Below are 576,716 nucleotides of genomic sequence, written 5' to 3' on the forward strand. Positions count from 1 at the left end.
TAAGGGTTATCAGAAATAACAGCGTAACTTTTATAAATTATATTTACTAAACCCAATTTTAATCCCTCCTATTAATTTATTTTTTCCCTTTCTGTTCAAACATATCTTCTCTATTTCCTCTCTTCAAATAAGCAAAATCTCGAACACTTCGTCCTGCAATCCTAATCAACAAAAATCCATTAAACTTTACAAAATAAGGTTTTGTAGCCCTAACCCTAACCTCCAATTCCATAATAACAAATAACTTTATGATTACATCTTTGGCCCTATCATCTTAGAATTCCCTTAAGGTAGCCATTGATATATATTTTTTTCTTCTAGTGCTCTTTAGTATCCAACCTTCAAAGTCGTCTTATCAGTTGCTTGGCCTGAGATGCTGGCGGCATCTCAGTATTTTCCACAGGAAAATATTCTTTAATTGGATTCTTAATTTAAATTAAAAATTAAATTAATTCTTTTAATTAACTCCAAAGTCCTTATTTAACTACTGTGTTTCCCGAAAATAAAAAAAAGGTCTTATTTTCTTTTGACCCCTGAAATAAGTGCTTGGCCTTATTTTTTGGGAGGTCTTATTATTTTTGAGGTGCAGGAGGTGGCGACCGTGGTCACCTCATGGCTGCTACCGTGTTGCAATATTTTTGGGGAAGGGCTTATTTTGGGGGAAGACTTATTTTAGCGCATGCGCTCAAAAGCCTGATTTGGCTTATTATCCGGGGAGGTCTTATTTTCATGGAAACAGGGTATATAAGTCTATCTAAACCCTTTAACTGTTTAAAAACTGTCTAAAATCAACACTGTAACATTTCTTTTGGTGTATATTTTAAAAATATTTAACTTTGAAATCATAATTTTTTTTCTTTGAGAATTGAAGGAAAACCAATCCAGCAAATACGACCAGAACAGATTGAAGATTTTAAACAAGCAGTTAAAAAAAAAACCAGTTAAACGCCATAGTGATTAAAATGTGAGGTTTAGTCAAATCTTTTAAGTCCATAAAAGTCTCCATTAACAGCTATGCACTTGGTGAAATCCTGTGATTCCCATCTATTTGCAAGAGATTGTAAAAACATCCCTTTCTGCCATATAATCAGACAAAAAACAGCTGTCAGGTGTATGTATGGGTGATCTCAAGATCTCTTTTTCTCCAGAAAGATTTTCAGTGGTTCATATCCAGCATTGAATTTCCTTTTCAGCCATAATGTCTCCTTCAAACCATGGGACATTTCTCACCAAAAGCTTCTTGGAGAACCAACTAGTTATGAAGCATTGATATACTAAAACAGTGTTTTTCAACCTTAGCAATTTTAAATTGCCTGGGGCGTGGGGTGGGTGGGAGGAGGGTGTTCTGTAATTGGAATCCACACATCTTAAAATTGCCAAAGTTGAGAAACACTGCACAAAAATGTCACTTTGCAGGCCAACTCACAATTAAAATGTTCTTTTGTTTATTTTGGCCCTTTGGACAAATGTGCACGCTTCCAAACACACCAATATTTCTATTTTCTAACAGAATTCACCTGGGCCATTTGAATGGTCTCAATTAAAAAAAAACACGTTGGCATTATTGCTTTATTATGTAACAGACCAACTTCCAATTTTTTAAAACTACTTTTCTTAAAGAGGTGGAACAGGGATCCATGCATATTTCTCTGGGCACATTAGGCTATCTAAGATTTAAGACATATTTATGGAACTTTTTCTCATAAATATGAAATGCACTCATTTGCTATTGTGTGAATTGTAGGTAGGCATGCATACACATATGAATGTATCAACTTGCCATTAAGCCCACCCAGATTCTATATTTGATTATTTTTCTTGGAGAAGTCATATTTCCTTCCATATTTTTTCTCAGAAGAATTAGATTTATTAACTCTGACCGAGTAAAGCAAATATATTTATATGCCGATACAGATGCTTCTTCTTTACTTAATTGTGTATTATTGCTGTGTGCTCCAGTAAAAATAAAAACTAGTGCAAAATTTTCTTCAAAAGATTCAGGTCTAGATTTTTTTTTCCAGATGAATTACTTAAATTAAAAGAGGATAAAATGTACACAAATATTGAATTTGTGCTAATGTGGAAATTTATATCATGCACGCTTTATTGAAAGAAAAATTCTGCAATCTTCAGGGACTAACACTATATAACAGTGATTTACTTAGTTGACTTGTTTTAATTGCTATTTTATAACACTACATGTTTCCTATGAATTCTTTACAATCCAACTGTAAAAGATTTAATTAAAACTTGAGCATGTTCATTTGTTAAAGCAAGTTAGTAAAATTACTTCTGTCAACTTTATCTTTTATTATCTTTTCAAAAAAACATTTTTTTCAGTTGCTCACTGGATCAGTAGAGCAAATTCAACCTTTTGAAGGTTTTTCAGAAATTGCAGCTAAAATGAGGAAACAATGATAAAAAATGAGGGAAAATATAGGAAATTAATAATTAATATAAATATAAGAGAAGGGCATTTAAAAGGTAATGTTTCACAAATAATATTAAAAGTATTTTAAAGACATGATTCAGAATTAAACTAAACAGAAACTGCCAAATGTTGTTAATGATAAGGGTATGCAGCATAAAGAGGTAGAGATTGTCCTTAATTTACAATTATGCCCAAAATTTCCATTGCTAAGCAACACAATTGTTAATTGTGTTTTGCCCATTTTATGACTTCTAGTTTTTAACTGAATTACTGCAGTCGTTAAGTGAATCTTATAATCTTAAGCAAATATGGTTTCCCTCATTGACATTGCTTATCGGAGGCTGACTGGGAAGGTTACAGGCAGTGATCACATGATCCCAGGACAGTGCAATTGTCATAAATGTATGTTAATTGCCAAGCAAATTTTGATCATGTAACCTTGGGGATGCTGCAATGGTCATAAGTGTAAAAACAGGTCATAAGATATTTTTTTCAGTTCCATTGTAATGTTGGTCACTAAACTAATGATTATAAGTTGAGTACTATGTGCAGAGCCTATATATTTTTGCAGTTACTTGAAAGTTTGATTGTGTGTTTTTTCATGATTCCCTCCTGCCCAATTAATTTTATAGCTAAAAAGTGAATGCTCCACACTAACCACACATCTTTGTTTGACTTCCTGCAAATTTTTGTCCATTCTTCTTAAAGTCAGAATATATTTTTACAAAATAACCCAATTTTTTAACAAATAAGTTACTATTGTTCAATGTTAACAATGTACACTAACATTGCTAATTTTTTAGATGGCCATTTTAAGCATACTCCCTATAAAAGGTACATAAATATATGAGGTTTAACTCCAAATAAAGGTATTTTGGACAGATCTTTTTAAAATTATAAAGCACGTGATCTGTTCAAACAAATCAGAAATATAATCCAGAGGAAATTAGCAGGTTGAGCATCATTTCATTTAATGTATTTGTTTGGTTTATATCTCCCTCGTTGAATTGCAAGTTGCACAGTAAATATCCTGTCTTCCCAATTTATCCCTATATATTAAGTAAGTATGATGAGCCCATTGTCACCTAGTGGGCTTCCAAATTAGAAATCTATCTTGGCTGTCAAAATCAGTACAATATAAATCATTTTCTGGTTAAGGTCCAAGGCTTTTACGGATTCTTCATTGTTTTCAAATTATCATTGACCAGAAATAATATTTTTTTAAAATATTCTATAGGCTTATTTTTTATAAAGTTTACATCTTAGGTCAGATATTAAAAATAGGTTTTGAGGCAAAGCATATTAGGCCTATTTGCAGCCATATCAGTACTTAACCCATTATAACAGAGTTTGGAAAGCTAACCGCAGTTGGTTCTGATTAGTAACTGGTTCTAGGCTAGGCTGAGATATTGGAAAACAACCTGGAAGAAGGCAGCAGTAATCACTTGGCATTGCTGCCATAAGAACTGTTTGGAAGTGTTAATGAACTCATCTGGAATCAGGTTTGATTTGGAGGAGACTTATGACCAGTTTTCACATTTACAACTGTTTCAGCTTCCCCATGGGCACATGATCAAAATTAGGGTGCTTGGCAAATGACATGTATTTATGACAATTGCACTGTCCTGGGGGTCATGTGATCCCCACTTATAACCTTCCCATCTGGCCTCCACCCAGCAAAGACAATGGGGAAGACAGATTTGCTTAATGACTGCATGATTCATTGAACAACAGCAGATTCACTTAACAACTGTGGCAAATAGGTTGTAAAATGAGACAGAATTCTCTAACAGTTGCCTTGCTTAGCAACAGAAATTTTGGGCTCAATTGTGGTCATTTATACATTTCAGAAAGGAGGGGGAAATGATGCATGCATATATATTCACATAATACAATAAATCTGAGGTTACTCCCTTCCCTTCTGCTATGTGAGCTAGACATTGCAAAGCCATATTTTTTGTGTCTTAAATGGTTCAATTAATCGGAAAACCGATTTTCCATACACATGTACTATACAGATTTTGGGAAAAGTGATTGAAGATACTGAAAAACCATTAGGAATGATAGTATATTGAAATTTGTCTCTCAGCAGTGGTGACGTGTTAACACTATCAGTGACAGAAAGTAGAAATTATTTATGCATACTCAGGTCGTCTTCATATCTTCTCAGAGGTGTAATATTATGGTGGAGAAGTAGTCAACATGAAAAGAACAATGAACAGACATTCTCATCTCCAAATCTTGCATATCACTGAAGAGCTAGTTTCCATGGATACAATATAAATGTGGTAGGGAGCCTTTGCATATATATTAAGGCCTTTATGTGAGTTGGAGCTCTCTCAACACTGTGGTTCCAACTCTTATGGAAGTGTTTACATGTAAAGACTTTTTGCGGGAGGGCTGACGATGAGTGGCAATCAGCTCCTAAGTGTGAGAATTAGCATTTAGAGCAAACCAATAAGAATTTTATAATGGGTAATTGGGAAAAGGGCACTTATGCAAAATCCCCATTCATATTAATAGTTGGAATAAACTGCTAGCATCTGTGTAATTGTCTCAGGAATCCAGGTGTGAGTGAATGTCATCCTCCTTGCCTGCAAAACCAAGGCACCATGCAAAGCTAAGGAAAGAATGTAATCGCCATAGCTTTGTTTAGCAGATATCTTTTCCGTTCCTATTCCTTCAATTGGGGAATGCAATTTAGAGGATTTATTGTATTTGTTACTGCATAGGACATGGAAGTAAATTATTTGGGTTTCAGAAAGGCCATCTTTCTCAGATGAAGGCTGGCTTCCGTTATTTACTGGTAAAAGATTAGTTACATTTGTCACATGACTCATTCTTTGTGAGACCAGAACCAGGACCCAGGGAATAAAGCCAACAAAAACAGGAAGCATTCCATGGGAATTCCGTTTATGGATTAGTGAACATTATTCTATTACAACTCTCCTTAGTGAGTTCCAAATATAGATGTGGGAGTTGATATGTAAAATTAAAGAGCATTTAGTTCTGGACTTATTACACTTCCCATTACTTTTATTTTTTCTACAAACAATATGGCAATCCTCCAACATACAGATATCAATCTATTCCTTAGCATTGTGTTTTATAAAACATCAGCAGTTACAACAGGGATTAGCATGGGGCCACTTGTGTGTCTGTATCACCACAGTTCAAGAAGACAGTAGCTGAGTATTTCAATTCAGAGAAAGAAGAAATGTCCATCTGTTATCTTGATGCTTTGTCATTTAGCTGTCTCAGATACAAAAAGATTCCTAAACTTATTTTGTCTGGGAGAATTGCTTGATCTTGGATAATGGACATTTTTGCTATTTAAGCTAGGTCACGTTTGACATAACAAACATCAAACAGTTATGTGGCTCAGGTATTTGGACTGAAAGAGTATCTTTCGATTAAAGTATTCTATCAGGTCTCGTAAGGCTACATCGGCATCCCCTTGCGAAGCCTTGATGTTGGGAGCACAAGCAAGCATAATGAAGAAATTGTAAAGACCCCAATGAGCTTGTGATTATTTGGGGGTTGGTTTACAAGGGATGCAAGATTGATACTTAGGTTTACTTGGGGAAACATGGGCTTGAAAATGTATGCAAAGTATGATTGAATAGATGGAAAGCTACTGGACACAATGAGCCATATTAAATAAACCATTAATATGATTAGTCTGACCAAATGTTAGTCATTGCACCATTCTATTTGATTAGTTTTATCATTTGATATTAGTATGCTTATTTGTCTGCCTGCTGGGCTCTCCTTCCACAGCCTCTGCTCCTTCGTTGTTTTCTCTCCTTTCTCCTTTCACTCAAACTCTTCTCTCCCTCAGGCTTGGCCCACAGCAGCCTCTGCTATACTATTCCCTTTCTCCCCCTCAGGTTTGGCCCACCAAAGCCTCTGCTATACCATTCCCTTTCCCCCGCTCAGGTTTGGCCCACCGAAGCCTCTGCTATACCATTCCCTTCCCCCGCCCTCAGGTTTGGCCCACCGAAGCCTCTGCTATACCATTCCCTTCCCCCGCCCTCAGGTTTGGCCCACCGAAGCCTCTGCTATACCAGTGGTGGGCAACCCGCGGCTCGGGAGCCACATGCGGCTCTTTACACCCTTTAATGCGGCTCTTCTGTGTGCCGGGTGCCCGCTCCCCTCCCTCCTCTCGGGCTTCGGAGGGAAGCTTCTGCAAAAGCCTGGGCGAGTGACAACCAATTTTGGTCCTATGACTGCAGAATGCTGCAAAATGCCATAAATGCAGGCCAGTTGTTGAGTGTTTCAAATGTGATTGGAACACTCAACAAGGTGACCACAGTGTGTGTGTGTGTGTGTGTGTGTGTGTGTGTGTGTGTGTGTGTGTGAGTGAGAAAGACAGACAGAGAGAGGAACAGAGAGAGGGAGTGAGGGAGGGAATCAGAGAGAGACAGACAGACAGACAGACAGACAGACACACACACAGACAGAGAGAGACAGAGAGGGGGAGGGAGGGAGAGAAAGATAGACAGACAGAGAGACACACACAGAGTGAGTGATTAAGTGAATGAGTGAGAGACAGACACACCCACATACACAGAGTGACAGAGAGAGAGGAAGGGAGGGGAGAGAGACAGAGGGAGAGACAGAGACAGACACACACACACACAGAGTGAGTGAGAGACAGACACACACACACACAGAGTGACAGAGATGGGGGAGGGAGGGAGAGAGAGACAAAGAGCCAGAGAGAGAGAGAGAAAGAAAAAGAAAAAAAGAAAGAAAGTGGGAGAGAGAGATGAAATTAAAAACAACAACGTACAAACCTGACTTACTCAAACTATCCAAGGAAATGCAAGGCCAATGTTCACATTAGTGGTTGTGACTTTGTCAGTCAATGTCAGGATGTAATTTTCTCTACATTGTAAGGCAAATTTTACAGAATTTAACGTTATAGATAAATAATATTGTTCTAAAGTTTTTGTTTTATTAGTTGTGTTATTTGTATCCTCCCGACCTATGTGGATACTTGCATGCAGAATATTCTCAATAAAAACTTATTGAAACTAAAAACAGTGTACCATCCTATGTATTTTCGGTTTTAAAAATGTGGCTCTCAAAGTAAATTTCAATCGTGGTTTTGGCGAGATTTGGCTCAGTTGAAAAAAAAGGTTGCCCACCACTGTGCTATACCATTCCCTTCCCCCGCCCTCAGGTTTGGCCCACCGAAGCCTCTGCTATACCATTCCCTTCCCCTGCCCTCAGGTTTGGCCCACCGAAGCCTCTGCTATACTATTCCCTTCCCCCCCTCAGGTTTGGCCCACCGGAGCCTCTGCTATACTATTCCCTTCCCCCCCTCAGGTTTGGCCCACCGAAGCCTCTGCTATACCATTCCCTTTCCCCCCCTCAGGTTTGGCCCACCGAAGCCCCTGCTATACCATTCCCTTCCCCCCTCAGGTTTGGCCCACCGAAGCCTCTGCTATACCATTCCCTTCCCCCCCCTCAGGTTTGGCCCACCGAAGCCCCTGCTATACCATTCCCTTCCCCCCTCAGGTTTGGCCCACCGAAGCCTCTGCTATACCATTCCCTTCCCCCGCCCTCAGGTTTGGCCCACCGAAGCCTCTGCTATACCATTCCCTTCCCCCCCCTCAGGTTTGGCCCACCGGAGCGTCTGCTATACTATTCCCTTCCCCCCTCAGGTTTGGCCCACCGAAGCCTCTGCTATACCATTCCCTTTCCCCCTCTCAGGTTTGGCCCACCGAAGCCTCTGCTATACCATTCCCTTCCCCCCCTCAGGTTTGGCCCACCGAAGCCTCTGCTATACTATTCCCTTCCCCCCCTCAGGTTTGGCCCACCGAAGCCTCTGCTATACTATTCCCTTCCCCCCCTCAGGTTTGGCCCACCGAAGCCTCTGCTATACTATTCCCTTCCCCCCCTCAGGTTTGGCCCACCGAAGCCTCTGCTATACCATTCCCTTCCCCCCCCTCAGGTTTGGCCCACCGGAGCGTCTGCTATACTATTCCCTTCCCCCCTCAGGTTTGGCCCACCGAAGCCTCTGCTATACCATTCCCTTTCCCCCTCTCAGGTTTGGCCCACCGAAGCCTCTGCTATACCATTCCCTTCCCCCCCTCAGGTTTGGCCCACCGAAGCCTCTGCTATACCATTCCCTTCCCCCTCTCAGGTTTGGCCCACCGAAGCCTCTGCTATACCATTCCCTTTCCCCCTCTCAGGTTTGGCCCAATGAAGCCTCTGCTATGCTATTCCCTCCCCCCCTCAGGTTTGGCCCACCGAAGCCTCTGCTACTATTCCCTTTTCCCCCCTCAGGTTTGGCCCACCAAAGCCTCTGCTAGCCTGTTCCCTTATTCCCTCAGGCTTGGGCCCCCTTCCTCTCACCTCCTCTCTCCATGCTTCCACCCCGGCAAGTTCCTCCTTCCTCTCCTTGCACTCCTCCTGTCTCCTCCCCTTCCTCCTAAATCCCTCCATTTATTCTCTCCCCCCTGCTATGTATGTATGTATGTATCAGAGGTGGGTTTCTGACGGTTGTAACCAGTTCAGTAGAAGAGGTTTGTCAAATCTACTGTACCGGTTAGTAGAGGTTCCACCAGTGGACCCGGAAGTAAGGTCCGCAACGCCTGCCCTGGCCCTGTCGCTCGCTTGCCTTGCCCGTTCCGTCACAGCTCGTTCGCTCCCCTGCCCATCCGCACTAAACTAGCCCAGCCCACCGCTCACTGATTGGCTGGAGTCCAGTCAATCAGTGAGTGGGCTGGAGTCGACCCGCCTATCTCTAACACCCGTTTAAAAGCGCAGCGCCAATGGCCAACTTCCCGAGCAGCTGTCACATCACGCTTGCTGATCGGGTCCTCCTTTCGCTTCGCTTCGCCTTCCAACAGCTTGCTGCTTTCCTCAGGTAAGCAACTAAGTGCGAGGGCGGTGGTGGGAGGCTAGTGTACGCCAGCTCATGGGACCGTGTGATCGAAAGAGGCGTGGTGGCCAAAAGGGGCACGGTGGCGGCAGCGGTGGTGGTGGGGGAAAATGAAATGAAAGTCCTAAACAAGGGGATCTGCAGGGATAGCAAAAAGTCAAGATGGAAGTTGTAACCGCATGATCTAAGCCCCTTTTGAAAGTAAATAATCTGTGCCTGACTATAAGAAAGATTTCTTAGGTACAAGTAGTCCTCACTTAACGACTGCATTAGGGACCAGTAAACTCTGTTGCTAAGTAACATGGTGGTAAAGCATGTTGTCGTGTGACTTGTGTCTTTCTGCCAGCTTCCCTTCTGATTTTGCTTGTGGGAAGTCAGTTGTGAAAGTTCCAAATGGCAATCAGGTAACCTTTGTAAAATACATGCCAGTTGCCAAGCAGCAAATCGTGAACATGTGCTACAACGGCTGCAGTTTTGAGGACTGACTATAAGACTATTTTCTGTTGTTTTGCAGCATCATAAATTCAAAAAGTAGCTGAATGAATAGTCAGTGAATGGGGACTACTTGAGCATGCGCACAACCATTAACAGTGAACTGCGCATATGCAAGCAATGCGCAGCTGGTACTGGTTCATTTAGAAACCCACCCTTGCAGTATATGTGAGTGTACATGTAGCACTTGTCAGGAACACCTAAATCAAACAGCTATTTTCTTGGGGTCCAAAAGGATAGCTGCATCAGTACAGTATCTGCTTTGAGGCATCTCTGACAGATGTTTCACATGGATTGTGCATTGTCTTTAAATCTGGATCTCTATATAACTGTAATATCTGTATCCTTCAAATTATCAGCTATCAAAGCATTATTCACATCATGGATCTGCTATTTATTTATTTGTTTTTACCAGTAATTTGAGAGAAAAGGAGGTAGAGTAACATCAGATAAAGATTAAAACAGTTTTAAGATCTCTCAACATGAAAAGCTCAGGAAGATCTTTAGCCAATGCAACATACGTGCACACTTTAAACTCAAGAATACACTAAGGCAGAAGCTTGTCCATCCCAAGGGTAAAACATCCAGACACAAACTGAACAACATGATATATGCAGTACAATGCAGTGAGACATGTGCATATCTGTACATTGGTGAGACAAAACAACCACTTCATAAATGCATGGCATAACATATGAGAACGAACCCATCATGACAAGATTCAGCATTTAAAAGACAAAGGCCATTCTTTTGAAGACAACAAAGTCCACATTTTGGACAACTGCTGGTTTGAAAGAGGGGTCAAAGAGGCTATCTAACCTCCAAAGGGCCTTAATGACTCTCTTAAAGAATGCAAATGACCAGTTGTCTGCAAGGAATACAAATCCTTCCATTCTCCACCATATAGTCAGCGCTGAAGAGAAAAGATGCATCTTCAAAGAAAAACAAGAAAGTCCAGTTGCCTCTTGAAAAAGCACCTTTGGGACAATCATGACCTGGATGACTGAGAATTTCCATAGCCATCCCTGAACATTATTAAAAGCAAACTATAATTGTTTGGACCTTAAGGTGGAGCTGTTGGCCTTTATATCACCAGAATTGATTCTTGCTGCATGCTGTAAACCAGTGCAGTGTCTTTCCCTCAAATGCACATATACGTTTGTTTTGCAGTTTATTAATTCATGTTGGAAACAGTTATTAGAAAAATTGTTAAATAGGAATAATAACAATACTTGCTTATTGAGATTTCACTGACTATATCATTCCTTTGGAAACAGCAAATTTTGTAATGCAGCCTTGGTGCTCCAGTGTCTTTTAAAATACTGCAAAGTCCCCTCAATCAAGAACCTCATTTTTCAAGAAATGTACATTCTACTGTAGGAAGTTATCACCCAGAAAAATGAAATATCCTAGGAAATATTGAAAAGGCAGAATATTATATTTTCCTGGATGTGAAAAAGGGAGAAACACATTTTAAACACGAAGTAAATTCCTGCAGCTTCCTGCCCATCCCCACTTTGTCAATGGGCCATTAAGAAGGCCAAGCCAGTCCCTTTACATAATAAAGAGTTCTCCCCTTCAGCTCCAGGGGGATGGGAATGAAGGCATGATAATATAAGCCTTTACTCAACTGACCACATGACGTCTGAGAACTCTGAGAATTCAACCAAACCTGGACTCAGACTAGAGAGTTGCCCCTGCATGGGCCCATGTGAGTCTGACAACCAATCAGAATACATTTCTCACACAGGAACAGGAAACAGAGGTGGGACTGAACAGGTTATAAAAAGCCTAGCAAGCCCCTCCATCGCCCTTCTCTTCTTCTCCACCAACATTGAAGCATGTGATCACCTTTTCTGTTCAGGACTCAAGCCATGCGGTCCTGTCCACCATTAAAACCATCTTTCCAAGCAGCCCCCATGTCTCCAGTGTCTTTTTCCCCACTTGGAGCCGAACCCAGAAGGACATTTCTTTCATCATTAACCATGCCGTACATTATTTTATCTCAGTTATGTTTCTTCTTGGTTATAGTTTTTCTGAGTGAAAGATTCCTAAATATTTTACATCTTTCTTATAACATACATATTTGAATGTTTCGTTAAGTTCATCACCTTTTTTTTTTTACAATTCTTCCAGCGCTGTTTCATATGTTTTGCAAAAAACTAGAATTGTACAAAGGACAAAGATATGCCAGATATTTTTTATAAGGGCATTACAGTGTTGGCAAATTTATTTTTAAGCCCCTTTCCGAAAGATATAAGTGTAGAATTTGCCTTTTTCATAGCTACCAGAAAGTTAACATCTACTGGGACCCCAAGATTTTTGCCCTGATTCGTTTCACAATACTCAGATTCCAATGCAGTCTTGGCTATCTGTTCTTCCTCCAGCAGTGTGCTTCCATTTCTTTTTTTTTTCATAACATTTTTCATTTTTCATTTTTATAACATATAATCACATGTATACTATTACATAGCCAACATCGTATTGTATTATTAAATGTTTACATTAATTCATCTTACCATCAACTACCCATAAGAAAAAGAAAAAACCCAGTTATTGGCTCTTTTTCTCTCCATACACTATATTTGTGCGTTCACTTTTTTCCCCTCTCTCATCCTCCTCCCTAACTCCTTTCTTCTCTCTGTCCCCCTTCCCTTCTCTACTTTCCCTTCCTCTCTCCTACTCCTCTCTCCCATCCCTCTTTCCTTTCCTTACCTCTCTCCTTTTCTTCCCACTCTTCATCTCATTTGCTTGGTGTATTTCAGCTTCTAAGCAAGCTCCATTTTATGTTGATGGTATTTGTAGTTCCTTTTCAATATACATATTTAATTTTAAACATATATTCTCCTCCTTTAAAAAAATAAAAGAAAAATAGAACAAAAAAGTATACATATATAATCATTGTACTTTTAAACACCACCACCCCGCCTAATTTTGGTCAAGATGTAGGCCTGGTTACAATTCCCAGCTATTATCATTATTTTTGATGTATAATTATACATCCTTATGCACCCCCAATTTGTGATTCTGCTTTTAAGTCTCCATAGTTTCCCATTATAAGTGTATTTCATGTTCCTTCTCCGATTTTTCCATGTCTTGGATTAGATTACCTTTAGTTGTCTATGAATGGCAAACCTTGCTGTTCAATATTCATTTCAATTCCCTTAATCTATTGTATAGAATAACAAACGGGAACATCTCACTTTATTTCATCATCTTAAAAGTTCTATGTATATCCATGTTTCATATATTTTAACCCATGCTTAGTTGTCCTGTTGTCGTTTCCAGTCAATTTGCCACTCAGTTTAATTATCATGTATAAAAGTGAATGGCAAACCTCTGCTTTACAACCTCCCCATGTCAGTTTCATATTTATCCACATTCCATATATTTTGGGCTTTGTTTAGTTGTCTTTCCATTATTATATTCAACCAGCAACTCCATTTTATTGTCATGTTTTCACAACCTCCCCACATCAATATCAATATTATATTTATCCATATTCCATATATTCCAACCTTTGCTTAATTATCTTTCCATTATTACATTCAATCAATTAGCAACTCCATTTTATTGTCATATTTAGAAATAAAACCCTTATCTTAGTTTTATATTCTCTCACATAAAAATTTCTTGTTGTCCGATTTTTTCTTAGTAAGTCTTTTGTCCCACTTCTCTGTTCCTGCCCTCTCCCTTCTCTTTGCTTCGGCACATCCACTTTCCCCAACTTTCCCCAGGTCACCACCAAAAGGATGTTTTTTATTTCTCTTTGTTGGGGCAAAACCTCCCCCTTCAATTTCCCTTATGTCACTAACAGCCTCAAACTCTTTTGTCTGCCTTTTGTTTCCGTCCGTTTCTATTCCTTCATTATCTTGCCCCCCTTCTTCTTTGAATTCTTCTTTAGATATCTGCTTCTCTGGGTTCAGAATTCTATTTAGGCTTGATTTTAATGATTTATGCATATTTTTTATAATTTCACGTAGTTCTTCAAATTCCCAGCTTTCCATGATGTCCAGTTCCAAAGTTAGAATTAGCTATATAGTTATTTCAGAGTTCTGGTCCACCTTAAATTTGTCCACTTCCACTGCTGTAGGGGAGAATGATGGGAGCCATCTTGGCCTTTTGTTCTTCCTTAATATCCAGTTCCAGGATTGCAGTTAGTTATACAAAGTCTTATTTTGAGGCTCTGGTCCACCTTACATTTTAGCTACTGTGGGACCGGAAGTGAAGCCGGGGCCATCTTAATCTTTTGCAGTAAAATAAAAAGACGACGGAGGGAAGAAAAAAAAGACAAGAAAAAAACCTAGCATTTTCCAGTTCTTATCTCTGTAATAATTCTTCCCCCTGTCACCTTCCGTCTCTGATCAACCTATCAATTAGAACAAACTTATAAAGAGCTAGATTTGGGTATGTGTCTCTTTTGCCTCCCGCTCTTGCAACTTCTGATTTATGGTAGTTAGTTAGTTAAAGCTCCCCACATAGTCAAGGTTAGGATATCCGTTATCAGAGAAAAATAGATCAAAATATTTGGTTTCTATTTGATATCTGAGACCAAATTAGAGTTTATATTAAGTGGGTTTAGAAGAAGACGTGCTTTTTTCTTGATTGTTTTAGCTGGAAGGAATTCAAAGTAAAAATATTGTTTTCTGTTTAAGATCCAAAACCAAATGTAACGTTATAATTATGTGGGTTTGTAACTGCTCTGCTTTCTGTTCTAGTGTTCGAAAGTGCAGACAAAGAATTGTGTGTGTGTGGGGGGGGCTGGTGTTACAACCCTCCACCTTCCTTCCTTTTCTTTTAGGGGAAAAAAAGTCCTGATCTGACCATCAGTATTATTTATGTTCTCAAAATTTCTTTGCCTTTTCCAGGTTTAATTTATAGTTGTGGGTTAGATAAATTCTCTTACCAGGTCTTTTATCTCTCCCAATCTCCGCCTGTTCCAAACTTATTTTGACAAAAAAGGCCAACATCTTGTCAGCTATGAAGGCTGCCACCCCGACTCCGATTCATAGGCAAATCTCTAACCCACGAGAGATCTGTTGCTTCTCTCAGGGTCTGATGAGATGCTGCCCTTCTTCACCCCCGTTTCCAGTGGGGGTTCTGATTCAAAAGAATCTTCAGAGATGGTTTGTCAGACAGGGTTCATGGTAGACTCTTAGGAGCCCACATCTCCCACGTCTGTCCAGCTGGAGAACTTCCTGTCGAATCCCAGTGTGCTTCCATTTCAATTCAGTGGAGCCCGTGCTATGGGACGGTCATCTCTTGTCTCCCAGCACTTAACAAGTTTTTACTCCTCTTTTTGGCATAATCTTGTCAGTGATGCCTTGAGACTGTTGAGCCAATCTAATTATCCCTCTTTGTGGAACAAGTAGCATTTCCGAAAACACTGGCAGTCTGGGTTTCAGTCTGCTATTTAGCAATTTAGACCATAGAGCATAGAATAATAGAATTGGAAGGGACCTTGGAAATCTTCTAGACCAACCCCCTCCTTGAGCAGGAGACCCTATACCAGGGGTGTCAAACTCATGTCATCATATCAGGACTTCCTCCCCTTCGCCAAAGCGGATGTGGGTGTGGCCAGTGCGTGATGCATCAGGCCCATGGGCTAGGAATTTGACAGCTCTGCCCTATACCATTTCAGCTAAATGGCTGTCTAGCTTAGATTTGAGTAGCACTGGCTATCATTTCCCCAACTCATTGGTGCTAAGTGCCCTCACTGCAGCTGCTGCTTAGAGCTGTGGGGGTGTAGTGGTTAGAATGCAGTATTGCAGTTCGGCAGTTCAAGTCTCACCGACTCAGGGTTGACTCAGCCTTCTATCCTTTCAAGGTCAGTACAATGAGGACCCAGATTGTTGGGGGCAATATGCTGATTCTGTAAATTGCTTAGAGAGGGCTGTAAAAACATTATGAAGCAGAATATAAGTCTATGTGCTACTGCTATTGCTTCCTCTGTAGTACTATCCAGATTTAAATGGCACATGATATCTGTAATCTTTACACCAGGCAGGCAACTGTCACAAACCAATCTATCAAGCTTCTTACGACAGCTCTCACCAAGAAAGCAAATTTATCACAAATTCAGAGTAGTCAGGTTTAATACAATCAGAACTGGGTTATGTTACTGAATTTTGGAAACTGAACACACACACACACACACACACACACACACATACACACACACACACAGAGAGAGACAGACAGACAGACCGACCAGTATCTGTATCCTGGTTCTTGTTTATCAGTGAGTGAATATATTAAGGCAAGGTCTCCAGATAATTTTGAATTTCAACATGTCTCATTTCTGATTAGAAACACATAACATTGGATTATTATTAGAATTTGAAAAACTTTAAAGCCATTAGAGCTGCTTTTAAAGAATTATAGGTTTTGACAGATAGCAGGAAAAAACAGTTCATTTCAATACGACTGAAAAGGCTTTCAAAACATCATTGTCATTTCAAGCCCTGTCTAATCCTGATTTCTGCTTATTTACAAGACTCAAATTAATCTGTATTTTTATAAGAATACAATTTTGTTATATAGCAACAATATGCAATCCTTTGAGGCCATCTAGTCCAACCCCCTGCTCCAGCAAGAAATCTTATATTGTCTGGATTATTTTGGTGCCTCCAACAGAGAGGAGAATTGACAGAAAGAAGAAGGAGTTTACTAGGACAAGGCTGCCATGCAGAGGAAGGCAGAGGTAGTCCTTGACGTATGACCACAACTGAGCCCAACATTTTGGTTGCTAAGCAAGAACATTGCTAAGTGAGTTTCACCACATTTTACTCAATCCATGCAATCTCCTGGCTCTAACAGTCATGTGCAGGCTAGGGAAGAACATCTGAAGACATGTGTAATGTTCTAATATACAAAAGTTATAGCTGAATGTGTGGCAGAAAGTGGTCTCTGGGTGTGTTTTTCCAAATGCAGTAAGTGAGATTGAATGTGTATAGTTTTAGAAGAGGTAGGTGTGTGTGTGTGTGTTTGTGTGTGTACATACACATACAGTATATATAGTAGATAATGTATCTTTTTGTGTGCCTGTACATACTCTATACTATGTAATATTTATGTACACATATGGCATATATACATAGGATTAAATAGTATATTTTGAATATTCAGAAGTAGTAAATCAATAGACAGAGATATTGTATCTCATTGAGGCCTTTGAGGTGAGGAGAGGTCAGGCAAGGCGCCCCTGGATGTGAGTGATGTCAAGTTGGCCACGCCCATGCAGCCACATGACCAACCAGCTATGCCCACCCAGTCACATGACAAACTAGCTACACCAACCAGTCACATGACTATGAAGCCATGCCTGCCCAGTCACATGACCAACAAGCCACACCCACCATAACATTACCAACAAGCCACGCCCACAGAACTGGTAGTAAAAAAAATGAAGCCCACCCCTGATTTGGTCTATCTGAGAAAGGCAGTCTTTCAGATATCCAAATTACAAGCTCTATGGGCTTTACAGCTGACAGCCAGCAACTTGAATTGTCCTTGAAAATAAAATAGTAACCAGTGAGGCACCTGAAGCAACAGGGTTATATGACAGAAACACAATGCCCCATCACTGCATTTGAGGCATTTTTTCAGGTTTATAATACTGTAGTTGTTTTTCATATCTGCACAAATGGTTTATAATGAATGAACTCCTTTTATTTCCACTGTGTGTCATGAATCCCAAGCACTTGGATTTGGGCAGCCTTAAACAATAACATAACAATAACAAAATAAATCCCGTATTAAAATAAATAGAGGGAAACTTGCTGACCTCCAGATGTAGTGGATTGCAACTTCCTGAATTTCCAGCCGCTGTGGCTAGTAGCAATAGAGGATTGATTCTCTGTCAAATAAAGTTTGTCTTTTTTCATTTCTTCTATATTTCTGCCTCTGAAAATTTCTGGGAATTTAGTTACAGTTGTTTATGTAAATGTTTGACCTTCCATAAAAATATTATTACAGCACTTCATTTGTCACTTAAACCTGAGCTTTTATAATCGAATAAGTTATGATTCCAACTTCTGTAAAACTGAAACTTTCCTCCTCTTTTTCCCCCCATAGGGATGTTTTTCTACTGATTAGACTGCTTCAATTTCAAATATTTTTATGATCTTTGACTAACTTGAGGTTTCAACAGAAATATAAAATCAGTAATATAGTACTGAAATCAAAGTTAAAATTAATTACTAATTACACAAATTTTGGGACCATACACCATACATTTTATAGGGTTGTGTTAATACACTTCTATAATAATAATAATAATAATAATAAATTTGGATTTATTAGCCGCTCCCTTTCCAAGTAGGACTCGGGGCGGCGTACAATGGAGCATATAACATAAAAAATATATAACAACACCAAACGTACATACATACACAACACGCATACATACACGGATACATACACGGAGGAGGAAGCAAATTACATCAATAGACAGTTAAAAATCTGCTTTAAAATACCCCAATTGTAAAAACCCAATAAAATTAATATTTAAGAACCAATTAAAAACAGTTTGGAGGAATGGGAAAATTACGATTGCGATTGAGCCAGGCCGGATAATTGAAAGAGGTGGGTCTTCAGCTGTACACGGAAGGAGCGGAGATCGGAAGTAATCCTGATGTCACGGGGGAGGTCATTCCATAGGGCTGGGCCCATCACAGAGAAGGCTCTGCTCCTGGGTGTCGCCCCCCGACACTGTTTGGCGGACGGCACCCGGAGAAGTCCCTCTCTGTGTGAGCGAATTGGTCGTAGGGATGTGTGGGGCAGGATGCGATCCTGCATATAACTAGGCCCTGTGCCATGGAGCGCTTTAAAGATCATAATCAAAACCTTGAAACGCACTCGGTAGACCACAGGCAGCCAGTGCAGCTCGCGCAGGAGAGGTGTTACAGGGGAGTATCTAGTCCTCCCCATAATCACCCGCGCGGCCGCGTTCTGGACCAACTGTAGTCTCCGAGTGCATCTCAAGGGAAGCCCCATGTAGAGAGCATTGCAGTAATCCAGGCGAGACGTCACTAGCGCATGGGTGACTGTGCGTAGGGCATCCCGGTCCAATAAGGGGCGCAATTGGCGCATCAGGCGGACCTGATGGAACGCCCCCCTTGCCACGGCTGTTACATGGTTATCCATGGACAGCCGGGTATCTAGGAGGACACCCAAATTGCGCACCTGTTCCATGGGGGCTAGTTGGACGCCCCCGATGGCCAGAGATGGAAGCACCTGGTTGAACCGGGAGGCCGGAAGCCACAGCCACTCCGTCTTGGAAGGGTTGAGTTTTAGTCGGTTGCCATCCATCCAGACCCGTACGGCCTCCAGACACCGGGACATCATTTCGACGGCCTCATTGGGGTGGTTCGGAGTGGAAATGTATAACTGAGTATCATCAGCATACAGATGGTATCCCACTCCAAAACCACGGATGATCTCGCCCAGCGGTTTCATATATGTGTTGAACAGGAGAGGCGAGAGCACCGATCCCTGTGGCACTCCACATGTGAGTGGCCTCCGGGTCGAACTCTGCTCCCCTGTCAACACACGTTGCGTCCGATCAGAGAGGTAGGAGCCAAACCACCGTAAGACGGTGCCCCTGACTCCCAGCCCCTCTAGCCGGTGCAACAGGATACCATGGTCGATGGTATCGAACGCCGCCGAGAGATCTAATAGGACCAGGATAGAGGAACAACCCCTATCTCTGGCCCTCCAGAGATCATCAACCAATGCGACCAAGGCCGTCTCTGTGCTGTGCCCGGGTCGGAAGCCGGACTGGCGCGGGTCTAGATAATCATTTTCCTCCAGGTGACGTGGGAACTGCTGTGCTACCACACTCTCTACAACCTTCGCTAAAAAAGGAAGGTTGGAGACTGGACGATAATTGACTAGGTCCGTTGGGTCCAGGGAAGGCTTCTTGAGCAGGGGCCTCACCACCGCCTCTTTCAAGGCGGCCGGTAGAGACCCCTCACCCAAGGAGGCGTTCACCAGGCCCAGGAGCCAGTCGCGCGTAACCTCCCAGGATGCCAGTACAAGCCAGGAGGGACACGGGTCCAATAAACATGTGGTAGGTCGCAGACGTCCACGCAACCTGTCCAAATCCTCGATGGCAACCGAGTCAAACTCCTCCCAAAGCGGTCCCTCAAGACTCGCAACGGGCATCTCTGCTGAACCACTGAAAGGGGTCCATCCCATCCGGATTTGAGCGACTTTGTCCTGTAGATAATTCCCAAACTCCTCTGCTCTGCCCTGTAGTGGGGCTTCCCGTGGTCTCTCAAACAAGAGGGAACGGGTCACCCGAAACAGGGCAGCAGGGCGGTTATCTGCAGACGCAATAAGAGCGGCACAATGTTGACGTTTGGCCGCTCTTAATGCCACAAGGTACGTCTTCAAATATGCTCGTACCTGTGCTCGGTCAAATTCGGAACGGGAGGATCTCCAACGACTCTCTAGGCGTCTCTTGTGGCGTTTCATCACCCTTAGCTCCTCGGTAAACCAAGGTGCCAGGGTGGTTCGTCGCCGCAGGAGAGGCCGCAAAGGCGCCACCCGGTCTAGGGCCCCGGTAGTCGCACTATTCCATGCGTCTACCAGGTCCTCCACTCGGGGACGGGTCAGGTCCACAGTAGGTGGCCCAAGTTCCGTCTGGAACCTATCCGGTTCCATCAGGCGCTTGGGGCGGAACCATCTAATACCTTCCAGTTCCGCCTCCTCGCGGCGGGGGGTAGCACCAGGGAAGTCCAGCCGGAGAAGTGAGTGATCCGACCATGACAGGGGAATAGTGTCTAGATCCCCTATTCCCAGATCACTCGTCCACTGGTCAGAGACAAAAACAAGGTCCAGGGTGTGGCCTCCCTCGTGAGTAGGGCCCTGAATTAACTGGGTCAGGTCCATGGCTGTCATGGAAGCCATGAACTCCCGAACCCCCTCAGACGCTTCTCCCATCGACGGCAGATTAAAATCCCCCATCACTAAAAGTTTGGGGGTCTCAACCGCCACCGATGAGATCAGCTCAAGGAGTTCGGGCAGGGCCGCTGAAGTATAGCGAGGAGCCAGGTATACTATCAGCAGGCCCAACTGCCTCCCTGGGCCCCATCTCACGACGAGGGACTCACACCCGGATGTCTGCGGCACAGTGAACTCTCTCGGTTCTAAGTCTTCCCGGATAATCACAGCTACCCCACCGCCCCTTCCCTGGGCCCGAGGCTGGTGAAATGCTCGATAACCTGGTGGGCACATTTCCACAAGGGGTAGACCTCCCTCGTGGCCCAACCAGGTCTCGGTTATTCCGGCGAGGTCCGGCTCCCCCTCCAAAATTAGATCGTGGATGAGGGGGGCCTTATTGACAACGGACCTCGCATTGCATAACAGCAGTCTCAGGCCTTGGGTCTGTGGGTCCTGACCACCTAGTATGCAGGGGTTGGTACAAGCGACCGGGAATGACCAAAAGCCCCGGTCTCCCAACCGACTACGTGCTCTTAAGTTGTCCTCACACCTGCCCCTCCCCACGACTGTTGGTATTAAGGAGCCCTGAACAGGAATGCTATCTTCCCTCTCCTCCCCCAGTCCGCTCCCTCCTCTTTCGACCACACCTAAGTGCCTGGCTCTGCCATCCCTCCTAACCGGTTCCCCCCCCCACCCCTAGAACCCCTTACAATTTTTAAAAAAGATTTTATTAAAAAACCCCTCAATGTGCGCTTCCTCCACCTCTCTGGGTTAATAAACCCGTCCTCGAGGTGGGTCCTAGAAAGGGCAGGAGGACATAACTGCGAGAGGGGGGATTCTCGCAATAAAATAAGGTCAGACCTCGCATACATGACAAATAGTAGATAGTAAATACGCCGGGCTACAGAAGGATTCTGGGTGCTGAGATGTTAAATAAGTCCACCCGTAGAGATCATAACGAACGGCAGCTAAGATCACAAAATGAGAAAAGAAGGGGAAAGAAATCGGTAGAAGCAGCCAAAAACAAGTAGGCCCACCATAGGGGACAGGCAGTTCTTCAAAGTCCACAAGTTAGGCAGTTCTTCAAAATCCATAGGGGGGGTGAGCAGATGATTCATAGCGACAGGGGGGGGGGAATTCAAATAGTTCCCCGTAGTTCTTCCAAGCCCCTGATAGTAAAAATTCTCAGAGACTGTACGACGGCAGATGAACAAGCCCTGATGGGGGGGGGGTGGTGTCAGCGGCTCACCGTGCATCTTTCAAGCGCCAGCGTCGCCACCGCGCCATTTCAGAGGCCTCTATTATTCACTCCAATGCCCTCCGCAAATCCAACATCCCCGATGACTCAGATGTTTCATAATGGATGTTTCGCGCCCAGCTCCAACCTCCCACGATGTCCACTGGGCTTCTAGAAGGCTCGGGGCACCCGGCGGGTCCAGCGAATCGGGGGATTGATGTTTAACGCCCCCCAATGGTCTTCCGGGCCGCCTCTGCCACCAACATCTCCCTCCACCACCTCTCATAAGGGACGCCATCGTATCCCCCGACACTAACCGCTCAGGGCGTCGTTGATCTTGCCTCAGGCTGTCGCAGCTGTCGTGGCTTGTAAAAAACGCCCGCAAACGCCGGCCAGATAGATCCAAATGTTAGAGTCCAAACGACAGCTCCGGCAGCCGACGACGCCTGCAATCCCCCCCAGGAGTAGGCCGACGCGCCCAAACGCCAAACGCGCCCAAACGCCAAACGCTAAAACGCCGACCGCCATTTCCCCGCTCCAGCTCACTTCAGGTTTCAAGCTCGATTCACTTTCCTCCGCCCCTCTGCGCCGTCCGGCCACCCTGGGGGACCACTAGGGTCCAGAAATAAACCAGGGTGGTCATTGAGCAAATTCGTGGTCTTCCAGCTCATCTACGGGCCAGCAGCACCCAGCCCAGGTCAAAAGAGCCCCCCGCAAAAACACGGAGCTCAGAGGCTGACCGCCATCCTCCAGGAAGCTCCTCCTCCAAGCTTTTGATTAAAAGTTGTACATAGTCCAATACCTCAGAAATGGGTTGTTAAAAAAAGTATAGATACATGGGTATATCTTTATCTAGTTTGACTTAATAGGTCAGAACTTAGCAATTGAGAATGAGAAGAAGAACAAAAAGAAATCTTAATACTGTGTTGTTTATCTTATTTTATCTGTATCTTTACTAACTACACTCATGTTTTGAGTGGTAGTAATGCAAATTTATTAATCTGTTCATGTTATTTTGGGATTTAATCTAATAGCCGATAAGTAATAGGAGAAACATTGGATTCAATATTTGGCAATTGTTAGCTCATCTAGAAATCTTGCTAGATCTACTGTTGTTGGGGGCATTTTGCTATTCTCTGTTTTATGTTTTTACATAAAGGATCTTTTTCTTTTTAATGTTAAACTGCCTATCTTGTCCCAGCCAATAGAGCTCCAGAGAAAAAATGTTCTTCATAATAAATTCAGAACTGCATCTTTTTACAGTACAGTATACAGAGACTTCTGGGTTTCAGACTTTTGCAAAACCTTTTATTCCAAATGAGACAAAACTATGCACTGAAATGAACCTAACTCTACAGAATTATCTAGAGTTAAGTAAAGCTATCTAAATATTTGAAATATTGAAAGTAATATTTGTAGAAAACTTTCTGATTGCAAATACATATGCACAATTTATAGTACTATACATTTTTTGTAATGTTCAAGCCTATATAATCATTAAAAGAAACAATGTTTTTCAGTTGGCTTTATTTGTAAGTATTTAAATTAAGATGTTTGCTTAAACAACTTTTCATGTTTAAGGCTACAACTGCACTTACTGCTCATACTTAAGCTGGTCATGGTTTCATGGCAACTTTAATTGGTTTAAGAAAATCCTATCAAAACAGAGTTATTTGGGATTAGCCTGCAAAATATTGTATTCAGTTTATTAAAACATATTGTTATTCTTCTCAGTTGCAAAGAATCCTGAAGTGGTCAGCTAAAAGGTGCATTGCAAAATTTCTTCTAGTCATCTGTTTGGAAGTAGGAAAAAGTTTCTCTACTGAGTTGTTTTTTTTAAAAACTGGCTCCATGGCCATGCTGACTAAAACAGTCTTACTTGCTTGCTAGATTGAGCAAAATGGCCTTGTCCTCTTTGTAGCAGAAGCCAAGGGCTAGTGAGCCTAACAAAACATAAAACACAGGGCTGTTATGTATCCAAATTTTAAGTAATAAAATAGAATTTAAAATATTCTGCTCCGTTTGGGAGCAGTATGGTTCTGCTAATTTCAATGCATGTAATAGCAGTGTCTCATATTAAAATATGAGGATATAGAAACCGGCTGTAGCATATTAACTTCAGTAGGTCATTCAAAGGTCTTGAGAAAGACCTTGTAAAACATCTTGCACCAAAGTTTGTGCACAAGAAAAACACATTTTTCAAATGGCTTGACATAAAAGAAAGCACACTGGGTTCAATATTAAGAATTTAATTAGCATTGGTTAAGATTCACTTCCAAACAGATTATACCAACATGCAGATATGTTACTAGCTCCAAGTTTGTATTATTCATTGCAAATGATTTATATACTCATATACTCCATAAATTTTGTTTAAGATTACAGTTGATGCATATACTGTTTATTTATGCTCTAAAAAGCATAGAAACTGCAAGTTTTCCAGTGCAGCTTGTTCTAGTGGTTAAGGCACAAGGCTAGAAAGAAGGAAACTGAGTTTTAATCCCATTTTACACATGAAAGCCTGGGGTTACTTTGGGCCGGTCACTTTCTCTCATCCAAACTCACTTTGAATGAGTTTATGAGGAAAAGAAGAGAAGGAATGTATATATCTTGTTATTTATAAACAATAATAAAGGTAGGATTTAAAAAACACAATAAAAATTAAGGCTGTTAGCTGAACACTCATAATATTTTACTTGTAAAAATGTTCAAACTCATATATGCTGAGAGCTTTGATGTTTATGTATCCAGTTTGTTAAGCTATTATAATTTAATAATAGATGGGAAGCAATGTGCCCCGAGAAAAAGAAATCAGGACATTTGGTTTCATAATAAATAATCTTCATAAAAATTAATTTATACCTTATTCAACTCTATTGGTTGAAGAACTTTCCCTAAATTCTAAGGGCTATAGTAAATGTTTAGGGAGATGATAACAATTTTACAACTCATCCACTATTACTTTCTACGGTATAAATATAGGTAATGGATTTCTGACACATTGTGACATCATGTATGGCATTGTTCAAACATGAAAATGTAAGAAAGAAATGAAAAAAGATCTATGTTTTGTCATAATAACTTACTCTGAATAGTCAGAATGCATTAAGTATACACTACAGTAAAATTCCATTCCATTCCTTTAAAAATTTTTTTAAAATTCATAATCATTTTGAATACAGTGTATTATCAGGGTATACCATTTACAAAAACTTTTCTTTATTTCAGGGTCTAAAAGTTGCAGAAAGATGTTCTTTCCTTGCGTGCTTGGTTCCTCTGCACTTCCGCCTCAATGTAAGGTTTTTTAAAAGGGATATTAGTTGGAGGGGAGAATTTAGTTTTAGTACCTAATTGTGGTGGGACGGAGAGATCAAGAAGTCCATCCCTTCCAGCTATTTTTTGATTTTTTTTTGTTTTTAATTGAAGAAATGTGACTTTCTCAGGGAAGGAGGGGAGCATTAAGGAAGGGAAAGGTTTGGAAAGCTCATCATGAAACTGCATTTTATGCAAGGGTCCTCTTCCCAAAGCCTTGAGAGGCAGGAGAGCTTTGCAGTGTCCCCAAGGACAACTCATGGATGGACAGCTGATCAGCAGAGAAAGCTCCAAAAGGCTCCTAAAGAACTGGTTCTTTTTTTCCCCCAAAAGGGCGGGCACCTTAGCAGGAGGAAGGACAGAGGCAGAATTGGGAAAGGCAGGTATGTCCAGTATTTTCCTTCCCCATTGTTTCCTGCTGGCCAGACAGCTGTGCCACTGTGGCCTATCTTGGGTGGGGAAGGCCTGAGGTAGGTGAGTTAGCATTTGCATCGAGCCTCCCAGGATGTCCCCCTATCTCCACATAATGACCGATGCACTTATTTAATGAATGCACTAGTGAGAACAGAGATGGTTGGTCATTACTTGAGGCAATTCGTTTTATATTATTTTGATCTTTGCCCCTAATGGACAAGCTCCATAATTTGAGGACTGCCTGTACTTTGATTTAGATCACTTGAGTTGTTTAGGCCTATATTTGCTGAATTGCCCATATTGTGGTTAACTTTTGTACTCTACCACTCTGCAAGTTCAATCCAGGACACAAATCAACATACCGTAGTAATGCCATCATGCTATTGCATGTGAATTATACATCTGTAACTCTCTCAACATAATGTTTTCCTGCTAATTAAAGATTAATGCATTAACAGATCTAAAAGCTTCTGTAGACATTCAACATTCAAGTAAGACAAATGGTCATCCAGGTATTTGAGACAGCCTATAATGCATTATTTATTTGAGCTACTATGTGAAGGTTGTAAACTCATTCTTTTACATTTGCCTATATAGCAAGATGCAATGTACATGTTAGAAATTTATAAAACATGCTGCAGTTCAAATATGATAAACTTTCAAGAAAACTGGCTGTATGTGGGGTGCAAAGAAATAATTTTCGTGAGCTGAGATACTTGTTTAATATTACTGTAGTCAGTGATTCTTGAAATGTTTGATGTAACAATTAGGATCTGGGTTTTTGAAAAAGGCTGACCAAACAAACAATTAACTGACAAATTCCCCCATTTACATAATGTGTATGATTAGTTCTGAAAAAGTCTGGCTCCAAATATATTTTTGGAGAAAACTGATACTTAACCTCCAGTTCTGATTAAAATCTGAGCAGAGAAAGATTGGCGTCAGCAACAGAAATTAAGTTGTGAATCCAGGCTTACCCACATTATTTTATGTTAGTGGTTATGCATTACTATTCTTACCCTTATTTCATCATTATTTAGATTTAACCAAAGTGGACAATTATAGCCCTCACAGCTTGCATAGCTCCTCCCACCTCTCTTTCTCACTCTCTCTCATGCCAGAAGGTTTCTAGATGGCAAAGAAGAATTTCTATGAATGAAACAGTCTCTTCCATACAACTAGTCCTCAGCTTATGACTACTATTGGTACCAGAATTTCTGTTACTAAGTGAGGCAGCTGTTAAGTTCGTTGCACCTGATTTTACAACTTCTTACAATGGTTGTTTAGTAAATCACTTCAGCTGTTAAGTGAATCATGCAGTCATTAAGCAAATCCAGATCCCCCACTGACTTTGCTAGGAAGGTCACAAATGGAGATCACATGACCCCAGGATGCTGCAACCATTATAAATACATGCTGGTTGCCAAGTGCCCAAATGTTGGTCCCTTGATCATAGGGATGCTGTAACAATTGTAAGTGTGAGGACTGGCTGTAGATCACATTTTTAGTGCTGTTGTAGCTTCGAATGGTTGCTAAATGAGTGGTTGTAAGTCAAGGACAACCTGTAATAGCTACAAAAAGAGGACATAGTGTAAAATACAAGGTGTATCTTTTCTCTTTGTAAAAGCCTCACTTGTTAATTTAGAAAACAAAGGGGAAAAGTCTAGAACAGTGATGGCTAACCTTTTTGGCACTGAGTGCTAAAACTAGAGTGCACGCGCCGGAGCGCCGGAACCCAGAAGAAAGCAGCTGGCTGGTGCACATCCGTGCGGTGGCCAGCTGCTCTTCCGGATTCTGTTGCATGCAAAAACCAGCTGCCCAGCACATATGCATGTGCCAGAACCCAGAAGAGAACAGCTGGCTGGTGCGCATGCGTGCCAGACCAGCTGTCCAGCACGCATGCACGCAATGGAACCTGGAAGAGCAGCTGGCGACAGTGTGTGCGCCCACAGAGAGGGTTCTGCATGCCATCTCTGGCACGTGTGCCATAGGTTTGCCATCATGGGTCTAAGATGAGAGGATCATATGTCGTCAGCAAGAAATCTCTGTTTATTGACTGGATGATTCTGTCATTATAGTACAGTATTTTGTTGCATTAATTAGAAACTGTGTTTTGTTACAAACCCTTTCTTCTTTCTGTAACATATTGTTTAATGCAATGCATCAAAGTATATTTGTATTCAAGTTTTTATAGGCTTGTATTCTTATTAGTTTTTTAAATGAAGCAGATAAATGGAGACTTCACTTAAGATATATTGATTACCTTCTCTAATATCTGGCTATCCACTCTTTTATTGATCTTAAAAGTTGTTTGCAATCACCAAAACTCAAGGTCACAGCAATTCTAAAGCAACAGCAGCTACTTTACTAGCGCATTCTGTCATTAGACAAAAAGTACATCATAAATATTGGAAAGGTAAATTACTTGAAAATTTGAAACATGTAGTCTGTGTTGTAAATATCTATAATATGGTAAAATATTTTCTTTGGGCACTTGTCCAGATAATAACTGAATCTGTGCTTTCAGTTAAAAGTTAACTTATAAAACCAAGCTGCCCCCAAAGTACTGTAGATAGTCTGAAAGGAAACAATACATATAGCTATGGGCTCCTTTAAATGAGAAGCAAATCATAGTCATATTCATACATCATATTAAGACTTGATATAGTTCGATTAGTATTCGCTTTGCATAATGTGTAAAGTCATTGTGATTTCCAAACGATGTCTTAGATCCAGGGTAGACAACTTTTTCCAGGCTGAGAACCTCACCTCATCAAATCCTACACTCTAATATTAATGGCTGGAACTAAGGAAAAAATTAAAAGTTCATCTAATCTCATTTAGATATTTAATCTAAGAATATCATGACTCTCCAGTCATCTATTTAGTTAATTCCCACTCCCACCACCCATTTAGAAACTAAAAATAGATGATAATCTTTTGTGGTCTTGGGAATGTAGTCTTGGGGCCTCAGGTTTTACATCTCTGGTTTATGGCAGTGATTTCCCTATGCATGCTACCACTATGAGTTATTCAGGAAACTACAGTCTGTTTCTGATAAGTGATTCATCTACAAAAGCATCCAAAAACATTTCATAAGATACTTGTGAATTGTTAGCATAGCATTCTATGGAAAAAAAGACAAATTTATAGACGTGATTGGAGTGCCTACTATTGGAGATACTGGATGGTTTAGGTTAGGTTTAGGTTTATTGGACATATGTCGCCGTTCTCCCAAAGGACTCAGGGAGGTGTACAACATAAAAACACATATTATGGAATATGGAAGGAAGGATTTGTCTCAATTGTAGCATTCATGTTTCAGGCAACGTGTAAAAGAATTCCTGCTTTTGTGATCACATGTCAATAATAAGGTAACTCAAGGCAGTTATTCCATGAAGAGCATGTTGAGCTCTGCTAAGATGAAATACAATGGGGCCTTGGGTCACAAATGGCTCAGACTATGACCAAATTGAGTGCTGACCAAAAAATCCACTAAATGTCACAAATACATCCTCGGGTGCCAATTAAACACAGCTGCGTCAATTTCTCCTTCCACGCCATTTTTTTTGTGCGCGCACAAGCGTAGTCAGTCTTGCTTCTGGTCGCAACCAAATTGGATGACGACCAAAGACCTGGAACAGATTATGGTCAGCACCCAAGGTCCCACTGTAGTTCCAAAACTTGGCTAATAGTTAAAAAAACAGTTGTTAAGTGAGTTTTGCCCCACTTTAATACCTTTCTTGCCATAGTTGTTAAGTGGATCATTGCAGTTCAGTTAGTAACACAGTTACTATAATAGTACTGAACAAGGGGATTTATAACTGGTCCTTCAACAGTTGTCATGTTCCCACAGTCATAAAATTGTATTTTCCAATGTTCCCTGCTGGCTTTCCACAAGCAAAATAAATGGGAAGCTTGCAGAAAATCAAAAGCATGGTCATGCGAATCCTCACTTATGACCTGTGCAGTTCTTGCTTAACAAGGAACCAGGACTGTTGTTGTAAGCTGAGGACTTCCTTTATTTTATAATTCTGAAATACAAGGTATTGAAACAGGGACTGGGCATTCAAAGTACGCTTTGTCATATCCAGTCTTTTCTATGCTAAGTCATATAAGTCAACAAAGAACCTCTTGGTTCGAGGTTGGCTTGGTTAAGATAAAGATAAAGGTTCCCCTCGCACATATGTGCTAGTCATTCCTGACTCTAGGAGGCTGTGCTCATCTCTGTTTCAAAGCCAAAGAGCCAGCCCTGTCCAAAGACGTCTCCATGGTCATGTGGCCAGCATGACTAATCATCGAAGGCGCACGGAATGCTGTTACCTTCCCACCAAAGGTGGTTCCTATTTTTTACATGCTTTCAAACTGCTAGATTGGCAGAAGCTGGGACAAGTAATGGGAGCTCGCTCTATTACGTGGCGCTAGGGATTTGAACTGCCAAACTGCCGACCTTTCTGATCAACAAGTTCAGCGTCTTAGCCACTGAGCCACTGTGTCCCTGCGTTAACTAAGCCCTTATCACAAGCTAATAAAATTCAGCTTTATACCATGTAAGAGGAATCACCTGAAAAAATATATATGATCAAGTCATTCTAAATTATGATTGGTTAACTTTTAAAACAATTTCTGTCTTTTTTTCATTCCCCGCTCCTCTAAAGTCCTTCAGTTAAGAGAATCTTGCTTTTGGGTTTAGGTGATTGGTAAAGAACAAAACCTAACCACTCTTCCCACCACTTGTCAGCCGAGGGATTTGTATATGACAGAACTTACTTAGAACTGTGCACTTCCGTGCCTAAATGTGTACTCTTCCAAAGCATCACTGGAGGGTGCTGCCACACTATTGTCAAATCACAAATATGAAAATAAATGCAGGATTAAAAGCATTCCCACAGCATTAAAGAAAGTCAAAGTTTCTTTCCTTTCAAAATTCCAAGATTTACTACGGAGCACATTAGAACAAAAATTCAATAGTTAGACATTCTGGTGCGCTAAAAATGTTATATTGAGAATGATGTTAAGAATAAGACAAGTTACTTATTGGTCAGATAAGATTATCAAATTAACATACTTTCCCTAGCCAACCAGATGTTTTTAGGAAGTCCACAGCAGGACAGAGTAACTGCACATTGGTTTCTTGTGCAACTGCACAAAAAATATCTTAGCCATGAACTCCATGAATTTTCTCTAATACTCTTTAAGAATTGCCCGGAAAAAGGGCTTGATTATATCTTGTGATAGAGAATTGCAGTTTGACAATGATTTATAAAACACTACGTTCTTTTCTGTCTTTATTCAGTTTTGTTAAGAGTCCCTAGGTCTGTGATAGCGAACCTATGGGTCATGTGCCGGAGATGGCATGTAGAGCCATCTCTCCGGGCACGCGAGCTGTTGCCCGTTGCTCTTCCGGGTTCCAGTGTGCTGGCCAGCTGGTCTTCACGTGTGCGGGAGCGCAGGAAACCGGAAGAGCAGCTGCCCGGTGCTTATGTGTGCACCGGGAAGATGATCTTCCGGTTTCCAATACACGCATGCGCACCAGCCACCTGGTCTTCCAGTTTCTGGTGTGCATATGCGTGCAAAGACCAGCTAGCCACTGAACATGCCAAAAACCAGAATATCACCTTCCCGGCATGCGCATGCGCACTGAAAGGCTGCTCTTTCTGTTTCTGGCACGCACACGCATACTCCCATTTTTGTACTTGGTGCCGAAAAGTTTCGCCAACACTGTCCTAGATTCTAGCTTTATATTATGTCTCCTCTTTCTCCACAGTTCATATACACTGTCTGGGAATCTGACCTTTGATTTGTAAAAAGTGTTTGAGACTGGATTCCCCCCAAACATTGCTATCACATTACAAATGTTTTTCAGAAGGAAACTAGGCTGCCTTTAGCACTTATGCTCAATATTGTAATGCTTGGCCAGAAAACAGCAGTTTCCAGGGTTTGAATCAGACCTTGTCATGAGAATCTTTTTGGCATTATTATTATTATTATTATTATTATTATTATTATTATTATTATTATTATTATTATTATTATCACTTTGCTGAAATCAGCATTTTTATATAGTTGCTTAATTCCATTAATACCATGGTACATATGGTGAAAAACATTGTACTTATAGTATTTTTAAAAAAGTATTATGTATTAATCATATTTTTAAAAAGAAGACCGAACAAGTAAGGAAGAGGAGAAAAGAAATATAGTATCTATAGGGGGACAAATGAGTTATAAGAGTGTACAATTATTACTCAGTATATTGTTGATGAGATATTTAAAAAATACATTAATTTTTTTTAACAGGGTGTGTAAGGATTTGAATCTCTGAGATAAGTGCCAAAATCTCCGCTATTTCTTGGAGAAGCAGAAGCAGGAAAGATAAATGTTAGTTTCCCGAGGCCACTCTCTTGTGGGGTGCCGCAGGGGTCGGTCCTCTCGCCCCTTCTGTTCAACGCATACGTGAAGCCGCTGGGTGAGATCATCCGTGGTTTTGGGTTTGAGTACCATCTGTACGCTGATGATACTCAGTTGTACATCTCAACCCCAAGCCACCCCAACGAGGCTGTCGAAGTGATGTCCCGGTGTTTGGAAGCCGTCGGGGTCTGGATGGGGGACAACAGACTCAAACTCAACCCCTCCAAGACTGAGTGGCTGTGGCTACCGGCGCCTCGGTTCAGCCAGTTGATTCCATCACTGGCCATAGGGGGCGAACAATTGCCCCCTGTGGAACGGGCGCGCAATTTGGGCGTCCTCCTAGACGCCCGGCTGTCAATGGATGATCATGTGGCAGCCGTGGCAAGGGGGGCGTTCCACCAGGTTCGCCTGGTGCGCCAATTGCGCCCCCTTCTGGACCGTGATGCCCTACGCACAGTCACTCATGCACTGGTGACGTCTCGCCTGGACTACTGTAACGCTCTCTACATGGGGCTTCCCTTGGGACGCGCCCGAAGACTGCAGCTAGTCCAGAAAGCAGCCGCGCGGGTAGTCATGGGGAGTACTAGGTACTCCCACGTAACACCTCTCCTGCGCGAGCTGCACTGGCTACCTGTGGTCTTTCGGGTGCGTTTCAAGGTTCTGATCACCATCTTTAAAGCGCTCCATGGCATAGGGCCTAGTTACCTGCGGGATCGCATTTTCCCACATACATCCCTGCGGCCAATCCGCTCTCACAGGGAGGGCCTTCTACTGGTGCCGTCCACGAGGCAATGCCAACGGGCGACACCAAGGAGTAGGGCCTTCTCTGTGATGGGCCCAACCCTCTGGAATGACCTCCCCCCCCGATATTAGAACCACTACTGACCTCCGCTCCTTCCGACAGAAACTGAAGACACACCTGTTCCGACTGGCTGGTTTGGCATAATTTTAACGTCTACCTCCTGGCATACACATTCTTACTGGTTTGTAGGGGGATATTGTTTTAAATTTAACTTGATATTTTAACTTTTGTATTGATTTATTTATTAGCTGTACAGTTTGGCATATTTTACCCTCCTCTTATACATGTATTTATATAGTTATTTCTACGTTTTAATCTGTTGTATTTTAATACGGACTGTACACCGCCCCGAGTCCCTTTCGGGAGAGGGGGCGGTATATAAACGCTAATAATAAATAAATAAATAATAAATAAATAGTTTCTAATTTCTCTTTTGTTTGACTAATAGAAACTATTTACTAACATTTAAAATTTTTCTGTGATTCTGATTTTGATTCATTTATCAGTTCTTGTTGTAAACTTTGATACTCCTTCTGGAAGAATCTGTTCCAGAAGATGGTGCTCCAGGACTGCTGGTGTGGTATAAAAACTGGCAGAATTCTGTATTGTTCCTAAAGCTTTTAAACCTCTGTAGGGAGCTACTGCGGCATGTTCCCTTGGAATTTGAAATTGAGTGTTAACATGTTGATGACAGCTAGCTGTATCTATCCCTTCATCTATGGTGAGATAGCAGTAATGCTGATTTAAAATGAAAAATTGCCTGAATGATTCAGATTTTTAATTAAAAACATGTTTTTTTAAAAATATAAAGTACTATGCAAGTACTATCCTGCAAAATCGTAGATTTAAAATTAACTTTTGTAATAAAATAAATGTCAGAACCTACTGACATTTATAAAGCTAAATATGTCCTTGAATTATACTCAACTCTTTGTGACTATTAAAAAACAGGCACACAACATATGGAGGTGATACTTCGTTGGCATCTTCCAGGATATATTTCATCTTCTCATAGTAGTTTGTAACCCTGGTACTCTCTCACTTAAGTATTAAGCAGGTCTGACTCAACTTTGCTTCTGAAGACACACAATGTCAGCCAGTATGTATGTTACAATACTCATTGTAGTAGATTCTGCTTAAAATTATGCCCAGGCTAGTAAAATAAGAAAGCCTGACTCAGGGTTATTTTGACATGTACAATACAATACAATACAATACAATAGTAAAGTTGGAAGGGATCTTGGAGGTCTTCTAGTCCAACCCCCTGCCTAGGCAGGAAACCCTATACCGTTTCAGACAGATGGCTATCCAACATCTTCTTAAAGACTTCCAGTGTTGGGGCATTCACAACTTCTGGAGGCAAGTTGTTCCACTGATTAATTGTTCTAACTGTCAGGAAATTTCTCCTCAGTTCTAAGTTGCTTCTCTCCTTGATTAGTTTCCACCCATTGCTTCTTGTTCTACCCTCAGGTGCCTTGGAGAATAGTTTGACTCCCTGTGAAGCTACAGTTCATTTTCAGCATTTTACAGGGCTATCAGATGACTAGAAAATAGTTAAGAAACATCAGAAGCTCCAACTATGCAATTTAAATCTGATAGGCTTTTGTATATTGAAAATTAAAAGAGAAAAAACATAAAGTTATGATATAGATGATATGTGAGGACTAGCCTTTTGTTTTGAGGTTAAAGGAACTAGAAAACAAGGGATCATAAATGAGCTTAACCCTCTTTTCAACTATGAGGCCAGAATTTGGCATACAATTAGCCTCAGTTTCATGGTACTATCAGAGGTGGGTTCCTACTGGTTTGGACTGGTTTGGATGAGTAGGTAGTAATTTGACCTGCCACGCCCCCGAACTGGTTCTATCGGCGGCACCATAGATACCACCATCTTGTTTTTTAATACTACACATGCGTGCGTAGCGTGCATCAAGCATGCGCGTCCCTGAAGCGCATCCCTGAGTGAACCAGCAATAGCAGAAGCTGGAACCCACCCTTGGGTACTATTCATATTTATAAAACTCTTCCTATTATACTCAAATAGAAGGATCTAGTGAGGCTGAAACATGGAATAAACAGGCAGCTGCTAAAGTCAAATTAACAGTAGTAATCACAAACAAGCCAACCATTTTGTTTTAGCATGCTGGGTACATTCATTCAAATACTGTTTATTCTTTGAACTATAATGAAGCAAACAAAGTCATAGCAAACTGGGTGAATTTATTCATTAGATTCAATACACAGCATGTGGCTGCTTTTATAATTTTTTCTTTGCACTAAAACTGAGTATCCACATATCCACCATCACAAAAAATATCACAATGACAGATGGTAGCTGTGACAGAGTTTTGCTTGCCATCTTCACTTTTTTTAAACCATTATTATAATATTTTTATCCTCCCTTCTTTAATATATAACTTAAGACAGCAAACATACCTTGTGTTCTTGCAATTTCACCCTAAGAGGGGAGTTGGGCTGAGAAAGAAGGATTGATCCAAGGTTACCCAGCCAGCTTCTATACCTAAAATGGGACTAGAACTCACAGGCTCCTGGCTCCTAGGCCAACACCATTACACCATACTGGAAATCTTATCCTGAAGATACTGTGTCCCCCCCCCCCCAAGTAATCAGTAATTGATTCCATATTGACATTGTCATTGGAGGCATGGAGATGGAATGAGAAACAGAGCAGGTAATCATTTCTTGCAAATTGTTTTTTCTTTCTTTCTCATTTTGTGAACTACTTGCCTCCAGAACTTGTTAATGGTCCAATACTAGAGATTTTAAAGAAGACATTGGACAACCATTTGTCTGAAATGGTATAGGGTTTCCTGCCTGGGCAGTGGGTTGGACTAGAAGAACTCCAAGATCCCTTCCAACTTTGTTATTCTGTTAAGTTAAAAAAGAAAAGAAACCTAGGTCCGTGTGACAGCTGCTGCCTTTTGCAAAACAAGCAGCCTGGAAAGAAGGATTAAGCTTCTTTCCTCACCTAACCATGGTGCTCTTGATCCATATCAAGTGAGCTACTGCTCTTGAGATTTAAGAAAGAGCACACCAACAACTGCCTGCCAATTATTTCATATATTATGTACTTTAGCCCTAATGTATGTCATACAAATGTGAACAGAATGAGATTGCAAGTTGATAAATGGCTCTACACATACGTCACTTCTATGTTATTAACAGACTCACTTTAAGTCTTTACTTTGTTTAATTCTGTTTCCTGATTCTATTAAGGAATTTATAATTTCCCCCAGTTTTGCAAGGAAGAAAAACCATTCATCCAAAAAGACTGAAATGCCACATATTTTTAACTATGTTTACTAAATAGTTCCTCTTAGTTCACTAGAGGTCAGTCCCAGTCTCAAATGAAGGGACTTAAAATTTCAGCCATTTGTAACGGAGGAATCTATATCTCATAAGTTCTTCTGACAATGTGCTTTGGGAAACAATGGATCCTATCTATCTATCTATCTATCTATCTATCTATCTATCTATCTATCTATCTATCTATCATCCATCATCCATCATCCATCATCCATCATCCATCATCCATCATCCATCCATCCATCCATCCATCCATCCATCCATCCATCCATCCATCCATCCATCCATCCATCCATCTATCTATCTATCTATCTATCTATCTATCTATCTATCTATCTATCTATCTATTTATCATCATCTACCTACCTACCTACCTACCTACCTACCTACCTACCTACCTACCTACCTACCTACCTACCTACCTACCTAATCCAGAGATGGCATTCCGCAGGTTCTGACCAGTTCTGAAGAATTGGTACTGGAAATCTTGAGTAGTTCCGAGAATTAGTAAATATCACCTCTGACTGGCCCCGCCCCCATCTATTCTCTGCCTCCTGAGTCCCTGGAGATTTTATAGTATCCTTCCCCTGTCAGGCCCACCAAGCCACGCCCACAGAACCGGTAGTAAAAATTTTGGAATCCCACCACAGAACTAATCGATCGAATTGTCAAGAATTTAGCATCTTGTTTAGGAGCCAACTGTGAAGCCACTCATATTCTGAGAGAAAGTCAGTTTATTTGCCCCAGTACTTACAATACTTAATGTAAGTTGCTGACAGTTCAATTCTACTTCTTTCTCTCCCATGACATTTTTTTTAGTGATTTTGATGTACTAATTAATTCTGACTTTTAATTATGATGCCTTATCAGTATTACTGAAAAATAGAATGACAATCTTTTAAATAAAATGTAGATTGCATTGTCTTCTGCCCCTGTGGCTTTGTAGACAAAGCAGTTTTATTTTAGTGCTCAATTACTGCAACAGAAAAACAGAAGAAACTTCAGGGGTTCTGCAGAATTCCCTGTCTGCCTAAGAACTTGGGGGGGGGGGGTTGGGTTGATATAAAAAACAAATCTATTCCTTTTTAAGCTATTGACAGAGTCTTGTCTCTTCTATTGAACCAGAATTTAACAATGCCATTTAGAACCTCAACTTGAAAAACAGAAATTTCCTTCTTTATCATAAAGGGATATGAGGCTAAAATTTAAGAAAGGATTTAAAAGCCAAACAAAACTGCAGATCCAGCTGCAGTCATAGGATAACTTTAAGCTGTATAGTAAACCGAGCCAGAATCTCATAGTTACGCATCAGGATACAGGTTTGTTTTTCCTGTGAGCCTATATGGGATTTTTGGCTCAAGCCCGAACATCTGGCAATAGCAAATGTGATAGTCCTGGATGAAAGTCAAGGTCTAGGCAAGAACCCACAGAGCATACTGTAAATTCCTGGTTACTGTTGCTGGCAGCCCCTTCTCCCATTTTATTTCCCTAAAACCTAAAAAACTATTTGAGCCATAATCCAATATCTCCTTTCTCCTTGACACATATATTCGCTCTGGGGCTTAAGGCAAACTTTGTCCGTGGAGAACTACATTTGCTTGGTAGCTCATCTAATTTGATTTTGATAGTTTTGATTGAACTTTTGGCAGAACTTAAGATAAGAAAAATAACTGATTTTTGACCGTGGCAAATTTATTTGCCACGGTCAAAAATCAGTTATTTTTTATTTGAAAAACTTACATTATTATATTATAATATATTAGTTATTTTAAGAACATACATTATTATGGTATTATTATATTATATTAGTTTTCTTGGCTCTTTAATCAAAGATGATCGTAAAGATAACATTAGTTTTCAAATTTGAAACTGTGTAAAAAAATTGTTATAACTGGACACCAAAATTGAGAATCAAATTAAATTCAAAAGAAACAGTGTCCGTTGGCTAAGAAAAGTAAAGATATAATGATCTTTTTAAAAATAGCAATTTTCATTAATGGTTAAAAACATATTAGTACATGATAGTTGGACTGGACATTAAAAGTTTACCAGCATTATATCGAATATTTTTAAAGCTTTTTCAAATTTTATTTATGTTTCTGACGTGCCTTCCCCAAGGCCAGCCAATTAATACAGTGAAACACAGTACACATTTGAAATTTCCAACAAAATAAAAGACCAGTTTAAAATACAGAGTATAAAAACTGGTTATAAATATGCCCTACACTTGTCAATGCGTTATTTTGAATCCAGCATTATTAGAAAAACAAAACCATACCTCTCACATCATTTTTACTCTTAGCATCCAAATTCTCTTCCTTGTAGGTTGGTTTGAACAATTGTAATATATTCTGGATAGCTGATAACCCGGTGTTGCCTGGGTATTTATTTATAGGGGGAAAATGTCCGGACCAAACGTAATTTCTAATGTCCGGATTTATACGGGGAAAATGTCCAGACCAAACGTAATTTCTAATGTTGGATTTTCCCCCTTACCAGAGGGAGCCCCCTTGTGGAGTACTGTGAAACCGTTACCATGGCAACTCCACTGTGCTGTACAGTAGAAGCCATTTTACAGCAGTACAGTAGACCCAATTTTAAGGCACAACAGTCTGTATCTTAACAGAACACACACCCCGAGGGGTGTTAGGGGTGTCTTATTCCCGCAGTATTTTTTTTTCCAGAGAGTAAGTCATCTGTTCCAGAGTTATGCTGGAACACACACACACACACACACACACACATACTCACACACACACGACGAACAAGATGGCTCTAACATTAATCTACCCTAAAGCTTATCTGATCTTGATTTGTGATGAATGTCAAGTAGAAAAGTGAAAGCCGCTTCACTTTCCACTCGACATTCAAGTAGAAAGGAAAGAGGCTTATCGCTCTAGCTTACATAACTATTCTAGCTTTCATCTATTGCTGATCGTCCTGCCCAACATTTTCTCTTCCATTATTTCAGAGATCAATAAGCAATGGTCTGTATATGGTACTTAAGATATGTAGCATTCCAAGCAATTCCACCTAGAATACTGTAGAATTTATATTTAGCAATTACTTCACATTATTTATAACTTTTAAAATATTTTCTAGGGAGCTAGTTTGAAGCCGAACAACTTACAAGATGGAGAAAAGAAAACCTATATGGTGATTTGTTGCCCATTGCTAATTTTTAAACCACAGATCTTGTTACTATTTGAATTATAGTATTTGAATTAAATTATTCAAGAATTATTATTTGAATTAAAATGTTGCTTAAAGCAACTGAAAACAATCTGAATGTATTTTCTTAGTCAAAGCGTCTTAGGTTTTCATCCAACTGCCTCTTAACTGTGGTGTTATAACAGCAACTTTCCCATTAAATTATTATTTTTTTCACTTCCAAACAATTTTAATAAACTGTGACAAATTGTATACAAATAATACTATGCAGGTGTCAGGATAAAACATCTGCAGAGTTTCTCTTGGTGGCCCAGTTTGGCCTGACCCCCTTTTGGATAAAGGAGACTCTGAGGTTCATCTTCAGAGATGCATAGAGTAATTTTCATCTACCTAGCACAAAAAATTGCTCAGATCTGTTCTCAGTTGGAGAATACGTATAATGCAGGTCTGTTGGAGATGCCTGTGGAATGCTCTTACTCAGTTATCTTTGATCCTGTTGGACCTGAGGAAATGGTCTTTGAAATTGTAAATACAGCTATCTTTACTTTAGTTTAAATCTATGCTCCTTCTAGTTGGTCAAGGTCACCTAGAAGTGAGGTGTTGATTTCTCCTAGCAATGGTTAATTCAACGTTGAGAGAAGGGAAGTCTCTGACACCATTTAAAGAGTTCCTGTATGCCTTCTGAATTATTCTGGATAATTTTCTTCTCATGACTCATCTCTTTTGGTTGAGAAGGTGGAGTGCTGTCATAGATGCTAGCCAACCCCTCCCTGTCTGGAAAATAAATAGTAGGGGTTTGGGAGTGGCCTGTTGTTGCAGACAACTGTTTGTTTTCCAGTGTACATCAATCAAGTTGGATTCTTTTGCCAGAACAAGGTTTGTCAGGACTAATTGCTCTGTATTTGAGGTGCCAACTGAGTCTCCCTGCTGGAAACAATAGGTCCGTGATGGCGAACCTATGACACACGTGCCACAGGTGGCACGCGGGGCCATATTTGGTGGCAGGCCAGCCATCAGATCTGGCACGCATGCACGTGCCAGCCAGTTGATTTTTCACATTTCCGGAGGGCCAGGGGAGGCTGTTTTCACCCTCTCCAGTTTTCAGGAAAGCCTCTGGAGGCTGGGGAGGATGAAAAATGGTCCCAACAGGCCAACCGGAAGTTCTGTTTTTCACTTTCTGCCCTCCCCAGCCTCCAGAGGCTTTCCTAAAGCCTGTGGAGGGTGAAAATGGCCTCCCCCAGCCCCCCGGAGGCTCTCCAGAAGCCAGAAACAGATCATTTCTGAACTTCCAGTTGGCCCCGTTGGGCAATTTTTCGCCTTCCCCAACTGCTGGAGCCTTTCCTGAAGCGGGCAGGGGAGGCAGGGGAGGCAGAGCCTCACAGCTCTCATCATGAAAATTAAAAAAAAGGGGAAAAGGGAAAAGGCGCTGAGGAGCCTTCTGCACACATGGTCGGGAATGGAAACGCTCCGTGGTCCCCTTCATGTTGACTTAGGAGTCAGGAAGGAGGGGAATGGGACCACGTGTGCAGGAGGCTCCTCTAGCCTCAGCCTCCCTCCTGCACACGTCCCATTCCCCGCCATCCTAAGTCAACATGAAGGGGACCGCAGAGTGTGAGCCGCAGTCCCGCGAAGCACGCTCTGTGGTCCCCTTCATGTTGACTCAGGAGTCAGGAAGGAGGGATTCCCCTCCTTTCTGACTCCTGAGTCAACATGAAGGGGACCGCGGAGCACGAGCCGCGGGACCGCGGAGCACGAGCTGCGGGACCGCGGAGCACGAGCCGTGGGACCGCAGCTCACGCTCCGTGGTCCCCTTCATGTTGACTTAGGAAGGTGGGGAATGGGACGTGCGCAGGAGGGAGGCTGACATGGTCCCATTCCCCGCCTTCCTGAGTCAGGGGGAGGGAGGAGCCCTTGAAGGCAGTGAGCGGCGCTGGGGGAGATGGCGGCCAATGCAAGCAGGTGATGCCTTGTGGAGGAGGGAGAAAGCGAAGCTGAAGAGGCGGGTGGAGGCCCCTGGCTTTGCGGGAGGGAAGTGCCACGGTTTTGGGAGCGGAGGAAGGTCTCCATTTTGTGGGACTTTGGGGTGGCGAAGTTCTTGGCCCCGTTTCCTTCCCCAATCGCCTTGTACGGCTTGGAAAGAGAGCTCTGACTCGGCAAACGGACCCCGGGCTTGCACGCCTGCTCTGGGTGTGTCCGCAGGAGGGACGAAGAGACACCCAAGTCCTCCATGGGGCTTTCATTGTGCAATCGAATCTGGGAAAGAGAAACCTGCTGTTTTTAATGTCAGCTGGCGCAGAAGGGTTTTTTGGGAGGAAAGCATTTTTTTTTATTCCGTGGTAATCCAGTTTCAGAGAGGTCAGGAGCCGGCCTTCTCCATATATTCAGATGGTTAAATTAATGTCGGAACCCGGGGTTGCCTGGTCTATCTCCAGAATGTGGTCATTAGGGTGTTTATTATAGAGTGCTTAAGTCAGCTTGGCATTCAGGTTATATGACTAATCCTTTACAGGATTTAGGATGGCCTTTTAAAAAAAAAATCATCAATCAGCGCTAGCCTCCTGCACACGTGGTCCCATTCCCCTCCTTCCTGAGTCAAAATGAAGGGGACCGCGGCTCACGCTGATGATGTCACCAGCCTCACCAGCCATAAACCTCACCGCACGTCACTGCTCCCAGCCTCCCCCAGAGGCCCTCTGGAAGCCAGAAATGGATCATTTCTGAACTTTTTGTTTGCCTGGAAAGGCCGTTTTTTTGCCCTCCCCAGCCTCTGGAGGCTTTCCTGAAGCCTGGGGAGGGCAAAAATGGCTTGTCACTCCGGAAGCGGCTCATTTTCAAACTTTGGGTTGGCCCATTGGGGCCATTTTTTGCTCTCCCCAGCCTCCAGAGGCTTTCCAGAAGCCCGGGGTTTCAGGTATGTGGAAAGCAGGTGGTAACTAAGTAGTTTCATTACATGCTTTTAAGAATTCTGAATGGATGATTGTTGCCATTCATTGTTTTCTCTATATTCTGCTTTTTCCCAATATAATGGTTTTATTATCATGGTTACATTGATTTAAAGGGGATATTTTTCATTAAATCTTCCCCATTCAAAGACTGCACAGTAGCACAGGCACTCTTTGCACTTCAATATTAGCACAAGGTTAGCACATCTTGCATTTTAGGTTTTGGACCAGAAAATCCAGAACTTATTTCCTGCTTTTTCTAGAATTGGTGGAACGGTAGTAAAATTCATTGAAGGTAGTAAAATTCCCCATCTAGACAGGTAACACCAAAAAGTGGCAACCTACCATAGGTAACTTTTACTTGGGATCCTTGAAGAAAGGGTTTGCCAGCAAGGTTTTAAATTATCCAACCCCACACTTTTAACTATGTTAAACTATGGCAATTCATGAGGATTTTGACTTCATTGTACTATTTAAATTCACACTGTGCTATCATTTGGAAAACATAATAACTTATTCTGTCTGGATTAAGCAGAGCATCTGGAAACACTAAGATCTCAGTTAAGAAAACAGGTGCCCTTTAGCTGAACTAGCAAATTTTTTGGTTAATGCTTGCTTTAAAAAAAATACAGTACCAATTATAGTTTCACTGCTGGATATTTCTATATAGAGCCAGTCCTGGCAAGAAAGTGCTAAGAATGATGTCTTTCACATGAAAACCCACAAGAGGTGAAGACAGTGTAGAGGGAGGGAATGATAAATATTTGTTGTACAGTGTTCAGCAAGAAAAAACGGGATTGGATGTATTTTAATACCCATTTCTGAACACTTAATTCTTTACAGACATATGGAACAAATAGAAAATGGCACACTTTTCAATTTCATCAACCTTGCATATTCTTGATGTTGGATATTATTTTGAATTAAGGCAGACACTTTTCTGGTTATATAGTGAAAAATCTCAGAGAGCATTTCACTGGCAGGTCTCCATTCTCTTCCTGATGTCATCACCCATGGACTTTAGTGGGTTTCTACAGTTTGGCCCAAGATTAGATGTTAAATATTTAATGTAGAAAGAAAAGCAATTCAGAAATACTTGGAAACAGAATTGTACCTTATGGCAATTATGATCTCCCTGAGCTCTCCTTAAACAAAGAGCTTTGTTCTTCTAAAGCAATTACCAGAAGTTAAAAAAAAGTTACACTGCCAGTAAGACATTCAAAAGACACATCTGCAGAATGGGTTCCTGTTTCAGTCGGCATGTATATGGCTTATATAAATTTCACATCGAAAAGAAACTGCTCTTGGGCACACATCTTGGTAGTGACGTTAGCCTGGTACAAAATAGTATTTACAAATTAACTGGAGGATAAGTAAAAAGCATGCTTACATGTGGGTAAATCATGAGCTTAACTTTCAGATATGTAGACTCTTTCATCTTAAGAATTGTCCATGTGATGCAGAGTATCACAAGTGTGGGAGCAATCGTCTCTGAGAGTTCAAATCTCTCAGTTAAACAACGACAACTCTTAATCGCTGCTCGGATATATAATCAATGTGGGGATTGACTACGTGAAGCAGAAGAGGGTTATTCCCCTGTTGCCATCAAAATGGTCAACTACTTCTGTATATACTGAATGTGTATCTAGATCCTATGTGGGCAGAAAACCCAGGTTAGGCAGAGTCCCTGTCCCATTAACCAAGGTGGCGCAGTGGTTAGAGTGCAGTACTGCAGGCTACTTCAGCTGACCACTAGCTGCAGTTTGGCAGTTCAAATCTCACTGGCTCAAGGTTGACTCAGCCTTCCATCCTTCTTAGGTGGGTAAAATGAGGACCCAGATCATTGGGGAAAATATGCTGCCTCTATAAAATCACTTAGAGAGGGCTGTAAGCACTATGAAGTGGTATATAAGTCTAAGTGCTATTGCTATTGCTATTAGAGACAGCTCCTTTCAGACTGATGCATGATGAATGCGTTGGCCTTTAAGATTAGCTCGTGTGATACAAGCAGCACTTTTCCATGTGTCGTATCCAAGCAGGGGTACCAAAATAGTGAACATGAGGGTCACAACCATATGATGGTTGCTCTTTTTACATGCATGGTTGTGACTGGCATCTTGACCTATTTAACCATCAGGGTCTTGAATAGAGATTATGTAAAGGAAATACATGTAAAGGAGAAGTTGACATCCTTTAATGGGAGCAAGATATGTAATAACAGTAATAGATTATGTGCTTTTGTGTGTATGAGTTATATACCTATATAAAATGAATGCTTATATGCTACTTCAGTCATTAAAACTTTTAAGAAGCATAAAAACCATCTACACACACGCACACACAAACACAATAGGTTATTTTAGTTATTTTAAAAATGTATGGAGCTCAGTTTGAAAAATGCACCAACTAATCTGTCAAACCTGAATGCTAACAACATCTGCAAAGGAAGGCAAGAAATGATGGTACAATCAGGGGGGAAATTACATTTATGTGATTTTTTCATGCAACTGTTATGATATACTGTATATATTTTAAATACATATAGTAATAACATGTGTGTTTTGATGTCATTATGTCATAACATCATTATATATATATGTTCTCATTTGGATAGATGCTGATTTGTACAGATGTATGGAGAATATGTATTAGTGAATGAATATTTATTTATTCTGTCTATCATCTGTCTATCATCAGGCCATATATCAAAAAAGCATACAGTACCAACATAATAATGTATTTATTTATTAAATTTAAATACCATCCCCAATAAAACAACTCTAATAATACTATTGAAAATCAGTCATCAAGTACCCTCCAAATCAAACTAGTTAATAACATTTCAGAATCTTTCTGGTGGGAACTATAATCTTGTGTAAAAATGTCTTATTTTCTCTTGGCAAAGAATTGTCTGTATAAAAAGCATTCATTGATGAAAACTTCCTTTGAATAAAGGATTAAGAATTGATATATAAGTGATTTGGTTTTGGATGATATAGTCTTAATTAAATCTATTTATTTCTACTTTTTGGCAAATAAATCTTGGTGAATAAAAGTGGATACCTCTGAATTTTGGCCTATTGTAACAACCAATTCTTACCATACAGGAATAATATAACTGCTACTCTCCACTTATCATCTTGTCTACAACTGGATCCAAAAATACTTGTGGAAAACACCACTGCTACAGACATAAATAAGGAGAGGCGGCTGCAACATTCCCATTGTACTGCTAAGTTGCAGGCAAACAGAACCTGATGAAAACAGAGAGCGACAAAAGTATATTCCAGTATTCTAGTAAGTACCAATTTTGATACTCACAGACATTTATTTAGCATGTTTGCTATAGACATCTTGTTTAATGAAGTTTGCTAAGGATGAACAGTAAATATCATGATGGCTAATAGCCACTATAGAGGTGGGGTGCATGCAATAGAGAAAAAAATGGCTTCACTCTTGGGAAATCTAATGTGTTACTATTTTCTCTCCATTTCAAAGTCTGGCTGCCTGCTGGAGGTAGAAGGATTGAAAATCATGAAGGGGAATGGAGGGAGTTTTATTGGAATACAGCATACGTGGCTTGCTGGGATATGGACCAGAAGCAATCTCTACTTTAAGATATCACACACTACACTAATCCAGATTTGTTTTACAACTGTTTTTTGAACAAGCCAATGCTATCTTGGTTTATGCATTACACTGTCATAAACCATGCTTGACAACTACAATGGCTTGGATGACAACACCTTAGTAAAATGACTAACCATAGAGGTACAGAAGACACTGCCAGGCCTACCTGTTCAGTTCAATTGCTGCAGCTTTCCTAAGGTGACCAACCGTCCTCCTTTAGGGAGGACAGTCCTTCTTTTGTAAGTTCTGTCCTCCTTCGAAAAGTGTCCTCCTACATGTCCTCCTTTTCGATATTTGAAGACTAATCTGTTGCGCGTTATGTGACGTATTTGTATTTGACATGACAATTCGTCAAGGCTCGGTATAGTGCAGTATAAGATGCGATTATGAGACGCATGCGCTCCGCACGGGAGACCTTGAAAGAGTGCGCCGCGTGCAAGTGGCTTTGTTTACTTCTTACCGAAACAGGACACGGCACATACGCATGCAGTAGACTCACAGCACGTCGGCAATTGAATGACTCACGGTAATTATTTCTTTCTCAGTGAATATTCAATTATACAGAGGTAAGTACAATTCACATTTTATTAAACAGTTTTTAATGGTGTTTTTTTTACTTCATCGCAAGTATATTGGACAGATATTGAATCTTGTGTTGAATTTTTATCTAAAGAAATGCTAGACATTAAAATTGTCTCTTTGAAGAAATTAGAAGACTGAATGTATATTTAAATTCTGAAAAATTAATACAATGGGAAAATCAACATGTTGAAATTGATAAAAGATGGGTGGCTATTTTCAGCCATTTCAAAAATGAACATATTCCATGTGAAATTTTTTTTATACTTGTTCAATTTACATTGTGCTGCCCTGGAACTAATGCAGCAGTTGAAAGAGTTTTTTCAATTGCCAATGATTTTTCGACAAATGAGAAATTGAGTTTGAATGTTGATACTCTAGCTGCAGCACTTGCCGTAAAATTCAATATGAAGGATATTTCTTGTTCAGATATTTCCCATATATTGTTAGAAGATGATACATTGACAAAAAATATTAATTCAATGGAAAAGTACTCATTTAAATAATAATTAACAGGCATGTAAGCATAATTACAATATAAAATGTTACAAATGTTTTTATTATGCATATATCATATTTTAGTGTATTATTGTTGCAATGAATAAAATATTTCTTTTATTTACGATATTTTTTCCCAATTTATTTGTCCTCCTTTTCATTGTAAAAAAGTTGGTCACCTTATTACTAAGGAAAAGACAACACACACTGCAGCTTTTTTTCATTACTAGAGGGAGCTATGGCACTTAAAAAGTGCTTTCTATCAGCGAAGAATAAGCGGTAGGTTTTTGTTTTATTTATTTTAGTTTTTTAAATTACTTTTATAAAATTCAACTATACATATAATACTCTTTACTACTCCTATCTGTTTTTTAAAAATTCCATAAATGACATGTATTTAAAATAAAAGTATAGATTAAAATTAAAAAAAAACAAATTACAATACATTTGAAAATTTAAAAAAATGCTCCCTAATGTAGTGATCTAACTTAGAATGATTTTGAAGAAATTATATCAGTTTTTAAGGTATTTACTAGTGCACAAAAAAAGTTTCAAGATTTAGCAAATAAATATAAACTGCACATTTCTTTTTTTACTTAGGAAGAACTGGGCATATTTGCTGACAGTGTCAGGCATGAAATTGGAAATAAAAGGAGTAGTGATAGATCATATTGATCTGTATTATAGGTATACCGTATGAATTTACTAGTGCTAGAGCAAAATTTAGAGAATTTTGATGTTTATACTTCAGGGATGGGCTTCAGCTAATAATGTTACCTAAAAGTAACTTTGTATCCTCAGCAATTTCCAAAATATGTACCATATCATTTTATTATATTTTTCCATTGCTGAGGTTGGCTGCGAAAAGAACACAAGGAAGATGAACGTGCTGTAGAAAACCTTTTTGCTAAAAAGACGATAACAATTTTCAGATGTTCATATAAAACAAGTGGCTGTAAGAAATCTGTTTTAATAGGGTTTAAATGCACAATCCCACAATGCATGGAAAGCTCTAAGGGATAACTTATTGTTGGCTAATGATGAAACTCAATTTTTTAGCGTGCCAATTGTTTATATCTCATAAAAAGCATCCCAAATGGTTTGAAAACATACATTAGTCTTCTCTGGAGAAGACTGGAGAGTTTAGCATTTGTAATCAGTTTTTTTTAATGATTTTCTCTGGGTAAATTAAGCTCATCATTGTGTAAAATTGTCTCACAAATTGTTGTTATTGTTGTTGTTGTTGTTGTTGTTGTTCTTCTTCTTCTTCTTCTTCTTCTTCTTCTTCTTCTTCTTCTTCTTCTTCTTCTTCTTCTTCTTCTTCTTCTTCTTCTTCTTCTTCTTCTTATTATTATTATTATTATTATTATTATTATTATTATTATTATTATTATTATTATTATTCCTTACTTTTTATGGACAACAAATACCTTTTTTGCATAATACACTAAACAGGATTGGGAGCAGGGACGGATTATGTTACTGCCGGTTTGCTCCGGGACATGCTTCATGCGCACAAAGTGCAGTAGTAAAAAAATTGCTTCTGCTCATGCACAGAAGCCAAAAACCAGATGACACCACCAATAGAACTGGTTTGGGGGCATGGCCGCCCAAGTTACTACCTACTCGGCCAAACCAGTTCAAACTGGTAGGAACCCACCTCTGATTGGGAGTAACACAAATGTCCATTGTGGTGCCAACCCAATATGGCCATCATAGATTTTTCAGTAATTTGAAAATTCCATAAATTGTATCTGGAATGATAGATTCAGATCCTAAGAAATATTCCCATTTTAGATACCTGGGCATTTCTCTCATATCAGTTAAAAGGACAGCTTCCCCAAGATTGAGAAAGTTCCTGCCTTAACAGGCTGGGAAGTAAAATGGCTTCTGAGCATGAAAATAATATGGTTGTTGGATTGCTGATGGAAGCACTGTGAGCGCAACATGTCTCCAAGGGAACAAAAAACAATGACTGTGGCAGTTAGCAGCCTGCTTCATCAGGACCTCCCTGGACAAGGAGAAAAGGGGAGCTTGCTCTGGATGACTGCTCCTCACAAGGAGACTTCGGACAGGAGTCTCCCATGGGTTGGAGCCTAAAGGGATCAGTCAACAAACACAAAACCATGGCACAGCCCTTTAAAGGATACCAACTTCGCTCTTAATGGTTTTTGGAAGCTGCTAATCTAAACCTCTAAAACAGTGGTTCTCAACCTTTCCAATGTCGCGACCCTTTAATACAGTTCCTCATGTTGTGGTGACCCCCAGCCATAAAATTGGTGTCTCGGTTCCTAAAATATGTGTTTTCCGATGGTCTTAGGCGACCCCTGTGAAAGGGTCGTTCGACCCCCAAAGGGGTCCCGATCCACAGGTTGAGAACCACTGCTCTAAAAGCTTTTGATACCATCGACCATGGTATCCTGCTGCGCCGGCTGGAGGGGTTGGGGGGTCCGGGGCACCGTTTTGCGGTGGTTCGGCTCCTACCTTTCTGGCCGGACGCAGCGTGTGTTGGCAGGGGAGGAGAGGTCGACCCTACGCCCCCTTACTTGTGGGGTGCCACAGGGGTCGGTCCTCTCGCCACTCCTGTTCAACACATATATGAAGCCGCTGGGTGAGATCATCCGTGGTTTCGGGGTGGGATACCATCTGTACGCTGATGATACTCAGCTGTACTTTTCCACCCCGAACCACCCCAACGAGGCCATTGAAGTGATGTCCCGGTGTGTGGAAGCCGTACGGATCTGGATGGATGACAACCGACTCAAGCTCAACCCTTCCAAGACGGAGTGGCTGTGGGTACCAGCCCCTCGGTTCAGCCAATTAATCCCATCATTGGCCATTGGGGGCATTCATCTTGCCCCCGTGGAGCGGGCGCGCAATTTGGGCGTCCTCCTGGATGCCCGGCTGTCCATGGATGACCATGTGACAGCCGTGGCAAGGGGGGCGTTCCACCAGGTTCGCCTGGTGCGCCAATTGCGCCCCCTACTGGACCGGGATGCCTTGCGCACAGTCACTCATCAAATCAAAATCAAATCAAATTTTATTTGATTAGCCGCAACCCTCTCCCGAAGGACTCGGGGCGGCGTACAATCAAAAGGATAAAATACACATAGGACACACATACATACGAAAAAACAAGGACAATTACATTTGTGCATGGAGGAGAGTAGACTTGTAAGTGAAAGACAATAAACACAGCTAAAAACACAGTTAAAACCCAGTTTAAAATCCCCTAAATAAAATTGCTAAATTAAAAACCCCTCAGGAGCGTAACGAAGTTATGGTTGGGCCAGGCCAGATATTTGAAAAAGGTGGGTCTTGAGCTTAACACGGAAGGAGCGGAGGTCTGTAGTGGTCCTAATATCCGGGGGGAGGTCATTCCACAGGGCTGGGCCCGCCACAGAGAAGGCTCTGCTCCTAGGCGCCGCCCCATGGCATTGTCTAGTGGACGGCACCTGGAGAAGTCCCTCTCTGTGCGAGCGAATAGGTCGTAGGGATGTATGGGGCAGAATACGGTCCCGCAGGTAACTAGGTCCTGAGCCATGGAGCGCTTTAAAGATCGTAATCAAAACCTTGAAACGCACTCGATAGACCACAGGAAGCCAGTGCAGCTCGCGCAGGTGTGGTGTCACATGGGAGTACCTGGTGCTCCCCATAACTCATGCGCTGGTGACGTCTCGCTTGGACTACTGTAACGCTCTCTACATGGGGCTTCCCTTGAAATGCACCCGGAGGCTGCAGTTGGTCCAGAACGCAGCCGCGCGGGTGATTATGGGGAGTACTAGGTACTCCCATGTGACACCGTTCCTGCGCGAGCTGCACTGGCTTCCTGTGGTCTATCGGGTGCGTTTCAAGGTTTTGATAACTATCTTTAAAGCGCTCCATGGCTTAGGACCTAGTTACTTGCGGGATCGTATTCTGCCCCATACATCCCTGCGACCAATTTGCTCGCACAGAGAGGGGCTCCTCCAGGTGCCGTCCGCTAGACAATGTCATGGGGCGGTGCCTAGGAGTAGAGCCTTCTCTGTGGCGGGCCCAGCCCAGCCCTGTGGAATGACCTCCCTCCGGATATTAGGAATACCTCTGACCTCCGCTCCTTCCGTATTAAGCTGAAGACCCACCTATTTCAAGCAGCTGGCCTGGCTCAACTCTGATCTAACCATATCGCTCCTGACGGGTTTTTAACTGGGTATTTTAATTATATTTAATTTCTAGGGGTTTTAAATACTGTATTTTAATTGTTTTATCAATCGACCTCCTCCTTGTGTATGTTTCAGTGTATGTCTTTGTTATATGTTTGTTTTGTTTACATATTTATTTCGTATGTTTCGTTGTACGCCGCCCCGAGTCCTTCGGGAGAGGGTGCGGCTAAGAAATAAATATATTATTATTATTATTATTATTATTATTATTATTATTATTATTATTATTATTATTATTATTATTATTATTATTAGGAATCTTCTGAATAACAAGTTTGAAAAGTCACCTGGTGAGTCTGAAAGAAATATTAACTGTAAGTTAAAGGTTTTAAAATACGATTATGCATAAGGAAATAACGAATGATTTAAGGGTTCAGACAAATTTGGAACATTGTAAGTTTTATTATCGGATTTCAGAACAAACTATAACAATTTTTGTGGGAACTGAAATAATTTTGTAAGTCATTTTTAAGATATATAATTTTTATTAGTAATTTTTAATGACAGTCATAAAAACGAATACAAAGTAAACTCAGAGAAAGAAAAGTTTAAAAAGTATTAAAAATGCAAAGAAAGAAAAGGGAAAAAAATAAGAAAGAAAAGGAAAAAGGAAAGAAAAAATAAAGAAAAAGTAAACAAAAGAAATATATAAAAAAGTGACTTGCAATCTTTCTCACAAGTATAACCAAGCTCAATAGCTGTTCACTCTCCTATTTCAAATAGATAACTCTACTTCCACAAACCCACCCATTATCCAATGTGCAAATTGATGAATATAACTCTTATCAAAAAAATGTTTAAAAAGACAAAACTAACAAGAATCATATTTAGCATAAAGGGGGGGGGGAGAGCAAAGAAAAGAACAAAGCTAAAAGTGCAGAAAAGAAAGGAAGGAAAAATATATTAAAAAGTGTCCTCCAATTTTCTTTTTATAAGCGCTACAAGCTTCTTACTTTATGGTTATAGCATAGCTTATATTTTTTCTATAATTTATTTTTTCTAATCATTCATTTATTTGTATCCCCCCTTTATTATTCTTAGAAATAACTCAAGGCGGCGAACATATTCGAAACACTTCCTTCCTTCCATTTTCCCCACAACAACAACCCTTGTGAGGTGGGTTGGGCTAAAAGAAACTGATTGGCACAAAATCACGCAGCAGGCCATCATCAAAGCCATGTAACATAATTTCATCCTCCCCCTGTTTTACACAAAAATCAATAAAGGTTTTCTTTTGCGCATTAAATTTAGACAATGTCATATCTCTAATTAAAGCTGTGAATTTGGCATCTCAGTATCTTCCATCAACTTCGTTATCCATTCCTTCATTGTCGGTAAAGTCAAATCTTTCCACCTTTGTACAAATCTTGTGGTAGTTGACATATACAAAAACAAAATTCCATGGTTTTTTCCCAGCTGTTTATCCATCAGTCTCAAAAGAACTTTTTGGTTTTAATTGTATATTAATCTTTAAAATCTTCTGCATTTAATTGAGTCCAACATTTTCTAGCTTTTTTGCACATCCACTAAGCGTGACAAAATATCTTGTTAATTTGTATTTACATTTCTACTATTTCTACATCAAGCAAGAATTGTTTCACATCCCGTCATTTCTTCATTAATATCCTTTAAACATAGTTTCTTCATAGAAGCAAACATTGTTACTGAAATTTTTAGTATTGTGGCTACTAATTTAGGGCCCCGTACTTCAGAGATTTCCTTTCATATTTACAATATTTTAGTGTCTTACATCATTGTGTAAATATCAGTCCAAGACAAAACCAAAAGCACGTTTGTTTTTCCTTTTTCCTTGGAGCCTGTAGTCTCTTTCAATGACAATAAACTAGATCTGAACATGGATTAATTTTGAATCAGATCAAGCCTGAAACATGTGCTGCAGCACTTCTCTCTATCCTGCTTCTGACTATTTTTGGAACAATCTTTGAAGTTGATGCATTTGGCGGCTTCTCTTCAACTTCATGCTAATACATTTTCATGTTTTTGTTTATTATCTTTTCTACTCGGTAACAAAAATCACAATAGGTTTCTGAGCTTCTCTTAAGCCTCCTTGTTTAAACTTTTGGATTTCTTGCTAACCGCTTCATGTTTATCATCAGGCATGGCCATATGGTACGCAGCAGATAGTTTAAGACATTTAGCCACATACGATTCAGCTTAGAAACCCTATCATCAGCGTTATGTCTTGGCGCTCAGTGGCTATCGGACAACCACAGTGATTATTGTTGTACCTAGTTTTTCTCTGCCTGTTTAGAATAAATCTGCCTCACAGAAAGCAAAAATATAAACGCCGCTAAAACTACGAATCCCAGCTCAACTCTGCAAGCACTCCTTGTATATAATTCAAGAGAACTAGAATCCATTGCTATTTGTCTGAAAGTAATTTGAAAATATATTTTTTCTGAGTGGCTCCAGTAAATCTGAGAAAATTCGGACCATAGGCTAAAATGATGAGATACAAAAATAAATAAATATTGCCAAAATGTAAATCCCAGAAGCATTGGCCAGGCTGTTGAATGTTGAGAAATGCTGGTATCTGGAACATTATGTGGAAATCCAGCTCTCAGATACTTAATCCTGAGTTACATACAATATAAATTTTCAATACATTCAGCCTCTATTGGTATGTAGGTATAGGGTATCTTGCTCCCCTCTTTATTCTTAGCAGCTGGTAATCCAGTGGCCATTGAGCTATCATTTGTGTTTGCTTTGATGGCTAACAGCCACTGATATGTCTTTCTCCACAAAGTTGTCATGCCTTTTAAAAAACCATTACATTATAATTAATAATGAATAATTTTGGTGAATAATTTATAGAGGCATTCAACTTAGGACTGATTGCCACATTTTGTGGCCATGAATTCCATAAGTTAATTATGCAGTGTGTTGATGGAAGATGAAGCTTTAATGCTAAGGCTCTTGGTCACAGCATTAGTAGTAGGTTTCCCCTTTTTGAATATAAAACAAAGACAAAAGCTCTTCCATTAAGTTTTCTTTGAAATTCCCACATTATTTGTATAAATCAATGAATTATTTTCTCTATCTGTATTTGGCTTTTTATTCATCTGGGTTTAATATTAATTAAGTTAAACACTGAATTACATTAAGTGCAATTTATTTTTACCAGCACATTCAAAACATACTTATAGTAAAATCTTAGCTTTTTAAACTTCCTGCTTTTAATTTAAGATAGAAAATATGAAGATTAAATGCAGAAATAAAGTTTTCTATTTTCTGTTTGCATATATAAGTTCTCATACTTTTTATATATACCCTGATAGGGATAATTTAATATTCTATTGAAACTAAATTTGCTAATAATTAAATTTAATATACGTACATATCACCTTCCCTTATACAAACCTATGTTTGAATAAATAGTCAGTACACCTGAACATTAAAAACTTTAAAATCAATACATGTTTTATTAATGTCAATAGGATAGACAAACTAATTGTAGCTATGTCCTATTGAATTCAATGAAATGTAAGGAGATTCACAGTGCAATCCAATTAATAGTCAGAATTAAATATTTATTGTACTTGTTTATTGTTCTTAGGATTTTAATAGTCATGTTTTTGTGGTTTTTGTTTCCATTAAATTATCTTCAGGTAATATCTTATTATAAGGTGATTATTATCAAGTTTTGAGAAACATGTACAGGTATGCTTGGCCTGTAATATATTGTTAGGAAGATGCCTTCAGTGTTATCTCAATAGATTATTGTTTAGGTTAGCGGTTACCAACTGGTGGTCTATGGGCTGCTGGTGGGCTGCAAGAAAATTTTCATGGTCCGCAGAAAAATTATTTGCATTTTTTATATTGCACTAAATCAGGGATCCTCAAACTATGCCCCCTGGGCTGGATACGTGCAATGAACGTTTGTGTTGCTGCAGAGAGTCTCCGCCTTCAGGGTCTTTTTTGCGGGGCAGAAATTCTGACTTGGGCTCTGCTTCAGCCTCCTGGTACAGGACTTTGGGCAAAGGCTGGAGCGAAGTGCCACTGGTGGTGAAGAGCCAGAGGGCCTTGTTCCAGTGGGACTGCATCATGGCCTGGAACTGGCTGATCATCTCAGCCCACTGAACCTCCAGGTGCCAGTACCTGGCCTTGCACTCCCACAGGTATTCTCTCTGCTTGGAAAGCCTATGCTCGTAGCTTCTGCTGAGCCTCCTTCTTGACCAGATCCAATTTGAACTGAGCCAGCTGTTTTGCCAACTCTTCCCATGGCTGCTTAGCTCCAAGAACTGCTTCCTGTTGGGCCCTAAGAAGAGGGGCCAGGCAGGCGAGGAGTGGCTGGGAGGGAAGGGGCAAGTAGAGGCCATCAAGGTGCCCCTCAATGTGAGTGACATCAAGTTGACCACCCCTACCCAGTCACATTACCACCTAGCCACGCCCACACAGCTGGTCATTAGGTAGATCATATTAGTGTTCCACGGGATTTAAAATTATGAAGTCCAAAAGGTCCCTGAAGTCCAAAAGGTTGGTAATCCCTGGTTTAAATAACAGATAAATACTTCGGGTTCAGGTAAGCTCAGCTGTACCTAATTTACATGTAAGTACAGGCTGCTCCAACTCCAACCTAAATTATTTTCAGAGTTGAACAATTCAGAGAGGGTAAGACTGCATCTCCAAGTGTCCCTAACTGCAAGAAGCACTTGGCCGGAATTTTGCCCTCTGTTGTAGCAATTGAGACACACAATGAACTTTCCATGTATAATTTTACAGAGTTGATCCATGCCTTTCCGAAAGAATATGGGAAGCAACTTTAAAGGCCATTTGGGTGACAGGATAGGAAAGTTCTGCAGACAGAGAAGGTCAGGTTTTGCTGTTTGTTTTTTAATGACATGGCTACCTCTCTATAAATTTGTTCAGCCTACATTCTGATAGGGCAAATCACAAATGAAATACTACTTTAAGAAATACTTCAAATCCCAAGGATTTATGCCAAATTTAGAATCACATTTCAATACTCCTTTCAAAAATGAGGAAAGAACTATTTGGAAATTGTAAATTATTATTGAAATGAAGGGCATTTCACATTTTGAATGCTTCTAATATTGCAGAATCTAAATATTATGATAATTTGATTAGGATGTACAGAATAGTTTCCTTTTCATTGAAAGTGCAGGTGTGCATTCTTCTGGAGGCTCAAGGAAAGCCTCTGGAACCAGGGGAGGGCAAAATCTTCCTCCCACTGTGGTTTAGGAGGCTGACTAGGCCATGCCCACCATGGCCATGCCCACCCAGCAACTGGGCAGAGAACTCCTTGCTAAAATTTTTGAAGCCCATCCCTGGACTGAAGCTACTTGTCAAGCTGACTAGGATTGTAGGCAGTTGAATCTCTATCCACTAATCCATATTTTTCAACCTAATGAAACATTGAATGACTGGTCTCATTAACTAATTCCCTTCTGTCTGTTGAACAGTACTACAAAATGTGTGTAGGAATTGATGGATCTTGAGAGAGCAAAAGCATTCAGGATAATTTATCTGTTATTCTTAACATTAAAGGACAACAATAATAGCTACATGGTAAAATATTCATTTGTGTTTTATTTGCTTATTTAGAAAAGTATCTTAACAATTCTGCATGAATAAAAATATAAAACCAAATGAAAAATATAGTGAAAAGCAAACACAGTAAATGAAAATGGGAATTTACCACAGTAGATGTATTTATAAATTGCTGGAAGAATAAATGAACACTTACTCAAACCAAGATCACTTTCTAGGACATACAACTGGGGAACCAAAACCGGAGAATATTGACAAAATTGTCAGTATACATCAATAATAGAAGTCTAATCTATTTAAGGTTTAAGCAAGAATTTAAGCAAAATATCTGTTAAATGACATATTACACAGCAAGACCTTTGAAATATGGTTTTTAGGAAGAAAATTATGACACTGATCAAAAATAAATCATGAAAAGATTTAAATAGACACTGGCAATAATCTTTAATGGTTAAGCATATCAGAGGTGGTATTCAACCAGTTCTGACAAGTTCTGGAGAACTGGTAGTGGAAATTTTGAGTAGTTTGGAGAACCAGCAAATAGGCTGGCCCTGCCCCCGCTGCCTCCCAGCCTCCCAGCTGATCTTCTTTTGCTGCCCTGAACAGGATAACGGAGCTGGAAAGCAGGTTAGTGGGGTGGGGAGGGAATGGGGATTTTGCAGTAACCTTTCCCCAGGAATGGGGAAGGATAGGGGATTTTGCAGTATCATTCCCCTGCCATGTCCACAAAGCCACGCCCACAAAGCCACACCATGTCCACAAAGCTATGCCCACAAAATTGGTAATAAATTTTTTTGAATCCCATCACTGACACATATATATCTAAATTATATCTAGCAGTTGGAGTAATAAATGGAAGGGAAGAGGAGAGGAGAATGTGTCATTAGAAAGTTTTCCTATCATACTTTAACTTATGCTTATTGGTTGCTTCTTTTTGTGTTATTCAACTATTAGTATCCAATGTAGAATTTTGGTTTTTATATTATTTCATTATTGTAACAGTAAAATATTTTATTTACTTTAAATAGTAAAGCAAAGCAAACATACCGTAATAAATAAAAGTGCTGAGATATCTCACAAACCACCCACATTTCTAAATGCATACCCAGCAGCCCAGTCTTAATACTGGTGGGAAAAGGAAGATTATCATGGAGTCTCATCTTAGGCACAAAGCCAATTGGACCAGTCATTCTTTCTCAAGAAGAAAGCAATGGCAAACCACTTCTGAAAATATTTACTTCTTAGTTTTTGCAGTTTGTTTTGTCTAAACCAAGAATGATTAACACTGAAATAAGCCAGGATCCTTTTCAGACATAACAAAAGTTAATGGTAAGCTTATACATAGGAGCAGATGGTTGTTATCACCTGTTGTGTGCTAGAAATACACTTGAGAGATGAGGGAAGAATACTTAAGTGTAACAACTGAACAGGTTTGTTTGAATAATGAAAAATCAGGAGCAGGGAATTCCTTCTTACTCCATGCTGTTTTCCACTACATTGTTTGCCCAGAAGCTCCCAATGCAGAGAGAACAAGAAACTAGCTATGACTCATTGTTAGCATATATGATAGAACAGCTCCAGTGGGAAAATGTTTTCCCATCCTATTAGGTTTTTGCACTACTGATTTTTGGCTGATTGAGAATTGAGTTGCATGCAGAGCTTAATTTAGAATCTGTCCCAGAATTTTTTAGGTCACTGGTCAAGCATTAGTATGGCTTTCCTAGATACATAAGAACTGAGGTTCACAAGTTCAATAATGCTTCTTGTTAAACTTTTGGCTGCCACGTGGAAAATGAAAATGTCACAGTGGGGTTGTATTCTCTTAGACATTTATAGAAGCTGAAAAAGCTAAAATGGTTAAGTCCTAGCTTTCTTTATGGCTTGGAGATACTATAAAAAAGTTATGAGGAGAGTATTTGGTTTTCCTTTAGGTGACTAAAACCAGCATTCTCCAAAAGCAATGGATCCACTATAAAGTACCAGTGTTAACCTATAAATGATATGGCACCATAATCTTATTAGAATCTTTAATCTTATTGATACTTTAATCTTAAAATCAATAATATACAGTATTTCAACAAGTAGCTTGCCATTTAAACGGTGGGTTTGAAAGTTGGTAGTTTCTTAACAGGTCTCTCTTTAAAACAAAGTCATTAAAGAATCTTGCATCATATTGAATTAGACTAAGAGGCTTTCATATAATTTATTATTTGATTTGCTTGATTAATGAGCCATGCTAGATTCCATATTGATATGATAAAAATCAAGTTCTTCTAAGGGTCCATTATGCACTTAAATTTTGAGGCACTATTGAATGCTCTCAAGTTTTCTCTCAGTGGACTATCAAATCGAAGACTGTTAGTAGGAGTGATCTGATACATTTGTAGATGATGCCTTTAATGTAGTTTAAAATGTCAGAAACAGTGTACAATTAAAGGAACCAAGATATAAAAATATTTTAGTTTCAGGATACCAGGATAGATTCATTGACAGTTGCAATGATTCATCTCTACTATTATTTCTTTGGGGATGGGGGGAATGTCATAAGTTATTATTGCTTAAATGCAGATTTTCACTGGAAAAATAAATGCTAAATGTTTTATTCTAAATGGAGAAAAGGAAAGTATATTTGTGTCAAATATGCATTCCAGAAAATATATCTTAGGGGCATGAATAGTTTTTCTTTAAGTACAATTCCACATGATATGGGCTCAATAGTTTCAGCAAAAGTAGTTAATGTAAATTTAACCGCTGTAACCAGCTATAAGGTAAAACTTTTCTAAAGCTTGTAATGACCTGGAAAAGGAAGCAAAATGCAAAAACATATGCTCTAAATATTTTTCCAGGGTGACTTTTTAAAACTTATAATTTACTTTTATAAAAGTACGTTTTAACATTTAATTTATTCTAAAATATAAATTCAGGATTCTACTAAAATGTTCATTTGCATAATATAGTGGCATATTTCATTGGCATATCTTCCAGTACTTAATAGTTTCAACCCATGACATTGTCATTTGATCTAATAAGCTGTTATCAAATTACTAAAATATTGACGCAAGAATAGGAGAGAGCAACAATGAATAGTCTACCCTGATATATATGTATGATCTATTTCCTGAGTAAGTCACTGTGGTAAATAACTTAAACTGCAATACCAACCTTCCCTGCCTAATTCCTAAAATGCATGTATCATTGCTGAAAATACTTGCATTGGAAGTCCACGTATCTAGATAGCAGCAAGATTGGGGAAATTTTGCTACACCATAGGATATTTTGGGGAGATAAGAGTTTTATTTAGGAAAAAGTCACACTTGATCTCTGAACATAAAGTTTTATTAGCAAAATAATCTTGAATCAGGAACTATTTCTCACTGAAAGTGAAAGAAAGTGCACGTTTGAAGTCAAAATAGTACATTTAGCATAATCCTAATTAAATTTAATTAAAAAATTTAAAATGAATTAACATTTTTCTTTTTCATGAATTCACTCAGCATAATTACATAAATATAGACAGTCTCAATATCTGCGGTGGAATGGAAGGGTTAAAAATCAGCAAGATAGGGGCTGTAGTGTTGAGATCCAAGCCACATTTCTTTTTACCTGTGTCAATGTGACAGGTAAAAAGTACTGGCTGGGTGTTAGAATTAAAATTATACCTGATGTATATATATAAATATATAATTTTGCACCAAATAACTGCAGTACAGAGATTTAGTGCACATTTTGGTTAAGATTTATACTATATATACTACACTTCAGATTTGGAAAGCAATGAATGAATTTCTTCATATCAGTACTGTATAGTATCCTATACCTCATGCCAATGTTAAATGGAGTACAAAATATACAATATGTTAAGAGATGCAGAAATCACTGCACTTCTCTTAATTCAGATAGGCAATGGTGCATTTGAGGTTGATGAAGAGATCTCTATGACATTAAATTTTTGTTTAATAATATAGAGAGAAATGTATAACTTTATAAGGTAGAGAAATATTTTTGAACATGTGATCACACACATCTGGAAACCAAAATACTAGAATAAACACAGCTGTGTTTATCTGAGAATATGAGCCAGATATTTAAACATACATACAGGCAATTGTTGAATTACATCTTAATAGATCCAGTTGTAAAGATTTTTGCTTTAGGATTAGCATGCTCAAGGCAACAGACACTAACCAACAGATGGTCTCGGCATTCTGGATTAGCTGCTTAGGGGTTTTTACTGATAGCTCCATATAGAACGCATTACAATCGTTCAATTTCTGTAATGATATATGGGAAAGACCTTGGAAGAGACACTGATAAGGAAATGGTCAGATAAGAGACAGCATAGCTAGCAGCTGAATAGTAGATGCGGCAAGAGGCTCAGAAGTGACCTGCCCTAATTTCTCAGGCTGTAAATGAGACAAGTCAAGATGGTGGAATTGGTTTATTTATGACATGTAGAGAAGGTTAGGTTTCTCAGATGTGGAGGGGAAGGAAGAGGCCCACATGCTGTTGGGCGTAGCTGGCTGAGGTTTTCCAGGTGTGGTGGAACAGGGAGGAGGCCAGGTGTTGGGAGTAGTGAGTAGGGAGGGAGGAGACCAGAGCACTGCTGGGCCTAGCCAGCCAAAATTTTCTAACCTGTGGCAGATTTCCATATGCCAGTAGGCGCCAGGCCTTCCAAGGGACCCCCCCCCCCACCTCCTAAGGGACAAATGACTACAATGGGAAGAACTGGGATTGTGATATCTGAGCAAGGCAGAAACGTGGATGTCTCACTAAATGACTACAACAAATTAGTGCCAAAATACTGGGCTCAGTTGTGATTGAAAGTAGAGGACTGCCTATATGTGATACTTTTATCTTCCTGAAATATATTAGACTTTAATAAATAATATAAAGGAGCATTTACTGCCTCTAAGAAAACCACAGAACAAAATGGCATCTAGTCCTGAATAGATTTGTCTTTTTATTGGTTGTGTGAAGTGCAATAGAAATCAAAGTTGGATAAGCAAAGACCCTAGGATTGTGAGGTATTCAACAAATTATTAGTTTACTATGTTTGAATTTTCCTGCTCTGTTCATTGAAGTATCACACTGCACTGAGGATTATTTTACACTTGAACTGCAGAATTAATTAATATTTATTAAATTTAAGAATACAAAATGAGATTTTACATGTAGTAGTAGGAGATTAAAATGTTCCCGGCTTCATGGAATCATTTATGATATTTATTTTTGTTTATTTATACTTTATATTTCTTAACAATCCATCTCCCTCACAAGTGAACAAAATTGCAATATTAAAACCCCACAGAGAAAGATTAGCATATGTTTCCTAAAGGGACGGAAAAATACTTCTATCAGTAACAAATATGGCATGTTTACTGGTAAATGCTTACATTTATAGGATTATATTACAAATGGCTATTTCATTCTTCTTTAGTTCCATTTATTTTTACATCTTTTTCTCTCTCTCATCCACTTTTTTCTTCTCTTCCACTTTCTTCCTGTTTTATGGATCCACGTATAAGAGAGAGCGAGCCAGTTTGGTCTAGTGGCTAAAGGCACCAGGCTAGAAAGCAGGAGATTTGGGAGTTGTAGTTCCACATTAGCCATGAAAGCCAGTCTTGGGCTGGTCACCTTTTCTCTCAGCTGACTTCACAGGTGGGAAAAATAGGAGGAGGAAGGTGTGTTGGATATGTTTGCCACCTTGAGTTATTTGTAAAAAATAATAAAGGCAGGATACAGATAGATAAACAGACAATGGATAAGTAGATGAATGAATAAAACTAGCAATAGAAAAGGGGAGTCTTGTTCCCAACTTTTTGTAACTCACACGTCTCTACTTCATCATAAGGATATTTTGCTGCTAGAAATGCGTCATACTTAGCGTTTTTTGCAGGTGATGCTTTTAAAAATATGATAGATATGCCCCAAAATGCAGAAAGATTATGCATTCCCATGTGATGCATCATTCCTTTTAAACATTCACTTGTATGGATTCCTTTCACTACATTCATCAGAGTAAAATTATTTCCTTTAATTGGAAATCCCAAGCAACATTATTTAATTTCTATTCAATTCATATTTGAATCAATAGATGTTTCTGAAAATGGTGATAAAAGCAAAAGGACATTCAGTAGTTTAAACATTTCCACTTTTATATCAGGTTACAATTCATTGTAAATTCATTTTTGGGAATAGTCTTCTGTGGCCTGGTACCTCCAGAAATGTTGGACTACAACTCCCATTATCTTCAACCAGCATTTCAACTGAGGCAGACTGCATAAAAGGCTTATAATTAGAGGTGAAGTTCTAACCCAGTTCTTTTCAGAAAATCAAGTTAAATTTACTTCACCAGTTTATTTTAAATATTAAACATGACTGAATTTCTCTGTTGTCTTTGTTGCCATTAAAATGTCAGATTTTTGCAGCTCACATCTGGTAGCTTTGCCAGAGAAAAAGATGGAGATTTGTATTAGATCATATTGCAGACTTATGGTTTTGGTACAATTAATCCTGGTCAATCCAGACCTTTACAGACTTCCATTTCTTCAACTCTCTAGTCAATTTTTAGTCCTTTTGTTACCTTTAATAAAGCAAAACAAAAAAGGAGGAAAAAGAAGCAAAAAGAAGGAGCTAAAATACCTGAAAAACTTCTCTCATATTAGCTGGCAATTACAGTATGGTGGTTGAAGTTAAATTTATCTGAAGGTCACCATATTATGGAAAACTATCTTAGAAAAACCAATGTTAATATATCCTTTAAATATTATTTTAACTCAGCTACAGTGTCAAAGCACAATGTACTATACTTAAGAGCTGTAAACTTCCTTGCACGGATAAATAACTATTAGTTTTTAAAAGTACAATATAATATGTTGGTGTCATTAACTGAGAATGCATTAAAGGTTCAATCAGAATCCAAGACAGAAATGGCTATTCTTATATTGATTTATGTTTACAGTAATCCTAGATAATCCAAAACAGTATCTCTTCTAGAATTTCCCATAGCACCATTTCTTTTTATGTATACTTCCTTAGCTCATCAACTGTATTCAAGTCTCTTGGGGTTAATCCTCATGTTCCCCCTAACTGTGGTATGAAGATGCCTCATAAACCATTTTACAGGACATGTTTTTATCTAATCCTCAGCCTACCAAAAATGCAACATACATTTTACAGTGATATTTGTCTTTTCTCTTGACATATTTTCTTGCTATGAACATGATCTGTGTTGCTTCCTCAAAGTGCTGGTGCTGATACATTTATCAGCTGGGATCTGCTCAACTTCCTTTGGACATTGTGAGCATCTTCTGCCGTCTAGTTCCTGAGCATTGCCTTCTGTGGCCATTTTGACTGAGATTCCAGGAGAGTCTGTAGTTCTGTCTTTTTTGGAGGCATAAAGCCTCCACAAAACACTTGTTGGGTGTTTTATAGGTTCCTTATATAGCCATATTTACTCTTCAGTTGAGAAAATTATAGGTTCATCTTTAAAAAAGACAAGTCTAGTGCTTTCTTTGTTAATGTACATTTGCTATTTTGTTAATAAAGAGGAATAACTGATCGAATAAATTTGCACAAAGTGCAGTGTTTAAGCTAGTGAGAAAACATTGTAATCAGTTGTGTTTTCTCAACCATTTGTTCTTGGAAATTGGACAGGGAAATCTATAATGTTCTTCAGCTCCCTCATTAAAAATTATTGGTAAACTCCTCCACCATCTAACACCTTTGAGTTCAAAGGGGAAAGGAAGAACATATATACAAACATACCTTCTTCATGTAATTTGTCAATATTGTACTTTTTTTGCTTTTGTTTTTTTCCCCAGGCATCTTTTCCAATCTCTTAATCCAATCCTTCCCAATTCATTCCATAACTTCATATATGTATTTTTCTACATATTTTTAAATTACAAATTGCACGAAGATATTTAAAGGATATATTTTACTGTATAGTAATACTCCGGCTTCTATAGTTAATCTCTAAGTATGATTGCATAATTTCACTTCTGCACCACCCTCCCAATGTGAACAGATCCCTGCTTTATTTCCACTCTCAGCCACTTTTAGAATGAATTGAAAAATAAATTCCCAATGCTCACCTTGTCATCCTTTTCATTGTTTTTCCCCCCTGACTATCACAGACATATATTCTTCTTTCCACAAAATCTGTGCCATATTGTTTCATCTGTCAAGAAACACACTGCCGACTATTCCTGTCATTATACTCTTTTCAAGGAATACGCCTAAGAGGTTTTTAAGTTAGCGTTTCCCAACACGAATGCACCTCATTTGTTCATATGACAATTAGGTATAAAAACTGAAGCCAATGCATACCAGAAATCTGATCTCCGAATAATGTGGTTCCTCCCAAATCAGAGGAAATGGGAATAGATGAGGAAAGAGAAATGGTTTTCTCTGCCAGTCACAGAGTAATGACCAGAGTGTTTGGCTGCATTCAAGTCCCATAAATTAGAGGACTCTATTTCATCAATGTTTAAGCAGAACTTGACCAATGTGTGTTTCAGCTGTACTATTTTTGATCCACAGCAAACAGAAAATAGTGTAGTTTAATAATGTTTGATAGGCTGTGCTATCAATTGTTGGGGATGAAGCTGACTTTTTCTGCCAGAGGTAATTGTTGGCTGGCCTGAGATGAATAAGAAGCACTCAAAAGGTTACATAAATAACGATAGATAATTCTAGCTACTTGACTATATTTTTTTATAGCTTCCCCAATCTGGGCATACTTCCCTACTCCTTAAGTGGGACTGCAACTCGCAGAATGTATGAGAAATGGCTGGGTTATGGAAGACTGCTTTGCTCCATATAAGACCTAAAGCTTAATAAATCTTTGACATTTCTTGTGAATGCAGGATATTTTTCATAGGACTTATAATGGGGAAATCATGATGGCTTGAACTCCTGACAGAAATCTCTGTAGGCTTCCTAATTATTATTTAATTTTACAATCTACTTGGCTCCTCTATCACATAGAATATTTTTGTCTAGTCTATAAAAATCTGAAGAGTATGAAATGATCAGTTGTTAAAATCAGAAATGACTAGATGTGTTTTGAGAAAAGGGTGAACAAACCTTCCTGCTTATGTACGTATTACTTCATTTCATATCTGTACAGTCATTTGAGAGTAGAATACATCAGGGAAAATACTGTTCTCTCTCTATTATAGTTCTCACCAATGGATTTAAATGATACATCACAGGTGTAAGGAAGCTTGTGGCAGATGGGTGGTTTAGAAATGAGACATATAAATAAATAATTTAAAAAATTAACTGAAGGGAGGTGACCTTTGTAATTCAAAAATGGTTACACAAATCACATTGAGAAATTTAACTCCGCTTTGTACAGTTTGTACAAAGTGTACTTTGTACAAAGTACACTTTGCTGAACAGTTTTTCTTACTTGGAAGAATTAGGACTGTGCCATCTCTGGTGTGCAAGATTAATGTAAAGAATAAATAGTGCAAAAACTTTCAGTATTACTTCATTGATTCCACAGTGGTAGTCTTGGTTTAATTGCTAAATATGTACTCTATAGCTAGCTGCAGCTTCATGGATACCAATAGATTCCAGCAAAAGTGATTTTATTTTTCATGTCATATCTGATGCAACATTGAAATAGTCTAAAAAAAGGAACTTCAAAGCTTAACTTAATGAGGAAATCTGGACTCTCAACAAATTAAAAGCAGATACATTATTAAATTCATTTGGAAATGAATTCTTACTTAACGTTGAATAATTGTATTTTTGAGGGTTCTTTGGTGCTTTCTGAGTTTGATTGTTTTCTTGCAGACGTTTCATTACCCAAACCAGGTAACATCATCATGAAATGTCAGCAAGAAAACAACCAAGCTCCTAGACTGATACTGGCGAACCTATGCCAAGTGGCACGTGAAACAATATCTGCTGGCATGCGAGCTGTCAACTCAAATGTGCCAGCCAGCTGATTTTTGGGCTTCCGAAGGGCCAGGGGAGGCTGTTTTCGCTGGCCCAACAGGCCAACCAGAAGTTCGGAAATGATCTGTTTCTGACTTCCGGAGGGCCTCCGGGGGGCCGGAGGAGGCTGTTTTCACACTCCCTAAGCTTCAGGAAAGCTTCCAGAGCCTGGGAAGGGTGACACCCCCCCCACGCACGGAGGGGTCATGCGTGTATGCATGGGGGGTGGTACACACATGCACATGCTGTCACGCACACAATTTTGGCATGCCTTTACAAAAAGGTTCTCCATCACTGTCCTAGGCTCCTCATTTCAAGCATGAGCTATATTCTCCTTTAATTGTGCTTCTAATCCTGAACATACTTAACCTGATTGAACGATTTATACAGATTACTGAAAAGCTAATGATTTTTTTTTTAAAAAAATTTAAAATCATTTTTAATAGCCAGATTCAATCTCTGCATTCAAGTAGGGCTGGGAAAGTTTCTTGTCTAAAATCTGTGTTACTCATTGCTACAAATAATAATAACTAAATAAATTCTGATAGTGCATATGACACTACTTGGAGACATCTGAATAGAACTGGAGAAAATCACAAGATGCAAAGACCTGCAAATAGAACTAGAACAATTGTGGCAATAGAAAGCAAATATAGTACCAATAATACTATAGGCACCTTGGGTGCAGTCCCAAACATCTGGAGCATCACATGAATACCATTGACATTGACAAAATCACCACCAGTCAATTACAAAAGTCAGCTTTACTTTGAATTGTTTACATTCTGCAACAGTAGGTTTAATATTATCTAAACTACCCCATGTCCTTGGGAAGGACTTGATACGTGAATAAAATTGCAAAATCCACTCTAAATATCTAAATGACTGAGCAACAAACCTAATAATTTATTAAATTTATATGGTGTATAACTCCAAGCTACTCTAAAATGACTAAAATACTCAATGGTCTAAGCATAGAGCAATTTCCTATGTTTTGTATTATAACTTTTAATGTTGAACAAATGGTCATATGAAATATTAAATATTTAATCATCTCCATTTTCTACAATTGTTAAGCAATAAAAAACTTTTGGAAAGATTTCTAACTTAGCTCTGGCATCATCCTAAGGAGCAACAATATGGCATGTTGTACTGAAGTTAACAAAACATAATTATAAATGGAATATCACTGCATCATCAATCCTATGCATAGAATGCTAAATCTTCAAAAGGATGTGGTTCTGTAAGAGAAATGCATTATTGCCTTGTAAAAAGTCAATTAAATTTCATTATTGTTACTTCAATACAAAGACTGAATTTCCGGTGGTTGTAAAAAGGCTGCAAAGAGTTGTAATGGACACTATTCTCTAGATATCATTGAAGGCCTGTATGGGTTTGTTGCTGATGCAGCTAACATTTTTCTTAGATTTATAATGCTGAGGTTCTGAAAAGCAATTTTTTTTTGGTTCAGGCTATGGTTATTAATATGAACATGGCCATATCTCATTTCCCCAGTTATGATAAATATCTCCTATTTTGCCATCCTCTCATCTTCTGCAACAATATAGGTGTAATCTTTTGTGTTCTTCAGAAGAGGAAACATTATATTTAATCAAAATAAACCCTGAAATGTAATTCTAAACTTCTCATATATTTTGATATTATAAATATAGAGATTATACTACAGTTGCTCATTCAGTTAACACCAGGTCTTCTTTGCACTCTCTCTCTCTCTCTTTGTTTTTAATTGCTGCTTTACTCACCCTTAATATACCTAAGCTATATTAAACATGGAGATATCTGAGCTACAGCTACCTCCCAAATGAATTAAGTACTTGAAAATCCAGGCAAATTTGTTATTGAAAGTTAATAATTTGGAATGTGAAATCCAAAAGAATACAGCAGAATGTCCACACTTGTGAAATGGGGTCCATATACTAGAAATCTGTTAGTAAAACATCTGTAAGTCCAACAACAAAGCAAATTTTATCCATTCTACTATAGTTGCTGTGTCTGTGAGAGCCAGTGTGGTGTCATGGACAAATTGCTAATCTAGGAACAGGGATTTTTCATTTCTGATCCTTGCTTAGGCTGAAGGTTAAAGCCAAGCCTTAAACCTTAATCAGCATTACATATTGCAATAGGAGTGTATATCAAAAAAATGTTAAGATGGTAACCACAGTCATGTAAATGAAAGTTTAATTCCTCTTTTTTTTCATAAGTCACAATGCAGGTAAAAAAAGGGCAGGGCTTCTTGAGCACCATCTTGACATTTTTTTTGTTACCCCCTCCAACCCCCCCCACCCCCACTCTGTAACAAGCTGGCTGAAAAACAAAACCATTGGCCCATTCCACATTGATGAGCTTTGCTGAAAGAAGGTGAACAGTGCAAAAGCAAACAGAAGCTGCCACTCAACAGGACAAAGATAAAATAAAAATTGCTATTTTCCACATGTGTCTCTAAACTCTAAACCTACCAGGTTCTTGTGCTCCTGCTTTGTTGATGGAGGAAGATGCAAGACATCTGGTAAACATTAAAATACACCTGAAAAACCATCTGGCAAAGACTTTTTAAAATTGTGAATATCTGAATGGAAGCCTACATCTGATCTGATCTAAGTTGTACTATTTTATGGATCCAAGATCCATTTATCATTTCCTCCAAGATATTGGCTGCTTATTAGAAGCCTAACCAATATAAAGCAAAGAGCCATCTGTCTGTTAGAATTTAAAAGGTGCTTCTTGTTTCAGACATTGATAATATATTCATGCTTGCATGGCAAATAAAAAGTTTTAAAAGCTGCACCTGACAAAGATGCATAAGATGAGATTGTGTTCTGTTTTTGTCTCAGAAGCAGACAGCAGCAGAAGCAATACCACCGTGTTTTATTTCATCTTTAAAATAGTGGCACCGGCATATTTTCATTTGACAGCTGCCATTTCTTACAATAATAACTTACAAATGAAGCTCACAAGCCCGTGCCTAAGGTTCCCCCCCCATCCTGCTTTCCTTAATTTTAACAACCCCCAACATTCTATTCACTTTTTCAAGCATTCTTATGCCCAGACTGCTCTTTTCCACATTCCTCTTTTCACTTAATGTTTTGTTCCCCAAATTCCCCTTTTAATCTGTTCATCTTTGTTCCCTTCTGTTTTGCCTCTAGCCACTAGAGCAGCGAGGAGGCTTAAGTTAGATCTGCTGTCTGGAATCAGATTGCCAAAAATACAGCTATCTCCCACAGAGCCTTTTTGCTACAGAGCACACCTGCCCCCATAACAGTTGAACAATTCATCTAAAAAGAAAAAAAAAACAGCCTTGACTAAAACAGCACTTTTTGAAAGTCAGCAGGTAGATATGCTTCTTACTCCAAGATCTAGTCTAGGATCAAGGAGGGAGGGAGGAAGGACGAGACCATTCTCCAGCCAACAGGCCCCAAATAGTCTGACTGGAAGTAGCTGTGTTAGTGAGAGGCCACTGTGTCTGAATCTTGTTGGTAGTGCCTTCAAGTTTTCTTTTTTAATTCTCCCAGCAGACTTATTTGGCATTGCGCTCCCAAGACCAGAGCCTTGATCTACCACTCACCGTGGGAGCATATTTGGCTGGAAGAAGAAAGGAAAGAAACCTGGAGCTTTGGCCTGGTCTAAAGAAGACTATGGATTAGATATACAGACAACATGGAGACTAAACTAATTTTCTTGCCAAAAGTAATTGTGTAGTAAAAAGTCCAAAACTGACAGCTTGTTGTAGTTTTGATATTTTTTTTTTGTCTTCTTTTTTCCATCAATATAAATTTACCCTCAGTTCTTGTGTAACTGGTTTCAGGATGCCTCAACACCCCCTTTTATGCTGAGATCACATTCTTTGAAAAAATGCACAAGAAGCAACATGTTGAAGGATCTGAGCTGTCTGGGTTCTTGTCACGTTTTTAAGGGTCTAGTTCTGAACAATGCTGCTGATAGATTTGCTTTAGCAGTTTATTCAAAGATATTAAATGAAATGAATTGTTTTGTTGATGGAATCCTTATTGTATGAACTGTCGTATGGAATATCACACAAACACAATTAACTCTTGCTCTTCTGAAAACATTATTCATCACCAATTTATTACTGCAGTTGATTTTTTTTGTCCTAGGCCTCCCAAATCTCTACCCCCCCAAAAAAAGTTTATATCTCATCTTTGAAGATACACAATAGTAGAGATGATAAGCCAATAAACAAATGAAAGCACCCACCAAAAGTCATTGGAGGACAATGTCTAAAACCAGAAACCAATCTTGATGTTGAACTTTGAAAAATTATTTGCAGCTCTATACTTGAAAATTCAAAATCAACAGAAACTTGGATGCAAAGTAGTTTGAAATGAGGATCAATAATTTATACCATTTGCTTTTGAACTTAGCTTTTCACCACTTCATGGAGTAGGAGCAATGCAATAGCCTTCTGTTACTTACACAGCCTGTTTCTTACATTTCTCTTGGATAGTATCAAGATGTCCTGGCTCAGAATTTCTATTTTGATTCAGAAAAAACAGCCATGCTAAAAAGCTTAAGGAATTACTAGGAAGAAGAAGGGAATGTTATTGTGATTATTTTTTGCATCCTCTGCTAATGAGTTTAGAAGAGATATCTACTGTATTTCATCTGTTATTTATATTAGAAAGAGATTCTCCAAGAAATACATTTCTACCAGGCCAGGCTATATACTTCATGTTACTCTGCTCTTTCGATCCATTACTCAAAGCTGTGAAACTGCCATAGCCATGGGAAGATTCAGCATGGCTGCTATAAGGCTCTTTTGAGATCTTTTAAGCATCCAGATCACTTTACCAGTGACCCCGGGATGTGGTTCTGTGACAGACTCCTTTTGGTATGACATCTAATAAGTTAATCCCACAAGAAGAGGTGCAAATCGATGGCATTCATCTTCTGGTTTCCAAAAGGAAACAAGATGCCAACCCCTTCCTCCCGCCAAACTCATTCCTTTTAAAATATATATATACTACACATCTAGTGAAAACTACCCAGAATCTTTATTATTTAACCAAAGGTTTATAGAGATTCTCAGTCATCCAGGTCATGGTTGTCCCAAAGGCGCTTTTTCAAGAGGCACCTGGACTTTCTGATTTTTCTTTGAAGATATTTTGCTTTTCATCCCAGAATCTTCTTCAGCTCTATTTAACCAAAGGTTCTTAGAAAAGTGGCTTCAATTTTTTAACAATGTGGCTAATCAGTTGCACAATAGTCAAGGACAGAGCATTTGACTTGATCGAACAGACTCCCCAAAGAGGCTGGATTTCTACTGAAAATACTGCTAAAAATCCGCAGCTAAAACTTGTATAACAATGTCCAAGTGAAAAGTCCAGGTGTTCTTCCTCCCTCCCTCCAATTATCCTCTCTGCTTTGAATTTTGAGCATTTACTAAATCAGGGCTGTCAAACTCCTGGCCTGCAGGGCGGATGCGTCATGCGCTGGCCACACCCAGACCCCGTTTAGCAAAGGGGAAAAAAGTCCCGATACGTCACGTGATGCTGCCGTGACAATGTGAGTTTGACACCCCTGTACTAAACCAAGTTTTAGGTAGTAGGTAGGAAATAACTAGTTTAGTTAGGATGATTATACAGTATTTAGAATCCTAAATGTAAATGTAGTTGTCTCTGATTTTCTATGTACTCTTTTCCCAATTCTTCATTTAATTGATTTAATTTCATTCGCTTAAAAGGGAATTTAATTTTTCCAGAAGCCAAACTGCATCTCTTCACATGAAAGTATGGATGCCTTTTCTTCAAGACCTGGCAGTATGTAGTGAAATGCTCACTGTTTTAGAATTATATTTTCCATCATGCCTATTCGCCAAACTGTATTAGGGCTGATGGTAGCTGTTGCCTGAGGGACAAAGATAGTTTTCTTTATATTTCTCTAGTATAGTACCAAGAAAACTACTCTAAATGTGGTCAGACCCAGAACAGCTGATTTTGGAGGTAATTTTCTGAAATTGCAAAAAACTGAACAAACATGTGGTTTTAGAGCTCCCAAAGTAACATATATTTACTAAAATTAGCTGTTATAATATTGACACAAAAGAAGGCGTTCATATCAGTTTAACAACTAAATAACTGATCATTTGGTTTAATTCTAAGTGTCTAATACATTTCTAAATCTTCTAAACGAAACAAACTTGGTAAAATATCTTGCTATCATAATGGCGTGGTTAATCATGGCAATTTTTGCAATTTTGCAATTGTCCAATTCTTGGAGACTGCCTAGATCAGGGGTGTCAAATTGGTGGCCCTCCGGCAGGATGCATCATGCACAGGCCACGCCCACCACAGCTCTGTGAAGGGGAAAAGTCATGAAACATCATGTAACGGCAATGTGACACCGCTGCTTTGACACCCGTGGAGTAGACAAATACTTGCAGCTTTCTTGACAAGGTTTTTCAGAAGTGGTTTGCCATTGCCTCCTTTCTAGGGCTTAGAGAAAATGACTGACCCAAGATAACCCAGCTGGCTTGGCACCTAAGGCGGGACTAGGACTCATGATCTCCCAGTGTCTAGCCTGATGCCTTAACCACTACTCCAAACTGGCTCTTAAACCTTCTAAACAAAACAAGCTTGGTAAAATATCTTTTTTTCAAAATGGGGTAGTTGGTTATGGCGGTGTTACTATTGCTACAAATGTCTTAAATTGCTTACTCCAGATAGCTTCAGCTTTGAATTCTTTTACAGCTGTTTTTAATGATTGGAGCTTATCTGCTCAAGTAATTTTCTGTTGGGTCAATGCCAATTTTAAGTAGAGCTAATGGGCATCTTAGCTGAAGTGTATATTTTGAAAACATCTGTGAGTTGGCACAAGCTCCCTTGGAACCTATGATGGTGTGATTTGAGTTATACCACTTTCAAATACTGTGGGGTAACTTTCCCAGCTATAATTCACTATGAGCTTAGTAAGAAAATGTATGCTGAGAGATATTGTGAGTCGCTGTTTATCTGATCATAGATTTTCACGTCTTATCTACTTTGGCCCTAGTTGCAGAGTTAAGGGAGGGTTTATCTGCAGCACATTCTTCTTTCTGAAATGGAGTCCATTTAAATGGGTTTGATCCAGACTTAGACATGCTTGAGACCAGTTAGTCTAAAAATATGAGAAAAGTCCAATACTCTCCTAAGAAACATGAACCCCAGGATTTCTACAGTTTCTCGCACTCAGAACAATTTATATGCATGCACAACATTCCTGGGTGGCAAGAAATTTCTTTAGCCCGTATCCAGAATCATTAGAAGGATAACATAAGATGACACAGCATTACTGCGATGCAGTGGTTTTAAAAATCTCTGTCTATATAGGCTGAATATAAATGAAAGTTTATAGCAATATGGCACCAACAGACCCCCTTTTACTTATCAAATTTCTACAAAAGGACAGTATTTCTGACATTAGTTCTTTCTTTTAAAATTCAGTTCTATCAAATATGACCGTTTTTTTAATATCCACAAAAATGCATTCACTTCTTGGACTAATTGAATAATCACTGTCAGGGTAATGATTTAAGAGCTGACCAGCTGCTACAATGATGTAATGCTGGGAATGAGTTAGCAAGGATTTTTGGTTAATATCACTTTAAGAGCCTGTAATAATAAGAGGCCCTGTTGGGGCATATCTCTGTGTGTGTGTGTGTGTGTGTGTGCTTCAGTGCTGTAATTGCTGATTGCTGTTTGTTTGAGGTCTGACTAAAGTACGTGTATGTATATATTCTTTGTAGATAAAACCATTATTTAAATACAAAACTCTGTTTACTGTATTTGCTCTTGGGTTGTCTCACATAGTCACACTGTGCACACACACTGACAATCACCATTCTTCAATCTCTTCCTTCTAGTAGTGAATTCCTCACTGCAAGACATACTTTTGTATTCTTCGTGTACTGAATAGTTAGACTGAACAATCCTAGATACATATTCATGTTGATTGAGAATTATTGAAGACACATGGAGGGCATCAGGTTGAGGGAAGATTTTGTTCAGACATACCATCACTCTTCTGCTTTAAAGTGCTTATGCTTTTTTCTGAGGTTGCACATTTGCTTTAATAAATTGTAGACAGGTTCTATATATTCTGTTCAATGTTCTTGGAAGCATCATTTTGGAACCAAATCTGAACTGGGAGTTGAAGTACATATATCTTAAAGTTGCCAAAGTTGAGAATCACTAGCTGGGGATAAATACTGTAGGTTCTACATTCCCAAGTAGAGTTCAATACCTCGTTGTAACAATTGAAAGGTGAGAATGCTGAATTAAGCCAATATTTAAATTAAAATTAGAGGATTTTTTAAAATGGTTTTAATGTGAAAAAAAGTGAATAGGATTTTTATTCAGCTGTATTTGGAAGGAAAAGACACAATCAAAGGATTTATTGAACATCTATTGCTTCTTATTTTGTCCTGGAATTCTCTCACTCTCTATGAAGTACTCTTATGTTAGAGTTCTGATATTATTCCAATAATCGCTTTATCTCAGGTTACCATTGTAACGAATTATGTAATAGCAGGTTCCTTCAAAATACTTTACCTATTAACAGAATAGCAGAGTTGGAAGGGACCTTGGAGGTCTTCTAGTCTAACCCTCTGCTCAAGCAGGAAACCCTATACTGTTTCAGATAAATGGTTGTCCAATCTCTTCTTAAAAACCTCCAGTCTTGGAGCACCCACAACTTCTGGAGGCAGGTTGTTCCACTGATTAATTGTTCTAACTGTCAGGAAATTTCTCCTTAGTTCTTTGCTTCTGTCCTTGATTAGTTTCCACCCATTGCTTCTTTTTCAATAACAAATTCAATGTGAATCTTATTTTAGGATTCAGGTTGAATTTGCTATTTGTATTTTCAATTTTCAGATTTGCACAATATAACCCAGAAGTTCATATATGTTGTAGATATGTTATCTATGCAATAAATATTTGGATGTTATTCAAAAAAATCTTTTTCAGAAAGAAAAAAAATGTGACAAAGAATTTAGTAATGGAATGGATGAGGAATTTGTCTATATTTTATATCATTTTCAGCGACATCTTCTACATTGACTGCATTAATCATAAATCTCAGGGGGAGAAAATTGAACCCACCACCTTAATGCTGAACAAACTGAATCCATATTTGATATTTGCGTGGTTAAACAGTGCATACAAAACAAGGCATCAAAAATGTACCTTTAAAACCTATTTTTCTGCTAGTTTATACAATACAATAGTAGAGTTGGAAGGGACCTTGGAGGTCTTCTAGTCCAACTCCCTGCCTAGGCAGGAAACCCTATGCCGTTTCAGACAAATGGCTATCCAACATCTTCTTAAAAACTTCCAGTGTTGGGGCATTCACAACGTCTGGAGGCAAGCTGTTCCACTGATTAATTGTTCTAACTGTCAGGAAATTTCTCCTCAGTTCTAAGTTGCTTCTCTCCTTGATTAGTTTCCACCCATTGCTTCTTGTTCTACCCTCAGGTGCCTTGGAGAATAGTTTGACTCCCTCTTCTTTGTGGCAACCCCTGAGATATTGGAACACTGCTATCATGTCTCCCCTAGTCCTTCTTTCTCTTAAGCTAAACATACCCAGTTCCTGCAACCGTTCTTCATGTGTTTTAGTCTCCAGTCCCCTAATCATCTTTGTTGCTCTTCTCTGCACTCTTTCTAGAGTCTCCACATCTTTTTTACATCGTGGCGACCAGAACTGAATGCAGTATTCCAAGTGTGGCCTTACCAAGGCATAAGTTTAAACCATTTTTCTGTTGGTATTGACTCAGATATGCTTCACTATTATGTAACAGTTTGCAAACTTCCTGCAAGACAGAATGTAGTGCTTTGCAGAGCTATATTTTAAATTAAAGATGAAATGGAATCTCTTGTGATATTTAAAACGGCATAATACCAGTTTATGGGTTCTGTACCAAAGCACTTCAGCTTGGAGCAACAGCCGAATCAACAAGTATCCTAAGAGGCTATTTGCAATGCTTAACAAGAAGTAAGTAATAAAATATCCAATAGAATGGTATTTTTTGTTCAATCAGGCTGCTGATTGCTCTGATTGAACTAAGAGCTGAAATTGGACTCTGAGGAGAGAAAAACAGCTTTATTTATTTACACACATAATAGGAAAAATGACCTAAAGATCCATGAAATTAAAGTTTGATTATATTCTGGTCTGTTCTATTTAGCCAGTTTTGAACAGGAAACAAAATAATTCATATTACCATAAAATAGTTAAGAAAAATAGCTTAATTATATTGTGATATTGGATTATAATTGTTTCAGAAATGACTATTTTTCCTTTTATTTTCATACTTCAGCTGTGTTCTTCCTCTATAGCTGACTTTTCTAAACTTTATTCCATTAATTGAATATTTATAAGAAATGTGATCTGTTTGGACATTTAAGCAACTTGGAATATCTTAGAATAATTAATTATTACCAGAAAGTCTGTTATTTGCGATCAGCATCTCTAATTCTGTCTCAATTATAATATAATAATACAATAGTAGAGTTGGAAGGGACCTTGGAAGTCTTCTAGTTCAACCCCCTGCCTAGGCAGGAAACCCTATACCATTTCAGACAGATGGCTAAGCAACATAATAGCATTGTAAATAGATGGTTAGAAAACTTAATAAATCTTTGGGGAACAGTAACTCTTATTAGAGTCGACTAGCGCATATGTGTGAGGGGAACCTTTACCTTTACCTTAATTCTTACTCTTTCAAGGACCGCTTTGTAAATGGGGGTTAGCATTAGATCAGTGTTTCTCAAACTTGGCGACTTTAAGTCCTGTGGACTTCAACTCCCAGAATCCCCCAGCCAGCATAGCTGGCTGGGGAATTCTGGGAGTTGAAGTCCACAGGACTTAAAGTCGCCAAGTTTGAGAAACACTGCATTAGATGAAGAGATTGGGGAAAAGTTTAACAATTATTTGATAGAGAAAAGGGCAAAAGGCATAGCTGTATGTTTTTTAAATTTTCTTTCTTGTTTACTGAATCTCTAATTTTCTACCTTTGTTCTTTTTGTATTGTATCTTTTATAATGTTAAACTGCTTTTATATGTATAAGATTGATTTGATATTGAGAAAGAATAGCATGGCATTGCATAGCATAGCATGGCATAATATAGAATATTTTATTGGCTAAGTGTGATTGGACACACAAGGAATTTGTTTCTGGTGCATGAACTCTCAAAGTACATAAAAACAACAAAGTAAAACAATCATAATAATGATACCAATAAGAGAAGGTAGTAGAAAAGATGAGAGATGGACAATAGTAAAACAGCCATGCTACATGGGTAAATATCCTTAGACATAAGACAGTGCTATGGGAATTATTTGTTCAGCAGAGTGAAGGGAAAAAAATCTCTGTGTCTAGTGGTTTTGGCATGCAATACCCTGTAGTGGCATCCCGGTTGAGGAGTTGAAACAGTTTATGTCCAGGATGAGGGAACTGTAGATATTTTCTCAGTCCTCTTTATGACCCAGGCAGTATATAGGTCTTCAATAAAGCAGATTGTTTGCAATTGTTTGCAATTATTACTATCATCCCAGTGCCCAAGAAGCCCACCATCAAGGAGCAAAATGACTACAGATCAGTTGCTCTGACATTTGTAGTTATGGAAACCCTTGAAAGGTTAGTGCTGGCCCACCCTAAAATCATCACAGATCCATTGCTAGACCCCTTGCAGTTTCCCTATTACACAAATAGATTGGCTCATGATGCTGTTAATATGGCTCTGCACTACATCTTGCAACATCTTGAATCTCCAAGGACCTATGCAAGGGTTCTTTTTGTAGACTTTTTGTAGACTTTTTGTTTGAAGCAAGAAGGAACATAACACATCTCCAGTGATTTATTAAAGATGCGGGTGAAGATGGGGGCCAGGTGTTCAGCACAGATTTTCAAGCAAGGAGGAGTTACTACATCTGGGCCTAGTGCTTTTCCAATCTTTTGTTAGGCTAGGTTAGGTTAAATTAGGTTTTCTTCTCTACATTTGTCAACATTTTGATTTTCATAAAGTGGCAGCAGGGAAGGATTTCCCTGATTTTTAGCAATCTATATAAAAAATAAAAAGGGCATTGCTAGGAAGTCATTATCTTACCACCTTAATAGTAGGAATTTGTTTCCTGGTTTAGTTATACAATCTTTGTTTTATTCAGGTTTGCAAGACATTCTTGGATAATGGATAATGACGATAAGAGCATTTAAATTTGAGCCTAACTCTTTTGAGAAACTGATATTATGCTACTGAGTCTAGCTTGAGATTTCTAATACATTTAAATTCTGGAATTCATGGGCAAATGTGGCATTAGTGCTTTGGATCATCTTATTGTTAACCAGTAATCCAACAACTGATTTTTAGAAAAACAATTTAGATTGTCTGGAGCAGCTGAGAAGCAATATATTAGAAATAAGTATATTAATTTAATTTAATCAATTAAAGCAGTTTGCATTTACAATTGGCATTAATCTATTAGTAGCATCTGCAACTTCTAAACTATTAAATTAGTTTGAAAAGTTTGGATGTTTCCAATTCAAGTTATTTTTAATCTGCAATGGAAAAGATGTATCAGGATAGACACACCAAATATGCAGGCAATTTGGGAGAATGAATCAGGATATCATGTTTCAACAAGCTAAAGAGTTAGAGTTTAAAGAATGTTATAATATCACAAGAAGCCATTAATTCTACAAAAGATTATTTTATGCATTTATTAAAAACCCTAGATGATATGTAGTAATATTTGGGTTCCAACCTCTGCAGGTGGAATTAGAGATATTTGGGAGGGGGAAATTACCTGTTCTATAGCGATATGTATTATTAGGAAAGTGTTGGAAAAATAAATAAGGATTAAAGAGGTACAAATGATATTAAATTATATTATGAAAATTTGGAACTTTTGGGATTTATCATGCATGGGCTGCAGCTTATAAAATTGTTTCACTTTGACAGAAAGAACCTAATGCCACATTTTAAAACTCTACTGTCTTATGCCTTTTTATCAGGGTTGAGGAAGACCTGATTAATATGTGTACAATTGTATTAATTTTCTGTTTTTTAATTTTCTGTTTTTAAAATATTCTCTTTTTATTTTTGTCTTTTTTTAGAGTTTGTTGATATATTTTTATTTCCTTTATTTTTTTTAAAAAAGCTTTTCTATAATTTACTTCTTTCCCTCCCCTCTCCCTCCCTCCTCATAGATTAAAAAACAAACTATTATAAAAAGTTTTAATAATACTTTTAACTCTTTGCTACTATTTCATAGTTATCCATATTTTTATAGCTCAGATCTACGGCTTTTTTATCAAGTAATCTGGCATAAGAATGCAGACTTAGCTTTTTTATTAAAAGGAGAATATAATAAGATATTATAAATCAGTAATAATCACCAAAACACTGAATTTTTGGCATTAGTTAAATGTATCATTGGTATTATTCTAACCTTTCCTTTTTCACTGCTTCTTGTGAATAGTGAAATTTGTCAAGTTTTAATGAATAATGAATAATGTGGCATATGCACTTGAGATCATGTATTGGTTGAATGGTGTCACAAATCATTGCATCTTTTTAATTGGCAATCTATGCCAAAAGATTGGGAATTTTTTCAGCCAAGATCTTGAGGAAAATGAATTGCTGGTAGAGGAAGGGACAATAATTATCTAAGTAGAAATCTGTTTCTGTACTGTATGTTCAAAGCTAAAAATATGGTCAAATCATCAAGGATTACCCTAATAGGAAAAATACAGCTTATAATAAGTCTTCAGTACACTATTCTGTCAGTATTTAAGTATTCCATAACAATGATCAAAGTTCTGAAAAAAATGTTGAAAGATATTAGAAAATATGTACAGCAAATAAGATGTCTAATTTGTTCTTTTCCTGTCGTATCATTCTTGTGAAAGACTAAATCCTCATTTAGCCTCTGACCTCCATGTTTTTAGAAGTCATAGTTGGCTTCCGTTCCAGCTTCTGCAACACAAGGCGAAGCATATTTGCATCTACAATCTTTAAAATTAATATGGATGCAAGAAGAGAAATGGATCTCTTTATGGAGGGAAAAGTGATGTAACAAAAACAAAGCATTTCAGAAATCTATTGCTTTGTTAAACCGATCCAGGAAATGATCAAATGATCTATTTATAAGAGTTATGGATCATCCAGGTTGTCTTGTGACTACTCAACAGTGAAATCAAAGCTCTGCATTGTTCAAAAAGTAGCTGAAAACATTCTAATAATGGACATTTTGGAGAACGTCTCATATAGGGAGATGGTTAGATCAGATTGACTCAACTTTGAATTCTCTTGATAATAGCCTGAGAAACTGTGGGGAAACTAAATCCATAGTAATATTAGCCTAAAATAACAATTGGGTGTTTTTGTTTCCTCCAAGCAAAGATGAATAGTTTAACAAGTTAGCATGGGAACCAGATATATTTTGGCTTCTTGTTTTTAATTAGATATTTTTGTGTAACTTTCTCTGAGTTACGTAATAAGTCTTTAAGGAAAAAATCCTGAAGTGATGCAAAAGTTTTGTTTTTAAAATACTTAATTTTTTTTATTAAGTTCCAAAATGAAACATTAACTTACAAACTGACATAAAAAGGAAAAAGGGAAAGAGAATAACAGGAGAAGTTATTAGAATGGAGCTTAGAATGGCTCCAACCCTAATGGCCTTTGCAAGAATCTAAAAACTTGGCTGTGTACCTGAGTCTTGAAATGTGTTAAGGCAGTGGCTCCCACCCTTTTTGGCATCAAGGACCAGTTTCAGGGAAGACAATTTTTTCACAGACCAAGGGGGATGATTTTGGTGTCACTCGCTCGTCCACTACTCACCTTCAACTGTGAGGCACGATTCCTATCAGTCCATGGACTGGTAACAATCTGTGTCCCAGGGGTTGGGGACCCTTGTTGAGGACCTTGTTTCTTGGCTTTATTGTTAGCTGGTTAACTATCATGGCTGTTGTATGCATTTATTTTGGGGGTGTTTTTATTGTTTTATTATTGTAGTTGTTTTAACTGTACGTAGTTTTAGAATTGTAAGCTGCTCAGTCACTTGATTGAGATAGGTGGCTATAAAACTGAATAAATAAGTTAAAATAAATAAATAAATAAAAACAAATATAGCAATAATAACCTCCACTTGTTTTAATACAAGGATAGAAATAGGATACAGCAATCTCTCTCTAAGGTTAAATACATAGCATATTTAATACTTAAAATACCATATATGTAGTTAAAATACCATAACATATAAATATTCAGCATTCTAAATCTACATTCATAATATATTTTGTTTCTTAATTTTAATATAACATGTAATATACTTTTGTATTGTCAAGTATGAGTAACCATGTTATAAATCTACCATGTTTCCTCAGTCAAATCAAACCTAATCCTCAAAACTCTAAGTCAAAAAATGATTTTTATCTTTGTCTTGTAAGAAGTCTAACAGTAGTCTCCAAGTTATAAGAAATTTAATCAAATTATTGCTTTAATTGACAAGTTGTGATTCTACTTTGGTTAGGACTGCTAAAGAAGTTTGTTTTACACTGTAGTTGCATGCATAAAAAATATGTTGTATTTTCAAATGATTTGCTTTATTTAAGTGAACTAATTTTTGGCCACAACAATAACTATATAGTTAATCAGATGTGACAAAAATGGCAGAACGTCCAATATCTTGTGTTAGATGCTCACTCAAAGCCTCCGAGTAGAAAAATTCATAGGTGCTGAGCTTGATTTAAGGGCATAAAATGTAAACTGTTTATAAGAAGGAACATTACCCTTATTCCTAATGATCAGTCACTATTGTCAATCATTCAAATACTGCTGAGATTCATATCTTGGAGGATAAGTATGCAAAATAGAATTCACAATTTTACACAGTCATGCACCACAGTGTAAATCCACATCGGATTGGGATTTCTCTGACATACTTTGTTTTACATTGTCCAATCAAGAGCATTGATTGGAAGAGCTATACATATTGTATATCTAGCAATAGTAGAGACAGAGATCATAGGTCATTGTTTTGCTTGGTGGTGGGGGTAGAAATAGTTTGCTTATAGACCAACAAAACAATTTGCAATGAGTTGCTCAAGTTGCCAAGTCCTCCCTTTTAGGGATAATCTCTGTAGTTATGCTGAATACATGTTCAAAGTGGCCAGAAGTTTTTCCAAGAAGTTTAATAATAATCTATGCACACCATAGATCTAGTTGGGACAACTATGTTTGAGAACAGGTACTCTCAAACATTTAGAAAAGAGCAATGACCATGATTTGTAGTTGAGGATTTTTAGACGTTCCTGAAAAAAAGAGAAATCAGATATATAATGTCAACACCATGTCACCTAGCTACAATGGATTGGCTAAAATAGTTGTTCAAGAGTTGAAGAATCAAGATCAGTGTTTAGAGAAAAAATGACTTGGCATAAAAAGTATGTAATTTTTCTATTTGCATATTGCAATTCAGTGTATGCAACAACATGTATCGTATCCTGCCCCACACATCCCTTCGGCCGATCCGCTCACACAGAGAGGGACTCCTCCGGGTGCCGTCCACTAGGCTGTGTCAGCGGGTGACGCCCAGGGGAAGGGCCTTCTCTGTGATGGGCCCGACCCTCTGGAATGACCTTCCCCCTGATATTAGAGCAACCACGGACCTCCGCTCCTTCCGTAAGAAGCTCAAAACCCACCTGTTTAATTTAGCCGGCCTGGCCTAATTTCAGCTCTCCCACCTCAGTCTGTATTTTTTAAATTTCACGGGTTGGTCTTAGGCTAAGTTTTAATTTTTATAAATTTGTACAGGGGTTTAAAGTTTAATCCGATTTTAATTATATTTATTATTATTTGTATGGTTTTTAATTCGGTACCTGTACACCGCCCCGAGTCCCTTCGGGGAGAGGGGGCGGTCTAGAAATCAAATCAAATAAAATAAATAAAATAAACACATCAAATGCCAGCAATATTGTTCGTAGGTAAAATCGAACCTGAAAAAAAGTGTTCAGGGCAAATAGCTGAAATCAGTCTAACAATGGCAAAGCAATACTGCCTCAGTCACTGTAGTTGATTTTATTAGAAGATTCAGTATAGCAAACAGCAAAAAACACTACAGTACTCTAATGTATTTTGTTTGATCAGTAGAAAAGGCTCAATACAATTGTGTTTTTGATTTTTCATTTAAAGTGAATTAAAAACCAAATGAAATACAAAACCAAAATGGCTGCAAACTTTCAAATGGTTTTGGGAACTACATTCAAGGCTTTCTATTCATAGCTCTTATATTGTCAGTGGTAATACTACAAATGTGAAACGAGCAATCCTTAAGGGTGGACTAGCTCTTTAACAGTTCAGTAAAACTATTTCAATTTAGTTAAATCTTTCCCAATGTTTTTCTTTTCTGGTTAAATATAAATTTGTTGAAGTGTACTAAAAGAATTATTGATTCCATAATATTACTTGAAGGCAAGCCTATAATGGCTTTCCGTAAAATATGCTGAATGTCTCCTGACAAGGAGTAATGCATTTTGCTTGTGCTTCTCCACAATATGTCAATTTTTGTGCATATTTTGAATTGAATACCATAATAAGACATTCAGAAAAATACAGATTTTTTGGAGACATATTTATAGATGCTGTAACTGGAATGGACTTAATTTATGTTACTGTATCATTTTTATATAGGTCTTTACGTATTTTTATTTTATGGGTTGGCAGTTTTGTTGTTTTTACCGTTCTGTGCACCATCCAGAGTTGTTGTTACAATATGAACAGCTATAAAGCCTTTTCAAACGAAATAACAAAGAGCAATAAAGTACATTGCTATTAGAAGAAATAATCTGTTACTGGTTTTTTTGGATATCTAAATATCCTAAGAAATGAGAAAGTGTTATTTAAAAAAGCATTACTTCTAAGTAACACCCACAATGAAAGAAGACTCGGAGGCTTGAAGTTCCTCAAAGTTCCATTTTATTAGATATGTCATATTGACACATCTGGGTAAAGCCAAATCTGAGAGTTCTGGGATTTCCCCACCCAAAAGAAAGTCAAAGATCCATCCCCTGCACCCACAAGTCCATCACATGGCCCAATCATTTCATCGTCCTAACTGGAGACAACCCCCTGTCACTCCCATCCAGGTGCAGGCCAAATGCCCTTGACTCCCAGAGAAAGGAATGTTGTTATGGCTAATCCTCTACCATTCCTTGCAATCCCCCCTCCCATTTTCCCAGGCAATAAATGTGGCAGCCTTGAAGCTCCAACGAAAAAGATGGCTTCCAGGTCTGACAGCATAATCTAGGTTAGGTTCCCTATAGCCCCTGCTTTCCAGTTCCACAACTAAAATCAGCATGTTTGAAGGAGTTTGTTTTCTCCAGATCAGCAGCCAGTGCTGTGGCAGAGCCAATATGTTTTCAGTTTGGAAGAATCTCAGTAGCTTTCCAGTTCCCCAGCTGTCTTCTTCAGCTTTTCATCACCTGAAACATTACCTCATCCAATAATTTAGGCAAAAATTAGAGAGTTGTAAATTACTTTGAATTATATTCTGAGACACCTAGCGATGCCTGTTAAAAATATAATAATTTAAAATGGATCAATTGAATGATTAACAATCCCCAGCATTTCATTAAAGAAAATGGGTCTGTAGTCTTCTGAAATGAAAGATATAGAAATACAGGTAGTCCTCAACTTGCAGTAGTTCATTTAGTGACCGTTCAAAGTTACAAGGACACTGAAAAAAGTGATTTATGATCGTTTTTCACACAAACATTGCAGCATCTCCAATCCCCATGATCATGTGATCAAAATTCAGATGCTTGGCACTGACTCATATTTATGACAGTTGCAGTATCCTGGAGTCATAAGATCACCTTTGGTGATCTTCTTGTAAGCAAAGTCAATGGGGAAGCCAGCTTCACTTAACAGGCATGTTATTAACTTAACTACTACGGTAATAACTATGGCAAGAAAGGTTGTAAAATAGGTGAAATGGGGAAAAATTCACTTAACAAATGTTTCACTTAGTAACAGAAATTTTGGGCTCAATTGTGGTCATAAGTCGAAGATTGCCTGTGTAAACTGAAAGAGCAAGTAGTTTTTATTAAAAAAATTCAACTATACATCTTGCATTAAGTTACAATCCCAGGACAGCTGGTATAATCACTTTCCATTTTAGAATCTGAAGATTTATATTTAGAGGAACACACTGTGATCTATTTCATAATAATTGATAAATTATCTTTCTCTTGGGTGTGACAGTAAGATTTAGAATAAAGGGAGAAAAATACAGAGAAAATGGAATGTGTCTTACCGTAGAAATGAGCTATTAATACTAAATCACTAGCAGCACTTCTGAAGCGATATGGTACAAACATAACACTCTATTCTAGTTTCATAAATCATTTGAAATGTACACAGACAACAGAGAAGAACCATTTCTTTCTTATTTATATATTCTTTCTGAAAAGATAAAACGTATATGGTAAAGAACATGGAATATAAAACTATTTTCTACCTTAAAATGTAACCCTAAAATGTTTTGACATGACTGCATATCTTCACAAGCCATACCCTTAAATTCTTGTTGGTGTGTTATATAGATTCATCACTATAGATTTTTATATTCTCATTAGATGAAAAAAGATTTAGCCACATTTAAGAGAAAAAATAAGATTCTTTTTTTTAAAAAAAGTTGGATATGTGTTACTAATTGTCTGTTTTCTTTATTTTATCAAATCATGAATCTCAACTTCTCAAACCATAAGTATAATTTCCAAATAGATTAAAAGGCAAGTTTGGAAGTATATATTTTGCAAGTTTCCTAAGTAAAGATTTGGCCTGTTTGTATCTATGTTTTGAGTTATGATCAGCAACTGGTTCTTTTTTGGATTAAAAAAAAACCTGAATCAAGTGCCATGGTGATGGAGATAAAGAGGTTGATATGAGTCAGTTACATCATGCCTTGGAATAGCTTATTCCAAAACTTTTGTCTGGATTTCAAAAGTAATGGGAAAAACAATTCCAGCCATTTGGCTAAACGATTTTCCCCTCTTGCTAATGTTCTTATTTTTATCTTTGGAAGTTATGCTGCTAACCCTTTAAAATATAATTACAATGCATAGCACCTGATGTCATAATAAATAGAATAACAATTTTCTATCTCGAAAATGAAATTTAACAAATGGCAGCAGGCAAGATTGAAAACGTTGAAATTTACAGATTTGCATCCAGATGTATTACTGAAATAAATGCCCTTGAAAATGAACTTTCAGCTTGTTTTGGGAGTGTCTCAATTTTGAAATCCCAAAACTGCACTTTTTTTGGGGGGGGGGGGTGTATGCAAGAATAAATGCCTTTATCTCATGGCAAGTGTGCGGTGGTGGTGGTGGGGGTAATTTACTTCAGGGCAATGCTTATGAGGAATCTTCCTCCTGTTCTTTTCCCCACTGTGGGCATATGTGACATTTGGCTGAGATTTAATGCCAACACTGTCTACATGGATGAAACTTCCATTGTCGGGAGGTGGAACAAGCTCATTGGCACATAAACCAGCACACAGCATCCTGTTGCAGAGTGGATTGGATGTAAATCTTCTCAGCATCGATCTTCTTGAATGTAAAGCAAATAGGATAGCATATTTGTGAGGTAATCAGAGAAGCTGAATTAGCAACCCCTCCTCATAACTGACATTGGGCAGACAAAGCATAAAAACTTTGACTTTTTGGCCAGCCAGGAGAAAAGGAAAGGGGGAAAAATCCCCTCATTTTTAAATTTGTCTATTTCTAGCTCTGAGCTCACTCTCTACTTGCAAACCTTTGTTTATCCCGGAGAGATCTGAGGCCCACCCTCCTTAGCAGACTGGAATTGAGCCCAGTCAGTATGACCATGAAACAGGCAGAGGCTTGTCAGAGACCTCCACTGAGATGGAGTTACTTTTATAGCTCCACAGAGGCTGCCGGGCCTTCCAGGAGTTAAACTTGGCCTCTCCAGTACATTACTTCTATAGACCTCAGAAGCACAGCAATGTCTCTTCCAGACTGGAGCAGCTCCAGTCTGGAAGAGACAACCGGCTTCACTTGAACAGACAAAGGAACAGTGTAACAATGCCACCCTCCTTAACTGGTCTCCAGGGGAACTGTGGATTCTGACAACAAGGAGTATTCGTAATTGACATAGCCTAAAAGCACTGATAAACAGCTATTGATCTGAACCTGTTCTTCCCTTTTCTTCATGCATGTCTGGAAGACCAGGACTTCCAGAAAGTTATGGCAATCTCCATTCCTTTCTCATTCCCTTCTCCAATCTATCAGTTATCTGCCTCTACATATAGCCTGGTTTTTCACATCTTGTTCTCCCCCTCCCTTCCTTCTTCCTTCTTTCTTCTGGAACTACCTGTTAACTTTAGCTTCCCAGATTAAGATGTGTGACGGTATCTGCCATCCTGCTTATTACAAGTTTTCTCTTTGTAACTCAAAGAAAATAGCTTGTACAGAAAGCCTATGCCCCTTTCCCTAGAAACCATAGTAGGCTTTCTGGGTTGCCCATTGCTTTTCTCTTAGTACTGCTTAAATACTGTTCTATTGAATATTAATTCCCCAGATACTGATATACTGTCCTTTGCCATTGACTGTTTCTTCTTCATTGAGACTTTCATGAATATTTCTGATGTTTGTTTTGTTATTCCCCTAACGTCAGTTATTGCTTTAAGGCTATTTCCACAATGATTGCTACTTTCTCATTTGTGGTGTTCTCATTTCCATGTTTTTACTGTGCTGTCCCTTTCTCTGAGGTTTCTGTGGTCAGTTTTTAGGTCCCTATTCTCTAAAATACTCTTTAGCTAAAAGATTCTTCTTGCATATTGGTTCCTATTATTCAGTCCATCTGCTGCTCTATAGTTACACAGTTCATTACTCATTACTTACTTATGGTCATGCTGTGGTTTTGTGTATGCACAAATATATGTATGTGTATGTATATGTATATATAATTTTATACATATGTACTACACATGACTGAAGTCTCTCTGTGTGTGTGTGTGTGTGTATGAGAGTATGAATGAACTTGGTTTTGTTCCTTTCATCATCATGAGTATCATCTAGAATATAGAATTGTCTATTGGGGGACTGGGGATTCAGAGTAAAAGAGAAAGGCCAAACATCCTTTCTGTTTTTATATTTGTAGGCATGTATCAAAACTCATGACACACGTTTATCCAGAAAGCCTGGAATGAAGATCATTCAAGCTATGAAAGGATATTTGTACTGTACGCTGTTTCTCCCTCATATCTTTGTGAAATGCTCTGTCATGATGAAACAATCTACCAGGATTTTTTTTTAGGGGGGGAAATAAATGTGGGGTTGTGAACTTAACAAAATGTGGATGTGAAGGATTCTCTTGAATTCATTATGAACAAGTGGCAGCCATATTTAATTTCCTAGCATACTCTAAAGCAGGGATGTCCAAGAATGCAATCCGCTTTGGAAAAGATGGTATCACACATTGTAATAAGGCATTTACTAAACTTATGGCAAGATATGCTATCAGAACCCAGCCAACTGTGACTAATTCAATAAATCATTGTGAAACTAAACACATTTCACAGAATTTCTTTCTTATCAAGGCCCTGAACTCGTCACATTCCATCTATATAAATAACACTGCCTGTTAGGATTTGTCATAGGAATTTCTGATCTGGCTACTAAGACTGTACAAAACCTTGAAGGAGTGCTCCATTTTGCTCAGGACTTTCATGAAACATATCTTTAATGTGGTTCTACAAACTGAAGTGTTGTCCCGTTTCTAGGTCATGTCAGGCATACTGCACTACATCAAAGCAGTTGCTTTGTAGGTCAGAAATCCAAGGGCAAAGGTCCTTTCAATCAAAGCAAAGAAGATGGGAAATAGTATTGGTCAGAGGCTAAATGGAGGAGAAAGACAACATGGAGAGTAAGAAAAGAGCAAAGACAGGTCAGAACTAGTTGCTTGTTCTGGCAGCAATTAGCATAGATGGAGCAGCAGTGTGAAGTTATGTCTCTTTCCCCCTCTGCAAAATTTCACTATAAATGGATTTTCTTCAGGAGAAATAGAAAAAACAAATCCTTCAAGCACTTAAATGATCCTTTCCATCCTTTGAAACTTCCATACAGAGGGACTATTATATAAAGGATGCTGAGGAAAGACCACTGCCTACAACCTTACAGGAGGGCCCCCAAGCCAAGCCTATAAAGTCTCCAGATTAACCTCTCTTTCTTTCATTTCTTATGGTAGGCTTCAAGAGGCCCAATTTTATCACTGTATATTCTCAACATAGATCAAACAATACAAAGTACGTTTTCATGAAACTGGTTTCCATAATAAAACATTCAGCTGAAAATATTTATTCATAAATCTCTTTTACTATCATTAGATGCTTGAAGCCTCCACAGTAACGTGAATGGATTGGAAGCTACATTGCTACTTGGCCTGAAACTTCTCAAGAGACTGAAATGTTAACATCTGGTTTGTATTTAGAATTTGCGGAAGTGCTTGTTCTAGTAAAATGAAACTTTTAGTTAGTGACAAAAGAAAGAAAAACCTACGTTAGGGGAAAAAAAGGTAGGAAGATTGCTGGATGTATGAATTCAAGGTTCCCAGACCACAAGAATTTTAATTGCCACGGCATATAAAGGCTTCTTAGAGGAAGAGTGTGTAACAGAAGGCCTATTTAGTGGTGTTTACTTTCGGCAGTGAAGCAATTAAGATTTCTGTGTGCAGAAACTACTCCATGAAGGAATTTTTTTTCTTTTAAGTTGACAGCATTTTAAAACAGAACTACTTTCTGCTTTTCTCTGAACTATCATTGTAAAACATTTTCAGAAATACCTTTACTTAGCATTAGCATTTGTTTTTCATTATTAATCTGACAGCTCTCTTTTGATGGATTGAACCAGAATTATATTGTGAATGCATTGTTCAATGTTCATGTTAATGTTTAATAGATTGAGAAATTCAGCCATAAAACCATCCTTTTGCAAATTCCTGATAATTTACCTTTCTTGTTCGTAAACAATATATGCCATTAAAATGAATCCATCAAGATTTCTATACTGTGGTATTCCACAAAACATCCCTGGCCCTCAACTTTTCAGAACTGTACTTTTCAGAAAAGATTGTCCCTCACTTTTTCATGTGTTGAGAGTCTTCCTCACTTGCCTCTAACCAAGGCATAAACATGCCCCCCAAAATTGTTTTTGCTGCCATGTCCTTGTAAAGTTCTCATTTCATCCTCAGGTCACATCTGAGGTCCTAGAAAGAGAGTGGAGAAGAGAAACAAAGAGGCCTGGAGGCTAAATCCTATCAAGGATAACTAAAGGGACTAGATATGTTTAACTTAATGAAGAGCAGACCAAGGAAAGATACGATAGCCGTCTTCCAATACTTGGAGAACTGTCACAGGGAACTAGGCATCAATTTATTTTTCAAAGCACCCGAAGACAGGACAAGAAGCAATGGGTGGAAACTCATCAAAGGGAGATCCAGAAATAAGGAGGAATTTCCCGATGGTGAGAACTAACAGTGGAACAGCTGGCCTCCTAGAGATTTGGTTGCTCCATTACTGAAGATTTTCAAGAAAACAATCATTTATCTGAGATGTTATGAGAACTCTTGCCTTGGACAGGGAGTTGGACTAGAAGATCTCTAAGGTGCCCTCCAATCCTATGATTCTAAGAATCTATGTTCTATTATATATTTGAAAGACAAATTGGAAACGTAAACTAGCATCCATTCAGAAATTATTTTAAAAGGGGGAACAATTGTAACATTGCGGTCTTGCCTATTTACTAGGATTCTCTACAGTGGAGAATCTACGGAAAGAAAACCAGTCAAGCAAGACCCAGAAGATTAGAGCCATATGGAATACAACATTGCCAGTCGTAGAAAAAACAATACTAATTTCTGATTTATCTGCTATTCAAACTTTAATGCTGCTATACGTCCAAATGATGGATTTGGTGAAGATTAATTCTCTCCTATTGACCACATTAAAAATAATAAAACAACTGTGGAGAGAGAAAAAGCAAGCTCTGTCTAATTTTTATTTATGCTTTGATGGCATGCTGCACATTATAAAAAATGTAGATTTGACTCTTTTTAGAAATAAGCTTTTCTTTTTTACAGGAAAAGAATTTAACTATGAAGTTGCCCCTAAGATCGTAACTTCTATAATATTTCATCTTATGAAATAAAAACTCCAAGATATTTCCTCCATATTTCATTAACTGTGCTTATTTATGCCTATAAATAGTCTTGTTTCATAATTGAGAGGTTAAATGGTGTTGATGATAAACCAGACAATCAAACACTACTTTGATTTTTCTCTGGCAAAAGCCTACTCCAAATACAGCTTTTATATCAATTAATTTAGAGCAGTCAAAAAAACAAATCAAATAAGTTTAAAAGCATTAAAAACTGTTAACTATATTGCATTTGCAGCATTCTGGCGAAGATACTGTCCGTTGGCAGAATGATTGGACCTGCTCATTTGAATAATAGAATATAAGAAGCTGAATTCTAGTCAGGATGAACATTTTTTTTTTAAATCTATCTTTTCTCTTCCTAAAATTATGATGCATTAGATGGAAACACACAGTTTGTGTACTTCGTAGCATTTTATTCAACAAATCAGTTGACACAGACTCAGACATAATTCCACCAAAAATGGCGGAGCTGTAGGAAACTGTATTTTCCAAATATTTAATGTAATTGAAAAGTACACAGGGTATTTATTTTAGAGTTGAAGTTTTACTTTTAAGAGTACAAAAATACTTGTGAAATAGCAACTCATTGTGATGTGCAGGTGGAAAGCTACACTCAGTTTGCAGATACAACTGAATACATTACTTTAGAAAATGTCTAAAGTATCTAATTACCACTGAGAGAACAGATGTGAATTCATGGATTGTAAAAGCATCTTGAACCTCAAAGACAAATTATATTACACACACACACACACACACACACACACACACACACACACTCTATATTCACATATTGCATTATAATCCTTTTTTTTACTTATTTTATTTTTTCTTTGTGAATGAAGTAATGCCTACATTACAAATCTGTAAAGGCCATTAAGTGTCTCTGATATACAAGATGCTTGATAAATAATACTTAATTCTGGATTTGTGCCTTCCTGGATGAGTATATTGCTTCTCGACATAAGAGTACTTCTTTTATAATTGCTCCAACCTATAGAGAATATGTTGTTAATATTAAAAAATATTTTCATAATTCTAAAACAAACCTCGAGTAGGGATTAAAAAGTAAAGTCTCCTTTGAGTCAACCTTGACTCCTGTGGTCACCATAGATGCAGCCATTCAGTTTTTTGACAACAGTATAAAATTGATTTGCCACTGCCTTCTTCTGTGTTTTTTTTTTAATTTTCCAGTTTAATCTACAATTCTGAAATTCCTAGAGAGCCTGTCATGCAAATACTAAGTTGACCTAACCCTGTTTATTTTCCCAGCCCAGGTAGAGTCAGCCAAGTGTTTCTACACATTCACATATACATCTCGCAGAAGAAACCAGGAATGTATCATTAAAATTATAATGTCACAAAGTAAACATTTTTCACAGATTAGTAATAATAGCAGTAGTAATTGCAATACTTTCATACACTCCAGAACAAGTTCAGCCAAAACCCTGGATGAACAGATGGATTTCAGCTATGCCTAAAAATACATAGTGCTGAACTGAGTAGGAAGCAAATTCCATGCTTGGGGCATTTACCTTGAAAATAGCAGCATTATGTTTATAATTTTTTCATAAGCATGGCTTGAATTTGAGTTAGCACTAAACAAGTTTCCGCCAATTCACTCATAATTCATATCCCACCCAACCCCAACTTTCTTGGATACTTCTCAGAGAGAAAACAAACAAAACAATGTGGGTATTTCCAAGCTTTTTGTTTCCCGAGAAAGATCCTCTCTGCTAATATTTCCATTTCCCAAACAAATGGGAACAGCTGGAAATATATCTCTCTTAACTGCAATCTTCAGCTGGAATGGGGATGATCATGTCCTTGGTGGATCTGCTCTTGTTTTGCTTTCTTTCCATCTTGCCAAAACAGGAAGTCCTCCATTTTCAACTACAATTGGAACCAGAATTTCCACTGCTAAGCAAAGTGGTTGTTAAGTGAGTGACACCTGGTTTTATTTACTCTTTTTGCCTTGGTTGTTAAGTGAATCACTGCAGTAATTAAGTGAATCTGGCTTTCTTCCATTGACTTCAGTTGTCGGAAGCTGGCTGAGAAGGTTGCAACTGATGATCATGTGACTCCAAGACATTGCAACCATCATAAATACATATCAGTAGCCAAGTGCCCAATTTTTCCTCATGTGACTGTGGGGATGCTGCATTAGTTGTAAGTGTGAGGACTGGTTGTAAGTCACTTTTTCAGTGCCATTGTACCTTTGTTGCTAAATAAATGGTTGTAAGTTGAAAACTATTTGTATACAATAGGCATCTATGATTGCCTCTTGCCCATTGATCAATTACTTTTCCAGGTACCATTCTGAGGAGATGAAGGTGAAAAGAAGAAATTAATGACATTCCCTATCTACCAGCAGACTGAATCTTCTGCCGGTATATATTTATGTGCAAGTTTGGTCTACTCATGTATGAACCAGCATGAATGTGTTGTATCATGACTTTAAAAAACTTTGCTTTTTCCTGTTAATTCCAAATAATTGTTTTTAATGTTGCTTAGTCCTCCTCAATATTTCAGTGAACTTGTTACATTCTAATAAAAAATGAGAAATAAGTATGAGCTGCTAAGTACTTTTGGTTATTTAATAGTACTAACCCACAAAATTCATCTGATTAAATGAAAGTTCTTTATTGTACTGCATTTTGATTTTTTTTACATTGAAAGCATACATTGCATGAAACTAAAAAAGTGGATGCAGTTATGACTGCTGAAATATTTGTAGGCTATAAAAATTACTAAACCATTTAAAAAGTTCTTTGCAACCCCAGAAAGCAAAGATCTCTTTTTCCTTATCTATCCTAATTTATGAAACATCACTACACGTGATCAAATCTTGCTTTGTTTCTCATTTTATCAGGAAGACAAGATTAAAATGTATCACACGTTCTAGAGGCATTCCCACGGGGTGTGCTGTCTGAATGCTCTGGTCTTTCTCAGACAACAACAGGACATGTAGTAGAAAGCTCAAATGTCCTCTGAGAAGTTGCTGTTCCTCTCGTTCATTTCGGAATCATAACAGAGAATGAGTGATTCAGGCTGTAGTCTAGAGAAATGAGTCAAGGGCAAAACAAACATTTCACTCATAAGCAAGAGGCAAATTGGCTAGCACATAGGAATGGTTTTCACTTGGCAGAGACGAGTTGATTGAATTTGACTTGGTAGTTTTTGCATATTGCAGTCAGCTTTGAAGTACTGGCACTCATCATTGTACTAGTATTATTAACCTAACTGGGTTGTATGTATAATGAGCTTGGTGTTTTGAAAATAAATAACAGGCACAGTAGAGACTTTCCATGTAAAAGATTCACCAAAGGTTATGTTGTCTTCAGCCATGAAGAAAAAAAAAAGAGGGGAAATATAATATTCATTGGAACAGGCCCTCAGTTGGTATGGTTATTCCATATTCTGAGGATAAACAATGGGCATCTCTCTAGGATTTGTTCCTTTTTGCATTTTAAAAACCTAAGCAACATCAACAACACAGATGTCTGTCTGCATTTGGTTCAGATAGAATTGACATGGTTAGCTTTACGTAACAGGCCAACAATTTCAAATTCCATACACACTATAATTGGAAGAGTCACATAGGTGATATGGGCAGTGTAGAAATTTGATAAAGAAATAAATAAAATAACACTATCAGTTTCTTTTTAACGAGATAGAAGAAAGGACAAACATGAGCAAAAAATTGTGTAAGATGATCAGCTTTTGGAATTCTGGTGGCATTTTTGATAGTGATTATTTCTCGTATTTGGCATTATTTCCTACTATTTGGATATGTAGAGTGCCACGGAATGGGAAAACATTTTTCAAAGCAGGCAATTTTCCAGAACATTATCCTGCATTCCCAAAATCTCTACATAAGCACAGAGTAAAAGAGAAATGGTATCAAACATGACATCATAATGCAAATGACATGAATTATTATATCATTTCTTTCAATTGACACAGATCACATCTTATGCAACAATGGCATGTGTTTTCATTTTCACCTTGTCATCTTCCCTCCCCCACTCAGATATCTTTGTGTTTATTCACAATTATATGGTAGAGTATTTCTAATTTCTTCTTTAATATGTAGATTTATTATTTATTTATTTATTTTATTGAACTTATTAGTCGCCCCCTCTCCCCACAGGGATTTCCCCCCACATTATGCTAGCTATGCCACAATAGAGTTAGTTTAGTTTTTGGCATTGCTTGTTGTGTGATTACAATCATTACAATTTGTAAATCAATGTTTTATCGCTCAGAGTATGATGTAGATCCAGTCTTTCATGGTCTTTTTCTTTTTAATTTTCCACCCACCTACTAAATGGAGAAATGCAATATTTCTCTTTGATTAGATGAAAGACATTATTTATGTTTATTGTTGAGTGAAGGCCTCTTATTGATTTTTTTTGCATAAAAATGAATTTGCAATTTATGATTTTGATGATTAGACAGAATAGATTTGAGAAAGGTTATTTAACTGTACAGAGAGAGGTCAAAAAAGATAATTTACAGAAAAAAATCCAGGGATATTATTTTATAAAGGTAAAGGTAAAGGTTCTCCTCGCACATATGTGCTAGTCGTTCCCAACTCTAGGAGATGGTGCCCATCTCAGTTTCAAAGCCAAAGAGCCAGCATTGTCTGAAGACCACAAGAGCCAGCTTTGTGGTCATGTGGCCAGCATGACTAAATGCTGAAGGTGCACGGAAAGCTGTTACCTTCCCACCAAAGGTGGTCCCTATTTTTCTACTTGCATTTTTACACGCTTTTGAACTGATAGGTTGGTAGAAGCTGGGCCAAGTAACAGGAGCTCACTCTGTTACGCGGCATTAGGGATTCGAACCGCCGAACTACTGACGTTTCTGATCAACAAATCAGCGCCTTGGCCACTGAGCCACCGCATCCCACAAATGCAAATTTAAAACAAATGCAAATTCAAATTCAAATACGTTATTTAAAAATACTTATTTATTAAATGTATATAGCCACTCATCTACCAATGGAATTCTGGGTATATATGACTGCAGGCAGCAACATGATCTACAGGGAGCAGGATAAGAGAGAGTTTACTGTTTTCTTTAGAGAAATATTTCAAAAATAGATTAGTATTTGCATGGGATAATGTGGAAAATATGAAATACCGATAAGAGCAATTTAGGGGATTTATAGTATGCTTTGAGCAGATAGAGAGTTTTGCTCAAGAATGGGATTTTTGATTCTTATGGCATCTGAATGTGAAAAGTTAAATCAGATTTTCATGATTCCTGTAAAATATTGACCCATGAAAGTAGGCATTCTTAGATGGATTCTATTCACAACAACCTCATTAAATATCTATTTTGTCCTGCCTTAATAATGAACTTTTCTTTACGATGATACATTTTTAAGGTAAGAATAAAGAACTTGCAGTGCTGCAGATGTTAATGAACTGAATCCCTTAGACCACAGCGTTTCACAACCCTGCAACTTTAATCTAGCTGGGGAATTCTGGGAATTAAAGTCCACATAGCTTAAAGTTGCTGAGTTTGAGAGCACTGGTTTAACAGTGTGGCCAATAGCAAAGGATGCCTAAAAGGCCACAAGTTCCACAAATCTCTTTTAAGAAACAAATAATCTGAAGCAATAAAGGAAATCTAATAAAAAAACATTAAAAAGTGTTTAAATGTAAACAAAACAGCCTATGGTTGGCTAAAGAGAAAAATCCCTTTCTGCCTGTAACAAATAGCAGAATTATAATTGAGCAGGAGAACTGAAAGTAGAAATTGATGCACTGATTCAAATTTCTTAATAATTTATTATATCTCTTGTGGATTCATTACAGGAATGACTATAATTCCCTTAGTTAGAAGAGGAGGCCTACGTGAACATCATTATTTGTACATGATATTTTATTCAGAAAGTACTGTAATGTGATCATGCATTTCCAAGTCAACAAAAGAATTTGTCTGTGGTAAAGAAAGAAACTCTGAGGTGAACAACAATGTACAATTTTTAAATGTAGCCTTGAAGTGCATAGATCTGGTTCCATAAGTGATCTTAAAGATTATACTGTCAAGTAAAATACATAACTATCTTTTTTTTAAAAAAAACACCTGTTTAGAGACCTCTGTTTTAGGTTCTTGTTCTTTAGTTTTAAATCATTAGATATTATGGATTCACCCTGCCAATTCTGATAGCTGAAATGTTCACACAGAGATAGAACACACTGTATGCACTCATAAAAGCATTCTCCAAATGGAACACAGCTTTAGGTAATTGCAATCAATATGTTTGGCAATGACATTTCACTTGGAAATGACAAACAAAAAAATCAAATTCAAATATGCATTACACCAGGACTACATGGCCTAGGAAATGTGAGGAAAACACTAAGTAAAGGTAAAGCTGTCCCCTGTTCAGACGTACCTGACTTTAGGGGACAGTGCTCATCTCCGTTTCTTAGCAGAGGGAACCAGTGTTATCCAAAGATATTTCCATGGGTCATGTGACCAGCATGACTGTATGCCGAGGTGTATGGAATGCTGCTACCTTCCCGCCGAAGTGATACCTATTTATCTGCTTGCATTTGCATGCTTTTAAACTGCTAGGTGGATGGGAGCCACGGCAGGTAACAGGACTCATCCTGTTGCACGATGCTTGTGACCCAGGCCGTCAGCTTTCCAGTGAATAAGCTCAGCATCTTTAACTGAGAAAATACAAAAATAGATTTCAGAAATTGGCAGAATCCCTGTCTCTAGATCATGTCCTATAGCCAATATGTTCCACCTGGAATAGATGCATATGGTGATGATAATTGTACATAAAGATGAGAGAGGAACTGTCTGCCTTATTCTGCGAGTTAAAAGGCTTGCAGGGTTTCTGATCATATTTTGTTATTCTGCTTTGACATTGTGCAATTGGTGATTTGTTCTGTTTATTCACCTGAGTTGGGATTCTGCAGAGAAAAGGATTCACGTACATTAGGCCAGCAGTTTTACCAGTAGAACAGAACACTAGGCTTCTGAGATTGGCCAAGGGTTTTATTTAAATATATGGATGGGTAACTTCCTTGCATGTGAAAGTATGGCAAAACAACCAACTGTTCCACAAATATTCCTTTTTGAAACCATTGACGCTTTGTTCTATATAAATTCCTGCCATGCACCATTTAAAAACATTTCACGATAGAGATCATAAGTAAGGAATGTTGGCCTTGTAAGAAACCTTCATGTTTCTCGCCCAAGTAAATCAAAGGAAGATGATGCTTGGCAATTTCTTTTAAAAAGTGAAAGCATTTTCTGTAAATAATAATAATAATAATAATAATAATATATTTATTTCTTAGCCGCACCCTCTCCCGAAGGACTCGGGGCGGCGTACAACGAAACATACGAAATAAATATGTAAACAAAACAAACATATAACAAAGACATACACTGAAACATACACAAGGAGGAGGTCGATTGATAAAACAATTAAAATACAGTATTTAAAACCCCTAGAAATTAAATATAATTAAAATACCCAGTTAAAAACCCGTCAGGAGCGATATGGTTAGATCAGAGTTGAGCCAGGCCAGCTGCTTGAAATAGGTGGGTCTTCAGCTTAATACGGAAGGAGCGGAGGTCAGAGGTATTCCTAATATCCGGAGGGAGGTCATTCCACAGGGCTGGGCCCGCCACAGAGAAGGCTCTACTCCTAGGCGCCGCCCCACGACATTGTCTAGTGGACGGCACCTGGAGGAGCCCCTCTCTGTGCGAGCGAATTGGTCGCAGGGATGTATGGGGCAGAATACGATCCCGCAAGTAACTAGGTCCTAAGCCATGGAGCGCTTTAAAGATAGTTATCAAAACCTTGAAACGCACCCGATAGACCACAGGAAGCCAGTGCAGCTCGTGCAGGAACGGTGTCACATGGGAGTACCTAGTACTCCCCATAACCACCCGCGCGGCTGCGTTCTGGACCAACTGCAGCCTCCGGGTGCATTTCAAGGGAAGCCCCATGTAGAGAGCGTTACAGTAGTCCAAGCGAGACGTCACCAGTGCATGAGTGATTGTGCGCAAGGCATCCCGGTCCAGTAGGGGGCGCAATTGGCGCACCAGGCGAACCTGGTGGAACGCCCCCTTTGCCACGGCTGTCACATAGTCATCCATGGACAGCCGGGCATCCAGGAGGACGCCCAAATTGCGTGCCCGCTCCACGGGGGCAAGATGAATGCCCCCAATGGCCAATGATGGGATTAATTGGCTGAACCGAGGGGCTGGTACCCACAGCCACTCCGTCTTGGAAGGGTTGAGCTTGAGTCGGTTGTCATCCATCCAGATCCATACGGCTTCCACACACCGGGACATCACTTCGATGGCCTCGTTGGGGTGGTTCGGGGTGGAAAAGTACAGCTGAGTATCATCAGCGTACAGATGGTATCCCACCCCGAAACCACGGATGATCTCACCCAACGGCTTCATATATGTGTTGAACAGGAGTGGCGAGAGGACCGACCCCTGTGGCACCCCACAAGTAAGGGGGCGTAGGGTCGACCTCTCTTCTCCTGTCAACACACGCTGCGTCCGGTCAGAAAGGTAGGAGCCGAACCACCGCAAGACGGTGCCCCGGACCCCAACCCCTCCAGCCGGCGCAGCAGGATACCATGGTCGATGGTATCAAAAGCCGCCGAGAGGTCTAATAGGACCAGGATAGAGGAACAACCTCTATCTCTGGCCCTCCAGAGATCATCCACCAACGCGACCAAGGCCGTCTCCGTGCTGTGACCGGGGCGGAAGCCGGACTGGCGCGGGTCTAGATAATCATTTTCCTCCAGATGTCGTGGGAACTGGTGAGCCACCACACTCTCTACAACCTTCGCCAAAAAGGGAAGGTTGGAGACAGGACGATAATTGGCCAGCTCCAAAGGGTCCAGGGAAGGCTTCTTGAGTAAGGGTCTCACCACCGCCTCTTTCAAGGAGGCCGGGAGAGACCCCTCGCCCAACGAAGCATTCACTAGGCCCTGGAGCCAGTCTCGTGTAACCTCCCAGGATGCCAGTACAAGCCAGGAGGGACACGGGTCCAATAAACATGTGGTGGGTCGCAGTCGTCCACGCAATCTGTCCAAATCCTCGATGGCAACCAAGTCAAACTCCTCCCAGATCGAAACCTCAAGACTCGCCATGGGCGTCTCCACTGGATCACTGACAGGAACCCAATCTCTCCGGATTTGAGCGATTTTATCCTGCAGGTATTTACCAAATTCCTCTGCCCTGCCCTGTAGAGGGGCCTCCCGCGGCCTCTGAAACAAGAGGGAGCGGGACACCCGAAACAGGGCGGCAGGGCGGTTCTCCGCGGATGCAATGAGAGTGGCACAATATTGACGTTTGGCCGCTCTCAATGCCACAAGGTACGTCCTTAAATGGGCTCGTACCTGTGTTCGATCAAATTCGGAGCGAGAGGATCTCCAACGACTCTCTAGACGTCTCTTGCGGCATTTCATCACCCTCAGCTCCTCGGTAAACCAAGGGGCCAGGGTGGATCGTTGCCGCCGGAGAGGCTGCAAAGGCGCCACCCGGTTCAAGGCCCCGGTAGTTGCATTATTTCACGCAACCACCAGGTCCCCTACCCGGGGGCGGGTCAAGGTTACAGGAGGTGGCCCAAGCTCCGTCTGGAACCTATCAGGTTCCATCAGGCGCCTGGGGCGGAACCATCTGGAACTTTCCGGTTCCGCCTCCCCGCGGCGGGAGGTAGCACCAGGGAAGTCAAGACGAAGGAGTGAGTGATCTGACCATGACAGGGGAGTGATGGTTAAGTCCCCTCCTCCCAGATCACTCAGCCACTGGCCAGAGACAAAAACAAGGTCCAGAGTGTGTCCTCCCTCGTGTGTTGGGCCCTGAATCATTTGAGTCAGGTCCATGGCTGTCATGGAAGCCATGAACTCCCGAACCCCCTCTGATGCTTCTCCCACCGACGGCAGGTTAAAATCCCCCATCACTAAAAGTTTGGGGGTCTCAACCGCCACCGATGCGATCAGCTCGAGGAGTTCAGGCAGGGCCGCTGATGTATAGCGAGGAGCCAGGTATACTATCAGCAGGCCCAACTGTCTCCCAGGCCCCCATTTCACAACAAGGGCTTCACATCCGGACGTCTGTGGCACAGTAGACTCCCTCGGCTCTAAGTCCTCCCGAATAATTGCTGCCACCCCGCCGCCCCTTCCCTGGGCCCGGGGCTGGTGAAATGCTCGGTATCCTGGTGGGCACATTTCCACGAGGGGAAGACCTCCCTCGTGGCCCAGCCAGGTCTCCGTTATTCCCGCGAGGTCCGGCTCCCCCTCTAAAATTAGATCGTGAATGAGGGGGGTTAGGACATCAAACTGCCTATTAACTCCTCATGGTGCACCCTGGGTAGCATGAACTAAATGACAACATTGCCTAAACGAACTAGCAACTGCTAGACTTTTCTGAGTTTCAAAATACAAGGCCTACTAACTACATTACTTACACCACATCTAATTGCCCAAAGAATGCATCACTTAGTCAAATTTAGATACATTTTACCAAGGATATGATTTGTAGTATCAAAATAAAATGAAAGTCTGATTCTAGGACATTTGTCCTTGACCCGGTAAATGTGACAACAATGAAGTCCGTTTCCCCACTTTACATAATCTTATCAGGCCTAAAAGAACTTCTCCTGACCCTAACAAAGCCCTTTCGCCCTCACATTATCTTTGTCTAAATTAGGGCTACTTTCTTAGAGAGGACTCAGGCCTGCTCATCTGATCATAATGCATTCATTGCCTCTATTCCTTCCTTTCTTCAGACCATTTTCTAGAATAATTTGGCTCCCTTCCTATAGTCCCCAAATCGTTACAACTGAGTCCTTCAATATTCAATCACAGATGAAGTATTGAATTAACATTTTATAGTAAAGCTAATGCAAATAAGAAAAGAACAGCTTTTTAAACGATATGGATTGAAGCAACTGAAAAAGGGGTAGCACTAAACAGAAAATGTTAAGGATTTCTGAAGATCAATTTATTTTGTGCTATATAAAGGGGATAATTAAATGGATTTTAAAAAACTCATTAAGCCAGGTATAAAATTAGAATAAGATTATGTGTTAATCAGTTTATAATCTATATTGCATTGCAATGAAAAAATGATTCTTTAAATGTTAGATTCATTGTTAAGATCTTCCTCTATTCTTTTTTTAACCTATCTGTAATAGTCTCTCCCATACAGGGATTCATTTTGTAATGGTAAATGGGCTTCCACATCCTAATATTGGTATGAACTGTATCTTAGGGACTATACACTCCCCAAAGCATCATTAAGACAGGCAGATCTTAAAAACAGGGTCAGCCAAACACAATGGAAACCAGATTCCAAGAAAATCAAATGGCATTCACAGTCAGGATAATGTTGACATGATACTAGAAGATGATAATCTCAATTCACTCAGAAGGAATTCAAAAACATACTCAGGAAGAACATAGGAAACTTCTGCTGTTGTTGCCAGAAAGAAAAGGAGAGTTTGGCAGTTCAAATATATGGTTATCATTGGTATATGGAGGCAAACTTGACATCAGAATAGAAGTATCAAGACTGAACATTGATATTTTTGGAATGAACTGGAATGGGACATTTCACATCAAAGGAACTTCAAATGTTCTATTGTAGACAAGAACATTATTTAAAATGAAGCAGCCTTATTAAAAAAAATTGCCAAAATAAGTGCTCGTATACTACCTCCCATGTAATAGAAGGATGCCAATTAAAATCTATTAGAGAAAAATTAGGAACAGGAGATGACATGACTATAGACTAAAGAACAAAGATCTCCAGATCAATTATACAAAATTCAGTTGATGATGCAGAGCAAGTTATTCTGGAAAGTGAAGTAGAGTTAAATGGGTTGTAGAAAATACCACTAACAACAAAAGTTCATGAGCTTTATGAATACCAGCAGTCTGAAGTCTTACAAATTAATTTCAATAATCTACTACTTGTAGTTTGTAAGCAGTCAAGAAATAAAGCAGAACAGTGCTAACAAATACCCAAAGTATAAAAAAATAGGTACTTTTAAAAACATGGATGTACTGGTCCATCTCATCTTACTATGAAGAATTTGTATGATAAACTGAAAACAACAGACTTGGCTCAATAATTCATGGGGATGGTGACGCTAGTTTCAAAATAAAGAGACATTAATTGGGAGAAAGACTATGACAGAGCTAGACCAAATATTATGCACAGATATTACAGAGACAAATACAGTATATGTGCTATTAAAACCATGGTATTCTCATTTAAACATATTGCATGGCTGTGAAGTCTTAATTATCAGAAAGTCCAAATGAAAAGGGGGGGGGGGGAACCAATGTCTTTGAATTGTAGTGCTAGAGAAATTGGTTGCAAATATGCTGAGTTGCAGAAAAAAATATTCACCCAATACTAGATGAAGTAAAACCAACTGCTCATTGGAAACATTTAATAATGAAAATAAAGTTAGATTTTGGACGTATAATACAGACAAGAATCATTGAAGACCCTGATGCCTGGGGAAATTAAAGCTTAAAGCTTATCTATTCTGCTGCTTTCATCTCCTTATCACTCAGACCATTTAATGCAATTTATCTAGTATAGATAGCTGCATGTATAGGGTAATGCATATCATAGAAACTTAAATCTGAAAATCTCCTGTTGCTTAGCCAAGCCTTAATGTAACTCAGAGATATCAAAGATATCTCAGATGCTCTGCATGTAGTAAACATCCTTGGATCCTTCATTACCGAGATGCTCACAGGCATCATCAGATGACTATGCCAGCCAAGCCACAAATTCATTTTACATTGTCGTTCTGTACATTTTCTTGCGAGCTATCCTCACTTCATCATCTATTTCTTCGGCAGATTGACAATATGTTCGTTTGCATTTCCACTGGATCTGTCAGTTGAAAGCCTTCAGCTTGAATTTGTCAGAAGCAATACACTTCTTTTGGATGGTGAAAAAACACTACAATGATACCAGTTAATGCAGTCCAAATAGTGAGATTCCAGATCTATATTATCTCAAAGTCAGAATAGGTTAGACAGTTTTAAAGTGCACCTGTTTACAAAACAACCAAACAACCAATATGTCCAGCTCAGTCTCACATCTGAAACAAAGTCTGTATTTTTAAATTCATACATTCAACAGTGCAGCATGGTTGATTTTTTTTTTTAATTTGGACACTCTGGGATAAAAGGAAACTTCATAGAGGCACATGTCCCTGAAAACTGCATGAACACAGACCTTAGAAAGGAATCTTGAGAATGCTTGTCTGAATCGCAGTCAAGCAACAACACTCAAGTCACAATGTTCTCCCAAGGCAAATCCTTCCCTAGCTATTCATCATCAATTTAATGTCTTCACAAGTGTGAATCCCAGAAATGGTTGCCTTTCCGTCCCATAGAAATGTATGCCCTGAATGCAGCAAGTCTCAAAATTTTGGACAGGAATCTGAAGATTGATTGATTGATTTTCAATTTCTATAGCCACCCATCTCAGTCAATGACTCTGGATGGCTGACTGTTCAAAAATGCTAGCTTAAATCATCTCAATAATTTCAAAGCCTTTGCTTCTATTAGGAGAAAAAATAAAGTATCTCCAGTAGATGCCTTCAGTGACTACTTGACACTTTGCAGTATTCTAGAATAATCGGCAACCAAATTACCTTATTTACATTGCACAGCAATATACTTTTATGATCATGGAGAAAATTACAAGCTGAACTGAGGAATCAATCACTGAACCCCAAACTTTAATATGAATTTCAGCAGCAGTCCAAAAGAGTTCACTGAGCATCAAGGCTAAGGAAGTAATAGAATGAGAAAAGGCCATGCCCTCAAGCAAATGCAAGAGAACTCGGAAAAAGGAGAAAAAAGATCTGGAGGAAATTGGTGGGAAGGGAAATGAAGTCAGGGGAATCTACTAATTGCTTTCCTTAATTTGTCTTGCATTAAAACAGTTGAAACAGCACCAATTGCTGTGCTGCTGTGACAGAAAAAGGCTCAGATATCAGGTCAGCAAATGTTATACCAACTCAAGGACTGCTGTGTTCATCTTTATGCCAGGTATCTGGATAATGGAAACAAAACTTTATTTTTTTTCAACGGCCAACGTTGAATATCTTAGTTTTAAAAATACAGAATTTCTGGTAGACATACAGTGACCAATGCAGATATCTTCTTTTGTGAATCTTTTTGTTTTATTCAAGGTTCTTTTGTCATTGTTGCATTAAATGGATGTGTATTATTTGTTGTGCATTTATTTACATACTGATGGTCTGGGAGCTATATTTAGATGGATTTATGGTTTCCATGCAGATTAAGCATTGCTTTGCTTAAACTTCAGTGTGTTTGTTGATACATTCCAGAACTACAGTAGAAGATTCCATATTACTAAACGTCTGATCATGTCGCTATAAAAGATAAAGAGCATTCAACTATGTACTATGTTCCTGTAAAAGAATTATTTTTTATTTTATGTCTCAGGATCCTAGAGAATCCATTTGGCACCGTAGTCTGTAAACTACTTTAAGTCAATTCTTTTCAAGCTGCTGAAGTAATTCCAGATGCAGGATCCATATGTAACAACATCATGATTCCTTTCCTTTTGGATGTTGTTCCAACTACTGAAAATGCAGTGGTTTTAGTAGACTGTGGAGGGAAACCAAGCTCTTGCTCTGTATTGTAAGTGTGGTCCTAGATTCAGACTTTCCCAAAAGCAATATGGGAGGAACCAGGGAAATGATGCCTATACAATTATGGTAATACATGAATCAGCTAAGATATTGTGTCTGTGAGTGATAACCATACTTACTGATAGTTTCAGTGAAATAGCTTTTATCAGACATGATCAAGAGTTTTGGCAAAAACAATGGGACAATAAATAATCTGAATAGTATATGCTTATAGTTGTACTAACATTAATCTCCTCTATTTGGAGATGGTAATAGTGATGGAGGAGAGAAGGACTGGCTCGTGCAGTACATTAAGCCATTGCTTATTTCTGACTGTCTGTGTTTTGTGTACTCAACCAATATAGTCTCTAAAGAATGTTTATCCATTGGTCATATATGTGAAATCAGAAAATTGGGATTTATTCAAGAAACAGCTGAATAAACTGTGGCTTCATGTGAACAGTATATGAGCATGTTTACTTTGTTATTGTATTGTTTGCTTTAAATATAACTCATTTAGCGAACTTTGAATGTTTCAATTTTAAGTATAACCTTGAAAAAAGCAAAACAATTTTTATTCAACGATTAACATTGAAAGGGAGTAGGTACAGTTTTAGTCCTACTAAGATTGTTCAATTGAGCCAAATTTTAGAATTTTTCTATAATTTTCCTGTAAAACTTTAGTGTTAGCACTGGCAAAAATCTAAATTTAATTCAAAGAAAAATATCATTGCTTCCTTTGTTTTGAAAATATACTTTTTGAAATATAAATGTATTGAAAGCAAATATTGATTTTTTTATTAACCTTGTAGATAATCCACTGCATATAGTGGAGCAATGATAGCTTTTAAATTTTTGAAGTTAGAATTTAGGCTTTCTGGCTAGTTTAGAAAAGCTAGTTATTATATTATATTATATTATTTTTTATTTCTTTTATATTGAGTTTTATGTTCTATAAGCAGCCTTGAGTTGCCATGTGCGAGTAGGTGGCAATATAAATTTTCTACATAAATAAATAAAATTAACTTTAAGAAACATGTTGCCTTTTAACCCAAAAATATATAGCTAACCACCAATGAAATGATTTCCTCTTTGTGTAAAAGATCTTCAGTTCCTTCTGCTTTGTTTTATATGGGGTGTGCCTTAAACATTTATTTTAATTAGATGTTAATAAATCCCACAAGTGCAGATTACTAGTATAAATTTATCCTTATATGCAATTTTATTATATACATCTAAAATGGGTATCTATAATGAATGCTCTAGAAGTTGGCTTGGATGATGAGGAAGAGCTGGTTTCAGGAACTATGGGGGGGGGGATGGAGGCACACTTGGAAGATGTGGGGGACTTTGAACCTGGATGGGACAGGCAAGAGGAGGAGAAAAAGCCAGGAACCTCAGAACTTCCGGAGGAACAACCAAATGAATTACTGGATGAGAAAGGGAGGAGACAAAGTCTCAATAAAGATGTTAAATCCAAGCGGTCTGTGCATGTGTAAGCGGGACAGGACATCATCATTTAAATGACAACTTTTCTCTGATTTTCTTTTAAATTGACACCTACCACTCCTTATTTAATAAGAAGACCTCTCTGTTGGATCAAAATAGAATATTCATTCTGTTTCAGTAATCCTGTCATCTTGTCTACCCCAATATTCTGGCAGGCTAGGAAAATATACTAAATATTTAAAACCTTTGCCCTGTATGCTGTGTTGAGAGGAAGGAGTTATTTGCTAGAGAAATCTTGAATATCAAGCTCCCGAGATGTTGCACATTGTACTTACTTTATTTGAAAGGTGTATAAAAGGAAAGAATAAGTCTGAAATAGAATAAAAGAAGTTTGATGCGTTTGAATGCACTTTAATAAGTACAGTCTCTTTAATAAGAGACAACTCCTGGAGATATCAGGGATTGACAAATGGATCATAAAATAAATTTTAATCCAGAGTTCTTACACAAGTCACAAATGGCCATATTTTAGACACATTTTCAGATCGAGCTTTATAATGCTGGGAAAGAAGAGGATGAGCAGGAGGAAGGTAGACTGACTCATTATAGCAATGATGGACATACAATTGGAAGACTTGATGAATCAGGTTGGGATCAGAAGGATCAGGTCATCCTGAGGAGAATTTTCTTTATAAAATTGAGATATTTCAGTATATGTTATTTTAACACGGCTTCATTTATTTCTCAAAATTGTATTTGCATAGTGCTATTTTATACTAGTGTGCCTTCACTTAGCAGAATTATAAATGTTACATAAAGCGCCCACTTAAGTTAACCTGATGGGGAGAATGTGAATAGAATTTAGCCAATAACCCACTGGAAGACTCACGATGACAATAATTGCTTAATTAGAAATGGATGGAGGAATTTACTTAGCTGAATCAACTGTTCAGTACTAATGAGATTTAAAGCTTCATTGGTTTCTAAGTGCTCCCCATTATACCAACACATAGCAATTTTGTGGACTTCACACACAATATTTATTGTCCAGATAAAACAAAACATCTTCTTCCTCCTCCTTTTCTCCTCTTCCCCTCTCTCCTCTTCCTTTTCTTCTTCCTAGCAATAGAATTAAATTGCAATATAGCAAATTAGTTTGATTTTGTTTTGCATCCTTACTTGTTAGGTTGCCATTGGTTTATGCCTGGATGTTTCATACAGTCATTAGATTATTTCCCAATTTATATTTTGAGCAATCTCATTGCTAACTATGCATTTTGTAGAAGATTAGAATTTCAGTTGATCTATTACTCTTAATATCATTGAATTTGGAAATACTCCAATATCTCCTGCATACTTTTCATATCAACCATTTAACGAATTCCATGGCAGCTGCAGTAATAACACATATTACTTTTATATTTATTTAATGGGTAAAATCTTTTAAAAAGCAACACTTTAAAATTTGTTGCCTGTTGTCCATAACCGCCACCATTTGTTTCCACCACTGGATAAAGGTCCTTTATAGCCAAACTCTTTGTACACACTATTGTATAAAGTAATATATTTATAGAGATGTAATTTCAGTGTTCATTACATTAATATAGCAGATGGTTTAACACGACTGTCTACATATTTTTATTACAAATGAGATGAAATTTTGAAATGAAAAGAGATGATGATTGTATCAACCTCTTAAATGTGTACATTCTTAAATGTATATATATTTTACCTGTATAAATTTCTCTAATTTATAAATAAAATTGGTTCAAGTCTCACTACACTAGCTATTCAGAGGTGAGAGAACTGATTTCTATGACCAGGTTTCCCTAATAGGTTGCAACTACCAAGAGTTTCTTGAGGGCAGGAATGCATATTAATCCACAGCCCACTGGATACCCACATCCTGAATGAAAATGATATTTTATGACTTACTGCCAGTGTGACTAGTGCTGCCTGATTTATCTGCTGCATTTAATTCTGTGGTAGAAATTAGAAAGTACTCCAACTAGCTACATTGCACTAAGGCAAAAGCACTTTCTCCCCTCCAGTCATAGTTTGTCAATCTCCAGAGCAATAGTGGGTTTCAAAATTTTTTAGAACCTCTTCTGTAGGTGTGGGCCTGCTTTGTGGGAGTGTCTTGCCAGCCATGTGACCGAGTGGGAGTGGCTTGGCAGTCATGTAACCGGGTGGGCGTGGCCAACTTGTAAAATGTGGTGAAACTCACTTAACAATGCTCTTGCTTAGCAACCAAAATGTTGGCTTAGAAACTCTGGCATTTGAAGCACACAAGTCTTAAAGCTGTCAAGTTACAAGACCCTTGCACCCCTAACCCTTTAGAAAAAACCCCCCAGGGGTGTTCAAACTTGACAGCTTTAAGGCTTTAAGGTTTAGATAGGTCTCTTAGAGGTGGGCGGGGTGATTGGTGAGTCAGCCAATCAGTGAATGGCAGGCGGGGCAAGTGTGCGGATGGGCGGGAGGAGGGAGCTGGAACCGATTCTAAACGGCACAGTAGATTTGTGGAACCTCTTCTATAGAAGAGGTTAGAACTGGCAGGAACCCACCCCTGCTCCACAGGTATGGATTGCTTCCTTTGGTCTTTTTCTCTTCACTGTCACCAGTGGACCAGTGAATGCCTGGTGTATTGAAGGAACAGTACAGGCTGCCTTTTCTTTCTTTTCTTTGTTTTTAACAAGTTCACTAGTGGTGGAATGGGAAGTATACATCACTGTGGTCTAAGTTGAGGAAGGGGTTGTAGTCCAGACAGATTCCTTAAGCAGGGTTCATTTGCATTTGGTTTATGCATAGGAATCAAGCAGTTTAACCATGCATGAGGAAAATCCAAAATCATAAGAAAAAGGCTGACTGAAAGAATGCACTGAGAATATCAGCCTCACTAGTAGAAGACATATTACATAGAGATAGTCTTCTAGAGGACAGATCTCTACTAACTGTTCCTAAATTATTGCCCCTACTGGTCAATAGTTTATAGATGCAGAATGCTGATACATGCAGAATTGCATTCCAGTAAGAAAAATTTACACTGTCTACGCCTATATCTTTACCATACTTCCAAATGAATGCAATGATGCCACTTTATAGTATTTTAATTTTTTAATATTGACATCTGGTTATCCTTATAAACCTATTCATGCTTCTAAGATGGAATAACTATATTTTGTATTAGAAAATTATAGTTGAAATACATTCTTCTTAGAATTTGGCAGGTCTTAATGTAATAAATTAGGACTGCATTTCCCATAATTCCCAGCCTTAACACATCTGGAGGTTAAATGGTCAGTGATATTCACAATCTATAAAACAGGAATTTTGAAAAATATTTGGTTCAAGATTCGGCTATGCATTCTCAGAGTGCATACTTTCTATATTTGCTTGAACTCAGTGGGAATTTTCATTGAAAACAGCAGCAAAGATCATTCATTCAAAACCTTGTGTTTAACGGTGACCAAATGTTAGTATGTACTCCTGCCAATCATTTTTAAAATGTATGACCGTTCCCTATGAGATAGCGTGCCACATGTAGTTAAATCCAAATGACATGACTGATTCAGTCCAATGAATAGCAACCGATGAACATAAATGTATGTTTTATTAAGAAAACCTTTTTACGGTGTGCACAAGAGGCTGTGATGTATATATGCCATTCAATCCACAATCTCTGTCTGGCAATGAAACCTATCAATGGCATTTTATATTGCTCCTGAAGGTGTGGAGTTCCTTCCCTTCATCTGTAAATGTTTGCATACTTCGCTGCACTGCCTTACCTCCAATGTTTTTCCATCTGCATACCACACCTCTTGTTCAGGATTTATATTTGATACTGGAACAGGCAGCAAAAGGCTTTATATGCTGTGAACTACACAGAAAGGAATTATTTTGATCATATCAGTAATTTTCATGTTTAGTAATCATATTACTCCAGGCATCAGGTTCAAAGAACTTCACAGAAGAGTTCTTTGGGGCCTTTATATCTTCATTTTTCAGATAGAAGACATAGACAGATGGGTTGTTTGAATTATTACTTCTTATCCCATCACAGCAAAACAATTTCAATAAAGCAACTATGGCACAATCTGCTATTTTGCCTCTAAATGGTTTTTTTTTCAGAGAAGAGATACCTAATTCTAATCAAGTCTAATCACACTTGGCCAAATAAAGCTATTCTGTTGTTCTGTTCTGTTCTGTTCTGTTCTGTTCTATTCCTTTCCTTTCCTTTCCTTTCCATTCCATTCCATTCCATTCCATGCTTGTTTACATGAATAACAGGAATAAAGTCACAGCAGATTGTGTATCCTACATTGCTAATGGATAATTCTTACTCTTCCTTCCTTCCTCATTTTTCACATATGTAATTGGTTCCCCTCCTCCATTGTTCCTGTGTGGCAAAATGTATAAGGATTTACAGCTAGGAAGTGTGTCTTAGTAGAAATGCCTACTGTATGTCCTTTTGTTCATAGCACCATTGCCAAATGTTCTTTAGCTCTTGAGTTGACTTGGCTATTTGTGCTTGAGCCAAATAGCAAACACACTCTTTGGAGTTTATTTATTCATGCTATTATTACATTTTTGCTGAACCTTGAATTTCTGAAGTAAAATACCTAACAAAAGTAAATCTATAATAAAAAGTACAATCGTATAAAAATATCTTTAGAAAAACAAAAAAAGATATAAATTAAAATATATAATTATTGAGTCAAGAATATTATTTTATTTAATAAGTACATAAGTACTTACGAATAATTGGTGATACATACCATATGTTTATTTTCTTTCATGCCAATATATTCTTATATATAATATATTTTATAAATCTCTAATTTGGAATCATCAGCCATGAAATGCGATCAAATTTATAAATTTTCTTTATCTGTTGAACTGCTTCTTTGGAACAAGCACAATTGTAATTAGCTGGTAAAGATCAATGTTCATTTCTCTGCTTTTTTCTCCCATCAACAATCTGTTTACTTTCCTTGAATAGGACATGTAAGAAAATAAATTGGTGTTAGATTCTTTTCATTTGAATTTAGCAGTAAAAATACAGGAAAATAATGCCTGAAATTAATATTCCTGCAAACACAATAAATGTGTGTATTTTTAATAAACTATTTTAATTCCCTGCTATTCTAATGATAATGTCCCTTTTTCAGGTATACCATCCCTTTGCCTATCTTTCCAGCTCCTGTATCACCCAGAGAATTCCCATGAACACAGAATATTCCCATCTTCAGAAATGAGCCATGGGAAAGGAGAGTAATGAGATTTGGGGAACTGTCTTTAAAGGAAGATGGGGAGTAGTTCACCAATCACATAGCAAATCTAACTTTTTTATGGCTACTTTTGAGGAAACGTGTTGTTGCATATTTTAAATCCCACATAAATCAATAAATTTGTTATCTGGAAGACATAGAAAATCAGATGAATATTACTTTACTTAAATGTGTAACTAGAAGCCACTCATAGATTGCTTTTTTGACTTTCTGAAAATAAAAAAACATAAAAGTGTAATAATTTGATTATAGCCAGATACCCATGCTTATGTTTTTGCTAATTCAGAGCATCATTACTCATTCCTACTTTTTGTAACAAAGCTGAACATGTGACACAACTCTCACATCACTGAAATAACAGGCATGAAATAACATATGTTGAAGTAAATGACTTTGTAAATACAAAATGCTACAGTCCTTCTATTAAGTTTTTCTCAGTTGCATCTGGCAGAGATATGTGGTCCTGCCTCTTTCAAAATACAGTGACCAAGCAGAAAATCATATATACATAAGAGCCACTCTGGATCAGCTCCTCAGCCACTTTGTTCTTTCTAAACCAGATTGATACTATTGTGTCCAGGCAGATGACGTCAGGGAATTTCCCCTGACAGCCGGCTTCTGCACTAGCAACAGCCAGGTCGTGTCTGATTGGCTAAGACGCGACCTGGCTGAGAGCGGGGAAACTCTGGCTTGGGGATTGGCTGGTTCGTCTGACAGCTTCGTATAAATAGCTGTCAGACGAACCCTGCATTGAATTCTCTCCTATTTTGTCAAGACTGTTCTGTTCAATAAAGACTGTTGATTCTCCTCACGACTCCGCTCGCCTTTCGTGCTTATTCAACACTGGCGACGAAGGTGGGATCCAGCCGCTAACCCACCGAGCGTTCCGTCTTCGCCACCCCGTCTTGACACGATCGTACCGGCGACCCGTTCCTGCCAGCCTAGCTCCAATTCTGAGGAGACCATGTCGGCAATGCCCACATTCGTTCCATTTGGCTGCGATGGCGAGACTTGGGAAGCGTTCATGGAGCGCTTCGAGTGCTACCTGATAGCCAACGGCCGTCGAGATGTACCAGATGATGAAAAGTGCAGCTTCTTCTTGAGCTGTTGCGGCACGCCAATGTTTAGCGCCGCTCGCTCAATAGCCGCCCCTCAGCCAGTCCATTCTCTGGACTGGGCCACATTAACGGAGCGCCTTCAGCGCCACTACGCCCCCACGCCATCCTGGGTGGCGAGGCACTACGCGTTCAGGCGCTGTGTCCAGAAGCCGGAGGAGTCGGTGAGCCAGTTCCTCCAGTCGCTTCGCACCGCGGCGATGAGGTGCGAGTTTGCCGACCTCGATCGCAACCTCACGGAGCAGTTCGTCAGCGGCGTAAAAGATCTGCGCCTTCGCCGGCGGCTCCTGTCACAAGCTGACATCACGCTGACTGGGGCCATCGAGCAGGCAAGGGCGGCTGAACTCTCCGACGAATCAATGGCGGAGATGTTCAACCTGCTGCCTCCGCCAGGCCGCACTTGCCTGGTGGACGAACTAGTTCCTTTGCCAAATGACTATCCTGAGGAGGGAGCGGTGGCGCGCATTGGCCAGTCTCCTAGAAGACGAGTCCCTCAGCGAGCCCGGGAAGCTGTGACCGCTTGCCTTGGCTGTGGAGGCAACCACGACCGTTCGGGTTGCCCCTTTAAGGCCGCGGTTTGCCGCCGCTGCCTTAAGAAGGGGCATTTGGCCCAGGTCTGCCGAGCGCAGTTCCCTTTGCCACAGCGTCCAGATGACGTCCCGACCACAGCCGCCGTCAAACAGCGACCTGGAAGCTGGGCTGGACGACAGCAGCAGCAGCGGCAGCAGCAGCAGCCTTCGCGCGGAGGCTGCTACGCCGTAGACGCTGACTTCCACGCCAACCCCGCAGAGTTGGCCTACCATACGGGTGCAGGTGCGGAGCGCATCAAGGCGTCGCTCCTCATTGAGGGCTCCCCCTGCACCATGGAGGTAGACTCGGGGTCGTCCCGATCCCTTCTGTCGTGGGCAGAGTTCTCCCGCCTCTGTCCAGGCATCTTGAAGACCCAGCTCTCCTCCCCAGACGCAACCCTACGGGACTACCAGGGGACTCTAATTCCTACCCTGGGTTGTCACCTGGTGCGGGTGGAATACGGGGACTTTTCGGGGTGCCTTCCCCTCCTAGTGGTGGAAAAGCCTTTGCCGGCCCTTCTGGGCCTTGACTGGTTCCCGGCACTTGGCCTATCAGTGCACGGGGTAAGGCAAGTGGTGGCCACGCCTCCTGACGTGGCCGACGTCCTTGCCAGATTTTCTGATGTGTTTGATGGGCAGTTGGGGGCGTATAAGGGAACGCCTATCTCCTTGAACCTAGACCCCCAGGTTGCCCCCATTAGGCTGAAGGCCCGTAGGGTGCCTTTCGCCTTGAGGGCAAAGGTTGATGCGGAGCTAGACAAGCTCGTCGCGCAGGGAGTCTTGGAGCCGGTGGATTACTCCAAGTGGGAGACCCCTTTGGTCATCCCAGTAAAGGCGGATGGGTCCATTCGCCTCTGCGCCGACTTTAAATCCACCATCAACCTTGCCCTCCAGGCGAACCCCTATCCAGTTCCGGTAGTGCAGCATTTGCTCCACTCTTTGGGGCAGGGCTGCATCTTTGCGAAGCTGGATATGGCGCAGGCCTACCAGCAGCTCCCGGTGGATGATGAGGCGGCGGCTGCGCAGACCATCGTCACCCACCGTGGAGCTTTCCGTTGCCGCCGCTTACAATTCGGCGTTTCCGTAGCCCCGGGGATCTTCCAGAGCCTTATGGAGCGGCTGCTGCATGGGCTCCCTGGCGTGGTTCCGTATTTCGATGACGTCCTGATCACCGCCAGCAGCCGATCGGGCCTCATCGAAGTACTAGTGAAGGTCCTCGAGCGTTTCAGGGGCGCGGGCTTAAAATTAAAGCGCAGCAAATGCTCATTTGCTGTGCCCCGGGTTGATTTCCTGGGCTTCACAATTGATGCCCAAGGAATTCACCCCACCCCTTCCAAGGTAGCAGCCATCAGGAACGCCCCCACGCCTGCCTCCAAGACGGAGCTGCAGGCGTTCCTTGGCTTGCTTAACTTCTACGCGCCTTTTCTGCCGCATAAGGCGTCACTAGCCGAGCCGCTGCATCGGTTGCTCGACCGATCGGCAGCCTGGCGCTGGGGCAGCCGCGAAGTGCATGCGTTCGCGGCTGTCAAAGACTTGCTGACGTCAGAGGCAGTCCTCGTTCAATATTCGGACAAGCTGCCTTTGACTCTTGCTTGTGACGCCTCCCCTGTGGGTTTGGGGGCGGTCCTGAGCCATGTGCTGCCCAATGGCTCGGAGGCCCCCATAGCCTTTTATTCCCGGACACTGACTTCTGCAGAACGCAACTACAGCCAGATCGACAAGGAGGCTCTGGCTGCAGTGTCAGGGATTAAGAGGTTCCATGATTACCTCTATGGTCGGCACTTTACTTTGTTCACCGACCATAAGCCACTCCTTGGGCTTTTGGCACGTAACAAGCCGACCCCTCCCATTCTTTCACCGCGCATGACAAGGTGGACAGAGTTCCTGGCTGCATACAGCTACACTCTGCTCTACCGGCCGGGCAAGCACATAGGGCACGCTGATGCCCTCAGCCGCTGCCCCCTGCCCGTTGCAGACCCCCCGACAGTGCCGTGCCTGTCGGTTTTGGCCATAGCGGATTTGGCTCTGCCACTCTCTTCCGGAGAGGTGGCCTCAAAATCTAGGGCTGACCCTGACCTGTCCCAGGTCATGAGATGGGTCCAAAGGGGCTGGCCTGAGGGACCGGTGCCAGAGCACCTTCGTCCCTTCAAGGCCAGGCAGTTGGAGCTGTCACTTCACAGTGGGTGCCTCCTGTGGGGTGACAGGGTGGTCATCCCACCCAGCCTGCGCCATCAGGTGCTATCTCGCCTTCATGAGGGCCACCCGGGCATAGTGCGCATGAAATGCCTGGCGCGCAGCTATGTCTGGTGGCCCCATATTGATGACGAGATAGCCGCCTGGGTGGCCGGCTGCCCCCCCTGCCAACATTCCCGATCGGCGCCACCGGCAGCCGCTCCAAGGGAATGGGAATTGCCCCGTGGGCCTTGGTCCCGCCTCCACGTGGATTTCGCGGGTCCCTTCAGAGGCCAGGTCTTCATGGTGGTGGTGGATGCATATTCGCGCTGGGTGGAGCTCATCCTCATGAGGTCCACCACAGCCGAGGCCACGATCAGGGAACTGACTAGGCTTTTCGCCACCCATGGCTTGCCGGACGTCATTGTCTCTGATAACGGGCCTCAATTTGCATCCACCGCGTTCCAGCTGTTCCTGGCTTCTCAGGGTATCCGCCATGCCCCAGTCGCCCCATACCATCCGGCTAGTAATGGCCGGGCGGAACGGGCGGTCCGCTCGGCCAAGGAGGCGTTAGGCAGGATGGATGGGGCAGACTGGCCATCAAGGGTGGCTGCTTACCTCTTGGTACAGCATGCCACTCCTTGCCCCCTGACCGGGAAGTCTCCAGCTGAGCTGCTGATGGGCCGGCGCCTGCGGACCACCTTGGATAGGTTGCACCCACTCTATTCAAGTGAACAGCCTGGCAACCTGGGGCCCCCTTCCCGTTCCTTCCTTCTGGATGATTCTGTTTGGGCTCAGGCTTTCTCAGGGGCGGTTCGGTGGGTGCCTGCCACCATCACCGCCATAACCGGCCCCTGTTCTTACAGGGTCCAGCTACCTGATGGGACCGAATGGCGGCGGCACCTGGATCAATTGAGGCGCCGCCTGCCCTGCAACAGCGACAACATCCCCGCCAGGTCGACCATCGACGTCGCTGCGCCTGAGCCCTCCAACGTTTCGTTTCCTGGTGCCCTTCCACCAGTCACTGATCACCCGGCCCAGCTGCCCAGGGCCTTTCCGTTCTCGGACGCCGCCTCACGGCCGTCCATTGTTGGGGGTGCGTCGCCCGTTAGGCGTCTGCCTCCCGGTTTCCAAGTGGCCTTCCCCGAGTCAGGCCAGGCCTACCTTGAAATTCCCAGTTCAAGCCCGCCTTCGGCCGCGCCCCCTCAGCCCTGCCTACCTGAGCCTGGTCGTTCTCCGTCAGGGGTGGGCCTCCAAGATGGCGGCCGGAGCTCCACTCCCTTGCGGGAGGAGCTTCAACGGACACCACCTTCCTCTCCGGCGCCTCCTCTCGAACTAAGGCGTTCTGGGCGGGTCCGGCGCCGCCCAGTCTATTTGCGTGACTACGTTTGTGCGTCGTCTGCACATGCGCAGTCACTGGGGGGGAAGGAGTATTGTGTCCAGGCAGATGACGTCAGGGAATTTCCCCTGACAGCCGGCTTCTGCACTAGCATCAGCCAGGTCGCGTCTGATTGGCTAAGACGCGACCTGGCTGAGAGCGGGGAAACTCTGGCTTGGGGATTGGCTGGTTCGTCTGACAGCTTCGTATAAATAGCTGTCAGACGAACCCTGCATTGAATTCTCTCCTGTATTTTGTCAAGACTGTTCTGTTCAATAAAGACTGTTGATTCTCCTCACGACTCCGCTCGCCTTTCGTGCTTATTCAACAGATACTTCCCTTTAAAACTACTATAAATTATTGCATTTACAAAAAGAATAGTATTTAAACTGCTTCATGTCCTGGGCCAGTTATTTCTAGCAGGAAACCTTGTTTCTCCGCTAACCTCTGGCTAAACTTTTATCCTTTTGACTTTTTTCCTTCCCTGACTTCTTCTAAACATTAATTAGAGCAACAGAGTGAATAGACTAATGCATTGGATAGTGTGTCCTTATTTTGGCTGACCATATAGGCCTAGTAGTCATTACTTTTTGGGTTAGTTTCACACAGTTCCCACCTTCCATGAACCTCTTATTACAAATTGCTTTTAAATCATAGATTGAGATATTATGTCACGGGAATTAAATGAGGTTGCTCTGCTGTATTTAGATTTATCACTTAAGTATAAGAAGAACTGATATGGAACTTTTTCCCTCTTTGTTCCTAACATTGCAGCTGCCCAACCTAGAAAAATCTACTGGCATTTTAAATAAAAAGTATAGTTTATGAGTCATGACACAGGATGATATTAGAAATCTTAAGGTTCAAAAAGTTTGCATTTTTAATTATAGGTAGTCCTTGACTTGTGAGCACAATTGCACCCAAAATTTCCATTGCTAAGCAAGACAGTTGTTAAGTGAGTTGGACCCCATTTTATGACCTACTGGATGTGGGAGCTGAATTTTTGAAGGACATTTTTATATTGACTGTAAAACCTTGAAAAGCAATATGGAAATTCAAATTCAAGGAGACCATAGTTTTGGCTAATGCAAATGAAGTTATATGCTATATTTAATAACAGGATATTATCGTCTGAATCTCACAAATGGAGGTTAGTGATAAATGAAACTGCATAAGTTATGTACATAAATCAACAGATAGGTGTCCTTCTTCCATCTAAAGAGCATTTTTCTTTTATTTAATCTATATTGAGCAAACATTAATAATGAAAGCCATGTATAGTCACTGATTATTTTGAGATTAATTAGGAAATTTCAATATAAATTCAAGTCTATACTCCATTTGTATATGATGACCCACTTTCTGAACTTACATTCACACAGACCCATATATTATAGGCATCCAGTGCCATGATAAAAAAAAACAAAAAAAATTGTTGTGTCATCACAACTTGTGGTTTAGTGCAAATGCATGAGTCACGGCTTTGCTTTGTGATGTTTTAATGCACATCATTTTACCTCCTGCAAATGTCAATATTAGATACATGCTTCGTATCACTATAACTTCAAATGTTTTTCTTGCTCCATTGATGGGTCCTGTTAACGAGGGCTTAGAAATTATTTCTATGAAGTTAAATCCAGAGAAAGTTAAACCTTAGTGCACCCATTTTGTGCCGGTGGTGTACTTTTGTATGGCCTGCAGGACTACCTTTCTTAGCAGCACACTTAGATGGCAGCTTTGAGAAAGGTTGGGACCTTGGCTGCCATCTAGTGGTGGTTTATTGTACTTGTAGCACAGATCTGGTAAGTCTACTTAAAATATTATCATTTTACTTCTTGTAAATATGTTATCTTTTTTTGCTGGATCACATCAGTTAAAAAGTTTCAGCTGCATTGTAAAAAAAGTCCTCACGTTTAGCTGCCTAAAGTCATGTTAAAAAGTTTCAACATTTTAATAGGTTTTTGTTTGCTTGCTTCTTTAATCTACTTTTAATCAAGGTTATATATAATATTGGATATGTTGCTAATTCCCTTGCATTGCTTTTCAATTCAAATTATATAATGCATTAAATCATGCATATAAAAGAAATCTGTCTCACTGGACTAATGTAATCAGGCACATCAATCATTGCTTGGCACACGAGACTGTATTTTTTGTTGTTGTTAATACTTATACAAATTTACGCAGATGTCAATCACTGCAACTATGATCCAATTTGTTTCTGTTTCATCTTGTATCACTAATGGAGAATTTTCTGTGGCACGTTCACCATCTATTTTCATTAGTTTGGGGATGTTAATCCAACTTGAGTTCTGAAAATTTAGTGCTTACTTAGTTTCCAACTATGGTGTATGGTTGATCCAGACATACTGAAGTAATAATAACTGAAGAGGAATTTAAAAATGAAAATTTCCATTGTTGATATTATATTTGATTTAAAGCATTCAGTAGTCAAAGCCAAAAGTACCCCTGCAGCATCACACTAAAAGAAGAGACCAGTGTCAAATTTATGCTTTCTTTCCAATTGAGTATGACTTTTGTACTTCATTTTAGTACATGCCCTTTTAGATACAACCTCATTTTTAGACATTTGTGTTTTAACCTTGCAGTGGTTAGAAAGCAGTATTGCAGGCTAATTCTGCTGACTGCCAGGGATTTGATCCTCCCTGGCTCAAAGTTGACTCAGCCTTCCATCCTTATGAGGTCAATAAAATGAGGATCCAGATTGTTGAGGGCAATATGCTGACTCTGTAAACCGCTTACAGAGGGCTGTAAAACACCGTGAAGCGGTATATAAGTCTTAAGTTGCTATGGTACATAATGGAGTGATAGCATATACTTAATTTGATTATTTTTCATGTAATCAAGAACTTCCCCATTTTCTCCTCTAAAAATTACAGTTAGGCACTAATTTTGTAGGCACTTTGGAGTCCCATGCAAAGTATTGGGAGTGCATAGTTATGCTCCCATGCCTGCAATCGATGGCATAATGATTTTTTGCAAGTAGAACAAACCAAGTACAATCTATGCTTCAAGCTCATATCATCATATTTTAATGACTCATTCACAATTGACTCTCCTTATTATACCAGTCTAAAGAATTTGGAGATTATATTAAATGAATTAAGAATTTGTGGCATGGTGAAATTAACTTCTTTAAAGTCACACCAAATAGTGACATAACCCAATTCTTCTCTTTCCCCTAAACCTCCCTCTATCCAAACTATGACTAAAGACTCTTTTTATTCCAGCTGTACTTCTCATGCTTGCCCTATTGTAGAGACTGTAGAATTTGTATATTTAAAATTATTATTTTCATAATTGTAAGTGTCACATTTGAAAAGCTCTCTTATATTCTGCATCCTCAGAAAGGAACTTGTTCCGTCTCTCAGTTATCCCTCAAATTATAATTATTATTATTCAAGAGTCATTTATTGAAGCTCCAAAATAGTTTTATTTGGAGCTAAATGCAACAGTACAAGGCAGCCAACTAAAATCTTACTTCAGCCAAGCATTTCAAATATATCCTGGCATTTTTTTTATTTTTTTTTAAAGACATATATTTGACAGCAAGAAAGAAACTGCACATATGTGAAAGATTTGAACCTCTTCCACATTTAGGCATTTCAGCAGCAGTCTTGCCACAAAGACATATGGGCAAGTAATAGAATACTCAGAACTTTAATTTTAATCACAAACTATTGCTAGGTTTGAAGGAAGGCACCAAGATAAGGAAGGCTAGATTCTGCTTATCAAATGCAGGAACTAAAGTACACAAGAGTAATTGTTACATTTCTTATATTATAAAAATATAGCATACATGAAATGACCCAACCTCTTTGGAGGTAAATAGGGTGGCAGGCAGGCAGGGAGAAGGAGAGGGAGTGATAGAGAATGAGAAAGAGAATGAGAAAGAGGAGAGCAGAGAGGCAGAGACAGAGAGAGGCAGAGAGAATGAATATAAAAATGGAACAATCCGCTTGATAAAATGTCAAGGGAAGTTTCTGGAATTTTATTAAGCAAAATATTAAGCAGCAATCTCCTAAGATTTTAAAAAAGAATGCATTGCTTGGCAATAGCTTAGATACCTGTGATGCCCTACACACACAGGCTCCATGATCTGATTGAAATAGACAGGGCTGCATTGTTTTCAAGATTCTTTTTCCTTTTTTTATTCAGTTTACAGAGACAAAAAAAAAAAAAAAAAAAAGCCAAGCCTGATCAGAGTAATCAAGCATTTTCATTTTTCCTGATTTGTAACTGGTTTGCATTATGGCATGTGAGCTGCTTGCCTTCTTCTCTAACCAATATCGCAAAGCAAAGCAGCTTGCACTTTATTTCTCATGATACGAGCTTAGCACATGTGTACAACTTGCTTATGAGTACCTCCATGTCTCTAATTACCTAGATTATCATTATTTAACCATCAAAATTTAAGGAAATTGTTTATGCACTTATAACTTTTACTTGTCTTAGAGTTGACTAGTTGGTTACCTGTGCTTCACGATGAAACTATGTGATTGGGCAATGCAGGAGAAATCCAGTTCACTCCGTTTCAATCTGTTGGCTCAGTGGCGGTCAGTGATTGAAACACATAAGGGAATATCGCTCCTGCTGCCTTGAGTCAGGAATCAGTTCTATAGGTGGAAGGCGCTGTAGACATCTTGGTGAAGTACCGATGTTTGGTACTCTAAGGAGCACCAGACCGCTCCATAGTGAAGGAGTGGAATGTCTGCCAGTTTGAACTGAGGTAACACAATGTGAGGCAACTGGCAGTTGGAACAGAGTTCTTTTCAGGTGGGGAGGGGGAGTAGAACTCCTTAGCATCAGAGCGTATTAATTACTGTATAACAAATACTAATGATCTGATGGTCATCAGATATAATCCATCAATAACCACTGGAATTTTGTAATACATATTAGCCGTATAGCATCTTTAGCTGCCAGCCAGATCCTCCATTTTCCCTCTTATTCACAGAGTCCTCCCTGATCTTCATGTGTATTTTAAGGTGCAGGTGAGACTCTGCCATTTTTTTTTGCTTGTTGTGTATTTACTCCTTATTCTCCTAGGGCTCCTAGGAGAAACCTCCTAAGCATGATGACAGCAAAGCCATTAGAGAACTAGAGTTAGTTTGAGCTACTCTCCCTGTGCTCAGTGGCCCCTCCAGAATCTGAATAAGTGTGTATAAAAGTGGCCAGCCAGCACAAAAATATGGCTACTTCAGGATTATCACATAAATGTCACAATCTCAATTTAACTGGCGTTCTCTCCTCTCTCCCCCCTCTCTCTTTGATTGAATGAACAATTTACATTCAACACGGAGCCTTCATTGTAGCAAAGAATTCAACAAAATCTCCTATGACATTCTATTAGAGAAGGTGACAAACATGCCTAGTTAACTATATAAAAAAAGTGTAGATCAGTGGCTCAGCCTAAGCTGGAGGAAAATGTGAAGTAGTGGGCCTTGGGGTTCCGTTCTAGATGCTGCTTCATGTATGTTCTTTGCCTGATATATCAGTACTTGTCTCATAGGAGTATGTAGCTACAGGCAACTTTTCTCCATAAGTCTTTCTACCTTTGAGTTCTCTAAAACTATTTTTACACCAGGGATATTAATCCCAACTAGCAGGGGCCCAAGGATGCCTTTCAGTTCTGCAATTATCTGGGTGCAGGGAGATCCCTGCGAACTTAGAGGGAAGAAAATACAACTTTATTTCTACTATAACCTCTAACTGAAGTTTAGATTTTCATTCAATGATAGATGTAGGCCACAAAGTAATTTATGGTCTCATTTTTTGAGTCCACAGGGCATAAATTACTCTGTGGCCTACATAGTTTTGTTTGGTAATGCCAATAGATCTCAAGGTCTAAAATTATTATTTCCTAAATAGAGTGTTGTTTTGTGATTGATCTAATAGATACACAAAGAAGCACATATATTACTATATTACATATATGTTTTTAATATTTTTAGAGCTATATTCAAGGATAATTGGCTTCCTTTATAACACAAGCTATTTTATTTTATTGGTTTCCTCTATAGTACACGCTGTATTTTATTTTATACAAACATATATTTTCACATTTATTTTATGCTGAAAAGGGGTTCATACATTTCACTAGATTTTTCCAAAGTGTATATGGCATAAAAAGACTGTAAGGTTTTGTCAACTATTCTCAAAAGGTGCTGTAGATCAGTCTTTCTCAAACTTGGCAACTTTAGAATGTGTGAACTTCAATTCCCAGAATTCCGCAACCAGCAATGGGAGTTGAAGATGCCCATCTTCTTTTTTGCCAATTTTTTTTTAAAAAAATATTCTCTTACATATGATTTTAAGTATACATTCACATAATTGTTGTTATTCTTTACATTTGTCATTCTGATACATTTATTATTCAATTTAATATGTTATAATATACAGTTTGGGTTGCTTTATTTATCATCCCTTCCACCTGTTGCAACACCACCTTATTTTCCCTGTCTTTTCTCCCTCCCTCCCTTCTCTACTTCCTTCCTTCCTCCTCTTCTTCCCCTTCCTTCTTCCCTTACCTCTCCCCTAATCCTACTCTTCCTCTTCCCCTTCCTACCTTCTCTCCTTCTCTTTCTCTCCCTTCCACCCTCCTCTCCTTACTCTTCTTCTCATTCGCTCTCCCTTTCTTTTTCTGTTGTTATAGGTGTCTCTTTCAAATTTCAGTTTATGTTTTCTTGGGATGGTATTTCCGCAAACCCAAATATAATTTAGTATCATTTCTTATTCCCTTGCCTTCACTAATCTATCCTATGTTTTCTCCCCCTTTATATCTCGCTCTTGAGTATATATTTGTATATTTAATATTTTCTTTTCCGTTTTCCCCTTCTTCCCCCCACTTTTTCATTTAATAGTGCATCGTCTGGGTTCTGTACCTTCTCCTTACTTTCTTTTCTAGCTTCCTTTCTCTAGCCACTCAAAATCTTCCCCATGTCTTGAAGTACACCGATTCCTCTCTATCCTTTATTTTCAGTGTCAACCTGTTCATCTCTGCACAATCTAGAATCATTTTTATTATCTCTTAATCTGTTGGTAACTTATTTAATTTCCAATTTTGGGTAACTACAATTCTCGCTGCTCTAGTTACATGTAGAATTAAATAACTATCCTCTTTCTTAAGTTTCTCTGGGATAATACCTAGTAAAAATGTCTCTAAATTCTATTTCTTGTTGTATCATTTTCTCTAGCCATACTCTTATTTTAGTCCAATATTTCCTTGCTTCTGCACATGTCCACCATATATGATAATAAGAACCTGTTGCTTGGTGACATTTCCAACATTTTGCTGAGTTGGAAGATGCCCATCTTAAAGCTGCCATGTTTAAGAAACACTGCTGGAGATCATGCCCATGTTCATTACAGGGGTGCTTCAGAGTGGCCCCAAATATTCCAAGCTGTGACAGGGAAAAATTAGCTTGGCCTATTAAACTATCCTTTTTGCCAGTAATAAAGTTCTGTGGGTCCTGTTAGAGATCTTTCAAAACCATAACTGAATAGCCTAACTTACAGCCAAGCTCACATTCTTAATAATAGATTAACCAGGAATCATTTCTTTTGTTTGGCATTATTTGCACCCACCAGTTCAATGGCTTATATAGTTAATGAAAGGAAGAATACAGGACGTGAATCAAGCACTTTGAGTACTGCAATTACTGATGGATTGTCATATTTCTTTCTTTCTTTTTTTAAAAGCTACTCATCTTGTAGTGTAACCTTGTAGAGCCCCTCAGGAGACAGGAGACAAATAGCTTGAATCAGTCCTTTTCTGGCTGAAACTATATTGTATACTGTATATAAATGTATTAAATATACAACAGCACAAACACAGAGATAATTTCTATGCTACCTTAATTTGCCCTGTATATCAAGCATGATATCTTTCTCTCCAGAAGGTAGGCACGTACAGTACTAAGGCAGACCAAACTCATATGTAATATGGGCTGCAGCACTCATAATGAAGGCTTCATGCTCTGACTGCAATCCACTAGGTCGAAATGAAAATAAAAGATTTTAAGAAGAGATTGGATAACCATTTGTCTGAAATGGTATAGGACTACCTACCTAAGCAGGAGGTTGGACTAGAAGACCTCCAAGGTCCCTTCCAAGTCTGCTATTCTATTCTGTTCTGTTCTGTTCTGTTCTTTTCTCTCCTGTCCTGTCCTATGCTATGCTACCCTACCCTACCCTACCCTACCTTATCCTATCCTACCCTACCCTATTCAATTCAGATGTTCTGCATCTTGTCTCCCCACCCACCACGGGTTTTTAAAGCAATTATTTCTCCCTGCATTCTATGTGGAAAAAAGCATGCTGACCACCTCAAAACCAGACTATTGTATGCTACTGAGAGTTCTTTCTTCTAAGACAAGTGGCTATATAAATTTGATAAACAAACAAACACAAATCTAGCCTACATTGGATCCTAGATTGAAAGCACAAAGACAGGGGGAGCTAGACAGCCTCAGGCCTTTCTGGCATCAATTCTACCAGCCTTCAGCAAAGTAGGATTCCCTACTTTGAACAGAGTTAGCCTTGAGGACTAGGGAGGAGGTAATATGGGGTATGATTCTGTTCTGAGGAGTAGTAAACCTGTCTATAATCTCAGAAGGGAAGCCAGAAGAATACCAGAATAATCCCTTGCAAAATGTACCATTGCAATCTAGTATTTAGATCCAATTGATTTATGTGACTGGTGCATAAGATTTTTATCAGTTGGCCATCAAATACCTTCTAAAAAAGATTAATCGGTGCAGACAAAGCTACCTAGATTTGCATTTAATCCACTCGGCACCAATTCTCCCTCCATGGGTATTATGTATTGAGATAATATCAAGTACTGGTGGGGAAATAAATAGTTTTTTTCTCACTCCTATTGAAATTACATATTGCCATGAAACAAAACAAAATAAAAATATCTGCTAAAATTACCCTGGGAGGAAGAAAAACAGAACTAAAAACACACTGAAAAGTATTATATACATACACAGTATGTACCACTGATGATTCATTACTAGCTATGTTAGGGAAGGTAGTTATCATTATCAATTTAATTAAGCGGCGAAAAGATTTTAGGGAGGGAAAATGAGTGCATTTAAAAAACAGAAACTTGGAACATTCAAAACTATGGTGGGGAGCGGAGAATTTGTTTATATAAGCACTCACTCATTTAGGTTTAGGTCTACTGAATTGCGAACATTTAACTGCTCCTTCATATATACAGCTAAATATCTGAGATTACCGGCAGTTGGTGGTCTAGAAAAAACTTCATAGAAGTAATGATATAATAGCGAAGACTTACAAAAGATACATTTTAAATGATGAATGTCCATCTCCTTCTTATCTTTAATGTCACTAGATTTATATGATTTTGTGGACCTCTTCACTCTCTGTACATGCTGGGCCTTCATCTTTATGACAGTCATCAAAGTTCTCCTTTTCAATAAAAATAGAATGTGTTATATCTAAAATTCCTTAGTTAAAATAGGGCTGTGATATCTGGGCCATCAGGAAGGCTGAGTGAAGAATACTGGTTCCTTTGAAATTGTAGTGATGGAGATTTTTTTTTATCTTGGACAGTAAGAAGATAATATCACGCACTAGTAGAGTACGTAAATAGTACACTAAAAGAACTAATAATGAGCCGAATATTAGGTATTCTGGACACATAATACAAATGAAGGAGTCATTGAAGATGTCCCCAAATGCTTGGCAAAATGGAAACTAATGGGGAAAAAAGAGATATAAAACAAGGTGCTAGATTCTACCACTCAGGCACAAATGTAAAATTACAACCTCAAGGAAGCAGTTATTGATAGACAGATCAAGGCAAATGATGTCAGTTAAGTCACAAATAGACAGCAGCTACTGTTAATACAAACTGCACAATTCACAATGGGATGCCACCAAAGCTATCACTGTAGGACATAACCTATTGCTTCAACTATTATCTCTTTTACTATGTATTATTTTATTACTGTCTGGACGTTTTAGTTCTTGTTGGCTATTTTAAATTGCTGGCCTTTGATTGTTATAACGAAGAATTCATTCAAATTATTCAAAACCACTAAAACATTAGCATTTTGGGTCAACTCAACCACACCAGAGATCCATAGATCATCTAAGATTTCACTGAAAATTTACTGAATTAGGCTTGCTGATGGGCACAATTTATTGGCTACATAAAATGTTGCTAATCCTTTTAGCAAAAAAATTATAGCTGCCTTTGTGGTAAGACTGAACATTATGAAGACTTCATTATATTTACAAAATATGCCACAAAACATTTTAGTAAATGATGTATCATGAATAATTAAAACTGAGTTTCAGTTGTCAGTCTAAATTAAATAAATGCCCTTTACCCTCTGAAACTTTGTGACACTAACTGGCAGAATTTTAGGCATGTATTTGTCATTCATAGGGATTTTTCTCATAATCATCCCATTAATTCCATCCTTAATAATTCCTACTAATGATTGTGGAAATCTCCACTTGTGGAAGTTTGTAGCTAACTGGATTCCCAGTGTTAGGAATAAAGCAAGATAATTTAACTCAGTAAGATTCTGGATCATTTCTCATTAGCCAATATGATGCCAATCATATATAAGAGAGAGATATTAGCAGATTTGGGGAATTTCAGTATATAGAATATGAAAAAAGTAGGAGAGAGAAATGAAATGAGGAAGAAACAAAATATACCAGATACAATGCAGAGAGAACACAGATCTACTCAGAAAAGGAAAAATGAAGGAGAAAAATAGCCTATTGATCATTTTGGCCAAGAAAACTTCATGGCCAAAATGACTAAGGTAGCTCTACCACTAAGCTAGCTGGGAAAGAGGTAAAATGTGTAGAGGAAAAGATAGGAAGTTCTCTTCTTTGATTGTGCATTGCTCAATTTCTTTTCTTCTATTTCTATTTCAAGGGCAATGATAAGTTAATGGAAAAAATATCCACAGGTTTTTTAAAAATGTGTATAAAATGAACTTATTGTAAATAACATTATCTCTTAATTTACATTAAGGGAGAAGTACACTTCCATATTAGTAAAGTAGCCTATCAAAACCATTTAAGAAGGCAAAAAAATTAACGTAGCCAGATTTTGGGACCAATATGTTCACTAGTTAATGTTTTTAAAAAGCGCAGCAGTAAAAAGATGCCCCTTTTTCCAAATTGGTTCTTTTTTTAAGAGTAAAACACTAATAAAGATTAGAGTTTCCAGTTCTATTTGAGGAAATGGGCAGGAGTCCGTCAAGCTCTACAACCACCTGTTTTTTAACCATGACCTTTGTCGTAGAACAAGACCTCCAAGGAGGTATGCTATGGTTGGATCCTTTCAGTAGTAAGTGCGCCCTTAAGAGAGGGGGTAATTTCACCATTCATCAGTGGCCTGTACCCTTTCAAGAAACCATTCCTGAATCCAATAGTCTTAGCAAATTTGCTGACTAGGGGCTTCTGGGAGTTGAAGTTGAAATATTTTGAAGCTTCAAAAACAGTGATCTAGAGGGCATGAGGCAAAGTAGGGATTTGTTTTGACAATTTAGTCCCTCCTGGGAAAATGTAGATTCCAGGTCTGGGATGAGTGAATGCGATATAGGAGCTTGTCTGCCATTCTTCACGTTTTTTATTCTATTTATATAATATATGCATTATATTTATTATTCCATTATCCCTCCCAACTCCACTCCCCCCACAGAGTTGAATGTCTTAGATTCTATTCCATTGGATAATCTTATGGGAAGCACAGTAAATATTTCCAGAATAAAAAATGGTATAATATAAAGTTCATAGTATCTAGTACAAAGCTCACCATTTGTGTCACATAGTTATTTTATGGAAGTGTGTAGGCATTCCATCCCTTCCTCTTAAACATTTAAAGTTTCCTGATGTGTGAAGAAGCAGCTGTCTTGTTTCATTGATACATGGTACCTATATTCACGGCTTCTGGCCATTTGATGTGCAAGAATAATACTGGGAAAACATTGTTTCAAACAAAGACTGAAAATCAATGCTTCATACATGCACCATGGTTTGAAATGAATAAACCAGCGGTGGGATTCAAATATTTTTACTACCGGTTCTGTAGGTGTGGCCTGGTGGACATGACGTGGCTTGGTGGGCATGACGTGGCTTGGTGGGTATGGTGTGGCTTGGTGGGCATGGCAGGGGAAGGATACTGTAAAATCTCCATTTCCTCCCGATCAGCTGGGACTTGGGAGGCAGAGAATAGATCAGGGCGGGCCAGTCAGAGGTGGTATTTACCGATTCTCTGAACTACTCTCCGCTACTGGTTCTCCAGAACTGGTCAGAACCTGCTGAATACCACCTCTGGAATAAACATACAGAAAGTGAATGTGACTATAGATGCAAACAGGTTTTCTTCTCTCTTAGATTGGCCTAGTTTGTCACATAAAATGTTTTGGCAGCATGAGCCATGAACCTTGAGGGATTCCTAAGTTCATTACTCATTACCAAACAGATGGTGCAAGGATATGGGTTTGGCATGAGAATCCCATTGTCAGCTCTCTACTCAGGGCCAAACTGCATCTTGTTCACACTCCCTCCCCTACTATAAAAATATGCTTAAAGTAGACATTTTTATTTTGAACAACAAGAACCCCAACCCAGTCTAAATGTTGTATTTTCCTATTGAAACCTTCAAACAGCATCCTAGGACAACATTAGCTTCCAGGAGCAGATTTTCTGCAGACAATGGAAAGAGGTTACATGTCATGGCAGACGGTTGCTTTTTCTTTAAAGTAAGGCCATTCATACTTGAAAGAAACTATGTCATTTGGTTTGCATTGTAGAGCCAATAATAAAGCATTGCATACAAACAGAAGAATCATTAGAAAAAAATTCATTGGAAGGTTAGAAGATGGCATAAAGTTAGTAATTCACTTGCTTGTTTTTTCAGGATTGTCAGTCATCTAGTATTAGAGAAAGTTTGTGCTTGCATTGTCAACAATGATGGCAGAAGTTCTCTAAGATTTTAGAAATGGATTTTTTAGATCTTTATCTGGAGATGGGGTTGGAAGCTTGATCAATACACAGAGGATAGCAACATAATTTAAAAATGAAATAAATAATAAAATAAATATATTTAGAACCTGGATTGCAAATATAAGATATTTTCCCACTTCATCCTAATCATGTGACATAGATTCCATGGGGATATGTTTTTCCTACCATAGCTCCATGATATTGCCACCTTCTCATCCTATGACCATAAGCTTAAGTTGTCCTTTACTGTAGCAGTGTTAATGTAGCATTATCACTTATTCCAACACTTTTCCAGTCTCAATGGACTCAAAATCTGTTAGGCTTTGTCACTTAATGGAGAGGATTTTAGAGACAATCTTGTGGAAGATATGAAAGAAGGGGCTTGTGGACTACACAATCTGAAGTCTGAAGAAAGAAACAAAACTTGAAATAAAGATGCCTTGATTTTGTGTAGTATAAGATGGTACTATTGTGGTATTCTACGACAACAAAACACCTCTCCTGGAACCTTTGCCAATTTTTGTTCTTTGACAAGGTTGACACTCATAACTTTGAGATGTCAGGAATTCCATTTGTTTGAAAGATAGCATATGGATCAGCCGTGGAGACAGTATATTTATGCTAGTACAATTTTTGTCATGGAGTATAGAAAAACCCATCACAAGCCCCTCTGTGATGTAAGAATAGTGAAGGGACAGAGAAGTGGAGAAATTATACAAATGAAAGAACTACCGTATTTTTCAGAGTATAAGATTCTCCGGAGTATAAGAAGCACATTAGTTTTGGGGGAGGAAAATAAGAAAAAAAAAATTCTGCCTCTGCCTATCGGTATTCATCTGGCTAGTGCTCTTAGCAAACAGCCTGGTCAGCTTCAGCACATTAGCCTGAGTCAGTAAGAGCAGCTGATTGGTGGGTGGATTGGCCTCCTGGAATACCCCCAATCAGCTGTTCCCAGAGGTGAACTTTAGCAACAGGTTCACTGGTTGTGAGTGTGTGTGCCTCATTGGGGCTCAAACATGGAGTCAAAAATGCAGCTGAACTTCGCAGGGCGCACTGGTGAGTATAACAGATGTGACATGGAACCAATCCGAGAAGGCAGAAGCAGTTCCAGGCTGCTTTTTGGGCTCTGTGCCTTGCGTTTTAAGCCTCCGAATGCTCCGTTTCAGACCCATTTAAGGCTGTGGGGTTCACCAAAGCACATTACCGTCAATCACTGCCCGAAAATGCAATGCACAGAGGCCAAAAATGGGGTGTGGGGAGGCCAAAAACGTGATGCGCAGAGGCGGTGATTGAGGATGTGCTCTGAAAATCCATGCAGCCTTTAAAGGGTCTGAAATGGAGCGTTCAGAGGCTGAAAATACGAGGTCCAGAGGCCAAAAACACAAGGCATGGACGGGGGGGGGGATCTGTAGCAATCCCTGCAGCCTGGAACAGGTCTAAAACATGATGCGCGGAGACTGAAGGGTGGGGGCTGGTGGGTGGGTGGGGCTACATTCATTTAGGAGGGGAAAGTGTGTCTTATCCTCTGAAAAATACGGTAACAAGAATGATTTCCCCCCTTTTCTAAGTAACGTATGAAAGAAAAACCCTTACTGGAGTGAGTCCAGTGCAAGAAAATGTTATTACAACAATATGACAGTTTTAAAAATAATAGATCATGTTGAGAATTTAGATGTAAAGAAGGGCTTTTGGTCTTCAACATACTATTTTTTATCAATGAAAAGTAAAATGATGTACCTCTTTACTTAGTATATCATTAAATTATGGCATTTGCTTGCAGAACCATTTCTCCATAATTGTATTTAACCTTCCTGTTAGATCCAGGAGAAGCAAGCTCTGGAGCTTACTTATCAGGGAGTGTCATTTGGTGGGACCCAGGAAAAGAGATTTTTCTGTTGCAGTGAAATTCAGCTAGCCCTGGCCCTATGGCCCTTCATAAGGTCAGGAAAACCTTGCTTTGCCATTGAGCCTGGAGTCCTGGGTGCATAGCTGAGCTCATATCATAGTATGTTAATTGCTGTTGTTGGCTGGTATTTCTCCGCTGCTGTATATATTATTTATAATTTTGTTGTACCATTTTTGTCTTCTTAAGTACTGTTAGCCACTCAGAATCATATATTAAAATGGACAGCCATATAAATTGAATAAATTCACAAGTCAATCAATAAATTTGCTGTCATAAAAATAATGGTGGAACCCAACCGTAGGAGGAGGATGGGGAAATTCATGAAAGCAAAAAGTATTACTTGGAGTTTATGGCTCGCAGGAACTATGCATTTAAGTGGAGCCACAGAAGGATATGAGTTAAGAAAAACAATGGGAAAATTCTCATGTTGTGTAGTTTTATTGTACCCAATTGAGTTTTTTTTAAAAGCAAATATGCCATTTCTGCTGCATATTTATGTGGGAATGTTTTAAATACAAGGTGGATTGGAAACAGGGATTAACTTCTTCCCATTTTGCATACTTTAGGATCAGGTTGTCATTCTGCAATGAGACATATAAACCAAAAAGAAGGTGGGATCATATAAAAATTATTTATGTATCCTACTGATTCAAGTTCTGTACCAGCTAATTATAAGGGACAAATTTTTCCTTTTGAAAAAATCATGGGAAATTTCTGTTGATATCTTTTGGTATCGTCAACATAGACTTTATAAACAAATGGTTAAGTTTTTAAATTCTTTTGCAATGAACAGGTCATTTGCTTAACCTCAGAATGGTCACGATAAGATCCAGTTGTTTTTGCATGGTCTCTCTGTTTCCTGCATAAACACAACAGTCTTAGTAATGGTCTTTTGCTTTTTAGTTCCTTTGTCTAGACATCAGTTATCCATAAAGCAGTATCAATATTGCATATTGTGCTTATTAAGATCTTGGCTTGAGCTTTCGAGAACTCAGAGCATTTTAATGGCTCCATCTGTGGCGTTTTTATGTTGTACGTGCTTACTATACAGCAGAAACAAGTTGGTTTCTTGAAAATTTCTGCATCTCTCTCTAGTTTCTATCCTGTGAACAAAATAATGTTTAGATAATAGAGTTTTAAATTGACTATCATTGAAATGAAGATCTTACACATTTTAAAACAAGTATTTACAAATCCAGCAAAGTCCTTTTACTTAGTTTTAAACAGAAAGCTATAGGAAACTTCCTTTACTGTGTAAAGGTTTTTACATACTGACTTTTTCTGTGCCCTCAGAGTAACACATACAGTCAAAATATGAAGGTAAAATATGTTTGCATATTTATTTCTAAAATGATAAGGCATTGTAATGTTGCCCATGTTTCCTCTGATGGATTCCAACAGTGCAATAAAAAATAAACGGGTGCCCCCATCTTTTTAAAAATATCAGCAACTACCCTGGAACTTACTTCCTTCTTACCTCCTTATCTCCCTCAAAGATGCCATTCCCCCAATGGGACCTCCGGCCACGTCACTGAATCAGATCTTCACGCTCTTTCAGAAGGCCAGGAGGTCAATAGGTGCAGCTTGCAACAAGAATAAGATTCTTGGTAAAATATTCATTTTGACTGTGGCTATATGTCCCATTAGTAATAGCTGAATATTTTTCCAGCTTTCTAAATCTTTCTTTATTTGTGTCACTAGTTTATTATAATTATCGTCCTTAATTGTGGAACATTTTGCAGACACCCAGATCTCCAAGTATTTCACTTTCTTAGTTATTTGCATTCTAGTTGCTAATTCCAGTTCCTCTTTTGCTTTTTTGTCATATTCTTGGTTATCATTTTTGTTTTGCCTTTATTGATTTTTAATCCTGCCACTTCGCCATATTCTTCTAATTTTTTAATTAATTTCAGACTGGATTCTAATGGATCTTCTAGAACAAATACTAAGTCATCGGCATAAGCTTGGGCCTTATATTCTTCATTTTTGAGTCTCAAACCTTTTATTCCCTGGTCCTTCCTAATTTCATTTAATAAAATTTCCAGGGTTAATATAAACAGCAAAGGAGAGAAGGGAGAGGATCAAAAAGTGGCTAGAGGTAATAACAGGTGTTAAAATAGAATGGAAACCTGAAGTTTTTAAATTAGGAATAATGACTGTGAAATATAAAAAAGAAATTCAGTATTTAATATTACATATAATTACAACGGCAAGGATTGCCTTTGTCCAGAAATGGAAAAACAAATTAATTCCAAGCAAAGATGAAATAATAAGAAAGGTTATGGACTGTGCTGAATTGTCACATTACCAAAAGAAATCCAGGGAAAAGAAGAAACAGAATACTACTAGATATGGGATAAATGGCATAATTGATAATAATAATAATGTATACATATGTATTGCTATGATAAGTAATAATTGGATATGAATATTGAATGGTACCTATGAAAGGAAGATTAGAAATTTTTTTGGTTATATATAAAGGTTAATAAAAAAGAACTAAGTTAAATTTAGTTAAGTTTTGTTTATTAGGGGGAAAATGTTATGATAAAGGACACAATCAAATAAAAGAGGGATAATGATAACAATGTACTGTATATGCAGGGTACAACATAAGGAAAGTGGAAGTAAATTGTAAACAGTGATTTGGAAAGGAGGATTAGAAATTTTTGTAACTAAATATAATGAATGTAGAATAGGCCATAAGGATTTAGTGTTATTGGAGGATATTAGAAATAGCAAATGAAATGCCAGTATGTGGTTATGTTTTAAATCTTGATATATTTTATGATGAAGGATGTTTAAACAATCATAGTCAAATGAAAATGGAGGTATGATGATGGTAATATTTATAAATATATCTGAGTTAAAATACTTGAGTTAATATGAATTGTGGTTGATGACTATATATATATATAAAAAGAATCCTTAAAACCACTCCCACCAATATTGACAAGCAAGCCACTAGAATATAAACTGACAGCAAACAGCACTCCTCACTAGCACTGAAGATGTTACCTAGTTTGGTAATGAAATGTCTGCAAGAAAACAAACAAGCTCAAAGAGCACCAAGGATCTCCTGTTTCCAAAATTCATCATAGAACTGAATATCTTTGGTGGGGTATTTTATGTCAATGTTGACTCCTAGAAACTGCCTAGACAAAACCCTGCAGTTTCCTTGGCAATATTTTGGAAGCAGTTTGCCATTGCAAACTTCATGGGACTGAGAGAGAATGAGTGTCTCAAGGTCATTCAGTTGGCTTTGTGCCCAAAGTCACTTAGTCTCTAGCCTGATGCATTAAATACTACACCAAACTGTTGGGTGAAAACTGTTGAGAGTTCACATTTCCTACCTTCCTCTGATACTCCTTTATCGTGTTCCATCATGACTGTCACTTCTTGCATTTCTAGATGACAAAAACAAAATGCCACCAGGGAAAAATTTATGAAGCAAATGCTGAATCTCAGACCATTCCACACTCTTTCAAATCTATTTTGATTTCAGAAATGCGACTAAGAATACTTATAAGAAGCTTTCAAAAGACATTCTCTTATTTTAACATTTTATGCCTGTGCCCAATTCCCTTAAGTATATGGAAACAATTTCCTTAGTTTTATGGCAGTACTTTCAAACTGATAGACAGTTCAGTGAACTGCCGTTAAGAATGTTTCTGCTAAATGATGGTAACTAAATCCTGAAAAAAGGTATAAAATATCAGTATAAGTACCGTACTGAAGCATTTTCAGCAAAGAAAACAAATGAAGCTCAGAATAAATTGTACATTATTAGGTTTTGATGGAAGGTGTTAGTCATCAGTACCTTTAAGTAAAAACTCTACAAACCAGAAGCAGAGTATCTCTACATCTTTTGAATAATGTGGTCATTCTAGAGAAGTTAATGTGAAACTTATGTAATTAAAACCCTTTATTGACCTTCTTTTCTTTTAAAGTATGCCCAAAGGAGAAGAATAAGAATGTAAAAAGATAATAAGCCAGACAGAAGAAACAAAGAGGGTGTCTGTGAAAGAGGACAGAAGGAATAACACAGTCTGCCTCAAACCATTTCTGTATTTCATAAAAACACACTTGTGCATATTGTGCAATTGTCCAACAGGAAATCTACCCTTGGTGAGAAGGTGTCAGCACAATTAATCATTCGCATATTTGATTTCAGAAAGTCAACAGATTTCCAGGGAGAACATTTAGTTTTAGATGACGATTTGCCATGACCTTAAACTGAAATATCACATAGTATATAAATTGCCCTCTGGTTTGCAAAATTAAGGCATGCCTTCCCTGGAATCATAGACTTGCAAAAAATCTGCAGACATAAGAATAGTTTTTTTCCCCTCAATGACTCCCCTGAGCCAGGAAGCAAAAAAGGATAAACTTCGAATATTTATTTGTATTTGGGACTATCAGATTTGTGATGCCTAACCCCTGAGGGAAGGCTAACTATCTACAAAGGCTAACTCTTTGCTATCATCTAATACAGGGGTGTCCAAACTTGGGAACTTTAAGACTTGTGGACTTCAACTCTGGCTGGGGAATTCTGGGAGTTGAAGTCCACAAGTCTTAAAGTTTCCAAGTTTGGACACCCCTGATCTATGTGAATAGGGCAACTGTAATAAAATGCATTCAATTCAAGCATCCTACACATATAGTATTAGAGCTGAACTATTATTTATCTTGGAATTTCTATTCTAGAGTCATTAAATACATAATACTTCCTCTTTATCATTGGAATGAAGGTTCTAAAGAATAAGCCAACATTGGACCCACCCTGCCAATCCAACCAGACTCTAGTATACTGAGTATTGGGCAAGAGATATGGTGACAGGAGTTTCTACTCAAATCCACTAGCATACCCCCAAATTTGCAGAATATGTAAAAGTCCCCCCCTCCCTTGTTTATAGTGGGATGTAGGGGAGGCTAATGGGAAGGAAAAACAGAGAAACATAAATATTTCTCAACTTCATTTTTTGCTTGTGGTTTGACAAAACTGATTGCCCAAAAGATTAGATTCCAAGAGAGTGTTATGGGTTTATGGCCAAAGACAGCTTATAATATTTCTATGGAAAAAAGAGAACATGTATCATTTTATATTTTAAATACTAGTTTATCTAATACAAATTTAGAGTTTTGTAGTTTTTCCAAAGGAGAAAAAAATTCATTTTGTTTTTGACAATTAAGCCATCTGGTGGCTCAAAATATAAATCTGCCATTCCATCCCCCCCCCCACCCCCAGTCTAACCCTCTACATATGTTGGCTTCAGAACCAGAGGTTTTAATACATCTGGAAGGGGCCAATCCTGGAAAGGCGGTGATACAACTAGCAATCTCATAAGCTGCTTTCCCCCCTTCAGAGTATGTGCAGTCCTAACATTGATGCTCATTTACTACCTATGCTCTTCTGCCTTTCATATATCAACAATTTTACTCTGAGATCTGACATTAATTCCATCATATATATGCCTGCTGCAACATATAGTCACTATGAGGCAGACATGCTGTCTTTAGAAATAAACAGAAAATTCAGAACTTTTAACAATTTAATTTGAGAACTATGTTCTGAAAAGGAAACCCTGTTTTTCACTGAAAGATAAAGACAGACTTAATTGCATAACTAAGGACATCTCAGTCTGTACAAAATAAATCCTGTCAGAAATGGAAGCCATTTTTCTAGCCTTGATAAACTGCAATATGTGAGCATATTAGATATATGTTTATTTAGTTGTCAAATTTGTATCCCACCTTACCTATTTGGTTTTATAAGCACTAAACTTTAGAAACAGTATAATTTTTAATTAAAATTGGGAGAATCAGTGGCTTGATGAGACAAATGATGTATCTGTGGCACTACAGGATAGTGTGCTTCCCACACAGTCAAAATAGTCCTGCCACCAAACATATGGCTGACCATTTTCAAGGTTTGGACGTGCCTTATTCTAAACACAAGAACATTTAAATCTGGAAAGCATACGGTGAAACCAAATCTGCAAAATTTTGACTTCTTATCCCTTTTATGTTTCCCACACTCTGGCTTGTGAGAAATGGTTTTATCCTCAGTATTTGGAATGGGTCTTATGATTTGGATAATCATCTACAGAAAAGAAAACAACACAATCTTTTTTGATTCCCTAGTTAAGGAGGTAATTCACATTAGCGATTCAAAGCATTATCCAGCTACAGTATTGCTGAACTTATGTATAACTATATAAACAGTATTGATATGTGGCAAAGGCTGATTTACCCAAATTGCTAGTGTGCATAGTTTCCAGAACTAGATTTCTACAAGATGTAGAGAAATGTGTAACTTCATTTTCCAAGAATTACATCAATATTTTTTTAGGCAACACACAAGTATGAATATTTGGAATATTGTCTCATTAGTCACTAGTCTCATTAATGTCCATCACCCATATAAATTTAAGATAGTTAAATACATCTAGCAGACATAAAATTTTGTTATCTGTTGTTGTTTCATCATTGCTTTATGTTTAATGTTCCTCAGAGTTGTCAAAAAGGATGAATATACATTATTTGTTTTAATAGCATTCTTATTTTCCTTAATGATATAATTTTTGTACACCTCTCAAGTAGAAAAAATGCAGCAGAATTCTTAACAAACGTTTGTGTATGTGATGAAAATGGCAGTAATAAGTTAGATCAATTAAGCTTTTTTGTTATAATCATGGCATTATATATTTCCAAATGTAGAATGTTGTTTAAATATTTTGCAGCACTAAAGCATTTATTTTCAATGCCAAATCAGTGTATTTCAAATGCAATTTTTTACCAGGTTAGCATGGGATTTACGTTCAAATGCCTATTGTATCTCCAATATTTATTGCCATTTGAACTGTATGTTCTTAAGGTTTATGTCAAAACGTTGATGTCTACATCAGAACCATTCTGCCAGAAAAGTCCTATACCACCACCAATATGGTGCTTATCAGATAAAACTTCAAATATCTGTGGGAAGTTCCATGAGCCCCCTGCTGATCAGTTGGAGCTATTGCAAGAAGAACATACTAGAACTAGGCACAATGGAAAGTATCTAGTGATCCTATTAACTGATGGGTGGGAGACTCAATTCATTTCCTGAACACAAGTAAGACCATATCTGGTAATGCCTATGTATGAACATAACTGGTTCTCAAAACATAATGTTTAAGCTAAACATTTCTTGAGTGATGAGCTGTAGAGCAGGAAGGAGTCAGGAAAACATCCCTGAAGGTAGTCATAGTCCTCTTTCTTCTGAATTCTGGCTCATCCAGAATTTTGAGATTGCAGATATAATGAATATTTTCCTGAGGGACTCACCTGCTGTAACATAAGTTATATTGCTTGTAATTTGTCTTGCAGCTTGCTTAAACTTAAATTAATATTTTTTTCATCAACTCTAGTTTTTTCAATCTCAAAGAGCCTTAATTTAATTCATGCATTATTTTGAAATTAAATTAAGTTCATGAAACAAAATCTATCCATCCATCCTTCTGACTTATTATTATATTCCATGCATCCTTCCACAATCAGAAAAAAAATCCTGTACAGTACTTTATTTCATTTTAGCTTGACCATTATGTATATTACTGTGGCTGGATACCATCCACAAAAAACACCAGCTATTTTATCCTCTGAAGATGCTCTGAAAGCAAAGGAACATTCTGTATTTCTCAAAGCCGAATAAGATGTTTGGGAACAGTCATGTTGATGGTCTTTTCATCTCAGCATTCCATAATAAGACAAAGATCTTCATTGGGATCACTAATCCTTGTTAGTTTGAAGTCCACCCCCCCCCCCGGTCCTCCTAGAGCATTCAGAAATCACTTTGATCCTATTAATCTTTAAGAGAAGACTGATCTGATGAATTCCTTACTTTTAAGGGAAAAGTCTGCTAATCTAAATCTCATGAAGAAATTGTTTTTCCATACAAAAGGTCGTGGAATCCTATCATTGTCAAAGTGATCAGGCAGAGAAGTGGCTAGCATAAAAATTCTGCAATGAAAAAGAAAAAATTGAATGAGATTACAAAAGCAAGAGTCTGTATTAATGAATACCGCGGCTATACAAAAAGCATTTTGTTATTATTTCAGCTTGTGTAAAGGAAGTGACATCTCTCTAGAGAAAATAGATAAATATCTAAAGAAAAAAAATTACTGAAGATTACAGAGAACAGAGGCAGATTATGAACTGACCTATAACAATAAGGGAAGTTTCTGAAGCTATTTGAAAGGTTAATCTTAAATCTTAGGTAGATTATCAAGCTTTTATTATAAATGTTTTGAGGATGAACCTTTACAACCTTTACAAAACATGATGAATTCTATTCTACAGAAGCCACTATAGCAGTAATAATTAAAGAGGGCCAAGATTTAATTTGAACAAGACATTATAAGCCTTTGACAACTTGAAGTCGACTTCCTTGTCAAGGTTTTGGAAGAAAGGAACTTTGGAGAGATCTTTATAAAATGGGTAAGACTGATTTGAACTTCACAACACAAATAATTGTTAATGGAAATCTAACAAAACCCTGTAAGATATTAAATTAAAAATGTAATTAAATAATTTAATAAGGAAAAAAGGTCAAATAAATTATAACAAAGTGATCAGAAAAATATGTTAAGAAGCTATGTGACTGATGATTGTCCAAATAATATAATGAAGTCATAATATTTCAATCAAATATTTTCAGTCTCCAACAGAGAATTTGAATGAATAAGGAGACTGATTAGCTTAATAGATTCCAAGAGTTTAAAATGATAGATTTCCTGTAAGTGGGGAAAGAAAACAGAGCAATGCAGAGCCATAAAATAAGACAAGACATTCACACATAAATCTGGCATTATTTTTGAAGTATTTTCAATGTGACACAGGCCAATGTATACATACATTAAGGTACAATAAGTCCTCAACTTACAGCCATTGGTTTAATAATGGCTCGGAATTACAATAGTGCTGAAAAAAGTGACAACTCATGCTTGAAATTATCATTGTCACATCACCAGAGGTGGTATTCAGCTGGTTTGGATCGGTTCGCCCAAACCAGTAGCGGAAATCACAGGTGGGCCCGCCCCTCCCCCAGCTCTATGCTATCCCATTTAGGCATGTTTTCAAGCCAAAGCGCATCCTTGGAAGGCTGAGCACCTGCACGGACGCATGTGCTCACATTTACAAACTGGTAGGGAAAGTAAGTGAATACTACCCCTGCGCATCACCCCATGGTCACATGCTCACAATTTGGGAACTTGGCAACCAGCTTACATTTAAGATGGTTTCAGCATGTTGCAGTCATCTGATCACAATTCACAACCTTCCCAGCCAGCCTTCAACAAAGTGAATGGAGGAAGTCAGGTTCACTTAAGAACTGTGGTGATTCACTTAATGTGATGATGCACTAAAAATGATCGTAAAATTGGGCACGGACACATGATGACTTGCTTAACAAATGCATCACTTAATGACCAACATTCCCATTCCAACTGTGGTTGTAAACTGAGGATTACCTGTATGGAATATTGTTTCCCAAGGGGCTGCAACTTCCAGAATTCCCCAGCCATCATTTAAAGTTCACACATCTTGAGGTTGTTAAGCGCGAGAAAAAATACCTTAGATGTACCACAGATGGCAATTCTATAAACATACAACCACCAAATTTCAAGGCCACTAAACATCACACTGTGTCCATTATATCCCAAGCCTATAGAATCATTTATTTATCTAACCAGCAGTAGAACAATCAAGTGTTGTGTGTGGCTTCACTATTATTTACATCAGAGATTCTAATCTTCCCCAAGTTATATCTAAAAAGCTGCCCAAAGCCATTATATGCCCCAAAATCAAAGAGAAAGAAAGTAGAGGCTTTAAAGTTTCCATTTGCCCAAACTGGGAAAAAGCTGCTTTCTCTGATCTTTCCATTCAGGCCTTGCTACCCACTTGCTCACCTTGATTTCAATCAAAGATACAGAATTACTAAGGTACATTTAAAAATAAATAAAACAAAAGGAAACTCTGCTTTTTTGACAAGGCACTCCTGAGTACAGGTGAAATTGAATTTCTCAAGTGAATTAGTTATGTTTCAAATTTGAGATTGGTCTGCATTAAATAGTTGCAAAGTAATATTGGACAGAGCTTGATTAGAAAAAGACAATAGATGAAAAGGTCTATGTCCTTCATTTCCTGCCTCCTCACATATGCCTGCCATATGTTTTCCCTCTAACTCTTGTTTATATCTGCTTTACCCAACAGAATTTTGGACACTGCACCAGGAAAAAAAAGTAGTTGCACGATTGTGAAAGTGCTAGATATGGAACCGGCTTATTCTTTTACAGAAGACGTGTTTCCATGCATCTAACAAGTTTCCTAGAGATTTTCTCAGTTGAAGGATCCAAACTCTCTAAATACTTCCTACTGAAAATTTATACCTGTTATATTTTACTTCCTGCTGGATGGGTAGAGAAAATAATGTTTGGTTTATGTACTTCCTTCTGTTATAATTTTGATGTCTTACACAATGTTCTTTGTGGCTGTCTTGCTACTTTTAAAATATTTTATTGCTAGTTGTAGAACCTGGACACATACCTGGAAACTGCAGGGACCAGTGTCCTATCAATAGTCTGTGAGAACAGGAAATGTTTGGATGAACACTTTTAAATCATGTTGCAGAAGCATGAAAAAAAGAAGAAAGAAAAGGCATTTCAGCCAAAAGATGGCACTGCAAGAACATCCATTCTGCTTTAGATACATCTGAACTAAACCCTGGGTTGTTTTTTCTCTTCAAATTGTATGCCGGGACCATATGCTCTGCATGTGCACCCTGCCATGCCTGAAACAGCTGCACATATCTATTCCACTTAGGGAGACAAAAAAAAGGAGGTTTAGCTATAACTCCATATTAATTCCATTCATATAGATGAAGATATTTATTAAAATGCATTAGTTTGCTTAACATGGAAAATTGGGAAAGGCAAATTTGGCTCCTACAGAAATTAAAGAATAATTGAATTTGAGGGGACAGCAGTAACCAAATGGGTAGGAAAAGTGGGGGGGGGAGCTTTGCAAATGACACTGCTGTGATGACAACTATATGAAATAAGAACTTCCATTTAATGATTGAGAAAATACTTAAAAGCTGGAGACAATAAATGTTTAAAAGATCAAGCCTTTGTTCATCACTACTGGTCCCAAATAACAGATGAGATGTCTACTTCTGAAATTTGTTGCAAACATAACATACTTTGGAATTTTAATTCCCCAAACTGTATTTGAAATGGGTTCACTGCAGTATAATTTGCTAATGAAAAAAAAAATCAAAGAAATAAAATTATTGATTTAATTGATACTATTTTAAACTATTCATTAATACCAGAGAAAATGACATCTATACTAATTATTATACACCTCAATATTACTTTTAGATGCTGCCACTTCTAAGGAAAACTAATTTCATGGCCAAAAGTGAAACATAAAGTTACATATACATAATATTGTATTTTAGTAGATTACATTAACCTACCCACGTTCTGGAAATAATCTTACTTACTTAGAAAATGTATATCAACAAGTATAAAAGAATATATAATTTTTTTTCTTTGAGTATACAACCAGAATCTGGTAAAAGTGAATCCAATAATTAGCACATCACTCTTCCCTTTTAATCTTTCCTGTATTATAGAACACCAATCTTTCCTAGGGAATTTAAGGTGATTAGAGTTTAAGATGTGGAAATATGTAAATGGAAACACTGTAAAAATATATTAGCTAAATGGAAAAATGATATCTAGCATGGGGACAAATCTAAGATTTAAGTTTTTAGGATTAAATCGGCTACAACATGAGTAAGTCTCAGCGTTCATTAAAGAAAAAGTCAACAAAATGGTTTTACAACGTCTCATTGATTTTGAGAAAAAAACCTTAAAGTAGAATAAAAATATAAAAATAGTGTAACAAAAAAATCTATTGTCTCTCATTAAAAAATTCTGGAATAGAAACTCTAATGCATCAATGGGAAATAGAGCTTGGAATGAATGATTAGCAATCTAAAATAATATGTTCTAAGGAGGTGGAAATCTTTAAGACCTGTCCCTAGAAGGATTAGTTTGTCTCACTGAAACGAATACACCAATGATACTATACTATAAAAAAACTTTAAAAGTCTATATCTAAGATCTACTGGATGTGGAAATATTGGAATTTACCAGGACATTTAGTGCAATTGTCCCAAAATCCAGCAGTTTTAGAAAATAGTCTTTGGGGAGCTAAATAACCCTGTCTATCCTGTTCTCTAGCAACTACAGGATTATGTTTCTTATAAATGTTCAGGGAGAGAAAATGAAAATATAAAGAAATGTATTTATAGCACCTAGCATATCCATAGTTCCAACATGGAAGGACACTAGTACCCTAGATTTACATGCCAGTATTCCAAATGTATAAAAATATGCATGTCTATACCTTTTATCATTAATTCTCTTTTCCTTTCCTTTCCTTTTCTTAGTCAACCATTAGAAACTTTTAAGTAAAACAAATTTGAATTGTCATTTTTTGTATTTTAGACCAGCATTTTTACCTTTGTATGTATGTATGTATGTATGTATGTATGTATGTATGTATGTATAAATATATATTGTATTCTAACTAGCTTTATCCTAAGTCATGTAGACTATTCTAGAATGTTTTTTTAATTATATGAACTTTCTGACTTTCAAAGTTTTCCAGAAAAAAAGAAAAATACCTTAAGCCTTTTACAATGATCTACTTAAAAGAATTTGTATGTAAGAGGAAACTTATCCAACTATTGCAAAACCCATATTGTAGCAACATCTTTAGTAGGTAAACTTCATATTTAAACCATGTGTCTGTATTTAAATCCAAGTTAAATGAAATATAGGATCAGACTCTGAGGAGTGTTGAAATGTTTTCAGGTTATACTTGGCGACTCGCCTGTTGGTTTCTAGAATAGAGAAACATATAAGTAATACTTAATGCCACATTCATGAAAATGCCCATCTAGCTATAAGGAGAATTGAGAACGATCTAATTATATGAGCTGTTGTTTTGAGATTATAGCTTCTCCGCACACTATTGTTTTGAATGTATTGTTCTCTCTGAGATATGAATTGCACATTCCCAACCACCTAGTCACAGATCCATTATTCAGTTTGTTTATGTGTAACTAGGGCTGGAACTTAGCTTTTTTTTAACCTTTCAAATGAATTACCTGTGTTAATTACTGGTGTTAATCTCCACCCCCAAATATAATATATTGAGCTATGAATTCTTAAGCAAGTGATAATAAACAAGAATCAGACTGAACCATTTATGAGCGGTTCCACATTCAGAGACAATTTCAATGGAAATTAATGTCCATAGCATCAATAAACTGAACTACATGGTGACCTGTACTTTATGCCTTATGTAGACAATTGTGTATTTGTGAGGTCATGGTCAGTCCTACTTAAAAGATGGTGAATTATCTGATGAATTTCTGTATTGTCTTTTGTCTTTATGCATATTCATCTAACTTATTTTCCTAATTTATAAGAAATATGTAAGAATATTTGTAGTACAGGGCTGAAGCCCTAATATGAAAGCTGGAGATCTTAATCTTTCTTTCCTAGGCCTGGTCTATATTCTTGTCTTGATATATAGGTACATATTTGTTTGGTAGTTACCACTGCCTCGAGTGATCAGCTTTTAAAACAGCTTTGCTTAATGCTTAAATAAATAAAAACAGATAAAAGCTTAAGGGCAATGTCCTTTGCTGCTTTTCCTAGACTTAGTATATTATTTCTTCCCTCAGTTTCAAAAGCCAAAGCCAGTCTTCTCTCCAAAATTGGAAGAGTTTGGGGAATTTTCTCTGGCTATGTGATCAGATAAGCATCTTTCTTCTGATTCTGAATCTAGGTTTCAGCCAACAATTGACATATGGGTGTCTGCAAATTACTATTCACCACTACGGTCTGAAGATACCAGAGAGGAAGAATTTAAGTTGTAGCTCCACACTCACATTTGAACTTTGTCACTGAATCTCCCCATCAACACCTTTTAAGGAAGGGCGATGTAAGCCCTACTTTGAAGTGTCGTAGAACAAGAATGTCAGTGGCAGGTATATAGTTTATTATACCAGACGGCTGAGGTATCTGCCTTATCCATCTGTACATTAGGTTCTAAGGTTCTCTGCTTGACCTCATTCCCAGGTTTTTTTCTAGATTCAACATAGATATGGATTGAATAAACCCACAGTGAGTTAAAGAAGGTTTTTTTTCCCTTTCAGCTGGGCAAAATGCCTACCCCCATATATTTATTTGAGGTAAAACCTCAAATAGGCCTCAACAAAGAAGTATGCCAGTGCTAACTGAACATTTGCAACTGAGTGTTTAACTTAGAAATGTAGATTGGGTGCTGATTCCCTCAAACAATGCTGTTCACCATACAGCAAAACATAAAACTTTGGCTTTAAACAATTTGATTGCTAAGATTGTATAATTATTCCCATGTATCTGATTATTGAATTAGCAACTTTTTGTGCCTAAAACTTAAAGACTTAAATAACTTTATTGTCACTTTGAATGTACACTAATCAGCATAAACCAAAAGAAATTTCGTTGTATACAGCATTCAGCTGAAGACTGAAATTTCCAGAAAGTAGAGTAATTAAAAAGAAATGCCTAGATCAGTATTTATGCACCTTATCAATTTTAAGATATATGGACTTGCGGTCTGTTAAAAGTTCAATTTATTTTTAATACTGGGAAATCTCTAATAAGAATTAATTTATTGAAGCTTCATCTCTGGCGCTTGTGTAATGATAAAATAATTTATAAAATAAAATAAGTGAAGGCCACTGCGCAATAGTGCAGCAAATTTGGATAGCCAAACATTCCAAATTCTTCATTTGTAAATAGAAGAATATTCATTTAATATGATTTTCAAAAAATCATATAATGCTTATGCTTATGGTGTAAGCTACTCAGTTTTAATTTTAATTTTAAAATAAATCTGCAGACACTAATTTAAGTGTTAATTATGACTTTGTTCATTCATGAGTTATAATTTTGTTCTGAGACGACATGAATTTATGTGGAACTTAATTCCACATTGTCTGTTTGGCAAGTTTTTCTAGATCAGTATTAGACAACCTGATAACCTACAGAGGTTTTAGACAACATCTCCCATAAACTTCCAAATAATTTGCCCAATGATTAAAAATTGTGGAAGTGGCATTTTAAAAATTTCATAAGAAGTTAAGTTGTCTATTCTGGATATGTCAGCTAAACGTTTAGTCAGTAAGTCAAAAACCAAATAAACATTCATAGAAATGGATAAGAAGTATATAGTGCATTTGGCTAAGTAATTCCATGTCATTTAGAGCAACAAATTCCTTATTCTACTTTTTCTTTGGAAGTCTAACATATATCAGATGTGTTCATCTACTATTGCGATAATCCATAATATCTATTTTGTTTTGGGTTGGCATGTTGTCTGATTACAGCCACTTTGTTTTGCAAGCTATAGTTTATTACTTGTGCTAGTTGACTGATTGGTGTGCCATGAAATCAATTCTTAGCAATGACCTAGTCTTCTTTCAGGATGATCTGTCCCTAATCTGTCCCTGTAGGTCTCCCAACAGGGTACCCATCACTGATGTAATTGAATCCATCCATCCACCATCCATCTATCTTCTTCTTTTCATAATATGAAATACTAACCTACCCAAATGTGGAACATTTAACAAATATTAAGTTATCAATGGGTCGGCATGTGACTATAATTTGTATTTGTACACTTGGTCACCCATCGAGAAAAGACTAGCTTAGCTCAGTAAAGGCAGCTATCATAAGAATGGCTGTGTCAGAGAAAATGATAAAACTAGAGTCAGAAAAAGATTGATGAAATTTATTCATCCATTCACTTGTTTGTTGTTTGTTTGATTTATGTACCACCCATCTCATCTAGAGGCACCTCTGGGCAGGTTAAAACATTAATATTGATATCTATGGAGACTCTCAGTCATCCAGGTCATGGTTGTCTCAAAGGTGCTTTTTCAAGAGGCAACTGGACTTTCTGGTTTTTCTTTGAAGATGTTTCACTTCTCATTCAAGAAGCTTCTTCAGCTCTTAGAAAAAGAAAAAAAGAGGGGGGGGGGAGAGAAAAGCACCTTTAGAACAAACATGATGTATGACTCAGAATTTTCATAGACATTTAGCAATGCAAAGAGCTGAAGAAGTTTCTTGGATGAGAAGCGAAACGCCTTCAAAGAAAAACCAGAAAGCCCAGTTGCCTCTTGAAAAAGCACCCTTGAGATTAATATTGATAGACATTAAAATAATAAAGCAATAAATAACAACAACAACAATGATCACAGTTAAAGGATGGGGAGGAGGGGAGCATGAAGTACACGGGGAGATGTGGAGTTTTTTCTTAATCCAATGCATCAGAACGGTCTACCCCTATTGGGACCCAAGCCAACTGGAAGAGCCAGGTCTTCAGGCCCTTACTGAAGATAAAAGGGATGTGTGTAGATCTCTATTTGGGGGGGATACAGTGTTCCAAAGCGCAGGGACCAAGGAAAAGAAGACTCTTCTTTTGCACCCTGCCAGCCAAAATCCCTTGACTAACGGGGGCGTGCTTCGTGCCCCTTCTGGGTGGGATGAGACAGTTCCTCAGATAGCCTGGATCCATTACATAATTGAATTACATAATGAATTAAATTTATTTGTGGCCCTAAAATATATGTGAATGTTATCCATAGATGCCTGATATAATCAGAGGTATTAGTAGCAGTATTTTTATTTGGTACATGCTTCTACTATTTAAGCACAGTAACCTGCTTTTTCTCCACCATAACACCTCTGGCAATGATGTGAAAATGATAGAATGTACATTATGAGGTCATGATACAACCTGCAACCTTTTATACTTACAATCTGACATGATGCAATTCTGTAAGTTTGTATTGGAACATGTTTAATCATTGCCCTCCCCCCCACCTCCAATTTCTCCAGGGATGCTATAGTAATATATATGTCTGGTGAATTTAAAACCTCACTTTCTTGATACAAAATTAATAAATGCTCTGACACTTCAATAATTCAAAGAACAGTATTTTTTGAAGATCAGTGAAACAGGACCAATGTCCAGGATACGTTTTAGACTAAGGTCTGGACTGCACCTCGATTTAAAGTATATTTACATTATTAAAAGAAGGATTATATTTTTTCCTAACCCTATTGAGCAAGCAGATTTCCATCCTCCCAACAGAAACTGTCTTTCTCTTTCTTCAACATACAACTCCTATGCCTATGAACCTTCTTAGAGAGAGTCTTTCAAAGCATATATGAGCAGGGAGAGAGGACAGCAGAGAAGGGAAGGAATCCATTCTGCTATCAGATGTTCTTTCAGAGATATATTGACATTGTTGGATGCAATCCATAAATATAATGGATTGGATCTAAAGTTAGCTATACTTATTAAAATCAATGAGTTACATGAGTCATGACTAAGGTTCCATTAGTTTCAATAGGTCTGCCCTGAATATGATTAGTCAAGATCCAAACTGATGTATTTTTGATGCTGGTTGATTTTGAAAAATATTAAGAGACAAGAAATCCTGTTTGGGTTAAGAGTACTCTGTTGTTCTTTACACCAGATAAGGAGATTGGTCTGTGCTGCCAAAGAAATAATAGCTTGGCTCCAAACATTATGAATGAGAAGGTAAAGTGTTCTGGGAAACCCTAGGCAAAACAGCAAAGGCTTTCTTAAGACAGTAAATAGTATAATAAGAAACATGGTATATAAGCCTGAATGTATATATTCACAAAACTTTTCAAGATTTGAAGGCTATTTTCTCATGCACTACAGTTTTGTACTGCTGGAAGGTCTTTTGGTGACAACTTAATGAGGGCATCATTCTAGGGTATGTTGAAGACTATACTTCACAAAGGAGTGGAGCCACTCCATTTTAGGAATATTCAGGAACTTCTAAAGCAATGGCCTCAACCTTTTGGGCACCAGGGACCAGTTCTGAAGAAAGAAGTTTTTCCCGTGGGCCAGAAGGGGTGTGGTTTCACACGCTATCTGCATCCCATAGATGGGGCTTCGCTTGTTTGCATGGCCCTGTTTCTGGCATGCTGTGGCCCGGTGCCAGTCCTCAGACTGGGGGTTGGTGACCCCTGTTCTAAAGAGTCAATTATATGCCTTCAACATTTAATTTTCCCCAAACTACCCCAATAAATAAATATACACAAAAAATAAAAGTCTGAAAAAAATGGCCCCATCTACCCTGGAGGCGATAAAAAATAATCCAGCAAAACTCACTTTTTGCATTTCTGCTACGTAGAAGCTATGTTTGGATCCAAGTCTATTTTTCATTTTTTTTATTTGGGAATAATCCAAATACTGAAGATAAAAGATAAGAAAAGCTATATTTAAGTAAATAAACATACGGCTCTGATATTAATTGGATCTGAAGTAATAGGAGTAAATCAGGTTTACTATATTGTTGCCATGCTTCAACAGAGAATTATGGAAGATAGTTATTGCTAACATGAGTGGTTCAGAGTTCAAAGTTAAGAAACAGCAGTCATAGTACCATGACTGAATTTCACCTCTTTGAACATTGATATGGCATTGCACATAGAAGCATGATAGGCTTTGATCATAATGCCATGATTGCCACCTCTGCTGTTTTGAGACCCAACCACCACCATCGTGGACACTGATTTGGCCCCAGTAGTTCCCAAATCCTGCCACCAAAATTGGTAAATCAATGACTCTCTCATAAAATGTTTTTTTGTAACAGAACATTAAATAAATACCAGTTTCCCCTGAGTACATATTTTATTTAATTATTTTCAAAAAATGCATGGATAGACAATTTATATTTTCCCTAAACCTTCCAATGAAATCTTTTTTGAGAAATCCTGGAGTGCTAGAGATATGCCAGAAGATGGAGAAAAGTCAATGATATTCCAATATTTAAAAAGGGGGAGATGTGGATCAAGGAAATTGTAGACCAAGAATTCAATAGAAAATGCTAGAAAACATGAGCAGTTGGTATGTAAGCATTTAATAATAAAAAGGTTTATTATCAGAAGCTAGCATATATTTATTTTTTTTAAAGTCATGCCAGACAAATCTAATACCTTTCTTAGACAATGTGACTAGATTAGTGGACCAAAAGAATTCTACAGATATAATGTACTCAGCCTTTATTAAGGCATTCGATAAAGTAGATATTCTCCATCTTGATAAGGTAGAATAATGTGGGATGGATCATGGATCAGGGCCGGATTTAGATGAAAAGAGGCCCTAGGCTATTCTACTTATGAGGCCCTTTCACCTCCCATTTTTAAGTTTGTAAATTACATGAGACATAATAAAATACATCACTTCTTTGATATATATCAATATATTAAGTGAAACATGTTGTAATTGGTACTAATCTTTATAAAAAAATGTGGCACGGATAATAAATAAAAATAAAAGGCCCCTCTTGATCTTGAGGCCCTAGGCTGAAGCCTAGTTAGCCTATAGGAAAATCCGGCCCTGGATGGATGGTACTGCTAGCAAGTGGGTCTATGTCTATGTGAAGGGAGGCATGTCAGAGAGTTCTGCACCGGATCCAATATTCTTCAACACTTTCATAAATGATTTAGATGAGGAAATAGAAAGGATGCTTATAAAATTTGCAGATGACATAAAGCTGGGGGAGGGGGGGGAGGTGGAGATTGCTAATGTGCCAGAAGAAGGCTCAAGGTTCAAAAGGATCTTAATAATCTTAAACATCGGCCCTATACAACAAAATGTTGCTCAATAGTGAGAAACATTAAGGTCATGCATTTAGGCAGGAAAAACAAGATGCACAGGTGCAAAGTACTGTAGGTGGCACCTACCTTTATCAGGAAAAAGGATCTGGGAGACTTGTTGAGCCACAGATTAAATATGAGCCAGCAATGAGCCATGGCTGCCTAGAGAACCAATGCAGAGTATAGTGTAAATGTTACTAGAAGTGATACTATCCTTCTTCGTTGCTCTCAGACTCACCCAAAGTACTGTGTCCAGTTCTGTCTATTACAATACAGAAAGCACACTGAGGAAAACAAAATAATGCTGAGAAGAGTGATAAGGATGGTAAGCAGTTGGAACTAAATCCTATGAAGAGCTATCCTAAAGAAGAGAAGGCTAATAGGGGACATTATAACAGTCTTCCAATATATGAGAGAATGTCAAAGGGCAGATCATATGTATTTATTTTCAAAAACACCTGAGGATAAGTCAACGATCAGTGGATGGAAGCTTAATAGAGTAAGATCCAAACTTGAAATGAGGAATTTTATCATTGTGAACATTACTAGTCTGAAGCCACAAGGACATTTTCAAGGATAATTTGAGCAGCCATTTGTCTGGGATGTTATGGGCCTTCCTGCAGTGGGCAGAGGATTTGATTAGATTATCTCCACTGCCCTTTCCAAAACTATGATTCTATGATGATCATCTAACTACCAAGTTCTGTGTTCTTCATTGAGACTAAAAATATTTACGATAAGTTGTTTACAAGTCATCCTTGACTTACAGCTGTACTGAAGCCTGCTCATTAAGGCTGTAAATCGTGATAGTCATAAAATGGATCACTCACATGACCGACTCAGTTTTACCACCATTCTTGCAGCAGCCATAAAGTGACTGTATGGTTGTAAGTGAACCCACTGTTCGGTATAGGCTGGCTTTAACAAAAAATGGAAGTAAATATTGGGTTTTGACAAAAATGTGGTCACATGATACTGCAAATAGCTGTAAATGCAGGCTGGTTACCAAACACCTGTAATGTCATGTGACTGTAAGGGGCCGTCAAAGTTTCAGAACCGGGTCATAAGAACCCCTGAGAAGTTCCATCCTAACTTTGAAATTGGTCATAAGTTGAGGACTACCTGTATTCTGTTTTGAAGAATCAACATAAGAGCTCATCCAATAGAGTACAAGAGGCATTTGTAAAATGTTAATTGTTGATAATTGACTAATTTGAGAGCTAACTAAAGCATTATAGGAAATAATCTCTTGCAAACCAATTGTTGGCTGATTCAGCCCAAATTCTTTATTAGTCAGTGAGAGAGTCTCCTTTGTGCAGGTAAATTACACAAACCAACAAACAAATGATGGGCTGTTCAGACCAATTTTTTTAAAGGATATGACTCCAAGTGTATGCTGCAATGATTTCTGGGAGCAGTTTAGAAGAAAACATTGTTCATGTATATAAATATACAAACACCCAAATAATTAGTTCATTTAATGTGTGGCTCTTTTGTCTGACAAAGATCCTCCCATGCTTTCATCTTCATTTGCCATCTAAATTTCTTGAGAAATTTACTGTGAATTGAGAAGGGGCGGGAAATACTGGCTTTGGTGTTTAATTGATTTCTTTGCTTTTTCTTACGTTTTTAAAACATTGTTTGACTTTTCTTGCTTCTACCGCTCAAAACGTCACCAACTTGCCTCTGCATTTGAGGCCTTGGGATGGCTCATTTACCTGAGCTTTCCCTGCTTTTCCTGAGAAGGAGGATCCTTGCTCAGTCCAAGTTACCACCATCTCGGCAAGAGCAAACACTTGGGGGACCCTCCTTGGGCTAAGCAGAGTCAAGCTTGGATAACGCTTGGATGGGATTCTTCTGGAAAAAGACCAGGACCTTAATCTGGGTTGGAAACTTGGAAAACATCCTGGAAGAAAGCTAGAAGAAAGCTAAAGGCAAACTAAGTCAGAACGGTGGGCAACGACTGTCACCTGGACTCCAACTCTAGTCTAGTGATGTCTATGGAGATTCTCAGTCATCCAGGTCATGGTTGTACCAAAGGTGCTTTTTCAAGAGGCAACCGGACTTTCTGGTTTTTCTTTGAAACTGTTTCGCTTCTCATCCAAGAAGCTTCTTCAGAACTGACTGGACGGTGGGGAATGGGAGGGTTTATCTAGTCTAGGGAGCTTTATCACGGTCCCCCGGCAGCTACCTCCGGTTCTACCCCTCCCAGGAAGGCGCAGGAGGAAAACACACGATCCCGGCGCTGGATTTTCGGGGCGGCGCCCTTCCCTGACAGCAGGAGGCAAGAAGGGGAGCCAATGTGGCAGCCTCGGCTACTGCTCCCTTGCACACTTGCGAGGTATCCCTGGTAGGCCATTGGGCCAGCCCTTCTTCCACGCCTCTGCCCCCCCCCCCCGCCCCACGCCTTTAGTGGCCATACAGAGTCGGCAGATGATCCCGATGGAGAACTTAAAGACGGTTCAAGGATTGACAAGAGAACTTCGCTAACTTAACAGCAGCACTTGACCTGCGCCTGGTTCCCGCCAGAATACAACCAGCCTTTGGCCCTAGCTCGAGCCTCGAGTTAAGTCCCTCAACAGCACTGAGACGGGACTGGCTCAGGCGGGAGGTGAACTCCGCTCGGCGCAGGAGGAATCCCAGATTTTTTCCTCCTTATCTTGCTATTGGTCAGGATAAGGCAGACAACCCCGTCCGTCGGGCCGCCCACTCGAGCGAGGCGGGGCCACGTTCAATTTCATTGAAGTGGAGAAAAAGTAGCCGCGGCGTCGGGCGGGAGCTTCGCAGCGAGGAAGGCGAGCTCTCCGCGCGCCGCTCTTCTAGCCCCGGTGGCGCTGGGTGTGCTCGCCGCTCGGCACCTTCGGACGCTTCCCGCGATGCCTCCTCCCTAGTTCTTGGGAAGGCTTGGTGACTCCCCGCCTGGAGCGCGCGGCTGCCGTCCCGAGTTCTGTTCCCCGACTAGGCGGCTCTTGTTACGGCCGGGAATCTCTCAGGATCCATCCCGGGTCGACGCGTCCGGCTATTACCATGCGCCCCATCAGACGGCTTGAATAGCGAAAGGCAGCCGTCGGCACCTCGCCCCCGCTCCCAATGCCGGGCAGGGCAAAATGGTTGTCAAGTGAAAAAACTTCTTTTTTCAAAAAAAAGAAAGGAAGACTCGCTTTGCGACACAAACGAAGCGCCTTGATTGAAACTTCGATTGACTTCGGCAGTTGTTGGAGGGTTTGACTCTCTTTTTATTTGAGGGATTTTTAAACCGGAGCCCGAGGGACAGGCTTCTTTGCTCTAGCCCTGAAGGAGAGCGGACCCAAGAAAGTTGCCGGTGCCTATTGACATCGCAAAGCGGACGGCTGTCCTTTGTTTCTCTAAGGCTCCTCTTGGTCCGATCTCCTAGCGATGGCCACGGAAGTGGTGTGTGGACTAATCTTCAGATTGCTCCTTCCCATCTGTCTAGTCACTGGTAGGTGAAGTTTGACTTGCGTGGTATGAATAGTGTGGCTGGACTTTTTTTTCTTGCCAGAAATCGGGCTTGCGTTTCCTTGGTATAACTAGGACACGTCGTGTATTTTGGAATTGGTTTTCTGTAAAATTAGGACACCTTTTGCTTTCTGCTGAAGTGTGGGATCTACTGTATTCCCCCCCCCCCAAGAGATTGTGGGTATACGGAGGGAATAGCTTCATTTGTAGTCTTTAGTTCTTATTTTTTTAAAAACTTTCCAAATGATCTTATCTGATATACATGGAATTAAATGGACATCTAATTCACGTTCAGGATTCATATTAGTTTTATGTTCCTCTGTTGAAAAGTAATATATTAAGTTAAATATACACGCTTTCAGATAAATGGGTAAAGATTATATTGGCACTGTGGGCACTGTATCTATAAGCAGGCATTGACAATATTTTTTCAGAGATAAATCCATTAACTGTGTATTAGCCCAGATGAGTAGATAGAGGATTGCAACCTAAATCTGCATAAAGATTTCACATTATTTGTTAACTTCTGTTGCAGTGTATGTAAATCTAGGCAGTTTCTAATGCAGCAGGCATGGAAGAAGTAAATATATTTGAAGGACAATATCCCCCATTGATTCAAACAGAACATAATTGTTTAATGATTGCAACTGAGAAAATATTCTTACATGGAATACATATTTAAACATTTTATTTTATTAATTGAAAATTTACTTTTTTATTTAAAAAAAAACTAGACATATTTGAGAATGAAATGTTTTTCCTATTTCCATTAATTTGTATGATAATGGCAATTATTTTAGCTACTAGGTCATTAATTGTGGATGACAGTAATTTGTGTCTGAACTTTGGAGAAACAGGAAATGGAATGAATGAATGAATAGTTTTAGATTTTTAGGATGTAGCACACTTGATATGCAGTAATCCTATTCAATTCAATCCTTTGCAGTAAATATTTTTAGGATTACTATAAAGTGTATGCCAAACTATAAACTCTGTGTTCAGGCAAATAAATCAGTCTGTTGGATCCAGCTGTTACATTAATTTATAAAATAACTAGAAGTGTTTATTTCATCTGGTTGATTTGGACTAATTATTAAGTTAAATTGGAAAGCCATCACTTTTAGAAATAGCTTCACATTCAGCTACAGCTTCACATGTGGAATGCTTTTGTTTATTAGAAATTAGGTTGAAATCAGTTTCTTATGTTTGGTTTTTATTTATAGTTTATGTCTCAAGATATTTGTAGGCTTATTAGTGGCTTGGCTTAAAAGCTGTGTGGGTACATTCCACAAACCTGGAACTTGTAATTATAAATCCAGTTTAGGTTCTCTGTTCTGTTGTTGGTGTCTTAGATATATTGCCTACATGATTTGGAGACAGTCCTAAATTACTCTGAAACAAAACAGTGTACCTAAACCTTTTCAGAAAACATTTTGGCACAAAGTTGTCTGCTAACAAAATACTACTGTACTAGGTAGATGGACCATATGATTAAGAGGCAACACTAAGAAATGTTGGTTGGGAAATCTATACAACTCTCTGAACCTTGTCTTCTGCGAGCTGAAGAAACATATTTCTTATGGAACACACACAAACACTTTTCACTACTCACCTTCATCCCAAAATTACCTTTGTAACAATTATGGGACTACCATTGAACATAATGATATTTTTTTCTAGTGGATGATCTAAAGTTATGTATCAAGATAAATCATTCTAGCCTTTTCAGTTCAGCATCCTCAAAATCTTTTTATTTTATTTTATTATTTACTTATGTATCTAATTTGTGTAGCCGCACCTCTCACAAGCAAGTGACTCTGGGTGTCGTACAATGTTTTTTATTCTACACAGGGTTACAAAGTGGAGGTTAAACTTCCTGAGCAGATAAAATTAATATAGTAATCTGCATGCTCTAGACAAGGGTAAATGGCACCACATACCATCGACTTTTCATTATTTGAGAATCTTAAAATAGGACAGGACAGTGAGGACTATACTGAAAATCACATGGTTCCCCCTTTTCATAACAATAATGACACCTTTAGTGCAAAGATGACTGAACAACTCAAACCTCAGTCATCTTCTTCCCTAGCATAGTTCCTACATCACTTTAAGCCATAGTGTTGTACTTGAGAGTTTCAGCTTTGCTTATTTTATGAAGCCAGCTATTAAGATTTGGGAATCACAAACAGCAATTATGCATAAAATGGGTTTCTGTAGATTGTTGAACTAATTATGATTAAACAAATCATAGAACAGTGAGTGGAACACCAATTAAGAGGGCAACGTTGTTCTTCAGTATCATCCAGTAATAGTAATTAAGCAGTTTGATACTAGATGAATGCAAGATCTTTGTCTCTCAGCCTTCTGTGCAGTGAGAAAATGAGCTAGTCTGTAGTCCGATCTTCAGAAAGCTCAGGATCTCTGTCTAACATAGAAGTAATCTGCCTTTGCAGCACCGTTATGATACAAACACTTTTTCCTCTTTCTTAAATGGAAGGGACTCTGTGAGCAACACAAATACTTCATGGTTCAAGCATGAAGAATAATTTGAGACAAAAGTATGCTTAAGAATGATTTAGTGTGTCCTTAAAGCAGAGCATCTTCTGTAATCTGTGCCTACATCCTCTTCTGCTTCAGATTAAGAGATTGCAAACCTTGATATTCTGGATTTCCTTACAGCTTTCTTAATTCTGCTCACTTATGGAACTCATCCCATATATTAAGGGCTTTCAGCATTTTAAGCAGCCGGATGAGCTTGTCAAGGCTGATGCCCAGGTTGCACTGCTTTTATGCTCTACAAGTACCTCTAAATCAACTTATCTCAGATTTTCTCGTAACTCATAAGAATCGGAAGCTGTCCAGCGCTGCCCGCTCATAGGATTGGTCTTAATTATGATGGTTGCTTTATTTATTATTTGGGAAATATTGTAGCTGAAGCCCCACATAATTCATTCACCCTGAGAAAATTATAATAGAGGATTTGCAACATTGTAACATTTTGAATAACTTCAAAATGCCCCTTTCCTCTTCCTTTTTGACACTTTGCCCTCATTTTTTTGAAAATACTGAATCTGTTACTTGCAAATAAATCAGTACAATTGTTGGTATCTTTGAACTATGCCAGTGATAAAAGATTTTGTTTCCCTACTGCCTGGCTACTATGAAATGTAGCCTCTTGTGAATTTTATAGATAGGTATACAGGTTGTTGTAAAGCAGGACCTAAGTCTATAAACTTTGGGCGGTCCAGGAAGTGTTTTCCCTTTGGGTAACTTATTGATGTCTCATGACTATGTAACTAGTTCTTAACTTAGCCTTGCAGTTACACATTCTTGAGGGTGGAATGGGAAGATGGGAAATAATAATTCTTTTCAGATGAACATATTGTTATTTTCTATCATGTAATCCAACCTGCAGGATATTTCAAGATATGATTTACATTTACTTGTCTGCTCAGGCTTTTTGAGTAGTTCAAGAGGGATGAATAGAAAATGCAAGAATATTTGTAAACGCAAATTTATTCCTGGACTTCTGCACAGTGATAAATATGTTTAGATTGTTGATACAGGCTTTCATTGTGAAAATTTCTTCTCAAAAGGTTCCTGGGAGTCTGTAAATCTGTTCTCATAAGAATCCTGTTGATTACCGTTGCTTTTTCTCATTGCGTACAACTTTGATATATTATTGCATATTTTACTTACCTTAATGAGAAAGAAATGAGTAGCTTTTCCACATGATAATCAGAGGCAGCTGACTATTCTGCACAATAACAGATGCATCACAACATGTAAACTTCAAGCTGTATTTATGCATCAAATTGTGAATGATGTTTAGTTTTACAGCTGCATGTCAAATATATGACAATTCAATCTGCATCCTAAATCAGGCCAACATTATATGTTATAATAATTTAATCCAAATATCATCATGGAAACTGACATATATAAAGGCTTGTTACACTATAAAAAATCTTAAATTGTTCCATAAGGTTTAGAATTGAGTTTTTAAGATATTGTGTGTTTGTAAAGGTTTCCCCTGGAGGCTTAATTGTTGCTTTTTTTTTAGAAAGTGAATTGATATTTTCTTCCTATAAATGCAGTTTCATTCAAATGACCATTTTACAATTTACCTGAGAGCCGGTTTGGTGTAGTGGTTAAGGCATCAGCCTACCTAGAAACCAGGAGACGATGAGTTCTAGTCCTGCTTTAGGTACAGAGCCAGTTGGGTGACCTTGTTTGTTTGTTTGTTTGTTTGTTTGTTTGTTTATTGGATTTATATGCTACCCTTCTCCCAAAGGACTCAGGGCGGCGTACAACATAAAAAAAAAACACATATTACAAACGTTAAAAAGGAAATCAAATAAAGTATCCAAAACAAACCCAATTAATATTAACAATAAAAATTTAAAAATTAGATTAAAATTAACAATTAAATTAATCATTTATTTTATTCTGTTCGGGCCAGGCTGGCTTGCTGGAAAAGCCAACTTTTTAGGGTGCGGCGGAAGGACCGGAGGTCGGGGATTATGTGAAGCTCTGGGGGCAGCTCATTCCAGAGGGAAGGCGCTCCCACAGAGAAGGCTCTCCCCCTGGGGGTTGCTAGCTGACACTGTCTGGCCGACGACACTCTGAGGAGATCAACTCTGTGGGATTGCACTGGATGGTGGGAGGCTACTGGTGGCAGTAGGTGGTCTCGCAGGTACCTGGGCCTAAGCTATGGAGCGCTTTAAAGGTCATAATTAGTACCTTGAATCGCACCCGGAAAACAACAAGCAACAGGTGCAGGCTGCCTAAAAGGGGTGTTACATGGGAGCACATAGGTACCCCCATGATAATCCGCACAGCCGCATTCTGGACCAGCTGAAACCTCCGGGTGCTCTTCAAGTGCAGCCCCATGTAGGGAGTGTTGCAGTAGTCCAGGCGAGAAAGGACGAGGGCGTGAGTGACTGTGCACAGAGCATCCCGATCCAGGAAGGGGCGCAACTGACGTACCAGGCGAACCTGGTAAAAGGCCCCCCTGGTCACGGCCATCAGGTGGTCTTCTAAACTAAGCCGCGTATCCAGGAAGACTCCCAGATTGCGAGCCGTATCTGAGGGGGCTCAAATTTCTCCCCCTATCATCAAAGATGGAACAACATGCACAAATCGGGATGATGGAAACCACAGCCATTCAGTCTTGGAGGGATTGAGCCTGAGCCTGTTCCTCCCCATCCAGATCCGCACAGCCTCCAGGCGTCGTGACATCACGTAGAGGGCATCATTTGGGTGGTTTGGGGTAGAGATGAAAAGTTGGGTATCATCAGCATATTGATGATACTGTACCCCAAAACACGGATAATCTCACCCAGCGGTTTCATATTATGTTGAACAGGAGCGGAGAGAGAACCGACCCCGGAGCACCCCACAAGTGATGTGCCTCGGGGTCGATCTCTGTCCTCCAGTCAACACGAACTGCGACCGATCCGACAGGTAGGAGGAGAGCCATCGTAAAACAGTGCCCCCCACTCCCAACCTCCGAGTCATCGCAGTAGGATACCATGGTCGATGGTATCGAAAGCCGCTGAGAGGTCTAATAGGACCAGGACAGAGGAGCAGCCCCTGTCCCGGGCCCGCCAGAGATCATCAACCAATGCGACCAATGCCGTTTCCATGCTGTACCCGGGTCTGAAACCCGACTGAAACGGATCCAGGTAGGCAGCTTCATCCAGGTACTGGGGAAGCTGACGTGCTACCACACTCTCGACAACCTTTGCTACAAAGTGAAGGTTGGAGACCGGACGATAGTTGGCTAAAGAGGCTGAGTCCAGGGAAGGCTTCTTAAGGAGGGGCCTCACCACCGCCTCCTTCAAGGTGGTGGGAAAGAACCCCTCTCTCAATGAAGCGTTGGTAATCACCTGGAGCCAACCTTGTGTCACCTCCCGGGAAGCCGAAACTAACCAAGAGGGACATGGGTCCAGCACACAAGTGGCAGCACTGAGTCTCCCCATAATCCTGTCCATGCCCTCGGGGGTCACAAGGTCAAACTCATTCCAGATAGTCTCCACAAGATTCATCCCCGTCGACTCGCCCGAATCTACCCAGTCAGAGTCCAAGTCTGTCCGGATCTGAGCGATTTTATCCTGCAGATACTGAACAAATTCTTCAGCCCTACCCTGCAAGGAGTCTTTCCCAGTTCCTTGGTTAAGTAAAGAGCGGGTCACCCTAAACAGGGTGGCTGGGTCGATACTGCGGACGCGATAAGAGCGGAAAAATGTTGCCGTTTTGCCACTTTTATCGCCACTAAGTAGGATTTAATATGAATTCTTACTAGTGTTCGATCAGATTCGGACCGGCTGGCCCTCCAACCACTCTCTAGGCATCTTTTCCGGCGTTTCATCTCCTGGAGCTCCTCAGTAAACCAGGGAGCTACCCGGGATTGACACCAGGTCAGAAGCTGCAAAGGCACAACGCAATCCAAGGCCCCAGTGGCCGCCCTATCCCAGGTTTCCACTAGGGCTTCAGTCGAGTTGTGAGCAAGGGATTCAGGACCATCAGGAACCTTTCAGGGTCCATCAGGTGCCTGGGGCGGAACCATCTAGTCCGTTCCGCCTCCCTGCGGCGAGGGATAGCAGTATGGAAGTCAAGCCTGATGAGGAAATGATCAGACCATGACCTTCGGCCAGTCATTGTCTCTCAGTTGTAAAAAGAAGCCAATGGCAAAACTAAATCTTTCCAAGAAAACTGCAGGAACTAGTGCTGGCAGTCACCTAACTGGATGGCGCGCACACACACAAAAAAACACAAAACACCCCAACTCCTTTTGATCTGGTGTAAGAAGTTGAAAATGTCACATTAGAAAGTAACATTTAAACATCAGCCCTGAATATATGCTGTGATAAAGGTTACTGATTTATTAATTCAATTTAGCATTGTTGGTTAACGAATAGATGCATTTCTATTATAATTATGACATTATCTGTGAAAAAAAAACATGCTTGCAAGCCAGGAAATGGATAACAAGATGACAGGAGAATAATCAGTTTTCTGTTATAATCATGTTTTTACTTGTGGTTGACTTATGGATCATTGATCTCAGGAAAATTTGAACAGAATTTTGTATTGAATATTTGTATTGAATTTTATATTGGAATCGCTGGATTTTAAGAAAAGATTAAGGAACCTGGCTTGTTTGAAATTTTATGAGAGGAATTTTGCAGATCCTGAAATTTGCAGCAATGTTAATTAGAAGGACACTAAAGTTTAAAGGAAATGTCAAGTTCCTTTCAGTTCCTTGAAGGGAGGAAAAACAATAAGAAAAATCTCTTTTGTCATAAGAGATACGATATTGCTGTTTGAATTATTTCAGGTTTTTTTTCAGAATAATATCTTCTTTTGATCGGTTCCATAATGCTGGGAACAATTTTGTATGGCTTGTTCTACTACAGGATTGCAACATCCCTATTGAGGCGGTGGGTCTGGTAAAAATGAAATGTTAACTCACTTATTTACTGTTCTCAATATATTTGATATTTCTTTCCATCAGCTTAATTATTAATTTTGTAGTGCAGAGCATGCCTATGATAGTTTTGAATATATAAATTAATTTGGCTTAGAAAATCAACTTAGTTAAAGACTCATTTTTTTCAGATGTGGATCACAGAATGATAGTGATAGAAGCCAGTTCCATATCAACGCCAAATGTGTATATCAAGTTTAAACCAGTGTTTAAATATTTTGCTCATGCTATCTGTGTATTTGATCCATGATGAACTGACCTGAACTAGTCTTTTAAACAACCCAACAGGAACAACATAAATCTTGTCAACTTTTGCTTAATTTATGTATTATCTTGAGCACACTAATTGGTTGTATCATCTTATGGCACAAATAAAGAGAACATTTTAGAAGCAAAGACACAATGTTTGGATGTAGTCAACATACTTTTTGAACCTCAAAATGATTTGCTTAGATCAGCCTTTCTCCAGCTGGGTCTATTTCAGATATGTTTGGCACACTCTTATTCAGTACATAAAATACATAATAACATGCCATTTTGGCATCCGTTTTATGTTGAAGAAATACTAGATGATTTAACTTCTTGCTTCTGACGTAAAATAAAATGGCAGATGTCCTCGTTAATTAATTTCAGGAAAATCTTCATGGGAGAAAGCTTTACTGAATTATAGTTTTGCGCTCTGGGTGTGGAACTTAATAAAAGTAGAAAATGGAAATCGCTAATGAGAATGGTAGCTGGTATGCAGTCAGCCAAAGTTACACACATTGTATGGTTTCTATATAAGGAGGAAATAAAAGTCTAATATCTTGTCTTGGGATGAAGTCCCAAAGGGATTTAAAATAAATAAACTTTAATTGGATGATGAGCCAAATATCTATCCAAATTAGTTTGTATTGTGTGTAATTATGGCAAATTATGAATCTTGAGGACATTTTGAGAGGAAAATGGCATATGCTTTTATCCTAGTGCAGTGTGAAGATAGTCACATTAATTAAGATAATCACATTAATTTATATTAATTGTAAAAATAAAATATTAAGGTAATGAAATGCAACACGGCATATCTATGTAAACAAATAATTTGGTTTGAATGACAATGTGGAATTCTATTATTAGAAGTTTGCAGTTTTTCTTTTCTTTTCAGGCATTTAGACTTTTAAACTAAAAGAAAAAAGGGGGCTAAGTATTGATTTTAATTATAACTCCTCTTTTTGTTAAAACTAGCACCTCAAAAAGATTACAAAACCCCACAAGCATAAGCTTCAGAACTATCCTGTTTTTATTTATGTTTATTTGGATGTCAACAAATAATGAGATAATCTTGAGTAAGATACTATGCTTGCAAATTAGCATTGAAGACAAATGCATGTTTGAATATCTTTTATTTTGAGTTGTTGGCTAGTTTCAATACGGTGTCCTGAAAAATCTGCTGGGTGTAATTTCTGTTTGAGGCAATGTCTCTTCTTAATTTCACAACTTAGTTCACCATAAGGAAAGAACACAAACTTCCTGTAGAGCCATTCTTGGGTGGCAAAGCTAGGATGTAAATTAAACAAATTCCTCCTAGCCCTTAATTTAAGAAAATAGCAGAAATAGCTAGCAGGTAAATGGGGTACTTGTTTATTCCACAATCCTGAAATTGTTTCTTAAAATTTGCTGAAAGCTCTGATGTAATATCAGATTCTTATTTAGTCTGTATTTCTTTGAAATCTAGCACTTCAGAGTTCAGAGGTGTTATGCATATAGATCTGTGCTTATTTATTATTTGGGGAAATCTGAGGGTAAATTATGTGGCAGAGTATTTGCATTACATGTCTCTCAGAGATAGAGAGCTTGTTCAGATAATGTTTTCTTAGACTTGTAATTGGGGAATTCCTTAATGCTCCCTGGACTTTGAAGAAGCAGAACAGAAAGAGTATTGATGCCTTTGAAATGTCGGGTTGAAGAAAACTGAGAATACCATAGGCAGGCAGGAAAACAAATGAATAGGACATTGAAGAAAATTAACCCAGAATTCTCGCAACATTCAAATGACTGGACTCAAATTATTGGAGATTGGATAGATTATGCCAAAATCCAGCTCTCTGGAGAAGGCACTAATATTGGGAAAGGGAAAGAGAAGAAGAGGACAGCCAGCAGCCAAGCAAATAGATTTCGTTACAGTAGTGATGGATGCACAATTTGAAGACCAAATTACTGGGTTAGGAGAGATCATCAGGGATAAAGTTTATCTTTGGGAAGCACTGTTTTAAGTGCAATTAATGGCCAGCTTAATCTTTCTTAGCATTATAGATAATCTTTGACTTGAGACCGAATTTGCAGTTATGATGTCTGGCAGCCCCCACACTCACAAGATTGCATTTTGGCTGCTTGTCAATTAGCACACATTTATGGCAATTTGCAGTATCCCATGTCCACATGCCCACAACTTATGACTGTTTTGCTGGAAACTAGGCTTTGGCTCTGGTTTCCAGCAAAAAATACCCATTGTGAACACATTGTGAAGCAAACAACTGTGGTGTTTGCTTAATGACTGCAGCATTTACTATGTCACCATTGCATTTAAATGACTGCTGCGAAAAAGGTTGTAAAATCAGATGTGGTCATAAGGTGAATCACTTAATGACCAGCATGATTTATGATATATACGGGCTCAATTATGCTCATGTCGAGGACTGTCTGTAGTGATATAGCATAGCCTATAAATATAGAATAATATTTGGAAATGCAAACAAATGGAAAGTGAGAGAGGAACCCTAGTTTAAGGCTTAACTTTTAGTAGCAATTAAATGTATTAAGCTGTTGCTGGGGTCTAAACTACTTTCAGTGCATCAAGAAGAAAACATTTCTCCTGAAATGTTTTGATATGTGAAACTCATTAGTTGTTTTTCAAAATTATAGTGCTAAGCTGCTTTTTAATTTGTCTTTTATGTTAATGAATACATTCTATTATTGTTGGAAGTATCTCTCTTTATTTTATTGTTTAAAAGACCAAGGGCCTGTTTCAACAAAACATAAACTCCTTTGGGTATTAAGAAGCCTTTAAAAACTGTTTCAAATGATTTAAATCTCTGGGGATTGGATGCTTTATCTTGTCTGCATCGAAGTGTGAATGCAGGTGTTTCTGCATAACATAGTATCCATGACTGTATTGGCTAGATTAGCAAAAATTGAACCTGCAGGAATATTGTACGTTGACTTCAATGTTGTTCTTTTTAAATTTAATCACACACAAGTTACATACAAATGCTGATTACTTCAGGCTTCTTCAACCTGGTACCTTCTGCGATGTGTTGAATTTTCGGATAGCATAGTTGAAATTTGAGAATGCCACTAGATTTGGAAAGTTAAGTTATATACAGTTATTTTCCATTTCCTACCTGAAAGAGTAAGAAAACTGCTGGGCATTATACGTCAAAGTTCATTAATTTGAATGTGTGAATTTGTAATCTTGCATCAGTCATCACTTGTTTTCTCCTATTATATGGTGTGATTGCCTAATAACGTCAAACAAATAGGGACATGACAAACCTATTGTGTTTTCTATCCAGGCTCCAAGCCAGAAAGGCTATCATCTGAAGTGGAAGCAATCTTTCCTCATGTTTTGGTTAAAACTTAATGAGCACAGATACATTGACAGAATTAGTTACTCTGTAAGGTGCTTTTAATGACAGTTTATAAAGAAATGAAAGGCATATATCCATAAAGTACTCATTCTTGTCTACTTTTTCATGTAATTTTTTAAAATGGTATATTTAAGGGCTTTATTACAGTTTGATAAAAACATAACCAGGAGTACTTCCTTTATCTATCAGTGTAATGTTAAGAGGGATGTCTCTACCTTGACATCATTGCTTTTCGCTTTTTTTTTCTGCCTCTCGATCTGTTTCCAATCTGGTTCAATTTTCTGTTCTGCAACTGCCATCCAGCTTTCAGGATTTTTTTTGTCTTAGATAGATTTATGTTTTAAAATATAAAATTAAAATACTTTATTAGTTGCATTCAAAGTGTCTCATTGCCTGACTCTATAAATTGCAGTGGTGTAGTACAGCAGAGTAAATTAGATGCACTCCCAAAGAGAGACTTTCCTGAGGAAGGACAAAGTAAAGGCAACAAAAGATTTTTTTAAAAAAAAAGTCTCTTCTTGTCACTCAATCCACCATTAGTTTATATACTGGTATATATAAATGTAAAAGAAGAAACTGGTCATCAAATATTCCTGCAGCTATTAAATAATTTAGGGCCTAAACTATAGTTAACAGAGTCATTTCTGGAACTACAAAATGAAAATTCTAACCCCATACCTCAAATTATGAGCAAAAACTGAAAGCACTAAACTCAGGTATAAAACTCATGGTGTTGCGTTGCTGTCACATGACGTATCATGACATTTTCCCCCGCCGCAGACCAGAGGTCAATGTGGTCTGTGCGTGACGCATCTGGCCCGTGGGCTGCCAGTTTGACACCCCTGCACTAAGAGATGCAGTCCTTCTGATGATCCAGTCCTACTGTCCGGTCCAGTCCAGTCCAGTTCTTGTTCTGAATAAGTTAACTAATGAACACTGTAATTCTGAGGCCTTTTAGCAAACAGGCATGTACAACAGAGATGTACAATACAGGCTTTTTTCCCCTCTAAAATTGTATATTTTACAAATTGATGGTTTACATCAGTCTCAGAAAGTCTTAAGAAATGACTTCATCACAGCCTTTGCTGAACACTTCTGCTTTTGTTATTGTACCTGCACTAATCACTCTCTCTCTATAGATAAATAAATGTAAGATAAAAAGGGCAAAAAAATTGGGATATAACATACAGATTCATCAATGGGAGGCTATGTGGAAGAAAGGATGAAATTTACACTGAATTATAAGCTTGAAGAAAACTTCTATAAAATGATGTGCAGCTGGTATCTGATACCAGACAAATTGTCAAAAATGTATAATGGAATTTCAGGTATTTGTTGGAAACGTGACCAAGCTGAGTCAATTCCCCCCCCCCCCCATTTTTGATGGACATGTAAGACATATGGCAGATATTGGGATCAAATATGTATTTTGATCAAGAATATTATAAAAGTGAATGTCCAATTGAAAGCAGAGACTTTTCTTTGGGGATAATGGACAAATAACTTGAGAGATCTTATAGAGCTTTGATTTTCTATATGGTGATAGCAGTGAGACTTCTATATGTGTAAGGTGGAAGGACTTACAATGGAAAAATGGTTGGTGAAGTTGATGTAATAAGAGGAAATGATGAAATGGACAACTTTGATTAAAGAAATGATTTTATTTTTGTTTTGAAACCACAGACTTTTGCAAGAAACTGAAAGAAATAAAACTTTGATTTTGAGATTTGATGACTAGAATGATATGGTATTATAGAAATAATATCGACTATTGTTAACTTTAGAATAAAAGATCGATGCATTTTTTAATCTATATCTGAACCAAAGAAAGAAAAATAATGTTCTTTTTCTATTCCTTTACTTTTTCTTATTCTTTCTTTCTGTGCTTTCATCTTGCTTTTTTCCTTGGCTTTGCCTTAAAAAAAAATCTTTTTCTTATTGCTTATTTATCTTTTATTCTTGTGTTTTCATTTAATAAAGTTAGATTATATGTAAATAAATAAGTCTTATTTATTTATTTAAGAATTTTTTTATTTAATGGATTAATATGGCTGCCTATCTCATGAGTCGATTTTGTCTGGCTAACAGCTTATGAAAACAATAAAAATATTGACAAAGCATAAAACACCTATAATAGTCAATGAAGTTAAACCCAAACAGAACAACATCTGCTGACTCATCTAAGTCCTGACCCCCAAGTCCCAGAGCACATTGAGGACTTCAATGCTTTGTGAAAGACTGTCATAGTTAAGACTGATCCATTCTTAGAGGACATGGTGTTCCAGAGGGCAGGTTCTGTGACAGAAACGTACATTTCTTTGACTCTATAAGATGACATTATTTAACTGAGTGAAAGAAGAATTATGGACCTAGTAGACAGATAGGAAAGATGTGGTCCTGATAACTAGGGCCCAGTCCTTGAAGACCGTTATAGACAAGAACCAGTATCTTGAATTCCACTTGGAAGTCCAATGGAAGGCAGTGCAGCTCATGGGAAAAAAATTTGTAACATGGGTGTACTTTAAGTACCCCTTTAACTGCTTACACCACTGTTTTTGGACCAACACGGCTTCAACATAGTCTTCAAGGGCAGTGCCACATAGGGCACGTTGCAATAATATGCAATCCCTAACTTCCCCCAGGGTAATGGGTGACATTTTCTAACAGATTTGTACTGTTTTAGGCTGTCCTGGATGATCTCAGAATAAAAGTTTGATAGTTGAGTGGGAGAGGAAAAAATACACATGAATAATAAGGTACCATAGATGACGCTGTTGGCAAAAAAAAATCCGGTGCCTTGTTAAAAAATTGGAGGTTCGGGTTATTATTGAAAGGAGCAGTGTAAATAGCGTTTAGCTTTGTGTTTAGTTTCAGTTGATTAAATGCAGGAAACAATCACAAAGGTTAGTGAGTTTTTATAATTTTACATAGTAAATTTAACTGTATGCTTTGTGAGATACACATTTGCTGATGCGTACTTTTGATAATCAATTTTATGTTTTCCACATCTTCTCTTTGACCTTTATACTGTTTTTTTTAAAGCCCTCTCATGCTGATATGTTGTTCAATGTATCTCTTGATGATTGAGTATGAATAATTCATGGCTTCAATCTATTTGTCTGCTCTCTTGGAGACCACATGTGAGATGTAATCAGCTATATGGATTAAAGCACAAAAGCAGTCCATCTCCAGGGAGTGCTATTCTTTTAGCCATGGTAGGAACTTCAGAATTATTTGTGAACTGCTTGTACAGCACATAAGGTTTATATACTTTTGAAGAAATTCATTCCTTGGAAGTTAAATATTTTTTGTAAAAGGTTATAGATAAAAAAGTTGCACGATCTTGTACAGCTGGTTGGACCATTGACAGATATAAACAAACAGACATTTGCATAATTTGAGGGCTTCCATTCCTGAAATCATCGCTATTGCTTAGAATCCTGGAGATGAAGTGTATATATCTAGATGCTTCAAGGTTGAAACACGCTGGTCTAGGTGGTAACTTTAGGGTTAAATACGCAATATTTGGTATGACTACTGTATTCTATTACAGGATATATTTGTACCATGTGGCATGGCTAGTAGGTAGAACTGGTATAAACCACAAGCAAGAGATAGTAGTACACTGGGGTAGATGTTGTATTTTCAGCTGTGTATGAGTATTTTAAGGGCAAAATAAACCAGAGTAGCGTAAGGATATATGGTACTTCTACATGAGGTCTTTGCACCTCTGCCTTTGCACATATTCTTCTGTGATGGGCAGCCAAACTGATTTATTTCTATTTCAGTTATGGTATATCCAATATTTCCCAAGCTTACTTTTTGTTTGTTTGTGGTTCTGAAGGTCTTTTGGGCTTCTGTTTTTTTCCATTGGGGACAATCTCCTCTCAACTGACCTTAATAAATTCTGCTTACGGTCCTTAAAAGGAAAGCTCCACTCCACAGCGACCGGAAAGAAAGAAAGAAAAAAGAACAGGTTCTCTCCCCCCCCCCCCCCCCGCTCCCCACTTCATGGTCAGACAAATGCAGAGCACCCTGCTGATTTCACTGTTTTGACTTTTCGTAGATCCTTGCAATGATTTGGCACTCAGAGGGAGCTGGAGTGAAACCAACAAGGGTTTTGTTTTCTCCTTCCCTTAGCAGGGGATACAAAGCGGCTTGGGTTAGGTTTTTCTTTTCTTTATTCTTTCCAACTCAGTGGAATGTTGGGGAAAAAATAGTGCAAAAGGCCTTGGGCCTTTGCCCATCTGTCTGCCTGTTAACAGGGTAATTCTCTGAAATCTGAATAGAACACATTTAGATTTGGTGTGTGAGGAGAAAAAGGAAGATCAAGTTTGAAAATGGCGATCAGCTGCCCAGGAGCAGCATAGGAAAAAGTGTCCCAGAGCATCTCATTGGGAGAGGCAATTGGCTTGAAATGTTGGGGACTGCTCCTTTTTAAGCTCTCTTTCTCCTTCTTCTTTGTCGCGTATATGCAGCCAACCCTGGGCTTCCCAGTATAAACATACACACAAAGACACACAGTTGTGACATTGAGGAACAGCAGAAATCCCCACATGCATAGAAATGCAACACGTTACTTCATTATACATAAAAAATAAGATACCTCCTACATCCATGGGTGTTAAAAGAAAAAAAAGAATTCAAGAAGTCTTATTTAAATGTTTTTTTTTAAACCCCAAAAGTTGCTCCCTGTTGAAGGTACAAGCTCCCCTCCTCCTTTTTGTGAGGCATGGATCAGAAGATATTAAAGGCTATTTTCCCAATCGCACCACCAGCAACCTTTAACATCTTGCTCCCAGAGCTTGCCTTAGGCTCATCATATTCCCTGTCTATTGTGCTTGGAGGTTAGCAAAAACATTTGCGCGGGCGCAAAATGCTCTCTCAGCGAACCGGTAGTAAACCAGTTAGGAACCCACCACTGGTGTGGTGATTAAGGCACCAGGCTAAAAACTGAGAGATCACCACTCCTAGTCTCATTTTAAGACTTGAAGCCTGCTGGCGACTTTGGGCCAGTCAATCTCTCTCAGCTCAACTCCTCTCACAGGGTTGTTGTTGTGGGGAAAATAGGAGGAAGATATGTTGAATATGTTCATCACCGTAAGTTATTTGTAAAAATAATAAAGGCGGGATACAAGTAAGTAAAATAAATAAAAATATTCAAGTGCAGTAGAAGTTCTTTTCTCTTACCTGCACAGGACTTACAGCATTTAGGAATGTTAAATACCGGTTCCTCTTTATGTTTCTTTATATCCCTTTAATTAATTAGTTTAGCAAATATTTAAAATAAATTTGTGTCGTATAACGTGCAAATGGGATGTTAAACAGTACGTTAATATAATAAGAATAATTTCCCAATATTATTTTATAATGTTTGAATAGGGGAGCATACCCTAGTATTCTATTTTTTTACTCAATGTTTGAGCCATAATTACATTGTTTTTTTAGAAAAGAAAAAAAATGCACCAAAAAGTTGTGCCAGTTAAAAGGTATATGATATTTTACTCCTAAAAACCTGTAGTAACCACTTGCGAGTGGTCACTAAGTGACTTTTCAAGGTTACAGCAGAACCCTTCCCAAGGTCTTCCAATCCAATTTTGAAGTTCTGATGGCTGTACATGCATCTCATGGTCACAGTGGTCCCAGGACTGCATTTTGGGTGCTTGGCAATCAGCTTACCTTATGGCAGTTTGCATTATCCTGCAAAGCGGGGACCATGCTTTTTGATGTTTTTGCTTGTTTTTGCTGGTTAATGGATTGGTTTAACAACTGCAGTGTTCACTTAGCAACCACTGCAAAAAAAAAAAAAAAAAGGAAAATTGGATCTAGTCACTTGGTGACCACTTAACGGCTGCAATGACTTAGAAGCATAATTCCAGGCTCAGTAGTTGAGGATTACCTGTAGGGGAAAATACATTATTTTTAAAGTGAAAATGACGTGACTTGATGATTAGATTTGCAACGCATTTGGAAGAACACAAGTGACGTAAATGTTCATAGGCAGTGACATTCTCAGTTGTATAATCATGGAATTATTATTCTTATAACCTGAATTGTATGTACTGATAGTCATTAGTTTAATAGCTTTAAAACAAGGTTGACATATTGATGAGGAAAAGTGAACTCACTTGGAACAGACAATATATACATCACATTGAAGTTGTTACGGTAATTGTGCACATCCACACAAGCTTCCTGATCCCCATACCTCAGGACACTCCCTTGCTCCCTCTCACACCTGGCAGCAGTCACTTACCTTCCTGCTGGCCTTGAACCTGCAACTTCTTGCTGACTTTCCCACTGATTTTCCCACTGAACACTTACCACAAGCAAAATGGATGGGGAAGCTGGCAGGGATTTTAGAGAGAGAGGGAGGGAGGAAGAACGGAGGTGTGGTACCTAAGAAGGAAGAAAGGAAAGAAAATAAGTCTGAGAGAGGGGGAAGGGAAGGAGAAGAGAAGGGAGTTTTCTGATGCTTCCTACCAATTTCCCACAAACTCAATGGGGAAATTGGCAGGAAGTCAGAAGTCACTCCCGCTCCCATTGCTTTTTTGTTCACCTGCGGTCATTCTGTTTCTCTGTTTTAGCAAAAGAAATAACTCGAAATGAATGTCCAATGGGAACAGGTTATAATATCTTGTTAAAATTGGTCTCTGACATATGAAAATATATCTGTTAACATTTACTTTTAAAAGCTTTGACCATTGCATTGTGTTAAGATTTGTTATTCTTTTTCAATGTGCTTTTGTTATAATTCTAACATATGTTATGCTCTTGGGTTTATAGGCATTAAAAGATGCATAAGTATTAGAGTATAATTACAGTATAACCACTGAAAAGATATAGTGGAAGTTGTTATGTACTTTATAAAAGACATAGCTAACTTTTTTTTAAAAAAAAGGAATGTAGTTAGGCATCTTGTTATAAATAATGCTAAATGCTGCAATTTTTAAATCATATTTAAAATTAAGACTTAAAAGATTGTTTACAGCTAAGAACATCACTTCTATAAGCTCTCTTGGAAACAGAACATATATTAACAAACAATCATGAAAAATGAATGAACTGCCAGGAAACTCTGCAATCAAAAATATTGATAACATTTTGCAATAACAAGAAGGCTTTATGCTGTTTTATAGAATTTAAAATTCTAAACACAGTGTTATTCCTATTTAGATGCGAACACATATTTTCCTGAATAAATAAACACATTTTTGATAGCTCAGTAACAACTCTCTTGATGAAGTAGACTTTAAGAAAGGATAATATATACATTTAGAAATGAATGGATTGATTAAAAATGTTGACCATATCCATGTCTCATGGAATACATCTGTCTAGAGACAGGCAATCTGGATTGTATATGTCATTAGTCTTTGCCAGTATGTATGTGTGATATAATCAGAGCATATGAAAGGCATCTCTTACATATGATAATGTTCACATAACCCTTTCTAATCAATATTATTTGTCTGATTTTTATATCTTTCTGTTCCGTGTACAAAAAACATTATGTGTGTATACTACTTTCTAAATATAGACTCCAAATTGAAATATTCAGGTTGTTTTATTTTGAGAATCTTTTGTACAGTACACTTATAATAGATCTGCTTTGCAAATGATATATTGAATATTGGGGAAATGGTAATTGTTTCAGGTCTCTTCCATTCATGTATTAAATGCTTCTGTAAAAGGTAACATTTTAAATAGCAAATAATAAATTATTTATATTTTCCCAAGTGGAAATCAAAGAGCTTTATTTATTTTTAGCCACCATTTTCTCTTGGAAGAGATGCTCTTCCTAAATCAGGACTTAACTTTAAAACTGATTGGTGGGATTAATTCTTAATTCGAAAATAGCCAGAAGCTACAGACAACATTTCAAATGAAAAGATTCAATTGGTGGTGTGGATATGTCTGTAGAAGTTCCAATCACTAGGATCTAATAATATGCTTCTCTATCTAGCCTAATGGTTTGTCTTTTCACAGCTTAAATACTAAGCTGTTCTAATTGACACAATCTACAGAATAAGGCCTTCAGTTTTCTACTTTCCAATTTTTGTTTGATCCAAGAGAAAGGTGGTAACTTTTTCAAGGAAGAAGAATAAATATTTTACTGCATTTTAAACCATAACAGAAAGTATTGTTGTATTGTTTTGTAAAAAAAAATGTCATATTTTAAGCTGACATGATTTTTGTCTGGATTTGCTAGAATTTGCTCTAACAGGAATGTTGTCATTGGTTAATAACAGAAATTGACCAGAATTGCCATTGCTGAGTGACAGAATTGTAAAATGACGTCATGTGATCACACCACTTAGCAATGGTAATTCCAATATTCCTGGTTGTCATCATTAAGGAAATCACCATGAGTTATGAAGCAAGAATGTCACATGGTCATCTTGTGCAGTCTCCTCCTGGTTTCCCTACTGGCTTTGCTTGTCAGAACCAGCAAAGTAGATCAGAAAGGGCAACCACCAGGAGGCTGTGATGGTCAAAGATCCCAGGACCAGTCAGAACTACCACTTATTCAGCACCATGCAATTTTGAATGGTCATTGAACTAGTGGTCATTAAGTGAAGACCACATAATCTTGTGTTTTGTGTATTTTGTATTTTAGAAAGGGAAGGGTTGGTGCTGTTTTTGTGACAGTACTTTGGATTCCACAGTAGTTATCCTATTGGAATCAGCAAGAATATCACTAATACCATCAACATTTAGTAAATAAGAGAAGTTTCTATTTTAAATTTATTTTAGAATAGTAGTTAATATTATACATTGAGTATTCAGGAATGAGCGAGAAAACGTCACATGTGATTGAATGGAGATGAAATGCACCTTACATGCACATGTGTTGGTAGAAGGAAAGAGAAGAGGATGGCCAATAAGAAGGATAGACTCAACTGACAGTGGGTCAATGTTGGAAGACTGAATAATCATGTTGAGGAAAGATTATCTTGGAAAATATCTATTTGGCACCAAGAGGCAAAATTGAGTTCATGGCATATATCACTTTATTTTAGCTGTGGTGATTCTCCCCACAAAACTTCTTGTGATTTGCCATTCTAAAAACAAGATGGTTTGGAATCCTCTCTCCATAATACATAAGAGATTCTGTAGTCCAGATAGGTAGATACAGTTCCACTAGTTTATCTTTGGATAGGTTAGGTCAGCAGAGTGTAGTCTGGGGACCCATGGAAATCCCTAAGACCCTTTTAGGGGTTTTGTGAAACAAACAAAATAATACATACATACATACATACATACATACATACATACATACATACATACATGTTTTTAAATGTTTTAGTTTTAATCTCTAGTACAGTAAATTTCAGTAGGTATAAGCCAAATACATCAAAGGTCTTTGGGTCTTTGGGGTCTCAATTGTTTTTAAGAATCTAAAGTGGTCCTTGAGATCAACATGTTTGAGAACCACTGTGTTAGATCAACAAGAATTTCTGAATCCCCGTTCCCAGACCCAAAGTCCCCTCACTGCCTTAAATTATGCTGCTGACAGGAAAACAACTTGGTACTTTTTAAGAGTACCTGTATCCTGAATGAAGTCCATTCTGGTTTTGGTCTTGTAAAAACAAAATGAAAATGTTACATTCATTTCTGTGAAATTTACTTTTTTTTTTGCACTAATCTTCCCTTGATGGATTTCCAAATTCAATAGCAAAAGAAAACAAATGGCATTAAGAGCCAAATGTTTCAACCAAGGGTTGAAGAATCCTGTAATTATTCAGTAATTAGTCTGCATATGTTCAGAGGCACTCTGATCCCCCCCCCCCAGCAAAAGATGTATTGAAAAGGTACATAGGAATTGTCTTAGGTGTGAAAAAAAGTTACAGGTAGTCCTATTTTTAAACCAATTCACACATTCTGAAGTTTGACATACATTTATGGTTTGGTTGCAGACTTCTCCGAGTTTTGTGATACAGTTTTCAGCTCAAAAACAGATATGCAAAATGTAAGGTGTAGGTTTTATGAATGCATAAAATTCCAGTGGAACATTTTGTTTAATTTAAGATGTGGGGTTTCTTTTGCCCCCCCCCCCCCCCCCCCCGAATGTATAGAATAGACCTAAAACTCAAAACATGTAATCTAGCAATACAGTAGCTATGTCCAGTAAATGAGCATTTACTTCAAATGGAGTTTATCTCTCCCTATCTGGATCCTTATGTTACGTGCTGATCTCGTGCTATATAATCTTTTTTAAGGACAAGGACAAACGGACAAGCTCAGGAACAGCTATGATTTCATATCTGGCTATAGATGGCTTTTTAAGGTTGGTTTTGTTTTTGTTTTGAAAGCTGAGAGATTGCTCTATTGATGGAGTAAAGATGTAAGTGCTTTAAAGTGCCTCCAAGCAATTTTTATCCTCTCTTCGTTTTCTAAGCCATGGCCTATTTAGTTCTCTCTCTGTGGTCTTTTTACCAGAGAAACTTCTCTCTCCCTCTCCCTCTCTGCTTAAATTTATCATGGTGGCACTAAATATTCTGATAAAATACATGATTGCATATCTGCTGAGTAACAGTCATCAGCAGAACTGTGAGGTTTACAGTTTCTAATAATGCAGCATATTTATTTTTCATCCACAGCCATTTGAAGCATTGCTTGACTGACAGATTGTCAGAGAATAAAACAAAGACAGATCTTGCACCTGTACAAGCCGGGATGTTCACATTTTGCTTCAAATATGAAAATATAATCAAGTGCAGACTCTTTCAAGTATAGCACAAAGGACCATTTCATTATTGGAATACAGGGTACAATACTGGGGAACTTTGCCAAACTTCTCTTTACTTTAATATGTACCTCATATATAGAAGTAACAACCGAAAACAAAATTATTTGAATAATTCAGTAATTCAAATCTGTAAAGGCAACCTTTAAACTGTCCTACTGATTGTTGATATTACATTGCTATTATTAGCAGCAAAAGACTCCTGTTTCTTTTATTATGTCTGGTTGGTAACTGCAGGATAAAATAATATTTATGAAGTTAGAAAACAATGTGAAGGATAAAACAATTATAGGAATTAACAGAATTAGTGCCTTAAAGAAATTCTCTGTCTCAATAAAGTAAATGTCTTGAAAAATTTTCTTAAATCTCTTCAACTAAGAGATGCAATAGATATCACAGAGATTAAATGGCAAGTTATTTGAAACAATTGTGTACAGTGAATACACATCTGGCAACCAGAAAGACCAGCATTTGGGGGGTGGGTATTAGACCCCCAAATATAATACTTAAGAGCATATTGACATTTGTTTTAAATAGCAACATTTTATAAGGTCTGTAATTTGTGACTGAAGACTTAGCAAGTCATTTGGCACAAGATTCCAAGGAAAATGCTGAATGTATTATGAAAAATAATTTATTATTGCAGATTAAATAATTTAAAATGTTGTGACATAGAATATAATCTTATAAGGAAATGGCCCACACACATAGTGTTTGTCAGAAATATATGCACATTGTAAATGCTGAAGCTGATTAAAATGGTATCAGTTGAACCTACAAAATGAATGATAGTTGCTAGTATCATTCCTACAATATTAAGCTGTGAACCATAAATGAAAAGGGGTTACCAATCCATATTACTTTGTCACATCTCTGCTTCTATAGAAAACAAAAGATACAGCCTCAGGACTGGGGCTAGGTAGAATACATGTTAATGTTATATTGGTTGTAACAGCTATCCAGCAATAATTAGTTAGCTTCTATTAAGAGGCAGATGATAGCATCTGGTTGAATGTGGCTTATCTTTAAAAAAAGGCTTTGCAAGTGCAGTTCTCATTTGTACTTAGATTGGATCATCTAGGAATTACAGGGTGGTAAAATATCTCAAAAGGTGGCAATGGCAAATGAGTTCTTTATTGTTGCTTTAAAAAAAAAGCATATAGATATGTTTATGAAGTTACCAGTGACTGAGGTTAATTTAAAGGAGCTGAACTTGACTTTGCTTTTTATGAGATATCCAGTGAAGCCAAACCACTCAGGTCAGGTCAAGAAAAAGACATCACAAGAACTACTGGAACTCTATGGTTTTAGGATATAATAGCAGAATCTTGAAAGCTTGACAGAATTTCCATCTGACCAGTTTTATACTAAGGAGACTCAAAGGAGTCCCTTGAATTTCTTTCTCATCTTCTCTTCCTTTTCAGGGCTAAGTGGATATTGATCTAATTGTTCTAGTACAGGGGTGTCAAACTCAAGTCCTGTGGGCTGCTTAGATCTGGCTCTCGGGGCCACCCTGGAAACAGTGAGGGAACAGTGAGGAACTGGCCCAGGTTCCTCTGTCAGTGAAAATGGACTGCCAAGCTCTGTTTCTGGCTGTGATGGCCTCCTACAACCTCTGCCAGCGAAACCGTCTTACCATCCAGCTACGGCTCTGTGACGCTCTAGCTGCTTGGCGGAGCATTGCACAGGTGCTATATGCGCCATGTGCGTGCGCGGAAGCGCCAAAGACTTTAAAGATGTAAGGAGTGTGGGCGGGCGGGCGGGCCCTCCGGAGCACCGTACCAGAATGGTACCCAGTGTTCCGGGCAGGCTCCGGTACGCCTGTACTGGAGCGTACCGCCTGCAACCCACCACTAGTACTCAGGTAAGTTTTATATTTATAGAATTATAAGGGGAAGTGAAGTTTCTTTTTTGCACTTGGGCCAGGAAAATCACTATTATATGGTGTGAATTCCATAAAAGCTGATGGTTGTCATTATAGTTCTTCAGAGCTGCTTTCTCTTGTTTGCGTTGCATTTGGTATATTTGATTCTTGGTAATTAAAATAATACTTCTATGTACATAATAAACCCTCATAAAACAATGTACTAAATGAAAAGTCTACATCTGAATTTACAAAGCTGAGATATTGCATATATTCTTAACCATGAGTCACACATTTTACAGTTATAGTTTTTTGCTGTAATAAATCTTACCATGGTCCAGTTAAAATGTGACAACAAAGTGGTAATTCATTAACATATTTATGTTAGCTTAGTTACTTTTAAAATTATGCTTCCTTTTTATTATGCTCTTCACCTGGGGTTTTCTCTGTACAACTGAATAATTACTCAAGTAACAATCTCTGACTACTAGAGCCCTTCAATGTATTTTCTGTAGTAACATCTGATATGTTTTATATTCATCTGAACATGCCTTTGTTTTCTGATTACAGAGATTCTGTTTATAGAAAGTATAGCATTCTCCTTTTAGTAGCCCAAAGACAATATCTTACTATGGTTTAAAAAAGTTGACTTGAAAAAGTCAGTGGCTTGAAAAACTTCTCAATATCAAACCACTGAAACCACTGAATTATTGATATTCACCGAAGAGATACTGATTGGACCATCCTTGCTTAGCTTTGTATTTGGTAGACATGATTCAACTACAATTCCTTGATTTCCTTACCTGGAAATTTGAAATATATAACCCCAGCATTTTTGGAGGGCATCATGTTGATGAAACTGTCCTGGACAAGGCAAGCAAAAAAACATTTCTTAGAGCTGGTGATTCCATGCATTAGGAATTTGAGATATGAATTTAATATGCAATGATTTATATAATACGTCCCATCTTGGAGACTACTGTGAAAGTTTTCATATGGTGTGTTATATCGCTCTGGGGCAATGGATCATATCACCAAATATGCAGTAAACTTTTTTTTTTCTGTTGAGTTAACATGGGGACATTTACTGTATATCCATTTTATTATGTTATCTGTCCAATAAATTTCTATACTGAGTTATTTCAGTCTCTTAAACACCCACAGAATCAAGACTAATCCTAGGCTTTCAAACACATAATCTTAATGTTTTGTAGTCATGTTAGGCCATACTATGGTTATATTATATTTCTATTATCCAAAGCACCCGAAGGCAGGACAAGAAGTAATGGATGGAAATTAATCTAGGAGAGAAGCAATCTAGAACTAAAGAGAAATTTCCTGACAGTTAGAACAGTTAATCAATGGAACGACTTGCCTCAGAAGTTGTGAATGCCCCAACACTGGAAGTCTTTAAGAAGAAATTGGACAAACATTTGTCTGAAATGTTATAGGGCTGTGATGGCGAACCTATGGCATGCGTGCCATGGGTGGCACACGGATCCATATGTGCTGGCATGCGAGCCGTCAGCTCCAGCATGCACGCACGTGCCAGCCAGCTGGTTTTTGGACTTCCAGAGGGCCAGGGGAGGGCTCCGTAGGTTTCAGGAAAGCCTCCGTAGCCTTGGGAGGGCGAAAAACAGGACTTCTGGAAGTTCAGGAACAGGCATGTTTCCGGCTTCGGAAGATGCTCCGGAGCCCAGGGGAGGCTGTTTTTGCCCTTCCGGAGGCTTGAGGAAAGCCTCTGGAGCCTGGGGAGGGTGAAAACTCCCTCCTGCATGGGGGGGGGGATTTGTGCATGCATGCGCAGGTGGGCGGGGCACATTGCATTGTGGGTGTGGGGCATGCACTATCGTACGCTGCACACAAATTTGGCACGCATTTACAAAAAGGTTCACCATCGCTGGTATAGGGTTTCCTACCTGAGAGAGGATTGAACTACAAGATCTCTAAAGCTCCTTCCAATTCTGTTGTTCTAATATCCTGCTGTTCTCATTGCTCTATCTGGAATCTTCCTCACAAAATCCCTGTCTTGTGTTGCTGGCTGTAGTAATTTAGTGAAAACTGCTTAAATTCCATTAAGAGGTTAGGCTGTTTCTTTTGATGTCGTTTACTGAACCATCATTTAGGATAGATCAGCTAAACCAATGATAAATTATTTAGGGCATATGATTTCTAGATTTCAGTAGTTGCCACTGAAACATTATTGATTGACTGATAGAGTTTACCACATCCATCAAAATGACATGCTGACATTTCAGTCTCTGAACCCATGTCAGACCATAATTTTTCTTTTAAAACTTATAGTAGATGTAAAGCAGTCAAAGAATAGGCAAAAGTCTCAAATAATTCAGAAATAATTCTTTTCTGCTGATGAAAGACTTACTTGTTTCTGTAGTGTACATTTTCCGTGTACATTTTCTGTGTCTTGTCTCAGTATAAAAGCCTTGGGGAATGGGATGTCGATCTAGCTGTCAGGATGTTGTTAGTTATAATCTATATTTTGTGTCTCTTGTTTCACCTCAGTGCTTATTTGCTCTGTTATATCCATTGTGTGTTTTGATTTCCTGCTGTTTTGTATGCTGAATGTATTTATTCTTGAAAAATATAGGGTTCTTTTTACCCAAAGGAAAATCTATTTAAAAAGGAATGCAGAAAACGGGGAAATGGTAGAGAGACTTGATTGTGGTACATTAAAATGCTTTTTTGTTATTCTGCGAGAATATATGAGGCCTTTCACCTTCACAGCTAGAAGCTTGAAACCTAGATCTTTTTGGTACCATCCCAAGATACTGAAGGTATGTGGTAAGATTGCCATTTGACTGGAGTCAGTTGTATTTTCTTTAATGTATTTTTATTTTCAATAAGCAAGGATATAAATGCCTTTGGAGGCTGCTTCTACTCCCTATAGCCATATATTGTGTATACAGTTCACATCCTGATAACTCTGTATTTGAATATGTAGCTGTTATTATTAATCTGGTTTAATTTTTTATACTACTTGTGTACTAGAGTACCTAGGGTGCTAGATCTAGCTTAGGGACATTAACGTTGGAATCCACTTAACCAAGATGTTTCCTGATCAGCGGTCACCAACTGGTGGTCTATGGACCACTGGTCTGCGAGAAAACGTTGGTGGTCTGCAGAAAAATGATTTGCATATTTATATTGCATTAAATACTATTTATCTTTTTAAAAAATTCATATTAGTGGTCCACGGGATTTAAAATTATGAATTTAGTGGTCCCTGAGGTCTGAAAGGTTGGCGATCCCTGCCCTACATGATTTTGGATGGTTTCTCTTATAGCCCTATGTACCTCACAGGTTTCTGTGGTTGAAATATATAAAAAAAAAACCTTGCATTCTCTGAGAAAATACAAGATAGAATGCAATGCACAATATTTGATGTAATTAGTCTTATTTTTGTTTGAGAAACTTCATTAATTAAAATTTAAAAATAGAATAGTATTCCCACCGATTCTATTCTGTATAGCAGTAACATTGCAGGGCCAGGATATTTGCAAGATTTCCTTCTTCAGTACCATCTATCTACTTTGTAAGATCTAAGACCCTAGGCCAGTGATGGCGAACCTATGGCACGCGTGCCACAGGTGGCACGTGGAGCCGTTTGTCAGGGCACGTAAGGCACTGCCCTGTCAGCTGGCCAGCGCGCATGCGTGCGCTGGCCAGCTGAGTTCACCCTTTTTAAAAGCCATTTTTCGCCCTCCCCAGGCTCCAGAGGCTTTATAGGAGCCTGGGGAGGGCAAAAAGAGCCTCCCCCCCGGAGGCCCTCTGGAGGCTTCATGAGCTTCCCTCAAGCCCTACGGGCAAACCGGAGGTTTGGGAACGGACTTCCTGTTTGCTCGGAGAGTTGTTTTGACTACCCTGGAGGCTTCAGGGAAGCCTCTTGAAGGTCCGTGAAGCCTTCAGAGCGCTTAAAATGACCCTCCAAATAAACTTCCGGTTTGCTCGAAGGGTCATTTTGACTGCTTCAGAGGCTTCAGAGAAGCCTCCTGAAGGTTCCTGAAGCCTCCGGATGGCTTCCAGGGGGGCGGGGGAGGCTGTTTTCGCTCTCCCCATGCTCCTATAAAGCCTCTGGAGTCTGGGGAGAGTGGAAAAAGCATGAAAAAATGGGGTCGTGCCTGTAGGGCGCGCATGCACACTGGTGTGTGTGTGTGTTGCGCATTGCATTATGGGTGAGGCACGCCTGCACACGGCCCCCCTGTGCTCCCCCCACTTATGGCACGCGAGCCAAAAAAGGTTTGCCATCTCTGCCCTAGGCTCTTTATGTGTTCTTTTGATCAGAGTTAGTTTCCTACAGATTCCACTCATTCTTTTCAATCACTGCCCCATCCTTTGGAATAGTAGACATTTGGATAGTCCCTTTTCTTCTGGCTTTCAGAAAGTCTATAAAAGACATGGCTATTTCAATAAAATTTGAAACAGAGTTGCCTTGACTATCCCCCTGAGTGACTAATTCTTTTTAATTACAGTATGTTTTGGAATATTGACTCACAGATTATATATGGTGGTTATAATGCATAATATTTGTTTTAGTTTTTGTTTGGGATGTATTTAATCCAATTTATGGATTGAGAAGTCAGTTGATTAATGCAGCATATAGACCCTGTAAGTATACAAGGATTGATTGAAAGCACTATACTAGATTTAAACTGTTACATATTTAAGCTTCAAGGCAGATCAGGCAGAAATAGTTCTGCATTCAAGTGTACATATGTGTTTATATGCTATAATTATATTATATTTTTGTAAAATCTTTTCAGTTGAAAATGTTTTTGCCACAATAAACAAAGTTTCATATTTATTTTTAATTAATGGGTCCAATACTTTTTTTCTTGCTGTGAGCCAGCTCTTGATTTTTAGAAGATATTGGAAAAAAATCCTTTTAGACTATGCAGTTATCAGTGGCTGTTTTAGAGCTATCCTGGAGCAACAGAAGGACAGAACAGGCCAAGTTGCTGAAGGGACAACTTGCCTCAGGCAATGGAGGAAAAGCCAGGTGTGTGTGGGTGAGCAGATGGGCAGAGCATAGAGTAGGGCAGCGTCTGGAGTCTTCCCATTTTCACACTCACCGCCATTGTTGTGATCTCTGGGCCAAAGAGGCAGGGGACAACAAGGGCAGTAGACAGGGCCAGTGGTGGGGAGATGGTGGTGTCCAGGAACATCCCATTTTCACACTCCTGGTTCCCACTATATCCCTGGCATCTTCAGCCTGGAGCTTGGAACAGCATTGCAGCAGTGGGTTGTATGTGACAGTGGAATGACACTGGCTGCCACCACCATTCTGCACTCTGCCCATCCACTCCCACCCTGCCCACCCATGTGAGTTGTTCCCACAGCAAGTTGGCCATGTGAATTGTCCTGTAGCTGCTTGGTGGCGGTGAGCACATACGACACCATGTGCGTGAGAGTTTGGTATAGGGGCATAGATTTAATCTCTTTCTGCTTCTGGAGTCCATAGAGTATATGAAATTTTCATGAGGGAGAATATCCTATCATTTCCACTGAGAGATTGCTTTCTTTTCAAATCTGACATGGTCCACAGCAGGGGAAAAGCACAAGCACTCTTCCCTTCATGGTATAGTTCCAGTTAACTTATGCGCTTCCTGTTTGTAAAAGAAGAATTTGTTCATTATGGTCAAAATATAATTTGGCAGTAGGTTGTGATAATTTTTATGGCCAAGTTTGTTTTTTCAAAAAAAGAAAAAGACCCTTAGTTTGAAAGAAAATATAGTATTATATTCAGTTATACTATAGTACTCTGTAGTATATTATAGTACTATAGTATAGTATAACTGAATACTAATATTTCACAAAAATCTAATGAAATTGCCAAATAACTGCTGATAAGACTGCAGCCTCTGTCTTATCTATTAATTTTTTTTCAAAATTGCTGTCCCAAAATTTATGAGTTTAGAAAGGATTGTTTTTACAGCACATTCCTGGAAATATTGAAGTGACAAAATTGATTTTTCTCTATTTATAGACTTGATGATGTGCTTTTCACATTAAAAACACACACACTTAAACAGCACATGGTTTTATTCTATTCTATGAACAAGAAATGTGTTTGGGTAAGGGTATACTGATTGGAAATCGATGTACTTGATTGAGTCCCACCTCAACCTATATTTATTTATCTGTGCTGCTTAGTAGCAGAATAGCTCATTTAGCAACAGAAATTGAACCATACAACAATGGTTTGGTTTATTTTGTAGGCATGAAGACTATTAAATAGAATGCTGTGGTATTTGGCATTTATTTCCAAGATAATAAAAATAGAAGCCTAGAAGCTGCTATTTTCTATTACCTTTCTGTCAATATTCTTTGACTAAATGTTAATAGTGCAGCATGCTCTTAGAATCCTTTTGAATAGCTTTAAACAATTCAAAAAAGCTACCTTGCAAAATAAGAACATTTTGCCACAAAGCAGAATACCAATATTTTGATAATAAAGGGGTAACAAACTATCCATTTGCTAATACAGTAAATATCAGTTGTCTGATAGATAATAGATAGGAAACTAATGTGTTATGATTCTTAGGCATTGTGCAAGCCGAATTAATAAGAATTAAACTGGCAAATAGATACATCGAATTGGACACAAAGACTGGTGAGTTTCACAACTTATAATGGGTGCCTAGGATGTAAGTGATTAAACATATTGCACCGGTTATGATCCGGGTCACATGAACCTGGCCATATGCAGCAGTCTTTCAGTTAAGAAAAGGAGAAAAGGAGAGGATACAATTCATCAAAAAAAAAATTCAAGGTGACATCAGGGAGAGTAGTAGGTATGGTGTGAATCTGACAGGGATATGGTGAATTAAAAAGACAAATTTGTTTGGTGGCCTAGTTTGCACCTGGGTATTAATGAAAGAGATATGTAGTTTAGAGGCTTCAGAGAATCACTAGTGTGACAAGGCAAGAGAATTGCACGGTCTGTGGATAGTCAAGACACTGGACAAATGGGAAAAAGTGTGAATGCAGAGTGGAGCTGAGCAGTGGGTGGCACCAGTTATACTGTTGTGGGATAAAGTGTGCCAACCGATGCTGTTGATGTACTGTATGTCTGTGTGGCTGCAGCAGGATCAACAGCAGTGATGCTGACAGCATTCATGGTGGATTTTATTGACACATTACTGAACTTATTTGCTAAGCCGATCTGGCGGATTAGATGCAACAGCAGCTCAGAAGTGGAACTGGAGAGCAACAAAATAAGGCATCTGCATCCAGGGACCTCAAACTGGATTTGGAGTGGCAGTGGCAACAGTGGTGGTATATGCATGATATTTCCCAACTTTCAGGTCACCACCAATAATGAAGAAGGTTGGTAGAGTGGTTCTTGATCCAGGGAAAGTGGTGTTTTGTGGGACTTAGAATGGTACTTATAAGCAGCTACAGAGGTGCTTGAGAAGTGGACTATGAGGCATTTGAGGAGAAGAGAGTCAGACCTATTGGTGGCCCACTGTGCAGGGTTTGGGGATGTGGGATATGGTTCCTATTATCCCTGTGTCTTGGATGTGCCTGCTTGTGGCATTGTGCAAATGTCTAAGGGGAGGGGTTGTTTTCAATAGGCAGTGTGCTGGCCCCTTGAGTGAGAATAGAGGGGAGTGAGAGTAGTCTGATGCTACCCTCCATGGTTGCACAGTGGTTAGAATCCAGTATTGCAGGTTAACTCTGCTCCCTGCCAGGAATTTGATTCTGGCCGGCTCAGGGTTGACTCAGCCTTCCATCCTTCTGAGATCAATAAAATGAGGACTCAGATTGTTGGAAGCAATATGCTGATTCTGTCAACCACTTACAGCACTGTGGAGTGGTATGTAAGTAATACAATACAATACAATACAATAGTAGAGTTGGAAGGGACCTTGGAGGTCTTCTAGTCCAACCCCCTGCCTAGGCAGGAAACCCTATACCGTTTCAGACAAATAGCTATCCAACATCTTCTTAAAGACTTCCAGTGTTGGGGCATTCACAACTTCTGGAGGCAAGCTGTTCCACTGATTAATTGTTCTCACTGTCAGGAAATTTCTCCTCAGTTCTAAGTTGCTTCTCTCCTTGATTAGTTTTAGTGTTAGTATTAGTGCTATTGCTATTAGTGCTATTAGTGCTATTGCTATTTACTTCTAGTTTCCTGCAAAAGTTGTCCATTCCAGACAATGGGTTCATTTAACAACCATCACAAGCAAAATTGTAAAATCAGGTCAGTCATGTGATGACTCTCTTAACGAGTGGCATAACCTACAACTGTAATTCCAAGTGGCATAACCTACAACTGTAATTCCAAGATCAATTACGATCGTAAATCAAGGAGTACCTTGATTTGAATTTACCTACACATAGCCTAGAAGACACATTTATGGTGGAATCTGGAACTGAGTTAGGGGAGAAAAAAGTAAACCAAAATAACAGTCTTGAATCATTGTTATGCTCTCTAATTCTTCACAGCATTTATCAGATAGTTATGCTTTAGTTTGGCAAAATATCTATGAAATTCTCAATCATCCAAGTCATGGCTGTCCCAAAGAGGCTTTTCAAAAGGCAACTGGTCTTTCTAACTTTTTTTTTCTTGAAAATATTTCCCTTCTCATCCAAGAAGCTTATTCAGTTCATTTCAGTCTACCAAGATTCTGTCTATTTAGGTGAACAGCAACAAGGAGGTTGCTTTGAGCATTTACATGTGTCACTCTTGATTTCCGATGCTTGGTAACATCCTCTAAACCCCTAAAGTAGTGCAATTATTATTCTTTTCTTTTTACAATCCTGTAGTCCCTTAATTTAGGGTAGTCGGGTTGACTGGATGGAGTTGAGCATTTACTGGCTGGATACCCTTCCTGATGTCTACATGGAGTTCGCAGTAGATATCTTCTATTGCTGATACACAATGAGAGAGTAGAGGGCGGATAGAGACATACTGCCTAGCACCATTGAAGTCAGATTAGTGCCTTTAGGTGTCTCCCAGAAGAAATTGAAGATGGACTTTTCTGGAAGTCAACAGGAAGATCTGTTTTTCTGAATTGGATTTCTGAGTTTTCTGGATTGTATGTTTAAGGGTTTTGGGATCTTATTATATTATGGCAGTTTTAATGCTTTATTCTTCTGAAATTTATCAAGAGTCTTTGGGATTATATCAAAGTATAAATGAAATAAATAAACAATATATGCCAATAAATTTTGGGCTAATATGGGTAATCCTTGACTTACAACAGTTCATATAGTGACTGCTTGAAGTTACAACTGCAATGAAAAAAAGTGACTTATGACCATGTTTCACACTTATGACCATTGTAGCATTCCGAGGGTCACGTGATTTACATTCAGATGCTTGACAACTGACTTGCATGTATTACAGTTGTAATGTCCCTGAGACATTTGATCCCCAAGCTAAGTCAACTAGAAACCCAGATTCACTTAGTGACCGTGTTATTAACCATTGCAGTGATTCATTAACAAATGTGGAAAGAGATGTCATAACATGAGGCAAAACTCACTTCACAAGTTTCTCACTTAACATAAGTTGTGGTTGACATAAGTTGAGGACTACCTGTGTGAATATATAAAATATAGAATCATCTATTGCTAGTTCATGGAGAATGATTCACATACTGATTTTACTAAATAATAAATATTTGCATTTCAGTAGATTTAGTTTAGTGAACTATTTAGAAAAACGCACTTTAGCTTTGGGTCAAAATAATCATGGTGGCAGTATCAAATTATTGTAACATGCATGTGCATATCTGTGCTGTTATTAAGAAAAAGAAAACAAAAGATGTAAAACTAGTGTTTTCTAATTGAACTATCTTGGTTTAGATACCGATAGTCCTTGACTTACAACAGTGTGTCTAGTGACCATTCAAAGTTACTGAAAAATGTGGGTATGTCTAGTTTAATGAAAAGAAGGACTAGGGGAGACATGACAGCAGTGTTCCAATATCTCAGGGGTTGCCACAAAGAAGAGGGAGTCAAACTATTCTCCAAAGCACCTGAGGGTAGAACAAGAAGCGATGGGTGGAAACTAATCAAGGAGAGAAGCAACTTAGAACTGAGGAGAAATTTCCTGACAGAACAATTAATCAGTGGAACAGCTTGCCTCCAGAAGTTGTGAATGCCCCAACACTGCATCCTTTTGACAAGCAAAGTCTATGGGGAAGCCACATTCACTTAACAATCGTGTTACTAACTTAACAACTGCACTGATTCACTTGCCGCAACTGTGGCAAGAAAAGTCATAAAATGGGGCAACACTCACTTAACATTATAAATTTAAGGTTCAATTGTGGTCATAAGTCAAGGACTACCCGTATAGCAGATATGTTTTCTTTGTGGTTGCTATGGCCATTGACTCTTCTCAGTACAGTTTCCACTATTCAGTACACTTTGTTGGCATAATATTAAAGCTTTCATGTGAACATCATTAGAACTGTAGTAAAGTTGATCTTGTTTTCATTGGCTTTATTTCTTTTTTAATTGGAGTTGAATTGATATTTGTCATGATTGTAGCTTTTTCACTCAGACATCAGGAGCTCAAATTTTGCTATGTGTTTGGAAGAGACAAGTGCCAGGTCAGAGTGAACATACAAACTATAATTCAACAAATGAACCAATTCAATATTCTCCTAGTCTTCTTTGTGTTTCTATAACTTAGTGTTGGAGGAATGAGTTTGGAATTGGCTTGCAGAAGTAGTGGGAGTTTGTTTCGTTTGTGTATTTTAGGTTCTAGATATATGGTTTCTGATTTTTTTTAAAGTTCATTTTGAGTGACTTACATTAACAATTTAGCAAAGAAAACCTTTGACCTCTTTTTATTTTTTAATATTACTAAAAAGGCAAATGTTTTGAGAGAAAGCCTGCTTAGTGGAAATTAATTAACCAAGAACTGCTATCATTTGTAATAACTTTTACTGCTTTATTTATTACTTGGCTTTTATGATTAATAGGTATTATTGAGATATTGTTGTTGTATTTCTCTTGTTCCTTGAATCGATAAACTCATGTACTACAATTATATTCTGTTATTTTACTTGTGAGTGCAAATATAAATTGTCTCAAAATATTTTAGTTGAGTGATAATCTGTTTTGAAACATAGCAAATTATCAGAGAAAAATAATACAGAAAAAAGTAGAGGACTCTTTTAAAGGAATCTTATTCAATTGTAGATTACAAACAATAAGCAAAAATGTTCACAAATTATAGTTTATAGTTACATGCAAATACAGTTATTATGTGAGGACCTGATTGTGACCTATAGACCCTAATTTTAAGTCACGGATGTGTGTTTTTACAATGGTGTTTGATAGTATACTACGGTGATGGCGAACCAATGGCATGTGTGCCAGAGGTGGCATGCACCACCCTCTCTGATGGCACGCGAACAGTTGCCCCAGTTCAACTCTGTTACACATGCGTGTGCACGCCTCCCGCCACACAGCTGGTCTTTGGGTCTCTGCTGTACATGCAAAGGGGTGGGGCGCTTGCAGGGGGCCATGTGCGCATGCATGCGTGTGGAGCATGCAGGGACATGCATGCGTGTAGGGAGCGTGCGGGGGCATGCGTGCGGGGGGCGTGTAAGGGCATGCACGGGTGGGGTGCATGCGTGCATGCAGGGGGCAAGGCATGTGCAAGGGGCATATGCGCATGCGCAGGGCACGTGTGCACATTGCAATTTGGGGTTTCGGGCGTGTTTTGGCCACTCGGTCCGGAAAAGTTTGGCCATAGTATATTAAGAACTGCAATTTAGTATCACTGATATCAATCAACAATAGTTTCAAAATAAAGGCTAACATCTGGGCCACATTCATTCCAGTAACAAGAATTTAAAAAATGATTTCTTCACATTTTCTTTCTTTTACACACATTTTCATTGTCTTACAGTAAGATTCTTTAACACCTGACATAAATGGAGAACCAATTTGGTTTAGTGGTTAAGGCATCAGGCTAGAAACCCAGAGACTATGAGTTTTAGTTCTGCTGTAAACCCAAAACAAGCCGAGTGATCTTGAGCTAGTTACTTTCTCTCAGTCCTAGGACAGAGGCAATGGAAAATCACTAATGAACAATCTTGTCAATTAAACTATATGCCCTGAGAATCGGAATGATTGAACAGAAGGGAAAAAAATGGCATAAATATTGCATCTCCGGGTATTAGTGACATTATACACAAATTAAATTAAATTTAATACAATGAACATAAATTAAACTTTCTTGCCTAAAATTACTGCCTTATAAGTACAATTACAATTACTGCATCCCTGAACTCCTACTAGATTAATGGAGGACGTTAGTAGAAGAACATTTTAAATTCTCAGGAATTTTTCTCACTGAATTTTTGACACTTTAAATGTAAATTATTAGAGTGAACTGTGTTGAAAAATTCTGCTCAAAAGCTGGTTTTGGAATTGTGAATTTGGATAAACCAATGGAATTCTTCATCGTGAAGTACACACTAAGCGAATCCAGAAAATTGAAAATGTCAAAAGTTCAGGATTGGCTGATGTCTGCAGATTTATAAATCTGTATACCTGTACATTTATCTTAGCACTGAGGAAGCAGTGTGCAGCAGCTGCCAAAAAAGCCAACACAGTTCTAGGCTGCATAAATAGAGGGATAGAATCAAGATCACGTGAAGTGTTAATACCACTTTATAATGCCTTGGTAAGGCCACACTTGGAATACTGCATTCAGTTCTGGTCGGCACGATGTAAAAAAGATGTGGAGACTCTAGAAAGAGTGCAGAGAAGAGCAACAAAGATGATTAGGGGACTGGAGACTAAAACATATGAAGAACGGTTGCAGGAACTGGGTATGTTTAGCTTAAGAGAAAGAAGGACTAGGGGAGACATGATAGCAGTGTTCCAATATCTCAGGGGTTGCCACAAAGAAGAGGGAGTCAAACTATTCTCCAAGGCACCTGAGGGTAGAACAAGAAGCAATGGGTGGAAATTAATCAAGGAGAGAAGCAACTTAGAACTGAGGAGAAATTTCCTGATAGTTAGAACAATTAATCAGTGGAACAGCTTGCCTCCAGAAGTTGTGAATGCCCCAACACTGGAAGTCTTTAAGAAGATGTTGGATAGCCATCTGTCTGAAACGGTATAGGGTTTCCTGCCTAGGCAGGGGGTTGGACTAGAAGACCTCCAAGGTCCCTTCCAACTCTACTGTTGTATTGTATTGTATTGAATCGGATTTATACTGCTGCTGATGCCCAGAAGCCAGCTTTAACGTACTGCGCATAACCTAGTTATCCAATTTTATGAATTCAAGTTGAGTTATGCTTGCCCAGAATACCTTACTGGCATTTTTCATTCATCTGAGTTTACCAAACAGTTTAAAAAGTAAATGTAAAATTATCTGTAAATTTAATTATAAATATATAGTGTTCCATGCTGAAAATTCTGTTTGTAAGTTACTGTTGGGTTACTGTTGGATCATATCAAAGCCTGGATTCTGATTCACACCAGAACCAATCACATGTCTATTGGAAATCCATAAGCAAGGCAGCCAAAGCACAAAACTTCTGCTGATTCTGCTCTCTAGCAAACTGGCATCCAGCCTGTGAACCTAGATAGTTATCATGGCAGAGCCATCTCATTTTTTAAAGCTGTCTAAATTGGAGGCAATCACAACTCTGTTGGAAAATTCAATAACTTGTGCACTGTATGAAGAAATAGTTCATAACAATTTTTAGAGATGGAAATATTTTCTAAAATAGCAAGCCATGAGCCAGCTTCATTTCTCTGGGACAAGCCCATGTATCCTGATGTAGTTAAACACTGCCACCTAGAGTTTCTGAGATTTTGCACCAAAATCTCAAATTAATCTTAGCCATAATTGGAGTCTTTTTATAATATAAATATGAATATTTGCTTGTATAGCTGGTGTATTACCACCAGGGATGGTATTTATTTTGTTATTGGATACAATCGGGTGAAATGCTACTGGTTTGGACGGGTTCGCCCGAACTGGTAGTAAACAATGCTACCGGTTTGCCTGAACTGGTAATAAAATAATGCTACCGATTCAGGCGACCCAGTATTTCCAACAATCAGATGTGACACGCGATTTATATTAGCTAGAAAGCAGCGGCCTAGTAGTGAAGACACTCTCCTCTCATCCAGAAGGTTGAGAGTTAAATCCTAGGTAATAGCAGATGTTTCTCTCTTAGGGCATAAAGAAAAAAAAATACATCCTGCAAACTCCATGTAGCTATCAGCATTTACTAACTGGCCACTAAATGCTCAACTCCATCCAGTTACTCCGACAACCCCAAATTAAGGGACTATAGGGTTGTAAAAAGAAAAAAAATGCATTTTTAAAAAAGTCATTTTCCCCCCTTAAGAACTTTCTTACCCAAGATTGTATGGCTTGTGATTACTTTGGGTGTTTATAGGATGTTGTCAAGCATGGGAATTGAAGAGTGACACATGTAAATGCTCAGAGCAGCTTCCTTATTGTTATAGACAGAATCAGTGACGTGTGGTGAGGTTTATGTCTGGTGAGGCTGGTGACGTCATTAGGAAGGCAGGAAATGGGACCACGTGAGAAGGAGGCTGAGGCAGCCTCAGCCTCCTCCACACGTGGTCCCATTCCCCGCCTTCCTGAGTCAACTCCGCGGTCCCCTTCATGTTGACTCAGGAAGGCGGGGAATGGGACCACATGTGCCTTTTCCCTTTTCTTTTCATGATGAGAGCGGTGAGGCTCTGCCTCCCCTGCCTCCCCTGACCGCACGTCCCTGGACAGAATCTTGGTAGATTGAACTGAACTGAAAAAGCTTCTTGGATGAGAAGCGAAACATTTTCAAGGGAATAAAACTAAGAAAATCCATTTGCCTTTTAAAAAGCTCTTTTGGGACAATCATGACCTGAACGATTGAGAATCTCTATACACATTTTGCCAGACTAAAGTACACTCTGCATAACTATCTGACAAATGCTATGAAGACTTAGGGAGCATAACAACAATTCAAGACTGGTGTTTTTGTTTACTTTTCTCTCCCCTAACTCAGTCACAGATTCCATCACAAATGTGTCTTCTAGGCTAGGTGTAGGTAAATTCAAAATGTATTATAGATAGTCCTTGATTTATGACTGCAATTGAGCCTGGAATATCAGTTGTAGGTTATGCCATTAGTTAAGGGAGTCGTCACATGACTGATCTGATTTTACATTTTTTTTAGATGGTTGTTAAATGAACCCATTTTCCCTGCAATGGACATACTTTGCAGGAAACTAGAAGTACCATATTTTTTGGAGTATAAGCCGCACCGGAGTATAAGCCGCACCAAGATTTTGAAGAGGCAAATTTTAAAAAAAGTTTTTGCACTCTGCAGACCTCCCAAAAACGGCCTGTTTTTCGCAAAAACGGGCCCATTTTTTGTCAAAAAAGGGCATGCATAGCCTTTAGGAGGCTTGTAGAGTGCTCCTGGGGGCTGGGGGGAGGAAACAGCCTGCTTTTTGCTCATTTTTGCCCTCCCCAGCCCCCAGGAGCACTCTGGAAGCCTAAAGGCTATGCATGGCCATTTTTACAAAGGGGTGGGGTTTTGGGAGGCTAAAAATGCTGTATTCAGTGTATAAGACGCATCCACTGTATTCAGTGTATAAGACGCATCCAGATTTTCAGCCTCTTTTTTGAGGGAAAATGGTATGTGTTATACTCCGAAAAATATGGATAAATAGCAATAGCAATAGCTTTAGACTTACATATCACTCCATAGTACTTTACAACATTCTCTGAGTGGTTTACAAAGTCAGCATATTGCTCCAACACTTTGGTTCCCCATTTTATCAATCTCAGAAGGATGGAAAGCTGACTCAGCCTCGAGCCCTGTCATGATCGAACTACAGGCTGTACCAATATGGTTTCTGGCAAAGAAGTCATAAATTGCAATCATATGACCATGGGAATGCTGCAAACAGTCAGAAACTCAGGCCAGTTGCCAATTGCAGAAAATCTGATCACTTGACTGCGAATTGGGGCAGCTGTCAGAACTTTGAATCTGGGTCACACGGTCCTTTTTGCTGGGTCCATCATAAGCTTGAATGATCACTAAGCAATGGATTGTAAGTTGAGGACTACCTGAACACTTATTATTTTGGCAATAGAGTAGACAAACAGCTTGGCAATAGATTTGCTCCCTGTGGCGTAGTAGACCAAATCAGGCTCCACTAGCCTGACGCCTTTCAAAATGTGTTGGGACTTTCTGTGTGGGGAAACCTCTTTAGAAACAGAAAGGCAGAATAAAAATCTATTTAAAAAGTATTCCACTCCCCCACCCTCAGTAAATTCTCTCCATTTAAAGAGCACATCAGTTTAATTCCCATGGTTATGCAATATGTACGTAATCTTTCCACCCCCTACAACTATTAATTATTCTGTGTGGATGTTTCATGGAGGAGGAGCTTCCAGGAGGATGGCGGTCAGCCTCTGAGCTCCGTGTCTTTTCGGGGCTCTTTTTGACCGGGCTGGGTGCTGCTGGTCCTTAGACGAACTGGAGGACCACGAACCTACCCAGGGTCCACCCTGGCGTATTTCAGGACCTTAATGGTCCCCCAGGGTGACCGGACGGCACAGGAGAGTGGAAGAAGCAAATCGGTGCTTTTTGAAAACCAGTAGTGAGCCGGGAAATGGCGGTCGGCGTGCGAGCATGTCGGCTTATTCCGGGAGACTGCGGGCGTCGGCGGCTGCTGGAGCTGGCGTTTTGGCGGTTACGATCAGCTTGGTCGGCGTTTGCGGGCGTTTGCAAGCCACGGTAGCTTCGACAGCCTGAGGTGAGACCAGCGACGCCCTGAGCGCCCTGAGCGGCTAGCGACAGGGATACGATGGCGTCCTCACTTGAGAGAAGGCGAAGGGAGGCGGGGGTGGCAGAGGCGGCTTGGAAGATCATCGGGGGCTCCAAACATCAGTCCCCGACCCGCTGGACCGGCTGGGAGCCCCGAGCCTACCAGAAGCCCAGTGGAGGTCTTGGGAGGTCTGAGCTGGGCGTGAGACATTGTAACACTGAAACATGGAAACATTGTAACATCTGAGTCGCCTGAGTTGCTGGAAGGCGCCGGAGGCCGGCAGAAGGTGTGGATTGAATAACTGTAGCCGCCTGAAATGTGGATTGAATAACAGAGGCCGCCTGAAATGTGGATTGAATAACTGAGGCCGCCTGAAATGGTGCTTAGGCGACGCTGGGGCTTGAAAGGCTCACGGGGAGCCGCCGACACCACCTCCCTCCCAGTATGGATGATCAGCTTGTCTCTGTACAAACTTTGAGGACGACTTAACCCCTTACCATCTGGGGCATGAAAGGACTATGGGGAGCTGCTGAGCCCCCCCCCCGCCTGCTATGGACTATCTGCTCACTCTCTTACAGTTTTTAAGATCTGCCTAACCCCCTACTATTAAGAACTGTAGATTATAGGCCCACTTCTACCTATTTCTCTACCCATCTCTCTCATCTCTTTCATCTTGTAATCTTGGTTGCCGTTCTGTTATGATTTTTAACGGGCAGATTTATTTAACACCTTTAGCACCCAGTAACCATCTTTAGCCCGATGTATTTATGTATCTAGTATTTACCATTTATTATGTATACGAGGTCTGACCTTATTTTGATGCGGGAGTCCCCCCTCTCGCAGCTATGGCCTCCTGCCCTCTCAAGGGCCCACCTCGAGGACGGGTTCATTAACCCAGAGAGGTGGAGGAAGCGCACACTGAGGGGTTTTTTAATTAATTGTTTTTTAAAAGTTGTAAGGGGTTCCAGGGGTGGGGGGGGAAGTCAGGAGGGATGGGAGAGCCAGGCACCTAGGTGTGGTCGAGGGGGGAGGGAGCGGAGTGGGGGAGGAGAGGGAAGATAGCATTCCTGTGCAGGGCTCCTTGATACCAACGGTCGTGGGGAGGGGCAGGTGCGAGGACAGATCAAGAGCGCGTAGTCGGTTGGGAGACCGGGGTGTTTGGTCATTCCCGGTCGTTCGTACCAACCCCTGCAGACTAGGTGGTCAGGTTCTACAGACCCAAGGCCTGAGACTGATGTTATGCAACGCGAGGTCCGTTGTCAATAAGGCCCCCCTCATCCACGATCTAATTTTGGAGGGGGTGCCGGACCTCGCAGGAATAACCGAGACCTGGTTGGGCCACGAGGGTGGTTTACCCCTCGAGGAAATGTGCCCGCCAGGTTATCGAGCATTTCACCAGCCTCGGGCCCAGGGAAGGGGCGGTGGGGTAGCAGTGATTATCCGGGAAGACTTAGAGCCGAGAGAGTTCACTGTGCCACAGACATCCGGGTGTGAGTCCCTTGTCGTGAGATGGGGCCCAGGGAGGCAGTTGGGCCTGCTGATAGTATACCTGGCTCCTCGCTATACGTCAGCGGCCCTGCCTGAACTCCTCGAGCTGATCTCATCGGTGGCGGTTGAGACCCCCAAACTGTTAGTGATGGGGGATTTTAATCTGCCGTCGATGGGAGAAGCGTCTGAGGGGGTTCGGGAGTTCATGGCTTCCATGACAGCCATGGACCTGACCCAGTTAATTCAGGGCCCTACTCACGAGGGAGGCCACACGCTGGACCTTGTCTTTGTCTCTGGCCAATGGACGAGTGATCTGGGAATAGGGGATCTAGCTATTATTCCCCTGTCATGGTCGGATCACTCACTTCTCCGGCTTGACTTCCCTGGTGCTACCCCCCACCGCGAGGAGGCGGAACCGGAAGGCATTAGATGGTTCCGCCCCAAGCGCCTGATGGAACCAGATAGGTTCCAGACGGAGCTTGGGCCACCTCCTGTGGATCTGACCCGCCCTCGAGTAGAGGACCTGGTAGACGCATGGAACAGTGCGACTACCGGGGCCCTAGACCGGGTGGCGCCTTTGCGGCCTCTCCTGTGGCGACGAACCACCCTGGCCCCTTGGTTTACTGAGGAGCTAAGGGTGATGAAACGCCACAAGAGACGCCTAGAGAGTCGTTGGAGATCCTCCCGTTCCGAATTTGACCGAGCACAGGCACGAGCCTATTTGAGGACGTACCTTGTGGCACTAAGAGCGGCCAAACGTCAATATTGTGCCGCTCTTATTGCGTCCGCAGATAACCGCCCTGCCGCCCTGTTTCGGGTGACTCGCTCCCTCTTGTCTGAGAGACCGCGGGAAGCCCCTTTACAGGGCAGAGCAGAGGAGTTTGGGAAATATCTACAGGACAAAGTCGCTCAAATCCGGATGGGATGGGCCCCTTTCAGTGGTCCAGTAGAGACGCCCGTGGCGAGTCTTGAGGGACCGCTTTGGGAGGAGTTTGACTCGGTTGCCATCGAGGATTTAGACAGGTTGCGTGGACGTCTGCGACCCACCACATGTTTATTGGACTCGTGTCCCTCCTGGCTTGTACTGGCATCCTGGGAGGTTACGCGCGACTGGCTCCTGGGCCTAGTGAACGCCTCGTTGGGTGAGGGATCTCTACCGGCCGCCTTGAAAGAGGCGGTGGTGAGGCCCCTGCTCAAGAAGCCTTCCCTGGACCCAACGGACCTAGCCAATTATCGTCCTGTCTCCAACCTTCCTTTCTTAGCGAAGGTTGTAGAGAATGTGGTGGTACAGCAGTTCCCACGTCACCTGGAGGAAAATGATTATCTAGACCCGCGCCAGTCCGGCTTCCGACCCGGGCACAGCACGGAGACGGCCTTGGTCGCATTGGTTGATGATCTCTGGAGGGCCAGAGATAGGGGCTGTTCCTCTATCCTGGTCCTGTTAGATCTCTCAGCGGCTTTTGATACCATCGACCATGGTATCCTGTTGCACCGGCTAGAGGGGCTGGGAGTCAGGGGCACCGTTTTACGGTGGTTTGGCTCCTACCTCTCTGACCGGACGCAACGTGTGTTGGCAGGGGAGCAGAGTTCGACCCGGAGGTCACTCACATGTGGAGTGCCACAGGGATCGGTGCTCTCGCCTCTCCTGTTCAACACATACATGAAACCGCTGGGCGAGATCATCCGTGGCTTTGGGGTGGGATATCATCTGTATGCTGATGATACTCAGCTATACATTTCCACCCCGAACCACCCCAATGAGGCCGTCGAAATGATGTCCCGGTGTTTGGAGGCCGTACGGGTCTGGATGGATGGCAACCGACTAAAACTCAACCCTTCCAAGACGGAGTGGCTGTGGCTTCCGGCCCCCCGGTTCAACCAGGTGCTTCCATCTCTGGCCATTGGGGGCGTGCAACTAGCCCCCATGGAACAGGTGCGCAATTTGGGCGTCCTCCTAGATGCCCGGCTGTCCATGGATGACCATGTAACAGCCGTGGCTAGGGGGGCGTTCCATCAGGTCCGCCTGATGCGCCAATTGCGCCCCTTATTGGACCGGGATGCCCTACGCACAGTCACCCATGCGCTAGTGACGTCTCGCCTGGACTACTGCAATGCTCTCTACATGGGGCTTCCCTTGAGATGCACTCGGAGACTACAGTTGGTCCAGAACGCGGCCGCGCGGGTGATTATGGGGAGGTCTAGATACTCCCCTGTAACACCTCTCCTGCGCGAGCTGCACTGGCTTCCTGTGGTCTACCGAGTGCGTTTCAAGGTTTTGATTATGATCTTTAAAGCGCTTCATGGCATAGGACCTAGTTACATGCAGGATCGCATCCTGCCCCACACATCCCTACGACCAATTCGCTCACACAGAGAGGGACTTCTCCGGGTGCCGTCCGCCAAACAGTGTCGGGGGGCGACATCCAGGAGCAGAGCCTTCTCTGTGATGGGCCCAGCCCTGTGGAATGACCTCCCCCGTGACATCAGGATTATTTCCGATCTCCGCTCCTTCCGTGTACAGTTGAAGACCCACCTCTTTCAATCATCCGGCCTGGCTCAACCGTAATCTTTTCATATTCCTCCTGACTGTCTTTTTTAAATTTTAAAATTTTTATTGTATATTGGATTTTTTATTAGACGGGGCATGTTAATGGTTTTAATTTGTCTTAATGTTTTAATCTATTACCTCCTCCGTGCATGTATGTCTTTGTATATATGTATGTTTATATATGTCTTAGTGTACGCCGCCCCGAGTCCTGCCCGGAAAGGGAGCGGCTAATAAATCCAAATTTATTATTAAATTTATTATTCATTGTATCATTTGTCTCAGAAGCTGCATGGATAAATTAGAAAGTAGAAAGTATTAAATCATATTAAATTGTTCCAGCTATTTGGACCCACATTCTAGACTTTATCAATATCCAGTTACAGGTAATAGGTAGTTTTTTGTGATTAAGTCTACAAACACATTTGACAGAAATCACTCAGATTATTTAAGGTATACATGCATAAGTTCCCAAGAACTCAAGCAATTATAACATAATTTTGGCCAAAAAAAGTTTCTCAAGTCACAAAAATTCAGAAGCAACTAAATGACTCAACAACAAAAATAAAATAAAAAATATATAAGGAGCAATACAGATGTCTTTCTACGGGCCATATAATGCCCCCCCCCACCGTGTGTATAATTTATCTTTATATCTTTTTCAAAAATATTTCAAAAATTTTAAAACATTTTAGGAAGCAGCGGGAAAGTGGATATATAGGACAAAAGAAAAGAAAGGTTCGGTGCCAATAACTAAAATACCATAACAGTTGAAAGAGACTCTTGCCAGTGTAGCATTCAGTTAAAGCACCTTGCACAGATAGTTGATTTGAATACATTTAGCAAAAGATGAGCAATCGATTCTACTGTCAGATAGCCTTCAGTGTATAGGAAGTTTTCCTAATATTCAAATGGAACCAGCTTTTTGTAGTTTAAATCCATGATTCTCTCTTCTGCCCTTTGGGATGATGGCGAACAGGTCTCAGCCTTCTGCGTGGCAGATCCTTTCAAATATTTGAAGTGTGCTGTCATTTGCCCCCAAGTTTTCTTGACTCAAGTTTTCAAGTTTCATTATACTGCTGACTCATATTTAGTTTGTAACTAATTTCTATTTCAAGATCTTTTATACACGTTATTGCCAAGCCAAGTATTGCCCCAATCTATTCCTGTACATTTAGTCTCTCTCTCTCTCTTTTGTAAATAGAAAATATTGGGATTTAATCTATTTAATCTATTAAATTTTAATCTGTTATTTTCAGCTTTTCTGGAATCCATCAATATTTCAACATACTTCATTATGTGAGCGGTGTTCCTGGGTTAGGTGAACAAAGAATATTGGGAATGTATGCCAAGACCATATATTTACAGCAGGATCATCCAAGATGTGAAGATCATACCAGCTGCCAAACTAAAACAAACAGGCACCTGTGCTGGGCAACAGTGATATTGGAAGATGCGGGAGGCAGGTGTTCATTTTAATACAGGCAAAGGCATCAATTTAGATTGTGCAAGAGAAGGCAATGGTAAACCATTCCTATATTTTACAGGAAAAAACCTCATTGATATAAAATATAAAATAATCGATGATATAGAGTACTCAGAATCCTCCCAAAGAAGTATTGTGATCTGCTGGCGGCCTACGGAGCTGGAAGCAGAGTCGGAAAGTGAGGAGGTTGGGGAGGAACATGGGCCAGTCCTGGAGTCTGGGGAAGGCTCAGACGAGGCTCTACATTGGATGCAGAGAGAGGGTCAGGGCCATCTGGGAGTTATATGCTGCCTCTGGAGCCTCCTGAATTGGCCATCAGTGAGGCAGAGGAACAGGAGGATCCTGTTCCCAGTGCATGCATACACAGAGCTGCCAGAAGGCAAGAACAGTTAAGACAAAAGGGGCGACTCGGGAGTAAGGCTTGGAGGTGATTGTCCCCTCCCGTAAGACATAAAGGAGGAGCAAAGGGACATGAGCCTTTGCAGGAAGCAAGTTTGTTCGTTCTGGTTGGTTTAAAATCTGAAGCTCCGTTTTGACTCTGCTCTATGTGGCCTTGCAAAGTTAATTGCAAATTAGGTCTTTGACAGCGTTTCAAAGGAGATAAAGATGGGTATCAGCTTTATCCCGAAAGACATTGGCAGACTTCTGTCAGACTCTTTAAAAACTATTTGTGACTCATTAAGGGCTGTGAATGAACATAATTCACAGCCGTTGAAATAAAAAGAGGGACTGAGTGTGTGGTTTTTACTGTCTTGGGAAGCCTAGGTCAGAACAAAAAGATAAAACCTGAGGATTTTTTGGAGTATTAATGGCTAGATGAAAGCCTTTGAATCATCTAGTTCATGATGTTGTCAAATAGAAAAAAGAAAGCTGTAGCTGTAAAGGTTGAATTACAGTGGGAACATGGAATGTAAAATGCATGAATCTAGGAAAACTAAACACAGATGAAACAGATACAACTACAAATTTGAGATGGACTAGGATTGGATAATTTCACTCAGAAGTTCATTCAGAATATAGAATACAAAGAAGGATTGGGTGTTATGTGTTATAAAAATTATGAAGGGTATAGCAAAAGTAATATTTGATTACAATGCAGTCAGTGTCCAGATAATAACAATTAGATTTTATGGACAGCTCTTTAATATGATGATCATACACATTTATGCTGCAACCCCAGCCAGAGGTTGTTGGTGAGTTTTACGATCAATTTGAAAGTGACAGAACATGCTAGCAAGATTTGTGACTGGAGACTGGAATGCCAACAATATATTGCAGTACTATACGGTAGAGATGTCAGCATCTTAGATTTTTAGAAAATATCCCTTATTTACAAGAATCTCTTAATACTAGAAGATGAAGTTAGATCAGAACTCCAATCATTACTAAATTTGTAGCTTACAGGAACTGATGGCATACCCACAGAAATATGGCAGCAGTAGTTAAAGAATCCGTTAAGTTCTAATCAAGCTGTACCAACAGATCTGGAGAATAACATTGTGGCAAACACATTGGAAGAGTCTAAAGCAGGGGTGCCCAAACTTTTTGCAAGGAGGGCCAGATTTGGTGAGGTGAAAATGTGTGGGGCCGATCATTCAGCCTGACATTCTTTGAACCCTTAACATTAAATGCGAATTAACTACCGTATTTTTCGGAGTATAAGGCGCACCAAGATTTTGAAGAGGCAAATTAAAAAAAAAGTTTTTGCACTATCCCACGAAAATGGGCCTATTTTTTAAAGGGCATGAATAGCCTTTAAGAGGCTTCTAGAGTGCTCCTGGGGGCTAGGGGGGGCAAAGTTGAGCAAAAAATGGCCCATTTTTTGCTCATTTATGCCCTCCACAGCCCCAGGAGCACTCTGAAAACCTCCTAAAGGCTATGCGCAGCCATTTTGGTGAAGGGGGCAGTTTTGGGAGGCAAAAAAATGCTGTATTCAGTGTATACGATGCACCCAGATTTTTAGCCTCTTTTTTGAGGGGAAAAAGATGCATCTTTATACTTCGAAAAATATGGTATTTTATGAAAGACTAAACAAATAACTCCAGTGGGGAGAAGAGGCTGCGGGCCGCTTGAAATTTGAAAAAGGGCTACATTTGGCCCCCGGGCCGCACTTTGGACATGCCTGGTCTAAAGCTACAGTATTGTATGTCCCAATACAAAAAATAAAGGAGACAATAGAATGTGCAAATTATTGTAGTGGTAAAAAGTACCCCTCACCCATATACATGCAAGCTGCATTTACTACCAAATCATTGATATTCCTCCTCCCTCCCGCCCCCTCTCCATACATATTAACTGCTTCAAGTGCACTTGTAAGGAAACCAAGCAAACTGAATTGCCCTTGAGTGGTGACAGGGACAACACTCAGTCAAGAACCTATGATCTAGTAAGTTAACCAAATTGTTTCTACTGCTGACCAGATAATATGGCTAGCATGCTAACCTCATAGGGCAGAATAAAATATAAGAAGGTTGCAGATATTAATTTATCTGAAATATTCCATGCTGTAATTTTCATTCTATAGGTCTTTTTCTTTGCTTTTGTCTTTGCATTATAGTGGCCTATGGTGTAGAAGCTCTGTTGTTGCTTGTTGCTGTTTTGCTGGGGAACCAGTCAGTATACGTATACCAGTATTATTGCTTGTATGCATACAAACAAATTTATGCTGAATCTTCAAAGTGATTTGGTTGCTTTAGTGTTAGCTACAACACTATCCTACAGTATCTGTAGGAGATGACCAAGCTGAGCCCAAGGGATGTGTGTGTGTCAAATGCATCATCAGTCTCAAGTCCCTTTGCCTCCACAAAATATCTAAGTCCAGCCCACCTTGAATTCTGTTGAGTCTTATGTACCATCAGTTTTGTTTGAGCGTTAGTAGTTCAGATTCTAGTACAAAACTTCAGCTTGCAATAAATCTATAATTTTTTGAACTGCCTGGATTTTGCTCTTCTGCACTTGATGGTACCTTTCTTTTCATAGGCTAACAAAATAATGCTTAGAATCACTCAATGCCGATTAGAGTCCTCTAGTATATGGAAAACGTGATGCTAGGTAATCAAGCTAGAACATAAAGAACATAAAAAAGAAATCGTTATGTGCTTCATGGGCATCTCATGTCATTGTCCTTATGTGAAACTTAGATACAAGTCAGGAAGCTACAGTACAGAATATGATGAAATAGACTGGCCCAGACTGGAAAATGAGTGAGACAAAGCAGTATGTACCCCCCCCCCCCCTTAATATTTATTCAAACTATATGCTGAAGTATATACTGTATATTAAGGGAATCAGAATTGGAAGAAAATGAGTGTGGTTTTATAATTGGAACAAGGAACATCAATAACCTGCATTATGAAGATACAATACTCTGATAGCTGAAAATGCATAGGATTGCTGAGTCAAGGAGCACAGTGAAAACAATGGGACTAAAACATGTAAAGAAGACCAGACTGATTTAGTAGAATAGTCATGAATGCCTTGGAAAAGATCTTCAGAGGCCGTGATGTGACTATACTTTCAAAGATCAGAATAGTGCAAGTGGTCGTTCCTATGAAACTGTGTGGAAATGAAAGCTGGACTTTGAAGAAGCAGGACAGTAAGATATTGAAGCTTTTAAGTTTTTGTTTTGAAGAACATGCCTGAGAATACTGTGGACAGCCAAGAAAGCAAAACATTTGATTATTAAATGCATCAACCCAGAGTTCTCACTTGAGGCACAAGTGACCGCATTCAAATGATCTTACTTTGGATACATTAGGTGATTGCCTAGTTTTCTGGAGAAAGCTCTAATGCTGGGAAAGATGGAAGGAAAAAGAGGGATCTAATTTTTGTCTTGGGATAGTTAAGACGTGAACTTGCAGCGGGGGACATTGTTATGAATCCATTGCCTTTGGCAGATCACTCTCTGATTGCCTTCCAGCTCTATGGTGTCACACTCTCTCCCAAAAGAAAGATAGGAACTGTTTGATAGCCCTCCCACCTTCAGGTACTTTATGGCCCCTTGAAGGCCCAAAGAGAACTTGGCATTTTTCCTAAGGATTTGGTGGGTGGTCCAGCTGAAGCCCTAATTGCTGCCCGAAAAAAGGAAGGTTGTGGGACTTTGGACTGTATTGCCACTCTGCAGCTTCTCCCTGTGTATACCAAAGAGTTCCTGGAGATGCTGGTTCCTGGTTTACCAAGGAGTTCCTGGTTTACCAAGGAGTTCCTGGAGATGCATTCATCTTTGATGTCTCAGTGACTTTTGATGTTGTCAACCACAGTGTCCTGAGTTGCCTCTATAGACTAGAGGGCATCATTGTAGAATACTTCTCTTCTATTTCCCAAGGATGGTTTTAATTGGGTGTTTAACATTGATTGGTACGATGCCGTAGTTTTGGTTGGATGGGGAAAATCACTCCCAATGTCCTTCCGCTATGGGGTCGTCTAGGGTCCTACTCTCTCCCCTCTCCTATTCAATATTTACATGAAACCCCTAAGTGAGGTCATCCACTTGCATTGGATGTGGTCTCATTATACTAATGATACACTAATGATAACTAAATGTATATTTTGATCCCAGGCTAGCCACGTAGGGCGGTTGAGATTCTGTTCCAATGCTTGGAGACTGTGGATTTAAATAAAGAGGAACTGTCCTACTAAGATTGAATAGATGTGGGTAATTGGGTATAGTATTCCTGCAGTCAAGAGCGCTACACAATCTGGAAGTCTTTTTAAAGCCTCATGGAGGCTGCTCAATGAGGTGTTGACTGCTGTGATCTGGACAGGAAAAATTCTTCACAGCATTTATCAGATGGCTGCACTGTTGGAAGACCTGAGGGTCCAGGTTAGGGACAAATTGTTAGGGAGAAAATCTATGTGGTAGCTAAGAGTTGACACTGACTTGATGGCACATAATGTGTCAGTGATTATGTGATAGGGAACTAAAATGCAATGATGAAATTAGGGAAGAAAATTACTGTGATCATGGTTACATATGAAGCAATCATGGTTTTATATATATAAAGCAGTCTTTTAGCCAAGAAAAGTGAGAAGGGCTTAGTTCTTTTATTACTTTACAAGAAGAATTTATGTTTTCACATTAGGGTTTGAAAAATATAAAGAGATTAGAATAAAAAATAAAGATAAGGTTCTATCACCAGTTAAAAATATTAACTATATTATATATTTTATATGTGGCCCTAAGATAGTTCTTCTTCACTCGATGGAGCAAGCCAAAAGATTGAACCTGACTGGTTTAGACTGTTGGATATGTTTGGAGTATAGGTAGTCTTTGACTTATGACCATAATTGAGCTTGGAATTTTGGTTGTTAGTCATTGTGGTTGTTAAGCAAGACACTCACATGATCGCTTCACTCAAAGAAAACAACCCTTCCTGTTCCTAGCCAGTCTGGAGGACAATTGCCTCTTTAGCCTTGAGAAAGATTTCCTTTGCTAGATTTCTAGCTGAGACTCACATTGGTTGGGCATGTCTGTCAGCAATTTCAGGGAAAGGGAAAGATAAGTGGGCCCAGGCATCGTAAGCAAATGAGAAGGCCAGGCCTTGGTGAAGTGGTGAGGAGGAGGCCCACATGTCATTAGATCAGCTGGCTGAGAGCTTCTAAGCATGGTGGGGCATGGAGAAGGCCAGGTCTTTTGGAATGGGGAGAGGGCGATGTCTGTGCTTTGCTGGGCCTAGCCAACGGAGTCTTCTGAGCATGGTGGGGAGGACAGTAGAGGGTGTCAAATGTTTCAACTTTCAATTTCCAAGCATTAGGGGTGCTTAAAAGTTGTGGCATGCCTTAGGGATTGTAAATATATTTTGGTTACCTTAATATAATTTAGATGTGCTTGGTAAGTAACTACATAAACATCATAACATTTCGTTTGTTTCATCTGGGGCCAGGAGAAGGCCGGGGCTCTCAGACTGGGAGGGGGAAGGCCTGAACACTTCTGGGACTAGCTGGCAGAGGACTCCCAGCCCCCAGCAGATTTTCACACCAGTGGGCCTAGCTGACTAAGGCCTCCCAGCCCATGGTGGGAGGAATTGCGGCACTCCCAGTCAGAAAGGTGGGCACACTGCCAAGTTCCCAAATTTTGATCACATGACTGTGAGGGCATTGCAATGGTTAGAACTACAAGCAGAGGTCTCAAGTCCCTTCGTTCAGAGCCATCATAATTTCAAATGGTCATTGAAGAAATAGTTCTTAGTTGAGGACTACTTGTATAAAGTTTGCAACAGTTGTTAGACGTTGGATCTTTTCATGAACAAGGAACATAGTTTAGCTTATATATAGCTAAAGTTATACAACTGAAATTCTTGCTTCTTACAAGGTTTCCTATCACTGTGTTTCAGTTAGACAATTTAAGGAAAGTTCCCATGAGATGGGAAAATAGACATTTGATCAGGTACAAATGGGCTCTCTTGGCTGCTTAGGCTTACATGGCTTGAGATTGGGTTACCTGAGGGATCACCTTTTCCCAAGAGTTTCTACCTGTCCAACTTAATCTAGCAGAATGGGCATGCTGCAGATCCTATCAGCCAAAGAGTATCAGCTGGCAGGGGCTAGAAGATGGGCCCTGCTTTATGGAACATCCTCCCCTTGGAGATTAGAATGGCCCCCGTCCTATTAGCCTTTTGTAAGGCCTTAAACCCTGATTATGTTCCTGAGCTGGGGTGCTGAATGTGTCAAGAACACCATTTTCTGGTTGTATTGTTAACTAGTCAAATATCTCGGGTTCTATGTATATTTATTTTGGATGATTGCATTGTTTTCATTATTTTTTATTATTTTAAAACGATTTTGGTGTCTTAATTGTAATATGATTCTTGAATTGTAAGCCACCCAGAGTCATTGACTGAGATGGGTGGCTATAGAAATTGAACGAATTAATTAATTTCAATTATTTCTTCAGGTTTTTCGATAAGAAAAATCTAGAACTATAATAGAAGACTTCTAGCACCCAACAAGAAGTCTGCCATAAAATCAAGAGATGAGCTAAATCATCTTTTGGCTGAATCATAAAGCCGCCCTACTATTATTCTTTAAGGTCAGGGTCCCCAAACCCTCTACTGAGCCAAGGTCCACTTAGAACCAGGTGGCACAAGTGATGGGCACTTGTGCTCGCAGGTGCAGATCCACTTGTGCACTTGACTAGGTTGATAGATGGAATCATCAGGAGGTAGAGCAATGACAGGATGCAACCTTGATAATTTGCCTTCTTGTAGTGGGTATTCTCTCAGGGGCCATGTTTCCTTTGATAACCTTTATACGAATCAAATGCTCTACTAAGGGCTTTGAAATGTTTTCAGAATTCCAAATATGTTCACCAGCTCCCAAAAGTTATTTACTGTAGTCTAATTATATATACACATGGGGAGGGAGGGAGGGGAGAGAGAGGGAGAGAGGGAGAGAGAGAGAGAATGCATACATTTATATATGAAGATTTGGTAGCAACTGTGCATTACATATACAGTACCTTGATCTGTATGCTATCATATTAATTATTAACCTAATGTTACCTATACTTATCTGTGCTTCTCCCTTCTCTCTGCAGCATGTGCATTCCGCTACAATGGGCTCTCATTTGTCTACCTCATCTACCTCTTACTCATTCCGCTGTTTTCTGAACCTACAAAAATAACAATGCAAGGTAAGCATCATGTTCCTGGCAGATGTATTTAAAGTAAGATAGATATAATCACTGTTACAATGAAATTGTTCTTTTTTAAATAAGTCGAACTCTGTCTCAGAAAGATTCCACTGTAAGGAACAAAAATGTACATATATATTTATAATGTATACAGGATTGTCTTATGGTGGAGATGGACAGCTTAGAAATTTAATAAATTAATAAATAAATAATACCAGCATTTATAACTATTACTTGACAATCAATTCCTCAAAACTGGTAAGAGCTTCATGGTTTATTGAAGTATATAATTCATTGATCTGCACTTCCTGTTGTATGCATTATATCAGGGGTTCCCAACCTTTTCTATACCCCGCACCGCTAGAACGCTTCTGATATATTCTCGCACCCCTTATAAAAGTAAATAATTATATGCATATAATTATACATATATACTATAATTTTGAAACTTCTAAACCCAAATTTCTGCACCCCCTGGACTATCATCTCACACTCCCAAGGACTGCGAGCACCCTCCCCTCCGGTTGGGAACCCCTGCATTATATTAAACAAAGACTATCAGGGTCGAAAGATATTTGAGAAAACTTAATATTTTTTAGGACAGTTGTTGTAAGGTGTGAGTAATAGCTGCCCAGAATCACCTTGTAGGGAGATGGGCATTATAAAAATTAAATGAACGAACGAACGAACGAACGAACGAATGAATAATAGATAATAGATGTCTGAGACTGTGAGGATCTGGATGGGGAACAACAGGCTTTAGCTGAACCCTGGCAAAACTGAGTGGCTTTGGGTTTTGGGTCTTGCCGGTTCCAGGACTATACTATCTTTGGCATTGGATGGGGTTCAATAGCTTCATGTTATACCCCAATTGTGTCCATACCTGGATTAAGAGGTGTATACCTATGGTCATTCATTCTCTAGTCACCTCTGACTGGGTTACTGTAATATGCTCTGCATGAGGCTACCCTTGAAGAATATCCGGAAGCTTTTGCTGTTGCAAAATGTAACAGCATGGCCAGTTATATGTGGAGCTCTATATACTACTAAAACTCTCATATCTGTTTGTCTGTTTGTAGCCTATAAGGCAATAATTTTTGAAACACTTTTTGAACAATTTTTAAATGGACAAACTAAAGGGATGTGTCCAAATTCCAATACTTCCACGAGGTTGAAATTTGAAAAAGCTATGCCTGCTTCAGTGCCACCATACAGCCATGGTCATGTGATTGTGATTCTCAATGCTCCCTAACAATTTCCCACAAATCAATGGAGAATCAGCAGGAAGCCTGAACTCAATTATGATTGCTGACACTCACTGCCGCATCGCACAAGCAAAGTCAGTGAGAAAACTGATAGGAAGTTGCAAGTCCAAGGCCAGCTGCCAGGTGGGGAAAGAGCAAGGGGGCGTCTGAGAGATGTGGCGAGGATCAGGGAGAGTGCATGAGGGCGCACTTCAGGTCAGGAAGCATGTGCCTGTGCATGTGAGTAGCCAGCACAACACGTACACAGAGGGATTGGGGAAGAGTGCATGGGTTGGGGAGACTTACCTTAGCAGCTTGCCCTGCCAGCTTTCCCATTGGCTGTCACCTTGAAAGCTTCTTACAAAGTCAGTGAGAAGTTAACAGGAAATGGGGAATTGCTCCATACCCCACTATTTTTTTGACTACCTGCGGTCATTTTATTGCTTTCTTTAGGTAAATAAATATTTTTGAAATAGTGACATAATTGAAATGATGACCCAACAGATCACAGGTTATCTAGTATGTATTAAATGAAGTTTTGGAAGAAGAAGGTGTAGAACAGCACAGGTTTTTCCTTCTATTATTTTGGGCGTTCTTAAATTCTTTTCCTTTACTGTATACTTCTGTTTTATTTTTGGATGGTGCTATTCGTATGATTGATTGGCTTAATAGTATAACGAACCTCCAGATAATTTGCTTCTTGACTCTTCTATTAGGTATGCAGATTTTGGATCTTTTTCTTTCTTCCCTTCCCTTCCAGTTCTATTTGTTCTACTGGCAAGAGATGCTTCAGCTATTTTCCATACTATCTGGATTTCTTATATATGTTAGATATTTTCTTGCCTTCCTTGTCTCTTAATTGAAATAATACTAGTAACAGTAATGGCATTTAGCCTTCAGGAGTGAGTTTATTTAAAAACAATAGACCTGGCTTAATTTTTAAGTTCTGTTAAATTGATAAATGTTTTAATAAAAAAAGTTATATAAAACTTAATATCATTTCAGTCAGGTGAAATGAAAAATATTCCTTCATGTAAAACACCATATTATTTATCCACAATACTTTCCCAGGCTAAATGCCTGTGAATTTTGCTATTGGAACTTACATCTACAGTATATTTCCATCTCTCTTACTTTACCTTGAACATATCTTGCTGAACAGCCTTTAAAAACTTTCCTCAAGTTGCAGCCCTTCTTCCACCCCCACCTCATAGCTGCATCCACTTAACTTCAGATGTACATGATGCTTATATCCACAGTATGTGGTATGGCCGGCATCTATTCAGCTTCTAATGGCCACTTTTGCTGCTGTGAGTATGCACCCGCCCCATGACCATTTGATTGGGCAGAAAGGATGATTAGGTTTCTTCTATGAATATAATGTGTCACTGGAGCTTCACAAAGTGAGAAAGACGGTCATTTTCTCTCCCAGTACTGCTTGTGTGTATTTCTCCCTCATTTGTTTGACTCTCTTGCTTGACTGTCTTAAGTAGGAGAGCCAAACGAATGAGGGAGAAATGCACACAAGCAGTATTGGGCGGGCAAATGGCAGAATCAGGATAGAATGAAAACAAATATAAATAACAGGTGAAGTGAATGAGTTTTTGCAGAGAGAGTAAGAATTTTCTGGGGGGGAAACAGTGAGGAGACCATTACTGCTGTACGAGGTCCATGTTGTGAGCTCACTGAGGGAAGGAAAAAGGTTCCAAACTTCAATCCACCGTGTGCCATCAAGTTGTGACAGATAGCTAAACCAATAAGTCATATGTCAATATTTGCCTTCTCAACCTTCACCTCTTACGGGAAGAGTGAGTGGTGGATATTTTCCCACTAGCAGGAATTTCACCAATTACTGCATTTCGATTTTCCTTGCAAAATCTGTCTGGGCAGCCTCACTTATTGGCCCAGTTACTAAGACAAATAGGGATTGACTGTAGGAGCAAAGTGAATCATGTTGATATACTTTGTCTTGCCTTCGGGGCTGATGCGTGAAACTGATTGTCTGTATACGACACTGCAGTGCTACGTGTTTTTCACTCCTGTCAAATATCCTTAAAACGCATCTTTGGGGGAGGATGGCCAATCTGTGTTTAAAAAAATGCTAAATAAGCTTGAATTGTTGAGGTAATTGTTTATAGGCAAGTTTCCAGAAGCTTTTATAAGGCTTTGCCTTGAATCTAAAATCTACTCACTTTTCAAATAATCCATGGCTGTCCCAAAAAATAAAATGAAATTAAACTATATTGTTGTACTGTTGCAGCTTGTCTTTATCTTAAGATAATCAACTGTTTTTGGAGATTCCAAGGCACCTAAATATCTTGTGGCCAAAATTGTTGTAACTGATTATATTGACATTTAGTGGTTTTTTTTTAAATATAATGTCATATCTAATCTACTAAAGAATACAAATTACCATTAGGGAAAATTGATTTTGATGAATCGAAATATTTTCCACAATGTTTACTTTGTAGCATTACAAAATTTTCTAGCATTGCAAAATGTTCTGGCATAGTCACAGTTTTTGAGAGGCAAGGCCTTTTTTTGGTAAGGTTAAATATGAAAATCAAATTAAGATGAAGTCAGCTCACCCAGAATTTTCTTGCTGTTCTCATATTTTACAGATTTAAGGGCCTCATTTCACAGCTCTTTGACAAGTTGGGCTCAGTTATATACCATTTGTTGTTGTTGTTTGCATTCACTCCAAATGGGATCATGATAAGACAACCACTTTGCTTTGCTATTTGATCCAGTGGTGAAATTCAAATTTTTTTTTACTACCGATTCTGTGAGCGTGGCTTGGTGGGCGTGGTAGGGGAAGGCTAATGTAAAATCTCCATTCCCACCCCACTCTGGGGCAGCCAGAGGTGGTATTTGCTGGTTCTCTGAACTATTCAAAATTTCTGCTACCAGTTCTCCAGAAGCTGCTGGATTTCACCCTTTATTTGAACTAGTTAAAAGCTCTAAAGGACTAAAATATGTACAAGTTATTTTGTGGGAAAAAGTATTGTTTTAATGTGGATGGTGGTATTTTTCACATGGCTTTGCTAGTTTTAATTTATTTGTTTCTTTGATTTATGCCCAGTATTCTTCCAGGGCACAAGCAGAGCAATAGTAGGTCATGTCTGCATGTCTGTTTCCTCCTCTTTGCAGAAGTACTGTTAATTTTTTAAAAATGTTAATTTTTATTTTGTTCTGCTGTAATAAACTTATAAATCAGATGTAGCTGATAACAGATACATATGTTATCATTTTTTGATTTGGATATGATCACATATGTGTTTTATCTTGTTCTCTGGTTCACATACATATGAGCATAGAATTGATTAAACTTTTAGAGCCTTCAGCACTTGCAAAATTCCTGGAGGGACTTCTGACTTCTCTGAATTACATCCATTATTAGGATAGTTTATACTGAATCTTTCCCCTTTTTTTCAGCGGATAGAATGAGAACTTGCTTGCTTTTGGAGTTTAAAAAAATATTATTTAGAAAATGTGTATGGCTACCCAACTCACTCACAGTGACTCTAGGCAGCTTATAGAAGCAAAACCTTCACACTTAACCCTCCCCCCTCATCCCCGGAAAACTTCACAACTGTTTTTCAGGAAGAAACAGATAAAATGTTAAATCAGGGTGATAAAGCCATTAGGACCTCCCCCTTAGTCTTACTTCCTAACCAAAGATAAATTTTTTATTGATATGTGGCAGGTGAATAAGACAAGGCTATTCATAGATGAATCAAATAATACCAAATATTTCTCAGTACCTGAAATGCTACTTGAGATGGTATCTAGAGACAAAACTGCATTTGCTATCCCATAAGAGTTGTACCAGTTCACCCAAATATTTTTTGGGATTGCTTGGAGCAACCTTTCAAAGGTTAAAGAAGCTGATTCTCCTGAGGTCGGGTGAATTGTATAAAGTGGCACAGTATGTCATAACTTTTTCCTAGATGTTTTAAATGGGAGTTGATGGGAATATTTAAAACATGTAGGAAAAGTTGGGACCAGTCTAGAAGAAGCTGCCTTGGCTATTAACCAAAGAAGTGTCAAGATATAAATAAATTATCTATCAAGAATACAGTATGTAATTGGGAAATTTTGTACACTATTGTATGAGGTTTCCACCTAGAACCAGGTTCTTATAGACCTTATATGAAAAAATGAATCAGCTAAAGTCAAAACCAAAGTCATTTGAACTTCTATGGTTTGCAGATGTACAAGCATCCTCCTGGTGCCATGTTTAGGCCATCTACTTGTCACCTTTTTAAGATATTCTCATTTCTTTTTCTATAGGGCTTTTAGGAACTATTATACTATAATCTTTTGAAGATGTTGACAGTTCTTGGCTACATGCCCTAATAACCACAGTTATGACACTTGAATACAGTATTTCTTATTTTTTCCTTGTTGAGGAAGATCTCATATCTTTTTATTTTTATAATTTCTGCTTTCTTATTAGTGTTGATTTTGCCGTTCTAGGTTTCTTTCCCAGCTTTTGCCTTTTCTATAACCCCTTCAATGTGTGGCCAGGTAATTCCTATGTAAGAGATATACCTTTAGCCCTATTTCTGTGTGATGATCTTGGACTCATAAAACATAGCAATATTTGGACAAATTTTTCTAGCATGATTTCATCCAACATATTTTCCTTGTATTTCTGGTTTTAATCACATTTTTCCCTACAACTCTCTCTTTTTTTTCATTGGGTCATAGAAATATTGCTTAAACTTTTATTGGCAGGAATATCTAGTTATGTTGATACAACATCGTATCCTTAACTGTTATAGTCAGACACTTTGAATAGGAAGCTCTGTATGTGCTCTTAGAGTTTTTCTAGTTAAACATATGATTAGATGTACCATCCTCCCTTGTTTTTCATTCATCAGCAATATATTTGAACATTACAAAACAGATAATATTAATAATCTTCTCTTTAGCTAGGGAATCCTGAAATATTTAGATCCTTCTCTAGGCATTGTAGAAGGAAATGGAAGGATTAGACATTAGAGGGTTGTACTTAGTCAACTTGTCCTACCATTTTTTCTTTTCTCATCTGCAACTTTATCTTCTCCTGCTCTCCACACAACTGCAATCTCCCCTCCCAATATAGACACCAAAGTGCCACAGCCACGACTTATAATGGAGCATTATTCAGTTATTCATGTTGCATTAAAGTATGGGACGATGAAGGTGGAGAAAAAGAGAAAGCAAGACATCATCTTAGGTATTTTATTAGGCCACTGTAAAAAATGGGAAAGGGATCCACCAGAGTGTTTTTATTAGTTTGACTGAATGTAGAATGTATAAAGGACAGATCCTTTATGTTTTTGTTAGTTTGGCTAAATATATAAAGGGCAGATCAATTCCAATATATACAAATTATATCAAGGGTAAGGGTCTGTTTGTGTGTGTGCACATCTTTTTCCTCCAAAAAAGAATTTGTTGTGTAGACAGTACTGTAACTGGTCAGAAACATGTCTTAATGAGCTCTTTAAAATGGATCAGTATATTATTGACAAGTAGACAGAATATAAATGTGCCACTGATAGTTTCATTGCTGTCAGTATCCTAAATCAGCTCACTATTAGAGTGTCTACCTGATACAGGCAAAACTTTCAGTGCTGCAGTACACATATTGTTTTTAATTAAATAAATATATATAATATTTATTCTCATCTTTTTTCTGTTGTTTGGACTGCTCTTAATTTTATTCCACATCATAAAAGGTCAATGGAGAAAAAGGATGACCACCACACTTTTATAATTCTCAAATGTTTCATTCATTCACTATACTTAAGATGTAGTATTATAATTAGAATTACCAACCTGTTACTTTGGCACAATCCTTTATTTTTTGCTTTGGGAAAAGAAGTAATGAAAGAATAGAATAGAGCGGAATAGAATAGAATTTTTTATTGGCCAAGTGTGATTGGGCACACAAGGAATTTGTCTTTGGTGCATATGCTCTCAATGTACATAAAAAGTATACATAAAGCTGTCCTGAATTTGTTTTAAACATACTGTGTTTCTGAGTATCTATTTTAAGCTGTCAATTATACTGGAACATCTTTCAAGGAACTTCAACCATTGCAGATAGTTTGATGTTCCTCAGTTTTTGAAAGAATGGCATGTTGAATTCTAAGATAGTAGAAAGTGAAAAATTGGTTAGTAACAAAATAATTTCTTTTAAATGAAGAACATACCTGCTCATGTTGGACAGAATCCACATAGTCACCATCTCTGAACATCTAATTTTTAGTCCAAAGAAAGCAACACAAATAAGTGGTTAAGTGGGCAATGCAATGCTGATAGCATTTGCCTTGGTGAATCAAAATTCATGCAGTTATGTCTTGATGCAGGCTGTCTTCCTGTTTTATAATCATAAAACCTATACTGTACAATATTTAAATGTGATGTGCTATCTAAATATATTTCAGAGAGTGTATCACATAAGCAAATTTCTCTCATGGGTACATGTGGCTGAATAATATGGATGGTTTGTATCCACTATATCTGTAGGGCAGGGGTGTCCAAACTTGGGAACTTTAAGACTTGTGGACTTCAACTCCCAGAATTCCCCAGCCAGCAGAGCTGGCTGGGGAATTCTGGGAGTTGAAGTCCACAAGTCTTAAAGTTCCCAAGTTTGGACACCCCTGCTGTAGGGTATCAGAATACAAAACACTCCTTTAGAGATCATTTGTACAGAATATGGTTGATATTCTCCATGTCCTTTTCAAAATTCCTTTAGTATTTTCACAATAGCCAATAACCACAATTATTCCTAGTTAGGAGAATTATCCCTACTACCAGAGAGAAGCTAGAATATTAGGAGGGAGGGGGTGCCACAGCTCTTTCACTCTTGTTTAGAACTATCAGTCAACTAAACAAGTCTCACTTAAATAGGTATTTGCAATTCAAACTAAATGTTGATACATAGCTTGTATTGCATTTGTAACATGATTGGGTCTCAGATCTGAAACCACCTGAACACTTTGAAAATAGAAGTCATTGTTCTGTTGTAGAACTCTTTGAAGGTTAAATAATCTGTTTCCCCTGCTGTGATTGTTCACTACGGAATTCAAAATTATGTTTTTCTTCCCGCCTAGCATGATTTCCTTCCTTCACTTGTTTGAGGAAGTTGCATTAGATCACAGAGGTCACTGTTGGACCCTGAGACAGAGGCTTCCTGTGTGGTCATTTTTTAAAATTTTGAATATACATTCTTAATATCAGACATAAAGATGGTTCAAGTCAACATGGATACTCCAAATAAGCAATTTCATGAATTAAAGAAATGTTTCTTTTTGCAAGAATTGAATACATACTCTTTCAAAGTTTACAATGTGGTGCTTTATCTATTTCTATATCATGATTTTTGCTCTTAAAAAGTAAAAAAAAAAATTAATCACAGGTTGTATGGAAATTAGTCTGGAAGTAGTTTGTCTTAACTATAAATAAAAGCCAGTAGCTATATGTAGCAGTTGATTGGCTTGGGGCTTATGACATTGTTTACATATTTGTAATAAAATTACATTGTGGATCAAAACTTCCACATTATTTGGTTACATCTGTTCATGTATATTGAGCATAGAATGAGAACATTAAAGGTAAAGGTTTCCCTCACACATATGTGCTAATCGACTCTTGGGAGCGGTACTCATCTCTGTTTCAAAACTAAAGAGCCAGCACTGTCCAAAGATATCTCCGTGGTCATGTGGCTGGCATGACTAAATGCCGAAGGCACATGGAATACTGTTACCTTCCCACCAAAGTTGGTCCCTATTTTTCTACTTGCATTTTTTATATGCTTTCGAACTGCTAGGTTGGCAGAAGCTGGGACAAGTAACCCCCATTATGCGGCACTAGGGATTCAAACTGCCAAACTGCCGACATTTCAATTGACAAGCTCAGTGTCTTAGCCACTGAGCCACCGCATCCCGTTATTTTGCATTAAAATGTTTAAATTTTATTTTATTTTGCATTAAAATATGGATTAATTTGACTTGCATTTTCTGAAGAAGCTGGGATTCAAGAATTATTCTGCTTTCTTGCAAAAGAGACTTGCAGTTCGGTCAACAAAATGACCCTACTTGGATTCCATCACTGTATCTCTCCCCATTCCCTTGATTTGTATCTCTGAATCTCTGTAGTCGCCTTAAAGAATACAGGAAGCTCCTGTTTGTAGTGAATTTCACCTATTAAAGTTTTACCATGGCTGAAGAAAGTCTACCATTTTTAAGTCTATCTTGACATTGAAGTGAAGACAATATATCCCCAAAATTAATTGACAAAAAATGTTTGCCTCTTGTTCTACCAGCTTTCCAGTTTCTCTGCTGAACTTCTCTTTCCCCTCTAGACAATGAAGCATGGTCACATAGACCCTAATAGGCCTAATTCACCTTGTCATTTCACACCTCTTCCCCTTTGTTGGCAGCCAGAGTTTTGTGGAGTAGAGTTATCAGCTATGCCAACAATTCCATAACTCCATGGCTAAACAACACAGTTTAAGAAATTATTTTAGCTATGGGGAAGGTAGGAAAAGAAACACTTGATCTAAACTACAGCCTAATACATACAGTGGCTTCCTCCTAGCATGTAATAAAAATGCTTATCTAGCTGTGCTATTTTGGGTGTCTGGGAAATTTCTACCCATCTTTAGCATGTTTTTTTCTTGTTAACTGCTAAATTGCTGTCTGCTGTGCTTTGTCCAGCTGTCTGGAGCATTTGTGGGTAATCTCAAGTTCTCTCCTTGTTCAGAGAGTAATTACAATGAATGTATCTACTCTCCAGCTCTTCGTTCCATTGCAAGTAGTCACCTCCGCTTTTTGTGAAACTGTCTTTGATTACCATTTCTTCTTAGAAAACTGTGCCAAATGTAGTTTTTGTGGAATCTTCAAAGACAGTTTCAGATAAATCATGTTGCAGTATAATTTAGAGGTGATCAGACCACTATCACTGTCACAAGGTTTCTCACTTTGAAAAGACTGCATCTAGTACAGTAAACAAATTTAGATTTGAATAGTCATGGGTTTCAATGGCTGCCTGACCTGGAACCAACAGGATTTCTCCTCCAGGGAAAGTGTGAATTGTTTAGATCAGTGTTTCTCAACCTTGGCGACTTTTAAGTCCTGTGGACTTCAACTACCAGAATTCCCTACCAGCTGTGCTGGCTGGGGGATTCTGGGAGTTGAAGTCCACAGGACTTAAAGACGCCACGGTTGAGAAACACTGCTCTAGAGCTAACATGGTCTTATGGACCTCTTGGATTCTGAAGCTCAAGAGCAATATCTGTGTTGTGGGCTTCAACCACCTGAGGGAGGTCCCATGATTAATAAATGAAGGTTGGCACATATGGGTGCAGACTCTGATAACGGAAAATTAGATCCATGCCAAGACCTAAGACAAGGGCTTGGCCAAGTGCCATAGTCTGAGACAAGAGGACAGTTAAAAAGAGCTCAGTAGCAGATGTCAGCTCTTTTTAACTTCCAAAAGAAAGAGCATCAACTTGACTAATAAATTAATGTCAGAGGCTCTTGCTATATTACAGCATCCTCTGGCCTCCTTCTTGGAAACAACTCTCCTGCGAGCTGCATCCTTTTGTGAACTGATTTCTGGCTTTCAATCCTTGGACTGGTTCCTGTGAGCTTCACAAATCCAGGATTTTCAGAGTAATGAATAAAAGCTATGGTGTTTTTGCCTTATCTTATCACTGTGGCATATGGATTTTGGTGGCCTGGCCTGGCTGCTGTGGTATGGGTGTGAGTCTGTCGAAGGAGTGAGAATACTGGGGAGAAGAAGCTCCAGTAGGACCTTTGAACACAGCTGGGCTGTCATAAGGACCGATGAGCTAACCTGACTGCCAGCCAGAACTGTTGTGGGGCAGATGCAAGCAGCATTCCCATTGGTCAAGCTTTGAATATACAGATAGTCCTTGACTTATGACCACAATTGAGCCCAAAATTTTGATTGCTAAGTGAGACATTTGTTAAGTGAGTTTGCCCCATCTTACGACCTTTCTTGCTATGGTTGTTAAGTGAATCACCACCATTGATAAGTTAGTAACACGGCTGTTAAGTGAATCTGGCTTCCTCATTGACTTTGCTTGTCAGAAGGTCGCAAAAGGGGATCACAGGACCTTGGGACACTGAAAGGGTCATAAGTATGAACCAGTTGCCAAGCATCTGAATTTTGATCACATGATCATGGGGATACTACAAAGGTTGTAACTATGAAAAACTGTCATAAGTCACATTTTTCAGTGCCATTATAACTTTGATCAGTCCTTAAACAAACTGTTGTAAGTCAAGGACCACCTGTAGGTATTGGGGAATAAAGCCCTGAGGGACACTTGCCACCTCAGTTTCTGGGGGAGGGGCATGCTGTTAGTCTGAGCAATAAAGGAGTTTCTGTTGAGAGGGAAGTGAAATGAAGAGATATGTTACATTATTCTGCTATATTATAAAAAGCAACATATTCTCCATAGTGAGGGGAGGAGTATCCAGGATGGGTTGACCTTGTCCTCTCTTGATTGGGCTGAGTCAGATAAGCTCTTTTAGCCACGCCTTGGTCACCAGGCTCCACCCATTTATCGACTCAGTCCATCAACGGACGTCTGTGTTCATCCTGAGATCCTGAAGAAACTTAAAGGAAAAAATTTAAATTGCTGCAAAAGCGATCAAAATTGCCTCCACGCTGCCTGATCAATCACTAGAGGCTGAGGAAACCCCCAGCGGTGGTAGAAAGCCTGCGCAGCAACCGCTAAGGCAGCCCCCAGCAGCTCAGAGGAGGCCGGCAGGAGCCCTTAAAAAGGTTAGAAATCATCTTGGAGGCATCAGCCAAGGGCGGGGGAGGCAAGGCAAAGGCCAACAAGGAAGCATATCTCCACCAAGGGGAGTTAAGAGGCAGGCTGTGGATCCCAACCCCCCAAGCCTAGCTCCAAGTATGAAAGGCAGAGGCACCAAGCCTTGGAGCCAGCAGCAGGAAGATCCCCCCCCCCCCAAGCCTGGAACCTGAGGAAAGATCACCAGGTTTCTCTTCACCTGGCAGGGCTGCAAAAGGGAACCCCTCCATCCAGGTGAGGATTCCCTTCGACACCTCGGGCTTTGTCATCTTGTGTTCCGGCAACCTTGCTATCACGATTTATGCAAGCCCTATTCAATCCTTTTCGGAGTGCCTGACTAGCCGGAGAAGCCCAGACAAGGCAACAAGGCTCAGATCGCTGCTGAGGCTTTCCCTTTAAAGAAGGTCTTCCCTTTAAGGAAAAACTTCTCCTTTAAGGAAGAGAAAGGAAAGCAGTTGGAGGAGGAGGCAGCAAGGCTCTCAGTGAGCTGCTGTTAACAGCCACAGGAGAGAGAGCGGTAGCTCTTAGTAGCACAAGCTGCTTTTTCAAAGCCCTGACTGGCAGGGCTGTTGTATTTGCCACGCAGTGCCATTTGAAAAGAAGGGGGAGGAGAGACCCCATGTGGCCCAAGATGGTGGCCTCCTGCAGCTCGGAGGACACAGGCAGAAATCAAGTCCTCACTTCTAAAGCCGACAGCCCCACTGGAAGGGCAAAGAGCCTCCAATCAGGTTAGAGATTATTCCTAAAGGTCCATCCAAGGATGGGGGCGGCAAGGCAAAGAGCAAAATGAAGAACACCTCCTCCAGGGCGGCTAAAGAGGCAAGCTCTGGCTCCAAGCCTCCCAAACCTGCCTCTAAATATGAAAGCCAGAGGCATAAAGCTCTAGGGCGCATCTGCCATAAGGCCATCAGCAAGAAGGCTCCCCCTGGTCTGGAGCCTGATGCAATCATAGAGGAGGATCCCTCCCAGCAAGTGAGGATTCCTATTGATACCTCAGGCATCTGGGGCTCTATCCAGGGATGGCAGTCACCCTCACTACGGGACATTCTCCTCAAGCCTCCCTTCTACCTCTGCAAGCATGGGGGTGGGGCAACCACCCGAGGCAGAACAGTGTAAAGATGAGGTTATTTTGAGCTCCCCTCGAGTAAAAGGAACATTGAAGTTGAATCCCAAACTCTGTTTGCAGTCTAACTGAAATCAGCTGTCAGGATTTCCCCCACCCCCCTCTTGGAGCAAAGAGGAACATCCTGTTTCAGTGAGAAAGGCTGATTATCTCTCCTGAGATGAAGGACTCTGTTGTGATTAAGAAAATGTGTTAAAAAGGGGCCAAGAGATGCATGAGAAATGCAGCGTCTACCACCTAGTTGATTCAATCTGCTCTGAAAAGCCTGTTTTTGTTCTTCTCTGATACACTGAGAAAGCAGATCCTGCAAAGTTAGAAAAGCATGTTTCCTTTCTCTCCTTGTTTGAAAGCAAGATCGACCTTGTTTCCATCTAATTGAGCTCCAGGTGAAGGGATCCAGAAATCACATGATAAAGCAATCCCACCCCTTCCCAACCTACTGTATGTAATGTGATCTATTGTTGTTAAGGCAAAACACATGTGGCCTAACAAAGAAAGAGAAACCTGATGCAGATTCCAAGCCTTACCCTTAAGTGGTTGTAAAAGCCTCGTGGAAAGATCTCCATGGAAACGAAACTTGAATGAGAAAGAGGTCATCTAGCCCAAACCCAACCTCCCAAATCCTTTGAACTTTAATGATAAGTTGTCCTGACAACGAGGGGCAATAAAGATGCCCCAACCATCCCAACATCAGCTTACCATGTGTGTGCAAAGCCTTTGGGCAGCCAAAGGGCCAAAAGGCAGATGTAGTTCAGCTGAAGAGATTGTTATGCTCTTGTGGATTGGTTACTATTGTTTATGAATTATTTGGGAAGGGCTCAACCCCTATAGAAGGTACCAAACTAGCCAGGTCCAAGACGGGTTCCGAGTTTGGGTAAAGACCCTTAGGAATTCCAAAATTGGAGAGTCAGCTTGGCAAACCTAACCAGCAGAATAGCCTTGGCAACTAGAGCCGAAGTGGCACAGGGGTTCAGTACTGCAGGCTATTTCAGCTGACTGCTAGCTGCAGTTTGGCAGTTCAAATCTCACTGGCTCAAGATTGACTCAGCCTTCCGTCCTTTAACAGCAAGGAAGGCACCATTACCAATCACTCCAAACAGTAGCACAAGCAGCGCCCACTAGTGGCTCCTCTACAAACTGCAATCCAGTATTTCAGGCCAACACTTGCAGTGGCCGACAAGTGATGTGCGCCAAAATCTACAAAGCATTGCATCGTACCATAGTGGGACTTGTAAGTCATTTATTAAGCAAAGCAGTCGCTAAGTGAAATTGCAAATGTGCTTTTCATCTTACTTTTACTTTCCTTTGCTTTATAGCTCTTATGAAGGTCTTAAATGCAAAACAAATGTGGCAAATAAGAAAATATTTCAGGCATTGTGACTCAAAGAACACAAAGACTGTATAATACAGTTTTAATTATTAGCTTAGCATATTGCATTCTTTCAGTTTGCAAACCAACTAACTAAATTAAAAAAGATGCAACTTTCTGCAGTAATTCGGGTTGTTGTTTTTTTTTTGAATAACTTCATCCTCAAGGAGTTTTGGAATTCCTTCAGAAAATTACTTAAATAAATATTTGGTGAGTCAAAATGTTGACAATTGTGTGTGTTTGTTATCTAACTATGAAATGAAAATTCAATCTCAAGTTGAAAGCACCACCAACGTTAGTCAGGTTGCACAGTTATTCTATGCAGTTGCCTGGTGAAGGAGAGGTTGGCTGAATCATTTTTACATACTTTTGACAAAAATGGTAATCTTCTAGCAAGCAAACTGCTATAAATACTGCAATTTTCTGACCTACAAGAAGACTGCTGTGGCTATAAAGGCCACATTGTAGAAAGTAATTAATTGGATATGACTTGTTCACTTGGCATTCTGAAATAACCGAAGGGCTTTCCTTACCCACACAGACATAAAAATTGCTTGGCTGTATAGCATGTAGTACACAAATATGACATCAGTATACTTAATACATTTATTTCTGACAAAGTATATATGACAAAAACTAAATCTATTATCAAATCAAAATTGAAACTTCCTAGCATTAAAATAATATAGCAAGTGATTGCTGAGCAAATTATGAACATGTCTTTTTGCCCCATGAATTTGGGCACGAATATGTGGCAATGGTTTCCAAAGATATCCAGGCATATTACTAGCATAGTTTTCATTATATAGTACTTTTGCTTGTTTCTGTTTTTGTCCAAGAAGCGAGAAGCCATAGAAGTGTGATGGCGAACCTATGGCACGCATGCCACAGGTGGCACGCGGAGTCATATCTGCCAGCACACAAGCCATCAGCTGCAGCGCACATGCACGTGCCGACCAGCTGATTTTTGTCCTTTGGGAGGGTTGGGGAGGCAGTTTTCACCCTCCCCAGGCTTCAGGAAAGCCCCCAGAGCCTGGGGAGGGTGAAAAACAGGCCCGATGGGCCACCTAGAAGTTCGGAAATTTCTGGTTGGCCTCTTGGGCTCGTTTTTTGCCCTCCCCAGGCTTTGGAGGCTTTCCTGGAGCTTGGGGTGAGTGAAAACAGCCTCCTCCAGAGGAAATACCAAGCTCAGCTTGGAAGCAAGTAGTGTGGCGTATGTGGGGGGAGCGTGTGAGTGTGGGGGTTATGCGTGCATGCGCATGTGGAGGCACTCTTTGCATTATGGGTACTGGCATGCGTGCGCACTATGGCACGCGCACCTTTGCATTTTTGGCACCCAACAACAAAAAGGTTAGCCATCACTGCAGTGGTGGGTTCCTGCCAGATCGCACCGGATCGCGCGCGCTCCCTTTCGGCGCTAAACCCGGATCGCGCGCTCCCTTTCGATGCTAAACCCGGAAGTACGGTCTTGCCCCGCCCCTGGCGACGCGACGACGCTTGCCTGCGCTCCACCAGCTTGGCTGGGAACGGAGACGTTTCTCTGCTCAGCAATGTCTTCAGTGGAGTGGTGGCAGCCTGGCAGGCTGAGCCTGCGTCCCTTTCAGGCGCTCCGCTCCGTTGAGGAAACGTCTCCGTTCCCAGCCGAGCTGGTGGAGCGCAGGCAAGCGTCGTCGCGTCGCCAGGGGCGGGGCAAGACCGTACTTCCGGGTTTAGCGCCGAAAGGGAGCGCGCGATCCGGTGCGATCCGGCAGGAACCCACCACTGCATCACTGCTATAGAACCTCACTTGCATACATGTAGAGAAAATAATTGCTTCAAACAATACTTACCGTGGTTTTATTTGAATAAATGGAAAATACAGTGTATATTTCTAGAGTGCCACATGGTGCGATGGGCATATGTAGAGCAGTGGTGGGATTCAAAATTTTTACTACCGGTTCTGTAGGTGTGGCTTGGTGGGTGTGGCATGGCTTGGTGGCATGGCTGGGAAAGGATACTGTAATATCTCCATTCCCTCCCACTCCAGGGGAAGGTTACTGCAAAATCCCCATTTCTTCCCGATCAGCTGGGACTCAGGAAGCAGAGAATAGATGGGGGCTGGGCCAGTCGGAGGTGGTATTTACCAGTTCTCCGAACTACTCATAATTTCTACTATCAGTTCTCCAGAATAAATATATACATAATTATTTGTTGTTGTGAAATACAACAAAATGTTTTACGTTTTGTGCTCTGACAGATTCTTTCCTTCATGGAAATAGAGTCCTTTCGTATAGTCTTTACAGCTATTCTGGCCTACATTTTAAGTGGTATGCTTAAATCTTGAACTTTTTTAGTAGCATAAATGCTGAAAGTATTGTGGTTTGTCATTCTGTTGACTGTACAATTCTTTAGAATCTCATATTCCCTGAGGACAGGATATATCACTCCCATTTTCTGAATGGTAGATTTCTTGTGCTTCTGAAGAGCAAACTGTCTTCGGGGAACTGATTCTTGAATGAGAGTAGTCAAACTCAATTGAACCAATCCATATAATAGCTAAAGCTGTGGCAGTGCAGAATTTTCCAAAGCCCCCATGAAATATTTTATATAATTAGCGGATGCTTCTTTGCCAATTTATTTATATTCAGCAGAAACAAGCACAAAAAATATATAATCCCTTTGTTTGAAACTGAATTACAAGTTTTGTTTATTCCACCATGCATTTACCTGCTTGTTAGCTTTTAATGTAACATTTGATTGCCTATGGCATCATTTTACCTATGAAACAGAATTATTCTGATTGCAATTAAGTGAATATATTTAGATAAGTTTTATGTTGGTCTTCAGGCATTGTTTTTAATACATATAGTCCAAAAGTATTAAATATGATTTCTTAATATGATTTTACCTCATTATAGCACTGCACTGACTACAGATTGTCATTCAAATCCTTTTTAAATTAATACATTGTTCTGTTTTAATATATAAGATGCATTTACAATGAAATCTGTGCAGAATTACTTCATCCCCCACTAGATTCTATAGTTGTCAATTTATGTGTGCAACTCTGGCCTTTGCAGTATGCTCTGAACCGTGAAGGGCCAAATAAGCAAATTTATTTTTCTATTCTTCTTTGTTCTAGATTTGCTCTTTGATAAAATTTGGGGTTTTTAATTTTTTAGATGGGAAAAAGAACTTTTTTATTTTTAAAATATACTTGCACTTCTGCATACTATATTCTGCCTATATCACCCTCTTACTTGGCTTGGTTCCAGTTTGATTCCAGTGTAATCATTGTTTAGTGATTTATGTTTGGTGTTCTTGGGAAGATGCAGAAAATATTTGGTGGGGGACACACTTCTTTGAGATCCCTATTAACCTATTATGTCTGCAAATCCTGCTTGCTTTTCATGCCCACAGCTTTTGCCCATCTCCTATATGGATCATTCATACCCTTTAATTGTTTTGTGGCATTTCTCAAAGGTTTCGAGGAAAGTGGAATATCCCTAGCTACAACATCATTATCTACTTCATGCTTTAATATGCACATATTTCTTCCCTCAAAAACAGTGGCCACTGCTTCTCCTATTGCCTGCCTGCAGTGCTCAAATAATTAGTATAGCCAGTCTGATATAGTCAAGGAGAATGCTCCATTGATTGATTAAGGTATCCTTATCCTACTCAACACCAGGAGTATAAATCAAAGCCACCACATGCTCATCTTTGAACTTCCAGAAGGATTAATCCCAAAGAATGACAGGTGGTGTTACTAAGGATTTTCAGTTGGAGGAAGCTGGGTTTTTTTTTTATCCCATGTGCTTTTAGCCAAATGTGCTCAATTTTAGTTAGGGGAAGATACAGCTTTCCCTTCTATCTACCCAAGTAAGGATCCTGTTTATTTAACTTGTCCTCTAAATTCTACTTCCCACCGCTGTTATGTTTCCTCTTAAAAATGGAGAGCTCCATGGCAATTTTTCTTGTGTTCAATTATAAACGCATTCATTCACAAGATTTAAAGCAAAATTGTGTTGAAACTGATTTATGCTACCTAAGTTGAAGATATTTGACACAGAGAAACTCCAATTTCTTTGGTAAATTGCAGCTTGATCATACTCAAGTTAACTTGGAAACAAATCAAATATGAATGTTCATTTCTGCTTGTGTAAGACAGCAGTTTGTAAAAATTAATTATTATTATTTTGCTTATTTGTTTGACTGAACAGACTCTTTCCTTTAACCTTTCATTTCCTTTTCATAATGCTGACTAATATTTAAATAAAAAACCATTGGTACTAACTTTATAAGTCATTATATCAATTCATGTAGACTGTATACTTCTTCCACACATTATATAATCATGTTGTATTTGACTTCATGTTATAGGTTTCTGTTAAGTTACTTTTAAGTTACACCTGGATGAATAACAATTTTTCAAAAAGAAAAGCTATTTCCAACTTAGACCATTTTCATAGCATGATGGATTTTCATCCTTGTAAAGTAGCGATCAGGCTGCACATGTTATTTTGTTATTTAGCATGCTGGTCTATCTGTGTTTCTACTGTAAGCTTAAAAGATTTCCTGTCCGCGCAGGTCCCAATGTAGATCAGAGGCCTTCTCTTTCATTTATTTATTTATTTATTTATTATATTTTTATGCCATTTACCTACCTCTACTTATTTCACACATGTGGAGAAAAAAAATTGTGCATCTCAGAAACTCTAGATAATAAACATTGTTTTGAATATGTGGGGATTTTGTATATATCACTTTATAAATATGCAGCTTGGTTGCAATAATAATAATAATAATAATAATAATAATAATAATAATAATAATAATAATAATAATAATAATAATAATAATAATAATAATAATAATAATAACAACTGTTGCCAGTCCCCAAACAGTGCAACAGTTGTTGCTTCATTGTGTATTGTTAATAATGGTTGTTGTTGTTGCCAATAGTATATAATTTAGATACTTTTCCCTCATTTAATGCATCTAAATATTTTGCATTTACTTTGCTATTTCTTGCTTTAAACCAAGAAGAGTAGTTGTAAGCTGCATAGATCGTTCTCGCATAGCAACCACAGAGATCAGCCACTCTGTCACTAAGCTCCATGATTACTCAGCAAAAAAAATGTAACTGCAATTATTAACAATTGACATTATTATGTCTCTTTTTTATTTGTTAAATGAATCATTGGGTTGTTAACAAGACACCATGTCCATGACTTACAATTTTATTTCCGTCTTCTCTAGTAACTCTGTTGTTGGAATCCACTTGGGAAGTATGCAAATTGGATCACATGACTGGGGCCTCTGCAACAGTAGTAAATGTGGGCTGGCTGAGAAGAACCCAAGTGGCAATCACATGACTTTGGGATGCTGTTATGGCAGTTGATGATATGAGAATAGGTTGCAAAGGTGTTTTTACACCATTGTGAGTTCAAATATTTAAGGAGGCAGTTATTAAGCAAGAACTGCCTGTATATGACATTGCTACAGAGATTCCTAGAATCTGTTCAGGAAGCGCATTGATGAATAACACTGGACAGTGGCAATAGCCAAAATATTTCTTTGTTTTAAAATTTATTTATATATTCATCATTATAATATTTATAAAAATGTATCCATATGACATCTATAGTATTCAGATATATGTGAGTTTATTGAACAATGTCATGTGGAGATCACCAGTCCTACTGAATATTTAATTTATGTGCTTGTTTGATTTCCAGTGAAACATGTAGATAAGCGATAAATTGTTTGAATGTATTTTGAATAGTGTGAACAATAAGTAGAAGCTAATATTTGCTTTGTGTTAGCAAAGTAATTTCTTAAGTCATTTTAAATTATATTCTAGTCTTTTAATATGTTTTAGTTAACACGTGGTTGTGAAATTTCTCCCCCTTTATCTCTAAATTTCTATTTCATGAAGTTTGGCACAATACATTGTGATAGCATGTACTGTAATATCTATCATTTTATTGGGTGCTTTTTAATTCAATTTATTTATTTGTCAAATCTATTTGCCAATTAATATGGTTGCCCATTTCAAACAAATTGATTCTGGGCAACATATAATAACATCTAGAAATAAAATATATTACAAAAACAATTAAAACAATTAGACTAGTAAATATAGATTAAAAACAAAACCACAAGCAAGAAAATATCACACATAATACAGTTAGCTGCTATCTTGTCTACACCAGACCTTTTATCATGTTAAATTATTTTGAATTGTGTTTTATATCTTTCAGGGCATACAGGGCGGTTATTAAAATCCTTGTGTTTCATGAGTTTAACATTTCTGCTTGTGCACATCATCTTTCAAATCACAATAGCCAGCCTTGAAGCTGCAAAAACTATTCAACCTAATTATAACTGTGAGTATAATATTTTTAATTTAGTATTTTACATAGCTATGTGGGAAGCATACTGAAATATAAATATGTGAATCCATTTAAAAATAGATAGTTTTATTTTCCAATTTAGTAAAATAGTATTTTGGTTTGTCATAATTTTAAAATTATGTTATTGTTTTTTTTTAAAATGAGTCTCTTCCTACTCTATAAAGTTTTTCTATACAATGTCCCCTAACTTAATTTTGAATGTAAACCTGTGCTAATAAAACAATGATGCAACTTTTCCTTCCTGTAATCCTGATACATACGTATATTTGAGGGATCCTACAATTCTGGAGGTGTTTTACCACATGTGTCATAGGATATTTTTATGAAAATCAATATAGCCATGCATATAAAAACCAAGCAGACAGTTGTGGCTTCCATCATGACTTATTTTAACCATACCCTACAGATATTAATAAGTTTTGGACAATACAAATGTGTTACCAGCCTCTGACTTTGCCCATCTATTTTTCTTAGTATAAACTGTTGTAAATGTGGCATAATGGAAAATTAGTGCAACAACTCCCAGCTAAAATTATACATAACTTGAGTTTTATTTCATTTTATTTGTGGCAATGAGGCTAAATTTTGGTAGCAATTTCTTGTACCAAATAAAATCTGCAAAATTCTTTTCTATATATGCAGGTCTCTTCTTAATGTTTAGATTGAAATATGTATTGATGATGCTAGAAATCTTATACTTGTGTAATACTTTGCTTATTAATCCAGAATTTACAAAGATGACAACCAGAAAGTCAGAGGAGAAAAAAATTAAGAGAAGAGCAATTTCAGTAAGTGTCTGGCTTACAAAAGGACTAAGTCTCAAAATTAATTATGGAGAAAGGGCAGAATGCTGAATCAAGAAATTTCAGATATTTTGTTAATAAAGTATGTTTTGGAAATGAATGGCTTCTGTTGTTGTGGGACTTTGAACCATCTTTAGGAATTTCATGAATTCAAAATAAACATTAGATGGGTCATTATATTTCCTCATATATAGAATGTGCTATCCAGTTAATCAACAAGTATTCACAATGTGAAAATAATTTTGAATACTACCATTCACAAAATTATCTTCCTATTGTGATTCTTCCACTCATAATAATATAAAAAATATTGATTTTCCAGCAGTGGGCAATATGCAGTCTTCAAAATTAGCCCTTTTTATCGCTCTTGGATCCCATCTGGTATCAATCAACAAACCAATTTGAAGTAAGAAATAGAAATACTATGCTGTATTTCAAGTTTTAACAATAGACATACTGCAATTATAAGGTGACCAACTTTTTTACAATGAAAAGGAGGACAAATAAATTGGAAAAAATATACTGTAAATAAAAGAAATATTTTATTCATTGCTACAATAATACACTAAAATATGATATATGCATAATAAAAACATTTGCAACATTTTATATTGTAATTATGCTTACATGCCTGTTAATTATTATTTAAATGAGTACTTTTCCATTGAATTAATATTTTTTGTTAATGTATCATCTTCTAACAATATATTGGAAACATCTGAACAAGAAATATCCTTCATATTGAATTTTACGGCAAGTGCTGCAGCTAGAGTATCAACATTCAATCTCGATTTCTCATTTGTCGAAAAATCATTGGCAATTGAAAAAAACTCTTTCAACTGCTGCATTAGTTCCAGGGCAGCACAACGTAAATTGAACAAGTATAAATAAATGTTCACATGGAATATGTTCATTTTTGAAATGGCTGAAAATATCCACCCATCTTTTATCAATTTCAACATGTTGATTTTCCCATTGTATTAATTTTTCAGAATTTAAATATACATTCAGTCTTCTAATTTCTTCAAAGAGACAATTATCGTCTATTTTAATGTCTAGCATTTCTTTAGATAAAATTCAACACAAGATTCAATATCTGTTCAATATACTTGTGATGAAGTAAAAAAAACACCATTAAAAACTGTTTAATAAAATACTTCACATAATGTGCAACAGATTAGCCTTCAAATATCAAAAAGGAGGACATGTAGGAGGACACTTTTCAAGGGAGGACAGAACTTACAAAAGAAGGACTGTCCTCCCTAAAGGAGGACGGTTGGTCACCTTAGCAATTAGTACTACAATAAATTTCAACCGTTACTGCATAACTTGCATATTGCATACTGCGATAAATTTCAACCAAGTTACCACTGAAACCACAACCCACCTATATATGTAAAATAGCTTTACTTAGTTCGTAGCCTGTGCAACCCTTGCTCATCCAAAGTTTATCCATCCCTGAACCCTACAGTAACTCATGAAGAACATATGTAATGCCCAAAATGTGCCTGTAGAAGAAAAGCTTTTTTAAAATAAAGGAAGAAAGGGGAAAAAATAAATACTTTAAAAAAAGATGTTAATGATTCCTGTCAGTTTTTCATTTCTAGAACTATTTTCTACATGTGGATCTATTTGCAACACTAAAACCTTTTTAAATTTATTAAAGTATACTTTTTAAATTTATTATAAAATGTATTCAATTGATAACCTGCAAAATTCAAGCAAGTCAAGGCAACATAGAGGGCAGCATCGTGGATCAGCGGTTAAGATGCTGGGCTTGTTGGCTGGAAAGCTGGAAGCCCAGGTTTGAAACCTGAGTGCCATACGGCGAGGTAAGCTCCCGTCCTTGCCTCAGCTCCTGCCAACTTAGCAGTTTGAAAGCATGCAAATTTGAGTAGATAAATAGGTAGATTTGTCACCAATCATTCCAAATAAACTGATGATAATAAAAATCAAATGAGGATAAGAAAAATACAAAAATCAAAGTGAAAGTTATATTATTATATTCCAGAGATGGGTTTCTGTTTGTTCGCCCCGGATCAGCTGGCAGTGGCGGCAGGAAGCTCAGCCCACCCACCCAGATGCTTCTGTGCATGTGTAGAAGTGTCCCGCAAGCTCACGAGCAGACAAGCGAACCAGTAGACAAGCGAACCAGTAGCAAAATAAATTGAAACCCATTATATTACATATATTCAATATGCTTTGTTATATCTGCATATAAGACTTGTTATCTATCACTTCAGACGACATGATACAGAACAATATATTTAACTTATAGGAAGGATATGTATGAGAAAAAATGACTTAACATTAGGAACATGGTCTTAATGAATAGTCTTTCCTTCACTGAATGTACTTTATTCAAGCAGTTGTTTATTTAGAATGTTTTAATTTAAACTCTTATTGAATGGTTACTGGACATTTGGATAACCTAAACCAGGGGTGGGGAACCATGGCCCTTTTATGACTTGGGGACTTTATGACCATGCTGGCTCAAAAATTCTAGGAGTTGAAGTCCACAAGTCATAAAAGGCCCATAGTTCTCCACCCTCTGGCCTAAACGGTGCTTTCTCACTCTACGATTCTAGTTCTCATGTAATGCTGTTGAAGATGGAAAAGATTTAAGTTGCATCTTAATCCAGAAGTCTAAAGCAGCAGAAGGCAGATTTTTTTCCTCTTCTGGATTTAGAGCATTAGATGTTTACAATTACTTTGGAATTTATTCTGGGATGTAGTTCAATTATGATGATATGGTGGTAGAATTTGAATTGATACGCTTGTCAAAGTGTAATGAATACATTTTTCAGAATATTAAATTGAAAAGGGGCACAATGTTCTCTGCAAATTTATATAATTTGAAAGTTGAATAATCAATGTGAAAATTTAAAGTTAAATGAGACTGTTAAATTATTCAAAATTTGTTAAGCATGAGAAATGTTTTATGCAAGTGGCCCAGTTAGACCTGTATGTTATTTCCAGTTCTAATCTGTGACAGTTTTGAGAAAACCAGGGCGATTGAATAAATTTTGACAATAAGTATGTACTCCAAAATTTTATTATGGCATAAAGGCAGATTTGTTATCATATTGGCATTTTTATTAGTTGATGTAAGGTATTGATATCTTATTTTTAAGTCTGTTCGTTGATTTCCAGTGGAAAGTAGAATGTCTGTGAATGCATAAAGTTTTATGATTTCTTGAAACTTGTGGCAGTCTTTCTAGATATGCTAATTTTTATATTTAAATTTTAGTTACAGCAACTTTGGCAGCAAATATCTTGATTGAAAATCCCTTTTGTTTCAAATTAACTTGCATCATGGTATCACTATAGCAAGCTGTTAAAACTATGACTGAGGAAACAGACACTTCTAAAAATGCTTTTTAAGTATGAATCAAAGGTTCTGTTTAATTTTATGCCAACTATAACTTCATAATAGTTCAGAAGGGAGTATTCACTATATTTCTGTTCTTGAATTAATAATGGCTTTTTTCATGAGCCATTAGTATGAGCCTAATAGTGTGTAGGATTTTTTCTGTTAACTATTGCTCTGTCCATGTTGCTAAAATTTTACGTTCTTTCTCTAGAAAATATTTTACTTTTCTTGCTGGTTGTGTTGCATTATTTTCTGCCATCTGTAGTTGTTTATAGGCATATTATAAAATATCATTCCTGTTTTAAAAGAATTTCCATTTCCATATATAATATAAGCTATTCAGAAGAACCATGTGAGTAACAGTCTCTGTTTCTTCCATTTTTTTCCTATGGGATAAATAACATTTTTAAAAAAACTGAATTGTGGTTCATCTCAGTGATATTCACTAAGGGAGGGGAGCTAAAAACCACAGGGAAGGTGCCAATTGTAGAATGCAATTGAAGCCTTGCCCCTTTGAATGTATATATCATGTTTATTTATTTAGGTAAGGCTTTTATAGGGTCATTCAACTCAGACAAGATCATCTGGGCGGTGTATAAAAATAATCAATAACAAATGCAAAATCCCCCCACCCCAAATCACGGCATTAAAAACCAACCAAAACAATAACATGGTAAGCCAGAACTAAAATGTACCATAAGTCATGGTACATCCAAACCCAAAGGCCTGGGGAAAGAGCTGGCTCTTGACTGCCTTTTTGGAAGCCTGAAAAATTAGGGCCAATTTTGTACTGGCAAACGTTCAAAACAGGAGGACAGTCTTTTGACTGTCATTTAACCTGTTTTGACTCACCCACGAATACCACAGATGTCAGTTCCGGCCAGCCCAAAGGCCCGGAGCTGCCATTCAGGGGAGAAAACTGGGCCAGCTGCCAAGATTCGTGCTTACCAGATGTCCTTTCTCCACAAGCAGACCAGCTGCAAAATCTACAAACTCTTGATAACTGACTGTAACCCTCAGCCGGGAAGCCCAGTTGTGTGGACAAAAGTGTGTCAGCAAGCGTTTGAGCATCTGAAGTCCTTTTTTTGCACAAGAGCCAGTGCTGAAACATCCATATCCCACTAAACCGTTTGTGGTTCAGGAAGATGCCAGTGATGTGATGGTGGCTACAGTTCTCTTACAAAAGAACAATGAAGGAGTCCTACAACAGTGTGCCTACATCACAAGGAAGTTGACAGGGACAAATGCAACTGGCCCATTTGGGAGAAGGGACCAGTGGGCCCTGTTGACGTGGTGGCATTTACTAGAAGGGGGAGGGATATCCTTTGAGGTCTGGACAGATCACTAGAATTTGGAAGCCCTCCAGACCCCGCGAAGATTGTCACCAAAACAAGTTAAATGGGCCTTATATTTTTGGTGATTCAACTTCCAATTAAAATATATACCGGGTGGCTAGGACTTCTTAAGCAATGCCCTTTCCCGCAAGCCACAATATCACAATAAAAGGGAGGATCTAGCAGGCTATCATTCCAACCTCCCAGCTTAGGGTGTTAGTCACTCAACAGGCCCCACCGCACCAATCCTGTATGCTCAGGGGGAGGACCTCCCCAGAGCAATCCAAGCAGCACTCCCAATGGACCAGTGGTTTCAAGAAAATCAAACTTTATTAACACAGTAAGAGGGCTTTGCCTGGAAGGAGTCGAAGTTATACATATCAAGTGTGGTACGGGTGGCCATGCTGCGGTGCTGCCACATTGTTCGCTTGGCAGGACATTTTGGGTTCCTCAAGACTCTGCATTTAGTAAATCGCCAGTTCTGGTGGCCCCACATGAAAAGGGACATAGAGGAATATGTAAGGAGTTGTGTCGTTACACTACCCTGAGGACCCGGCCTGGGCAGCCTCCTAGTCTTTTACAGCAGGTGGCAGCTCCGATTCGGCCATGGGAACAGATAACCATGGACTTCATCGTGGATTTACTGGACAGCCAAGGGAACAAGGTCATTTGGACAATAGTAGATCTGTTCTTCAAGCAGGCTCATTTTGTAGCATGTACCGGCCTTCCATCTCCTAGGAAGCTGGCGAAACTGTTAATTTCCCATGTTTATAGACTCCATGGCATCCCCCAAAAGATAATTTCAGACAGGAGATTCACTGCGCCAGTACCTGGCAATTCACTGCCAGGTTCTGGCGCAGATTCGTGGCGATGGTGGGGTCTTCACAGGGACTTAGTACTGCCTTTCACCCCGCAACCAATGGAGCCGCGGAGAGGACAAATGCGATGTTGGAGTGCTACTTAAGGTGTTATGTCCAGTACCAACAGACCAATTGGGCTGAATTCCTCCCCTTTGCAGAAGTTGCATATAACAATGCAGTGCACAAAAGTACGGGTTTACCCCATTTCATGTGGCTACAGGGGGGGAGTTCGTCCCAATTCCAGAGTGTCCTCAAGTGCTCCCAGATGACATGACCTCACAGGAGTGGATAGCCCGGATGCAAAAAAATTGGAAAGTGGTGAGGGATGCATTATGTCATTCTTTTGCCAGATATAAAAAGAATGCTGACAAAAGGCGCAAGACTCAAGGACCTTTCCACATATGCCAGAGGGTATACCTCTCCACTAAATATCTCAGGCTGCCGTTGCCATGTAAGAAACTTTGGCCCAAATTCATTGGGCCTTTCCCAATTGTGCAAGTTATTAACCCGGTCACAGTGCAGCTAAGACTCCGCCCCTACTGGGAAAAACACATCCAGTTTTCCATTGCAGTCTGCTCCAATCAATTCAGGCATTTGATATCAGAGGAGACCGAGTACGGCCGCCAGCTCCAGTTTCTGTAGATAGGAAACAGCACTATGTAGTGCAAGATGTACTAGATACCGTGTGGCACAGAGGATGGTTACAATACCTTGTTTTATGGAAAGGTTATCTCCTGTCGAAGACATCATGGGTTCATAGCAAACATTGTAGGGCACCCCACCTGTTAGCAAGATTCCACCACAAACATCCCACAAAACCGGGGGAAGGGGTCCTTCGACTCCTAACTGACTGTAATTTTTAGCTCCCCGGATGCCATCTCTGTGGTAGAGGGGCTGCATGTCATCTCCGGCCAGCCCAGAGGCCCGGAGCTGCCATTCAGAGGAGAAAACTGGGCCAGCTGCCAAGACTCATGCTTACCAGATTTCCTTCCTCCGCAAGCAGTCCAGCTGCGAAATCTACAAAGCTCTTGATAACTGACTATAAACGATTCATGATTGATTGCTGGGTGGTTTTCGCTCGGGGTCACAAGGTGATGGGTGCGCGCACACGCGGGGGTGTGGTTTATCCTAATTAACAAGTAATTATAAAAGGCGGTGGGGAGCACCAGGTGGCAGCTCTGACAATTTTATTCATTGCCTTAGTGCTTTGTTGGTCAGTTCGTGCCAAGGAAAGATAAACTGCATTTTCAAACTGTTTCTGTGTTTGGCTGTTTTCATTAGGCCTTCGGAACCTGACAACAGGTTCAGGTATTCCAAACATAAAACTATGAAAGGATTTCCAATTGCACTCTTCATTTTTTGTATCATTTTTTTTAAAAAAGACTGCACTTTATAGAACCTCCTTTTCAAGGTCTATTACAGTTGCTTTCAAACCATTAGAGACTACCCACACCTTTGGAACATGCTGAATTTATAGATAGGTTTGTTACACAATCCGCATGTATAATATTTTTCAGTAACTGGACAGATATGGGACCAAGATGTTACAAGGAGAGAGCGATAAAACTTGCTGTATGAAATGGTGCTAGCTTTTACTGAAGAGAGACAATAAGAAAAGCATATTTTGAGGTACGGCACAGTCCTGAACTCTGCCTAAGTGAAAAAACAAAAAAACAAAAAACAAAAGGAGTAGTCCCAAAGTAGAAGAAAATTTGTTAAACAATTCTTATAAATAATAGTCAACTTTGTTGAATGGGGATTTCTTTCTCCTGAATGAACTGTAGTATACTGTGTTTTTGGGTGGGGGCAGGGAGGATGTTTTATTTTCCTGATATTGGATCAGATCAATGTAATCCTCATTGTTTTCCTTGTGTTCTTTAATTGATATATTTTCTGTTTTGAGTACTAAAAAAAATATGACATACAAAAAAATCAGTGTTTCTGATATTACATCTTAAAATAATATAATTGATGCTTAACATTTCATTTCCTCACACACATATATAAAGTTGCATATTCTATACTAGTATTAGTTGGATTCAGTTTAATTAATCATGAATTTTTGCAACATGCATTTACAATGTTTCATATTGTATATACCTTTGTATGTGTGTGTGTGTGTTACCTGTTTCACGTTTGTTTATTTTTTTAAAAAGAAAATGTACAAATATCAATATAGCAGGAACTATAGAAGGAAGTTGTGAAAAGGATATGTGATGTCATTATATTGTTATCTACAATGACACATAATATATCTGCAGATATATCTTTGACATTTACCAGATGGTGGAAGAACTAATTTGGTATTTTGGCTTTGTTTTATATAATGTGTAAATCTGATTTACTTCCTTACTTAGATATCTTTCAGAGATTAGAGGTTTAGCCAATTTTTCTTACACATGAAAGTTAATGAAAATGTAATGTGGCATCACTCATCACAATGCTTGTCAGGGAAATTGAATAGGATGCAGGAAAGACTGGGGGCTGTCATTAGACAAAACAGTAACAAATAAGCAGTTTTATTTCCTAGGTTACAGTATATAGATTTACTACTATAGCAGAAATTATTACAATATACAGTAACTTAGTTATTTATGGTGGAATATGAGTCTGGCTAGTTTATAGAATTCTATGATAATGTTGCTCCCACTGCTAGGAAAAGAACTCTGCAGTTTTCCATTTTACTACGCTTGTTTATTTGAGGGAAAAAAATGTGTGTGTAAATTTGTGTCTTTCTATATTACAGATAGTTTTCACTTAACAATTAGGCCTGGGATTTTGATCATAAGTCATTGTAGCGGTTAAGCAGGTTAACCATGTGACCTGACTTAGTTTTGCAACCATTTTTATGATGGTCTTAAGCAAGTCCATGGCAGTTAAGCAAATTACATGGTCATTAAAAAAAACCACGTGGGGAATGAATCCAGCATATTCAATGGGTATTTTCCTCGCAGTTTTCCTCTAAAAAAGAGCAAAAAAATAGTGCAAATTATGGTCACATGACAATGGACACTGCAACTGGTTGTAAATATGATCAGGTTGTCTATCTGGAATGTGATCTCATGATTATGGATGTTTGCGCGACAGTCATAACTTTGAGAATGGGTCATAAGAATTTTTTTCTGAGTATCATAATAATTTCAAATGATTGTTAAGTAAGGACTAGATGTGTATAAAAACATTGTGTGTAGAGTTCCTATGCATAGCACAATAATTCTGCAGCATACTTACCAATGATCCGGTAACTGCATTTATATGCTATGCCAAATCATATTTTAGTATGCATTATCCTTAGTGAGTCTTTGGCTACCATGCTTCCTTCCCATATGGCCAAAGAGTGCACAAGCTTTTGCTTTCATTTTTATATAAACACATGTTGCTTTGGTAAGATCTGGGTCTTTCTTTAACATCATAACTATCTACAATTTAAAAAATCATACAGATAGTCCTTAACCAACAACTGTAATTGAGCCTGGAATTATGGTCATACGTTGTGGCAGTCATTAAGCAATTTTGCAAACATGTAAGTTACCTAGACTTTTTAAACTTTCTCATTTTAATTCAAAGATTGGAATCTGATATCACAGAAAATTATTAGCATACTTAATTTTGGCTTAATATAACCTATCAATGCAGCTGATTGTGCATTATTTAACCATGATTAAGAAACAATTTTTAATGCTATGGATGAACCTGGTCAATGTTTTCCTATATTTTGGAAAAATACCCTTTTTTTTATAATGGCCTAAGTAAGTAAGTAAGTAAACAAAAAGATACTAAAAAGGGGGAAAGGGAGAGAAGAAACAGAAGAGAAATAAACTTAAGGGATAAACAGATACTTCACAAACAAACTAACAAAATAGGATTGCTGTAGGATTGGAATGTCTTTCCATTTTTTGAAGTCACGTTCTTTTTCTTTTTGAGAGCATTGCCAATATAAAGGAAAAATTAAATTTAAACATATAGTTTGTTTTAATACTGAACGATGTTTCAAAATAACATTAAACTTTACCTGAAATAGAATGTTATTTTATTTTATAAAATTATACCTCTTTATTGTGTTATGTCTGGCTTCACCACTTTCAGATGCAGCCTCTCCCCATATGTATGCGGGAATTTAGGGTCAATAAAGAAAATCAAACATCTTCTGGATCTATACTAGAAATTCCTAGTCTTTTAGTGAACAGCTAGACAGCTTGTGAACTATTGGGTCCTTCTTATCAGAGATATTTCCTTACCGATTCCTCAGTGTCTTTCAACAATACTTTGAATGTATTGCCTTCACTGGAAAGATTGGGATACATTCAGAGTTGGAGCTGCCTTAAATAGCCCATGTTGAATTGTATAGCACAATCAAACATCACCACAGGAAATGTTTTATGACATTTTGTATTACGTCATAAACTGTTTTATGATAATTTTTATGTCATAAAATGATTTATAATGTTTGCCACTTTCATTTTCATAGGAAACATGTGTCCCAGACTTTGGACATATTCTGTAACGTAGCTCATTGGAGATAGCTTGGTTTAGAAATTGTTCCCCAATGCACTGTTTTGCCCAATTTAAAAAATACAGGAATGAATTTTAATATATAGATTTTTGAAACTAGACATGAACGTGGATAGATTTTAAAAAAATAAATAGTAGCCTGGAACAAAAGAGGATATCTGGATTGTAGTGGTTTGCTATTATGACAACTAAAAGCAACAAATATAAAATTTTAAAAAAGTATTCTGATTTCTACTTAGGTTGGCAAAGAAGATTAATTTAAATGGTGTAGCATCCAGGTATTTTTTCTAGAGTTATAAGCTGGCTTCTTGAAAATATATTTCCAGCAGTTGCTGAAAGAACCTATTTATAATTTTCCAATGCTGCTGATGTTTTTACGTCCTTCCTGTGCTCCAAAGCGTTGTGATTCGCTGCAAGTGTTGATTTTGGTTAAATTGGTGGAATATTGATATGAAGTAACCATTGCATCGTTCCATCATACCAACTGGTCCTTCTTCCTATCTTATTGCTAAGCAATATAAGAAAAACCAGGATTTCTATGCTGTGAAAATAATAGCAATAGCACTTATATACTGCTTTACAGTGCTTTAGAGCCCTCTCTAAGCTTTTTACCGAGTCAGCATATTGCCCCCAACAATTTGGGTCCTCATTTTACCCACCTCAGAAGGATGGAAGGCTGAGTCAACCTTGAGCCTGGTGAGATTCGATCTGCCAAATTGCAGTCAATCCGCAGAAGTAGCCTGCAGTACTGCACTCTAACCACGTCACCACAATAATGAATTTAAGTAAGCAGCTAACACAGGCTGCCAGCTGTATAGAAAAATGAAAAAAAAATATTTTTTATATTTATTGAAGATTTTTCTTAAAGACAAATCTAAAGGAAAAAAAAAGATGGTGGAAAGAAAAAGATGCAAGGGAAAAAAAAGGAAGAAAATTTATGAAGTATGACTTCCAAACTTCCCTTCAACAAATTGCAATCTCTCCGTCTTGTTATGCAAATTCCTTCAGCCTCTCATTTAATTCACATCTTTTAAAATATTTGAACCTGTAAATCATTGCATCATATATTTTATTTTATTTTTTCTTCTTTTCTTCATTCAGCGAAATGTCCATCTAAAGTTTCAGAAAAGTTTTTGTTCTTTTATACCTCTGATAAAACAAGTCAGCTTTGTCATCTCTTCCACGGTGGGAATTTCATTGTTCTTCCAACATTGAGCATATAATAATTTTGCTGCAGTTACCATATATATAATCATATAATCAGTTTGGCATGAGTCTTTTCTCATTCATTGCCCATAAATTCCAGTAAGAAAGTTCTTTTGCATTATCATATGAATTTGTGTCCAAAATTTCTTGGCTTTTTTCACCTGTCTACCAGGCCTGATAAAATGTCCCATCATATTTTAACATTTCTAAAATTGTGTCTGAAATAGTTTTCTACGCTTTTGATAATTTGTTTGGTCTCATATACCACCAATAGATAATTTTATAAAGTTTTTCTCTTAAGTTGTGGGACAGTCTGAATTTCCTACCAGTTTCCCACACTGTCTCATATATGTCCATCTATATATTGCATTCAAAATTTAATAGCCCATTTTGTCCTGCCATCTTTAACTTGTTCTTTGTTTCAAATCTTAACAGATTTATACATTTTTGCTATTATGTATTCACTGTTTGTACATAAATAAATGTTAACTTCCATTTTGTGTTTTTTTAATTCCAATTATTTTTACCCAAATTAAACCTTTCTTTTAAATAAATATAGGAAATCAATTGAAAACTATGTCCTTGTGCAATCAGTTGGTCTCTTGACTTCACTGAAAAATGAAAACTACCTAAAATAAACTTGATATATCTTTCTTTATGCAGGTTTGACATGGGAAAAAGCACTAAGGCAGATTGGATTTGAAAGGTGAGTACCAGATGTTTATGTCTTACTAAAAAGGAAATTGAATTTTTCAACTCATATTGATTTTTATTGCCACACGATATATTTTGCTACTTAAATAATATTGACATATATATTTAAAATTTAAAAATGATATAACTTAACAATTTAAATCAAGAAGGAAAGAAAATAAAAAAGGAAAACAATGGAGAATCAATGTTACTTCTAAATAGTTCTGAAGAATATGTTTTTCAACAGGGGAGCCCATGGGAGCTCAAAATAGTCAAGATAGTGTATCTCACTGCATGATTGAAGTATTATCCCTTTTTAACACTTGCCGTCTGCAGTTGCTCACTGCTGAATGATTTTTTAAAAACATGCTGGAAGTGATGAGAATTATATAGAGGAAAAATATTAAGAGAGTTATATTGTAAATATAATCAAAAACTTTAGGCTCAAATCTTAATATATATATATATAGCCTTCTCAAAATATGGTTGGATGTTGAATTTGGTTGAATGATTGATTTTAGGCATCATGCTAAACCATGATATAAGGATGTTGTTATCATTCTAGAACAATATATTCCTCATCCTTTGTTCTTCTCCTATACTAGCATGAACATAAAGTAGAACTTGAAATTATGCTTTTATTATAGTTTGTTGCATAGTCAACCGGATGTTTAGACTGAATTTGGCATTTTGTCCACCTATCGAGCCCTTCCCAAGGACCTGGGATAGACAGATGTTGATGTTTGATAGTGTTAAATGCATGGTCATAGGACTTAAGCTGTTCCGAATAAAGCATCCTTAATTTTTATTCACATTTTAGTTCATTTTCTGATGAAATATAAAAAACAAAAATATATCTTATATCTGTAGAGCCAAATTTAGGATTCCTAATGTATAATGTAAAGGATGCAATTTTGTAAGCGCAGTATATATTCTAAAATACCTTCAAAAGATCTATGGTAGTAGAATTGGTTTTTTTATAATCCTAGAGGAGTGGTTGTAATTGATCGTAATATAATAAGTGACAAGTATGTTTAACTGAAGAATTCTAGTCCTGACTTAGGTGTGAAAGCTAGGTTGGGTGACTGGGCCAATCATACACAGGGTGGTTGTGGAGAAAATAGGAGGAGCAAGATCTATTAAATATGCCCATGCCTTGAGTTATTTATAAAAAAAATAATGGGGGGACTTTAAAAAAACTTCCATAGCCTAGAAATAATGTGAAGTTAGAGGTCAAATGCTGGATTGTGTGTGTGTATGTGTGTGTTCATTCCCAGAATATTTTTTACAAAATAAAATGGAACACTATTTTATACAATTATATTAGAAGCAAATCCCATTTTGTTTAATGAATCATTTGCAACTAAATATGTAACATTTCAGCTTCAATTTATCTTTTTTTCATTTTGATCTCAAGACTATTTTGATGCTCCTTCAGCTACTTCATATGTTACCAAATGCCCTGATCATACGATGCTATCATTTAAATAGTGATTATTTATACATTTATTTGCTTCATTTAGATGACTCAACTATTTTTCAATTACCATGAAAACAATTATGTAAATATTGTAAAACTAGGGAGCGTTGCTAGGATTCAACTTTTAAAAGTCAGTCCAAATTCAAAATACAAGGGTAAGACTGTTATGGTCAAGTAAATGGCATGGTGGAACAGAAATAGCTGAATGCTAAATATGTTGAAACAAGAGCTTTTTTCTTCAATTTGTAAGCAAAAGTCAAATAGAGTAAAACAAAGACATTCTTTAAAAGAAGTAGATAAACATTGCCTATATGTGGATTTTTTCACATATAGTGGTAGAATTTGTATCCAGAGAGAAATGTGTAAATGATGACAATATATTTTGAAAAGACAGAAGACTGGGCAAAAAAATACTGTTGGAATTATTCTCCATTTCAGCAGATTTGCATGATAATCCCCTGCTTAAAGAAAACTTGCAAATGAGAATTCATTCAGATCCAGATTCCAATAATTCAGAACTGTTTGTTAATGTTTCACAAATGTGTTTAAAAGAAATAATAAAGGGAGATCAAATTTTGTTTATAAGCCTCTATATTTACTCTCAACATTGGTTGGTGTTTTATTTCTTGCTATATTTGCTATTGCTATCCTCCATTGATTTACACATGTTCCTGCTCCTACAAATAGCATTATTCCTTGTGCACTTTTGCTTACTTATTTAATGTGATATGTATACTTAATACACATTTTAAAGAAAGGAAGTCTTTATAACAAAGGCACCAAGGTTTAATTGTTTGTACTATATTTGCTTGGATATCTGGAAATAGTTTGATAACATAGGTTCTTGGGCTGAGACACCCAGAGAAATATTTAGGCACAGTTTGTTCCATTTGTTCCATATGGCACTTCTAATATAAAGATTCTTAAAATTATACTATCATATCATAGAAAATAGGCTACCTAAACCCCAGGTTATGCTCTAAAACTCTCTTGCTTCTGAGTCAATTCCACTTATCCAAACTAAACAAGAGACTGTAAAATAGAATTTCCAATCGGGTAGACCAAGTCCTTTTCATTTCTTGGTATCTTGAAGTATTTTTATGCTTAACCCTATTTTCTTCTCTTGTCATACAAACAATTAAAATATTTAAATTTAGTAGCTGGAACAATGGGGTTGTACAGTGAACCAGAACACACAGTTATAATTCATTGGTTGGAGAGTGCTGGCTCCTGTATGAGGCAGCTTACATTGTGATTGTTACTATGGGTGAAAAGGGGGACATTTCCTTTTCTCCCGCCTTTTTCTTCTGGATGCCCTGAGCGCTCTCTGATATACCTCATGATACACCTGTTTTCCTGACTATCTTATCTGCTATAAATATAGATGTAAAATATATTTATTTATATCAAATTAAAAGTTCATGTCAGCATCTCTGACTTCATTTGGATACCTGCTGCACAATTTCCTGACACAAATCTAGATAAATTTTTCTGCCATGTTTAAAATGTTACATCACTTGTCATAACTGTTTAAAACAAAAGCATCATTCTTGACAAAACATCAATTTTTATCCCAGACACTCTCCCCAACAATGGGAATTATATTTTTTCTCATCTTAACATGTCCTTCTTAATTTACACTCATGGCTTAACAGAATTATTCCACTATAATATACAAGTCATGTTAGTCATAGCAATAACCAAGTATTTAACTTTTTTATCAATCTGAAAAGCAGTTCTTTCCATCAATTTCATTTGTTTTTTTTTTCATTTTCATATCCTTTGTTAACATCTTCATCTTTATTTGTTTTAAAACCAGCTAACCCCCCCCCCACCCCAATTTTTTAATTTTGCATTTTCTTTCAAAGAATCTCTCAAAGTTATCACCAGGTCAACAGCAAATGTCTTTAATTTATGTTTCATTTTTAATCTTCATTCCAGCAATCCTCGTGTGTTAATTATCACTTGTAAAAATCATTAAAATATGCAATCTTTAGTATTTATAAAATTAATATTTTTAATATTTTAATTTGTATTTATTGATGCTGGGATGCTGGTCATTATAGAGTTATTGGTAGCATTTTACAATTGGCAGGATTACTCCAATTTCAGCGTTAATTATAAAGTATTGAGAGGATATAGAATTTTATGAAAGCACTTCTATAGCTGTTCTCAAATTAATCATCCACAAATCTTGCCTTCAGAAGTTGTGGGAGCTTCATCATTGGAAGCTTTCAAGAAGAGACTGGACTGTCATTTGTCAGAAATGGTGTAGGGTCTCCTGCTTGGGTGGGGGGTTGAACTAGATGACCTACAAGGTCCCTTCCAGCTCTGTTAAACTGTTAAATCTGTTAATCTGTTAAATCATTTTACTGTTAATCTTAATATTAGATACTCTGGTTATTTGGATTTATTATTATTTATTTATTTATTTATTAGCGTTTATATACCGCCCCCTCTCCCGAAAGGGACTCGGGGCGGTGTACAGTCCGTATCAAAACACAACAAATTAAAACATAGTAATAACTACATAAATACACGTATGAGAGGAGGATAAAATATGCCAAACTGTACAGCTAAATAAATAAATCGATACAAAAGTTTAAAATCCCAATGTCATATCGAATTTAAAACACTATCCCTCTAAAAACCAGTAAGAATGTGTATGCCAGGAGGTAGAAGTTATAAATTATGCCAGACTAGCCAGTCGGAACAGGTGTGTCTTCAGTTTCTGTCGGAAGGAGCGGAGGTCAGTAGTGGTTCTAATGTTGGGGGGGAGGTCATTCCAGAGGGTTGGGCCCATCACAGAGAAGGCCCTACTCCTCGGTGTCGCCCGTTGGCATTGCCTCGTGGACGGCACCAGGAGAAGACCCTCCCTGTGAGAGCGAATTGGCCGCAGGGATGTATGGGGGAGGATGCGATCCCGCAGGTAACTAGGCCCTATGCCATGGAGCGCTTTAAAGATGGTAATCAGAACCTTGAAACGCACCCGAAAGACCACAGGCAGCCAGTGCAGCTCGCGCAGGAGAGGTGTTACGTGGGAGTACCTAGTACTCCCCATGACTACCCGCGCGGCCGCGTTCTGGACTAGCTGCAGTCTTCGGGCGCGTCCCAAGGGAAGCCCCATGTAGAGAGCGTTACAGTAGTCCAGGCGAGACGTCACCAGTGCATGAGTGACTGTGCGTAGGGCATCACGGTCCAGAAGGGGGCGCAATTGGCGCACCAGGCGAACCTGGTGGAACGCCCCCCTTGCCACGGCTGCCACATGATCATCCATTGACAGCCGGGCATCTAGGAGGACGCCCAAATTGCGCGCCCGTTCCACAGGGGGCAATTGTTCGCCCCCTATGGCCAGTGATGGAATCAGCTGGCTGAACCAAGGTGCCGGTAGCCACAGCCACTCAGTCTTGGAGGGGTTGAGTTTGAGTCTGTTGTCCCCCATCCAGACCCCGACGGCTTCCAAACACCGGGACATCACTTCGACAGCCTCGTTGGGGTGGCTTGGGGTTGAGATGTACAACTGAGTATCATCAGCGTACAGATGGTACTCAACCCCAAAGCCACGGATGATCTCACCCAGCGGCTTCACATATGCGTTGAACAAAAGGGGCGAGAGGACCGACCCCTGCGGCACCCCACAAGAGAGTGGCCTCGGGGTCGACCTCTGCCCCCCAGTCAACACATATTGCATCCGGCCGGAGAGGTAGGAGCCGAACCACCATAAAACAGTGCCTCCGACTCCCATCCCCTCCAGCCGGCGCAGTAGGATACCATGGTCGATGGTATCAAAAGCCGCTGAGAGGTCTAATAGGACCAGGATAGAGGAGCAACCTCTATCTCTGGCCCTCCAGAGATCATCCACCAACGCGACCAAGGCTGTCTCGGTGCTGTGCCGGGTCGGAAGCCGGATTGTCGTGGGTCTAGATGTACGGATTCGTCGAGGCGACATGGAAATTGCTGCGCCACCACATTCTCAACAACCTTCGCTAAAAAGGGGAGGTTGGAGACTGGACGGTAATTAGCTAGCTCCGTTGGGTCAAGTGAAGGCCTCTTGAGCAGGGGCCTCACCACCTCTTTCAAGGCAGTCGGTAAGGAACCCTCGCTCAATGAGGCGTTCACCAGGCCCAGAAGCCAGCCTCGCGTCACCTCCCAGGATGCCAGTACCAACCAGGAGGGGCACGGGTCCATTGAACATGTGGTGGGTCGCAGCCGTCCATGCAACCCATCTAAATCCTCGGGGGCAACAGAGTCAAACTCCTCCCAGAGTGGGCTCACAAGACTCACTGATGACGGCTCGTCCGGTCCACTGGGGGGGGGGGCCATCCGCTCCGGATCTGAGCGACTTTGTCCTGCAGATATTCCCCAAACTCCTCTGCTATTCCCTGCAAGGGTGCCTCCCGCGTCTCCTGCGACAGGAGAGAGCGGGTCACCCTAAACAGGGCAGCAGGGCGGTTATCCGCAGACGCAATGAGAGCGGCACAATGTCTACGTTTGGCCGCTCTCAATGCCACAAGGTAGGTCTGTAAATAGGCTCTTACCTGTGTTCGGTCAGATTCGGAGCGTGAGGACCTCCACCTGCTCTCTAGACGTCTCCTATGGCGCTTCATCACCCTAAGCTCCTCGGTGTACCAGGGAGCCCGGGTGGGTCGCCGCCGTAGGAGAGGTCGCAGAGGCGCAACCTGGTCCAAGGCCCCCGCCGTCGCCCTATTCCAGGCGTCGACTAGGTCCTCCGACCGAGCGCGGGTCAGGGCTACAGGTAAAGGCCCAAGCTCCGTCTGGAACCTATCTGGTTCCATCAAGTGCTTGGGGCGGTACCAGCTTGAACAAACTGGCTCCGCCTCCTCGCGGTGGAGGGTAGCGCCAGGGAAGTCCAGCCGGAGACATGAGTGATCTGACCATGACAGGGGCGTAATCTCTAAATCCCCTATTCCCAGATCACTCGTCCACTGCTCAGATACAAAGTCAAGGTCCAGTGTGTGGCCGCCTTCGTGTGTGGGGCCCTGAATTAATTGGGTCAGGCCCATGGCTGTCATGGAAGCCATGAACTCCCGAGCCACCTCGGACGCTGCTCCCGTCGACGGCAGGTTGAAATCCCCCATAACCAGAAGTTTGGGTATCTCAACCGCCGTCTCCGAGACCAGCTCGAGGAGCTCGGGCAGGGCCGCTGACGTATAGCGAGGAGCGAAGTATACAATCAGCAGACCCCACTGCCTCCCTGGGCCCCATTTCATACCCAGCAACTCACACCCGGGTATCTGAGGAACAGTGAACTCCCTCGGCTCTAGACAATCCCGTATAACTACCGCCACCCCACCACCCTTACCCAGGGCCTGAGGCTGATGGAATGCACGGAAACCCGGTGGGCACATTTCCACGAGGGGTAAACCACCCTCGTGACCCAACCAGGTCTCCGTTATCCCTGCAAGGTCCAGCTCCCCCTCCGAGATCAACTCGTTAATGAGGGGGGCCTTGTTGGTCACGGACCTTGCATTGCAGAGCTTCAGCCTCAGGCCCTGGCTCTGTAGTTCCCGACCACCTAGGCTGCGGGGGTTGGTACAAACGACCGGGCGTAGCCAGCAACCACGGTCTCCCAACCGACCTTGCGATCTTTTCTTGTCCTCGCATCCCCCCCTCCCTGCGACTGTTGTAATAAACCAACCCTCTGCTGGAATAACTTGTTCCCTCTCCCCCCTCACCCCGCTCACTTCCTTCGTAGACTCACCTGTTCGTCTGGCGCTGGCTTCCCTCCTGGCCTGGTTATCCCCCCTCCCCTTCCTAGAACCCCCTAAAAACACAATAAAACATTTTGATAAAAAGCCCCTCAGCTTCCTTTTCTTCCACCTCTCGGGGTTCGCAAACCCGTCATCAAGGCTGGCCCTCGAAAGAGCCAGGGGCCATACCTGCGAGAGAGGGGCTTCTCGCAGGTGGAGCAGGTCTAACCTCAAGTAAATTGTTGAATACTAAAAGTCCCAGTAGGGTAAGGTGCTGATAAAACAAAGTTAATAGGTAATAGCCGGCAGGGCTAGGGTCTCAATGGAGGACCAAGAGTCTTAAAGTCTAGATCAGTGTTTCTCAAACTTGGCGACTTTAAGTCCTGTGGACTTCAACTCCCAGAATTCCCCAGCCAGCTATGCTGGCTGGGGGATTCTGGGAGTTGAAGTCCACAGGACTTAAAGTCGCCAAGTTTGAGAAACACTGGTCTAGATGGTAAATAATGTCTAGATGGTAACTTCAGAGGAAGATGGTAAGTAATAGATGGTAAGTAGATGGTAAATAATGTCTAGATAGTAACTTCAGAGGAAGGGGGGGGGGAAATGGGAGGTATTCAAGTGTCGCAAATGGTGGAGAGAGGCAAAGATGGTAAATGGGAGAAAGATGGTTCAAGTGGTCCCAGGTGAATATAAATTCCTTAATGGGTGGGGGGGGGCTTCTTGGCCCGATTGTTTTAGGCTGGGCAGCTGCTCAGGCCTGTCCATAGCCTGTCCATAGCCCCAAGTGCCTGCTCAGGCTGCTCAAGCCTGTCCATAGCCCCAAGTCAAGATCTCCAGTGGCCTCAAGGCTCCAAGTCATCCCCAGCCATTATTTCCAGTGCCTCACCGATGTCTTTGGTGCCTCTCCGGCGCTCTCCGGCGCTCCGTTGTTCCTTCCTTGTTCCTCCCTGTGCCCCCGATGCTGGTAGTGACCCTCCGGTGGCTCTCTGGGGGCTCTCCGGTGGTTCTCGTTCCTTCCCTTTTTGTTTTTCGGCTTTTCCGGCATTTTTGAATTTGCCGGCGTCAGCGCCGCCCGCGCAGCCGCACTGCACCGTTGCCATGTTCACAGGCTTCTTCCCAGCCGATTCCCGCTTACGATCATCCACTCCTTCCTGCCCTCCGATCTTCACCGACCACCCTGGAAGGCCAAAACTGGCCCAAAACAAGCCAGGGTGGTCTGGCTATCAGCTCTCAGCCCCCTCTGATGTCATAGGGCCGGTTGTAATCCTTTACCCGGTCGGGTGCTCCATAGTTCTCTCAGGAGCTCAGGAGGCGACCGCCATCGTTGGAAGCTCCTCCTCCTCTTTTTGTAAAGAGGATGTAATGAATATCCCATTGTTGTTAAATCTATATCAGTCTGTTCATTGAGAACATAAATAGGGCTTCAGATTAATTTAGTGAGCTGGAATATATATTTAAAATTCGGGTTTTTTTCTTAGGCAAAAAATTATGTTAATACTATTAGGTTGTTTCAGGATTATGGGCATAATAAAAGAGAATGGGAATCAAATCTGTAAATAAATAATAAATCAGAGGAATGTCAAGTAACCTCAGTTTGGAACTGAACCAAAGTTCATTTTTTTAGTAACTTATTTTTCTAGACATATGTGTTTGTTTCAAAACATTGTATATACATTTAGTTTCTATAACAACACGTTATATGATACCTACATTTTAAAGTGAAATTTAAGTGAATTTCCTTGGGGAGAGAACTGTTTTTAATGCTAACTTTGCCTTTACAATAATGTCAGATTTCCTGCAGTGAGAGAAATTCAATCTGTGATAATATGCCTTGAATGAGGAAAAGTTAAAAATTCTTCACTTATTTCTGTGCACTCCACTACAGGGGTCTTGTAAGGGAGGAAGGGAGGATATAAACTACTACTGTATTGTAGCCAAGAAAACTCGGTGGACATGCTCATGAATTTACCAGGAGTTCAACTTGGAATGGAAACCTTGCTTATTAATTGACATCTCAGTAAAAAATATTAAGACCATAATTCCTGAATTACGATGGTTTGTGTAAGAGTTGGTTCTCAATTGATATGTCTAGTCCTCTTCCAAAGCAGTCAATCAGTTATAAAAGAAGCACACTTACTATTTATACTCTTTATATTAAAAGGGTATACAATACAAGGAGAGCAAATCAGAAACTCATCCTCACCCTTTCAGGAGGAGAGACCATGGCCAGAGGATTTTTTTGCACAACTTCATGTTGTATACCAATCATGCCCTTTCCTTCATCAGGGAAAGCTGTTCATAATCACTCATGCTTAACTCCTAAGTGGATAGCTGCAATGCATTCTATGTTGGACTGCCCTTGAAGAACATCCAGAAGTTGTACAATGTGGCTGTGCAAGCAGTTATGATCATACTTCAGTGCACCTGTTACCTTTTGCTTTCTTTACTGAACTGGTTTCTAATAGGTTGCTGGGTACAATTCAAGATACTGGTTGTCACCTATAAATGTCTTCATGGCATGAGGCCATGCTGTTTCGCCGACTGCTTTTCTCTGATTGTCTCTACCCACCACATTGGTCCAGGTCTCATCAATTAAAGAATGCCACCTGAAGAGACCCAGGAAGCATTTCTTTTCTGTGGCAATGTCTGCTCTTTGGAACAGCGTTCCTCCCAAATCAGATTAATTCTGCTGGCCTTTTGTAAAGCCCTTTTGTGAGGCAAGGGAATCAGGAGGGATTGAACCCAATAACTGAAACAATTAGTTGCTAACTGGTTTACTCTCAGTGACCATTTTCATTTTGTTTTCTGATGTTTTTGCTTTATTCCATTTTGTTATTGTAATTGATGTTTTTATTGTATTAGCTGCCTTGCGCCACTCTATATAAATCATCATTGTCATCGTCATCATGTATGAGTTTCTTCTCTAAAAGTAAATTATTTGCTGCTGCTGTTGATATTGTTACTTTAATCTTCTTTTTAATACTTCAATCTTCCTTTTAGTAATCAGTTTTTTTGAAAGTCACATTCATGAGATTAACAACATCACTTTTATAACCTATTTAATGAGTTCCTAATATACTGTAACTTTTCAGGTCTAGACTATATAAGTTAATGCTTCAGAATTCAGATATCTTATATATTATGCTTTTTTGTACTCCATGAATGTACATTTTTCTGAAACATCGGTGGTATCAATTAATTGTGCATCTAATGTTATATTTATACATAATATAACCATTTTTATAGATTAAAAATAATTATCTCACCAGGACTTCTATGTTTCTTGAAAGCATATTATATGCATCTAAAGTAAACTACTTATGGCTGAAGCATAATATAATACTGGGCCTAACTTAAGCAAAAGGAGATCACCAGAGGCATATAGTATCATGCTGAATGAAGTATGAGTAATATATGAATCTCTTTCTATTTTAAGGAATTCAGCAACTCTCCACTTTTAAGTGTTGAATCCATAGCCTATACCAGTGATGGCAACCCTTTTTTGGCTGCCGTGCCAAAAGCGGGGGGAGCACAGGAGGGTTGTGCACTGGTGTGCCCCACCCATAATGCTATGCATGTGGCCCCCAGCATGCGCATGCATGTGATGAACGACACCCCCCGGCTTTTGCCGCAGTTTTTTTCATGTTCCCCAGGCTCCAGAGGCTTTCTAGGAGCCTGGGGAGGGCGAAAAGAGACTCCCTGCTCCCCTTATGGGGAACCCAGAAGTTCGGGAATGGTGACTTCCGGTTTGCCCATAGGGCCAGTTTTTCGGGCTTTGGAAGCTTTGGGAAAGCCTCCAGGAGGCAAAAAACGGCCTCAAAAGAAGGCCGAACTCAGATGACAGGGCATTGCCTTGTGTGCCCTGACAAATGGCTCTGTGTGCCACTTGTGGCACACATGCCATAGGTTCGCCATCACTGGCCTATACAATGCACATTTGAATGCAACTTTCCTTTATAGAGAACTGATTTTGTAGTATGCTGGAAAGTTTATGAGTAAATGAGTCAAGAGACTAGCATTAAAGATGCTGTACAATCATAGGTTAATTTAAAAAGACATGGATGAAAGGGTTAAGGAGGTCCGAAAGGGAAATTTAGAACTGGAAAATTATATGGCCAAAATAGAATTGGAAAGAATGTCTTTTTTTCTCAGGTTCCAGAACCTACCAGAGACAGAAAATGAAGATCTTATGAGCACAATCATAGCAGAATACCTTAAGAGAAACAAAAAGCAGATCTGGGGGGATATGGACCTGGTCTATAGAATCAATTCAGCATATGCCAGAATTCATAATGTTCCAAGACAGGTACACATTAAATTTCTCAGGAGGGCCACGAGAGACGAGGTATTAGGGGCCCAAAGGGAGGAACCTTTAAAATACCAAGACAAAGAAATTACCATTCTAAAGCAAATTCCAAAAAAGATCAGAGAAAAAAGGAGGAAGTACACTTCCTTATCAAGGAAACTATATAATAGAGGAATTTGGTTCAGATGGTTATTGCCAGAAGGAATGTTGATTTTCTGGGAGGGAAGTCGAGTTAGAATTAAGACAGTGGACAAGGCAGATGCCTTTATTAAAAAACATTTTTCCCTCCCAGAGGACGAAGCTAGCAGAGGTGGGGAAAAAAGCAGCAATGTACAAGATATCGAGGAGGGGGCACGGCTCCACCCGGGAGCAGAGAGGAGGAAGCAATATCGAAAAGGCTCAGGCCACAAAAATAAAAAACATCTGAAATATTATTGCAATTGTTGATATACTAGAAAGTGACAAAGAAAGAGATGATTGAACATGTTGTTGACATAAAGTAAGAATTCTATTTATGCTATCCTTTACATGTTATTTTTAAAATTGTAAAAGTGCGAGATTGGGGGGAATTTCTACTGCCAACATGGAAGCTACTAAAATTTTCTATGTACCCTATTACCTTTTTCCCATAAATGTTTTTAAAACCAATAAAACTTTTTACAAAAAATAAAAAATAAAAAGACATGTGAAGCAACTATGGAAACAGAATGTATTCAAAAGCAACCAGAAAAGATTTCTGCATGGGAAAATGTGTATAACAAGTAGGATTATAGGAATATAAACAGGAAGTTTATCAAAGCTTATATAAAACACTTTTCAAGGCAAAAAAAAATGAAGTCAGTTTCATCAAAGCAGAATATGGTGCTCAGCTGACCAATGCTTTCTCTTTCTGTAGTTTTACAAAATTAGTATATTTTTGTACAAAGACTGAATGAAGCACTTCATTAGAAGCAAGTACAGAATGTTGATGCACCTAATTTGCCTGTAAAGCTAATGATTCAAAAAAAATGTTCTCTGTTCTGGTTCCATAACAACTATATGTATCAGAACGATCTGTCATCTCAGTTGCAACTCATGTTAAGAAGTTATGATTGAAAAAAATAGTCTCTCTCATCAAAGTTCAATGAAATAATACTGTCCGCAAATTGATTGTTTCTTAATTGGTTTTGGTAAAACAATACTTAGGCAAGAACATTTGCTTATCTTTTCTTTTCCAAATCATCATGCATCTGAATTCATAATGTCTTCTCATATCAGTGTTGGCCTGGGACAGCAGCTGTAGCATAAACAAAATGGTTTAGAGAGTTTGTAGTTTAATACAAAAAGTAAAACTTAAAGATAGATATTCTGTATTTGTATTATTATAATTTGGGATTGGGAATTTTTTTTGTGCTACGCTGAACATAGTTAAAATGTTTGTTTTCTGCAGTTTAAAAACCAGAGGTAAATAATTCATATTTAGTTAAGTGGTATTTTATTTATGAAGAGATTTGTTTTTTTTTTTAAATATTATTTGCTATCTTTACTTTTTTGCCTTTTACCCAGAATCTGCAGATTGGGATGGAATTAAAAAAAACTCTACATACCTTAGCTAATTAATAAATCATAAAGAGACAACAGAGCATAAAAAATAAACAGTGGTAATATATATTCATATACTGAGATTGTTACCTAATATACCCAAGGCTTTTGATAAAAAGATATATAATGCTTGGCAGCATTATTATTAGACAAGTGTGGTATAATGTTCTTGAAATATTTCATATACATTTATGCCTCATAAATATAACCTTAGTCGATTATCTCTGAACTTCATTCCCTTTGCATTAATTGTACACTAACAGATTCCTGCATTTGCTTCCCTAGAAAAAAATGGTAACAACATACCCATATTTGGGCTTGAGGTTGAGGTTTCTGTCTGATATTTGGGGGCCCAGCCAAATAATGTAATGAATTTAATAACTTCTGAATTCTGATTAAAAAATACTGACCTTTTTTGTACCTCTCTAATGAATATACCGATCAGAAATTATTTGCTATACATTGTAACTGGTTTAATGCAGTGCTTGGCTCAAAATAACTTTAAAATGCACTTAGGAAAATTTAGAAAAATGCATTTTGTGCAAAACAATGTATTAAATACATTTTTGCAGATTAAAAATCCAATTACTACAGTAATGATGGATTCATCTGTCTATGATTTTCTATAAAGCACTCTCTACAAACATTTAATAATGTTGCTCAACATAAATTAGGCTGTGTACCCAGTTTTGTAGGAGTAGGAATGGCAGAGCTTGGAGATGGAGTCAAAAGAGGAATCAGCCTAGAATCTGTACAACCTAGAGTCCAACTCCTCTTGAATTCTATTAAATAGTGCTAACCATTAGTTGACTAGATTCCTGTTCATTGACATGAGAAATAAATCAGTTTAATTATAATTTATTGTGTGGTCCTTGTCTTTCATGCCTGACAAATTGCTTTCTAATTCCCATCTAGGCCTGGTACCAAATAAGGTTTTATAATTACTAAATGGCTGAGTTAAAAGGCTTTTTTAACTTCATATTTTTACTTACATTTTTCTGCTAAATGCCAGAAATAGGTAATTTCTCCCATGCAGTTTAACCTCAAAAATCTTTTGCAACAAGTATATGATTGTGTTCTGCAGAGATGTACAAATAGTTCTCAACTTACAACCATAATTGAGATGGGAATCTTGGTTGGTGAGTGAAGCCTTTGTTAAATGAGGCATCGCACAATTGTTTCACTCAATGACTGCAATCCCAGCCTTCCCAGTTGTGGTCATTAAACTTGAATCACAGGTCATTAAATGGACAGAATTCTGGTAAGGAGACCCTACCGTGCCAGAACCATTTCGCAAAGCCTCAATTACCCTACCAAATTTTCTTAGCAAGGTTGCCTTGCCTTGTCTCTCCAAGCAGGCATGATGCCTTGGAAGCTTCAGCCAGCTCAGCCTGCCACTTCCCCTAGGCCTCTATTTCATTTCAGGATCAAAGTGCGTCTATGGAACATTTTTTTTAAATTCCTGTAATGTCCACAAAAAAGGGAGAACAGAATTACCTGACTCCAGTACTTAGTGCTTTGATTTAAAAAACTGCTGATCCAGATATTAGTAGCCTTATACAGATGGGAATTCCTGGGTTCCTCTTTCCCTTTTGAAAGCTTATATATGAGAGGAAGCTGGTAATTACATTTATACATCAACTAACTGTACTTTTTTCATTATTCCTTCATTTTAAAATAGCATTAAAATTAATGTGAAATGATTTTTCATCATACAAAAAAGTCAAGTTTTATATCAATTTCAAGAACTACTTAAACATTTCTTATCTCAACTGTAATTTATGAACTCCAAAATGTTTATAAATAATACACATCCTACCATATCTTGAGTGTAACAAGTAGGCAGTTACCTACCATATTTTATTTGATTGATGAAAAATATAAAATCTTATCATGCTTCAAAAAAATTGGTTTGAATGAACCTGTTTGAAAGTGTAACAAAGGGATTATTTTTTTCTGCTGTCTCTGAACCCCAAAATTTATGATTCCACTTACCTGAGAATAAATAGCGTCCTCTAAGATATCACATTGTTTGCCAGTATCAGCATATAAATCATTAGTTATTAAGTTTTATGTAATTGTTATCTTCTGTGAACATAACCAACAAACCTAACTGTGGCCCACTTTGATTTTATAATAGTTTCTTTGCCCATTTTTATAAACATTAAATTCTAGAGCTTTTGAATCCTTAGACATCCATTAGAGATGAAAATATATGACTTCGTTAATCCAATCCTTCCTTTCTATCTTCCTTCCTCCTTCCCTCCTACTCTCCTTCTCTCCCGGAATCACTCTCTCTGGAGTCATGTACTAATAAATTATTTTAATATGATTTTCTCTTAATTTTGGCAAAGAATATAAGTCTAGAAATTTCAAACTTATTCTAATCACTTACTCAATAAAAGTGTGTAGGTGATTTTCCCATCCTGAAGGACAGATCTTATGTTCTAACAAAATAGCAAAGTTTAGGTGTTGACCTTTTGATAGCTTGAATAAATGTTCCAAGTTTAACAAATTGACTTTAATAGCTTGGATATTGTATTGAGAGGTGGAAAGGAAACTCATTTGTAGAAAATTAAATTAAATAGGATTGACTTTTGAACAATTTTATTTGCTCAATGGGAACTGCAATAGTTATGGTGCATACTTTGCATTTTAATTCAATTGTCCTTTGCTTTTTCATACTTTCCAAATATTTCAATACAAAAAAACAATCTACAGCTAATAAAAAGTGTTGATGGGATATGCATGAGGATGCCAAGTTTCCAAAGTTATATTCAAAAGTAAGAACTGTTTTTATGTAATCAGTATAGGAATCTAAGCTTTTAATTCTTTTCTAAAAATTGCCTTGAAATTCAATGGAAATAGAATGATTCAAGTTCTATATGACATCCTATATCCATAATACTTTTCAGCTGTGAAATTTTATAATACATCATAAATAGGAATATCTAATCTGCCATACTTTTTTATGTGGTTCGTTGCATGCAAGCCTGAGATTTTATTTAGAATGTATAAAGGCAATATATATTTTCATTCTTTAAATTCTTTCTAATATACACATTAGTCATGTTGGCTGAGAATGATAAGAATTGTACTCTAACATCTGTATGGCATCATGTTGATAGGAGCTGTTTTAGTTGCCCTTTCAAATGATCTCTTCTATGACTTAGCCTAACCTGCTGTCTATCTCATTTGGAAACCTTCTTAGAGAATAGAAATGATAGGGCATTCTTTTGGAATTTAAGCTTTGGCATTTTTGCCCCCTTTATCTTGAAAATGTTTTCAAGGCATTTCCATCAGTAGTTCTGTTTCAATATCTGTTTCCAAATCTCATATGATAAATAGTGCTTTTTGCTGACTAAAGAAGAAATGGAAAAAGAGGAAAAGTGTTTCTGATATGAGAGTTCACCAAATATTCATCAAAATATTCAGTGATCTAATAATTAGATATACTATTATATATTATTTTATTATCTACCTTTTCTATCTTCATATTTTCTGATCTTTTTCCCCAGCTAATGATCTTATGCAAACGTTATCCAACAAGGTTTGTTTTTATTTCTGAATTGTTTTGGCTTTCCAGCCATTCAATTGACATATTAAAATTAAATAAACACAGAATTATGTGCATAGCTAGAGATGGTCCACTGAAAATAGGATTGTTACTAAGTCTTCTTGGATATTGCTTGTAGAGCAATCGATGCTCAGCATGAGGTCCACATATTTTTTTTAAAACCTGGGCAATGCATTGAAAACATAATTTGGCTTGTATAGAAAATAAATGAGGCGTAAGAAACAGCATGGAGGGTCAGCATTGACCCATAAATGTTGCAGGCTTTATGTCAGTAATGAGCCTACTAACTTTGGCAAGTCGTTAAATAGCAGCATACTTCATGATGCTATTTGGAAAACAAATATTTGGCAAATGTGTTGTTGATATGTTGGTGAACACTTTGCCAAACTGCTTTTTCTCCTATACAGTGTAACTGCAAAAAAAAAAGATATGTGATTAGTAAGGCTTTACATACTCTTCAAGAGACTTGTAAATTTTATGTTTGTTAAAGTCTGTGCCAAGTGGTTTTTATGTTATGCCTCTTATCCTATGATGATATATTTTTACATTTTGCTTCAGCTGATGAAATTTTCTTTATTGAAATATCAGGTATCTACTATTTTTATTTTGCTACAAAGAAATCATTCTTTCCTCCAGATAATTAGCAAGGAATGTTGTTGTGACAGCTGGTTATCTTACATTCCTTGACAAGAATAAATAACATACTGTAAGGTAAAGGTTCCCCTCGCACATATATGCTAGTCGTTCCCGACTCTAGAGGTAGTGCTCATCTCCATTTCAAAGCTGAAGAGCCATCGAAGATGTCTCAGTGGTCATATGGCAAGCATAACTAAATGCTGAAGGTGCACGGAACGCTATTACCTTTCTCCCAAAGTGGTCCCTATTTTTCTTTTTGCATTCTTTTTTTTTATTGCAAAATTTTTATTAGTTTTAAAATATATAGGGAAGGGTAAAAAGGTGTACAGAAATTTTTTTGCAGCTTCCAGACTGGTGGCGAAAATCCCCCCAAGAAACTCACAGATTTAACAATCTTAAAAATAAAATATAAAAGAAAGCATCAGAACAAATTTAACCAATATTATCAAACATGTGCTCTACTATTTTTTCTCTATTACTTTTTGTAGTATCAACAATTACAATTATTCCAAATACATTCATTTTTGTGATCTAAGCCTTTTCGATATTGCTTCTTCTTCCCTGCCCCCCAGAGGGGCCTCAGTGCCCCCCCTCCTTATCTTGTGTCTTGCTGTGCTTTTCCCTACTCCCACTAAATTCCTCCTCTGGGGGGGAAAGATTCTTTTTAATAAAGGCTTCCGCCTCTTGAATTGTATTAATTCTGATCCTATTTCCCTCCCAGAAGACCATCATCCCCTCTGGTAACAACCACTTAAACCAGACCCCCATGTTGTATAATTTTTTTGATAAGGGGGAATATTTCCTCCTTCTCTCTCTTATTTTTTTTCTTTTTGCATTCTTTACATGCTTTCAAACTGCTTAGTTGGCAGAAGCTGGGACAAGTAACAGGAGCTCACTTGATTATACGGCACTAGGGATTTAAACCACCAAACTGCCAATCTTTCGGATCGACAAGGTCAGCATCTTAGCTACTGAGCCACAGCGTCCCTTAACATAACATACTATATTTGAAAAGAAATTAATAAATGAGAAATGCAAAAATATACTGGAAAGTATAGGCTGGATGCCGAAAATTAGGCTTTTCATACATACCATCAAGTAAATCAAAAATTATACACAATCAGATGCTGGCATAAAAAAACAATATTTTAAAAATATCTGGTGGATCAGGCCAGAAGCCCAGCAAGAGACATTCAGGAAGCCCAGAAATATGATGATGATGATGATGATGATGATGATGATGATGATGATGATGTTAAAGTTGGTGAGATTCACAGCCTTTGGGGCTGGTTAGTAGCTCAACAGTTTGAGTCCTAACCAAGGATCTAGGAACTTTTAAGGTAACGGTGGAGGATATAAGTTGTTCCAAGTAGGGTGGTTTTTTGTGTTATTTACTTTATTCATTAAACATGAAACTCAGCCAACTGAACATTCAAAAATGCATTACAAATACCAGTGACTGGTGTTAATGGCTGATACGGTTTGCTGCTAGCATCCTAGGTATCAAACAAGTACCTTCTTAAAATATAAGATGTTCCGAGTAGCAGTTTTTTGCAGTTCCGCTGGTGTTATTGCAGGAAGCTGCAATTTGTTGATGTATCTTGTAAAATTCTTGGACATGGTGCCAAGTGCCCCGATGACAATGGATATCACTGTTACATGCTTCATCCATAATCAGGTAGTTTCGATGGCCAGGTTGCAATATTTCATTTCGGTAGGATGGTTTATTATTATTATTGTTATTGTTGTTGTTATTATTATTATTGTTGTTGTTATTATTATTATTGTTGTTGTTATTATGTTAATCTTTGGTGAGATTCACAGCCTTTGGGTTTGGGTGGTAGCTCAACAGCTCGAGTCCTAACCAAGGACCTAGGAACTGTTAAGGTAACATCGGAGGATATAAGTTGTTCCTATTATTATTATTATTATTATTATTATTATTATTATTATTATTATTATTATTATCATTATCATTATTATTATCATTATCATCATTATCATTAATAATAATAATAGTAATAGTAATAAATATTGATATTGATATTAATATTAATATCAACATCAATATTAATATCAACATCAATAATAATAATAATAATAATAATAATAATAATAATAATAATAATAATAATAATAATTATCATCACATAGTAAGCCAGATGTTCAGACTAGATTTTGCATTTTTGTCCACCTATAAAGCCATTCCCAAGGTCCTGGGAGAGACACATTTGTATGTTTGATGGTGCTACAGATATCACAGGATGTTAGCGGTTCTGACTAAAGATGCCTTTTGCATTTGACTGATAATGAATTTGTCAATGCTGATGGTGTTCAAGTGGTACTCTAGTTCAGAGGTCCCCAAATCCTGTGCTGTGGCCCACTGCCAGGCTATGGCCTATTTAGAATTGGGCCACACGAGTGGCTGGTCAGAGCATGCATGTGCAGCTCAACTTGTACAAGCAGTGGACCGGTGGGCCCTTGCATGGATGTACGAGCTTGGTGCATGCACACCGGCCTGGCCCTTGTGCAAGAACTGCATGTGCGTGCATGTGCTGTGTGTGCTGACCGGCTGCTCACATGGCCGAGTTCCCCTCTCCCTCCGCTAGCCAGGCTGCCAAGCCACAAAGGCTGGAGGCCACTGCTCTAGTTATTTTGGGATTGCACTCAATGTGCCTATTACTATTGATACTACCTTTGCTTTCTTTTGTCACATAATTCTATTTCTATTTGCAGGTCTTTGTATTTTGTATTTTGTTAATCTTCATTCTCTTCTATTCTGCTGTCTCCAGGTACTTCCATATCCACTATCCAGATTTGTTGTCTTTCTTATCATAATTGTTATGCATAACATTTATGCATAAATGTTATGCAGCAAATGCCTGTCTGTTTGAAATCTAAAATCCCATAATACTTTAGCTTCATCATTTTCTATGACTTTCTCTGCAAGTTCTTGCTTGCAGGCAAATGGTATTTCTTGCAGATCTTCCAATGCACCATTGTTGCTACTTTATCATACGATTGTTTGTCGTCACTCTATGCAATCTTTTTTAAGCAGCTAAACAACTGGTCCACTGTTTCTTCAGCTTCTTTGCAGAGGTGGCACTTGCTATCTGTCTTCTCAATTCTGATTTTACATGCATTTGTACTTAAGGATTGTTATTATTATTATTAAATATAGACGTATTGCATTCCCATATTCTGATAAGTGAAATTTAAGATCGTCCATTATTAAATTAGTGTCATAACTAATTAAGATCTATGACCTCTGTTAGCTTTAAAATAATTATATTTTTAAGGGATTTTAGAAAGTGAGGTTTGACAAACCCAGTATTGATATGGGCTCCGCTGTGGCTATGAATTTAATGTTGTTCCCTCCTCAACTGGTGCTCCAATTCATGATCACTTTTTTACAGTCTGCTTGCCCAGATGGAAATTCTCTCATCCTCTCTTTATCTGGGAATTCTGTGTTGGATCAGGCTTATCATTGGTCCATCAGTCTTCAGCACAGTGCCATCTCCGCTCCTTCATCCAGAAGTTTAGTCTTCAGTTGTATTTATGGTCTTTAAAAGAAACAACGAAATCCAAGATACAGCTGAAAGATACCAAATATTTTTCCTTTAGTTGTTTTCAAACTAGTTTCAATAATTAAATAAGAACCAATTTTCTTTCTCTCTTTCAATTTCATACAGTGTGAAAGGGGCAGATGCTGGCAATGGGATCCGGATTTTTGTTCCTGATATTCTCATGTTTATTGCTAGCCTGGCCACGTGGCTTGTGTGCAGAAACATTGTTCAAAAGCCAGAGCAAGAAAATTTGGGAGAATACAATGCACAGTTTGAAAATGAAAACATGGTATGTGTGTATAATTACTCTTCAATTTTTATTTTTATTTTCCTAGTGCACCTGATACTATGGATGGGCTTTGCAATTTTCTTTCCCAGCTGAAGGGAAAATGGGCTTTATTATTAATTTTATACTAATTGAAGTATTACAACGCCCAAGTGTGTACTTTCCCACATACATTATATTGCCAAAAGTATTCGCTCACCCATCAAAATAATCAGAATCAGGTGTTTCAATCACTTCCATGGCCACAGGTGTATAAAATCAAGTACCTAGGCATGCAGACTGTTTTTACAAATATTTGTGAAAGAGTGGGTCGCTCTCTGGAGCTCAGTGAATTCCAGCGTGGAACTGTGATAGGATGCCACCTGTGCAACAAATCCAGTCGTGAAATTTCCTTGCTCCTAAATATGCCACAGTCAACTGTCAGCTGTATTATAAGAGCGTGGAAGTGTTTGGGAACGACAGCAACTCGGCCACGAAGTGGTAGGCCACATAAACTCGTCCAACATCAGTGTGTGACCTCACAAATGCGCTTCTGGAAGAATGGTCAAAAATTCCCATAAACACACTCCTAAACCTTGTGGACAGCCTTCCCAGAAGAGTTGAAGCTGTTATAGCTGCAAAGGGTGGACCGACGTCATATTGAACCCTATGGATTAGGAATGGGATGTCATGTACAGTAAGTTCATATGCGAGTAAAGGCAAGGTGAGCGAATACTTTTGGCAATATAATATATGCGAACCATTTAGGAAGCATGCAAATAGTGGCCATATGACTGTGGGACACTGCAATGATTGTCAATTTACACTTGTTACAGAGCATCCAAATGGGGATTATGTGACTTCAGGACACTGTGACAGTCATAAATGTCACAACTGCTTGCAAAGCTGGGTTTTGTTGTTGTGTTTTTTACACCATCATAACTTTAGCATGAGAGCCTGTCGGTAAGCAAGGACTACTAGTATTTGCAGAATCTCCAAGTTTTCAGAATTTACAAACAATCTGCTAATTTAAAATTTGGTTTTATCATCTGTACAGTTATAAAGGTGTTGACAGTGTTGCTAAGACATATCTGTGACATGCAGATTATACTTGAAACCTTGATTTTATAACCCGGTAAAGGTGGACTATAAAATATGCAAAGTAGTTTATCCATTGTCTTCATAGAAATTCATACTATAGTCGTATATGTATTTACATAGAAATACAGGATTCAGTGGAATTGTTTCTATGAAGAAATGCATGGAGAAACTATAAAAACATTAACATTTTCCATATATATATATATATAATCACACACACACACACACACACACACACACACACACACACACATATAATCACATGGATTTCAGAAGCATTACAAATACCAATCCAATAATCTGGCACACGTTCTGTTTAAAATGGCCTATCTATATTACCCAAAATATATTAATGTTTCTTCAATTAAACAAGTAAATATGTAAATTATTTTCCTGGTGTGTTTATTTGCTTATTCTGTCAAAGGTTATTTCATGCCTCAGATTCTGAGATCCCCAACAAGGGGACAATAGTTGAGAAGCAAATTTCATGAGGAAAGCAAAGCCAGAGACAACATCCCTAGTGCCTTTTGTAATGTACTCATACTACACTTTAAAGTATTTTACCACCCCCATCCCTTTTCCCTCTGGGATGCAATTTGCCTAAGAGATGAAGTTAGATAGCAGTAATAATGTATATACAGGGAATAAAGCCTTCATACTTTTCATCCATTTGCTTCTGCTGTCTGTTACAGAGCAAATGATGGACATGTGTAGACATTGTTCTTTTCTGAGCACAAAACTATTCAATTATCTGACTAGTACAGGTGTCTTCGTAGTATAGCCCTATACAATATTTAGGAAAAAAACACTTAGATCAAATGCTGAATTATTTCCGTAATGGAATTTCCTTATTTCTAAAAAGCTTGTTAAATAATCACAAAGGAGTGTTTTGTTTCAGTTTGTCCTTCAGAAGCTGTTCCACAAGGTAAGGATGTGGAACTGATAAATATTGTATTTTGGTTTGGCATTAATGTAAGCCCTGCATCCTATGGTTGGCCTTAATTGATTTTGGTTCTGAAATGAACATGCATTAAAAGCTGCTAATGCAGTACTATTTGGGAGACTCTTCCTTCATTTGTGATTTACAACACTGCTGCTAAATTTGGGAAGGCAGGTGAGAATCTGCAAACAGAGCTGGAGGTAGTAGGTGTCTTTAATCTGTTTCATAAACATCACATTCATTTTCTTTCTTTATTATTTGAGAACACAATGTGGGAAAGGGGAAATGAAACACTCTAGCACTTGGGTCCGGCTCCTCTAGGAGGTATTTACAGAGATCCTTTTTCAGGAAGAAGTGAATAATTACTTCTCTATATTCATGCACCCCAAGGGCAGTGCCCATCCAATTCTGTAAAAAACAACAACATCAACTGACAATTCTGAATGTTAAAAAAGAACTGTTGAACAATGAATGACATTTTCATGATTTATCTATTGCTGACTCGACATGGAGTTTCAGCAGTTTACAAGTATACACACAACATATCTAAAAGCAATGCTGATGTAAGCTATCCTGGTGTACCAATGAGCAAAATAACATAAACCTCCCCTCCCACTGAAAAACGAATTTGGCCTTTGTGCTGAAAAGCTCCATTACAGCTGCTTTCCTAAACGTCATCCATATATCTGGGGGTAGGTTATTCCATAGAGAGGGAACATATATTGTAAAACAATGTGCTTGGCTCAAAACTCACATGGGAAGAGAGAGACTTCCAAATTCTCAAAATAAGACACTTAGTTTAAATTCCTAATTAATAAGTGCCCATATAACATACTTTCCATGCTCTTCAAATATTTTCAGTTAATCTTCTAGCTATGTAAGAAATTGATGTAACTACCCGGTATTGGTAAAGTGTTGGAAAATGTCTTTATAGAATATCATTGTGGTGCCTGAATGTCAGTCATTGCTGCACTGCAGAATTCTATCTAGGAGATGGACTGAAAAGACTTGGTGATCCAAAGTCACCCAACAAATTCTCAAGGCTGAGGGTGCATTTGTATTGTCCTTAGACCAGTGGTTCTCAACCTGTGGGTCAGGACCCCTTTGGGGGTCGAACGACCCTTTCACAGGGGTCGCCTAAGACCATCGGAAAACACATATTTTTGATGGTCTTAGGAACCGAGACACCAATTTTATGGTTGGGGGTCACCACAACATGAGGGACTGTATTAAAGGTTCACGGCATTGGGAAGGTTGAGAACCACTGCCTTAGACCAACACCTCACTAGATTTCATTTATATATATCCATCAATATATTAAATTTTCAATGAAACAACCTGGCAATTTGGATGTGTGCAGCGCTGTGTTCACAGACTTTGTGCATTCTTATTAGGTAGATAGTAAGTTTAAAACGAATATCTAAAGCAAATTATTATAAATATTGGCTTTTAAATATTCAGTTCATATTCCTCCTTGAAAGAAACTCATTTAGATTTTTAAAAGCAGACATTTTTTTTCTTGCATCCTCATAAAGTCATTGTATAGAAGCTTACCAGTATTGTGATATTAATATAACATACGATACTGTCAATTTTATTTATGTGTTATTAATTCTAACAAAAAATTTAAAGCATTTAAGCAATAAAAGCAAAAATAGTTAATTACAGTACTTATAGTATAATACACTATAACAGCAAGACTGTTATGGCTGTTAAGTTCCAGCCATTATTTTGGAATATGTTTGTACATGAACAATTTGTAATACTTTGCAAATTACAAGAATGGATTTTGATTCTCACTGGGGATTCCCTGTTGGTGTATGTGTCAATAAGATCTACAGTACAATATTATTTTAGCACAATGATGCATTTGTGTGCATGTATGTATGTCTCACAGAAGAAACATTTAAAAGCAGGATGTTAATAAATCATACTAAAATGTAACTAATGGACATTCTGGCTCAAAATATCATAGTAGCAGTCACAGCTGCTATGGTAGCTGTGATCTTCCGGCCTGGACTTTATCCGAATTTGACAGTTTTAAAAATATGATGTAGAGTGATGGGTTTTGAGACTTACCTAAATGAATCTAGTAAAAAGAAACCCAATGCATTAAAATGGCAATCTTAACCCCTTAAATCCTTTTGGACTTCTGAATACATGTGGATCAAATTAGATATCTATCGCATGCCCTGGTTCTGCATTGTTATTACTCAGCAAATACTATATCCTTTGAAATGTGTGTATTTGATTGAATAAACTTCCACAAAGTTGTTTACATTTATAATAAGTTTTTATAAGTAAAAACAAACCCTTTTCCCTGACCCCAATTGCTTAGTGAGATTTCTTTTCAAATAGTCATTTCTTAAAAGGTGCCCAATGTCAGCCTCTTTAAATTTTCCCTGACTTGTTTGTTATTTAGCATGAACATTGAGAAATTTAGGGGGATCTTGCCAGGTAACTACAAAAAATACAATTCTTCAAATAAGTTGCTCAATACACATTTTGTATCATAACATGCAGTGAAAAATAATTCAAGCAGATAATAAATTGTCAAATGCTGAATGCTTGAATAGGATATAGAGTATTGTTGTATATTTTTATTCTTGATGAATGTATTTTTATTCTCCTTATGTACACTGAGAGCATATGCACCAAAGACAAATTCCTTGTGTGTCCAATCACACTTGGCCAATAAAGAATTCTCTATTGTTTATTGGCCAAGTGTGATTGGACACACAAGGAATTTATCTCTGGTGCATAAGCTTTACAAACTACATAGTGATAAATAATAAAATGTAAATGACAGTCATAAATCATAAGATACAAGCAACAAAGTTTGTAAGATATCAACAGGAGAAGGTAATAGGAAATACGAGAAAAATAATAGCAATACTGCCCTACTACAGGTGGTAAATGTCCTTAGGCAATAGGCATAAGACAGTGCTGTGGGAATTAGGTGTTCAGCAGAGTGGTGGTGTGAGGGAAAAAGCTGTCTTTGTGTCTAGTTCAAGATTGTCAAACTGGCGGTCCGCAGGCCAGATGCATCATGCACAGGTTATGCCCACCCCAGCTCCGTGAATGGGAAAAATGTCACGGAACATTACATGATGGCAATGTGATGCCCCAAGTTTGACATCTGTGGTTTAGTTGCTTTGGTATGCAATGCCATTTAGCGGCATTGAGAGGAGTTGAAACTGTTTATGTCCAGGATGTGAGGGGTCTGTAGATATTTTCTTAGCCCTGTTTCTGACTCAAGCAGTATACAGGTCCTCAATGGAAGACGGGATGGTTGCAATTGTTTTTTCTGCAGTCCTAACTATCATTGAAAATCTGTACCTGTCCTGTTTGGTTCCTATGCCAAACCAGACAGTTATAAAAACTGACAATGACAAACAAAAAGCCTAATTTACTGGGAAATGTTACAAGTGACCTTCTAGACTCTAAGCATAAGTGGTACGATGGATAAAGGACCAGGTATTGTCTAGAGTAATTTATCACTCTTGAATAAACAGGCAAAGTTCTATTTAAAAGGCTATGGGTGTCTGTGTGTGCATGTGTGTGTTTCCCCTCTTTACAAAAGGAACAATAGTTTGAAGGGAAACAGTTTTGAAAGAGAAATGCTTCAGAAAGAAGAGAAAGGGAAAAAGGAAATAAGCAGTTCCTTTTTATATTTAACAGATAGCTACAGAACCATGCCAGATATATTGGTCCCAGTAGGACTGAAATAAACCACCTGCAAAATGATGTAGCGGAAGAGAATACTAAAACTCTGAACCCCTCCCTACCATACTTTCAGGACAATGGTTGTGTTTGGGGTTCCCACTATAACACTGCATCAAAGAAAGAACAGCTGGAAATTCACCAAGTGTTGCAATAAAGCAAGCCATGTTCCATACCATAGGGGCAGCAACAATAACAGACTGTGCAGACAGATCTATATTGATAGAGTGTGTTTGTGTGTGTATGTATGTATGTATATACATACATGCATACATGCATACATGCATATATATCCTAAAAATACGAGTTTCAGGTATAGCTATAAAAGAAGAGACAGACATCACAATCTCCTTAAAATATATTATCCAATGGTAGTTTCTACACTCTGACAATGTTAGCAGAGGCTGATGAAAGCTAAGTGGATAAAATATTATAAGTTCCTGAGATCGTTATCTATCTATCTATCTATCTATCTATCTATCTATCTATCTATCTATCTATCATTTATCTGAATACACACACACACACCACACCACACCAAGATTGTGGGGCTATCCAGTTACAGGATAGAATCAGGAGACATACATAGACAGAATATAGGCCACATATAGAAGAAAAAAGTAAGAATAAACTGTTTACCTACAAAGAAAGCCAGAATAGCTAGCATTAATTTAGGAAACACTTGCCTTTGGACTCATAATCAATCTCAGTATTTTGGGTGATTTATGTTAAGTAGATTCATTATATATTTTTGCAATTTTCTATTGTAGAGTGAAATTGAGAGAATGGAGGCGGAAGAGGCATTAATATGTGAAGATCTAGATGATGCAGAATGTGGAGAGGAAGAATTTGAAGAAACCACAAAATTAAAAATACTCCGCAGAATTGCCTCCATAGCTTCCAAAGTGAAGGAAATTATTGGTAACCTTATAACCACAGCTGGAAAAGTTGTTGTTACAATTTTACTTGGTACAACAGGTGGGCTCTCTTCCTTCGCCAAGTTCCTCAATAATGGTTACAATTTTGATTACCATTAATACTTTTTGCATACTTGAATAGATCTTTTGATAAATAAATATACAGTGAACTCATTTATGTCAAATTTAATTGCTTTTGCATACATTTAATATCCCTAAAATGTGTTATGAAAACTAGCCTTCAACGGGCATCCAGCCTATAAATGGCAAGATACATAAACAGGTAGCTAACTATATTATCATAAAAACAAATGAATAGATGTGTTACACTGGTTCAAGTAATGTAGATTATCAAATTTGTAGAAGAATACATTTATTTCTGCTTTGTGTTATTTTTGAATCACACATGTATACATGTATCACTTTCAGTTTTATAGAGTATTGATACGTTCTTTAAAAAAAGGGATATGTCTTTGCATCTAAATGTGCAGTCTAGAATATACTGTTTTTTAAAGTACATTTCCTGATGCTTCTTTCTCTGAGTATTTTGATAGTATTTTATGTGTTGAGAATTATATTAAGTCACTCAGGTTGATCCATAAATAAATCCAACTTTGTGCAATACAGAATATTAAAATGCTATCATGATTAATAATTTCTATTGCAATACTTTTAAACATCATGCTTAATCCATATATAATGAGTATAGAACATTTACCTTCCATTAATTTTTTATAGGAATGATGTTGCCTTCCCTGACTTCAGCTGTATATTTCTTTTTATTCTTGGGCTTGTGCACATGGTGGTCCTGTTGTCGAGCATTTGATCCTCTGATCTTCAGCTGCCTTTGTGTGTTAATGACAATATTCAGTGGAGGCCATTTAATTGCACTTTATCTGTACCAATTACAATTTTTTCAGGAAATCATTCCACCTGGTGACTACTATGCCCGGTAAGAGGTTTTATCAGCGTTTTTTAAATAAATGGAATTATAGCAAAATAGTACTGCTGACTATTGGAATAGATGGTAAAAGATAAAGATGGAATACATTCAGAGAAATGTAAAATGCCGTATTTTTTGGAGTATAAGGCGCACCAAGATTTTGAAGAGGCAAATTTAAAAAAAAGTTTTTGCACTCTGCAGACCTCCCCAAAACAGCCAATTTTTCACAAAAATGGGCCCTTTTTGTCAAAAAAAGGGCATGCATAGCCTTTAGGAGGCTTGTGGATTGCTCTTTGGGGCTGGAGGGGGGGCAAAAACAAGCAAATAACAGCTTGTTTTTTGCTCATTCTTGCCCTCCCCAGCACCTAGGACAGGGGTGTCCAAACTTGGGAACTTTAAGACTTGTGGACTTCAACTCCCAGAATTCCCCAGCCAGTTGGCTGGGGAATTCTGGGAGTTGAATTCCACAAGTCTTAAAGTTCCCAAGTTTGGACACCCCTGCCCTAGGAATACTCTGGTAGCCTCCGTAAGGCTACACACAGCCATTTTTAAAGTTGGCAGGTTTTTGGGAGGCCAAAAATGCTGTATTCAGTGTATAAGATGCACCCAGATTTTCACCCTCTTTTTTGAGGGGAAAGGGGTGCATCTTATACTCCAAAAATACGGTACATGTCATAGTGTAAAACCAATACATTTTTAAGGAATTGTATTTGTTTATTAAATTTATATGCCATCTACATCACTACCCATAGTGACTTTGTTCAGCTTACAATGCCTTAAAAACATAAATATGAAAACATTGCAATTAACAAGAATTAAGTAAAAGCTAAAAAGCAAGACAACAAGGTGATGTGGTCATAAGCATTTATCTTTCACTCAACCAACCATGATAGCACATCCCTATCAGGGCCCTATGCCAAATGGCATAGCCATATTTTAAGATCCTTCTGAAAAGCCGGAAAGATGGAGGCAGATCTCACCTCTAGCAACAAGATGTTCTCAGAGGACAGAGGCCACAACACAGAAGGCTCTGTACTGGCTGAAATTCCTTGACTAACAGGCTCTACAGGAAGTCCCTTCTGATGGTGGATACATGTTGATTTGGAGAAGAAAGAAATATGTTATTAAAGGAATAATAGGTCAGAATGGCAAAATTATAGGTGTGGCAGATATTATGTATATTGGATACAGAACTTCTCTATAGGATTGATACCGAACTGTTGCATTCTATAGGTAAAAAATGCCAATTGGGGGACATTCATTTTTTAAAAATTGAAATTTTAGGATATAAAAATGTTTACAGAATAAAATAATACAATGAATTTCAAATGCAGAGACAAAGATTAGGAAGTTGACAAAATATTTACCTTGTCTATTGGAATACAAGATCTATTATCTCCCAGTAAGTCCAGAAAAAGTAACACACCAAAATTAGTTATATTTAAATGGATAATATTTTTCTTTACTAAGCAAATTTGCTTGATTTTTTTTATATAGGAAGCAGTCCTGTAAATATACTGTTATATAAAATTTATTTTAGGAAAAAAGTGTGATTTCTGTTCAGATTGCCTAAATCAGGGGTGACAAACTCGTGGCCCATGGGCTAGATGCATCATGCGCTGGCCACGCCTACCCCGGTTTAGCAAAGAGGGGAAAGTCATGATACATTATGTGACAACAACATGACACCACGAGTTTGACACCCCAGGCCTAAAACTTTACTTATTGAGCTTGGGGAAAAAGAGAGAGTCTTACTGGGTTTTTTATTTTATTTTTTGTTTTGAGTGACAAGACAAAAATCTGTTACAGGTTGAACTTCTAAAAGATGCAAGTTTTAACTAATTATTATTATTATAGTCTGCAAAACAATGCTACCTGCTTTGCTCTATGATTGAATGTGTGTGAAAATGCAAGCTTTCTTCTGCCATCTACAGGCCAGACCAGGTCAGGCCAGGCCAGAGTAGAAAAAAAAGACAAATGGAAATTAAACAGTCATTTATATTTCAATATTTGAAAGTGCTAAATTGTATGCTTTAAACTTGCAGAATTTGTGCTGAAGCTAGGAACCAGCAGATTGTCGTTATTATTAATTTTCTGCTTTTTCAGGTAATATTTTTAAATATTTTAATATAGGATGCATTACTGTATTTTTTAAAAAAATATATAATACAGTTTATGATTCTAAAGACTTCCTTTTCCTTCCATTTCCTTTCAGACAAGGGAGTAAAAATGTTAGGAAGATAAGTATATCAAGGAAGTGTAGGTAATAAATCCATGTGCGTGAGGGAGGGAGGGAGGGAGAGACAGAGAGAAAGAGAGAGAGACAGAGAGAGAGATTTTGTAATCAACTATTCTGCATAATGAACCAAGAATAAGCGTTGTTTTCCTGTTTTTGGAAAGCAGCAATATTTCTCCCTTGACATCATCACGAACCTTAGTGCTGCCTCAGTATCTTGCATTTGTATTAAGGTCATAGGTCGCGAATGTGTCAGGAAAATCAGATCAAAGTGCATATACATAGAGATATCCTTATACTAATTTACTAAGCTTTTGCTGGGAAAATACATTTTCAGAGGAATACTGTTACAGCCATCTGCTACATTTACTTTTACAGTATATTGTGCAATGTTATTTTAAAAAATCATAACATTCTTTTTGGCATCCATAATCATGTTAACGTTCTTTTCTAAATTGCCGATTTTAATGAAATATACTTCATCAAAATTGTCATTAGAAAATTTAAATTCATATTTCCTTTTATCTATTTATGGGCATTAATTTGATTTAAAAGATGTACACATTTCTTTCAAAGGATATTATTTTACAGTACAATAGGGAAAGCAATTTTTCAAAGACAAAAAAAAAATAATCAGTTTAAAAATCACTATAAATCAAGGGAAAAGAACTGTAAAAGCAGGAAATTTTATGAATGTAGATCAAATAAAACCCCTTAAGATTTCTCATGAAAACAAGGAATGAAAGGCCTATATATAATTCCTAGAAACATAGAACGTAAATTGCATGATCTTAGAGGCCATCCAATTCAACCCCAACACACTGTATACTATCCGCAACAGGTGGCCATTCAGCCTTTATGTGAAAAGCTTCAGACTTTTCTTGGTAGCTTCTGCGCTTGTTAAACAATTCTTACTATCCGAAAATTCATTCTAATATTTAAACTGGCCCTTCTTCTTTTTAATGTCAATCTGTTGGTCGTGCTCTCAGTTTTAACAGAGAACAGGTCTGGTTCCTTTTCCATGTTAATCTTTCAGATGTTTGCAAATTGCGGTTTTATCTCCCCTGTCTTCTTTTTTGCCCGGCTTCTTCTACCATTCTCATGCGGCTTGATTTCCAGTGTTTTATAATCCTAGCAAGTCTTCTCTGAATCTGTTCCAGAACTGGACACAATACTTGAAACATGTTCAAACCACCATACAGTACAGGAGGAACTGTTATCATGCATATCTGTATGTTAATGCAGGTCAAAACTGCGTTGGACTTGATATAGTTATCTTTTGTATTTTATGCATATTGATAGGAATAATCAAATGTATAGGTACAGAGTTGGAGACTTATGGTAGCTTGGTTGTAGTGAATGTGAGAGTAATCTATAAATTCTAATTTAGAGGACCACCTGCTCAGGTATGAGCAAGCAATGGGACACAGCAATTAAAATGCCATGAACTATGTATCCAACCAGTATAGAGTGTTTGCTCAGGCACTTATTCTAATCAGATTCTGCAAATCCTCATTTTCCCCATAACTATCCATCTTGTTTCCGCAGGCTTCAGAAATCCCTGGGTATATGATAGCCCTTCACTTGCCCACTATTTCTCATAAACATGAGTTTGCTAAATTAAAGTGTTTAATGTTTTACTGTTTTTATCTCTGTTTTATGATGATGTCAGCTGCCCAAAGTCATTGACAGGAGATTGGTGGCATATAAATTTAATAAATGAATATACGTTTTTGACTGACATAATTCTATTCTTCAGAAGCATGGAATAACCCCAAAATTATCCAACAATCTGCTGCTTCCTGTATACATTTCTTCCTATAGTTACACATTTGCTTTAGAGGCTCTCGATGTGTTTCAGCATGAAGGTGAGTGAGAAGAGAGATCAGGTCCTTGGTTATAGCAATGAGGTCAACAGCTTGGTGTTAACTCTTTCTTCAGTTTATACCAAATTGTTAAAATATTTATTTTCTGCTTGGCTTTCATGCACAGGAAATTATCACTGTTTAATTCTTCTCTTAATTTTGCTGTGATGCTTCTTAATACTTTGAAGATTTTGAAAACAGAATCAGTAACCTGTGGCATATTTTATTAATCTGAATACTGAGGGAACAACCTGAAACAATCTGTTAATTTTGTAGCAACTTTCAGTTTTCTATGATGAAAACCATACAGCTTATTCGTATTGTTGGGAATTATGGAAGTTGAAGCCTGTATTAAATACAAAAGATAGTGGAAGGATGGCTTGGATGAAATGTTATATTTACGTAATGCCCTATTTTTGCAGGTTGTTTGGTATCACTCCAGTTATTCAGACCAACTGCTCAAGCACCTGGAAACTAATAACCAATCAAAAGTTGAATTGGTATCACCATACCAACCCTATCTTGCTGCTACTCTTATATTATACCCTAGCAACTCTGATTCGACTTTGGTTAAATGAACCCATTGTACAGGTAAAATAATTACCTTACTTTTTTTTATATAAAAAAAAAGCTTTATAACAAATGCCTACAAATCCATTCAAATTGCCTTTTAACCATGGTGCATAAAAAAGGACTACATTTGGATTATAAATGAAACTTTTCCTCTCCTCCCCCAAAATATTATTAATAACTAATATTCATCTGTGATATGCCACAATAGGGTTTTCCATTTTTCTCATGTTTCCTATCTCAAAAACTGTACTCCCAGCATTGAACAATTGTAGTCTGACGCAACTTCAAGAACCACAAAACAGAGCTGCCTGAGGGTTTGTCATCCTTGACATAAGGTGCCTAAATTAAAGCTCTGTAGCATTTAGAAACAAGTTTTATAATGGCTTCCTATCAAATATATATATATATAGTTTTTATGGACTGATGTTTATTAAAATAGTTTCAGAAATTCCATGAAAATATGGATTATAATATTTTATTTATTTATTTTAGTGCAAGCATAGTGGCTGGCACAGGTTTCTTTCCAAATATTTTGGAGGAGATGAATAAAAAATCATAGTAAATGTTTAAGCTGGGATGGTGTTTTTATCTCTGGTTGAATCAGTGGTGGGTTTCAAATTTTTCTAGAACCTCTTCTGTGGGTGTGGCCTGCTTTGGGGGAGTGGCTTGCCAGCCATGTGACTGGGTGGGAGTGGCTTGGCAGTCGTGTGATGTAAAATGTGGTGAAACTCACTTAACAATGCTCTTGCTTAGCAACCAAAATGTTGGCTCAGGAACTCTGGCATTGAAGTGTGCAAGTGTTAAAGCTGTCAAGTTACAAGACCCTTGCACCCCTAACCCTTTAGAAAAAAACCCAGGGGTGTTCAAACTTGATAGCTTTAAGACTTGTGGACTTCAACTCCCAGAATTCCTCCTCCAGTCATGTTGGCGCAGGAACTCTGGCATTGAAGCACACAAGTCTTAAAGCTGTCAAGTTACAAGACCCTTGTACCCCTAATCCTTTAGAAAAAATACCCCAGGGGTGTTCAAATTTGACAGCTTTAAGACTTGTGGACTTCAACTCCCAGAATTCCTCCTCCAGTCATGTTGGCGCAGGAACTCTGGCATTGAAGCACACAAGTCTTAAAGCTGTCAAGTTACAAGACCCTTGTACCCCTAATCCTTTAGAAAAAATACCCCAGGGGTGTTCAAATTTGACAGCTTTAAGACTTGTGGACTTCAACTCCCAGAATTCCTCCTCTCGCTCTTCATCTTGATGATGTGTGGACGGGCGGAGGGAGGGAGCTGGAACCGGTTCTAAACAGCACTGTAGATTTGTGGAACCTCTTCTATAGAAGAGGTTAGAACTGGCAGGAACCCACCCCTGGGTTGAAAGCACAAATATTGTACATAGTCCTACATAAAATAATGACATATATTTGTATTACCATTTAAATTGTATACAATCTAATGTTTATATATATGGATGAAAAAACACCATATTGTTTTATTGGATACAGCTGGGACTAGGAAAAATGCTTCTTATTTTACTATGACTGCATCCCCAATTGTTTATAATCATATATTAGGCTGGAAGATGTGTGATATATGGCTCCTGTTTCGCAAAATGCAGTTACTCCTTCCCATTGATGTTTGTCTATTATTGAAACTGTTCATGGAGAAGATGCTGCGCCTGATTTGGTGAAATTCTTAATTTGCGAGGACTGAAAAGCAATTTGGATTGCATATACAGTAAACTATATAGATTCATTGCCTAGATTTTCAGACAGTGGTCAATGATTTTTATTTCAAAAGTTAACTATCTTTTTACATAGATGAACTTTCATTCTCAAAATTATTCCAGAGTTAATCTTCCTTTTTTTCTTCTTTTTTCCTTTCTCATTTAGCAGATGCCTGATGATGACAAAGATATAAATAAGGAAGATGAAATAGAGTGCACCCCAATTCAAATAACTGCAGACAGAAGACGCAGCTTGTGGTATACAAGTCACTACACAACTGATGAGAGAAAAGTAAAGTCTAAAGGAATCAGTTAATCTAATTTGTACTCCTTTAGATCTTTTAGCAAGAACTGAGTGTGCAAGTGTTCACTTCTGGTCTGGTTTTGCTAAACTATCCAGTAGATCTCCAAGAGGCCAATTACAAGGTTTTACAATACTAATTTATTTTGTGATTATCACCAGAAACTTTAACCATGTGTTTAACCATCATTGAGTACTTACAGATAATCCTTGACTTATAACCATTTAACAATGGTTCAGAGCTACAATAGGCTGAGACAAAATTATTTATGAATGATCCTCAACATTCCCGCAATCAAGTTGTTACAATTTGAACGCTTGGCAACCAGTTCATACTTACAATGGTTGTGGGTTTTGCAGGCACTCAAACACAATTTGCAAAGTTTCCAGCCAGCTTCCAACAAAGAAAGCCAATTGTGGAAGCCAGATCCACTTTCACAAACTCTAACCATGTGATTTGCTTAATGAACAGGATGATTCACTTAATGACTATAATAAAAATGGCCATAAAAACTAGTCCCTGGTAATGATGTTTCACTTAATGCAGCATTGCTTAGCAACCAAAATTCTGGTTCCAATTGTGGTCGTAAATCAAGAATTACCTGTATGTTGCTGTTGTACACTATTCAGAATAAAAATACACTCTACGTTATATAATTTGGTATAGATTTTCAACATGCAGTCATTTTGAAACATTTATTTTATTGTTATTACTACTATTGCATCCCATCGCCTTCTGAACTAACAAATTATTTTTACTTTGCTTTTGCAGCTTTTGTCAATGACTCAGGATGAACACAAGCCATCTGATGTTAGTACATGGTTTCAAAATTGCAGTCAATTTGCACAATAAATTTGTTTCTGTTTCGGACAATTTTTTAATGTAGAGATTCAAGGATTTGGTTGAGTAGAAGTTGATCCAAATTATCTATCAGACAGTCAGCTTAGACATCTGACTTCCTGCTGTTGTCTCCTCCTTCTAGGATTCCTTTCCAATCATACAACCAAGTCAAACTGTCACAGTGCCTCCTTTTGGTAGCAGTTTCTCCCTGCCCAGGACTAACAAAATCACATCTGTCCAGCCAGCAGTCACCTTGCTTTTCAATAACATTTCTAATACCATATATGTGTGTGTGTGTGTGTGTGTGTGTTGTATTTGTGCTGATACCAGGGGTTGTAACATGTATTTGGGCATACCAGGGGTTGTAACACACATACATACATACATACATACATACATACATACATACATACATACATACGTAGTCCTGATTTAGAGGCTGCCTCATTTAGTGGCTATTCACAGTTATGATGATGATGATGAAAAAGTAACTTTATTACCAATCTCACTTTTGCAATCTTTGCAGGACTGCAAAGCAAAGGAAAGCTGAAATAAGATTTTACGCACAGTTGCAGATTCACTTAGCAACTGCTTCATTTGACAACCAAGATTCCAGTCCCAATTGTGGTCACTAAATAAGGACTATCTGTATAGTTTCTGCATAGACCACATAGCCTTTTCACTTGTCTCTAAGCATGCACAGTGAATGGACATGGCTGGAAGGATCTGCTCTTGTCTGAGTATTAAAATTGAGAGCCATAAAACAGATCACGGTCAAGATAAAAGAGAATGTTTGTAGCTCAGGGTTGAAATGAGGGTTCCTTGGTTCTCTTTGAGCTTGGTTGTTTTCTTGCAGACAGTTCTTTGGCTGTTTACTGTTAGCCTCTCTGACAGTTCCTTGATTGGGGTATTGTTTACTTGAGCAACAAACAAGAAATGATGCCCCAACAAAACTTGCCAAACAAGTTAACAGTAAACAGCCCAATTAAGGAACTCTCAAGTCCACTCCCACCAATACTGACAGGACAAGTCACGAGAATACAAACTGAGAGCAAACTCTACTCCCTATTAGCGCTGTTGATGTTACCTAGTTTGGGTAATGAAGTGTCTGCAAGAAAACAATCAAGCTCAGATAGCACCAAGGACCCCTCAGATCATGGCCATTTGAAGTCTTTCCTAAGAACACGTATTTCCTAATTTGCATTGCATTGGGACTGAGTCTTTTGCTACAGTATTTACCAATTAAGAGTGTTAGGGCCTTTCATAATTGAACACTCACCTCCATACATTAAAAAAAAAAACCTGATTGTCGTCCTCTGCAATATCTTTCAATTTATCGAAGCAAAGTTCTAATATAAAAGTAGTTTTACACAACCCACATTTTGTTTTATTATTTTATTTAATATTTTATACTTATTAAAATAATATGATAATTGCAGCCTTGTGAAAATGCAAACGCAGCCCTTTTGGAATGATGTTTACAGAATAAAATAATACAATGAATTTCAAATGCAGAGACAAAGATTAGGAAGTTGACAAAATATTTACCTTGTCTATTGGAATACAAGATCTATTATCTCCCAGTAAGTCCAGAAAAAGTAACACACCAAAATTAGTTATATTTAAATGGATAAATTTTTTCTTTACTAAGCAAATTTGCTTGGTTTTTTTTATATAGGAAGCAGTCTGTAAATATACTGTTATATAAAATTTATTTTAGGAAAAAAGTGTGATTTCTGTTCAGATTGCCTAAATCAGGGGTGACAAACTCGTGGCCCATGGGCTAGATGCATTGGAGTGATGCAGAAGGCCTAAAGAACGGCCTTGAAAGACAGTGCCATTACAGAGGCGATGGCCAGATAAGTGTATCTTGTCCATTCCAAGAAACTAACTTGAGAAAATGCTTCAGATTGATCCTCCCCTAATTCACACAGTGTAAAGTTGTTCTAATAAAAGTAACTTTTGACCTTTATGACATTGGTTTCTTAGTCTGGTCTAGTTTCTAAATCTGATAGGTATACTATAACTATTATTATATACCATGTAAGAAACACAGAAAAATATTTTATAGCTGTATACAAAATTGCTATTGACATTTTAGACAGTTCATGAGCAAAATTATTTGAAAATAGAGTTCATCAAATTAAGTTACATATACCTCTATATAAGTGTTCATTAACAAGCAATTGATTTGGGTATTAGATGTTTGTATGTGTACCAATAAGCAAGCATTATTTAATCTTCTGAATGTCTTTGTGTTCCCATTTTATATTTAATCTATATGGTTGAGAAAGAAAATGAAAGCAGCACTGAATTTATATCAAGGAAAGTAGTAGAAGTGATTGCTTTCACAAGTTGCCTGTTTTCAAAGGATTCCTCTGATCCTCATTCAACAGGTCCTGCTTGTGACCCTGAATGGTACACCTGTTGATTATCAAAACATACATCCTTTGCGCCCTATAGAAAATGGACCTGCCAAGCCAGATCTGTACTCAAGACCACAATACAAGTGGGATCCCTCAGCTAACGATCTAGGTAGTCATCAAAATGTGAGAATAAATGGTTGTATGGTTTAATTGTTTAGATGTATATTCATCTACTTTTTTCATTTTACGAAGGGAGGACAGGGTGCCATCCTATAAATCACCTATATCATCCATTTTGGCATCCCAATCCATACCTTCCTATGGTGTCTGCAATTATACTGCTGGAGAAGTTACTATAATGATAATGATAATGTGTACTTTTCATCTTTAAGTGGATTGGCAGAATACTGCTAGCACAGCAAAAAAGTAGTGGACCTTTGTTTAATAGTGATCTAAATTTCCTAGAAGGTTGGATTCTTTGGCTTTCCTCGTGTTCAACAACCTTACTTAGGCTACATAGATCTGATTATATATCCACAGCCCCTGCGTCATCATTGTGCAATATATTTGTGCATTCCTGCCATATTCTGTCATTTTGTTTATAGCTTTCAATTATCAGATTACCTAAATTAGTTTATGAACGTATATCACATACACATTATTTGCAATCCATACAGTTCTTTTTATTTCTCAGAAAAGAAAGAAGAGGAGGAGGAGGAAGGGGAGGAGGAGGAGGAGGAAGAAGAAGAAAATTCAGAAGAAGAAAAAAACTCCAAAGTTCATGCAATGGTCTCAGTTTTCCATTTTATCATGAAACAGAGTTATGTCTGTGCTTTGATCGCCATGATGGTAGGTTATATTGTCTATTCGTTCTTGATCCACCTTGAGATCAAGACAGTGCTGTGATCCAGGACAAGTTTTATGTGATGTTGTTTAAATTTGTTCTTTCTGATCTTTATCACTGCAAGTCTGCTTGAATTAATGAAAGAGTGTCTTTACATTACATTCTGATCTTGAAGCTTGAAGTCTGGGATTATATATTGTATTTTATGTAGTTTACAATTGTTATTATACTCCGTTCCGCTTAGTGCACAGGCAGTAAAGAATGCATTTAAAAATTCCTTGATCCTGTTCTCTTCAGTTTTTGGAGCATTATCTTGCTGATACAGGAGAGAGGCAGACAGAGAGTCCTGATCTCATTTATATAGGTTCTTTCCACTGGGTTGCAAAAAGTACACAAATGCAACAGGATCATCCTTTCCAAATCATCCACTATATTTTGTTTTGGTGAGAATAAAGATATAAAGTTGAAGAAGGATTCAGATCAATTGGGACAAATTCAGAAAATTGGCAATTTAGGATAATCAACTAAATTAATGAATCAGTAAACTAAGTTCAGTCCTGAGAGACTAAAAGAGCTGAATTTGGATAGTCGTCACTGTGGATTCTACTGTACTGTTGTAATACCTGACATAATGTCACCTAGATAAAAGTCAAAAACTGTTCTCTCTTGTTTCAGATTGCAGGACAAGTTTCAGGAAGGGTGTTTCCTGAAACATGCCGATTGTAGACCATTCTTAGCAGTCAGAGTGGCAGAATCAATGGCCTACAAATGTGGATGGTTTCCATTCACTGGAAGTAATTCCACAGAGAGTGGGAGTCCATCTGTTTTGAAATCTTTAATTTATATTTCTGCGCTGAGCAAAGTTCTGTACTTATGGCCTAAAGTGCCCTTCCGATTTTGTGATTCTAAAGTTCAAATACATTTAATGTTGAACTGATGAAATTATACAGTATTCATTTCTTTTTCTTTCCTTCAAGGCCTGGAGTATTACTTACCACAGTTGGTTAACATTTATATTATTGATATGGTCTTGCATACTTTGGATGCTTCGTGACCGAAGGAAATATGCAATGATAAGTTCACCTTTTATGGTGGTTTATGGAAACTTATTATTAACATTTCAGTATATATGGAGTTTTGAGATGAATGATAGTGAACTTCCTCAAGTTTCTGGATTTTTAGAACGGAAAGCACCTCCTGAATTAGGATCAAAGGTAATAATTGCACACAAACCTATATGGTCAGAACATATTTTATAAAATCCATGCATTTATAACAGTAGTGAATAACCTCTAGATTTTTCAAAAGTACAACATGATAACTGTGATTAGTATCTGAAAATATATACCTAAAATACTTTTTATATTTTATTTTGACGGTAACAAATGTCTTTTGGTATTTAAGGAACAGCTTTAGGAACACAAGTTATTTGGGATCATTAATTATTTTTTCTTGGATGAAAAAAACTTTCTTCATAGATTCTAAAATAATTTATAGTTATTGTTGTTATTTCCCCTGCCTTGCACTAGGTAATTCTAGTCTTTTATTCTGTGCTGGACACTCCTTAATTAATAATTGAAGTTAAAATGAATAAAAACATATTACAAATGACTTAGATATTCTGTTGGATATGTCTAAAATGAATTTCTATCAAAGAACTAAATGTTTTAGAATCTAACTATTAATTTTATCATTAATTAGGTATTTTATAAAATATCCTATCTAACCTTTGTGGCTATCATAAAAGATCATATTGTAAATAAAAAAGAAACAATCCTACACCTTAATAATATAGGAATGATTTCTGGATAATGTAAACAGGATAAATTATATTCTATATTTAAACACAGTCTTTCCTTCTCTAGAAACAGGCGTATAAATTGAATATAATTCTAGACCGTAATTCTGCCTACTATGTTTTTCAAATGTGCTTACTTTGTAGAAACGTTTGTTCCCTTGGGAGATTTTTGAAGCAAAAGTCAAGTAAATCATTAAAATAGAAAAGGAAGCAACAAGGAGAAATCAAAGCCAGTCATAATAATTACCTCTATGAGGTAATTTCTCTTGGCAAAGAAAGAATTGCTTTATCCTTAAGAAACCAGGTGATTTTTTTTTAGGGAGTATTAGACAACCCATGACTTGCTGGGTCATTGTTTCATTTGCATCATAATTTCAGTCCTTTTCCCACGTGACAGCAGCCACTGACTTGCCTTCTGGCCTTTGATTTGCAACTTCCTGCTCACTTCCACACTGACTTTGCTTGTAGAAAGCTGTCAGGGAAGCCCTGGAAATGACAGTTATGTGACTGGCTGACAATGGCAGTGTGGCAGCATGGTGACAATGAAGTGGCCACAGATTTTCCAAATTTTAATTCAGTGGGAGTAAGGGGTCCTGGATATTGGACACATTCTATCATACATCATTTGGGGTCCCTTTGTTCAAAAATTGTTGCCCAGTTGAAGATTACGGACAGACAGATATGACAGTTTTAGTAGTATATAGATTTGCCACTATCCCTGACTGTTACTTAAATCTACAAGATCCTGAATGTTAATTAAAAAGGAATGGATTGACATCTGTGGTTAATTTATTTATAAAGCAAATATTTCTATCTTGCAAAATTACTTTGGAAGAAATAGCCTCTTCATTTGTCTTTATATAAACGTATTTCTATCATTCATTTTCAAGACATTTTGATGCTCTGCACATAAAATCTCCACGAAATCCAATTTAAAATCCAGTAGGATTTTTAAAAAAAATTAATAATATTTTTAAAAATATAAATATTACTTTCTTCACTCCTACTATGAAGCCACTCGGTGAGATCATTTGCTGTTGGGGGTATTAGTATGCTGATGATACACAACTTTACATCACCACACTGGTGATCCAAGTTATGCTTTTGCTGCCCTCTCAGAGTGCCAGGAGACTGTGGGGCCTGGATGGGGGCAACAGGCTTTAGCTGAACCCTGGCAAGACAAAATGTCTTTGAGTACATGAAGCTTCAAGATCTGGTTCTTCAGAGAGGAGGAGATGACTTCACGGTGATACGACATGCGATCTTGGAGCGTCAAGATCGCAATCGATATCTCTGCTGCTGGACGGTCCTTTTGGACCTAAACCATCCCATAGAGATGGTGATAGAGGAGGGCACATCCTGCTGATCTCAAGGACACCACAAAGTCCCTGATTGATCTAGGAGAAGCTCTTTTTTCTGGCAACAGAGACGCAGCCATTGAAGCTGCTGAAGTTGGGACAGCTCCAAAATGGAAGGAAAGCGGGAGAGAAAGTGTGTCGAATTGGTGAGAAAAATGTTATTATTAGAGATCACCCAAAAAACCCAAAAATTAAATTAAAATTGAAGACAGAAGAGTGTCTTCAAGTGGCGAGATTAAGCCAGAATTAAATTTAGTGTGTTATCTTTTTTTTCTTTTTACAGATGGAATTTTTACAAATGTTTTCTTTTTTTTTTTAAATTGGATTGGTTAATATTTCTTCTACTTTTAATTCTTTTTTTCATACTTCTGGATTAAAACTTTTTTTTTTGTACAATGCTTGATTGGATTGTTTTTCTTTTAAGAACTTTTCTCCTTAAGTTTGGAACACAAAGAGGGATCTAAAAGCAGAGGAAAAAGAAGTAACACTGCCACTTAGAAGCTGGGGGCTTGGAAACATTGTTTTTCTCTTTTTTCTTTGAACATTTGACTTATAACTCAAGGCTTCTCAGTTTGTTTATTGAAAATGATAGTGGGAAAAGCACGGGTTGTTTATACAGGTGCTCTTCGGCAGTACTATCAGTAGCTGGACTGGAGTGAAGAGAAAGCCTTGATTTGAAAGATTATAATGAAGTTGCTTGAAATTTAGCAAAAAAGCCTTGGATGTTGTAGTGGCAGTGTTTATAAGTTGGAAGAATGGCGCTACATGAAAAAGAAACATTAACATTGCAAATGATTATGTTAGAAATTCAAAAAATATTACTAACAACAGAGAATATTGAGAAGAGAATGGAGAATATAGAACACAGAACAGGAAAAATAGATGGAAAAATTAAGGATACTTATCAAATAATGATGAAAGTTGAGGATAGAGTTCTAAAAATTGAAGAAAAAGATGAACAAAGAGATAAGAAAATTGTTGATATTGACAGTAAACTGAGCGTGGTTGGAAATGGCAAGAGTGGAATATGGAAAGGGGAGTTCGACAGATTGGAACTCTATCTCAGACCTCAAAGTATAGAAGAAGAAAAGGGAGAAAATTTGACAGAAGTAATGAGAGAAATTTTGGCAGAAGCATCGGTGATAACCATGGGCAAGGTGATGGAAGGAACAGATGGAGGGTTTCGAGTTTTTACAAGATATGCAATGAGCAACAAGTTGCTAAGAGAAGTCCATACAAGACTTACCATGAAAGCAACCAGAACACTAATACTACAAATGGCAAGAGATATAAGATTGCACTACTACTGGAAGGACATAGGATGATGTAATGAAAGGTCATAATAAAAACTAAGTCAAATTTAGTTAGAATATTATGTATAAAATGGAGTGATAATAGTTATAGTCAAATAAATGAGTAACAATGATAATAATGCATATATATATATATATATATATATATATATATATATATATATATATATATATATATATATATATATATATACACATACACACACACACACACACACACACACACACACCAGATTGATAATATGAAACTTTATACAAATTGTTAATGAGGACTATGAGAGGATGTTTAAAAGCCTTGTTATTAAATATAAACAATTTTTATATAGAATATGGTATAAAGATGTAATGTTATTGGAAGATTTTAGGAGGATGTAATGAAATGCCATAATATAAATTTACTTTAAATTTAGAATATTTTATAGAAAAGGATGTAATAACAGTTATAGTCAAATGAATGTTTAATAATTATAATAATTGTTTATATATATATTGGATTGATGATATGAGAATTTGGGTAAATTGCAAGTGGGGACTATTGTGAAAAAGCACAAAGCTTTGTAACCAATCAACATACTATATGTAACTGGAGAATGATTTTTATGTATTGTGTGTGTTTATGTCTGTTTGTTCTATGTTTGTTTAAAAATAATATATATATATTTTTTAAAAAGATCTGGAACTTCAACTAACTTAGTTCTGGATGGGATTGCACTACCCCAGATATACCCTATCTATGGACTTGGAGGTTCTCAAAGAGCAGGTGGCAGTTGCGGCTAGGAGAGCCTTTGCATAGTTTTTTGCATATAGTGTGCCAGTTGTGGCCTTTCTTGGATCGGGAGTCCCTGTGCTCACCCATTTCAGCTCTAGTGATCTGGACTGCTGCAGTGTGCGTTCTACATAGGGCTATCCTGGAACTGCATTTGGAAGTTTCAACTGATGTAGAGTACAGCGGTGTGGGCAATCTTTGGGATCCCTTGAGTGGCCCATGCTACACCACTGATTCAATAGCTGCACTGGCTGTTGGTTTGCTTCCAAGTGCAATTCAAGGTGTTGATTATTACCTTTAAAGCATGGCGTAGCATGGCATGGGTCCAGGTTACTTGAGGAACCATCTCAACATTGGGATTGGCCCACCCCACCAACCCCAGCCAAGGAGACAAATTGTAAATCCCATCAATCAAGGAACTGTGACTGGTGGGGTACAGGAGAAGGGCCCTCTCTGCTGTAGCTCCTGACCTTTGGAAGATCTTACTCCCACCCTTCTGACTTCTCTGAAAGCCTTGAAGACTTGGCTCTGTCAGATGGCTTGGGGCCCCAATGGGGAGAATCACACTAGAGGTGAATGAGGAATTAATAGGCAACCCCACCTCCCCCTCTGCATTCTGCTCCCTTCCTCCCCATCTTTTAACAATAATTCTATTTTGGATTGTCATTTCCATTTTTATTGTTTTAGAAATATTTAACATTTATGATTTTAATGCTTGTAATGCTGCAAGCTGCCTAGGTTTGCTTCAAAACAAAATGCGGCAAATAAATTTAATAAATAATGCATAAATAAAATTGAGGAAAGAAAGCCAAAAAAGTCACATGTGTTAAGATGAGCATTTAGCCAATCTCTAAATTTAGCTTAATTTATAATTTATTAATTTATAAACTAGGCTGGAAGTCAAAGCACAATAGGAGTAAGATAAGCCTCTTCAGTTCTAATGATCATTTAGGCCTCTCAAGTGTGTATTACAACATTTCCCAACTTTTGGTCTTCTAGGTACATTAGCACCGGCTAAAATGTTTTCAACATTTGTAATCCAATATACGTTTGGAAAGCAACAAGTTACGTCATTTACTGTAATATATATTCATGTATACCTATGATGAAAAGCCTTGAGGACATTAGCAATGTTTCTACAACATGACTTAATTCGAGGTCAAGATTGATTGCTGATATATGGAAGAAGTTTGGCAATATCATTCAGTTTATCTTAAGTGTGCTATCACCATAGTATGAATCATGGAAATTCAATAAGTTATTCAATAGTGTGTCTCCTCTTTGGTTTCAATTTCTGCTGACAGATACTTTTTGGACTTACTTTTTGGCTGCTGTTGAGACAACACCTCACTGAGCGGAAGTCTTTGCAATTAAATGAAACTGTTTTGTCAGAGGTCAAAATTGGAGAGGAAGAGAGTGAAGAAAAAGGTGAATACACATTTCAAGTCAATTTAGAAGATGGTTTGATGTCAATAGAGAAGTACACAATGAGCTAGGAGATACTTTTCTTAGGATTCAACTAATGTATATAAGTACTTATAAATCTAATGGGGAAAAATTAAGAATTAACTAAATTAAGGATTAGTTTTACTCTGCTTCTGATTTTTTTCAATTAATATAAGTTTTGCATTAACTTGTCATTAAAAAAGGTGGCATTAAAATTTGTACCCATATTCTCAAGATGTGACACGAAGAATCTATGCCTGTCCCCTTTCCTTATTTCATCTTTTCCTACTAAATGGTGTATTCATGCATTTTTATATTGATTATTTTTTTAATTAAATGTACTACATTATTGACTAATGTGATGTGTCTATGTTTTACCATAAGACAGCATTGTGTATCAGCCAGTGCGACCAGCACAGTTGAGCTTTTTATCAATAATTATAGCACTGTAAAATAATATAATTAATGACATGTATTTTAATGTTACATTTTACATTTACAGATGATGAATCCCAAAAAGAAGAAGAATCCCTCAAAGAGGATTCTTTGAAAGAGGAAGAAGAAGGAGGGGAATTAGAGGAGAAGAAGGAAGAGGAGGAGGAAGAGGAGGTGGAAGAAGAGGAAGAGGAGGAAGAAGAAGATGATGTAATGAAAGTTCTAGGGAACATGGTGATGGCGATGTTTGTTAAGTACTGGATTTATGTCTGCGGTGGAATGTTCTTCTTTGTCAGCTTTGAAGGAAAAATTGTCATGTACAAAATCATCTATATGATGCTCTTCTTGTTTTGTGTAGTTCTTTATCAGGTAAGTAATAAAAATCCTAGTTTTTAAAGAACATTGCCATGCTGTTTCTTTCTCTTTTTATTTTTTATTAAGTATGTTTTTTTACAAAGCATAAGGAGTCATTAAATTAAAAATGACTTGACCAACAAAATTAATCAATCTTGTAATCATATATAAAACCATTAAAAAAATAAAACAAGTGTGAGTCAAAACCATTAAGAAAATAAAACAAGTGTGAGTCAAATCAAAATCAAGATAAGGTTTTTGACAGGGTGAGAGAAAGGGGACAACAGAAAGAGAACAAGACTACCAATAACAATTAATTTCAGCTTAATGCAGCTTGGCATTTAAGTGTATCAAACAATGTTAGAAGAATTTCTGAAGTGGTGGTCACTGAATTATGAAAAATGACTGCAAATGGTGAACTTTATGTGAGACTTAATTTCTTATTTGCTAGGTCCACTATGAATGGTGGCGACGAATTCTGAAATACTTTTGGATGTCAGTTGTGGTTTACACTATGTTAGTGCTTGTTTTCATTTACACATATCAGTTTAAAGCATTCCCTGACTTGTGGAAAAACATGACAAACATGAATGATGATCAGTAAGTATTATTTATTACTCCATTTTTAAAATACAGTTTATTTGGATGATGAATTATGAAACATTAATATTACTCAAGATACCTGATGTTTTATAAGTGACCAGATTTAGGAAATATCTTTCTTTAGAAGAAACAAATATTCAGCTTCTCTTTTGAAAATCAGTCCACATACATTGTCCTATCTAGTCAACTTTTAAACAAAACTTTTATTTTTTCATGTATGTTCAATTTTAACTCAATCCCTTCAGAAATGAAATATGATACCTTAGGGAGGCCAATCGTTGAAGAAGTTGTTTTCATTCTAGAAAGCATTCCAAGCTAAATTAAAGAAATTAATTGTGCACCATATGCATAGTTTTCAAGTGTCAAAGCTTCTGACTTAGCAAGTATTTTTGTTAGTTCAAACATATGGCATGCTCTTTATGCTTTCATCAAAATATAAAAGCATCATTATACACTTATGCCACAAAATCTACCCTTAAATTTGATGTCACAGTATACATTTAAAATCAGAAAGATTTGTGCCATAATAATGTGATACTGCTTTTAACATTCTCGCCCTTAACTTTCCCTTTAGATGTTGCTGAATTCACACATTAAAAATAATCTATTGCAGTATTAGTAATCCTTGCCTTATGTCCATTTGTTTAATGATGATTCCAAGTTATAACAGTACTAAAAAAAGTGACCATCCTTAAAGTTATGACCATCACACACATCCGTGCCCCACAGTCACATGGCCACAATTTGGGCTCTTGGCCCAAATTGTTACATTCATGATGGTTGCAGTGTTTTTTAGTCAATTTGCTGCTTTCTCAGCCATCTTCTGATAAACAAAGTCATGGGGGAAGCCATATTCACTTAATGACCAGATGATTCACTTAAAAACTGCCTGATTCACTCAACACCATAGTAAAACTGGTTGTAAATTAAGGTCTTATCATATGATGACTCACTTAGCAATGAAAATTCAGGCCCAATTGTGTCTGTAAGTTGATGCCTATATGTATAACTTTGATCAGATTTCATGCTTTTACTTCTGCAGTTTACCATTCTTCCATATATCTTGTTCTGTTGGGTGAAAAAAATTGTCACTATAGTTTTTTGAAAAACACAAAGATTTTTCCACTAATTTCTGTTTTGGGACCAGAGATCCCAGGATTTTTTTTTTAAAAAAAAACAAAGCTGTTTAGTGAAAGAATATTTTTCAGCCAGCCTTTGTTCACTTGTAAGTAAATTTTGATATAGTCCCAAAAGAAAATGATGAAAACAAGAAATGTATCAGCCTTTTAACCTAAGAGACCAGAACTAATTCCAAAGTTTCACAGTGTTGCTGGATTCAAAGAGTTCTGCTGAGGTTGTATCTGCAATGAATGTATCATTCAAGTTGACAGTCTTAGATTAGCAGAATGCACAACCTTATGAATTTGAAACAATATGCAACCATCTTTTTATTTTTTATTTTATGAATCTAATATTTTAGGTCTATTATTTCAGTTATGTTCATTTGTTTCTGTTTTTTACATGTTACTTTGTATTATAATTCTGAATTCATTTTTTTTCACATTGCAAGCACCAAGATAAAAGGTGCTGTACCAGATCAATATTGGGTAATGTTCCGCCATGGAATACAGCTAAATTTAGATTTTTGGGTTAAGGAATTGCTAAAGAAAAAGAAAATTCACAATTATTTTTAGAAACATTTCTTGCAAGTCTTTTCTGGATCCATCTCTGGGTCCCATCGGGATAGCTATTAATATTTTGTTGTTGTTTTTAAATAATTTTCAAAACTGCTTATTGTATGTAAAAATAAAAAATGTTTTAACTTTTCCTCGTGATTTCTGACAAGTCTAAAAAATTGTGAAGGTTATTTATGAGTTATGAAATATAGCCGTAACTGGAATTATTTTATGTTTCAGGCTAAAGGATCTTGGCTTAGAACAGTATTCTACAGCAGAATTATTCACTCGCATTTTTATCCCAACCTCCTTTCTATTGGTATGCATATTGCACTTGCATTACTTCCATGACCGATTCCTCCAACTCACAGATTTAAAAGCCATAGTCAGCAAACAAGACAATGCCATTTACAGGTAAACAAAACAGAAAATTTCCCTTCATTTTATTGCCCTCGAAGTTTGAATTGGTTAAGTCGTCTCTATCAGCTTATAATCAAGTAACTCTGGATTTTGAAGAAAGAGAGTATAATTAGAGAAAGATGGGCTGTTCTCTATGGCTGAATAATAAATACCAGTTAGAAATCTCATGATCTATAAACCTTCACTGCAGCCACAAAAATGCTATTTTGGTCTGAATTCTTTATATGTGGTTTTCCCAGCACCAGACAGAATTTAATGAGATTTATTCCCTACCAAATATATTCAGTGTTGCTGCATTACTTATAATTTGAGAAGGAACTGTAGGAACTCAGTTGTATATATTGACCATTAACATTCTTTTAACATAGAATCAAAGAGTTGGGGAGGGCAGATCTTTTAGCTATCTTATATCATCCTGGTCAAATGGTTGTTCAATCTATTTTTGAAAACTTTCAATGAATTAACATTTTATTATTTTAGTTAAATATTTTATCTTAACAAGTTTCACAGAAATAAAATTAAAAATGCAAACGCAAGAGACAAAAAATGCAGCTTCTTCCCTACAGTCAAACTATAGTGTGTTGATGCTTATTATGGTTCTCCTACAGGGAGAAGAAAATGTCAACTCAAAATAAGACTCAAATTTGGAAACCTTTGTGAAACTAAACTATCAGGGATAATGATACTGTGTAACAAAAGAGTCACTGCTGTATTCTTATCTGAATCTATGTAGGAATGCCCTTTAAGGACAAAAGCCAACTTAGAAAATTAAAAAATAGCTGCTTTCATAGAAGTGAAATAAAGACAGAATAATATATTGTTCAAATTTCTACCCCAAAGAATTAAGAATAACTGCATCAAAACTTAAGAAAGGATTGATGAGTCTATATGACTTTCCGTAACCCAAAACGATGTAATTTATAAGAGACCACTATGTTTTGGGAATTAAAAGCACAAGCAAAAATCTATATGAAAAATTAGCAAATATGGATCAATAAAATTATTTGCATCTCCAGTCTCTTATACAGGTGTCTACAAATATATTGTAAGTGACAATACATCATAATATAAACTCTACCCCTTAAAGTACTTGGAAATGACATTGTGATGCAAGAACAAAAGGATATACCTCTCAGCACGACATCATGATGAATACATAATTTTGGTGTCAGTGTAGTTAGGGAGAGACAGGTAGTATGGTGTGTATTCATTTATTTTTCTTATCTTCACAAATGGTGTAGGAAATTATTTGAAATTTTAAACATTCAAATGTGAAAAAAATTGAAACTGGTCACCCAAGAAAATAGTTTTGAGTGCTTAACTTTTCAAATGAGTAATCACTCTGTTTTGCAACTATATTTGTTGAACTGAATTGAAGCTGCCTCTTCTGATAAGCTTTTCATCTTTAGTTACAAACGGCTGAAAGTATAATTGAGTTCTCTCTCTGTGAGGAATATCTATAACAGTGGTGCGTTGCTCTTACCGTCGCTACAGGTACTCTGATCGCGGTCTGTCCATGCATGAGCCTGATGTGTGCTGTGCAATCCACTGCCCCTGCAACACAGCTGCTTGTCGGGGTGCACGCAGGCATCACACTCTGTGCGCATATGCACAGTGTGCCTTTTGACATAAAAACAGCCTATAGAGCGCAGCGGGCGGGTGGGCCAAACGAGCCACCGTACTGGTATGCTCTCAGCTGCTTCCAGCCACTATTGGTACGGCCGGACCAGACCAGACTGGACCCACAGTAACCCACCACTGATCTATAACTATTGTTAAACAGATATTAATGCTATATAGATATATAAATGTAGATATTTATCACATCTTTTGTATATCTTGGGCAACTTAAGGTGGTAACCATGCCTAATACTCCGTTATCCTCCTATTTCCCCATAACAACAAACCTCTGAGGTGAGTTGAGCTGATAGGGTATTACAGGCCTAAAGTCACCCTGCTGGCTTCCATGCCTAAAGTAGGACTAGAACTCACACTTTCCTGGTTTCTAACCCAACACTTTAACCATCACACCACACAGGCTCTCATATATGTATAATTATGTATGTACGTATATTATTTCATTTTATTTACTAACTTCCACATTTAATAAATGGGAACAGAAAAACGAGCCATATGAAAGAGACACAAAATGGAACAATTCATCTACTTTCCTCCTTCTAGTTCCTGGCAGTGTATACAAAGTTATCGGCAAATAGAAGTGTATATGCTTTTCTTTCTGCAGGGAATGCTGTGATGTTTTTTCAATATGCATACTACACCATTGCAGCTTTTTTCCTTGTGTGCTTCCTGAGAAAAATATCTATCTTTAATCCTGTTTAACAGTATTCTTCTTTTCTCTTTCTCTAATTTTTCTGCTGCCACCTTATGCATTCTCACACTTTCATCTGTTACCAAAGCCATGCCAAAGTCAATGGTCGTGTTTATCTTATAATAAATAGGTGGGTATTTTAATTATTTCTTTTTTTACCTAAAAATTTAGTGTGTGTTTAGTTGTACATTCAATCTTTAAAATAAAAACAATAAGGTTATTCATAATACTCAGAGAACATAATGCTAATCAAATAACACAACTTCCCAGTACTACAATTTGTTTGTTAATGCAGTGCAATCTTAATAGTTTACTTTTGAAAACTAAAAATATTGGTTCATTTTAAAGCTGAGCAGAATTCGGTAAATGTTCAGCCTCTTTAAATTAATTAGACATAAAGGTTTCCTCTGGAAACATGCTGGTACCAATATACTGCAGGTGCATACATTTGTATATGTAAATTAGTTAGGTTTTAATATTTAAATTAACTACATTCTAAGTGTTTGGAGTTCAGGTATTTGGGCTTCGGTGTATGTTTATGATATTCCCCTTGCTTTAATTGAAGATCTTTTTTTTAAAAAAAGAGACTTGCAATTGATACATTCAATTTTATTTTATTTTCTGCTGGATGTTAAGTCATTGTTTTATCAAATAAATAGTAAGTTGGGATATATAAAGTAGCAAAGGAAACATGAAGATACTAACATATTAAAATAATTTTTTAAAATAAATTCCACAGCAGGGATATATATCTGCAAGCTGTGATTAAAAAAAAAATCAAGATTGTGGCCCAGTGCACACCCAATGCACACAGGATAACAGAATAAGAGAAACTAAGGGACCTTGGAGGTCTTCTAGTTCAAATCCCTGCTCAAGGAGGAAACCCTATAACATTTCAGACAAATAGTTGTCCCATCTCTTCTTAAAAGCCTCCAATGTTGGAACACCCACAACTTCTGGAGTCAAGTAATTTCACTGATTAATTATTCTAATACATAAAAAGCAGACGTTGGTAGTCACTCTGTTGTGACTACCAATTTAAAGCTTTTGACACTTCTATTCCAGAATATAGAAAGATGAAAGCTATATTATAAATGCCTTATTATTTACCAAGTTACATAATCATAGTGTGACTTTAATGGTAGATTATGCAAGTATATAAAGGTTAGTAAGTAGAAAAAAGTTGAAGTGAAATAAGTAATCCCATGTATTCTAAAAAGCTACAATTGAGAGCATCTAGAAGGTAACACAAGAATGTATCGAGGAACAGCTGAGGTAGCAGAATGGCTGAGTCTAATGCCAAATGATCAGTTATTGGGTTCTTGGTGTTCTCCGGGTTATTTTCCTGCAGATGTTTTGTTATCAGGCTAGATAGCATTATTGGTGCATATGAGAGTCAGGTTTGGTGGAGTGTCTTGCCCTACCAAGGAAATTATTGACATTCTAGCCCAGGGATGTCAAACTCAAGGCTTAAATCTGGCCTGCAGGGCCAGCCTGGAAATAGTAAATGACTGGCCCATGGTGCCTCTGGCAGCCAAAATGGGACATGAGGGGACCATGCGTGGTCCCCCATGCCCCATTTTGGCCAGTAGGGTTCTGCAGGAGGCATCTACCCTGTCTCCCCACCACCAGCTGGCCACAGAGAACTACAATGCTGGTCCAACCCTTCAAGAAATCCAGTTTAACACCTTTGTTCCAAACCAAGCCAAATCCAAAAGGAAAATCCTGAATATTGGGTATTCACACAAATCAGTCATCCACAGACACATAAAGATAAATCTCATCTAATATCATTTAAAAGATACAACCAAAAGTGAAGGAATGAAACAAATAGCCCATAGCATATCCTCCCTGGTCAGCAACACCCAAATAGGCAGAAAACAGCACCAGATAATGACCAAGGAAGAAGCAATATGCTAATCAAGCAACCATCAAGGAAGAAACCACACGTCAATCAAGACTGACAAGGCAAGCCAACATACATAAATAGCCAGCAAACTTCCCTCCACCTTACATTTTCAATCTTGCTTAACCTGGTAATGAAATGTCTAGGAAAATAACTAAGCTCAGAGAATACTAAATGCCTACAGTTCAATGTTGAGTTATCTATGTATTAATCTATCTATTCTCTATTATCAGCTATTATTGTAATACTGTTCTGCTCTTTTTAAAGTCTTGATAGCTTCAGTTTCCATCTGTTGCAGTGACTGTTCATCAGGGACTAGGCTCAAATATTTATTCCTGAATAGACTTGATACTTTTCAGTGCCTCCCTGTAATTGAACATTTCTCTTTCTGCTTTTTGCTTCTGTATCATAATTTTCTGTGTCTGCATTCTGAGGGTTCTGCACAGCATAATATTGAATATGGGTGGCTGGCTGCTGTAACTCTAAAGTTGGCAATGATGACTGTAGCTTCTTACTAATGACTGTTCTGTTTGGACCTTTACTGAAGCACTCTTATGGCTGGCTTATTTTGATACCTTTTTATATTCAATGTGATTGAGGCTGTGCATCTTCAAGAATACATTACAATCTGGCTGGATTCTAGTGAAAAATATGGCTAAGAAATAGAGAAGTGAAAGAGGAATATTCATGGTCTGGTTCAGTTCCGATGCATCTTAAATAGCATCTTCATGCATCTTGCTCATGTTGGACCCTTTTGGTTTTCGCATTCTTCTTTGTTCGCTTATTGCATCATGCTAGGCACTGCTAGCCATTAAAAAACCCCATATTTTTTCATGATAATCTTGGTTTATATTCCAGGATTCAGGAATAAGTGATGGGCAATGTAATTTACATTGAAAAGAAATATAAACCCAGAGGGAAAAATGTTTGTAAAATGTTTGTTTTCATAAATTATTTTTATTCTTGTTCAAATGGTGCATGTTATATTTAAAATATAGCTAACTTGGACTAACAAGTTGACTTGTTGACTTGACTTTCAACCATTCATTTAGTGATAGTTCTGTTACAACGGCACTGAAAAAAGTGACATGACAGTTTTTCCACACTTATGATTGTTGCAGCATCCCCCTGGTTACTTGATCAAAATTCAGACTCTTAGCAACTGATTCATATTTGTGACCTTCTGACAAGCGAAGTAAATGGGGAACCAAATTCACTTACCTGTAAATTTGGTTTCTCCATTTACTTCGCTTGTCAGTAAAGACTCATTGTGGTTGTAAGTTGAGGATGACCTGTACTACAAAACTGCAGTAAGTCAAACTTACCCTAGGAATGGAGAACACTTTTAGGAGGACTGTTCATACACATCTGAATGTTATCTTGGTTTGTAAAAGTTGCCTCTTGGTCATCTGTAATCTCTTTCTTTCCCCTTTTTTTCTTTTTGCTCTTTGAAGAATTTACTAATGTGCAAAATAAAACTTCTAAAGTACTTTTTCTTACATAATTTTTGAAAAGACTTGCAGTTGCTGTTTTCTTCTTCACTTATGATCAGCAAGATTTTTAAAAAAATATTCCCAAATTAAGGCAAAGTATTTCTTTGCAGTGTTTCCCACTTTATACTGAATATTGTTCACTTGCATGCTGATATTTAGTCCATAATTTGTCTTGATTTATTTTTTAGAGTAAAAAAAAACATCTTCCAGTTTGTGCATTTAATGAATTATTTAGGCATGTTCACAGATATTTGAATTGTAAAGAACTTGAAAGTTGATTTTTGTAAAGTTCAATTTTTCCTCTTTTCCACCATGACACACCAGCATTAAAAGAGAACTAATAGATGAGTATGGAGAAATCATGAAACAGATCCCCAGGCTGGATCTATCCAATTATGAAAATTAACTTGGACATGCCTAGTCCATTCTAAAGTAAAATTTGTGGGCTTCACTAACTTATATGTGAAAGGAAGTAAAGTTTTCACTACTGTAGGTGGTGAGCAAGCTGTATAAATAGTCCTCCAGTTATTTATATATTGGTAGAGTCATCTGAATAGAAATAAGTTGGGCCCTAAAAATTAGTAATTTGTTTGTAACTATAAAATGCATTTATCAATCTAAGAGAAAGATATTTATGTTTAAAGTTCACTTACTTCTCTGAGCCATAAAAGTGGATTAACATGTTTTGAAAACTATAATTCCATTGCAAATTTAGCACTCTTTATGTTTCAGTAACTTTTCAGAAATTATTTTCCCAATCTTATTATTTTTATTTTCATTCTGAATTCATGAGCAATGATGCAGTAATACTAATAAATCATATTTTAATGGACCAATTGGTAGAGTAGGTGTCCATTAAATAATTAACTTTAAATAAATTAAATGAAACTATTTTATGGCAGTAGCTATCTATGTAATTTTTATATATTACTGATACATCATTTCAATCAATTGTTGTCATACCAAATGATAACACAAATGATGTACATCGTACATATATTTAATCAATCACATCAGAAAGTCATTGTTTCAATACTCCTAATTAAGTTTCACACTGTCTTCCTATAGCAGTTCACCAGTTAGAAAGACATATTAAGACATTTTTATATTAACAAAAGTGTATCTTTCAGCTCAATGCATGGTTTTAAAAATGAAAAATTGGCAAAGAAAACTATCTAACCTAGACAAGCATAGGCGACATTGAGTCTGGAGGTGGAAGTCAGGCAGATAGATGAAGCCTATGGCTCGTAGATAAGGAGTTTGTTCCTACTCATAAAGTAAGAACACCCAAATTCTGAGATAGGCAAGAGAAGAAACAACTGGTTCATAAAGGATTGATTGTTAACTGAGTTACAACAGAAAAGATAAATTCTTCAAAAGCATAATTCTGCCAATACTATCTCCTGTATTGTTTGTTCATTGTCTTTATACGGGAATGCCATCAGCTGTGGTGATCAGATATGACATTGAAAAAAGGATACTGTTTTTTTTATTAAGTTTAAACGTCAACCACTACGTACACTGACTTTAAGACTTTTAGGATTTCAAAATTTGGGGCTTTGGGAGGAGGATTGGTAGCTATTATTAGGCTCAGAGTACAAACTGATGTGAAATTCAGTGGTTAGTGCTACTGTTTTACTTTGAACTCATCCAAATCAATATTGGCAATATAGCTATGATTTAAAATGAGCATCATAAAGACTGATGTTATGAATTAATAATAGCTGTAGTTGTGTAAGACATATTGGATCAGTACCAAAGCCTTAGAACAGGGTGTCAAACTCATGGCCCGCAGGGTGGTTCCAGCCTGTGAGATACTTAGATCTGGCCTACGGGGCCACCCTGGAAACAGTGAAAGACCGGCACGCAGTGCCTCTGCCAGTGATTTTTGCTGGCATACCTCTTAAAATAAGACATTTGCATCATATTTAATTCATCACTTTATGGCTATGACTCTTCATACATAGAAAGAAATAACAATGAAGTCGGTTAATTTATTTCAGTATAATATGATCGTCAAAATATAACCTTCAGGGACCTTAACAGTATCAATAGTGGGGGATGGGGGGAGAAAGCCAACCAGATTAGTGTCTGAGGATCCTTTGTAAAACTTTGTTCTAGTTCATAATTATTTGATTCTTGTTTTTTTTATAACACCTTTAAATAACTATAACAGATGGCCCATTTTTATCACCCAAACATCCCTGTAGAGTATCCATTCCCTCTGGATATTCATTTAGATAATATTTTGAGACAAGAACCATTGTGGTTTGTTTGTTTGTTTATTTGCCAGCCAATAATAGATTGACTTTCAATATCTTCATTCCTATCAATTACATATAAGCTCCCAGGCTTTAGCACTGTTTTCATTGAAAATGGTTTTGAGAATTTGTGATGGCCAGCAATTTATCCCTGCATATCTATTAATATGTTATCCAGTTATTTGCCTGAGTCTGCATGCGCAATAATGTAATGGCATATTTATTCCTTTGATGCAATCCAGTCCTTTCAAGAATTTGTAGCACTTAGTTTTCTATTACGGTAGACAATGTCTAATAAGTCTTGTAATTGTAGACATGAAATGAAGACTTTAAGTCTAGGCAAGCATATTTAATGTTAGAAAGATTTATATTAGTGCTGAATATGAAGTTTCACTCTCCAGTGCCAATGTTTTACAAAAAGAAACCAATGCTGCATCTTGAGAGTTTTGCTTAACACAGATAAACAAAAGTGAAATGTTTTTCTGAGTTTGATATAACCTTGCTACTATACAATCTGTTTTGAAAGGAGACAAGGCAAATAATGTAATTTAATAAAATAACATCAAAATTGTAGAATACATATTTTAATCGCTTCAATTTTTTACATTGATATAAACAATGTACATTGTATCTTGTACACTTTACACTGAACATAGCTACATAATTATTGAAAGTATAACTGGAACAATATGGATAATTCATAGCATGTCATATATTAACCTCTTCCAAAAGCGTTCATAGAATTTTTGCTTTTCTGTGCTTATCCTCAATTGGGAAAATATGCCAAGGAATCTAAAGAAGAATCAACTCATATTTTTAGAAATATAAATATATATTTAGGATATGATTTATTTAAATTGGGAGGATTCATATTTTCACATTCATACATAGAAAGTGTAATTCAAAATTTTGGAACTGTACTTTTTGCTTTTGCAAATCCATTCTGTTAAGACTAAGACAATATGTTTTTGAAAGCTGCCACAGATGGGTAATGCTAATGAGTCGTATAGCATCATGTCTTATCTCTGATCTTCCTCTTCTCATTTCCTTTTTTCTTTCTGTTTCAATTATTTGAGCAGCATCAAGAAAAAATTACCAATCCATCAAAATGAGTAAGTCCCCATGTGAAGTCATGAAATGCTTGCTATTACATGTCATTTCATGCTTCTACAACTTAAACTTTGACCATTTTTTCCCCTTTGTGGGGAAATGTCAAGTTTAGGTGACAATATCACTTATTACTGATGTGAATATTAGCATCAAAATAACAAATGATTGCTACTGTGGTGCAATCCATGTGACGTTTTCATTTTTTGAACAGTGTGTGACTCATATATTCATGCATTTCCAGTTTGTTTTAATTTACAAAATAACCAAATTTAGTGTTTTCAGACTTAAAGCTGTTCAGTTTGTTGACATACCATTTCTATATCAATAGACTGGTGCATCAAGATGAAAGCTTACCTGATCTCACAATGATGAATTTGAATGCCAACATTGAACAGGAAGAGGAAAAGATGTTGCAAGATCAAGAAAAAATGTCGCAGGAAGAAAATATAGTAGAAAGAAGAAAAAGTGAAAATGAAGTAGATGATAATGAAAAAAAGGAAGAAGAATTGGATGAAGAAGGTGAAGGTGAAGATGAGGATGAGGATGAATCGGAGACAGAAGAAATATTAGGTACAGTTGTGGATAGAGGATCAATTTTATTTTACTATTTGGATGATTAGCATGGAATAAATTAGACATTTCTGACAACATTTTGCATCTTATCAAATTTTCTTTAAAAATAAATAAATATATACACAAAAATATAAAAATTATATTCAGTAATGAATTAATAAAGTGCATATTGGATTGGGATTTTATGATGTTGGAGTGCAACAATGTGGTAAATGTTGCAGAAATTATAAAGTGCAGTACGATTATATTGTTAACAGTGACTCAAAGAAGTGGTTTGCTTATTTGGTGTTTGTATGTGTATGAGAGGGTGGGGAGAGATGTTGCATTGATTAGCTCTTCATTTGGGGGGAAATCAATGTGTTAAATGATAGAAGTGGCTTGGTTTCAGTTGAATCATAATCCCATGTAATGCCAAACCAAAATTTAAAAAAAGTTTATCTGTTTCTACTAGTCAAAGAATTCAACAATATTTGTCACTATGGCAAAGATTTTCTGATACCTTACAATAATATTTTGTACTCTTAATATTATAATATATTCATTAGTAAATGTAGTTGCTGAAACGTTTTCAAGGAAAAAAAACAAGAAAGTCCAAAAGTGCCTTTTGGAAAAGCACTTTTGGGACAAACCTATCTTATATTTTATATTATATTATATGCAAATATAATATTTATATTATTTCATATGCAAAATATAAGATGGAAAGAATCAAAGGTGCTTTTCCAAGAGGCAACTGGATTTTCTTGTTTTTTTCCTTGAAAACATTTCAGCAACTAGATGACTGCAAAGTGTATAAATCCTTCCATTCCCCACCATTCAGTTAGAACTGAAGAAGCTTTTTGAATGAAAAATGAAATTTTCAAGAAAAAAAACAAAGAAAGTCCAGTTGCCTTTTAGAACAGAACCTTTGGGACAACTATGATTTGAATGATTGAGAATCTCCATAGTCAAAAGATAGACTTTAAGAAAAAGATTGTCTTATTAATTGGATAAGCAGAAAAATAAAATTTAAAAATAAAAAGCTTAGTTTGATCTAATACTTTTAAAATATACTTTAAGGAGAAATGTGTCTGTGTATTATATATATATATATATATATATATATATATATATATATATATATATATTCGTAGATTTTCACGGGTGTAGGTATGTTGGTCTTGTAGTATTCGGGTCTTTTCCCATTTTATTTATTTATAAAGTGGAAAAGTGTGTCACTGCGTCTTATTTGTCTTTTAGATTTAAAGAACAAATGGCATTTGGTAATTGACCGTCTAACTGTACTTTTCCTGAAGTTTCTGGAATGCTTTCATAAGCTTCAAGTTTTTGTATGGTGGCTTTTGGAACTACACATTATCAAAATTGTGTCATCATATATTATATGGGTAACAGTAAAAGAGGCAAGTATATAATGGATAGTCCACTTTCTTTTGCAGTATCAGTATTACAGTAGAATACAGTAGAATTCTTTTCTCCTTGAACATATGAATCTGAGTTTTTGCATGATCCATATGGGACTGAAGCTTTCTTGAAGCTAATATCAAGCTGTCAGTGTAAAGGAGCACCCTTGAAAATTATGTAACTTAAAATGAGCTCTGTTAGTCTTCCATGGTTTAACAATGTATTTCTTTTGCATTTGAATTTTAAAACAAATGAACTTTTTTGTATAATTTATGCATTTATTTTTAAATGTGAATCCTTCCTGGCTATCAAATGTATAAAACATAACACTAGTCCATAAGAGGAGCCCTGGTAATTTATATCAGATCTCAAAATGTAAAAGGTATGCATTGTAAAATTTGTACTGTATATTTTGAAGATTTGGTTGCACATTGAAAAACAAAGTTTTGTTAAGTAACTGTCCATTCATTGAACTGCTTTAATGCAGCCCACATCTTTCTTTCCATTTGGTTGTGTTAAATCAGGCGAATGAAGGCACACTCAGGCTTCAGAGTAACTAACGGCTCTTTATTAGCACAAGTCAATTATGTGCAATCCAGCGAAGGTTCAGTCTGACAGCAGCCCTTTTATAAGGAGCTGACCAATCAGATTGAATCTCTGTTCCCGCTGGAACAGAGGACCTTGGTGTAAACTATTACCAATATTTCTGGTATCTAACACCCCTCCCCTCTTAGATGGGCTCAACTGACTTGTGACGTAGTCACGCAGGTAGGCGGGCTTTCTAGTGGCTCACCCAGACCTGCACAGTTCAGTTGGTGGGTGTTCTTCAGTCAGGTTGGATGGACCTGTTGTCTCCGCGGCTTCACCTGGTGGAAGCTCCTGGAACTTCTCACAGGCCGCGGTTGGAGTTTCTGGAGCCGGTTCACTCGGAACTCGCTGCAGGTCTGCAACACTTACAGATAAGTGCCCCGGTACCTTCGGGATTGAGTTATCTGTGGAAGGAGTGAATTTGTGCTCCTTTTGTGTAGGGCTTTGGCTAACTCGTGCAGGAGTTACCTCTGGTTGCCTAAGACTGGAGTTGGAGATGCGGCCACGGAGTTGGTCAATGTGCTGTCTCCAATTTTGACCATCCTCGAGCTCTAATAGGTAAGATCGAGGCCCGGTGATGTCTATTACTGTGGCAGGATTCCAAAAAGTTCCCCCAGCATAGTTGTGGGTGTAAACTTGATCCCCTACGCTAAAGTTTCTTATTTTGCCAGTCGAATAATAATAATAATAATAATAATAATAATAATAATAATAATAATAATAATAATAATAATATTTAATGCTTCTAGACCGCCCCCTCTCCCGCAAGGGACTCGGGGCGGTGTACAGTTCATACAAAATATAACAGGATACAATAAAATTAAATTAAATATGTACAGTTGACAATTGACATGGAGGAGGTTTATTTATTTATTTATTTTTATTTATTTCTTAGATTTTTAGACCGCCCCTCTCCCAGAAAGGGACTCGGGGCGGTGTACAGTCAATACAAATAAAACCAGTCATAATACTAAAATACATTTAAGATACATTTGGAGGGGGAGATAGGCTGTACTAAGAAATAAATATATTCTAATCCTAAAAACATCACAATTAAAACCCCAAACCCAATTAAAATAAGATAAATCCCCGGGAGGTAAAACTAAGAAGGTGCCAGGCCAGCTGATTGTAATAGGTGAGTCTTTAACTTTTGCCGGAAGGAACGGAGGTCGGTGGTAGTTCGAATGTCTGGGGGGAGGTCATTCCAGAGGGTTGGGCCCATCACAGAGAAGGATCTACTCCTAGGTGTCGCCCGCTGGCATTGCCTAGCAGACGGCACCAGGAGGAGCCCCTCCCTGTGTGAGCGGATAGGTCGCAGGGACGTGTGTGGTAGGATGCGATCCTGCAGATAACTAGGTCCTATGCCATGGAGCGCTTTAAAGATGGTTAAAATGTAGTTAAAAGAACTGTACAAAGCAGATATAAAATAAATTCGAACCCCTAAAAACAAATACAGTAAATTAAAAAATCCCTAAAATAACCAGATATAATACATTTGCCAGGAGGGACAGTTGAATTATGCCAGGCCTGCTAGTCGAATCTGGGGGCGATGCAGCAGAGTAGTTTGGGTATAGCCGGTCTAAGTGGGACCTTAGCCGGTGACCCATCAGAAGTTCGGAAGGGCTTCTACCAGTGGTAGCACTTGGCGTGATATGTTGTAGGAGGAGGAATTGATCAACCTGTGTTTGCCAATCTCCCGGGCCCATCCTGGATAGGGCTTCTTTTGCAGATCTCACCATTCTCTCCGCCTGACCATTGTAATCCGCACAGATGTGGACAGATCCATCAGGCTTGACAGGTGTCACTATAGGGGTCTCCCAGTGTGCGTGATCTACTGGCTCTAGGATTCCCTGGCCAATCAATTTGTCTAGTTCCAAATCAACTTTAGGGCGGAGAGCGAAAGGTACTCTCCTGGGTTTTAGCTTGATGGGGGCTACATTGGGGTCCAAGTTAAAAGTTATTGGAGTCCCCTCATTCTTACCTAGACCGGTACCGAAGACGTCGTCAAACTCCTTAAGGAATTCCTCAGTGCTTTCGTCTCATATGGTGTTGATTCCGGTCACTTCTAGACCCAGGGCTTCAAACCAGTCAAGTCCCAGGAGGCTCGGTAGGTCTCCGTTGACTACCGACACTGGTAGCTGGCCGCAGAAGGTCTTGAACCTCACCCGGAAGGTCCCCTGGCCCACGATGGGGACTCGGTTCCCCTGGTAGTTACAAAGGCGGATGTCTGGAACCCGCAGCTGATGCTTTTTAAGGTTAGGGATAGCCTGTTTGAGTGCTGCCCAAGACATTATGGTCAAGGATGACCCCATGTCAATCTCCATATTGCATGAAGAGTCCTCAATGAGGACTGTGACTTTCAGCTTTTTTGGCCACTTCGTGCAGACTTGGCCTATGGATGTGTGGTAGGTGACTCTGGTGTTGCCTTTTCCTCGCCGTGGTAGCGGCTGCCATGCCCCTTGGTTGGGCCTCTGCTGGCAGTTAGGTATGCTTCTGGGCTTCCAGGTTGTAGTAGGACGATTGCTTCTGCAGACCTTGGTGATGTGCCCCTTGCATTCGCAGCATTGACAGATGGCATCACGGAAAAGCAATGTGTTCTGAGGTGGTTTCTTCCACAGCCGGCGCAAGGCAGGAAACACGGTTCAAATTTTTGCACTGGCTTGGTGCGATCACTGCGCATGCAGTAGCATCAATCTTCGCTCTCCGAGCCTTCAGGCTCTGTCGCCTCGCGATGCTTGCCTGCGCTCTTCCGCACGCTCTTTGGACTATTTTGGCTCTGCAGGGTTTCTGTTGATTTAATTGAAGACTCAGTAGCCCTGGCTTCATCTAGGGCAATTTGGAGAGTAAGATTAGTTTTTGCTAATAACCTCCTCTGCAGGCCAATGTATGATATGATGCGGTCAAGTAGTAGTTCATCAAGATCTCTAAACTCGCAGTATGCTGCGGCCTTTCTGAGCGCCCTAACATATTCATTGATGGATTCCCCTTCTTTTTGGTTACGGATGTTGAATTCGTGCCTCTGTATTTAGACAGTCTGGGAGCGTAGTGTTTCCTCAGTGTCTGTTGTAGAACCGACCAAGCGACCGATTGGCGTGTCGTTGGCTCGGACAAATCCTTCGCTGTCTCGAACACCTCTGATCCACAGTAGCTCAGGAACATATTCTTTTTCTGGCCTTCAGAAAGGCCCATGAGGTCATTGGCTTCGAGGAAGCAATCGAATCTCATCAGATAGGATTCCCAGTGTTTGGTGTCTGGGTTGCATGGAGTCGGTGGGGCTTGTGTTCCTGAACACGTTTGAATTTGCCACTCAAAGATGGCTGCTCAATGCCGCACCGTGCTCTGGGCTGGATTGACTTGCTGGATTGTCATCCTCTTTTGTCTGCCTAGTTGCCTTCCGATCCCACCTTCGTCGCCAGTGTTAAATCAGGTGAATGAAGGCACCCTCAGGCTTCAGAGTAACTAACAGCTCTTTATTAGCACAAGTCAACTATGTACAATCCAGCGAAGGTTCAGTCTGACAGCAGCCCTTTTATAGGCAGCTGTCAGACCCTTCGACCAATCAGATTGAATCTCTGTTCCCACCGGAACAGAGGACCTTGGTGTAAACCATTACCAATGTTTCTGGTATCTAACAGGTTGAGTTTAATTCCAAATGAAACCAAGGAAATTAATGTTTCCATGGGTTTTTTCAGTAATAAATGAATACATGCAGTAATATAGTAAAGAATTCTCCAATTTGTCATTTAAACTATATGTTATCTTTTCTGTTTTGTTCTTCTAGGTTTCTCTCATTAACTATGTGTTTGTGATTGCCTGGGCTTTTGCTTTACCATATTCTCAGTTCCGTCCATTGGCATCTGGTGTCTGCACAGTTTGGACCTGTGTGATTATTATCTGTAAAATGTTGTACCAGCTTGAATCTATTAATGTTGCATCATTTTCTATCAATTGTCCAATGGTATATTTCATTTATTTTTTTAAATTAATTATTCATGCTTTATCTAAATACTTTTTAACTGGAAGGACTTATGAATTAGAGAGATGACAAAATGATTCAGAAATTATCCAAGCAGTTTTCCCAAAATCAGGAAAATATTCTGGTAGTATACATCTTTTGTTTTTGTTTTTCCAACCCTGTTGAGATGTTAGTTATTTTATGGTTTTTTAAAAAAATAAGTGAATAGTGGATAGGTATTTTTTTTCTAAAAAGGGATCCTTTTTTCTTTTGGGATCTGCCTTGCACCAGAATAAGGAGCAATTCTCTGCTGCTTGATCTCTTTCAGAAAACACCTTAAAATAAGTCTGTAAGTGTGGAATGTATCCATGTCTTCAGTTTTCTCCCATAATTTTGCCTTCTTAATTTGATAAGGTCTTCATTCTGTCCTTCTTAGCTTGCCAAATTGTCTCTTTAGGCTGGATGCGAGGCTTGGGTTACTTTGTATGGGATAAAAGCTTGTACGTTGTTGTTATATATTTTTTCATAGCAAGGTTTTTCTTTATCTTTAGTCTTAATAATAACTCCCCGAAAGACAATTTATAAAGCATTTATAAATTTATAAAGTTAATGAGAAACTGTTGAATTATTTAGCTATAGATGCAATACTAGCTTCATTATTAAAATTATTATAATGCCTGAATAAATCAGAACTAGTGTTGTTTTTGTTATTTTAGCCTAATACTACTGAAGATCAGGAAAACCTGAATGAATCACTTCTCTACAAAAAACCCATTGATCCAACTGAGTGGGTTGGATTAAGAAAGTCCTATCCATTGCTTGTGTACTTGAGGGTAATTATAATCTGTTCTCTATTCAGCATGTTCAGTTCTTGCCTTCTTCTAGTAAAGATGAAAGGATAGCTCAGTATTATATAATCCTTAGAAGTAGAACTGTTCTCTATGGAATCTTCCTCAAAGATTATGAAGGTAAGGGATGAAAAAGGAAATTACAGTAATGAAGTGTAGTTCATTATAGCTCTGACGGTCTTGGTTCATGAAATGTATAAGCGGTGAGCCATTTTAAGCATTTCCATCATCCCTTAATTTTCAGTTATTATAGCAAAATAACTGTTTTTTAAAATGTATTTGCACAGCTTGTTTACAGAAATAATACACTTAGAATTAACTTTATTTTTATTTTTTATTAATAAAGGGTATACCTTTATTAATAAACAGTAATTTAATTTAAATTGTAATACACTAATTTTTAGAATTAGTTTATGTGAATAATTTATGTGTCTTTCCAATTACTAATAAGATAATATAATATATGCAAGGTTATTACAGGGTTTTTAAAAAACAAGAGCTGCAAACTGGTTCTACATTTTTGTTATACTTTGTTATTTCTGTATCAAAACTAAGCCAGAGCTAGAATGAGTGGGCAATCATGGTTTCTTTCATGAAAATCTCACTACCTCATTCTGTAACTTTTAGCATAACATTAAGTCACCCTAAGAGCTGCACAGCTTACACCATAGGCTATTTTCTTCTGCCTCATAACTTATCAGAACAAAGTTGATTTGTCTGTCTGACTGTGATCCACTCCCCTATTTGTGGTTTTGGGTGTCTTACAAGTATTCATATGCTGTAAAATAACCCATATATAATCACAAATGGGATTGGTTATTTTTAGAATAAATGTGTTATCAATTAGCATTTTGTTCCTGCAGTGCTCAACTAGTAGCACAGGAAAACAACATCTCAGTTGCAGCTTTTCAGTTTTGTATAGAAAAGTCCTAAGGTTGGGGAAATGTTAATAAATGTTAATAAACAAAGACCTAGATGTAGCAATTTTATACATTTTAAACCCATCATCTTTATAATTAATATAAACACATAGGAAAATTGTTTAACTATTATTATGTCAAAAAGCACATTAAGAGAGTGGAAATAGTACAGGAGTTTTGTGGTAAATAGTAGAATCAAGACTATTCTTGGATCTGAAGTATTTACACAGTTTTCTTCTCTTACAGAATAATTTGCTGATGTTGGCAATTCTGGCCTTTGAAGTTACTGTTTACCGACACCAAGAATACTATCGATGTCATAATAATCTCACTGCCCCAGAAACCAAAACTATTTTTCATGATATTACCAGATTACATTTGGATGATGGCATAGTCAATTGCCTTAAATATTTTGTAAACTACTTCTTTTACAAATTTGGTTTGGAGGTAAATTTACACCAGTATGGTTAAAGCAGTACTGATAGTCCTTAATTAGTGACCATAATTGGGACTGGCAACTCAGCCACCAAGTGAAAAATCTGGCCAAATAAGTTAAACAGAGGTGAGTTACTTCCGGTTTGGCCTGGTTCAGCCGAAGCAGTAACGGTATTTTTGCCTCGGTCGCAGCACCAGCAGCGACCCAGGCTTGCCAGGCCCCAAACCGGTTCCCTTGCCGCCGCTGATGTCACCACCATTTTGTTTTGTAGTGACCGCGTTTGTGCAGTTCACTGTAAATGAACTTCGTATGCGCAAAGAGCAATTTACATTGAACAGTGCACATGCATGCAGCGTGGGTCTGGGGCATGCTCTAGCTTCACTCGTGCATGTGTGCAAAACGCACACTAAGCGAATCAGTAGTAAAACCGGCAGCAACCCACCCCTGGGTTAAATGTATAATGAAACATACTCTCACCCACAAAAAAGACAATTTGAAATGTGTCAGTGGTTGCTGGTGTTCTTCCTAGGGAGAGAATTTCATAACTGAAGGGGAACATAGAAAATCATATTTGAGGTTGTTGGATGAGGCTTAGGATATTGTAATCTTCATTTTACAAATGTGTTTATAAAGTATCAAGATATTTGTGCCAAATATTTTAATATTGTTTCCAATATCTCTTTACTTTTCAAATAGAAGTTTTACCCAGTCATTATGGATAAGGTAGTCAGTATTAATAAGATGGCCATTAAGCAAAATAAAAAACAATGATTTCTTTCAAACTGATAAATAAGGTCTCATGAAGTTTCCAAAGTTGAAGCTAATATTCTATTTATCATGGACCATTTCAGAGTATATAAACATTTTGTACCTTTGCCTTGTTATCACAGAGTTGTTTCCTCTTGTCTGTAAATGTAATTGGTCAACGGATGGATTTCTATGCAATGATCCATGGCTTTGCTTTAATTGCTGTTTTGTATCGGCGGAGAAGAAAAGCTATTGCAGAAATATGGCCAAAGTACTGCTGTTTTCTGTCATGCATTATTACATTCCAGTACTTCATATGTATTGGCATCCCACCTGCACCTTGTAAGGGTAAGTGTCCTTTTTTTTGCCTCAAACGGTTCTTCCAATTTTTTACTTCAATAATTACTGTGTGTTAATACCTGCTGAGAAGTAATTAAATAAGTACTCTTAATGGCTTGTTGTAAGCATTCTTGCCTCTGTCATTACAGATTACCCATGGAGAAATCCAAATGCCAACTTCAACTCTAATATCATTAAATGGTTATACTTTCCAGATTTTATTGTTAAACCAAATCCAGTCTTTCTTGTGTGTAAGTAATTTTCATCCTTTAAACAAACTTACCATTTACTTCATTCCGAGAGGATATTGTAATAAATTTCTAAAGTACATTTGTGGACATGCAACAGATATCAAGAAGCTATTGCTAGATTGTAATTTTTAACTTTACCTGTATATTTGTAAGCCTTCTAACCCAACATCAATAAAAATTCTGCTCTTTAAAAAACAGCAGTGCTTCCTATCTCCCCATTGCAATAAAGAAGAAAGATTACAGCCACTTAATAACACCTATATGGAACCTGAATTAAAAAGTTAAGACTGGGGAAACAATACATGTTCTTTTTATCAGGAATGGGCAAAGTGGTGTCCTCTAGATGTTTACAAGTACATCCCTTCTCAATGGTTATCTTTTTTTTTGTTACAAAATTTTTATTGGTTTTAAAATATATAGGGAAGGGTAAAAGGGTGTACACAAATTTTTTTTGCAGCTTCCATATTGGTGGCGAGAATCTCCCCCAGAAACTCACAAATTTAACAATCTTAGAACTAAAATATAAAAGAAAGCATCAGAACAAATTTAACCATTATTATCAAACATGTGTTCTACTATTTTTTCTCTGTTACTTTTGTAGTATCAACAATTACAATTATTCCAAATACATTCATTTTTGTGATCTAAGCGTTTTCGATATTGCTTCTTCTTCCCTGCCCCTTGGGAGGGCCTCAGCGCCCCCCACCCCCTCCTTGTCTTGCGTCTTGCTGTCCTTTTCCCTACTCCCACTAAGTTCCTCCTCTGTGGGGGAAAGATTCTTTTTAATAAAGGCTTCCGCCTCTTGAATTGTATTAATCAATATCAGATATCAAGAAGCTATTGCTAGATTGTAATTTTTAACTTTACCTGTATATATGTAAGCCTTCTAACCCAAAATCAATAAAAAATCTGCTCTTTTAAAAACAGCAATGCTTCCTATCTCCCCATTGCAATAAAGAAGAAAGATTACAGCCACTTAATAACACCTATATGGAACCTGAATTAAAAAGTTAAGACTGGGGAAACAATACATGTTCTTTTTATCATGAATAGGCAGTGGTGTCCTCTAGATGTTTACAAGTACATCCCTTCTCAATGGTTATCTTGAGTGAAAATTGTGTGATGCAGTAGTCCTAGCAATTTGGAAGGCATTAGGCTGACCTCTCTAGTTTAATGCTTTTCCTTTTGCTATCTGGCTCTGTGTGAAATTGCTTTGCCACCCAATTCTTGTGTTTCTTATTTTAGTTTAAGGTTTTATATAAGAACATTAATTTTGTATGTGCCAACTTTAGACTTGAAAAACAGTCATCACAGAATATAATTCAGTCTCAAAGAGTTAACACAGTACAGATAGTTCTTGACTTATAACAGTTTGTTTTATGACCATTCAAAGTTACAATGGCATTTTAAAAAGTGACTTATAAACATTTTTCACACTTACGACCTTTGCAGCATCCCTATGGTCACATGATCAAAATTCAGATGTTTGGCAACTGATTCATATTTATGACAGTTGCAGTGTCCTGGAGTCTTATAAGCAGCTTTTGCTACCTTCTGACAAACAAAGTCAATGGGGAACCCAGATTCACTTAACAACTGTGTCCTTAACTTAACAACTGCAATGACTCAGTTAACTGTGGCTAGAAAGGTTGTAAAATGGGGCAAAACTCAATAAATGTCTCACTTAACAACCTAAGTTTTGGGTTCAAATAAGTTGATGACTACCTGTAGTCAAACAGTCCAAGGTTGATGTTTCTACAAATTTTCATGATACAGTAAATTTCTAGACAAAAGTGCAGCTACTGTACAGTCAGAATTAAAGACACCAAAAGTTTTGAATAAATAGTCAAAATGCAAAAGATAAAGTAACAAGTTCATCAGTGCCAAGAAAATGTAGAGTGGAAATATTTCTACTTTGTAGCCTCATAGCCTTCTAAATTTGGCTCAAACTTTGGACTTAATAGCGACCTATTTTTAAGTAAGGCATTATTCCTGAGAAAATTATTTGCTGAACATTGTTGATCCTCTTTGCTCTTTGTGTATCATAACATGGACGTTCCTAGTTGAATTTGTGGACTAGGATTAGAGTTCACAAGGAACAATTTGGTTCTGCCTCCATAGGGTTGTACTGGGTCCTTAGTTTTTATATGGAAAACATGTAAGACATCCATCACATCTATATTCAATTCAATATTTCCTTCCATCAGATGATTTCATGTTGCTACTATGCGCATCCTTACAAAGGCAGACATTTGAAGATGAGAACAAGGCTGCTGTACGCATCATGGCTGGAGACAATGTAGAAATCTGCATGAACCTTGAAGCAGCTTCATTTAGTCAACACAATCCTGTTCCTGATTTTATTCATTGCCGGTAAGATCTGGATAATGACTATTGACATAGATCACACATCTGCTTATATTACTTCTTCACAGAAATAATATGCTCTTTGTGAGCTTTGAACTGGTAAGGTTCAGAATTGTATTTCTGCAACTTTACTGCAGTTGTCACTCACACACATTGTCTGATAATTGCTACTTTCTAAGGTGAGGTAAGATTATCAAATAACAAAATTTTATTCTTTACTTAGAAAATAAAATATATAAAATTGCAGGATAATCAAATACAAATTATTTAATATATAAAACTGATAAAAGAAGTATAAGATGTTACATAATTTCTATCTGATTGTCCTGCAAGTACAACAAGTGCTTGTAACAGAATAAATTCTCCATTTCTCTTCAGCTCTTCTTCATCTTTAATATATTTATGGTAGTTAGGAACAAATTCCTGGAAGCAAACAAAGTCTTGTTGCATGATAAATTTATGTAGCATTGATTACATACTATATTCTAAAGTACATTGCATGGTCCCAAATGAAAAGACATTGCAAGAGCCCAATTTCCTACAGTCAGATGTCTGAATTTATCAGTGGTGGTAAATTACATTACTATAAATGTTACTGTTAATAATAGTGAAAAAGTTCATCTATACTTTCAAAGAATCATTGCTTTTGCATGGAAGGAAGGAAGGAAATTGTTGGCCACCTGAAAAAGCTAGTGCAACCTTACAAATCCTCTATTACACACCAATGTTTAGATAATCTCTCTTTAATTTACCCAAACATTATGAACGAGACAAATAAAAAAGTGAACAGTTGAAAACAATGCTATCAAAACAGTAATTACAATAGCTGGCTATAATTATAAAAATATAAATTAATTTTAAATTTGTTAATTTAGCATAAAGTATGAATGCCCTGAGTCGTTGTCCTCTCAAAAGTTCATCAATATGTAATATATGTTTATATAAATATGCTTATATCACTTTATTGTACATAAAAATGTGTATAGCCTGAGCATAAATTTGATCTCTCCCATTCTTACTTCATTTTGCAACAGATCTTATCTAGACATGGGCAAAGTGGTTACGTTCAGTTATCTCTTCTGGTTTGTTCTCACTATCATCTTTATAACGGGAACCACTCGGATCAGTATATTTTGCATGGGTTACTTGGTAGCCTGTTTTTATTTTCTACTTTTTGGAGGAGATCTATTACTGAAGCCAATCAGAAGCATCCTTCGATATTGGGATTGGCTGATTGCATATAATGTCTTTGTGATTACAATGAAGAATATCTTATCGGTAAGTATCTTCCCTTTTGTGAAATGATTATTAAATGTTTCTGAAGATAAATATATAGTTACCTTTTTTTAATAGTGCAGAGTCCCACCATACTAGTTCATCTTTTTCTTGCTTTCTAGAAACCATTCAACTCTTGACATCAAAGTGTTGTGGTTATATATAAAACAGTGTTTATCTATTTTAGCAAGATGTATTCCTATTTTGGGAGTTGATATTCACACATTGTAAAATTGCCAAGATCAAGAAACATTGATATATAGTACTGGGGATAGTGGCTGAATATTGAAAATGTTTATTTTCATTCTTTCCTTGCCTTCGAGACTTCTTCAAGCTCCATTCCAGATTGTTTGGAGTTCTAAACAGAAACATCAATTAATGTTTATCATTGCAGTTTTAACTGCAGTTTCCCTCTTTGTACTGAGAAATCTGCCACACAGATGATGTCCCTGTTTGTATTTGATATGGTCACAAATTTGAATTAAAAAAAGAAGTGGTATTTTACAGTATTGATACTGAACTAGTTACAGAACATTTTTTTTGTTTTATTGTATTTATGACACTTACAATGAAAGAGGTCAAAAGAGGTATAAGATTATTTTAAAAGTTATGGAAGAAAGTATTGCACTGAGCATATTCAGTTGAAGTATTACAAACACCAAAGAAAAGAATAATTGAATTTCTCTTTTTTATCTTTGTGTAAACAGTTATACCTTGTAGTATTGATAAGCTTTTATTTTATTATAATATTTATTTATTTGCTTATCTAGTTAAATATTATAGAAGAAATCGCTGCACTGAGCATATACAGTTTAGTTACAAACACTAAAGAAAAGAAAATTTCAGTTTTTCTATTTATTTATTCCAGATAGGAGCATGTGGCTACATCAAGTCATTGATCAACAATAGCTGTTGGGTGATTCAAGCATTCAGTCTGGCTTGTACAGTTAAAGGTTATGACATCCGTAAGTATAGACTTATAAAATTATTTGTATAATTATGTTTAAAATTCCATTAAAGTCTTTCAAATACAATCATTAAAAAAACAATAAGCAGACTTGTTTCTGTCTCTGAAATTGAAAATCATTTTGTTATTTTTATAATAAAGTGTAGAATAATTCAGATTTGGAAAATAAATAGTTGGTGGAAAAACATTTTTCTCTGAGAATTTGGCACCATTTTTTATATATTTTGTCTAAGATAGGCAGAGGTTTTTATTTTATTTTTATTTTGAAGTAATAGCATAGACCAGTGTTTCTCAAACTTGGCGACTTTAAGTCCTGTGGACTTCAACTCCCAGAATTCCCCAGCCAGCTATGCTGGCTGGGGGATTCTGGGAGTTGAAGTCCACAGGACTTAAAGTCGCCAAGTTTGAGAAACACTGGCATAGACAAAGCACACTAACAGGGATGTCAAACTCGCAGTGTTACGTTGTCATCATGTGACGTGGCGTGACTTTTTCCCCTTTGCTAAACCGGGTGTGGGCTTGGCCAGTATGTGACGCATGCAGCCCATGGGCTACAAGTTTGACAGCCCTTCTCTAACCAGATGTTGGATCTGATAAATTCATGGGTTTGTTTTTATTTGTAGATTGTATTTTGTTATTCATATAGATGTTGGACCTAATCACCACAAATATTATACCACATTTTTAAAAATTATGTTTGCTTTATTTTTCATGTCTTTCCTATTTAAAAACTGCTTATTAATTTCAGCATTATATTCTTGGGAAAACCTCTTGTGTTATAACCCCATTGTGATTCATGTCGCTTTGGTATAGAATGAAGAACCTGTATGTAAATGAGTAGTTTAGCACAAAGACTACAAGAATATAGAAGAAGAGAAATCGGGACCTTCCCATTGTGACTTCTTCAGTTCTATGGTTCTCTGAGATGTTCCATTAAAGGAGATGGTGCATTTATCTTCCAGATGTTTCCCGGATTAGAATTTGAGTTGGGACACAGGAGAAATGTACATATTTATCTAGATAATAGATAAAATAGATAATTCTTCTCCTGCTCCATCTGTATGATGTTTAAATCTTGTAGACATGGATTGAAAATTCCTAAACCTTTTTGTTCTCTTTAGTCAGCTCAGAAAAAATCTTGCAATATTTTGATGCTTATCCTTAATGCTTGTTCTTGTCAGCTTTGGATGATCCAGAGTGTAAATTGCCAAGTGGAGAGGCAGGAATAATCTGGGATAGCATTTGCTTTGCTTTTCTATTGCTCCAAAGAAGAGTTTTCATGAGTTACTACTTCCTTCATGTGGTTGCTGATATTAAAGCTTCACAGATTCTGGCATCCAGGTAAAGTGAAGCCTTGTATTTTAATAAATGTATAGATCCATGCAGACATGTATTTTGATTAAATATTCTGTAAACTATAAAAGTGAAATGAAATATGTGTCTATATTAATCAAGGAAAGCTCTTATCACAGAAATGAAAATTCATATATTGATTAGGAAAGTCAACCTTATGAAGTACGTATCAGAATGTTTTCCTTATTCTCACTGTTTCAGCCAATCTGTTGAATCAGTTTCACCTTCGATTTCCATGACTTGGTGGAAAAACTACAATTGTGACTGTCATCCTATCTGTTTGTGTTGCATTGTTGTTGTTTTTCTAGTATATATGTATTTATTTTTCCAGAGGTGCCGAACTCTTCCAGGCCACAATTGTGAAAGCTGTAAAAGCAAGAATTGAGGAAGAGAAAAAATCAATGGATCAACTGAAGAGACAGTATGTTTTTATTTTCTCTTAAACATTCCTTTCTGGATGTTGTCATATAACACTACTACATTAATCAGAGAAAAAATACTTAACCATTACCTTATTGATGTTGCTACAGAAGGCAGTGAGCACCTTTGGAATTTTGAGAGTGTCTCGTGAATATTATAGGTCTATCTACCAATCCAAGACACAGGTGTCAAACTTGCGGTGTCACGCTACCATCACATGAAGTTTTGTGATGTTTTTTCATGGAGCAGGGGTGAGCATGGCCAATGCAAGACACATCTGGCCCATGGGCCGCTATTTTGACACCCCAATCTAAGACATAGCTAATAACAAAATAAGTGAAAGTCAAGTAAGATATGAAACCCCAAAACATGTAGAGAAACATAGTAGTGATTACAATGCTATATACTGTACATAATAGTCCAGCTGAAACATCTGTACCTTATAGCCATACTTTAGAAGACAATGTACAATCCTGAATGTAAGTTTACATAAGCTCAAATACCTATGAGTACTAAGGTTCTGTTGACCCCCCCACCCAAAAAGGTGAGGAGAAAACACAAGTGGAAATATTACAGTTCTTCTGCAATTTATAATTTAGGGGGAGAAATCAGGCATTCCCATCCAAAGTTGTACAGAACATTGTATAATTTATTTCTTTGCTAATGTTTATTGTAATATAAGCCTAAATGTAACATCATTTGATAATATATTAAGAATACCATATAATATTTTAAAATCCTTGGAACAAGAAATGATATTCAACGATTTTTGGGTTTGCGGAAATACCACCCCAAGAAAATATAAATTAAGAGCTGGAAAAGACACCTGCAACAATAGAAAAAGAAAGGAGGAGAGGAGGAGAGAAAATGAGAGGAAAAGGAGGGAAGGAAGAGAGAGGTGAGGAGAGGAAGATGGAAGGGAGAAGGAGAGAGGGTAGGAAGGGGAAGGTGCAGAGAAGTAGAGGAGAGGTAAGGGAAGAAAGGGAGGAGGAGGAGCTTCCGGCGATGGCGGTCGGCTCCTGAGCTCCGGAGAACGCCATGGAGCTCCCGACGGGATAAGGGACTGCCGCCGGGCCTCATGTCATCGGAGGCCCGAGAGTTTGATAGCCCGTCCACCCTGGCTTGTTTTGAGCTCGTTTTGGGCCGCCAGGGTGGTCGGGGGAGTTCGGAAGGACAGGAGGAAAGGAAGGAAGGCTGTAAGCGAGGAGAAGGCTGGGCAGCAATGGCAGCAATGGCGGCAATAGCGGCGCGTAGCGGCGCGCAGTGCGACATGGTGCGAGGATTGCGCTGGCGCTAGCGCTGGCGGCGGAAAGACACTGGCAAGAAGAACAAGGCACCGGAGAGGAGAGGAGAACAAGACTAATGGGTGCGAGGTGTGTGGATTGCGCTGATGCTGGCAGTGGAAAGACACCGGTAAGAAGAACAAGACACCGGGGAGGAGAACAAGACAAGGCTAAGAGGCTGGGAGTCAGTCGGGAGAGGCAAATGGAGACGGTTATGGCGGCGTGCGAGGGGAAAGAAGGGTCGCCACTGCCAGGGACTCCTGTCGTTTTTCTATCGTATCCTGGCTGCTCCCATGCCCCCATGCCCCCCGGGCCCTGTCGACGCCAGCAGGGGGGTGCCAAATGCCTATTACGGGTCTTTGTGAACCTTTGTGAACCTTTGTGAACCTTTGTGAAGTTTGAGGAATTTTGGAGAACTCTACCCCAAACTTTACCCTGAACCCTGAACCCTTGGAGAATCTTGGAGCGCCGGATGGGAGCCTCTGGAACCATCTTGAACAGTCTCCCACCTTATCTCTGCCATTTTACACAACTAGGGGATATTCGATCATTCCCCCCCTTTTTTTTCCCATTCAAGTACATTAACACCTCCTTCCCCCTATTAAGACCCCAACTCACCGTCTATCAACTTTTTTCATCAGCACCCTGATCCCACTGGGCTTTTAATTATCTATTCGAGGTTAGACCTGCTCCGCCTGCGGGAGGCCCCTCTCTCGCAGGTATGGCCCTTGGCTCTCTCAAGGGCCTGCCTTGATGACGGGTTTGCGAACCCCGAGAGGTGGAAGAAATGGAAGCTCAGGGGCTTTTTATCTAAATGTTTTGTATTGTTATTAGGGGGTTCCAGGGAGGGGGGGTGGGTTAACCAGGCCGGGAGAGGAGCCAGTGCAGACGAACAGGTGAGTCCAGGAGGGAAGTGAGCGGGGTGGGGGGGGAGAAGGAACAAGTTATTCCAACAGAGGGTTGTTTGATTACAACGGTTGCGGGGAGGGGGGGATGCGAGGACAAGAGAAGATCACAAGGTCGGTTGGGAGACCGTGGCTGCTGGCTACGCCCGGTCGTTTGTACCAACCCCCGCAACCTAGGTGGCCAGGAACTACAGAGCCAGGGCCTGCGGCTGATGCTCTGCAATGCAAGGTCCGTGACCAACAAGGCCCCCCTCATTAATGAGTTGATCTCTGAGGGGGAGCTGGACCTTGCAGGGATAACGGAGACCTGGTTGGGCCACGAGGGTGGTTGGGCCACTGTTCCTCAGATACCCGGGTGCGAGTCCCTTGGTGTGAAATGGGGCCCAGGGAGGCAGTGGGGTTTGCTGATTGTATACTTGGCTCCTCGCTATACATCAGCGGCCCTGCCCGAGCTTCTCGAGCTGATCTCAGAGACGGCGGTTGAGATCCCCAAGCTTTTGGTCATGGGGGATTTCAACCTGCCGTCAACGGGAGCAGCATCTGAGGTGGCTCGGGAGTTCATGGCTTCCATGACAGCCATGGACCTGACCCAATTAATTCAGGGCCCCACACACGAAGGTGGCCACACACTGGACCTTGTTTTCGTATCTGAGCAGTGGACGAGTGATCTGGGAATAGGGGATTTAGTTGTTACTCCCCTGTCATGGTCAGATCACTCATGTCTCCGGCTGGACTTCCCTGGCGCTACCCCCCACCGCGAGGAGGCGGGACCAGACTGTCCAAGCTGGTACCGCCCCAAGCACCTGATGGAGCCGGATAGGTTCCAGACGGAGCTTGGGCCCTTACCTGTAGCCCTGACCCGCGCTCGGTCAGAGGACCTAGCGGCCGCCTGGAATAGGGCGGCGGCTGGGGCCTTAGACCGGGTTGCGCCTTTGCGACCTCTCTTGCGGCAGCGACCCACCCGAGCTCCTTGGTATACCAAGGAGTTGAGGGTGATGAAGCGCCATAGGAGACGTCTAGAGAGCAGGTGGAGGTCCTCACGCTCCGAATCTGATCGAACACAGGTAAGAGCCTATTTACGGACCTACCTTGTGGCATTGAGAGCGGCCAAACGTAGATATAATGCCACTCTTATTGCGTCCGCTGATAACTGCCCTGCCGCCCTGTTTAGGGTGACCCGCTCCCTCTTATCGCAGAGGACGCGGGGAGCGCCCTTGCAGGGTAGAGCAGAGGAGTTTGGGGAATATCTGCAAGTCGCTCAGATCCGGAGCGGATGGGCCCCCCTCAGTGGACCGGACGGGCCGTCAACAGTGAGTCTTGTGAGACCATTCTGGGAGGAGTTTGATTCTGTTGCCCCCGAGGATTTGGACAGGTTGCGTGGACGGCTGCGACCCACCACATGTTTAATGGACCCGTGTCCCTCCTGGTTGGTACTGGCAACTTGGGAGGTGACTCGAAGCTGGCTTCTGGGCCTGGTGAATGCCTCATTGAGTGAGGGATCCTTACCAACTGCCTTGAAGGAGGCGGTGGTGAGGCCCTTACTTAAGAGGCCTTCACTCGACCCAACGGAGCTAGCTAATTATCGTCCAGTCTCCAACCTTCCCTTTCTAGCTAAGGTTGTTGAGAATGTGGTGGCGCAGCAGTTTCCACGACACCTTGACGAATCCGATTATCTAGACCCACGCCAGTCCGGCTTCCGACCCGGGCACAGCACGGAGACAGCCTTGGTCGCGTTGGTCGATGATCTCTGGAGGGCCAGAGATAGAGGTTGTTCCTCTATCCTGGTCCTATTAGACCTCTCGGCGGCTTTTGATACCATCGACCATGGTATCCTATTGCGCCGGCTGGAGGGGATGGGAGTCGGAGGTACCGTTTTGCGGTGGTTTGGCTCCTACCTCTCCGACCGGACGCAATGTGTGTTGACAGGGGGGTAGAGGTCGACTCTGAGGCCACTCACTTGTGGGGTGCCAGAGGGGTCGGTCCTCTCGCCTCTCCTGTTCAACGCATATGTGGGGTTGAGTATCATCTGTACGCTGATGATACCCAGCTGTACATTTCAACCCCAAACCACCCCAACGAGGCTGTCGAAGTGATGTCCCGGTGTTTGGAAGCCGTCGGGGTCTGGATGGGGGACAACAGACTCAAACTCAACCCCTCCAAGACTGAGTGGCTGTGGCTACCGGCACCTCGGTTCAGTCAGCTGATTCCATCGCTGGCCATAGGGGGCGAACAATTGCCCCCTGTGGAACGGGCGCGCAATTTGGGCATCCTCCTTGATGCCCGGCTGTCAATGGATGACCATGTGGCAGCCGTGGCAAGGGGGGCGTTCCACCAGGTTCGCCTGGTGCGCCAATTGCGCCCCCTACTGGACCGGGATGCCCTGCGCACGGTCACTCACGCACTGGTGACGTCCCGCCTGGACTACTGCAATGCTCTCTACATGGGGCTGGCCTTGGGACGCGCCCGAAGACTGCAGTTAGTCCTGAATGCAGCCGCGCGGGCTGTGATGGGGAGTACTAGGTACTCCCACGTAACACCTCTCCTGCGCGAGCTGCACTGGCTGCCTGTGGTTTTTCGGGTGCGTTTCAAGGTCCTGATTACCATCTTTAAAGCGCTCCATGGCACAGGACCTAGTTACTTGCGGGATCGCATCCTCCCACACACATCCCTGCAGCCAATTCGCTCTCACAGGGAGGGGCTTCTCCTGGTGCCGTCCACTAGGCAATGCCAGCGGGCGACACCAAGGAGTAGGGCCTTCTCTGTGATGGGCCCAACCCTCTGGAATGACCTCCCCCCCGACATTAGAACCACCACCGACTTCCGCTCCTTCCGGCAAAAATTGAAGACTCACCTGTTCCGATTAGCAGGCCTGGCATAATTACAACTGTTACCTCCTGGTAGACGTATTATTAACTGGTTATTTTAGGGGAATTGCTTTTAATTTAATCTGTGTTATATTTTTAGGAGTTTTAAAATTATATTTATATATACTGTTTAGCTGTACAGTTCTTTTAACTCTCATTTTAACCTCCTCCATATTTACTTTGCATATTTAATTTTATCTATTTTTCATATTGTGATGTATTCTCTACTTGGACTGTACACCGCCCCGAGTCCCTTTTGGGAGAGGGGGCGGTCTAGAAGCACAGTAAATAAATAAATAAATAAATAAATAAATAAATAAATAAATAAATAAATAAATAAATAAATAAATAAATAAATAAATAAATAAATAAATAAATAAATAAATAAATAAGAAGGAAGGGAAAGGAGACAAGGAAAGAAGATAGTAGAGAAGGGAGGGAGGGAGAGAAAGGGAGAGAGGAGAAGAGATGAGAGGAAGAGAAGGGAAGGAAGATAGAGAGGAGGAGAGGAAGATGGAAGGGAGAAGAAGAGAGAAGGAGAGGGGGTAGGAAATGGAAGAGGAAGAGAGGGGGAGGGGAGAGGTAAGGGAAGAAGGAAGGAAAAGGAGGAAGGAAGGAAGTAGAGAAGGAAGGGAGGGAGAAAAGAAAGGGAGAAGAAGGTGGTGTCAAAAGAGGCGAGGGATGGTAAACAAAGCAACCCAAATGGAATATTATAATTCTATAAATGGAATGACAAATGTATAAGAACCATGAATGTGAAAAAAGAATAATAACTATGTGAATGTATATCTATAATTGTATATAGAGAACAAAAAATTAAAAAAAAAATTTTAAAAAAAGAATACCATATAATATTTTAAAATCCTTGTCCTCTTTGGGTTCACAAATATAATACTTGAATTTTGAGAGTGCAAACTCTCTTTTGACAGGATGGATCATATCAAAGCCAGGCAACAGAAGTATAAAAAGGGTAAAGAAAAGGTGCTGAGCATGAGTCAAGAAGCCTCGGATGGGCAAGAAATTCAAAAGGTTGCTGAAGAAGAAGATGATGATGATGGTACTATTCCTTCACTATATCCGACGTTGGTATTTATTGTTTGGACCTTAGTATTATTAACATGAATATATATAGGAAAGTATAGTGCCTCATCCAGACATTTGTTGGGTGGACTTCACAATCTGCTCTCTGCATATTTACTTGGGAATAACTCCTACTCTCTTCCCATGGTATCCCTCTCTTACCCTTCCTTCTCACTGGAGAGGAAGAATAACATTTCGTTATCTACAAAAACATGTTGTCCCTTTCTATGAAGAGCAGGGGTTGGGACTGGAACGCTAAAGTATAATATAAAATTGTAGAATATAACAAGCTTTCAGGCCTTTTAAAAATTGGTATTTAGAGCACAATTCAGCTTGGAATTTGAACTGGTTTTCTATATGATACTTAGACAATTTTAGAATAGCAAATGTTTTTATCTTATCAGATTTTTCATTTGAAGCAAAATTTGAGTCAAGAAACTTATTTTATGAATTCAAATAAATATTTTGGGTTTCAGTTGTTTGTTTTCGTTTTTACATAATAAACTTTAATTTGCTGCAGCTTAGTTTTAATTTATAATAAACAACAAGCATTTTTTTTAACAATTCCTTAAATATAGAGAAATTTGAAGTCAAATTCTATTTTGTCTCCATGTCAGAGTAGCCAGGTTCTATGATTAGAGTAGTTATAATAATAGTAAGCAAATGCTTTTTGTGTTTTGTCTCTTGAAAGTATCAGAATTGGGTCTGCTCTTACACAGATTGCAAAAAATGGGGGGGGGGGGAAATATAAGACATAATAATGTTTTTCACTTTGTAAAATTAATGTTTGGACATATTTCATTTTAGGAGAAGCAGACAAAGAAAAAACCAAGGGCAAAAAAAAGCAGTGGTGGCGGCCTTGGGTTGATCATGCTTCCAGTAGGTTTCTCAATCATCTTTAAAGTACATGAATTTAGCCCTTATATCCTTGACCAGAATGGAGGCATTCCCAAGACCTATTTCATTTTATGCATGGTTTTAGACTTGTGACTTGATAGTCATGTGGAACCAAAAGATTTCACAGAAAAACTGTGTTTCTTTTAGGCGATCATATGCTGATGCAAGTTCCAGTTAGCTCCTTAAGCAAATATTCACTATGTGGAAGAAAAATACAGTAAATATTTTGCAACTATTCCTGCTGTAGCAAAAATACCTATGCAATTGTTTAACAAATATTCCAGATTTTTGTTTCTGTCAAGTCACAAGTAAACTGTGCCTATGCATATATATAGATATATGTGTGTGTGTGTTTACATATATTTATGTTTCTAAAGGGCATGATGAAAATTTATAGAGACCTATCCTATTTTCAAATGGTTATTGAAGACCCAGTGTTGTTTTACTTTTCAGAAAAACAAATCATTGCAAGTAATGTGTTTTGAATCTGTAGCTTTTCCAAATGGACCAGGATATGGTCTCTGTTAATCCTCATTAGTTTTGCTGTGACCAAAAAATAGTTGAAATTCAGATAATAAGAATGACTCAAAGGCTTTAGGGATCCCAGGTTATCTTTTGCAGTGGATTTTATTCCAGGCAGAAAGTGGTGTGAATTAGTATACTTACCCTGCTTTCTCTTATAGTCTATTCTGTGAAAGTGACCTGCATCCATACATAAACTTTGTTAAATTATTCCAGGCCATTTCATTCTTTCTGATTCATTTGACCCTCATTATATGTTTTAGGAAACCACCATAGAATCCATATTATTGCAATAATGCATATACTTGTGAACCGCAACCTGTGGCCAAGCCCTGAAAATGAATACTATCCACTAGTATTATATGCCCTTTTAAAATAATTATCCACAAGTCAGAACTGTAGTTCCATATTTGGGGAGCCAATTTTATTTCTAAATATTTTAATATAATATTTGAAGAGTACTGTTGTATCTCAACAGAAAGGATCCATTATTTTAGGCCTTCTGTGCTGACATGGAATTCTCAGGGCTTTTCTTCTGCGTGGCATGAAAAACATGTTTTCACACACCTGTTGCTCTCTAGAAGTCTCCAAAACATGTGCAAGAATCAGTCTGTGGAGAAGAAAATAATGTTTCACTGGTTTACTCTCTGTACATCCTCCATTTCAATGATCTGTTATAACGGATGTGTGAAGAAATGGTTTGTAAGTAGAGACATACGATCTTATTGAAAATTAAGCTGCAATTTTCAATTGAGTCACATTTCTCTACCGCATTAATTAATGCCTGCAAGAGTGCATTATTGCAGTTTAATCATACCATCCTTCTATAGATATATCAACTTGCATTAATCGGGTATAGACCCTGCAAAGTGCAGTTGAATTATATAAGGCTTACTAGTGACTTATATAAGACTTACTAATGACTTCTATTAAGTACACTAAGAGATAATAATAAGTTAAATGATTATAGATTATTATAATTTATTTGTCAGTTCACTTACTAATAAGAAATGGGTGAATTATTTTAATATAGTCATAAAAGAACAGAAGTTTAGATAAATGCATTTTGAGGAAAGAAACTGAATTCTAAATTTCAATGATAATTTAGAATCACTGTTCACATAAAATGTCATATATACTCCTATTTTATGGATGGAACGTATTGTTACCAAGGAGATTCATAGTGCCCCCTGAGCGAGAATAGATCTACTCTTCATGCAACCATCACTGTACATATTTTACAACCAATGCGATCTTTTACAAGTAGATTTACATGTTTATCAGCCATATTTATGCAAACAACTACTCATACTTTTAGGAGATACCAACTACATATACATCCTAGATTATATACTGTAATTTACCAACTATATATTGGTATGTGACATCAGAATAAAAGTCTAAAGTTAACTCCGATATGCAGCTAAGTAACGTTAATTATAAAATTTGTAAATAATAAAAGTCAAATAAGAAAGAGATTGGCAGTTTTCTGTGAAATTATATCTATGCTATGGATTAATTTTGTGTACAGCAGTTCATAAATCACGGCGATACGATCAAAACCATAACTGTATACAGCAAGAGCAATAACACTTGGATTTATGTATTGCTCTATAGTGCTTTACAATATTCTCTAAGCAGTTTACAATATCAGCATACTTCCTCCAACACTCTGGGTCCTTATTTTACCGACCTCGGAAGGATGGAAAGCTGTTTCAAACTTGAGCCAGTCAGGATCGAATTCCTGTGGGCAGAGTTAGCCTGCATTCTAACCACTGCACCACTACAGTTCCTTCTATGGTACCCAAGCTCTTCCTTCCTCGTTTTAGATAATTCTCTGACTACATTTTCTTCACTGTTCAATTTTCTAGCTTTTGATTATTCTATATTATTCAGATATATCCCTTATTTGCTTTCCACTTCTTTTTAATCTTCAAGCTAAAGAAAATGTTTCTATAGGGCACAGTTTTATCAATTTTTTTTTGACCTAAGATACATTATTTAATATACGGTTTAGATAAAATATAGGATAAGGTATGATTGAATAATTTATTTTTATGGTTCAGAAAGCTATATAATGAGGGTCAAATATAATCTCAAAAGTCATTCTATCTGTGTTTCTTAATATAATAATAAATATATTAAAATATTTTACTTTACTTGCAAACATTGTCTTAATAGGCAAATGTAATGCTATGACTTTAATTTTATCTCTTGCTTAATATGTAATATGTAATTTATTTTTTTCTTTTTTTTTGATCCATTTGGACTTATTAGCTTATTTAATGTTTCAAAAAATGAGCTTCTGTTCAAGGATATAAGGCCCAGTTCATTCATATTCTCTTACAACTTGAAGATATGGAGGCATCCATTTCACAATTTACAAGCAAAAAGTGTTATATACAAGAACGTATTTATTGTGTTGTTAATATTAAGTTTAAAGACTATAGGAAAAGAGAAGAATGCGTCCAGATGCTAGCAGACTTTTAGCAGTATTACTTTTTTGTAGCTATTGTTTTGGTGGGGGAAGAGAGCACATATTAATTTCATTAAATAATTTCATTTAATTCCTCTGGAATTAGAAAACGCTCAACCTCTCACAAATAAACAATTTTTGGAAGTTATGAATGTTGCAAACTTTCATTAACATATTCCAACTTTTTCCTCAACTTTTCATCTGATTATTCTATAATGTTCCTATTATTGAGGCTTCTTTTTTGTGATGACATCCCGAGAGATCTATGTGCCTTGCTTCCCTTTTCTCCATTTTGTATGTCCTGCCACTGATTCCTATAACCATAGACCTACTTCTCTGAGTCTTTGAGTCATGGCTCAGGATAGCTCTTATGAGAATTGTTTCCTTACGAGAAATAAAAAGAATATTTCATTTTGCTTAGTGGTCAGAAGTGGAGATTATTATTTGTTTGAGTCGGACAGTGAAGAAGAGGAGGAAGAGGAAGGAAAGGAAGAGGAAGAGCCTCCCAAAAGATCTGCTTTCCAGGTACTGTTTTCACTTGCATGATATTCCTGCAAACAAGATTGGCTACCGGATGTGCTCAAAATGGTGGCCACAAATTTGTGATCAAATCTATGCCTATTTTTTTAATGAGCATTGCCAACTTGACTTTTTGTCCATACCTTGCCTACAAAGGCAGTTTGATTGGTCTGAATTGCGATAAAATAATGCTGAAATATATTGATTCTGTTTAACTGATTTTTGTGTACATCATAATTGTCATAGTTCTGCAATACAAGAATGGTATTGGAGATGAATTTCCATTCAATTATACATGTAGCCTGGTTATTTTTAATTTTTTTATGTCCTTAAATATATATATTTTAAATATATCAATAAGAAGTTATTAAAAAAACTTCTCAGTTTCCATTCCTTGATATTGTTTAGATGCCTTTTGCCTTGAGTGAAAAGACTGCAGGTTTGAAGATAAACTTTTGTAAGCATAGATCTTTGAATAAATCTCTAGTTACAAATAAGGCTGACAATATATTGAAAATAAATGTATCTAGCTTAGAGAAAATTAAGCCAATACTGTTTAGATATAACAGACTCCAGCAATCTGATTAATTTATGCATATTCAGATTCAGAACAGATGCCCCTAGACATCAAAAGAGCAAAAATGTCAAGATAGGTGCACAACCAGAGCTGTCATCTAAATGTTTTGAACATACCTAGACACCCATGGATTACCTTATCTGTATGTTCATAAAGTAGGGCAATCTGATATTAGGTGTATTCCATGGCCTAAATTCTTTAAAGAGGCCATAGAGGTAAATTAGCATGGAAAATTATAGCATAGTCTAGGTACATGTGATCCTATCACATCTGCATCCATAATTGTACAGCTGGCTCTCAGTAAGATATAGAAGTTTTTAAAGTTTTTATAGAAGTTTTTATAGAAGTTTTTAAAATGAAGATTGGGATTATTTACTTAGGAGTTTGTGGTAGATTGAGCATGCTAATTTCTATAAACTGTTATATAATTGGATTGAATTCATAGGGCAGATTCACTTTACAGTATATACTTTACATTTTGCCTAATTAAATATTGCAAGTTTTGTTTGATTATTAGTTTGACTTCTTTTTCTAACTTTCCCAATCCAAAGGGACTTTAGACAGCCAACAATAGCACTATGCATGAATTAATCAATTCAGTTAAAACCAATCCATTTTTATTATACCCAAGCCTATGCTGTTATGGTGCTTATAATCAGTATGGGCCAAAGACACTTGTTTATGAGGACACTTGTTTGAGCACTCCACAATAGGGATATCATAGATAGGCCTGAGTTATTGTCCATACCTCATTGGTTTTGAAAGGAAGTAAGAGTCTCAACTTCTGTAGAAGTCCAAACCAATAAGCACATTAAATTCAAATGAGATATTATTCAAAATAACCCACTGAATAAATTAAACATTTTGATTTTGGTCTGGAAGACTGCTGGTAAACAAAACAGAGGCTATAAAAGAGTTGCTATTCTCCATTGTTAGGATTGTCCTTCCAGTAGTCTGGCTGCTGCATTTTGTATCAACTGCACCTCATACAGAGAGTGTTGCATTAGTAGTTAATTTAACTAAAACTGTAATACCAGCTTCTCAAGCTATCCTTTATAGGACACATTAATTTTATTTTATTACGATTGAACATATTTATTAATTTATATGAACTTACATGATAAATACCAATTACAAAAGACGTATTGTTCGTTTGAAACCTGGCAATATTTTCTAGCTTTATCAGAGATGCTAGTTTAAAGTTCATGAGTTGAAAGTAATTTTTGTGTATTATGGATCCAAAAATTATATAAATATCCTGAGTTTATATTGCTTTGTCCTAAACTGTTCTATACTTGTTTTTCATTGTACCCTTCTTATTTATCTTGCAGCAGATGAATTAGTTTTTTTTAAAATCTGAGAAATTATAGAATGGTACAGTATATGTATATGTCTGTCATGAATTTTCTATCCATTTATAAAGATATTAGAGGCAAATACAAGGATGTGTAACTATAGCTGTGGATTACTAAATATTCATTTAGAATGTGCTTTCCTAATTCAGATTACTAATATATGATTGTTACTCGTGTAACTAAATCACTTTTATGCACTGTCCTGTAACTAAATCTAATGCACTGCAAAATTGAATGCTCAGTTAACGTTGTTTTTAACTTAATATCACTCCTACTGCTAATAGAATTCTACAGTGTGTTTCTTAAAATATTAGCTTTTACAATTTCACTAATTTATCTTGCTTTGTCCTTCTTTGTAGAGAGCTATTGCGAAATTTGCTTCAGCCATTTTAGCCTTGCCAAAGTCTATTATTAAACTGCCCAAAACTATTCTTCAGTATTTAATCAGAGCTGCAAAGGTATTTGATATTCTATACCATGTAGAATAAGATCTTGTTCCCATTGTATTCTGCAGAGTATCCCTTTACTGCATTTTTCCTCTTAATATGAGTTTAAGGAGGTTTTGTGACAACCAAGGATTTGACTTAATGTTTTCAGTTAACCAACTTGATGATGAGATCTCGATTTAGCTATAATGATAAATATCAGAAAGAAAATGCAGAGCCAAGTCTTTGGCATAATCCTAGACTTTTTGCCTAAACTGTATTAAACAGATTCCATCAAATTGCATTCATTTGTAGGTACTGGATAAATTTAGTAGAGTGGGATTTTACTCTATGTGATAATATTTGTCAGAAAGATTGCACAAGAATGCAAAGCAGAAGGTAGATTATAGAAAATTTGGGAGTCTGTACTTAAGAACAGCTAACCTAAAGCATCTCTGAATTTGTTATATCAAAAGTTGTTAATATACTGTAGAGCAGGGGCCTTCAAACTTGGTAACTTTAAGACTTGTGGACTTGTGGGTTTCAAGGAAGACAGAACATTGCCAGAAGCTCCCTCCTTTTTTAAAATTATATTTTTTCTATGTACATAAGTCACAAACTCACATCCTATTTTATTTTTATGAAGTTAAATATTTTTTAAAATACATATATTAATACACACCAAAGTGTGTGTTATGCATTAAAACAGAAGTTTTAAATATAGCTAGGGCAGTGGTCGGCAAACCGTGGCTCGCAGGCCACATGCGACTCTTTGGCTCCTTGAGTGTGGCTCTTCCATAAAATACCCTGTGCAGGCGCGCATGTACAGTTCGATTGAAACTTTGTGGCCCATGCGCAGAACTCGGTTTTTGGTCTGGGCGAATCTATTTTGAAGAAGTGGCGTTAGAAGAAGTGGGGGGTGTCGGTCGGTTGGGCAACAGGAGACACAGCGCAGGCGGGCCGCGGGATATGCAGAGTGGGGAGGTGTGTACGATTCATGCACGAGTTGAGTGAGCCAGTCAGTCAGCAGTCTCATTGTGCAGTGGTTAGTGCTAGTCGCATCCGCAAATCGCACACGGGTGACAAAAGTACCTACTCGAAGCATAAAGTTACCTGTATTTTTCCAATCAGCTGCAAATCCTACAGGTATTTTTGTCATCAATTTAAGAATTGTAATTATTTTGTGTTGGTGGCTTTATTATTATAAAATGAAACATTTTTTAAGGTGCCCTGTTTGAAATGGCTACAAAGAAGAAGCAAAGAAAAACGGAAGACGAAAACCTTGAATTTTAAGTTGAATGGACCGAGACTTTTGTGTTTTTTCAAAACTTAAATGGCCTTCCGACCTGTCTTATTTGTCAGGAAAAATTGGCGCATAACAAGAAATCAAATTTGGAGAGACACTTTACAACTAAACACGTGTCATTTAATACTAAATATCCTGTCGGTGATGCAAGGAAGAAAGCAGATGAGGAATTTCAGAAGAGTCAAGAAAAATCAAGTTCTCATTTAATTACTGGATGCAATCTTCCAACAATGTTAATATTGCAAGTTTTGTGGTTAGTCAAGAGGTTGCTAATAGAGGAAAACCATATAAAGATGGCGAATACATAAAAAGTTGTTTTATAAATGCATCTGAAGAGCTATTTTGGGATTTTAAGAACAAAGCAGATATTCTAAAAAAAAATTGAAGAGTTACCATTGTCTGCTAAAACAGTGAAAGATATAACAGTCAAAATGTCTTCGAATATAACCAACCAGCAAGTCGAAGATCTTTAATTGGTTTCAGCTTTATCAATAGCAGTTGATGAGTCTTGTGACATAAATGATACAGCGCAAGTTTCACTTTTTGTACGATTTATTTCATCTACAGGTCCTAAAGAAGAACTTTTAGGATTATTGCCACTCAAAAGTCAAACACGTGGAGAGGATATAGCAAATGCTGTAATTGAGTGCATTGAAAAACATCATATTCCACTTGATAAAATTGTCTCAATTTCAACAGATGGGGCAAAAAGTATGACCGGCATAAGAAATGGGTTTGTTGCTATTTTGAAAGAAAAAAAATTAATTACAAGATACTTACTCACCATTGCATCATTCATTAAGAAGTGCTTTGTGCTCAGACATTTCCAGAAGAAATTTGCAAAGTTATGGAATTGGTGATTAAGATTATCAACTCCATTATAGCTAAAGCTCTTAATCATCGCCAATTTAAAGAATTTTTAGTTGAAATGGAGAGTGAGTATGCAGCTCTTCTGTTGCATAACAAGGTACATTGGTTATCAAGAGGAAACTTTTTGAAACGTTTCGCTTCCTTATTAACAGAAATTAAAGCATTTCTCCTTGAGAAGGGTGTTCACTATCCAGAACTAATGAACAATCAGTGGATCCAAAAAATTTATTTCATGGTAGACGTTACGTCTCATCTAAATCGTAAACTACAAGGGAAAGGAAACACATTTTTTTCGATGTTAGAAGAAGTTATTTCATTTGAAAACAAATGATCTCTTTTTGCTCAAAGTTTTGAAAGAGAAACTTTGATTCACTTTCCAAGCCTGTTGAAACATCACCAAGAAAATAATTCTGATATGACATTTGCTATTTCAAAACATTTTTAAATATGAGGGGAGCCTTTCTCAAAAGGCTTCAGGAATTCAGAAACAGCAAAGCGACGTTAGCCTTTGTTAAAAAACTTCTTAATGCTTCTGTAACAGAATTAATTTTTTCTCCCTTTAATATTGACATTGGCAACTTTGAAGTGCAATTGCTGGATTTAAAAAACAAAGAATTGTGGAGCTTGAAATTTGAAATCTATATCTTTGTGTTGATATAGAAATATTGGAGAAAACCAAATGTGAACTTAGTTTACAGCACAAGTGGCCTGCTTTGAAAAACCTGGAGAAGGAAGATAGGTTGATTTTTAACATCTGGAATAGTATTCCTGACTCATATAATCAACTGAAAAAACTAGCATTTGCTGTTCTTTCCTTATTCGGGTCTACATATTTATGCGTACAATCATTTTCAAGCATGAACCTTATCAAGAGTAAATTGAGAAGTCGTCTTATTGATTGAACCTGGAATCGTGCCTAAAATCAAAAACAACAACATACAAACCTGACTTACCCAAACTTTCCAAGGAAATGCAAGGCCATTATTCACCTTAGTGTTTGTCAGTCATTGTCATGATTTAATTTTATGGATATTGTAAGTTAAATTGTAAGGAATTTAATTTTATCAATAAATAATATCGTTATTAAGTATGATATCAAGTTTTATTCAACTATAGTTTAACTAAGACTTAAAACTTTAAGTAAAGTTTATTAAGTTAATTTTAGGGAACGTTGTGGAGTGAAAGAAGATGTAGTGTCGAGGATTGAGAAAGGTATGTTGAGATGGTTTGGACATATAGCGAGGATGAATGAAAGGAGACAAGTATACAAGACGAGTGTGGATGGGAAAGTTGGAAGGGGTCAACCTCAGTGAACATACCTCAATCAGATTGAGGACGTTTTTAGCAAAGACCAGTTAAAGAGTACCCTAATTAAGTTAATAACAATGTACCTACCTATATAGTTTAAGTTTAAAAAATTTGGCTCTCAAAAGAAATTTCAATCATTGTACTGTTGATATTTGGCTCTGTTGACTAATGAGTTTGCCGACCACTGAGCTAGGGTAACATTAGTGATTTATGTATATAATGATGGCATATTCTATCTAAGCATGCTTATCTTGTCAATAAACAATCTTCTGTTTATTTTCTCATCTGCTTTCCTTTGCATGCATCTATATATTTGTGTTGGCTACAGCTAATAAGTGTCATTAATAATACAGTGTTAGCTAGCAAAAGGTTTTCATTCTGCAGATTCAATTTTTTAAATCTAACAGTTATTACAGAAATACTTTATTAATCATATGAGTTATGGATTGGACAAATAAATATTTAATACCAGGGAATAATAACATGAAAAACGTATTTCTGTTTTGAAAGATTTGGTCAATCATTTAAAAATAATTCCAGATATTGCCTAACTGGATCTGGTTTGTACTTGTATGACATTAAAGTTAAAATTAACTTGAACACTGTAGTCTGTATATAAATTATTGCTTCTTTTTCAGATTTTTGAACATAATTGTTACAGATGCATAAGAATCTATAGTTCTGCTCAAATGTTTTTATTTATCAAAGTCACAAATATTATTTGAAATATTTAGACTTGAATGAATCATTTCCTAAATGATTTATGTTTCCATCATCTCCCAATTCTAAATACATTTTTTCAAATCTATATGCTTTTTGTTATCTGCTTAACATTTACTTACTAGAGAACATGAAAAAATTGATTTTTCCCTTCTAGTTTCTTTATCAAGCCTGGATTACTGATCCTAAAACTGCCCTACGACAAAGGCGCAAAGAGAAGAAAAAGAATAAAAAAAGGCAGAAAGTATCTGATGATGGTATGCTTCAGAAATATTCTCAGCTATCTGTTAACTATACAAGTAGCATTTTCTGCTCTGATTGTAGAAGAGCCATAATTTACATTCAGAAAATCACAAGTAGCTTCCATAGTTTTGCTGCGATTTCTAGTTGGGATTCTCAGGAAATTATGATTTCATGGAGTTTGTCAATCAGGATGTAGTTCTTCAGTTTCCTCACATGGAATCTAGGCAGCCAAAAAATTATTGAAATAAAGCCCAAGGGAATAAAGAAAGGGAACAGAATAAGAAACTTCAAGTTCAGATTGACTGCCAGTCCAAATAATCTTTGTTTGCTAGTTTATCAGTACTCATCATGGCATTATATAGACTAATACCGTTAAATGTCTATGGAGATCTTCAGTATCCAGGTCATGGTTGTCTCAAAGGTGCTTTTTCAAGAGGCAACTGGATTTTTTTTCTCTGAAGATGTTTCACTATTTATCCAAGAAGCTTTTTCAGCTCTGAAAATGGGGAATGGAAGGATTTATATTCTTTGCAGACAGCTGGTCATTTGCATTCTTTTAGTGTGTTATTGAGGCCACTTGGAGGTTTATCTGTGTCCTCAGGGTCATCTAAGAAGTACAAATGGATGTGGAGCCTTCTTGGAACTGCTGAAAAAACTGTGTTGTCATTGAGAAGTTGGAGCTTTGCTTTCTGCACAATGTTTAGGACAATTGGATGAACACCCTTCAAAAGGTGTGGGAATATGAATGGATTATAAATGGACACAGATAAACCTCCAAGTGGCCTCAAGGACTCTCCAAAAAGAATGCAAATGACCAGCTGTCTGCCAGGAATCTAAATCCTTCCCTTCCTCGCCATCCAGTCAGAGCCGAACAGTCTTCCTCCAAGAGAAGCGAAACATCTTCAAAGAAAAACAAGAAAGTCCAATTGCCTCTTGAAAAAGCACCTTTGGGACAACTAAGATGTTAGTTTTGGTTTGTAAAAAAAGGTAGTGTTGGTCAAGCAATCAGTGCAAAGTATTAATTCAGCAGTGGGGCATCATTAAAGAAGCTTCATATTGTGTTCAATAAATATATTTCATTATGTGTTCAATTAAAAAATTAAAAGGCAATTGAAGTCAATAAGTCTAATTTTTCTCACTTCTTTCATTTTGATTTGTCAGTTGAAATAGATATGGAGGGTGCAGAAAGAGATGAACCTGTGAAAAGTAAATCTGATGGCCCTGGTAAGCAAATAATAGCAGCTGATGGTACAGCCTAATTATCTCTAAAATAAAGATAGAATATTGTATATATACTGCAGAATTTACTGATATTTTTATCTTGAAAGTCACTTAAAATTCTAAATGTTATATAATTCAAGCTAACTTCCATATATTAGTCTGAGTCTGACAAGTTGTTCAGAAACCATTTTCAGCTAAAAGGTATTGCAGTCATAATCATTTTTCATACCAGTCACTACTTTTTTAACAGAAAAAATACTGCTAAGAGTGCAAGTAGTACATAGGGTAGAATAGGTTTATTGTCTACAGAATGATTTTAAAGGCCAATGCAAAATTTAAGAAGCATCTGGGAATAAACATTTTCGTATAAGCAGAGCAAAGTTCCCAGCATCATCTAACAATTATACCAATAGATATTAAAATGAAAAAAGTCTAATCCTGAAGTTTTGCTTATCACTAACTCTTGGAGATAGAAATTCCATAGAAAACAGTGTCAACCTGTGCGCATCAAATGAAAAGTATGTTTTCCAGAGTTTGTTGAAACTTACCCTCAGATAATGGTTCTTGGATCTGATTTTGTTATAACATTTGCAACTGTTTACTGTTTTGAGTATCGTTTTGTAAAGCATGTTTTCTTGTTTCTTTCCCAGATAATATTTTTAAAAGAATATATAACATTTTGAAGTTTACCTGGGTTCTTTTTCTGGCAACAATAGACAGTTTTACAGCTTGGCTAAATTCAATTTCAAGAGAGCACATTGATATCTCCACAGTATTAAGAATTGAAAGATGCATGCTGACTAGAGAAATAAAAAAGGTACTACAACATGTTCATTTATTTTTCACGATAGTGAAAAACAGATATGTGATCTCAGGTTTAATTTAATTTACCCGTTAGAGGGCGGTTAGAATCTTATAAATAGTAGCTGCATTATATTCTCTTCTTTTCTGATATGCTAAAATGAATAGTTTTGGTTTTGTGCTTTTTGTGCTGTCATGGAGTGTGGAGGAAAGTCTTAGGAATGACATAGAAAGAAAACAATATTACATCACTCATGAGAGTCTCATATTCATGAGATTGGTGGATTTTTAACTGACTTTACGACTCTTAACTTTGGGCTTATTTCTTTCTCTTTAAAAAAGTTCTTACAAAACAATTGACAAACCAAGGAGAATAAAGTCTTTTTTCTACTGCCCTGATTTGTCTCCTAAATATTAGCCTGCTTAATTTCCTAAATTTTCTATTTTCCTTCTCAGGGAAATGTTCCAACTCGAGAGAGCATCCATATGTATTACCAGAACCATATGATGAAACTTTCTAGGGAATCAGGATTGGATGAAATTTATGAGCCTGGACAGGCTGAGAGGACTGCAAGTTTAGAATCAGGAGCTTCTCGTGACAGTGAATCCAGGTATTCTCTTACAATGAGCACAATAATTCTAAGTATACACAGGATGAACTTCATAAATGCATAAACATCTAGTAATGAACTTAGCTTGTAGTTGATGCTAAAGTAGCATAGAATATTGTACTATCCTATTTAAAAGATGATAGCCAACATATGATTAATTCTTCAAAATTCTTATGTTAAGAGTATATGAAAGCAGCAGTGTTTCTATTTAATGAAGTATTTTTGGTGTAATTTTCAATAAATGTAGCACCAAAAAGTTCACACTTTTAATATACAATATCCTTGTATATTAAAAGAACACAAGACTCCACAAATTATTCTCAAATAGCAGATCCCTAAACACCGTGATCTATAGTAAAACTGATCCCTATATTATATCATATCATATTTCCATATCATTTTTTTGCATATTTTTACAAAATATTATTGCTGCAGAGATTTGTTCCATTTGAGAACTGACTCTGACCCTATGAGTACTTCTCATTTGAAGGAACTTCTGTGTTTGTTATTCTGTGCATAAAACTTCCATTTCATAGGGCTGGAACAGGTGGACAGAACACGTTCATATGACCCCAGGGTCCTACGATCAGATTTTGTGAAAAATTTTCTTAATTCATTTTAGAGAAAAAATAATTTCTTCAAAAACTGTCTCAACTAGTATCATGAAAAATGAATATCTACTATCTATTTTTTAAAAAGCTGCTGCTTACACATTATTTATATCTGGTTTGTTTCATTGTTCTCAGGTATGTTCATTTCTAAGCGGGAGAAAAATAGAATTAAAAGCTCCCAAAATGATTGTGTCTACACTGGGATAAAGACAATTGTATTTTTTTAAAAGATCAATAATTGTAACCTAAAGTAATACAGCACTCTTTTAGATTTAGTATAGGCTATTTAAAATAACTTTAATATATTTGGCTATATCTTTTTAAAAGATCGATTTGTAGTGCCTGCTTAATGTACCTATAAGTATCTCAACTGCAACATTTTTAGCTACTGATGACATTTTACTGATAAGACTAAAAAAGCTAAAAATGATGCATTTTATCAATCTTACTAGAATGCAATGCATGGATTCCATTAGTCTTACACCATAAATAAGCGTACATCCTAATTTCTCCTGGCTTCACATTTTGTTATTACTGATCTTGTGTGGTTATCAGAATAAGAATAGTCTACTTTGGCACCAAAAAGCTTGTTATCTTCCATTAAATCCTTTCTTGTCTATGTCTCCATTGGTATTTTGCTTGGCCATTCTGCACGTTCACTATTGAGCCACATCAGGATGCCATTGGTATATAACATTGTCTTTGTAATTGTTTGCACTGATAGCTGCTGCACGGAAGCAACTACACTGTTGTTGTCCAGGCAATCTACCCTTGATGATTTAGATGGTCCAGACCCTATTCCTAAAACAAGTGAACGTGCACGACCTAGGCTTCGTAAAACATACAGCATGGATATGTCCTCCTCATCTGCTGACAGTGGCAGTATAGTATCAAGGTGCTTAATCCTTGCATGCTTTTCACTCAATTATCCCAACCACTGATATATTTTGGCAATATAAAATGATGTTTGTGTTTTTAAAAGTAAAACTATTGGCATACTCATTGGAAGCAATTCTGTCTTGTTTTGACTGATAGTAATATGTCGTATATGTCATTTTCATACCTTCCCTTTCATCCTTATATTTTTTGCTTTCAGGATTCTCAATTATATGCCTGTTTATAATTTTACTTTTTAGTTAAACTGAGAGCTTGGAATGCTGCATTCAGATGCTGATTTATGATTCTGGTTCTCTTCAGTTAACATTATTGCTCACAAAAACAGTACACAAGACATAAAGGATCTTTTTAAAGCAGAGAAGATAGATCCTTCATTGTATGATCCCAATTCCTTTATGCATTATAAAACATATATCATGAACTTGTTCTTCAGACACAGGTAATATGTAACAATAAATTAGAAAAAAATCTTAAAGTACATTAAAATAAAACATTTCATAGTATACAACATAATCATACAGTCCCAATGGTAGTTATTAATGAATGAACAGAATCATAATAACTTCTAAAATGCTGAAACAAATCAAAACTTTTTGAACATGAAAACATTTGGGGAATGTGAATATTTCCAGAACTGATGTTGTCAAGTCCACACTGAGATAATAGTGAAATCCAATGTAGAATCAACAACTCAATTTTTATTTTTTAAAAAGAGGAATAAACATTATTTGTAAAGTGAGAAATTGACAAAAATATTCTTCCTTATTCATGACAGTGAGGCTACTCAAGTCACTATGCTGTATTCCCGTCAGGGGACAGCAGAAACTATTGAAGAGGTTGAAGGGGAGGACCATGAAGGAGAAGACACGGAAGCTGAACCCATAGAGGAACATGAAATGGAAGATTATTGTATGGATTCGGAAGGAGCTGCATATATTTCTGATTCAGATATGCCATCCTATTCTGGTTTGGATGGTATTGCTGAACCCCCTCCATCATATAGCAAAGCTGTGAGCTTGGAACTTTTCCCCTTAGATAGTTCCCAAGATGGTTCATCTAGCAGAAACCAAATGATAGTGAGCCCAGATGAAAATCAGTCTGAAAAACCAGAAGATTCTATTCTTCCTCCTTTGACACATGAACTGACTGCAAGTGAATTACTACTTAACAAGTAGGTATCTATGATTAAGTATGCAAGTTAGTTACAATGGTGATGAAAGTTCTTTGTGAAAACATTTGACAGTTGGGGATTTTTCCTGTTTATTTAACAAGCTGAATTAATGTGACATTCACCTATCTTTTCAAATGCCCCGATTTAACTGGATTTCCTTAAATGTAATTAATTCATGTAGTACCACCTTTTGTCTTGGCTTAGAAAATAAGCAAGCTGAGGTATAGTTTATAGCTTGATCTGTGAAATTAGTTGCATAGCTCTTGAGCAATAGTCTATTACGTAGAAGCATTGTTATTTTTTAACAAGAGCTGTGGTGGAGCAGTGATTACAACGCAGAATTGCAAGCTAACTTTGCCCACACCCTGAAATTTGATCTTGACCAGCTCAAGGTTGACTCAGCCTTCTACCCTTCTAAGGTTGGTAAAATGGGGACCCAGATTTTTGGGGGCATGCTGACATTGTAAAGCACTATAAATCTAAGTGCTTTTGTTATTACTTACAGATTATTCTCCTGCCGTAAGTAGGGATTGGACTAGAAAACTTCCAAGTTCCCTTCAAAGTCTATTATTCTATGTTCTATATTCTAATTAAAATTATTTACCATATTTTTCAGAATATAAGATCCACCTTTTCCCTCAAAAAAGAGGCTGAAAATCTGGGTGCATCTAATACATGGAATACAGCATTTTTTCCCTCCCAAAACCCCACCTCCTTCACCAAAATGGCCATGGATAGCTTTTAGGAGGCTTTCAGAGAGTTCCTGGGGGCTGGAGAGGGCAGAAATGAGCAAAAGACGGGCCGTTTTTTGCTCAGTTTTGCCCCCCCATCCAGCCCTCAGGAGCACTCTATAAGCCTCCTAAAGGTTATCCATGCCCTTTTTTGGATAAAAAATGGGGCCATTTTTTGCTCCTTTTGCGGAGGGGCCACTCCCCCAGGAGCACTCTACAAGCCTCCTAAAGGCTATTCATGCCCTTTTTTTGAAAAAAAAAACAGAGCCCGTTTTCGAGAGGTTTGCAGAGTGCAAAAACCTTTGTTTTTAAAATTTGCCTCTTCAAAACTTTGTTGCGTCTTATACTCTGGTGCGTCTTATACTCTGAAAAATATAGTATATATAATTATCATATTAAATCATGGGATCTAATTTTATTCCTACAGAATGTTTCATGATGAGGAACTAGATGAATCTGAGAAATTCTACTCTGGTCAACCTCGACATTTGCTTCTTATTTATTCGCTATATAATACACTTGTAGCCCGCTCAGAAATGGTGTGTTATTTTGTGATCATTCTTAATCATATGATCTCTGCCTCCACAATTACCCTTGTGCTTCCTATCCTCATCTTCCTTTGGGCAATGCTATCTGTTCCAAGACCTAGCAAACGTTTTTGGATGACAGCTATAATCTATACCGAGGTATGTCGTTAGTCAAAAGCTGTTGAACAACCCTTTCAATGTTACAAGAACTTTGTCTTCATTTCTGGTTTAGAAAGAGACTGGAGGCCTCGGCTTTCTGGTTTAAACTAACTTCAATTGTTTCATTTAAGCCTGAACAAGCTGTAATGTATTTAAATTGCAATCAATTCATGGCTTTGGATTCTGACTTTTTTAGTAACCAGTAGTGTCACCATTTAGTAACCAGTAGTGTCACCATTACATTCATGGTTAAATGTAATGCAAAGTATGCTTTGGGCAGTGACGTGCAGTCAGGTGAGGCAAGTGAGGCACAGCCTCACCACTCTCATCATGAAAAAAAAAAAGTAAAAGGAAAAAGCTGAGCTAGTTGCTGCCTCACCGTGGATGACTCTGCTTAACCTCACTAGTGCTCTCCCTCCCCAAGTGTAGTGACTTCCTCCCCAGACCCCCATTCATTTCTCTCTCACACACACACAGCTGGATAAAACTATATAAAAATCTAGCCCAGCTTCACTGATTACAAGTTTGAAAAGGCAACGTTGCTCCACCTGCAATCAAACTACACTTGGGGAGGGAGAGCACAAGCGAGCACTGAGGAGACCACAGGAGGAGGCAGGAAGCCAGGCAAAGAGCCATGCTGTAGTACACACACTTCCCCCCAGCCTCTTTCTTTTGGAAGGCTCGGCTCGGCTCCCCTCCGGCTTCTCTGCCTCTCCTCTCACCCCAGCCTGCCAGCAGGAGGTGGTGGGTGGGCTTTATTGTGTTCCAGGCATTTCCCACCCAGACAGCAGGCTGCATTTGCAATGGTGGAGGTGTTTGGGAAAGGCAGCAGGGGAATGGGGGGGTGGATGGCAGAGGAGCTGCTTTCAAGCCACTGGAAAAGATATCCAATCCAACTTTTGTGTGTGGGGGGGTTTGTTTGAGAGTGAGTGAGAGAGGGAAGGGGTAGGAGAGATAGTCCAATCCAACTTCTGTGTGTGTGTGTGTGTGTGTGTGTGTGTGTGTGTGTTTGAGAGAGGGGGAGGAAGGGAGAGAGGGAGGAAGGAGAGGAAGGAGAAGAAAAAGAAAAAGAAAGAAGGAGCAAAGGAGAAAAACAAATGCTGTCGCTTTAAATTGGAACTGAGCATGCCTGGCTGTGGAATTCTGGGAGTTGAAGTCCACAAGTCTAAAAATATTTGAAACTCAGCACTGTGTCAGTGCCTCACCAGTCTTAAACCTCACCGCACGTCACTGGCTTTGGGTAACTATTCTAGAAAGCACATGCAGTCTTTCTTGTAACCCTGATGGAGGAGGGGGAGAAAGGAGGTACTCAAGTTTGAATAATCTTGCTTAATGCTAAATTACCAGTGTCTAAACTACAAGGGACTGTTTTATGCACACAAAAATTCATAATAAGTAAGGTGCCTGAGCTACAATCTATCTGTTTATGTTGTTAGGCCTAATTTCCCCACATTTCTTATATTATATTAAAGGCTTTTCACCAGGTTGTAACCTAGCCAGTTCATGCAAGCCAGAAATTTTTCTTAAGAATATCATGCAGCCCGAGATTGGCATTCCTAGGACAGCTGAAGTTATCACATTCAAGTGCCCAGATACTTCTGGATAATTATTTTACTTAAATCAGTTTATGTCAATAAAGTATCACTAAAAGTAATTCTGGGCACTAATAAAAATTAAAGCAATAAATAAGGCAAAAACATTAAATCGGTGCTGTTGCAGTGCCATACTGAGGCCTGAAACCTGACTGAAGGGAATCCACATATTTCACTTCTCCCAGGGTCCTCTGAAATTATAGCCTGACTGCCTCAATTTTCTTTAAATTGTTCAAAATGGTGGGTCTAATGAGGGCTTCTTGAAAAGGGACAGGCTATCACCTTTGTATATATTGAGCTGGGATGCGATGGCTCAGTGGCTAAGATGCTGAGCTTGTCGATCAGAAAGGTTGGCAGTTCGGCAGTTCGAATCCCTAGCGCTGCATAACAGAGTGAGCTCCTGTTACTTGTCCCAGCTTCTGCCAACCTAGCAATTTGAAAGCATGTAAAAATGCAAGTAGAAAGATAGGAACCACCTTTGGTGGGAAGGTAACAGTATTCCATGTGCTTTCGGCATTTAGTCATGCCAGCCACATGACCACAGAGACGTCTTTGGACAGCACTGGCTCTTTGGCTTTGAAACGGAGATGAGCACTGCCCCCTAGAGTTGGGAACGACTAGCACATATGTGCGAGGGGAACCTTTACCTTTACTGATATATTGGTGAAACCATTCCCTCCTTCAGCTCTGGTGGTGCAGTGGTTAGAATGCAGTATTGCAGGAAAACTCTTCCCACATTGTCGGAAGTTGAATCCTGATGGGGCTCAAGGATGACTCAGCATTCCATTCTTTCAAGATCGGTAAAATGAGTTGTTGGGGGCAATATGGAAATGGTGTTTTTATACTGTAAGCCTCCCAGAGAGTAAAGTGCTATGGGACAGTATATAAGCCTAAATGCTATTGCTATTAAAGAACACATTTACCACCAAAGCTGTCTTGCAAATGGGTGCCCAGCTCCAACTTCCTCAAGATAGATAGTTGCCTGTGATCCTCAAAACAAGATCACTATCTGCAAGTGTATTAAGGACAGAAAAGCAATTATGCTTTGCCACCCTTACTGCCATGAGGTAGCCCTTATTAGCTGCTCTAAGTCATGCTGAACTGGATTCACCTCATGTTATCCCCTAGCACAGGGCTGTCAAACTCAATTTCATTGAGGGACGCATCAGGGTTGTGTTTGACCTGGGAGAGGCAGAGTGGGCGTGGCTGGGGTGGGTGTGGCCAGCTCAATGTCACTCGTGTCAGTGCCTGTGGCACCCGAGTGCTCTGGCAGAGAAAGCGGGCTCCCAAGCTCCATTTTCAGATGTGACGGCCTCCTGCAATCCTCTGTCAGTAAAAATGAATGCGGCCCTCCTATGCTCCGTTTTTTTCTGGTAGAGGCACCAAGGACAGTCCTTTGCTGTTTCCAGGGTGGCCTGATGGGCCAGATCTAAGTACTCCATGGGCCAAATCTGCCCCCTGGGCCTTGAGTTTGACACCACTGCCCTAGCAGCATTCTAGGCATCTCTTCCTTCATTTCATCTACTTAAGCTCCTCTTTAAACTAAGAAGGAAGAGAGAAGCTGGGCAAACACAAGCCGTGTATTCATTCCAAGAGATAAATAAGGCTTCAGCCAGGCTGTGTGCCAAACTCTCTGGAGCAACCCCAAGCTCTCCCCAGAACCCACATCAAGTCAACTAGGCACCTACACACCGGTAGAATATGTCCATCCTCCTTGCTTCAGGGACACACACACAAGGGCATTTACAAAGAATGGCAAAAAATTTAGCATTTCCCTTTAAAATGTGTGGGTGCATGCACACATGCACACATATGTAGGCACAAATACTTTTAAGGGAGGCTACTAAATCCTTTGCCATTCTTTGCCATTGCAAGAGCTTCTATTATTCTCAGCACCAATGACTTTAAACCTAGTCTAAAAAAAATGAGAGGCTGTACTAAAAGCCTTACAAAGATTCAGTATAAACAGAAATACTAGCAAAGCTCTGCATCTGACCAGAGGAATGGCAAATGCATATTTTTGTCTTCAGTCCAGCACCCCTTTTCTTCCTAGGGTCATAAAAATGGTACAAAGTTGTGCCAGGCCATTTTCCAAGCTTCATGTTCCCCTTTCTCTTTTTTCTTTCTCCTTATCCTGTAAAGCAGTGTTTCTCAAACTTGGCGACTTTAAGTCCTGTGGACTTCAACTCCCAGAATCCCCCAGCCAGCATAGCTATGCTGGCTGGGGGATTCTGGGAGTTGAAGTCCACAGGACTTAAAGTCGCCAAGTTTGAGAAACACTGCTGTAAAGGAACGTGTTGGGTCCTCTTTTGTTTTTTATTATTTTGTTTTACAGCAGTGCTTTTTGTTTGTATTATTTTGTTTTACAGCAGTGCTTCAGAACGTTGGGAACTTCTTTGGTTCACAACTGAACCAAAAACAGTGTTAAAGCTGGAAGTGCAGATGGACAATGCAAATTTCACTTTACACTATAGAGATCATCCAGTCACACCCATACCCACTCACTATGGGATCCACGGGTGGAATGTCTTCGATAGGTGTCTATCCATTCTCTCTTTGAAACCACTAGCAAAGAGAATCCACCACTGCATGTGAAATCTTGTTCCACATGTTAGACTGATTTTAATAAGGGCTAGAGAATAATAATATTGTCAGTCTGTTTTGAGAAATCTGTTAAAAAATCTAATGATGTCAGCAACAATGAAAAAACAAGGCAAGGGATTGCCTACTAATACTGAAGCAGGAAATCAAGTTTTGTGGAAGCATATTGGATTTCCTTAAGTGTTATGCATCTAATTTAGATCTTGATCCCATTCTTTATTACCCTCAAGCATAACAGTTTTGTTTTAAAAAAAACTGGATTTTGTTCATTTTTCTGTTTAATATGAAAATGATTAATTTTCTCTCTCTCCCCCAATAGGTTACAATAGTGATAAAGTATTTTTTCCAGTTTGGATTCTTCCCTTGGAATAAACACTTAGAACTTAAAAAAGATAGACCTTATTTTGCTCCTAATATTATTGGCATTGAGAAGAAAGAGGGTTATGTGCACTACGACCTTGTTCAACTACTTGCTTTGTTTTTCCATCGGTCCATTTTAAAGGTATATTTTTGTTTGTTATTTTGTTTTGGAGACAAAATAGTAAAACTGTCAGCATGTATACCTTCCAGCATACCTGACTTCCATTCTTTCTGTTTTTAATAAAATAATGCTCCACTATATCAAAAAAGAATAACTTACTTCATGCTTGATTTAAAAATGCACGAAGGTACCTACTTTCTTTTATTGGAAAGCAACTCTATGCAAGGGTTCTTGAATTACTTAGAAGTTTCATGCTCAACTTATCTCTCAATCTCAGTGTTGAGTCTTGGAAAGGGTTTATATTCTCTAATTTTCATAATTAAGTCCTTTGCCTTTCTCAATTACTAAAGAAATCTCTGAAGATAAGCATTTTACACTCTCCCAGTGTTGTAAAAAGCAGCTCTATCAGGTTGGGCAAGAAGAATGTGATCCTTAGCTGAGAAAAATATTTGCAAATGTGTCTTTGTGTGAATATGGTACGTATTTGAATGAGTCTGCAGAAATGTGTGAGGACAACAGATCCTTGAGGCCAGCGAAAAGTCAAACTTCAGTCACCTAATAATTGTCTAACTCTTCCCTAAAGGTCACAGCACACCATTTCAACTATAATCATCCCACATACTTTCAAATCCAGAAAAATTAAACAGCATTTCTGAAAATAAAAATAGCATAGAAGTTATTAAAATGAAATTCTTTTTGTAATAATGTTATCAGAGGTTAGATGACAAGACTAAAGCCAAAGCTTTGTATCAAGTGAAACAAAGGGAAAGGGGAAAAAACAGAACCTTTCTCCTTTGAAGAGCATAAAAAAACTTGTCTTTAAGTCAACCTAAAATAAAAAAATAAAAGAGGCCTGGAAGGCTATAGTGGCAGTGGCTACTAGTTTTTTTTCCTTTTCCTTCTTCTTTTTTGGAAACATGGATCAATATTCAGATGAGGAAACCTTAAAATTCCAAAATATCTTGGCTGGAATTCAAAATCTATTGGAAGGATATGGGAGAATTGAGAAGAAGTTGGAAAAACTAGTGTTCCTCACAGCAAAAGATGAAAGGGTTGGAGCCCCAAAAATTAAAGGGGAGAATGAAGACATAGAAGATAAGCAAGACAATAGATGAATTTATTAATGGAGCAAATGTGGGTGAAAGTGGAATGAAGGGAATATGGAAAAGGGAATTTGATGAACTGGAGCTCTACCCCAGATTCCAAGATACAGAAGAAGAAAAAGGGTAATGATGATGGATTTAAGAAGAGAATTTTTTTCAGAAGCACAATTGACAAACAAAGATAATCTAATTTTAATAACAGCTGGAGGGCAACGAGATTATCTGAGAGATCCTTCAAGCAACAAAGTGCAGAGAGAAATATATAAGCACCTTATAAAGGAGATAAAAAGAAGACTGACACCACAATTGGCAGGAGAGATAAGACTGTTTTGTTACTGGAGAGATACAGGTTGACAATGAAAGTTGATAATAAAAAATTAGTTAATTTTGGTGATCAAAAAGTAGGAATTTAGTAATTCTTAGATTGTTTTAGATTGTTATTAAATGTTTATCCGTCAACAAATAATTAACTATAATAACAATAATGAAATGATAATGGATACAGCTTAATGATATATACATGTATTGACAAACTAGTAAAAGAAATTTGGATATAAATTGCAAATTGCGATCTGGGAAGAAGACCTATAAATTTTATTAACAAACTTTTATTTAGATCTTGTCATAAAAGTGTAATGTTTTGGGGGTTTGACGAGAGGAGGTGGGATATAAATGGTAATTGATTTTTAGCCAATAATAATAATAATAATAATAATAATAATAATAATAATAATAATAATAATAATAATAATAATAATAATAATAATAAATATTTATTTCTTAGCCGCACCCTCTCCCGAAGGACTCGGGGTGGCGTACAATAAAACATATGAAATAAATATATAGACAAGACATACATATTACAAAAACATATATCAAGACATGTACAAGGAGGAGGTCGGCTAATGAATAAAAACAATAAAATACAGTGTTTAGAAACCCCTAAGTAATTGAATGCAATTAAAATACCCAAATAAAAACTCGTCAGGAGCGATATAGTTAGATCAAAGTTGAGCCAGGCCAGCTACTTGGAATAGGTGGGTCTTGAGCTTTATACGAAAGGAGCGGAGGTCAGAGGTATTCCTAATAGCAACAAGGAAATGTCAATGGATATTGTTTAATAATATACACATGCTCTGGTATTGGCAAAAGCAACTTGGATACAAACTCTAAACAGCAAGTTTGGGGGGGGGAGGTTTAGAAATTTTATTAATTGACTTTTACTTAGAATATGTCATAAAGTTGTAATGTTATTGGAGGATTTTTGAAATAGCTAATGAATGCCATTACATGGTTGTGTCTTTAAATATGAATGATTTGAGGTAAAAGCACATTCAAATAATTGTAGTCAAATGACAATTGTGGTGCATTGATAGTAAGATATACAAAGATTTTTGATTTAAAGTGTATAATCTAATATGAACTATAAGTAATGACTGTGGAAGAAATGCACGAAAGTTATCTGTAACCAATCGACACGCTTTCTACAAGATGTAATGAAGGATGATTCTTTTTTTGTGTTTTTGTTTAATTAAAATAAAAAATAAATAAAAAATATATATCTAACTATAACAAATAATGCCAGTAATTCTGAAGATACCTTAATGTTGTTCTTTTTAGTGTCATGGATTATGGGATGAGGAAGATGGAGGAGACAATGGGAGTAATAAAGATGACTCAGATGATGAGTTGGATGAATCATATAGAAGAGATTCCGCTGACTCTTTGACATCAGTCAATTTGGCAGCATCTGTTGAATCCATACATGTCCATTTCCCAGAACAGCAAACCGCCATCCGCAGGAAAAGTTCAAGCAGCGGCTCACATTTATCACAGAGATCCAGCTTCTCCTCTCACCGTTCAAAGCGAGGTATGACAGGTGGCATCAGGATTCTAAACTGGCCTGTTCTGTATTTGCCTAAGCTTTTCTTTCAAGAAAGAATTAGCAAAGAATAACCATCAAATCATAAGCAACAATGACCCTTATATTAAAGAAAGCTAAGCTTAGATAGTTATTATAATATGCTGACCTATTATTTTCTTTGAAGAACTATTTTCTCCCTACAAACATGACATTATTTTAGGATATTAAAAATATTGGAATGTTAGAAGGAAAAATGTCTTGTTAAGAATATATTTTAGTACCTTTAATTTATGATGTAGCACTTTTATTTTTAAGGTATTTGTTGTGTTTTAAAATTCAGAAGATGCCTGAGTTATATCTTAAAAGGTAATCTAAGAATTTTAAAGTTAATGCAGAACTCCCTACCTTAAAATAAGTTTTATCTCCTTGACAATATTTTTAAAGAACATTATACTATAAAATTATGTATAAAATTTTGTATACAGTTTAAGATTTATATATTAATCTGAATGTATAGAAAAGAGCCAGTTTGGTATAGTGATTAAAGCACCACACCAGAATCCGGATGACTGAATTCTAGTCCCCTTTCAGGCGTGAAAAACCTGTGGATAACTTTGGGTAGGTCTCTCAGCCTAACCCGCCTCACAGGGCTTTTGTTGGGATGTAACAGGAGGAGGAAGGAATATTAGGTATATTTTCCACCTTGAGTTATCTAAAAAAAGTCAGTTTGAAATAATATGAAATAACTTTAGAGCTACAATGTGAAGCCCTGGTACTCTCTGAGCTTGGTTGTTATTTGCCAGCATTTCATTATCCAATCAAGTCACATCTAATAGCAATAGCACCTAGACTTATATACTGCTCCGTAGAGCTTTACAGCATTCTGTGGGCAGTTTATAATGTCAGCATCTTGCTGCCAACAATCTGGCTCCTCATTTTACTGACCTTGGACGGCTGAATCAACCTTGAGTCCCATCCAGCTCAAATTCCAAACTATGGGCAGAATTAGCCTGCAATACTGCATTCTAACCTCTGTGTCACCAGGGTTCATTATAGAATTAAACGTTTTCCGTTCCCTGGTTGCTGAATAATGTGAATGAAAGGTGGATTTTCAAGACAGAAGAATGCATCAGTATGTTTTTGCCTTTTTCGTCTTCACTACAAGTTAAAATACTCCCAACACAGGAGTAATCATAACCTGAGAGAGATTTTCTGTTTGCTTTGTTTGATAAAAGGGAATTCATCTTTTGTTTCACATTTTGATTCTTGCTTTTTCTTATTAATTGTAGTTTAAAGGAATCTATTTTTTCCAAGTGTGGAAAAAGAAAAAGGATATGCAGACCCAGATTTTTTTTTCCCGTTTTCTTTTGAGCTTTCCCTTAGAAATGCAATAATTCTTTCTCCGCTTGTATTTTCAGGAAGTACCAGCACACGCAACAGTAGTCAAAAAGGAAGCAGTGTGTCGAGCATAAAAAGGAAGTCAAAAAAAGAGCTTCTGATGGAAAAACTGAGAGAACAATTTATCATCGCAAAGGCATTTACAATTAAAAAGTGAGTAATTACACCTATTAGATTTATTGAAATAAACGCTGAATCCAGAACATGTTCAAAATGTTCTAGGATTGAGGAAGGGGCCAGAAGGAAATCTGTATCCATTTTATGACACTAATAAACTCCAGCCCATCACTGATTGCTAAGGCAGACCTATATGCTTGATTGCCATATAGCAAGAAAAGATTTCAGGAAAATGGGAAACAGATTTTTTTTCCATCCGGTGTATTAGGGATACATTCCAATACTAAATCACTAAGACTTCAATTACCTTATTTCCTTTCTTCTTTTCTTCTTTCCTCCCTCCCTTCTTTCCTTCCAGCAAACAGTCCACCATCAAACTATTATTTTAAGGTTATCTTGTTTCTAACAACATTAATAAATCATTTTCTGCATACATGAAGAATATATCAGGCATCCACAGGGGTATCAAGTTTCTAATGTTCCTCTTCCATATCAAGGCTTGAAGTTCTTTGCTTGCTTTAAATTATATGTACTGGAAGAAATGAAATATCCTAAAACAAAGGAAGCTAATCTGTTACTTGATAATTTACATATCTGGAGATACAACTCCCATGGAAATTTTAACCCGAAACATTGTGAATGGAGTCCTACTTTTTCCTTGGAGGAATCAATTATAGGCAGTTATTATTTAGTGACTACAATTGGGATTGGCAATTCCATTGCTAAATGAAGCAGTCGCTTAGTGGGAAATCATGCCACTACAACTGTGCTTTCTGGCTTGAAACTAATCAATTTCACACTTTTTGCTTTTGTTTGCTTCCTACAACTCCTCTATTCTTTGGAATTCCCCCTCCTGCACAGGCATAACTAACAAAATGAAAAATAATGTTTGCACGTACATTAATTGGAGAAAAGATTACAAGAGAGTAAGCAGGAACACAATGGGGAATATGCATTAAAAGAATGTGCTGGCTCCAGCAGCCACCAGCACACTATACAAACAGCCTGGTAAACAGGGACGTGCGGTCAGGGGAGGCAGGGGAGGCAGAGTCTCACCTCTCATCATGAAATAATATATAATATATAATAATAAATTATAATATATATTTCCTCCCATCCCTTTTACAGGGTTCCCGCTAAGCTCCGGTAAGGAGAAGAGCTTTTGGGGAGTGAAGAGGAGGGAGGAGGAGGAGGAGCGCGCGCAGGTGGTGCCAACTGGGCAACCGGCGGAGGCAGGAGGGCTCTCGGAAGCGCCAATAACCTTCCTGCCTCCGCTGTACTTTGCGCGCTCCTAGCGACTGCAATAGATGTCCAGAAGTGGCAGGGGCTGTCGGGCTGGAAGCCCAAACCCCATTAGCCACAAAAGCTGCTTCTGGATGTATATTGCAGTCGTGAGGAGCGCGCGAAGTCCAGCAGAGGCAGGAAGGTTCTCGTCGTTCCCCACTCGCTTTCGTGGCTTCGTCATCAAGACGAAGTCCGGGAGCGCTGACAACATTTCTGCCTCTGCTGGACTTCGTCTTGATGATGTCGCCGCAGCTCCCGGGACGGACGGAGGTAGCCAGAGTGGTGCAGAGGCAGTCCGGCGGGCGAGCGAACGAGGATCAGGCTGCCTGATCCTCCATCGCTCGCTCGCTCGCTCTTTCGTCTGCCTGGACCGCCTCGGCGCCGCTCTGGAGGTCTGGCCGCGCCCAGCCGCTGCAGCGACGTCATCAAGACGAAGTGGCTTGGAGGCGAAGTGCTTTTCAGTGCTTTTCAGTGCATCTGGCGTTTAGGTAGATAGCTGGATGTCCTAAACGCCAGACACTCAGAAAAGCACTGAAAAGCAGCTGCTGTTGGGGACTGCGGAGCGCGAGCTGGCAGAGCGCGCTCAGAAAGGCAGGGAATGGGATCACGTGTGCTGGAGGCTGAGGCAGCCTCAGCCTCCAGCACACGTGGTCCCATTCCCCGCCTTCCTGATGACGTCACCAGCCTCACCAGCCATAAACCTCACCGCACGTCACTGCTGGTAAATTCCCCATTATTTGGCTGCTAACTTTCTTGTAATCCCTTCCTCTGCAATCTCTGCTTTGCAAGGGGATAAAAACCACAGGTCAGGCCCAAGTCAACACTTACTGACTGTAAGGGCAATCATGTGACGCTGAAGGTTGTAAATGATTGTAAACTTTGAACGGTTGCTGAATGAATGGTTGATAGGTGAGGATTATCTGTACATTGATTAGGATCAGATCAAGAGAAAAATATTTAAGCTCACCTTTGCATGTTTTTACTAAAATGAATTATGTTATCTGCCTCTACCATTGGAGACAGGAATAGACCAAGAGTGAAGATAATCAAGGCCTCCATATTGCGCTTCATATAGTATCTGTGGAGCAACTGATGAAATTCTAAGCATGTGCATTTCCCCACAAAATTACTTTGTAACAATGACAGTGACTTTTGTATTATTTCAGGGCACTTCAAATATATCTGCCCATCAGACAGTTTTTCTACAATCTTATCCACCCGGAATACAGTGCTGTGACAGATGTTTATGTCCTGATGTTCCTAGCTGATACTGTGGACTTCATTATCATTGTCTTTGGATTCTGGGCTTTTGGGGTATGTTAATAAGAATTGATATACTTGAGTAAATGTAGTTATTTTTATAACTATTATTTTTTATAAGAAATAATTTTGCGTCCTCTGTTTTCTTTCTATTTTCTTCGCAGAAACATTCCGCAGCAGCAGATATTACTTCTTCATTATCAGAAGACCAAGTCCCAGAGGCTTTCTTAGTGATGGTACTAATTCAGTTTGGAACCATGGTAGTAGATCGGGCACTGTATCTGAGAAAGACAGTCATGGGGAAAGTAATCTTTCAGGTTATCCTTGTTTTCGGCATACACTTTTGGATGTTCTTTATCTTGCCCATTGTGACAGACAGGTAAACGCATTGTATTTAAATGATTTTATTTGTTACTTTTACTATTTATTACTTTTTAAAAAGTGACCTGTCCATCTGCATAATGATAAAATTCATCTCTTATGAATGATTGTATTGAATAAATGAAAAAGGCAATAGATGTGAAAAGAAATGAGTTTAGCTTTACCACATTTAAATAATATCAAACGCATTCTATGAAGGCATATAAAAATGCATTTGTTTTCTTGATGTCTGTTTTGTGTTACAGGAAATTTAGTCAAAACACAGTCGCCCAGCTTTGGTATTTTGTGAAATGTGTTTATTTTGGATTATCGGCATATCAGATACGTTGTGGCTATCCAACCCGTGTACTTGGCAATTTCCTCACAAAAAGTTATAATTACGTAAATCTGTTTTTATTTCAAGGGTAAGTCTCTGAGTCTGGTATAATATGTCTTTTTTTTCTATACAGTTCCATTTTTTATTTACACTTTCTTACTATTTATAGATTGAACTTCACCAAGATTGACTCATAACGAAGTCATATTATCATGCCGCCTTAATGTTTTCTTTAATTTGGAAATGCTATATTATTTGATAATATGAATTAGATGGACACCATTAAATTTATGCTTGATCATGAAGTCAATTTAATTCACAAATGGACCAATTGTAATCCTTGTCTGTATACTTCTACTCAGAAGTAAAAAGGAAACACTTTTTTGAACAAAATCTTCTCATTTCTTATACGAGGGAAGAGAAAATAGGGGCATCATACTCTTGTTGTACAGAAGGTTTTAGAAAATTCTCATAGACAAATGGAACATTTTAGCTAGTCTTGGTCCTGGTACATGAATGGTGTTAGAACTAAATTGTAGGTCATCCTATATCTACATAAATCAGTTCTAAACATTTAAATAAATCTTATCTTCTTTTTTTCTGGAGGATTATGTTTTTATTGCAGTAAATTAGGGAAATAATGCTTCCAAAAGTGGTAGTGATGATCTGGGGGTTCTTTGGAAGCCACAAAATGGAAGGCATGAACTGCAAGGAAGTCACAAAATGGAAGGTGTGGTCTGCCTTTGACTCATACAATGAAAACCACAGAATATCCCAAGCTAAAACTGATTTTTCTCCTTTGGTAGGTTCCGCCTAGTCCCTTTCTTGACTGAATTGAGGGCAGTTATGGACTGGGTTTGGACAGATACCACATTAAGTCTTTCCAGTTGGATCTGTGTTGAAGATATTTATGCTCATATATTCATTTTAAAGTGCTGGCGAGAATCAGAAAAAGTAAGAAATTTATTTAAGGATTTATTTTTTCTTTGCAATCTTATAATCTGGAAAAAGTTCACCATGTACAGTGTCAAAGAGAAATGTGATCATATTTCTCAGCTATCCGCATTAGATTAATAGTGTTTCAAACTTCCTAGAATTGATGGGATTGCAATATTAATCTCATTTTAACTTTTTTTAACTTTAACTTTTATTTAATTTATAAACTGCACCCTCTCCCCGAAGGGACTCGGGGCGGTGTACAGTCATATTAAAACACAATATAAATACATATAGATATAGATGGAGGAGGCAACATACAAACTGTATAATAATTAAAATTAAAAATTCGAAATACATTAAAATCTACCCCTAAAGAACTACCCCAGAATAAAATAATTGCCAGGAGGATAAGGATGGGACTATAAATGGGCTAGGCCAGCTAATTGGAACAGGTGGGTCTTGAGTTTCTTACGGAAGGAGCGGAGGTCGGTAGTGGTTCTGATATCTGGGGGGAGGTCATTCCAGAGGGTTGGGCCCATCAAAGAGAAGGCTCTACTCCTGGGCGCCGCCCGTTGGCATTGCTTAGTGGACGGCACCCGGAGGAGTCCCTCCCTGTGGGAGCGAATTGGTCGCAGGGAAGTATGAGGTAGGATGCGATCCCGCAGGTAACTAGGTCAACCTCCATTCACAGGCACTTGTTTCTGTGTGTTCTGTTTCAGTGTATTTCTATATGCAGGGCTTTGTATGTAGCACTTAGATTCTGTTGGGGTTTTTAAATGAACAATTTAATTTTTTTTTCCATTAGGAAAGCAGTATATAGTGCAGAAGTGTGGGTTAGGATGACATCCAGGCTGCTAGGCTAGGTGCTACAGGATAGATACATTAAAAGTGCACCTTGAAGTGCAGAAGTTTAATTTTGCTCAGTGACTGTCCATTAATGCTATTACAATCAGTTATTTGAAGGAAAAATAAGAATTAGATCTTTCAGTTCCTACAATCATTCCTATGGATCTGAAATCTGTAGCTACTATGAAATAATGCTTTTTATTGGAATGTTGTTTAGACAAACTATTTATTCTAAATTCATATTTTTCTAAGCACCATAATATGAAAAAAAATATTTTTCATACTTTGTTTAATTTACTTTTCCAAAATTCCAAACAAGCTTTTTCATCCACTTCCGAACCCTGCTAACGATGATGATAGACCGCATATACAATCACATTTCAGAGGTTATGTATATGTTGAGCCCCTGAATTACAAGACCTTTATAAGAATTCTGATATAGGACTCCTTTGGCAGTTTCTACAAAACAGCATTTTGCAATATAAACTTTATGGGTCTGAGCTCTCTTTGTTAGCTGACCCCAGACACTAAGAGCTGCTTGAATTGCAGTGTTGCTGTTATGGCAGATCTTGCATGAAGAATTAAGAAATATACATTACTATTTCTAGCATGTGATATCAGTTACAGCATGCCTGGGAATACAGATTTCATTGTCAATGTCTACTTGCTATTCTAAAGTTTTATTGGGGGGAAAAATTAGACCATGTGGTTTTAGACAATGACATTTACTATTGAATTCACTGTTCCTTTACAAGATGCTGGACTATTTGCCCGCCATGTCTCAGTTATAGTCATTTGGATAATTCTAATTATTTAGTGTGGTTTGACAAGGAACCATGGCGTCCTAATATAATAAGGACATCACATATGAATATAGATCAGCGATGGCGAACCTTTTTTGGCTCGTGTGCCATAAGTGGGGGGAATGGAGGGGGGTCGTGTGCAGGCGTGCCGCACCCCCCCACCCCCCCATTTTTGCATGCTTTTTTCGCCCTCCCCAGGCTCCAGAGGCTTTATAGGAGCATGGGGAGGGCGAAAACAGCTTCCCCCACCCCTCCCCGAAACCCTCCGGAGACTTCAGGGACCTTCAGGAGGCTTCCCTGAAGCCTCTGAAGCAGTCAAAATGACCCTCCGAGCAAACCGGAAGTGACTTCTGGTTTGCTTGGAGAGTCGTTTTAAGCACTCTGAAGGCTTCAGGGACCTTCAAGAGGCTTCCCTGAAGCTTCGGAGTGCTCAAAACGACCATCTGAGCAAACCAGAAGTCACTTCCGGTTTGCTCGGAGGGTCATTTTAAGCGCTTCGAAGGCTTCAGCGACCTTCAAGAGGCTTCCCTGAAGCCTCCGGAGCAGTCAAAACAACCCTCTGAGCAAACAGGAAGTCCGTTCCCAAACTTCCAGTTTGCCCGTAGGGCCGGTTTTTTGCGCTCCGGAGGCTTCAGGGAAGGTCATGAAGCCTCCAGAGGGCATCCGGGGGTAGTGGGGGAGGCTCTTTTCACCCTCCCGAGGCTCCTATAAAGCCTCTGGAGCCTGGGGAGGGTGAAAAATGGCTTTTAAAAAGGGTGAATGCGCATGCTCACTGGCCAACTGACAGGGCAGCATCTCACGTGCCATAGGTGCCATAGGTTCACCATCACTGATATAGATTAAAGTTCAAATACATGGAAGATGTAGTTTAAAAAAATTAATGGGTTTTATCTCTTTTCAAAGGAAAGAAAAACACATATGCATTTATTTGCTTATTTGCTTTTTTATCTCTTTTGCAGCGATATCCCCAACCAAGGGGCCAGAAGAAAAAGAAAGTTGTGAAGTATGGAATGGGTGGCATGATTATTGTCTTGCTGATATGCATAGTGTGGTTCCCGCTGCTCTTCATGTCTCTAATTAAATCTGTTGCAGGTGTCACAAATAGGCCTCTTGATGTATCCATCACAATAACGTTAGGAGGTTACCAGGTACAACCTGTCAAAATGTCATGTGTTGTTTTCTTTCATATGCTAACATTTGTTATAGACTTAAATTTCAGCAAAAGAAAGCATTGATGTATATTTACTGAAAGGTATCCATGGTGTCTACAGCAACTTTTATGTTATTTTCCAGCCTATTTTTACAATGAGTGCCCAGCAAAGTCAACTAAAAAATATGACAAATAGACAATATAAAGACCTCCTCAGAACATTTAATAAGGATACTGTAAGTATTTCTTTAATAGTGCTATAAAAATAGTATTACCAATGGCAAGCAATTGTGGAAGCATTCAATATACTTCAAAAGACCATTGTGATTATGTTATTTATTTAATATTCCATTTGTACTGACATTCTGAGCGTATCCATGAATTCATCTGTAAATCCAGTTAATCTCAGTGCTTAATAACATGTAAAGGAGGAAGCACTACATTTATATTCATCTGTATTTGGATGTGTGTTATATCCCAGCATCTGCACCTTTCTGTGTACAAGTAGAGACAAACATGGACAAAAGCTTTGGACTTGCACTAGCACATATATAAACACACATGCTTCAAATAGTACACCCAAAGGCATACCTGAAATGGCCATTTTAAATCACTTGGTAATTAAAGCTTGTCTATTTAAGTAGCTGCCTTGTTGTAAAATGGGAATGCTGAACGTCTCATAAATTGAAAAATATTTCACTCATTTTCTGCAACAGTCAGTTACATTTGGATTGTTCTCATGCTTTTGAGACAAAAGGAGAAAATAAAAAAAAATTGGCTCAGTTAGCTGGTTTCATGATTTTCTAATAATGGGTTTCCCTCACAGAATGTGGAATATTGAGCTTTGAAGTGCTCTAACCATTTAGTTAATTGGCATAACAATGTTTCTGGTGTTTGCTCATTCTGCCATTCTATGTGCTGTGTCTCCCTTTTAGCTTTCTTTCATCCACTAGTCATGATTGTACATCTTTTCCACCGCTTGTCTCTTCTTTGAATAATGAAACTTTTGATGGAACGGTACTACATACAACAAATAGAGATAATTTCTTTCTTTTATTATTATTTTTAAAGGGTGCTTTACAATTTCTAGAAAACTATGCGATAGAAGATATAACAGTGGCTCAACTAGAAGGCAGTTCAAATTCTTTATGGACCATCAGCCCTCCTAGCAGAAAAAATATGATAAAAGAGCTCAAGGCAGATAATCCTGATTTTTCTTTGGTTATTTCATGGAGCATTCAAAGGTATATCATTGATAATATAGCGGCATATCACTTTGTTTGTCTGGATATGAAAACTGTTAGAAGTAAAATATGGTAAAGATTTATGATTGGAATAATCTCTTTTATATATAGAATAGCAATAATCATAGGCCTAGACCTCATGTAGCAAAAGTGATAAAGTTCATTATTAAAATAATTAGCACTGAAAGAATGTGGAACCCACCAGCTGTGTGAGATCATGATGATGCATTTTGAGCATTATTTACTCCATATAAAAACTGCATACTCCACAATCCTGAGATATGAAAAATTATTCTTAAATATTTATAACAGTCATTCTGTTGCCTATCTGTCAATTTGCCATCTTGTTTAATGACCAATTTAACTTAGTTTTAGTGCTAATGAATACTGTTGTAAGATTTTTTAATGGATGTCATAATTGTTTATGGAACACTTAGTGTAAAGGTTATTTGCACTAGGAGCCCAGTTTAAATATTTTACATTCCCAGTAAAAATATGCTACCATGCATCTCTGTTATCTAAGTGTGTAAAAGATGGGAAAAGTCAGCCTCCTTAACATAGAATCTTAGTTCCCGGAAAATTATTAGTATCAATTTATCCATTAGCAACAATTTTGGCAGTACTGTGGCAGCAGGAAACAAATCTGAAGTTAGTTTTATTAGTGAGAATAGAAGCCACAGCCTAGAGTAGCCCCATGATGAGATAGATGTCAAATAAATAAATATTATTATAACAATAATAATAACAACAACAATACCATTTTATAATGCCTTGGTAAGGCCACACTTGGAATACTGCATTCAGTTTTGGTCGCCACGATGTAGAAAAGATGTGGAGACTCTAGAAAGAATGCAAAGAAGACCAACAAAGAAGATTAGGGGACTGGAGGCTAAAACATATGACGAACAGTTGCAGGAACTGGGTATGTCTAGTTTAATGAAAAGAAGGACTAGGGGAGACATGATAGCAGTGTTCCAATATCTCAGGGGTTGCCACAAAGAAGAGGGAGTCAAACTATTCTCCAAGGCACCTGAACGTAGAACAAGAAGCAATGGGTGGAAATTAATCAAGGAGAGAAGCAACTTAGAACTGAGGAGAAATTTCCTGATAGTTAGAACAATTAATCAGTGGAACAGCTTGCTTCCAGAAGTTGTGAATGCCCCAACACTGGAAGTCTTTAAGAAGATGTTGGATAGCCATTTGTCTGAAACGGTATAGGGTTTCTTGCCTAGGCAAGGGGTTGGACTAGAAGACCTCCAAGGTCCCTTCCAACTTTGCTATTGTATTGTATAGTAAAACAATAATAATTGCAAGCGTTCATAGAATAGAGTTGTCAGTCAAATTAGCATTTCAAAATCTCCTCTATCTAGTGATTATGTTGAATATAACAATTAGAGAAATGCAGTAGTTTGTAATATATGTTACTGAATGATTAAATAATACATTTTTGTCAAATATTTATTAAAGAAATATCTCTCTTGGAGCAAAAGCAGAAACAGTCTCAGATAAAATATCTCACAATCTACCAGCTGATACAAGAAAAAAAATTGCAGCAATGATGGAAAATCCAAATCAACATATAAACCACTCTGTGTAAGTACTTTTTGATGTATTCTAAAATACATGAGATTTTATTTCTTATATAGATAAGTAGAAAAAGATCATGAGTGTATTATATTTGCAAATATTTTATATTATATAGGTGCCGTGATTTATTTCCCTCCTTCCTTCCTCAGTAGAAAGAATATATTACTTCACCTTCATGTTGGTATTAAATCCTTATATAATGGTCCCTAAATTGAACTAATTACTGAATTATAACCTTCTGGATAGCATTCTTCATTTATATAAATGCATATTAATCATCTGCCAAGGCCTTTAAGAAGAACAAATAACAAATCTGGAGTTACCTATAAAGAATGGGGGAAATATTACATATTGTGGCTGTTATCTTTCCACCCTTGTTAATCATTCAGTGTTTTTAACTGATACTATGTGCTACAGTATTGAACAAATACACTCATATATAGCCTTGGTTGTTTTTATTGTATAGTGCCGTGATGGCGAACCTATGGCACGCGTGCCACAAGTGGCACGCAGAGCCATTTGTCAGGGCACGCGAGGTGCTGCCCTGTCAGCTGGCCAGCTGAGTTCACCTTTTTAAAAGCTATTTTTTCTCCTTCCCCAGGCTCCAGAGGCTTTATAGGAGCCTGGGGAGGGCGAAAACAGCCTCCCCGGCCCGGGTTGCTCAGAGGGTCGTTTTAAGCGTTCCGAAGGCTTCAGGGACCGTCCGAGGCTTCCCTGATGCGTTCGGAGCGCTTAAAACGACCCTCCAAGCAACCCGGAAGCCACTTCCGGTTTGCTCGGAAGGTGGTTTTAAGCGCTCCAAAGGCTTCAGGGAAGCCTCTGGACAGTCCCTGAAGCCTCCAGAGGGCCTCCGGGGGGTCGGGGGAGGCTCTTTTCACCCTCCCCAGGCTCCTATAAAGCCTCTGGAGCCTGGGGAGGGCAAAAAAACCATGTAAAAATGGGGGGGTTGCGCGTTTTGCACGCATGCGCACTGGGGGGGGTCGCGCATTGCATTATGGGTGCGGCACGCCCGCACTCGACCCCCCTGCGCTCCCCCCACTTGTGGCACGTGAGCCAAAAAAGGTTCGCCATCACTGGTATAGTGCTATTAAAGAAGCAGAAACCTGTGCAAGTAATCCTCAACTTGCAACAATCTATTTATTAGCCATTTGAAGTTAAAACAGCACTGGAGAGGAAAAAGGTTTATGACCGTTTTTCATACTTATAACTAATGCAGCAGCCCCATGGTCACCTGATCAAATGTCAGACACAGATTCATATTTACGATGGGTGCAGTGTCCAGGGGTTATGTGATTACCTTTTACAACCATCTGACAAGCAAAGTCAATGGGGAAGCCAGATTCATTTAGTAATCAGGTTACTAATTTAAGAACTGCAGCAATTCCCTTAACAACTGTGTTAAAAAAAGGTCGTAAAATGGGACAAAACTCATTTAATAACTGTCTTGCTAAGCAACAGAAATGTTGGACTCAACTATGGTCAAGGACCACCTGCATATATGTCAAAATCTCTTTCAGCAATGTTTTTACTGTAGTTGGATCATAGAAAATCATTTAAAGAATTAGATGAATAGTTATCCATTCTAGAGTTTGTTTTAATAGAAAAATGTAACCCTTCTGATACCAATATTGAGAATACTTCGATGATGGGCTTGCTGTCCTCAAAATTTCACAATATTGAAGAGCAATAAATGTAAAAAGAAAATGAACATGGAATTTGCCAGCTGGGAAATTCTAAATACTTATAATTATAATAGTGACCCAATGTAGTGAATCAAATAGAGTTTTGGACTGGAACCAGAGAGACATGTTAAAATTGTGAGTCACTTATGATGCTGGAATGACTTTAACCAGTCATTGTATAAAAAAAGAGAGATCAATTATGACCATCAAATTGCTATTAAATATGCTTAAATCATGTTGTTCCTTACCTAGGATGCTTGCTGGAGTATATCCACATTATATCAAGGCACCTAGCGATAATGCTGCAAAGCCTATAAAACAACTTTTAGTAGGTATGAATTTTCAGCATTTTTTCAATTGATAAAATATTGTTTTGTAATTTATGAGTCTCTCATGTTGCACATTAAGGGGTGGGGATGAATCATACTTAGAAACAAATCAAATCAAATGTTTCATTTTGTGGTGCCTCAAAGGCTTTACAATACAATACAATAGCAGAATTGGAAGGGACCTTGGAGGTCTTCTAGTCCAACCCCCCCCCCCCCCCCAGGCAGGAAACCCTATACTATCTCAGACAAATGGCTATCCAACATCTTCTTAAATACTTCCATTGTTGGGGCATTCACAACTTCTGGAGGCAAGCTGTTCCACTGATTAATTGTTCTAACTATCAGGAAATTTCTCCTCAGTTCTAAGTTGCTTCTCTCCTTGATTAGTTTCCACCCATTGCTTCTTGTTCTACCCTCAGGTGCCTTGGAGAATAGTTTGACTCCCTCTTCTTTGTGGCAACCCCTGAGATATTGGAACACTGTTATCATGTCTCCCCTAGTCCTTCTTTTCATTAAACTAGACATACCCAGTTCCTGCAACCGTTCTTCATATGTTTTATTCTCCAGTCCCCTAATCATCTTTGTTGCTCTTCTCTGCACTCTTTCTAGAGTCTCCACATCTTTTCTACATCGTGGCGACCAAAACTGAATGCAGTATTCGAAGTGTGGCCTTACCAAGGCATTATAAAGTGGTATTAACGCTTCACGTGATCTAGATTCTATCCCTCTGTTTATGTACCCTGTGTTGGCTTTTTTGGCAGCTGATGCACACTGCTGGCTCATATTTAAATGGTTGTCCATTAGGACTCCAAGATCCCTCTCACAGTTACTACTATTGAGCAAGGTACCACTTATACTGTACCTGTGCATTTCATTTTTCTTGCCTAAATGTAGAACCTTACTCTTTTCACCATTGAATTTCATTTTATTAGATAGTGCCCAATGTACAACTTTGTCAAGATCCTTCTGCATCTTAATCCTGTCTTCTGGACTGTTGGCTATTCCTGCCAGCTTCGTGTCATCTGCAAATTTGATGAGTTCCCCATTTATTCCCTCATCCAAATCATTGATGAAGATGTTGAAGAGTACTGGGCCTAAAACAAAGCCTTGGGGTACTCCACTGCATACTTCCCTCCATGTAGATGCAGTTCCATTGAGGACTACACGTTGAGTTTGGTTGGTCAGCCAGTTACGAATCCATCTGGTGGTGATGCTGTCCAACCCACAGTCTTCTACGTTATCTAGTAGTAGGTTATGGTCTAGCTTATCAAATGCCTTACTGAAGTCCAAGTAAACTATATCGACGGCATTCCTCTGGTTCACTAATTTTGTCACTTTGTCAAAGAATGCAATAAGATTAGTCTAGCATGATCTGGCATTTGACAAACCCATGTTGGCTTTTGGCTATTACTTTATTTACTTCTAGGTGTTTGCTAATTCGTTGCTTGATTATCTTTTCCAGGATCTTTCCTGGTATTGAGGTCAGGCTGATAGGTCTAGAGTTTCCTTGATCTATTTTTTTCTCCTTTTTTGAAGATGGGAACCACATCAGCTCTTTTCCAGTCCTCTTGCAGTTCCCTGGTGCTTCAGGATCTCTGAAAGATATAGTTCAGTGATTCTGAGATCTCATCTGCCAGTTCCTTCAGAACCCTGGGGTGTAATCCATCTGGTCCTGGTGATTTGAACTCGTCTAGGGTAGACAGGTGCTCACTTACCATTTTCTTCCCTATTTCAATTTGTGTTCCTAATCTGATAGTTGTGGTGCTGTTTTTGATACGTTGGACTGTTTTATCCCTTTGTGTAAAGACAGGTGCAAAAAATGAGTTAAATAGTTCTGCTTTCTCCCTGTTGCTTGTTACCTTCTTGCTACTTTCTCCCAGCAATGGACCAATTGTTTCCTTAACCTTTTTCTTGTTTTTAACATGTTGAAGCTTTTTTTGTTATTTTTTACTTTTATGGCAAGCCTTTCTTCATTGTGAGCCTTAGCTTTTCTTACTTCATCTTTACAGGCTCGGGCTATTTGCTGTTATTCTGCCTTAGTTATGTCCCCCTCTTTCTACTTTTTATACTTAACTTTTTTGTCTTTCAATTTGTCAGAGAGTTTTTTATGTAGCCATGCTGGTTTCTTTTGGGAGCTGTTATTTTTCTTCTTCATTGGTATTGTGCTAGACTGAGCTTTTGTAATCTCATTTTTCAAAATTTCCCAAGTTTCTTGAGTTGTTTTCCCCTTGAGGATTCTCATCCATGGAATTCTTCCCAAGCTCTCTCTAAGTTTATTGAAATTAGCTCTCTTAAAATCCAAGACTCTAGTTTGACTTTGTTCTACTACTTGTGTTTGCATAATGTTGAATTCCAATATTGCATGGTCACTTGTCCCCAGGGTTCCTGTGGCTTCAACACCTTCTATCATTTCCTCTCTATTAGTGAGAATTAAGTCTAATATGGCTTAATTCGTCTTGTTCCCTTCTCTACTTTTTGGGAAACAAAGTTGTCTGCTAGATTCATTAGGAACCTGTTGGATCTTCCACTTGGTGCAGAATTTGTTTCCCAGTTGATGTTGGGGTAGTTAAAATCCCCCATTACTATTGTGGTGTGCTTCCTACATACCTTAGTTTGCTGACTAGCAAAAAGTTCATCTACTTCCTCTGCTTGGTTGGGTGGCCTGTAGTATAGACCTATGGCAATGTCATTTCCCCCCCAACTTTTAACATTGACCCAAATGCATTCAGGATAGTTCTCATCATTGTTGTGCTCTATTTTGTAGAGATGTGCAACTCCACCTCCTCTTTTATTTGGTCTATTTCTTTTAAATAATTTAAATCCTTCTAGCTGCAAGTTCCATTTGTGGGTTTCATCCCACCAAGTTTCTGTAATGGCAACAATATCGTATCTGCCCTCTTTTACTTGAATTTCTAATTCACCCTGTTTATTCCTCATACTCTGTGCATTGATGTATAGACATTTGAGTCCATTTTGATTGACCCTTTACTATCTACATAACCTGTGTTATGCATGACTGCCCCTATTTTCTTGCCACTTGTATGATTCATGCACATGGTATGGCACTCACTATTAAATGCTTGGTTTTGCTGGACAGCAGGAGGGATAACAGAAAGTGCTGACAAAATGCTTTTTTTTTTTTGCATCTACCACCTTTTAATAATTTATCTCCTATTGGCTTGATTAAAGAATAATAAGAGGGTTTTCATGACTTTGAGATAGTATTAAATGCATCCTTCATGGAACCAGGTTTTCCTTGTATTTAGTGGGGGAAGTAGCCTCTTCTCTCTTGATTTTATCACAACTTGCATTACAGATAGTCCTTGCTTAATGACCCTAATTGAGACCAGAATTTCCATCACTAAGCAAAATTATCATAAGGTGAATTAGCACATGATTGCATCATTTAGCGACAGCACCTCTGGTTCCCAGTTATGATCATTAAGCCAGAACCTCACACTTTTTTTGGCCATATTGTGCTGTACTCCATTTCAATTCCCCACACCTGCCTATCCCTGCACTTCATCACCACTACCTACCTCTGCCTACTCCTGTGAGCCCTACCTGACCTTCACTATCTTCTTCCATTGTTGACAAGGTGTGTCTGGCGAGGTAGCTGCTGGCCCTTCGTGAGACCTTCATGTGACCTTGCGAAGCAATGGGGAGGCCTTGTGATGCCATGTGAATGTCTTGTGCAGCATTCCAAAAGTGTCAGTAGCTGCTTCTTCTGGACACAGTTCATTGGCAGCATGAAGAAGATGGCAATAGTCAGCAGAGGGCAGAAGGGCCAGGAGGTGGCATCAGGGAAAGGACCAGTGGTGGGTTTCTAACTGGTTTACTACCAGTTTACTCATGCTCATGCGCGTGCTTGAGCACATGTGTAATGCCTCTGTGCACGCGTAATGCTTCTGTGCATGCACAGAAGCGTCCAGGCAGATGGGTGGAGCCTCTCTCCGCCACCACTACCGGTTCGGCCAAACCGGGAGCCACCCAACTTTGGTAAGGACAGCCAAAAGGATGGAGGGAGAGAGGAAATAGGCAGGTAAGGAAAGTTGAAGTGCATGCTGGCAGCTTTCCAAGCGCTCAAATTATATCACATGACCAGGGGTTGTAATTTGGAGGTCTGGCTGACAGTACATCATCATAACTTTGAATGGTCTCTAAACAAATGGTCATTACGCAAGGACTATCTACAGATTATAAAGCCTTGTAGATTGAAACAGTTCTGCTTGTGCAGTATTGCTTACAATCGAGGAAGTGATCTTGTTCAGCTACAGCACTCCTGTTACTGCAGTGGAAGGCAGCATGTTAGGAGAAGGGAGAAGGATTTCATTTGCTTCCTTTTATTTTCAGACATACTGATACAGGCCTTGATCAGACAATCTGAAGGCTTAAAAGAAGGATGGCTAGTTCTAGGTTTTCGGAAGATATTCTCTTTTATAGACACTAATCTACAGAGCTATACAGAAGTATATTTTGACATTAAGTTAATTCTTCACTGAGAACAGATGCAGTGGTAAACTTATCTCTAACATAGATTATTTTACAATTATGAAACATTTGTGTGGTGTGAGGTCATTGATTCCATATTTTTGGTGGAAAATTGAAAAAGTATTTTCTTGCTTCTCTGAATAGCTTATGGGTGTCCAATCTTTTGCCTTGCCTGAGCCGCATCAAGTGAAGAAGAATTGTCTTGGGCCACATATAAAATATGCAACATAATCAGTGTATATAAACACAATGTATATAAGCATATAAACATAAAGTTTAAAGTTTATGATCTTGTGGGACCACATTATTAGCTGTCCAGGGCTGCATGTGGCCCATAGGGTGCAGGCTGGATGCCTCTGGAATAGCTAATAAAAAGGATGGGATTTTTTTTGTTCCTTCTCTTCCTTTTTGTAGGTGGGAAGCGTAAAGATATCACTGTTTCACTCTCCAAAAATAACGTGTCCACTGAACTTCATGAATGGTGGATTTTAAACCAGAAGAACAAATTTTTGGAATCAAATAAAACTAGATTGGAACTAATTGTGTTCAGCGATAAAGTCAGTCCTCCCAGTCTTGGATTTTTGGCAGGTTATGGGTAAGCAAATACTTCATGTTAACGTTGTTGTGTAATATAAGAAACATTGTTTATGTGTTTGTAGCATTACTGTTTTTATTTACATTGTATTGAAGCAAACTTTCCTCACATGTGATCATCTGAAGGAGACTGCTTTCATTGCCATAATCTCCAAAAATCATGTCCAAATTATCCAGTGATTATGAATGGCTGAAAAAGATCAAGTTCTAAAGGCTGTAAGATAACTTAAAACCCTAGATGATAAAATATATGCAAAGAAGTCTGTCATAACTATTCTCATCAACTACCATACATATAATGTGGGCATCTATTCAGATGTAAACAGCTGTAAAGTAAGTCCTCTCACAAGCTTACACTGCTTTCAGTATATTCTGAAGGAATAAAGAAAGTGTTTAGATTCTGACTATTTGATTTATTACTGCTGGGCATCGGATCTCATGTTTCCACCGGACGTGGCACTGTTCAGCAGATATGGATCCATTTTGGAACATATACTCCAAAGAGCTCCAAGCCAGTCAAAATTGGTCCCCAAATTGCAGTTTAAACTGCATATTTTTCTAGTTTTTGATAGCAACTGCTCTCATATCTGTTAACATGTTTGGGCATAGGTGTCTCTGGTTTCATACATTTTAAAAGGTGATTGTTATCAATTCTTATCACATCACGTTTATCCTTATGACCAAGTAGAAGATCCTGTAACCGGATGCGAATATTAATGGTAGTTTTACCATCAGTAAAACAGAATCAGAAATTGGACTGAATCCAGATAGTTACATTTTAATGGAAAAATTTATTGGGGCTGAAAGCTCCCATAGCTAATTTATCCCACCAATTTGCAATATGGATTAAAATCTAGGCAACAGAGCATAATCCAGCCTACCTTTTTCAACATTAATGTGGGTGAAGGCTAGAAGCGCTTGAAAGCAGATAAGTGGTTTACAATTACAGTATATAGAAGTCACTGCCCCCCACCCCCCAATCAGAAAAACAAACATCATTCAGACCATTGGAGTACTCAAATGGGAAAAAGAGATGCAAAAAATTAACCAAGGGACTGCTTAAGACTTACAGTTGGCAATTGCTGATTTTATGCTCTACATATAGTCCTCAACTTACAACCATAAATGGACCTGGAATATCGGTTATTGAGTAAAACAGTCTTTAAGCAAGATGTCACATGACCACTTTATTTAGAGCTGCAATCATGAGACTCCCAGTTGCAGTTATTATGCAATTTTGTGGCTTATTAAGTGGACGGAGTCCCAGGTAAAGAGTGCAAAATGTCTTGGGGCGGAGAGAGAGACCAAGGTCAGGTGTGAATTGTGGGGAGGGGTTGCTGTGGACAAGTCCTTCAGCTTTGGGGCTGAAAATCTAAGGAAGATTTTCAGCTGGTCATGGGAGAGACCCTTGCACACAGCCTAGGTTGAGCCACTCCATCCATACCTTACCACTTTGCTGAGGCATTCCGTACCCCTTATCTAGCCATGCTGCATCTCTGCTCTAGGTCTGTCTTTCTGTCTCTTTTCAAATTATTGCCCATTTTAAAATGTTAATGTTCTTCTTTCATGTTTTGCAGAATAATGGGTTTATATGCTTCAGTTGTGCTGGTAATAGGAAAATTTGTCCGTGAATTCTTCAGTGGAATATCCCACTCTATTATGTTTGAAGAGCTTCCCAATGTGGATCGTATCCTAAAGCTGTGCACAGATATCTTCTTAGTGCGGGAGACTGGTGAATTAGAACTAGAGGAAGATTTATATGCTAAGCTAATATTCCTGTACCGTTCACCAGAGACTATGATCAAATGGACTAGAGAAAAAACAAAGTGATCTAATTGGAGCACACAGAATTTGGAAATTTTTTTTGAAAAAAAAGAAGCACAAAATTCACTTTTATAATTGGGAAGCATTTTTTTGTTCATGGAATTTGCTTGCTTCCTTAGAGGAAAAAATCTTTTTTTTTCAGATGCAACTATTATTAACATCAAAGACATTTTATTTCCAATTTAGTGAACAGCGTTATCTGCAACCACATCTAAGTTCATTCTAAGCAGAAAAAAGATATCAAAACAGAATATGAGATCTTTTGTCTGAAAAGAAATCTTGAACTGTGCAATTTGCTGTTTGACATCAGTGATTCTCAAGGATCTACAATGATCCAAGTTACTCATCTAGGAAATCCAAGGCAATTGATCACAGTTGGTGCTGAAGGCAATTTTATTATTTGCATTTCTAGGAAAACACATCTGTTAAAGACTAAATAGCTGTACAATTCTGGATGGGAAAGTTCGAGTGATATAATCATTAACTGCCTTATTTTATTTGAACAATTAAGGAAGATATTGAAAACATCAGTGACTTTACTCAGGAAAATAAACTTCAATCTTCAACTAAATGATAGTTACAGAGAAATATTGTGATGTTTTGGCTGGGGCCATTTTCTCCACCTAACAAGATAGATATTAAAAAGTAATGAAAAATAAAGAACATGGTTGAATCATGAGCAGCCTTTGTGGGCTAATCGTTTTCTTCAATCACTACAAATTGTGCTTTGCCCTATTTTGACATTTTAATGCAATGATATGACTTGTATTTAGCATTTCCTTCCAGTGTTTCAGGTATATCATAATGTTTACATATTCCACTACCCATTTTTATGTCCAAGATGTCTTTTTAAAATTCCTAAATTATTGCTATATGTGACACAGGCTGTTAGCAAAAGACACTGTAGCATGAATATTTAGTGCTGAAAAATAGTTTTGATTTGATGATTTAAAGCACACTGTTTCTTAAGGTGAATTAATTATAATTATTATATGGTAAGAAATTATGCCATCATTTCCAAATATAGTACCGTTAAAAGGTATTGGAAGTGCTATTCCCAGAGCATCATGTTAGCTAGAGATGATGGGAAAACCATAGGCTCAAAACAGCTAGAGGGAGCCAAGTTGGGGAATAATGGAATAACTGTAGTTTTCATTCCATACCGATTTCAAAGTTCTTGTTCCAAAGACCATCTTAAAAGTATTTTTCCTATGCTTGTTTACACTGAATGAAATTCTCTTTGTATAAATTAAATATGTCAAACTTGTGAATGTGTCCATTATCATTAAAAATGATCTAAATATTTCCTATATATGATGATGTAGTAAGTTTCAAAAATATATGACATTGTGGTAATAGCACAAACTAACATGAGAGTAAAATTACTTGTGTATTAGTTTGTTAAACTAAATGTAATATGGTGGTGATGCTTAGAGTTGACTGCTTCCATGAAAATATTGCTGGTACTCTGCTGTGAAAAATGACACATTTTGACACTGGGAAAGGTATACTGAAACAAACCATTTTAGCATACTCCAATAATAAAATGCACCATGACTGCCACTCACTCATTCAAACATATTTTAATTTCCAAAGAAACTATAATGAAAATGAACAGAATCAATAATGTATATGTTGACAATGAGGGGGGAGAAAGCAACTTGCAACTATTTTGTTATCTTCAATTGACCTAACAAAAATGTTGCCTTTTTATAGGCTTTTATTGTTTTCCAATAACAAGAAAATAATTACAGTGACTAAGCAAAAAGACTATCAAATTTATAGATGAAATATTAACTGATGTTTATCTTGCAGTCATGGATTCTCTAGGCAGGGGTGTCAAACTCACGGGCTGGATGCATCATGTGCAGGCCACGCCTATCCCAGCTTCGCAAAGGGAACAAATGTTACAATATATCACATGACGGCAATGTGATGCAACAAGTTTGACACCGATGCGCTAGAGATATCTGACTCACCAACCCTTGTATCTCAATGACTTTTTAAATAATTCTGCACAGCTATTTGAGAAAACTGTCACTGCATCTTACAAAATAAGATGGAGTCCATTAAACAGGCACCAATTAAAAATTGTTACCATAGTAAAGCATTGTATGCATTTTTCTTTCTTATTTTTTTTCTACTAAAACAAGGTTCTCCTGTGAATCCTGAAACAAAAAAAACACCTTTGCACCTGGTATCCAATTTCCTCATAGTGGCTAGGAATCCCACATCTCCAAAATAGCTGTGGCAACCTTCTTTCATTTGCCCACCAGTAACTATAACCAGAAGCACAGTGCTTCTGCCCTTGGAAGCTCCACTTAACTGTAGCTGAAATTCTCCATTTAAAATGTAAAATCTTTTTAAATTTTCTCCATTTAAAATTAAATCTTTTAACATCACCTAGAAACATGGCCGTCACAAAGCAGCTTTCGTAAGTGTTTTTCAGCCAGAACTTACTGGTAATGCAATCTATCTTAATTATCACCATCCCCATGCCCACTCCCCACATTCTATTGCTACTTTCTCCTCTGTGCAGTACTAAGTTTTGCAAGCTATTCCAATCTCCCCTCCTTTTTCTTGGACGACGACACCTTTGAGAACCATGTTCCGTTGCAAAAACAGGTGACTGAAGTTGTTTTTGTGTTACAATAAGAGTCTACTAATGCAGTCCATAACTTGATCAACTTCGATAAACATTCTTCAATACTGTTTTGACAATATTTGTTTAATTTTTTTGCAACTAGTACTCGTTTTTATTAAAAGGCAATATTTAACAGTGAGTCAAAAACAAGAAATCCATGTTGCTTCTAAAATACTGTCTACTAAAATGTATAAAACCTCCATGCATGCCTTATGCTTTCAAAGTGATGTATTCTGTAAGAGTGCAGTGTGCACCATAAATCTTTGAATCTTTCTGATTCGCAGAGTTAGCAATTAACCTCTACACCACCAAAGCAGATTCAATTCTTACATGGAATCCCACTTGCATGTGTATTGAAGGAATAATGTGCTTCTAAGTACTTTTTTTTTTTTGAATGCATATGTATCAAACATACTTTTTTTAAAAAAAAGTGTCAATCTTTTTAAAATACATATTGATGCAATTCACTTAGAAATGAGCTTCAATCTGTTCAAGAACCCTAGCCTTCAACAGGAAAAATGGATGGAATGCATTCCTCTTGCCACTGAATAAACAAGCCTACCCAGCCACAGCTAAAATTCTAATGCAGATTGTTCCGCGTCCAAAATCCTGGTGGGGCTTTAACAATTGTTGTAAACAATTACAATTATATTGAACATGAATTTGTAAAATGGAGGCAAAAGGAATGGCTTCCCTCTTCTCCGAGGCAACAGGAAACTCCAAGCATTGCATTTCTGAACCAGCAAGAAAAAGTAATGGGTTTTTTTTTCTGTAGTGCTACCTATTGTGGAATACATGTATTGCCATGAATCTTGAAGTTCACGTTGTATGAGAAAGAGCTTTATACAAGCTAAGCTTTCACATAAAGAGAAATCAATGTGATTGGCCCCTCCAGATTGCAGTATCTTTTCTATAAATATATTTCAAAGCAACAAATGCACTGTTTCAAGAAAAATTACAATTTAGTCTTTGGTTTTGATAATAACAGGAAACACAGTGGCAATGTGATGCAAAAAATGTGCTATTGATATTCTTAATCATTGTAATTATTAAAAAAATATCTTCTTGATTAAAGTTTCTTTTAACAATAAAATTTCTCTGCTGCTATTATTCCATCCTAAATGTCTTCAGTGCAGGAATCATGCATCACTGCACATGCTGGCCTTCTGGATAATAGGGTTCCCCCCCCCTTCAGTGCTAATTATTGAAGTGTGCATCAAAGATCTGCATATATGAAAATCAATATAGTGTTGGCATCAATGTTTCAAGTTCTGCATTAGAATATTTTTAGCTGTTTACTGTGATTTTTATTATGTCCTAGTAGTAGACTGTTCTGGAAACAGCAGAGTCAGGAGCTGATCTGGGCATCTGACTAGAGCAAAATATGGTCCTCCTCTGCTTTTTCTACCCTCATAATACCCTCTAGAGGAAAGTGTTGTGGTTGATTGTCACAAGGATCATTCATTGGAGATAGAGGAAATGCTTAGAGGACTCTTATCTAGCAAAATAATACCAACAATACAAAATAGCAGCTAAAGAAATTTATGTTTAGCACAAAGGGGGTGAGAATGGGGGAAAAGAAGGATTTTTTTTACCTCCATGGGGTGAAAAACAATCAAAGAACTGAATGGGATAGTTAAATGATGGGCCAACTGCAAAATAAGTGAGTTGTAGCAATAGCAGTAAGACACCAAAGATAAATTCCTTGTGTGTCCAATCACACTTGGTCAATAAAGAATTCTATTCTATTCTATTCTATTCTATTCTATTCTATTCTAGTACTTAGACCTTTATACCACTTCACAGTGCTTTACAGTCCTCTCTAAGTGGTTTGTAGAGTCAGCATATTGCCCCCAACAGTCTGGGTCCTCATTTTACTGACCTTGGGAGGATTGTAGACTGAGTCAACCTTGAGATGGTGAGAATCGAATTGCTGGCAGTCAGCAGAATTAGCCTGCAATAATGCATTCTAACCACCATGCCAGTGATGGCTCTTTGTTTATATATTTGTCTATATTTGTAACTAGTTATGTTGGAGTCAGATGATACTGGAACGTAATACTGAGGAGGGGTTTTCAAGGGTGAGTTCTCACTGTAGTGCTCAAGGTTGTCTTTGGGGAACTAATACCATAAGCAGAATTGCCTTTTTCTTTTCCACTCATCCCAAACTATGCCTAACACAAGCTTTCTGAGCATTTTTTTTTCTTTTTCTCCCTTCACTGTAAGTTCTTCTCTTACCTCTATGTCCTACAAACTTACGTTTGAAAGCCACTGTTTCATACTAGTTTCTTCCCTCCCTAGACAGAATTAGGATTTGTTTTTGTTTTGTGTTTAACCACAGCCATGACTCTTAATTTTTTTTTCCCCGGTCCGTAGTTCTGGTGTCTTTGGAGTGAAATGTTTAGGGCTCCCTTAAATTTAGGTTGGCTTTGGAAACCAACCAAAAATTATTTTCATCATGATTCTGCTTCAGCCTTTAGAAAGGAGGGGCAGGAGAGGGTCTTCTGAGAATCCATGAAGCTCAAATTCCAATACAAATACGGACTCCACACCCTTTCCTAATTAAAACCATACTGTGTATTTGCTGAAATAGACCAGAGACCACCCCGGACCATTTAAAAATGCATAATGTTCTTAGTACAATTCCTTTATAGCAGATGAGAGCCATAATGCTATGTTATATGGACATCAGGATGAACCATGTTTCTCCCTTAAGTCATGCATCACCCTTGATCTCATCAAGGCTCTGAAATACATATGGAGATAGTTTTGGTCTATATACTCGGGAGACAAAAATAGCATAAATGAACCTCAAAATTAACTTGTTTGTTCTATTCTGCAAAGTATGGTTTAAAAAAAATTTCCCATAGCATTTTTTTGGAGGGGAAAGATGCTGTCTTAACAACTTCCATATGATGCTACCAGCATCTTTTTTTCAGGGTGATTCCGCTCATGGAGACAAGCTTTTCCCTTTTATGCATAGAATTAGATAAGGAGGCTGAAACTGGTAAATACCACAATTCAAACCACAAGAACCTAGTTCAGTGATGGCTAACCTTTTTGTCATCGTGTGCTGAAAGCAGACGCACAGCCATAATGCAATGCGTGGCCCCCATGCTCCCTCCAACCCTGTGTGTGACCCCCCACACTCGCCACACCATCCCGTACATGCATGCATGACAACCACACGTGCGTGAGAGCCCCTGCACATGCCCTGCCCCATGTATGCATGCACAACCCCCACATCTGCGCCCTGCCCCTGCGCACATATCTCCCACAATTGCCCTGAAACCAGAGACCTGAAAACCAGCAGGCTGGCGGGAGGTGCATGCGTATGCACGGTGGAGCTGAGCTGGGGCAATGGCTTGTGTGCCCACATGGAAGGCTCTGGGTGCCACCTGTATCACGCATGCCATAGGTTCACCATCACGGACCTAGTTTGGCCCTTTAATTTTGTATGGTTAAACAGATCAATATTTTTGTACTTCAACCAGTTGAAACAATCATAGTTGAAAATGAAATAAATGTAATTTATGAAATATATTTAAAATGTACATAATTACAGGGAAAATGAAGCCACCTTATTCCCTTCTTTTGTAAATGATAGAGAAGACAATATATCCATCCATTTGAGTTCTCTGATGTGTTGTTATTTTTAACACTGAAATAAATATACTGTATATTCTCTAGGCTTGGCCACACGTGCTTATGGAGCTTTCAAGTTCTGCAGTAGCTATAGATGTATTTTTGAGATTTCGAGCACCATCTATAATTGCAATTTGTACTGATCTAAAAGAAGGACGCAGAATTTGCAGATGGAATTCATGTAAAGCCACCCAAAATTCTTGAAAGGTCTTCTGGAACCAGTGGCTTTTAGATCTCTTGCATCCTGCATCCCAGAAAACTGTTAGAAACTGCAGAAAATAATCTCCTAATAACAGCGCCAAGCACATATATGTGACAGCAAGCTTTGTGTTTGTTTTGTTTTTTTGTTTTGTTGTGTAAAACATTTGGGAAGGTTTCATTATTGGACTGGGGCTATTTTGTTGTTGTTCCTATACAGACATTCCTCAGATCTGGGAAGTTTGGATTCCTTTCTCAAATGCTAATTCTATATTCTTAGTGCCAGATCAGTAGCAAGCATGATTGGATTGAAGTTCATACAATATTGGTTGATATTTTCACAGCTTTATAAAATTTATCTACCAGCCAAAGTCAAGGCTTTATGGGATATAGTCAGAAAAGTGAAATAATACCAGAGATTCAAGGAACCAATAAAAACAAGGGCAACTCTCCTTACAATTGACTTTTGTTCTGTTTTCCAAACATTCTGAGGATAAATTAGCTCTGTTTATAGGTCAAATCAGAGGCAATGGATTTGTGGGTGGAAACATTCACATATTTTACTCATCAGTGTCAAATCCTAACTTATCCTTGCAAGTGGACCTGGGGGACACAGACCAAATTTTTTATAAGTCCCAATGGCAACTAAACTAGTTGCATTCAATTGTAACTATTAGGAGCTCCACTGGTTTCAATGTAAGTAATTGTTTATCCTTGTAATAACCTGCTGTTGCTTTCACATCATTTGATTTGATTTAGACACCGCTATAAATTATTTGGAAGATCTGTAGAAACCTCCAGGCACTAATAAAATAACTATTCACGCATTGCCATTTGCAGTTAATATTCAGCATTGCTCAATTAGGGAAAAAACATTTCCTTCGGAAGCACATAGCTAATGAATTTAAACTGAGCATTCGTTAAATTGCAAAACCAACAAAACCACCAACATGAAGAAAAGACACACTTTTCAGAAAATGGTCAAAGTTGACAATTGATTAATTGCATGACAAACCCAGAAGGGGAAAAGAGTACCTCACTGTCAGCAGCATTTCAAGTTGAAACCACTCAAATATATCATCAGTGATCCATAATACCACACGTAAGGAACGGTGAACAGGGGTACATGTATGGCCAATACGGCATGAGTGCAGAGGGGCTGGGAGAGAGGTGGGTGGGCGGTAGACAATTATGTCAGCAATTTCCAACCTTCCCTATTGGCTTTCTGGGGAAGCCACCAGGGATTGAGGGGTGCTACAACAATAAGTGTGAATGGTTTGCCAAGCACCAGATTGCAATCATGACCACGGAGTGCTAGGACTCCCAGAATTCTGAGAACTAGTCAGAGTAGCCACAATCTTAAGAGTAATTTCAGGTACACTGTTCTCAACAATCGATCAACAGTCAAATAATATAGTTAAGAGGAAACTATTGTTTTAGATCTCTCTGGCCCCTTTCCAAATCGACATTCTGAACGTTCTTTTCCTGATTTCCAAAAGTGAATATTTCTTTTTAACTTACATGTAACCTTTAATCCAGGATAAAGGGAAACTGTCCCAGCATAATAAAACTTGCTCGTCCGAAGGTTCTTAACATCAAAAAAGATTAGTGACAAGCAATTTCCTAAGGCGTTTAAGAAAGAAAGTATCAATTGAAGGGCTAGGAGAGGACCCAGCTAGTTAGAGAAGGGAGGTAGGTCTTTAGCCATCAGCTGTCAGGTGCAAGAAACCAGGAGCCAGAATAGAGTTCAAAACTAGAGTTTATTTCCTGCTATATCTTCATCTTCTTTTAATGACCCCATAATCCTTTGCAGGATGGAGTCTGGGCAACTGAATGGAGCTGAGTGTTTACTGGCTGGCTGCCTCCTCCTGTCGCCAAGGCAGAGTTATATTCAGCAATTATATTCTCATCGTGCCCAGAGAGAAATATCTGCCTCTATCTAGGATTGAACTCACAGCTTCCTGATTGTGAGGTGAGAGCTCCACCTCTAGGCCACTGCACTACACTATTTCCTGCTATATTTACACAAGAATCTGATCTACTCACAGTCCAGGCAAATTGGCCACAGATAAAGAGTCAAAAGACTTCAAGGGCGGGGGACTGGAATTAGGTCTCTTGTAGGAGCAAAGAGACTCCAAACTAATGACGCATTTGACCCCACCTTCAGGCTCAGCCTGGTGATCTCCTACATTGATCTTTGATGTTTCTTCTGCCTCTTTGAAGTTGGGCAGCTGTATGGAGCCAATTTGGCATCTACTCCTGGAGAGGATTTCCAGGGAGCCAATCTGTTCACCATCTCTTTTTTCTGCCATAGCTGTTGGCTCTGCTTTTACAGAGCTGTCTTGAGCGTGTGTTGCTTTCCCGAAAGTCCATTTTGGTGGTAAAATTTGTTACTACTGTATTAGGGCAGGTTTTTATTGTCAATGTTTGTTTGGGAATTATGATAACAGGATTGACTACTATGCTAAAGATTATTATTATTTCTATTTAGTATTAGTCAGAAGTTTATGTTTGGTTTGACTGAGTGGTGAACTACATAATTAGTGTCCCTTATTTTTTGAGAACTTATAGAAATGAGTAGTTTAAAGATTTCTCAGGTTTCGTTATAAAATTTAATGTGAGAGTTAGCATTAAGGAGAAGTTTTATGATTGACAGTAGTTCGATTTTTTAGATAAAGGGCTAAGGTTAAATACTCATGTACATACACTTTATTGGTGTGACTGAGTTAGAATTAAGGTTTGGATTTCTTAAGATTTGTAGTAAAAAAAAAGGTGAAATGTAAAATTAGGGAACCATCTCACGCTCTGTAGTAATTTGGGATTTATGTTATGATTTTAATTAATTGCTCTGATGCTTATTGGAATGAAGATGAGATTCAGATTGGTGTTAGGAATCCATAAAGCCAGGAACGCTTGATGTCTTCTGTAACATTTACAGGATTAGCTTTTTTTTCACTGTTAATTGTCTTGGTTTAGTATTACTTTATGCTTATGCATTGTTTATGTAGTCCATAAGGGCCTGACCATGCGGGCCTCTGGGAGAGATGCAGAGGCAATTTGTTTCTTGGCAACTCTTTTTACAGCAATATCTCCAGTCTGACATTCCTGTTGCTTTATATTACTGTACTGCATTTTTCCTTTTACTTTCTGTTCCTTATAGTTCACTTACTATAGTTTCTTCATTGATTGAAGCAGTTAATATATTGATCAAATAAATAAAATATTATTTGTAAAATGTTGACATATCAGGTGATTGTGTTGCTTATTTCTGTTCCTTGAAAACTACTGAATTATACAGCTAAGTGAAATTCCCAGAACACAATTGCTATTAAGTCACATCAACGATCAATATGACTGAACACTGTAATTGTATTTTAATGGCTCATGACTGACTTCACTTAATAGCAATCAGATCACTCTTAAGTCTTCAAAGGGGAGGCTTTTTCTGCTACTCATTTACTATAATATAGTTGGGTGTGGTTTTTTTTTTCATATTACAAGGGGGTTCCAAGAGGGACGCAGTGGCTTAGTGGCTAAGATGCTGAGCTTGTCGATCAGAAAGGTCAGCAATATGGTGGTTCAAATCCCTAGCGCCACGTAATGGAGTGAGCTCCTGTTACTTGTCCCAGCTTCTGCCAACCTAGCAGTTCAAAAGGAAGTAAAAATGCAAGTAGAAAAATAGAAGCCACCTTTGGTGGGAAGGTAACAGCGTTCCGTGTGCCTTCGGCCTTTAGTCATGCCAGCCACATGACCACAGAGACGTCTTCGGACAGCGCTGGCTCTTCAGCTTTGAAACGGAGATGAGACCGCCCCCTAGGAGTCGGGAATGACAAGCACAGGGGTGTCCAAACTTGGGAACTTTAAGACTTGTGGACTTCAACTCTCAGAATTCCCCAGCCAGCCATGCTGGCGGGAATTCTGGGAGTTGAAGTCCACAAGTCTTAAAGTTCCCAAGTTTGGACACCCCTAGACTAGCACATATGTGTGAGGGGAACCTTTACCTTTTGCTATTGATACCAGCAGAAGGCCATTCCGCTGGGTATGTGTTGCTGATCTTACCACAATCTATTTGCTATGTCAGATATAAATACATATAATACCTCCTGGAGGTTTGAAAATTCCAAAAATATCAAGGCTACTTTTTAGTGACTAAAATGGGGATGAACAATAGTCACAGCACCATCTTATGGCCATAGTTATACATTTTACTGAAAAGGTAAAGCTAAGGAAAATTGCTGGATTGCTGTACAAATGTCAAATGAGGGACATTATTTTCTTCTGCCAAAGATACTATCCTTTTTAGCTATTAAACATTCCAAACTATTTTCAAAGTTACGGTCATAAACCACAGGCGACTTCAAATGGTCTACAATTACTATAAGCATCAACCTGATATCATTGTCTTCCATTATTGAGTTTAATCCCTATGTACAATTAAACTGCTATGAGATAAGTATCTATGTAATTAAGGAACCCCAGTGCTCATTTTCTGAGGATTGGCAGGTTATTGCTTCTACAGGATGATCCTTATTGTAATAAGGTTCACAAATCAACCATTAGAGTTTTCCGCTTTTATTTTGTACGGGTGAACTACAGAGTTTCTTAGGCTAGAGCAGCAGGGCAAAGATGACAACTTTCATACTCTATTGCATTTACAGATAAGCTGGGCACGATTAAGTACAAGGTTCACATGGCAAAAATCATTTTACACAGCATCTGGATATACAAACAAATCACTCTGAATGGTTACTTTCAGATAACATTGGATTTACATTTTAGCATAGTCATGCAAGCCAATTGTTGCAATGTTGCTCACTGAAAGCTGGCAATTACTTCCAAAATTGTTCTTCCCTGCTACATTTTTGATCCAATTAAAAGGAGTGTGTATAATGTCTTGAAAAACTAAGCACTAATTAGTTGGAAAGCACAGATAATTTGCATTACACAAGGGAAACAGCAAATCCATTACTTTTTAATCTGCTATGTTATAGAAAAGTAAGTTAAATAAGATAGACATTGAATATATTAAATAGATACACTGTCACAAATTCCAATCTTGAAAGCATAATTAAATCTAGAATTACAATGTTATTTCCTTGCTAGTCATTCCATGTTCTATGTCAAATTTTGAATATATATGAGTTTTTAATTTGGCTCTAGATTCAACATTCTTCTGCTCTGTTTGTTGAAAACTCTGATTCCTGGATTCAGGGAATTAAAAGCCTACAGCTTTTCTGAATAAACACGGAGGATCATTTGACTATTATTTTTCCTTTGTCACGTAATACACTATTGTGAACAGTTATTACAGCTAACCACAATCTAGTTGGTATTTGCCTAAATTCCCTTAAATAGAAGTGTTGAATTTAGTGGAAGGTAGGAGGAACTAACGTATACATGTCTATGAAAATTCAAATTATTTTAAATTATTCCAGAAAAATCTCATTATTCAAAGACTGAAAATGCGAGCTATACAATACCAAAGAATATTCAAGAAATAAAGCATATAAATGTCAAATGGTTCTAGTCCACTGGGATTTCAAATAGAACACTATATAATCTTTTCATCTGAATTTCTTTCTTCTTTTATTTATCTACAAAGTACGTAGTGTACCTTATTTGTTCATTGCACTTTAGATTCAACGATTAGGAGAATTGAATTTTCTAACCCATCACAGCCGTACTTAGAAAGAACACAATGGTTATCACAATTCCTATCTCTAATAACCTGCACTTTCCTGGCAAAGAAACTCCAAGGAATCCCTGTTCAAATCACAAACGTGTAATTAAATATAGTATTCAAAGAAGCAAAAGGAAATCTATCACACTTTTAGATCTTTTGAAATAATTTAATGGTATTACTCAAAAACAGAAATAGTATGACTAGCAAGACTGTTGATATTGAGCCATGTAAGAGATTGCCAACTTACAGATGTTTAGAGACAAAAATCCAGTTGAATTTTTTGAAGGGCTAACGAACACATTGCAAAGAATTATGGCTAATGATTGTAATCCAAAAATACTTCAAGGTGCACAGTCATGCTTTGTATACAAATATCCCAAAGCCAAGATCATTTCTTTCCAATTTCATGATTGCAATGATGCCATTTTAATTGCCCCCGGAATTTGTTCACCGGACAAGCAGCTAACATAGTATTTGAGAACAGAGTTAGAATTAGCACAATCCACCGGCATATTCATCATCTTCCTCATTTCCACGAGAAGCTGATACAGCTGCTTCACTTCCTTTACTTTGTGATGTAACCGGAGATTTCTTCTTCATACCTCCTCCTGGGACACCAAGGGAAAGGCCAAGCTTTGCATACTGGCAAAGGTAAAAATAATAATAAGATCCCTGCATTTTAAAAGCACATCACAATTATTTATCAAAGCACTAGATAACCTTGCTCTATCTAATACAGTGAAGAGTACTTTGTTCCTAAGAAAACACCTGAAAAATACCAATTTACTCTAACAGAAGAACACCCAACAATTAAATGCCACGTTGTACAAATAAACTTGAAGCGACGGAGTGGCTCAGTGGCTAAGGCGCTGAGCTTGTCTATCAGAAAGGTCGGCAGTTCAGTGGTTCGAATCCCTAGTGCCGAGTAACGGACTGAGCTCCCATTACTTGTCCCAGCTTCTGCCAACCTAGCAGTTCAAAAGCACATAAAAATGCAAGTAGAAAAATAGGGACCACTTTGGTGGGAAGGTAACAGCGTTCTGTGCGCCTTCAGCATTTAGTCATACAGGCCATATGACCACCGAGACGTCTTCAGACAGCACTGGCTCTTTGGTTTTGAAACGGAGATGAGCACTGCCCCCTAGAGTTGAGAATAACTAGCACATATGTGCGAGGGGAAACTTTACTGTTACCTTACAAATAAATTATCTTAGGGAAAAGAGTTTGCAAGCTAATACACATCTCACTGTCACAGGAAAACAAAATATTTGTTACTAAAAACATAAAATGAAGCATCCAAAAAAGTAAAGCTATCAAACACTTATACATATGCTCAGGAGATTTGTTGATTTCCACAACAAATAAATTACAGCAATTATTCTTTTCCAAAAAGGAAAATGTCTCCAAAAACACTATCAATCCAGAGTAAGACATCAGAAGAAAACAAGAAAATAAATAGTTTCTTCTAATGCTGTTTTTACATGCTCTGTACCATTCATTTAAAATGCTGATGTGGCAGTAGTTTAGGTATCATAATATCACAAAAGTAAAACAATTGCTACCAACCTGCCTTCCATGGAGGACCTGTACACTGCGCAAGTCAAAGAGGCCCCTAACATCCTGGACATAAATTGTTTCAACTTCTACTCTCAAAATGACGCTATAGGGCTCTGCACACCAGAACAACTAGACACAAGGACAGTTTCCCCCCGAATGCCATCACTCTGCTAAACTAATTCCTTCAACACTGTCAAATTATTTAGTAAGGCTGTATTACTATTCTTCTTCTCATCCTTCCTATTACCTATCTCCTTTTCTACTTATGACTATAACTTTGTTACTTGTATTGTTATGATTTATATTGTTATATTTAGTTTCCTAGTATGATTTATGTTGAGTGCTTATTTAGTATCCTATGACTATCACTAAGTGTTGTATCTTATGATTTATGATGAATGTATTTTTATGATGACTATGATCATGCTATCACTTATAGCTTTATGCACACTGAGCGCTTATGCACTGAAGACAAATTGCCTGTGTGTCCAATCACACTTGGCCAATAAAGAATTCTATTCTATTCTATGTAAAGAGAATGCAGTAACTTACAATTATTCAATTTTAGATACTGGATATATTATAGTAGTTTATCAATAACATACATTGTTCATCAGTGGTCCAACTGATTTATATCATCTGTATTTTTCAATTTAAAAAACCCTACTTGTTTTAATAGCTACTCTGTTCAATAAATAAAAGCAGTAACTTACATCATTGTCCATATACTTAAAGAGTGGAGAATTGCAAACATCTGATACTTGGTCCTGATCTTGTTGATCATACCCTTCTAGGAGCTGCTCCAGGGCTGCATAGTCTTCACTTTCTGTAAAGCCTGGTATGCTGAAGCAATTAAGCATTTATTTGAAGCTATTTAAAAAATTGAGAAAACTCATATCCAAATAAGAAAAGCACAGATTTCCTTAAATAAATATTCTGAGTGATGATCAGAATGTCTTTTGTCCTGCGGAATGCCTTCTTTAAAATGTACTTCATTGCCTATACTGTTCCTATGCACAACGGGCCTTCTAGCACAAATTGTCAATTACATTTAGCACCGATCTTACTTTCTTTGCTGGATTTTATCGCCGGGTTAATTATTCCAAGCAACAATTTTACAATACAATTTGCTATGATAGTGTTATAGCGTAATTACTATACACTATCCAGATATAATTTAATTGCAAGCTGGCTTCCTGAGCACTTCAAAGAAGTACATGTTCAAATTGTTCAAATCAAATTGTAGAGTTTAATTTTCTATGGCAGAAAACAATTTTAATAAATTAGAGAGATACCTAAATGGCAATATATAGGGAAAACCTGTAATTCTCAAAACTTAATGAGATAAAATGACAAGTGTGTATACAGGTTCCTTCTCAAACACAAATTAAATTAAAATGCAATCAATGTATTAAGCAACTTACCTATAGCTCTCCCGGACACATTTTTCTGCAGCAACGTAGTCATTTCTATGAAGGTGTACTAAGACCTGGGCAATTGTTTTCTAAAAAAAAAAAAAACCAAAAATGTGTATGTATAAAGAAAAACAGCATTTTTACACTTTAGCCAACCTATATCAAAAAAATAATATCTATTGAAAGGGATATAGTGTAGTAGCAAAACAAGGACAATTTTCTTCTGCAAATACAGATTCTATTAAAAGATTGCAAGATCCTTGGTAGAGAGGCTTTATAGCTATTGTCGCATCACTACAGCAGCATCACATGACATATCACGACTTTTTTCCCTTTCGTTAAACTGTGCATGGACATGGCCAGCGTGTGACACATTTGGCCAGCAGGCCGCGAGTTTGACACCCTTGCTTTATAGGGTTACAGATAAGCACCCCTTTAGAAAAATAAATCTGGGATGTGAAGACTACAGAAGAATGTAAATATATGATATACTTTGATTGCTAATTGATTTTGTCAGTTAAAACAGTTCCAAATAAAGGGTAGGAATTTTGCATCTACTGATCAGAATAATTTGTAGAAAGGGTTTGTGAATGAAATCACAGACGAATCTTAGGCACTGACTATATTTTTCGGAGTATAAGACGCACCAGAGTATAAGGCGCACCAAGGTTTTGAAGAGGCAATTTTTTTTAAAAAAATAGGTAGGTAGATAGAGGGATAGAGAGGGAGAGAAAGAGAGAAATACAGTAGGTAGGTAGAAGAGAGAGAGAGTAGTTAGGTAGGTAGATAGATAAAGGGATATATAGAGAGAGAGAAATAGAGAGAGAGAAAAAATACAGTAGATAGGTAGGGAGAGAGAGAGAGTAGGTAGGTAGGTAGATAGAGGGAGAGAGGGAGAGGGAGAGGGAGAGAATACAATAGGTAAGTAGGGAGATAGAGTAGGTAGATAGGTAGATGTTTCCAGGTGTATTTATCCATGTGCTGGAGAAGGAAATTGCTGACAATCTGCAGCACCTAAGACTTTGTTTCTGCTGGCACAGCACTTGATCAATGTAATTCTCATCAGAGCTTTCCAAAAGGAAAAAAAAAATTGCACTCTGCAAACCTCTCCAAAACGGCCAGTTTTTTTTTTAAAAGGCGTGAATAGCCTGGGGGGGGGGGCTGCAGAGTGCTCCTGGGGGGTAGGGGCAAAAATGAGCAAAGAACAGCCCGTTTTTTGAAAAACATTGCATGCATAGCCTTATGGAAGCTTATAGAGTGCTACTGGGGACTGGGGGGGGGGGCAAAAAATGGGCCATTTTTTGTTCATTTCTGCCCTTCCCAGCCCCCAGGAGCTCTCTGAAAGCCTCCATAAAGATATGCACGGCCATTTTGGTGAAGAGGCAGGGCTTCGGGAGGCAAAAAATGCTGTATTCGGTGTATAAGACGCACCCAGGTTTTCAGCCTCTTTTTTGAGGAAAAAAGATGCGTCTTATACTCTGAAAAATATGGCAATGCTCTCTTTCACTGAATGCAGCTAAAAGTATGGCACACAACTGAGACTGAGGTAAAAAGAATCGCCACAAATGAATGATTAAATATTAACTTTTCATGTAACCACAATGAGAAAATCCAGTTTTCTTCTCAGAGAAGAAAAGTGTGTTTTAAAAATGTATGCTTTAAGGGGATTGGTAAATCTATGTGCGATTAATGATCCCATGTACCGTATTTTTCGGAGTATAAGACGCACCTTTTTCCCTCAAAAAAGAGGCTGAAAATCTGGGTGCATCTTATACACTGATTGCAGCATTTTTTGCCTCCCGAAGCCCCGCACCTTCACCAAAATGGCCGTGCATAGCCTTATGGAGGCTTTCAGAGAGCTCCTGGGGTCTGGGGAGGGCAGAAATGAGCAAAAAACGGGCCATCTTTTGCTCAATTTTGCCCCCTCCCCAGGAGCACTCTATAAGCCTCCATAAGGCTATCCATGCCCCCCCTTTTTTTGACAAAAAACAGGCCCATTTTTTGGGAAAAACAGACCATTTTTTGCTCATGGGGGGGGGCACAAGCCTCCTAAAGGCTATCCATGCCGTTTTGGGGGAGAGGAAAGGGACCGTTTTCATGAAAAATGGGTCGTTTGGGGAGGTTTGCAGAATGCATAAAAACTTTTTTTTAAATTTGCCTCTTCAAATCCTCAGTGCGTCTTATTACTCCAAAAAATATGGTAGTTTTCATAGTGACATAAACTGAACAATTTGCCTCCCATGAAAATAGAAATAATACTGTTTTTTATCCTCAGGCTGCTGACTCAAAAGAAGTGGAAAGATTGAGTTGCGAGCTAAGCCCTTGCTGATAATAGTAACCAAAACATTTGTAGATCAGTTTGTATTAGTGTATTATCTGCACAGAGTTTCTGTTTTTAGTTATTACAACAGAAAGACAGCTAATGTCAAAAGCTCAGAGAACTCCACAAAATCTAGGAAACCAAAATATTTCATAGCAACTCAATCCTAATCATGACTGAAGAATGACAAAATCATGTTAAGAAAGAGTGGCATTCGTATCTTTTACGCACAGTGAGAGAAAATTTATCTCAGTGATCAAATTGCACTAAATAAATACATGAAGATTTTATAAAGGCCGTCTATAGAACTCTTTTAAAATCAACTGAAAGAATCCAAATGGTGTACAATTAAAAGTGAAACCCCCCAAGTTAAAATAATTCAAAAGATAAAACACAATTTCCCCCCTTCCCTGCAAAAACACAAAAATGTGTAGCTGTATACTTTGTAACATGTTGCGTAGTTTTCAATATCTTTATAAATACTCTTTTCTTTTTGAATAGATTGCACAGCCTCATCTAGTCTGCAAAACAAAAATGAGCAAGAAAGATTTATTTAAATATGCAGGAATCAGAACGTCAAGATTACCCAATTTCCCAAATAAATGTGCTATTTCAATGGAAAAAACAAGAATATGCTGAGCCCATATTAAAACTGCAGTTAAAGTATACAAACTCCTGCCGAAATGAACATTCAGGCCTTATTTATATACACAAATATGATATCTTGTATCAAGATATAAGAGTGCCTCTTATGTTTACATAAACAAAAAGCTTTTAATAAAGAAAAATATTTTGTTGTCATAATCCTAATTAACCACCAAAACCAAAAGGTCGTCTTCTCAAAACCAGATTCATTGGTTGAGCTTTTTTTTTAAAAAAAAAAAAATGTTAAAATATGAATTATGTTACACAGTGGAACAGCTGATACTTGAATATGGCATAACCCAGGGATCCCCAATGTATCCCCAGTCTATGGACCGGCACTGGGCCACAACATACCAGAAACCAGGCCGCAAAAACAAGCACAGCCCCATCCGTGGGATGAATGCAGCATGCAAAACCACACCCCCTCTGGCCCAAGGAAAAACCTTTCTCCACGGAATTGATCCCTGTTGCCCAAAAGGTTAGCGGCCACTGTCATAACCCAATAATATTTGTATTACTACAATGAATTTATCAAATAAGCTAGAACTGGTTTTTCTGATTTTGAAAACAACAACATTTAAGATGCACACCTTCGGCTTCTAACTAAAAGCCTCGAAGCCTTTCCATGCATTTCAACTGCTTGCCGTAAACGTTCTTCGTTCTGAGTAAAAAAAGAGAAAAAAAAGCATAAGCAAAGTTTAAGTGGTTGATTTTAATGAAAGTTTTCTGAATTATTTGAGCTAATTCAGATTGAAATACGTATCATTTCCCAAATGCATTTCTCTCGTATTAAACAAAGTTTGACCAGGTTATCAATTAAATACAATTTTATGAACTAGACGATATAACCTATGACCACATCATGCATCACACATCATACTACATCTGCTCCACACTTCCCTGTCCCATATGCCTAAATTACTTTTCAATTTCTCAAAATGGCTTCTTTTAAAAATATCTCAGACATACCATCATTTGACAGTGTAGCGAAATCAAGAAGCTAAACCCTAATGTCAAACCTTTTCAAAATGACTCTGCTGGCCTGTCACACACAATCAGGAAAAAGAAACAATTCTATGTGTTCGTCCCCTAACATCTAGGGCAATCTGAACAGTGGCACTCAGTGGCAGCGCTAAAGCTGGACCTGAAGTCTAGGCACAGTCCTTGATTTTAGCCCTAGCGCCATCACTGCCACTCAAGACATGTGAGCCTTAATTTAATTTAATTAGCACTTCTAGACCGCCCCCTCTCCCAAAAGGGACTCGGGGCGGTGTACAGTCCATATCAAAAACATCATACATAATAACAAATTAAAAATTATTAAATGGATAAATACATAAATAAGAGGAGGATAAAATAGACAGAACTGTAATTGCTAAATAAATAATTTAAAATATACAAAGTTTAAAACCCCAGTGTCTTATAAAATTAAGTCCCCTAAAAAACCAGTAGCAAATATATATGCCAGGAGGTAGACGTTAAGAATTATGCCAGACCAGCCAGTCGGAACAGGTGAGTCTTCAGTTTCTGCCGGAAGGAGCGGAAGTCAGTGGTGGTTCTAATGTCGGGGGGGAGGTCATTCCAGAGGGTTGGGCCCATCACAGAGAAGGCCCTACTCCTTGGTGTCGCCCGTTGGCATTGCCTAGTGGACGGCACCAGGAGAAGACCCTCCCTGTGAGAGCGAATTGGCCGCAGGGATGTATGTGGGAGGATGCAATCCCGCAGGTAACTAGGCCCTATGCCATGGAGCGCTTTAAAGATGGTGGTCAAAACCTTGAAACGCACCCGAAAGACCACAGGTAGCCAGTGCAGCTCGCGCAGGAGCGGTGTTACGTGGGAGTACCTAGTACTCCCCATGACTGCCCGCGCGGCTGCGTTCTGGACTAGCTGAAGTCTTCGTGCGCGTCCCAAGGGAAGCCCCATATAGAGAGCATTACAGTAGTCCAGGCGAGACGTCACCAGTGCATGAGTGACCGTGCGTAGGGCATCCCAGTCCAGAAGGGGGCGCAATTGGCGCACCAGGCGAACCTGGTGGAACGCCCCCCTAGCCACGGCTGCCACATGGTCGTCCATTGACAGCCGGGCATCAAGGAGGACACCCAAATTGCGCGCCCGTTCCACAGGGGGCAGTTGTTCGCCCCCTATGGCCAGCGTTGGAGTCAGCTGACTGAACCGAGGTGCCGGTAGCCACAGCCACTCAGTCTTGGAGGGGTTGAGTTTGAGTCTGTTGTCCCCCATCCAGACCCCGACGGCTTCCAAACACCGGGACATCACTTCGACAGCCTCGCTGGGGTGATTTGGGGTTGAAACGTACAGCTGAGTATCATCAGCGTACAGATGGTATTCAACTCCAAAACCACGGATGATCTCTCCCAGCGGCTTCACATTGGGAAATGGTATGATTGCTCTCATGACCCAGTGTTCCCCAGGCTCTGCTATGCGCCTCTTTCAGGTGGTGTTCTCTTTCTGTTGACAAGGCCCTATGGCCTAGTGTAGGCTGCTCTGAGTTGCATGAGGCCTTTGTTTTTGAAGAATGATCTTCAGAGAATGCGCTTCCACAAACTCTGCAGCCTCTGAAAACCACACAAAAGCACAACCCATTATCATGTGACTTTTAGAGGCTCCAGAGGTTGTGCGAGAACACAGCCCTCTTGCTTGAGGCAAGACAGAGCACACCCTATTATCATATGGCTTCCACAGCGTCCAAAAATGGCACAAGAACAAGGCATGCTTTCGAGAAGAGTTGATGATGTACCCCTTGGGGGGGACTATATCAAATTGAGGCTTGCTTATTTACAACAAGGGATATTTTAGTGCAATGTGCTTAGAAGACAATGTAGTGTTGTAAATCGTAACTAAGCCAGATATTGCATTTTTAGAAAACTGTTGAGAAATCTTTTGATGAGGTGGAGAAAGATAGCATATGGTCAGATTGAATTCGACTGACCTAGCCAGTTTAGATTTTGCCATTCTCCCTGCGGCTAACTTGCACTATACATCAAATAAATGACTTTTCAAACAGAAGCGGGAAAAGTCATACAAAGATGGCTTCTGCCACATCAACTTGTCCATTAATCTGTAGCAGTAACTGGCAAGAAAATAGGAATATATACATCAGGCATGTCCAAAGTGCGGCCCGGGGGCCAAATGTGGCCCTTTTTCAAATTTCAAGCGGCCCGCAGCCTCATCTCCCCACTGGAATTATTTGTTTAGTCTTTCATAAAATACCATATTTTTCGAAGTATAAAGATGCATCTTTTTCCCCTCAAAAAAGACGCTAAAAATCTGGGTGCATCTTATACACTGAATACAGCATTTTTTTGCCTCCCAAAACTCTGCCCCCTTCACCAAAATGGCTGTGCATAGCCTTTAGGAGGTTTTCAGAGTGCTCCTGGGGCTGTGGAAGGCATAAATGAGCAAAAAATGGGCCATTTTTTTGCTCAACTTTGCCCCCCCCAGCCCCCAGGAGCACTCTAGAAGCCTCTTAAAGGCTATTCATGCCCTTTAAAAAAAAGGCCCATTTTCGTGAAAAATGGGCCATTTTGGGGAGAGTGCAAAAACTTTTTTTTATTTGCCTCTTCAAAATCTTGGTGCATCTTATACTCCGAAAAGTCAATTCGCATTTAATGTTAAGGGTTCAAAGAATGTCAGGCTGAATGATCGGCCCCACACATTTTCACCTCACCAAATCTGGCCCTCCTTGCAAAAAGTTTGGACACCCCTGCAATACATGCTTTGAAAACACCCTAGCTCTTAACATTCACCTTTTGGTAAATAGGTAAATTTGCAACAGTGGACCGACTGATCATTTTCAGCATTCTTAGTTAAAAAGTATTTTAGTTTCAGAGGACTTACTTCAAATACTGAAGCTGTTTGCTGATATAGCTGTATAGCTTTGTCTGGATTTATGTTTTCTATTACCCTAAAATAAAAGATTCAACATTATTACTCGGTTACTCAAAGAATTAAAGAGATCTGCCTTCTATTCCAGATAAGAAACTAATAGCTTGAGATTTCAGACTTACTTTCCAGCCCGATCCAGTGCAATAGCAGCTGTGTCAGGGGTTCCATTCTCCAGGTACATCATGCTGGCTTTCTGAATCAGTTCCACTGCATCATGATGTTTTTGCATCTCCTGAAGATGAAAGAAAAAGAGCCAGGAAGAAGAACTTCCTATTTCTCAGGAAGTATAAAATAAGTTGCTATCAATGTTTTAATCTAATAAAAAATAATACTCATTTAAAATCATCTCATACTTTGTTAAATCTCTCTTGAGTAATAGTGAGCAATTTCTGATTGCTCACTATTACTCAAGAGAGATTTAGCAAAATAGATGGAAATAGTCAACAGACTAAAAAATTACTACAAGTGAATTCAGTGTCTGTAAAGAGCAGCTTTATATATGTATCATTTCATTTATTTATAAAGACAAACAATATCATTTCTTGAAGACAAACAATATTGTTACATTTTATTACAGTGTTTTTTATATTGGATTGTTAACTGCCCAGAGGCAATTGATTGCGACAGTACAATTCCAATGTGACTGAAAAAACTTTGAAAGGCTATTTTTTTAAATCTATGATTGATCTGTGAAGGCTTTCCAAATGCCAGAGATATCAAATGATGCACATGTAACTGAGCAAGAAAAGCAGAAAACTGTTCTTTTGCTCTAACAATGAATTGTTCTAGGAAAATTCCCATCATTTTACAAGTATGCATTATCTACAGTGTGTGTCAAAGCTAAAATTATGAATTCATTTTAGAAAACTAGATGGATGGATGAATGGATGGGAGGGAGGGAGGCAGGATTCCAAATATCTGATCAGAAAACACAGGGCAGGTTATATCCCAGAAAAATATGAGTTAACAATTCTATAAAGAAAGTGCACATTTAAACGGAATTCAATACAAAGGAGTTGTAAATCTACATAGAACTGTGAATCATGGATCCCAAACAGGTTTATAAACTGCAACATGAATATTGCACAGATCATTCTAATATTTAGTTTTAACTAAAAGTCTTCATAAAAATAAAAAAAACCTGTCATACCTTTAACATCATTCCTGCTTGTTCATAAGCCCTGAAAAAAGAAAAGTATAACTGAGGAAATTAAGTAAACATCTCATAGTAATATAGGATGGTTTCAATATATTTATGTACTGTATTGTTTTATTATTAGTATTGTTTAACTGCCAATTTAGACCCATATAGAGTTTGGTAGAAGATGGACAGCTATATAAATGTTTTTTTTTTTAAAAAAAAACAATTAACTTCTGGAAAAGGAGATCTGAGATCTCCAGCCTTCTGCCTATGTGTTCAACTGAGTCTGGCTACAATTGGTTTCTCAACCAAGGAGAAATGGAATATATATCAAAAGTGGACTCATTTTCTAAATGCCACTCCTAATGTCAATAGAAAATCAGCACACTTGAAAAGACAATTTTCTTCTACAAAAAAAGGAAAGTTAGGGAGAGCTACAGAAAGTGTTTGAACATATTATAGTTATACATTTCTCACTTCCAAAATACTCAACTTTCTAACAATATTTGATTTTACTTTGATGAAGTTATTTGTATGTATATATGTATGTAACGGACAATCAATTCTTGTTGATATCAATTGTATTTCACATATATTATCAAATTTGACAAATATTGATACGTACTTTGCAGCATGGAACAAGCTGGATTTATGTTATTTCAAGTCAAGGATAAATATATATATATGCATGTACTATACATATAAAATATTTCTGGATAATTCCAATTTAGGTTGATGAATTTTTTAAAAATTATAATCATGCATCAATTAAACATTCTCTTTAAAACAAAAGCCTGATTAAAATAAATCTGCTAAAGCATAGAATGTATCAGTAAGTCGTCATGCCTGCTTCAGAATCAACATATTATTTTTCTTAAGTACTTTAGCTTTCAATACTAAGACTATGATTTCCTAACCTAAGAGATTTCAAAGTTTGGTCATATCCAAAATTGTGCAAAGGGACTTCACACTGCAACTTATTTTCCTCTTCTTCCCCTTTGTTCCAAAATATCCCAAGTTCCTCTGATTTACTCTTGAAGACCTATCAATATTCCAGAACATATTTGAAAGCAGAGAGATTGCAGGGGAAAGGGGACATTTCTTATTACTACTAGGTAAGATTTTAAAATATGCAGGATCTTCTTAAAACACTCTGAATCCTCCTAGGAATAGTCATATTTTAAGCATCTCTTGCATGAATGGCTAAGCAATGAGGCCAATGAAGGCATTCTCTGAAATCTTCCTCACAGATTTGATATAAAAGAAATGTATTTGCTATTCCAATCCCAGTTTGTTACTCAAAACTATTTTTCCATAGAAATAAAAAATCTCAATGAATATACATTAACGGGTCACTGGGAGGTCCTATAACTAACAGTTTGTTATTTAATTACATAATTAATCACAAAATTGGATCTGGATATGCATAGGTACAATAACATTTTCCTATTTCAGGCAATAGTCTTCTATTAATTTTCTGTTAAAACATGCTTAAATATGACAAAATACAATTATACGTTTGGAATAGGCATAAATTAATATAAACCCAGCATGATCTCCAATTACTTACAGTAGAAACAACAAATAATGAAAAGATACGCTTTATTATGTTCATGGGATATAGCTTCTCTAAAATAAGCTTCTTTTGCTTGTTCAAATTGTTTGGCATTTTTAAAAGCAACAGCTGCAAAAAATAATAATGAAAAGACATTATTGCTTTTGGGAAATAACATTAGCAATTTTTAAAAGACATAATTTATTGTTTTGAAACTTATCCAGCATTTTAGCCAAAGTTTGGGGGCCTGATATGGCACTTGTATGCGTGCTGTCCTGCGACTGCCCCAACGGAATACGTTTTTAGATATTCAAAGTAAAGCCTTAACTTTAAACATTATCTTTATTTAGGAGAGTATTCTTCTATCACTTAAACATTCATAGAAAATGAAAATCACAGATTCCAATAGCCCCATGCTATAAATAAATAAAGTTAAATAAAGTTTGCCTACTTGCTATAAATAAGATAATTGTCTAAAGAGTTTTTTTATAATATGTATTTTTATAGTTACATCTATTACTAAAAGCCATTTTTGAGCTTCCAAATGTGCCCATTGTTCCAAATGAGTTGGTGACTCCTGATCTATAGGTTCTTGGGGAAGCTAACCCATCCAACAATTGTCTCCTATCTCTTTTCACAAACTCCCCATAAGCTTAAAATCAAAGTATATGTAGTCTTCTTGATATAATGCCAGTACATGCTATTGAATACAATAGGAATTAATTCCAGTTTAAAAAGAGAAATGGGTTATCCAAAATACAGCAGGACATATACTTGATGAAAGCAAGAGACAAGACAATATTCAGATCTTTAGTTACTAGATAATAACACAGGTAGATAAAGCTTTGTTAAGTCTCAAAAGGGCAGCAAACTGCAATTATTTGGGTTTGGAGAAATCATTTTTATTGCATATACCATAATGACTATGAAATACATTTAATTTTTATCTTTTTTATTAATTTTTTTTAGAAAAGAAAAAGGGATATATATATATATATTCAGTATAGTATAATAAAATGAGATTAGGAGTTACAGTTTTATATCAAGAAAATGGATAATTCATGTTATAATTTGAAAAATTATTCCCAAATTTAATTAAATTCAATGTCAGATTTGCTTTTGAAATGTGAAGTCATTCTGGACATCAAGTCCTATTCCTAGAGCTGAATTAATCATTATTCTGCAGAAGAAAATAAGATTTCAAAACAACCCCCTTATTTTACAAGACATACCTGCCTTGGAATATTCTGTAGCTGCACTGTCATAGTCTGGCTTCCATTTTAACAATCCAGTTTTCAAGCTGAAAATCAAAATATGAAGCCATTAATAATATTGTTTACAATGAAGAAGGAAATGGACACAGCATTCATGCCATCTTTCATATCACTAATTTCAGTTCATTATAGCAAAAACCTGGTCCCAATATCAGGTTTACCTTTTTGATGGAGAAGCTACAAATGTATATCTTTCAGAGATCACCCCTATCTCTGTCTGTCATAATTTAAGGATCTCAGCCAAGAAAGGCCAGGACCAGATGAAGCGCTAATATTAATTGTTTCAGGCACCAGATGTCTTTGAAGAAAATGAGGGATAGGCAGCTGTAATATGCCATAAATGATACTCAAGTACAGAAGATTTTTGACACATTATGCAAAGACGGACCTCTCTGGAGAAGGCTCTGATGTTGCAAAAGGAGAAAGAAAAAAGAAGAGGATGACCAGCAGCAAGATGTTGGCAGACCTGAAGGATCAGGCTACAGACAGACCACCATGGCTAAAAGCCATTTATATAGTCCATAAAAATCAACATCAGTTGGAAGGAACATAATGAAAATAAATCATTTACAGAATCTTCAACCTCAAGAGACAATCAGGTCCATGAAAAACATTAAGACCATTGAGAGTCTGTTTGATAAATATTAAAACCTGTAGGGTTTTGTACTACAGGTAGTCCTCGACTTACAACAGTTCACTTAATGACCATTTAAGGTTACAACGGCACTAAAGACCTAGGACCATTTTTTCACAATTATGACGGTTGCAGCATCCCCCTGGTCATGCGATTTACATTCAGAAGCTTGACAACAGGTTCATAATTATAACGGTTGGAGAGGGGGGTCATGTGATCGTCTTTTGTGACCTGACAAGCAAAGTCAATGGAAAAGCCAGATTCGCTTAACAATGGTGTTACTAATTTAACACAGTGATTCGCTTTAACACATTTTCTGAAGCAGAACAGAGCTGGGAGGGACCTTGGAGGTCTTTGAGTCCAGCCCCCCCCCGCCCCCCAGTATTTAGTGCAATATAAAAAATGCAAATAATTTTTCTGCGGACCACTAACATCTTCTCACCGACCACCAGTTGGTGACCACTGCTACGTATCACATGAAAAGAAAAGTCGTAAAAACGGGGCAAAGCTCACTTTAACCAGTGTCTCACTTAACGACATAAATGTTGGGCTCAGCTGTGGTCTTACGTCGAGGACTACCTGTACGTTAGTAAGATCAGAGGTTCCAAACCAGAAGCCCTTCGCTTCTTTTCTAAAGGGGAAAGGGGACCTTGACACAACACGCCCAAATTCCAGCCTGCACCGCCGGAGCCTAAAGATGAACCTCCACTCCTTGGTGCATCTTTAAACAGGCGGATCCACTGGATCTACAAACCCACCCCGTGATACCACCCCTCCCTCTTCCCCTTCCCAGGCTGTAGATTTTGTCCCAGCGAGGTCTTTTCTCCCAACCAGCCGTTCCCCGACCCTCTTTGGGACCGCCCCCCCCCCTGGAAATGGTCATGGCCAAAAAAAAGAGGACTCATCGTCCTGCCCAGCCGCGGGGGAGGAGGGGCTCCGCCTTTCCGCTCTGCCTCCCGCCGGCCCGCCCGTTCCTGCAGCTCCGCTCACTATTTCTCCGCTTTGGCGATGTGCTCCAACCCTTCGTTGATCTTCTGGGCAGCCATATCAGCCCAGCCGGAATCGCGGCGATTCAAAGAGTCGACGTCAGCGGAATAAGGAAAGCCGCTTCGTCCAAACGAATGCAAAAGGCGGAGTCGAGCTTTCCAAGGCGCGCCTGCGCAAAGCGAGAAGGGTTTTCTTTTCTTAGGCTGCCGGGTCCTTAGTTTAATACCTCCGATCCGTCTAAACGGAATTCCCCGGAGAAATAACTGGAAGAGGGCGACGGGTGGACAGCGTAACAGTCTCGCGGCTCATAAATAAATCGTAATACTGTCTTCCTCAGAGGAAAGGTGTTTACATTCCTTTTGCGCGGAAAGAACTGTAACCTTCACAATCTTAGAATTCCAGAGGCTTTAAGATTCGAAGGAAGCCAGCCGTCCTATCCAAAATTCTTTCATGCGCTTGTACAGAAACGCAAGGTGAACTGAAATATGGTTTATGGAATTAAACCAACACAATCCAGCCAAACATATTTCAGCATGTTGCAGCCCCCACTTAACGTGGGAAGCCCCCCAGTTGTGTGTCCTGCAATTACCAGAATTCCCCATCTCCCACAGCCCCTCCAAAAACTGCCCGTGAACTGTAGAGATCAGTGAAGAGAGAGGAGTATCTCTGCCACTGGGCACAGTGCAGGTAGTCCTCAATTTACAACAGTTCATTTTGTGACCATTCCATTAACGGTGCTGAAAAAAGACTTATGACCATTTTTCACAGTTACGACCTTGGCAGCATTCCCATGATCAGATGCTTGGCAACTGGTTCATATTTACGACCGCTGCCATGTCCCAGGTTCATGCGATCCCTTTTTGCGACCTGACAAGTAAGGGCAACGGGGAAGCCAGATTCACTTAACAATTGGGTTACTAGCTTAACAAGTGCAGTGATTGGCTTAACAAATGTGGTGAGAAAAGTCATCAAATGGGACAAAACTCAACCAATTTGTCACTTAGCAACATAAATTCTGGCTCAACAGTGGTTGTGAGTTGAGGACTACCTGTATCCAGTCACAGTAGAAATGAAATGAAGTGCAACTGGTGAAGCCCTCCTTGACATTACAGAAAGCCAGAAAACATTTTTGGGGACAAGTGCATCCACCGAGGGGTCAATGGTGTCAAATGATGAGCATGACCGGGCAATTGAACTCGGGGCAGGGGTTTTGGTCACCCGATTATCTGCATCCTTTTCACGCCACTGACATCCCCCACTGCCTATACAGAAACACCTGACTGGTGAAGAGGTACAATTCATATAATACAAGTATATCAGACTCAAGACCCATGGGTTGGATCTGGCCCACAGGGTGCTTAGATCTGGCCTGCAGGGCTGCCCTGGAAACAGCAAAGGACTAGCCACGCACGGCCCCCCCCAAGCCCCATTTTCACTAGCAGAGCATTCGGGCCACCACAGGCGCCCACGACACAAGTAACATCAAGCTGGCTATGCCCACCCTGGCCACGCCCCCTGAAGTCATACACAACCCTGATGTGGACCTCAATGAAATCAAGTTTGATACCCCTGATTTAATACATTTGTAAGGCTGCCTTGCTCCATTAAAGACTCTTCAGTGGTATACAATAATAAAAACAAATTAACAACAATATGGCAAAATAGAAAACATCTGGAAACAATAAAACCAACATCTACTCAACCATATGGCATTCCTACAAAGGAATTCTCAGCACTCAACCCAAGGCTTGGGGGAAGAGTTGGATTTTAGGAAAAAGACCTTGGAAAGGCAATATAAATTTCAGTTTGTGGATGAACAGCAAGATTGTGAAATGAGTGACTGACTTTTGTCTTTAAGCACTAAGTGTAGTTTAGAAATAGAAATTAATTGGGGAAAGCTAAAATTAGAAAGGTCAACAAGAACATCTTTGAAAGACTGAAAAAGTGAAGCACACTGCTGAAGAAGTATAGGTTTGATAGCTGTGAAAAGAATAAAAACTATTACGCAGCTACGTAATGTTATCCGGAACATTTCAGTTAAAATAGAAAAATGTACTCCAAGGAGAAGCAGATGCAAAATTGACTGGATAAAATTCAAATATGTACATTACATGTACATTCCTTTGAACTCTAAATCCATATTATGTATGGTGAACCTGGGTCATATTTGAATATTTTTATGCAATGATGTTCATTAGGTCTTGTGGTTGCTATTTTTTCTGACCAACGTTTCCCCCTTTGGGCAAATTCCACAGGAGAACAAGAATCGGGGGGGGGGGGGGGGACAGGGAATTGACTCACGTGGAGGAAAAGACTAAAAGAGGCAGTGATCTACATACACAGGGCTCCAACTAGCCCACTGCAGAACTATCTCTTCTCACTGGCTACCGGACTTGGTAGCTATGCAGCCAACCTCTTTGACTGCAAGAGAGAAATATCCCTGGTTTAGTAGTGAAAGTTGTGGTTTTGCTCAACATGTGCTGAGGTAAAGGAAGGGACTACCAGAAGAAGGAGCCAGGGTAAGGTGTTGGGACTTAGGGCTGTAGGTCAGAAAATTTAAGGTTGAGACCAAAGCAATCCAGGCATCTTTAAGTTCAGTACCTCTATTTTGTGATGCACTGGCTGTCTGCCTCAATTACTCTTAAGCGGAGAAAACTAAGACTGACTGGTGGAAGAAAGCCAGGTTGCAGGACTGGCTGGATGAAACAGCTTCCTCCAGATCAGAATTTTGTTAAACACAAGCTAAACGTGAAAGGGGCTGGCTGTCATTCTGAAACAGATCCCAAAGAAAGTTAGAGATAAAAGAAAAAAATATTCGCTTTTAGCGAATAAATTATACCAGAAAGGGGTGTGGTTTCGATGGCTGTTGCCAGAGGGTATGCTAATATTCTGGGAGGACACAAGAGTTAGAATCAACACGACCACTGAGGCTGAGGCCTTTATGGAAAAAAATAAAGTCCTCCTAGATAAACCAAATGACACTACACCGGACATACAGGACACGGGAGGTGCCGGAGCCCTGCCAGGCGGGGGAGAAGAGGCAACATTGAGAAAACTCAGATCACAAAAATGAACTTGAAAATCTGTGTGATATAAAATGATTGAAATTATCTTAAGATAAAAGTTTATTGCTGACAAAATAGTACTTAGTAATAACAAACCAATGTATTAGTAAATGAAAGTTATGAGAATGGGGGGGGGGAGGGCCATTTCCTGCATAATGTAACTGTCAAAATTTGAACTTCATCCATTACCCCTTTCCTTGAATATTTTGTTTTAAAAACCAATAAAATTTTGTTTAAAAAAAAAAAAGAAAGGGGCTGGCTGTTTGGATCTTGATGAAGCAGTATCAGGCCGAGGCACTTGATTGCTGGAACAACAGATATTTGAACCTGTGTTACCCCATGCTGAAAATTTATGATTGTGAACTATCTTCCAAGTTTTACTCTAGCATGACTCTTCTTCCATATAATATGACTTGGCTTTTCACCATAAATTGGTGAAAATAATCTTTTGTCTCTACTGTTTCAGTAGGATTGAGTTACTTTCTTCTCTCTCTATGCTGCACCTCTGTGGAATCACTGACTTCTTATTTGTTGCTTTCATGTTCACCCCAAAATTCTAAAACTCAGATTATTTTAAATTTTTATGTGTGTATGTCAACCCTGATAGATTTTTTTCTCAAAATAAGATATTTGTATTTGTTTAACCTTGATTTGGTTATGTTTATTTGCCAATTGATATCATCAACTTGTCAACTCTCAAAATGACTCTAGTTGAAGCCATAATTTTCTCTGCTTTATTTCTTAGTTACCACACTTATTGGGGAAGGAGGAGGACTTATGGAATGTAGAATGTTTTCCTCCAGACTGCCAGACATAACAACAACAAGACTCATGAGAAGCAAGGCTAACCCAACATGCCCTAGCAATGACAGGAGGGAGTACTAAGAAGCTCATCCCCTCCTTGCTTGGCTAATGTGACCTGTGACACAAAGGAGGGGGAGGGCAGTATCTATCATTTAATTATGCCAAAGCACGGGAATTATTCAGAGTTGGCTTTACATTTAAACATGCTGATATGATGTACCCAATAAACAGGATCTTTGACAAAGCAACAGTCTCAGAGTCTTGAACTAGTTGGGAGCATTATTCAGAACCATAACATTAAGCCAACTCTCTGTCAAAACTCCGGGACTTCTGAGCCCCGGCCCTCCACCCAGTTACTTCCGGGAGAAGGGAAATTCTCAGGAAGAGATGGCTGAGAATAGGGGAGGAGAGGTTGCCAACAAACCAGTGGAGGATCTGCAACCTTGCAGATGGGAGCCCAGGCGAGCAAGATTGCCCAGCTGATCATTGCACAGCCAAAAGTGCAATTGCAGAAACCCTATCAGTCAGAGCTGTGAGGCGAAGCGGCAGCCAAGGGGAGCCCCTACCTTGCAACAGATGAATTCTAGTGGAGAACAGCACCCAGAGCAGCAGAGATCAAGCTCCCTGTAGCTACTCCCATGTACACAGGGGCACAACCTGTAAAGTGGGGAAAAAGGAGAGCGGTGGCCTGGGACAAGGCGAGAGACTGCAGATGCTTGACTGCACTCTGGAGCACTTTGGTGGAGCAGCTGAGAGAGCGGTTTGACCGCACAAGCATCCAGGGAGTAGAACCTCTGTACCGGAAGAAGGTAGCCAAGGAGATGATTCCCCAAGCAGTCCAGCTGCTTCTAGGATAGTGGAGCCTGAGCCCTCCAGCTGCTTCTAGGATGGTGGAGCCTGAGCCCTCCTGTCAGATTCCACCTCGCCAACTCAAGCTGTGACTGACAGCCAGGGGAAGCCTGGATTGAGCTGTTCTGGCACAGCAGGGACCCGTGGCAGTGAGCACCAGCCCCAGGTGAAGCCCCCTGCCCATGCCAGTAGCAGCAATGGGGTGAGTCCGGCCCCTCAGTGGCTGCTATACATGGCCAGCTTGGCCAGGCAGCTGTAGCAGCACTTTTCCGGTGGTATTAGCCCCCTTCCCCACCCCGGGACTGGTTGGCTAGGATACTGGACACTGCCACCTCACCACAGGAACCTCTCCCTCTGGGTGTCATGTTCGATGGAAACCCCAACAAGCTGGCAATCTTCCTTGATAATGTGCAATATTGTTACACCCTGGCCTACCCGACCCAAAGAGCAGTGGTGAATGCTGTAACTGCCAAACTCAAGAGGTAATACAGCAAAATGTGGCAGTCTTTCACGAAGAAGATGGCCCAAGCTGAGGGGTTAAAGCAAGGGAGACAGCCAGTGAAGAAATACATTCCAGAATTCAGGAGAGTCGCAGGGAAACTGTAGTACTGGTCAAAGCAAAAACTCATCTACCACTTCAAGGAGGGCCTTAATAGAGGGCTACAACAGGCTTGTGCATACCAGGGAATCAACTGCAAGCATGGTACTGAGCTGCCACAGAACTGGATGTGGAACTGAGGGCCTGCAGGCCAAGGAACAACACTGAGGCAAGGACGCGGAAGGCCCAAGAGAATCGATTGGGAGACAATTGGCCTTAACCACACCCACCAGTGATCCCCCAAGGCAAACCCGATGCTTCCAACTGGGACACTGAGCAGCCAAGTGCCTCATGCCTGCACCCAAACCAAAGACAGGACTACCAGCATCTGCAAAGCCAAAAAAGTGACCCAGAAGCCACCAAAGTCCAGCTAGGAATGTCAGGCCATTGAAGTCCCCTTTCTCCTACCTGAAGGGGAGGAACTCCAGTCAATGAAGTCCAATCAACCGTCTTGTAAACAGTGAGGACAAGGAAGAGATCAGATGGTGGGTAAAGCCATCCGTCTTTTCACTATCCCTGTGAAAATCGTGGCACGCAAGTCGGGAGCTTAGTGGGAGTTTGAAATCCCAATAGACTTATGCAGCACCCAATGTTTGATAAGCCTACCCACAGTCCTGAGGCTGGGGATGCGGGTAAGGAGGTTCTCTAGAGACATAAGGTTTGAACAAATTGATGGCTCACTAATAGGACGGGCCCTAATAACCCACCTAACTGAGCCAGTGAAGCTGGAAATGGGTCAACACTAGGAAATGATCTGGTTCGTGATTGTCTGAAAAATGACAGACACTGTGATACTGGGACTAACCTGGCTCGATAAGAGGGGCCCAAAGATATGGTGGGAAGAGGGATACAGGAAATTGAGACTGGGAAGAGGTTCCTTGCCTCCACCACACAACTGGGTTGTACAAGCCTTGCCACAGAGGAGAGGAGCCAAGACCACATAACACTGAAGAGCTGATTCAGGTCAGCCTCCAGGAAGTCAAATCATCCCCAGAGAGTATGAGAACCTAGCGGAGGTATTCAGAGAGGAGGAGTGTGAAGTGCTATCCCAAAAATTCCCACGAAATATGCAATCGAATCCTGCCAGGGGCATAACTGCCCAAACCCAAGATTACTCCATATTCCCAAGGAAATGAAGGAACTGAAGAAGTACATAAAAAAAACCAAGTATGGGGATTCATCCAGCTGGCCAACTCATGCATAATGGTCTCAGTCCTGTTTACGGAGAACAAAACTGGGACAATGAGAGATAGGATATGCATGGATAATACCGTATGTACATACATCCCCATATATTTTCCACATATATTTTCTCGGAATTTGGAGTCCGTTGGTAGGGTTAGGAGTGCGCCTGTTTTTTGACCCTACCCTATCTAGGTTTCCAGGAAAAATAAATTGAACAATCAAATTTATGGAAAATAGACTTAGGGTTAGGTCTTTGGGAATTCGGATAGTAAAATGGGCATCGCAAATAGATTCAGACTCCTTGGGTATGGTTAGCAGCATACATATAGTTTGCTCCTGCCTTATCTAGCTTTCCTGGAAAAATGAATAAAGGGAGCAAAACAGACATTGCCATTGAATTTGGAGCCCGTTGGTATGGTTAGGAGGGATCATGACTTCTAAGTCTGCCTTGTGTACATTTCCTGGCAAAATACATGGGAAAATCCCATTCGGGAAAATTCCACTAAGGGTCAGGGTTAGCGCTCCATTAATGCGCAGAGACAAAACGGACATTGCCATTGGATTCGGAGCCCATCAGTATGGTTAGGAAGGATCATGACTTTTGAGATGGTCTTATGTACATTTCCTGGCAAATTGCATGGGAAAATCACATTAGGGAAAATTCCACTTAGGGTTAGGGTTAACTCTCCATGAATGCGCAGAGCAAAATGGACATCGCCATTGGATTCGGAGCCCATCAGTATGGTTAGGAGGGATCATGCCTTTTGAGATGGTCTTATGTACATTTCCTGGCAAATTGCATGGGAGAATCCCATTCGGAAAAATTCCACTAAGAGTTAGGGTTAGCTCTCCATGAATGCGCAGAGCAAAACGGACATTGCCATTGGATTCAGAGCCCATCAGTATGGTTAGGAAGGATCATGCCTTTTGAGAAGGTCTTTATGTACATTTCCTGGCAAATTGCATGGGAAAATCCCATTAGGGAAAATTTCACTTAGGGTTAGGGTTAACTCTCCATGAATGCGCAGAGCAAAATGGACATCGCCATTGGATTCGGAGCCCATCAGTATGGTTAGGAGGGATCATGCCTTTTGAGATGGTCTTATGTACATTTCCTGGCAAATTGCATGGGAGAATCCCATTCGGAAAAATTCCACTAAGAGTTAGGGTTAGCTCTCCATGAATGCGCAGAGCAAAACGGACATTGCCATTGGATTCAGAGCCCATCAGTATGGTTAGGAAGGATCATGCCTTTTGAGAAGGTCTTTATGTACATTTCCTGGCAAATTGCATGGGAAAATCCCATTAGGGAAAATTTCACTTAGGGTTAGGGTTAACTCTCCATGAATGCGCAGAGCAAAATGGACATGGCCATTGCATTCGGAGCCCATCGGTATGGTTAGGAGGGGACAAGCCTTTTGAGCCGGCCTTATGTACATTTCCTGGCAAAATACATGGGAAAATCCGATTAGGGAAAATTCCACTTAGGGTTAGGATTAACTCTCCATGAATGCGCAGAGCAAAATGGACATGGCCATTGCATTCGGAGCCCATCAGTATGGTTAGGAGGGGACAAGCCTTTTGAGCCGGCCTTATGTACATTTCCTGGCAAAATACATGGGAAAATCCCATTGGGGAAAATTCCACTAAGGGTTAGGGTTAACTCTCCATGAATGCGCAGAGCAAAATGGACATCGCCATTGCATTCTGAGCCCATCAGTATGGTTAGGAGGGTACAAGCCTTTTGAGCCGGCCTTATATACATTTCCTGGCAAAATACATGGTAAAATCCCGTTCGGCAAAATTCCACTAAGGGTCAGGATTAGCTCTCCATGAATGCACAGAGCAAAACGGACATTGCCATAGGATTCGGAGCCCATCAGTATGGTTAGGAGGGGTCATAACTTTTGAGAAGGTCTTATGTACATTTCCTGGCAAATTGCATGGGAAAATCCCAATTGGAAAAATTCCACAAAAGGGTTAGGATTAGCTCTCCATGAATGCACAGAGCAAAATGGACATCGTCTTAGGATTCGGAGTACATCGGTATGGTTGGGAGGGGTCATGCCTTTTGAGCCAGCCTTTTTTACAATTCCTAGCAAAATACATGAGAAAATCCCATTCCGAAGATTCTAGTAAGGGTTAGGGTTAGCTCTCCATGAATGCGCAGAGCAAAATTGACATCGCCATTGGATTCGGAGCAGATTGGTATTGTTAAGAGAGGGCACACATTTTTAGATGGCCTTATGTACAATTCCTGGCAAATTGCATGGGAAAATCAAATTAGGAAAAATTCTACTTAGGGTTAGCTCTCCATGAATGTGCAGAGCAAAACGGACATCGCCATTGGATTCGGAGCCCCTCAGTATGGTTAGGAGGGGCCATGCCTTTTGAGAAGGTCTTATGTACATTTCCTTGCAAATTGCATGGGAAAATCCCATTTGGAAAAATTCCACTAAGGGTTAGGGTTAACTCTCCATGAATGCACAGAGCAAAACGGACATCGCCATCGGGTTTGGAGCCCATATGTATTGTTAGGAGGGGTGATGCCTTTTGAGTCGGCCTTATGTACATTTCCTGGCAAATTGTATGGGAAAATCCCATTCGGAAAAATTCCACTAAGGGTTAGGGTTAACTCTCCATGAATGCACAGAGCAAAATGGACATCTCCATTGCATTCGGAGCTTGTTGGTAGGGTTAGGAGGGGACAAGCCTTTTGAACCAGCCTTATATACATTTCCTGGCAATATACATGGGAAAATCCCATTCGGTAAAATTCCACTAAGGGTCAGGGTTAGCTCTGCATGAATGCACAGAGCAAAACGGACATTGCCATTGGATTCGGAGCCCATCAGTATGGTTAGGAGGGGTCATGCCTTTTGAGATGGTCTTATGTACATTTCCTGGAAAAATGCATTGGAAAATCCCATTTGGAAAATTCCATTAAGGGTTAGGATTAGCTCTCCATGAATGCGCAGAGCAAAACGGACATTGCCATTGGATTCGGAGCCCATCAGTATGGTTAGGAGGGGTCATGCTCTCCATGAATGCACAGAGTCCAATGATGATGTCCGTTTTGCTCTCCGCATTCAGGGAGAGGTAATCCTAACTCTAAGTGGAATTTTTCCTAATGGGATTTTCCCATGCAATTTGCCAGGAAATGTACATAAGACCATCTCAAAAGGCATGACCCCTCCTAACCATACTGATGGGCTCCGAATCCAATGGCAATGTCCATTTTGCTCTGCGCATTCATGGAGAGCTAATCCTACCCCTAAGTGGAATTTTGCCGAATGGGATTTTCCCATGTATATTGCCAGGAAATGTATATAATGCTGGCTCAAAAGGCTTTTCCCCTCCTAACCCTACCAACAAGCTCCGAATGCAATGGAGATGTCCATTTTGATCTGTGCATTCATGAAGAGTTAACCCTAACCCTTAGTGGAATTTTCCCGAATGGGATTTTCCCATGTATTTTGCCAGGAAATGTACGTAAGACCTTCTCAAAAGGCATGACCGCTCCTAACCATACTGATGGGATCTGAATGCAATTGCCATGTCCATTTTGCTCTGCGCATTCATGGAGAGTTAACCTAACCCTAAGTGGAATTTTCCCTAATGGGATTTTCCCATGTATTTTGCCAGGAAATGTACATAATGCCGACTCAAAAGGTATGACCCCTCCTAACCATACTGATGGGCTCCAAATCCAATGGCAATGTCCATTTTGCTCTATGCATTCATAGAGAGCTAACCCAGACCCTTAGTGGAATTTTCCCTAATGGGATTTTCCCATTCAATTTGCCAGGAAATGTACATAAGACCTTCTCAAATGGCATGACCTCTTCTAACCCTAACAACAAGCTACGAATGCAATGGAGATGTCCATTTTTCTTTTTGCATTCATGGAGAGTTAACCCTAACCCTTAGTGGAATTTTCCATAATGGGATTTTCCCATGTATTTTGCCGGGAAATGTACATAAGACCTTCTCGAAAGGCATGATCCTTCCTAATCACACTGATGGGCTCCGAATCCAATGGCAATGTCCGTTTTGTCTCTGCGCATTAATGGAGCGCTAACCCTAACCCTTAATGGAATTTTTCCAAATCAGATTTTCCCACGCAATTTGCCAGTCAATGTACATAAGACCATCTCAAAAGGCATGACCCCTCCTAACCATACTGATGGGCTCTGAATCCAATGGCAATGTCCATTTTCCTCTGTGCATTCATGGAGAGCTACCCTGACCCTTAGTGGAATTTTTCCTAATGGGAGTTTCCCATGAAATTTGCCAGGAAATGTACATAAGACCTTCTCAAAAGGCATGACCCCTCCTAACCATACTGATGGGCTCCGAATGCAATGGCCATGTCCATTTTGCTCTGCGCATTCATGGAGAGTTAACCCTAACCCTAAGTGGAATTTTCCCTAATGGGATTTTCCCATGAAATTTGCCAGGAAATGTACATAAGGCCATCTCAAAAGGCATGATCCTTCCTAACCATCCTGATGAGCTCCGAATCCAATGGCAATGTCCATTTTGCTCTACGCATTCATGGAGAGTCAACCCTAACCCTAAGTGGAATTTTCCTTAATGGGATTTTCCCATGTATTTTGCCAGGAAATGTACATAAGTCCAGCTCAAAAGGCTTGACCCCTCCTAACCATACTGATGGGCTCCGAGTCCAATGGCATTGTCCGTTTTGCTCTGCGCATTCATAGAGAGCTAATCCTAACCCTAAGTGGAATTTTCCCTAATGGGATTTTCCCATGTATTATGCCAGGAAATGTACATAAGGCCGGTTCAAAAGGCATGACCTCTCCTAACCATACTGATGGGCTCCGCATCCAATGGCCATGTCCATTTTGCTCTGCTCATTCATGGAGAGTTAACCCTAACCCTAAGTGGAATTTTCCTTAATGGGATTTTCCCATGCAATTTGCCAGGAAATGTACATAAGACCTTCTCAAAAGGCATTATCCTTCCTAACCATACCGATGGGCTCCGAATCCAATGGCAATGTCCGTTTTGCTCTGCGCATTCATGGAGCGCTAATCCTAACCCTAAGTGGAATTTTCCCTAATGGGATTTTCCCATGTATTTTGCCAGGAAATGTACATAAGGCCGGCTCAAAAGGCTTGTCCCCTCCTAACCAGTCCGATGGGCTCCGAATCCAATGGTAATGTCAATTTTGCTCTGCGCATTCATGGAGAGTTAACCCTAACCCTAAGTGGAATTTGCCCAAATGGGATTTGCCCATGTATTTTGCGATGAAATGTCCATTAGGCCAGCTCAAAAGGCATGATCCCTCCTAATCATACCGATGGGCTCCGAATGCAATGGCCATGTCCATTTTGCTCTGCGCATTCATGGAGAGTTAACCCTAACCCTAATTGGAATTTTCCTTAATGTGATTTTCCCATGCAATTTGACAGGAAATGTACCTAAGGCCTTCTCAAAACGCATGACCCCTCCTAACCATACTGATGGGCTCCGAGTCCAATGGCAATGTCCGTTTTGCTCTGCGCATTCATGGAGAGCTAATCCTAACCCTAAGTGGAATTTTCCCTAATGGGATTTTCCCATGTATTTTGCCAGGAAATGTACATAAGACCTTCTCAAAATGCATGACCCCTCCTAACCATACCGATGGGCTCCGAATGCAATGGCCATGTCCATTTTGCTCAGCGCATTCATGGTGAGTTATCCCTAACCCTTAGTGGAATTTTCCCCAATGGGATTTTCCCATGTATTTTGCCAGGAAATGTACATAAGGCCATCTCAAAAGGCATGATCCTTCCTAACCATCCTGATGAGCTCCGAATCCAATGGCAATGTCCGTTTTGTCTCTGCGTATTAATGAAGCGCTAATCCTAACCCTAAGTGGAATATTCCCTAATGGGATTTTCCCATGTATTTTGCCAGGAAATGTACATAAGGCCGGCTCAAAAGGCTTGTCCCCTCCTAACCAATCCGATGGGCTCCGAATCCAATGGTAATGTCAATTTTGCTCTGCGCATTCATGGAGAGTTAACCCTAACCCTAAGTGGAATTTTCCCAAATGGGATTTGCCCATGTATTTTGCCATGAAATGTCCATTAGGCCAGCTCAAAATGCATGATCCCTCCTAACCATACCGATGGGCTCCGAATGCAATGGCCATGTCCATTTTGCTCTGCGCATTCATGGAGAGTTAACCCTAACCCTAATTGGAATTTTCCTTAATGTGATTTTCCCATGCAATTTGACAGGAAATGTACATAAGGCCTTCTCAAAACGCATGACCCCTCCTAACCATACTGATGGGCTCCGAGTCCAATGGCAATGTCCGTTTTGCTCTGCGCATTCATGGAGAGCTAATCCTAACCCTAAGTGGAATTTTCCCTAATGGGATTTTCCCATGTATTTTGCCAGGAAATGTACATAAGACCTTCTCAAAATGCATGACCCCTCCTAACCATACCGATGGGCTCCGAATGCAATGGCCATGTCCATTTTGCTCTGCGCATTCATGGAGAGTTAACCCTAACACTAAGTGGAATTTTCCCTAATAGGATTTTCCTATGCAATTTGCCAGGAAATGTACATAAGAACTTCTCAAAACGCATGACCCCTCCAAACCATACTGATGGGCTCCGAATCCAATGGCAATGTCCGTTTTGCTCTGCGCATTCATAGAGAGCTAATCCTAACCCTAAGTGGAATTTTCCCTAATGGGATTTTCCCATGTATTATGCCAGGAAATGTACATAAGGCCGGTTCAAAAGGCATGACCTCTCCTAACCATACTGATGGGCTCCGCATCCAATGGCCATGTCCATTTTGCTCTGCTCATTCATGGAGAGTTAACCCTAACCCTAAGTGGAATTTTCCTTAATGGGATTTTCCCATGCAATTTGCCAGGAAATGTACATAAGACCTTCTCAAAAGGCATTATCCTTCCTAACCATACCGATGGGCTCCGAATCCAATGGCAATGTCCGTTTTGCTCTGCGCATTCATGGAGCGCTAATCCTAACCCTAAGTGGAATTTTCCCTAATGGGATTTTCCCATGTATTTTGCCAGGAAATGTACATAAGGCCGGCTCAAAAGGCTTGTCCCCTCCTAACCAGTCCGATGGGCTCCGAATCCAATGGTAATGTCAATTTTGCTCTGCGCATTCATGGAGAGTTAACCCTAACCCTAAGTGGAATTTTCCCAAATGGGATTTGCCCATGTATTTTGCCATGAAATGTCCATTCGGCCAGCTCAAAAGGCATGATCCCTCCTAACCATACCGATGGGCTCCGAATGCAATGGTCATGTCCATTTTGCTCTGTGCATTCATGGAGAGTTAACCCTAACCCTAATTGGAATTTTCCTTAATGTGATTTTCCCATGCAATTTGCCAGGAAATGTACATAAGACCTTCTCAAAACGCATGACCCCTCCTAACCATACTGATGGGCTCCGAATCCAATGGCAATGTCCGTTTTGCTCTGCGCATTCATAGAGAGCTAATCCTAACCCTAAGTGGAATTTTCCCTAATGGGATTTTCCCATGTATTATGCCAGGAAATGTACATAAGGCCGGTTCAAAAGGCATGACCTCTCCTAACCATACTGATGGGCTCCGCATCCAATGGCCATGTCCATTTTGCTCTGCTCATTCATGGAGAGTTAACCCTAACCCTAAGTGGAATTTTCCTTAATGGGATTTTCCCATGCAATTTGCCAGGAAATGTACATAAGACCTTCTCAAAAGGCATTATCCTTCCTAACCATACCGATGGGCTCCGAATCCAATGGCAATGTCCGTTTTGCTCTGCGCATTCATGGAGCGCTAATCCTAACCCTAAGTGGAATTTTCCCTAATGGGATTTTCCCATGTATTTTGCCAGGAAATGTACATAAGGCCGGCTCAAAAGGCTTGTCCCCTCCTAACCAGTCCGATGGGCTCCGAATCCAATGGTAATGTCAATTTTGCTCTGCGCATTCATGGAGAGTTAACCCTAACCCTAAGTGGAATTTTCCCAAATGGGATTTGCCCATGTATTTTGCCATGAAATGTCCATTCGGCCAGCTCAAAAGGCATGATCCCTCCTAACCATACCGATGGGCTCCGAATGCAATGGTCATGTCCATTTTGCTCTGTGCATTCATGGAGAGTTAACCCTAACCCTAATTGGAATTTTCCTTAATGTGATTTTCCCATGCAATTTGCCAGGAAATGTACATAAGACCTTCTCAAAACGCATGACCCCTCCTAACCATACTGATGGGCTCCGAGTCCAATGGCAATGTCCATTTTGCTCTGCGCATTCATGGAGAGCTAATCCTAACCCTAAGTGGAATTTTCCCTAATGGGATTTTCCCATGTATTTTGCTATGAAATGTACATAAGGCCGGTTCAAAAGGCATGACCCCTCCTAACCATACTGATGGGCTCCGAATCCAATGGCAATGTCCGTTTTGCTCTACGGCATTCATGGAGAGTCAACCCTAACCCTAAGTGGAATTTTCCTTAATGGGATTTTCCCATGTATTTTGCCAGGAAATGTACATAAGTCCAGCTCAAAAGGCTTGACCCCTCCTAACCATACTGATGGGCTCCGAGTCCAATGGCATTGTCCGTTTTGCTCTGCGCATTCATAGAGAGCTAATCCTAACCCTAAGTGGAATTTTCCCTAATGGGATTTTCCCATGTATTATGCCAGGAAATGTACATAAGGCCGGTTCAAAAGGCATGACCTCTCCTAACCATACTGATGGGCTCCGCATCCAATGGCCATGTCCATTTTGCTCTGCTCATTCATGGAGAGTTAACCCTAACCCTAAGTGGAATTTTCCTTAATGGGATTTTCCCATGCAATTTGCCAGGAAATGTACATAAGACCTTCTCAAAAGGCATTATCCTTCCTAACCATACCGATGGGCTCCGAATCCAATGGCAATGTCCGTTTTGCTCTGCGCATTCATGGAGCGCTAATCCTAACCCTAAGTGGAATTTTCCCTAATGGGATTTTCCCATGTATTTTGCCAGGAAATGTACATAAGGCCGGCTCAAAAGGCTTGTCCCCTCCTAACCAGTCCGATGGGCTCCGAATCCAATGGTAATGTCAATTTTGCTCTGCGCATTCATGGAGAGTTAACCCTAACCCTAAGTGGAATTTGCCCAAATGGGATTTGCCCATGTATTTTGCGATGAAATGTCCATTAGGCCAGCTCAAAAGGCATGATCCCTCCTAATCATACCGATGGGCTCCGAATGCAATGGCCATGTCCATTTTGCTCTGCGCATTCATGGAGAGTTAACCCTAACCCTAATTGGAATTTTCCTTAATGTGATTTTCCCATGCAATTTGACAGGAAATGTACCTAAGGCCTTCTCAAAACGCATGACCCCTCCTAACCATACTGATGGGCTCCGAGTCCAATGGCAATGTCCGTTTTGCTCTGCGCATTCATGGAGAGCTAATCCTAACCCTAAGTGGAATTTTCCCTAATGGGATTTTCCCATGTATTTTGCCAGGAAATGTACATAAGACCTTCTCAAAATGCATGACCCCTCCTAACCATACCGATGGGCTCCGAATGCAATGGCCATGTCCATTTTGCTCAGCGCATTCATGGTGAGTTATCCCTAACCCTTAGTGGAATTTTCCCCAATGGGATTTTCCCATGTATTTTGCCAGGAAATGTACATAAGGCCATCTCAAAAGGCATGATCCTTCCTAACCATCCTGATGAGCTCCGAATCCAATGGCAATGTCCGTTTTGTCTCTGCGTATTAATGAAGCGCTAATCCTAACCCTAAGTGGAATATTCCCTAATGGGATTTTCCCATGTATTTTGCCAGGAAATGTACATAAGGCCGGCTCAAAAGGCTTGTCCCCTCCTAACCAATCCGATGGGCTCCGAATCCAATGGTAATGTCAATTTTGCTCTGCGCATTCATGGAGAGTTAACCCTAACCCTAAGTGGAATTTTCCCAAATGGGATTTGCCCATGTATTTTGCCATGAAATGTCCATTAGGCCAGCTCAAAATGCATGATCCCTCCTAACCATACCGATGGGCTCCGAATGCAATGGCCATGTCCATTTTGCTCTGCGCATTCATGGAGAGTTAACCCTAACCCTAATTGGAATTTTCCTTAATGTGATTTTCCCATGCAATTTGACAGGAAATGTACATAAGGCCTTCTCAAAACGCATGACCCCTCCTAACCATACTGATGGGCTCCGAGTCCAATGGCAATGTCCGTTTTGCTCTGCGCATTCATGGAGAGCTAATCCTAACCCTAAGTGGAATTTTCCCTAATGGGATTTTCCCATGTATTTTGCCAGGAAATGTACATAAGACCTTCTCAAAATGCATGACCCCTCCTAACCATACCGATGGGCTCCGAATGCAATGGCCATGTCCATTTTGCTCTGCGCATTCATGGAGAGTTAACCCTAACACTAAGTGGAATTTTCCCTAATAGGATTTTCCTATGCAATTTGCCAGGAAATGTACATAAGAACTTCTCAAAACGCATGACCCCTCCAAACCATACTGATGGGCTCCGAATCCAATGGCAATGTCCGTTTTGCTCTGCGCATTCATAGAGAGCTAATCCTAACCCTAAGTGGAATTTTCCCTAATGGGATTTTCCCATGTATTATGCCAGGAAATGTACATAAGGCCGGTTCAAAAGGCATGACCTCTCCTAACCATACTGATGGGCTCCGCATCCAATGGCCATGTCCATTTTGCTCTGCTCATTCATGGAGAGTTAACCCTAACCCTAAGTGGAATTTTCCTTAATGGGATTTTCCCATGCAATTTGCCAGGAAATGTACATAAGACCTTCTCAAAAGGCATTATCCTTCCTAACCATACCGATGGGCTCCGAATCCAATGGCAATGTCCGTTTTGCTCTGCGCATTCATGGAGCGCTAATCCTAACCCTAAGTGGAATTTTCCCTAATGGGATTTTCCCATGTATTTTGCCAGGAAATGTACATAAGGCCGGCTCAAAAGGCTTGTCCCCTCCTAACCAGTCCGATGGGCTCCGAATCCAATGGTAATGTCAATTTTGCTCTGCGCATTCATGGAGAGTTAACCCTAACCCTAAGTGGAATTTTCCCAAATGGGATTTGCCCATGTATTTTGCCATGAAATGTCCATTCGGCCAGCTCAAAAGGCATGATCCCTCCTAACCATACCGATGGGCTCCGAATGCAATGGTCATGTCCATTTTGCTCTGTGCATTCATGGAGAGTTAACCCTAACCCTAATTGGAATTTTCCTTAATGTGATTTTCCCATGCAATTTGCCAGGAAATGTACATAAGACCTTCTCAAAACGCATGACCCCTCCTAACCATACTGATGGGCTCCGAGTCCAATGGCAATGTCCATTTTGCTCTGCGCATTCATGGAGAGCTAATCCTAACCCTAAGTGGAATTTTCCCTAATGGGATTTTCCCATGTATTTTGCTATGAAATGTACATAAGGCCGGTTCAAAAGGCATGACCCCTCCTAACCATACTGATGGGCTCCGAATCCAATGGCAATGTCCGTTTTGCTCTACGGCATTCATGGAGAGTTAACCCTAACCCTAAGTGGAATTTTCCTTAACGGGATTTTCCCATGCAATTTGCTAGGAAATGTACATAAGACCTTCTCAAAACGCATGACCCCTCCTAACCATACCGATGGGCTCCGAATGCAATGACCATGTCCATTTTGCTCTGTGCATTCATGGAGAGTTAACCCTAACCCTACGTGGAATTTTCCCGAATGGGAGTTTCCCATGTATTTTGCCATGAAATGTACATAAGGCCGGTTCAAAAGGCATGACCACTCCCAACCATACCGATGGGCTCCGAATGCAATGGCCATGTCCATTTTGCTCTGCACATGCATGGAGAGTTAACCCTAACCCTAAGTGGAATTTTTCCGAATGGGATTTTCCCATGTATTTTGCCAGGAAATGTACATAAGGCCGGCTCAAAAGGCTTGTCCCCTCCTAACCAGTCCGATTGGCTCCGAATCCAATGGTAATGTCAATTTTGCTCTGCGCATTCATGGAGAGTTAACCCTAACCCTAAGTGGAATTTTCCCAAATGGGATTTGCCCATGTATTTTGCCATGAAATGTCCATTAGGCCAGCTGAAAAGGCATGATCCCTCCTAACCATACCGATGGGCTCCGAATGCAATGGTCATGTCCATTTTGCTCTGCGCATTCATGGAGAGTTAACCCTAACCCTAATTGGAATTTTCCTTAATGTGATTTTCCCATGCAATTTGCCAGGAAATGTACATAAGACCTTCTCAAAACGCATGACCCCTCCTAACCATACTGATGGGCTCCGAGTCCAATGGCAATGTCCATTTTGCTCTGCGCATTCATGGAGAGCTAATCCTAACCCTAAGTGGAATTTTCCCTAATGGGATTTTCCCATGTATTTTGCCAGGAAATGTACATAAGGCCGGCTCAAAAGGCTTGTCCCCTCCTAACCAGTCCAATGGGCTCCGAATGCAATGGCCATGTCCATTTTGCTCTGCGCATTCATGGAGAGTTAACCCTAACCCTAAGTGGAATTTTCCCGAATGGGATTTTCCCATGTATTATGCCAGGAAATGTACATAAGGCCGGTTCAAAAGGCATGACCCCTCCTAACCATACTGATGGGCTCCGCATCCAATGGCCATGTCCATTTTGCTCTGCTCATTTATGGAGAGTTAACCCTAACCCTAAGTGGAATTTTCCTTAATGGGATTTTCCCATGCAATTTGCCAGGAAATGTACATAAGACCTTCTCAAAAGGCATGATCCTTCCTAACCATACCGATGGGCTCCGAATGCAATGGCAATGTCCGTTTTGCTCTGCGCATTCATGGAGAGCTAATCCTAACCCTAAGTGGAATTTTCCCTAATGGGATTTTCCCATGTATTTTGCTATGAAATGTACATAAGGCCGGTTCAAAAGGCATGACCCCTCCTAACCATACTGATGGGCTCCGAATCCAATGGCAATGTCCGTTTTGCTCTACGGCATTCATGGAGAGTTAACCCTAACGCTAAGTGGAATTTTCCTTAACGGGATTTTCCCATGCAATTTGCCAGGAAATGTACATAAGACCTTCTCAAAACGCATGACCCCTCCTAACCATACCGATGGGCTCCGAATGCAATGACCATGTCCATTTTGCTCTGTGCATTCATGGAGAGTTAACCCTAACCCTACGTGGAATTTTCCCGAATGGGAGTTTCCCATGTATTTTGCCATGAAATGTACATAAGGCCGGTTCAAAAGGCATGACCACTCCCAACCATACCGATGGGCTCCGAATGCAATGGCCATGTCCATTTTGCTCTGCACATGCATGGAGAGTTAACCCTAACCCTAAGTGGAATTTTTCCGAATGGGATTTTCCCATGTATTTTGCCAGGAAATGTACATAAGGCCATCTCAAAAGGCATGATCCTTCCTAACCATCCTGATGAGCTCCGAATCCAATGGCAATGTCCGTTTTGTCTCTGCGTACTAATGGAGCGCTAATCCTAACCCTAAGTGGAATTTTCCCTAATGGGATTTTCCCATGTATTTTGCCAGGAAATGTACATAATGCCGGCTCAAAAGGCTTGTCCCCTCCTAACCAGTCCGATGGGCTCCGAATCCAATGGTAATGTCAATTTTGCTCTGCGCATTCATGGAGAGTTAACCCTAACCCTAAGTGGAATTTTCCCAAATGGGATTTGCCCATGTATTTTGCCATGAAATGTCCATTAGGCCAGCTCAAAAGGCATGATCCCTCCTAACCATACCGATGGGCTCCGAATGCAATGGTCATGTCCATTTTGCTCTGCGCATTCATAGAGAGTTAACCCTAACCCTAATTGGAATTTTCCTTAATGTGATTTTCCCATGCAATTTGCCAGGAAATGTACATAATACCTTCTCAAAACGCATGACCCCTCCTAACCATACTGATGGGCTCCGAGTCCAATGGCAATGTCCATTTTGCTCTGCGCATTCATGGAGAGCTAATCCTAAGCCTAAGTGGAATTTTCCCTAATGGGATTTTCCCATGTATTTTGCCAGGAAATGTACATAAGGCCGGCTCAAAAGGCTTGTCCCCTCCAAACCAGTCCGATGGGCTCTGAATGCAATGGCCATGTCCATTTTGCTCTGCGCATTCATGGAGAGTTAACCCTAACCCTAAGTGGAATTTTCCCAAATGGGATTTGCCCATGTATTTTGCCATGAAATGTCCATTAGGCCAGCTCAAAAGGCATGATCCCTCCTAACCATACCGATGGGCTCCGAATGCAATGGCCATGTCCATTTTGCTCTGCGCATTCATGGAGAGTTAACCCTAACCCTAATTGGAATTTTCCTTAATGTGATTTTCCCATGCAATTTGACAGGAAATGTACATAATGCCGACTCAAAAGGTATGACCCCTCCTAACCATACTGATGGGCTCCAAATCCAATGGCAATGTCCATTTTGCTCTATGCATTCATAGAGAGCTAACCCAGACCCTTAGTGGAATTTTCCCTAATGGGATTTTCCCATTCAATTTGCCAGGAAATGTACATAAGACCTTCTCAAATGGCATGACCTCTTCTAACCCTAACAACAAGCTACGAATGCAATGGAGATGTCCATTTTTCTTTTTGCATTCATGGAGAGTCAACCCTAACCCTAAGTGGAATTTTCCTTAATGGGATTTTCCCATGTATTTTGCCAGGAAATGTACATAAGTCCAGCTCAAAAGGCTTGACCCCTCCTAACCATACTGATGGGCTCCGAGTCCAATGGCATTGTCCGTTTTGCTCTGCGCATTCATAGAGAGCTAATCCTAACCCTAAGTGGAATTTTCCCTAATGGGATTTTCCCATGTATTATGCCAGGAAATGTACATAAGTCCAGCTCAAAAGGCTTGACCCCTCCTAACCATACTGATGGGCTCCGCATCCAATGGCCATGTCCATTTTGCTCTGCTCATTCATGGAGAGTTAACCCTAACCCTAAGTGGAATTTTCCTTAATGGGATTTTCCCATGCAATTTGCCAGGAAATGTACATAAGACCTTCTCAAAAGGCATTATCCTTCCTAACCATGCCGATGGGCTCCGAATCCAATGGCAATGTCCGTTTTGCTCTGCGCATTCATGGAGCGCTAATCCTAACCCTAAGTGGAATTTTCCCTAATGGGATTTTCCCATGTATTTTGCCAGGAAATGTACATAAGGCCGGCTCAAAAGGCTTGTCCCCTCCTAACCAGTCCGATGGGCTCCGAATCCAATGGTAATGTCAATTTTGCTCTGCGCATTCATGGAGAGTTAACCCTAACCCTAAGTGGAATTTGCCCAAATGGGATTTGCCCATGTATTTTGCGATGAAATGTCCATTAGGCCAGCTCAAAAGGCATGATCCCTCCTAACCATACCGATGGGCTCCGAATGCAATGGCCATGTCCATTTTGCTCTGCGCATTCATGGAGAGTTAACCCTAACCCTAATTGGAATTTTCCTTAATGTGATTTTCCCATGCAATTTGACAGGAAATGTACCTAAGGCCTTCTCAAAACGCATGACCCCTCCTAACCATACTGATGGGCTCCGAGTCCAATGGCAATGTCCGTTTTGCTCTGCGCATTCATGGAGAGCTAATCCTAACCCTAAGTGGAATTTTCCCTAATGGGATTTTCCCATGTATTTTGCCAGGAAATGTACATAAGACCTTCTCAAAATGCATGACCCCTCCTAACCATACCGATGGGCTCCGAATGCAATGGCCATGTCCATTTTGCTCAGCGCATTCATGGTGAGTTATCCCTAACCCTTAGTGGAATTTTCCCCAATGGGATTTTCCCATGTATTTTGCCAGGAAATGTACATAAGGCCATCTCAAAAGGCATGATCCTTCCTAACCATCCTGATGAGCTCCGAATCCAATGGCAATGTCCGTTTTGTCTCTGCGTATTAATGAAGCGCTAATCCTAACCCTAAGTGGAATATTCCCTAATGGGATTTTCCCATGTATTTTGCCAGGAAATGTACATAAGGCCGGCTCAAAAGGCTTGTCCCCTCCTAACCAATCCGATGGGCTCCGAATCCAATGGTAATGTCAATTTTGCTCTGCGCATTCATGGAGAGTTAACCCTAACCCTAAGTGGAATTTTCCCAAATGGGATTTGCCCATGTATTTTGCCATGAAATGTCCATTAGGCCAGCTCAAAATGCATGATCCCTCCTAACCATACCGATGGGCTCCGAATGCAATGGCCATGTCCATTTTGCTCTGCGCATTCATGGAGAGTTAACCCTAACCCTAATTGGAATTTTCCTTAATGTGATTTTCCCATGCAATTTGACAGGAAATGTACATAAGAACTTCTCAAAACGCATGACCCCTCCAAACCATACTGATGGGCTCCGAATCCAATGGCAATGTCCGTTTTGCTCTGCGCATTCATAGAGAGCTAATCCTAACCCTAAGTGGAATTTTCCCTAATGGGATTTTCCCATGTATTATGCCAGGAAATGTACATAAGGCCGGTTCAAAAGGCATGACCTCTCCTAACCATACTGATGGGCTCCGCATCCAATGGCCATGTCCATTTTGCTCTGCTCATTCATGGAGAGTTAACCCTAACCCTAAGTGGAATTTTCCTTAATGGGATTTTCCCATGCAATTTGCCAGGAAATGTACATAAGACCTTCTCAAAAGGCATTATCCTTCCTAACCATACCGATGGGCTCCGAATCCAATGGCAATGTCCGTTTTGCTCTGCGCATTCATGGAGCGCTAATCCTAACCCTAAGTGGAATTTTCCCTAATGGGATTTTCCCATGTATTTTGCCAGGAAATGTACATAAGGCCGGCTCAAAAGGCTTGTCCCCTCCTAACCAGTCCGATGGGCTCCGAATCCAATGGTAATGTCAATTTTGCTCTGTGCATTCATGGAGAGTTAACCCTAACCCTAAGTGGAATTTTCCCAAATGGGATTTGCCCATGTATTTTGCCATGAAATGTCCATTCGGCCAGCTCAAAAGGCATGATCCCTCCTAACCATACCGATGGGCTCCGAATGCAATGGTCATGTCCATTTTGCTCTGTGCATTCATGGAGAGTTAACCCTAACCCTAATTGGAATTTTCCTTAATGTGATTTTCCCATGCAATTTGCCAGGAAATGTACATAAGACCTTCTCAAAACGCATGACCCCTCCTAACCATACTGATGGGCTCCGAGTCCAATGGCAATGTCCATTTTGCTCTGCGCATTCATGGAGAGCTAATCCTAACCCTAAGTGGAATTTTCCCTAATGGGATTTTCCCATGTATTTTGCTATGAAATGTACATAAGGCCGGTTCAAAAGGCATGACCCCTCCTAACCATACTGATGGGCTCCGAATCCAATGGCAATGTCCGTTTTGCTCTACGGCATTCATGGAGAGTTAACCCTAACCCTAAGTGGAATTTTCCTTAACGGGATTTTCCTATGCAATTTGCTAGGAAATGTACATAAGACCTTCTCAAAACGCATGACCCCTCCTAACCATACCGATGGGCTCCGAATGCAATGACCATGTCCATTTTGCTCTGTGCATTCATGGAGAGTTAACCCTAACCCTACGTGGAATTTTCCCGAATGGGAGTTTCCCATGTATTTTGCCATGAAATGTACATAAGGCCGGTTCAAAAGGCATGACCACTCCCAACCATACCGATGGGCTCCGAATGCAATGGCCATGTCCATTTTGCTCTGCGCATTCATGGAGAGTTAACCCTAACCCTAAGTGGAATTTTCCCAAATGGGATTTGCCCATGTATTTTGCCATGAAATGTCCATTAGGCCAGCTGAAAAGGCATGATCCCTCCTAACCATACCGATGGGCTCCGAATGCAATGGTCATGTCCATTTTGCTCTGCGCATTCACGGAGAGTTAACCCTAACCCTAATTGGAATTTTCCTTAATGTGATTTTCCCATGCAATTTGCCAGGAAATGTACATAATACCTTCTCAAAACGCATGACCCCTCCTAACCATACTGATGGGCTCCGAGTCCAATGGCAATGTCCATTTTGCTCTGCGCATTCATGGAGAGCTAATCCTAACCCTAAGTGGAATTTTCCCTAATGGGATTTTCCCATGTATTTTGCCAGGAAATGTACATAAGGCCGGCTCAAAAGGCTTGTCCCCTCCAAACCAGTCCGATGGGCTCTGAATGCAATGGCCATGTCCATTTTGCTCTGCGCATTCATGGAGAGTTAACCCTAACCCTAAGTGGAATTTTCCCAAATGGGATTTGCCCATGTATTTTGCCATGAAATGTCCATTAGGCCAGCTCAAAAGGCATGATCCCTCCTAACCATACCGATGGGCTCCGAATGCAATGGCCATGTCCATTTTGCTCTGCGCATTCATGGAGAGTTAACCCTAACCCTAATTGGAATTTTCCTTAATGTGATTTTCCCATGCAATTTGACAGGAAATGTACATAAGGCCTTCTCAAAATGCATGACCCCTCCTAACCATACCGATGGGCTCTGAGTCCAATGGCAATGTCCATTTTGCTCTGCGCATTCATGGAGAGTTAACCCTAACCCTAAGTGGAATTTTCCCTAATGGGATTTTCCTATGCAATTTGCCAGGAAATGTACATAAGAACTTCTCAAAACGCATGACCCCTCCAAACCATACTGATGGGCTCTGAATCCAATGGCAATGTCCGTTTTGCTCTGCGCATTCATGGAGAGCTAATCCTAACCCTAAGTGGAATTTTCCCTAATGGGATTTTCCCATGTATTATGCCAGGAAATGTACATAAGGCCGGTTCAAAAGGCATGACCCCTCCTAACCATACTGATGGGCTCCGCATCCAATGGCCATGTCCATTTTGCTCTGCTCATTCATGGAGAGTTAACCCTAACCCTAAGTGGAATTTTCCTTAATGGGATTTTCCCATGCAATTTGCCAGGAAATGTACATAAGACCTTCTCAAAAGGCATGATCCTTCCTAACCATACCGATGGGCTCCGAATCCAATGGCAATGTCCGTTTTGCTCTACGCATTCATGGAGAGCTAATCCTAACCCTAAGTGGAATTTTCCCTAATGTGATTTTCCCATGTATTTTGCTATGAAATGTACATAAGGCCGGTTCAAAAGGCATGACCCCTCCTAACCATACTGATGGGCTCCGAATCCAATGGCAATGTCCGTTTTGCTCTACGGCATTCATGGAGAGTTAACCCTAACCCTAAGTGGAATTTTCCTTAACGGGATTTTCCCATGCAATTTGCTAGGAAATGTACATAAGACCTTCTCAAAACGCATGACCCCTCCTAACCATACCGATGGGCTCCGAATGCAATGACCATGTCCATTTTGCTCTGTGCATTCATGGAGAGTTAACCCTAACCCTACGTGGAATTTTCCCGAATGGGATTTTCCCATGTATTTTGCCATGAAATGTACATAAGGCCGGTTCAAAAGGCATGACCACTCCCAACCATACCGATGGGCTCCGAATGCAATGGCCATGTCCATTTTGCTCTGCACATGCATGGAGAGTTAACCCTAACCCTAAGTGGAATTTTCCCGAATGGGATTTTCCCATGCAATTTGCCAGGAAATGTACATAAGACCTTCTCAAAACGCATGACCCCTCCTAACCATACTGATGGGCTCCGAATCCAATGGCAATGTCCGTTTTGCTCTGCGCATTCATGGAGAGCTAATCCTAACCCTAAGTGGAATTTTCCCTAATGGGATTTTCCCATGCATTTTGCCAGGAAATGTACATAAGGCCGGCTCAAAAGGCTTGTCCCCTCCTAACCAGTCCTATGGGCTCTGAATGCAATGGCCATGTCCATTTTGCTCTGCGCATTCATGGAGAGCTAATCCTAACCCTAAGTGGAATTTTCCCTAATGGGATTTTCCCATGTATTTTGCCAGGAAATGTATATAAGGCCGGCTCAAAAGGCTTGTCCCCTCCTAACCAGTCTGATGGGCTCCGAATGCAATGGCCATGTCCATTTTGCTCTGCGCATTCATGGAGAGTTAACCCTAACCCTAAGTGGAATTTTCCCTAATGGGATTTTCCCATGTAATTTGCCAGGAAATGTACATAAGGCCATCTCAAAAGGCATGATCCTTCCTAACCATACTGATGAGCTCCGAATCCAATGGCAATGTCCGTTTTGTCTCTGCGTATTAATGGAGAGCTAACCCTGACCCTAAGTGGAATTTTCCTTAATGAAGTTTTCCCACGCAATTTGCCAGGAAATGTATATAAGACCTTCTCAAAAGGCTTGTCCCCTCCTAACCAGTCCGATGGGCTCCGAATCCAATGGTAATGTCAATTTTGCTCTGCGTATTCATGGAGAGTTAACCCTGACCCTAAGTGGAATTTTCCCGAAAGGGATTTGCCCATGTATTTTGCCATGAAATGTCCATTAGGCCAGCTCAAAAGGCATGATCCCTTCTAACAATACCGATGGGATCCGAATGCAATGGTCACGTCCATTTTGCTCTGCGCATTCATGGAGAGTTAACCCTAACCCTAAGTGGAATTTTCCCTAATGGGATTTTCCTATGCAATTTGCCAGGAAATGTACATAAGAACTTCTCAAAACGCATGACCCCTCCAAACCATACTGATCGGCTCCGAATCCAATAGCAATGTCCGTTTTGCTCTGCGCATTCATAGAGAGCTAATCCTAACCCTAAGTGGAATTTTCCCTAATGGGATTTTCCCATGTATTATGCCAGGAAATGTACATAAGGCCGGTTCAAAAGGCATGACCCCTCCTAACCATACTGATGGGCTCCGCATCCAATGGCCATGTCCATTTTGCTCTGCTCATTTATGGAGAGTTAACCCTAACCCTAAGTGGAATTTTCCTTAATGGGATTTTCCCATGCAATTTGCCAGGAAATGTACATAAGACCTTCTCAAAAGGCATGATCCTTCCTAACCATACCGATGGGCTCCGAATCCAATGGCAATGTCCGTTTTGCTCTGCGCATTCATGGAGAGCTAATCCTAACCCTAAGTGGAATTTTCCCTAATGGGATTTTCCCATGTATTTTGCTATGAAATGTACATAAGGCCGGTTCAAAAGGCATGACCCCTCCTAACCATACTGATGGGCTCCGAATCCAGTGGCAATGTCCGTTTTGCTCTACGGCATTCATGGAGAGTTAACCCTAACCCTAAGTGGAATTTTCCTTAACGGGATTTTCCCATGCAATTTGCTAGGAAATGTACATAAGACCTTCTCAAAATGCATGACCCCTCCTAAGCATACCGATGGGCTCTGAATGCAATGACCATGTCCATTTTGCTCTGTGCATTCATGGAGAGTTAACCCTAACCCTACGTGGAATTTTCCCGAATGGGAGTTTCCCATGTATTTTGCCATGAAATGTACATAAGGCCGGCTCAAAAGGCTTGTCCCCTCCTAACCAGTCCTATGGGCTCTGAATGCAATGGCCATGTCCATTTTGCTCTGCGCATTCATGGAGAGCTAATCCTAACCCTAAGTGGAATTTTCCCTAATGGGATTTTCCCATGTATTTTGCCAGGAAATGTATATAAGGCCGGCTCAAAAGGCTTGTCCCCTCCTAACCAGTCTGATGGGCTCCGAATGCAATGGCCATGTCCATTTTGCTCTGCGCATTCATGGAGAGTTAACCCTAACCCTAAGTGGAATTTTCCCTAATGGGATTTTCCCATGTAATTTGCCAGGAAATGTACATAAGGCCATCTCAAAAGGCATGATCCTTCCTCACCATACTGATGAGCTCCGAATCCAATGGCAATGTCCGTTTTGTCTCTGCGTATTAATGGAGAGCTAACCCTGACCCTAAGTGGAATTTTCCTTAATGAAGTTTTCCCACGCAATTTGCCAGGAAATGTATATAAGACCTTCTCAAAAGGCTTGTCCCCTCCTAACCAGTCCGATGGGCTCCGAATCCAATGGTAATGTCAATTTTGCTCTGCGCATTCATGGAGAGTTAACCCTGACCCTAAGTGGAATTTTCCCGAAAGGGATTTGCCCATGTATTTTGCCATGAAATGTCCATTAGGCCAGCTCAAAAGGCATGATCCCTCCTAACCATACCGATGGGCTCCGAATGCAATGACCATGTCCATTTTGCTCTGTGCATTCATGGAGAGTTTACCCTAACCCTACGTGGAATTTTCCCGAATGGGAGTTTCCCATGTATTTTGCCATGAAATGTACATAAGGCCGGTTCAAAAGGCATGACCACTCCCAACCATACCGATGGGCTCCGAATGCAATGACCATGTCCATTTTGCTCTGCACATGCATGGAGAGTTAACCCTAACCCTAAGTGGAATTTTTCCGAATGGGATTTTCCCATGTATTTTGCCAGGAAATGTACATAAGGCCATCTCAAAAGGCATGATCCTTCCTAACCATCCTGATGAGCTCCGAATCCAATGGCAATGTCCGTTTTGTCTCTGCGTACTAATGGAGCGCTAATCCTAACCCTAAGTGGAATTTTCCCTAATGGGATTTTCCCATGTATTTTGCCAGGAAATGTACATAAGGCCGGCTCAAAAGGCTTGTCCCCTCCTAACCAGTCCGATGGGCTCCGAATCCAATGGTAATGTCAATTTTGCTCTGCGCATTCATGGAGAGTTAACCCTAACCCTAAGTGGAATTTTCCCAAATGGGATTTGCCCATGTATTTTGCCATGAAATGTCCATTTGGCCAGCTGAAAAGGCATGATCCATCCTAACCATACCGATGGGCTCCGAATGCAATGGTCATGTCCATTTTGCTCTGCGCATTCATGGAGAGTTAACCCTAACCCTAATTGGAATTTTCCTTAATGTGATTTTCCCATGCAATTTGCCAGGAAATGTACATAAGACTTTCTCAAAACGCATGACCCCTCCTAACCATACTGATGGGCTCCGAGTCCAATGGCAATGTCCATTTTGCTCTGCGCATTCATGGAGAGCTAATCCTAACCCTAAGTGGAATTTTCCCTAATGGGATTTTCCCATGTATTTTGCCAGGAAATGTACATAAGGCCGGCTCAAAAGGCTTGTCCCCTCCTAACCAGTCCGATGGGCTCTGAATGCAATGGCCATGTCCATTTTGCTCTGCGCATTCATGGAGAGTTAACCCTAACCCTAAGTGGAATTTTCCCGAATGGGATTTGCCCATGTATTTTGCCATGAAATGTCCATTAGGCCAGCTCAAATGGCATGATCCCTCCTAACCATACCGATGGGCTCCGAATGCAATGGCCATGTCCATTTTGCTCTGCGCATTCATGGAGAGTTAACCCTAACCCTAATTGGAATTTTCCTTAATGTGATTTTCCCATGCAATTTGACAGGAAATGTACATAAGGCCTTCTCAAAACGCATGACCCCTCCTAACCATACTGATGGGCTCTGAGTCCAATGGCAATGTCCGTTTTGCTCTGCGCATTCATGGAGAGCTAATCCTAACCCTAAGTGGAATTTTCCCTAATGGGATTTTCCCATGTATTTTGCCAGGAAATGTACATAAGACCTTCTCAAAATGCATGACCCCTCCTAACCATACCGATGGGCTCTGAATGCAATGGCCATGTCCATTTTGCTCTGCGCATTCATGGAGAGTTAACCCTAACCCTAAGTGGAATTTTCCCTAATGGGATTTTCCTATGCAATTTGCCAGGAAATGTACATAAGAACTTCTCAAAACGCATGACCCCTCCAAACCATACTGATGGGCTCCGAATCCAATGGCAATGTCCGTTTTGCTCTGCGCATTCATAGAGAGCTAATCCTAACCCTAAGTGGAATTTTCCCTAATGGGATTTTCCCATGTATTATGCCAGGAAATGTACATAAGGCCGGTTCAAAAGGCATGACCCCTCCTAACCATACTGATGGGCTCCGCATCCAATGGCCATGTCCATTTTGCTCTGCTCATTCATGGAGAGTTAACCCTAACCCTAAGTGGAATTTTCCCCAATGGGGTTTTCCCATGCAATTTGCCAGGAAATGTACATAAGACCTTCTCAAAAGGCATGATCCTTCCTAACCATACCGATGGGCTCCGAATCCAATGGCAATGTCCGTTTTGCTCTGCGCATTCATGGAGAGCTAATCCTAACCCTAAGTGGAATTTTCCCTAATGTGATTTTCCCATGTATTTTGCTATGAAATGTACATAAGACCTTCTCAAAACGCATGACCCCTCCTAACCATACCGATGGGCTCCGAATGCAATGACCATGTCCATTTTGCTCTGTGCATTCATGGAGAGTTAACCCTAACCCTAATTGGAATTTTCCTTAATGTGATTTTCCCATGCAATTTGCCAGGAAATGTACATAAGACCTTCTCAAAATGCATGACCCCTCCTAACCATACTGATGGGCTCTGAGTCCAATGGCAATGTCCATTTTGCTCTGCGCATTCATGGAGAGCTAATCCTAACCCTAAGTGGAATTTTCCCTAATGGGATTTTCCCATGTATTTTGCCAGGAAATGTACATAAGGCCGGCTCAAAAGGCTTGTCCCCTCCTAACCAGTCCAATGGGCTCCGAATGCAATGGCCATGTCCATTTTGCTCTGCGCATTCATGGAGAGTTAACCCTAACCCTAAGTGGAATTTTCCTTAACGGGATTTTCCCATGCAATTTGCTAGGAAATGTACATAAGACCTTCTCAAAACGCATGACCCCTCCTAACCATACCGATGGGCTCCGAATGCAATGACCATGTCCATTTTGCTCTGTGCATTCATGGAGAGTTAACCCTAACCCTACGTGGAATTTTCCCGAATGGGAGTTTCCCATGTATTTTGCCATGAAATGTACATAAGGCCGGTTCAAAAGGCATGACCACTCCCAACCATACCGATGGGCTCCGAATGCAATGGCCATGTCCATTTTGCTCTGCACATGCATGGAGAGTTAACCCTAACCCTAAGTGGAATTTTTCCGAATGGGATTTTCCCATGTATTTTGCCAGGAAATGTACATAACGCCATCTCAAAAGGCATGATCCTTCCTAACCATCCTGATGAGCTCCGAATCCAATGGCAATGTCCGTTTTCTCTCTGCGTACTAATGGAGCGCAAATCCTAACCCTAAGTGGAATTTTCCCTAATGGGATTTTCCCATGTATTTTGCCAGGAAATGTACATAAGGCCGGCTCAAAAGGCTTGTCCCCTCCTAACCATACTGATGGGCTCTGAGTCCAATGGCAATGTCCGTTTTGCTCTGCGCATTCATGGAGAGCTAATCCTAACCCTAAGTGGAATTTTCCCTAATGGGATTTTCCTATGCAATTTGCCAGGAAATGTACATAAGAACTTCTCAAAACGCATGACCCCTCCAAACCATACTGATGGGCTCCGAATCCAATGGCAATGTCCGTTTTGCTCTGCGCATTCATAGAGAGCTAATCCTAACGCTAAGTGGAATTTTCCCTAATGGGATTTTCCCATGTATTATGCCAGGAAATGTACATAAGGCCGGTTCAAAAGCCATGACCCCTCCTAACCATACTGATGGGCTCCGCATCCAATGGCCATGTCCATTTTGCTCTGCTCATTCATGGAGAGTTAACCCTAACCCTAAGTGGAATTTTCCTTTATGGGATTTTCCCATGCAATTTGTCAGGAAATGTACATAAGACCTTCTCAAAAGGCATGATCCTTCCTAACCATACCGATGGGCTCCGAATCCAATGGCAATGTCCGTTTTGCTCTGCGCATTCATGGAGAGCTAATCCTAACCCTAAGAGGAGATTTCCCTAATGTGATTTTCCCATATATTTTGCTATGAAATGTACATAAGGCCGGTTCAAAAGGCATGATCCCTCCTAACCATACTGATGGGCTCCGAATCCAATGGCAATGTCCGTTTTGCTCTACGGCATTCATGGAGAGTTAACCCTAACCCTAAGTGGAATTTTCCTTAACGGGATTTTCCCATGCAATTTGCTAGGAAATGTACATAAGACCTTCTCAAAACGCATGACCCCTCCTAACCATACCGATGGGCTCCGAATGCAATGACCATGTCCATTTTGCTCTGTGCATTCATGGAGAGTTAACCCTAACCCTACGTGGAATTTTCCCGAATGGGATTTTCCCATGTATTTTGCCATGAAATGTACATAAGGCCGGTTCAAAAGGCATGACCACTCCCAACCATACCGATGGGCTCCGAATGCAATGGCCATGTCCATTTTGCTCTGCGCATTCATGGAGAGTTAACCCTAACCCTAAGTGGAATTTTCCCTAATGGGATTTTCCTATGCAATTTGCCAGGAAATGTACATAAGACCTTCTCAAAACGCATGACCCCTCCTAACCATACTGATGGGCTCCGAATGCAATGGCAATGTCCGTTTTGCTGTGCGCATTCATGGAGAGCTAATCCTAACCCTATGTGGAATTTTCCCTAATGGGATTTTCCCATGCATTTTGCCAGGAAATGTACATAAGGCCGGCTCAAAAGGCTTGTCCCCTCCTAACCAGTCCTATGGGCTCTGAATGCAATGGCCATGTCCATTTTGCTCTGCGCATTCATGGAGAGCTAATCCTAACCCTAAGTGGAATTTTCCCTAATGGGATTTTCCCATGCAATTTGACAGGAAATGTACATAAGGCCTTCTCAAAACGCATGACCCCTCCTAACCATACTGATGGGCTCTGAGTCCAATGGCAATGTCCGTTTTGCTCTGCGCATTCATGGAGAGCTAATCCTAACCCTAAGTGGAATTTTCCCTAATGGGATTTTCCCATGTATTTTGCCAGGAAATGTACATAAGACCTTCTCAAAATGCATGACCCCTCCTAACCATACCGATGGGCTCCGAATGCAATGGCCATGTCCATTTTGCTCTGCGCATTCATGGAGAGTTAACCCTAACCCTAAGTGGAATTTTCCTTAATGGGATTTTCCCATGCAATTTGCCAGGAAATGTACATAAGACCTTCTCAAAAGGCATGATCCTTCCTAACCATACCGATGGGCTCCGAATCCAATGGCAATGTCCGTTTTGCTCTGCGCATTCATGGAGAGCTAATCCTAACCCTAAGTGGAATTTTCCCGAATGGGATTTTCCCATGTATTTTGCCAGGAAATGTACATAAGGCCGTCTCAAAAGGCTTGTCCCCTCCTAACCATACTGATGGGCTCCGAATCCAATGGCAATGTCCGTTTTGCTCTACGGCATTCATCGAGAGTTAACCCTAACCCTAAGTGGAATTTTCCTTAACGGGATGTTCCCATGCAATTTGCTAGGAAATGTACATAAGACCTTCTCAAAACGCATGACCCCTCCTAACCATACCGATGGGCTCCGAATGCAATGATCATGTCCATTTTGCTCTGTGCATTCATGGAGAGTTAACCCTAACCCTACGTGGAATTTTCCCGAATGGGATTTTCCTATGTATTTTGCCATGAAATGTACATAAGGCCGGTTCAAAAGGCATGACCACTCCCAACCATACCGATGGGCTCCGAATGCAATGGCCATGTCCGTTTTGTCTCTGCGTATTAATGGAGCGCTAACCCTGACCCTAAGTGGAATTTTCCTTAATGAGATTTTCCCATGCAATTTGCCAGGAAATGTACATAAGACCTTCTCAAAACGCATGACCCCTCCTAACCATACTGATGGGCTCCGAATCCAATGGCAATGTCCATTTTGCTCTGCGCATTCATGGAGAGCTAATCCTAACCCTAAGTGGAATTTTCCCTAATGGGATTTTCCCATGCATTTTGCCAGGAAATGTACATAAGGCCGGCTCAAAAGGCTTGTCCCCTCCTAACCAGTCCTATGGGCTCTGAATGCAATGGCCATGTCCATTTTGCTCTGCGCATTCATGGAGAGCTAATCCTAACCCTAAGTGGAATTTTCCCTAATGGGATTTTCCCATGTATTTTGCCAGGAAATGTATATAAGGCCGGCTCAAAAGGCTTGTCCCCTCCTAACCAGTCCGATGGGCTCCGAATGCAATGGCCATGTCCATTTTGCTCTACGCATTCATGGAGAATTAACCCTAACCCTAAGTGGAATTTTCCCTAATGGGATTTTCCCATGCAATTTGCCAGGAAATGTACATAAGGCCATCTCAAAAGGCATGATCCTTCCTAACCATACTGATGAGCTCCGAATCCAATGGCAATGTCCGTTTTGTCTCTGCGTATTAATGGAGCGCTAACCCTGACCCTAAGTGGAATTTTCCTTAATGAGATTTTCCCACGCAATTTGCCAGGAAATGTATATAAGACCTTCTCAAAAGGCTTGTCCCCTCCTAACCAGTCCGATGGGCTCCGAATCCAATGGTAATGTCAATTTTGCTCTGCGCATTCATGGAGAGTTAACCCTGACCCTAAGTGGAATTTTCCCGAAAGGGATTTGCCTATGTATTTTGCCATGAAATGTCCATTAGGCCAGCTCAAAAGGCATGATCCCTTCTAACAATACCAATGGGATCCGAATGCAATGGTCATGTCCATTTTGCTCTGCGCATTCATGGAGAGTTAACCCTGACCCTAATTGGAATTTTCCTTAATGTGATTTTCCCATGCAATTTGCCAGGAAATGTACATAAGGCCTTCTCAAAACGCATGACCCCTCCTAACCATACTGATGGGCTCCGTATCCAATGGCAATGTCCGTTTTGCTCTGCGCATTCATGGAGAGCTAATCCTAACCCTAAGTGGAATTTTCCCTAATGGGATTTTCCCATGTATTTTGCCAGGAAATGTATATAAGGCCGGCTCAAAAGGCTTGTCCCCTCCTAACCAGTCCAATGGGCTCCGAATGCAATGGCCATGTCCATTTTGCTCTGCGCATTCATGGAGAGTTAACCCTAACCCTAAGTGGAATTTTCCCTAATGGGAGTTTCCCATGTATTTTGCCATGAAATGTACATAAGGCCGGTTCAAAAGGCATGATCCCTCCTAACATACTGATGGGCTCCGAATGCAATGACCATGTCCATTTTGCTCTGCGCATTCATGGAGAGTTAACCGTAACCCTAAGTTGAATTTTCCCTAATGGGATTTTCCCGTGCAATTTGCCAGGAAATGTACATAAGACCTTCTCAAAAGGCATGACCCCTCCTAACCATACTGATGGGCTCCGAATGCAATGGCAATGTCCATTTTGCTCTGCGCATTCATGGAGAGTTAACCCTAACCCTAAGTGGAATTTTCCCGAATGGGATTTTCCCATGTATTTTGCCAGGAAATGTACATAAGGCCGGCTCAAAAGGCATGACCCCTCCTAACCATACTGATGGGCTCCGAATGCAATGGCAATGTCCGTTTTGCTCTGCGCATTCATGGAGAGTTAACCCTAACCCTAAGTGGAATTTAGGGTTAGGGTTAACCGAGACCTGGTTGGGCCACGAGGGAGGCTTACCCTTCGTGGAAATGTGCCCGCCAGGTTATCGAGCATTTCACCAGCCTCGGGCCCAGGGAAGGGGCGGTGGGGTAGCAGTGATTATCCGGGAAGACTTGGAGCCGAGAGAGTTCACTGTGCCACAGACATCCGTGTGTGAGTCCCTTGTCGTGAGATGGGGCCCAGGGAGGTAGTTGGGCCTGCTGATAGTATACCTGGCTCCTCGCTATACATCAGCGGCCCTGCCTGAACTCCTCGAGCTGATCTCATCGGTGGCGGTTGAGACCCCCAAACTTGTAGTGATGGGGGATTTAATCTGCCGTCGATGGGAGAAGCGTCTGAGGGGGTTCGGGAGTTCATGGCTTCCATGACAGCCATGGACCTGACCCAATTAATTCAGGGCCCTACTCACGAGGCAGGCCACACGCTGGACCTTGTCTTTGTCTCTGGCCAGTGGACGAGTGATCTGGGAATAGGGGATCCAACTATTATTCCCCTGTCATGGTCAGATCACTCACTTCTCCGGCTTGACTTCCCCGGTGCTACCCCCCGCTGCGGGGAGGCGGAACCGGAAGGTATTAGATGGTTCCACCCTAAGCGCCTGATGGAACCAGATAGGTTCCAGACGGAGCTTGGGCCACCTCCTGTGGACCTGACCCGCCCCCGAGTGGAGGACCTGGTAGATGCATGGAATAGTGCGACTACCGGGGCCCTAGACCGGGTGGCGCCTTTGCGGCCTCTCCTGCGGCGACGAACCTCCCTGGCCCCTTGGTTCACCGAGGAGCTAAGGGTGATGAAACGCCACAAGAGACGCCTATAGAGTCGTTCGAGATCCTCCCGTTCCGAATTGGACCGAGCACAGGCACGAGCCTATTTGAGGACGTACCTTGTGGCATTAAGAGCGGCCAAACGTCAACATTGCGCCGCTCTTATTGCGTCCGCAGATAACCGCCCTGCCGCCCTGTTTCGGGTGACCCGCTCCCTCTTGTTTGAGAGACCGCGGGAAGCCCCTTTACAGGGCAGAGCAGAGGAGTTTGGGAAATATCTGCAGGACAAAGTCGCTCAAATCCGGATGGGATGGGCCCCTTTCAGTGGTCCAGTTGAGACGCCCGTGGCGAGTCTTGAGGGACCGCTTTGGGAGGAGTTTGACTCGGTTGCCATCGAGGATTTGGACAGGTTACGTGGACATCTGTGACCTACCACATGTTTATTGGACCCGTGTCCCTCCTGGCTTGTACTGGCATCCTGGGAGGTTACGCGCGACTGGCTCCTGGGCCTAGTGAACGCTTCGTTGGGTGAGGGGTTTCTGCCGGCCGCCTTGAAAGAGGCGGTTGTGAGGCCCCTGCTCAAGAAGCCTTCCCTGGACCCAACGGATCTAGTCAATTATCATCCAGTCTCCAACCTTCCTTTTTTAGCGAAGGTTGTAGAGAGTGTGGTGGCACAACAGTTCCCACGTCACCTGGAGGAGAATGATTATCTAGACGCGCACCAGTCCGGCTTCCGACCCGGGCACAGCACGGAGACGGCCTTGGTCGCATTGGTTGATGATCTCTGGAGGGCCAGAGATAGGGGTTGTTCCTCTATCCTGGTCCTATTAGATCTCTCAGCGGCGTTCGATACCATCGACCATGGTATCCTGTTGCACCAGCTTGAGGGGCTGGGAGTCAGGGGCACCGTTTTACGGTGGTTTGGCTCCTATCTCTCTGGCCGGATGCAACGTGTGTTGGCAGGGGAGCAGAGATCGACCCGGAGCCCCCTCACATGTGGGGTGCCACAGGGGTCGGTGCTCTCGCCTCTCCTGTTCAACACATACATGAAACCGCTGGGCGAGATCATCCGTGGTTTTGGGGTGGGATATCATCTGTATGCTGATGATACTCAGCTATACATTTCCACCCCGAACCACCCCAATGAGGCCGTTGAAATGATGTCCCGGTGTTTGGAGGCCGTACGGGTCTGGATGGATGGCAACCGACTAAAACTCAACCCTTCCAAGACGGAGTGGCTGTGGCTTCCGGCCTCCCGGTTCAACCAGTTGCTTCCATCTCTGGCCATTGGGGGCGTGCAACTGGCCCCCATGGAACAGGTGCGCAATTTGGGCGTCCTCCTGGATGCCCGGCTGTCCATGGATGACCATGTAACAGCCGTGGCAAGGGGGGCGTTCCATCAGGTTCACCTGATGCGCCAATTGCGCCCCTTATTGGACCGGGATGCCCTATGCACAGTCACCCATGCGCTAGTGACGTCTCGCCTGGACTACTGCAATGCTCTCTACATGGGGCTTCCCTTGAGATGCACTCGGAGACTGCAGTTGGTCGAGAACGCGGCCGCGCGGGTGATTATGGGGAGGACTAGATACTCCCCTGTAACACCTCTCCTGTGCGAGCTGCACTGGCTTCCTGTAGTCTACCGAGTGCATTTCAAGGTTTTGATTATGATCTTTAAAGCGCTTCATGGCACAGGACCTAGTTACATGCAGGATCGCATCCTGCCCCATACATCCCTACGACCAATTCACTCACACAGAGAGGGACTTCTCCGGGTGCCATCCGCTAAATAGTGTCGGGGGGCGACACCCAGGAGCAGAGCCTTCTCTGTGATGGGCCCAGCCCTGTGGAATGACCTCCCCCGTGACATCAGGATTATTTCCGATCTCCGCTCCTTCCGTGTACAGCTGAAGACCCACCTCTTTCAATTATCTGGCCTGGCTCAACCGTAAATTTTTTCTTATTCCTCCTGACAGTCCTTTTAAATTTTTTAAATTTTAAATTGTGTTATTATAACTGGGGTATTTTAACGGTGATTTTTAACGGTCTAAATGTGATGTAATTTGTTACCTCCTCCGTGCATGTATGTCCTTGTATATATGTATGTTTATGTGTTTGTACATATGTTTTATGTTTTATATGTTCTATTGTACGCCGCCCCGAGTCCTGTCTGGAAAGGGAGCGGCTAATAAATTCAATTTTTTATTATTATTATTATACAATTGTATCACAGCGGCCAGTTGATTCGCCGGATTTGGCATTGATTACTAGTCGGGCCCCACCCAGGGGCCTAGGACGTCGTAACGTATTTTCGTAATATACGTGCAGATCCAAGCAGTGCAGCTTTTTGCATTTGACTGATGGTGATTTTGTCAAGTTTTAACTGTTTTAAATGTAATTCCAGTGCTTTTGGAATAGCACCCAGTGTGCCGATTACCACTGGAATTACCACTGCTGGTTTGTGCCATAATCGTTGGATTTCAATTTTTAAGTCCTGGTATTTCGCGACTTTTTCATGTTCCTTCTCCTCAACCCTGCTATCACCTGGTATTGCAATGTCTATTATTGTAACCTTCTTTTTCTCAACCAGTGTGATGTCTGGTGTATTATGCGCCAGTATTTTATCCGTTTGTATGCGAAAATCCCACAAGATCTTGACCATCTGACCCTCGACGACTTTTTCAGGCTTATGTTCCCACCAGTTTGTTGCTGTTTTAATGTTATAAATTTTGCACAAATTCCAGTGGATCATTTGTGCCACTGAATTGTGCCGCATTTTATAGTCAGTCTGCGCGATTTTTTTACAGCAGCTGAGTATGTGGTCAACAGTTTCATCAGCCTCTTTGCAAAGTCTACATTTGGCATCATCAGAGGATTTTTCGATTTTGGTCTTAATGGCATTTGTGCGGATAGCTTGTTCTTGCGCAGCCAGGATTAGTGACTCTGTTTCTTTCTTTAATGTACCTGCTGTTAACCATAACCAAGTTTTTTCACTGTCCACTTTATCTTTTATTTTTTCCAGAAATTGGCCATGCAATGCTTTGTTCTGCCAACTCTCCATTCTTAATTTTATCACATCTTTTTTGTATTCTTGTTTCGTCTGTTGAGCCTTCAATAGATTTTTGTTCTTTACTTCGATTAATAGATGTTCTTGACTTTCTTTTAAATAATCAGCCAGTGCATGTTTTTCTTCTTCAACTATTTGCTTCACTTGTAATAATCCTCTGCCACCTAATTTCCAGGGTAGGTATAGTCTATCAATATCACCACGTGGATGTAAACTGTAGTGCATTGTCATTAGTTTCCTGGTTTTTCGGTCTAAAATGTCCAAATCAGCTTGTGTCCAGTTAACTATACCAGCTGTGTATCTTATAACTGGTATTGCCCAGGTGTTTATGGCCTTGATTGTATTTCCACCATTCAATTTAGATTTCAAAATTTTCCTAACTCTGTTGGTGTACTCTCCCCTGACAATAGTTTTTACTTCTCCATGCTTGATGTTATCCAACTGCAGAATGCCTAAGTATTTGTAGGCTTCATTTTCGTTGCATTTAATTAGTTGGCCATTGGGCATTTCAATTCCCTCACACACAGTGATTTTGCCCCTTTTTATGGATACAGTGGCACATTTTTCCATGCCAAACTTCATTGAAATATCGGTGCTGAATACTCGGACTGTGTTTGTCAATGATTGGATTTCTATTTCTGACTTTCCATAGAGTTTCAAATCATCCATATATAATAAATGCGAAATTTTTTCGGCTTCTTTGGCTGTTTGGTAGCCTAATTTCATTTTTTTTAAGATTACTGATAGTGGGATCATCGCGATGATGAAGAGAAGAGGTGAAAGTGAATCACCCTGGAAAATTCCTCGCTTGATATTAACCATTCCGTAGTTCTCATTCCCTACTGCCAACTCGGTTCTCCATTGTTTCATCGCCTTTTCAGTAAAGGATGTAATATTTTTGCTAATGCCAGTTGTTTCTAAGCATTTTATGATCCAACTATGTGGCAATGAGTCAAATGCCTTTTTGTAATCAATCCAGACCATATTCAAGTTCGTTTTTCTGTTCTTACAATTTTCTAATATCATTTTATCAATTAGGAGCTGATCTTTTGTGCCCCTGCTCCTTCTTTTGTTGCCTTTCTGCTCCACTGGCAAGATGTTGTTTGTTTCCAAATAATCCATAATGTTATCTGCAATAATGCCTGTGAGTAATTTGAAGGTTGTTGGCAAGCATGTTATTGGTCTGTAGTTTTCAGGTATTGTTCCTTTAGTTGCATCTTTCTGAATCAAGTATGTTTTTCCAGTTGTCAACCATTCATCAATTTGGCCATTTTGTAAAATCTCATTCAGTTGCCTAGCCAACATTGCATGTAAACTGGTCAGATATTTGAGCCAGAAACCATGTAATTGGTCCTTTCCAGGTGATGTCAATTCTTTACTTTTTTTACTCGATTTTTGACCATCTCAGTTGTTATTTCTAATAATTGCATTTGTTTGTTGCCAATGCTTTTCTCAAAGTCATGTATCCATTTTGCTTCCTTATTGTAGTCCTTTGCATTTTCCCACAATTCTTTCCAGAATTCAACTGTGGCCTGCTTTTCTGGTTTTTGACTTTTGGTGTCATCATTCACATTAAGACTTTGATAAAAACGCCGTTGGTCTGATCGAAATTGCTGATTTTGTTTATACTGGATGATTCGTGCCTCATATCTTTCAATTTTCCTAGCTGTTACTGTTATCTGCTGTTTTACAATCTCTACAGCTTCATTGATGTTTCTTGTATCCAATCTATACCTTCTGATTAGCTGATCTATAATTTTGTTATTTCTAAGCCGTTGTTCACGCATGTTCTTCAAATTGCTAGCATCTGCCCTTAATTTTTTGACTTTTTGTTCCAATCGGATTTTCCACTTTGGCTTTGATGCTTTTTCTGTTGTGTAACTAGGTGCTTTGATTTTAATGCCTAGTTCATTAGTGACTATTGCGGCTGCGCTGTACATTAACTGGTTCGTTTCCAAGATGGATCCCAATTCAATTGTTGAAAGCACTGCATTAACCATTTTCATGATAGGGGCCAAAATTTTCTTAGGCACAGTTTTTAATGATGGTAAACGTTGCCGTTCCTTATTAAGCAGAAAATGTTCCATGATCTTGTCCTTCAATTCTTTTTGTTTCTGAGTTAGTTCATCAGTTGGTTCAGTGATAACTGGTTCTGGTGATAGTGTTGTTATTTCCTCCCCGACAGCTTCTTCTGGGAGTTCTACTACAATGTCTTTAGGTGTGTCTTGAGTATCAGTTGTTTCTGCTTGTGATGTTGTTTTCTTAGTTTTGCAATTTGCTTGAATTTCCTCAAGTTCAACTTCACTAAACACTTTATTCCGTGTAATAAATCGCCTTTGATCTGCAAGTCGTTGTTCACTAACATTTGAATCTGGATGTTGTTGTTTCCATAATTCATACATTCGCTTTAAATAACCTCTTTTCCCAGGCTCTGAGTTGTAATAACAGGCCATTATGGCACGGTTTTCACCTGCACTATATTTTTGTTGTTTTGTTGGCTGGTCCACTTGTAGCCCACTTGTCGACAGATGTCCAGGGACCTCAACATCCGCCGCGGCCCTTTATTATTATTATTATTATTATTATTATTATTATTATTATTATTATTATTATTATTATTATTATTATTATTATTATTATTATTATTATTATTATTATTATTATTATTATTATTATTATTATTATTATTATTATTATTATTATTATTATTATTATTATTATTATTATTATTATTATTATTATTATTATTATTTTCCCGAATGGGATTTTCCCATGTATTTTCCCATGAAATGTACATAAGGCTGGTTCAAAAGGCATGACCCCTCCTAACCATACTGATGGGCTCCAAATCCAATGGCAATGTCCATTTTGCTCTATGCATTCATGGAGAGCTAACCCTGACCCTTAGTGGAATTTTCCTAATGGGATTTTCCCATTCAATTTGCAAAGAAATGTACATAAGACCTTCTTAAAAGGCATGACCTCTCCTAACCCTAACAACAAGCTACGAATGCAATGGAGATGTCCATTTTGCTCTGTGCATTCATGGAGAGTTAACCCTAACCCTTAGTGGAATTTTCCCCAAAGGGGTTTTCCCATGTATTTTGCCAGGAAATGTACATAAGGCCGGCTCAAAGGCATGATCCCTCCTAACCATACAGATGGGCTCCGAATGCAATGACCATGTCCATTTTGCTCTGCGCATTCATGGAGAGTTAACACTAACCCTAAGTGGAATTTTCTCTAATGGGAGTTTCCCATGTATTGTGCCAGGAAATGTACATAAGGCCGGCTCAAAAGGCTTGTCCCCTCCTAACCACACCGATGGGCTCCGAATGCAATGGCCATGTCCATTTTGCTCTGCGCATTCATGGAGAGTTAACCCTAACCCTAAGTGGAATTTTGCGGAATGGGATTTTCCCATGTATTTTGCCATGAAATGTACATAAGGCCAGTTGAAAAGGCATGACCCCTCCTAACCATACTGATGGGCTCCGAATGCAATGACCATGTCCGTTTTGCTCTGTGCATTCATGGAGAGCTAACCCAGACCCTTAGTGGAATTTTCCCTAATGGGATTTTCCCATTCAATTTGCCAAGAAATGTACATAAGACCTTCTCAAAAGGCATGACCTCTCCTAACCCTAACAACAAGCTACGAATGCAATGGAGATGTCCATTTTGCTCTGTGCATTCATGGAGAGTTAACCCTAACCCTAAGTGGAATTTTCCCGAATGGGATTTTCCCATGTATTTTGCCAGGAAATGTACATAAGACCTTCTCAAAAGGCATGATCCTTCCTAACCATACCGATGGGCTCCGAATGCAATGACCATGTCCATTTTGCTCTGCGCATTCATGGAGAGTTAACACTAACCCTAAGTGGAATTTTCCCTAATGGGAGTTTCCCATGCAATTTGCCAGGAAATGTACATAAGACCTTCTCAAAAGGCATGATCCTTCCTAACCATACCGATGGGCTCCGAATCCAATGGCAATGTCCATTTTGCTCTGCGCATTCATGGAGAGCTAACCCTGACACTTAGTGGAATTTTCCCGAATGGGATTTTCCCATGTATTTTGCCATGAAATGTACATAAGGCCGGCTCAAAAGGCATGATCCCTCCTAACCATACTGATGGGCTCCGAATGCAATGAACATGTCCATTTTGCTCTGCGCATTCATGGAGAGTTAACCCTAACCCTAAGTGGAATTTTGCCGAATGGGATTTTCCCATGTATTTTGCCGTGAAATGTACATAAGACCTTCTCAAAACGCATGACCCCTCCTAACCATACTGATTGTCTCCGAATCCAATGGAAATGTCCATTTTGCTCTGCGCATTCATGGAGAGTTAACCCTAACCCTAAGTGAAATTTTCCCTAAAGGGAGTTTCCCATGTATTGTGCCAGGAAATGTACATAAGGCTGGCTCAAAAGGCATGATCCCTCCTAACCATACTGATGGGCTCCGAATCCAATGGCAATGTCCATTTTGCTCTGCGCATTCATGGAGAGTTAACCCTGACCCTAAGTGGAATTTTCCCTAATGGGACTTTTCCATGTATTGTGCCAGGAAATGTACATAAGGCTGGCTCAAAAGGCTTGTCCCCTCCTAACCACACCGATGGGCTCCGAATGCAATGCCCATGTCCATTTTGCTCTGCGCATTCATGGAGAGTTAACCCTAACCTTAGTGGAATTTTCCTGAATGGGATTTTCCCATGTATTTTGCCATGAAATGTACATAAGGCCGGATCAAAAGGCATGATCCCTCCTAACCATATCGATGGGCTCCGAATGCAATGGCCATGTCCATTTTGCTCTGCGCATTCATGGAGAGTTAACCCTAACCCTAAGTGGAATTTTCCTGAATGGGATTTTCCCATGTATTTTGCCATGAAATGTACATAAGGCCGGCTCAAAAGGCATGATCCCTCCTAACCATACTGATGGGCTCCGAATGCAATGAACATGTCCATTTTGCTCTGCGCATTCATGGAGAGTTAACCCTAACCCTAAGTGGAATTTTGCCGAATGGGATTTTCCCATGTATTTTGCCGTGAAATGTACATAAGACCTTCTCAAAACGCATGACCCCTCCTAACCATACTGATTGTCTCCGAATCCAATGGAAATGTCCATTTTGCTCTGCGCATTCATGGAGAGTTAACCCTAACCCTAAGTGAAATTTTCCCTAAAGGGAGTTTCCCATGTATTGTGCCAGGAAATGTACATAAGGCTGGCTCAAAAGGCATGATCCCTCCTAACCATACTGATGGGCTCCGAATGCAATGACCATGTCCATTTTACTCTGCGCATTCATGGAGAGTTAACCCTAACCCTAAGTGGAATTTTCCCTAATGGGAGTTTCCCATGTATTGTGCCAGGAAATGTACATAAGGCCGGCTGAAAAGGCTTGTCCCCTCCTAACCACACCGATGGGCTCTGAATGCAATGACCATGTCCATTTTGCTCTGAGCATTCATGGAGAGTTAACCCTAACCCTAAGTGGAATTTCCCCCAATGGGATTTTCCCATGCAATTTGCCAGGAAATGTACATAAGACCTTCTCAAAACGCGTGACCCCTCCTAACCATACTGATTGTCTCCGAATGCAATGCCCATGTCCATTTTGCTCTGCGCATTCATGGAGAGTTAACCCTAACCTTAGTGGAATTTTCCTGAATGGGATTTTCCCATGTATTTTGCCATGAAATGTACATAAGGCCGGATCAAAAGGCATGATCCCTCCTAACCATATCGATGGGCTCCGAATGCAATGGCCATGTCCATTTTGCTCTACGCATTCATGGAGAGTTAACCTAACCCTAAGTGGAATTTTCCCTAATGGGATTTTCCCATGCAATTTGCCAGGAAGTGTACATTAGACCATCTCAAAAGGTATGACCCCTCCTAACCATACAGATGGGCTCCAAATCCAATGACAATGTCCATTTTGCTCTACGCATTCATGGAGAGTTAACCCTAACCCTAAGTGGAATTTTCCCGACTGGGATTTCCCCATGTATTTTGCCATGAAATGTACATAAGACCGGTTCAAAAGGCATGACCCCTCCTAACCATACCGATGGGCTCCAAATCCAATGGCAATGTCCATTTTGCTCTGTGCATTCATGGAGAGCTAACCGTGACCTTTAGTGGAATTTTCCCCAATGGGATTTTCCCATTCAATTTGCCAAGAAATGTACATAAGACCTTCTCAAAAGGCATGACCTCTCCTAACCCTAACAACAAGCTACGAATGCAATGGAGATGTCCATTTTGCTCTCTGCATTCATGGAGAGTTAACCCTAACCCTTAGTGGAATTTTCCCCAAAGGGGTTTTCCCATGTATTGTGCCAGGAAATGTACATAAGGCTGGCTCAAAAGACTTGTCCCCTCCTAACCACACCGATGGGCTCTGAATACAATGACCATGTCCATTTTGCTCTGCGCATTCATGGAGAGTTAACCCTAACCCTAAGTGGAATTTTCCCTAATGGGATTTTCCCATGTATTTTGCCATGAAATGTACATAAGACCTTCTCAAAACGCATGACCCCTCCTAACCATACTGATTGTCTCCGAATCCAATGGCAATGTCTGTTTTGCTCTGCGCATTCATGGAGAGTTAACCCTAACCCTAAGTGGAATTTTCCCGAATGGGATTTTCCCATGTATTTTGCCATGAAATGTACATAAGGCCGGCTCAAAAGGCATGATCCCTCCTAACCATACCGATGGGCTCCGAATGCAATGGCAATGTCCATTTTGCTCTGCTCATTCATGGAGAGTTAACCCTAACCCTAAGTGGAATTTTCCCTAATGGGATTTTCCCATGTATTGTGCCAGGAAATGTACATAAGGCCGGCTCAAAAGGCAAGATCCCTCCTAACCATACCGATGGGCTCCGAATGCAATGACCATGTCCATTTTGCTCTGCGCATTCATGGAGAGGTAACCCTAACCCTAAGTGGAATTTTCCCCAAAGGGGTTTTTCCATGTATTTTGCCAGGAAATGTACATAAGGCCGGCTCAAAAGTCTTGTCCACTCCTAACCATACTGATGGGCTCCGAATGCAATGACCATGTCCATTTTGCTCTGCGCATTCATGGAGAGTTAACCCTAACCCTAAGTGGAATTTTCCCTAATGGGAGTTTCCCATGTATTGTGCCAGAAAATGTACATAAGGCCGGCTCAAAAGGCTTGTCCCCTCCTAACCACACCAATGGGCTCCGAATGCAATGGCCATGTCCATTTTGCTCTGCGCATTCATGGAGAGTTAACCCTAACCCTAATTGGAATTTTCCCGAATGGGATTTTCCCATGTATTTTGCCAGGAAATGTACATAAGACCATCTCAAAAGGCATGACCCCTCCTAACCATACTGATGGGCTCCAAATCCAATGGCAATGTCCATTTTGCTCTGTGTATTCATGGAGAGCTAACCCTGACCCTTAGTGGAATTTTCCCTAATGGGATTTTCCCATTCAATTTGCCAAGAAATGTATATAAGACCTTCTCAAAAGACATGATGTCTCCTAACCCGAACAACAAGCTACGAATGCAATGGAGATGTCCATTTTGCTCTGCGCATTCATGGAGAGTTAACCCTAACCCTAAGTGGAATTTTCCTGAATGGGATTTTCCCATGTATTTTGCCATGAAATGTACATAAGGCCGGCTCAAAAGGCATGATCCCTCCTAACCATACTGATAGGCTGCGAATACAATGACCATGTCCATTTTGCTCTGCGCATTCATGGAGAGTTAACCCTAACCCTAAGTGGAATTTTCCTGAATGGGATTTTCCCATGTATTTTGCCATGAAATGTACATAAGGCCGGCTCAAAAGGCATGATCCCTCCTAACCATACTGATGGGCTCCGAATGCAATGAACATGTCCATTTTGCTCTGCGCATTCATGGAGAGTTAACCCTAACCCTAAGTGGAATTTTCCCTAATGGGAGTTTCCCATGTATTGTGCCAGGAAATGTACATAAGGCCGGCTCAAAAGGCTTGTCCCCTCCTAACCACACCGATGGGCTCTGAATGCAATGACCATGTCCATTTTGCTTTGTGCATTCATGGAGAGTTAACCCTAACCCTAAGTGGAATTTCCCCCAATGGGATTTTCCCATGCAATTTGCCAGGAAATGTACATAAGACCTTCTCAAAACGCATGACCCCTCCTAACCATACTGATTGTCTCCAAATCCAATGGCAATGTCCATTTTGCTCTACGCATTCATGGACAGTTAACCTTAACCCTAAGTGGAATTTTCCCGACTGGGATTTCCCCATGTATTTTGCCATGAAATGTACATACGGCCGGTTCAAAAGGCATGACCACTCCTAACCATACCGATCGGCTCCGAATGCAATGGCCATGTCCATTTTGCTCTGTGCATTCATGGAGAGTTAACCCTAACCCTAAGTGGAATTTCCCCCAATGGGATTTTCCCATGCAATTTGCCAGGAAATGTACATAAGACCTTCTCAAAACGCATGACCCCTCCTAACCATACTGATTGTCTCCGAATCCAATGGCAATGTCCATTTTTCCTCTGCGCATTCATGGAGAGTTAACCCTAACCCTTAGTGGAATTTTCCCTAATGGGAGTTTCCCATGTATTGTGCCAGGAAATGTACATAAGGCTGGCTCAAAATGCTTGTCCCCTCCTAACCACACCGATGGGCTCCGAATGCAATGCCCATGTCCATTTTCCTCTGCGCATTCATAGAGAGTTAACCCTAACCCTAAGTGGAATTTTGCCGAATGGGATTTTCCCATGTATTTTGCCATGAAATGTACATAAGGCCGGATCAAAAGGCATGATCCCTCCTAACCATATCGATGGGCTCCGAATGCAATGGCCATGTCCATTTTGCTCTGCGCATTCATGGAGAGTTAACCTAACCCTAAGTGGAATTTTCCCTAATGGGATTTTCCCATGCAATTTGCCAGGAAGTGTACATTAGACCATCTCAAAAGGTATGACCCCTCCTAACCATACAGATGGGCTCCAAATCCAATGACAATGTCCATTTTGCTCTACGCATTCATGGAGAGTTAACCCTAACCCTAAGTGGAATTTTCCCGACTGGGATTTCCCCATGTATTTTGCCATGAAATGTACATAAGACCGGTTCAAAAGGCATGACCCCTCCTAACCATACCGATGGGCTCCAAATCCAATGGCAATGTCCATTTTGCTCTGTGCATTCATGGAGAGCTAACCGTGACCTTTAGTGGAATTTTCCCCAATGGGATTTTCCCATTCAATTTGCCAAGAAATGTACATAAGACCTTCTCAAAAGGCATGACCTCTCCTAACCCTAACAACAAGCTACGAATGCAATGGAGATGTCCATTTTGCTCTCTGCATTCATGGAGAGTTAACCCTAACCCTAAGTGGAATTTTCCCTAATGGGATTTTCCCATGTATTTTGCCATGAAATGTACATAAGACCTTCTCAAAACGCATGACCCCTCCAAACCATACTGATTGTCTCCGAATCCAATGGCAATGTCCATTTTGCTCTGCGCATTCATGGAGAGTTAACCCTAACCCTAAGTGGAATTTTCCCGAATGGGATTTTCCCATGTATTTTGCCAGGAAATGTACATAAGGCCGGCTCAAAAGGCATGATCCCTCATAACCATACAGATGGGCTCCGAATGCAATGGCCATGTCCATTTTGCTCTGCGCATTCATGGAGAGTTAACCTAACCCTAAGTGGAATTTTCCCTAATAGGATTTTCCCATGCAATTTGCCAGGAAGTGTACATAAGACCATCTCAAAAGGCATGACCCCTCCTAACCATACTGATGGGCTCCAAATCCAATGGCAATGTCCATTTTGCTCTGCGCATTCATGGAGAGTTAACCCTAACCCTAAGTGGAATTTTGACATGGGAATGTACATAAGTCCGGTTCAAAAGGCGTGACCTCTCCTAACCCTAACAACAAGCTACGAATGCAATGGACATGTCCATTTTTCTCTGTGCATTCATGGAGAGCTAACCCTGAACCTTAGTGGAATTTTCCCTAATGGGATTTTCCCATTCAATTTGCCAAGAAATGTATATAAGACCTTCTCAAAAGACATGATGTCTCCTAACCCTAACAACAAGCTACGAATGCAATGGAGATGTCCATTTTGCTCTGTGCGTTCATGGAGAGTTAACCCTAACCCTTAGTGGAATTTTCCCTAATGGGATTTTCCCATGCAATTTGCCAGGAAATGTACATAAGACCTTCTCAAAAGGCATGACCCCTCCTAACCATACTGATTGTCTCCGAATCCAATAGCAATGTCCATTTTGCTCTGCGCATTCATGGAGAGTTAACCCTAACCCTAAGTGGAATTTTCCCAAATGGGATTGTCCCATGTATTTTGCCAGGAAATGTACATAAGGCCGGCTCAAAAGGCATGATCCCTCCTAACCATACTGATGGGCTCCGAATGCAATGAACATGTCCATTTTGCTCTGCGCATTCATGGAGAGTTAACCCTAACCCTAAGTGGAATTTTCCTGAATGGGATTTTCCCATGTATTTTGCCATGAAATGTACATAAGGCCGGCTCAAAAGGCATGATCCCTCCTAACCATACTGATGGGCTCCGAATGCAATGAACATTTCCATTTTGCTCTGCGCATTCATGGAGAGTTAACCCTAACCCTAAGTGGAATTTTCCTGAATGGGATTTTCCCATGTATTTTGCCATGAAATGTACATAAGGCCGGCTCAAAAGGCATGATCCCTCCTAACCATACTGATGGGCTCCGAATGCAATGAACATGTCCATTTTGCTCTGCGCATTCATGGAGAGTTAACCCTAACCCTAAGTGGAATTTTCCTGAATGGGATTTTCCCATGTATTTTGCCATGAAATGTACATAAGGCCGGCTCAAAAGGCATGATCCCTCCTAACCATACTGATAGGCTCCGAATACAATGACCATGTCCATTTTGCTCTGCGCATTCATGGAGAGTTAACCCTAACCCTAAGTGGAATTTTCCTGAATGGGATTTTCCCATGTATTTTGCCATGAAATGTACATAAGGCCGGCTCAAAAGGCATGATCCCTCCTAACCATACTGATGGGCTCCGAATGCAATGAACATGTCCATTTTGCTCTGCGCATTCATGGAGAGTTAACCCTAACCCTAAGTGGAATTTTGCCGAATGGGATTTTCCCATGTATTTTGCCATGAAATGTACATAAGACCTTCTCAAAACGCATGACCCCTCCTAACCATACTGATTGTCTCCGAATCCAATGGAAATGTCCATTTTGCTCTGCGCATTCATGGAGAGTTAACCCTAACCCTAAGTGAAATTTTCCCTAATGGGAGTTTCCCATGTATTGTGCCAGGAAATGTACATAAGGCTGGCTCAAAAGGCATGATCCCTCCTAACCATACTGATGGGCTCCGAATGCAATGACCATGTCCATTTTACTCTGCGCATTCATGGAGAGTTAACCCTAACCCTAAGTGGAATTTTCCCTAATGGGAGTTTCCCATGTATTGTGCCAGGAAATGTACATACGGCCGGTTCAATAGGCATGACCACTCCTAACCATACCGATCGGCTCCGAATGCAATGGCCATGTCCATTTTGCTCTGTGCATTCATGGAGAGTTAACCCTAACCCTAAGTGGAATTTCCCCCAATGGGATTTTCCCATGCAATTTGCCAGGAAATGTAAATAAGACCTTCTCAAAACGCATGACCCCTCCTAACCATACTGATTGTCTCCGAATCCAATGGCAATGTCCATTTTGCTCTGCGCATTCATGGAGAGTTAACCCTAACCCTTAGTGGAATTTTCCCTAATGGGAGTTTCCCATGTATTGTGCCAGGAAATGTACATAAGGCTGGCTCAAAAGGCTTGTCCCCTCCTAACCACACCGATGGGCTCCGAATGCAATGCCCATGTCCATTTTCCTCTGCGCATTCATAGAGAGTTAACCCTAACCCTAAGTGGAATTTTGCCGAATGGGATTTTCCCATGTATTTTGCCATGAAATGTACATAAGGCCGGATCAAAAGGCATGATCCCTCCTAACCATATCGATGGGCTCCGAATGCAATGGCCATGTCCATTTTGCTCTGCGCATTCATGGAGAGTTAACCTAACCCTAAGTGGAATTTTCCCTAATGGGATTTTCCCATGCAATTTGCCAGGAAGTGTACATTAGACCATCTCAAAAGGTATGACCCCTCCTAACCATACAGATGGGCTCCAAATCCAATGACAATGTCCATTTTGCTCTACGCATTCATGGAGAGTTAACCCTAACCCTAAGTGGAATTTTCCCGACTGGGATTTCCCCATGTATTTTGCCATGAAATGTACATAAGACCGGTTCAAAAGGCATGACCCCTCCTAACCATACCGATGGGCTCCAAATCCAATGGCAATGTCCATTTTGCTCTGTGCATTCATGGAGAGCTAACCGTGACCTTTAGTGGAATTTTCCCCAATGGGATTTTCCCATTCAATTTGCCAAGAAATGTACATAAGACCTTCTCAAAAGGCATGACCTCTCCTAACCCTAACAACAAGCTACGAATGCAATGGAGATGTCCATTTTGCTCTCTGCATTCATGGAGAGTTAACCCTAACCCTAAGTGGAATTTTCCCTAATGGGATTTTCCCATGTATTTTGCCATGAAATGTACATAAGACCTTCTCAAAACGCATGACCCCTCCAAACCATACTGATTGTCTCCGAATCCAATGGCAATGTCCATTTTGCTCTGCGCATTCATGGAGAGTTAACCCTAACCCTAAGTGGAATTTTCCCGAATGGGATTTTCCCATGTATTTTGCCAGGAAATGTACATAAGGCCGGCTCAAAAGGCATGATCCCTCATAACCATACAGATGGGCTCCGAATGCAATGGCCATGTCCATTTTGCTCTGCGCATTCATGGAGAGTTAACCTAACCCTAAGTGGAATTTTCCCTAATAGGATTTTCCCATGCAATTTGCCAGGAAGTGTACATAAGACCATCTCAAAAGGCATGACCCCTCCTAACCATACTGATGGGCTCCAAATCCAATGGCAATGTCCATTTTGCTCTGCGCATTCATGGAGAGTTAACCCTAACCCTAAGTGGAATTTTGACATGGGAATGTATATAAGACCTTCTCAAAAGACATGATGTCTCCTAGCCCTAACAACAAGCTACGAATGCAATGGAGATGCCCATTTTGCTCTGTGCGTTCATGGAGAGTTAACCCTAACCCTTAGTGGAATTTTCCCTAATGGGATTTTCCCATGCAATTTGCCAGGAAATGTACATAAGACCTTCTCAAAAGGCATGACCCCTCCTAACCATACAGATGGGCTCCAAATCCAATGACAATGTCCATTTTGCTCTACGCATTCATGGAGAGTTAACCCTAACCCTAAGTGGAATTTTCCCGAATGGGATTTTCCCATGTATTTTGCCAGGAAATGTACATAAGGCTGGCTCAAAAGGCATGATCCCTCCTAACCATACTGATGGGCTCCGAATGCAATGACCATGTCCATTTTGCTCTGTGCATTCATGGAGAGTTAACCCTAACCCTAAGTGGAATTTCCCCCAATGGGATTTTCCCATGCAATTTGCCAGGAAATGTAAATAAGACCTTCTCAAAACGCATGACCCCTCCTAACCATACTGATTGTCTCCGAATCCAATGGCAATGTCCATTTTGCTCTGCGCATTCATGGAGAGTTAACCCTAACCCTTAGTGGAATTTTCCCTAATGGGAGTTTCCCATGTATTGTGCCAGGAAATGTACATAAGGCTGGCTCAAAAGGCTTGTCCCCTCCTAACCACACCGATGGGCTCCGAATGCAATGCCCATGTCCATTTTCCTCTGCGCATTCATAGAGAGTTAACCCTAACCCTAAGTGGAATTTTGCCGAATGGGATTTTCCCATGTATTTTGCCATGAAATGTACATAAGGCCGGATCAAAAGGCATGATCCCTCCTAACCATATCGATGGGCTCCGAATGCAATGGCCATGTCCATTTTGCTCTGCGCATTCATGGAGAGTTAACCTAACCCTAAGTGGAATTTTCCCTAATGGGATTTTCCCATGCAATTTGCCAGGAAGTGTACATTAGACCATCTCAAAAGGTATGACCCCTCCTAACCATACAGATGGGCTCCAAATCCAATGACAATGTCCATTTTGCTCTACGCATTCATGGAGAGTTAACCCTAACCCTAAGTGGAATTTTCCCGACTGGGATTTCCCCATGTATTTTGCCATGAAATGTACATAAGACCGGTTCAAAAGGCATGACCCCTCCTAACCATACCGATGGGCTCCAAATCCAATGGCAATGTCCATTTTGCTCTGTGCATTCATGGAGAGCTAACCGTGACCTTTAGTGGAATTTTCCCCAATGGGATTTTCCCATTCAATTTGCCAAGAAATGTACATAAGACCTTCTCAAAAGGCATGACCTCTCCTAACCCTAACAACAAGCTACGAATGCAATGGAGATGTCCATTTTGCTCTCTGCATTCATGGAGAGTTAACCCTAACCCTAAGTGGAATTTTCCCTAATGGGATTTTCCCATGTATTTTGCCATGAAATGTACATAAGACCTTCTCAAAACGCATGACCCCTCCAAACCATACTGATTGTCTCCGAATCCAATGGCAATGTCCATTTTGCTCTGCGCATTCATGGAGAGTTAACCCTAACCCTAAGTGGAATTTTCCCGAATGGGATTTTCCCATGTATTTTGCCAGGAAATGTACATAAGGCCGGCTCAAAAGGCATGATCCCTCATAACCATACAGATGGGCTCCGAATGCAATGGCCATGTCCATTTTGCTCTGCGCATTCATGGAGAGTTAACCTAACCCTAAGTGGAATTTTCCCTAATAGGATTTTCCCATGCAATTTGCCAGGAAGTGTACATAAGACCATCTCAAAAGGCATGACCCCTCCTAACCATACTGATGGGCTCCAAATCCAATGGCAATGTCCATTTTGCTCTGCGCATTCATGGAGAGTTAACCCTAACCCTAAGTGGAATTTTGACATGGGAATGTATATAAGACCTTCTCAAAAGACATGATGTCTCCTAGCCCTAACAACAAGCTACGAATGCAATGGAGATGCCCATTTTGCTCTGTGCGTTCATGGAGAGTTAACCCTAACCCTTAGTGGAATTTTCCCTAATGGGATTTTCCCATGCAATTTGCCAGGAAATGTACATAAGACCTTCTCAAAAGGCATGACCCCTCCTAACCATACTGATTGTCTCTGAATCCAATAGCAATGTCCATTTTGCTCTGCGCATTCATGGAGAGTTAACCCTAACCCTAAGTGGAATTTTCCCAAATGGGATTGTCCCATGTATTTTGCCAGGAAATGTACATAAGGCCGGCTCAAAAGGCATGATCCCTCCTAACCATACTGATGGGCTCCGAATGCAATGAACATGTCCATTTTGCTCTGCGCATTCATGGAGAGTTAACCCTAACCCTAAGTGGAATTTTCCTGAATGGGATTTTCCCATGTATTTTGCCATGAAATGTACATAAGGCCGGCTCAAAAGGCATGATCCCTCCTAACCATACTGATGGGCTCCGAATGCAATGAACATGTCCATTTTGCTCTGCGCATTCATGGAGAGTTAACCCTAACCCTAAGTGGAATTTTCCTGAATGGGATTTTCCCATGTATTTTGCCATGAAATGTACATAAGTCCGGCTCAAAAGGCATGATCCCTCCTAACCATACTGATGGGCTCCGAATGCAATGACCATGTCCATTTTACTCTGCGCATTCATGGAGAGTTAACCCTAACCCTAAGTGGAATTTTCCCTAATGGGAGTTTCCCATGTATTGTGCCAGGAAATGTACATACGGCCGGTTCAAAAGGCATGACCACTCCTAACCATACCGATCGGCTCCGAATGCAATGGCCATGTCCATTTTGCTCTGTGCATTCATGGAGAGTTAACCCTAACCCTAAGTGGAATTTCCCCCAATGGGATTTTCCCATGCAATTTGCCAGGAAATGTACATAAGACCTTCTCAAAACGCATGACCCCTCCTAACCATACTGATTGTCTCCGAATCCAATGGCAATGTCCATTTTGCTCTGCGCATTCATGGAGAGTTAACCCTAACCCTTAGTGGAATTTTCCCTAATGGGAGTTTCCCATGTATTGTGCCAGGAAATGTACATAAGGCTGGCTCAAAAGGCTTGTCCCCTCCTAACCACACCGATGGGCTCCGAATGCAATGCCCATGTCCATTTTCCTCTGCGAATTCATAGAGAGTTAACCCTAACCCTAAGTGGAATTTTGCCGAATGGGATTTTCCCATGTATTTTGCCATGAAATGTACATAAGGCCGGATCAAAAGGCATGACCCCTCCTAACCATATCGATGGGCTCCGAATGCAATGGCCATGTCCATTTTGCTCTGCGCATTCATGGAGAGTTAACCTAACCCTAAGTGGAATTTTCCCTAATGGGATTTTCCCATGCAATTTGCCAGGAAGTGTACATTAGACCATCTCAAAAGGTATGACCCCTCCTAACCATACAGATGGGCTCCAAATCCAATGACAATGTCCATTTTGCTCTACGCATTCATGGAGAGTTAACCCTAACCCTAAGTGGAATTTTCCCGACTGGGATTTCCCCATGTATTTTGCCATGAAATGTACATAAGACCGGTTCAAAAGGCATGACCCCTCCTAACCATACCGATGGGCTCCAAATCCAATGGCAATGTCCATTTTGCTCTGTGCATTCATGGAGAGCTAACCGTGACCTTTAGTGGAATTTTCCCCAATGGGATTTTCCCATTCAATTTGCCAAGAAATGTACATAAGACCTTCTCAAAAGGCATGACCTCTCCTAACCCTAACAACAAGCTACGAATGCAATGGAGATGTCCATTTTGCTCTGCGCATTCATGGAGAGTTAACCTAACCCTAAGTGGAATTTTCCCTAATAGGATTTTCCCATGCAATTTGCCAGGAAGTGTACATAAGACCATCTCAAAAGGCATGACCCCTCCTAACCATACTGATGGGCTCCAAATCCAATGGCAATGTCCATTTTGCTCTGCGCATTCATGGAGAGTTAACCCTAACCCTAAGTGGAATTTTGACATGGGAATGTACATAAGTCCGGTTCAAAAGGCGTGACCTCTCCTAACCCTAACAACAAGCTACGAATGCAATGGACATGTCCATTTTTCTCTGTGCATTCATGGAGAGCTAACCCTGAACCTTAGTGGAATTTTCCCTAATGGGATTTTCCCATTCAATTTGCCAAGAAATGTATATAAGACCTTCTCAAAAGACATGATGTCTCCTAACCCTAACAACAAGCTACGAATGCAATGGAGATGTCCATTTTGCTCTGTGCGTTCATGGAGAGTTAACCCTAACCCTTAGTGGAATTTTCCCTAATGGGATTTTCCCATGCAATTTGCCAGGAAATGTACATAAGACCTTCTCAAAAGGCATGACCCCTCCTAACCATACTGATTGTCTCCGAATCCAATAGCAATGTCCATTTTGCTCTGCGCATTCATGGAGAGTTAACCCTAACCCTAAGTGGAATTTTCCCAAATGGGATTGTCCCATGTATTTTGCCAGGAAATGTACATAAGGCCGGCTCAAAAGGCATGATCCCTCCTAACCATACTGATGGGCTCCGAATGCAATGAACATGTCCATTTTGCTCTGCGCATTCATGGAGAGTTAACCCTAACCCTAAGTGGAATTTTCCTGAATGGGATTTTCCCATGTATTTTGCCATGAAATGTACATAAGGCCGGCTCAAAAGGCATGATCCCTCCTAACCATACTGATGGGCTCCGAATGCAATGAACATGTCCATTTTGCTCTGCGCATTCATGGAGAGTTAACCCTAACCCTAAGTGGAATTTTCCTGAATGGGATTTTCCCATGTATTTTGCCATGAAATGTACATAAGGCCGGCTCAAAAGGCATGATCCCTCCTAACCATACTGATGGGCTCCGAATGCAATGAACATGTCCATTTTGCTCTGCGCATTCATGGAGAGTTAACCCTAACCCTAAGTGGAATTTTCCTGAATGGGATTTTCCCATGTATTTTGCCATGAAATGTACATAAGGCCGGCTCAAAAGGCATGATCCCTCCTAACCATACTGATAGGCTCCGAATACAATGACCATGTCCATTTTGCTCTGCGCATTCATGGAGAGTTAACCCTAACCCTAAGTGGAATTTTCCTGAATGGGATTTTCCCATGTATTTTGCCATGAAATGTACATAAGGCCGGCTCAAAAGGCATGATCCCTCCTAACCATACTGATGGGCTCCGAATGCAATGAACATGTCCATTTTGCTCTGCGCATTCATGGAGAGTTAACCCTAACCCTAAGTGGAATTTTGCCGAATGGGATTTTCCCATGTATTTTGCCGTGAAATGTACATAAGACCTTCTCAAAACGCATGACCCCTCCTAACCATACTGATTGTCTCCGAATCCAATGGAAATGTCCATTTTGCTCTGCGCATTCATGGAGAGTTAACCCTAACCCTAAGTGAAATTTTCCCTAATGGGAGTTTCCCATGTATTGTGCCAGGAAATGTACATAAGGCTGGCTCAAAAGGCATGATCCCTCCTAACCATACTGATGGGCTCCGAATGCAATGACCATGTCCATTTTACTCTGCGCATTCATGGAGAGTTAACCCTAACCCTAAGTGGAATTTTCCCTAATGGGAGTTTCCCATGTATTGTGCCAGGAAATGTACATAAGGCCGGCTCAAAAGGCTTGTCCCCTCCTAACCACACCGATGGGCTCTGAATGCAATGACCATGTCCATTTTGCTCTGTGCATTCATGGAGAGTTAACCCTAACCCTAAGTGGAATTTCCCCCAATGGGATTTTCCCATGCAATTTGCCAGGAAATGTACATAAGACCTTCTCAAAACGCATGACCCCTCCTAACCATACTGATTGTCTCCGAATCCAATGGCAATGTCCATTTTGCTCTGCGCATTCATGGAGAGTTAACCCTAACCCTAAGTGGAATTTTCCCTAATGGGAGTTTCCCATGTATTGTTCCAGGAAATGTACATAAGGCTGGCTCAAAAGGCTTGTCCCCTCCTAACCACACCGATGGGCTCCGAATGCAATGCCCATGTCCATTTTCCTCTGCGCATTCATAGAGAGTTAACCCTAACCCTAAGTGGAATTTTGCCGAATGGGATTTTCCCATGTATTTTGCCATGAAATGTACATAAGGCCGGATCAAAAGGCATGATCCCTCCTAACCATATCGATGGGCTCCGAATGCAATGGCCATGTCCATTTTGCTCTGCGCATTCATGGAGAGTTAACCTAACCCTAAGTGGAATTTTCCCTAATGGGATTTTCCCATGCAATTTGCCAGGAAGTGTACATTAGACCATCTCAAAAGGTATGACCCCTCCTAACCATACAGATGGGCTCCAAATCCAATGACAATGTCCATTTTGCTCTACGCATTCATGGAGAGTTAACCCTAACCCTAAGTGGAATTTTCCCGACTGGGATTTCCCCATGTATTTTGCCATGAAATGTACATAAGACCGGTTCAAAAGGCATGACCCCTCCTAACCATACCGATGGGCTCCAAATCCAATGGCAATGTCCATTTTGCTCTGTGCATTCATGGAGAGCTAACCGTGACCTTTAGTGGAATTTTCCCCAATGGGATTTTCCCATTCAATTTGCCAAGAAATGTACATAAGACCTTCTCAAAAGGCATGACCTCTCCTAACCCTAACAACAAGCTACGAATGCAATGGAGATGTCCATTTTGCTCTGTGCATTCATGGAGAGTTAACCCTAACCCTTAGTGGAATTTTCCCCAAAGGGGTTTTCCCATGTATTTTGCCAGGAAATGTACATAAGGCCGGCTCAAAAGGCTTGTCCCCTCCTAACCACACCGATGGGCTCCGAATACAATGACTATGTCCATTTTGCTCTGCGCATTCATGGAGAGTTAACCCTAACCCTAAGTGGAATTTTCCCTAATGGGATTTTCCCATGTATTTTGCCATGAAATGTACATAAGACCTTCTCAAAATGCATGACCCCTCCTAACCATACTGATTGTCTCCGAATCCAATGGCAATGTCTGTTTTGCTCTGCGCATTCATGGAGAGTTAACCCTAACCCTAAGTGGAATTTTCCCGAATGGGATTTTCCCATGTATTTTGCCATGAAATGTACATTAGGCCGGCTCAAAAGGCATGATCCCTCCTAACCATACCGATGGGCTCCGAATGCAATGAACATGTCCATTTTGCTCTGCGCATTCATGGAGAGTTAACCCTAACCCTAAGTGAAATTTTCCCTAATGGGAGTTTCCCATGTATTGTGCCAGGAAATGTACATAAGGCTGGCTCAAAAGGCATGATCCCTCCTAACCATACTGATGGGCTCCGAATGCAATGACCATGTCCATTTTACTCTGCGCATTCATGGAGAGTTAACCCTAACCCTAAGTGGAATTTTCCCTAATGGGAGTTTCCCATGTATTGTGCCAGGAAATGTACATAAAGCCGGCTCAAAAGGCTTGTCCCCTCCTAACCACACCGATGGGCTCTGAATGCAATGACCATGTCCATTTTGCTCTGTGCATTCATGGAGAGTTAACCCTAACCCTAAGTGGAATTTCCCCCAATGGGATTTTCCCATGCAATTTGCCAGGAAATGTACATAAGACCTTCTCAAAACGCATGACCCCTCCTAACCATACTGATTGTCTCCGAATCCAATGGCAATGTCCATTTTGCTCTGCGCATTCATGGAGAGTTAACCCTAACCCTAAGTGGAATTTTCCCTAATGGGAGTTTCCCATGTATTGTGCCAGGAAATGTACATAAGGCTGGCTCAAAAGGCTTGTCCCCTCCTAACCACACCGATGGGCTCCGAATGCAATGCCCATGTCCATTTTCCTCTGCGCATTCATAGAGAGTTAACCCTAACCCTAAGTGGAATTTTGCCGAATGGGATTTTCCCATGTATTTTGCCATGAAATGTACATAAGGCCGGCTCAAAAGGCATGATCCCTCCTAACCATACTGATAGGCTCCGAATACAATGACCATGTCCATTTTGCTCTGCGCATTCATGGAGAGTTAACCCTAACCCTAAGTGGAATTTTCCTGAATGGGATTTTCCTATGTATTTTGCCATGAAATGTACATAAGGCCGGCTCAAAAGGCATGATCCCTCCTAACCATACTGATGGGCTCCGAATGCAATGAACATGTCCATTTTGCTCTGCGCATTCATGGAGAGTTAACCCTAACCCTAAGTGGAATTTTGCCGAATGGGATTTTCCCATGTATTTTGCCGTGAAATGTACATAAGACCTTCTCAAAACGCATGACCCCTCCTAACCATACTGATTGTCTCCGAATCCAATGGAAATGTCCATTTTGCTCTGCGCATTCATGGAGAGTTAACCCTAACCCTAAGTGAAATTTTCCCTAATGGGAGTTTCCCATGTATTGTGCCAGGAAATGTACATAAGGCTGGCTCAAAAGGCATAATCCCTCCTAACCATACTGATGGGCTCCGAATGCAATGACCATGTCCATTTTACTCTGCGCATTCATGGAGAGTTAACCCTAACCCTAAGTGGAATTTTCCCTAATGGGAGTTTCCCATGTATTGTGCCAGGAAATGTACATAAGGCCGGCTCAAAAGGCTTGTCCCCTCCTAACCACACCGATGGGCTCTGAATGCAATGACCATGTCCATTTTGCTCTGTGCATTCATGGAGAGTTAACCCTAACCCTAAGTGGAATTTCCCCCAATGGGATTTTCCCATGCAATTTGCCAGGAAATGTACATAAGACCTTCTCAAAACGCATGACCCCTCCTAACCATACTGATTGTCTCCGAATCCAATGGCAATGTCCATTTTGCTCTGCGCATTCATGGAGAGTTAACCCTAACCCTAAGAGGAATTTTCCCTAATGGGAGTTTCCCATGTATTGTGCCAGGAAATGTACATAAGGCTGGCTCAAAAGGCTTGTCCCCTCCTAACCTCACCGATGGGCTCCGAATGCAATGCCCATGTCCATTTTCCTCTGCGCATTCATAGAGAGTTAACCCTAACCCTAAGTGGAATTTTGCCGAATGGGATTTTCCCATGTATTTTGCCATGAAATGTACATAAGGCCGGATCAAAAGGCATGATCCCTCCTAACCATATCGATGGGCTCCGAATGCAATGGCCATGTCCATTTTGCTCTGCGCATTCATGGAGAGTTAACCTAACCCTAAGTGGAATTTTCCCTAATGGGATTTTCCCATGCAATTTGCCAGGAAGTGTACATTAGACCATCTCAAAAGGTATGACCCCTCCTAACCATACAGATGGGCTCCAAATCCAATGACAATGTCCATTTTGCTCTACGCATTCATGGAGAGTTAACCCTAACCCTAAGTGGAATTTTCCCGACTGGGATTTCCCCATGTATTTTGCCATGAAATGTACATAAGACCGGTTCAAAAGGCATGACCCCTCCTAACCATACCGATGGGCTCCAAATCCAATGGCAATGTCCATTTTGCTCTGTGCATTCATGGAGAGCTAACCGTGACCTTTAGTGGAATTTTCCCCAATGGGATTTTCCCATTCAATTTGCCAAGAAATGTACATAAGACCTTCTCAAATGGCATGACCTCTCCTAACCCTAACAACAAGCTACGAATGCAATGGAGATGTCCATTTTGCTCTGTGCATTCATGGAGAGTTAACCCTAACCCTTAGTGGAATTTTCCCCAAAGGGGTTTTCCCATGTATTTTGCCAGGAAATGTACATAAGGCCGGCTCAAAAGGCTTGTCCCCTCCTAACCACACCGATGGGCTCCGAATACAATGACCATGTCCATTTTGCTCTGCGCATTCATGGAGAGTTAACCCTAACCCTAAGTGGAATTTTCCCTAATGGGATTTTCCCATGTATTTTGCCATGAAATGTACATAAGACCTTCTCAAAACGCATGACCCCTCCTAACCATACTGATTGTCTCCGAATCCAATGGCAATGTCTGTTTTGCTCTGCGCATTCATGGAGAGTTAACCCTAACCCTAAGTGGAATTTTCCCGAATGGGATTTTCCCATGTATTTTGCCATGAAATGTACATTAGGCCGGCTCAAAAGGCATGATCCCTCCTAACCATACCGATGGGCTCCGAATGCAATGGCAATGTCCATTTTGCTCTACTCATTCATGGAGAGTTAACCCTAACCCTAAGTGGAATTTTCCCTAATGGGATTTTCCCATGTATTGTGCCAGGAAATGTACATAAGGCCGGCTCAAAAGGCAAGATCCCTCCTATCCATACCGATGGGCTCCGAATGCAATGGCAATGTCCATTTTGCTCTGCTCATTCATGGAGAGTTAACCCTAACCCTAAGTGGAATTTTCCCGAATGGGATTTTTCCATGTATTTTGCCAGGAAATGTACATAAGGCCGGATCAAAAGGCATGATCCCTCCTAACCATACCGATGGGCTCCGAATGCAATGGCAATGTCCATTTTGCTCTGCTCATTCATGGAGAGTTAACCCTAACCCTAAGTGGAATTTTCCCTAATGGGAGTTTCCCATGTATTGTGCCAGGAAATGTACATAAGACCTTCTCAAAAGGCATGATCCCTCCTAACCATACTGACGGGCTCCGAATGCAATGACCATGTCCATTTTGCTCTGCGCATTCATGGAGAATTAACCCTAACCCTAAGTGGAATTTTCCCTAAAGGGATTTTCCCATTCAATTTGCCAGGAAATGTACATAAGACCTTCTCAAAAGGCATGATCCCTCCTAACCATACTGATGGGCTCCGAATGCAATGACCATGTCCATTTTGCTCTGCGCATTCATGGAGAGTTAACCCTAGCCCTAAGTGGAATTTTCCCGAATGGGATTTTCCCATGTATTTTGCCATGAAATGTACATAAGGCCGGTTCAAAAGGCATGAACCCTCCTAACCATACTGATTGTCTCCGAATCCAATGGCAATGTCTGTTTTGCTCTGCGCATTCATGGAGAGTTAACCCTAACCCTAAGTGGAATTTTCCCGAATGGGATTTTCCCATGTATTTTGCCATGAAATGTACATTAGGCCGGCTCAAAAGGCATGATCCCTCCTAACCATACCGATGGGCTCCGAATGCAATGGCAATGTCCATTTTGCTCTACTCATTCATGGAGAGTTAACCCTAACCCTAAGTGGAATTTTCCCTAATGGGATTTTCCCATGTATTGTGCCAGGAAATGTACATAAGGCCGGCTCAAAAGGCAAGATCCCTCCTAACCATACCGATGGGCTCCGAATGCAATGGCAATGTCCATTTTGCTCTGCTCATTCATGGAGAGTTAACCCTAACCCTAAGTGGAATTTTCCCGAATGGGATTTTTCCATGTATTTTGCCAGGAAATGTACATAAGGCCGGATCAAAAGGCATGATCCCTCCTAACCATACCGATGGGCTCCGAATGCAATGGCAATGTCCATTTTGCTCTGCTCATTCATGGAGAGTTAACCCTAACCCTAAGTGGAATTTTCCCTAATGGGAGTTTCCCATGTATTGTGCCAGGAAATGTACATAAGACCTTCTCAAAAGGCATGATCCCTCCTAACCATACTGACGGGCTCCGAATGCAATGACCATGTCCATTTTGCTCTGCGCATTCATGGAGAATTAACCCTAACCCTAAGTGGAATTTTCCCTAAAGGGATTTTCCCATTCAATTTGCCAGGAAATGTACATAAGACCTTCTCAAAAGGCATGATCCCTCCTAACCATACTGATGGGCTCCGAATGCAATGACCATGTCCATTTTGCTCTGCGCATTCATGGAGAGTTAACCCTAGCCCTAAGTGGAATTTTCCCGAATGGGATTTTCCCATGTATTTTGCCATGAAATGTACATAAGGCCGGTTCAAAAGGCATGAACCCTCCTAACCATACTGATGGGCTCCGAATGCAATGGGAATGTCCGTTTTGCTCTGCGCATTCATGGAGAGTTAACCCTAACCCTAAGTGGAATTTTCCCTAATGGGATTTTCCCATTCAATTTGACAGGAAATGTACATAAGGCCGGATCAAAAGGCATGATCCCTCCTAACCATACCGATGGGCTCCGAATGCAATGGCCATGTCCATTTTGCTCTGTGCATTCATGGAGACCTAACCCTGACCCTTAGTGGAATTTTCCCTAATGGGATTTTCCCATGCAATTTGCCAGGAAATGTACATAAGACCTTCTCAAAAGGCATGACCCCTCCTAACCATACCGATGGGCTCTGAATGCAATGACCATGTCCATTTTGCTCTGCGCATTCATGGAGAGTTAACCCTAACCCTAAGTGGAATTTTCCCGAATGGGAGTTTCCCATGTATTGTGCCAGGAAATGTACATAAGGCCGGCTCAAAAGGCATGATCCCTCCTAACCATACCGATGGGCTCCGAATGCAATGGCAATGTCCATTTTGCTCTGCTCATTCATGGAGAGTTAACCCTAACCCTAAGTGGAATTTTCCCTAATGGGAGTTTCCCATGTATTGTGCCAGGAAATGTACATAAGGCCGGCTCAAAAGGCAAGATCCCTCCTAACCATACCGATGGGCTCCGAATGCAATGGCAATGTCCATTTTGCTCTGCTCATTCATGGAGAGTTAACCCTAACCCTAAGTGGAATTTTCCCGAATGGGATTTTTCCATGTATTTTGCCAGGAAATGTACATAAGGCCGGATCAAAAGGCATGATCCCTCCTAACCATACCGATGGGCTCCGAATGCAATGGCAATGTCCATTTTGCTCTGCTCATTCATGGAGAGTTAACCCTAACCCTAAGTGGAATTTTCCCCAATGCGGTATTCCCATGTATTTTGCCAGGAAATGTACATAAGGCCGGATCAAAAGGCATGATCCCTCCTAACCATACCGATGGGCTCCGAATGCAATGGCCATGTCCATTTTGCTCTGTGCATTCATGGAGAGCTAACCCTGACCCTTAGTGGAATTTTCCCTAATGGGATTTTCCCATGCAATTTGCCAGGAAATGTACATAAGACCTTCTTCTCAAAAGGCATGACCCCTCTTAACCATACTGATGGGCTCCGAATGCAATGACCATGTCCATTTTGCTCTGCGCATTCATGGAGAGTTAACCCTAACCCTAAGTGGAATTTTCCCCAATGCGGTATTCCCATGTATTTTGCCAGGAAATGTACATAAGGCCGGCTCAAAAGGCTTGTCCCCTCCTAACCACACCGATGGGCCCCGAATGCAATGGCCATTTCCATTTTGCTCTGCGCATTCATGGAGAGTTAACCCTAACCCTAAGTGGAATTTTCCCTAATGGGATTTTCCCATGCAATTTGCCAGGAAATGTACATAAGACCTTCTCTAAACGCATGACCCCTCCTAACCATACTTATGGGCTCCGAATGCAATGGCCATGTCCATTTTGCTCTGCGCATTCATGGGGAGCTAACCTAACCCTAAGTGGAATTTTCCGTAATGGGATTTTCCCATGCAATTTGCCAGGAAATGTACGTAGGACCATCTCAAAAGGTATGACCCCTCCTAACCATACTGATGGGCTCCAAATCCAATGGCAATGTCCATTTTGCTCTGCGCATTCATGGAGAGCTAACCTAACCCTTAGTGGCATTTTCCCTAATGGGATTTTCCCATTCAATTTGCCAGGAAATGTACATAAGACCTTCTCAAAAGGCATGACCTCTCCTAACCCTAACAACAAGCTCCGAATGCAATGGAGATGTCCATTTTGCTCTGTGCATTCATGGAGAGTTAACCCTAACCCTTAGTGGAATTTTTCCCAATGGGGTTTTCCCATGCAATTTGCCAGGAAATGTACATAAGACCTTCTCAAAACGCATGAGCCCTCCTAACCATACTTATGGGCTCCGAATGCAATGGCCATGTCCATTTTGCTCTGCGCATTCATGGGGAGCTAACCTAACCCTAAGTGGAATTTTCTGTAATGGGATTTTCCCATGCAATTTGCCAGGAAATGTACGTAGGACCATCTCAAAAGGTATGACCCCTCCTAACCCTAACAACAAGCTCCGAATGCAATGGAGATGTGCATTTTGCTCTGTGCATTCATGGAGAGTTAACCCTAACCCTAAGTGGAATTTTCCCTAATGGGGTTTTCCTATGTATTTTGCCAGGAAATGTACATAAGGCCGTCTCAAAAGGCTTGTCCCCTCCTAACCACACCGATGGGCTCCGAATGCAATGGCCATGTCCATTTTGCTCTGCGCATTCATGGAGAGTTAACCCTAACCCTAAGTGGAATTTTCCCGAATGGGATTTTCCCATGTATTTTGCCATGAAATGTACATAAGGCCGGGTCAAAAGGCATGACCCCTCCTAACCATACTGATGGGCTCCCAATCCAATGGCAATGTCCATTTTGCTCTGCGCATTCATGGAGAATTAACCCTAACCCTAAGTGGAATTTTCCCGAATGGGATTTTCCCATGTATTTTGCCATGAAATGTACATAAGACCTTCTCAAAAGGCATGATCCCTCCTAACCATACTGACGGGCTCCGAATGCAATGACCATGTCCATTTTGCTCTGCGCATTCATGGAGAATTAACCCTAGCCCTAAGTGGAATTTTCCCTAATGGGATTTTCCCATGTATTTTGCCAGGAAATAAGGCCGGCTCAAAAGGCTTGTCCCCTCCTAACCACAGCGATGGGCTCCGAATGCAATGGCCATTTCCATTTTGCTCTGCGCATTCATGGAGAGTTAACCCTAACCCTAAGTGGAATTTTCCCGAATGGGATTTTCCCATGTATTTTGCCATGAAATGTACATAAGGCCGGTTCAAAAGGCATGACCCCTCCTAACCATACTGATGGGCTCCAAATCCAATGGCAATGTCCATTTTGCTCTGTGCATTCATGGAGATCTGTTCTGACCCCCTTCCTCCGTTGCCCACACAGCACACACACTCCGGAGCAGTACAAGGGAACAAGGTTTATTACACCAACAGACAAGAGGTTTTGTTGCAGCAAGCCACCAAGACAGAACTCACAAAGACAGAACACACAAAAGCAGCAATCCAGCTTGCCAGGGTCCCAGACTAGAGTTGCTGGCATAAGTCCTTTGTTGATTGCTACGCAGAGCCTCTCCAGAGTCAACCCTTTTGTAACCTAAAAAGGGCATCTCCCAAACAGCACCTGAGAGCTCTTTACTGCCTATAATTACGCCCACGCTCCTTGCGTTTGTGGGCGCGCCGGAAACGGGCATCTAGAAACGCCCTACTAAGTCCTGAGTCACTATCCTCTCCGCTGCTCCAAGGCAGGGCATCGGGAGTCCTCCTCCTCTGGCTCTCACCGCTGCTCCATGCCTCTGGCGCCACCTGGTGGCCGACCAGACTCTCGGATTCCTGCTCAGCCTCCGAATCCTGTCCAGGATCGCACATCTCCTCTGGAGCTGACTCGTATGGAGTATCACTCTCGGAGTGTGGTGACAGCGGCACCGGCTGGGCCACAACACTATCCCTCACCGCAGGGCCCTTCCCCCGGGCCTGACGCTCGGGATGCAGTCGGGAGGGAAATTGTCCATGATAGGCCCGCACCAAAGCTGGAGCATGCACAGCCGTCGCATCGGTCCAGGACTCCCCGTCCGAGTCCTCGTCCGCCCAGTCGATCAAATACTGGAACCGACCCTTGAGCCATCTCGAGTCACGGATCCGGGTCACTCTGTGCCATGGCCGTGCGTGCACCTCAGGCGACGACGGCAGGGGCGAAGAGGGACGTCGGAGAGGACAATCCGACCGCTCAGGGATCAGGAGCGAGCGATGGAACACCGGGTGTACTCGCATCGAGCGCGGGAGGGTCAGGCGATAGGCCACCGGATTGATAACGGCCTCCACAGGGAACGGCCCCAGATACTGGTGGTCCAACTTCCTCGTAGGCCGGTGGGATGGAAGATGCAGCATGGACAACCACACGCGATCACCCACGGCCAATTCTGGCACCGCACGGCGAGACCTGTCCGCCACCCACTTGTAATCCTCCTTCGCCTGATTCAAGTAGCGGCGCACCATCTGGTGAACCGCCTGAAGCTCAGAGAGGAAATCCTGCACTGCGGGGACCGGAGAGTCCACGGGGGTGAGAGGGAAAAAACGAGGGTGGTACCCGACGTTCGCCATGAAAGGCATCGTCCGTGTGGAGGAGTGCTGCGAGTTGTTGAACGCAAACTCCGCCACGGCGAGGTACTCCGCCCAATTGTTCTGCTGTTGGTTCACGAAGCAGCGCAGATATTGTTCCAGAATCCCAATCACCTTCTCCGTCCCTCCATCGGTTTCGGGATGGTGCGCCGAGGACAGACAAACTTGAACGTCAAGAGCAGCCATCAGCCCTTTCCAGAACTGGGCCGTGAATTGTGTACCACGATCGGAGACGACCCGGTCAGGTAGGCCGTGCAGCTGGAACACGTGCTGGAGGAACATGCGGGCGGTGGCGCGGGCTGTCGGCAATCTCCGGCAGGTGATGAAATGCGCCATCTTGGTGAGCATGTCCACCACCACTAGGACCGTAGTGAAACCGGACGACGGAGGCAGTTCCGTCTAGAAGTCCATGGACACGGCTCCCCAGGGTCTGTCCGGGGTCGGCAATGGCTGTAGCAAGCCTGGAGGAGCTCCCGTCGCTGATTTGGCCTGTCGACACTGCACACATGACGTGACGTACGTCTGCACGTCGTGTCGCAGGCGAGGCCACCAAAACGTACGGGAAACCAGGTGCAAAGTTTTGAACAGGCCAAAGTGTCCCGCTGCCGGAGTGTCATGACATTGGGAGAGAACCAATCCACGGAGCGGTCCTGCAGGCACGTAGAGCCGATCCCGATACCTCAAAAGGTCCTCGTCAAAGGTCCACGGGGATGTCGGCCCTACCTCTGCCCGCCGTTGTTCCATCCACTCGTCGTTTCGCTGCGCATTCCGGATCAACGACCGTAAATCCACGGGTTCCTGGATTGCAGCGAAGGACTCGACAGGTAGGACCGTCCGGGGGGGCAGTGAGTCAGCAGGGTCTGAGTACTCCGGCTTTCCAGATAGGGCATCCGCCCTCTGGTTCAAGGCACTGGGGATATACGTGACCTTGAAGTGGAACCGGGCAAAAAACAGAGACCACCGGATCTGGCGCTGATTGAGCTTCCGCGCTGTTGTCAAAAACTCCAGATTCCGATGGTCTGTCCGGACTTCGACCTGATGCCTAGCCCCCTCCAGGTGATGTCGCCAGGCTTCGAACGCTGCCTTGATAGCCAGCAACTCCTTCTCCCAGATGGTATAATTGCGCTCGGAAGGATTGAGTTTCCGAGAGTAATAGGCGCAAGGGAAAAGGGTGCCATCAGGGGCGTGAGCCTGCCATAACACCGCCCCCACCGCGATGTCGGACGCATCCGCCTCGACTACAAAGGGGCGATGGGGATCAGGGTGTTTCAAGATCGGCTCCTTTGTAAAAGCGCGCTTCAAGGCCACAAACGCTTGTTGTTCCGTGGACCCCCAGTGAAACGGCACTTTCTTTTGCAGGAGCCGAGTGAGGGGCGCGGTCAAGAAAGCAAAGCCGAGGATGAAGGACTGGTAGTAGTTGGCAGACCCGAGGAGTCTCTGAACGTCTTTCATCCGTCGAGGAGATTGCCAACTTCGTAATGCCTCCACCTTGCCTGGCTCCATCGCAATTCCTTCCGGGGATATACGGTGCCCCAAGAACTCGATGGTGGTCTGCCAGAACTGATACTTCTCCAGCTTGGCAAATAAGCGATGCTTTCGAAGTCGCTGCAAGACCTGACGCAAGTGCTGTTGATGATCCTTCCGAGACGTAGAGTAGATCAAGATGTCGTCCAGGTAGATGACGACAAACTGATCCAAAAGGTCCCGAAAGATATCGTTCATAAAATGTTGGAAGACAGCTGGGGCATTGGTCAACCCGAACGGCATGACCGTATACTCGAAATGTCCGTATCGGGTGCCAAAGGCTGTCTTCCATTCGTCCCCCGCCCTGACTCGGACCAGATTGTAAGCTCCACGTAAGTCCAGTTTTGTAAACACCGCGGCCTCCCGGAGCCGCTCCAACAACTTGGGAATCAGAGGCAACGGGTAGCGATTACGGATCGTGATGGCGTTCAAGCGCCGGTAATCACAACAAAGTCTTAGATCCCCGGTCTTCTTTTTGACGAACAAAACCGGGGCAGACAAGGGCGAAGACGAAGGCCGGATAAAACCCCGGGCAAGGTTCTTGTCAATGAAGTCCCGCAATGCGGCCAACTCCGGTTCAGACGTGGAGTATAGGCGGCCCGTCGGGAGTTTCGCATCAGGTACCAGGTCAATGGGACAGTCGTAAGGCCGGTGCGGTGGCAGTTGGTCCGCCTCCTGCTCGTTAAACACGTCTGCGAACCCCGCTAAATCCGGCGGCACTGTCACCTCGGCCGAACTGGGCACCTGAGCTGCGCAAACATGACGGGTGTGGTCCACGCATTGCAAGGACGGGAACGAGATGCGGTTCTGCGACCAGTGGATCTGGGGATCGTGCGCCCGCAGCCAAGCCAGGCCCAACACCATGGGGAAATGCAGACCCAAAGCCACGTAAAATTGGATGGCCTCCTCATGCTCCCCGAGGATCAGGCACAAAGGCTGCGTGGCATTCTTGATGGGCCCAGACAGAAGCACCCGACCGTCAATGGTCTCCACTCGCATCGGAGGGTCTACCGGGCACAGAGGGACGTGATATTTCGTGACAAACGCTGCATCCATAAAATTCGTGGTAGCCCCGGAATCAACCAAGGCATGGGCTGGAATTCCCTGTGGACTACCCGACAAGAGAATGTGCGCTGCAAGAATCAGATGTCGTGGAGGCCCCTCCGCCTCTGTTCCGGCCTGTGCCCGACCCGAAGTCTCCCTCAGATCGGGCTTTCCCCGTTTCCCGAGACGGAGGTCCGTCGTTGAGGGGAGGCCGTAGACCGTGCAGCCCCTCTACCTCCCTTCTTGGGGCAACCCATAGCCAGATGTCCCGGATCCCCACAGTAAAAACACAACCCCCCTGCACGCCGTCTCTCCATCTCCGTGCGTGACAAGCGGGGTCTGGCTGCACCCAACTCCATAGGCACCTCCCGTGGGACAGGAGTCTCTCGTGGAACTGGCACTCTCAGAACCTCCCGGGACGCTCGGCGAGGCCTCCGCCTCTGCAACTGGCCGTCAATCCGGAGGCATAGATGAACCAATGCGTCAAACGTTGGAGGCCTGTCCACTCTCACCAGCTCATCCTGCAGGTCCTCTGACAGGCCATCCTGAAAAGCATCCATAAGGGCTGGCAAATTCCACTCAGAGTCCTGACTGAGCAGCCGGAACTCGGTAACGTAGTCCAGTAAAGAACCATGCCCTTGGTGCAACTCTTTCAGGAGTCTGGTGGCTGTTTCTCCTTTGATGGGGTCCTCGAACGTCAGCCAAAGATGAGTGCAAAAACCCTGGAAGTCATCCTGCAGGGGGCTCGGCTGAGACAGCAAAGACGTAGCCCACCGTGCTGCTGTGCCTGAGAGCAAGCTTATCACAAAGCCCACCTTCGTCTGGTCGGTGGGAAAGTCCTCCGCTCTCAAGGCAATGAACAACCGGCATTGGCCCAGGAACGCCGGGAAAAGTTTCGGACTGCCATCAAACTTATCCGGCATGGCCACTGGGCATTTCCTTCGTTGCTGTTGGGGGGGTGGGGGGTTGCCAGGAGCAGACAGCTGTGCAACTTGCGCTGTTAGCAGGGCAAGTTGCTGTGCGAAGAGAGCATTCTCCGCCTGAAGTTGCTCCATCATAGCTGAATGGAGATACGTTTGGGGTAGCAATCAATCTGTTCTGACCCCCCTTCCTCCGTTGCCCACACAGCACACACACTCCGGAACAGTACAAGGGAACAAGGTTTATTACACCAACAGACAAGAGGTTTTGTTGCAGCAAGCCACCAAGACAGAACTCACAAAGACAGAACACACAAAAGCAGCAATCCAGCTTGCCAGGATCCCAGACTAGAGTTGCTGGCATAAATACTTTGTTGATTGCTACGCAGAGCCTCTCCAGAGTCAACCCTTTTATAACCTAAAAAGGGCGTCTCCCAAACAGCACCTGAAAGCTCTTTACTGCCTATAATTACGCTCACGCTCCTTGCGTTTGTGGGCGCGCCGGAAATGGGCATCTAAAAACGCCCTACTAAGTCCTGAGTCACTATCCTCTCCGCTGCTCCAAGGCAGGGCATCGGGAGTCCTCCTCCTCTGGCTCTCACTGCTGCTCCATGCCTCTGGTGCCACCTGGTGGCCGACCAGACTCTCGGATTCCTGCTCAGCCTCCGAATCCTGTCCAGGATCACACATCTCCTCTGGAGCTGACTCGTATGGAGTATCACTCTCGGAGTGTGGTGACAGCGGCACCGGCTGGGCCACAACAGAGAGCTAACCCTGACCCTTAGTGGAATTTTCCCTAATGGGATTTTCCCATGCAATTGGCCAGGAAATGTACATAAGACCTTCTCAAAAGGCATGACCCCTCCTAACCATACTGATTGGCTCCGAATGCAATGACCATGTCCATTTTGCTCTGAGCATTCATGGAGAGTTAACCCTAACCCTAAGTGGAATTTTCCCGAATGGGATTTTCCCATGTATTTTGCCATGAAATGTACATAAGGCCGGCTCAAAAGGCATGATCCCTCCTAACCATACCGATGGGCTCCGAATGCAATCACCATGTCCATCTTGCTCTGCGCATTGATGGAGAGTTAACCCTAACCCTAAGAGGAATTTTCCCGAATGGGATTTTCCCATGTATTTTGCCATGAAATGTACATAAGGCCGGTTCAAAAGGCATGACCCCTCCTAACCATACTGATTCTCTCTGAATCCAATGGCAATGTCCGTTTTGCTCTGCGCATTCATGGAGAGTTAACCCTAACCCTAAGTGGAATTTTCCCGAATGGCATTTTCCCATGTATTTTGCCAGGAAATGTACATAAGACCTTCTCAAAAGGCATGACCCCTCCTAACCATACAGATGGGCTCCGAATGCAATGACCATGTCCATTTTGCTCTGCGCATTCATGGAGAGTTAACCCTAACCCTAAGTGGAATTTTCCCTAATGGGATTTTCCCATGCAATTTGCCAGGAAATGTACATAATACCTTCTCAAAACGCATGACCCCTCCTAACCATACTGATTTTCTCCGAATCCAATGGCAATGTCCGTTTTGCTCTGCGCATTCATGGAGAGCTAACCCTGACCCTTAGTGGAATTTCCCTAATGGGATTTTCCCATGCAATTTGCCAGGAAATGTACATAATAATAATAATAATAATAATAATAATAATAATAATAATAATAATAATAATAATAATAATAATAATAATAATAATAAATTTATTTCTTAGCCGCACCCTCTCCCGAAGGACTCTGGGCGGCGTACAATAAAACACATAAAAAACAATGTGGACAATACACACACAGAATAAACGAACACGCGTACATGGAGGAGGTATGAAGATAAGAAAAGACAGTTAAAACATAGTTTAAAATCTCCTAATAAAAGTCTAAAAGTCACAAAAATTAAAAAACACCGTCAGGAGCAGTGTGAACGAACTATGGTTGAGCCAGGCCAGCTACTTGAAATAGGTGCGTCTTGAGCTTTATCCGGAAGGCGCGGAGGTCAGAGGTAGTCCTAATATCCGGGGGAAGGTCATTCCACAGGGCTGGGCCCGCAACAGAGAAGGCTCTACTCCTAGACGCCGCCCCCCGACATTGCCTGGTGGACGGCACCTGGAGAAGTCCCTCTCTGTGCGAGCGAATTGGTCGCAGGGATGTATGTGGCAGGATACGATCCCGCAAGTAGCTAGGTCCTGAGCCATGGAGCGCTTTAAAGATCGTTATCAAGACCTTGAAACGCACCCGGTAGACCACAGGGAGCCAGTGCAGCTCGCGCAGGAAAGGTGTCACATGGGAGTACCTTGTACTCCCCATAATTACCCGCGCGGCCGCGTTCTGGACCAACTGTAGTCTACGAGTGCATTTCAAGGGAAGCCCCATGTAGAGAGCGTTACAGTAGTCCAGGCGAGACGTCACCAGCGCATGAGTGACTGTGCGCAAGGCATCCCGGTCCAATAGGGGGCGCAATTGGTGCACCAGGCGAACCTGGTGGAACGCCCCCCTTGCCACGGCTGTCACATGGTCATCCATGGACAGCCGAGCATCAAGGAGGATGCCAAAATTGCGCGCCCGCTCCACCGGGGCAAGTTGAACGCCCCCGATGGCCAGAGATGGAATTAACTGGTTGAACCGGGGGGCCGGAACCCACAGCCACTCCGTCTTGGAGGGGTTGAGCTTGAGTCGGTTGTCATCCATCCAGACCCGTACGGCTTCCACACACCGGGACATCATTTCGACGGCCTCGTTGGGGTGGTTCGGGGTGGAAATGTACAGCTGAGTATCATCAGCGTACAGATGGTATCCCACCCCGAAACCACGGATGATCTCACCCAGCGGCTTCATATATGTGTTGAACAGGAGCGGCGAGAGGACCGACCCCTGTGGCACCCCACAGGTAAGGGGGCACAGAGTCGACCTCTGCTCCCCTGTCAGCACACATTGCATCCGGCCGGAAAGGTAGGAGCCGAACCACCGTAAAACGGTGCCCCCGACCCCCAACCCCTCCAGTCGGCGCAACAAGATACCATGGTCGATGGTATCAAAAGCCGCCGAGAGGTCTAATAGGACCAGGATAGAGGAACAACCCCTATCTCTGGCCCTCCAGAGATCATCCACCAACGTGACCAAGGCTGTCTCCGTGCTGTGCCCAGGGCAGAAACCGGACTGGCGCGGGTCTAGATAATCATTTTCCTCCAGATATCGTGGAAACTGATAAGCCACCACACTCTACAACCTTCGCCAGAAAGGGAAGGTTGGAGACAGGACGATAATTGGCCAGCTCCGTAGGGTCCAGGGAAGGCTTCTTGAGCAAGGGTCTCACCACCGCCTCTTTCAAGGTGGCTGGAAGGGACCCCTCACCCAACGAAGCGTTCACTAGGCCCAGGAGCCAGTCGCGTGTAACCTCCCAGGATGCCAGTACAAGCCAGGAGGGACACGGGTCCAGTAAACATGTGGTGGGACGCAGTCGTCCACGCACTCTGTCCAAATCCTCGATGGCAACCAAGTCAAACTCCTCCCAGATAGGTCTCTCAAGACTCGCCACGGACGCCTCTACAGGACCACTGGAAGGGACCCAATCCTTCTGGATTTGAGTGATTTTATCCTGCAGATATTTCCCAAATTCCTCTGCTCTACCCTGTAAAGGGGCGTCCCGCGGCCTCTGAAATAAGAGGGAGCGGGACACCCGAAACAGGGCGGCAGGGCGGTTCTGTGCAGATGCAATGAGAGTGGCACAATATTGACGTTTGGCCACTCTCAATGCCACAAGGTACGTCCTTAAATGGGCTCGTACCTGTGTCCAGTCAAATTCGGAACGAGAGGATCTCCAACGACTCTCTAGGCATCTCTTGCGGCGCTTCATCACCCTTAGCTCCTCGGTAAACCAAGGGGCCAGGGTGGAGCGTTGCCGCCGGAGAGGCCACAAAGGCGCCACCCGGTTCAAGGCCCCGGTAGTCGCATTGTTCCACGCGACCACCAGGTCCTCTACCCGAGGGCGGGTCAGGGCCGCAGAAGGTGGCCCAAGCTCCATCTTGAACATCTCTGGTTCCATCAGGCGCCTGGGGCGGAACCATCTAGTATTTTCCGGTTCCGCCTCCCCGCAGCGGGGGGTAGCACCAGGGAAGTCAAGTCGGAGGAGTGAGTGGTCTGACCATGACAGGGGACTTATGGTTAAGTCCCCTCCTCCCAGATCACTCAACCACTGGCCAGAGACAAAAACAAGGTCCAAGGTGTGACCTCCCTCGTGTGTCGGGCCCTGAATCAATTGAGTCAGGTCCATGGCTGTCATGGAGGCCATGAACTCCCGAACCCCCTCGGATGCTTCTCCCACCGATGGCAGGTTAAAGTCCCCCATCACTAAAAGTTTGGGGGTCTCAACCGCCATCGATGCGATCAGCTCGAGGAGTTCGGGCAGGGCTGCTGATGTATAGCAAGGAGCCAGGTATACTATCAGCAGGCCCAACTGTCTCCCAGGGCCCCATTTCACAACAAGGGATTCACATCCGGATGTCTGTGGCACAGTGGACTCCCTCGGCTCTAAGTCCTCCCGGATAATCACTACTACCCCACCGCCCCTTCCCTGGGCCCGGGGCTGGTGAAATGCTCGATAACCTGGCGGGCACATTTCCACGAGGGGTAAACCTCCCTCGTGGCCCAACCAGGTCTCCGTTATTCCCACGAGGTCCGGCTCCCCCTCCGAGATTAGGTCGTGAATGAGGGGGGCCTTGCTAACAACGGACCTCGCATTGCATAGACCTTCTATGACCTTCTCAAAAGGCACGACCCCTCCTACCCATACTGATGGGCTCCGAATGCAATGACCATGTCCATTTTGCTGTGCACATTCATGGAGAGTTAACCCTAACCCTAACCCTAAGTGGAATTTTCCCTAATGGGATTTTCCCATGCAATTTGCCAGGAAATGTACATAAGACCATCTCAAAACGCATGACCCCTCCTAACCATACTGATTCTCTCCTAAACCAATGGCAATGTCCATTTTGCTCTGCGCATTCATGGAGAGTTAACCCTAACCCTAAGTGGAATTTTCCCTAATGGGATTTTCCCATGCAATTTGCCAGGAAATGTACATAAGACCATCTCAAAACGCATGACCCCTCCTAACCATACTGATTCTCTCCGAAACCAATGGCAATGTCCATTTTGCTCTGCGCATTCATGGAGAGTTAACCCTAACCCTAAGTGGAATTTTCCCGAATGGGATTTTCCCATGTATTTTGCCAGGAAATGTACATAAGGCCGGCTCAAAAGGCATGATCCCTCCTAACCATACTGATGGGCTCCGAATGCAATGACCATGTCCATTTTGCTCTGCGCATTCATGGAGAGTTAACCCTAACCCTAAGTGGAATTTTCCCTAATGGGATTTTCCCATGTATTTTGCCAGGAAATGTACATAAGGCCGGCTCAAAAGGCTTGTCCCCTCCTAACCACACCGATGGGCTCCGAATGCAATGGCCATGTCCATTTTGCTCTGCGCATTCATGGAGAGTTAACCCTAACCCTACGTGGAATTTTCCTTAATGGGATTTTCCCATGCAATTTGCCAGGAAATGTACATAAGACCTTCTCAAAAGGCATGATCCTTCCCAACCATACTGATGGGCTCCGAATGCAATGGCAATGTCCGTTTTGCTCTACACATTCAGGGAGAGGTAACCCTAACCCTAAGTGGAATTTTCCTTAACGGGATTTTCCCATGCAATTTGCCAGGAAATGTACATAAGACCTTCTCAAAAGGCATGATCCTTCCCAACCATACTGATGGGCTCCGAATGCAATGGCAATGTCCGTTTTGCTCTGCGCATTCATGGAGAGTTAACCCTAACCCTAAGTGGAATTTTCCCGAATGGGATTTTCCCATGTATTTTGCCATGAAATGTACATAAGTCTGGTTCAAAAGGCATGACCCCTAATAACCATACTGATGGGCTCCAAATCCAATGGAAATGTCCATTTTGCTCTGTGCATTCATGGAGAGCTAACCCTGACCCTTAGTGGAATTTTCCCTAATGGGATTTTCCCATGTATTTTGCCGTGAAATGTACATAAGTCCTTCTCAACACGCATGACCCCTCCTAACCATACTGATTGTCTCCGAATCCAATGGCAATGTCCATTTTGCTCTACGCATTCATGGAGAGTTAACCCTAACCCTAAGTGGAATTTTCCCTAATGGGAGTTCCCATGTATTGTGCCAGGAAATGTACATAAGGCCGGCTCAAAAGGCTTGGTCCCTCCTAACCAAACCGATGGGCTCCGAATGCAATGGCGATGTCCATTTTGCTCTGCGCATTCATGGAGAGTTAACCCTAACCCTAAGTGGAATTTTCCCGAATGGGATTTTCCCATGTATTTTGCCGTGAAATGTACATAAGTCCTTCTCAAAAGGCATGACCCCTCCTAACCATACTGATTGTCTCCGAATCCAATGGCAATGTCCATTTTGCTCTGCGCATTCATGGAGAGTTAACCCTAACCCTAAGTGGAATTTTCCCTAATGGGAGTTTCCCATGTATTGTGCCAGGAAATGTACATAAGGCCGGCTCAAAAGGCTTGTCCCCTCCTAACCACACCGATGGGCTCCGAATGCAATGGCAATGTCCATTTTGCTCTGCGCATTCATGGAGAGTTAACCCTAACCCTAAGTGGAATTTTCCCGAATGGGATTTTCCCATGTATTTTGCCATGAAATGTACATAAGGCCGGCTCAAAAGGCTTGTCCCCTCCGAACCACACCGATGGGCTCCGAATGCAATGACCATTTTCATCTTGCTCTGTGCATTGATGGAGAGTTAACCCTAACCCTAAGTGGAATTTTCCCTAATGGGATTTTCCCATGTATTTTGCCATGAAATGTACATAAGACCTTCTCAAAAGGCATGATCCCTCCTAACCATACTGATGGGCTCCGAATGCAATGACCATGTCCATTTTGCTCTGCGCATTCATGGAGAGTTAACCCTAACCCTAAGTGGAATTTTCCCTAATGGGATTTTCCCATGTATTTTGCCATGAAATGTACATAAGGCCGGCTCAAAAGGCATGATCCCTCCTAACCATACCGATGGGCTCCGAATGCAATGACCATGTCCATCTTGCTCTGCGCATTGATGGAGAGTTAACCCTAACCCTAAGTGGAATTTTCCCTAATGGGATTTTCCCATGTATTTTGCCATGAAATTTACATAAGACCTTCTCAAAAGGCATGATCCCTCCTAACCATACTGACGGGCTCCGAATGCAATGACCATGTCCATTTTGCTCTGCGCATTCATGGAGAGTTAACCCTAACCCTAAGTGGAATTTTCCCTAATGGGAGTTTCCCATGTATTGTGCCAGGAAATGTACATAAGGCCGGCTCAAAAGGCTTGGTCCCTCCTAACCACACCGATGGGCTCCGAATGCAATGACCATGTCCATTTTGCTCTGCGCATTCATGGAGAGTTAACCCTAACCCTAAGTGGAATTTTCCCTAATGGGATTTTCCCATGTATTTTGCCGTGAAATGTACATAAGTCCTTCTCAAAACGCATGACCCCTCCTAACCATACTGATTGTCTCCGAATCCAATGGCAATGTCCATTTTGCTCGGCGCATTCATGGAGAGTTAACCGTAACCCTAAGTGGAATTTTCCCTAATGGGATTTTCCCATGTATTTTGTCATGAAATGTACATAAGGCCGGCTCAAAAGGCATGATCCCTCCTAACCATTCCGTTGGGCTCCGAATGCAATGACCATTTTCATCTTGCTCTGTGCATTGATGGAGAGTTAACCCTAACCCTAAGTGGAATTTTCCCTAAAGGGATTTTCCCATGTATTTTGCCATGAAATGTACATAAGACCTTCTCAAAAGGCATGATCCCTCCTAACCATACTGATGGGCTCCGAATGCAATGACCATGTCCATTTTGCTCTGCGCATTCATGGAGAGTTAACCCTAACCCTAAGTGGAATTTTCCCTAATGGGAGTTTCCCATGTATTTTGCCATGAAATGTACATAAGGCCGGCTCAAAAGGCATGATCCCTCCTAACCATACCGATGGGCTCCGAATGCAATGACCATGTCCATCTTGCTCTGCGCATTGATGGAGAGTTAACCCTAACCCTAAGTGGAATTTTCCCTAATGGGATTTTCCCATGTATTTTGCCATGAAATGTACATAAGACCTTCTCAAAAGGCATGATCCCTCCTAACCATACTGACGGGCTCCGAATGCAATGACCATGTCCATTTTGCTCTGCGCATTGATGGAGAGTTAACCCTAACCCTAAGTGGAATTTTCCCTAATGGGATTTTCCCATGTATTTTGCCATGAAATTTACATAAGACCTTCTCAAAAGGCATGATCCCTCCTAACCATACTGACGGGCTCCGAATGCAATGACCATGTCCATTTTGCTCTGCGCATTCATGGAGAGTTAACCCTAACCCTAAGTGGAATTTTCCCTAATGGGATTTTCCCATGTATTTTGCCATGAAATGTACATAAGACCTTCTCAAAAGGCATGATCCCTCCTAACCATACTGATGGGCTCCGAATGCAATGGCGATGTCCATTTTGCTCTGCGCATTCATGGAGAGTTAACCCTAACCCTAAGTGGAATTTTCCCTAATGGGATTTTCCCATGTATTTTGCCGTGAAATGTACATAAGTCCTTCTCAAAACGCATGACCCCTCCTAAGCATACTGATTGTCTCCGAATCCAATGGCAATGTCCATTTTGCTCTGCGCATTCATGGAGAGTTAACCGTAACCCTAATTGGAATTTTCCCTAATGGGATTTTCCCATGTATTTTGTCATGAAATGTACATAAGGCCGGCTCAAAAGGCATGATCCCTCCTAACCATTCCGTTGGGCTCCGAATGCAATGACCATTTTCATCTTGCTCTGTGCATTGATGGAGAGTTAACCCTAACCCTAAGTGGAATTTTCCCTAAAGGGATTTTCCCATGTATTTTGCCATGAAATGTACATAAGACCTTCTCAAAAGGCATGATCCCTCCTAACCATACTGATGGGCTCCGAATGCAATGACCATGTCCATCTTGCTCTGCGCATTCATGGAGAGTTAACCCTAACCCTAAGTGGAATTTTCCCTAATGGGATTTTCCCATGTATTTTGCCATGAAATGTACATAAGACCTTCTGAAAAGGCATGATCCCTCCTAACCATACTGACGGGCTCCGAATGCAATGACCATGTCCATTTTGCTCTGCGCATTCATGGAGAGTTAACCCTAACCCTAAGTGGAATTTTCCCTAATGGGAGTTTCCCATGTATTGTGCCAGGAAATGTACATAAGGCCGGCTCAAAAGGCTTGGTCCCTCCTAACCACACCGATGGGCTCCGAATGCAATGACCATGTCCATCTTGCTCTGCGCATTGATGGAGAGTTAACCCTAACCCTAAGTGGAATTTTCCCTAAAGGGATTTTCCCATGTATTTTGCTATGAAATTTACATAAGACCTTCTCAAAAGGCATGATCCCTCCTAACCATACTGACGGGCTCCGAATGCAATGACCATGTCCATTTTGTTCTGCGCATTCATGGAGAGTTAACCCTAACCCTAAGTGGAATTTTCCCTAATGGGATTTTCCCATGTATTTTGCCATGAAATGTACATAAGACCTTCTCAAAAGGCATGATCCCTCCTAACCATACTGATGGGCTCCGAATGCAATGACCATGTCCATTTTGCTCTGCGCATTCATGGAGAGTTAACGGTAACCCTAAGTGGAATTTTCCCTAATGGGATATTACCATGTATTTTGCCATGAAATGTACATAAGGCCGGCTCAAAAGGCATGATCCCTCCTAACCATTCCGTTGGGCTCCAAATGCAATGACCATTTTCATCTTGCTCTGTGCATTGATGGAGAGTTAACCCTAACCCTAAGTGGAATTTTCCCTAATGGGATTTTCCCATGTATTTTGCCATGAAATGTACATAAGACCTTCTCAAAAGGCATGATCCCTCCTAACCATACTGATGGGCTCCGAATGCAATGACCATGTCCATTTTGCTCTGCGCATTCATGGAGAGTTAACCCTAACCCTAAGTGGAATATTCCCTAATGGGAGTTTCCCATGTATTTTGCCATGAAATGTACATAAGGCCGGCTCAAAAGGCATGATCCCTCCTAACCATACCGATGGGCTCCGAATGCAATGACCATGTCCATTTTGATCTGCGCATTCATGGAGAGTTAACCCTAACCCTAAGTGGAATTTTCCCTAATGGGAGTTTCCCATGTATTTTGCCATGAAATGTACATAAGGCCGGCTCAAAAGGCATGATCCCTCCTAACCATACCGATGGGCTCCGAATGCAATGACCATGTCCATCTTGCTCTGCGCATTGATGGAGAGTTAACCCTAACCCTAAGTGGAATTTTCCCGAATGGGATTTTCCCATGTATTTTGCCGTGAAATGTACATAAGTCCTTCTCAAAACGCATGACCCCTCCTAACCATACTGATTGTCTCCGAATCCAATGGCAATGTCCATTTTGCTCTGCGCATTCATGGAGAGTTAACCCTAACCCTAAGTGGAATTTTCCCTAATGGGAGTTTCCCATGTATTGTGCCAGGAAATGTACATAAGGCCGGCTCAAAAGGCTTGGTCCCTCCTAACCACACCGATGGGCTCCGAATGAAATGGCGATGTCCATTTTGCTCTGCGCATTCATGGAGAGTTAACCCTAACCCTAAGTGGAATTTTCCCTAATGGGATTTTCCCATGTATTTTGCCATGAAATGTACATAAGACCTTCTCAAAAGGCATGATCCCTCCTAACCATACTGATGGGCTCCGAATGCAATGACCATGTCCATTTTGCTCTGCGCATTCATGGAGAGTTAACCCTAACCCTAAGTGGAATTTTCCCTAATGGGAGTTTCCCATGTATTTTGCCATGAAATGTACATAAGGCCGGCTCAAAAGGCATGATCCCTCCTAACCATTCCGTTGGGCTCCGAATGCAATGACCATTTTCATCTTGCTCTGTGCATTGATGGAGAGTTAACCCTAACCCTAAGTGGAATTTTCCCTAATGGGATTTTCCCATGTATTTTGTCATGAAATGTACATAAGGCCGGCTCAAAAGGCATGATCCCTCCTAACCATTCCGTTGGGCTCCGAATGCAATGACCATTTTCATCTTGCTCTGTGCATTGATGGAGAGTTAACCCTAACCCTAAGTGGAATTTTCCCTAAAGGGATTTTCCCATGTATTTTGCCATGAAATGTACATAAGACCTTCTCAAAAGGCATGATCCCTCCTAACCATACTGATGGGCTCCGAATGCAATGACCATGTCCATTTTGCTCTGCGCATTCATGGAGAGTTAACCCTAACCCTAAGTGGAATTTTCCCTAATGGGAGTTTCCCATGTATTTTGCCATGAAATGTACATAAGGCCGGCTCAAAAGGCATGATCCCTCCTAACCATACCGATGGGCTCCGAATGCAATGACCATGTCCATCTTGCTCTGCGCATTGATGGAGAGTTAACCCTAACCCTAAGTGGAATTTTCCCTAATGGGATTTTCCCATGTATTTTGCCATGAAATGTACATAAGACCTTCTCAAAAGGCATGATCCCTCCTAACCATACTGACGGGCTCCGAATGCAATGACCATGTCCATTTTGCTCTGCGCATTCATGGAGAGTTAACCCTAACCCTAAGTGGAATTTTCCCTAATGGGAGTTTCTCATGTATTGTGCCAGGAAATGTACATAAGGCCGGCTCAAAAGGCTTGGTCCCTCCTAACCACACCGATGGGCTCCGAATGCAATGACCATGTCCATCTTGCTCTGCGCATTGATGGAGAGTTAACCCTAACCCTAAGTGGAATTTTCCCTAATGGGATTTTCCCATGTATTTTGCCATGAAATTTACATAAGACCTTCTCAAAAGGCATGATCCCTCCTAACCATACTGACGGGCTCCGAATGCAATGACCATGTCCATTTTGCTCTGCGCATTCATGGAGAGTTAACCCTAACCCTAAGTGGAATTTTCCCTAATGGGATTTTCCCATGTATTTTGCCATGAAATGTACATAAGACCTTCTCAAAAGGCATGATCCCTCCTAACCATACTGATGGGCTCCGAATGCAATGACCATGTCCATTTTGCTCTGCGCATTCATGGAGAGTTAAAGGTAACCCTAAGTGGAATTTTCCCTAATGGGATATTCCCATGTATTTTGCCATGAAATGTACATAAGGCCGGCTCAAAAGGCATCATCCCTCCTAACCATTCCGTTGGGCTCCAAATGCAATGACCATTTTCATCTTGCTCTGTGCATTGATGGAGAGTTAACCCTAACCCTAAGTGGAATTTTCCCTAATGGGATTTTCCCATGTATTTTGCCATGAAATGTACATAAGACCTTCTCAAAAGGCATGATCCCTCCTAACCATACTGATGGGCTCCGAATGCAATGACCATGTCCATTTTGCTCTGCGCATTCATGGAGAGTTAACCCTAACCCTAAGTGGAATATTCCCTAATGGGAGTTTCCCATGTATTTTGCCATGAAATGTACATAAGGCCGGCTCAAAAGGCATGATCCCTCCTAACCATACCGATGGGCTCCGAATGCAATGACCATGTCCATCTTGCTCTGCGCATTGATGGAGAGTTAACCCTAACCCTAAGTGGAATTCTCCCTAATGGGATTTTCCCATGTATTTTGCCATGAAATGTACATAAGACCTTCTCAAAAGGCATGATCCCTCCTAACCATACTGATGGGCTCCGAATGCAATGACCATGTCCATTTTGCTCTGCGCATTCATGGAGAGTTAACCCTAACCCTAAGTGGAATATTCCCTAATGGGAGTTTCCCATGTATTTTGCCATGAAATGTACATAAGGCCGGCTCAAAAGGCATGATCCCTCCTAACCATACCGATGGGCTCCGAATGCAATGACCATGTCCATCTTGCTCTGCGCATTGATGGAGAGTTAACCCTAACCCTAAGTGGAATTTTCCCTAATGGGATTTTCCCATGTATTTTGCCATGAAATGTACATAAGACCTTCTCAAAAGGCATGATCCCTCCTAACCATACTGACGGGCTCCGAATGCAATGACCATGACCATTTTGCTCTGCGCATTCATGGAGAGTTAACCCTAACCCTAAGTGGAATTTTCCCTAATGGGAGTTTCCCATGTATTGTGCCAGGAAATGTACATAAGGCCGGCTCAAAAGGCTTGGTCCCTCCTAACCACACCGATGGGCTCCGAATGAAATGGCGATGTCCATTTTGCTCTGCGCATTCATTGAGAGTTAACCCTAACCCTAAGTGGAATATTCCCTAATGGGAGTTTCCCATGTATTTTGCCATGAAATGTACATAAGGCCGGCTCAAAAGGCATGATCCCTCCTAACCATACCGATGGGCTCCGAATGCAATGACCATGTCCATTTTGATCTGCGCATTCATGGAGAGTTAACCCTAACCCTAAGTGGAATTTTCCCTAATGGGAGTTTCCCATGTATTTTGCCATGAAATGTACATAAGGCCGGCTCAAAAGGCATGATCCCTCCTAACCATACCGATGGGCTCCGAATGCAATGACCATGTCCATCTTGCTCTGCGCATTGATGGAGAGTTAACCCTAACCCTAAGTGGAATTTTCCCGAATGGGATTTTCCCATGTATTTTGCCGTGAAATGTACATAAGTCCTTCTCAAAACGCATGACCCCTCCTAACCATACTGATTGTCTCCGAATCCAATGGCAATGTCCATTTTGCTCTGCGCATTCATGGAGAGTTAACCCTAACCCTAAGTGGAATTTTCCCTAATGGGAGTTTCCCATGTATTGTGCCAGGAAATGTACATAAGGCCGGCTCAAAAGGCTTGGTCCCTCCTAACCACACCGATGGGCTCCGAATGAAATGGCGATGTCCATTTTGCTCTGCGCATTCATTGAGAGTTAACCCTAACCCTAAGTGGAATTTTCCCTAATGGGATTTTCCCATGTATTTTGCCATGAAATGTACATAAGACCTTCTCAAAAGGCATGATCCCTCCTAACCATACTGATGGGCTCCGAATGCAATGACCATGTCCATTTTGCTCTGCGCATTCATGGAGAGTTAACCCTAACCCTAAGTGGAATTTTCCCTAATGGGAGTTTCCCATGTATTTTGCCATGAAATGTACATAAGGCCGGCTCAAAAGGCATGATCCCTCCTAACCATTCCGTTGGGCTCCGAATGCAATGACCATTTTCATCTTGCTCTGTGCATTGATGGAGAGTTAACCCTAACCCTAAGTGGAATTTTCCCTAATGGGATTTTCCCATGTATTTTGCCATGAAATGTACATAAGTCCTTCTCAAAAGGCATGATCCCTCCTAACCATTCCGTTGAGCTCCGAATGCAATGACCATTTTCATCTTGCTCTGTGCATTGATGGAGAGTTAACCCTAACCCTAAGTGGAATTTTCCCTAATGGGATTTTCCCATGTATTTTGCCATGAAATGTACATAAGGCCGGCTCAAAAGGCATGATCCCTCCTAACCATACCGATGGGCTCCGAATGCAATGACCATGTCCATCTTGCTCTGCGCATTGATGGAGAGTTAACCCTAACCCTAAGTGGAATTTTCCCTAATGGGATTTTCCCATGTATTTTGCCATAAAAGGTACATAAGACCTTCTCAAAAGGCATGATCCCTCCTTCCATACTGACGGGCTCCGAATGCAATGACCATGTCCATTTTGCTCTGCGCATTCATGGAGAGTTAACCCTAACCCTAAGTGGAATTTTCCCTAATGGGATTTTCCCTTGTATTTTGCCATGAAATGTACATAAGGCCGGCTCAAAAGGCATGATCCCTCCTAACCATACCGATGGGCTCCGAATGCAAAGACCATGTCCATCTTGCTCTGCGCATTCATGGAGAGTTAACCCTAACCCTAAGTGGAATTTTCCCTAATGGGAGTTTCCCATGTATTTTGCCATGAAATGTACATAAGGCCGGCTCAAAAGGCATGATCCCTCCTAACCATACCGATGGGCTCCGAATGCAATGACCATGTCCATCTTGCTCTGCGCATTGATGGAGAGTTAACCCTAACCCTAAGTGGAATTTTCCCTAATGTGATTTTCCCATGTATTTTGCCATAAAATGTACATAAGACCTTCTCAAAAGGCATGATCCCTCCTATCCATACTGACGGGCTCCGAATGCAATGACCATGTCCATTTTGCACTGCGCATTCATGGAGAGTTAACCCTAACCCTAAGTGGAATTTTCCCTAATGGGATTTTCCCATGTATTTTTCCAGGAAATGTACATAAGGCCGGCTCAAAAGGCTTGTCCCCTCCTAACCACACCGATGGGCTCCGAATGCAATGGCGATGTCCATTTTGCTCTGCGCATTCATGGAAAGTTAACCCTAACCCTAAGTGGAATTTTCCCTAATGGGAGTTCCCATGTATTGTGCCAGGAAATGTACATAAGGCCGGCTCAAAAGGCTTGGTCCCTCCTAACCAAACCGATGGGCTCCGAATGCAATGGGGATGTCCATTTTGCTCTGCGCATTCATGGAGAGTTAACCCTAACCCTAAGTGGAATTTTCCCTAATGGGATTTTCCCATGTATTTTGCCATGAAATGTACATAAGACCTTCTCAAAAGGCATGATCCCTCCTATCCATACTGATTGTCTCCGAATCCAATGGCAATGTCCATTTTGCTCTGCGCATTCATGGAGAGTTAACCCTAACCCTAAGTAGAATTTTCCCTAATGGGATTTTCCCATGTATTTTTCCAGGAAATGTACATAAGGCCGGCTCAAAAGGCTTGTCCCCTCCTAACCACACCGATGGGCTCCGAATGCAATGGCCATGTCCATTTTGCTCTGCGCATTCATGGAGAGTTAACCCTAACCCTAAGTGGAATTTTCCCGAATGGCATTTTCCCATGTATTTTGCCAGGAAATGTACATAAGGCCGGCTCAAAAGGTATGACCCCTCCTAACCATACTGATGGGCTCCAAATCCAATGGCAATTTCCATTTTGCTCTATGCATTCATGGAGAGCTAACCCTGACCCTTAGTGGAATTTTCCCTAATGGGATTTTCCCATGCAATTTGCCAGGAAATGTACATAAGGCCGGCTCAAAAGGCTTGTCCCCTCCTAACCACACCGATGGGCTCCGAATGCAATGGCCATGTCCATTTTGCTCTGCGCATTCATGGAGAGTTAACCCTAACCCTAAGTGGAATTTTCCCGAATGGCATTTTCCCATGTATTTTGCCATGAAATGTACATAAGGCCGGCTCAAAAGGCATGATCCCTCCTAACCATTCCGTTGGGCTCCGAATGCAATGACCATTTTCATCTTGCTCTGTGCATTGATGGAGAGTTAACCCTAACCCTAAGTGGAATTTTCCCTAATGGGATTTTCCCATGTATTTTGCCATGAAATGTACATAAGTCCTTCTCAAAAGGCATGATCCCTCCTAACCATTCCGTTGAGCTCCGAATGCAATGACCATTTTCATCTTGCTCTGTGCATTGATGGAGAGTTAACCCTAACCCTAAGTGGAATTTTCCCTAATGGGATTTTCCCATGTATTTTGCCATGAAATGTACATAAGGCCGGCTCAAAAGGCATGATCCCTCCTAACCATACCGATGGGCTCCGAATGCAATGACCATGTCCATCTTGCTCTGCGCATTGATGGAGAGTTAACCCTAACCCTAAGTGGAATTTTCCCTAATGGGATTTTCCCATGTATTTTGCCATAAAAGGTACATAAGACCTTCTCAAAAGGCATGATCCCTCCTTCCATACTGACGGGCTCCGAATGCAATGACCATGTCCATTTTGCTCTGCGTATTCATGGAGAGTTAACCCTAACCCTAAGTGGAATTTTCCCTAATGGGAGTTTCCCATGTATTTTGCCATGAAATGTACATAAGGCCGGCTCAAAAGGCATGATCCCTCCTAACCATACCGATGGGCTCCGAATGCAATGACCATGTCCATCTTGCTCTGCGCATTGATGGAGAGTTAACCCTAACCCTAAGTGGAATTTTCCCTAATGGGATTTTCCCATGTATTTTGCCATGAAATGTACATAAGACCTTCTCAAAAGGCATGATCCCTCCTAACCATACTGACGGGCTCCGAATGCAATGACCATGACCATTTTGCTCTGCGCATTCATGGAGAGTTAACCCTAACCCTAAGTGGAATTTTCCCTAATGGGAGTTTCCCATGTATTGTGCCAGGAAATGTACATAAGGCCGGCTCAAAAGGCTTGGTCCCTCCTAACCACACCGATGGGCTCCGAATGAAATGGCGATGTCCATTTTGCTCTGCGCATTCATTGAGAGTTAACCCTAACCCTAAGTGGAATATTCCCTAATGGGAGTTTCCCATGTATTTTGCCATGAAATGTACATAAGGCCGGCTCAAAAGGCATGATCCCTCCTAACCATACCGATGGGCTCCGAATGCAATGACCATGTCCATTTTGATCTGCGCATTCATGGAGAGTTAACCCTAACCCTAAGTGGAATTTTCCCTAATGGGAGTTTCCCATGTATTTTGCCATGAAATGTACATAAGGCCGGCTCAAAAGGCATGATCCCTCCTAACCATACCGATGGGCTCCGAATGCAATGACCATGTCCATCTTGCTCTGCGCATTGATGGAGAGTTAACCCTAACCCTAAGTGGAATTTTCCCGAATGGGATTTTCCCATGTATTTTGCCGTGAAATGTACATAAGTCCTTCTCAAAACGCATGACCCCTCCTAACCATACTGATTGTCTCCGAATCCAATGGCAATGTCCATTTTGCTCTGCGCATTCATGGAGAGTTAACCCTAACCCTAAGTGGAATTTTCCCTAATGGGAGTTTCCCATGTATTGTGCCAGGAAATGTACATAAGGCCGGCTCAAAAGGCTTGGTCCCTCCTAACCACACCGATGGGCTCCGAATGAAATGGCGATGTCCATTTTGCTCTGCGCATTCATTGAGAGTTAACCCTAACCCTAAGTGGAATTTTCCCTAATGGGATTTTCCCATGTATTTTGCCATGAAATGTACATAAGACCTTCTCAAAAGGCATGATCCCTCCTAACCATACTGATGGGCTCCGAATGCAATGACCATGTCCATTTTGCTCTGCGCATTCATGGAGAGTTAACCCTAACCCTAAGTGGAATTTTCCCTAATGGGAGTTTCCCATGTATTTTGCCATGAAATGTACATAAGGCCGGCTCAAAAGGCATGATCCCTCCTAACCATTCCGTTGGGCTCCGAATGCAATGACCATTTTCATCTTGCTCTGTGCATTGATGGAGAGTTAACCCTAACCCTAAGTGGAATTTTCCCTAATGGGATTTTCCCATGTATTTTGCCATGAAATGTACATAAGTCCTTCTCAAAAGGCATGATCCCTCCTAACCATTCCGTTGAGCTCCGAATGCAATGACCATTTTCATCTTGCTCTGTGCATTGATGGAGAGTTAACCCTAACCCTAAGTGGAATTTTCCCTAATGGGATTTTCCCATGTATTTTGCCATGAAATGTACATAAGGCCGGCTCAAAAGGCATGATCCCTCCTAACCATACCGATGGGCTCCGAATGCAATGACCATGTCCATCTTGCTCTGCGCATTGATGGAGAGTTAACCCTAACCCTAAGTGGAATTTTCCCTAATGGGATTTTCCCATGTATTTTGCCATAAAAGGTACATAAGACCTTCTCAAAAGGCATGATCCCTCCTTCCATACTGACGGGCTCCGAATGCAATGACCATGTCCATTTTGCTCTGCGCATTCATGGAGAGTTAACCCTAACCCTAAGTGGAATTTTCCCTAATGGGATTTTCCCTTGTATTTTGCCATGAAATGTACATAAGGCCGGCTCAAAAGGCATGATCCCTCCTAACCATACCGATGGGCTCCGAATGCAAAGACCATGTCCATCTTGCTCTGCGCATTCATGGAGAGTTAACCCTAACCCTAAGTGGAATTTTCCCTAATGGGAGTTTCCCATGTATTTTGCCATGAAATGTACATAAGGCCGGCTCAAAAGGCATGATCCCTCCTAACCATACCGATGGGCTCCGAATGCAATGACCATGTCCATCTTGCTCTGCGCATTGATGGAGAGTTAACCCTAACCCTAAGTGGAATTTTCCCTAATGTGATTTTCCCATGTATTTTGCCATAAAATGTACATAAGACCTTCTCAAAAGGCATGATCCCTCCTATCCATACTGACGGGCTCCGAATGCAATGACCATGTCCATTTTGCACTGCGCATTCATGGAGAGTTAACCCTAACCCTAAGTGGAATTTTCCCTAATGGGATTTTCCCATGTATTTTTCCAGGAAATGTACATAAGGCCGGCTCAAAAGGCTTGTCCCCTCCTAACCACACCGATGGGCTCCGAATGCAATGGCGATGTCCATTTTGCTCTGCGCATTCATGGAAAGTTAACCCTAACCCTAAGTGGAATTTTCCCTAATGGGAGTTCCCATGTATTGTGCCAGGAAATGTACATAAGGCCGGCTCAAAAGGCTTGGTCCCTCCTAACCAAACCGATGGGCTCCGAATGCAATGGGGATGTCCATTTTGCTCTGCGCATTCATGGAGAGTTAACCCTAACCCTAAGTGGAATTTTCCCTAATGGGATTTTCCCATGTATTTTGCCATGAAATGTACATAAGACCTTCTCAAAAGGCATGATCCCTCCTATCCATACTGATTGTCTCCGAATCCAATGGCAATGTCCATTTTGCTCTGCGCATTCATGGAGAGTTAACCCTAACCCTAAGTAGAATTTTCCCTAATGGGATTTTCCCATGTATTTTTCCAGGAAATGTACATAAGGCCGGCTCAAAAGGCTTGTCCCCTCCTAACCACACCGATGGGCTCCGAATGCAATGGCCATGTCCATTTTGCTCTGCGCATTCATGGAGAGTTAACCCTAACCCTAAGTGGAATTTTCCCGAATGGCATTTTCCCATGTATTTTGCCAGGAAATGTACATAAGGCCGGCTCAAAAGGTATGACCCCTCCTAACCATACTGATGGGCTCCAAATCCAATGGCAATTTCCATTTTGCTCTATGCATTCATGGAGAGCTAACCCTGACCCTTAGTGGAATTTTCCCTAATGGGATTTTCCCATGCAATTTGCCAGGAAATGTACATAAGGCCGGCTCAAAAGGCTTGTCCCCTCCTAACCACACCGATGGGCTCCGAATGCAATGGCCATGTCCATTTTGCTCTGCGCATTCATGGAGAGTTAACCCTAACCCTAAGTGGAATTTTCCCGAATGGCATTTTCCCATGTATTTTGCCATGAAATGTACATAAGGCCGGCTCAAAAGGCATGATCCCTCCTAACCATTCCGTTGGGCTCCGAATGCAATGACCATTTTCATCTTGCTCTGTGCATTGATGGAGAGTTAACCCTAACCCTAAGTGGAATTTTCCCTAATGGGATTTTCCCATGTATTTTGCCATGAAATGTACATAAGTCCTTCTCAAAAGGCATGATCCCTCCTAACCATTCCGTTGAGCTCCGAATGCAATGACCATTTTCATCTTGCTCTGTGCATTGATGGAGAGTTAACCCTAACCCTAAGTGGAATTTTCCCTAATGGGATTTTCCCATGTATTTTGCCATGAAATGTACATAAGGCCGGCTCAAAAGGCATGATCCCTCCTAACCATACCGATGGGCTCCGAATGCAATGACCATGTCCATCTTGCTCTGCGCATTGATGGAGAGTTAACCCTAACCCTAAGTGGAATTTTCCCTAATGGGATTTTCCCATGTATTTTGCCATAAAAGGTACATAAGACCTTCTCAAAAGGCATGATCCCTCCTTCCATACTGACGGGCTCCGAATGCAATGACCATGTCCATTTTGCTCTGCGTATTCATGGAGAGTTAACCCTAACCCTAAGTGGAATTTTCCCTAATGGGATTTTCCCTTGTATTTTGCCATGAAATGTACATAAGGCCGGCTCAAAAGGCATGATCCCTCCTAACCATACCGATGGGCTCCGAATGCAATGACCATGTCCATCTTGCTCTGCGCATTCATGGAGAGTTAACACTAACCCTAAGTGGAATTTTCCCTAATGGGAGTTTCCCATGTATTTTGCCATGAAATGTACATAAGGCCGGCTCAAAAGGCGTGATCCCTCCTAACCATACCGATGGGCTCCGAATGCAATGACCATGTCCATCTTGCTCTGCGCATTGATGGAGAGTTAACCCTAACCCTAAGTGGAATTTTCCCTAATGGGATTTTCCCATGTATTTTGCCATAAAATGTACATAAGACCTTCTCAAAAGGCATGATCCCTCCTATCCATACTGACGGGCTCCGAATGCAATGACCATGTCCATTTTGCACTGCGCATTCATGGAGAGTTAACCCTAACCCTAAGGGGAATTTTCCCTAATGGGATTTTCCCATGTATTTTTCCAGGATATGTACATAAGGCCGGCTCAAAAGGCTTGTCCCCTCCTAACCACACCGATGGGCTCCGAATGCAATGGCGATGTCCATTTTGCTCTGCGCATTCATGGAAAGTTAACCCTAACCCTAAGTGGAATTTTCCCTAATGGGAGTTCCCATGTATTGTGCCAGGAAATGTACATAAGGCCGGCTCAAAAGGCTTGGTCCCTCCTAACCAAACCGATGGGCTCCGAATGCAATGGGGATGTCCATTTTGCTCTGCGCATTCATGGAGAGTTAACCCTAACCCTAAGTGGAATTTTCCCTAATGGGATTTTCCCATGTATTTTGCCATGAAATGTACATAAGACCTTCTCAAAAGGCATGATCCCTCCTATCCATACTGATTGTCTCCGAATCCAATGGCAATGTCCATTTTGCTCTGCGCATTCATGGAGAGTTAACCCTAACCCTAAGTAGAATTTTCCCTAATGGGATTTTCCCATGTATTTTTCCAGGAAATGTACATAAGGCCGGCTCAAAAGGCTTGTCCCCTCCTAACCACACCGATGGGCTCCGAATGCAATGGCGATGTCCATTTTGCTCTGCGCATTCATGGAGAGTTAACGCTAACCCTAAGTGGAATTTTCCCGAATGTGATTTTCCCATGTATTTTGCCGTGAAATGTACATAAGTCCTTCTCAAAACGCATGACCCCTCCTAACCATACTGATTGTCTCCGAATCCAATGGCAATGTCCATTTTGCTCTGCGCATTCATGGAGAGTTAACCCTAACCTTAAGTGGAATTTTCCCTAATGGGATTTTCCCATGTATTTTGCCATGAAATGTACATAAGGCCGGCTCAAAAGGCATGATCCCTCCTAACCATTCCGTTGGGCTCCGAATGCAATGACCATTTTCATCTTGCTCTGTGCATTGATGGAGAGTTAACCCTAAACCTAAGTGGAATTTTCCCTAATGGGATTTTCCCATGTATTTTGCCATGAAATGTACATAAGTCCTTCTCAAAAGGCATGATCCCTCCTAACCATTCCGTTGGGCTCCGAATGCAATGACCATTTTCATCTTGCTCTGTGCATTGATGGAGAGTTAACCCTAACCCTAAGTGGAATTTTCCCTAATGGGATTTTCCCATGTATTTTGCCATGAAATGTACATAAGACCTTCTCAAAAGGAATGATCCCTCCTAACCATACTGATGGGCTCCGAATGCAATGACCATGTCCATTTTGCTGTGCGCATTCATGGAGAGTTAACCCTAACCCTAAGTGGAATTTTCCCTAATGGGAGTTCCCATGTATTTTGCCATAAAAGGTACATAAGACCTTCTCAAAAGGCATGATCCCTCCTATCCATACTGACGGGCTCCGAATGCAATGACCATGTCCATTTTGCACTGCGCATTCATGGAGAGTTAACCCTAACCCTAAGTGGAATTTTCCCTAATGGGATTTTCCCATGTATTTTTCCAGGAAATGTACATAAGGCCGGCTCAAAAGGCTTGTCCCCTCCTAACCACACCGATGGGCTCCGAATGCAATGGCGATGTCCATTTTGCTCTGCGCATTCATGGAAAGTTAACCCTAACCCTAAGTGGAATTTTCCCTAATGGGAGTTCCCATGTATTGTGCCAGGAAATGTACATAAGTCTGGCTCAAAAGGCTTGGTCCCTCCTAACCAAACCGATGGGCTCCGAATGCAATGGGGATGTCCATTTTGCTCTGCGCATTCATGGAGAGTTAACCCTAACCCTAAGTGGAATTTTCCCGAATGGGATTTTCCCATGTATTTTGCCATGAAATGTACATAAGGCCGGCTCAAAAGGCATGATCCCTCCTAACCATACCGATGGGCTCCGAATGCAATGACCATGTCCATCTTGCTCTGCGCATTGATGGAGAGTTAACCCTAACCCTAAGTGGAATTTTCCCTAATGGGATTTTCCCATGTATTTTGCCATGAAATGTACATAAGACCTTCTCAAAAGGCATGATCCCTCCTAACCATACTGATTGTCTCCGAATCCAATGGCAATGTCCATTTTGCTCTGCGCATTGATGGAGAGTTAACCCTAACCCTAAGTGGAATTTTCCCTAATGGGAGTTTCCCATGTATTGTGCCAGGAAATGTACATAAGGCCGGCTCAAAAGGCTTGTCCCCTCCTAACCACACCGATGGGCTCCGAATGCAATGGCGATGTCCATTTTGCTCTGCGCATTCATGGAGAGTTAACCCTAACCCTAAGTGGAATTTTCCCTAATGGGAGTTTCCCATGTATTTTGCCATGAAATGTACATAAGGCCGGCTCAAAAGGCATGATCCCTCCTAACCATACCGATGGGCTCCGAATGCAATGACCATGTCCATCTTGCTCTGCGCATTGATGGAGAGTTAACCCTAACCCTAAGTGGAATTTTCCCTAATGGGATTTTCCCATGTATTTTGCCATAAAAGGTACATAAGACCTTCTCAAAAGGCATGATCCCTCCTATCCATACTGACGGGCTCCGAATGCAATGACCATGTCCATTTTGCTCTGCGCATTCATGGAGAGTTAACCCTAACCCTAAGTGGAATTTTCCCTAATGGGATTTTCCCATGTATTTTTCCAGGAAATGTACATAAGGCTGGCTCAAAAGGCTTGTCCCCTCCTAACCACACCGATGGGATCCGAATGCAATGGCGATGTCCATTTTGCTCTGCGCATTCATGGAGAGTTAACCCTAACCCTAAGTGGAATTTTCCCTAATGGGAGTTTCCCATGTATTGTGCCAGGAAATGTACATAAGGCCGGCTCAAAAGGCTTGGTCCCTCCTAACCACACCGATGGGCTCCGAATGAAATGGCGATGTCCATTTTGCTCTGCGCATTCATGGAGAGTTAACCCTAACCCTAAGTGGAATTTTCCCTAATGGGAGTTTCCCATGTATTTTGCCATGAAATGTACATAAGGCCGGCTCAAAAGGCATGATCCCTCCTAACCATACCGATGGGCTCCGAATGCAATGACCATGTCCATCTTGCTCTGCGCATTCATGGAGAGTTAACCCTAACCCTAAGTGGAATTTTCCCTAATGGGAGTTTCCCATGTATTTTGCCATGAAATGTACATAAGGCCGGCTCAAAAGGCATGATCCCTCCTAACCATACCGATGGGCTCCGAATGCAATGACCATGTCCATTTTGCTCTGCGCATTCATGGGGAGTTAACCCTAACCCTAAGTGGAATTTTCCCTAATGGGATTTTCCCATGTATTTTGCCATGAAATGTACATAAGACCTTCTCAAAAGGCATGATCCCTCCTAACCATACTGACGGGCTCCGAATGCAATGACCATGTCCATTTTGCTCTGCGCATTCATGGAGAGTTAACCCTAACCCTAAGTGGAATTTTCCCTAATGGGAGTTTCCCATGTATTGTGCCAGGAAATGTACATAAGGCCGGCTCAAAAGGCTTGGTCCCTCCTAACCAAACCGATGGGCTCCGAATGCAATGGCGATGTCCATTTTGCTCTGCGCATTCATGGAGAGTTAACCCTAACCCTAAGTGGAATTTTCCCGAATGGGATTTTCCCATGTATTTTGCCATGAAATGTACATAAGGCCGGCTCAAAAGGCATGATCCCTCCTAACCATACCGATGGGCTCCGAATGCAATGACCATGTCCATCTTGCTCTGCGCATTGATGGAGAGTTAACCCTAACCCTAAGTGGAATTTTCCCTAATGGGAGTTTCCCATGTATTTTTCCAGGAAATGTACATAAGGCCGGCTCAAAAGGCTTGTCCCCTCCTAACCACACCGATGGGCTCCGAATGAAATGGCGATGTCCATTTTGCTCTGCGCATTCATGGAGAGTTAACCCTAACCCTAAGTGGAATTTTCCCTAATGGGAGTTCCCATGTATTGTGCCAGGAAATGTACATAAGGCCGGCTCAAAAGGCTTGGTCCCTCCTAACCACACCGATGGGCTCCGAATGCAATGGCGATGTCCATTTTGCTCTGCGCATTCATGGAGAGTTAACCCTAACCCTAAGTGGAATTTTCCCGAATGGGATTTTCCCATGTATTTTGCCGTGAAATGTACATAAGTCCTTCTCAAAACGCATGACCCCTCCTAACCATACTGATTGTCTCTGAATCCAATGGCAATGTCCATTTTGCTCTGCGCATTCATGGAGAGTTAACCCTAACCCTAAGTGGAATTTTCCCGAATGGGATTTTCCCATGTATTTTGCCGTGAAATGTACATAAGTCCTTCTCAAAACGCATGACCCCTCCTAACCATACTGATTGTCTCTGAATCCAATGGCAATGTCCATTTTGCTCTGCGCATTCATGGAGAGTTAACCCTAACCCTAAGTGGAATTTTCCCTAATGGGATTTTCCCATGTATTTTGCCATGAAATGTATATAAGGCCGGCTCAAAAGGCATGATCCCTCCTAACCATTCCATTGGGCTCCGAATGCAATGACCATTTTCATCTTGCTCTGTGCATTGATGGAGAGTTAACCCTAACCCTAAGTGGAATTTTCCCTAATGGGATTTTCCCATGTATTTTGCCATGAAATGTACATAAGTCCTTCTCAAAAGGCATGATCCCTCCTAACCATTCCGTTGGGCTCCGAATGCAATGACCATTTTCATCTTCCTCTGTGCATTGATGGAGAGTTAACCCTAACCCTAAGTGGAATTTTCCCTAATGGGATTTTCCCATGTATTTTGCCATGAAATGTACATAAGACCTTCTCAAAAGGCATGATCCCTCCTAACCATACTGATGGGCTCCGAATGCAATGACCATGTCCATTTTGCTGTGCGCATTCATGGAGAGTTAACCCTAACCCTAAGTGGAATTTTCCCTAATGGGAGTTCCCATGTATTGTGCCAGGAAATGTACATAAGACCTTCTCAAAAGACATGATCCCTCCTAACCATACTGAGGGGCTCCGAATGCAATGACCATGTCCATTTTGCTCTGCGCATTCATGGAGAGTTAACCCTAACCCTAAGTGGAATTTTCCCTAATGGGATTTTCCCATGTATTTTTCCAGGAAATGTACATAAGGCTGGCTCAAAAGGCTTGTCCCCTCCTAACCACACCGATGGGCTCCGAATGCAATGGCGATGTCCATTTTGCTCTGCGCATTCATGGAGAGTTAACCCTAACCCTAAGTGGAATTTTCCCTAATGGGAGTTTCCCATGTATTGTGCCAGGAAATGTACATAAGGCCGGCTCAAAAGGCTTGGTCCCTCCTAACCACACCGATGGGCTCCGAATGAAATGGCGATGTCCATTTTGCTCTGCGCATTCATGGAGAGTTAACCCTAACCCTAAGTGGAATTTTCCCTAATGGGAGTTTCCCATGTATTTTGCCATGAAATGTACATAAGGCCGGCTCAAAAGGCATGATCCCTCCTAACCATACCGATGGGCTCCGAATGTAATGACCATGTCCATCTTGCTCTGCGCATTCATGGAGAGTTAACCCTAACCCTAAGTGGAATTTTCCCTAATGGGAGTTTCCCATGTATTTTGCCATGAAATGTACATAAGGCCGGCTCAAAAGGCATGATCCCTCCTAACCATACCGATGGGCTCCGAATGCAATGACCATGTCCATTTTGCTCTGCGCATTCATGGAGAGTTAACCCTAACCCTAAGTGGAATTTTCCCTAATGGGATTTTCCCATGTATTTTGCCATGAAATGTACATAAGACCTTCTCAAAAGGCATGATCCCTCCTAACCATACTGACGGGCTCCGAATGCAATGACCATGTCCATTTTGCTCTGCGCATTCATGGAGAGTTAACCCTAACCCTAAGTGGAATTTTCCCTAATGGGAGTTTCCCATGTATTGTGCCAGGAAATGTACATAAGGCCGGCTCAATAGGCTTGGTCCCTCCTAACCAAACCGATGGGCTCCGAATACAATGGCGATGTCCATTTTGCTCTGCGCATTCATGGAGAGTTAACCCTAACCCTAAGTGGAATTTTCCCGAATGGGATTTTCCCATGTATTTTGCCATGAAATGTACATAAGGCCGGCTCAAAAGGCATGATCCCTCCTAACCATACCGATGGGCTCCGAATGCAATGACCATGTCCATCTTGCTCTGCGCATTGATGGAGAGTTAACCCTAACCCTAAGTGGAATTTTCCCTAATGGGATTTTCCCATGTATTTTGCCATGAAATGTACATAAGACCTTCTCAAAAGGCATGATCCCTCCTATCCATACTGACGGGCACCGAATGCAATGACCATGTCCATTTTGCTCGGCGTATTCATGGAGAGTTAACCCTAACCCTAAGTGGAATTTTCCCTAATGGGATTTTCCCATGTATTTTTCCAGGAAATGTACATAAGACCTTCTCAAAAGGCATGATCCCTCCTAACCATACTGACGGGCTCCGAATGCAATGACCATGTCCATTTTGCTCTGCGCATTCATGGAGAGTTAACCCTAACCCTAAGTGGAATTTTCCTAAATGGGATTTTCCCATGTATTTTGCCGTGAAATGTACATAAGTCCTTCTCAAAACGCATGACCCCTCCTAACCATACTGATTGTCTCCGAATCCAATGGCAATGTCCATTTTGCTCTGCGCATTCATGGAGAGTTAACCCTAACCCTAAGTGGAATTTTCCCTAATGGGATTTTCCCATGTATTTTGCCATGAAATGTACATAAGACCTTCTCAAAAGGCATGATCCCTCCTAACCATACTGACGGGCTCCGAATGCAATGACCATGTCCATTTTGCTCTGCGCATTCATGGAGAGTTAACCCTAACCCTAAGTGGAATTTTCCCTAATGGGAGTTTCCCATGTATTGTGCCAGGAAATGTACATAAGGCCGGCTCAAAAGGCTTGGTCCCTCCTAACCAAACCGATGGGCTCCGAATGCAATGGCGATGTCCATTTTGCTCTGCGCATTCATGGAGAGTTAACCCTAACCCTAAGTGGAATTTTCCCAAATGGGATTTTCCCATGTATTTTGCCATGAAATGTACATAAGGCCGGCTCAAAAGGCATGATCCCTCCTAACCATACCGATGGGCTCCGAATGCAATGACCATGTCCATCTTGCTCTGCGCATTGATGGAGAGTTAACCCTAACCCTAAGTGGAATTTTCCCTAATGGGATTTTCCCATGTATTTTGCCATGAAATGTACATAAGGCCTTCTCAAAAGGCATGATCCCTCCTATCCATACTGACGGGCACCGAATGTAATGACCATGTCCATTTTGCTCGGCGTATTCATGGAGAGTTAACCCTAACCCTAAGTGGAATTTTCCCTAATGGGATTTTCCCATGTATTTTTCCAGGAAATGTACATAAGACCTTCTCAAAAGGCATGATCCCTCCTAACCATACTGACGGGCTCCGAATGCAATGACCATGTCCATTTTGCTCTGCGCATTCATGGAGAGTTAACCCTAACCCTAAGTGGAATTTTCCCTAATGGGAGTTTCCCATGTATTGTGCCAGGAAATGTAGATAAGGCCGGCTCAAAAGGCTTGGTCCCTCCTAACCAAACCGATGGGCTCCGAATGCAATGGCGATGTCCATTTTGCTCTGCGCATTCATGGAGAGTTAACCCTAACCCTAAGTGGAATTTTCCCGAATGGGATTTTCCCATGTATTTTGCCATGAAATGTACATAAGGCCGGCTCAAAAGGCATGATCCCTCCTAACCATACCGATGGGCTCCGAATGCAATGACCATGTCCATCTTGCTCTGCGCATTGATGGAGAGTTAACCCTAACCCTAAGTGGAATTTTCCCTAATGGGAGTTTCCCATGTATTGTGCCAGGAAATGTACATAAGGCCGGCTCAAAAGGCTTGGTCCCTCCTAAACCACACCGATGGGCTCCGAATGAAATGGCGATGTCCATTTTGCTCTGCGCATTCATGGAGAGTTAACCCTAACCCTAAGTGGAATTTTCCCTAATGGGAGTTTCCCATGTATTTTGCCATGAAATGTACATAAGGCCGGCTCAAAAGGCATGATCCCTCCTAACCATACCGATGGGCTCCGAATGCAATGATCATGTCCATCTTGCTCTGCGCATTCATGGAGAGTTAACCCTAACCCTAAGTGGAATTTTCCCTAATGGGAGTTTCCCATGTATTTTGCCATGAAATGTACATAAGGCCGGCTCAAAAGGCATGATCCCTCCTAACCATACCGATGGGCTCCGAATGCAATGACCATGTCCATCTTGCTCTGCGCATTGATGGAGAGTTAACCCTAACCCTAAGTGGAATTTTCCCTAATGGGATTTTCCCATGTATTTTGCCATAAAATGTACATAAGACCTTCTCAAAAGGCATGATCCCTCCTATCCATACTGACGGGCTCCGAATGCAATGACCATGTCCATTTTGCTCTGCGCATTCATGGAGAGTTAACCCTAACCCTAAGTGGAATTTTCCCTAATGGGATTTTCCCATGTATTTTTCCAGGAAATGTACATAAGGCCGGCTCAAAAGGCTTGTCCCCTCCTAACCACAACGATGGGCTCCGAATGCAATGGCGATGTCCATTTTGCTCTGCGCATTCATGGAGAGTTAACCCTAACCCTAAGTGGAATTTTCCCGAATGGGATTTTCCCATGTATTTTGCCGTGAAATGTACATAAGTCCTTCTCAAAACGCATGACCCCTCCAAACCATACTGATTGTCTCCGAATCCAATGGCAATGTCCATTTTGCTCTGCGCATTCTTGGAGAGTTAACCCTAACCCTAAGTGGAATTTTCCCTAATGGGATTTTCCCATGTATTTTTCCATGAAATGTACATAAGGCCGGCTCAAAAGGCATGATCCCTCCAAACCATTCCGTTGGGCTCCGAATGCAATGACCATTTTCATCTTGCTCTGTGCATTGATGGAGAGTTAACCCTAACCCTAAGTGGAATTTTCCCTAATGGGATTTTCCCATGTATTTTGCCATGAAATGTACATAAGACCTTCTCAAAAGTCATGATCCCTCCTAACCATACTGATGGGCTCCGAATGCAATGAGCATGTCCATTTTGCTCTGCGCATTGATGGAGAGTTAATCCTAACCCTAAGTGGAATTTTCCCTAATGGGAGTTTCCCATGTATTTTGCCATGAAATGTACATAAGGCTGGCTCAAAAGGCATGATCCCTCCTAACCATACCGATGGGCTCCGAATGCAATGACCATGTCCATCTTGCTCTGCGCATTGATGGAGAGTTAACCCTAACCCTAAGTGGAATTTTCCCTAATGGGATTTTCCCATGCAATTTGCCAGGAAATGTACATAAGACCTTCTCAAAACGCATGACCCCTCCTGACCATACTGATGGGCTCCGAATGCAATGGCCATGTCCATTTTGCTCTGCGCATTCATGGAGAGTTAACCCTAACCCTAAGTGGAATTTTACCGAATGGGATTTTCCCATGTATTTTGCCATGAAATGTACATAAGGACGGTTCAAAAGGCTTGTCCCCTCCAAACCACACCGATGGGCTCCGAATGCAATGGCGATGTCCCTTTTGCTCTGCGCATTCATGGAGAGTTAACCCTAACCCTAAGTGGAATTTTCCCGAATGGGATTTTCCCATGTATTTTGCCATGAAATGTACATAAGGCCGGCTCAAAAGGCATGATCCCTCCTAACCATTCCGTTGGGCTCCGAATGCAATGACCATTTTCATCTTGCTCTGTGCATTGATGGAGAGTTAACCCTAACCCTAAGTGGAATTTTCCCTAATGGAATTTTCCCATGTATTTTGCCATGAAATGTACATAAGACCTTCTCAAAAGGCATGTTCCCTCCAAACCATACTGATGGGCTCCGAATGCAATGAGCATGTCCATTTTGCTCTGCGCATTCATGGAGAGTTAACCCTAACCCTAAGTGGAATTTTCCCTAATGGGAGTTTCCCATGTATTTTGCCATGAAATGTACATAAGGCCGGCTCAAAAGGCATGATCCCTCCTAACCATACCGATGGGCTCCGAATGCAATGACCATGTCCATCTTGCTCTGCGCATTGATGGAGAGTTAACCCTAACCCTAAGTGGAATTTTCCCTAATGGGATTTTCCCATGTATTTTGCCATGAAATGTACATAAGACCTTCTCAAAAGGCATGATCCCTCCTAACCATACTGATGGGCTCCGAATGCAATGACCATGTCCATTTTGCTCTGCGCATTTATGGAGAGTTAACCCTAACCCTAAGTGGAATTTTCCCTAATGGGATTTTCCCATGTAATTTGCCAGGAAATGTACATAAGACCTTCTCAAAAGGCATGATCCTTCCTAACCAATTTGCCAGGAAATGTACATAAGACCTTCTCAAAACGCATGACCCCTCCTAACCATACTGATTCTCTCCGAATCCAATGGCAATGTCCATTTTGCTCTGCGCATTCATGGAGAGTTAACCCTAACCCTAAGTGGAATTTTGACATGGGAATGTACATAAGTCCGGTTCAAAAGGCATGACCTCTCCTAACCCTAACAACAAGCTACGAATGCAATGGACATGTCCATTTTTCTCTGTGCATTCATGGAGAGTTAACCATAACCCTAAGTGGAATTTTCCGTAATGGGATTTTCCCATGCAATTTGCCAGGAAATGTACATAAGACCTTCTCAAAACGCATGACCCCTCCTAACCATACTGATGGGCTCCGAATGCAATGGCCATGTCCATTTTGCTCTGCGCATTCGTGGAGAGCTAACCTAACCCTAAGTGGAATTTTCCCTAATGGGATTTTCCCATGCAATTTGCCAGGAAATGTACATAAGACCATCTCAAAAGGTATGACCCCTCCTAACCATACTGATGGGCTCCAAATCCAATGGCAATGTCCATTTTGCTCTATGCATTCATGGAGAGCTAACCCTGACCCTTAGTGGAATTTTCCCTAATGGGATTTTCCCATTCAATTTGCCGGGAAATGTACATAAGACCTTCTGAAAAGGCATGACCCCTCCTAACCATACTGATGGGCTCCGAATGCAAAGACCATGTCCATTTTGCTCTGCACATTCATGGAGAGTTAACCCTAACCCTAAGTGGAATTTTCCCGAATGGGAAATGTACATAAGCCCTTAGGGTTACTAAGTGGAATTTTGACATGGGAATGTACATAAGTCCGGTTCAAAAGGCATGACCTCTCCTAACCCTAACAACAAGCTCCGAATGCAATGGACATGTCCATTTTTCTCTGTGCATTCATGGAGAGTTAACCCTAACCCTAAGTGGAATTTTCCCTAATGGGAGTTTCCCATGTGTTTTGCCATGAAATGTACATAAGGCCGGCTCAAAAGGCTTGTCCCCTCCTAACCACACCGATGGGCTCCCAATGCAATGGCGATGTCCATTTTGCTCTGCGCATTCATGGAGAGTTAACCCTAACCCTAAGTGGAATTTTCCCGAATGGGATTTTCCCATGTATTTTCCCGTGAAATGTACATAAGTCCTTCTCAAAACGCATGACCCCTCCTAACCATTCCGTTGGGCTCCGAATGCAATGACCATTTTCATCTTGCTCTGTGCATTGATGGAGAGTTAACCCTAACCCTAAGTGGAATTTTCCCTAATGGGATTTTTCCATGTATTTTGCCATGAAATGTACATAAGACCTTCTCAAAAGGCATGATCCCTCCTAACCATACTGATGGGCTCCGAATGCAATGACCATGTCCATTTTGCTCTGCGCATTCATGGAGAGTTAACCCTAACCCTAAGTGGAATTTTCCCTAATGGGATTTTCCCATGTATTTTTCCAGGAAATGTACATAAGGCCGGCTCAAAAGGCTTGTCCCCTCCTAACCACAACGATGGGCTCCGAATGCAATGGCGATGTCCATTTTGCTCTGCGCATTCATGGAGAGTTAACCCTAACCCTAAGTGGAATTTTCCCGAATGGGATTTTCCCATGTATTTTGCCGTGAAATGTACATAAGTCCTTCTCAAAACGCATGACCCCTCCAAACCATACTGATTGTCTCCGAATCCAATGGCAATGTCCATTTTGCTCTGCGCATTCTTGGAGAGTTAACCCTAACCCTAAGTGGAATTTTCCCTAATGGGATTTTCCCATGTATTTTGCCATGAAATGTACATAAGGCCGGCTCAAAAGGCATGATCCCTCCAAACCATTCCGTTGGGCTCCGAATGCAATGACCATTTTCATCTTGCTCTGTGCATTGATGGAGAGTTAACCCTAACCCTAAGTGGAATTTTCCCTAATGGGATTTTCCCATGTATTTTGCCATGAAATGTACATAAGACCTTCTCAAAAGGCATGAATCCCTCCTAACCATACTGATGGGCTCCGAATGCAATGAGAATGTCCATTTTGCTCTGCGCATTGATGGAGAGTTAACCCTAACCCTAAGTGGAATTTTCCCTAATGGGAGTTTCCCATGTATTTTGCCATGAAATGTACATAAGGCTGGCTCAAAAGGCATGATCCCTCCTAACCATACCGATGGGCTCAGAATGCAATGACCATGTCCATCTTGCTCTGCGCATTGATGGAGAGTTAACCCTAACCCTAAGTGGAATTTTCCCTAATGGGATTTTCCCATGCAATTTGCCAGGAAATGTACATAAGACCTTCTCAAAACGCATGACCCCTCCTAACCATACTGATGGGCTCCGAATGCAATGGCCATGTCCATTTTGCTCTGCGCATTCATGGAGAGTTAACCCTAACCCTAAGTGGAATTTTACCGAATGGGATTTTCCCATGTATTTTGCCATGAAATGTACATAAGGACGGTTCAAAAGGCTTGTCCCCTCCAAACCACACCGATGGGCTCCGAATGCAATGGCGATGTCCATTTTGCTCTGCGCATTCATGGAGAGTTAACCCTAACCCTAAGTGGAATTTTCCCGAATGGGATTTTCCCATGTATTTTGCCATGAAATGTACATAAGGCCGGCACAAAAGGCATGATCCCTCCTAACCATTCCGTTGGGCTCCGAATGCAATGACCATTTTCATCTTGCTCTGTGCATTGATGGAGAGTTAACCCTAACCCTAAGTGGAATTTTCCCTAATGGAATTTTCCCATGTATTTTGCCATGAAATGTACATAAGACCTTCTCAAAAGGCATGTTCCCTCCAAACCATACTGATGGGCTCCGAATGCAATGAGCATGTCCATTTTGCTCTGCGCATTCATGGAGAGTTAACCCTAACCCTAAGTGGAATTTTCCCTAATGGGAGTTTCCCATGTATTTTGCCATGAAATGTACATAAGGCCGGCTCAAAAGGCATGATCCCTCCTAACCATACCGATGGGCTCCGAATGCAATGACCATGTCCATCTTGCTCTGCGCATTGATGGAGAGTTAACCCTAACCCTAAGTGGAATTTTCCCTAATGGGATTTTCCCATGTATTTTGCCATGAAATGTACATAAGACCTTCTCAAAAGGCATGATCCCTCCTAACCATACTGATGGGCTCCGAATGCAATGACCATGTCCATTTTGCTCTGCGCATTTATGGAGAGTTAACCCTAACCCTAAGTGGAATTTTCCCTAATGGGATTTTCCCATGCAATTTGCCAGGAAATGTACATAAGACCTTCTCAAAAGGCATGATCCTTCCTAACCAATTTGCCAGGAAATGTACATAAGACCTTCTCAAAACGCATGACCCCTCCTAACCATACTGATTCTCTCCGAATCCAATGGCAATGTCCATTTTGCTCTGCGCATTCATGGAGAGTTAACCCTAACCCTAAGTGGAATTTTGACATGGGAATGTACATAAGTCCGGTTCAAAAGGCATGACCTCTCCTAACCCTAACAACAAGCTACGAATGCAATGGACATGTCCATTTTTCTCTGTGCATTCATGGAGAGTTAACCATAACCCTAAGTGGAATTTTCCGTAATGGGATTTTCCCATGCAATTTGCCAGGAAATGTACATAAGACCTTCTCAAAACGCATGACCCCTCCTAACCATACTGATGGGCTCCGAATGCAATGGCCATGTCCATTTTGCTCTGCGCATTCGTGGAGAGCTAACCTAACCCTAAGTGGAATTTTCCCTAATGGGATTTTCCCATGCAATTTGCCAGGAAATGTACATAAGACCATCTCAAAAGGTATGACCCCTCCTAACCATACTGATGGGCTCCAAATCCAATGGCAATGTCCATTTTGCTCTATGCATTCATGGAGAGCTAACCCTGACCCTTAGTGGAATTTTCCCTAATGGGATTTTCCCATTCAATTTGCCGGGAAATGTACATAAGACCTTCTGAAAAGGCATGACCCCTCCTAACCATACTGATGGGCTCCGAATGCAAAGACCATGTCCATTTTGCTCTGCACATTCATGGAGAGTTAACCCTAACCCTAAGTGGAATTTTCCCGAATGGGAAATGTACATAAGCCCTTAGGGTTACTAAGTGGAATTTTGACATGGGAATGTACATAAGTCCGGTTCAAAAGGCATGACCTCTCCTAACCCTAACAACAAGCTCCGAATGCAATGGACATGTCCATTTTTCTCTGTGCATTCATGGAGAGTTAACCCTAACCCTAAGTGGAATTTTCCCTAATGGGAGTTTCCCATGTGTTTTGCCATGAAATGTACATAAGGCCGGCTCAAAAGGCTTGTCCCCTCCTAACCACACCGATGGGCTCCCAATGCAATGGCGATGTCCATTTTGCTCTGCGCATTCATGGAGAGTTAACCCTAACCCTAAGTGGAATTTTCCCGAATGGGATTTTCCCATGTATTTTCCCGTGAAATGTACATAAGTCCTTCTCAAAACGCATGACCCCTCCTAACCATTCCGTTGGGCTCCGAATGCAATGACCATTTTCATCTTGCTCTGTGCATTGATGGAGAGTTAACCCTAACCCTAAGTGGAATTTTCCCTAATGGGATTTTTCCATGTATTTTGCCATGAAATGTACATAAGACCTTCTCAAAAGGCATGATCCCTCCTAACCATACTGATGGGCTCCGAATGCAATGACCATGTCCATTTTGCTCTGCGCATTCATGGAGAGTTAACCCTAACCCTAAGTGGAATTTTCCCTAATGGGATTTTCCCATGTATTTTTCCAGGAAATGTACATAAGGCCGGCTCAAAAGGCTTGTCCCCTCCTAACCACAACGATGGGCTCCGAATGCAATGGCGATGTCCATTTTGCTCTGCGCATTCATGGAGAGTTAACCCTAACCCTAAGTGGAATTTTCCCGAATGGGATTTTCCCATGTATTTTGCCGTGAAATGTACATAAGTCCTTCTCAAAACGCATGACCCCTCCAAACCATACTGATTGTCTCCGAATCCAATGGCAATGTCCATTTTGCTCTGCGCATTCTTGGAGAGTTAACCCTAACCCTAAGTGGAATTTTCCCTAATGGGATTTTCCCATGTATTTTGCCATGAAATGTACATAAGGCCGGCTCAAAAGGCATGATCCCTCCAAACCATTCCGTTGGGCTCCGAATGCAATGACCATTTTCATCTTGCTCTGTGCATTGATGGAGAGTTAACCCTAACCCTAAGTGGAATTTTCCCTAATGGGATTTTCCCATGTATTTTGCCATGAAATGTACATAAGACCTTCTCAAAAGGCATGAATCCCTCCTAACCATACTGATGGGCTCCGAATGCAATGAGAATGTCCATTTTTCTCTGCGCATTGATGGAGAGTTAACCCTAACCCTAAGTGGAATTTTCCCTAATGGGAGTTTCCCATGTATTTTGCCATGAAATGTACATAAGGCTGGCTCAAAAGGCATGATCCCTCCTAACCATACCGATGGGCTCCGAATGCAATGACCATGTCCATCTTGCTCTGCGCATTGATGGAGAGTTAACCCTAACCCTAAGTGGAATTTTCCCTAATGGGATTTTCCCATGCAATTTGCCAGGAAATGTACATAAGACCTTCTCAAAACGCATGACCCCTCCTAACCATACTGATGGGCTCCGAATGCAATGGCCATGTCCATTTTGCTCTGCGCATTCATGGAGAGTTAACCCTAACCCTAAGTGGAATTTTACCGAATGGGATTTTCCCATGTATTTTGCCATGAAATGTACATAAGGACGGTTCAAAAGGCTTGTCCCCTCCAAACCACACCGATGGGCTCCGAATGCAATGGCGATGTCCATTTTGCTCTGCGCATTCATGGAGAGTTAACCCTAACCCTAAGTGGAATTTTCCCGAATGGGATTTTCCCATGTATTTTGCCATGAAATGTACATAAGGCCGGCTCAAAAGGCATGATCCCTCCTAACCATTCCGTTGGGCTCCGAATGCAATGACCATTTTCATCTTGCTCTGTGCATTGATGGAGAGTTAACCCTAACCCTAAGTGGAATTTTCCCTAATGGAATTTTCCCATGTATTTTGCCATGAAATGTACATAAGACCTTCTCAAAAGGCATGTTCCCTCCAAACCATACTGATGGGCTCCGAATGCAATGAGCATGTCCATTTTGCTCTGCGCATTCATGGAGAGTTAACCCTAACCCTAAGTGGAATTTTCCCTAATGGGAGTTTCCCATGTATTTTGCCATGAAATGTACATAAGGCCGGCTCAAAAGGCATGATCCCTCCTAACCATACCGATGGGCTCCGAATGCAATGACCATGTCCATCTTGCTCTGCGCATTGATGGAGAGTTAACCCTAACCCTAAGTGGAATTTTCCCTAATGGGATTTTCCCATGTATTTTGCCATGAAATGTACATAAGACCTTCTCAAAAGGCATGATCCCTCCTAACCATACTGATGGGCTCCGAATGCAATGACCATGTCCATTTTGCTCTGCGCATTTATGGAGAGTTAACCCTAACCCTAAGTGGAATTTTCCCTAATGGGATTTTCCCATGCAATTTGCCAGGAAATGTACATAAGACCTTCTCAAAAGGCATGATCCTTCCTAACCAATTTGCCAGGAAATGTACATAAGACCTTCTCAAAACGCATGACCCCTCCTAACCATACTGATTCTCTCCGAATCCAATGGCAATGTCCATTTTGCTCTGCGCATTCATGGAGAGTTAACCCTAACCCTAAGTGGAATTTTGACATGGGAATGTACATAAGTCCGGTTCAAAAGGCATGACCTCTCCTAACCCTAACAACAAGCTACGAATGCAATGGACATGTCCATTTTTCTCTGTGCATTCATGGAGAGTTAACCATAACCCTAAGTGGAATTTTCCGTAATGGGATTTTCCCATGCAATTTGCCAGGAAATGTACATAAGACCTTCTCAAAACGCATGACCCCTCCTAACCATACTGATGGGCTCCGAATGCAATGGCCATGTCCATTTTGCTCTGCGCATTCGTGGAGAGCTAACCTAACCCTAAGTGGAATTTTCCCTAATGGGATTTTCCCATGCAATTTGCCAGGAAATGTACATAAGACCATCTCAAAAGGTATGACCCCTCCTAACCATACTGATGGGCTCCAAATCCAATGGCAATGTCCATTTTGCTCTATGCATTCATGGAGAGCTAACCCTGACCCTTAGTGGAATTTTCCCTAATGGGATTTTCCCATTCAATTTGCCGGGAAATGTACATAAGACCTTCTGAAAAGGCATGACCCCTCCTAACCATACTGATGGGCTCCGAATGCAAAGACCATGTCCATTTTGCTCTGCACATTCATGGAGAGTTAACCCTAACCCTAAGTGGAATTTTCCCGAATGGGAAATGTACATAAGCCCTTAGGGTTACTAAGTGGAATTTTGACATGGGAATGTACATAAGTCCGGTTCAAAAGGCATGACCTCTCCTAACCCTAACAACAAGCTCCGAATGCAATGGACATGTCCATTTTTCTCTGTGCATTCATGGAGAGTTAACCCTAACCCAAAGTGGAATTTTCCCTAATGGGAGTTTCCCATGTGTTTTGCCATGAAATGTACATAAGGCCGGCTCAAAAGGCTTGTCCCCTCCTAACCACACCGATGGGCTCCCAATGCAATGGCGATGTCCATTTTGCTCTGCGCATTCATGGAGAGTTAACCCTAACCCTAAGTGGAATTTTCCCGAATGGGATTTTCCCATGTATTTTCCCGTGAAATGTACATAAGTCCTTCTCAAAACGCATGACCCCTCCTAACCATTCCGTTGGGCTCCGAATGCAATGACCATTTTCATCTTGCTCTGTGCATTGATGGAGAGTTAACCCTAACCCTAAGTGGAATTTTCCCTAATGGGATTTTTCCATGTATTTTGCCATGAAATGTACATAAGACCTTCTCAAAAGGCATGATCCCTCCTAACCATACTGATGGGCTCCGAATGCAATGACCATGTCCATTTTGCTCTGCGCATTCATGGAGAGTTAACCCTAACCCTAAGTGGAATTTTCCCTAATGGGAGTTTCCCATGTATTTTGCCATGAAATGTACATAAGGCCGGCTCAAAAGGCATGATCCCTCCTAACCATTCCGTTGGGCTCCGAATGCAATGACCATTTTCATCTTGCTCTGTGCATTGATGGAGAGTTAACCCTAACCCTAAGTGGAATTTTCCCTAATGGGATTTTCCCATGTATTTTGCCATGAAATGTACATAAGACCTTCTCAAAAGGCATGACCCCTCCTATCCATACTGACGGGCTCCGAATGCAATGACCATGTCCATTTTGCTCTGCGCATTCATGGAGAGTTAACCCTAACCCTAAGTGGAATTTTCCCTAATGGGATTTTCCCATGTATTTTTCCAGGAAATGTACATAAGGCCGGCTCAAAAGGCTTGTCCCCTCCTAACCACACCGATGGGCTCCGAATGCAATGGCGATGTCCATTTTGCTCTGCGCATTCATGGAGAGTTAACCCTAACCCTAAGTGGAATTTTCCCTAATGGGAGTTCCCATGTATTGTGCTAGGAAATGTACATAAGGCCGGCTCAAAAGGCTTGGTCCCTCCTAACCAAACCGATGGGCTCCGAATGCAATGGCGATGTCCATTTTGCTCTGCGCATTCATGGAGAGTTAACCCTAACCCTAAGTGGAATTTTCCCGAATGGGAAATGTACATAAGCCCTTAGGGTTACTAAGTGGAATTTTGACATGGGAATGTACATAAGTCCGGTTCAAAAGGCATGACCTCTCCTAACCCTAACAACAAGCTACGAATGCAATGGACATGTCCATTTTTCTCTGTGCATTCATGGAGAGTTAACCCTAACCCTAAGTGGAATTTTCCCTAATGGGAGTTTCCCATGTGTTTTGCCATGAAATGTACATAAGGCCGGCTCAAAAGGCTTGTCCCCTCCTAACCACACCGATGGGCTCCCAATGCAATGGCGATGTCCATTTTGCTCTGCGCATTCATGGAGAGTTAACCCTAACCCTAAGTGGAATTTTCCCGAATGGGATTTTCCCATGTATTTTCCCGTGAAATGTACATAAGTCCTTCTCAAAACGCATGACCCCTCCTAACCATTCCGTTGGGCTCCGAATGCAATGACCATTTTCATCTTGCTCTGTGCATTGATGGAGAGTTAACCCTAACCCTAAGTGGAATTTTCCCTAATGGGATTTTTCCATGTATTTTGCCATGAAATGTACATAAGACCTTCTCAAAAGGCATGATCCCTCCTAACCATACTGATGGGCTCCGAATGCAATGACCATGTCCATTTTGCTCTGCGCATTCATGGAGAGTTAACCCTAACCCTAAGTGGAATTTTCCCTAATGGGAGTTTCCCATGTATTTTGCCATGAAATGTACATAAGGCCGGCTCAAAAGGCATGATCCCTCCTAACCATTCCGTTGGGCTCCGAATGCAATGACCATTTTCATCTTGCTCTGTGCATTGATGGAGAGTTAACCCTAACCCTAAGTGGAATTTTCCCTAATGGGATTTTCCCATGTATTTTGCCATGAAATGTACATAAGACCTTCTCAAAAGGCATGACCCCTCCTATCCATACTGACGGGCTCCGAATGCAATGACCATGTCCATTTTGCTCTGCGCATTCATGGAGAGTTAACCCTAACCCTAAGTGGAATTTTCCCTAATGGGATTTTCCCATGTATTTTTCCAGGAAATGTACATAAGGCCGGCTCAAAAGGCTTGTCCCCTCCTAACCACACCGATGGGCTCCGAATGCAATGGCGATGTCCATTTTGCTCTGCGCATTCATGGAGAGTTAACCCTAACCCTAAGTGGAATTTTCCCTAATGGGAGTTCCCATGTATTGTGCCAGGAAATGTACATAAGGCCGGCTCAAAAGGCTTGGTCCCTCCTAACCAAACCGATGGGCTCCGAATGCAATGGCGATGTCCATTTTGCTCTGCGCATTCATGGAGAGTTAACCCTAACCCTAAGTGGAATTTTCCCGAATGGGATTTTCCCATGTATTTTGCCGTGAAATGTACATAAGTCCTTCTCAAAACGCATGACCCCTCCTAAACATACCGATGGGCTCCGAATGCAATGGCGATGTCCATTTTGCTCTGCGCATTCATGGAGAGTTAACCCTAACCCTAAGTGGAATTTTCCCGAATGGGATTTTCCCATGTATTTTGCCATGAAATGTACATAAGGCTGGTTCAAAAGGCATGACCCCTCCTAACCATACTGATTGTCTCCGAATCCAATGGCAATGTCCATTTTGCTCTGCGCATTCATGGAGAGTTAACCCTAACCCTAAGTGGAATTTTCCCTAATGGGAGTTCCCATGTATTTTGCCAGGAAATGTACATAAGGCCGGCTCAAAAGGCTTGGTCCCTCCTAACCACACCGATGGGCTCCGAATGCAATGGCGATGTCCATTTTGCTCTGCGCATTCATGGAAGTTAACCCTAACCCTAAGTGGAATTTTCCCGAATGGGATTTTCCCATGTATTTTGCCGTGAAATGTACATAAGTCCTTCTCAAAACGCATGACCCCTCCTAAACATACTGATTGTCTCCAAATCCAATGGCAATGTCCATTTTGCTCTGCGCATTCATGGAGAGTTAACCCTAACCCTAAGTGGAATTTTCCCTAATGGGATTTTCCCATGTATTTTGCCATGAAATGTACATAAGGCCGGCTCAAAAGGCATGATCCCTCCTAACCATTCCGTTGGGCTCCGAATGCAATGACCATTTTCATCTTGCTCTGTGCATTGATGGAGAGTTAACCCTAACCCTAAGTGGAATTTTCCCTAATGGGATTTTCCCATGTATTTTGCCATGAAATGTACATAAGACCTTCTCAAAAGGCATGATCCCTCCTAACCATACTGATGGGCTCCGAATGCAATGACCATGTCCATCTTGCTCTGCGCATTGATGGAGAGTTAACCCTAACCCTAAGTGGAATTTTCCCTAATGGGATTTTCCCATGTATTTTGCCATGAAATGTACATAAGACCTACTCAAAAGGCATGATCCCTCCTAACCATACTGACGGGCTCCGAATGCAATGACCATGTCCATTTTGCTCTGCGCATTCATGGAGAGTTAACCCTAACCCTAAGTGGAATTTTCCCTAATGGGAGTTTCCCATGTATTGTGCCAGGAAATGTACATAAGGCCGGCTCAAAAGGCTTGGTCCTTCCTAACCACACCGATGGGCTCCGAATGAAATGGCGATGTCCATTTTGCTCTGCGCATTCATGGAGAGTTAACCCTAACCCTAAGTGGAATTTTCCCTAATGGGATTTTCCCATGTATTTTGCCATGAAATGTACATAAGACCTTCTCAAAAGGCATGATCCCTCCTAACCATACTGATGGGCTCCGAATGCAATGACCATGTCCATTTTGCTCTGCGCATTCATGGAGAGTTAACCCTAACCCTAAGTGGAATTTTCCCTAATGGGATTTTCCCATGTATTTTGCCATGAAATGTACATAAGACCTACTCAAAAGGCATGATCCCTCCTAACCATACTGACGGGCTCCGAATGCAATGACCATGTCCATTTTGCTCTGCGCATTCATGGAGAGTTAACCCTAACCCTAAGTGGAATTTTCCCTAATGGGAGTTTCCCATGTATTGTGCCAGGAAATGTACATAAGGCCGGCTCAAAAGGCTTGGTCCCTCCTAACCACACCGATGGGCTCCGAATGAAATGGCGATGTCCATTTTGCTCTGCGCATTCATAGAGAGTTAACCCTAACCCTACGTGGAATTTTCCCGAATGGGATTTTCCCATGTATTTTGCCATGAAATGTACATAAGACCTTCTCAAAAGGCATGATCCCTCCTAACCATACTGATGGGCTCCGAATGCAATGACCATGTCCATTTTGCTCTGCGCATTCATGGAGAGCTAACCCTGACCCTTAGTGGAATTTTCCCTAATGGGATTTTCCCATTCAATTTGCCGGGAAATGTACATAAGACCTTCTGAAAAGGCATGACCCCTCCTAACCATACTGATGGGCTCCGAATGCAAAGACCATGTCCATTTTGCTCTGCACATTCATGGAGAGTTAACCCTAACCCTAAGTGGAATTTTCCCTAATGGGATTTTCCCATGTATTTTGCCAGGAAATGTACATAAGGCCGGCTTAAAAGGCTTGTCCCCTCCTAACCACACCGATGGGCTCCAAATGCAATGACCATGTCCATCTTGCTCTGCGCATTGATGGAGAGTTAACCCTAACCCTAAGTGGAATTTTCCCTAATGGGATTTTCCCATGTATTTTGCCATGAAATGTACATAAGACCTTCTCAAAAGGCATGATCCCTCCTAACCATACCGATGGGCTCCGAATGCAATGACCATGTCCATCTTGCTCTGCGCATTGATGGAGAGTTAACCCTAACCCTAAGTGGAATTTTCCCGAATGGGATTTTCCCATGTATTTTGCCGTGAAATGTACATAAGTCCTTCTCAAAACGCATGACCCCTCCTAACCATACTGATTGTCTCCGAATCCAATGGCAATGTCCATTTTGCTCTGCGCATTCATGGAGAGTTAACCCTAACCCTAAGTGGAATTTTCCCTAATGGGAGTTTCCCATGTATTGTGCCAGGAAATGTACATAAGGCCGGCTCAAAAGGCTTGGTCCCTCCTAACCACACCGATGGGCTCCGAATGAAATGGCGATGTCCATTTTGCTCTGCGCATTCATGGAGAGTTAACCCTAACCCTAAGTGGAATTTTCCCTAATGGGATTTTCCCATGTATTTTGCCATGAAATGTACATAAGACCTTCTCAAAAGGCATGATCCCTCCTAACCATACTGATGGGCTCCGAATGCAATGACCATGTCCATTTTGCTCTGCGCATTCATGGAGAGTTAACCCTAACCCTAAGTGGAATTTTCCCTAATGGGAGTTTCCCATGTATTTTGCCATGAAATGTACATAAGGCCGGCTCAAAAGGCATGATCCCTCCTAACCATTCTGTTGGGCTCCGAATGCAATGACCATTTTCATCTTGCTCTGTGCATTGATGGAGAGTTAACCCTAACCCTAAGTGGAATTTTCCCTAATGGGATTTTCCCATGTATTTTGTCATGAAATGTACATAAGGCCGGCTCAAAAGGCATGATCCCTCCTAACCATTCCGTTGGGCTCCGAATGCAATGACCATTTTCATCTTGCTCTGTGCATTGATGGAGAGTTAACCCTAACCCTAAGTGGAATTTTCCCTAAAGGGATTTTCCCATGTATTTTGCCATGAAATGTACATAAGACCTTCTCAAAAGGCATGATCCCTCCTAACCATACTGATGGGCTCCGAATGCAATGACCATGTCCATTTTGCTCTGCGCATTCATGGAGAGTTAACCCTAACCCTAAGTGGAATTTTCCCTAATGGGAGTTTCCCATGTATTTTGCCATGAAATGTACATAAGGCCGGCTCAAAAGGCATGATTCCTCCTAACCATACCGATGGGCTCCGAATGCAATGACCATGTCCATCTTGCTCTGCGCATTGATGGAGAGTTAACCCTAACCCTAAGTGGAATTTTCCCTAATGGGATTTTCCCATGTATTTTGCCATGAAATGTACATAAGACCTTCTCAAAAGGCATGATCCCTCCTAACCATACTGACGGGCTCCGAATGCAATGACCATGTCCATTTTGCTCTGCGCATTCATGGAGAGTTAACCCTAACCCTAAGTGGAATTTTCCCTAATGGGAGTTTCTCATGTATTGTGCCAGGAAATGTACATAAGGCCGGCTCAAAAGGCTTGGTCCCTCCTAACCACACCGATGGGCTCCGAATGCAAAGACCATGTCCATCTTGCTCTGCGCATTGATGGAGAGTTAACCCTAACCCTAAGTGGAATTTTCCCTAATGGGATTTTCCCATGTATTTTGCCATGAAATTTACATAAGACCTTCTCAAAAGGCATGATCCCTCCTAACCATACTGACGGGCTCCGAATGCAATGACCATGTCCATTTTGCTCTGCGCATTCATGGAGAGTTAACCCTAACCCTAAGTGGAATTTTCCCTAATGGGATTTTCCCATGTATTTTGCCATGAAATGTACATAAGACCTTCTCAAAAGGCATGATCCCTCCTAACCATACTGATGGGCTCCGAATGCAATGACCATGTCCATTTTGCTCTGCGCATTCATGGAGAGTTAACCCTAACCCTAAGTGGAATATTCCCTAATGGGAGTTTCCCATGTATTTTGCCATGAAATGTACATAAGGCCGGCTCAAAAGGCATGATCCCTCCTAACCATTCCGTTGGGCTCCAAATGCAATGACCATTTTCATCTTGCTCTGTGCATTGATGGAGAGTTAACCCTAACCCTAAGTGGAATTTTCCCTAATGGGATTTTCCCATGTATTTTGCCATGAAATGTACATAAGACCTTCTCAAAAGGCATGATCCCTCCTAACCATACTGATGGGCTCCGAATGCAATGACCATGTCCATTTTGCTCTGCGCATTCATGGAGAGTTAACCCTAACCCTAAGTGGAATATTCCCTAATGGGAGTTTCCCATGTATTTTGCCATGAAATGTACATAAGGCCGGCTCAAAAGGCATGATCCCTCCTAACCATACCGATGGGCTCCGAATGCAATGACCATGTCCATCTTGCTCTGCGCATTGATGGAGAGTTAACCCTAACCCTAAGTGGAATTCTCCCTAATGGGATTTTCCCATGTATTTTGCCATGAAATGTACATAAGACCTTCTCAAAAGGCATGATCCCTCCTAACCATACTGATGGGCTCCGAATGCAATGACCATGTCCATTTTGCTCTGCGCATTCATGGAGAGTTAACCCTAACCCTAAGTGGAATATTCCCTAATGGGAGTTTCCCATGTATTTTGCCATGAAATGTACATAAGGCCGGCTCAAAAGGCATGATCCCTCCTAACCATACCGATGGGCTCCGAATGCAATGACCATGTCCATCTTGCTCTGCGCATTGATGGAGAGTTAACCCTAACCCTAAGTGGAATTTTCCCTAATGGGATTTTCCCATGTATTTTGCCATGAAATGTACATAAGACCTTCTCAAAAGGCATGATCCCTCTTAACCATACTGACGGGCTCCGAATGCAATGACCATGTCCATTTTGCTCTGCGCATTCATGGAGAGTTAACCCTAACCCTAAGTGGAATTTTCCCTAATGGGAGTTTCCCATGTATTGTGCCAGGAAATGTACATAAGGCCGGCTCAAAAGGCTTGGTCCCTCCTAACCACACCGATGGGCTCCGAATGAAATGGCGATGTCCATTTTGCTCTGCGCATTCATTGAGAGTTAACCCTAACCCTAAGTGGAATATTCCCTAATGGGAGTTTCCCATGTATTTTGCCATGAAATGTACATAAGGCCGGCTCAAAAGGCATGATCCCTCCTAACCATACCGATGGGCTCCGAATGCAATGACCATGTCCATTTTGATCTGCGCATTCATGGAGAGTTAACCCTAACCCTAAGTGGAATTTTCCCTAATGGGAGTTTCCCATGTATTTTGCCATGAAATGTACATAAGGCCGGCTCAAAAGGCATGATCCCTCCTAACCATACCGATGGGCTCCGAATGCAATGACCATGTCCATCTTGCTCTGCGCATTGATGGAGAGTTAACCCTAACCCTAAGTGGAATTTTCCCGAATGGGATTTTCCCATGTATTTTGCCGTGAAATGTACATAAGTCCTTCTCAAAACGCATGACCCCTCCTAACCATACTGATTGTCTCCGAATCCAATGGCAATGTCCATTTTGCTCTGCGCATTGATGGAGAGTTAACCCTAACCCTAAGTGGAATTTTCCCTAATGGGAGTTTCCCATGTATTGTGCCAGGAAATGTACATAAGGCCGGCTCAAAAGGCTTGGTCCCTCCTAACCACACCGATGGGCTCCGAATGAAATGGCGATGTCCATTTTGCTCTGCGCATTCATTGAGAGTTAACCCTAACCCTAAGTGGAATTTTCCCTAATGGGATTTTCCCATGTATTTTGCCATGAAATGTACATAAGACCTTCTCAAAAGGCATGATCCCTCCTAACCATACTGATGGGCTCCGAATGCAATGACCATGTCCATTTTGCTCTGCGCATTCATGGAGAGTTAACCCTAACCCTAAGTGGAATTTTCCCCAATGGGAGTTTCCCATGTATTTTGCCATGAAATGTACATAAGGCCGGCTCAAAAGGTATGATCCCTCCTAACCATTCCGTTGGGCTCCGAATGCAATGACCATTTTCATCTTGCTCTGTGCTTTGATGGAGAGTTAACCCTAACCCTAAGTGGAATTTTCCCTAATGGGATTTTCCCATGTATTTTGCCATGAAATGTACATAAGTCCTTCTCAAAAGGCATGATCCCTCCTAACCATTCCGTTGAGCTCCGAATGCAATGACCATTTTCATCTTGCTCTGTGCATTGATGGAGAGTTAACCCTAACCCTAAGTGGAATTTTCCCTAATGGGATTTTCCCATGTATTTTGCCATGAAATGTACATAAGGCCGGCTCAAAAGGCATGATCCCTCCTAACCATACCGATGGGCTCCGAATGCAATGACCATGTCCATCTTGCTCTGCGCATTGATGGAGAGTTAACCCTAACCCTAAGTGGAATTTTCCCTAATGGGATTTTCCCATGTATTTTGCCATAAAAGGTACATAAGACCTTCTCAAAAGGCATGATCCCTCCTTCCATACTGACGGGCTCCGAATGCAATGACCATGTCCATTTTGCTCTGCGCATTCATGGAGAGTTAACCCTAACCCTAAGTGGAATTTTCCCTAATGGGATTTTCCCTTGTATTTTGCCATGAAATGTACATAAGGCCGGCTCAAAAGGCATGATCCCTCCTAACCATACCGATGGGCTCCGAATGCAATGACCATGTCCATCTTGCTCTGCGCATTCATGGAGAGTTAACCCTAACCCTAAGTGGAATTTTCCCTAATGGGAGTTTCCCATGTATTTTGCCATGAAATGTACATAAGGGCGGCTCAAAAGGCATGATCCCTCCTAACCATACCGATGGGCTCCGAATGCAATGACCATGTCCATCTTGCTCTGCGCATTGATGGAGAGTTAACCCTAACCCTAAGTGGAATTTTCCCTAATGGGAGTTCCCATGTATTGTGCCAGGAAATGTACATAAGGCCGGCTCAAAAGGCTTGGTCCCTCCTAACCAAACCGATGGGCTCCGAATGCAATGGGGATGTCCATTTTGCTCTGCGCATTCATGGAGAGTTAACCCTAACCCTAAGTGGAATTTTCCCTAATGGGATTTTCCCATGTATTTTGCCATGAAATGTACATAAGACCTTCTCAAAAGGCATGATCCCTCCTATCCATACTGATTGTCTCCGAATCCAATGGCGATGTCCATTTTGCTCTGCGCATTCATGGAGAGTTAACCCTAACCCTAAGTAGAATTTTCCCTAATGGGATTTTCCCATGTATTTTTCCAGGAAATGTACATAAGGCCGGCTCAAAAGGCTTGGTCCCTCCTAACCAAACCGATGGGCTCCGAATGCAATGGGGATGTCCATTTTGCTCTGCGCATTCATGGAGAGTTAACCCTAACCCTAAGTGGAATTTTCCCGAATGGCATTTTCCCATGTATTTTGCCAGGAAATGTACATAAGGCCGGCTCAAAAGGTATGACCCCTCCTAACCATACTGATGGGCTCCAAATCCAATGGCAATTTCCATTTTGCTCTATGCATTCATGGAGAGCTAACCCTGACCCTTAGTGGAATTTTCCCTAATGGGATTTTCCCATGCAATTTGCCAGGAAATGTACATAAGGCCGGCTCAAAAGGCTTGTCCCCTCCTAACCACACCGATGGGCTCCGAATGCAATGGCCATGTCCATTTTGCTCTGCGCATTCATGGAGAGTTAACCCTAACCCTAAGTGGAATTTTCCCGAATGGCATTTTCCCATGTATTTTGCCAGGAAATGTACATAAGGCCGGCTCAAAAGGTATGACCCCTCCTAACCATACTGATGGGCTCCAAATCCAATGGCAATTTCCATTTTGCTCTATGCATTCATGGAGAGCTAACCCTGACCCTTAGTGGAATTTTCCCTAATGGGATTTTCCCATGCAATTTGCCAGGAAATGTACATAAGGCCGGCTCAAAAGGCTTGTCCCCTCCTAACCACACCGATGGGCTCCGAATGCAATGGCCATGTCCATTTTGCTCTGCGCATTCATGGAGAGTTAACCCTAACCCTAAGTGGAATTTTCCCGAATGGCATTTTCCCATGTATTTTGCCATGAAATGTACATAAGGCCGGCTCAAAAGGCATGATCCCTCCTAACCATTCCGTTGGGCTCCGAATGCAATGACCATTTTCATCTTGCTCTGTGCATTGATGGAGAGTTAACCCTAACCCTAAGTGGAATTTTCCCTAATGGGATTTTCCCATGTATTTTGCCATGAAATGTACATAAGTCCTTCTCAAAAGGCATGATCCCTCCTAACCATTCCGTTGAGCTCCGAATGCAATGACCATTTTCATCTTGCTCTGTGCATTGATGGAGAGTTAACCCTAACCCTAAGTGGAATTTTCCCTAATGGGATTTTCCCATGTATTTTGCCATGAAATGTAAATAAGGCCGGCTCAAAAGGCATGATCCCTCCTAACCATACCGATGGGCTCCGAATGCAATGACCATGTCCATCTTGCTCTGCGCATTGATGGAGAGTTAACCCTAACCCTAAGTGGAATTTTCCCTAATGGGATTTTCCCATGTATTTTGCCATAAAAGGTACATAAGACCTTCTCAAAAGGCATGATCCCTCCTTCCATACTGACGGGCTCCGAATGCAATGACCATATCCATTTTGCTCTGCGCATTCATGGAGAGTTAACCCTAACCCTAAGTGGAATTTTCCCTAATGGGATTTTCCCTTGTATTTTGCCATGAAATGTACATAAGGCCGGCTCAAAAGGCATGATCCCTCCTAACCATACCGATGGGCTCCGAATGCAATGACCATGTCCATCTTGCTCTGCGCATTCATGGAGAGTTAACCCTAACCCTAAGTGGAATTTTCCCTAATGGGAGTTTCCCATGTATTTTGCCATGAAATGTACATAAGGCCGGCTCAAAAGGCATGATCCCTCCTAACCATACCGATGGGCTCCGAATGCAATGACCATGTCCATCTTGCTCTGCGCATTGATGGAGAGTTAACCCTAACCCTAAGTGGAATTTTCCCTAATGGGATTTTCCCATGTATTTTGCCATAAAATGTACATAAGACCTTCTCAAAAGGCATGATCCCTCCTATCCATACTGACGGGCTCCGAATGCAATGACCATGTCCATTTTGCACTGCGCATTCATGGAGAGTTAACCCTAACCCTAAGTGGAATTTTCCCTAATGGGATTTTCCCATGTATTTTTCCAGGATATGTACATAAGGCCGGCTCAAAAGGCTTGTCCCCTCCTAACCACACCGATGGGCTCCGAATGCAATGGCGATGTCCATTTTGCTCTGCGCATTCATGGAAAGTTAACCCTAACCCTAAGTGGAATTTTCCCTAATGGGAGTTCCCATGTATTGTGCCAGGAAATGTACATAAGGCCGGCTCAAAAGGCTTGGTCCCTCCTAACCAAACCGATGGGCTCCGAATGCAATGGGGATGTCCATTTTGCTCTGCGCATTCATGGAGAGTTAACCCTAACCCTAAGTGGAATTTTCCCTAATGGGATTTTCCCATGTATTTTGCCATGAAATGTACATAAGACCTTCTCAAAAGGCATGATCCCTCCTATCCATACTGATTGTCTCCGAATCCAATGGCAATGTCCATTTTGCTCTGCGCATTCATGGAGAGTTAACCCTAACCCTAAGTAGAATTTTCCCTAATGGGATTTTCCCATGTATTTTTCCAGGAAATGTACATAAGGCCGGCTCAAAAGGCTTGTCCCCTCCTAACCACACCGATGGGCTCCGAATGCAATGGCGATGTCCATTTTGCTCTGCGCATTCATGGAGAGTTAACGCTAACCCTAAGTGGAATTTTCCCGAATGTGATTTTCCCATGTATTTTGCCGTGAAATGTACATAAGTCCTTCTCAAAACGCATGACCCCTCCTAACCATACTGATTGTCTCCGAATCCAATGGCAATGTCCATTTTGCTCTGCGCATTCATGGAGAGTTAACCCTAACCTTAAGTGGAATTTTCCCTAATGGGATTTTCCCATGTATTTTGCCATGAAATGTACATAAGGCCGGCTCAAAAGGCATGATCCCTCCTAACCATTCCGTTGGGCTCCGAATGCAATGACCATTTTCATCTTGCTCTGTGCATTGATGGAGAGTTAACCCTAAACCTAAGTGGAATTTTCCCTAATGGGATTTTCCCATGTATTTTGCCATGAAATGTACATAAGTCCTTCTCAAAAGGCATGATCCCTCCTAACCATTCCGTTGGGCTCCGAATGCAATGACCATTTTCATCTTCCTCTGTGCATTGATGGAGAGTTAACCCTAACCCTAAGTGGAATTTTCTCTAATGGGATTTTCCCATGTATTTTGCCATGAAATGTACATAAGACCTTCTCAAAAGGAATGATCCCTCCTAACCATACTGATGGGCTCCGAATGCAATGACCATGTCCATTTTGCTGTGCGCATTCATGGAGAGTTAACCCTAACCCTAAGTGGAATTTTCCCTAATGGGAGTTCCCATGTATTGTGCCAGGAAATGTACATAAGACCTTCTCAAAAGGCATGATCCCTCCTAACCATACTGATGGGCTCCGAATGCAATGACCATGTCCATTTTGCTCTGCGCATTCATGGAGAGTTAACCCTAACCCTAAGTGGAATTTTCCCTAAAGGGAGTTTCCCATGTATTTTGCCATGAAATGTACATAAGGCCGGCTCAAAAGGCATGATCCCTCCTAACCATACCGATGGGCTCCGAATGCAATGACCATGTCCATCTTGCTCTGCGCATTGATGGAGAGTTAACCCTAACCCTAAGTGGAATTTTCCCTAATGGGATTTTCCCATGTATTTTGCCATAAAAGGTACATAAGACCTTCTCAAAAGGCATGATCCCTCCTATCCATACTGACGGGCTCCGAATGCAATGACCATGTCCATTTTGCTCTGCGCATTCATGGAGAGTTAACCCTAACCCTAAGTGGAATTTTCCCTAATGGGAGTTTCCCATGTATTTTGCCATGAAATGTACATAAGGCCGGCTCAAAAGGCACGATCCCTCCTAACCATACCGATGGGCTCCGAATGCAATGACCATGTCCATCTTGCTCTGCGCATTGATGGAGAGTTAACCCTAACCCTAAGTGGAATTTTCCCTAATGGGAGTTCCCATGTATTGTGCCAGGAAATGTACATAAGTCTGGCTCAAAAGGCTTGGTCCCTCCTAACCAAACCGATGGGCTCCGAATGCAATGGGGATGTCCATTTTGCTCTGCGCATTCATGGAGAGTTAACCCTAACCCTAAGTGGAATTTTCCCGAATGGGATTTTCCCATGTATTTTGCCATGAAATGTACATAAGGCCGGCTCAAAAGGCATGATCCCTCCTAACCATACCGATGGGCTCCGAATGCAATGACCATGTCCATCTTGCTCTGCGCATTGATGGAGAGTTAACCCTAACCCTAAGTGGAATTTTCCCTAATGGGATTTTCCCATGTATTTTGCCATGAAATGTACATAAGACCTTCTCAAAAGGCATGATCCCTCCTAACCATACTGATTGTCTCCGAATCCAATGGCAATGTCCATTTTGCTCTGCGCATTGATGGAGAGTTAACCCTAACCCTAAGTGGAATTTTCCCTAATGGGAGTTTCCCATGTATTGTGCCAGGAAATGTACATAAGGCCGGCTCAAAAGGCTTGTCCCCTCCTAACCACACCGATGGGCTCCGAATGCAATGGCGATGTCCATTTTGCTCTGCGCATTCATGGAGAGTTAACCCTAACCCTAAATGGAATTTTCCCGAATGGGATTTTCCCATGTATTTTGCCGTGAAATGTACATAAGTCCTTCTCAAAACGCATGACCCCTCCTAACCATACTGATTGTCTCTGAATCCAATGGCAATGTCCATTTTGCTCTGCGCATTCATGGAGAGTTAACCCTAACCCTAAGTGGAATTTTCCCTAATGGGATTTTCCCATGTATTTTGCCATGAAATGTATATAAGGCCGGCTCAAAAGGCATGATCCCTCCTAACCATTCCATTGGGCTCCGAATGCAATGACCATTTTCATCTTGCTCTGTGCATTGATGGAGAGTTAACCCTAACCCTAAGTGGAATTTTCCCTAATGGGAGTTTCCCATGTATTGTGCCAGGAAATGTACATAAGGCCGGCTCAAAAGGCATGATCCCTCCTAACCATACTGATGGGCTCCGAATGCAATGACCATGTCCATTTTGCTGTGCGCATTCATGGAGAGTTAACCCTAACCCTAAGTGGAATTTTCCCTAATGGGAGTTCCCATGTATTGTGCCAGGAAATGTACATAAGACCTTCTCAAAAGACATGATCCCTCCTAACCATACTGATGGGCTCCGAATGCAATGACCATGTCCATTTTGCTCTGCGCATTCATGGAGAGTTAACCCTAACCCTAAGTGGAATTTTCCCTAATGGGAGTTTCCCATGTATTTTGCCATGAAATGTACATAAGGCCGGCTCAAAAGGCATGATCCCTCCTAACCATACCGATGGGCTCCGAATGCAATGACCATGTCCATCTTGCTCTGCGCATTGATGGAGAGTTAACCCTAACCCTAAGTGGAATTTTCCCTAATGGGATTTTCCCATGTATTTTGCCATAAAAGGTACATAAGACCTTCTCAAAAGGCATGATCCCTCCTATCCATACTGACGGGCTCCGAATGCAATGACCATGTCCATTTTGCTCTGCGCATTCATGGAGAGTTAACCCTAACCCTAAGTGGAATTTTCCCTAATGGGATTTTCCCATGTATTTTTCCAGGAAATGTACATAAGGCTGGCTCAAAAGGCTTGTCCCCTCCTAACCACACCGATGGGATCCGAATGCAATGGCGATGTCCATTTTGCTCTGCGCATTCATGGAGAGTTAACCCTAACCCTAAGTGGAATTTTCCCTAATGGGAGTTTCCCATGTATTGTGCCAGGAAATGTACATAAGGCCGGCTCAAAAGGCTTGGTCCCTCCTAACCACACCGATGGGCTCCGAATGAAATGGCGATGTCCATTTTGCTCTGCGCATTCATGGAGAGTTAACCCTAACCCTAAGTGGAATTTTCCCTAATGGGAGTTTCCCATGTATTTTGCCATGAAATGTACATAAGGCCGGCTCAAAAGGCATGATCCCTCCTAACCATACCGATGGGCTCCGAATGCAATGACCATGTCCATCTTGCTCTGCGCATTCATGGAGAGTTAACCCTAACCCTAAGTGGAATTTTCCCTAATGGGAGTTTCCCATGTATTTTGCCATGAAATGTACATAAGGCCGGCTCAAAAGGCATGATCCCTCCTAACCATACCGATGGGCTCCGAATGCAATGACCATGTCCATTTTGCTCTGCGCATTCATGGGGAGTTAACCCTAACCCTAAGTGGAATTTTCCCTAATGGGATTTTCCCATGTATTTTGCCATGAAATGTACATAAGACCTTCTCAAAAGGCATGATCCCTCCTAACCATACTGACGGGCTCCGAATGCAATGACCATGTCCATTTTGCTCTGCGCATTCATGGAGAGTTAACCCTAACCCTAAGTGGAATTTTCCCTAATGGGAGTTTCCCATGTATTGTGCCAGGAAATGTACATAAGGCCGGCTCAAAAGGCTTGGTCCCTCCTAACCAAACCGATGGGCTCCGAATGCAATGGCGATGTCCATTTTGCTCTGCGCATTCATGGAGAGTTAACCCTAACCCTAAGTGGAATTTTCCCGAATGGGATTTTCCCATGTATTTTGCCATGAAATGTACATAAGGCCGGCTCAAAAGGCATGATCCCTCCTAACCATACCGATGGGCTCCGAATGCAATGACCATGTCCATCTTGCTCTGCGCATTGATGGAGAGTTAACCCTAACCCTAAGTGGAATTTTCCCTAATGGGAGTTCCCATGTATTTTGCCATGAAATGTACATAAGGCCGGCTCAAAAGGCATGATCCCTCCTAACCACACCGATGGGCTCCGAATGAAATGGCGATGTCCATTTTGCTCTGCGCATTCATGGAGAGTTAACCCTAACCCTAAGTGGAATTTTCCCTAATGGGAGTTCCCATGTATTGTGCCAGGAAATGTACATAAGGCCGGCTCAAAAGGCTTGGTCCCTCCTAACCACACCGATGGGCTCCGAATGCAATGGCGATGTCCATTTTGCTCTGCGCATTCATGGAGAGTTAACCCTAACCCTAAGTGGAATTTTCCCAAATGGGATTTTCCCATGTATTTTGCCGTGAAATGTACATAAGTCCTTCTCAAAACGCATGACCCCTCCTAAACATACTGATTGTCTCTGAATCCAATGGCAATGTCCATTTTGCTCTGCGCATTCATGGAGAGTTAACCCTAACCCTAAGTGGAATTTTCCCGAATGGGATTTTCCCATGTATTTTGCCGTGAAATGTACATAAGTCCTTCTCAAAACGCATGACCCCTCCTAACCATACTGATTGTCTCTGAATCCAATGGCAATGTCCATTTTGCTCTGCGCATTCATGGAGAGTTAACCCTAACCCTAAGTGGAATTTTCCCTAATGGGATTTTCCCATGTATTTTGCCATGAAATGTATATAAGGCCGGCTCAAAAGGCATGATCCCTCCTAACCATTCCATTGGGCTCCGAATGCAATGACCATTTTCATCTTGCTCTGTGCATTGATGGAGAGTTAACCCTAACCCTAAGTGGAATTTTCCCTAATGGGATTTTCCCATGTATTTTGCCATGAAATGTACATAAGTCCTTCTCAAAAGGCATGATCCCTCCTAACCATTCCGTTGGGCTCCGAATGCAATGACCATTTTCATCTTCCTCTGTGCATTGATGGAGAGTTAACCCTAACCCTAAGTGGAATTTTCCCTAATGGGATTTTCCCATGTATTTTGCCATGAAATGTACATAAGACCTTCTCAAAAGGCATGATCCCTCCTAACCATACTGATGGGCTCCGAATGCAATGACCATGTCCATTTTGCTGTGCGCATTCATGGAGAGTTAACCCTAACCCTAAGTGGAATTTTCCCTAATGGGAGTTCCCATGTATTGTGCCAGGAAATGTACATAAGACCTTCTCAAAAGACATGATCCCTCCTAACCATACTGAGGGGCTCCGAATGCAATGACCATGTCCATTTTGCTCTGCGCATTCATGGAGAGTTAACCCTAACCCTAAGTGGAATTTTCCCTAATGGGATTTTCCCATGTATTTTTCCAGGAAATGTACATAAGGCTGGCTCAAAAGGCTTGTCCCCTCCTAACCACACCGATGGGCTCCGAATGCAATGGCGATGTCCATTTTGCTCTGCGCATTCATGGAGAGTTAACCCTAACCCTAAGTGGAATTTTCCCTAATGGGAGTTTCCCATGTATTGTGCCAGGAAATGTACATAAGGCCGGCTCAAAAGGCTTGGTCCCTCCTAACCACACCGATGGGCTCCGAATGAAATGGCGATGTCCATTTTGCTCTGCGCATTCATGGAGAGTTAACCCTAACCCTAAGTGGAATTTTCCCTAATGGGAGTTTCCCATGTATTTTGCCATGAAATGTACATAAGGCCGGCTCAAAAGGCATGATCCCTCCTAACCATACCGATGGGCTCCGAATGCAATGACCATGTCCATCTTGCTCTGCGCATTCATGGAGAGTTAACCCTAACCCTAAGTGGAATTTTCCCTAATGGGAGTTTCCCATGTATTTTGCCATGAAATGTACATAAGGCCGGCTCAAAAGGCATATTCCCTCCTAACCATACCGATGGGCTCCGAATGCAATGACCATGTCCATTTTGCTCTGCGCATTCATGGAGAGTTAACCCTAACCCTAAGTGGAATTTTCCCTAATGGGATTTTCCCATGTATTTTGCCATGAAATGTACATAAGACCTTCTCAAAAGGCATGATCCCTCCTAACCATACTGACGGGCTCCGAATGCAATGACCATGTCCATTTTGCTCTGCGCATTCATGGAGAGTTAACCCTAACCCTAAGTGGAATTTTCCCTAATGGGAGTTTCCCATGTATTGTGCCAGGAAATGTACATAAGGCCGGCTCAAAAGGCTTGGTCCCTCCTAACCAAACCGATGGGCTCCGAATGCAATGGCGATGTCCATTTTGCTCTGCGCATTCATGGAGAGTTAACCCTAACCCTAAGTGGAATTTTCCCGAATGGGATTTTCCCATGTATTTTGCCATGAAATGTACATAAGGCCGGCTCAAAAGGCATGATCCCTCCTAACCATACCGATGGGCTCCGAATGCAATGACCATGTCCATCTTGCTCTGCGCATTGATGGAGAGTTAACCCTAACCCTAAGTGGAATTTTCCCTAATGGGATTTTCCCATGTATTTTGCCATGAAATGTACATAAGACCTTCTCAAAAGGCATGATCCCTCCTATCCATACTGACGGGCACCGAATGCAATGACCATGTCCATTTTGCTCGGCGTATTCATGGAGAGTTAACCCTAACCCTAAGTGGAATTTTCCCTAATGGGATTTTCCCATGTATTTTTCCAGGAAATGTACATAAGACCTTCTCAAAAGGCATGATCCCTCCTAACCATACTGACGGGCTCCGAATGCAATGACCATGTCCATTTTGCTCTGCGCATTCATGGAGAGTTAACCCTAACCCTAAGTGGAATTTTCCTAAATGGGATTTTCCCATGTATTTTGCCGTGAAATGTACATAAGTCCTTCTCAAAACGCATGACCCCTCCTAACCATACTGATTGTCTCCGAATCCAATGGCAATGTCCATTTTGCTCTGCGCATTCATGGAGAGTTAACCCTAACCCTAAGTGGAATTTTCCCTAATGGGATTTTCCCATGTATTTTGCCATGAAATGTACATAAGGCCGGCTCAAAAGGCATGATCCCTCCAAACCATTCCGTTGGGCTCCGAATGCAATGACCATTTTCATCTTGCTCTGTGCATTGATGGAGAGTTAACCCTAACCCTAAGTGGAATTTTCCCTAATGGGATTTTCCCATGTATTTTGCCATGAAATGTACATAAGACCTTCTCAAAAGGCATGAATCCCTCCTAACCATACTGATGGGCTCCGAATGCAATGAGAATGTCCATTTTGCTCTGCGCATTGATGGAGAGTTAACCCTAACCCTAAGTGGAATTTTCCCTAATGGGAGTTTCCCATGTATTTTGCCATGAAATGTACATAAGGCTGGCTCAAAAGGCATGATCCCTCCTAACCATACCGATGGGCTCAGAATGCAATGACCATGTCCATCTTGCTCTGCGCATTGATGGAGAGTTAACCCTAACCCTAAGTGGAATTTTCCCTAATGGGATTTTCCCATGCAATTTGCCAGGAAATGTACATAAGACCTTCTCAAAACGCATGACCCCTCCTAACCATACTGATGGGCTCCGAATGCAATGGCCATGTCCATTTTGCTCTGCGCATTCATGGAGAGTTAACCCTAACCCTAAGTGGAATTTTACCGAATGGGATTTTCCCATGTATTTTGCCATGAAATGTACATAAGGACGGTTCAAAAGGCTTGTCCCCTCCAAACCACACCGATGGGCTCCGAATGCAATGGCGATGTCCATTTTGCTCTGCGCATTCATGGAGAGTTAACCCTAACCCTAAGTGGAATTTTCCCGAATGGGATTTTCCCATGTATTTTGCCATGAAATGTACATAAGGCCGGCTCAAAAGGCATGATCCCTCCTAACCATTCCATTGGGCTCCGAATGCAATGACCATTTTCATCTTGCTCTGTGCATTGATGGAGAGTTAACCCTAACCCTAAGTGGAATTTTCCCTAATGGAATTTTCCCATGTATTTTGCCATGAAATGTACATAAGACCTTCTCAAAAGGCATGTTCCCTCCAAACCATACTGATGGGCTCCGAATGCAATGAGCATGTCCATTTTGCTCTGCGCATTCATGGAGAGTTAACCCTAACCCTAAGTGGAATTTTCCCTAATGGGAGTTTCCCATGTATTTTGCCATGAAATGTACATAAGGCCGGCTCAAAAGGCATGATCCCTCCTAACCATACCGATGGGCTCCGAATGCAATGACCATGTCCATCTTGCTCTGCGCATTGATGGAGAGTTAACCCTAACCCTAAGTGGAATTTTCCCTAATGGGATTTTCCCATGTATTTTGCCATGAAATGTACATAAGACCTTCTCAAAAGGCATGATCCCTCCTAACCATACTGATGGGCTCCGAATGCAATGACCATGTCCATTTTGCTCTGCGCATTTATGGAGAGTTAACCCTAACCCTAAGTGGAATTTTCCCTAATGGGATTTTCCCATGCAATTTGCCAGGAAATGTACATAAGACCTTCTCAAAAGGCATGATCCTTCCTAACCAATTTGCCAGGAAATGTACATAAGACCTTCTCAAAACGCATGACCCCTCCTAACCATACTGATTCTCTCCGAATCCAATGGCAGTGTCCATTTTGCTCTGCGCATTCATGGAGAGTTAACCCTAACCCTAAGTGGAATTTTGACATGGGAATGTACATAAGTCCGGTTCAAAAGGCATGACCTCTCCTAACCCTAACAACAAGCTACGAATGCAATGGACATGTCCATTTTTCTCTGTGCATTCATGGAGAGTTAACCATAACCCTAAGTGGAATTTTCCGTAATGGGATTTTCCCATGCAATTTGCCAGGAAATGTACATAAGACCTTCTCAAAACGCATGACCCCTCCTAACCATACTGATGGGCTCCGAATGCAATGGCCATGTCCATTTTGCTCTGCGCATTCGTGGAGAGCTAACCTAACCCTAAGTGGAATTTTCCCTAATGGGATTTTCCCATGCAATTTGCCAGGAAATGTACATAAGACCATCTCAAAAGGTATGACCCCTCCTAACCATACTGATGGGCTCCAAATCCAATGGCAATGTCCATTTTGCTCTATGCATTCATGGAGAGCTAACCCTGACCCTTAGTGGAATTTTCCCTAATGGGATTTTCCCATGCAATTTGCCAGGAAATGTACATAAGACCTTCTGAAAAGGCATGACCCCTCCTAACCATACTGATGGGCTCCGAATGCAAAGACCATGTCCATTTTGCTCTGCACATTCATGGAGAGTTAACCCTAACCCTAAGTGGAATTTTCCCGAATGGGAAATGTACATAAGCCCTTAGGGTTACTAAGTGGAATTTTGACATGGGAATGTACATAAGTCCGGTTCAAAAGGCATGACCTCTCCTAACCCTAACAACAAGCTCCGAATGCAATGGACATGTCCATTTTTCTCTGTGCATTCATGGAGAGTTAACCCTAACCCTAAGTGGAATTTTCCCTAATGGGAGTTTCCCATGTGTTTTGCCATGAAATGTACATAAGGCCGGCTCAAAAGGCTTGTCCCCTCCTAACCACACCGATGGGCTCCCAATGCAATGGCGATGTCCATTTTGCTCTGCGCATTCATGGAGAGTTAACCCTAACCCTAAGTGGAATTTTCCCGAATGGGATTTTCCCATGTATTTTCCCGTGAAATGTACATAAGTCCTTCTCAAAACGCATGACCCCTCCTAACCATTCCGTTGGGCTCCGAATGCAATGACCATTTTCATCTTGCTCTGTGCATTGATGGAGAGTTAACCCTAACCCTAAGTGGAATTTTCCCTAATGGGATTTTTCCATGTATTTTGCCATGAAATGTACATAAGACCTTCTCAAAAGGCATGATCCCTCCTAACCATACTGATGGGCTCCGAATGCAATGACCATGTCCATTTTGCTCTGCGCATTCATGGAGAGTTAACCCTAACCCTAAGTGGAATTTTCCCTAATGGGATTTTCCCATGTATTTTTCCAGGAAATGTACATAAGGCCGGCTCAAAAGGCTTGTCCCCTCCTAACCACAACGATGGGCTCCGAATGCAATGGCGATGTCCATTTTGCTCTGCGCATTCATGGAGAGTTAACCCTAACCCTAAGTGGAATTTTCCCGAATGGGATTTTCCCATGTATTTTGCCGTGAAATGTACATAAGTCCTTCTCAAAACGCTTGACCCCTCCAAACCATACTGATTGTCTCCGAATCCAATGGCAATGTCCATTTTGCTCTGCGCATTCTTGGAGAGTTAACCCTAACCCTAAGTGGAATTTTCCCTAATGGGATTTTCCCATGTATTTTGCCATGAAATGTACATAAGGCCGGCTCAAAAGGCATGATCCCTCCAAACCATTCCGTTGGGCTCCGAATGCAATGACCATTTTCATCTTGCTCTGTGCATTGATGGAGAGTTAACCCTAACCCTAAGTGGAATTTTCCCTAATGGGATTTTCCCATGTATTTTGCCATGAAATGTACATAAGACCTTCTCAAAAGGCATGAATCCCTCCTAACCATACTGATGGGCTCCGAATGCAATGAGAATGTCCATTTTTCTCTGCGCATTGATGGAGAGTTAACCCTAACCCTAAGTGGAATTTTCCCTAATGGGAGTTTCCCATGTATTTTGCCATGAAATGTACATAAGGCTGGCTCAAAAGGCATGATCCCTCCTAACCATACCGATGGGCTCCGAATGCAATGACCATGTCCATCTTGCTCTGCGCATTGATGGAGAGTTAACCCTAACCCTAAGTGGAATTTTCCCTAATGGGATTTTCCCATGCAATTTGCCAGGAAATGTACATAAGACCTTCTCAAAACGCATGACCCCTCCTAACCATACTGATGGGCTCCGAATGCAATGGCCATGTCCATTTTGCTCTGCGCATTCATGGAGAGTTAACCCTAACCCTAAGTGGAATTTTACCGAATGGGATTTTCCCATGTATTTTGCCATGAAATGTACATAAGGACGGTTCAAAAGGCTTGTCCCCTCCAAACCACACCGATGGGCTCCGAATGCAATGGCGATGTCCATTTTGCTCTGCGCATTCATGGAGAGTTAACCCTAACCCTAAGTGGAATTTTCCCGAATGGGATTTTCCCATGTATTTTGCCATGAAATGTACATAAGGCCGGCTCAAAAGGCATGATCCCTCCAAACCATTCCGTTGGGCTCCGAATGCAATGACCATTTTCATCTTGCTCTGTGCATTGATGGAGAGTTAACCCTAACCCTAAGTGGAATTTTCCCTAATGGAATTTTCCCATGTATTTTGCCATGAAATGTACATAAGACCTTCTCAAAAGGCATGTTCCCTCCAAACCATACTGATGGGCTCCGAATGCAATGAGCATGTCCATTTTGCTCTGCGCATTCATGGAGAGTTAACCCTAACCCTAAGTGGAATTTTCCCTAATGGGAGTTTCCCATGTATTTTGCCATGAAATGTACATAAGGCCGGCTCAAAAGGCATGATCCCTCCTAACCATACCGATGGGCTCCGAATGCAATGACCATGTCCATCTTGCTCTGCGCATTGATGGAGAGTTAACCCTAACCCTAAGTGGAATTTTCCCTAATGGGATTTTCCCATGTATTTTGCCATGAAATGTACATAAGACCTTCTCAAAAGGCATGATCCCTCCTAACCATACTGATGGGCTCCGAATGCAATGACCATGTCCATTTTGCTCTGCGCATTTATGGAGAGTTAACCCTAACCCTAAGTGGAATTTTCCCTAATGGGATTTTCCCATGCAATTTGCCAGGAAATGTACATAAGACCTTCTCAAAAGGCATGATCCTTCCTAACCAATTTGCCAGGAAATGTACATAAGACCTTCTCAAAACGCATGACCCCTCCTAACCATACTGATTCTCTCCGAATCCAATGGCAATGTCCATTTTGCTCTGCGCATTCATGGAGAGTTAACCCTAACCCTAAGTGGAATTTTGACATGGGAATGTACATAAGTCCGGTTCAAAAGGCATGACCTCTCCTAACCCTAACAACAAGCTACGAATGCAATGGACATGTCCATTTTTCTCTGTGCATTCATGGAGAGTTAACCATAACCCTAAGTGGAATTTTCCGTAATGGGATTTTCCCATGCAATTTGCCAGGAAATGTACATAAGACCTTCTCAAAACGCATGACCCCTCCTAACCATACTGATGGGCTCCGAATGCAATGGCCATGTCCATTTTGCTCTGCGCATTCGTGGAGAGCTAACCTAACCCTAAGTGGAATTTTCCCTAATGGGATTTTCCCATGCAATTTGCCAGGAAATGTACATAAGACCATCTCAAAAGGTATGACCCCTCCTAACCATACTGATGGGCTCCAAATCCAATGGCAATGTCCATTTTGCTCTATGCATTCATGGAGAGCTAACCCTGACCCTTAGTGGAATTTTCCCTAATGGGATTTTCCCATTCAATTTGCCGGGAAATGTACATAAGACCTTCTGAAAAGGCATGACCCCTCCTAACCATACTGATGGGCTCCGAATGCAAAGACCATGTCCATTTTGCTCTGCACATTCATGGAGAGTTAACCCTAACCCTAAGTGGAATTTTCCCGAATGGGAAATGTACATAAGCCCTTAGGGTTACTAAGTGGAATTTTGACATGGGAATGTACATAAGTCCGGTTCAAAAGGCATGACCTCTCCTAACCCTAACAACAAGCTCCGAATGCAATGGACATGTCCATTTTTCTCTGTGCATTCATGGAGAGTTAACCCTAACCCAAAGTGGAATTTTCCCTAATGGGAGTTTCCCATGTGTTTTGCCATGAAATGTACATAAGGCCGGCTCAAAAGGCTTGTCCCCTCCTAACCACACCGATGGGCTCCCAATGCAATGGCGATGTCCATTTTGCTCTGCGCATTCATGGAGAGTTAACCCTAACCCTAAGTGGAATTTTCCCGAATGGGATTTTCCCATGTATTTTCCCGTGAAATGTACATAAGTCCTTCTCAAAACGCATGACCCCTCCTAACCATTCCGTTGGGCTCCGAATGCAATGACCATTTTCATCTTGCTCTGTGCATTGATGGAGAGTTAACCCTAACCCTAAGTGGAATTTTCCCTAATGGGATTTTTCCATGTATTTTGCCATGAAATGTACATAAGACCTTCTCAAAAGGCATGATCCCTCCTAACCATACTGATGGGCTCCGAATGCAATGACCATGTCCATTTTGCTCTGCGCATTCATGGAGAGTTAACCCTAACCCTAAGTGGAATTTTCCCTAATGGGAGTTTCCCATGTATTTTGCCATGAAATGTACATAAGGCCGGCTCAAAAGGCATGATCCCTCCTAACCATTCCGTTGGGCTCCGAATGCAATGACCATTTTCATCTTGCTCTGTGCATTGATGGAGAGTTAACCCTAACCCTAAGTGGAATTTTCCCTAATGGGATTTTCCCATGTATTTTGCCATGAAATGTACATAAGACCTTCTCAAAAGGCATGACCCCTCCTATCCATACTGACGGGCTCCGAATGCAATGACCATGTCCATTTTGCTCTGCGCATTCATGGAGAGTTAACCCTAACCCTAAGTGGAATTTTCCCTAATGGGATTTTCCCATGTATTTTTCCAGGAAATGTACATAAGGCCGGCTCAAAAGGCTTGTCCCCTCCTAACCACACCGATGGGCTCCGAATGCAATGGCGATGTCCATTTTGCTCTGCGCATTCATGGAGAGTTAACCCTAACCCTAAGTGGAATTTTCCCTAATGGGAGTTCCCATGTATTGTGCTAGGAAATGTACATAAGGCCGGCTCAAAAGGCTTGGTCCCTCCTAACCAAACCGATGGGCTCCGAATGCAATGGCGATGTCCATTTTGCTCTGCGCATTCATGGAGAGTTAACCCTAACCCTAAGTGGAATTTTCCCGAATGGGAAATGTACATAAGCCCTTAGGGTTACTAAGTGGAATTTTGACATGGGAATGTACATAAGTCCGGTTCAAAAGGCATGACCTCTCCTAACCCTAACAACAAGCTACGAATGCAATGGACATGTCCATTTTTCTCTGTGCATTCATGGAGAGTTAACCCTAACCCTAAGTGGAATTTTCCCTAATGGGAGTTTCCCATGTGTTTTGCCATGAAATGTACATAAGGCCGGCTCAAAAGGCTTGTCCCCTCCTAACCACACCGATGGGCTCCCAATGCAATGGCGATGTCCATTTTGCTCTGCGCATTCATGGAGAGTTAACCCTAACCCTAAGTGGAATTTTCCCGAATGGGATTTTCCCATGTATTTTCCCGTGAAATGTACATAAGTCCTTCTCAAAACGCATGACCCCTCCTAACCATTCCGTTGGGCTCCGAATGCAATGACCATTTTCATCTTGCTCTGTGCATTGATGGAGAGTTAACCCTAACCCTAAGTGGAATTTTCCCTAATGGGATTTTTCCATGTATTTTGCCATGAAATGTACATAAGACCTTCTCAAAAGGCATGATCCCTCCCAACCATACTGATGGGCTCCGAATGCAATGACCATGTCCATTTTGCTCTGCGCATTCATGGAGAGTTAACCCTAACCCTAAGTGGAATTTTCCCTAATGGGAGTTTCCCATGTATTTTGCCATGAAATGTACATAAGGCCGGCTCAAAAGGCATGATCCCTCCTAACCATTCCGTTGGGCTCCGAATGCAATGACCATTTTCATCTTGCTCTGTGCATTGATGGAGAGTTAACCCTAACCCTAAGTGGAATTTTCCCTAATGGGATTTTCCCATGTATTTTGCCATGAAATGTACATAAGACCTTCTCAAAAGGCATGACCCCTCCTATCCATACTGACGGGCTCCGAATGCAATGACCATGTCCATTTTGCTCTGCGCATTCATGGAGAGTTAACCCTAACCCTAAGTGGAATTTTCCCTAATGGGATTTTCCCATGTATTTTTCCAGGAAATGTACATAAGGCCGGCTCAAAAGGCTTGTCCCCTCCTAACCACACCGATGGGCTCCGAATGCAATGGCGATGTCCATTTTGCTCTGCGCATTCATGGAGAGTTAACCCTAACCCTAAGTGGAATTTTCCCTAATGGGAGTTCCCATGTATTGTGCCAGGAAATGTACATAAGGCCGGCTCAAAAGGCTTGGTCCCTCCTAACCAAACCGATGGGCTCCGAATGCAATGGCGATGTCCATTTTGCTCTGCGCATTCATGGAGAGTTAACCCTAACCCTAAGTGGAATTTTCCCGAATGGGATTTTCCCATGTATTTTGCCGTGAAATGTACATAAGTCCTTCTCAAAACGCATGACCCCTCCTAAACATACCGATGGGCTCCGAATGCAATGGCGATGTCCATTTTGCTCTGCGCATTCATGGAGAGTTAACCCTAACCCTAAGTGGAATTTTCCCGAATGGGATTTTCCCATGTATTTTGCCATGAAATGTACATAAGGCTGGTTCAAAAGGCATGACCCCTCCTAACCATACTGATTGTCTCCGAATCCAATGGCAATGTCCATTTTGCTCTGCGCATTCATGGAGAGTTAACCCTAACCCTAAGTGGAATTTTCCCTAATGGGAGTTCCCATGTATTTTGCCAGGAAATGTACATAAGGCCGGCTCAAAAGGCTTGGTCCCTCCTAACCACACCGATGGGCTCCGAATGCAATGGCGATGTCCATTTTGCTCTGCGCATTCATGGAGAGTTAACCCTAACCCTAAGTGGAATTTTCCCGAATGGGATTTTCCCATGTATTTTGCCGTGAAATGTACATAAGTCCTTCTCAAAACGCATGACCCCTCCTAAACATACTGATTGTCTCCAAATCCAATGGCAATGTCCATTTTGCTCTGCGCATTCATGGAGAGTTAACCCTAACCCTAAGTGGAATTTTCCCTAATGGGATTTTCCCATGTATTTTGCCATGAAATGTACATAAGGCCGGCTCAAAAGGCATGATCCCTCCTAACCATTCCGTTGGGCTCCGAATGCAATGACCATTTTCATCTTGCTCTGTGCATTGATGGAGAGTTAACCCTAACCCTAAGTGGAATTTTCCCTAATGGGATTTTCCCATGTATTTTGCCATGAAATGTACATAAGACCTTCTCAAAAGGCATGATCCCTCCTAACCATACTGATGGGCTCCGAATGCAATGACCATGTCCATCTTGCTCTGCGCATTGATGGAGAGTTAACCCTAACCCTAAGTGGAATTTTCCCTAATGGGATTTTCCCATGTATTTTGCCATGAAATGTACATAAGACCTACTCAAAAGGCATGATCCCTCCTAACCATACTGACGGGCTCCGAATGCAATGACCATGTCCATTTTGCTCTGCGCATTCATGGAGAGTTAACCCTAACCCTAAGTGGAATTTTCCCTAATGGGAGTTTCCCATGTATTGTGCCAGGAAATGTACATAAGGCCGGCTCAAAAGGCTTGGTCCTTCCTAACCACACCGATGGGCTCCGAATGAAATGGCGATGTCCATTTTGCTCTGCGCATTCATGGAGAGTTAACCCTAACCCTAAGTGGAATTTTCCCTAATGGGATTTTCCCATGTATTTTGCCATGAAATGTACATAAGACCTTCTCAAAAGGCATGATCCCTCCTAACCATACTGATGGGCTCCGAATGCAATGACCATGTCCATTTTGCTCTGCGCATTCATGGAGAGTTAACCCTAACCCTAAGTGGAATTTTCCCTAATGGGATTTTCCCATGTATTTTGCCATGAAATGTACATAAGACCTACTCAAAAGGCATGATCCCTCCTAACCATACTGACGGGCTCCGAATGCAATGACCATGTCCATTTTGCTCTGCGCATTCATGGAGAGTTAACCCTAACCCTAAGTGGAATTTTCCCTAATGGGAGTTTCCCATGTATTGTGCCAGGAAATGTACATAAGGCCGGCTCAAAAGGCTTGGTCCCTCCTAACCACACCGATGGGCTCCGAATGAAATGGCGATGTCCATTTTGCTCTGCGCATTCATGGAGAGTTAACCCTAACCCTACGTGGAATTTTCCCGAATGGGATTTTCCCATGTATTTTGCCATGAAATGTACATAAGACCTTCTCAAAAGGCATGATCCCTCCTAACCATACTGATGGGCTCCGAATGCAATGACCATGTCCATTTTGCTCTGCGCATTCATGGAGAGCTAACCCTGACCCTTAGTGGAATTTTCCCTAATGGGATTTTCCCATTCAATTTGCCGGGAAATGTACATAAGACCTTCTGAAAAGGCATGACCCCTCCTAACCATACTGATGGGCTCCGAATGCAAAGACCATGTCCATCTTGCTCTGCGCATTGATGGAGAGTTAACCCTAACCCTAAGTGGAATTTTCCCGAATGGGATTTTCCCATGTATTTTGCCATGAAATGTACATAAGACCTTCTCAAAAGGCATGATCCCTCCTAACCATACTGATGGGCTCCGAATGCAATGACCATGTCCATTTTGCTCTGCGCATTCATGGAGAGTTAACCCTAACCCTAAGTGGAATTTTCCCTAATGGGAGTTTCCCATGTATTTTGCCATGAAATGTACATAAGGCCGGCTCAAAAGGCATGATCCCTCCTAACCATTCCGTTGGGCTCCGAATGCAATGACCATTTTCATCTTGCTCTGTGCATTGATGGAGAGTTAACCCTAACCCTAAGTGGAATTTTCCCTAATGGGATTTTCCCATGTATTTTGTCATGAAATGTACATAAGGCCGGCTCAAAAGGCATGATCCCTCCTAACCATTCCGTTGGGCTCCGAATGCAATGACCATTTTCATCTTGCTCTGTGCATTGATGGAGAGTTAACCCTAACCCTAAGTGGAATTTTCCCTAAAGGGATTTTCCCATGTATTTTGCCATGAAATGTACATAAGACCTTCTCAAAAGGCATGATCCCTCCTAACCATACTGATGGGCTCCGAATGCAATGACCATGTCCATTTTGCTCTGCGCATTCATGGAGAGTTAACCCTAACCCTAAGTGGAATTTTCCCTAATGGGAGTTTCCCATGTATTTTGCCATGAAATGTACATAAGGCCGGCTCAAAAGGCATGATTCCTCCTAACCATACCGATGGGCTCCGAATGCAATGACCATGTCCATCTTGCTCTGCGCATTGATGGAGAGTTAACCCTAACCCTAAGTGGAATTTTCCCTAATGGGATTTTCCCATGTATTTTGCCATGAAATGTACATAAGACCTTCTCAAAAGGCATGATCCCTCCTAACCATACTGACGGGCTCCGAATGCAATGACCATGTCCATTTTGCTCTGCGCATTCATGGAGAGTTAACCCTAACCCTAAGTGGAATTTTCCCTAATGGGAGTTTCTCATGTATTGTGCCAGGAAATGTACATAAGGCCGGCTCAAAAGGCTTGGTCCCTCCTAACCACACCGATGGGCTCCGAATGCAAAGACCATGTCCATCTTGCTCTGCGCATTGATGGAGAGTTAACCCTAACCCTAAGTGGAATTTTCCCTAATGGGATTTTCCCATGTATTTTGCCATGAAATTTACATAAGACCTTCTCAAAAGGCATGATCCCTCCTAACCATACTGACGGGCTCCGAATGCAATGACCATGTCCATTTTGCTCTGCGCATTCATGGAGAGTTAACCCTAACCCTAAGTGGAATTTTCCCTAATGGGATTTTCCCATGTATTTTGCCATGAAATGTACATAAGACCTTCTCAAAAGGCATGATCCCTCCTAACCATACTGATGGGCTCCGAATGCAATGACCATGTCCATTTTGCTCTGCGCATTCATGGAGAGTTAACCCTAACCCTAAGTGGAATATTCCCTAATGGGAGTTTCCCATGTATTTTGCCATGAAATGTACATAAGGCCGGCTCAAAAGGCATGATCCCTCCTAACCATTCCGTTGGGCTCCAAATGCAATGACCATTTTCATCTTGCTCTGTGCATTGATGGAGAGTTAACCCTAACCCTAAGTGGAATTTTCCCTAATGGGATTTTCCCATGTATTTTGCCATGAAATGTACATAAGACCTTCTCAAAAGGCATGATCCCTCCTAACCATACTGATGGGCTCCGAATGCAATGACCATGTCCATTTTGCTCTGCGCATTCATGGAGAGTTAACCCTAACCCTAAGTGGAATATTCCCTAATGGGAGTTTCCCATGTATTTTGCCATGAAATGTACATAAGGCCGGCTCAAAAGGCATGATCCCTCCTAACCATACCGATGGGCTCCGAATGCAATGACCATGTCCATCTTGCTCTGCGCATTGATGGAGAGTTAACCCTAACCCTAAGTGGAATTCTCCCTAATGGGATTTTCCCATGTATTTTGCCATGAAATGTACATAAGACCTTCTCAAAAGGCATGATCCCTCCTAACCATACTGATGGGCTCCGAATGCAATGACCATGTCCATTTTGCTCTGCGCATTCATGGAGAGTTAACCCTAACCCTAAGTGGAATATTCCCTAATGGGAGTTTCCCATGTATTTTGCCATGAAATGTACATAAGGCCGGCTCAAAAGGCATGATCCCTCCTAACCATACCGATGGGCTCCGAATGCAATGACCATGTCCATCTTGCTCTGCGCATTGATGGAGAGTTAACCCTAACCCTAAGTGGAATTTTCCCTAATGGGATTTTCCCATGTATTTTGCCATGAAATGTACATAAGACCTTCTCAAAAGGCATGATCCCTCTTAACCATACTGACGGGCTCCGAATGCAATGACCATGTCCATTTTGCTCTGCGCATTCATGGAGAGTTAACCCTAACCCTAAGTGGAATTTTCCCTAATGGGAGTTTCCCATGTATTGTGCCAGGAAATGTACATAAGGCCGGCTCAAAAGGCTTGGTCCCTCCTAACCACACCGATGGGCTCCGAATGAAATGGCGATGTCCATTTTGCTCTGCGCATTCATTGAGAGTTAACCCTAACCCTAAGTGGAATATTCCCTAATGGGAGTTTCCCATGTATTTTGCCATGAAATGTACATAAGGCCGGCTCAAAAGGCATGATCCCTCCTAACCATACCGATGGGCTCCGAATGCAATGACCATGTCCATTTTGATCTGCGCATTCATGGAGAGTTAACCCTAACCCTAAGTGGAATTTTCCCTAATGGGAGTTTCCCATGTATTTTGCCATGAAATGTACATAAGGCCGGCTCAAAAGGCATGATCCCTCCTAACCATACCGATGGGCTCCGAATGCAATGACCATGTCCATCTTGCTCTGCGCATTGATGGAGAGTTAACCCTAACCCTAAGTGGAATTTTCCCGAATGGGATTTTCCCATGTATTTTGCCGTGAAATGTACATAAGTCCTTCTCAAAACGCATGACCCCTCCTAACCATACTGATTGTCTCCGAATCCAATGGCAATGTCCATTTTGCTCTGCGCATTCATGGAGAGTTAACCCTAACCCTAAGTGGAATTTTCCCTAATGGGAGTTTCCCATGTATTGTGCCAGGAAATGTACATAAGGCCGGCTCAAAAGGCTTGGTCCCTCCTAACCACACCGATGGGCTCCGAATGAAATGGCGATGTCCATTTTGCTCTGCGCATTCATTGAGAGTTAACCCTAACCCTAAGTGGAATTTTCCCTAATGGGATTTTCCCATGTATTTTGCCATGAAATGTACATAAGACCTTCTCAAAAGGCATGATCCCTCCTAACCATACTGATGGGCTCCGAATGCAATGACCATGTCCATTTTGCTCTGCGCATTCATGGAGAGTTAACCCTAACCCTAAGTGGAATTTTCCCCAATGGGAGTTTCCCATGTATTTTGCCATGAAATGTACATAAGGCCGGCTCAAAAGGTATGATCCCTCCTAACCATTCCGTTGGGCTCCGAATGCAATGACCATTTTCATCTTGCTCTGTGCTTTGATGGAGAGTTAACCCTAACCCTAAGTGGAATTTTCCCTAATGGGATTTTCCCATGTATTTTGCCATGAAATGTACATAAGTCCTTCTCAAAAGGCATGATCCCTCCTAACCATTCCGTTGAGCTCCGAATGCAATGACCATTTTCATCTTGCTCTGTGCATTGATGGAGAGTTAACCCTAACCCTAAGTGGAATTTTCCCTAATGGGATTTTCCCATGTATTTTGCCATGAAATGTACATAAGGCCGGCTCAAAAGGCATGATCCCTCCTAACCATACCGATGGGCTCCGAATGCAATGACCATGTCCATCTTGCTCTGCGCATTGATGGAGAGTTAACCCTAACCCTAAGTGGAATTTTCCCTAATGGGATTTTCCCATGTATTTTGCCATAAAAGGTACATAAGACCTTCTCAAAAGGCATGATCCCTCCTTCCATACTGACGGGCTCCGAATGCAATGACCATGTCCATTTTGCTCTGCGCATTCATGGAGAGTTAACCCTAACCCTAAGTGGAATTTTCCCTAATGGGATTTTCCCTTGTATTTTGCCATGAAATGTACATAAGGCCGGCTCAAAAGGCATGATCCCTCCTAACCATACCGATGGGCTCCGAATGCAATGACCATGTCCATCTTGCTCTGCGCATTCATGGAGAGTTAACCCTAACCCTAAGTGGAATTTTCCCTAATGGGAGTTTCCCATGTATTTTGCCATGAAATGTACATAAGGCCGGCTCAAAAGGCATGATCCCTCCTAACCATACCGATGGGCTCCGAATGCAATGACCATGTCCATCTTGCTCTGCGCATTGATGGAGAGTTAACCCTAACCCTAAGTGGAATTTTCCCTAATGTGATTTTCCCATGTATTTTGCCATAAAATGTACATAAGACCTTCTCAAAAGGCATGATCCCTCCTATCCATACTGACGGGCTCCGAATGCAATGACCATGTCCATTTTGCACTGCGCATTCATGGAGAGTTAACCCTAACCCTAAGTGGAATTTTCCCTAATGGGATTTTCCCATGTATTTTTCCAGGAAATGTACATAAGGCCGGCTCAAAAGGCTTGTCCCCTCCTAACCACACCGATGGGCTCCGAATGCAATGGCGATGTCCATTTTGCTCTGCGCATTCATGGAAAGTTAACCCTAACCCTAAGTGGAATTTTCCCTAATGGGAGTTCCCATGTATTGTGCCAGGAAATGTACATAAGGCCGGCTCAAAAGGCTTGGTCCCTCCTAACCAAACCGATGGGCTCCGAATGCAATGGGGATGTCCATTTTGCTCTGCGCATTCATGGAGAGTTAACCCTAACCCTAAGTGGAATTTTCCCTAATGGGATTTTCCCATGTATTTTGCCATGAAATGTACATAAGACCTTCTCAAAAGGCATGATCCCTCCTATCCATACTGATTGTCTCCGAATCCAATGGCAATGTCCATTTTGCTCTGCGCATTCATGGAGAGTTAACCCTAACCCTAAGTAGAATTTTCCCTAATGGGATTTTCCCATGTATTTTTCCAGGAAATGTACATAAGGCCGGCTCAAAAGGCTTGTCCCCTCCTAACCACACCGATGGGCTCCGAATGCAATGGCCATGTCCATTTTGCTCTGCGCATTCATGGAGAGTTAACCCTAACCCTAAGTGGAATTTTCCCGAATGGCATTTTCCCATGTATTTTGCCAGGAAATGTACATAAGGCCGGCTCAAAAGGTATGACCCCTCCTAACCATACTGATGGGCTCCAAATCCAATGGCAATTTCCATTTTGCTCTATGCATTCATGGAGAGCTAACCCTGACCCTTAGTGGAATTTTCCCTAATGGGATTTTCCCATGCAATTTGCCAGGAAATGTACATAAGGCCGGCTCAAAAGGCTTGTCCCCTCCTAACCACACCGATGGGCTCCGAATGCAATGGCCATGTCCATTTTGCTCTGCGCATTCATGGAGAGTTAACCCTAACCCTAAGTGGAATTTTCCCGAATGGCATTTTCCCATGTATTTTGCCATGAAATGTACATAAGGCCGGCTCAAAAGGCATGATCCCTCCTAACCATTCCGTTGGGCTCCGAATGCAATGACCATTTTCATCTTGCTCTGTGCATTGATGGAGAGTTAACCCTAACCCTAAGTGGAATTTTCCCTAATGGGATTTTCCCATGTATTTTGCCATGAAATGTACATAAGTCCTTCTCAAAAGGCATGATCCCTCCTAACCATTCCGTTGAGCTCCGAATGCAATGACCATTTTCATCTTGCTCTGTGCATTGATGGAGAGTTAACCCTAACCCTAAGTGGAATTTTCCCTAATGGGATTTTCCCATGTATTTTGCCATGAAATGTACATAAGGCCGGCTCAAAAGGCATGATCCCTCCTAACCATACCGATGGGCTCCGAATGCAATGACCATGTCCATCTTGCTCTGCGCATTGATGGAGAGTTAACCCTAACCCTAAGTGGAATTTTCCCTAATGGGATTTTCCCATGTATTTTGCCATAAAAGGTACATAAGACCTTCTCAAAAGGCATGATCCCTCCTTCCATACTGACGGGCTCCGAATGCAATGACCATATCCATTTTGCTCTGCGCATTCATGGAGAGTTAACCCTAACCCTAAGTGGAATTTTCCCTAATGGGATTTTCCCTTGTATTTTGCCATGAAATGTACATAAGGCCGGCTCAAAAGGCATGATCCCTCCTAACCATACCGATGGGCTCCGAATGCAATGACCATGTCCATCTTGCTCTGCGCATTCATGGAGAGTTAACCCTAACCCTAAGTGGAATTTTCCCTAATGGGAGTTTCCCATGTATTTTGCCATGAAATGTACATAAGGCCGGCTCAAAAGGCATGATCCCTCCTAACCATACCGATGGGCTCCGAATGCAATGACCATGTCCATCTTGCTCTGCGCATTGATGGAGAGTTAACCCTAACCCTAAGTGGAATTTTCCCTAATGGGATTTTCCCATGTATTTTGCCATAAAATGTACATAAGACCTTCTCAAAAGGCATGATCCCTCCTATCCATACTGACGGGCTCCGAATGCAATGACCATGTCCATTTTGCACTGCGCATTCATGGAGAGTTAACCCTAACCCTAAGTGGAATTTTCCCTAATGGGATTTTCCCATGTATTTTTCCAGGATATGTACATAAGGCCGGCTCAAAAGGCTTGTCCCCTCCTAACCACACCGATGGGCTCCGAATGCAATGGCGATGTCCATTTTGCTCTGCGCATTCATGGAAAGTTAACCCTAACCCTAAGTGGAATTTTCCCTAATGGGAGTTCCCATGTATTGTGCCAGGAAATGTACATAAGGCCGGCTCAAAAGGCTTGGTCCCTCCTAACCAAACCGATGGGCTCCGAATGCAATGGGGATGTCCATTTTGCTCTGCGCATTCATGGAGAGTTAACCCTAACCCTAAGTGGAATTTTCCCTAATGGGATTTTCCCATGTATTTTGCCATGAAATGTACATAAGACCTTCTCAAAAGGCATGATCCCTCCTATCCATACTGATTGTCTCCGAATCCAATGGCAATGTCCATTTTGCTCTGCGCATTCATGGAGAGTTAACCCTAACCCTAAGTAGAATTTTCCCTAATGGGATTTTCCCATGTATTTTTCCAGGAAATGTACATAAGGCCGGCTCAAAAGGCTTGTCCCCTCCTAACCACACCGATGGGCTCCGAATGCAATGGCGATGTCCATTTTGCTCTGCGCATTCATGGAGAGTTAACGCTAACCCTAAGTGGAATTTTCCCGAATGTGATTTTCCCATGTATTTTGCCGTGAAATGTACATAAGTCCTTCTCAAAACGCATGACCCCTCCTAACCATACTGATTGTCTCCGAATCCAATGGCAATGTCCATTTTGCTCTGCGCATTCATGGAGAGTTAACCCTAACCTTAAGTGGAATTTTCCCTAATGGGATTTTCCCATGTATTTTGCCATGAAATGTACATAAGTCCTTCTCAAAAGGCATGATCCCTCCTAACCATTCCGTTGGGCTCCGAATGCAATGACCATTTTCATCTTCCTCTGTGCATTGATGGAGAGTTAACCCTAACCCTAAGTGGAATTTTCTCTAATGGGATTTTCCCATGTATTTTGCCATGAAATGTACATAAGACCTTCTCAAAAGGAATGATCCCTCCTAACCATACTGATGGGCTCCGAATGCAATGACCATGTCCATTTTGCTGTGCGCATTCATGGAGAGTTAACCCTAACCCTAAGTGGAATTTTCCCTAATGGGAGTTCCCATGTATTGTGCCAGGAAATGTACATAAGACCTTCTCAAAAGGCATGATCCCTCCTATCCATACTGACGGGCTCCGAATGCAATGACCATGTCCATTTTGCTCTGCGCATTCATGGAGAGTTAACCCTAACCCTAAGTGGAATTTTCCCTAATGGGAGTTTCCCATGTATTTTGCCATGAAATGTACATAAGTCCTTCTCAAAACGCATGACCCCTCCTAACCATACTGATTGTCTCCGAATGCAATGGGGATGTCCATTTTGCTCTGCGCATTCATGGAGAGTTAACCCTAACCCTAAGTGGAATTTTCCCGAATGGGATTTTCCCATGTATTTTGCCATGAAATGTACATAAGGCCGGCTCAAAAGGCATGATCCCTCCTAACCATACCGATGGGCTCCGAATGCAATGACCATGTCCATCTTGCTCTGCGCATTGATGGAGAGTTAACCCTAACCCTAAGTGGAATTTTCCCTAATGGGATTTTCCCATGTATTTTGCCATGAAATGTACATAAGACCTTCTCAAAAGGCATGATCCCTCCTAACCATACTGATTGTCTCCGAATCCAATGGCAATGTCCATTTTGCTCTGCGCATTGATGGAGAGTTAACCCTAACCCTAAGTGGAATTTTCCCTAATGGGAGTTTCCCATGTATTGTGCCAGGAAATGTACATAAGGCCGGCTCAAAAGGCTTGTCCCCTCCTAACCACACCGATGGGCTCCGAATGCAATGGCGATGTCCATTTTGCTCTGCGCATTCATGGAGAGTTAACCCTAACCCTAAGTGGAATTTTCCCGAATGGGATTTTCCCATGTATTTTGCCATGAAATGTATATAAGGCCGGCTCAAAAGGCATGATCCCTCCTAACCATTCCATTGGGCTCCGAATGCAATGACCATTTTCATCTTGCTCTGTGCATTGATGGAGAGTTAACCCTAACCCTAAGTGGAATTTTCCCTAATGGGAGTTTCCCATGTATTGTGCCAGGAAATGTACATAAGGCCGGCTCAAAAGGCATGATCCCTCCTAACCATACTGATGGGCTCCGAATGCAATGACCATGTCCATTTTGCTGTGCGCATTCATGGAGAGTTAACCCTAACCCTAAGTGGAATTTTCCCTAATGGGAGTTCCCATGTATTGTGCCAGGAAATGTACATAAGACCTTCTCAAAAGACATGATCCCTCCTAACCATACTGATGGGCTCCGAATGCAATGACCATGTCCATTTTGCTCTGCGCATTCATGGAGAGTTAACCCTAACCCTAAGTGGAATTTTCCCTATTGGGAGTTTCCCATGTATTTTGCCATGAAATGTACATAAGGCCGGCTCAAAAGGCATGATCCCTCCTAACCATACCGATGGGCTCCGAATGCAATGACCATGTCCATCTTGCTCTGCGCATTGATGGAGAGTTAACCCTAACCCTAAGTGGAATTTTCCCTAATGGGATTTTCCCATGTATTTTGCCATAAAAGGTACATAAGACCTTCTCAAAAGGCATGATCCCTCCTATCCATACTGACGGGCTCCGAATGCAATGACCATGTCCATTTTGCTCTGCGCATTCATGGAGAGTTAACCCTAACCCTAAGTGGAATTTTCCCTAATGGGATTTTCCCATGTATTTTTCCAGGAAATGTACATAAGGCTGGCTCAAAAGGCTTGTCCCCTCCTAACCACACCGATGGGATCCGAATGCAATGGCGATGTCCATTTTGCTCTGCGCATTCATGGAGAGTTAACCCTAACCCTAAGTGGAATTTTCCCTAATGGGAGTTTCCCATGTATTGTGCCAGGAAATGTACATAAGGCCGGCTCAAAAGGCTTGGTCCCTCCTAACCACACCGATGGGCTCCGAATGAAATGGCGATGTCCATTTTGCTCTGCGCATTCATGGAGAGTTAACCCTAACCCTAAGTGGAATTTTCCCTAATGGGAGTTTCCCATGTATTTTGCCATGAAATGTACATAAGGCCGGCTCAAAAGGCATGATCCCTCCTAACCATACCGATGGGCTCCGAATGCAATGACCATGTCCATCTTGCTCTGCGCATTCATGGAGAGTTAACCCTAACCCTAAGTGGAATTTTCCCTAATGGGAGTTTCCCATGTATTTTGCCATGAAATGTACATAAGGCCGGCTCAAAAGGCATGATCCCTCCTAACCATACCGATGGGCTCCGAATGCAATGACCATGTCCATTTTGCTCTGCGCATTCATGGGGAGTTAACCCTAACCCTAAGTGGAATTTTCCCTAATGGGATTTTCCCATGTATTTTGCCATGAAATGTACATAAGACCTTCTCAAAAGGCATGATCCCTCCTAACCATACTGACGGGCTCCGAATGCAATGACCATGTCCATTTTGCTCTGCGCATTCATGGAGAGTTAACCCTAACCCTAAGTGGAATTTTCCCTAATGGGAGTTTCCCATGTATTGTGCCAGGAAATGTACATAAGGCCGGCTCAAAAGGCTTGGTCCCTCCTAACCAAACCGATGGGCTCCGAATGCAATGGCGATGTCCATTTTGCTCTGCGCATTCATGGAGAGTTAACCCTAACCCTAAGTGGAATTTTCCCGAATGGGATTTTCCCATGTATTTTGCCATGAAATGTACATAAGGCCGGCTCAAAAGGCATGATCCCTCCTAACCATACCGATGGGCTCCGAATGCAATGACCATGTCCATCTTGCTCTGCGCATTGATGGAGAGTTAACCCTAACCCTAAGTGGAATTTTCCCTAATGGGAGTTCCCATGTATTTTGCCATGAAATGTACATAAGGCCGGCTCAAAAGGCATGATCCCTCCTAACCACACCGATGGGCTCCGAATGAAATGGCGATGTCCATTTTGCTCTGCGCATTCATGGAGAGTTAACCCTAACCCTAAGTGGAATTTTCCCTAATGGGAGTTCCCATGTATTGTGCCAGGAAATGTACATAAGGCCGGCTCAAAAGGCTTGGTCCCTCCTAACCACACCGATGGGCTCCGAATGCAATGGCGATGTCCATTTTGCTCTGCGCATTCATGGAGAGTTAACCCTAACCCTAAGTGGAATTTTCCCGAATGGGATTTTCCCATGTATTTTGCCGTGAAATGTACATAAGTCCTTCTCAAAACGCATGACCCCTCCTAACCATACTGATTGTCTCTGAATCCAATGGCAATGTCCATTTTGCTCTGCGCATTCATGGAGAGTTAACCCTAACCCTAAGTGGAATTTTCCCGAATGGGATTTTCCCATGTATTTTGCCGTGAAATGTACATAAGTCCTTCTCAAAACGCATGACCCCTCCTAACCATACTGATTGTCTCTGAATCCAATGGCAATGTCCATTTTGCTCTGCGCATTCATGGAGAGTTAACCCTAACCCTAAGTGGAATTTTCCCTAATGGGATTTTCCCATGTATTTTGCCATGAAATGTATATAAGGCCGGCTCAAAAGGCATGATCCCTCCTAACCATTCCATTGGGCTCCGAATGCAATGACCATTTTCATCTTGCTCTGTGCATTGATGGAGAGTTAACCCTAACCCTAAGTGGAATTTTCCCTAATGGGATTTTCCCATGTATTTTGCCATGAAATGTACATAAGTCCTTCTCAAAAGGCATGATCCCTCCTAACCATTCCGTTGGGCTCCGAATGCAATGACCATTTTCATCTTCCTCTGTGCATTGATGGAGAGTTAACCCTAACCCTAAGTGGAATTTTCCCTAATGGGATTTTCCCATGTATTTTGCCATGAAATGTACATAAGACCTTCTCAAAAGGCATGATCCCTCCTAACCATACTGATGGGCTCCGAATGCAATGACCATGTCCATTTTGCTGTGCGCATTCATGGAGAGTTAACCCTAACCCTAAGTGGAATTTTCCCTAATGGGAGTTCCCATGTATTGTGCCAGGAAATGTACATAAGACCTTCTCAAAAGACATGATCCCTCCTAACCATACTGAGGGGCTCCGAATGCAATGACCATGTCCATTTTGCTCTGCGCATTCATGGAGAGTTAACCCTAACCCTAAGTGGAATTTTCCCTAATGGGATTTTCCCATGTATTTTTCCAGGAAATGTACATAAGGCTGGCTCAAAAGGCTTGTCCCCTCCTAACCACACCGATGGGCTCCGAATGCAATGGCGATGTCCATTTTGCTCTGCGCATTCATGGAGAGTTAACCCTAACCCTAAGTGGAATTTTCCCTAATGGGAGTTTCCCATGTATTGTGCCAGGAAATGTACATAAGGCCGGCTCAAAAGGCTTGGTCCCTCCTAACCACACCGATGGGCTCCGAATGAAATGGCGATGTCCATTTTGCTCTGCGCATTCATGGAGAGTTAACCCTAACCCTAAGTGGAATTTTCCCTAATGGGAGTTTCCCATGTATTTTGCCATGAAATGTACATAAGGCCGGCTCAAAAGGCATGATCCCTCCTAACCATACCGATGGGCTCCGAATGCAATGACCATGTCCATCTTGCTCTGCGCATTCATGGAGAGTTAACCCTAACCCTAAGTGGAATTTTCCCTAATGGGAGTTTCCCATGTATTTTGCCATGAAATGTACATAAGGCCGGCTCAAAAGGCATATTCCCTCCTAACCATACCGATGGGCTCCGAATGCAATGACCATGTCCATTTTGCTCTGCGCATTCATGGAGAGTTAACCCTAACCCTAAGTGGAATTTTCCCTAATGGGATTTTCCCATGTATTTTGCCATGAAATGTACATAAGACCTTCTCAAAAGGCATGATCCCTCCTAACCATACTGACGGGCTCCGAATGCAATGACCATGTCCATTTTGCTCTGCGCATTCATGGAGAGTTAACCCTAACCCTAAGTGGAATTTTCCCTAATGGGAGTTTCCCATGTATTGTGCCAGGAAATGTACATAAGGCCGGCTCAAAAGGCTTGGTCCCTCCTAACCAAACCGATGGGCTCCGAATACAATGGCGATGTCCATTTTGCTCTGCGCATTCATGGAGAGTTAACCCTAACCCTAAGTGGAATTTTCCCGAATGGGATTTTCCCATGTATTTTGCCATGAAATGTACATAAGGCCGGCTCAAAAGGCATGATCCCTCCTAACCATACCGATGGGCTCCGAATGCAATGACCATGTCCATCTTGCTCTGCGCATTGATGGAGAGTTAACCCTAACCCTAAGTGGAATTTTCCCTAATGGGATTTTCCCATGTATTTTGCCATGAAATGTACATAAGACCTTCTCAAAAGGCATGATCCCTCCTATCCATACTGACGGGCACCGAATGCAATGACCATGTCCATTTTGCTCGGCGTATTCATGGAGAGTTAACCCTAACCCTAAGTGGAATTTTCCCTAATGGGATTTTCCCATGTATTTTTCCAGGAAATGTACATAAGACCTTCTCAAAAGGCATGATCCCTCCTAACCATACTGACGGGCTCCGAATGCAATGACCATGTCCATTTTGCTCTGCGCATTCATGGAGAGTTAACCCTAACCCTAAGTGGAATTTTCCTAAATGGGATTTTCCCATGTATTTTGCCGTGAAATGTACATAAGTCCTTCTCAAAACGCATGACCCCTCCTAACCATACTGATTGTCTCCGAATCCAATGGCAATGTCCATTTTGCTCTGCGCATTCATGGAGAGTTAACCCTAACCCTAAGTGGAATTTTCCCTAATGGGATTTTCCCATGTATTTTGCCATGAAATGTACATAAGACCTTCTCAAAAGGCATGATCCCTCCTAACCATACTGACGGGCTCCGAATGCAATGACCATGTCCATTTTGCTCTGCGCATTCATGGAGAGTTAACCCTAACCCTAAGTGGAATTTTCCCTAATGGGAGTTTCCCATGTATTGTGCCAGGAAATGTACATAAGGCCGGCTCAAAAGGCTTGGTCCCTCCTAACCAAACCGATGGGCTCCGAATGCAATGGCGATGTCCATTTTGCTCTGCGCATTCATGGAGAGTTAACCCTAACCCTAAGTGGAATTTTCCCGAATGGGATTTTCCCATGTATTTTGCCATGAAATGTACATAAGGCCGGCTCAAAAGGCATGATCCCTCCTAACCATACCGATGGGCTCCGAATGCAATGACCATGTCCATCTTGCTCTGCGCATTGATGGAGAGTTAACCCTAACCCTAAGTGGAATTTTCCCTAATGGGATTTTCCCATGTATTTTGCCATGAAATGTACATAAGACCTTCTCAAAAGGCATGATCCCTCCTATCCATACTGACGGGCACCGAATGTAATGACCATGTCCATTTTGCTCGGCGTATTCATGGAGAGTTAACCCTAACCCTAAGTGGAATTTTCCCTAATGGGATTTTCCCATGTATTTTTCCAGGAAATGTACATAAGACCTTCTCAAAAGGCATGATCCCTCCTAACCATACTGACGGGCTCCGAATGCAATGACCATGTCCATTTTGCTCTGCGCATTCATGGAGAGTTAACCCTAACCCTAAGTGGAATTTTCCCTAATGGGAGTTTCCCATGTATTGTGCCAGGAAATGTACATAAGGCCGGCTCAAAAGGCTTGGTCCCTCCTAACCAAACCGATGGGCTCCGAATGCAATGGCGATGTCCATTTTGCTCTGCGCATTCATGGAGAGTTAACCCTAACCCTAAGTGGAATTTTCCCGAATGGGATTTTCCCATGTATTTTGCCATGAAATGTACATAAGGCCGGCTCAAAAGGCATGATCCCTCCTAACCATACCGATGGGCTCCGAATGCAATGACCATGTCCATCTTGCTCTGCGCATTGATGGAGAGTTAACCCTAACCCTAAGTGGAATTTTCCCTAATGGGAGTTTCCCATGTATTGTGCCAGGAAATGTACATAAGGCCGGCTCAAAAGGCTTGGTCCCTCCTAAACCACACCGATGGGCTCCGAATGAAATGGCGATGTCCATTTTGCTCTGCGCATTCATGGAGAGTTAACCCTAACCCTAAGTGGAATTTTCCCTAATGGGAGTTTCCCATGTATTTTGCCATGAAATGTACATAAGGCCGGCTCAAAAGGCATGATCCCTCCTAACCATACCGATGGGCTCCGAATGCAATGATCATGTCCATCTTGCTCTGCGCATTCATGGAGAGTTAACCCTAACCCTAAGTGGAATTTTCCCTAATGGGAGTTTCCCATGTATTTTGCCATGAAATGTACATAAGGCCGGCTCAAAAGGCATGATCCCTCCTAACCATACCGATGGGCTCCGAATGCAATGACCATGTCCATCTTGCTCTGCGCATTGATGGAGAGTTAACCCTAACCCTAAGTGGAATTTTCCCTAATGGGATTTTCCCATGTATTTTGCCATAAAATGTACATAAGACCTTCTCAAAAGGCATGATCCCTCCTATCCATACTGACGGGCTCCGAATGCAATGACCATGTCCATTTTGCTCTGCGCATTCATGGAGAGTTAACCCTAACCCTAAGTGGAATTTTCCCTAATGGGATTTTCCCATGTATTTTTCCAGGAAATGTACATAAGGCCGGCTCAAAAGGCTTGTCCCCTCCTAACCACAACGATGGGCTCCGAATGCAATGGCGATGTCCATTTTGCTCTGCTCATTCATGGAGAGTTAACCCTAACCCTAAGTGGAATTTTCCCGAATGGGATTTTCCCATGTATTTTGCCGTGAAATGTACATAAGTCCTTCTCAAAACGCATGACCCCTCCAAACCATACTGATTGTCTCCGAATCCAATGGCAATGTCCATTTTGCTCTGCGCATTCTTGGAGAGTTAACCCTAACCCTAAGTGGAATTTTCCCTAATGGGATTTTCCCATGTATTTTTCCATGAAATGTACATAAGGCCGGCTCAAAAGGTATGATCCCTCCAAACCATTCCGTTGGGCTCCGAATGCAATGACCATTTTCATCTTGCTCTGTGCATTGATGGAGAGTTAACCCTAACCCTAAGTGGAATTTTCCCTAATGGGATTTTCCCATGTATTTTGCCATGAAATGTACATAAGACCTTCTCAAAAGGCATGATCCCTCCTAACCATACTGATGGGCTCCGAATGCAATGAGCATGTCCATTTTGCTCTGCGCATTGATGGAGAGTTAATCCTAACCCTAAGTGGAATTTTCCCTAATGGGAGTTTCCCATGTATTTTGCCATGAAATGTACATAAGGCTGGCTCAAAAGGCATGATCCCTCCTAACCATACCGATGGGCTCCGAATGCAATGACCATGTCCATCTTGCTCTGCGCATTGATGGAGAGTTAACCCTAACCCTAAGTGGAATTTTCCCTAATGGGATTTTCCCATGCAATTTGCCAGGAAATGTACATAAGACCTTCTCAAAACGCATGACCCCTCCTGACCATACTGATGGGCTCCGAATGCAATGGCCATGTCCATTTTGCTCTGCGCATTCATGGAGAGTTAACCCTAACCCTAAGTGGAATTTTACCGAATGGGATTTTCCCATGTATTTTGCCATGAAATGTACATAAGGACGGTTCAAAAGGCTTGTCCCCTCCAAACCACAGCGATGGGCTCCGAATGCAATGGCGATGTCCCTTTTGCTCTGCGCATTCATGGAGAGTTAACCCTAACCCTAAGTGGAATTTTCCCGAATGGGATTTTCCCATGTATTTTGCCATGAAATGTACATAAGGCCGGCTCAAAAGGCATGATCCCTCCTAACCATTCCGTTGGGCTCCGAATGCAATGACCATTTTCATCTTGCTCTGTGCATTGATGGAGAGTTAACCCTAACCCTAAGTGGAATTTTCCCTAATGGAATTTTCCCATGTATTTTGCCATGAAATGTACATAAGACCTTCTCAAAAGGCATGTTCCCTCCAAACCATACTGATGGGCTCCGAATGCAATGAGCATGTCCATTTTGCTCTGCGCATTCATGGAGAGTTAACCCTAACCCTAAGTGGAATTTTCCCTAATGGGAGTTTCCCATGTATTTTGCCATGAAATGTACATAAGGCCGGCTCAAAAGGCATGATCCCTCCTAACCATACCGATGGGCTCCGAATGCAATGACCATGTCCATCTTGCTCTGCGCATTGATGGAGAGTTAACCCTAACCCTAGGTGGAATTTTCCCTAATGGGATTTTCCCATGTATTTTGCCATGAAATGTACATAAGACCTTCTCAAAAGGCATGATCCCTCCTAACCATACTGATGGGCTCCGAATGCAATGACCATGTCCATTTTGCTCTGCGCATTTATGGAGAGTTAACCCTAACCCTAAGTGGAATTTTCCCTAATGGGATTTTCCCATGCAATTTGCCAGGAAATGTACATAAGACCTTCTCAAAAGGCATGATCCTTCCTAACCAATTTGCCAGGAAATGTACATAAGACCTTCTCAAAACGCATGACCCCTCCTAACCATACTGATTCTCTCCGAATACAATGGCAATGTCCATTTTGCTCTGCGCATTCATGGAGAGTTAACCCTAACCCTAAGTGGAATTTTGACATGGGAATGTACATAAGTCCGGTTCAAAAGGCATGACCTCTCCTAACCCTAACAACAAGCTACGAATGCAATGGACATGTCCATTTTTCTCTGTGCATTCATGGAGAGTTAACCATAACCCTAAGTGGAATTTTCCGTAATGGGATTTTCCCATGCAATTTGCCAGGAAATGTACATAAGACCTTCTCAAAACGCATGACCCCTCCTAACCATACTGATGGGCTCCGAATGCAATGGCCATGTCCATTTTGCTCTGCGCATTCGTGGAGAGCTAACCTAACCCTAAGTGGAATTTTCCCTAATGGGATTTTCCCATGCAATTTGCCAGGAAATGTACATAAGACCATCTCAAAAGGTATGACCCCTCCTAACCATACTGATGGGCTCCAAATCCAATGGCAATGTCCATTTTGCTCTATGCATTCATGGAGAGCTAACCCTGACCCTTAGTGGAATTTTCCCTAATGGGATTTTCCCATTCAATTTGCCGGGAAATGTACATAAGACCTTCTGAAAAGGCATGACCCCTCCTAACCATACTGATGGGCTCCGAATGCAAAGACCATGTCCATTTTGCTCTGCACATTCATGGAGAGTTAACCCTAACCCTAAGTGGAATTTTCCCGAATGGGAAATGTACATAAGCCCTTAGGGTTACTAAGTGGAATTTTGACATGGGAATGTACATAAGTCCGGTTCAAAAGGCATGACCTCTCCTAACCCTAACAACAAGCTCCGAATGCAATGGACATGTCCATTTTTCTCTGTGCATTCATGGAGAGTTAACCCTAACCCTAAGTGGAATTTTCCCTAATGGGAGTTTCCCATGTGTTTTGCCATGAAATGTACATAAGGCCGGCTCAAAAGGCTTGTCCCCTCCTAACCACACCGATGGGCTCCCAATGCAATGGCGATGTCCATTTTGCTCTGCGCATTCATGGAGAGTTAACCCTAACCCTAAGTGGAATTTTCCCGAATGGGATTTTCCCATGTATTTTCCCGTGAAATGTACATAAGTCCTTCTCAAAACGCATGACCCCTCCTAACCATTCCGTTGGGCTCCGAATGCAATGACCATTTTCATCTTGCTCTGTGCATTGATGGAGAGTTAACCCTAACCCTAAGTGGAATTTTCCCTAATGGGATTTTTCCATGTATTTTGCCATGAAATGTACATAAGACCTTCTCAAAAGGCATGATCCCTCCTAACCATACTGATGGGCTCCGAATGCAATGACCATGTCCATTTTGCTCTGCGCATTCATGGAGAGTTAACCCTAACCCTAAGTGGAATTTTCCCTAATGGGATTTTCCCATGTATTTTTCCAGGAAATGTACATAAGGCCGGCTCAAAAGGCTTGTCCCCTCCTAACCACAACGATGGGCTCCGAATGCAATGGCGATGTCCATTTTGCTCTGCGCATTCATGGAGAGTTAACCCTAACCCTAAGTGGAATTTTCCCGAATGGGATTTTCCCATGTATTTTGCCGTGAAATGTACATAAGTCCTTCTCAAAACGCATGACCCCTCCAAACCACACTGATTGTCTCCGAATCCAATGGCAATGTCCATTTTGCTCTGCGCATTCTTGGAGAGTTAACCCTAACCCTAAGTGGAATTTTCCCTAATGGGATTTTCCCATGTATTTTGCCATGAAATGTACATAAGGCCGGCTCAAAAGGCATGATCCCTCCAAACCATTCCGTTGGGCTCCGAATGCAATGACCATTTTCATCTTGCTCTGTGCATTGATGGAGAGTTAACCCTAACCCTAAGTGGAATTTTCCCTAATGGGATTTTCCCATGTATTTTGCCATGAAATGTACATAAGACCTTCTCAAAAGGCATGAATCCCTCCTAACCATACTGATGGGCTCCGAATGCAATGAGCATGTCCATTTTGCTCTGCGCATTGATGGAGAGTTAACCCTAACCCTAAGTGGAATTTTCCCTAATGGGAGTTTCCCATGTATTTTGCCATGAAATGTACATAAGGCTGGCTCAAAAGGCATGATCCCTCCTAACCATACCGATGGGCTCCGAATGCAATGACCATGTCCATCTTGCTCTGCGCATTGATGGAGAGTTAACCCTAACCCTAAGTGGAATTTTCCCTAATGGGATTTTCCCATGCAATTTGCCAGGAAATGTACATAAGACCTTCTCAAAACGCATGACCCCTCCTAACCATACTGATGGGCTCCGAATGCAATGGCCATGTCCATTTTGCTCTGCGCATTCATGGAGAGTTAACCCTAACCCTAAGTGGAATTTTCCCGAATGGGAAATGTACATAAGCCCTTAGGGTTACTAAGTGGAATTTTGACATGGGAATGAACATAAGTCCGGTTCAAAAGGCATGACCTCTCCTAACCCTAACAACAAGCTCCGAATGCAATGGACATGTCCATTTTTCTCTGTGCATTCATGGAGAGTTAACCCTAACCCAAAGTGGAATTTTCCCTAATGGGAGTTTCCCATGTGTTTTGCCATGAAATGTACATAAGGCCGGCTCAAAAGGCTTGTCCCCTCCTAACCACACCGATGGGCTCCCAATGCAATGGCGATGTCCATTTTGCTCTGCGCATTCATGGAGAGTTAACCCTAACCCTAAGTGGAATTTTCCCGAATGGGATTTTCCCATGTATTTTCCCGTGAAATGTACATAAGTCCTTCTCAAAACGCATGACCCCTCCTAACCATTCCGTTGGGCTCCGAATGCAATGACCATTTTCATCTTGCTCTGTGCATTGATGGAGAGTTAACCCTAACCCTAAGTGGAATTTTCCCTAATGGGATTTTTCCATGTATTTTGCCATGAAATGTACATAAGACCTTCTCAAAAGGCATGATCCCTCCTAACCATACTGATGGGCTCCGAATGCAATGACCATGTCCATTTTGCTCTGCGCATTCATGGAGAGTTAACCCTAACCCTAAGTGGAATTTTCCCTAATGGGAGTTTCCCATGTATTTTGCCATGAAATGTACATAAGGCCGGCTCAAAAGGCATGATCCCTCCTAACCATTCCGTTGGGCTCCGAATGCAATGACCATTTTCATCTTGCTCTGTGCATTGATGGAGAGTTAACCCTAACCCTAAGTGGAATTTTCCCTAATGGGATTTTCCCATGTATTTTGCCATGAAATGTACATAAGACCTTCTCAAAAGGCATGACCCCTCCTATCCATACTGACGGGCTCCGAATGCAATGACCATGTCCATTTTGCTCTGCGCATTCATGGAGAGTTAACCCTAACCCTAAGTGGAATTTTCCCTAATGGGATTTTCCCATGTATTTTTCCAGGAAATGTACATAAGGCCGGCTCAAAAGGCTTGTCCCCTCCTAACCACACCGATGGGCTCCGAATGCAATGGCGATGTCCATTTTGCTCTGCGCATTCATGGAGAGTTAACCCTAACCCTAAGTGGAATTTTCCCTAATGGGAGTTCCCATGTATTGTGCCAGGAAATGTACATAAGGCCGGCTCAAAAGGCTTGGTCCCTCCTAACCAAACCGATGGGCTCCGAATGCAATGGCGATGTCCATTTTGCTCTGCGCATTCATGGAGAGTTAACCCTAACCCTAAGTGGAATTTTCCCGAATGGGAAATGTACATAAGCCCTTAGGGTTACTAAGTGGAATTTTGACATGGGAATGTACATAAGTCCGGTTCAAAAGGCATGACCTCTCCTAACCCTAACAACAAGCTACGAATGCAATGGACATGTCCATTTTTCTCTGTGCATTCATGGAGAGTTAACCCTAACCCTAAGTGGAATTTTCCCTAATGGGAGTTTCCCATGTGTTTTGCCATGAAATGTACATAAGGCCGGCTCAAAAGGCTTGTCCCCTCCTAACCACACCGATGGGCTCCCAATGCAATGGCGATGTCCATTTTGCTCTGCGCATTCATGGAGAGTTAACCCTAACCCTAAGTGGAATTTTCCCGAATGGGATTTTCCCATGTATTTTCCCGTGAAATGTACATAAGTCCTTCTCAAAACGCATGACCCCTCCTAACCATTCCGTTGGGCTCCGAATGCAATGACCATTTTCATCTTGCTCTGTGCATTGATGGAGAGTTAACCCTAACCCTAAGTGGAATTTTCCCTAATGGGATTTTTCCATGTATTTTGCCATGAAATGTACATAAGACCTTCTCAAAAGGCATGATCCCTCCTAACCATACTGATGGGCTCCGAATGCAATGACCATGTCCATTTTGCTCTGCGCATTCATGGAGAGTTAACCCTAACCCTAAGTGGAATTTTCCCTAATGGGAGTTTCCCATGTATTTTGCCATGAAATGTACATAAGGCCGGCTCAAAAGGCATGATCCCTCCTAACCATTCCGTTGGGCTCCGAATGCAATGACCATTTTCATCTTGCTCTGTGCATTGATGGAGAGTTAACCCTAACCCTAAGTGGAATTTTCCCTAATGGGATTTTCCCATGTATTTTGCCATGAAATGTACATAAGACCTTCTCAAAAGGCATGACCCCTCCTATCCATACTGACGGGCTCCGAATGCAATGACCATGTCCATTTTACTCTGCGCATTCATGGAGAGTTAACCCTAACCCTAAGTGGAATTTTCCCTAATGGGATTTTCCCATGTATTTTTCCAGGAAATGTACATAAGGCCGGCTCAAAAGGCTTGTCCCCTCCTAACCACACCGATGGGCTCCGAATGCAATGGCGATGTCCATTTTGCTCTGCGCATTCATGGAGAGTTAACCCTAACCCTAAGTGGAATTTTCCCGAATGGGAAATGTACATAAGCCCTTAGGGTTACTAAGTGGAATTTTGACATGGGAATGAACATAAGTCCGGTTCAAAAGGCATGACCTCTCCTAACCCTAACAACAAGCTCCGAATGCAATGGACATGTCCATTTTTCTCTGTGCATTCATGGAGAGTTAACCCTAACCCAAAGTGGAATTTTCCCTAATGGGAGTTTCCCATGTGTTTTGCCATGAAATGTACATAAGGCCGGCTCAAAAGGCTTGTCCCCTCCTAACCACACCGATGGGCTCCCAATGCAATGGCGATGTCCATTTTGCTCTGCGCATTCATGGAGAGTTAACCCTAACCCTAAGTGGAATTTTCCCGAATGGGATTTTCCCATGTATTTTCCCGTGAAATGTACATAAGTCCTTCTCAAAACGCATGACCCCTCCTAACCATTCCGTTGGGCTCCGAATGCAATGACCATTTTCATCTTGCTCTGTGCATTGATGGAGAGTTAACCCTAACCCTAAGTGGAATTTTCCCTAATGGGATTTTTCCATGTATTTTGCCATGAAATGTACATAAGACCTTCTCAAAAGGCATGATCCCTCCTAACCATACTGATGGGCTCCGAATGCAATGACCATGTCCATTTTGCTCTGCGCATTCATGGAGAGTTAACCCTAACCCTAAGTGGAATTTTCCCTAATGGGAGTTTCCCATGTATTTTGCCATGAAATGTACATAAGGCCGGCTCAAAAGGCATGATCCCTCCTAACCATTCCGTTGGGCTCCGAATGCAATGACCATTTTCATCTTGCTCTGTGCATTGATGGAGAGTTAACCCTAACCCTAAGTGGAATTTTCCCTAATGGGATTTTCCCATGTATTTTGCCATGAAATGTACATAAGACCTTCTCAAAAGGCATGACCCCTCCTATCCATACTGACGGGCTCCGAATGCAATGACCATGTCCATTTTGCTCTGCGCATTCATGGAGAGTTAACCCTAACCCTAAGTGGAATTTTCCCTAATGGGATTTTCCCATGTATTTTTCCAGGAAATGTACATAAGGCCGGCTCAAAAGGCTTGTCCCCTCCTAACCACACCGATGGGCTCCGAATGCAATGGCGATGTCCATTTTGCTCTGCGCATTCATGGAGAGTTAACCCTAACCCTAAGTGGAATTTTCCCTAATGGGAGTTCCCATGTATTGTGCCAGGAAATGTACATAAGGCCGGCTCAAAAGGCTTGGTCCCTCCTAACCAAACCGATGGGCTCCGAATGCAATGGCGATGTCCATTTTGCTCTGCGCATTCATGGAGAGTTAACCCTAACCCTAAGTGGAATTTTCCCGAATGGGAAATGTACATAAGCCCTTAGGGTTACTAAGTGGAATTTTGACATGGGAATGTACATAAGTCCGGTTCAAAAGGCATGACCTCTCCTAACCCTAACAACAAGCTACGAATGCAATGGACATGTCCATTTTTCTCTGCGCATTCATGGAGAGTTAACCCTAACCCTAAGTGGAATTTTCCCTAATGGGAGTTCCCATTTATTGTGCCAGGAAATGTACATAAGGCCGGCTCAAAAGGCTTGGTCCCTCCTAACCAAACCGATGGGCTCCGAATGCAATGGCGATGTCCATTTTGCTCTGCGCATTCATGGAGAGTTAACCCTAACCCTAAGTGGAATTTTCCCGAATGGGATTTTCCCATGTATTTTGCCGTGAAATGTACATAAGTCCTTCTCAAAACGCATGACCCCTCCTAACCATACCGATGGGCTCCGAATGCAATGGCGATGTCCATTTTGCTCTGCGCATTCATGGAGAGTTAACCCTAACCCTAAGTGGAATTTTCCCGAATGGGATTTTCCCATGTATTTTGCCATGAAATGTACATAAGGCTGGTTCAAAAGGCATGACCCCTCCTAACCATACTGATTGTCTCCGAATCCAATGGCAATGTCCATTTTGCTCTGCGCATTCATGGAGAGTTAACCCTAACCCTAAGTGGAATTTTCCCTAATGGGAGTTCCCATGTATTTTGCCAGGAAATGTACATAAGGCCGGCTCAAAAGGCTTGGTCCCTCCTAACCACACCGATGGGCTCCGAATGCAATGGCGATGTCCATTTTGCTCTGCGCATTCATGGAGAGTTAACCCTAACCCTAAGTGGAATTTTCCCGAATGGGATTTTCCCATGTATTTTGCCGTGAAATGCACATAAGTCCTTCTCAAAACGCATGACCCCTCCTAAACATACTGATTGTCTCCAAATCCAATGGCAATGTCCATTTTGCTCTGCGCATTCATGGAGAGTTAACCCTAACCCTAAGTGGAATTTTCCCTAATGGGATTTTCCCATGTATTTTGCCATGAAATGTACATAAGGCCGGCTCAAAAGGCATGATCCCTCCTAACCATTCCGTTGGGCTCCGAATGCAATGACCATTTTCATCTTGCTCTGTGCATTGATGGAGAGTTAACCCTAACCCTAAGTGGAATTTTCCCTAATGGGATTTTCCCATGTATTTTGCCATGAAATGTACATAAGACCTTCTCAAAAGGCATGATCCCTCCTAACCATACTGATGGGCTCCGAATGCAATGACCATGTCCATCTTGCTCTGCGCATTGATGGAGAGTTAACCCTAACCCTAAGTGGAATTTTCCCTAATGGGATTTTCCCATGTATTTTGCCATGAAATGTACATAAGACCTACTCAAAAGGCATGATCCCTCCTAACCATACTGACGGGCTCCGAATGCAATGACCATGTCCATTTTGCTCTGCGCATTCATGGAGAGTTAACCCTAACCCTAAGTGGAATTTTCCCTAATGGGAGTTTCCCATGTATTGTGCCAGGAAATGTACATAAGGCCGGCTCAAAAGGCTTGGTCCTTCCTAACCACACCGATGGGCTCCGAATGAAATGGCGATGTCCATTTTGCTCTGCGCATTCATGGAGAGTTAACCCTAACCCTAAGTGGAATTTTCCCTAATGGGATTTTCCCATGTATTTTGCCATGAAATGTACATAAGACCTTCTCAAAAGGCATGATCCCTCCTAACCATACTGATGGGCTCCGAATGCAATGACCATGTCCATTTTGCTCTGCGCATTCATGGAGAGTTAACCCTAACCCTAAGTGGAATTTTCCCTAATGGGATTTTCCCATGTATTTTGCCATGAAATGTACATAAGACCTACTCAAAAGGCATGATCCCTCCTAACCATACTGACGGGCTCCGAATGCAATGACCATGTCCATTTTGCTCTGCGCATTCATGGAGAGTTAACCCTAACCCTAAGTGGAATTTTCCCTAATGGGAGTTTCCCATGTATTGTGCCAGGAAATGTACATAAGGCCGGCTCAAAAGGCTTGGTCCCTCCTAACCACACCGATGGGCTCCGAATGAAATGGCGATGTCCATTTTGCTCTGCGCATTCATGGAGAGTTAACCCTAACCCTACGTGGAATTTTCCCGAATGGGATTTTCCCATGTATTTTGCCATGAAATGTACATAAGACCTTCTCAAAAGGCATGATCCCTCCTAACCATACTGATGGGCTCCGAATGCAATGACCATGTCCATTTTGCTCTGCGCATTCATGGAGAGCTAACCCTGACCCTTAGTGGAATTTTCCCTAATGGGATTTTCCCATTCAATTTGCCGGGAAATGTACATAAGACCTTCTGAAAAGGCATGACCCCTCCTAACCATACTGATGGGCTCCGAATGCAAAGACCATGTCCATTTTGCTCTGCACATTCATGGAGAGTTAACCCTAACCCTAAGTGGAATTTTCCCTAATGGGATTTTCCCATGTATTTTGCCAGGAAATGTACATAAGGCCGGCTTAAAAGGCTTGTCCCCTCCTAACCACACTGATGGGCTCCAAATGCAATGACCATGTCCATCTTGCTCTGCGCATTGATGGAGAGTTAACCCTAACCCTAAGTGGAATTTTCCCTAATGGGATTTTCCCATGTATTTTGCCATGAAATGTACATATGACCTTCTCAAAAGGCATGATCCCTCCTAACCATACTGACGGGCTCCGAATGCAATGACCATGTCCATTTTGCTCTGCGCTTTTATGGAGAGTTAACCCTAACCCTAAGTGGAATTTTCCCTAATAGGATTTTCCCATGCAATTTGCCAGGAAATGTACATAAGACCTTCTCAAAAGGCATGATCCTTCCTAACCAATTTGCCAGGAAATTTACATAAGACCTTCTCAAAACGCATGACCCCTCCTAACCATACTGATTCTCTCCGAATCCAATGGCAATGTCCATTTTGCTCTGCGCATTCATGGAGAGTTAACCCTAACCCTAAGTGGAATTTTGACATGGGAATGTACATAAGGCCGGTTCAAAAGGCATGACCTCTCCTAACCCTACCAACAAGCTACGAATGCAATGGACATGTCCATTTTTCTCTGTGCATTCATGGAGAGTTAACCCTAACCCTAAGTGGAATTTTCCCTAATGGGATTTTCCCATGCAATTTGCCAGGAAATGTACATAGGACCTTCTCAAAACGCATGACCCCTCCTAACCATACTGATGGGCTCCGAATGCAATGGCCATGTCCATTTTGCTCTGCGCATTCGTGGAGAGCTAACCTAACCCTAAGTGGAATTTTCCCTAATGGGATTTTCCCATGCAATTTGCCAGGAAATGTACATAAGACCATCTCAAAAGGTATGACCCCTCCTAACCATACTGATGGGCTCCAAATCCAATGGCAATGTCCATTTTGCTCTATGCATTCATGGAGAGCTAACCCTGACCCTTAGTGGAATTTTCCCTAATGGGATTTTCCCATTCAATTTGACAGGAAATGTACATAAGACCTTCTCAAAAGGCATGACCTCTCCTAACCCTAACAACAAGCTACGAATGCAATGGAGATGTCCATTTTGCTCTGCGCATTCATGGAGAGTTAACCCTAACCCTAATTGGAATTTTCCCAAAGGGGATTTTCCCATGTATTTTGCCATGAAATGTACATAAGGCCGGTTCAAAAGGCATGACCCCTCCTAACCATACTGATTGTCTCCGAATCCAATGGCAATGTCCATTTTGCTCTGCGCATTCATGGAGAGTTAACCCTAACCCTAAGTGGAATTTTCCCTAATGGGAGTTTCCCATGTATTGTGCCAGGAAATGTACATAAGGCCGGCTCAAAAGGCTTGGTCCCTCCTAACCCCACCGATGGGCTCCGAATGCAATGGCGATGTCCATTTTGCTCTGCGCATTCATGGAGAGTTAACCCTAACCCTAAGTGGAATTTTCCTGAATGGGATTTTCCCATGTATTTTGCCGTGAAACGTACATAAGTCCTTCTCAAAACGCATGACCCCTCCTAACGATACTGATTGTCTCCGAATCCAATGGCAATGTCCATTTTGCTCTGCGCATTCATGGAGAGTTAACCCTAACCCTAAGTGGAATTTTCCCTAATGGGATTTTCCCATGCAATTTGCCAGGAAATGTACATAAGGCCGGCTCAAAGGGCATGACCCCTCCTAACCATACTGATGGGCTCCGAATGCAATGACCATGTCCATTTTGCTCTGCGCATTCATGGAGAGTTAACCCTAACCCTAAGTGGAATTTTCCCCAATGGGGTTTTCCCATGTATTGTGCCAGGAAATGTGCATAAGGCCGGCTCAAAAGGCTTGTCCCCTCCTAACCACACCGATGGGCTCTGAATGCAATGACCATGTCCATTTTGCTCTGTGCATTCATGGAGAGCTAACCCTGACCCTTAGTGGAATTTTCCCTAATGGGATTTTCCCATGTATTTTGCCGTGAAATGTACATAAGTCCTTCTCAACACGCATGACCTCTCCTAACCATACTGATGGGCTCCGAATGCAATGACCATGTCCATTTTGCTCTGCGCATTCATGGAGAGTTAACCCTAACCCTAAGTGGAATTTTCCCCAATGGGGTTTTCCCATGTATTGTGCCAGGAAATGTACATAAGGCCGGCTCAAATGGCTTGGTCCCTCCTAACCAAACCGATGGGCTCCGAATGCAATGGCAATGTCCATTTTGCTCTGTGCATTCATGGAGAGCTAACCCTGACCCTTAGTGGAATTTTCCCTAATGGGATTTTCCCATGTATTTTGCCGTGAAATGTACATAAGTCCTTCTCAACACGCATGACCCCTCCTAACCATACTGATGGGCTCCGAATGCAATGACCATGTCCATTTTGCTCTGCGCATTCATGGAGAGTTAACCCTAACCCTAAGTGGAATTTTCCCCAATGGGGTTTTCCCATGTATTGTGCCAGGAAATGTACATAAGGCCGGCTCAAAAGGCTTGGTCCCTCCGAACCAAACCGATGGGCTCCGAATGCAATGGCGATGTCCATTTTGCTCTGCGCATTCATGGAGAGTTAACCCTAACCCTAAGTGGAATTTTCCCTAATGGGAGTTTCCCATGTATTGTGCCAGGAAATGTACATAAGACCTTCTCAAAAGGCACGATCCTTCCTAACCAATTTGCCAGGAAATGTACATAAGACCTTCTCAAAACGCATGACCCCTCCTAACCATACCGATGGGCTCCGAATGCAATGACCATGTCCATCTTGCTCTGCGCATTGATGGAGAGTTAACCCTAACCCTAAGTGGAATTTTCCCCAATGGGGTTTTCCCATGTATTGTGCCAGGAAATGTACATGAGGCCGGCTCAAAAGGCTTGTCCCCTCCTAACCACACCGATGGGCTCTGAATGCAATGACCATGTCCATTTTGCTCTGCGCATTCACGGAGAGTTAACCCTAACCCTCAGTGGAATTTTCCCGAATGGGATTTTCCCTTGTATTTTGCCATGAAATGTACATAAGGCCGGTTCAAAAGGCATGACCCCTCCTAACCATACTGATGGGCTCCAAATCCAATGGCAATGTCCATTTTGCTCTGTGCATTCATGGAGAGCTAACCCTGACCCTAAGTGGAATTTTCCCTAATGGGAGTTTCCCATGTATTGTGCCAGGAAATGTACATAAGGCCGGCTCAAAAGGCTTGTCCCCTCCTAACCACACCAATGGGCTCCGAATGCAATGGCGATGTCCATTTTGCTCTGCGCATTCATGGAGAGTTAACCCTAACCCTAAGTGGAATTTTCCCTAATGGGAGTTCCCATGTATTTTGCCAGGAAATGTACATAAGGCCGGCTCAAAAGGCTTGGTCCCTCCTAACCACACCGATGGGCTCCGAATGCAATGGCGATGTCCATTTTGCTCTGCGCATTCATGGAGAGGTAACCCTAACCCTAAGTGGAATTTTCCCCAATGGGATTTTCCCATGTATTTTGCCATGAAATGTACATAAGACCTTCTCAAAAGGCATGATCCCTCCTAACCATCCTGACGGGCTCCGAATGCAATGACCATGTCCATTTTGCTCTGCGCATTTATGGAGAGTTAATCCTAACCCTAAGTGGAATTTTCCTCAATGGGGTTTTCCCATGTATTGTGCCAGGAAATGTACATAAGGCCGGCTCAAAAGGCTTGGTCCCTCCTAACCAAACCGATGGGCTCCGAATGCAATGGTTATGTCCATTTTGCTCTGCGCATTCATGGAGAGTTAACCCTAACCCTAAGTGGAATTTTCCCCAATGGGGTTTTCCCATGTATTGTGCCAGGAAATGTACATAAGGCCGGCTCAAAAGGCTTGTCCCCTCCTAACCACACCGATGGGCTCTGAATGCAATGACCATGTCCATTTTGCTCTGCGCATTCACGGAGAGTTAACCCTAACCCTCAGTGGAATTTCCCCGAATGGGATTTTCCCTTGTATTTTGCCAGGAAATGTACATAAGGCCGGTTCAAAAGGCATGACCCCTCCTAACCATACTGATGGGCTCCAAATCCAATGGCAATGTCCATTTTGCTCTGTGCATTCATGGAGAGCTAACCCTGACCCTAAGTGGAATTTTCCCTAATGGGAGTTTCCCATGTATTGTGCCAGGAAATGTACATAAGGCCGGCTCAAAAGGCTTGTCCCCTCCTAACCACACCAATGGGCTCCGAATGCAATGGCGATGTCCATTTTGCTCTGTGCATTCATGGAGAGTTAACCCTAATCCTAAGTGGAATTTTCCCTAATGGGAGTTCCCATGTATTTTGCCAGGATATGTACATAAGGCCGGCTCAAAAGGCTTGGTCCCTCCTAACCACACCGATGGGCTCCGAATGCAATGGCGATGTCCATTTTGCTCTGCGCATTCATGGAGAGGTAACCCTAACCCTAAGTGGAATTTTCCCCAATGGGATTTTCCCATGTATTTTGCCATGAAATGTACATAAGACCTTCTCAAAAGGCATGATCCCTCCTAACCATCCTGACGGGCTCCGAATGCAATGACCATGTCCATTTTGCTCTGCGCATTTATGGAGAGTTAACCCTAACCCTAAGTGGAATTTTCCCCAATGGGGTTTTCCCATGTATTGTGCCAGGAAATGTACATAAGGCCGGCTCAAAAGGCTTGGTCCCTCCTAACCAAACCGATGGGCTCCGAATGCAATGGTGATGTCCATTTTGCTCTGCGCATTCATGGAGAGTTAACCCTAACCCTAAGTGGAATTTTCCCCAATGGGGTTTTCCCATGTATTGTGCCAGGAAATGTACATAAGGCCGGCTCAAAAGGCTTGTCCCCTCCTAACCACACCGATGGGCTCTGAATGCAATGACCATGTCCATTTTGCTCTGCGCATTCACGGAGAGTTAACCCTAACCCTCAGTGGAATTTCCCCAAATGGGATTTTCCCTTGTATTTTGCCAGGAAATGTACATAAGGCCGGTTCAAAAGGCATGACCCCTCCTAACCATACTGATGGGCTCCAAATCCAATGGCAATGTCCATTTTGCTCTGTGCATTCATGGAGAGCTAACCCTGACCCTTAGTGGAATTTTCCCTAATGGGATTTTCCCATGTATTTTGCCGTGAAATGTACATAAGACCTTCTCAAAAGGCATGATCCCTCCTAACCATCCTGACGGGCTCCGAATGCAATGACCATGTCCATTTTGCTCTGCGCATTTATGGAGAGTTAACCCTAACCCTAAGTGGAATTTTCCCTAATGGGATTTTCCCATGCAATTTGCCAGGAAATGTACATAAGACCTTCTCAAAAGGCACGATCCTTCCTAACCAATTTGCCAGGAAATGTACATAAGACCTTCTCAAAACGCATGACCCCTCCTAACCATACCGATGAGCTCCGAATGCAATGACCATGTCCATCTTGCTCTGCGCATTGATGGAGAGTTAACCCTAACCCTAAGTGGAATTTTCCCCAATGGGGTTTTCCCATGTATTGTGCCAGGAAATGTACATAAGGCCGGCTCAAAAGGCTTGTCCCCTCCTAACCACACCGATGGGCTCTGAATGCAATGACCATGTCCATTTTGCTCTGCGCATTCACGGAGAGTTAACCCTAACCCTCAGTGGAATTTTCCCGAATGGGATTTTCCCTTGTATTTTGCCAGGAAATGTACATAAGGCCGGTTCAAAAGGCATGACCCCTCCTAACCATACTGATGGGCTCCAAATCCAATGGCAATGTCCATTTTGCTCTGTGCATTCATGGAGAGCTAACCCTGACCCTAAGTGGAATTTTCCCTAATGGGAGTTTCCCATGTATTGTGCCAGGAAATGTACATAAGGCCGGCTCAAAAGGCTTGTCCCCTCCTAACCACACCAATGGGCTCCGAATGCAATGGCGATGTCCATTTTGCTCTGCGCATTCATGGAGAGTTAACCCTAACCCTAAGTGGAATTTTCCCTAATGGGAGTTCCCATGTATTTTGCCAGGAAATGTACATAAGGCCGGATCAAAAGGCTTGGTCCCTCCTAACCACATCGATGGGCTCCGAATGCAATGGCGATGTCCATTTTGCTCTGCGCATTCATGGAGAGGTAACCCTAACCCTAAGTGGAATTTTCCCCAATGGGATTTTCCCATGTATTTTGCCATGAAATGTACATAAGACCTTCTCAAAAGGCATGATCCCTCCTAACCATCCTGACGGGCTCCGAATGCAATGACCATGTCCATTTTGCTCTGCGCATTTATGGAGAGTTAACCCTAACCCTAAGTGGAATTTTCCCCAATGGGGTTTTCCCATGTATTGTGCCAGGAAATGTACATAAGGCAGGCTCAAAAGGCTTGGTCACTCCTAACCAAACCGATGGGCTCCGAATGCAATGGTGATGTCCATTTTGCTCTGCGCATTCATGGAGAGTTAACCCTAACCCTAAGTGGAATTTTCCCCAATGGGGTTTTCCCATGTATTGTGCCAGGAAATGTACATAAGGCCGGCTCAAAAGGCTTGTCCCCTCCTAACCACACCGATGGGCTCTGAATGCAATGACCATGTCCATTTTGCTCTGCGCATTCACGGAGAGTTAACCCTAACCCTCAGTGGAATTTCCCCGAATGGGATTTTCCCTTGCATTTTGCCAGGAAATGTACATAAGGCCGGTTCAAAAGGCATGACCCCTCCTAACCATACTGATGGGCTCCAAATCCAATGGCAATGTCCATTTTGCTCTGTGCATTCATGGAGAGCTAACCCTGACCCTTAGTGGAATTTTCCCTAATGGGATTTTCCCATGTATTTTGCCGTGAAATGTACATAAGACCTTCTCAAAAGGCATGATCCCTCCTAACCATCCTGACGGGCTCCGAATGCAATGACCATGTCCATTTTGCTCTGCGCATTTATGGAGAGTTAACCCTAACCCTAAGTGGAATTTTCCCTAATGGGATTTTCCCATGCAATTTGCCAGGAAATGTACATAAGACCTTCTCAAAAGGCACGATCCTTCCTAACCAATTTGCCAGGAAATGTACATAAGACCTTCTCAAAACGCATGACCCCTCCTAACCATACCGATGGGCTCCGAATGCAATGACCATGTCCATCTTGCTCTGCGCATTGATGGAGAGTTAACCCTAACCCTAAGTGGAATTTTCCCCAATGGGGTTTTCCCATGTATTGTGCCAGGAAATGTACATAAGGCCGGCTCAAAAGGCTTGTCCCCTCCTAACCATACCGATGGGCTCTGAATGCAATGACCATGTCCATTTTGCTCTGCGCATTCACGGAGAGTTAACCCTAACCCTCAGTGGAATTTTCCCGAATGGGATTTTCCCTTGTATTTTGCCAGGAAATGTACATAAGGCCGGTTCAAAAGGCATGACCCCTCCTAACCATACTGATGGGCTCCAAATCCAACGGCAATGTCCATTTTGCTCTGTGCATTTATGGAGAGCTAACCCTGACCCTTAGTGGAATTTTCCCTAATGGGATTTTCCCATGTATTTTGCCGTGAAATGTACATAAGTCCTTCTCAAAACGCATGACCCCTCCTAACCATACTGATTGTCTCCGAATCCAATGGCACTGTCCATTTTGCTCTGCGCATTCATGGAGAGTTAACCCTAACCCTAAGTGGAATTTTCCCTAATGGGAGTTTCCCATGTATTGTGCCAGGAAATGTACATAAGTCCGGCTCAAAAGGCTTGTCCCCTCCTAACCATACCGATGGGCTCCGAATGCAATGGCGATGTCCATTTTGCTCTGCGCATTCATGGAGAGTTAACCCTAACCCTAAGTGGAATTTTGACATGGGAATGTACATAAGTCCGGTTCAAAAGGCATGACCTCTCCTAACCCTAACAACAAGCTACGAATGCAATGGACATGTCCATTTTTCTCTGTGCATTCATGGAGAGTTAACCCTAACCCTTAGTGGAATTTTCCCCAAAGGGGTTTTCCCATGTATTTTGCCAGGAAATGTACATAAGGCCGGCTCAAAAGGCTTGTCCCCTCCTAACCACACCGATGGGCTCCGAATACAATGACTATGTCCATTTTGCTCTGCGCATTCATGGAGAGTTAACCCTAACTCTAAGTGGAATTTTCCCTAATGGGATTTTCCCATGTATTTTGCCATGAAATGTACATAAGACCTTCTCAAAATGCATGACCCCTCCTAACCATACTGATGGGCTCCGAATGCAATGACCATGTCCATTTTGCTCTGCGCATTCATGGAGAGTTAACCCTAACCCTAAGTGGAATTTTCCCCAATGGGGTTTTCCCATGTATTGTGCCAAGAAATGTACATAAGGCCGGCTCAAAAGGCTTGGTCCCTCCTAACCAAACCGATGGGCTCCGAATGCAATGGCGATGTCCATTTTGCTCTACGCATTCATGGAGAGTTAACCCTAACCTTAAGTGGAATTTTCCCTAATGGGAGTTTCCCATGTATTGTGCCAGGAAATGTACATAAGGCCGGCTCAAAAGGCTTGGTCCCTCCTAACCACACCGATGGGCTCCGAATGCAATGGCGATGTCCATTTTGCTCTGCGCATTCATGGAGAGGTAACCCTAACCCTAAGTGGAATTTTCCCCAATGGGATTTTCCCATGTATTTTGCCATGAAATGTACATAAGACCTTCTCAAAAGGCATGATCCCTCCTAACCATCCTGACGGGCTCCGAATGCAATGACCATGTCCATTTTGCTCTGCGCATTTATGGAGAGTTAACCCTAACCCTAAGTGGAATTTTCCCCAATGGGGTTTTCCCATGTATTGTGCCAGGAAATGTACATAAGGCAGGCTCAAAAGGCTTGGTCACTCCTAACCAAACCGATGGGCTCCGAATGCAATGGTGATGTCCATTTTGCTCTGCGCATTCATGGAGAGTTAACCCTAACCCTAAGTGGAATTTTCCCCAATGGGGTTTTCCCATGTATTGTGCCAGGAAATGTACATAAGGCCGGCTCAAAAGGCTTGTCCCCTCCTAACCACACCGATGGGCTCTGAATGCAATGACCATGTCCATTTTGCTCTGCGCATTCACGGAGAGTTAACCCTAACCCTCAGTGGAATTTCCCCGAATGGGATTTTCCCTTGTATTTTGCCAGGAAATGTACATAAGGCCGGTTCAAAAGGCATGACCCCTCCTAACCATACTGATGGGCTCCAAATCCAATGGCAATGTCCATTTTGCTCTGTGCATTCATGGAGAGCTAACCCTGACCCTTAGTGGAATTTTCCCTAATGGGATTTTCCCATGTATTTTGCCGTGAAATGTACATAAGACCTTCTCAAAAGGCATGATCCCTCCTAACCATCCTGACCGGCTCCGAATGCAATGACCATGTCCATTTTGCTCTGCGCATTTATGGAGAGTTAACCCTAACCCTAAGTGGAATTTTCCCTAATGGGATTTTCCCATGCAATTTGCCAGGAAATGTACATAAGACCTTCTCAAAAGGCACGATCCTTCCTAACCAATTTGCCAGGAAATGTACATAAGACCTTCTCAAAATGCATGACCCCTCCTAACCATACCGATGGGCTCCGAATGCAATGACCATGTCCATCTTGCTCTGCGCATTGATGGAGAGTTAACCCTAACCCTAAGTGGAATTTTCCCCAATGGGGTTTTCCCATGTATTGTGCCAGGAAATGTACATAAGGCCGGCTCAAAAGGCTTGTCCCCTCCTAACCATACCGATGGGCTCTGAATGCAATGACCATGTCCATT

The 576,716-nt window shown here is 40.5% G+C and overlaps 2 protein-coding genes across 2 annotated transcripts; one reads left to right on the plus strand and one right to left on the minus strand.

Annotated features, from left to right (window-relative positions):
• The first annotated feature begins 156,448 nt into the window (after nucleotides 1-156,448).
• Nucleotides 156,449-375,173, plus strand: PIEZO2 (piezo type mechanosensitive ion channel component 2). Its single transcript, XM_081951908.1, has 55 exons — nucleotides 156,449-156,895; nucleotides 210,501-210,596; nucleotides 231,418-231,543; nucleotides 244,322-244,364; nucleotides 265,335-265,497; nucleotides 272,008-272,215; nucleotides 272,893-273,106; nucleotides 277,621-277,789; nucleotides 279,658-279,783; nucleotides 280,565-280,603; nucleotides 283,030-283,168; nucleotides 283,694-283,848; nucleotides 284,821-285,057; nucleotides 290,383-290,506; nucleotides 291,027-291,328; nucleotides 291,765-291,913; nucleotides 293,833-294,006; nucleotides 303,081-303,113; nucleotides 303,440-303,681; nucleotides 304,924-305,084; nucleotides 309,455-309,631; nucleotides 310,345-310,461; nucleotides 311,643-311,843; nucleotides 312,723-312,927; nucleotides 313,068-313,169; nucleotides 315,377-315,542; nucleotides 316,571-316,814; nucleotides 317,680-317,776; nucleotides 318,960-319,119; nucleotides 319,463-319,552; nucleotides 325,533-325,660; nucleotides 326,491-326,562; nucleotides 330,000-330,103; nucleotides 332,389-332,487; nucleotides 336,816-336,915; nucleotides 338,063-338,125; nucleotides 338,773-338,939; nucleotides 339,380-339,534; nucleotides 340,870-341,040; nucleotides 341,818-342,213; nucleotides 343,372-343,630; nucleotides 348,143-348,325; nucleotides 351,028-351,277; nucleotides 352,690-352,822; nucleotides 355,237-355,384; nucleotides 355,495-355,709; nucleotides 355,957-356,115; nucleotides 356,834-356,981; nucleotides 359,575-359,763; nucleotides 359,909-360,001; nucleotides 360,837-361,009; nucleotides 362,477-362,602; nucleotides 364,531-364,610; nucleotides 369,513-369,693; nucleotides 371,270-375,173. The coding sequence occupies exons 1-55, from the start codon at nucleotides 156,832-156,834 to the stop codon at nucleotides 371,520-371,522; spliced, it is 8,568 nt and encodes a 2,855-aa protein (XP_081808034.1). The 5' UTR covers nucleotides 156,449-156,831; the 3' UTR covers nucleotides 371,523-375,173.
• Nucleotides 375,174-382,559: 7,386 nt separating this feature from the next.
• On the minus strand, nucleotides 382,560-399,275 carry NAPG (NSF attachment protein gamma). The gene is made up of 12 exons (XM_081950135.1): nucleotides 399,121-399,275; nucleotides 397,455-397,522; nucleotides 396,267-396,351; nucleotides 395,293-395,310; nucleotides 394,677-394,707; nucleotides 393,649-393,758; nucleotides 393,479-393,545; nucleotides 390,214-390,284; nucleotides 389,421-389,499; nucleotides 386,668-386,747; nucleotides 385,957-386,086; nucleotides 382,560-384,328 (listed from the first exon to the last, which is right to left on the minus strand). Exons 1-12 carry the CDS (start codon nucleotides 399,174-399,176, stop codon nucleotides 384,179-384,181), a joined length of 945 nt encoding a protein of 314 aa, XP_081806261.1. The 5' UTR covers nucleotides 399,177-399,275; the 3' UTR covers nucleotides 382,560-384,178.
• Nucleotides 399,276-576,716: the final 177,441 nt, after the last annotated feature.

The sequence above is a fragment of the Natrix helvetica genome, assembly GCF_964273705.1.
Source record: "Natrix helvetica genome assembly, chromosome: 4".
Classification (NCBI taxonomy): domain Eukaryota; kingdom Metazoa; phylum Chordata; class Lepidosauria; order Squamata; family Natricidae; genus Natrix; species Natrix helvetica.

What these genes read in the sequence shown, in the direction of transcription:
- PIEZO2 (XM_081951908.1), top strand. Translation starts at nt 156,832, where the DNA reads ATGGCCACGGAAGTGGTGTGTGGACTAATCTTCAGATTGCTCCTTCCC. An exon ending in AGAAGAAGATGATGATGATG is followed by an intron (nt 325,661 to 326,490) that starts GTACTATTCCTT and finishes ATTTCATTTTAG; the next exon opens with GAGAAGCAGACAAAGAAAAA. An exon ending in ATTTCATGGAGCATTCAAAG is followed by an intron (nt 361,010 to 362,476) that starts GTATATCATTGA and finishes TATTTATTAAAG; the next exon opens with AAATATCTCTCTTGGAGCAA.
- NAPG (XM_081950135.1), bottom strand. Translation starts at nt 399,176, where the DNA reads ATGGCTGCCCAGAAGATCAACGAAGGGTTGGAGCACATCGCCAAAGCG. An exon ending in GCACTGGATCGGGCTGGAAA is followed by an intron (nt 393,546 to 393,648) that starts GTAAGTCTGAAA and finishes CTTTTATTTTAG; the next exon opens with GGTAATAGAAAACATAAATC. An exon ending in TGTGTCCGGGAGAGCTATAG is followed by an intron (nt 386,087 to 386,667) that starts GTAAGTTGCTTA and finishes TAATTGCTTCAG; the next exon opens with CATACCAGGCTTTACAGAAA.